Consider the following 539,020-nt stretch of genomic DNA (forward strand, 5'->3'; position numbering starts at 1 on the left):
CACCTTAGGAACTTCATGAATACCAAACCAGCACTCCAAAGAATTTTACACAATATCCTAGGAACAGACATTGAGGATCACAACCCCAGGAAGCAAAGCAGAATGAACCCATCTGGTATGACAAAAAATTAAATGTAAAGGGGGAGAACCTAACAAAAAGAAAAAGTCATGGCAATGACAAGTCAATACATTTCAGTTATAACCATCAACGTTAATGGTCTCAATTCACCAATCAAAAGAAAGAGACTGGCAGAATGGGTCAAGAAGCAAAATCCAACAATATGCTGCATATAAGAAACATACTTCATTCAAAAGGAAACTCATAGACTGAAAGTTAAAGGGTGGAAAACAATACTGCATGTGACAGGAACCCCAAAAAAAGCAGGAGTAGCTATCTTCTTTGCAGATCAAGTAGATTTCAAACTAACACTAATTAAGAGAGATGAAGAAGGACACTACATCCTTGTAAAGGGACGAATCCAAGAGGAAGAGATGACAATCATAAATATCTATGCACCAAACACTAGTGGGCCCAACTATATAAAACAAATACTAACGGACATGAAAAGTCATATATGCACTAATACAATTGTAGTGGGGGACCTCAACACCCCACTATCACAAATAGATAGATCGACTAGACAAAAAATAAGTAATGAAATACTAGAACTCAATTGAACTCTTGAACAAATGAACGTAACAGATGTTTCCAGAGTCTTCCACCCCACAAAATCAGAATACACATTCTTCTCAGCTGCACATGGGTCATTCTCCAAAATAGACCACATACTCACACATAGAACATGTTTAAGTAAGTGCAAAGGAATTGAAGTTATCCCCTGTATATTATCAGACCATAGTGCGATGAAATTGGAGATCCATAGCAAAAGAAACTCAAAAAATTTCATAAACACATGGAAATTGAACAACACACTTCTGAATAACCAATGGGTCACAGAGCAAATTAAAGAAGAAATCAGACAGTTCCTTCAATTAAATGACAATGACAATACAACATATCAGAATCTATGGGACACAATGAAAGCAGTCTTACGAGGGAAATTCATAGCAGTGAATATGCATATTAGGAAAACAGAACAAGCCCAATTAAACAACCTGATGCTGAACCTCAAGCTTCTAGAAAAAGAAGAACAAGACAACCCCAGAGCTCATACAAGGGAGGAAATTATAAAGATCAGAGGAGAAATCAATGCAGTGGAGACTAAGAGAATGATACAAAAAATCAATGAAGCCAAGAGTTGGTTCTTCAAAAGAATCAACAAAATTGATAAACCCTTAGCCAACCATGTCAGAAAAAGGAAAGAAAAGGCCCAAATCCATGCAATTAGGAAGGAAAAGGGTGAAATTACAACAGACCCAGCAGAAATCCAGAGGATCATCAATACCTACTTCCAGAACCTACATGTCAATAAGATGGACAACACAGAAGAAATGGACAGATTCCTAGATACATATGAATTACCAAAGTTGAACGAAGAAGACCTAAGAATTCTGAACAACCCAATATCAACCAATGAAATTGAAAATGTAATTAAAAACTTATCAACTAAGAAAAGCTCGGGCCCTGATGGCTTCACTGCTGAATTCTACAAGACATTTAGAGAGGAACTGCTGCCACTACTGTTTAAACTCTTCAATGAAATTGAAAGGGAAGCAATACTCCCAAATTCATTCCTGGAAGCAAGCATCACCTTGATCCCCAAAGCAGAGAAAGACCCAACTGAAAAAGAGAACTATAGGCTAATCTCACTAATGAACATAGATGCAAAAATCCTTAATAAGATACTGGCAAACAGAATGCAGAAGATCATCAAGATCATACACCCTGATCAAGTGGCATTCATCCCAGGGATGCAGGGATGGTTCAATATATGCAAATCAATCAATGTAATACCCTGTATCAATAGAGCCAAGGACAAAAACCATATGATAATCTCCATACATGCAGAAAAAGCATTTGACAAAATCCAACATGCATTTATGATAAAAACCCTACAAAAAATTAGAATAGATGGTCTCTACCTCAAACCGATAGAAGCCATCTATGAAAAACCAACAGCCAATATCATACTAAATGGTCAAAAACTGAAATCCTTCACACTAAAAGCAGGAACAAGACAAGGATGTCCACTATCACCACTCTTGTTCAATATAGTTCTGGAAACATTAGCCATGGCAATTAGACAAGAGAAAGAAATAAAAGGAATAAAGATAGGAAATGAAGAAGTCAAATTGTCATTATTTGCAGATGACATGATACTCTATATAGAAGACCCCAAGAACTCCACCAAAAGTCTTCTAGACTTAATAACCAAATTCAGTCAAGTAGCTGGTTACAAGGTTAACACACAAAAATCAATAGTATTGCTCTACACCAATGACAGACTCACTGAGAGAGAAATAGGGCAAATTCTTTCACAATAGCATCCAAAAAACTGGAATACCTAGGAATCATCCTAATGAAAGAAATCAAAGACCTCTTCTCTGAAAACTATGGCATTCTGAAAAGAGAGATTGAAGATGATATCAGAAAATGGACAGACATCCCCTGCTCCTGGGTAGGAAGGATTAATATAGTGAACATGGCCATACTTCCAAAACTGCTATATAGATTTAATGCAATTCCAATTGAGATCCCAGGAGCATACTTCATGGTCCTTGAGAAAACAATCCAAAAATTCATTTGGAGCAAGAAGAGACCCAGAACAGCAAAAGCAATTCTAGGTAACAGAGACATGGCAGGGGGTATCCCAATCCCCAACCTGCAACTCTACTACAAAGCTACTGTGATAAAACCAGCATGGTACTGGCAAAGAAACAGACCTGAGGACCAGTGGAACAGATTAGGAGATGCAGAAACAACGCCAGACACACTCAGCCATCTCATCTTCGACAAAGGAGCCAAACACCCTCACTGGAGGAAAGATAGCCTCTTTAAGAAATGGTGCTGGAAAAATTGGGCTTCAACTTGCCAAAGATTCAAACTAGACCTATATCTCTCACCATGCACTAAACTAAAATCAAAATGGATTAAAGATCTAAATATTAAAATAGAAACTCTGAACCGGTTGAAACAGAGGTTAGGTAGAACCCTTGAAGACTTCAGTGTAGGAAAAGATTTTATGAACAAAACCTCAGTTGCCTGTGAACTAGCACAAACAATCAACAAGTGGGATCTCTTCTTATTAAAAAGCTTCTGCACAGCAAGAGAAACCACCAGCAGTGTGAAGAGACAACCCACAATGTGGGAAAAAATCTTCACCTGCATTTTCTCAGACAAAGGTCTACTATCTCGAATCTATAAAGAACTTAAAAAGATCAGACCTCCCAAATTTAAAGACCCAATCCAAAAATGGGCATCTGAAATGAGCAGACATTTCTCAGACACAGAAGTAGAAATAGCAAGTAAATACATGAAAAAATGTTCAACATCACTGGTCATTCGAGAGATGCAAATGAAAACAATGCTGAGATTCCACTTCACTACAGAAAGAATAGCTGCTATCATGAAATCAACCAATAACAAATGCTGGCAGGGCTGTGGGGAAAGAGGAACCCTGCTCCACTGCTGGTGGGAGGGTAGACTGGTGCAACCACTGTGGAAATCAGTATGGAGATACCTCAAAGAACTAGGACTGGAAGTCCCATTTGACCCTGCTATTCCACTGCTGGGGATCTTCCCGAAAGAATTCAAAGAATCATACCACAGTGATATATGTGCACCCATGTTCATAGCAGCACAGTTTGTGATAGCTAAAACTTGGAAACAACCCAAATGCCCATCAACTGGAGACTGGATAAAGAAAATGTGGGGGTTTTTATAAAATGGAGTACTACTCAGCCATAAAAAATGAGAAATTAGAGACATTTATAGCTAAGTGGATGCACATTGAGGCCATACTCTTAAGTGAAATAAATAGGACACACATGCATACATACTGAATAGTTTCTCTGGTGTGAGAAAGTGAAAGTGTAAAGAAGGACTAAAATGTATAATAGGTAATGTGAAATAGGAAGAAAAGGGGCAAAAGGGAAGGAAGTGGGAGGGCTAGGGGAAAGGATAGAAGGGAATGGGATTAGTATGAGAAAATGGAAAAATAGGAACAAAATCTTTGTAAATAGGGAGGACTGGAGGGGTTGAAGGGAGGGCTGGGCAAGGGTGAAAAATAAGAACCAAGAGAGACGATGTAAAGGTGCAAATTTCCAATGATGAATGTCATTATATTGTATACCTAAAATGTACCAATGATTAGAATGAATAATCGATAATGCAAAATAGGAAGAAAAGGTCCAAAGGGGTAGGGGTAGTGGGAGGGGCAGGGGAAAGGAAAGAAGGGAAAGGAAAAATGCTGAGAAATGGAAAAAATGGAAATAAAGTCTTTGTAAATAGAGAAGGGTGGAGGGGGTGAAGGGAGGGCTAGGAATGGGGAAAAAATAAGAACCAAGATGCATTATGTAAAGGTACAGTTCCCAATGAGAAATGTAATTGTGTTGTATACCTACAATGTACCAATAAAAGAATTTAATTAAAAAAAAGAGGAAAAAGAAGAAATCCACGAATAACAAATGCTGGAGGGGCTTTGGGGGAAAAGAAACCCTTCTCCACTGCTGATGGGAGTGTAGACTGGTGCAACCACTGTGGAAATCAGTGTGGTGATTTCTCAAAAAGCTAAAACTAGAGGTTCCATTTGATCCAACTATACCTCTTCTTGGTTTCATCCAGAAAGAATTAAAAACATCATACCACAGTGATATATGCATACCCATGTTTATTGCTAAATCTTGGAACAGCCCAATGCCCATCAACTAATGAGTGGATAAAGATGTGACTTTTTTATACAATGGAGTACTACTCTGCCATAAAGAAGGATGAGCTTCAGACATTTATAGCTAAATGGATGGACCTTGAGACTATACCCTTAAGTGAAATAAATCAGATACACATGTTTAAATACCACATTGTTTCTCTGGCGTGAGAAACTGAATGTAGAAATAAGGACTGAGATGTATCATGGGTGTTGGAAAATGAGAAGAAAGTGTTCAAATGGGAAGGAGAACAAGGGAGGAGGGAGGGAGAAAGGAAGGAAGGGACAAGAAAAAAAGTGAAAATAGAAGAAAAAAATGGAAACAAAGCTTTTGTTCATAGGGAGGGGAGGGGGCTTGAGGTGGAGGAATGGGATAAAATAAAATAATATTTATTTTTTAAAAAGTATGGTCTCAAGGTCCATCCATTTAGCTATAACTGTCTGAAGCTCATCCTTCTTTATGGTAGAGTAGTACTCCATTGTATAAAAAAAACACATCTTCTTTATCCACTCGTCAGTTGATAGGCATTTGGACTGTTTCTAGGATTTAGCTATTACAAACTGTTAAAGCCTTATTTTAAAAGATCCTATTTGTAGCATCCTATTAGATGTATTTACTGGCACCACACTTGAAGTTCCAAAGACAAATAGCTGTCTTATTTCGGCTACTCTTCCATAATTTCTCTTTCTTAAGTGTTCTAAGTATTCTGATCAGTGCTAACCTGTCTTTGATTTGAATGACCAAAAGTACACAAGGTACCAAACAAATGAAAATGTCGAATTGTTTGTCTTTAATTGGAGTAAATCAATAATATTGAGTGCTTAGATGGCAAATTTGAAGAATTCACATTGTTGCCATTATCTTAGTATGGGACATATTGCAAATTAAGCAGCCAGATATCGGATGAATGCAAATTATATGTGTATATAGTTCTAGATGTGATCTGTAATGTTCCAAATATGAAAGATACTTTTACCTTTCCTTCCCTTCACAAACATATTTAAAACATGTACTATGTTCAGGGTCCCATGTTAACTGGTGTAAAAAGTTTAAAAGAATAAATCAGATGTCATTCTTGCTCTCAAATTAGTTACAATTTAATAGGGGGAAATCCTTGTACACAATGCTAAATGATCATCCTAGTTGAGAAAAGACTCTAAGAAATGAGCATTTCCTATTATTCCTGAGTTCCAGCCAGGTCTCACTTTACCCCTCCTGCCCCCTTGTTTTTTGGCTACAGACCTGAAAGATTTCTCTTCACCTTTTTCCCAGATGTCATTATCTGAATCCCTTTTCCTGAGGCCAGCCAAACTTTGAAATAATTACTAAAGTAATAATTAAAAAGAAACAAACATAGGTTGTACAAAAAAGTAAACAAAAAATACAGGGATAAAAATCTTATTTGAGCTGGGCGTGATGATACATGCCTATAATGCAGCACTTGAGAGGCTGTGGCTGGAGGATCACCAATGAGAGGCTAGAGGTGGTTATGTAACAAGTTTGAGGTCAGGCTGGACTATATAATAAGACTCTGTCTGAAAACAACCAAAAAAAATCCCGAAAGTTTGAGATTTGTAATTAATCATAGGTATCTCTATCTAATCTAATGCTCTTAAATACTACCATAGACTGATGTCCCCCAAAATTTTTACTCAAATATGGGCTTTCCCTGAGCTCCAGATTCATATAGCTTACTGCTTTTGATATTTCCTCTAGAAAATGTCCAGCCCCCAGACGTGGTCTCATTATGAAGCCCACTCAAAATTCAGCTGGGTGTCGTGGTGCATGATGCCTGTAATCCCAGCACTTGGAGACTGAGGCAGTAGGATTGCCGTGAGTTCAAGGTCAGCTGGAACTTCATAGCAAGACCTTGTCTCAAAAGGAAGAGAGAAGAGAGAGGGAAGGGAAGGGAAGGGAAGGGAGGGGAGGGGAGGGGAAGGGAAGGGAAGGGAAGGGAGAGAAGAGAGAAGAGAAAACTTGGGGGCCAGGAATTTAGTTCAGTGGCATCGAACCTGCTTCACAAGCGCAAGGTCCCAATTTCTATCCCCGGTACCAAAAAAAACCCTCGGGATTCTCCTTTCTCAGCCTCTCAAGTGCTGGGATCACAGGTGTGCACCACCACACCCAAGCCTAGGAAATCTTAAAGGCATCTCAAACAGGAGCAAAACTTTCTCTGTTCTCTCCTTTTTTGCTGAGTCTCCTTACTCCCATCCTAGTGTATAGCACTTCAATCTATCAGTTCTCAAGCTAAGAATCTAAGGATCATATTTCCTTTGTCCTTTCTCTTACTTTCATTATTCAATCCTATAGTTCATCATATAGTTCCTTTTTTTTTTGGTACTGGGAATCGAACTCAGGACCTTGTGCTTGCCAGGCAGGCACAGCACCACTGAGCTACATCCCTGGCCCTCACACACTGAGCTACATCTCCAGCCTTTTTTGTTTGCTTGTTTGTTTGTTTGTTTGTTTTTTGAAACAGAGTCTCACTAAGTTACCCAGGCTGGGCTTAACCTCCTGCCTCGGCCTCCCAGAGCATTGGGATCACAGGAACGCACTACCACACTAGCTGTCAACATCATCATAATTATTGCAGCACTGAGGATTGAACATAGGGCTTCATACATGCTAGGCAAGTGCTCTACCACCAAACTATATTCCCTCCATCTTCAAAGTATATCTTAAATCCACTCACTTTTTCCTGTTCCTACTACCCTAGGCCAAAACACCAAACTTTCCAGCCTAGATCACTGTAGCAGATTCCTATATCTTCTTGCTTATTCTATTATGGCATCTCTGCAATCCATTATCCAAAACACAATGAAATAGGCTAATGAGCCTACAATGTCTGCATGTCCTATTTAGAGTAAGATTTAGACTCCTCCCTCGGTCTAGTTCACAATGTCACTATTGAACCTGCACACTATACTTTCTCCAAGTTTGTCCCATTTCCCTCTGCCTAGAATAATCTTTCTCCAGATCTAAGCATACCTAAATCAATATTGCCTGAATGAAGAGTTCTCTGACCTAATTTAATCCATTGTCTCCCAGCTTCTCATTATCTGATTGGTTATATTTTTATCATAGAAATTGTTATGAGCTGAATTGTGTGCCCCAAAATTCCTATGGTGAAGTTGGTGAGGGGCCAAGAAGGTGGACCCAGAGGACAGAGCATGAAATGAAAAGGGATTATTCTTGAACCATGCATTGTCCCCACTAGGTTTTAGACTTTTGTACAACCTCATTTCATTTCCTTGTTCTTTCTGATTTCTCCCTTTTGGAATGGGAATGTTTATCTTGTGTCTGTCCCTCTATTGTATTTTAGAAGCAAATAGCTTGTTTGGTTTTATAGATTCACAGCTGGAGAGAAAATTTGCCTCAGGGTAAATCATACTCTGAGTCTTACCAGTGCCTGATTGAGATATTTAAGATGAGATGCTGTACTTAGAGTTGATGGGTAAGAAACTGGTTTAAGCCTTTCAAGACTGTTAATGGAGTGAATGTATTTTGCATGTAAGAAGGACATGAATCTAGGGGTGGGGGCAGAGGGCAAAGTATTAATGGGCTAAATTGTGTCCTACCAAATTTTATATGTTGAAGTCTTAACCTCCCAGTATCTCAGAATGTGACTGTGTTTTACCTCTGTAAAAAGGTAATTAAATTAAAATGAGGCAATTAGGCTTGGCCCTAACCCAATATGACTAGTATCCTTATAGCAAAAGAGAATTAAGACAGTTACAGAGGGAAGATGATGTGAAGACACAGAGAGAAGACAGCCATCTACCTGTCAAGGAGTAAGACGTCAGAAGACTGAGGATGTGGCTCAGTGGTAACATGGACTCAGAAAAAAAAGAGAAATCAACCCTGTTGATACCTTGATACCTTCAAGACTGAGAAAATAGACTTATTTAAGCCACCTAGTCTGATGTACCTTGATATGGCAACTTTAGCCGACTAATACAAGAATTATTTAGAATTATCTTGTTCATGTATTTGATTGCTTTTTTAGTGGTCTTCTTTAATGTTCTCCTTGCCTCCCCCCAAATTTCCTGCTCTTCTATTGAGAGCAAGAAATGCCTTGATAATCTTGCTAGAACTCCACCAAAGGAGATAAGCCATAAAGTACCCAAGTTACCCCCAAGATTTCATTTTATTTTTTCATGTACCTCTTCTACAAATTTTAATATATTAATCTGAGTGCTTCACTCATTGCCTTTGTGTGTGCATATGAGTGGGGGGTGGGTACTGGGCATTGAACCCAGGGCCTTACACACGCAAAGCAAGCTCTCTACCACTAAGCTATATCTCTAGTCCTTTATATTTTTATTTTGAGACAGGATTTCATTAAATTGTCCAGGCTGGCCTTGAACTTGCTATCCTTCTGCCTCATGTACCACCATGTCCAGCTTCTTACTGCCTTTTTTTTCTTCACTCTCCTGCATTCATTCACAATACTCATCCCTCTAGCCACACCAAGTTACTTATAGTTCATAAAATAAATCATGCCATTTTGCACAGCATTCCTACTAGTTGGGATTACAGCATGTGCCACCACACCTGATTCTCTCTACACTTTGAATATATTTTTCCTTTCTTCATTACTGAAATCAAGAAGTCAGCCCTTTTTTGTTTTGTTTTTATAGGTGATCTTTTTCTCTGTGATTTTTATTGCGCTATCTTATTCTTTTTGCGGGAGGGGGGGGGGCACCAGAAATCAAACTCAGGACCTTGTACTTGCCAGGCAGACAAAGCACCACTGAGCTAAATCCCCAGCCCATCTATCTTATTCTTTGGATTGTGCATTTCACTGTGTCTCGATGTGGAAGGTTTTTGTTTTGTTTTGTTTTGGGGTTTTTTTGTTTTTGTTTTTGTTTTTGAGACAGAGTCTTGCTAGGTAGTTCAGGCTGACCTCAAACTCTTGGCAGCTCTCCTGCCTCAACTCCTGGCATTCCTCCAAGTGCTGGGAATACAGGCATGTGCTACCACACCTAGCAAAGATGTGGGGTTTTTTAACTTGGGATTTGTTTGGCTCTACTGGGCTTCCTGGATCTAAAGATTGATATTTTCCAATAGTTTAGAACACTTTTGGCCATAATCTTTTTAGATATTGTCCTTTCCTTATCTTTTCTATTACCTTTTTCAGGAATTCCTTTTTGGTGTATACCAGACCTCTTTATGCTCTGAATCTCTTAATTTCTTCATTTGTTCATATTATTGATTAAAAACTTATTCTGGATTGTTTCTTCAGCTTTATCATCAATAATGTTATCTTTAATTATGTCTAATGGTGATTTAAACCTTTTTTTTAAAAAATGTAATACTGGGTATTGAACCCAGGGTCACTGTACCACTGCATGAAATCCCTATCTCTTTTTTATTTTTAATATTAAGAAACAGTTTTACTAAGTTGCCCAGGCCGCCTTAACTTGTGATCCTCCTGCCTCCACTTCCCAAGTAGCTGAGATTACACATTTGTACCACCACACAAATTTGAACAATTTTGAGATATTTTATTTTAATTTTTTCTACAGGTCATTTTGCAATATTTTCAAGCTTCACCCTAAACATTTAACAAAGTAATTTTATGTTCCATCTTAAAATTCCAAAAGTTGAAGTTTTTATAGCCCTATTTCTGCTATTCATTGGCTCTGTAATTTCTCACTAATAGCTTCTTTTCTTTGAAATATCTGTGAATATTTTTGGCACTTTAAAGTTGTATATATTTCTGGAGTACAGTTTGATGTTTCAATACATGTTTGTATTGTATGTTGATCAATTCAAGGTAGTTGGCATATTCATCACCTGAAGTACAAGGGAAAATTTAAAAATAAATTATATTATTCAGAGAGATCAGAAAAGAAAGTTATCTGTATTTCTTGTAACCTGCTAGAGAAAAAAAGTTATTTGAGGATTTTTTTGGTTTTTGGTACTGGGGATCAAACTCAGGACCTTGTGCTTGCGAGGCAGGCACGGTGCTACTGAGCTACATCCCAGGCCTATTTGAGGATTCTTAACACAAGCTGGGTTTTAGGAGTTTAGTAAGTCCCTGACTTATGAACAAGTTGCATTCTGGAAGAACATTCATAAGTCATATTCATTTGTAGGTCTGACAAAGTGAGTCTTAAACACCTTACACAAATATACAATGTAAAGCATTAAAAAAAGTCACATGTTCCATGATGCTGTCCTTGTTCTTTAGAGTTATACTAATGGTTGAGTGATTTTTTTTTTTGGTACTAGGGATCAAACTCAGGACCTTGCACCTGCAAGGCAGTAGCAGGCCACTGAGCTAAATCCCCGGCCCAGAACAATTCATGTTATAAGAATGAGCAATGTCTACCATCTTTTCACCTCAGTCCAGTCTCTCTGGAGTTATTTTCACTTTTGTTTCCATGGTTATTGCTTTGCGCTTAGTAGTCCACATCACCACTCCTTTTCTTTATGCTTCCAGACATCCTGGGCTCTGATTGAGCACTGTACTACTGTACACCATCGCACTGTACAGTAAGAACACAGCACCACAACTGTGACAACGTCTGGCAGACATGGGAGCTATTTCCACAGTTCTACGTATGTTCGAAGTGCAAGCTCTTTCCTATCTGAAAGTTCGCAAAATGTTTGCAAGTTGGGGACTTACTGTAGTTCTACCTGTATGGCTAGAAAAACACTTAAACATAAAATTTAAAGTGGTCCAGTAGGCGTGGTGCTGCATTCCTATAATCCTAGTACTTAGGAGGCAGAGGCAGGCAAGATTATAGTTTGAGGCCAGCCTCAGCTATATAATGAATTCAAGGCTGACCTGTACTACCTAGCAAGATCCTGTCTCAAACAAAACAACAACAACAACAACAAAAATTTAAGGTGGTTCTAGTTTGGTAGCTCCCCAGACAGAAGTAACTTACCTTTGGGAAAACTCTGCGCCAATCCAGATATCAAAACACTCCTTTATCATTTCTTCATGGTAATTCTTCCTGGATATTGGAATTTTTTCCCCTTATATTTCAGGTATAGATTTCTGGGCCTCCAGCTTTATTCAGAAGGCTATTTACTCCTCACCTTAAACATGCCCTGGACTTTAACTTCCATGCTGAATGAAGAAGCTAAAAGGTCTTAAAAGCAAAGATTCACATTCTTTAAGATTTAGTACAAATACTGGGCATGGTGGCCCATGCCTGTAATCCCAGCATTTGGGAGGCTGAAGCAGGAGGATTGCTGTGAGTTCGAGGCCAGTTTTGAAAAGTCTACATAGTGAGGCCTTTCTCAAAAAAAAAAAAATTAGTAGAAACCTTCAGTGCAAATACTGGCATTAGCACATTCTTAATTTTCAGGATCTCTGAGTTCACTTTGTTTAGAGGCTTCTGCAAAATTATTATTTTCCTACTGCTCAGTAATGCATTTTAAATTACTTTATATCCCTTACTGTGTTTAGTTTGGAGGGTTATTCAGGGTATCTAATTGACAACACTGTCTGAAACAGAATTCTGCATTTGCTTAACCTATGACATAAAGATGTTGACCCATTAAAATGATAAAAAGAAGCCAGCAACAGACTGGGAAAAATATTTGCGATACATATGAGCATATTGCCAAAGGACGCATATCCATAATACAGAAAGAACATCTACAGATCAAAGGAAAAAAGACAACCTAAATAAAAGTATACAAAATATTTCTATAGGCCCCTCACACAATAAGATATCTGTGATATTGTGAAATAATAAAAGATATATGTTTGGTTTTCATCCTAGTTCTTGGTACAGAGCTACTAAAATCCTTGGAATTTTGAGTGAAATGGTTAGAGAAGGATCTTTCATTATTTGTAATAAATTTCTTTCAGCTGTACCTAAAATAATGCAAATGAAGTGAGTCTTGGTGAGCCCTAGGTAGCTTCAGGATGGAGACTGGTAGCTAGCAGAACCAATAATGTGATTAGAGAGTTGGAACTTTCAGCCCTACCTCACCTCTGAAAAGTGGGGAGGGACGTAGTTTGAGTTGATTCACCAATGGTCAATGATGTAATCAGTCATGCCTTGTAATGGAACTTATACTAAAACCCTAAACAATAGTATTTGGAGAGGTTCTGAGTTGATAAATTGAGGTGCTGAGAGGGTGGTGTGCCCAGAGAGAATATGGGAGCTATGCGTACATATACCTTGTCCTATACATTTTGTCTATTTGGCTGTTCCTGAATTGTGTTTGGTATAATAAACTGACAAGTGTAAATAAAGTCTTTCTGAATTCTGTGGTCTGTTCTAGCATCTTGTAGAACCTAAGATGGGAGTCATAGGAACCTCTGACTTACAGTCTATCAGTCAGAAAAAGTATAGGAACCCTGAGACTTGTGATTGGCGCCTGAAGTGGAGACAGTCCTATAAGACAAAGCCTCCAATTTGTGGGATTTGTTGCTAACTCCAGGTAGACAATGTCATAATGGAATTTCAGGAGATCTAGCTAGTGTCTGGAGAATTGGAGAATTGGTCGGTGTGAGGAAAAAGCCCACACATATTTGGTATTAGAAGTAATCTGTGAGTAGAAACAGATACAGTAGTTGGTATAATAATTTTTATGAGTAAAACACTTTTCAGAATTAGTAATATCTAAATGGCCAATAAACATAAGATAGTCACCATTACTAGTCATCAAAGAAATACAATGAATTCCACTACATGCTCAACAGAACTGATAACTTTTTAAGTGACAATACCAAAACTAATGAGAATATAGAACTACTGGAATTCTCATATACTCCTGGTGGGAATATACATAAACCACTTTAGAAAACCATCTGGAGAAGTATAACTGCTAGAGGCAAACATATATCCATAACCCTACAATCCTACTCCTACATGTAACCCTAAGAAAAAATAAATATATTTGCATCAGTGTTACAAGAATATTCACAGCATTGTTATTAATAATGTAGCCTCAAACTGAAAAACAAGTAAGTGTCCACCCACAGTAGAATAAATTGTGGTATATTCCCACAATAGAATATCATGGTGCATGAAAAGAAGAAAATACTGCTATGTGGAATAACATGGAATGACACTCACAGACACAATATTGAGTGAAAAAAGCCAGAACATGCTGTATGCTTCCACATGTGTAAATTTTAAGATCTAGAAGGTATAAACTAGCTGGGCCAGTGTTGCACCTGTATTCCCAGCTACTTGGGAGGTTGAGGTGGAAGGATCACTTGACCCCAGGAGTTTCAGGCCAGTCAGAGCATTATAGCAAGTCCCCATCTTGAAAAATGAACAAACAGCTGGGCATAGTGGCACACATCAAGAATCCCAGCACTAGGGAGGCTGAGGCAGGAGGATTACTGTGAGTTCAAGGACAGCCTGGACTACATAGCAAGACCCTATCTCAAAAACAAACAAACAAAAATGAATAAATAAGTAAATTTTTAAGAAGAAGGTAAAACATATCACTATTAGAATCAGATAGTGGTTTCCTTTGATGGTATGGGGTGAATTATGTCTGCCAAAAAGATATTGAAGTCTTAACCCTAGTATCTGTGAATTTGACCTTATTTGGAAATAGGGTCTTTGTAGAAGTCAACCAGGATAAAGTCATACTGAATTAGAGTAGGCCCTAACCCAGTGACTGATGTCCTTATAAGAAGAGAGAAACTAGGGTGGGTGTAGTGGCATACACCTGTAATCCCAGCACTCAGGAGGGCTGAGGCAGGAGGGTCACTGCAAATTGGCATGAGTTCAAGGCCAGCCTGAACTATATAGTGATACCCTGTCTCAAAAGAAGAAAAAAATTAGAACACAGAAACACACAGATATAGGTAGTGACATTAGAGACATAGATTAGGGTGACACAGCTTCATGCAAGGAACTTCCAAAGATTACTGGTAACCACTAGAAGCTAGGAGTGAGGCACAGCATAGATTATTCTCCAGAACATCCAGAAGGAACCGACCACACCAATACCTTAATTTTAGACTAAACTTCTGATCTGAAAGATGTATTTCTGTTGTTTTAAGTCACCCAACTCATGATAAACTGCTACGGCGGCCCTAGGAAACTAATACACTATAAACTAGGAGAGAGAAAGAAACTCCTGGGGTACTAAAAATGATTTGTATCTTGTATACTTTTATGTGCACTTGATGTTATACCCAATTTTTTAAAAGTAAATGAGGAAAACAAAAAATAGTACATAAAATAAAATTTAGATCTGGGTGGACATAAAAGATAATCTCTTTTAATACACTTTGTTGTTTACTTTAGAGCTTTTGCTCTATATGGGGTCCATTATACTATTCTTTCTACTTTTGTACTGTTTGTTTAAAAATGTTCATACTGGCCAGGGATTTAGCTCAGTGGTTTCTCCACCTGCTGACCAAGCACAAGGACCTGAGTTCAATCCCCGATACCAAAAAAGAAAAAATGTTCATACTAAAAAGTTTTTTTTAAACACATAGCCACAAATGAATATGGGAACTCTAATTTTTAGCCTTCCATTCTTTGCAAATGAGGAGGGCACACTAGAAGGGAATTGGACGGAAATCAAGTGCTAAGACATCATGTTACCCACACAAATGAAACAAAAGAAATGATGTATAAATTAAAAGGCCCCTGTCACACAGCAGATTCTATCACTTGGGTAACTGAGGTATTTAGAGCTGTGAAATACAGTATTCCTCTTCCTTGGAGAGTGTTGATGGTTATACTTTTCTGGGTTATTTTACCAGCCTTAGAGTTTCATCTTAGTGTTTATTAGCAATACATGTTAGAGAGAGTACTCCACAGCTGTTAACCAATGTAAGTGTTAATTAATGCATTGGTTCTTTTCAGTTTTTCTCTCAAAGTCAATAAAGTCTGGGAATGACTTGATCTAGCTCTCTTTCCCAGTCTCCTGATTGAGAGAAAACTATGTAGCCTTTATTAAAAATGTCAAGGGGAAAAAATTAAGGGGAAAATGCAGACTAGGAAGCTAGTCTCATTACCTAGAGTTGTTGCATATGAAATCTCCATTCGAGATTATGGCATTATTATTCAAATCCTAAAGTGCTTTCAAAACTTTTCCAAGCAGAAGTAAAAAGTGAAGAGGTTGAGACATTCCTCAGGATGTAATGGAACATCAAGTAAAAGTGCTGCTGTTATAAAGTAAGTAGGTAAGCATTTGAGAAATTTGGTCATATAGTATTGAGTGCACATAAAGATGATATTTTAAGCTCAAGAATGAACTGCTGACAGTTTGGGATAATATTGAAAAACTATAGTATCACAAAGAATTGAAAACCCAGATATGGTGCCATCCTGAATCAATAGCATAAGCACTGTCCCTTAATGTTTCTTACGATTATCCTCATAAACTCAGCCCACCTGTCAGCAAAAATTAAATGGCAGAGTTATAGAGATTATTTCTGAGTTGCTGCCAACTTTTACAAAACACTCTTCAAAACATTTTACTAATGCACTACAGTGTAGTTATAAATAATTAAAATCAAATAAATTCAAAATAAATAATTTAAACACTTGTCAAAATAAATCAGCTAAGAATATTCTGAGTTTTAATGTATTTTATTTTCATACTTTGAACTACTTGTCTTCTCATTAAATATGATAAAACAGTTAAACTTTCAAGTTATATGTGCCAAATAACATCATCATTTCTGTCCCGAAAAAACACATCAGTTAGAAACCAAATTTAAATATATCAATGAAAAGACTTAAAAACTGTTCATGAAATTTGGGTGAATTTTCCACAAGTCATAAGCACCCCAGTCAAATGAAAGTATTGTGTCCTCTCAAAAACACACATTTTCACAGAACATATATCTAAATTTTTGTTTAATGTACTTAGGCTCTAGACATTATTATATGTATCATTTTCCTTTATTATTTTTTGTTGGTTTAATGGGTGCTAGGTATTGAACCTAGGGCCTTGTGCAGGCAAAGCCTAAGCTCTACCACTGAGCTATGCCTCTGGCTACTAGGTATATTCATAGGCATAGTATATGTGTTCTTGGCAACAAAAAATTAGCAATTTATTTGAAAAATGAGGTATATGCATTATAAGTTAACTGGCAAAGTAAGGCACTAAATGTCAAGTGCTGTAAATTATACAGGGATGCATAATATAATCACCCTATGTGAGATAGCCCTGGGTTCAATCAGAGAAAACTTCCTGGAAAAAAAAAATGCCTCTTTCCCTGAGCTTAAATTATGATTAGTACCTAGGTAGATAATGAGTAACAGAATTTAGAAGCCAGTTAATAAGTATAATACATACAGAAGAATAAACAAAATGGCCTAGCTGAAAGTTTCAGTGATAGCAAACAAGGGCAGATAAGGAAAGAAAAGTAGATTGGCTAGAGATTTAATGAAAGACATATAAATATACAAGAATTTACAAGATTCCCTTTAAAAAGAAAAAAAAAGAAAGGTAGATTGGGACCAGTTTGTAAGAGTCTTAAATTATAAGTCAAGAAATTTCTGTTTCTATGTATAAACAGTGGACAGTCATTAAATGCCTTTTGGAGCAGAAGAGTAGTAAAAAGATTGTCCATGTACAATAAATTAGAAGGAGGGCTGGGGATTTAGCTCAGTGGTTCCACTGCCTGCCTCTAAATCCCAAGGTCCTGAGTTCAATCCCAGGTAACAACAACAACAAAAAGGATACCACTGCCCCAGAGCGCCAAGGAGGTGAGCCTCGAGGGTGCCAGCACCCGCCCTCCCCGCCCTCCAGCTGTGCCAAGCCATTACCTAGATACACACTGCAGAGTTGCAGGGGTCATAAAGAACATTGTTCTGAGCTTGAGAAGATAGAGTAGAAATGAACAGAAAGAGGGCCTCTCTGAGGCACCTTGATGAAAATTAAAGCCCACAAGAAAAGTGAAGAAAAATCTCTGCAATAAAGGCACACCAGACCACCTTAGTTGGGGGACCATCAGTGTGGATCAGATCAGTGGGGCTACAAGCAGATCCCAGCCAGGGCTGCACCCTGACCCCAGAGGCTGGGGCACACCGGCCCAAGCCAAGGGCCTGCTTGGAAAAGAGCTCCACAGCCACACAAGCAACAGCCAGAGGTTTGCCCCAATACCATCAGTAAGTGTGCAAGACCCTAGTCAGAAGCTTGCTCACACAACAGGAACTGGGGCGCACAGCCCCCAGCCAAAGACCCTCCCAGACAACAGCTACATAGGGGCCCTAACCAGTGCACACCTAGTATCATCCCAAGTGTGCACAGGCCCCAGCCAGAAGCCCACCCAGACAACAGGTCAGCTCAGGGATCCAGAAGGCCACCTTTCTGAACCCAGGAATTAGTGTACTGGTGAGCAGCAAAGAAAAGGCAGCTCTGTGGTTTGCTGAGAATGGAAGACCACTGGGTGTGCAAAAAGTTGCCTCACCAAAAGCACAGCAGGCTGCATCTGTTGAAATGAGAAGACACATAAACAAGCCTCAAAACCAGACTTCCAAATCACCTAACGCAACCCCAAAGGGAAATGAGATGGAACAATTTGATACTCAACCACCTAGACTCCCTGAACTGGCAACAAAAGAGGATCTGGAAGAAATGAAATCAGAAATAATTTCTCAGATAACAGCAGAGATTGTGCCCATAGTGCAAGACATGATGAATAAATCTAGAGTGGACAGAGATAAAAAAAAAAAATAGAGGACCTGAGGAGCATGATGGAATCCCAACATAGGAAACAAATAGAATCCATAAAACAGATAAAAACAGATTTCCAGGAGATTAAAAACTCCATTGAAAGTCTATGCAGCAGAATGAGCCAATGTGAGGACAGAATTTCAGATATAGAAGATAAGATTGCAATTAATGACCAGGAAAAGAAAAATTCCTTTAAAATTGTAAAGGACCATGAGAAATCAATCCAGCAGCTACTAGACAATGCAAAGAAGAATAACATAAAACTGATCGGAGTCAATGAAGAAACAGGAGAGAGTACAGATGACATTAAAAAAAACATTCACAGAAGTAATGGCAGAAAACTTCCCAAGCTGGAGAAAAGAACTTGACATACAGATAAGGGGGGCATATAGGACTCCAACTAGCCATGATCAACAAAAATCATAGGCATATAATAGTTAAGATTCCAGAAACCCAACAGAAGAACAAAGTTCTCCAAGCAGTTAGAGAAAAGAAACAAATCACATACAAAGCCCATCAGAATCACAGCAGACTTCTCAACTCAAACCCTCAAGGCAAGAAGAGCTTGGAGTGACATATTTCAAGCCCTAAAGGAAAACAGCCTCCAACCCAGAATGATGCACTGTGCAAAACTATCTTTCAAAATTGATGGGGAAATAAGATATTTTCATGAAAAAGAGCACCTTAGAAACTTCATGAATACCAAACCAGCACTCCAAAAAATTTTAGACAATATCTTAGGAAAAGACAATGAGGATCACAACCCCAGGAAGCCTACCAGAATGAATCCATTGGGCACGACAAGAAATTAAATGTAAAGGGGGAGAATCCAACAAAAAGAAAAAGTCATGACAATGATAAGTCAATATGTATCAGTTATAACCATCAATGTTAATGGTCTCAATTCACCAATCAAAAGAAATAGACTGGCAGAATGGGTCAAGAAGCAAGATCCAACAATATGCTGCATACAAAAAACACACTTAATTTAAAAAGAAACTCATAGACTGAAAGTTAAAGGGTGGAAAACAGTACTCCATGCAACTGAAAAAAAGCAGGACTACCTATCCTCTTTGCAGATCAAGTGGATTTCAAAATCTAAAACACTTCTGGTCCCAAGAATTTCAGATAAGGGACAGTCAACCTGTATGTACAAATCTATTTGAATATGTGTTTTCATTTCTCTTAAGTAAAAGAAACTTAAGAACAGAACTGTTGGTTCTTAACAATAATACAAGAAATTTCTGTATTTTTTCCAAAATAGTTTTATCATTTTACATTCACATTAGCAGTATTAGAAAGTTCTAACTGGTTCACACCTAAGCTGACATTTGTTCTGTTAAAACCTTTAACTTAATCTCCCTAATGAGTGTATAATACAATCTTGTTATTGTACTGATTAGTATTTTTCTGATTCTAGTGTTGCACACCTTTTCTTGTGCTGTACTGGCTATTTATCATCTTCTTGTGTCTACTTTTTTTTTCAGGTATGCAACAAATATAAGTTTGATAGTATAAATCAACAGGGAAAAAGAAATAAGAAGCAGCCAATATTTGATTTTCATCCTTATCACTTTTTCTAGGGCCCCTCTAACTTGATGTAAACTTAAAATTTCCAAGGAAATTCCTATTCTACTCCCATTTTATCATAAATAAATTGAATAGTTTTTCTGATGGTATGATAAAACAGGAAACACTTACATTTGAAATGGAAAAGGCACTCCATTTGTGATCAATGTCACACAAAATCACATTCCCATCAGAAAACACAAACATAAACATCACAAAACTAAAAATACATGGGATATCAATACCATTTTTCAAATAAATTTGGAAGCTACTTCAGTCTCCCAAAAAAAGAACAATACTTCAAAAAGCCATAAAGAAAACCCCTGTCCATTTCCAAGTAACCCAAATAGAAGAGACAAAAAGATTCTATGCATGGTATTTTACCCCCTTCCCTGGTCCTTCACTACTTAGAAAACTGCCTGCTCTCCACAAACACAGACTGAGAATGGGGCTCATTTCACATGGGGTGGGAACAAGACCAGTAAAGAGGTTGCAGAACACTCCCTGCCACTGTCTCTTTCACACATCTTGCCCCTCAGGGACCCAGACTATAACATTTTCCTCTCTCAAAGCCCACTCTTATAGGCATCACTAGCAAGTTCTGTGATGACTGAGGAGGAGGCATTACACTTTGGGAGTCACTGGCATATGAACTTCAGCACAAGACTTGGATGGCTCTAGGAAGCTGAATATCACACTTTTATTAACAGTCATCTAGAAGACTCTATGATCTTTTGAGGGCAGAGAAGCTCAGCTGGTCCCAGCACCCGGAAGGAAGCTCCCCGCCTCCATCCCAGGCTCCTAGGGCAGAGAAGCTCAGCCGGTCCCAGCATCCAGAAGGAAGCTCCCTGCCTCCATCCCAGGCTCCTAAGGCAGAGAAGCTCAGCTGGTCCCAGCACCCAGAAGGAAGCTTCTCTGCTGCCATCCCAGGTTCCTAGGGCAGAGAAGGTGAGCCAGTCCCAGCATCTGGAAGGAAGCTCCCCCACCGCCATCTCAAGCTCCAAGGACAGAGAAGGTGAGCTGTGTGGGCCCCAGAAGCACCCCACTCCCTTGGAAATGAGAAAACACATAAACAAGCCTCAAATACAGGGTTCCAGATCACCTACAGCAACCCCAAAGGGAAACGAGATGGAACAATCTGATACTCAACCACCTGGACTCTCTGAACTGGAAACAAAAGAGGATCTGGGAAAAATGAAATCAGAAATAATTACTCAGATAACAGCAAAGATTTTCCTCATGGTCCAAGACATGATTAATAAATCTAGAGAGGACACAGATAAAAAAAATTGAGAAGCTGAGGAACATGATGGAATCGCAACATAGGAAACAAATGGAATCCATAAAACAGATAAAAACAGATTTCCAAGAGATTAAAAACTCCATGGAAAGTCTGCACAGCAGAATGAACCCATGTGAGGGTAGAATTTCACATATAGAAGATAAGATTGCAATTAGTGAGGAGGAAAAGAAAAATTGCTTTAAAATTGTAAGGGAACACGAGAAATCAATCCAGCAGCTGCTAGACGATGCAAAGAAGAATAACATAAGACTGATTAGAGTCAATGAAGAAACAGGAGAGAGTGCAGATGACATAAAAAAAACTCTTCACAAAAGTAGTGGAAGAAAACTTCCCAAGCAGGGGAAAAGAACTTGACATACAGATAAGTGAGGCATATAGGACTCCAAATAGCCTTGATCAAAAAAAATCTACACATAGGCATATAATTGTTAAGATTCCAGAAAATCAACAGAAGAACAAAGTTCTACAAGCAGTTAGAGAAAAGAAACAAATCACATACAAAGGAAAGCCCATCAGAATCACAGCAGACTTCTCAACACAAACCATCAAGGCAAGAAGAGCTTGGAGTGACATATTCTAAGTCCTAAAAGAAAACAGCCTCCAACCCACATTGATGTACCCTGCAAAACTGTCTTTCAAAATGGATGGAGAAATAAGATACTTTCATGACAAAGACCACCTTAGGAACTTCATGAATACCAAACCAGCACTCCAAAGAATTTTACACAATATCCTAGGAACAGACATTGAGGATCACAACCCCAGGAAGCAAAGCAGAATGAACCCATCTGGTATGACAAAAAATTAAATGTAAAGGGGGAGAACCTAACAAAAAGAAAAAGTCATGGCAATGACAAGTCAATACATTTCAGTTATAACCATCAACGTTAATGGTCTCAATTCACCAATCAAAAGAAAGAGACTGGCAGAATGGGTCAAGAAGCAAAATCCAACAATATGCTGCATATAAGAAACATACTTCATTCAAAAGGAAACTCATAGACTGAAAGTTAAAGGGTGGAAAACAATACTGCATGTGACAGGAACCCCAAAAAAAGCAGGAGTAGCTATCTTCTTTGCAGATCAAGTAGATTTCAAACTAACACTAATTAAGAGAGATGAAGAAGGACACTACATCCTTGTAAAGGGACGAATCCAAGAGGAAGAGATGACAATCATAAATATCTATGCACCAAACACTAGTGGGCCCAACTATATAAAACAAATACTAACGGACATGAAAAGTCATATATGCACTAATACAATTGTAGTGGGGGACCTCAACACCCCACTATCACAAATAGATAGATCGACTAGACAAAAAATAAGTAATGAAATACTAGAACTCAATTGAACTCTTGAACAAATGAACGTAACAGATGTTTCCAGAGTCTTCCACCCCACAAAATCAGAATACACATTCTTCTCAGCTGCACATGGGTCATTCTCCAAAATAGACCACATACTCACACATAGAACATGTTTAAGTAAGTGCAAAGGAATTGAAGTTATCCCCTGTATATTATCAGACCATAGTGCGATGAAATTGGAGATCCATAGCAAAAGAAACTCAAAAAATTTCATAAACACATGGAAATTGAACAACACACTTCTGAATAACCAATGGGTCACAGAGCAAATTAAAGAAGAAATCAGACAGTTCCTTCAATTAAATGACAATGACAATACAACATATCAGAATCTATGGGACACAATGAAAGCAGTCTTACGAGGGAAATTCATAGCAGTGAATATGCATATTAGGAAAACAGAACAAGCCCAATTAAACAACCTGATGCTGAACCTCAAGCTTCTAGAAAAAGAAGAACAAGACAACCCCAGAGCTCATACAAGGGAGGAAATTATAAAGATCAGAGGAGAAATCAATGCAGTGGAGACTAAGAGAATGATACAAAAAATCAATGAAGCCAAGAGTTGGTTCTTCAAAAGAATCAACAAAATTGATAAACCCTTAGCCAACCATGTCAGAAAAAGGAAAGAAAAGGCCCAAATCCATGCAATTAGGAAGGAAAAGGGTGAAATTACAACAGACCCAGCAGAAATCCAGAGGATCATCAATACCTACTTCCAGAACCTACATGTCAATAAGATGGACAACACAGAAGAAATGGACAGATTCCTAGATACATATGAATTACCAAAGTTGAACGAAGAAGACCTAAGAATTCTGAACAACCCAATATCAACCAATGAAATTGAAAATGTAATTAAAAACTTATCAACTAAGAAAAGCTCGGGCCCTGATGGCTTCACTGCTGAATTCTACAAGACATTTAGAGAGGAACTGCTGCCACTACTGTTTAAACTCTTCAATGAAATTGAAAGGGAAGCAATACTCCCAAATTCATTCCTGGAAGCAAGCATCACCTTGATCCCCAAAGCAGAGAAAGACCCAACTGAAAAAGAGAACTATAGGCTAATCTCACTAATGAACATAGATGCAAAAATCCTTAATAAGATACTGGCAAACAGAATGCAGAAGATCATCAAGATCATACACCCTGATCAAGTGGCATTCATCCCAGGGATGCAGGGATGGTTCAATATATGCAAATCAATCAATGTAATACCCTGTATCAATAGAGCCAAGGACAAAAACCATATGATAATCTCCATACATGCAGAAAAAGCATTTGACAAAATCCAACATGCATTTATGATAAAAACCCTACAAAAAATTAGAATAGATGGTCTCTACCTCAAACCGATAGAAGCCATCTATGAAAAACCAACAGCCAATATCATACTAAATGGTCAAAAACTGAAATCCTTCACACTAAAAGCAGGAACAAGACAAGGATGTCCACTATCACCACTCTTGTTCAATATAGTTCTGGAAACATTAGCCATGGCAATTAGACAAGAGAAAGAAATAAAAGGAATAAAGATAGGAAATGAAGAAGTCAAATTGTCATTATTTGCAGATGACATGATACTCTATATAGAAGACCCCAAGAACTCCACCAAAAGTCTTCTAGACTTAATAACCAAATTCAGTCAAGTAGCTGGTTACAAGGTTAACACACAAAAATCAATAGTATTGCTCTACACCAATGACAGACTCACTGAGAGAGAAATAGGGCAAATTCTTTCACAATAGCATCCAAAAAACTGGAATACCTAGGAATCATCCTAATGAAAGAAATCAAAGACCTCTTCTCTGAAAACTATGGCATTCTGAAAAGAGAGATTGAAGATGATATCAGAAAATGGACAGACATCCCCTGCTCCTGGGTAGGAAGGATTAATATAGTGAACATGGCCATACTTCCAAAACTGCTATATAGATTTAATGCAATTCCAATTGAGATCCCAGGAGCATACTTCATGGTCCTTGAGAAAACAATCCAAAAATTCATTTGGAGCAAGAAGAGACCCAGAACAGCAAAAGCAATTCTAGGTAACAGAGACATGGCAGGGGGTATCCCAATCCCCAACCTGCAACTCTACTACAAAGCTACTGTGATAAAACCAGCATGGTACTGGCAAAGAAACAGACCTGAGGACCAGTGGAACAGATTAGGAGATGCAGAAACAACGCCAGACACACTCAGCCATCTCATCTTCGACAAAGGAGCCAAACACCCTCACTGGAGGAAAGATAGCCTCTTTAAGAAATGGTGCTGGAAAAATTGGGCTTCAACTTGCCAAAGATTCAAACTAGACCTATATCTCTCACCATGCACTAAACTAAAATCAAAATGGATTAAAGATCTAAATATTAAAATAGAAACTCTGAACCGGTTGAAACAGAGGTTAGGTAGAACCCTTGAAGACTTCAGTGTAGGAAAAGATTTTATGAACAAAACCTCAGTTGCCTGTGAACTAGCACAAACAATCAACAAGTGGGATCTCTTCTTATTAAAAAGCTTCTGCACAGCAAGAGAAACCACCAGCAGTGTGAAGAGACAACCCACAATGTGGGAAAAAATCTTCACCTGCATTTTCTCAGACAAAGGTCTACTATCTCGAATCTATAAAGAACTTAAAAAGATCAGACCTCCCAAATTTAAAGACCCAATCCAAAAATGGGCATCTGAAATGAGCAGACATTTCTCAGACACAGAAGTAGAAATAGCAAGTAAATACATGAAAAAATGTTCAACATCACTGGTCATTCGAGAGATGCAAATGAAAACAATGCTGAGATTCCACTTCACTACAGAAAGAATAGCTGCTATCATGAAATCAACCAATAACAAATGCTGGCAGGGCTGTGGGGAAAGAGGAACCCTGCTCCACTGCTGGTGGGAGGGTAGACTGGTGCAACCACTGTGGAAATCAGTATGGAGATACCTCAAAGAACTAGGACTGGAAGTCCCATTTGACCCTGCTATTCCACTGCTGGGGATCTTCCCGAAAGAATTCAAAGAATCATACCACAGTGATATATGTGCACCCATGTTCATAGCAGCACAGTTTGTGATAGCTAAAACTTGGAAACAACCCAAATGCCCATCAACTGGAGACTGGATAAAGAAAATGTGGGGGTTTTTATAAAATGGAGTACTACTCAGCCATAAAAAATGAGAAATTAGAGACATTTATAGCTAAGTGGATGCACATTGAGGCCATACTCTTAAGTGAAATAAATAGGACACACATGCATACATACTGAATAGTTTCTCTGGTGTGAGAAAGTGAAAGTGTAAAGAAGGACTAAAATGTATAATAGGTAATGTGAAATAGGAAGAAAAGGGGCAAAAGGGAAGGAAGTGGGAGGGCTAGGGGAAAGGATAGAAGGGAATGGGATTAGTATGAGAAAATGGAAAAATAGGAACAAAATCTTTGTAAATAGGGAGGACTGGAGGGGTTGAAGGGAGGGCTGGGCAAGGGTGAAAAATAAGAACCAAGAGAGACGATGTAAAGGTGCAAATTTCCAATGATGAATGTCATTATATTGTATACCTAAAATGTACCAATGATTAGAATGAATAATCGATAATGCAAAATAGGAAGAAAAGGTCCAAAGGGGTAGGGGTAGTGGGAGGGGCAGGGGAAAGGAAAGAAGGGAAAGGAAAAATGCTGAGAAATGGAAAAAATGGAAATAAAGTCTTTGTAAATAGAGAAGGGTGGAGGGGGTGAAGGGAGGGCTAGGAATGGGGAAAAAATAAGAACCAAGATGCATTATGTAAAGGTACAGTTCCCAATGAGAAATGTAATTGTGTTGTATACCTACAATGTACCAATAAAAGAATTTAATTAAAAAAAAGAGGAAAAAGAAGAAATCCACGAATAACAAATGCTGGAGGGGCTTTGGGGGAAAAGAAACCCTTCTCCACTGCTGATGGGAGTGTAGACTGGTGCAACCACTGTGGAAATCAGTGTGGTGATTTCTCAAAAAGCTAAAACTAGAGGTTCCATTTGATCCAACTATACCTCTTCTTGGTTTCATCCAGAAAGAATTAAAAACATCATACCACAGTGATATATGCATACCCATGTTTATTGCTAAATCTTGGAACAGCCCAATGCCCATCAACTAATGAGTGGATAAAGATGTGACTTTTTTATACAATGGAGTACTACTCTGCCATAAAGAAGGATGAGCTTCAGACATTTATAGCTAAATGGATGGACCTTGAGACTATACCCTTAAGTGAAATAAATCAGATACACATGTTTAAATACCACATTGTTTCTCTGGCGTGAGAAACTGAATGTAGAAATAAGGACTGAGATGTATCATGGGTGTTGGAAAATGAGAAGAAAGTGTTCAAATGGGAAGGAGAACAAGGGAGGAGGGAGGGAGAAAGGAAGGAAGGGACAAGAAAAAAAGTGAAAATAGAAGAAAAAAATGGAAACAAAGCTTTTGTTCATAGGGAGGGGAGGGGGCTTGAGGTGGAGGAATGGGATAAAATAAAATAATATTTATTTTTTAAAAAGTATGGTCTCAAGGTCCATCCATTTAGCTATAACTGTCTGAAGCTCATCCTTCTTTATGGTAGAGTAGTACTCCATTGTATAAAAAAAACACATCTTCTTTATCCACTCGTCAGTTGATAGGCATTTGGACTGTTTCTAGGATTTAGCTATTACAAACTGTTAAAGCCTTATTTTAAAAGATCCTATTTGTAGCATCCTATTAGATGTATTTACTGGCACCACACTTGAAGTTCCAAAGACAAATAGCTGTCTTATTTCGGCTACTCTTCCATAATTTCTCTTTCTTAAGTGTTCTAAGTATTCTGATCAGTGCTAACCTGTCTTTGATTTGAATGACCAAAAGTACACAAGGTACCAAACAAATGAAAATGTCGAATTGTTTGTCTTTAATTGGAGTAAATCAATAATATTGAGTGCTTAGATGGCAAATTTGAAGAATTCACATTGTTGCCATTATCTTAGTATGGGACATATTGCAAATTAAGCAGCCAGATATCGGATGAATGCAAATTATATGTGTATATAGTTCTAGATGTGATCTGTAATGTTCCAAATATGAAAGATACTTTTACCTTTCCTTCCCTTCACAAACATATTTAAAACATGTACTATGTTCAGGGTCCCATGTTAACTGGTGTAAAAAGTTTAAAAGAATAAATCAGATGTCATTCTTGCTCTCAAATTAGTTACAATTTAATAGGGGGAAATCCTTGTACACAATGCTAAATGATCATCCTAGTTGAGAAAAGACTCTAAGAAATGAGCATTTCCTATTATTCCTGAGTTCCAGCCAGGTCTCACTTTACCCCTCCTGCCCCCTTGTTTTTTGGCTACAGACCTGAAAGATTTCTCTTCACCTTTTTCCCAGATGTCATTATCTGAATCCCTTTTCCTGAGGCCAGCCAAACTTTGAAATAATTACTAAAGTAATAATTAAAAAGAAACAAACATAGGTTGTACAAAAAAGTAAACAAAAAATACAGGGATAAAAATCTTATTTGAGCTGGGCGTGATGATACATGCCTATAATGCAGCACTTGAGAGGCTGTGGCTGGAGGATCACCAATGAGAGGCTAGAGGTGGTTATGTAACAAGTTTGAGGTCAGGCTGGACTATATAATAAGACTCTGTCTGAAAACAACCAAAAAAAATCCCGAAAGTTTGAGATTTGTAATTAATCATAGGTATCTCTATCTAATCTAATGCTCTTAAATACTACCATAGACTGATGTCCCCCAAAATTTTTACTCAAATATGGGCTTTCCCTGAGCTCCAGATTCATATAGCTTACTGCTTTTGATATTTCCTCTAGAAAATGTCCAGCCCCCAGACGTGGTCTCATTATGAAGCCCACTCAAAATTCAGCTGGGTGTCGTGGTGCATGATGCCTGTAATCCCAGCACTTGGAGACTGAGGCAGTAGGATTGCCGTGAGTTCAAGGTCAGCTGGAACTTCATAGCAAGACCTTGTCTCAAAAGGAAGAGAGAAGAGAGAGGGAAGGGAAGGGAAGGGAAGGGAGGGGAGGGGAGGGGAAGGGAAGGGAAGGGAAGGGAGAGAAGAGAGAAGAGAAAACTTGGGGGCCAGGAATTTAGTTCAGTGGCATCGAACCTGCTTCACAAGCGCAAGGTCCCAATTTCTATCCCCGGTACCAAAAAAACCCTCGGGATTCTCCTTTCTCAGCCTCTCAAGTGCTGGGATCACAGGTGTGCACCACCACACCCAAGCCTAGGAAATCTTAAAGGCATCTCAAACAGGAGCAAAACTTTCTCTGTTCTCTCCTTTTTTGCTGAGTCTCCTTACTCCCATCCTAGTGTATAGCACTTCAATCTATCAGTTCTCAAGCTAAGAATCTAAGGATCATATTTCCTTTGTCCTTTCTCTTACTTTCATTATTCAATCCTATAGTTCATCATATAGTTCCTTTTTTTTTTGGTACTGGGAATCGAACTCAGGACCTTGTGCTTGCCAGGCAGGCACAGCACCACTGAGCTACATCCCTGGCCCTCACACACTGAGCTACATCTCCAGCCTTTTTTGTTTGCTTGTTTGTTTGTTTGTTTGTTTTTTGAAACAGAGTCTCACTAAGTTACCCAGGCTGGGCTTAACCTCCTGCCTCGGCCTCCCAGAGCATTGGGATCACAGGAACGCACTACCACACTAGCTGTCAACATCATCATAATTATTGCAGCACTGAGGATTGAACATAGGGCTTCATACATGCTAGGCAAGTGCTCTACCACCAAACTATATTCCCTCCATCTTCAAAGTATATCTTAAATCCACTCACTTTTTCCTGTTCCTACTACCCTAGGCCAAAACACCAAACTTTCCAGCCTAGATCACTGTAGCAGATTCCTATATCTTCTTGCTTATTCTATTATGGCATCTCTGCAATCCATTATCCAAAACACAATGAAATAGGCTAATGAGCCTACAATGTCTGCATGTCCTATTTAGAGTAAGATTTAGACTCCTCCCTCGGTCTAGTTCACAATGTCACTATTGAACCTGCACACTATACTTTCTCCAAGTTTGTCCCATTTCCCTCTGCCTAGAATAATCTTTCTCCAGATCTAAGCATACCTAAATCAATATTGCCTGAATGAAGAGTTCTCTGACCTAATTTAATCCATTGTCTCCCAGCTTCTCATTATCTGATTGGTTATATTTTTATCATAGAAATTGTTATGAGCTGAATTGTGTGCCCCAAAATTCCTATGGTGAAGTTGGTGAGGGGCCAAGAAGGTGGACCCAGAGGACAGAGCATGAAATGAAAAGGGATTATTCTTGAACCATGCATTGTCCCCACTAGGTTTTAGACTTTTGTACAACCTCATTTCATTTCCTTGTTCTTTCTGATTTCTCCCTTTTGGAATGGGAATGTTTATCTTGTGTCTGTCCCTCTATTGTATTTTAGAAGCAAATAGCTTGTTTGGTTTTATAGATTCACAGCTGGAGAGAAAATTTGCCTCAGGGTAAATCATACTCTGAGTCTTACCAGTGCCTGATTGAGATATTTAAGATGAGATGCTGTACTTAGAGTTGATGGGTAAGAAACTGGTTTAAGCCTTTCAAGACTGTTAATGGAGTGAATGTATTTTGCATGTAAGAAGGACATGAATCTAGGGGTGGGGGCAGAGGGCAAAGTATTAATGGGCTAAATTGTGTCCTACCAAATTTTATATGTTGAAGTCTTAACCTCCCAGTATCTCAGAATGTGACTGTGTTTTACCTCTGTAAAAAGGTAATTAAATTAAAATGAGGCAATTAGGCTTGGCCCTAACCCAATATGACTAGTATCCTTATAGCAAAAGAGAATTAAGACAGTTACAGAGGGAAGATGATGTGAAGACACAGAGAGAAGACAGCCATCTACCTGTCAAGGAGTAAGACGTCAGAAGACTGAGGATGTGGCTCAGTGGTAACATGGACTCAGAAAAAAAAGAGAAATCAACCCTGTTGATACCTTGATACCTTCAAGACTGAGAAAATAGACTTATTTAAGCCACCTAGTCTGATGTACCTTGATATGGCAACTTTAGCCGACTAATACAAGAATTATTTAGAATTATCTTGTTCATGTATTTGATTGCTTTTTTAGTGGTCTTCTTTAATGTTCTCCTTGCCTCCCCCCAAATTTCCTGCTCTTCTATTGAGAGCAAGAAATGCCTTGATAATCTTGCTAGAACTCCACCAAAGGAGATAAGCCATAAAGTACCCAAGTTACCCCCAAGATTTCATTTTATTTTTTCATGTACCTCTTCTACAAATTTTAATATATTAATCTGAGTGCTTCACTCATTGCCTTTGTGTGTGCATATGAGTGGGGGGTGGGTACTGGGCATTGAACCCAGGGCCTTACACACGCAAAGCAAGCTCTCTACCACTAAGCTATATCTCTAGTCCTTTATATTTTTATTTTGAGACAGGATTTCATTAAATTGTCCAGGCTGGCCTTGAACTTGCTATCCTTCTGCCTCATGTACCACCATGTCCAGCTTCTTACTGCCTTTTTTTTCTTCACTCTCCTGCATTCATTCACAATACTCATCCCTCTAGCCACACCAAGTTACTTATAGTTCATAAAATAAATCATGCCATTTTGCACAGCATTCCTACTAGTTGGGATTACAGCATGTGCCACCACACCTGATTCTCTCTACACTTTGAATATATTTTTCCTTTCTTCATTACTGAAATCAAGAAGTCAGCCCTTTTTTGTTTTGTTTTTATAGGTGATCTTTTTCTCTGTGATTTTTATTGCGCTATCTTATTCTTTTTGCGGGAGGGGGGGGGCACCAGAAATCAAACTCAGGACCTTGTACTTGCCAGGCAGACAAAGCACCACTGAGCTAAATCCCCAGCCCATCTATCTTATTCTTTGGATTGTGCATTTCACTGTGTCTAGATGTGGAAGGTTTTTGTTTTGTTTTGTTTTGGGGTTTTTTTGTTTTTGTTTTTGTTTTTGAGACAGAGTCTTGCTAGGTAGTTCAGGCTGACCTCAAACTCTTGGCAGCTCTCCTGCCTCAACTCCTGGCATTCCTCCAAGTGCTGGGAATACAGGCATGTGCTACCACACCTAGCAAAGATGTGGGGTTTTTTAACTTGGGATTTGTTTGGCTCTACTGGGCTTCCTGGATCTAAAGATTGATATTTTCCAATAGTTTAGAACACTTTTGGCCATAATCTTTTTAGATATTGTCCTTTCCTTATCTTTTCTATTACCTTTTTCAGGAATTCCTTTTTGGTGTATACCAGACCTCTTTATGCTCTGAATCTCTTACTTTCTTCATTTGTTCATATTATTGATTAAAAACTTATTCTGGATTGTTTCTTCAGCTTTATCATCAATAATGTTATCTTTAATTATGTCTAATGGTGATTTAAACCTTTTTTTTAAAAAATGTAATACTGGGTATTGAACCCAGGGTCACTGTACCACTGCACGAAATCCCTATCTCTTTTTTATTTTTAATATTAAGAAACAGTTTTACTAAGTTGCCCAGGCCGCCTTAACTTGTGATCCTCCTGCCTCCACTTCCCAAGTAGCTGAGATTACACATTTGTACCACCACACAAATTTGAACAATTTTGAGATATTTTATTTTAATTTTTTCTACAGGTCATTTTGCAATATTTTCAAGCTTCACCCTAAACATTTAACAAAGTAATTTTATGTTCCATCTTAAAATTCCAAAAGTTGAAGTTTTTATAGCCCTATTTCTGCTATTCATTGGCTCTGTAATTTCTCACTAATAGCTTCTTTTCTTTGAAATATCTGTGAATATTTTTGGCACTTTAAAGTTGTATATATTTCTGGAGTACAGTTTGATGTTTCAATACATGTTTGTATTGTATGTTGATCAATTCAAGGTAGTTGGCATATTCATCACCTGAAGTACAAGGGAAAATTTAAAAATAAATTATATTATTCAGAGAGATCAGAAAAGAAAGTTATCTGTATTTCTTGTAACCTGCTAGAGAAAAAAAGTTATTTGAGGATTTTTTTGGTTTTTGGTACTGGGGATCAAACTCAGGACCTTGTGCTTGCGAGGCAGGCACGGTGCTACTGAGCTACATCCCAGGCCTATTTGAGGATTCTTAACACAAGCTGGGTTTTAGGAGTTTAGTAAGTCCCTGACTTATGAACAAGTTGCATTCTGGAAGAACATTCATAAGTCATATTCATTTGTAGGTCTGACAAAGTGAGTCTTAAACACCTTACACAAATATACAATGTAAAGCATTAAAAAAAGTCACATGTTCCATGATGCTGTCCTTGTTCTTTAGAGTTATACTAATGGTTGAGTGATTTTTTTTTTTGGTACTAGGGATCAAACTCAGGACCTTGCACCTGCAAGGCAGTAGCAGGCCACTGAGCTAAATCCCCGGCCCAGAACAATTCATGTTATAAGAATGAGCAATGTCTACCATCTTTTCACCTCAGTCCAGTCTCTCTGGAGTTATTTTCACTTTTGTTTCCATGGTTATTGCTTTGCGCTTAGTAGTCCACATCACCACTCCTTTTCTTTATGCTTCCAGACATCCTGGGCTCTGATTGAGCACTGTACTACTGTACACCATCGCACTGTACAGTAAGAACACAGCACCACAACTGTGACAACGTCTGGCAGACATGGGAGCTATTTCCACAGTTCTACGTATGTTCGAAGTGCAAGCTCTTTCCTATCTGAAAGTTCGCAAAATGTTTGCAAGTTGGGGACTTACTGTAGTTCTACCTGTATGGCTAGAAAAACACTTAAACATAAAATTTAAAGTGGTCCAGTAGGCGTGGTGCTGCATTCCTATAATCCTAGTACTTAGGAGGCAGAGGCAGGCAAGATTATAGTTTGAGGCCAGCCTCAGCTATATAATGAATTCAAGGCTGACCTGTACTACCTAGCAAGATCCTGTCTCAAACAAAACAACAACAACAACAACAAAAATTTAAGGTGGTTCTAGTTTGGTAGCTCCCCAGACAGAAGTAACTTACCTTTGGGAAAACTCTGCGCCAATCCAGATATCAAAACACTCCTTTATCATTTCTTCATGGTAATTCTTCCTGGATATTGGAATTTTTTCCCCTTATATTTCAGGTATAGATTTCTGGGCCTCCAGCTTTATTCAGAAGGCTATTTACTCCTCACCTTAAACATGCCCTGGACTTTAACTTCCATGCTGAATGAAGAAGCTAAAAGGTCTTAAAAGCAAAGATTCACATTCTTTAAGATTTAGTACAAATACTGGGCATGGTGGCCCATGCCTGTAATCCCAGCATTTGGGAGGCTGAAGCAGGAGGATTGCTGTGAGTTCGAGGCCAGTTTTGAAAAGTCTACATAGTGAGGCCTTTCTCAAAAAAAAAAAAATTAGTAGAAACCTTCAGTGCAAATACTGGCATTAGCACATTCTTAATTTTCAGGATCTCTGAGTTCACTTTGTTTAGAGGCTTCTGCAAAATTATTATTTTCCTACTGCTCAGTAATGCATTTTAAATTACTTTATATCCCTTACTGTGTTTAGTTTGGAGGGTTATTCAGGGTATCTAATTGACAACACTGTCTGAAACAGAATTCTGCATTTGCTTAACCTATGACATAAAGATGTTGACCCATTAAAATGATAAAAAGAAGCCAGCAACAGACTGGGAAAAATATTTGCGATACATATGAGCATATTGCCAAAGGACGCATATCCATAATACAGAAAGAACATCTACAGATCAAAGGAAAAAAGACAACCTAAATAAAAGTATACAAAATATTTCTATAGGCCCCTCACACAATAAGATATCTGTGATATTGTGAAATAATAAAAGATATATGTTTGGTTTTCATCCTAGTTCTTGGTACAGAGCTACTAAAATCCTTGGAATTTTGAGTGAAATGGTTAGAGAAGGATCTTTCATTATTTGTAATAAATTTCTTTCAGCTGTACCTAAAATAATGCAAATGAAGTGAGTCTTGGTGAGCCCTAGGTAGCTTCAGGATGGAGACTGGTAGCTAGCAGAACCAATAATGTGATTAGAGAGTTGGAACTTTCAGCCCTACCTCACCTCTGAAAAGTGGGGAGGGACGTAGTTTGAGTTGATTCACCAATGGTCAATGATGTAATCAGTCATGCCTTGTAATGGAACTTATACTAAAACCCTAAACAATAGTATTTGGAGAGGTTCTGAGTTGATAAATTGAGGTGCTGAGAGGGTGGTGTGCCCAGAGAGAATATGGGAGCTATGCGTACATATACCTTGTCCTATACATTTTGTCTATTTGGCTGTTCCTGAATTGTGTTTGGTATAATAAACTGACAAGTGTAAATAAAGTCTTTCTGAATTCTGTGGTCTGTTCTAGCATCTTGTAGAACCTAAGATGGGAGTCATAGGAACCTCTGACTTACAGTCTATCAGTCAGAAAAAGTATAGGAACCCTGAGACTTGTGATTGGCGCCTGAAGTGGAGACAGTCCTATAAGACAAAGCCTCCAATTTGTGGGATTTGTTGCTAACTCCAGGTAGACAATGTCATAATGGAATTTCAGGAGATCTAGCTAGTGTCTGGAGAATTGGAGAATTGGTCGGTGTGAGGAAAAAGCCCACACATATTTGGTATTAGAAGTAATCTGTGAGTAGAAACAGATACAGTAGTTGGTATAATAATTTTTATGAGTAAAACACTTTTCAGAATTAGTAATATCTAAATGGCCAATAAACATAAGATAGTCACCATTACTAGTCATCAAAGAAATACAATGAATTCCACTACATGCTCAACAGAACTGATAACTTTTTAAGTGACAATACCAAAACTAATGAGAATATAGAACTACTGGAATTCTCATATACTCCTGGTGGGAATATACATAAACCACTTTAGAAAACCATCTGGAGAAGTATAACTGCTAGAGGCAAACATATATCCATAACCCTACAATCCTACTCCTACATGTAACCCTAAGAAAAAATAAATATATTTGCATCAGTGTTACAAGAATATTCACAGCATTGTTATTAATAATGTAGCCTCAAACTGAAAAACAAGTAAGTGTCCACCCACAGTAGAATAAATTGTGGTATATTCCCACAATAGAATATCATGGTGCATGAAAAGAAGAAAATACTGCTATGTGGAATAACATGGAATGACACTCACAGACACAATATTGAGTGAAAAAAGCCAGAACATGCTGTATGCTTCCACATGTGTAAATTTTAAGATCTAGAAGGTATAAACTAGCTGGGCCAGTGTTGCACCTGTATTCCCAGCTACTTGGGAGGTTGAGGTGGAAGGATCACTTGACCCCAGGAGTTTCAGGCCAGTCAGAGCATTATAGCAAGTCCCCATCTTGAAAAATGAACAAACAGCTGGGCATAGTGGCACACATCAAGAATCCCAGCACTAGGGAGGCTGAGGCAGGAGGATTACTGTGAGTTCAAGGACAGCCTGGACTACATAGCAAGACCCTATCTCAAAAACAAACAAACAAAAATGAATAAATAAGTAAATTTTTAAGAAGAAGGTAAAACATATCACTATTAGAATCAGATAGTGGTTTCCTTTGATGGTATGGGGTGAATTATGTCTGCCAAAAAGATATTGAAGTCTTAACCCTAGTATCTGTGAATTTGACCTTATTTGGAAATAGGGTCTTTGTAGAAGTCAACCAGGATAAAGTCATACTGAATTAGAGTAGGCCCTAACCCAGTGACTGATGTCCTTATAAGAAGAGAGAAACTAGGGTGGGTGTAGTGGCATACACCTGTAATCCCAGCACTCAGGAGGGCTGAGGCAGGAGGGTCACTGCAAATTGGCATGAGTTCAAGGCCAGCCTGAACTATATAGTGATACCCTGTCTCAAAAGAAGAAAAAAATTAGAACACAGAAACACACAGATATAGGTAGTGACATTAGAGACATAGATTAGGGTGACACAGCTTCATGCAAGGAACTTCCAAAGATTACTGGTAACCACTAGAAGCTAGGAGTGAGGCACAGCATAGATTATTCTCCAGAACATCCAGAAGGAACCGACCACACCAATACCTTAATTTTAGACTAAACTTCTGATCTGAAAGATGTATTTCTGTTGTTTTAAGTCACCCAACTCATGATAAACTGCTACGGCGGCCCTAGGAAACTAATACACTATAAACTAGGAGAGAGAAAGAAACTCCTGGGGTACTAAAAATGATTTGTATCTTGTATACTTTTATGTGCACTTGATGTTATACCCAATTTTTTAAAAGTAAATGAGGAAAACAAAAAATAGTACATAAAATAAAATTTAGATCTGGGTGGACATAAAAGATAATCTCTTTTAATACACTTTGTTGTTTACTTTAGAGCTTTTGCTCTATATGGGGTCCATTATACTATTCTTTCTACTTTTGTACTGTTTGTTTAAAAATGTTCATACTGGCCAGGGATTTAGCTCAGTGGTTTCTCCACCTGCTGACCAAGCACAAGGACCTGAGTTCAATCCCCGATACCAAAAAAGAAAAAATGTTCATACTAAAAAGTTTTTTTTAAACACATAGCCACAAATGAATATGGGAACTCTAATTTTTAGCCTTCCATTCTTTGCAAATGAGGAGGGCACACTAGAAGGGAATTGGACGGAAATCAAGTGCTAAGACATCATGTTACCCACACAAATGAAACAAAAGAAATGATGTATAAATTAAAAGGCCCCTGTCACACAGCAGATTCTATCACTTGGGTAACTGAGGTATTTAGAGCTGTGAAATACAGTATTCCTCTTCCTTGGAGAGTGTTGATGGTTATACTTTTCTGGGTTATTTTACCAGCCTTAGAGTTTCATCTTAGTGTTTATTAGCAATACATGTTAGAGAGAGTACTCCACAGCTGTTAACCAATGTAAGTGTTAATTAATGCATTGGTTCTTTTCAGTTTTTCTCTCAAAGTCAATAAAGTCTGGGAATGACTTGATCTAGCTCTCTTTCCCAGTCTCCTGATTGAGAGAAAACTATGTAGCCTTTATTAAAAATGTCAAGGGGAAAAAATTAAGGGGAAAATGCAGACTAGGAAGCTAGTCTCATTACCTAGAGTTGTTGCATATGAAATCTCCATTCGAGATTATGGCATTATTATTCAAATCCTAAAGTGCTTTCAAAACTTTTCCAAGCAGAAGTAAAAAGTGAAGAGGTTGAGACATTCCTCAGGATGTAATGGAACATCAAGTAAAAGTGCTGCTGTTATAAAGTAAGTAGGTAAGCATTTGAGAAATTTGGTCATATAGTATTGAGTGCACATAAAGATGATATTTTAAGCTCAAGAATGAACTGCTGACAGTTTGGGATAATATTGAAAAACTATAGTATCACAAAGAATTGAAAACCCAGATATGGTGCCATCCTGAATCAATAGCATAAGCACTGTCCCTTAATGTTTCTTACGATTATCCTCATAAACTCAGCCCACCTGTCAGCAAAAATTAAATGGCAGAGTTATAGAGATTATTTCTGAGTTGCTGCCAACTTTTACAAAACACTCTTCAAAACATTTTACTAATGCACTACAGTGTAGTTATAAATAATTAAAATCAAATAAATTCAAAATAAATAATTTAAACACTTGTCAAAATAAATCAGCTAAGAATATTCTGAGTTTTAATGTATTTTATTTTCATACTTTGAACTACTTGTCTTCTCATTAAATATGATAAAACAGTTAAACTTTCAAGTTATATGTGCCAAATAACATCATCATTTCTGTCCCGAAAAAACACATCAGTTAGAAACCAAATTTAAATATATCAATGAAAAGACTTAAAAACTGTTCATGAAATTTGGGTGAATTTTCCACAAGTCATAAGCACCCCAGTCAAATGAAAGTATTGTGTCCTCTCAAAAACACACATTTTCACAGAACATATATCTAAATTTTTGTTTAATGTACTTAGGCTCTAGACATTATTATATGTATCATTTTCCTTTATTATTTTTTGTTGGTTTAATGGGTGCTAGGTATTGAACCTAGGGCCTTGTGCAGGCAAAGCCTAAGCTCTACCACTGAGCTATGCCTCTGGCTACTAGGTATATTCATAGGCATAGTATATGTGTTCTTGGCAACAAAAAATTAGCAATTTATTTGAAAAATGAGGTATATGCATTATAAGTTAACTGGCAAAGTAAGGCACTAAATGTCAAGTGCTGTAAATTATACAGGGATGCATAATATAATCACCCTATGTGAGATAGCCCTGGGTTCAATCAGAGAAAACTTCCTGGAAAAAAAAAATGCCTCTTTCCCTGAGCTTAAATTATGATTAGTACCTAGGTAGATAATGAGTAACAGAATTTAGAAGCCAGTTAATAAGTATAATACATACAGAAGAATAAACAAAATGGCCTAGCTGAAAGTTTCAGTGATAGCAAACAAGGGCAGATAAGGAAAGAAAAGTAGATTGGCTAGAGATTTAATGAAAGACATATAAATATACAAGAATTTACAAGATTCCCTTTAAAAAGAAAAAAAAAGAAAGGTAGATTGGGACCAGTTTGTAAGAGTCTTAAATTATAAGTCAAGAAATTTCTGTTTCTATGTATAAACAGTGGACAGTCATTAAATGCCTTTTGGAGCAGAAGAGTAGTAAAAAGATTGTCCATGTACAATAAATTAGAAGGAGGGCTGGGGATTTAGCTCAGTGGTTCCACTGCCTGCCTCTAAATCCCAAGGTCCTGAGTTCAATCCCAGGTAACAACAACAACAAAAAGGATACCACTGCCCCAGAGCGCCAAGGAGGTGAGCCTCGAGGGTGCCAGCACCCGCCCTCCCCGCCCTCCAGCTGTGCCAAGCCATTACCTAGATACACACTGCAGAGTTGCAGGGGTCATAAAGAACATTGTTCTGAGCTTGAGAAGATAGAGTAGAAATGAACAGAAAGAGGGCCTCTCTGAGGCACCTTGATGAAAATTAAAGCCCACAAGAAAAGTGAAGAAAAATCTCTGCAATAAAGGCACACCAGACCACCTTAGTTGGGGGACCATCAGTGTGGATCAGATCAGTGGGGCTACAAGCAGATCCCAGCCAGGGCTGCACCCTGACCCCAGAGGCTGGGGCACACCGGCCCAAGCCAAGGGCCTGCTTGGAAAAGAGCTCCACAGCCACACAAGCAACAGCCAGAGGTTTGCCCCAATACCATCAGTAAGTGTGCAAGACCCTAGTCAGAAGCTTGCTCACACAACAGGAACTGGGGCGCACAGCCCCCAGCCAAAGACCCTCCCAGACAACAGCTACATAGGGGCCCTAACCAGTGCACACCTAGTATCATCCCAAGTGTGCACAGGCCCCAGCCAGAAGCCCACCCAGACAACAGGTCAGCTCAGGGATCCAGAAGGCCACCTTTCTGAACCCAGGAATTAGTGTACTGGTGAGCAGCAAAGAAAAGGCAGCTCTGTGGTTTGCTGAGAATGGAAGACCACTGGGTGTGCAAAAAGTTGCCTCACCAAAAGCACAGCAGGCTGCATCTGTTGAAATGAGAAGACACATAAACAAGCCTCAAAACCAGACTTCCAAATCACCTAACGCAACCCCAAAGGGAAATGAGATGGAACAATTTGATACTCAACCACCTAGACTCCCTGAACTGGCAACAAAAGAGGATCTGGAAGAAATGAAATCAGAAATAATTTCTCAGATAACAGCAGAGATTGTGCCCATAGTGCAAGACATGATGAATAAATCTAGAGTGGACAGAGATAAAAAAAAAAAATAGAGGACCTGAGGAGCATGATGGAATCCCAACATAGGAAACAAATAGAATCCATAAAACAGATAAAAACAGATTTCCAGGAGATTAAAAACTCCATTGAAAGTCTATGCAGCAGAATGAGCCAATGTGAGGACAGAATTTCAGATATAGAAGATAAGATTGCAATTAATGACCAGGAAAAGAAAAATTCCTTTAAAATTGTAAAGGACCATGAGAAATCAATCCAGCAGCTACTAGACAATGCAAAGAAGAATAACATAAAACTGATCGGAGTCAATGAAGAAACAGGAGAGAGTACAGATGACATTAAAAAAAACATTCACAGAAGTAATGGCAGAAAACTTCCCAAGCTGGAGAAAAGAACTTGACATACAGATAAGGGGGGCATATAGGACTCCAACTAGCCATGATCAACAAAAATCATAGGCATATAATAGTTAAGATTCCAGAAACCCAACAGAAGAACAAAGTTCTCCAAGCAGTTAGAGAAAAGAAACAAATCACATACAAAGCCCATCAGAATCACAGCAGACTTCTCAACTCAAACCCTCAAGGCAAGAAGAGCTTGGAGTGACATATTTCAAGCCCTAAAGGAAAACAGCCTCCAACCCAGAATGATGCACTGTGCAAAACTATCTTTCAAAATTGATGGGGAAATAAGATATTTTCATGAAAAAGAGCACCTTAGAAACTTCATGAATACCAAACCAGCACTCCAAAAAATTTTAGACAATATCTTAGGAAAAGACAATGAGGATCACAACCCCAGGAAGCCTACCAGAATGAATCCATTGGGCACGACAAGAAATTAAATGTAAAGGGGGAGAATCCAACAAAAAGAAAAAGTCATGACAATGATAAGTCAATATGTATCAGTTATAACCATCAATGTTAATGGTCTCAATTCACCAATCAAAAGAAATAGACTGGCAGAATGGGTCAAGAAGCAAGATCCAACAATATGCTGCATACAAAAAACACACTTAATTTAAAAAGAAACTCATAGACTGAAAGTTAAAGGGTGGAAAACAGTACTCCATGCAACTGAAAAAAAGCAGGACTACCTATCCTCTTTGCAGATCAAGTGGATTTCAAAATCTAAAACACTTCTGGTCCCAAGAATTTCAGATAAGGGACAGTCAACCTGTATGTACAAATCTATTTGAATATGTGTTTTCATTTCTCTTAAGTAAAAGAAACTTAAGAACAGAACTGTTGGTTCTTAACAATAATACAAGAAATTTCTGTATTTTTTCCAAAATAGTTTTATCATTTTACATTCACATTAGCAGTATTAGAAAGTTCTAACTGGTTCACACCTAAGCTGACATTTGTTCTGTTAAAACCTTTAACTTAATCTCCCTAATGAGTGTATAATACAATCTTGTTATTGTACTGATTAGTATTTTTCTGATTCTAGTGTTGCACACCTTTTCTTGTGCTGTACTGGCTATTTATCATCTTCTTGTGTCTACTTTTTTTTTCAGGTATGCAACAAATATAAGTTTGATAGTATAAATCAACAGGGAAAAAGAAATAAGAAGCAGCCAATATTTGATTTTCATCCTTATCACTTTTTCTAGGGCCCCTCTAACTTGATGTAAACTTAAAATTTCCAAGGAAATTCCTATTCTACTCCCATTTTATCATAAATAAATTGAATAGTTTTTCTGATGGTATGATAAAACAGGAAACACTTACATTTGAAATGGAAAAGGCACTCCATTTGTGATCAATGTCACACAAAATCACATTCCCATCAGAAAACACAAACATAAACATCACAAAACTAAAAATACATGGGATATCAATACCATTTTTCAAATAAATTTGGAAGCTACTTCAGTCTCCCAAAAAAAGAACAATACTTCAAAAAGCCATAAAGAAAACCCCTGTCCATTTCCAAGTAACCCAAATAGAAGAGACAAAAAGATTCTATGCATGGTATTTTACCCCCTTCCCTGGTCCTTCACTACTTAGAAAACTGCCTGCTCTCCACAAACACAGACTGAGAATGGGGCTCATTTCACATGGGGTGGGAACAAGACCAGTAAAGAGGTTGCAGAACACTCCCTGCCACTGTCTCTTTCACACATCTTGCCCCTCAGGGACCCAGACTATAACATTTTCCTCTCTCAAAGCCCACTCTTATAGGCATCACTAGCAAGTTCTGTGATGACTGAGGAGGAGGCATTACACTTTGGGAGTCACTGGCATATGAACTTCAGCACAAGACTTGGATGGCTCTAGGAAGCTGAATATCACACTTTTATTAACAGTCATCTAGAAGACTCTATGATCTTTTGAGGGCAGAGAAGCTCAGCTGGTCCCAGCACCCGGAAGGAAGCTCCCCGCCTCCATCCCAGGCTCCTAGGGCAGAGAAGCTCAGCCGGTCCCAGCATCCAGAAGGAAGCTCCCTGCCTCCATCCCAGGCTCCTAAGGCAGAGAAGCTCAGCTGGTCCCAGCACCCAGAAGGAAGCTTCTCTGCTGCCATCCCAGGTTCCTAGGGCAGAGAAGGTGAGCCAGTCCCAGCATCTGGAAGGAAGCTCCCCCACCGCCATCTCAAGCTCCAAGGACAGAGAAGGTGAGCTGTGTGGGCCCCAGAAGCACCCCACTCCCTTGGAAATGAGAAAACACATAAACAAGCCTCAAATACAGGGTTCCAGATCACCTACAGCAACCCCAAAGGGAAACGAGATGGAACAATCTGATACTCAACCACCTGGACTCTCTGAACTGGAAACAAAAGAGGATCTGGGAAAAATGAAATCAGAAATAATTACTCAGATAACAGCAAAGATTTTCCTCATGGTCCAAGACATGATTAATAAATCTAGAGAGGACACAGATAAAAAAAATTGAGAAGCTGAGGAACATGATGGAATCGCAACATAGGAAACAAATGGAATCCATAAAACAGATAAAAACAGATTTCCAAGAGATTAAAAACTCCATGGAAAGTCTGCACAGCAGAATGAACCCATGTGAGGGTAGAATTTCACATATAGAAGATAAGATTGCAATTAGTGAGGAGGAAAAGAAAAATTGCTTTAAAATTGTAAGGGAACACGAGAAATCAATCCAGCAGCTGCTAGACGATGCAAAGAAGAATAACATAAGACTGATTAGAGTCAATGAAGAAACAGGAGAGAGTGCAGATGACATAAAAAAAACTCTTCACAAAAGTAGTGGAAGAAAACTTCCCAAGCAGGGGAAAAGAACTTGACATACAGATAAGTGAGGCATATAGGACTCCAAATAGCCTTGATCAAAAAAAATCTACACATAGGCATATAATTGTTAAGATTCCAGAAAATCAACAGAAGAACAAAGTTCTACAAGCAGTTAGAGAAAAGAAACAAATCACATACAAAGGAAAGCCCATCAGAATCACAGCAGACTTCTCAACACAAACCATCAAGGCAAGAAGAGCTTGGAGTGACATATTCTAAGTCCTAAAAGAAAACAGCCTCCAACCCACATTGATGTACCCTGCAAAACTGTCTTTCAAAATGGATGGAGAAATAAGATACTTTCACGATAAAGAGAACCTCAGGAACTTCATGAATACCAAACCAGCACTCCAGAAAATTTTAGACAATACCCTAGGAAAAGACAATGAGGATCACAACCCCAGAAATCCCAGCAGAATGAATCCATGGGGTGTGACAAATTAAATGCAAAGGGGGAGAATCCAACTAAAAGAAAAAGTCATGACAAGGCTTTTAAAACTTTGAACTTCATCTCCCTAATGAGTGTATAATTCAATCTTATTATTGTACTGATTAGTATTTTTCTGATTCTAGACTTGCACACCATTCCTTGTGCTATACTGGCTATTTATCATCTTCTTATCTCTACATTTTAATTGGGTTGTCTATTAATGAGCTGTAAGAGTTCTTTATATATTCTGGTCATAGGTTATATGCATTGGAAATATGGTCTGTTTAAGGACTACTTTTCATTTTAATGATGTCATTTAAAGTTCTAAATTTTGATGGAATCTCATTTATCAATTTTTTTCTTTTATACATCATGTCTTTTGTATCCTAGGTAGTTCTTGCCTACCCTGAATTCATAAATATTTTCCCTTATAATTTCTTCTTAAAGTTTCATACTTTTAGGCTTTCTTATTTAGGTTCATAGATCCCTTCAGGTTATTTTCATGTATGGAAAAAAACGGTTGAGGTTAATTTTTTATATATGGATACCACATGTTCTAGTGCCGTTTGCTGAAAACACTATCTCTTCCTTGGCTCTTGAATTGAGTTTATATTCTATAAAATGTTAATGTTAAATAATCTTTCAAGACTCAGTGGACCATATATGTGTGGTTCTATTTCTAGATTCTCTGTTTTATTCAAATGATCTATATGTCTTTCCTTACACCAACACTGCCTTGATTACTGTAGCTTTAGAAGAAGTCTTAAAATTAGGTACTAAATGTCTTCCAACACTGTTTTTGTTTTTGTTTTTGTTTTAACTTTTCTAGGTCCTTTGTACTCCTACATAACTTTTAAATTTCAATATCCAATTCTTCATTTATAGCAAGTATACACAGACCTGAATTTGTATATATAGCTTGTGTTTTCTAATCCTGCTAAATTCAAGTACAAGTTCTAGGGGCTCCTAGAGATTTCTTAGTATTTTCTCTGTAGATGATCATTTCATCTACATATAAAGATTTTGCTTCTGCTGTGCCAATCCTATCCTAGTTGTGTCATTTTATTGCCAGACTATTTTGGTGGGGACTAGGTTTCAAAATTTAATGGACAGATAAAGAATAAGCATATCTGCCCTTGTTCCCCACCTTAAGGAGAAAGCATTGTATCTTCTCCATTCATATAAGGTGTTCTTGCTGGAAGTATGGAGTATATGTCTTTAATCTGTTGAGAAGTTTCTGTTCTACTTCTAGTCTCCTGATAGCTTTTACCATGAACAGCTGTAGAATTTAGTCCAATACTTTTTCTCCAACTAGTGACAGGATCATATGGCTTTTTCCTTTCCTCTGTTAAAATGATGACTTTTGGGGGTGGATCTTCCAATGCTGAACCAACACTGCCATCCCTATAACATAACCACTTTCTACATTCTGCCAGATCTGACTTCTAATAGTTTGTCTTCTTAAACAAATTTCTATCTATGTTCATACTTTTTTCTTCTATTATCTTTATCCAGTTTTAGCATTAGCACAATGTTGAGTTCCTAAAATGAGGGGAGAAGTGTTCCTTCTTTTTTCTGCTTTAATTGTTTGATATAATTTATCAGTTAAAATGTTTATGAGCCTGCTGTTGTCATATAGGTAGGTTTTCAAGCTAGGAATATACTTTCTTTAACAAGTGCTATTCAAATTTTATATTTCCTCCAGAATTAGTTTCATTAATTTGTCTTCCAAGGTACTTCTTAGAAGTTGTCAAATTTATTTCAGAAAAGATTTTTGTAATATGCTTTCTATATCCTTTTAAATTCTGTACAATCTGTGGTAATGTCTCCTAGATCTTAATATTGTAATTTTAAAAATGTATAACTGATATTGTGTAACAGGAAGAAAAGGTTTCAAAGAGCAGGGGAATTGGGAGGGATTAGAGGAAGGGAAAAAAGGGAAAGGAAAAAATATGAGAAGAGGAAAAAAAATGGAAACAAGGTCTTTGCAAATAGGGAAGGATGGAGGGGGTGAAGGGAGGGCAAGGGAAGGGGAAAAAAAATAAGCACCAAGAGACTCATGTAATGGTACAAGATCCCAATGATGAATGTAACTGTATTTTATACCTAAAATGTACCAATAAAGTTAATGGGGGAAAAAAAAAGCCCACTCTTATAGACGTGGGTGAGACCTGGGATCTGCCCTGTTAAGCTTGGCCACATGCTCCAGAACTTTCATCTTGCTGGTTTCAGCATGGGGTCTTGGACCCCACAGGAACTCATAGCTAGCAGGACCACTATTAGGAACCTGCCTATACACCAGGTACTGTTCCCATACAAAATCCTCTGTGATAAATTTCCAGGGATCCCCAATAACAACTCATTCCCTCAGAACTAACGTCTCCCAACTTATAACTTGTTTCCTTAGTTCTTCCACACTGACACTATTGCCATTTATGAAGATTACAGTCAGGATATATATCACGAGGTCAACTTTGGGAATGATGTTTTCATCATCATCCAGTATGCCACTGATAGTGAGGCCCAAGATGGGCACAAGGACATAAGTGTACCCAGAGGGATCCACTCCCCTCATCTCAATACCTAAGTCCAGAGACACGGACTCACAGAATTCTCTAAAGTTCAGAAGGAAGTGCTTACAGTAATCATGGGACACAATGTGCAACATTTCTTCCATGGTGGTCTGCTCCTTCCTTTGATACTTGTGGAGCAGGAAGGGCACCAGGTTATGTAACTTCTCATTTAGAAGCACACTGCACAGGATCTGAGGGAAGTTCATGGCTTGCGAAGGGCTTGAACCCTCCGCTTTTTGTGTGTTGGAGCTCTCATTGAAATGACTCCTTTGAGTAGAAGCCATGGCAGTGGGGAGAGAGAGGATGCCATCAGGACTCTGAAGATACCTTAGTGTCCAAAGCTCTAGCTCTTGTCTTGGTGTGGCACTGATTATAGAATAGGAGGAAGAGCATACAGAGGAAGCAGTGGCTGCTGCTTCCTCCTTCACATCCTTGAGAACTGGCACACTCATGATGACTGTGCTTCTTTGGGCAGGATGGCCTCCCCCAGCTTGCTGTCTTGGCTCCTCTGCCAAGGGGCTTCATGATGATCTTGACTCCTTGGCCTCCTCTCTTGTGTGACATAGGGAAGACCTTCACCACCTGGTTCCTGGAGCTCCTCTGTCAGTTCTCCCCTGTAAAGCCACTCAGTAGATTTGTGAGCAGTTTATATATGGCTACCTTCTCCAGGAACTCCAGGTTGACTACAGGAGAAACCAGGCTCTGTAGGATTCCTTCCTGTTACCTTCAAAACTTCAGTGCTGAGAATAATGTGCTAGGGAAGAGAAGGGCAGCAGACGCAGACCTGGATTATTCTGGGATGCCATCAGGGTGGGGCTTCCTCAGTCCCCCCAGGGCAGCCCCTCACCTTGCCCTAACCGAGCCCAGGTCCTATCTCATCTCCTCACAGAAGAACAGACCTGAGGACAAGGCTGTGACTCCCAGGATCCCTGTGGTTGACAAGGGGAGGGGGGCTCATCCTCACTCCTTTTATCTACTTTTTAATTGGGTTGTCTACTAATGCACTGTAAGAGTTCTTTATATATTCTGGTCATAGGTTATATGAATTATAAATATGTTCTGGTTAAGGACTACTTTTCATTTTCTTAACAATGTCTTTTAAAGTTCTAAATTTTGATGGAATCTCATTTATCAATTTTTTCCTTTTATACATCATGTTTTTTGTATCTTAGAAAATTCTTGCCTACCCTAAATTCATGAACATTTTCCCTTATAATTTCTTCTTAAAGTTTTATACTTTTAGGCTTTCATATTTAGGTTCATAGATCCTGTCAAGTTACTTTTATGTATGGAAATAAAGGGTTGAGGTTAATCTTTTACATACGGATACCAGATGTTCTAATACCATTTGTTGAAAACATTATCTTTTCCTCTGCTCTTGAGTTGAGTTTATGTTCTATAAAATGTTAATGTTAAATAACCTTTCAAAAATCAGTGGACCATATATGTGTTGTTCTATTTCTAGATTCTCTGTTTTATTCCATTGATCTATATGTCTTTCCTTATGCCAACATTGTCTTGATTACTGTAGCTTTAGAAGAAGTCTTAAAATTAGGTACTAAATGTCTTCCAACACTGTTTTGTTGCGTTATTTTGTTTTGTTTTTTTACTTTTCCAGGTCCTTTCTACTCCTACATAACTTTTAAATTTCAATATCCAATTCTTCATTTATAGCAAGTGTACATAAATCTGAATTTTTATATATACCTTGTATTTTCTAATCCTGGTAAATTCATATACAAGTTCTATGGGCTCCTAGAGATTTCTTAGTATTTTCTCTGTAGATGATCATTTCATCTACATATAAAGATTTTGCTTCTACCTTGCCAATCCTATCCTAATTGTATCATTTTATAGCCAGACTATCTTGGTTTAGGCCTATGTTTCAAAGTTTAATGGACAGATGAAGAGTAGGCATATCTGCCCTTGTTCCCCACCTTGAGGAGAAAGCATTGTATCTTCTCCATTCATATAAGGCATTTTTGATGGAAGTATGGAATACATGTCTTTCATTTGTTGAGGAGGTTCTGTTCTACTTCTAGTCTCCTGATAGCTTTTACCATGAACAGCTGTAGAATTTAGTTCAGTACTTTTTCTCCAACTACTGATAGGATCATATGGCTTTTTCCTTTCCTTTGTTAAAATGATGACTTATGGGGGTGGATCTTCCAATGCTGAACCAACACTGCCATCCCTATAATAAAACCACTTTCTACATACTGCCAGATCTGACTTCTAATAGTTTTTTTTTGTTAGACAAATTTTTATTTATGTTCATACTTTTCTCTTCTATTATCTTTATCCAGTTTTAGGATTAGCACAATGTTGATTTCCTAAAATGAGGGGAGAAGTGTTCCTTCTTTTTTCTGCTTTAAATGTTTGATGTAATTTATCATTTAAAATGTATATGAGCCTGTTGTTGTCATATAGGTAGGTTTTCAAGCTAGGAATATACTTTCTTTAATAGGTGCTATTCAAATTTTATATTTCTTCCAGACTCAGTTTCATTAATTTGTCTTCCAAGGTACTTCTTAGAAGTTGTCAAATTTATTTCAAAAAAGATTTTTGTAATATGCTTTCTATATCCTTTTAAATTCTGTAAAATCTGTGGTAATGTCCTCTAAATCTTGATATTGTAATTTTAAAAAATGTATAATTGATATTGTGTAATAGGAAGAAAAGGTCTAAAGGAGTAGGGGAAGTGGGAGGGGTAGGGGAAAGAAAAGAAGGAAAAAGAAAAAATATGAGAAAAATGGAAAAAATGGAAACAAAGTCTTTGTAAATAGGGAAGGGAGGCCAGGGGAAGGGGAAAAAATAAGAACCAAGATACATCATGTAAAGGTACACGATCCCAATGATGAATGTAACTGTATTGTATACCTAAAATGTACCAATAAACTTAATGGAAAGATTTTCTTTAAATACATAAATAAATAAACTAGAAGGAAAGGATTTTCTATATAGGGAGAGTTACTAGAAGGTAATTATTATCCTACCAAAAGCACAGTCCCCTTGAGTCATGGTATTGGTACAAGTGAAGAACAACAAAAGAAAATGTCTATAGAATCTTTACAACTGGGTATTTGTTTGGCAAGGAAAAGGAAAGATAATCTGAAGAGTTTGCTTGTTTTGTTTATTAGGGCAAGAACACTTAATATGAGATCTACTCTAGCATATTTTAAGTGTAAACTGCTTTATTGTTGACTATAGGCAGTGTGATGCAGCACATCTATAGAGCTTATTCATCTTGCTTATCTAAAATTTTATGCTTATTTATTAGTATCTTACTACTTCCCTCTCCCCTTACTCCCTAAAGACATCACTCTACTCTTTGACTCCATGAACTGGACTGTTTTGGGTTTTGGTTTTTGGTTTTTTTTCTGTTTTGTTTTGTTTGTGGTATTCAGATTAAATCGTACTAGATAAGAGCCCTACCACCCACACTCCCAAGACTATTTTAAATACTTCATATGAGTGGAATCACACAGTATTTGCCTATGACTGGCTTATTACATTTAGTCTAATGTCCTCAAGATTTATCCATGTTGTCGCTTTTTGTAGAATTTTCTTCTTTTTTATCTGGGCTAAGGATTTCAATAGATATTTCTGCAAAGAAGGAATATAAAGAAATATATAGTATACAACATACTAAAAAAAAGAAAAGCTAAAAGTCATTACCGTAAGTCCCCAACTTACAAACATTCAAGTTGCGAATTTTCACAGATATGAACGGACCTTGAATTAGGAACATCTGCAGATGGGAATAAATCAAGGAGTAGCTCATGTGTCTGCCAGACATTGTCACAGTTGTGCTGCTGTGTGCTTACGGTGCAGTGCAATTGTGTAAGAAATACAGTGCTTAATCAGAGCTCAGGATGTCTGGAAGCAAGAGGAAAAGCAGTGGTTAGGTGGAGGTTTGGTTTTTTAATCCTTTACATTATATATAAGGTATATAAGACTCACATTATTGGACTTATGAATGAATCCGATTTACAGACATTCTTCGGGATGGGAACTTGTTCATAAGTCAGAGTCTTTCTTAGGCACCAAGGAAATGCAAATTAACCACAATGAAACATCACTTCATGCCTCAGCACTCCAGAGGCTGAGGCTATATCCTGAGGCCAGCCAAAGCTACATAGTGAGACCCTATGTCAAAAACCAAAATAAATAAATAAATAAACATACATACATACATACATACATACATAGCAAGTGTTGGCAAGAACATAGAGAAGGTAGAATTCTTGAATATTGTTGAGGGGAATGCAAAATAGTACAGCCACTTTAGCAAATAGAATGGAGACAGATATGGTAGCACATCCCTGTAATCCCAGCACTTGGGAGGCTGAGGCAGGAGGATCACAGTGAGTTCAAGACCAGCCTGGGGCTACATAGTGAGTTCAAGGCCAATCTGAACTACATAGCAAGACCCTATCTCAAAAAACAAAGCAAGTATGAAGGTTCCTAAAAAAAAAAAAAAAAAAAAAGAACTATTATATGATCGAATAATCCCACTGTTTCCTTACCCCAATCTTGTACTACCTACATGATCTAGCCTAATTTCCCTGAAGAAGAGAATGTAAGTACAGAAAAACAGAACCAAACACAGAAAATGCCCTTAAGTACAGGGTGGGAGGAGAAAGAAAGGCCATCAGGAAGATGAAAAAACAGTTAATGAACGTCAGTATAGGAACTGGAAGTAGGTAACATAAATGATGACAATTACTTTACAAGTTTTCCCTTAATATTATTCGGGAAAATATAAGATATTAAAAATTTGTTAAAGAAAGGACCCGAGTTTGATCCCCGGTACCCCCCCAAAAAATTTTTTTGTTAAAGAATAATGAAAAGGCAAGAATGACATCAAAATTCAGTCAAATTTAGACACAGACAGGGCCAGGGATTTAGCTCCACAGCTGCCTCATGAGCTCAAGGTCCTGAGTTCAATCCCCAGTAAAAAAAAAAAAAAAAAAACTTAGACACAGACAGAACATTGAGAGGGTTACATGAGTCAATACACATACATAAGTGCTTAATTCATGTTGAAAGTTGGTTAAGGAAGTTCTGACCTCAGATGCTATGGGAAGCAGAGGATGCCAGACATGTCACCAATTAAAGTAAAATAATGCCAAAATTAAAATATGTATTACCATTATTATGAAGTGCTTATCCTGTGTCAGATATTATCCCCACTGTTTTATGTGAGACCCAACTTAGCAACTTAGCAATACCAGCACCACGTTGAGAACATTCTCCTCCATTTTGCAAATGTGTGACTTCCAGCTGCACTCTGTCTCCTGGGAGAAAAACCCACCCCTAACTGATGCATGTAACCTCAAGGTAAAATAAACAGAAACTGTGTTTCAGGTGATCTGCAACAAACCGTTACCCAGGGGAATAGGAAGAACTAACTGTGCTTACCTTGGCTTCTGTAACCAGCTTCTGCAACAGTCCGTAACCCAGGGGAATGGGAGGAGGGACTTTTTCTGTGGTTTTTCCCTTTAAATATGCAGTCCTCATTTCAGTTGGTGCCTTTGTCCTCCGACTTGGTTGGAGTGTACATAGGTCCCTGCCAGAAAATAAAGTTCTCCAAAAAGATCCCAGGACTGTGTTGTGCCTTGAGAGTTTGTTGCTAATCTAATTCAGGGACGAGGTCCAACATTTTAGACAGGGTCTCACTGTATAGTCCAGGCTGGCCTTGAACTCACTAAGTAGGCCAGGCTCTCTTCCAATTTGTGATCTTCCTACCTCAGTTGAGATTACAGGTATGTCACCACACCCATCTTGTTCCCAGAACAAGAAACTGAAGCTTACAAATGTCATATAAGTTGTCTAATATCACATAGTAAGTGATATATTCAAACCCAGATTTGCTGTTACAGAATCTGAGCTTTTTTTTCAAGTGAATGCTTGTAATACAGAATAGTGGTGTTCATAGTGGTGTTCATTCTGGGGAGTTAGTATATGCATATAGCATATCTTATTTTTTTTTTGGCATATAACATATCTTGATCATTTGCAATCCTTTTACCCTCCTCTCCCTTTCCTCTTCCCTCTCTCAGACCTGAGGTCTTAAACATAGATGTATATAGTCTCCTGATAATGTTAAAGTAAAGGTACTATGGAAATGGAAAGGAAAAAGCTCTTGATGGAGCGAAGCAAGAGACAGCACAGAGAGGGTGCAAAGGGGTTAAAAATGAGTTTGCAGGTGAAGGATTTAGCTCAGTGGTTTTGCCACCTGCTGTGAACCTGATCGAACCCGAGTTCGATCCCTGGTACCCAAAGAAAATAAGTTTGCAGAGCTGGAGATGTAGCTTAGTGGTAGAGTACTTGCCTACTCAGGGCCCAAGCCCTGGCTTTAGTCCTAAGTACCACAAAAACAAACACAAAATAGAATAAGTTGACAAGGTAGCAAAGCAGCTTCTTAAAAAGAATTTAGGGCTAAGAGTGGTGGCACATGTCTCTAATCCTAGCACTCTGGAGGCTGCGACAGTAGGATAGCCTGGAGTTCAAGGCCTGCCTGGGCTATGTGGTGAGTTCAAGGCCAACCTGAATTATGTAGTGAGGCCTTGTCTCAAAAAACAAAACAAAACAAAGAAACAAAACAAACAAAGGAATTTTGGGGCTAAGGATGTTGTTTAGTGGTAGACCACTTGCCTGGCACATGCAAAATTTTTTTTTTTTTTTTTTTTTGGTACCGGAGATTGGACTTGGGACCTTGCATTTTCAAGGCAGGCAGCAGCACCACTGAGCTAAATCCCCAGCCCTGCAAAGTCTTGAGTACTATCCCCAGCACTGAAAAAGAAAGAAAGAAGGGCTGGGGAGTGGGGGTATGAACTTGGTGGACAGTCAATAAGATAGAAAAAACATTACACGCAAAAAGAAAAGGAAATTTGGGCTGGGAGTGTATGTAGCTCAGTGGTAGAGTGACTGCTTAGCATGTACAAAGGCCTGGTTTTAAACCCCAGCACCAAAATGTTTTTTTAAAAAGAGAAAAAGAGAAAATTCAAACACAGAAGTGTGCCTGGTTCATAGAGGGCATTTGGAGATGCAAAAGGAGCAATGAGAAAGGTCATTAGCACATACCATAAAAAATCCATTGCCTTCAGAAAAGCTGCCAAACCAGGAAGTATGGGAATGTCACAATCATTCTAACACTAATATGTGTGATACATAGGATGGGACATAAACACTAATGAAGAGGCAATTATAATAATCCAGGCAAAAAATAATGAAATCCTAAACTAAGGATGCATGCAAAGGACAGAGTTTAAATACTTTTAGGAAGTAGAATCAACAAGGTTTAGTACTGATTGAAAATCACAGATGGAGGAATGGGGGAGTCTAGGTTAGGTCCCTGACTCCTGACTAAGGCAACTGTGTAAAGGATGATTTGTCCCACTTAAAAGACTCATGGGAGAGGAGTAAACCTACACTGGACTTTTAGGGTACCTCTAAGATATCCAGGTGAAAGTGCATAGCAAGGTGGTTTTTAAAAAATGTCTACAACTCAGAATTGATGTGCTAGTGTTTACTAATGTCAAGTTAACAATCTTTTATTAATTTACAAAGCATCCTTTTATCTATGGAGAAACAAAAGTATAGATGTAATAGGTTACTCCATTATCATATGTGTAGTTAAAGATCCTGCGTGTGTCCTAAACTTGGACTCTATCCACTAGGCTGTACTGCCTCGTGTATTCAAGTTGTAATAGCAGAATAAAAATTAAATCACTGACTTCATTGTTTTGGCCAGCATTATTCATATTCAAACACTTGGAAGCCAAAAATAATTCACTGGGTTCTTAGTTTATGTGACCTTTTGGAAAAAATTTGGGCAGCTCTATCATAATCTGGAATTTCTCAGAATGAAAACTTAACTAACAATAATAACTATTAAATGTCCTAAGAAATAGTTACTCAGTAACCTGAAAGGACTTTATTTTTACCTTTATTAGGTTACCAAGAAGGAATGGACCAACTGAAAATAAGGGATAGAAGTAAAATGTAACTACTTGCTATATTACCTGCTTATGATCTTTAGTCAAAAGTACTGCAAGTTTAAATTTCTGCCTAGTGTTAATAAAAACAAAAGTATCATTAAGCATAGTCTAAAGATTTAGAGGCAAACACCAAAACAATAAAGAATGATTTTTATAACTTTTGGGGGTGTAGCCACACAAATTCAATAAAATATTGTTAGCACTTACCTATGCAATCAGAAGAAAGGTCTCCTTTGTTCAAAAAACAGACACCACAGAACTCCAAAGAGAGAGAATGATTACAAGGACAGAAAAAGGAGAAATGGAAAAAATAAAATTATCTGAGGCTTTAAAAGTCAGAATGTCTTACTTTCTGAGACTTAAAAAAGAGGCAGAAATTACAGATTACAAATAAGTTATCTGGGATTTGAGCCCAATTACCAAAATCTATCTTCAAATTTCATGCTCTTAATTCCCGTTTTCTCCCTTTCAATAAAGAAGGTTAGGCAAAATCTTCCAAAACCTCAGGTCAAAATGTCTGCATGCCTTTCATCAATATCACCTAAAGGGGCCGAGGAAATAGCTTAGCAGCATAGTGCCTGCCTGGCACAAATTGTAAAATTTTATAAAAACAAATATAGCTTCCAGAGAGGAAAATAGCAGGTAGATGATATATACACATAGTAAGTAGGAGAATGGCACTGGACTTTTGCAGTCTAAGAGATAATAGAATGTCTTAAAAATTCTGATGGAAAATTATTTCCAACCACAATACTATATCCAGGCAAAGCATTAAGAATGAGGGTAAAAAAGAGAAAACAGAAAAAAACAAAAAACAAAACAAAAAAAAGAATGATGGTAAAATAAAGACATTTTTAGGCAAGAAAATTCTCCCAAAAACTTACTTGCTTTATACTTTTTGGGGGGCAGAGGGACCTGGAAAATGTGATCCAACAAATAGAAAAGTATATAAAGAAGATATGGTGTGACCAGTGCAGTGGATTGACTTATTACATAACCATTCCAGACTTCTAGTATGTGTCTCTGGTTGTGTAGAGGCTGGAACACTAACAACATTTTCTCAGTTTTCTTAGAGATAAAACTTCACTTTTGTTAATCAAATGCACACACACACATAAGACTTAAATTCAGAACTGAGTTAAGTGAATGTATCAGTCAGTGTTTACTGAGAAAGAGATATAACACAAGATATGCAAATATATAAGAATTTACAAGACTGGCTTACAGTGGCCACCCAGAATGGGATGTGGAAGAGTGCAGAGGGTCTGCCTGCACACTGGAGACTGAAAGATTCAGTTGAAGATCTGGAGCTCGCTGCAGTGTCCCATGTGAGTCCATATCAAGAAGCCAATGGGTCTGCTATGGAAGGCTGAAGAGTCTATGCTGGAAGCCAGGAGATGACATCCAAAGTGAAGGTGAAGACTAACGGCTCCAAAGAAACAGAAGCAGATCCATCCTTCTTTATTTTCCCTTTGTACACTCCAGGCAACAAGCTGTCCTAGGGTGGGTCTTCCACGAATTGCTGAACCAATTTAGTCAAGCTTCTCTTACTCAAGTTGACACAATCAACCATCACCGTGGATAATGAGAATATAACAGAGATGGATGGATGGCATCTGGTTTTGCTGATGTGGACAGAACATGTGTGACAGCTGCAGTGGAAGCTTTCTGGCTCCTGCATCAAAGTACATTTCTGAAGACAGGAATTGTAACGCGATTTCATGATTCCCCCGAATCCTGGTGAGGGCAGATGTGGCAGCACTCCTGTAGCCAGTCTTATTCTAGGAGTCATCCCTGTAAACTCCACTGAAAGCTTGTCCTCTGGCCCTATTATTTTCATCACTGAATCCCAATAATAAATAATTTTCTGCTTAAAATAGATAGAGTGATTTGTACCTGAAGGGGTTGAACTCATCAGACACTCAAGGATAAGAATCTAGCATTAGGTAGCCTGGCTTGATTTGAAAGGTGAATGTTCCCCACAGTCATCACAGGAGAGACATTCTAAGATGGGAGGCTAATAGTCCGTGTAAGCCAGTGCAAAGGTGTTTTCATTATCATATGTGTAAACTGAAGTAGGTATCTTTTTCAAGTGTGTCTGTTAGGCTGTGTACAAGTAGCTGAAGCTAGAGTACAGTATGGTGAGCCTGTAGAGTATACAGGCTATGGAATGTGATTACTCTTTCTTACAAAATTGGAATTTTAAAAACAGAATCTGAGAGTTTCAGATTATTTTGCCTCTCAAAGTCCCTTAAATCTAGTCTGTGGTGCTAATTTTCCCCCACCTCCATGCTTAGATAAAAATTCAGGCTGGTACTGGATTTGGGTTACTTAGGTAATAAAAAGTTACTTTAATCACTTCAGGTCACACACTACACACTGAATTCAGTAATAAAAATTTCCAGTCCCGTGATTCAGGGCTATGGCTTCTCTCTCACCCCCGTTCCCAGCTCTAGCCTGTGACAGTAAGAAGCTTGTGATTAGGGAAGGGAGAAAGAGTGTTTCCGCTTTCTCCTCACCTATGGTTCTTTTCTTGCACTGTCTCACTGATTTTTGGCACTCTAAGGAGCAGAAAACTTCATCCCTAACTAGTACTGTCACAGTCATGTGTTGTCTACATCCTCTGGACTCACAAAAGGTTTTAAACCAGATCTTTACTTCATGAGCACTTTATTAGAGTGAGTATGTATATATTTATTAGACTCAGTGAGAAAGAACCAACCAGAGACCGATATTAAATCCACACAGGAGTTTATTACTGGCCGGGACCCAAGCTGAGCATCGGACTCAAGCCCCAACTGGGGGGAGACAAACATGCTTTATACACTTTGAGGCCAGCAGTTTCTAGGCCCCCCTCTGGGATAGAACTAGCAAAGCAAGCAAAAGGTACAGAAGCGGAACGTCCTACTGTTAGAACATTTGTAAAACAATAGTTGATTAACTGTTATTTCTAAAGGAAGCTTTTAAGGGGAGGAGGTTTCTAAGATTCCTCCTTCTGAGTTCAGCTAAAGGACAGGCAGGTGGGTCAAGCAGCAATATGGAGTTTGTCTTGCTAACTAGGGTCCTTCAGTATTGTGGGTGTATGTTTGTGTGTGTGTGTGTGTGTGTGTTTGTGGGTGTATTCAGTATCAGGGATTGAACCCAGGACTTCTACACTGAATTATATTCCCAGCCATATATATATATATATATATATATATGTATGTGTGTGTGTGTGTGTGTGTGTGTGTGTGTGTGTGTGTGTGTGTATATATATATATGTGTGTGTGTATATATATATATTTTTTTTTTTTTTTTTGGGGGGGGATAGGGATGGAACACAAGACCTTGTGCCTGCAAGCCAGGTGGCAGAATTACTGAGCTAAATCCCTGGCCCATTTTTTTATATTTATTTTTGAGACAGGGTCTCAATAAGTCACTAACTTGCCCAGGCTGGGTTCAAACTTGTGATCTTCCTGCTTCAGCTTCCCAGAGTCTTGGGATAACAGTTAGGACCCACACCACCAGGCTAATCATTGTCTTTTTTTAAAACCAATGATTTTTATATTTCAAGTGTTTCATAGAGAAAAGAATGTAGAAAATGGTCAGGATTGTATGAAAAAAAATCTAGGTTTGTACACTTCACTGTTTTTATACCATGGAGCAGAACTCTTCCAAAATCAGACACAGTAGCTGAACTTTTCTGATGCCCCTTTGTATACACAGCCCTGGTCACACTTGGTACAGCTCAGGGGACAGCAGAAGAAGCAGCTCTTCTTTCAGAAGATACATTTGCTCTGTATCCACGTGGCATAGGTGTGTTAGGGTCCTTTGGGAGGTCTGGTGAGGCTGCAGACACAAAGCAAGTGCCAAAGAGGCAGCTGAACTAGTGGAAGGTGTGTTCTAAAGCCTGATCATTGCCAAATCACTTGGAGTCCAAGAATTTGCTCTGATAAGGTGACTAGATCCCAAGTACTCTTTGGGAATCAGAAATAATTGGCATCTGAGAAGGCTTAGAATTGGACAGAGCCAATTGTTTCTCTTTCCTCTTTCTTTCAGTAATATTAGTTTTTTAAAGCATCTTTGTAATGCCAAACTTTCTGAATATTTTAGGTCTAGAACCAGAGTAAAATTTCCTTCTACTTTCACAGTTCAGAAATTCCAACAAATTACTTTAATGATCTTTAAATGCATTGTAATGATTTATACCTTAACCTTTGAGTCATTTTATTTCCAATGATGGGGAAAGTGAGGTAAGAAAAAACTAGAATAATCAATCTTCAAGTTAGCCACCTTCAGCAAAACTGTCAGTTTGATAGGTTAAAATTGCATATTATGGATTTAAATTTGCATCTCTTTGATTACTAGTGAAGTTGGACAATTTTTCTGTGCTTAATGGCCGTTTGTATTTATTTGTGAATAACCTGTTCATGCGCTGAAATGGTCTTTTAATAAACCAGATAGCAATTTCCATTGGAATAAAGACAACTGTCGTTATTCTTTCCCTCCCTTTTTCTTTTTTTTTGGTACCGAGGATCAAACTCAGGTCCTTGCGCTTGCAAGGCAGGCAGTAGAACCACTGAGCTAAATCCCCAGCCCTTTCCCTCCCTTTTTAATTTGCCCCTTAGTGATATAATAACTGCTCTTGATGAATAGACAACAGGTAGCCACGAAATAAATTAAAAAGCCAGCCTCATCTTGAACATGAATCACCATTAATGTTTCTGCTATCACTGATCTGATCCTTGTTTTCAGATAAGAAATGCAAGGAGGCCGGGGATTTAGCTCGGTGGTTCCGCTGCCTGCCTTGCAAGCACAAGGACCCGAGTTCGATCTCGGGTACCAAAAGAAAAAAGGAAAAAAATGGAAGAAAAAAAAACCAGATAAGAAATGCATCTTTTAAAAATCTGTCCTAAAAATAAATTTTTGCAAAGAGAGGGAGAAAAGAGGAAGTGGAGGGCCAGGGATTTAGCTCAGTGGTTCCGCCGCTTGCCTCACAAGCATAAGGACCCGAGTTTGATCCCCGGTACCAAAAAAATAAAATAAATAAATAAATACATAAATAAATAAAAAAGAGGACATGGATAATAAAAAAATTAAGATGTATTATGTACATTTGTCAACTTCCTACAATGAATGTAATCATTATGTACACTACAAACATGTACTAATTTAAAAATCCTTCAAAAAAATAAAAACAAATAAAAATAAAGTCTTACCTTTGAAAGACAGACACTAAAGTTTAACTTGCTTCCCAGTTCTAAACATATAAGTTTACTCATTAGGTTACATACATGTATTTCACTTTGAGATAGTCATTTAGTTATACAAGACTTGAAATTTTCCCAGGACAAGTTACTAAAGTTATGCTCCACTATATAAAACTTTGGGGACTGGGAGAGCCTTTCATCTGGGTGCTGTAGTGAGTCCAAAATTACATCCTGAGGAGATTCTAGACCATGCCAAAGGGTACTCCATCCTCCTGCCTCCATGCTTTTCTAAGACTTATCTGTCATCAGAGGACTTTGTTTGTCCTATCACTAGCCAGGTAACTATTGAAATTTATGGCCCTTTAACTATACTTCAGGTCCCTGGTATTACAAATAAGATTTAATTCAGAATACTTGACCAAGTAAGGTAATTTATATTTATAGTTTGACTGAATGGTTTATTCCCCTAGCTTATGCTATGATATATCTCTAGGAAGGATCAAACTAGAAGAAAACTGGACCTCAGCCCTTATCATCTATTCTTGCTAAATTATACTCAGACATAATGCCACTGTCCTACACTGAAGGGTATTTATATGAAAAATCAAATTCACCTACCTCTCAGTTCTTTGGCTTCCTCATCTTCACAGATGTTTTTCTGCTACACCACCTGAAGTGCCCACTTTTCAGAGTCACATCCTGGAATTGTCATCACTAGAAACTGTTCCACTTCCAAAATCTCAAATCTAACATCCTACATGTTTTAGTCAGCTATTCTGTCACTGAGATATAAAATACCTGAAACTCACAACTTAAAGGAGAAGAGAGGTTTAATTTGGCTCGTGGTTTCAGAAGATTCAGTCCATGGTCTTCTTGTTCCAAGGTAGAAACATCATGATGGAAAGGCAAAAATGTTCTGGCAGCCAGAAACAGAGCAGGGGAACAGTGTCAGAGAAGAAGGGACAAGGGACGAGGCACAGACTCCAAGGCCATGCCTCCATAATCCACCCATATAGCCCCAATAATATGCTTTACTAATCCCCTGGGAAGCTCCCAGGCCAATCAAGTTGACACTCCACCTTAACCATCAAACTACCCTTTTGGTTGTCCCTCCAGCTCCTTTACTCAAGCAACACCCTGCCACAGTTCTTCATTCTCACAAAGAGTACTATTCTATGGACTCCCTACGCCATCACCTTCAATCTGTCAAGATTTTCTTGTCTTTCTCCCTTATCCATCCTATGTATCAAGGCATGAATTTATGATCATACATATAGTTTGAAAAATCCAAGGGTACATCTAGCTTTGATGGTAGTTTAATGCAGGATCTCAGTGTCACAAAAGCCCCATTTCTTTCTTCCTTTTCCCTAATTTACACTTTGAAAATTCAACAGTTTTTATTAAATTAAAAATTTGACCTTGATATTACCAAATAAATGTTTGGAAGCAAGTTGTTCTGATAACAGCCGACCTTCCTGATTGCAATTTTAAAAATCCAGTCAAGACAGAGTTTGTATCCCAAGATCAGAGTTTTATGTTCCCACAGGTCTCTTTTTTGCTATCTCCCAGCATTAGAAATATATCCTGAAGGATTTTGGTTTATATACTCTTCTCTCACATAAATAAGTTTTGATCCCTGTGTCTTTTCTGGTTTTAAGAGCTTCTCCCTCCATGCAGATTCTCTCCTCATTGAGGCAAGGAACCTGCCTCACTAGCCTCAAAATTCTAGTTTTAAAAAGGTTTCCTTTTTGAAGTTTTCACCCCAAGTCTTGAGAATGACTAAAAATCACCATGAGAATGTATACTTCCTCCTTCCTCTGGCTTGCTAGTTACGTGGATATGATGGCAGGTGCTTAAGCAGTTGTTTTGGAGGTAAAAATCACCAGTAGAGGGCCAAGAATTTAGCTCAGTGGCACCATGCCTGCCTGGCAAGCACAAGGTCCTGAGTTCGATTCCTGGTAATCCCCCCCAAAAATCACATGTAGAATATGGCAGAGAAGCAATAGAGATGAACTGGGGTCCCTGTCTTTGTAAAGCTGCCATGCTAGATCTAGACAGAGTAGCTTTGTACTTCTTTTACAAGAAGGAGAAATCAGTCTTCTTATTTAAATCATTGTTGTTTTTATTTCTCTGCTACTCACGGCCTAATCTAATGCTAACTGATAAGAAAGTGCATAGTGTTAAAATAGACCATGATATATCAGGAGTAACTAAAATGCAATAATATAAGAGCAAAGAGAAAGAAGTATAAGATGAAGGGAAATTTAATGGTGACTGAAGTATGTCTTTTATGCCATCTAATAAATTTAAACTTTATCTTTTAAGCAATCTATATGTGCATATAGGGAGATTTGAAACATTGTGAGCTAGGAGTAGTATGATTTGATTATTTTATAGCTTAGATTCTTCAAGTGATATGATGAATATATTTTAGAAGTGAACAAAACTAGAGGCATTGAGATTGTAATAACTAGCAACAGATGATGGAAATCAAAATCAAGGCAAGAGTACTGCCGAAGGCAAAGAGAGGAGTTTGCAAGATGTACACAAGTAAAATTGACCAAAATATCATCATCCTGAATGACTTCTGAAGCAGTAGACACAGACACTATTATAAGACTATAAGCAGCTGATATTAGAAATAGCATTCCAGAGAACATGAAAAAGTGCAGCATCCTATAGTAAAGATTATTCACTTACCATTTGCACACAGAGTTCTCACAAAAGTTGAGATTCACATGCATCTCAAGTCTGAATGAATGTGCATAGTTTGTTGAAATGTGCACATAATTTAAATCACTCTTACATGTCAGCTGTCATTTGGATAATTTTTTCCTTTTGTATTAGGCAAGAGATCATCAATCTACTGCCTCCAAACTGTAATTACATGTTTCTGTGACTCAATTAAGTCTTAATCTTGAAGCTCCAGTCTACCTGATCATATAAGCTAGTTATTTAAGATATTTTTGGGAGTCATTATAGTTATTTATGATATTTTGGCAGTCAACTCAAAATCCACCCTTTTCCCATATTTGTACAGATTTAAACACCTGGATGTTTATATGGACTCATTGAATTGAAATTGGGGAATGAAATTGGACATTAGCCCAGCTCAGAGATTACAAAGGCCTCATTAAAGCAATGGCTCTGCAGTCTTAATTTTTAAATGTAGAAGAGTATATAGAGAAAATTTCACTACCTAGATGCCCCTCACTGAAAATAAAATAAAATAACGGCAACACAGGTTCAAAAACTATTATTGCATTCTTAAAGTGTAAGTTGATTTCTCATTCATGTTATACTTTCTGATTCACTTTTTTTTTTTTTTTGAGACACAGTCTTGCTAAGTAGTCCAAGCTGGACTTGAACTCATTATGTAGCCCAGACTGGCCTCAAATTTAAGGCAATCTTCTTGCCTCAGCCTCCCAAGTGCTGGGATTACAGGTTTGTGCCACCATGCCCAGCTTTTCTGATTCACTTTTTTTTTTCAGGAAATTGAACATTAATAAAAGCCTTTAATAATCTATGTTCCTGGTACTGGCTTCTGATTTACTTCTGATAGCCTGTCCTACTCAGAAAATAATTAATTTTGTAAAGTAGTGAGAATGACATGAACATATGAGCCAACCTATAAAATTATCATCAGTTATCCTGATTTTGTCTTCTACAGAGAAACTTATGGAAACTTTAAATTTGTAAAACAAATACTTATTGTGTGTCTCCTATAACCCAGATATTGTGCAAGTTATTTAGACATAACTAAATAAACAGACCAAAAAATATGCCTACTCTCATGGAGCTCACATTACCTTGGGGAAGACAGACAATAAACAGAATCAATAAGGAAAATATATATTATGTTACATGGTGATAAGTGCTAAGGAGAAAACTAAGCAGAGAAGGGCAGGGGAGTGCAATTTTACATAGAGTAGGAAGGAAAGGCTTCATGGGGATATTGAAGTGAAGTCTGAATGAGGTAAAGGAAAAAGCCATGAGATGATGAAGGGACAGAGTCATTCCAGAGGACACAGCAAATGCAAAGGCTCGGAGGTGGCAGCCTCCTGGCATATTTTAGGCACATGAAGGAAGACAACATCATTGCTGTGCAGACAGTCAAGGGAAGGTAGAAAATGAGACCCAAGAGGTAATGAGGACTTTGGCTTTCATTGTAAGGTAATAAGCCATTAGAGGTTCTTGAACAAAGAATGTGATCTGACTTAAATTTTCACAGACTCATCCTCACTGCTACGTTCAAAACAGTAGTATAATAGCAGGACAAGGCCTACTTAGACTATTACAATCAAAAGAGTAGAAATGATAGATAGTAGCTTGGATCATGGTGGCAAAGGTGAAGGTAGTGAGAGAAATTGTTATATTCTGGATATGTTTTGATTATTCAGGCTACAGAATTGGAATACTTATGGGGAAATAAGAAAGAATGGCGTTAAGACTGACAAACTAGAAGAAGATATTTTTATTTACTAAGGTTGATGAAGCCTGAGAGAGGAGCAGATTCTCACTGATGTTTTCTCACTTGTTAATCACAGCACCCACATTAAGAACATAAAGCATGTCTTACATGAATTTGAGATTATCTGGCTGACTGGTTGTTGAACCTTTTTTACTTTGATCCAAGAGAAGTTAATTTTACCTCTTGACCTAGCACACACACGGGTACATACATACTCATTCATGTATACACACATATCACTGAAAGAAATATTTTATGAAACAAACATCCTATTATGTGTGATGTACTTTGATGTTTTGCTTCATTTCAAATTGTTTTCAGTTTGAAAAACACTGATATAGCCCTATCATCTCAGTGTTCAGAGGAAAAAACAGAGACTGAGAGAGCAAATGATTTTTCAGAAGTTCATCAAAATTAGTGGCAATGCTGGGACAAGAATCTAGGTCACTTGAGTCCTTATTCAGGTCTTCTGCACAGCAATGAGAAGCAAGGTCCTCCTTTCTAGCAAAAAAAAAAATCCATTAAAACTGAATTTCTTGAGCAAAAGTTTAAATACCTTTCTAAAATGTGCCCTAAAATGGGCGTGGTGTCACACACCTATAATCCCAACACTCGGAAGGCTGAGGCAGGAATACTACTGCAAGATCAAGACCAGCCTGGGCTATACACATTAAGTTTAAGGCCAGCCTGGACTGTAGCAAGACCCTTTCTCAAGAACACTTTAAAAAAAAAAAGTGCCCTACCTACTTGTTTTATTTTCTAAGCTAAGTCTATTAAGCACAAATATATTTTAATTAAAATTAAAGTCATGATTATTCAAAGATAAATGTCAGTGATCATAAAATTGATCAAATTTTAGCTCACCATGAACCTCACAAGATGTGTGCACCTTGCACACATATTGGGCTTGAAGTTAACACATAATTATGTTCAACCTATTTGTTTCAACTCAATGAATATTTTTTTTTCAGTACCAAGAACTGAAATCAGGACCTTGTGCTTGCCAGGCAGGCTCGGGGCCACTGAGCTAAATCCCAGTCCTCAGTGAGTATTTATAGTGCATCTTAGAGGTATTAGTTGTGTGTGTGATTGGAAAATACAAAGAATGAATAAGTCCTTCTGGCTTTCAGGAATTTACAATCTTAACAGGAGAGATAGTCAAATCAATAGCCATAGTTCAGTATGAGAAATATGATATATAAAGACATAGCATAAGAGTACAGAATACACTTTGCTTAACTACAACAACACAAATGAGGGAGAAATCAGTCCTCCTGGGGCTATAGATGGTTCAGAGAGAGTACAAAGGGGAGATAATATTTGTTCTGGGTCTTAAATAGAAATTTTCTAACCAAATAAAGAGTAAAAGGGATATAAGGAGAGGAGAGAACAGCATGGAAAAAAAATTTTTTTTAAAGTGTAACATGAAGAAAAATCCCCTTACTAGATAGATCATAGGTGTAATATGATTGGTCATAGATGACACAATTAGGTTTGTAAACTTTACCTTTAGAGCAGACAAATGAAGAGTCATCAAAGATATTTAATAAAGTAATTTTGGAAGCAGTGTAGAAACTAAGTAGTAGGCTTTTATGGGTTGACTTGTGTCCTCCTTAAAAAGATATGTTTAAATCCTAACCCTTCAAAATGTGACCTTAATTGGGAACAGTCTTTACATATGTATCAAGTTAAGATGCGATTTACTGGGTGGACCCTAACCCAATGTGATTGATGTCCTTATAAGAAGGGGAGATGTGGACACACAGAGACATGACCAGAGGGAGGCCTGTGTAGAGGGGCCTAGAGCCACTGGAGGCAGAGGATTGGAGCAATACTGTACAAGCCAAGCAACACCAAGACTGCCAGCAAAACTCCAGAAGCTAGGATGCATGGAACACATTCTCTCCACCGCTCTCAGAAGAAACCAACTCTGTTGACATATTTTGCACTTACAGCCTCCAAATGTAAAACTAAATTTCTATAATTGTATGCCACTTTTGTGCCTTTGCTTCATACTTTGCTATGGCAGCATTAGGAAACTAACACAGAGGCTATTGAGCAATGCAATCTAAAGTAATAAAGAATAGAACAAAAACAGTGACAGCGGAGTGTTAAGAAAAAGCCATGAATCTGAAAGATATTTGTGAGATTAAAAGAAAAGAGGCTGCCGGGTTTGATGGTCTTTACCTATAGTCCCAGCTACTCAGGAGGCTAAGGTGGGAGGATCACTTGAGCACAGGGGTTTGAGGACAGCCTGAGCAATATGTGAGATCCCATCTCCACAAACAAAGCTTAGGGATGGACTAGAAATGCCAAAGGAAGAGTCCAAGATAGATGAAGCTTTTATTCTATACCAATCAAACTAACGGTGGTGTCTAACCTACCTTACTATCCTTGTAAGGACACCTGAGGCCAAGGACTTTATAAAAATCCCTACACCTTTTCTTCTGGTTAACATTACCTAAACAAGGTATGCCTCTGACCTCTTATTCAAACCTTTCCTTGGGCTAGAGTCCTCAATTTCTTTTTTTGAAGCAAAACACTGGCACATTTTAGATATACATAATGATAACGCTCATCGTAGGGAATTTGCACGTATACATGATATATCCTGCTTCAATTTCTGCTGTTGGCTTATAGCTACATTCCGCTCCTTCTACCCCAAATCAGGGCCCTAATCTGACAAGCCCGCCAGGACGCCTAGAAGGAAATGACTCACTTTTCATTAGCTAACTCTCCTGGAGTTGAGACCTTGATTCGTTTTCATTGGCTGCTGCTTCTGTCACATCCCTTCGCCACACCCTCTTTCCCAGTGAGCTTCAGGATAGAGCGATTTACAGTGCTCGGAGGGCGGGAGTTCGCGCTCTGCAAGCCTGTTCCCCTGCCCGGGCGCCGCGAGCCCTGCCCCGGCCCCGCCCCGCCCCCAACCCGGCCGGGCCCCGCCCCACCGCCCGAGAAGGCGGGGCCCAGGCGGCAGCCTCAGCCGCAGAAATATACTGGAAGGCGGCGGGCGGGCACCCGGGAGGTGCTGAAGGGACAGTTCCCGCCGCTAAACTTCCCCCTCAGAGGGCGGGTGGGGCGGCCCGGGAGCGCGGGCCACGTGAGCGATGGAGACCATCTGGATCTACCAGTTCCGCCTCATCGTGATCGGGGACTCCACGGTGGGCAAGTCTTGTCTGCTGCACCGCTTCACCCAGGGCCGCTTCCCCGGGCTGCGCTCCCCCGCCTGCGACCCCACGGTCGGCGTGGACTTCTTCTCCCGCCTGCTGGAGATCGAGCCGGGCAAGAGGATCAAGCTGCAGCTCTGGGACACTGCGGGGCAGGAGCGGTTCAGGTAGGGCCGCCCGCGCCGGGACCGCCCGCGCCCCCGCCCCGGCCCCGCCGGGAGAGGCTCTGCCCTTCCCTCTCGAAAGTGCAAACACTCGGTTCTGGCTTCCTCTTTGCCCCTCCTCTTCCAGGGACGACTTCCTCCTCCGCAATTTCTCACTTCTTTCTTTGGCGCCCATTTCCTGTGCTCCCTTGGCTTCTCTCCTTTCCTGCCTGAACCAGGCTTGCCCCGCCGCTGCCCTGCGCCCCAACTCTCCCTGCCTCTGCTCCTATTTCCGTCCCCTTCCGCCCGCAGTTGCCTTCCTTCTTGCCAAACTCGGCTTTCCTGGCTGCGCACACCCTGACCCGACCACCCCGCCTGCAAGCGCCCCCTTTCCTGCCCTGACCAGGCGGCTCCCCCTCTGTGCGGCCCGGGAGAACTGCGAAGTGGGTTCCCAGATTCGTGATTGATCCTTTCGCTTCGCAGCAGTTAAGAGCTCCAACCCAGGTTACCGCATGAGCTTATTGGGCAGTGTTCACAGGGTGACGGATGCGGTAATGGGTTGAACACCTCACAGCACTGAATGTGGTCATCAGAAAATACCCGGCCTTGACCCGTGGGGATGGGTGTTGCATAGATGCAACGTCAGGGTCGCTGGACAGCTGAGGTTGTACTGTGCGAGTGTGTGTGTGTGTGTGTGTGTGTGTGTGTGTCTTGAACAGGTTAAGATGTCTAGAAATTTGTCATCATTGATGCGTTGATGGAAAAAAAAAGAATCGCAGGAACTTTTCCCTTGTTTCACTTAGGATTACTGTTTAACGTTCCATTGTGATAACAGAACAAAAAATACATTTCTAAGTAAAGAAAGGACATAGATAAATAGTCTCATTCTAAGTGTTCAGTGGGAACCTGAAGGATTCACAAAGGCGACTTGTGTAAAGAAAAAGTAAAGAAATTCTATGCATTTCCTGAGTATTGAGATTGGACCAGATTAAAAGTACATTTTCAATTTGTAGGATTCGAGGACACTATTTTAGAGGAAGGTAAAAAGGCTGATATATTGTGGTGTTTTGTTTCTTAAAGATCACATTATCAGGACTCATTTAAGCAAGTATTTTGCATTTGTCAGCGAGTACTCTGCTTGTGAAATACCGTGCTCCATGAGGGGACTTCCCAAACATGGCTTCCCCTAGCCCCCAGCCAGCATCCATTCTGAATGAGATCAGCCTACATCTGTGAGGACGTCCAACATTCAAAGTTTTGGCTTGCATTCCCAGCTATGACACTGATTCATAGAGATAATAAGGGAACTGCTTAGCTTGCTTATGCATTAGTTTTCTTCTGTATGAAGTGGAAAACTGATAAAGCTAGCGTTTAGAAAGGTGTTAAAAGTTACTGATTTGATTTGTACAACACTGAAAATTCCATGAAGTAATTTTTTTCCTTTTTCAAGAAGCGTCCTTTAATTAAAATAGTTTTTCAAAGTTTTCATTCCTCATCTGTAAAACGAAGGCATCATTATAATCTCTTAAGATTCCTTCCAGTTTTATTACTCTATTGATTGCAAATTCTTTCACTTGTGATCTCAGAGATGAACTTTTGAGATACTTCAGGGCTAGAAAAAAGGCATTTACTAATAGCTCTTGGTGTAACCCTTAAAGTGAATAGAACAGTAAAAACATATTCTTTATGCCTTAAACTTGTAGCAAATGCTGGAATTGTAAGAAACATAGGTAATAAAATCTTACTGTGTTTATTAGTTATTTACAAGTAGCTCCTCAACTTATTGACAAAGATAATTAATTTGTTAGACTTTAAGACCTTTACTAAATAGATAATTGTTCTAATGCCTTTGAGAAAAGTGTAAATGTAATTCATTTTGTATACATTATTAAAACCACACAATAACTCTCCCATAATAATGAAAGGACATTTAGGGAATGTTTACGGACAGTGAGTTATATTTTATTTTGTTTGGCTCTTTACCAGAGATATATTCATAAATAAATACATATTTCAGTAGCTATATCCAAATACTTGCTTTTCTACCATTTAACAGAATGTTTTGCCATAAAAATGATTACTGTTAAATCATTCTGTATCTTCCTCCTAGAAAATGCAATACTTATTTTGAATAATAGATATCTTTGCACATTTTTTTCATAGAACAGTAGCTGGACATATATTCCTGACATTACTCATAATCATACCATGAGAAATTTGAAAAAATACTGTATTTGGAAGTTTACTGGTGATTACACCAAAATTCTAACAAAAAGAACCTACTTTAGACAACTCGTAGGGTAGCTTGAAAGCATAAACAAATACATTAGCTACAGAACAATAAAAGTTTGCTGCTGATTAATTATTATTAGCCATAGTTTTCAGTATTTAGATTAAAATTCTAGTAAATGATAACTACTTGCATAACATAAAAAGGAATAAAGTCAAAATGAAAAAAGTTTAGAAACAATGTATATGTGAACATTCCGTAACACACATGAGCATGTTGTGTTAAGAGTAATATAACCTTCAAATATTAAGTTTTTATTATTAGCCAAAGTTTTAATGAGAAAAACTGTTAAATTTCTCTATTAAAGAATCTCAGAATTACAGTGCCTTCATTAAAGTTAGAAATTTATTTCTTTTCTGTATAATAGTCTCAAGGTGGAAGAGTTCTGCCCCAGGCCATCATTCAGGTACCTTCCAATTTCCCTTCGTCCCTAGGATATTTTCATCATCTGTGTGGACAAAGAATGAGTTGGCACACTTGTGTCAGCTCAATAAAGGAGGAAAAGAGAGCTAAAGCAAGCAGTGTTCCTTTTTTTTTTTGAGACAAGGCCTCACTATACAGTTCAGGCTGGCTTTGAACTCATGTTTAGCCCAGGCTGACGTCAAACTCATGGCAGTCCTTCTACCTTGGCCTCCCAAGTGCTGGGATTACAGGTGTGCACCACCACACCTGGCACAATGTTCCTTTAAAGCAAATGAGACCAACATGATAGAGATTGTTTACGCTGATATTCACTGGGGAGAACTTAGTTATAAGATCACACAGACCGGGCATCCATGTGCCCAGAGGTATGGAAGATAAATTTGGCATTGTGAATATTAGGATAAAATTAGCATTCACCACTTTGGTAATCATCATCATGGGAGAGGCTTAGCAGTAAAGGAAATAAGAATAATGTTTAATACAGAATTAATATGCAGAGCATTAATTGTAAAACTATAAATATTGAACTCTTAAAAAGCATTTCAAGTAATATAAATATAAAGTACTGTGGTTTGGGTGTAGTTTGTACCCTAAGAGCCCATGTATTAGAAGCTTGGTAGTATTAGGTGGTAGGATCTTTAAGAGCTGGGGCCGAGAGTAAGGTGATGAGCTCATTGGGAGTGTCACCCTCAGAATGGATTCAGTAATTCCGCAAGAGTGGGTTGTTATAAGTGAATGAGCCTGGCACCTCCCTGCTTTCTGGCTTCCTGTCTTGCCTTGTCATCTCTTCCTCTCACATAAGCTCCCACCATGATGCCATCCACAAAGGGCCCCTCACCAGAGCCAAAGCCATACTGTGTAGACTGTAGGCCTTTAAAACTGTGAGCTAATAAAACTTCTTTATAAAGTATCCAGCCTCAGATATTTTATTATAGTAACAGAAAATGGACCAATACATAAAGGAAGATAAGGAAGTGACAATATTGGTTGTAGGAATAACAAACCTCTAGGTTTTAAGCCAGATTTGGACCTTTTTTTTTTTTTCACATTTTCTGGCCCGTGAAGTGTTGTAGTTATAGCCACTGGTTACAAAGCTCAGAGGTTATAACATTCAGAGAATAATACCTTCCTTCAGCAATGCTCTCCTATGAGTCTTTTTAAAAAAAATTTTTTTGGTACTGGGGATCGAACTCAGGACCTTGTGCTTGTGAGTATTCTTTTTAAAAAATGAGTTTTGTGACCATATAAGTTTGGAAATCTCTGTATTTCACATAGTGTCCCTTAGAAATTCATATCAAAAGCTCTAAGAAGTATTGTAGCAAGAGAACCTATTAAACATTGATTAAACTAGCATTTCACAATAAATTTCCTTTATTTGAGGAACTATTTTCAAAATATGAAAATCTATGATAACTAATCTTCTAAGGAATATTATTTAGGAAAAGCTCCCAAGATGAGTTATTTTAGTCACATTTTTTTGAGCAGAGCCACTAAACATTTAAGGTTTGGAGCAATGGAAGCCCTGTAGACATTAGACAGCTAACTTAAGTTAGCAAAAGACAAGTAGGCAATAAGTGCTGTATCAGAGATAGCCTTCCTCCTGCCTACCCCCAGAAGAAATCTGGGGATGGGTACTAACTAATACCACTTAATCTACCGATTTTCTCCCTAGTCCTCTGCATGCCCCTTCATCACCTTTCCTCTAGCTCCGCTTGTATATCTTTCTCTTCACTATGTATCTTATCCCTTCTTCAGCTTACTTTTCTTTTTCCTTTATCTCAGCTCTCTGCCTGTCTCTACTTATGGTTTACTCCCACCCTCTGTCTTTGCCTCATTTTTATTCTAACATTCCCTCCCTCTCTCTCTCTCTCTCTCTCATTTCCTTTTAGCATATCTTCCCTTATCCTTCTGGCTCCCTTCAGTCTCTCCTCTACCCATGCAAAGCACTCATATGAGTTAATGTTTCAAAGTGGTTTGACTTATGTTCTCTGAACTTAATTTTAAAAGCAAGCAGCATCAACATTTTAAATTTCTCCTTAAGAGATATTTTAAAGTCCCTAAACTAAATAGTTTTTTTTTAAGGCCCTTATTTGGCTCTCTGACCTCCTGCCCAACAAAAATGGTTCATAGTCTTCCATAGAAAAATATTTTCTGTTCCTGGATTGGTGGACCCATTATTACATAGATAACAGATTAATAATTAAGTGCTGCAGTCTACTATAGTTCCAACTCATTAGAAATAACAAAAAAGTAAGTTATATTTGTTCTGAGTAATCAGATAATATAATGTCTTGGTTAAGATTATTGTAAGTAACAGAAATCTTAATTATTTAGTTTATATAATTGAGAATAAATTATAAATGATACAAATTTCATGAAAGACAAAAGCTCCTGGGAGGCTGACAGTATAGTTCTGTGGTAGGGAATTCAATCCCTAGCAGAGAGAGAGACAGAGACAGACAGAGACAGAGAATGAGAGAAAAGAGAACAAAAGTGATACAGACATTTAGGATTTAGGTAGACAAGTTGTCTGGGTTTTCTTTCTAGTCTATATTCTCTGTTGGCTCCCAAACCTCTTTCTGAGCCTCTTATGGAAATTCTTGAAAGAAATAATCTCATGGGCTATTTAATTGGCCACTGCATCAGCTCGCCTACAGTTGTGTTATTAAGATCCACATATATAATACAATTATAATAATATAACATTATTATAATATACAAATATAATATAAATACATGCATCATATAGTGCACTTGTATTAGTAAGGGTCCATTTTTAGAAAAAGAGAAATTCACAGAGAAGGGAAATGAGCAGTCTCCCCCAAAAGTGACTGTCTTATGGTGTTTTGGAGTAAATGGCATATAAGAATGAGCCAGCATCATTTCTAACAAGTAATGCAGGATGTGAAGAGATGATCCATGTAGCCAAACATTTTTATACTCTAAAGATTATTTTCAGTGTCTACTCAGGGCATTTAGAACATTTTGAGTGATTGCACTCAGTATAGTCAAAAACCAGCCAGCAATATGAAAATCTTGTGACTTTATTTTCCTTTCTATTTTTTCAATAAATCCATAGATTTTGCATATATAACCACAATTGGTACGTGAAGCTTATTGGTATATGAAGCTGATTATATGCCTTGAAGTAAATTAAATATTGTACACCAAATGCCGTAAGCTTTGTGCCCACAATAGGTGAAATTGTGAAGCAAGTAAAGCTCATTCATGGGGACATCTCATCTTAAGCTTCATGTTTGGGTAGTGAGACTATGACTGTCTTTCCCTGCTATTCTCCCTCACTTCTCTATCAAAAAATCCATCTCTTGGGGCTAGGGATTTAGCTCAGTGGCTCCTGAGTTCGATCCCCAGTACCGACAAAAAAAAAAAAAAAAAAAAAAAATCCATCTCTTACTGCTCTATCTCAGCTTCAGAGAGAGAAGTAGCTGGAAGAGCAAGACACACAGAATTATTAGTAGTTGAAAACAACTTAATAAGGGTACTGCTAGGAGTATCTATAATCCTAAAACAGGATGACTACCCAGAGAATCATAAGCTCATCTTGAAGTAATATTTCCCTATCGACAGAGTCACAGACATGTAGCTGCTGGGTATTACAATGTCCTCTCATCATGCCACAGTAATGACCACCTATTCTGACTCACTCCCATTTAGTTATTTTTTTTCTTGGTTTGTTTTTTGGGTTTGTTTTTGGTACCAGAGATCGAACTCAGGACCTTGTGCTTGCCAGGCAGGCGCAGCACCACTGAGCTACATCCCCAGGACTCTCATTTAGTTTTCAAAGTAAAGGCTAGAAAAGTATTAGAGATGATGTAAGCACATGGATTGTCATGGTGAAGTCTTCAAATAGGGAAAAATGCTTTATGGAGAGAGAGAGAGAGAGAGAACATTTTTCAGGCATTGTCAATGGCTAAATACAAAGATTTTTTTAAAGAATTTACATTCTACAGACATATAAAAGTTTGGAGATGCCAGGGATTTAGCTCAGTGGTTCTGCCACCTGCCTCACAAGCGCAAGGTCCAAGTTCGATCCCCAGTACCAAAAAAAAAGTTTGGAGAGGCTGTACCCCATAAATATGTACAATTGTTATGTGTCAATTTAAAAACTTTTAGTCTTAATATTTAAAGAGGAACTCGTTGGAATCTTCCAAGAATATTTATTTTAGTATATTGAGTCGATTATTCTTATCCTCAGTTAGAAGGGATTTGCCTTTTTCCCTCTAACAGCATGCTCTGTGTGTGAATCAGTGGAAAAGAAAGGTGAGTCCCTCAGTGGTATTAAGGTACATACACACATATATCAGGAAACATCAGGTAAAACTTTAATAAGATTTAGTTTTACTTTGTGATATTTTAAATTTTTTATTATGTACTGTACATGTTTACAGTATGTAATTACTGCATTCATAGTGAGGAATTGGTACATGGACATAACACATCTCAATTCTTTTTTTTTTTCTCCTTCCCCTCTACCTCCTTTAAAAAAATTCTGTTTGCTAGCATGAGATTAACTTTATAAGTCCATATCAAGTTAATTATCATAAAAACAGATTAACAGCCAGACTAACAGGTAAAAAAAATTTTAAAATATATAAGACAATTATAGTAAATCAAAATACATTTTTAGATATATTGTCCATGCTGAATTACAATAACATTTTTTCTCTCTTTTTTTCCATTGTCTCTTATTTTGAACTTTAATTACATATTGGGCTTCTTGTATAAGAAAAATCATGCAGTATTCAAGCTCATGTGTCTGATTTGCTTTACTTAACATTATGGTCTCAAGGTGTATCCATTTTCCCACAAATGACTTGAGTTTATCCTTCTTTATGGGAGAGTAATACTCAATTGTGTATAAATACCATTTTCTTTATCCATTTGTCTGTTGATGGACATACATTCTTTCTACAGCAAAATACCTACAAAGCCTATTCTTTATGATTTTAATAAATCTACCTCTAAATGTCAGTAACTTTCAATCAATTTTGGTAATAGGTATGACTCAGAGACGTTCACTTTAAAAATTGCCACCTCACACAATCTTCCTGGCCTATTATGAAATATGTAAGAAATTACCACACTGGCCCACAGAGGTTCCAGAAAAATATAGTGCAGAGCCAGGGATTTAGTTGTGGCACCACACCTGCCTTGCAAATGCAAGGTCCTGAGTTTGATCCCCAATACCAAAAAAAAAAAAATATATATATATATATATAAAATGCAGAGGGTAAAGTATGTTTTAAATTTTAAATTAGGCTGTGGGAAAGTTTCAAAACACAAATAGTAGGTCTATTGGTATGCATTGCTGATAAATGTTGATAGCTAGCATATGAGCTCAGTTTAGTTTAAAATGCCAACAGTGTTCCCTTAAATATTCTTGAAATATAGTGATTATTTCCATTCTCCTTCTGATGGAAATCATTTGTTTTTAATTTAGGAATACCTTGCTGAGTCAAATGATCATGCTATTGCACTAAATCTTTGAGACGATCCACTGATATCAATAGCTAAGATATAAAGGAACCATCAAAATTATCTCAATGCCAAAAAATATTCAAGTAGGGGCTGGGGATTTAGCTCAGTGGTTCTGCTGCCTGCCTTGCAAGCGCAAGGTCCTGAGTTCAATCCCCGGTACCAAAACAAAAATTCAGGTAAGGAAATGGAGACTCAGTCTTGCTTTTGCCTCAATAATGTGATGAGTGCATCAGAAGTCACATGAGAAATGGAAATATCTCTATCAAGGCATGTCCAAAAGGTCATCAGGGACTTTTCTGGACAAAATGTTAGCTTTCTCTATTCTTGTTTCTTTCTACTTTTTGTATGATTGGTCATAATCTCTTCTCCTACCAGGAATGTAAAAGGTAGTTTTTCTTGATATTTTAGCCTCTCCAAGTGCATTTCCTTTTCACAAGACTTAGTGTGGTATGGCCTCAGGTAGATGAGACTTATATAAGCCCTAATGATAGATTCCTGCCTCGGGAGCACAAAAGGATAGTAAGTGAATGGCCCAAACTGAAACCTCTTTGAAAAGATATCAAGAGAATGCTGCAAAAGAGGGTTAGGTAGATACTAAGAACTCCCTAACTATAAGAGCAAGCATTATGAAGAAAGATGATAGATGCTCAAATTATAAGTGTGGCCTATCATTTTTCCTTAGAGTAGCATTTTGCAAAATGATATTAGTAAGTGTCATTTAAGAAAAGGGTCTCCTGGGCCAGGGATTTGGCTCAGTGGTTTCACCGCCTGCTGAGCAGGTGCAGGGACCCGAGTTCGATCCCCGGGACCAAAAAAAAAAGAAAAGAGTCTATTGATCCAATACTTTTAGCAATGCTGGGTCATTGCAGGACTTCCCAGAGCTTCTCCCCTTCCTCCAGTGCTGAGAATCAAACCCAGCATCTCATGCATTTCTAGGCAAGCCCTCTACCTCTGAGCTATGCCCCCAATCCTTCCCAGTGCATATGCATTCATTTTCTCTCTCTCTCTCTCTCTCTCTCTCTCCCTCGCTCTCGCTCTCGCTCTCTCTCCAGTGCTGGGACTGAAATGGTCTGGTGCATGCTAAGCAAGCACTTCACCACTGAGCTACAGCCTTGCCCCCTTTTAATTTTTGAGATAAGATTTTGCTAGGTTGCCCAAGCTGGCCTTGAATTTGGGATTGTCCTGCCTCAGCCTCCCAAGTAGCTGAGATTAGTGTTTGCCACTGTATCTGGCTCTCAGAGTTTTTAATATACTAGTGCATATTGTGAATCTCCAAAGTAGATATGGTATTTCCCAACCCAGGATCCTTTTACAGAGCATATTTTGTAGTACTAAAGTTGTACGAGATGCACTCTTGGATACAGTAAAGAAAAGTGTAAGCAGTTCTTAAATTGTAGGAATATATTTCAGAAGCCCTTAGATCCTCTCATAGGATTCTAACACTTTTACTGGTGTTTCTGGAGGATTTCATCAAAGCTCCCTTTTCAAATACCTGCTTGCTATATTTTAGGGAGAAATCTAGTAGTTTTTGAGAGTTGCTTGTTTTTTAGTTCTCTCATTCAAAATTAAAAGATTTATCTTCTTCCCTGACTTCTAGCCCCTTGTCACACTTTCACATGTCTCATACAAGTCATTACTACTTGTTTGAAGTACAGAACATTCTGTGTTAACATTCCATCACTGTAATGAAATACTTGAGAATAACAACTTAAAGAGGGAAGGATTTCAGAGGTTCCAGGCTGTGGTGAGCTGGTTCCATTGCTTTTAGGTCTGTGATGAGGCAGAAACATGGCAGAAAGGCTTGGTGGAAGAAAGGTGCTCACCTCATGGTAACCAGGAAACAGAGAGAAGTAAAAGAGCAAAGAGGAAGGGAAAAGATTCAGTCCCAAGGTCATGATGCCCCTATGACTCACTCCCTTCCGCTAGTCTCCGCCTCCAAAACCTCCATCACTTCCAACGAAGGCCATCAAACTGCAAATCAGGGGGAGGCATCAGTGAAACAATAAAGGTTTTCCAAGATTTAGGGACCTGAGTTTTCAGAATGGAAGGTTTCAGTACAATAGATGAAAATAGACACATGCTAAGGCACATTGTCATAGAACTGCAGAACACTGGGCCCAACATTAGGAAAAGTTCAAGTTCCTACAAACTTTAGAGAGAGAAGGCAGGTCACATTAAAAAAAAAAGAAAGAATAGGAATCAGACTGACTTCAGGGTAAAAAACTACAGTGGAAGCTAAACTAAGAGGCAATGGAGAAATGATTTCAGAATTCTGAGAGGACTCTGTATCTGGTCACATTGTTATTCTAATATAAGGGCATCATTCAAGATTTCCAAGTGTAAACTCATGTGTCTTTTTTTTAGGAAGCTGCTTGAAGTCATGCTGCCAACATACACACATCCACACACACAAAGGCATAAATGAGTAGAGAAGACATGAGCTACAAGAAACAGCTGTACCTGTGAAGAAAGACACAGGAAATACCTAGGAAGATGGTGAGGAGAGACCCCAAGATCGTCTCTGAAGTGGATACTGAGGACAAACAGACTAAACTGGACAGGGCAGGAGGTTGTAGGAGAGACTCCCCCACCCCCCCCCCAGGAAAATAAAATTGACAGAAAAGCTCATAGAAATGAACTTCCTCAAAGAAGGCAACTGGCAGAGAATTTGAGGTTGAATTATTAAGAATTACGTGGAAAATAGAGGGTAGAAACATAAAGGATGATGTGGAGATGATGTGGAGACTTGCAGTAGTGCTCACTCATACCTGAATGGTTCTTTTCTTCTGGATAAATGGGAGGAATATATTCCTGTTCTCTCTCTCTCTCTCTCTCTCTCTCTCTCTCTCTCTCTCTCTCTCTCTCTCTGATACCAGGTATCAAACTCAGGCCCTTGCGCTTGCCAGGCAGACGCAACACCACTGAGCTACATCCCCAGCCCTGTTTCTGTTCTCTCGAACTCAGACACAATCATGTGACTAGTTCTGTCCAGTGAATTTGAGAAGTTAAATGTGGTAGTTTTAAAACACAACCAAATTCTTTAACATTCTTCCTGTGGTTTGTTACTATAGTATAGCCTCTTCTGTCTTGACTAATATGCAAAATAATTAGCTCTAAGGAAAATGAAAAGTTGTGCAGGAACAAAAATGAAGTCACAGTTCACTCTAGGGCTCAACAATGAAAAGAATTTGCAGTCAGAGTAACATAAATGCTAAGAAATGAACTCACAAAAATTATAGTATAATGATATTGGCAACTTGAAGGAGTAGGAAACAGGAATGCAAAGTAAATACACAGGTTACTTTGTTAAAAACTCAACTCAGAGAGAGAAACTCCATCTTTTCAACTCCTTGAAAATAAAAGCTGAATAACTGTTCAGAGTTAGAGTGAGAGAAAAAACCATAAACATCAATCATACATTCCAGGATGTGGAGAGATCAGTGAAATCATATGAAACAGAGGAGTCTAGAGAAAGCCATATGAAAGCAGACAGAACTCACAGAAATGATGGGAGAATTATAACCCAAGAAAATGTATTCTTTAATTATGTCAGATTATATAATCCTTAGGTTATGTGGAAAATAAAGTAATCTTAAGAAGCTGGAATTGTCTCATTATTGTTCTACAAGGGAAGCTAGACAGCACTGGAATAAGTGCTGGAGTCTTATATTTTCTGGTACCATACCAAATAGAAAATAAACATTATTTCATTATTGCTTTGAGGACAATTAATGAAGCTAGAAACATTTCTCATTAATTTCCAAATAAACTATTCTGATTTTCACGTATCACTTGTTCTACATTACAAAATCCACTAAAAAGTACAATTTGAATTACTATCAATTTAAAGCTTTTATTTTGTTTTTGTTGTTTGTCTTTTTGAGACAAGAGTCTCACTATATTTGTCCAAGCTGAATTTAAACATGAAATCCTCCTGCCTCAGCCTCCCAAGTAGCTGAGATTATGGGTGTGTGCCACCACACTACTAATTTGAATACTACCAATATAAAAATAGCATTCTCTAGAAAATATAGATAAAAATACAGATGTGTCTGTGTGTCAAGGATTCAGCCCATTCTTTTTGACTATATAAATCCCTACTATAAATATTGAAAGGAAATAAGCTTTTTTTAATTTCTCTTTTATTCTCCCATTTCCTCAGCATTTAAATGCTCCCAGGGCACAACCTAACAGGTTATTAACTTACTAATTGACTTATTCATTTACAAACATTCATAGAACTTGGGAGTACCTAGTTTTAAACATAAGGGACACAACATACAACAACAAATACACATCGCCGCCTGCTGCGCAAGTGCAAGGACCCGAGTTCGATCCCCGGTACCAAAAAAAACCAAATATACAGACAAAAATCCTTGCTCTCCTGAAGTTTATCTTCAAAAAGCTGGAAAAAAATTATATAGGCTGTCAGAATGTGTTAACTGCTACCAAGAAAAATAAAATATAAAACACGAATAGAGTGGTGGGATGGTAAGGCATCACTGTCAGAAAATGATGATCAGTCTTGAAAATAAGAGGTGGCCACAAGGAAATTGATTCACATTCAGACCTGATTTTTATGAAAAGACCCTGGAATTATACCAATAAAAGGAATTTAAATGTTGTGTGGATAACAAAAAAAGGCCATCCTAATTTAAAGGGGTCAAGTTTTAAGATCTTAGGCAAGGACAGGGACTTTTATTCAGTAATAATGAAAGAGTGGGGAGACATGTGTTTTAGTCTCTTGAAGTCAGTCCCAATAGCCAGCATTACTAAGCAAGAGAAGCAGGTAAATAAAGCATCCACACAATGACTATTCCCAGAAGGGCAGAAGGAATGTAAAACCATGGTGAAAAGAGGCACTCACAAGGCTAGTGCATTCACAGACCACTGGCTGCCAGTAGCCTTTGGCATCAAAGTGTTTCTATCCTTTAAATAACTATTTGACTTTTGGCAAAGCCACAAGAAGGGCATTTCCAGGATGGAACATCTGGTTCAATTTACCTTAGCAAGTGCTTGATATTTTGTTGCTTTCTAAAGAGACTTATGTATATTCCAACAAAGATCATAATAACATATAAGAGCCATATCATCTTGCCACTTAACATTTTATACATAGGTACAGTGGACCTTGGAGCTACAACTGGCCTGACTTACGAACAACTTGGATTATGACCAGAATACACTAGGAAAATTATTGGTGTTTCTGGTAAATTGCACACATTATACAACCCTTCTTTTATTATTAAAAGGGTAGTTAATGGGTGCTTTGGGAGGTTCAGAACACATTACGTGTATTTCCATTATTTCTTATGGGAAAAGTAGTCTTGACTAACAACCAACTCAAGTTACAACCAGCCTTCACAAATGAATTGAGTTCTCAAGTCAAGGGTCCAATGCAACTACACCAGGTAATCTTGAGCACTCCAGGGCCCACGGAATTTTATCCTTCAGATGACCACAGCACCTTGTTCCCAGTGCCTTCCAGAAAACTAGATAACTTTTTGAGATATCATTTATGTTTTTTAGATAATTATGTCATTTGTGTCAAAAAGACTCCCAATTCTCCAAAGAAATGACTGCATAGTCATATATTAAATAATTCTTTGCAAATATAAGCAAACTCTGCTGCTGCTGTCTGACAATCATTTGTCCATTATTTCAGGAAAAAAATTGAAGGGAGGAAAATGAAATGGCTACAACTTTTTTCTGTAAAGGTGCCCATTTTTCTTTTCTGTTATTGCAAAACAAATACAAGTATAAGAATGAAATTTTTGGATGAATAAAGAAAATACTGTACATGCATACAATGAAATATTCAGCCATAAAAACATAGGCAAACCAGGCATGCTGATGCTCACCTCTGATCCCAGTACTCCAGGGGCTGAGGCAGGAAGTTTGCTGAGAGTTCAAGGCCAGCCTAGGCTACATAGTGAGTTCAAGGCCAGCCTGAACTTGTCTCAAAAATAAATAAGAAGTCTTGTCATACACAGAAATGTGGATGAACCCTTAAGGATGTTGTGGTAAGTGAAATAAGCCAGTCAGAAGAACAGATACTGCATGATTCCACTAAATGAGGTGTCTAAGTAGTCTGACTTATGGAAGCAGAAAGTAGAATGATGGTTGTCAAGGAATGGAAGACAGATATTGGGAGTTGCTGTTGAATGGATGTAGAGTGTTAGTCATGAAAGATGAGAGATTTCTAGAGATCTGCTGTATAGCATGGTACTTGTAATTAACAGTATTAAACATTTGTTAAGAAGGCCAGGAATGGTAGTGTACATCTGTAATCCAGCACTCAGGAAGCTGAGGCAAGAGGATCACTGTGAGTTCAAGGCCAGCCTGGAATGCATAGCAAAACTTTGTCATGGGTCTGGGGATTTAGCTCAGTGGTTCCAGTGCCTGCTTTGCAAGCACAAGGTCCTGAGTTCAATCCCCGGTACTCAAAAAAAAAAAAACCAAAACTTTGTCTTAAAACACTTTTTAAAATGAGAAGATAGTGGTTTCGCCGCCTGCTGTGCAAGCACAAGGACCTGAGTTCGATCCCTGGTACCAAAAAAAAGAGATGATAGACCCCTGCAGGTGCACAGGAGGTGAGCTGCTCCCAGCACACAAGAGGAGGCTTCCAGGCCGCCATACCACCCCCACCAGCACACAGGAGGTGAGCCTCATGGGCGACAGCAGCAACCCCCCCCAACCCCCATCAAAATGAGAAAACACGTAAATAAGTCTCAAAACCAGACTTCCAGATCACCTACAGCAACCCCAAAGGGAAATGAGATGGAACACTCTGATACTCAACTACCTGGACTCCCTGAACTGACAACAAAAGAGGATCTGGAAAAAATGAAATCAGAAATAGTTTCTCAGATAAAAGCAGAGATTGTGCTCATAGTGCAAGACATGATTGATAAATCTAGAGAGGAACTCAGGACCCTGATGGAATCCCAACATAGGAAACAAATGGAATCCATAAAACAGATGCAAACAGATTTCTAGAGATTGAAAACTCCATTGAAAGTCTACACAGCAGAATGAGCCAATGTGAGGACAGAATTTCAGATATAGAAGATAAGATTGCAATTAGTGACCAGGAAAAGAAAAATTGCTTTAAAATTGTAAGGAACCACAAGAAATCAATCCAGCAGCTGCTAGATGATGCAAAGAAGAATAACACGAGACTGATTGGAATCAATGAAGAAACAGGAGAGAGCACAGATGACATGAAAAAAACTGTTCACAGAAGTGATGGCATAAAACTTCCCAAGCAGGGGAAAAGAACTTGACATACAGATAAGTGAGTCATATAGGACTCTAACTAGCTGTGATTAAAAAAAATCTACACATAGGCATATGATAGTTAAGATTCCAGAAACCCAACAGAGGAACAAAATTCTACAATCAGTGAAAGAAAAGAAACAAATCACATACAAAGGAAAGCCCCTCAGAATCACAGCAGACTTCTCAACTCAAACCCTCAAGGCAAGAAGAGCTTGGAGTGATGTATTTCAAGCCCTAAAAGAAAACAGCTTCCAAACCAGATTGATGTACCCTGCAAAATTATCTTTCAAAATTGATTGAGAGCCGGGGATTTAGCTCAGTGATTTCGCCGCCTGCTGTGCAAGCACAAGGACCTGAGTTCAATCCCCAGTAAAAAAAAAAAAAAATTGATTGAGAAATAAGATTCTTTCATGACAAAGAGCACCTTAGGAACTTCACGAATATCAAACCAGCACTCCAAAAAATTTTAGACAATATCCTAGGAAAAGACAACAAGGATCACAACTCCAGGAAGCCCAGCAGAACGAATCTGTTGGGTGCAACAAGAAATTAAATGAAAAGGGGGAGAATCCAACAAAAAGAAAAAGTCATGACAATGATAAGTCAATATGTATGAGTTATAACCATCAATGTTAATGGTCTAAATTCATCAATCAAAAGGAATAGACTGGCAGAATGGGTCAAGAGGCAAGATCCAACAATATGCTGCATACAAGAAACACACTTAATTCAAAAAGAAACTCATAGGCAGAAAGTTAAAGGGTGAAAAACAATACTCCATGTGACAGGAACCCCCCAAAAAAGCAGGAGTAGCTATCCTCTTTGCAGATCAAGTGGATTTCAAACAAAAATCTGAAACACTCTGGTCCCAAGAATTTCAGATAAGGGATACTTAACTTGTATGTACAAATCTGTTGTGAACCTGTGTTTTCATTCCTCTCAAGTAAAAACTTAAGAACAGGACTGTTGGTTTTTAACAGTAATACAAGAAATTTCTATATTGTTTTCCAAAATGGTTTTATCATTTTACGTTCACATTAGCAGTATTAGACAGTTCTAACTGGTTCACACCTAAGCTGACATTTGTTCTTTTAAAACGTTTAACTTCATCTCCCTAATGAATGTATAATACGATCTTCTTATTGTACTGATTAGTATTTTTCTGATTCTAGTTTTGCCCACCTTTCCTTATGCTATACTGGCTATTTATCATCTTCTTGTGTCTACTTTTTAATTGGTTTGTCTGTTAATGAGCTGTAAAAGTTCTTTATATATTCTGGTCGTAGCTTATATGCATTGTAAATATGGTCTGCTTAAGGACTACTTTTCATTTTAATGATGTCACTTAGAGTTCTAAATTTTGAAGGAATCTCATTTATCAATTTTTTTCTTTTATACATCATGTTTTTTGAGTCCTAGGAAGTTCTTGCCTACCCTAAATTCATAAACATTTTCCCTTATAATTTCTTCTTAAAGTTTTATACTTTTAGGGTTTCATATTTAGGTTCATAGATCCTTTCAAGTTATTTTTATGTATGGAAATAAAGGCTTGAGGTTAATTTTTTATATATGGATACCAGGTGTTCTAGTGCCATTTGCTGAAAACACTGTCTTTTCCTCAGCTCTTGAATTGAGTTTATGCTCTATAAAATGTTAATGTTAAATAATCTTTTAAAACTCAGAGGGCCATATATATGTGGTTCTATTTCTAGATTCTCTGTTTTATTCCAATGATCTATATGTCTTTCCTTACACCAACACTGCCTTGATTACTGTAGCTTTAGAGGAAGTCTTAAAATTATGTAATAAATGTCTTCCAATACTTTTTTTTTCTTTTTCTTTTTACTTTTCTAGGTCCTCTGTACTCCTACATAACTTTTAAATTTCAATATCCAATTCTTCATTTATGGCAAGTATACAAAGACCTGAATTGTTATATATACCTTGTGTTTTCTAATCCTGCTAAATTTAAATACAAGTTCTAGGGGCTCCTAAAGATTTCTTAGTATTTTCTCTGTAGATGATCATTTCATCTACATATAAAGATTTTGCTTCTACCTTGCCAATCCTATCCTAATTGTGTCATTTTATTGCCAGACTATTTTGGTTTAGGCCTATGTTTCAAAGTTTAACGGACAGATGAAGAGTAAGCATATCTGCCCTTGTTCCCCACTTTAAGGAGAAAGCATTGTATCTTCTCCATTCATATAAGGCCTTCTTGCTGGAAGTATGGAGTACATGTCTTTAATCTGTTGAGAAGATTCTGTTATACTTCTAGTCTCCTGACAGCTTTTACCATGAACAGCTGTAGAATTTAGTCCAATACTTTTTCTGCAACTACTGACAGGATCATATGGCTTTTTCCTTTCCTTTGTTAAAATGATAACTTATGGGGGTGGGTCTTCCAATGCTGAACCAACACTGCCATCCCTATAATAAAACCACTTTCTACATACTGCCAGATCTGACTTCTAATAGTCTGTTTTGTTAAACAAATTTCTATGTTCATACTTTTTTCTTCTATTATCTTTATCCAGTTTGATTTCCTAAAATGAAGGGAGAAGTGTTCCTTTTTTCTGCTTTAAATGTTTGATATAATTTATCAGTTAAAATGTATATGAGCCTGTTGTTGTCATATAGATAGAATTTCAAGCTAGGAATATACTTTCTTTAATAGGTGCTACTCAAATTTTATATTTCCTCCAGAGTTAGTTTCATTAATTTGTCTTCCAAGGTACTTCTTAGAAGTTGTCAAATTTATTTCAAAAAAGAGTTTTGTAACATGCTTTCTATACCCTTTTAAATTATGTAAAATCTGTGGTAATGTCTCCTAGATCTTGATATTGTAATTTTTTAAATGTATAATTGATGTTGGTAATAGGAAGAAAAGGTCTAAAGGAGCACGGAAAGTGGGAGGGGTAGGGGAAAGGAAAGAAGGGAAAAGAAAAAATATGAGAAAAGGAAAAAAATGGAAACAAAGTCTTTCCAAATAGGGAAGGGTGTAGGGCTTGAAGGGAAGGCAGGGGAAGGGGAACAAAATAAGAAGCAAGATACTCATGTAAAGGTACAAGTTCCCAATGATGAATGTAACTGTATTTTATTCCTAAAATGTACCAATAAACTTAATGGGAAAAAATAAAGTATCCCCAAAAGCAAAAAAAATTTAAAAAATACAAATGAAATGATAAGATAGATTTCATGCTATGTATTTTCACTACCATTTTAAAATTAAATTTACCTTTATAAACTGATATATAAAAACATGAAAGTTATACATATTTATGAGGTACCCTGTGATACTTTGATACACTATAATGTTTAAACCAAATTAAGCATATCTGTCTTCTCAAACATTTATCATTTCTTTATGGTGAAAACATTTAAAATCCTTTCTTTTGGCTTTTTGAAATATATGGTACATTATCTCTTGTCACAATTTTTTTTTAAGGATGAACCTTGAAAGTTATAAAATGCTAGCAACAAAACCAACCTGAAGACCTTAATTAAAAATGAAAGTTAGTAGAAGCATGTTTGAGGCATAGAGACTTATAGGAAGTGGGCTTGGAATGAAGCAAAAGAACCCATGTACTCTGCACAGGCAGAGCCACAAGAAGCTTGTGTGGTCCCCACAATACTTCTGCCTTTCCCTGCCTCTTCACCCACTCCTATACAAAACCCCCAAAGGCCAGTTGGCAGCCTCAGCTGCTAATTCAGTAGAAGCATCACAGGGTTCCCTAGTGAAAGCATTTCTCCCTTGAATGCTAAAACGTTTATGTCAGCAAAGTTCAGAGTCACAGGAATTAGAAGCAACAAAAAATTTTAGTGACTCATTAAGTGCAATTGTGAGAGGCACTGCCAACCCACTTTCACCCTTTGCTTCCCATACTATAGCTTCTGTTTATGGGAGAAAACACCACTTACTGCACTGCTCATGAACTGCTGTGGATCTTCAGCTACTTCTTTTTCGTCTCTTCCTCTGAGGGAAAAAAAAAAAAAAAAGCAGACAATTAGTAATGCCACTAGAAGCTCCACAGATGGCGGGGGGGGTCCTTTTGCCACTAATCTTCAAATTCACCACAGAGTGGGGCTGTGAATGCTAACATATTTAGAACTATTGGTAAGGCAGGTTTGGATTTTTTTCTATTTAATTATAGCAAAACCCAAATAAGGTAATGGATTCAAAACGTACCACAGGAGTAGGTGTGCTGGGTGTGTGAGCCATGCTACTACCAGGTTCATGCAGATCCAACCCCATACTCTTGCTTATCTGTGTGACTTTTGCTTGGTGACCAAGCTGCAGACTGGTGAATCAGAGAACATTCAACTCACGGTGAGCATTCAGATTGCACAGTCATTTGATGCTTTATGGCCAGGCATTTAGTCTATCAAAGCCAAGTAATAAGCCAGGGACTGTTTCTCAAAAGTGTAATAGCCTTTGACAAAGAGGATGCCTTAATTCCAAAGTGCCACTCCTGTAATTGTCTAGTGGAGACATCCCTGCACATAATAGAGCATCTTAGGCTGCTATAGGCACTTTAAACAGGTATCATTAGGTCCAATGGCCCATGAGCCAAATGGCCAAGTTGTTTGCATTGTAGCTTAGACCAATCAAAGGACTTCTCTTGTTTTCAGCCATTTTTTCTTTTCTTTTTCTTTTTTGTTTGTTCATTTATTTTGAAACAGGGTCTTGCTCTGTAGCCAAGACTGACCTTGAACCCTTGGGGATCACCCTGCCTCAGCCTCGAAAGTGCTGGGATTATAGGTGTGTGCCATCATGCCCAGCACTTTCAGCCCTGTTAAAACTAGTAGCCTTTTGGGAGCCAGGGATTTAGCTCAGTGGTTCTGCCGCCTGCCTCACAAGTGCAAGGTCCCGAGTCTGAGTCAGAGAAGCACATTATATACTATACTATACAAGTTTCCTCAAGAATTCAAAAACGCCCATCAAATATTATGGATTTTCTTCTTGGTAGGGGGCACAAGATACTATAACTTACCTTCTTTGGTTTCATCAACATGCTCCTGATTTAAGGGTCCCCTTCTTCTAGAAACTTCACAGAGATATTGGCCACTATATTTTCATTTGATGTATCGTGTGTGTGTGTGTGTGTGTGTATACACACATGTGTGTGCTTTTTTTGAGACAGGTCTCACTTTGTAGTTTAGGCTTGCCTTGAACTCACAATGATCCTCTTGCCTCAGCTTCCTGAGTGCTGGAATTATAGGCATGTGCCACCACGCCCACCTTTGATATATCTTTAGAATGTATATATTTCTGAAAATGTATTCACCATTCCACCAATACTAATAATGCTCAAAGCAACTCAGCAACCTGAGTGTGAGAACATAAGACCACACTCTTTTTTTGAACTACTATTATCTCTTTCCTTCAAATTTCCTTTCTCTCTCTCTCTCCTTCCCTCCCTCCCTTCCTCTTTCTCTCTCTTCCTCTTTCATTTTTCCTATTTCCCCAACAGTTCTATACATGATTCCGAAAAAATCAATCATTCATTAAGTCACTAAGATGTAATAAGTACTCACCATGCATCAGGGACTTGAAAACCACTGGGTATTCAGCAAGGAGCAAAATAGACATGGCACCTGCCTGGTTCTCATAGTTAGCAAGCCAGTGCCTGCATCCAGAAAGGAGAGAGAAAGACTATTATGTAAGAATACTGACCTTGAATACAGTTATCCTGCCCACTGATCTGAGAAAGAGACTCTACCAAACGCCATTTTTCCCTCTGTAGGGGAATAAAATGGTAAAATGTTCCTCCAGTTCTCTTGTGCAGAGAGAAAGGTTGAATGGAAATTTCACTTCTTCCTAAATGTGAGGAAAGAGGAAGAGTTTCTCCTAATATTAGCAGTATCTCAACAGTGTTGGGTGCCCTCTTGGGGTTGGTTATATTTAATTCATAGTGACACAGCTTGCCTGGGTTGAGTGACTTTCCCCAGAAACGTTCAGCTGCATTCTGGACTGATACAGAGATAGTGTTTTCCCAAATGAATATGACAGAGAGAGAGGGACTTGGGAACTGGAGGGCTATTTCCACAGAGCAATTATAATGATATCTCACAGAACCTAAGATGTAGAATAATGTGCAGATAGGTGGACCTGACCCACAAGCTCTGCAGAGTTAATTCCCCCATAACAAACACAAGACCTGATTGAAATCCATTTATTTCTTTTCTTTCCCTTTCTTTTCTTCCCTTTCCTCTAGCTCCTCCTCCCAATTTTTTTCTTTTCATTCACTGAGATTTTCAAGGCCCAGAAGGAAATAGATATAAGGTAACATGTAACAAGATAATAGGGCCAGGGATTTAGCTCAGTGGCACTGTGCCTGCCTCACAAGCACAAGGTCATGAGTTCAATCCCCGGTACCAAAATTTAAAAAAAAAAACCCAAGATATTATCACTTAGAAAGAATCGTTATTCATCATCAACTCTTAAGTTCTTTACAAGGAAAACTCTCCACCTAGTTCCTTTAGAATCTTCTCCCTACCTCCTCATAATACCTTCAAGAACTTCTAGAGACCTAAGGGGAAAAGGTCCAGAGAGAAACAGGTTATTTCCTCACTACTTTGGCAAGACCTGCATTCCAAGTCAAGTTTTTTATTTGAAGACCTGTCTCTTCTCTCACATGATTGATAGCAGAAATGCCCAGTTGTTTTAGGGTACAACTAGATCTGACTTTCAAGCTTAAAAGATTAGATTCTAGCTGGGTGTGGTGGCACACGCCTGTGATCCCAGCACTCGGGAGACAGAGGCAGGAGGATCACCACAGTTCAAGGCCAGGCTGGACTACATACTAAGTTCAGGCCCAGTCTGAACTACAAAATGAGACCCTGTCTCAAAAAACCAAAAGGAAAAAAAAAGATCAGAATTCTAAACATAATGTCCTGACCCAATACAGAAACTAGAGATCAAGTGGGCAAGGGATTTAGCTCGGTGGTTCCACTGCCTACCTCTCAAGCGCAAGGTCCTGAGTTCAATCCAGGGTACCAAAGAAAAAAGAAACTAGAGATCAAATTATTGCATTGAAAATGATAGATGTCTTATCAAGACCTTTTATTCCAACTAATTATTGATAAGGATCATTTTATAAAGTATATTACATATACTTTGCTATGGTTTTATTCTACAAAACTTTGCCAACTAGATTCCAGATGGATTTTAAAAATTAAATACAGGCTGGGTACATGATGCACACTTGTAATTTCAGATATTTGGGCAGCTGAGGCAGGAGGATAAAAAGTTCAAGAACAGCCTGGGGAGCATAATGAGACCCTGGCTCAAAATAAGAATTAAGAAGGGCTGGGAATGTGTGAAAGCCCTGGGTTCAATCTCTAGTAGCAAAAACAAAACAAAAAAAAGCACTAGAAAACATGTTATTTCCTATAGTGTGAGGTGTGCCTCTGCATAAATAAAAACATTTCAGTATTGAGTTTTCAACTACAGAATTGTGTTTTTAAAAATTAAATGTCATGGGGGGGGAATGCTGAAGACTTGATGCAGAATAAATTGAAGCTTTCAGTCAACTAACATAGCCTTAGTTAGGTTTCTCTTATGACAGGGCCCATCTTTCTAAATGCATGTATGTGAAGATAAGTGGTAAAGGATAACAAATTAATTATGCCTCACAATTTTTATAAGGCAATGAACTGCATTATTCTTAGCCTGCCAAAGATAGTGATAGACTTTTTTTTTTATTAATTTCTGTGCCATACTGTAGCCCTCAAGAAAACCTTGTTAGAAACAGTCACTTGGGAACCTTTTAGGAATTCTGAAGAGAAACTGGGAGGAAGGAAGAATAGAAAGGAATAGTAAAATATTTGCTTCACACTCCAACAACAAAGGTGTTTGTGGTATTGGGTCACTGAACTGAGCCGTGGTTTCAGCAGTGAGGACAATGGAGATTTAGGAAGTTGGAGCATGAAGAACTGCAGACACCCCACTGGCCCTTCAAAAGGCTGGGGTGCATCAGCCAGGTGATCAGATCAGTTTGAGTGAGGAGCGGGACAACTTGGAAACTGACACAAGTTCCCTGGCTCACATGACAGTTAGCACTTCCCCCTCTGACTAATCCAATATAATAAACATTTAATTATATCTCTCATTTACCAAGCAATATGATTATTAGTACATAGGTTAAAAAATGTTTGGCCCTCAAGGGGAGTGAAATTGAGTAGCAGACATACCAGCAAATCTGATCAAGACATTATAAAAGTCGGTATAATCATAAGGGCAGTATGCTAACAGTTCAACAGACTTAGAAGGCATGCCTAAGAAAGGTCAGTGGCAGGAAAGGCTTCTCAGATAATATGATTTTTTTTTTGACAAGGTGTCACTATGTAGTCCAAGCTGGCCTCAAACTCATGATCCTCCTGCTTCAGCCTCACAAGTGCTCAGATTACAAGCTGAAATGATATGATCTTGAAATGACTATTAAAGGAGCAGTAGGAGTTTGCTAGATAGAAAAGGGGTTGAAGATATTCTAGGTAGAGCAAGCAACACAAGTAAGTGCAAGAAACATAAATAAGGGCTGGCATATAGCTTGGTGGTAGAGCACTTGCCTGGTATGCACAAGGTCCTGGATTAAATCCCCAGTATCAAGGAAGGGGAAAGACAGGAAAGGAGGGAGGGAGGGAGGCAAACCCTGCCATCTTGCCTCATGATTCAGCCAGGAAACAGATGGCACAATTGTAGAATAACTAAAAAGAGCTTAATGAAGTGACTGTTTCCAAAGATGTCAAGGGCACCAAAAAGATTGCTGACACATCCAGGAACAGCAACAGTGGGAAGCCACTAACCACTTGCCTAGAAGAGGCAAGGAAGGAGAATGTATCATCAAAATCTGGTGACAAGGCTGAGGCAGGAGGATCTTGAGTTCAAATGTAGCCTGGGCTACATACCCAGTTGCTGTCTAAAAAAAAAAAAAGCCAGGTGACAGCCTAGCTATGGGAGACGCACTCCCCCAACAGTAATCTTGACTAGACGCAGAAGAATACAACCACAGCCCAACAGAGACAAAAAGGGGGAGAGGTATTGTGATGGCTGTGTCTAGATATCCCCAAAGCCTCATGTAGTCATAGGTGGGGCTTTTCGGAGGTGCCTGGGTCTAGGGTGTGTGCTGCTTGGATTAAGGATGTGATGCTGGAATTCATTCATGGTGCGATGCTAGGATTAAGGCTACCCCACTCTAGGTGTGAGTATGGTGGGTGGCCTGGATAGGATATAAGGGACAGAAAGAGGTTCGCTGCTGGTCACTTGTAGCTTGCTTCTTGCTGCTTTTCTGCCTTCTGCCTGCCATGAACTGTTTCTCCTCCATGATGCCCCTCTTCTATGCCACCCTGCCTTGGAGCCAGCTGACTATGAATTGAAACTTCTACAAACTGTGAGCCAAATAAACCTTTCCTCCTTTAAATTTTGGCATTGGGTATTTTGTCTCAACAATGAGAAAAGTAAATAAGACAGATACCCTGATTTCTCTTTCCCCCAGTGTCCAGCCATTAACCCCTCTGGGCTGTACCCCACTGCAAGGCAGAGGGCAAGGGAATTCAGGGAAGCTTTCTTGTACAGACAAGCTTCCTGAGATCTGGAGCAGAGTGGAGGCTAGATCTGGGGGAGCAGAGAATCATTCCTTAGCACATCTCACGTTCATATCCAGGTCCAAACAATATTCTGGTTCTTGAACTGGTTTAACATAAGAATAGACCTGTAACTAACACTGGAACAAGTCTGTCTTAGTTGGTACAAATTTCCTTAGAACAAAGGACTTAAACAATGGAAATTCATTTTTCATTGTTTTGTAGGCTGGAAGTCAGGTGAGATCAGGGTGCCAGCATTGTCAAGTTCTGGTGAGGGCCTCTTCTGGGTTGCAGACATCCATCTTGTAACCATACACTGTACAAAGAACAACAGAGAGCCCTCTAGTGTCTCTTTTCTAAGGTCACTGATCTCATTCATGAAGACTTCACCTCACAACCTGGATTACATCGCAAAGGCCTTAGCTTCTAACACCATCATATTAGGGATTGGGATTTCAACACAACAGTTGTAAGGAACACACATTCAGTCCATGATACTGTCCTGATTTTCCTAAACCGTTAGAGGAGGGGTTTGAATTACATGACAAGAAGAGATTCTTAAGATCTGGTCTGCTGTGCAATCCCTGCCCTTCTCCAATCCTTTTTTTTTTTTTTTTTTTTGGTACTGGGGATCGAACTCAAGACCTTGTCCTTACAAGGCAGGCTCAGTGCCACTGAGCTAAATCCCTGGCCCTTCTCCAATCCTTCTGTATGCCTACTTTTAACCATGAAGGTATAAAATTATTCAATGGATATTTAAAAACAAGTAATCATAAGACAATGCAAGATGACATACCATATAAGTGCTTATGTACCTATCTAAACATTACTAATTCATTTATTTATTTTAGACAAGGTCTCACTATGTAGTTCAGTCTGACCTTGAACTCACTATGAAGCCCAGGCTGGCCTAGAGCTCATGGTGATCCTCCTGCCTCAGCCTCCTGAGTGCTGGGTTTACAGACAATGCGCTACTACACCCTGCCTAACCATTACTACTTTAACTTTCTGGTAAACAGGTTTACATATTAGTCTCATAAAATAGTGTTCATTTACAACACTTCATATTTAATTTTAAATTCTAGTTAAATCACATTTAACTAGGTATTTTCAAATTTTATTATGGTGTTACATTGTTTGAAGGAGGGAAAAATAACATGTCCTTATACAGCCTGTTTCTCTTTATTTTTCAGATCAATAACTCGATCCTATTATCGCAACTCAGTTGGTGGATTTTTAGTATTTGACATTACTAACCGACGATCTTTTGAACATGTGAAAGATTGGCTAGAAGAAGCAAAAATGCATGTACAGCCATTTCAGATTGTATTTCTGCTGGTGGGACACAAATGCGATTTAGCTTCACAACGTCAAGTCACAAGGGAAGAAGCTGAAAAACTGTCTGCAGACTGTGGAATAAAGTATATAGAAACCTCTGCCAAAGATGCAACAAACATTGAGGAATCCTTCACAATCTTGACCCGAGACATTTATGAACTTATTAAAAAGGGAGAAATTTGTATTCAGGATGGTTGGGAAGGGGTTAAAAGTGGTTTTGTTCCAAATACTGTGCATTCTTCTGAGGAAGCAGTGAAGCCCAGGAAAGAGTGCTTCTGTTGACTTCAAAAAAGCCAAAGAAGTAACCAGAACAGATTTGTGTCATTTCAGGATAACTACCAACATTAACAGCAGAGTGTGCAATGAAAGCATTTTAAAAAGTTATAAACCCGCACTAACACTATTTTGTAAGCTTTTTGATTCAGAGCATTGTGCTTAAGTGTTACACTACCGAATTGGGTATTTTGCTAAATTATCGGGCAAAGCTGACAACTTTATCAAAACTGGAATATCTACATAATTTCTTACATTTTCATTTTGTTAGCATATATCTGACCTCAGTGTTCAGATATGTTAATATCCACTTTTCTTAGATTTTTGTAAACATATAGTCTGGTTAAAAATTTTTTATCAGGAGTTATATTCTCTTCAGTTACTATTGAATAATGATGTGTATTTAAAAGTAAACTGTTTATGTGCAAAGTAAACAATCTCAGAAATATTGACTAGGAATAAAATAGCAATTTCTTGTTTAAAGCACCAAGTTTTTTACCATTCTCAGAAATACTTATCTTCCCTTACTCTTGCTTGAACATAAGAAAATAAGTTTTATACTCATTTTTGTTACCTAATTTATTGCTCCTGAAAATTTTATGTTTTATAAGATATCTAAGGATTCAAACAAAATATTTTAGGCAAATATTTGAAAACAACAAAAAGGACCACTCAGAAGCAAATGTTTTGATGTTATAGTATACTGTCCAAATTTAGGCAAAAAAACCAAAATTTATTTATATACTGACTTTTTTTTAAAATACAGTTTACTTTGAACTATCATCAAAATTATCAATATAGCAATAGAATGTTTTTAGTAACAGCATTTTTGTCCAAGTAAATTTTTTAATTTTCCCATTTCCAACATAAGAGTGTACAAAAGTTTTTTCTGGACAATGAAAATGAGTTACTAGATCCTTGATAGATTTAGCATTCAAACAGGATTTTACAATCTTATGAGTACAAGGGAAGATAGAATAATCAGTTAAGGAAATAAAATGACTTGCAAGTTTCCTAATTTTTTAAAACTCCTCCCTTGGAAGGAACCTTTAGATCACAATGTCAAGTATTTTATAACATAAGTGTCTGCTCTGATCTGTAAATTGTTACTAAGTACAAAGGGGCACCAAATGAAGGTACCTTTTTGGAATCACGACTTTTTTTGCTCTTTGCTTTGTGCTGTTAAACTATAGTTGTTTAATTTGTTTGAAAACCAAAATGGTACAGTACAAAGAATACTAAACAAGAAATCCAAAAACCTAGTTCTAAACTTGCCTTGGCTGTTCCAAAATTTGACTATGAGGAAGGATGTCAGTTGATCTCTTTAAGCATCATTTTTCTCATCTGTAAAATGGGACAAGTAACCCATTTATTGAGCTTTATGAAGTTACTTTGAGAATCAAGTGAATCATGTGGGGAAAAAAGCTTTGTAAACAGAGAAAGCATTATACGATGTGAGATTGGCGTCAGCTTCTCGTGGACCTCCCATTATATTTATAGTGGGTGAGAACTTGGTTTTCTCATGTTCTTTCTTTTCATTTGTGTGCAGAAGGAGCTGAAGATACATGTTTTCATGGACCTAGGAAGAATTCTTGGTTGGTGTTTACCCTTTGCCCTTTTATCCTGAACCACTCCTTCTCCAAAGCAGAAATGATAGAGGGGGAAATTCGTGGAGAATTAATTCAATCAAAAATCATGCTTGAATGTGGTTTTTTGTGCACTTTTCAAATAGATGTTTAATTGTATTATCAAACACTTTTTCATTTTCTAGTTTCATGTATTTCTAGTAGTGCTTATGAAAAGAAGAATATAAATGACAATGGACTATAAAATTTCTGAATATTTAGTGTCAACTTTTTTAATACCCTTAGGTTAACATTACATAAGTGAATTCAAACTATAGTTGGTCAGATGGAAAAATACAAATACCTGTCCCCCAAAATGTGAAGTCTATTTTTGCTGCTACAATTTAAAATCTTATATTACAATCTTCCATCAGTTCAGAATGGCATAAGCTCAAATATTGTATATCTAACAGTAGCTTAAAGTACAGTCCACCTGTGCCTGCTAGTAAAGTTAAGCAGCTAAAATATAAAATGTGATTTAACTTTCAGTGGACAACTTTTATAATACTTACATTGGATGAGACTAATATTTGGACTAAGGGATATGCTGTATTCCCAGATTTAGCATAGAATTAAGGAACTAGAGAAACAAATAGGAAGACAAAGCCCCAAAAAGTTGGTATGTGAATAAATATAAGCAAGCCTAGAACTCTAGTCTTTTAAAACTTGGATTGCCATGCTCTGTTGTGTGTATGCACACGTGTGTACATATGGATACACTTGAGAGATGTAAAAGAATGGGGAAATATGATCTAACTGAATCAACAAGATAGTAAAATTGGGCTAAATCATTTTTATGTTTTAGAGGAGCTGTTTGTGGGAAAACAGTCATATGGTGAATGATGACTACAAAGATTTGAGTTTTTAGACAAGATTGCCAAACATCTGTATACCCTTAGCCAGATATCTTTATCCATATATATAATAGCTGATTTATTTTTTTAGACATCATAGAGAATATGGTAAATAGTAAATATTAGTAAAAATATTTACTCCAGGAAAATCATTTTGACTAAATTTCTTAGAAATCAGATGTACTGGATTTTATATTAAAATCACTGGGCTTAAAATTTATTTAATTTAGAAGTTGGAGATGTAGGTCAATGGTAGTGTTTACTCAGGGCCCTGCATATGATCCCCAGCACCACACACCAAAAATATATATACATATTTAATTTAAACTTAACCATGCTTAAATTAAAAATGTAAAACAAATAATATAACAAATTACCAAATATTTTAAGTTTGTGTAATCTTTAAAAAGAAATGAAAAACTGTCCAACTGTACAGGAAACTTGCCCCTGATAGAAATTTCTCATCTTGAGCTGCATTAACATTTCCAGTACATATAGTGATGAGACAGTTTATTAAATGGTCCACCTCAACCACAATTTTTAAGTAATCAGAATGCTTTTAGATATGGCCTTTATATGCATAACAGTAGCAAACAAGATTTCTTGAGTCTGAAAACTTAAGAGTTTACTCTAGGTTTCCAAAAGCATGAAGCCCTCCATGACGTGTGTGTGTGTGTGTGTGTGTGTGTGTGTGTGTGTGAACCAAAATGATCTTTTATATTATTGTTAAGATAACTTTATCAAAATAAAGTCTTTTTATCAAACTTTACATCATTAAGAAATTGAGTCTATGGATTAATAAAATCACTTTAAGAGTATTTTTGTCAGGTTTTATACTGCTCTTGGTTCAATTAAAAGCCAAGTTTCCATTAACTTCAGAGTGCACTGGGTTTGAATAATTCCTTGGGTCTTACATAGTAAGAACTCACAAGACTAAAGGTCCATTTCATAAGCTTACTCACTTGATTCCCAGGAACCACCTGGAAAGATTTAGCTTGAAAATGCAAAGAAGACATAATCTTTAGGAGAGAAAATAAACAACTACCAAGTATTTAGAGTTAGATCCTTTGTATTTTAAAATAGTACATTCTCAGCTTTAAGCTAAGTCTTGGAGATTTCATGATTGATAAGTAGCCATCTCTGCTTTAGAATCTTTCTAAATCTCAGTGTTTTCACCAAGCTTTCCTAAGCAACCAATTTTCACCTGGTTGTGAAATAATAAACAACAAATTCTCCTAAATCTGAGTAAACTGCTGCATGGCCTGTTATTCCTATAATGTTAATAACTGATGCAAGTAGACACATGAATGATGAGCTGTGACAATCTATATCAATCTTTACACAATCTAATTCACTTACTGCACATAATCATGGTAGAAAATAAGTGAAAAAGAAAATTTTGAAGTTATGAAAAATTAGCATACCTTGTTATCTCCCTGAGTAATTTTTTGTCTTTTTAAAAATAGTGCCTAGGGCCAGGGATTTAGCTCAGTGGTTCCGCTGCCTGCCTTGCAGGCGCAAGGACCTGAGTTCAATCCCCGGGACCAAAAAAAAAAAAAAAAAAAAATAGTGCCTAATACATTGTCTTGCCTATGTGACATTCAGTAACTATGAATTGATGGTTATTATTTTGAGTTAATCCTATTAAATGTGAGTTTTACACACTTGATTGCAATTTAAAATCCCATCAAAGAATAAACATGTTTTTCTATCATCATTTCTTGGCATTTTTATTTTTCAGAATGACAACCAGTGGAAATAAGATATGGTATAAACTTTTCAGTGTGTCATTAATGTTATTTGATTTTAAGTAATGAATAAAAAGAATGAGAATAAGATTGTCACAAGATTATTACATTATTCATCTTTCGCTCTTTAGTGGTGCTAAAACAAAAGCAACCGTTTAGCTGCAATTGCACCTGTGTATGTATTCACAAGTAAATTTCAAATTCAGAGATCTGCAATTCCATATACATTGCATTAGACTGTGGGACAAAACTCCATAACCAAACTATTTACATAGCAAAATGTGTAAGGAAAAGAGATAAGTGATGTGTCATTGAGTTCAGGTCAGTTTTTGCTGCCAAATGCGTCATAAAAAGAATTTTATTGCTGAGTGCAGTGATGTGTGCCTTAATTTCAGCTACTCAGGAGGCTGAGGCAGACTCAACCCTGCCTCAAAAACTAAAAGAATGAAAAAGAGCTGGGGATGTAGTGGTAGACCTAGCAAGTGCAAAGCCCTGATTCAAGCCCCAAAATCTCCAAAAAAGGGAAAAATTTTAGAATTTCAGGTACTTACGGATTTCAGAATTGTGGAAAGGAATCCTGGCTAGGTACTATCCCTTAGGAGATATTTTGGAATTTGTGACTTTTCTCTAGTTGGTTCATCTTTGTCCTGCTTCAGCCTTGCACATAGTAGGAGCTAATTAAATTTTGAATTCATCTGTTTGATCACCTCTGCACATATAGCCAATCACACAGGCAGAATGTTTACAACAGTGCTTGGCACATAGTAAGCACTTGATAAATGTCACCTTTTAGTATTATAACCACCAAGTTTTCAACAAGCCAGTTGTAATCTCCATAGTTAGCCAGAAATGAATTGTTGTTAATAGCCATCTTGCTAGTCATTTCTAATGGTCACAATTCTTTGAAATGATCTCCTAGAGTCAGAAAAAAACTGCTTTAGTATTAGCCAAGTGTGGTGGTGTACACCTGCAATCCCAGCACTCTGGGAGGCTGAAGCAGGAGGATGACAAGTTTGAGCCCAGCCAGGGCAACTTAACAAGATTGTCTGGGCATGGAGGTGCATGCCTGTAATTCCAGCAATCAGGAGGTGAGGCAGAAGCCAGCTTGGGATATTTAGTGAGTTCAAGGCCATCCTGAAGTACATAGCCACACCTTATCTCAAAAGAGGGGGGGCACGGTATGTAGCTTAGTGCAAAGGCCCTGGATTCAATCCCCAGTTCTCTCTCTCTCTCTCTCTCTCTCTCTCTCTCTCTCTCTCTCTCTCTCTCTCTCTCTCTCTCATACACACACACACACACACACACACACACACACACACACACACACAGAGCTTTAGTACTGCCCTGAAGGGCATGCAAAGGATGACACAGCTCCTGGGGATTGTCAGTGCTCAACAATTCAACAATAGCACCCAAGCCACTGGACAAGTGCTCAAATGAGTGTGGACTAACACATCGCAGCACTTGAAATAGTCACCACAGGAACAGTTAGTATGGTGAGGACTGTGAGTCAGAGGATCAGGCTCCTTAGTTTACATAAAATGATTAACAGTGGCATTTTTTTAAAAGTTTTTTTCTTTTTACTACAAGTATGTACTAATAATAATTTTTTAAAGGTTTTTTTTAGCTGTGTGTAGTGGCACACACTTGTAAACCCAGCTACTCTATAGGCTAACCAGGAAGATTGTGAGATCAAGGATAGCATGGCCTATACAGCAAGATTTTGTCTCAATTTTAAGACGTTTGGTAGCAGCTTTATTGACTTGTTGTACAATCCATCCATTTAAAACATGTGATTCAGTGGTTTTCAGTACATTCAATTGTGCAACCATCATGACAGTCAATTTTGGAACATTTTCTTTGCCTCAAAAATGAATCCCTATATCCTTTAGCTATCGTCCAGTACTCCTTTGCCTACCCCATAGCACCTGGAGTCCTAAACAACTACTGATCTGCATTCCATGTCTCTATATTTGCCTATACTGAACACGTCACATAAATGGAATCTTATAATATGTGGCCTTTGTTACTAGCTTCTTTTAATCACCATAATGTTTCAAAATAGTAGCATCACTTTAATTTTTAAAATTCTCATTATGTAATAATGTATATTCTAACTTTTCCACTTTTTTTCTACACAAAGTAATTTACCAAGGTGTCAAAGAAAAACCAGAGCTGGACAATAAAGTTGGAAAAACATTTTACTTAGGAACTATTGCAATAGAGAAAGAAAGACCTCAGTATAGACCTGAGCTTAATTCCAAATTCAACAAGGAAAAATGGGAATTTACAGCCAAGGAGCAAGGTGGGAGCCAGTAAGTGGAAAATTACTAACAGGAAACATCAGGAGATTCTAGTTTAATGATCTTGATAGGATTCTTGCTTAAAGGCAGATCAGGGTGATCAGATGTATCACCAGGGGGCTGATGGGAGATGAGAAATCTGATACGCCATGGAGGGTTATTAGATGCCAAGGCTGGAGGATTCTGTCCAAACTGACTTAGAAGGATTCCCCTTCTTAGCAAGCCTTGCCCACTTAGCTAGCTTTCATCCCATGGGTCAATGATTCAATATGGGAATTGTGCCCAACCACCAGGTGTATCTATTTCAATCACACATCTGAGGATTGGAGAGATGACTACTAGAAGAGTATATAGATGCTCTGGATCCATTGGGAGTAGATCTGGGAAAGGGTATCATTTGTTACTTGGTCTCTATGGGCCTCCATTCTAACAGTGGAAACATGAAGATGCTTCACCTCTAAGAACATCAGTGTTAATTGGAACCCTCTGTTCAATAGTCATTGAAATATTCAAGTGTTCAGTACTCCTTTTCATAGGTTGCAGAAAATGGCTGTGGATCTCTTTGGGAAAGAACATGGGGGAACATTACTATGTACATTTGCTGAGACCTTGCAGGGTCCTTCCTCCTGGGGAAACAAACTGTTCTAAAATCAGTAGGCTATGAATCTGAAAACTGGTTCAATTCCAAAAGCTGGGCAAGGGTAATGACCTGTTATTTGGGTGACTCCACTCAGGCCTGTTGCTGTAGTTTCAGCATTGTAGGTCCTCCAAAAGTCCACGTAGTAAAGACTTAGTCCCTGGTGCAGTGTCTTTGGGAGGTGGTAGAAACCTTTGGGAGGTGAGTCCTGGTGTGGAGGTCTTAGGTCACTGGGCCATGGCCCTGAAGGGGACTGCAGGATTCCTCACCCTTTTTCCTCTTTTTCTTCCCAGTGAACAGTTTGCTCTGCCATGCACTCCCCATCTGTGGCATGCAGCATGCCCATCTGAGGCCCAAAGTAAAGACTCTACCTGGTCTTGTACAGGTCCCTCTAAACTGTGATCCAAAATAAACATTTTCACTTTATGAGCTAATTATCTCAAGTATTTTGTCTTAGTAAAGGAAAGCTAACACATTCCTGATCACACATCCTTGATTTCTTTTGATGATATGGACTGACTATAGTTTGGCTGCCCGTTTATTTTAGAGTAGGGGCATTGTATTGGTTAGGGACCCCATCGAAACTCAAGTCCGCCTCTGGAGAAAGATCAATGTGCCTACTTCAGAGAGAGACAACTGGGAGTGTCCAAAGTTAAATAAATTTAAAAAAAAAAGATGGCTGAAAACCCTGAAGAACAAGAACCCACTTCCTCTGTCTTCGCTGTGGGAAAGAATTCTCTGTTTGAAGACTCAGGCGGACTGGGCTCCCAAGCCTCATCAGGGCCCATGGTCCAAGTAAAAGTTGAGGGTAGAGGAAGTGAACCTGTAGAATTCCTGATACTGGAGTGGACCACTCAGTTGCAACAGTCCCTACTGGGCCCCTCAGCCATCAGGAATTGAACTCAGGACCTTGCGCCTGCAAGGCAGGCATGGTGCCGCTGAGCTAAATCCCTGGCCCCAGGTCTATCAGTTCTTATAAATGCCTGACAGTCCACTTCCCTTCTTAGGGAGGGATTTGTAGGCCAAGTTAAGAGTTAAAATTGATTTTAGGGATGGGGAAATACACTTTGAATGGCCAGCTCTACGGTTGATCCTGGTCCTGATTGTCCCCTGGAAAGAAAAATGGAAATTCCATGACTGACCAACCCTGAGGGACCCTGAAAAAGACTCAGACTTAGTTCAGAAGTGGCCCCGGGTATGGGCAGAAGACAATCCACCGGGACTGGCAATAGATCAACCTCTGGGCAGATTAGAACTCAAGCTCAGAGACATGCCTATCACCCAGCGACAATACCCCATTCCCTGAGAGGGCCAACAGGGGATCCTGTTGAAAGATTCCTAAGCTCTGGGATTCTCATTCCCCACCTGAAACACACCCCTCCTTGTCTAGAAAGGAAACTGGAGACTACCATCCCATTCAGGCAATAAATGAGACTATGGTGACACTGCATCCAACTGTTCTGAATCCTTACACTTTCCTGGGATTGTTGCCAGCTTCAGCAGGATGGTTCACCTGCTTGGATCTGAAAGACACCTTCTTCTACATTCAGCTACCTTCTTCTACATCCAGCCAACCCCTCTTTGCCTTCCAATGGGGATCAACTGGCACTGGACAACATGGCCAGCTCATTTGGATGAGGCTGCTGCAGGGCTTCAAGAATTCCCCAACTATCTTTGGGAAGACATTGGCCCAAAGCCTCCAATAGTTCTCAGCACAAGACTTGGGGTACACCTTACAACAGTATGTTGATGACCTCCTCCTAGGGCACAAGACCCATGAAGTTTATAGAAAGGGCACCAATGCACAATGCAAGAGTTGTGGGGTCAGGAAGGCTTCCACCCAGATTTCAGAAGAAGGCCTGGGAGGCCAGGCAGAGTGCTCCTGAGAGGGCAGTGTGGTGAAGCTGAAGGGGCAGTGGAGACCCCAGAAGTTTGGAGAAGCCAGGAGTGTGGATCGCCTGAGGGAGAGAGCAGAGCACAGAGAGAAGCCATGGAAGCTATAACCACCAGAAGTGCCTTAGAGGTGGAACCACCCAAGCCCTTTGCAGTTCACAACTTGCCAAAGACTGCCTGGGATGCTACATATGGAACTACAGGAATTAATGTTTGCCCTGCTGGATTTTCGACTTGTTTTGGTTCCATTCCTTCATATCCTCCTGTTTGTACCTTTTGGAATGGTAATGTCTATCTTGTGCCATTGAATGCTGGAAGTGTTTGACTTTCTTTTCATTTGTACAAGGGCTTGCAGCTAAGAGTTTGCCTTAAATCTCAGAGGAGACTTCGGACTTGGACTTTTCAGCGATGCTGTAACTTTTAGGACTTTGACAACTCTTAGAGATGGACTAAATGCCTTTTATACAAGGGAATGTACATGAATCTTTGTGGGGGACAGGGGAGAAATGTTATGGTTTGGGTCTAGATGTCCCCTTCAAAGCCTCATGTGGTCATGGGCTTGATCTAGAGTGTGTGAAGCTGGAATTGATTCATGACGCAATGCTGGGCTCAAGGGCACTAGGATTAAGGGTGTGAGCACTACCTTCCCTAAGTAGTCTGAATAAGATAAATGGGGCAGGGAGATGCTGTTAAGTCCTGTTGTTACCTTTGCTGCCTTGTGCACCCCATGTTGTTTCTTCTTTGCAATGCTTGCTTCCCATCCCAGTCACAGAGCCAGCCAATTATGGACTGAAACCTCTACAAACTGTAAGCCAAATAAACCCCTTCCCTTCTAACTTTTAGTGCTTGGTATTTTGTCTCAGCAACAAGAGAAAGGCAACTAACAGACCTCCTCATTGAATGAGGAGTGTCTGCTATCAGTGAAAAAAGCCTAACTAGTTAACATGTGGATTCCTTTTTTTTCTTACTGAATTTTGTGTCTTATGAGAACTGTTGAAAATTTTAGAACAGAAAAACAAACCTACATCTACTATCATAGAAATCTGAATACTAGGTTATGACTTAGAGTTTGGTAAACAGTAAGCACTGTGTTTATTTTGTAGAATCAGTTTTTTAGACTTGAAAGGCATGCAATGCTTTCATGTTTTCTATAAAATAAGTTCTTTTTGAGTTTGGCCTTGCGGTCAGACATGGGTAGCTGCGCCCTGCACCGTCCAGCTTCCCCGCCTGCTTGCATCCAGGAGACCATGAGGACACCCCTCTCCAGGCCCATGGGTCACTGGCTTGGCCACAAGGGTGCCTGTAACAACACCATCACCACCCCCGCCTCTGGCCTCTTGGCTGTGCAGCTACCTGGTTCCACACTACAGAGGCACAGGGGGACATAAAGGCCATTGTCCTGAGTTCCAGAGGTGAACAGCAGAGAGAAGGCCTCTTTCAGGCTCCTTGATGAAAACCGAACCCCACTGGAAAAGTGAAGATAATCTCTGCAATGTAGGCACACCAGACCATGGTACTTGGTCAGTTGGAGGGATCATCACCTCCCATTTGATCCTGGACTATTTTCAGGGGAAAGATAGCTGGAACCTGTAGTAGAGCCTTGCAGAGTTTGTCCCTGCAGGAGGGTGGGGAGCTCAATTTGGGACTTGCAGCCAGAAGTCTGTCTGAATCTCACGGGTCTGTGACTGGCTTACTGGGACTCATTGACCTATAATTGACAGTACCAAAAACAAAAATGAAAAGACATTTAAGCAAGTCACAAACCCAGGCTTCCACCCCACAAAAGGCAATTTCTGGGGAAAATGAGGTGGAAAAGTCTGATAATCAACCACGTGGACACCCTGAACTGATAGCACAGAAAGTAACAAAACAGATGACTGAGGAACTAGAAAAATTCAAAGCAGAAATAATTTCCCAGATATCTACAGAGATGGTGAGCAGAGTGAAAGACATGATTAGAGGCTCTAGAACTGAAACAGATAAAAAAATAGAGGAGCTAAAAAAAAAAATAGATGAGCTCAGAAACATGCTGGAAGCCATGAATACCCAACATAAGAAAGAAATGGAAATCATGATCGCCCAACATAAGAAAGAAATGGAATCCATGAAACAGATTCAAACAGATATTCAGGAGATTAAAAACTCCACTGAAAGTATCCACAGCAGATTAAGGGAATCTGAAGATAGAATATCAGATATAGAAGACAGGATTCCAGTTAAGGACCATGAAAACAGATATTTCTTAAAAATAGTAAGGGACCACGAGAAATCAATCCAGCAGCTGCTAGATGATGCAAGGAAGAAAAACATAAAACTGATAGAAGTCCACAAAAAAACAGGAGAAAATACAATTGACATAAAAAACTGTTCACAGAAGTAATAGTAGAAAACTTCCCAGACAGAGGTGGAGAATTGGACATTCAGACAAGTGAGGCATATAGAACTCCAATTAGCCATGACCAAAAAAAATCTTTGCCTAGACACATAATAATTAAGATCCCAGAAATCCAACAGAAGAACAAAATCCTACAGGCAGTTAGAGAAAAGAAACAAATCACCTATAAAGGAAAGCCTATCAGAATCACAGCAGATTTTTCAACACAAAACCTCAAGTCAAGGAGAGCCTGGAGTCAAAAATTTCAAGCCCTAAAAGAAAATAACTTTCAACCCAGACTGTTGTATCCTGCAAAATTATCTTTCAAAATCGATAGGGAAATTAGATACTTTCATGACAAAGAACACCTGAGAAATTTCATAAACACCAAACCAGCACTCCAAACAATCCTAAGTAATATCCTAGAAAAAGACAATGAAGATCACAACTCCATAAGGCCCAACAGAGGGAAGCCACCAGGCAAGGTAAGAAACTAAAGCAAAAGGAAAAAAAAAAAAGGAAGTAAAAGAACCACCAATTGTAAAACATCATGACAAGGATGAGTCAGTATCTATCAATTATAACTATCAATGTTAATGGTCTCAATTCACCAATCAAAAGAAATAGACTGACAGAATGGATTAAGAAGCAAAATCCAACAATATGCTGTATACAAAAAATATACCTAACTCACAAAAAAATATATAGAATGAAGGTAAAAGGATGGAAAACAGTTCTCCACGTCACAGGAACCCAGAAAAAAGCAAGGGTAGAAATTCTATTTGCAGACAAACTAGATTTCAAACCAAAATTAATTAAGAGAGACAAAGATGGTCACTACATCCTTGTGAAGGGAATAGTCCAAGAAGAAGAGATGACAATCATAAATATATATGCACCATATACGAATGGCTCCAACTATACAAAACACATATTAATGGACATGAAAAACCAAATAAGCTTTAATACAATTGTAGTGGGGGATCTCAATACCCCACTATCACAAATAGATCATCTAAACAAAAAATTAACAACAAAATTCTAGAACTGAACCAAGCTATTGAACAAATGGACTTAATAGATGTTTACAGAGTGTTCCACCCCACAAAATCAGAATACACATTCTTTTTGGATGCATATAGGTCATTCTCTAAAATAGACCACATGCTAGCTCATAGGATATGTCTAAATAAATATAAAAGAATTGAAGTTACCCCCTGTATATTTTCCAACCATAGTGCAATAAAATTGGAGATGAATGACATAAGAAACTGCAAAACTCCCACAAACACATGGAAATTGAATAACACTCTCCTGAACAACCAATGGGTCACAGAGGAAATTAAAGAAGAAATTAGACAGTTTCTACAAGTAAATGATAATACCAGTACAACATACAGGAATCTATGGGACACAATGAAAGCAGTTCTATGCAGGAAATTCATAGCACTATTCATTTCCCATAGTAGGAAAATAGAGAGAACTCAAACAAATAACTGAATGCAGAACCTCAAGCTCCTAGAAAAAGAAGAGCATAATGAACCCAAAGCTCGTATAAGAGAAGAAATTATAAAGATCAGAGCAGAAATCAATGCAATGGAGACTAAGTGAGTGATACAAAAAATTAATGAATCAAAGAGTTGGATTTTTGAAAGAATAAATAATATCAATAAACCCTTAGCCAACCTTATCAAAAAAAGGAAAGAAAAGGCTCCAATCCATGCAGTCAAGAATGAAAAAGGTGAAGTCACAATAGATCCAGGAGAAATCCAAACCATCATCAATACTTACTTCAAGAACCTATACTCTAATAAAATGGAAAACACAGAAGAAATGGACAGATTCCTAGATACATATGAATTACCAAGGTTAAATGAATAAGATATAAAAATTCTAAGCACCCCAATTACAATGAGTGAAATTGAAAATGTAATAAAAAATTTACCAACAAAGAAAAGCCCAGGTCCTGGTGGCTTCACTGCTGAATTCTATAAGATATTTAAAGAAGAACTAATGCCATTACTCTTTAAACTCATCAATGAAATTGAAAGGGAAGCAAAGCTTCCAAATTCATTCCTGGAAGCAAGTATTACTTTGATTCCAAAACCAGACACAACCCAAAAAGAAAACTACAGGCCAATCTTCCTAAAGAATATTGATGCAAAAATCCTCAACAAGATACTGGCAAACAGAATACAAAGAGCCATCAAGAAGGTCATACACCCTCACCAAGTTGGATTTATCCCAGGGATGCAAGGATGGTTCAACATTCGCAAATTAATAAATGTAATACACTGTATTAACAGACTCAAGGACAAAAACCATATGATCATCTCAATAGATGCAGAAAAGGCATTTGACAAAATCCAACACCAATTCATGATAAAAACCCTACAGAAAATTGGAATAGAAGGTCTTTATCTCAACTTGATTAAGGCTATCTATGAAAAACCAACAGCAAACATCATACTAAATGGTCAAAAACTGAAAACGTTCACGCTAAAATCAGGAACAAGACAAGGACACCCACTATCACCACTCCTGTTTAATATTGTTCTTGAAACATTAGCCACAGCAATTAGAAAAGAGAAAAAAATAAAAGGAATAAAAACTGGATAAAGAAGATGTGTTTTTTTTAATAAAATGGAGTACTACTCAGCCATAAAGAACGAGAAACTAGAGACATTTGTAGCTAAATGGGTGCATATTGAGGCCATTCTCTTAAGTTGAATAAATTGGACACACGTGTGTAAATACCGAATAGTTTCTCTAGTGTGAGAAACTGAAAGTGTAATTAAGGATACACATGGATGAAATTGCCTAAAAACATATTTCTCAGATTGTGTTTCCATCGCGTGTCATGTGATTGTATAGAAATTTAAATTAGGGAGGAGTTTGGCTTATGTGGAGTCTGCTAACTAACTGGAGGTTTTTCCACATCATTATTTGTTCAGTGTTGGTTTTGGGGATCTTTCTGAAACATATCACATCCTCTGGTGTCTTGTTGGTGCTTGAGATACTTTTTTAAGTTATATAGAAAAATGTTTAAGTGCTTTTCAGTCTTGTTTTGGTTGAGTTCTACTGTATTTGAATATTTTTGTAGTTTTTTTCCCCTTCTATTGTTCTTCTTTGAATGGTTTAAATTTTTTGTATGTGTGTATGTTTGATAATAAAGTTATTTTAAAAAATAAGTTCTTTTTGAGAATAGAGTAACTTTTCAACTGTTTTAGCATGTCACAATCCCTTAATGATGCAAGTATTATGCTGTATTCAAACTTTTGCACAGATGTTGGTCTAGGTATTTTCATGTATTTTACAGATTAAAAAGCTTTTCTGTTCAAGAGTTTTCTGTTCAGTAGACATTGTACATGCTTTCTGGGGTTACAGAAATCATCGTTGTTTATTGCCTATTTATACATCTGTCATTAACTGATATTAATTGTTCAAGTCCATATATTGCAGGTATTCTAGGTACCTATTGTTAAAATATTCCCCCAGCACCCACCAGCTTGTTAAATCAAGAGGTTACTTCACTAAACTGCTAGCTATGTAAGACACACACACACACACACACACACACACACACACACACACACAAAGAAAGGGCACCAAATTGCTGCTTGGACACTTGTGCCAAAAAAGATATAAGGTGTCTCCAAAAAAGCCACACCTGTGTTGCACAGAGGTATCTGGGATTCTACCTGCACAAGGGGAAAAGAAAATTGGGGGCAGCCTGGAAGATGATAATACAAAATATGCCTAAACCCAAGACTCAGAGACAAGTGCAAGAGTGTTTGGGAGCGGCAGGCTTCTGTAGGATATGGATCCCAAACTATGCCACCCTAGCTAAGCCTCGCTATAAAGTCACAAAGTGGGGGAGAAAAAGATCCCTTGATCCGAAACAAAGAGCAACAGTCTGTTTTCAAGATCCTAGAGAAAATGCTCCAGAAAGCAACAGCTTTGGGCCTCCCTGATCTGAGTAAGCTTTTCACTCTCTACGCGATCGAGCAAAAAAAAAAAAAAAAAAAAACACAGAGGTAATGCTAGTCCAGACCCTTGGTTCCTGGGAAAGACCAGTGGCCTACTTGTCCAAACAACTAGATGGAGTTACACAAGCATGGTCTCCCTGCCTGAGGGCTCTCACCTCAATGGCTCTTTTAACCAAAGTGGAGGCTGACAAACTAACTCTAGGCCAAGACCTACGAGTGTGAGTTCCACACACTGTAGTCACCCTTATAAATGCTAAAGGTCACCGCTGGCTCAGCAATTCGAGTCTGACCCAGTACCAAAGTTTGCTCTGTGGGAACCCTCAAATTAGAGTGAAAGTCTCTAATAACCTAAACCCAGCTACTCTCCTTCCCCAGCTAGAAGGGCCCATATGTGATTGTAAAGAGATCATAAAACAGGTTTACTCCAGCTGGCCAGATCCGCGAGACCAACCTCTCCAACGCTCTGAATTAGAGTTCTTTGTGGATGACAGTAACTACATCAATGAGACTGGGAACGGAGAGCTGACTATGTGGTTGTGACTCTAAAAGAGGTTGTGGAGTCCCGACCACTACGCCAAGGAACTTCAGTTCAGAGGGTTAAACTTATTACCCTAATGCGTGCATTAAAATTAGGAAAAGGAAAGAGACTAAATGTCTACACATTAGTCAAATACACATTCCTAACTTTACATGTACATGGTGCCCTCTACTGAGAAAGAGGGTTACTTACAGCAGCAGGGGGAAAAATTAAATATCCCCAGGACATCCTTTGACTCCTAGAAGCAGTCTGGGGTCCAAAAAAAGTTACAGTCATCCATTACAGGGGACATCAAAAGGAAAAATCTAAAAAACAGGTAAGCAATGACAGGCCCGACCAAGAGGCCAAGGCCATGAGTTTATGGCCAGACACCATGCTTCTTCCCTTAATACCCTGGGAAAATGATAAAAAAAAAACCAGTATACACTTCAGAAGAGATTCAATGGGTGTCCCAAGAAGGGAGAATTTAAAAAAAAAAAAAAAAAGACAGATGGTGTTGGTTTCCAGATGACCAAATTGTGGTACTGTACCACATGGGGGCTCAAATAGTACAAGCTACACATGATGGAAAGACATCCCCTGCTCCAGGGTAGGAAGGATCAACATAGTGAAAATGCCCATACTTCCAAAGTTGCTATATAGATTCAATGCAATCCCAATTGAAATCCCAGCAGTATACTTCACAGACCTTGAGAAAACAATCCAAAAATTCATTTGGAACAAGAAGAGACCCAGAATAGCAAAAGCAATTCTAGGTAACAGAGACATGGCAGGGGGTATCACAATCCCCAACCTGCAACTATACTACCAAAGCTACTGTGATAAAAACAGCATGGTACTGGCAAAGAAACAAACCAGAGGACCAGTGGAACAGGTTAGAAGATGCAGAAACAATTCCAGACACACTCAGCCATCTCATCTTCAATAAAAGAGCCAAACACCCTAACTGGAAAAAACATAGCCTCTTTAATAAATGGTGCTGGAAAAATTGGGTTTCAACTTGTCAAAGATTAAAACTAGACCTATATCTTTCACCATGCACTAAACTAAAATCGAAATGGATTAAAGATCTAAATATTAAAATAGAAATGTTGAATCGGCTGGAACAGAGGTTAGGTAGAACCCTTGAAGACATTGGTATAGGAACAGATTTTATGAACAAAACCTCAGTTGCCCATGAACTAGCACAAACAATCAACAAGTGGGATCTCTTCTTATTAAAAAGCTTCTGCACAGCAAGAGAAACCACCAGCAGTGTGAAGAGACAACCCACAATGTGGCAAAAAAATCTTCACCTGCTGTTCCTCAGACAAAAGCCTAGAGGCTATCTCAAATCTATAAAGAACTTAAAAAGATCAGACCTCTCAAATTTAAAGACCCAATCTGAAAATGGACATCTGAAAGGAACAGATATTTTTCAGACAAAGAAATAGCAAATAAACATACGAAAAAATGTTCAACATCACTGGGCACTGGAGAGATGCAAATGAAAACAATGCTGAGATTCCACTTCACCCCAGAAAGAATGGCTGCTATCAGGAAATCAACCAATAACAAATGCTGGCAGGGGTGTGGAGAGAAAGGAACCCTTATTCATTGTTGGTGGGAGTGCAGACTGGTGCAACCACTGTGGAAATCAGTATGGAGATACCTCAAAGAACTAGGACTGGAAGTCCCATTTGACCCAGCTGTTCCCCTGGTGGGTATCTTCCCCAAAGAATTAAAAGAATCATACCACAGTGATATATATGCACCCATGTTCATAGCAGCACAATTTGTAATAGCTAAAACTTGGAAGCAGCCCAAGTGCCCATCAACTGAAGACTGGATCAAGAAAATGTGGGTTTTTTAATAAAATGGAATACTACTCAGCCATAAAAAATGAGAAATTAGAGACATTTATAGCTAAGTGGATGCACATTGAGGCAATACTCTTAAGTGAAATAAATAGGACACACGTGAAAATACTGAATAGTTTCTCTATTGTGAGAAACTGAAAGTGTAAATAAGGACTGAAAGGTATAATGGGTAATGTGAAATAGAAAGAAAAGGGGCAAAGGGGAAGGGGAAGTGTGAGGGGTAGGGGAAAGGAAAGAAGGGAATGAAATTAATATGAGAAAATGAAAAAAAGGAAACAAAGTCTTTGTAAATAGGGAGGGATGGAGGGGTTAAAGGGAGGGCAGGGGAAGGGGAAAAAATAAGAACTAAGAGACATTATGTAAAGGTACAAATTTCCAATGATGAATGTCATTATATTGTATACCTAAAATGTACCAATGATTAAAATGAATAATTGATAATGCAAAGTAGGAAGAAAAGGGGCAAAGGGGAAGGTGAAGTGGGAGGGTTAGGGGAAAGGAAAGAAGGGAAAGGAAAAATTATAAGAAATGGAAAAAATGGAAACAAAGTCTTTGTTAATAGGGAAGGGTGGATGGGTGAAGGGAGGGCAGGGAATGGGGAAAAAAATAAGAACCAAGATACATCATGTAAAGGTACGAGTTCCCAGTGATAAATGTAAATGTATTGTATACCTAAAATGTACCAATAAAAGAATTTAAGGAAAGGGAAAAAAAAGACAGATGGTGTGGGTTTCCAGATGGCCAAATTGTGGTACTGTACCACATGGGGGCTCAATTAGTACAAGCTACACATGAGACTACCCACCCAGAAGAAAAAATTGGACTCTGCTCTGCCATTACTTTTACATCCCCTGATTGATGGCCCTGACCAAATAAACTGTCCAACGGTGTGTGATTTGTGCTCAACTTAATCCTAAGACAACACCAGGTATCCTGGCGGGAGTCCAAAGGATAGGAGCAGAGCCTTTTAAAGATATCCAGGTTGACTTTACAAAACTGCCCAATTTAAAAAAAAAAAAAAAAAAAGAACTACCCAACTGTGGCACATTCATGACTCGGTTATGGTCTACACTTAGTCCAACTAGATTGAAGCCTTCCCTTGTCAGACAGAGAAAGCCCAAGAAGTGACATGAAAATTGCTATAAGAAATTATTCCCTGCTCTGGGCTTCCACTGAACACAGGATCAGACAATGGTCCTGCTTTTGTGGCAATAGTGGTCCAAGAATTGGCAAAGGTCTTGGGAATTAATTGCAATTTACATGCAGCCTACTGGCTCCAGAGCTCAGAAAATGTAAAGAGGATAAATAAAGGGCTGGGGATTTAGCTCAGTGGTTTCACCACCTGCTGTGCAAGTGCAAGGACCCGAGTTTGATCCCCAGTACCAAAAAAAAAAAAAAAAAAGAGGATAAATAAAACCCTAAAAACAGGGTTAAGAAAACTTTGCCAAGAGGCCAGACTCACCTGGATCCAGGCCTTGCCCATGGTGCTTCTCCAAAAATGTTGCATCCCCCATAAGAGAACAGGCTATTCACCCTATGAGCTTTTGTTTGTCAGGCCACCCCTGTCTTCAGATGACTAATATACCCTATAGGGACATTAAGTTACCTTAAAAAGACAATTGATTGAACTAGGAAAGGTCTCCCAAAAGATAGCCTCTTGGGCCTTAAAAAGGGCCCCAGTTAGCATTCCTAGTTCACTCCACCCCTGTTCTCTGGGAGATTTAGTTTGGGTAAAAGCCTGATGACCAAGACAGCCTTAACCCCAAATGGAAGGGTCCACTAACAGTCATTTTGACTACCCCCATGGCAGTCAGAGTAAAGTCCCCACGTGGATTCACCATAGTTGGATAAAAAAGGCCATGATTTCAGAGTGGAGGTGTTCCAAAGGCCCTCGTCATGACACCAGGGTCATCTTAACCCAGAGGAGAACCACGCCAGGGTCAGCAAAAGACATCAGCCCTGCTCCAGTCACTCCAGGGGCTGACTATTGTACACATGGCAGAAGCCTGAGTGCACCGCTGACAGCAGGACTACGTATCTTTGTGACTATCTGTAATAAACTGTCAACACTTACTTTTAATTACTTTCGGGTCTCTTTTTCTGCTTTTGGCTATTGCCCTTGTCAAGACCACTGCAGCCAACTGGAAATATGGTGAGAGGTGTTTGTTAGCCCTCACCTTCCTCTTGTGGATAGGGTGTTTTACTGGTATTGGTTGCTTTTATTAGGGGTCCTTATCACCTCCACACCTCGAGTGACATGTGTGGAAGCAACTCCCACAGAGGCAGTTAACAACTGTGACCCCTGCCTGCATGTCACTTCGACAGAGAATGCTGTTATGAGTGTTCTACTTTTCCACACCTACTATGTGTATAAAGGAAAAATTATTGATGCCTGCACCCATAAGTTGACTACACATATAATCTATAAGCCTAAGGATAGTACCCCACCCATTTGCTTTAACCCAGAAATAGAAACTAGTTGGGAGTTTGAGTTCTGTACTATAGATGTCCCAGCTACAGATGTTTCAGCTACAGTTAATCTAAATGACCCTAAGATAGGACCCTTGATAAATCAAACCATGAGATCAAGACCCAGAGAACTAGTACCTTTATATTTTGATGCTTGTGTGGCCATCAGTTCCACCACCACAAAGAAGGATATCTATCATCTGACATGTGGGGACCTAGGATGGAAAAGAGAGTGTAACACAAATAACAAATATATGTACACCTGGAACAACAACCAGTGGTAAAAGTGAGATGGGTGTAAACACGTAGATGACTTCAGTTTCCCCTGGGGGACCTATGTGAGGTGGGCTACCTGACAGACGTGGTCTCCCTTTAAAAAAATAGCCAGCTCCAACTCCTTAAAAACTTAAAACATGTAACCCAGTCATTTTAAACATCCTAGACCCTCAAAATCCAACATAGGAAAAAAAATATTTGGGCTCCAGATAGATGAGAGAGGTGACCCAAGAACATTTCTCCTTATTAAAAGCCTCAACTATTCCCCAGCCACCTCCAGCTTCCAGGTTTTTCTTTCCTTTGACAAGAAAGGTTGGGAAATGGCCCAACCTTTGCCACAGATCCCTTCAGTAACCTGAACCCTCTTCATGGGATTAACAAAAAACATAACACACTCTGTAAATGTCACATTATGCTGTGTCTGCAGGGGAACTCTAACAGGACACCAGTGGCCGTGGGAGTCTAGAAAATGGGACCCTGCCAAAGACAAAACCATAGCATTGGGAAAAGACAAAAAAAACAGGAGTATAAAACCCTCTTTAAAAGGAAACAATCCATGAATCCTTAAGACTAATATTATTGGGAGGTACTGCCTTACTCAAAAGAAACTAGTTCCAGGCCCAAGTGGGAGAGCTAACTTCTTAGGATAAAGGTTCTATAATGAGGCGAAAAACACACAAAATCGTGGGGAAATAAAACCGAGATTAACCCCTTAGCTCAATTTCCTGATCTGAGCCCAGGATGGAAAAACATAACTGCCTCTATCCACTGGTCTGGACCCAAAGGGCTACATTGGATTTTCAGGAACAGGGCATATGCTCAACTTCCATCCAAATGGGTGGGGAGCTATCTCTTGGGGACTGTTAAACCCTCTTTCTTCCTTCTGCCCCGAACAAGGAAAACTACTGCGATATCCCCTGTATATTTCCTCCCACAAAAAGAGAAACATAGTCATAGACAATTGAAAAGATGACGAGTGGCCCCCAGAAAAAAGAATTCAGTACTATGGGCCAAATATATGGACTGAAGACAGAATGTGGGGATACAGAACCCCCATTATATGCTAAACAGATAATGTGGCTTTAAACTGTGCTAAAAATTACAACCAATGAAACTGCACAAGTACTAAATTTCCTCGCTAACAACAGTGAAAGATCTGAAATACAGTATATCAAAATAGACTGGCCTTAGATTACCTGCTAGTCAAAGAAGGGGAAATTTATAAAAAGTTCAGTCTAACCAATTGTTGCCTCCAGATAGATGATCAGGGCAAATGATAGAAATCACCAGAAAAATCCAAGAGTTAGCCAATGTACTGATCCAGACCTGGAAAGGAGTAAAATGCCAGGAAAATGTTTGGAGGATGGTTCTTAGCTCTAGAATGTGTTAAGACAATGATAGGAGGAAATCTTGCCTGTTACCCATAGCAATATGGGCTCTAAACACCATTATAGTGACTACAATAGACCAGAAAAGAACCGCCAGGGTCTTATGGGCTAAAGGATATCAGTCTATGAAACATCTCATGCAGATTTTGATAATGAGAGTCGGTATAGAAAATGAGGCTCTTCAATCAGCCAGAGAGCAGCAAATAAGAGAGGAAACTGAACACACACACACACACACACACACACACTAACATACACACACCCCGTTGTGGAAGATGTATTGTAACTATGGCTACAGGTGTAATGCAAACTCACTAGAGTAAGACAGTCTTGGAAGCCCTGACAAACTTCCCTGCTCCCCCTTTCACCGCCCCCTCTGCTTGTGTCTCACTGTTTCCCCAGCAACCACAGCTGCTATTTCCCCTTCCCATAGAAACATAAACATATAAAAATGGAAGTGAACTGCTGTTCAGCGCTCTTGAGGCGATTTAAATCCCTTGCTGAGCTGCTAGCTACTAAAGCTGCTTTTTGCTCCTTCTCTGCGTCTGGTGGTCTGTCCAGGAATCCCACACAGTGGTCACATTTCATTACATTTCATTACAAAAGAGAAAGAAAAAAAGGGAGCTGAATTGATCCCTCAGTCAAGAAATTGAGTTTCATGTAGAAAGTTATTCTCAAAATTCTATCATTAAACTATCATTTTCACTTGCAAGGCAAGGTGATGTACACCTGTAATCCCAGCACTTGGAATGCTGAGGGAGAAGAATTTCCACAAGTTCATGGCCAGCCTGGAATGCACAGCAAGACCCAGCATCTGTCTGTCTATCTATCTATCTATCTATCTATCTATCTATCTATCTACCTACCTATCTATAATTTTCACATTGTCCATCCTTATCTTATAAGTTGTCTAAAGTGAGGCAATTTGGGGATTTTTTGTTTGTTTGTTTATTTTTTGTTTCTTTGATACAGGATCTCATATGTAGTTCAGGCTGACTTTGAACTTACTATGTAGTCCACGCTGACCTTGAACTTGCAGCTATCCTCCTGCCTCAGCCTCCCAGAGTGCTGGGATTACAGGCTAGTAAATTAGATAAGGTTTTCAAATGATAGTAGTTTGAAGAAAAAGTATTAGTAAAGAATTTAAAAATAAAATCCTAATTAGGCAAAGTCTTCAAATGACAGTATACATAAAAAGCGTTTGGCTAACATCTGCTGATTTTTGTTTTTCTACTTAGTGCTAATTAGACAAGATAAAAATGGTTTTTCTTTTTCTGGTATTGGAGAAGTGAGTACTTATTTGTGAACTTGTGATATGAAAAAAAGCATTAGAATTGTTGTGGGCTGTGTATGTTTCTGTGAGGTTCTGAAATCCCTCCTAAATGAACAAGTCAATGTGATCTCAAAAGACAACTAATGCTACTGCAGGTAACTGTTTCTTTTTATTATTACGAATTTTATTGGTGCATTTTAGGTATATAATATAATGATGTTCATCACTGGAAATTTGTACCTTTACATAATCTCTCTTGGTTCTTATTTTTGCCCCGTTCCCCTGCCCTCCCTTCCACCCCTCCACTCCTCCCTATTTACAAAGACTTTGTTTCCATTTTTTCCTTTTCTCATGTTAATTCCATTCCCTTCTTTCCTTTTTACCACCGAGAGGGCTATTCAGGCAGCAGTTCAACACTTTCGCTCCAGCTACTGCAAGCCGAACAGTGACCACTTGAGGGTACCAGAGTGTGAGGTTAAGGAGCCTGGCGTTAAAATTTCACTGAATTGTGCACTTAAAAGGAGTGCTATGACGTGTAAAACTCCTTAAAAGGAGTTCTATGATGTGTAAAATACCTCAATAAAACTATTTTAAGCATAAAAAAATAAAATCTCTGGGTTTTTTTCTGGTACTAGGGATTGAACCTAGGGCCTTCACACTGAGCTACATTGTTTATTAGTTAGTTAGTTAGTTAGTTATTCATTTAATATTTTGAGACAGGGTCGCTAAATTGCCCCAGCTGTGTTCCAATTTGCCATCCTTTTGCCTCAGCCATCCAGAGTACTGGGATTACAGGATGTGCGGCCACACTCTGCTAAAACCTCTCCTTCACCTTCTCTTTCCCCTAGAGGAGAGGTGTTAGCCCCTTGCAAATCTATTTACTGGCCAAAGAAAGGAGAAGGGGTGAGCCTGATTCGGGCCCTGCAACAAATAGGTCCAGGGGACAAACAAGCAAGTCCAGCAGAAATATCAGGAAACCTGCACCCATCTTAGGTTTAACCGGTCCTCTCCTGTGCAAACAGTTAAGGGACCCCCATAGCTAGGGGGCCTACTCTCCCCACCCTGGATGTTGAACCCAGGACTTCACATGTGCTAGGCAAGTGCTCTACAGCTGAACTACCTCCCCCAACCCAGGGTGCACATCTTGAAAACAATGAAGCAGAGGTCCACAGCTGTACACAACAGGCAAGAAGGAGCTAGAGTCTGAGTCTTTGGTGAGACAATGTCAGGGAAGACAGAAGGACTCAGGTCTGGACGTGAAGATTCTGGTCTGCAGGACAAGAGATAATGCCCAGGGCCTTTTTGTCTCTGATGTTTTAGAACATTCAATCACTAACAGGAAACCCTGGATCATCCCAGCTAGTATGATGGGAGAGGATTAGACCCCAAGCAAATTCATAGGTGGCAAGTTGGTCAACCCACCAGAATGGCTAAAACATGTCTGTTTCCAAAACCATGTAAAGAATCACTGGTTTTTCAAGAATTGATCATTCTAGCAGGGTGTGGTGGCCCATGCCTGTAACCCCAGCCCTTGGGAGGCTGAGGCAGGAGGATCACTGAGTATTTGAGGCCAGCCTGGGCTACATGATAATTCTGGTACATGGGGATGTTGCTTTGTAGTCTTTTAAGTCATATGTATACTTTTTTTTTCTATTTTGAGATAGGGTCTTGCTCAAAGTTCAGGCCTGCCTCAAACTTGCAGTGATCCTGCCTCAGTCTCCAGAGTGCTGCATTACAGGCATGCACTAATACTTCTGGCTTGTAATATTTTAAATCCTTAGTTTTTAAAATATTTTTCAGCATTTGGAGGCTGAAAATATATAACTAGAACAGTATAAACTCCGTATTAGTTGAGCCATGTCTTGAAAACATAATTGAGATATAAGCTTCAAGCTTTGATGGATAGCAGTTAATGAAAAACTTTGAAAGAATAAATAACTATTCAACAATTATTCATCAGGTGTGGTAGTGCATGCCTGTAATCCCAGCACTTGGGAGGCTAAAGCAGAAGGATTGCCACAAGCCTGAACTGCATAGTGAGACCCTGTCTAAAAAAACAAAAACAAAAAAACATTTACTCTGAGAAGACTGGCCCCAAATTAGTCATTAAAATTTATTCTCCAAGGCTGGGAATGATAGCAAACACCTGTAATCTTAGCACTCGGGAGGCAGAGGCAGGAGGATTGTCAGGAGTTTGAGGTCAGCCTGAGCTACACAATGAGTTCAAGGCCAGCCTGAACTACAAAGGAAGGCTCTGTCTCAAAAAAAAACAGCAACAAAAAAACCAAACCAAACAACAAAATAAAATTTATTCCCCAGGGCCAAGTGTGGTGGCACATGCCCATAATACCAGGACTCTAAATTCAAGCCAAGTCTGGGCCATTCAGTGTCTTAGTGAAACCCTGTCTCCAAATAAAAAAAATTAAAAGGGGCTGGGGATACCATTATTGGAATATCCCTATGTTCAATCCCCATTACCACCAAAAAAAGAAAAAATTCTCCCAAATTCTTAGTACTCTAAATAAACCTGTGTTCTGCCTGGCTCCCTTTCCTCTTATAGCAAGAGTCAGAAAAAATCCCCAAGAGGAAGTGAGAGGGCGAGGGGGGCACAGGACATAAAAAGGATTCCAAGGTGTGAGGTACATATGCCAACTCCCTACAGTGAATATAACCATTATGTACTGCAAACGTGCACTGATAAAAATAAGTAAAACCTCAAGAATCTTGTATATTCTCCCCACCTTACACCTTCCAACTGCAGCAAAGAAGGGGAGCCTTACTAAATACACACGTACTCCCCATTATCTGTCTTGCCACCACTTAAGCCAAAGTCATTATGGCTTTAGCCTTGTTACTCCAGTCTCCAAAGGAGACCAGGTTACCTGTAGGCCGCCCCACACTTAGGGGCCCTTTACCCCTTCTAATTCCATCTCCATTTTCTCAACTCTGTACCTCTGGACAGGCAGTAAAATTCCCTGTGCTGGTAAACTATTTTCTTAATAGTTCATTTACTTTCAGGTTCTAAGAGAAACTTGGCCTTCCTGCCCCATCCCACCCCTCTGAAGTCAGCACTGCACACGTGGGCCCTCTTTGCTTCCCAAGCCCAGGGCCCTTTCCAAGTCATCCTCCCTCCTTTCCTAAAGACACCCATCTTTGTTGTGGTTTTATTTTGTTTTGTTTGAATTTTTTTAGATAGGGTCTTGCTACATAGTCCAGGCTCACCTTGAACTCACTGTGCAGCCCATACTGGTCAGCCTCCTGGGGACTGGGATTGCAGGTGTGTGCGACCAAGATTGTGATTTTATTACAATACTTGTGTATGACAAAGGAGAAGAAGCATTAGGTTGTTGAAGACATATGTAAGAAAGTGATTATGCAATATGTACAACTTGGGTAGTGAGGGTTTCAAGCCAGACCCTGGCCCATGGGTGGAAACCCTAGGTCATTCTCTTTAATTTCACAGTTACTGGCACAGCTTTCACACTTCCTTACCATCTCCTCCCTCAGGCACCCATCTTACCCAGGAGCGTACTCTCTGGAAGTGAAAGTAGGTCTGAGAGGTGTATGGGATATGGGAGGGGGAGGAGTCCTCCAGGGCCTGATGAAAGATCAAAGTGCAGAAGATTGTCTTGTAGGCAGGATGGAGAAAGAAGCTGCCCCTAAGGTGCACTCTGCCCAGAAACAACTACACCGTCAACACATTGCCCCTTGGCACAGGCAATGTGAGAGCCACTCCCTGGCATGGCAAGGGAGGATCCTCTAGTTTAGGAAAAAGACTAGAAGTTGATACAAAGATACTGGTAGATTCCAGTTAGGGTTTGATCTAGGCTGGTTTTCTGAGGGGCTTGCTGATTAATGCCAGGCACCGGTGCAGAGCTGCGAAGTGAACCCTTTTTCCCTGTCGTTCTCACTGGTCCAGAAGGCCCCACTGCCATCTTCTTTAATCTCTTTGGTCTATTTGCCTCCTCCAAAATCCTGTAGACCCTTGGTGCTGGTCGAGTTTTTCACCAACTTGCTAATCAATGTACGGTTTGTTGATTAAACTTTGCACACTCTATTCGGCAGAAACTTTTTTTTTAATCTTACAAATCTCAAGCTTGTGCTTAACATGAATTTCGTGAGACTATTTTTGATGTAATTATCTGCAAGCAACAGAAGCATTTAGTACCAGCCAGTAATTGTTTGAATTTCCATAAGAAAGTGTAAAAAAGTGTTGGGGATTTAGCTCAGCGGTACCACACCTGCTTTGCAAACTCAAGGTCCTGAGTTTGATCCCCAGTATCCCCCCAAAAAGTGTAAAAAATAGCACATAACAACACATTTTTTCATTAGTTTATGTCATACTTCTAATTGGGGATATTACAGAGGATAAGTAATATGCCATCATTTACAGTATACTTTACACCGTCTCTAGATTGTTATAATACCTAAACATACAGGAATGCTTTATACATGGAATGTCCTAGAGATTTACAAGAAACCTGTAGCTGGTTGACCCAAGAAGGATGGATACTGGGATACCAGGGGGGCTGTGGCGAAATAAAAGCTTATTCCTTTTTTAAAAAAAATTTCCCATCCAAATATACATTTTTTTTTTTTTGTACCAGGTATCAAACTCAGGATCTTGAGGTCCAGGTAGGCGCTGTGCCACTGAGGTACATCCCCGGCTCAAATTCTTCCAATATTGAGTCTTGGAAAATGCCAAACATAGAAACAAATTAAAAGAATTCTACACAGGGAACCCTAGTATCTGCCACTTAAATTCTATTAACATGTTATAATATTTTATCAATATTTCTGTCCAACCATCTATCTTTTTTTTTCAGTACCGGGGCTCGAACTCAGGACCTTCTGCTTTCGAGGAATGCAGCAGTATCACTGAGCTAAATCCCCTATCTTATTTTTTGATACATTTCAAAGTAAATTGTAAATATAACTTCAATTACCCCAGAATTCCTCATCATGAACATCATTAACTAAATTTCAAATTTTGTTTACTATTTTCTCTTTGAATGAAATACATACACCCTTCCCAGCACTCAGGAGGCTGAGGCAGGAGGATCACTGTGAGTTTGAAGCTAGCCTGGGGTACATCATGAGTTCAAGACCAGCCTGAACTACATATCGAGACCCTTTCTCAAACAACAACAACAACAACAACAAAAACCCATATATTTTAAGGGTAAACTGGCTAAATTTTGAGGAAGGCATATACTTAAATAACCCAAATCCTACCTCAATACTGTATAGAACATCACAGCTCCCCAGAGAGTGGAAGAAGGCTTACTTTTGATTGTATTCCTCTTAGCATCTTCTGGATTTTACACTATATGCTTGTGTTCTCTATGTTAAATATTAACTTAAGCATTTTGTTTTGTTTTTTGAGACAGAGTCTCACTATATAGTTCAGTCTGGCCTTAAATTCACTATGTATCCCAGGCTGGCCTCGAACTTTCAGCAATCCTACCTCAGCCTCCCAAGTGCTGGGATTACAGGCATGTACCACTGCACCTGGCATTAAACATTTTAAACATTTTTTATAATGATAGGCCATCAGATCTAAATTTGATGAGAAAGAAAGTGAAAACAGCTAACAAGGAAGTGGTGGTGTCAACGGAAATAGAGAACTCACAGAGGTCAAAGAGTTGTAGGTAGTGTTACCAGAAAGGTAAGTCAGGCGAATGAAATGTTTGGTTACACAGTGGAAGGTGGAAATGGAGTTTTCAAAAGTAGTCATTACAGTTCTGTCATAGGGTTCTATTCATAAGGAATGGGTGGCTCAGACAAATGGAGATTATATTGGCCCTCCTCCTTCACCTATGCTCTCAAGTGCAAATTGTATTTTTTCTTTATAGTATTTATCACAATCCCAATTAAGGAATACAGTCATTTCTCACTATTCACAGGAGATTGGTTCCACAATCCCTAAGGATACTAAAATCCTTGGCTGCTCGAGTCCTTTATATAAGATGGTGTACTTTTTACATACAATCTGTGCAGTTTTTTTTTTTGTACCAGAGATCGAACTCAGGACCTTGTACTTGCGAGGCAGGCAGAACCACTGAGCTAAATCCCCAGCTGTGCACAGTTTTTTTATACTTTAAATCATCTCTGGATTATTATAATACCCAATACTGTATAATGTAAATGGTATACAAGTACTTATACTTTCGTTTTGGGAATGACAAGAAAAATTCAGTACACACTCAATCTTTTCCAAGTATTTTTTTTTCTCTCTTTTCCCCAACTATTCTGTATCTGTGGTTGGGTATTTGATTAATGATGCTTAATATTTAGCTCCCTTCACAAACTCCGAGAGTAAGAGGTCTTCTCTGTTTTATTTAATCCTATATTCCAGTGCCTATAACATACAGGAGCTCAAAGAAGTATTAATTATTTCTCTTACCTCTTTGCTTTACTTCATGGTTCTCATTTACTTTTACACATTATGAAGGGATGAATAAATACTGTTTATAAATATGCATAATAAAATACTAGGTATCCTGTAGCCTCTGCATGTAAATTATATTCTCTTCCTTTGGGTAATGACTTATAGTTTGAATGAATAAAACGTGAGAGTTATGGTTTAGGGCACTGATGATGAATCTCTCAGAGACCGAGTGCCCAAACTGCAACCCAAAAACCCACTTATTTATCACAAAGTGCCAAGATGGCAATTTAGAAAAAACAGTTCATACACAACATCTTTTGTTTTAAAAACACAATAACAGAGCTTTCAATGATACAGCTTTTTATTGAAAGGTAAAAGTTTGCATTTGGTATCATTTTGCACAATTAATGTGATCTTTGCTGTTGTACATATGCTGATAATTTGTCATTACCTTGCTTAGGGCAACTTGGTTCAAGTTTGGACAGAGAGGGGTCTGTATGCCACAGGTTCACCACCACCCGTTTAGGGTACTCTTGAGTAATCTGCCTTGGAGAAATCCAAGATTAATATTCATTCCAAGAGTACTGTTTTATAGTTATAAAACTGCCAGGATCTCTTGCCTAGAAATATTAATAATTAATACATCTGTGCATTCGTCCACTCAACAATTTTTGCTGTGCGCCTTCTCTGTGCCAGTTCTTACTGAAGCGCTATTTTGGGCCAAGGATAAAGTACCGCCTGGGATTTGGGGCTCGGGCTGCGGGGAAACCGCGAGTTCGGCCAGCAGAGGGCGTGCTCACAGAGGTATCCAGGCCAGCCGGCTTCCAGGTCCCTGCTCTCCCCGCCCCCCGCGTCACGAGACGCCTCCGGGAACCTGAGCTGCCCGGCCCAAGCCTCGCTATTTTGTAGCCCGTGGCCGGGGTGGCCGCTGTAGGTGCTACCACAAAGGCTAACCCGAAGGAGCGGGGGAGGCTGGTGGAGTCGATGCTTCCTCCTCCAAGTCAGGTCGGCTCCCCTCACCGCCTCACCATTCGCCCCTCCCGTCTCCCTGAGTGTTTGTATGAGCTCTTTCGTAAAGGGAAGCTCCGGTGACCATGTAGGGGGGACGCAAGAGGAAGCTCCGGTGCCTGGGACTCGGTCCGCGCTGTCCGCACGCCGGCCGGCGCCCTCCACACACGCAGTGGGGGCGGCTGGGCCCGTGGGCCGCGGTGGGTACGCGGCCTCCGCCTGTGGCCTGGCCGGGAGCGCCGCGAAGTCTCGCCTCGTCTCGCGAGAGTCGAAGTTGAAGGAACATGGCGACGTCTAATCTGTTAAAGGTAAGACCCTCGCGCCAGCTAGCTTGGGTTTCCCTCGTGACCGCCGGGCTCGGCGTGTCGGGAAGGCCTCGGTTCGGGTTCTGCGGCGGACGGTGGCAGTGCGCCGGGTTGTCCGCGGGCGGGGGAGCCGCGCCGGCTGCTGCCGAGGGCCGGGCGCGGGTCGCTGGCCTCGGGGTCCGGGGCTTCGGGTCGTCGCTCCCGCCCGCTGACGGCGCGAGAAGAGCCCTTGGCCGGCGGGGAGTGATGCCTTCAAGGAACAGGCTCTGGCTCTGACTGACGAGGCCATTATTACTCTTAGGGTCTGTTTCTCCTGAAGGGAGAAGTCTAAGACGTATAAAGGAAAAATTCAAGAAAATGATGCCAAACAGGTTTCAGTGACTGGAACCCCAGCTCAATTTCTGTTCTCGTTCTGTCTGCACGAAATGCGAGTCAGACAGCAGTGCCTCCCCTTCTGCCTCCTTCACTCTTCTGTGTGCTACACATTCCCTCCTCTTCGCTCATTCCTGACTTCGTATTTCCCCCTTTTTTCCTTAAGAAATTGCTCCCCACCCCCAACCCGCCCTGTGGGACACTGCCAGATGATGATGAGTGATGAAGTGCGACCAGCGTTTTAGGGTGTAGGAAAGTTCTTATCAAAGAAGACATTTAAAGTTAGTTTTTATATAGCAAAGGAGTAGTAGGCCCAGAGGGGCAGATTTTCCGTCATGATTTACAGAGTTTGGAGAATGAGGAAGATGCAGTTTGTTCTATCCTTGTGAGTATAGTAAGAATCTTTTACCTTACCAGTACTGGCTGAAATGAGGGTACTGATTACCTTTGGGAATATAAATACAAAGGGTGAACTACCTCTCCCCCAGACCCGTCATTATGTCTTAAGAAAGTGTGGCTAGATAATAGAAAATACGTGAAAATATACTGGACTCTCACTCCCTTGTCTTATTTAAACAACGTATATTAGCTGCCTAAGAGGAATATATCATCTTTTAAAAGGGCCTAGAACTAGATTCCTTGAATTTTCACCATCTACTTACTAGCTGTATGACTTTAACCTTAACTTCTTTGTGTGGGTTTTCTTATCAGTAAAATGAAATTATCAATAGCACCTATTTTGAGGAACCATTGTGATAATAAATGAATTTATGTAAAATGCTTGAAACAACTTCTGACAGGACGTTAGTATGAGATTAATAATTAAAACTACTGTCCCAGTTTTTCTTTTTTTTCCCCTCTCCTGGGGATTGGACTGAGGGCCTTCACACTGAGAGCTACATCACCAACCCTTGTATGTATTTTTGTTCGTTTGTTTTGTTTGAGACAGGGTCTTTCTGTGTACCATAGTTCAGGCCAGCATAGTTCCACTATGTTATGTAGCCTAGGCTGGCCTCATTCCTGCTTCAGCCTCCCAAGTGCTGACCCCAGTACCACACACAAAATTGAGGGCCCAGGCATGATGGCACGTGCCTGTAATTCCAGCACTTGGGAGGCTGATTCAGAAGGATCTCATGAGTTCAAGACCAACCTGGGGTTACATTGTGAGTTCAGGGCCAGTTTTGACTTAGTCTTAGCAAGACTGTGTCTCAAAAAAACCCCAAAATAATTATAGTAATAATTAGTTCCCTAATTCTTTGTGAAATTTTCATTTGATTACTTGGGTATGGGACAAGGTCTTCTCCAAAATTCTGTCTGAAAAGAGCCAAGTCAGTATTCTCCACACAAAGCCTCACAAAGGACTTTTTGGAAGCGATATAAGCCTAAGCTGCTTTCTTTAGGGTCCTGTGCTAGTTGTTACTTTATAGAAATTATGATCTACAATGTACACCTATAGAATGAAAAGAGCTGCCTAAATATGTAGAAAAAGACCTTGTAAAAATTTTGATCACAGAGATTAAAAAGGTACTATAATTTTGATAAAGATGATAATACAATGAAAAAAACTAACTCAGTCACTCTAGTGTAAACTTAAAGACAGATGCCAAGAATACATTGGGAAATTTTTAATAAAATTATATTATTAAATGTTGACTTTGGGAAAAAGCAGAATTTAAAAATGAGTATTATACAGTATAATTTAATTTTAAAAGTTTTTGTTTATTTATTTTTGGGTTTTTGAGACATGGTCGTCTCGCTCTGTAGTTCAGGCTGGCCTTGAACTCACTCTGTAGTCCAAGTGTGACCAGATAGCCTACTTCTAAAAGTGACTCACCAACTAAATGTTACTGGGCTCTGGGTTGCTCACCTCTCCCTCTGGATTTGGATTCCAGGTTCTTCTTGTCCTGAACAAAGAATTGAACAAAATGAGCAAAAAGCAGTGGCCAAGTTTATATGAAAAAGTAAAAGTGAAAAGTGGGGGAGAAACTGGCTCTGCAGAGCAAGCTTGGGTCAAGTAAAAGAGGAAGAGAGCAAAATAAAAGAACAGGCTGGAGGGCCCGGGATTTAGCTCAGTGGTTCTGCTGCCTTCCTGGTAAGCACAAGAACCTGAGTTTGATCCCTGGTACAAAGGAAGGGAGGAAGGGAGGAAGGGAGGGGCTGGAGAAAGCAGGGAAGGCTGTTGTGAGGAAAAGCCATGATAACAAGCTCTTCTTGGCTCACCCCTCCTTTTATCCTGTCTGAATCTCAAAGAAACCCTGGAGAACTTCTACATGCTGGTCCTACAGGTAGTCCTGGGATCCCGTGCCTCATGCTGATGTCAGATCTAGGCCATTCTGTTGAAAACCTGCTTGAGTTCTCACAAGAAATCTATATGTAGGGCTTTTTCGCACATGTACCAGTATCTTTGTAATTAACAGGTCACGTTTACTTCCTCAGCCATCTTTTCCACACCCTAATCGTTCTCATTTCCCTCTGAGAAACACAAATCCCGGTAATTCTTTATGGGATGCTGAGGGAATGGAGGTCTCTTTTATAGCTTCTTCAAGCTGAAAGTAGACCCTACCTACTTGGGGATTATGTGCTCTCCAACTACCGTGGGGTGCTGTGGCTCACTGGCTGGGTTGAAGAAGGAAAAACTTGCTAGGAAACAAGGAGAAAAGAGTTAATGGCCATTGACCTTCACTATTGGCCCAAGTATGAGAAGCAGGTCAGATTTCCACACTTCTATAGTGGCACTGTAGTTTTGCTTTTTGAAGAGAAATTTCAGGTCTTCCAGAGGCTCACAGGAGTAGCTTTTTCCTTTTGAGTGATCTTGTTCTTTAGACAGTAACTTGTCTATGAGAGGCTGGAGGACTTTACATGCCTCTTTTTTGATTAGATACTGCATTTGGTTAGGAAATTGCCTGGGGTCTTTTAGTGTTACAACTACTGGCATAGCAGAATTGCCCTATCAGGTATTCCATCATACCATCCAGCAGGGATCTACTTGTTGGCTAATTTGGTCAGGGAGACCTAGTGTAGTCTTAACAAGTAAAATCCATTTTGGCCTTAGCTGGAATTTGAGAATTGCCCCCCATTTTGCTAGTAAATTTTTTCCTAGTAAGGGAGCAGGACACCTTGGGACAGTTAGAAACTCATAGTTAAACATTTGGCCTTGAAAGTGACATGTCAGAGAAGGAGTAAAGAATCTCGGCCTAGGGATCCCCTCAACCCCAACTATGGCTATAGACGTAGAGAAAAGTTTTCCAGAGAAGAAAGACAAAACAGAATGAGCTGCCCCTGTATCAATAAGCAATTGAATTGGCTCACCCATGATGTCTAAATTTACCCAGGGTTCCCCAGAGGAGATGGTGATGTCTGTGGACAGGGGCATTGGAGGCTCCCCTGGGTCTCATCAGTCATCAGAGTAGAAAATGAGGGTTCTGGCTGGCCTAGCCTCTCTCTGGGAGCGGGGACAGTCAAATCTCGAAAGCCACAAGTCAGACACATTAGCTGCCTCACATGTGGGGCAAGGCCCAGGTAGAGGCTCAGTGCAATCTCATGCCCAGTGTTCAGGCTTCTTGCTGTCCCTTTCTTTTTTTGGCTGCCCCTGGGTTTTTTTCTTAGATGACCTAGGTGGGTTTTAAGCATTACCAATTGTCATAGCTATAATCTTAGCCTCTCTCCTTTGTCTCTCCTCTGGGTCCCGATTGTTGAACATAGGAAAAACCGTGTCCAGCAATCGGGCCATAGGTGTCTGTGGCCTCATCTGAAATTTTTGTAGCTTAGCCTTGATATCTGGGGCTCACTGACAGTGCCTCTCCCACTCTGAAAGACGGATCTATATCAGTACATTTACGAAAGACTCAACACATCTTTATTGCCCTGGTAGGACCAGCTAGCCTGTCAGACATCATCATTTCTAGTCCATGCTGAGTATTATAGTCCCAGTTTGATTCTGTTGAAGGGAGAATAATCTTTCCAGGGTGGTTTCCTTCCCTTTTAAAGCACATTGTTCATTTGAATAGTTCCTAGCCTCTTGTACATCTGTATATCTCAGAAACCCACATCCCCCTGAGAGACAAGTGGGGATTCCAGGACAGGGCTGTCCCGCTTAGTTTTTGAGCCTTTCCTGTGATGAAGTTAAAAAAGCCTGAACCTAAGGAATTTCATTCCACCTTTAATGTTTTGAGCAGAAATGCTGTAACTGGAGAATAGTCTCATAATTTAAAGTACCATCCTGTACCCATCTCTTGTCACCTCCTAGTTCATATTGGACCCAAACCATATTGCAATAGTAGATAAGCTGCTCCTGTTCTGGATTGTAAGGATCAAGCCTTTCCCACTCATTGAGAATACGGCCTAGCGATGATGTTGGTAAAATCCACGTGGTTGTGAGATCCAATAGATTTCTCATCTGCTTGTCTTGGGACCTATTAAGAGGAGACAACTAGACCTGCACTCTTTAAGGAGGCATCCCACACATAAGGAGGAGACCTGCAGGTTTTACAAAGTGTCTATTTTGAGACCCTATCACAGACTAGACACTTTCTCTGTCCAAGGGATGCTGGCATCACTAAGCATGGAAGAAAGCCTCTTGGTGGCTTTTGTCTCCATATTTGGACCCATTAACTAGTTATGGATACTTGTTGGCCATATCTTGTCCTTTAACTCCCATGAAGAGGGGGTGGAACTTCCCCAAGCAGAGTTCCCTTAGCCACCTAGTTGAATCACTTGATGGTTCAACTTGCATTTATTCTGAGCTCCTTGATGGCTCAGCTGGTATTTCTTTTTTTTGGTGCTGGGGATCAAACTCTGGTCCTTGGGCTTGCTCAGCAGGCAGCGAAACCACTGAGCTAAATCCCTGGCCCCTCAGCTGGTATTTTGAGTCCCTTGATAACTCTACTTAAGCAGAAACCATGTGGGAAAACATTTCTTAGATTTACTCAGTTACTTTAATTAGGTTTTAAAATATTAAATGTTGTTCTGTTCAGGCACCAGACATGGGTCTTTGATTTATCTGGATTTAAACAGGGAAACAAAAAAGCCAGGTGCCGATGTCCTCAGGCAGGCTCTTGGACTAAAGAGCACAATGTTGCCAGCTTTGGTTCTGGCCAAAAGCCTTGGGCATTTTAAAAGGGAAGAGAGCCACTGTGCCTGTTAAAAGAATTCAAAACGAGTTTCCTCCTTGTTCTTCAAAATTGGAGGCTTAGCTTGTAAGGCTAGTTAGTAAAAAAGAAAAAGATGGAGGCAGTTGACATAAGCCCACATCTAGTCACATGCTTCCATCCGGACTCTATACCTATTTATTGATACTACCCACAGCAAAGATGGGGCATCCTTAATTCCAGCATATCACCATTAATCCTAGCATCAAATAAATCAAGAAAGAAGCACCACAGGTGAGGCATCCTTAATTCTAGCATTACACTAGCTCACAAACCAAGAAAAAAAAGTCATTTCCAAAACTGGAATAAGTGGAGACCAGGTTAATTTGCCCCCTCTCCCCCAAAAATGGTAGCAAACAAATGCAAACCAAGGAAGAAAAGCCATTTGTAAAACTGGGGTAAGTGGAGAACAGCTTTTTTTTTTTTTTTTTAAAGGTAGTAAACAAATGGCAATACAAACTGAGAAAAAGCCATTTATGAACTAGGGTATGAGACCAGGCTAATTTAGCAAAACACACAATAAACACACAGGCAGACAACAAGACATACCTGTGGAATGAACGAAAGCAACTAGAAAGAAAAAAGCCTACATTCCCTTCCCCCATTTGCCATGGCTAAAGATGGCAGACAGCTTCCTGTGCACCTTGAGAACAGTTCCCTGCATTCCCAGTCTAGGGGATAGAAACCTTGCAGAGAAAAACAAAAATTTTGCCCAGTTTGGGCCTTATCTTTGTCTCTGGTACCTGAGCTTTTTTCACCTATTGGATTATGCCAAAAATACTACCAGGACCTAGGTGTGGTAGCACATGCCTGTAATCCCAGCACTTGGAAGCCAAGGCAGGAGTGTCACTGTGAGTTTGAGGCCAGCTTGAACTGCACAGCAAGACATTGTCTCAAAACAAAATAAAACAAAACACCAAAAGAGAAAAAAGTACTCATTGTAAAATAGGAAGACAAGTTTGTCCTCTGGACAAAATATAGTGAGGATTTGTCAGGATAGATCTATAATATGATTTATAGGATTATTTAAATTCAAGGCTGTTGGTGTCTTGAATAGAGACGGGGCTGGCTGAAGAGTAGCTTTATTTGTTAAAGACCTTTGACATTGTGCAGTTAGGTTTTACTAGAACATATTTGACAAAATTATTTCCAGTGTTCACAGTGGAGAATGTGTTCTAGATGAGAAAACTGTTAGAATTTAATTCATTATGAGTTAAATAAGTGTATCTGCAAAATGATGAATAATAAACCATAATCAATCCTAAAGGAAGGCCTTTAGTATCCTGCTGAAAGTATATGTACTTTCTTTGTTTACAGTAACTTGGAATTTGTGGATGACAGAGTGTTCAGAGGAATAGCTAATATTCTTAGAAAGATAAGATTAAAAACTTTTTTGATGTGAAGCCAGGTGTGGTGACACACATCTATAAAGCCAGGACTCTAGAGGCTGAGGCAGGAGGATTATTCTGAGTTTGAGGGTAGCTTGGGGTACATAATAAGTAAGTTCAAGACCAGCCTGAACTACATAGTGAGATCCTCTCTCAAAACAAAATTTCTTGATGTGAAACTTGAACATTAGAACCTATTGTAGTTTAAAACTTTTTTTTTAAGTATTAGAATTTGATTATAGTAATTGTATTCTGTTTAAAGCAGGTAGACTTGCTAGAGCTTGGAAATCTTTTGGGTATATACGGATTTGTGTAGTGTATTTCGACATGCACAGTTATCAGCTGTTTAGGGGTTTAGATCTCCAGAAAACTTTACATATTGCTACTTTATCTTTTTTCTTAAAGAATATATCTAAGACATTGGTAGTATTCTGATCTTGAAGTTTCATCTTTTATTTCAGATTACTTCTGACAAATAAATCTGCTTGTTCTTTTCCTTTTGCAGTTATAATCTAGGCCCTTAGTGCTCCTTTTTATCATTTCCAGTTTATTAATTCTACTTTAGACAGCAGTTGTTCAGAAATTGTTTTGCTGAGCTGTACCTCTCTTAATTTGTAGCACATTACCTAGCTGCTTGGAGTGCTTCTAATTCTCTTGGTCAATATCATAACTTTTTCTAGTTTTCCCTATATTATGCTCTTTTCCAAACCACCTCATGAATTGCCTTTTTCTACCTCTTCCACAGTCCTCATTTTCCCCCAAGACCTGGTGGCATGTTCCCTCTTTTTTTTCTTTTTTTCACTTTCCTTTTTACTTATGTACTAAAAGAAAAGTTCATGTATCTTTGTATAAACTTTACCTGTACTCTCCTTCTATCTGAAACTTTTGTCCCTTTTTTCCTCTTTATTCACTGTCACAGTTCTTGGAAATTAGCTCCCATTTGCTGCCTTGTAATTCTTCACCTTTTTCCTTAATTTACCCCATCCAATTATGTTGAAGCTGTGAAGTCTTCAGAATTCTGTCAGTCTTCTGATTGCCACATGAGATTCTTCTTTGATTAGATTCATCCTTATTTTTGGTATTACTGCACACTTCTACTTTATCTTTTTAAAAATATTATTATTATTATTATTGTTATTATATTTATTTATTTATTTATTTATTAGCTAGAATCTCACTGTGTAGTTTAGGCTGGCCTTGAACTCAGTGTGTAGCCCAGGCTGACCTCCGGTGACCCTCCTGCCTTAGTCTTCTGAGTGCGGGAATTACAGGTGTGAGCCGCCACGTTGGGCTTCTCTTGATTTTTGTGACGTTATTTTCTCCTTTGGTCTATTGTCTCACAAATCTCCTGTTTTTCATTGACCTCCCTCCCTTTCCCTCAATATAATTATTTTTCAGGATTTAATCTTCAGCCCTTTTCTATCTTTGTACTTTATTTTCTGGGACAGTCTAAACTCCAGTGATTTCACTATTTTTATCTCTTAGTGCTGATCTGAGTTTTAAACCAAAACACAGTTCTCACCTTATCAGTGTCCTGCTTAGAGGGTAACTGATAATTCAAATTATTTGAGATCATTCCAGCTGGGTCGTCTTCCCCCTGATGAGCTAGCTCTCTGTGTCTCTCACATTCTCACATACCCCTACCTGGCTACTTCCTTGGTGGCTCACTAGCAGCATACTGGAGGTCTTGTCCTTGATAACTAACCCTGTCTCTCCTAATGAAATCTAGAGAAATAGGAGGGAATTGGTGTGTAGCAAAGTGCCAAGAGAAACCAAACTTTAAACTGAGATGTGAAACAAAACTTTTCTCAGTGGAAACTTTTATCCTTTGAGAGGAAAGAAAACTGAACTATAAAGCAGTGATTCAAAGTGTTTGTAGAATTTATTCATTATTTCTTTAGACATCTATTACAAGACACCATGAAGAATACAAAGATATGTCTAGATAATATTCATCCTCTTTGGGAATTTGCTGTATACTGAAGATTAAGTAATACTAATGGCTTACTTAAAAGGTATAGTTTTCAGATATGTTACCAACTGCCCTCTAGTCCCTCACAGACTGAAGAAATAATTTCTCGTGGGGTGAGGAAGGAAAATTCTATGCAGAAAGCATCAGAGCCAGATTTTTAAGACTGGGTACTCTTTGTAGGGTGACTAGGAGAAAATGTGGTAGGGATTCAGACTAAATGAGTTAAGCTGCATTATAAGCAGGATTGCATATGGTGTTGCATCCAGTGTGAATGGTGCTACTTGAAATTGTTGCGGCATTGTAGTTCGGAAAACGGGGAAATAGAGGAGAGAGGAGTAAAAAAAAAGTTACAGGCAGATTGTGAAAGGCCTTTAATGTAAGTAGTTTTGAAATACTGTTCTACAGATAACAAGGAATGTTTGAAAAATACATGAGGATAGTGTCTAACCCTCAACCTATTTTTTGGCTCTTACTCATGAAATTATTGCTTCTCTTTTGTATATATTCGAAATCTGATTTATATATTCAAAATCTGAGATAGCATGGATGAGGGGCATTTGTGTTAATGACGTCATGTTCATTGAAACTGTAATGAGCCATTAAATCTATGGAAAATAAATTTATTCATTGAGCAAGAATGTAGCATCTTTTAATTCTAAAAAAGCAAAGTCAAATTAATGATGAACTAGGCAAACTCCTGCCCTTATATAACTTGCATTTTTGTGGAAAAGAGAAACAGTATACATATAAGCAGATAAGTATACAGTATAAATCAGATTATGATAAATACTTTGTGGAAAAATAAGGAAGTGAAGGAGTGACAGGTTTTGTTTGTTTTTTATACTGAGGATTGAACTCGGGACCTTATGCTTGCAAATGGTGTTATTTTTGATAAGATAGTCAGGGCATGGGCCGGGGATTTAGCTCAGTGGTTCTGGCGCCTGCCTCGCAAGTGCAAGGTCCCAAGTTTGATTCCCGGTACCAAAAAAAAAAAAAAAAAAAAAAAGATGGTCAGGGCAGAGCTTTGAGGGGGTGCTGTTTGAGGAAGGAATTTTTTTTTTTTTTTTTTTTAAGACAAGGTCTCACTGTAGTTCAGACTGGCCCAGAACTTGCAGCAGTCCTTTTGCCTCAGCTTCCAGAGTGCTGGGGTTATAGGTGTGCACCACCACACCCAGCTTGAGACACAACCTTTCTGCAGCAAGGGAGCAAAATCATACCCATACTTGGGGAATGAGATCCTTGTAGAAGAGGAAACAGCCAGTGCAATTCACTGAGTCAGGGACATGCTTGGCAAGGAATATGGACATAATACCAAGATTTCAATGTTTGCAAGAAAGGTGGTTAGTAACTGGATAATTCTTTTTAGTATGTCTGGTTAAACATACGTGAGAGCCTCATTAAGAACCTAACTTGTCAGATTTTCACTGGTTTGATAGGAGTTGCCATTTTGAGGTGGACATGAAAGAAGAACTTGAGCCTTAGGGCTACTTTTCCTCACTCATTTCCCTCCCATGTGCAAGAGACATGGTTGCATATGATACTCACAGCCTAGGGGGGAAAACATGTTTGAGTAAGAAAACATGTTAACAGTGGACTAAATCAACTGTGTGATAAATCTAAATGGGAGAATCTCCTATGACCTGTAAAAATAAATGTTTACTCATCTACCCTTATCTGGAAGTGATGTATATTAATGCTACTAAACGGCAGTGACATTTTGGATTGAGGACTCAGTCACTTATCAATGGATTAGAGAAGGGGAAGTCTGGAGTACTAGAAAATATCAAGAGTACATTAGAGTGGGGCATGGTGGCACACGCTTGTAATCCCAGCACTCAGGAGGCTGAAGCAGGAGGATCATTGTGAGTTCCAAACTAGCCTGAACTCTGAACCATATAATGAAACCTTGTCTCAAGAAAACAAACAAACAAAAAAAGAGTGCATTAGGCATTGATCTATTAAAGAAGCACTGGGAAAGAGACAAGTTTCTTTTTTATTAGATGTTTGCTTTTGGTCTCAATGAGCACAGTTGTGTGACTAAAAAGATATCTGGCTCTTGTCATGGTATAGTAGATAAATAGTTGCTTGATATGCTATGTAAGCAAAGCAGGATACAACTCACGTTAAAACATAGATCAAACGTGGATTACATACAGGTAATCAAGGGTAGTTGATCTATGTAGCTGGAGTTTGTTCATTCCCTAAATATCTGAGCATCTACTCTACTGAATAATATGCTGAGTGTCAGTGATACAGTGGTGACTATGTCAGGATCAGGTCCATAGTCTTTGGAGCTGGTATTCTGATGGGTAAATGCTAATGCTAAACTAAGAAGTAATAAACTGCATAGATTTTGCTATAAGTGAAAGTTATGTTGAAAATTGTATAATCAAGGGTATTCAAAAGGGGGGGTACTATTTCAGTTAGACCAGAAAATTTTTTTTTCCACAAATACTGCTTTTAACTATGTTCTATTGTATTTTCTTTCCCTGCCAGATGATATTTCAGCCATAGCTTTCTATTTCTTTTCTAGGTCCTGTTGGGCTGGCAGAGTAGCTCAGCGGGAGAGTGCTTGCCTAGGATGCATGAGGTTCTAGGTTCAGTCCCCAGAATGGCAGGGAAAAAGAAAAACACCTAAAAACAGTTAAGTTGAACATTAAAAAAAGAAAGTCTTGTTTAGTCTGACTTAAATTTCAGCCTTATAGCCACATCAAAACATATCTCTATGAGCTCAAAACCTTGGCCCTGGATGTGTAGAGAGAAATAGAGAAAGGACATTGTTCTTAGATTGTTTGGAAAGCCCTCTCTGGGTGGCACTGGAACTGAAACCTGAGTGATCTGTTTTCTGAGGCATGAGTCTGTAGAGGTATACTGATGAGGAACACCTGTCAAAGGCTAGCATGGCCAGCATGGTGAGACTTCCACTATTCAAATAAATACTGTAGTTTTGTGGTTCTTTTGGTTAATGAGGTTTGGCAAATATGGTTTTAAAATCATATAACTGAGAGCATTAGTGGCTTATTAATAATATGGGAAGGCACAGATTCAAGTAGCTGCCTCATAATTTACATGGAAGATCCAAACTATACAAATTGGATTTCTTTTGTGAAGATATGAGAGTTGGGGGTTGATTATTGTCATTTGAGAGACTAGGCCTTAATATGTTGAGTAATTTTCAAGATTCTTTCTCTTATTCTTACATCTAATTATAACCAAGTAAGTTATGTTACTGTAGAAGAACTAGAAATAGTAGTAATTATAGTTGGAGGACTAATATACTAATCATAGTCAACTTTCACAGTATTTATTTATGCCAGCCACTTTTTGGAACAGTTTACATTCATTACTAAATACTTCCAACAGCCCTTTAAAATAGATAACTTTATTAAATCCATTTTACATAAATGTAGGTAAAGCACAGAGAGTTTAAATATCTTGTTCAAGGTCACACAGCTGGCAAGTGATTAAATCATAATTCTACCCTAATTTTTTTTTTTCTTGGTTTTTTTTTTTTTTTTGGTACTGGGGATCGAACTCGGGTCCTTGAGCTTGTGAGGCAGGCAGCAGAACTATTGAGCTAAATCCCCGGCCCATAATTCTATCCTTATAAAGTCTACTTTATAAACATTTTATATCTATACTCTTATATTTAATTGCCTTAGTTTAGGGTTTTCTTCTTCATTGACCATATGAACTTATTTCAGTAGCTTCCTGTTCAACTCCTTTTAAGTTTTTCATTCAGTGAATTTATGGGTGACCTTTCTATAAGGTAAATACATTCATGTCAATATCTGTGGGCTACTCCCCCCTTTCAAAGAACTACTTTATTAAATACTTTAAAACTTGTTAGTGTTGTTTATTCTGCTCAGATTGACTGCTTTCCTACTTTCTGGCACATAAAAAGTTTTCCAGGATCATCTCTCCCCCAACCTTGGAATTAGCATTTTTCTCTAAGGACTTTTTTTTGGTGGAGTCTGGTATTATAAAACCAAGATGTAGATACTGGTATGTTCATTGTTATTAGGGTGTTAATATTTCCAGGCCCTCTTAGTGAACTGAGGAAGGACACACACACACACACACACACACACACACACACACACACACACACACCCCTATATTTCTGTTGTGTTTTTTTTTGTTTTGAGATGGGGTCTTGCTATGTAGTTCAGGCTGGCCTTCAACTCATTATGTAGCCTAGGTTGGCCTTGAATTCTGAGAGATCCACCTGCCTCAGCCTCCTGAGTGCTGGGATAACAGGTGTGTGCCACCGCACCCAGCCCATATCACTACTTATTTTTGTATCTCTGTTATCAGAAACAATGAGTTTACCCCAATCCTTTCAATTCTAATCCAGTACAAGGTTTGTCTTCTTTTTCCACATATATAGTATATATTTCCTTTTTTTTATTTTGAGACAGGGTCTTGTGACATAGTCCAGGCCAGCCTTGAACTTGCAGTGTAGCCCCGGCTAGTCTTTTTTGCGTTTTTTTGGTCTGTTTTTTGAGACAGAGTCTCACTGTGTAATGCAGGCTAGCTTTAAACTCATCTTATGTAGCCCAGGCTGGCCTCAAACTTGCAGCAATCCTCTTGCCTCAGCCTCCTCAGTGGTGGGATTACAGCCATACACCACCATGCCCAGCCTCATGCTAGTCTTGAACTCAAGATCCTCATGTCTCAGACTCCCAAATGCTGAGATTACAGGTGGTGTACCATCATGCTCGGCTCTTACTATCTTTTTGGGGGGAGGGAGGGAACCTGCATTTTTTTCCCTGGTACCAGAAATTGAACTCAGGACCTTGCGCTTGGGGGGCAGGTGCAGTGCCACTGAGCTAAATCCCTGGCCCTTAACCTGAATTTTTTTATTTGGCCAAGAATAAAAGTGGGAAAGTAAAAGAAGTGGGAGATAAACTTACAAATCAACTTCTGTTTTATTTTTAAAGTAAAATACAACAGACTGTTTAATGAGCAAATTTGCCTCAGCAAATATGAAACTCCACAGAGACAAATCAACTTCTTAAGCTGTTGGGGTTTGGGAAGTTGCAGAGATGCAGCAGTAGGGAACTATGGCACTTGTTCTGCAGTGGGCTGTTACTGAAAGCTCTAAAAGGTTCACCATCATTGATAGGGTAAAAGAAAGGAGGAGGGAAGACTTAATAAAAAGGAAGATAATTTGTGTCTTTTCTGGGAATGGACGGAGGTTTTCCAGGAATTGGAGTGACACATTTCTGCCTCTTTTATGGTTCTTTCTGGTTGTCATTATGGCAGTTGTCAAGTGTCATGGCCCTGAAAGGAGAGTGTCATTGAGCATATAGATGGCATTATAATGAAGTTGTCTGGAGGTTGTCTGGTGGGCACTGTGGCAGCCATCTGAGAACTGCCAGTTTTGGCCAGCTCACCTGAATGGGACCTCTGGGCTGCAGGTATCCTGTCCTCAGAGATAAACAAGATTAGGAAGGAGCAGAAATTCAAGATAAGGGCCGGGTAACAGAAGTAAAACTGCTGAATCATATAGTATGTTTAGCTTTCATAGACACTGCTAAATAGTATTCTAAAATGGCCATACCAGTATACAGTTAACCGTCTGGATGAGAGTTTGATATGTTTATTCTCTCTGACATTTGGTAATATCATAAGGGTGGAATTTTTGCTAAATTCTACCATTTGATGATCTTAGTTTCAAGGATCCTACTCTTACTGCCCTCTTCTTTCTTTCTCATTCCATTAATGCCCTTGTTTCAACCAGTTCCATTACTAGAATCTTCAGATCACTCATTCTACCTCCTTATTGTTTAATATATTATAGCTGTGCACTTCATCAAATTAGGAAACATTTTTGCCTTTTTTTCCTTCAAATTACCTGCCCCCCCATTCCAATTTTACCTATATTAGGTCATTTGACATTTTCCACAGATTTCTGATACTCATTTTATTTTGGTTTTGTTGTTGTTTGTTTGTTTTGTTTTTGAAACAGGATCTCCTTATGTAGTCCAGGCTGGCCTTGAACTCACTATGTAGCCCAGGCTGGCCTTGAATTTATGATGATCCTCTTGCCTCTGCCTCCTGAGTGCGGCTCATTTTTAAATATTTTGTTTCCATATTTTCCTTCCCTCCATCCCTTCCTCCTTCCACTCGTTCATCCCTTCTAAACTGAAGAGCAAACCCACAAGTACCACTGAGCTACATTTCTAGTCCTTTCTATTTTTATTTTGAAACAAAGTCTTGTTGATTTGCCCAGGCTGGCCTCAAACTTGGAGTCCTCCTGTCTTCCTCTACCTTTTTTGGTTTTTTTGAGTCAAGGTCTCACTATGTAGACTGGGCTGGCTTCAAATTCAGTGCAATCCTCCCAAGTGTTGGGATTACGGATGTGCACTACCATGTCCGGCTTCTCTACCTTTTTGATCATGTGAAGATTGTTAGTTTAAGAAGTCCTGGAGATTAGACTCAGGGAGTGCTGAGTACCCCTTCTTATCTTTTATTTTGAGACAGGGTGTACAAGCTGGCCTGGAACTTGTGATCCTCCTGCCTTAGCCTCCCAAGTAGCTGGGATTACAGGCATGTGCCACAACTCCCTGCTGAGCATATTTTATTTTTAAACATTGACTTAACATCCTTGTCTACAAAATCTATTACTTACTTCATTTTGGGGTCAGTTTCTTTTGATTGTTTAAATTTTTTTATTATATTTTTCTTTTGGTTATACTTTATGTTTTTGGTAATTGTTTTTTGTTTTTGTTTTTTGAGTCAGGGTCTCACTATGTAGTTCTGGCTGGATTCACTTTGTAGTCAAGGCTGGCTTCAAACTCATAGCAGTCTTTCTGCCTTAGCCTCCCTAGTGCTGGGATTACAGTGTATACCACAGTGCAGGATGGTTTTTGCTAATTTTTGAGTAGATACCATTTCAAGTTTTATGATTTGAGGGATGAGTTTTTAAAATTTTTGTTTTTGTTTTTTGAGACAGGGTCTCACTGTGTAGTTCAGGCTGGCCTAGGACTTGTGGCAGTCCTCCTGCCTCAGCTTCCCGAGTGCTGGAATTACAGGGTGCGCCAACATGCCTGGTGGGTTTAAAATTTTTTAAAAAATATTTTTTCACTTTTTATTAGTGCTTATTGGTAGTATACATAATGCTTACATTCCTTGTGAGGAATTGGTACATGTACATAATACATTTTAGTTCTTCTTTTTGGTACTGGGGATCGAACTCAGGTCCTTGCGCTTTTGAACCAGGCGGCAGAACCACTGAGCTAAATCCCCAGCCCTTAATTCATTCTTTTTTTGGAACGTGTGCAATACATAATGTTTTATATTACTTGTGTGGAGTTGGTACATATATATAACATCTTAATTTATTCTTTTTTCATGCTTTTTCCCTCTTCTCCCACCTCCCTCCATCTCTTGATTTCCTTCCCCTTTGAAAAAGATCTACCTCCTTACTTTCTGTTATTTATTTTGTTTTGTTTTGAAACAGGGTCTCACTATGTAGTCCAGATTGACCTCGAACTCAGTGTAGTCCAGGCTGAGCTCAAAATAGCAGCAATCCTCGTGTCTCAGCTTCCCAACTGCTGGGATTATAGGCCCACAGTGCCACTCCTGGACTCTTTTTGTTTAGGGATAGGTTTTTAAAATTTCCTTGAAATATTTTTAGATTTGGTAAAATACAGTTCTAGTAACTTGGAGTCAGTGTGATTTTTAAAGTTTTGTTCAGAATAATATTTAAGGGTTGGCTACTTTGGGCTTCTGTTTTAGTCAGCTTTTTATCATTGTAACAGAATACCTGAAATGATTAACTGAGAAAGGATTGATTTTGGGGCTGGGGATGTAGCTCAGTTGTACAGCACCTGCCTGGCAAGCATGAGGTCCTGAGTTTGATCTCTGGTACCAAAAAAAAAAAAAAAAGGATTGATGTTTGACTTGCATCTTTGGACGTTGGAGTCCATGATCAGGTGACCACTGCTTTGGGCCTCTGGCGAGGGCAGTGCATGATGATCAGAGCGCAGGATGTGGTAAAACCACTTACTTCCAGAGCCAGGAAGCAAGAGAGAGGTGGCAGCTGAAGCGTGTGGGGTCCCACAGTCCCTTTCAAGGGTATCCGCCCAGTGACGAAGGATCTGTCACAGGCCCTACCTCCTTAAGGTCCACAATGCCTCCCAATATTGCCACCCTGAGGAGCAGGCCTTTAACACAGGGACCTTTGATGAACAGTTAGCATCCTAACTACATAGTCCCGCTATAGCTTCAGCACTACTGAGGACTTTACCCAATTTCTGGCATTTTAGGGATGTTTTCATTCTGGCTGTTGGGAACACAAGCTAATTATAGTTGTATGTGCACACTGGTGATTATTATTATTAGTAGTAGTAGTATTGGGAATCAAACTCAGGGCCTCGCACTGGCCAGACAGGTGCTGTACCACTGGGCTATACCCCCCGGCCACACTGGTAATTATTGTGTCTCCTTTTAAAATGATTTTTCCCCAGTCTCAGATAGTTTTCTCATGTATATGTACAGGACAGTACTCAGCCAAAGGCTTAAGAAGTTCCTTCTGCAGATATCCAGAGCTCCCTTTTTATGCAGCTTTTGGTTTTTTTCTTTTCTTTTCCTTTCCTGTCCTTTTTTTTCTTTTCTGTTTTTTTGTTTTGTTTTGTTTTGTTTTTTTGTTTTGTTTTGTTTTGTTTTGTTTTTTGAGCCCCTTACTGTGTAGCCCAGCCTGGCCTTGAGCTCATGGCAGTCCTCCTGCCTCAGCCTCCCAAGTGCTGGAATCACTGGCATGGCAGCTTTTTCTTTTCTTCCCCTGGTATTCCACACTGCAAATTCTGGTTGCCTTGACCTTTCCAAACTCTGTCTTTTAAACTTACGAAACCATCAGGCTCTGGGTTTCCCCCTTCTGGACATTCTTTCCAAGCAGTATGTTTGGACGTTTATAGGGTTCATGTCTTTTGTTTTTCTTCTCTCAGGAAGCACTGTCCTGCTTTGCCTTCTTGGCTTTCTAGTTGTTTAGGCAGGAAGGGAATTTTTTTTTTTTTTTGTACCGGGGATCGAACTCGGGACCTTGCGCTTGCAAGGCAAGCTCAGTGGTTCCGTGGCCTGCCTCGCAAGCGCAAGGACCCGAGTTCGATCCCCGGTACCAAAAAAAAAAAAAGCAAGTGATGTGTCTTGCATCCTCATAGTTCATCCTAAGTGTTATTACACTGCTTGCTCTAAGTGCCTGCATCTGTCGCATCGTGTTCTTAATATGAGGACCCATGGAAGACATCCACTCAAAATTCAGTAGCAGAATTAGTTGTGCCTCTTCCCCTCAGCAACTAGTAGATCACGTAGGTAGCTTTTGTTCTCCTCAGAGCATCAGCTAATGAGAACTTCACCCAGATTATTCAAAATCCTGTGATTTATGCTTTGTGTACTAAGTTTATGCCTGGCTTCATATTATTTTCCCACTATTATTTTTGTATAATTCTCATGTCTTTATTTACTTTTCCCTCTTAATAAAGAGTGCACAAATAAACATAAAAGAATTATGGAAAGAACTTATAAAATTCTTGACTATGGCAAGAAAAATATCCTCTAAGAAGAGATCTGTGATAAGTTTTGGAAATCTATTTATGTAATCAGTTGCTAACCCAGATGATTCTGATGTAGGTTGTTATGTCATATCATAGATTGTCGTGCCATTCCTTGAGAAAGTGTTTCAGTTTATAATTTCAGGGACTTTCCAGATTCCATACAGTCAGCACATGGACAGGCTGATCTGTGATGGGGGCTGTATCTCAGTGGTAGAGAGCTTGCCTAGCATGTGCACGGGCCCTGGTTCAATCCTTAGAACCAAACAAATTCTGGTTTATTAGATGATTAATGACTTATGTTGAACTTTATTGGCCCACAAGCAAGTCACATAGCCATATTTAAGTTGAAAAGGAATATTTAATAACATATTTGAGGTCTTCTTCCTTTTCTTTTTGGAAATATAATTGGTGTTTTTTTTTTTTCTTCTAATGTTGAGCCACTTTCACATTCTTGGGATAAGCTATGAGGAAACACTGGGGTTTTTTTTTTTTTTTTTTTTGAGACAAGATCTCACTGTATAGTTTAGGCTGACCTTGAACTTGCTTTGTAGCTCAGGCTGGCCTCAAACATGCAATGGTCCTCCTGCCTCAGCCTCCCAAGTGCTGGGATTACAGATGTGCACCACCACACCCAGCGAGGAAACACTGTTTTGATATGCCACTTGTTTGATTCACTAATTGCTTAGCTCTTTGCATCTGTGTTCTGTGGTAAATTGTCCTATTATTTCCATTTATTTTGCTGTTCTCTAATTTGGTGGCAAGGTTTTGTTAGCATTATGAAATGAGATAGTTATCTTTCCTGTATTTTTTCCCCTCAGTTTTCATAGTTTACATAGATTTCTGCCACACAGGTATCCTGCATCTATGGTTCACATAAGCAGATTCAACCAACTGTAGATTGAAATTATTTTAAAATGTTCAGATTTTTAAATGTGTACAGACTTGTCATTTCCAAACAACACAGTATAACAACTATTTACATAGCATTTATGTTATATTAGGTATGATAAGTCATCTAGAGATGATTTAAAGTATATGTAGGAAATAAGCGAACACTCATTTTATATAAAGGACTTAAGTATCAGCAGATTTGTATATCCATGGAGGATCATGTGTCCATTCCCCTTGTGGGTACCAAGAGACAACTGTACTTTTTATGAGATTAGGACAACTACAAAATTAGAGGATCCACTGTCCCCATAATTACCACCTGCTCACTTACGATACCTATTAGGAAGGCTCAGTGAATTTACTGAAAGCTGTAATCATGGTTGCTATTTGTTATAGGGAAGGGATTCAGACTAATATCAGCCAAAGGAAGAGAAGCATTGAGCAAAGTCTAGGGGAGTTTCAAACACAGTTGTCCTCTCCATGTGTAGTCAGCACATGGTTATCTTCTGGAGTAATGTGTGACAGTATGTACAAGTAATACCAAACAGGCCCATCCACCTTTCATTGTTCAGCGTCATTATGGAACTTCTTCACTAAACATGACTGATTGATCACATGGGTAATTTCAGTCTCCAGGTTGACTGATACCAGTGCTCAGCTTTCTCATTCTAAGACCACATAGGCCTGGCCAGTTCACTCCCTAAATCACATTGTTAGTATATCCAGTATGATCCAAGGTCTCAAGGCAAACAGAGAAACACTTAAGAGACATAATATTTCAAGTGCCCAGATATTATTTACCAAGAGCCAGAAGGAAAGACCAGACATTCTCTTTGGCCAAAGCCAAATTCTTCACCAAACTTTATTTTGACTCAGGGTCTAAATATGTAGTCCAGACTGGCCTTGAACCTGGTGATCCTCCTGCCTTCCAAGTGCTGGGACAAAAGGCATGAGCCACCATGCCCTGTTGAAGCGCCAACCCCACCTCCCCATCCCCAGTGCTGAGGATCAAACCTAGGTTTCATACATGGGCAGATGCTCTACCACTGAGCTATAGCTCTACCTCCAATTTTTCTCTTTTATAGTTGTTTTCTTATGATTCCTTGATATAAAGTTAAACCTTTTCATAATGGAAAATTCTTTCTTTTTAAATTTGAATCCAGCAGCCAGGCATGGTGGTGCACACCTATAATCCTAGCACCCTGGGCGACTGAGGAGCACAGGTTCAATCCCAGCCTGGGGAGTTTAATGATTTAGTGAGACCCTATCTCAAAATAAAAAAGGCTGGGGATATAGCTTAGTGAGAAAGCCTTGGGTTCAGTCCCCAGTGTGTATGTATTTCTATACATACATGCATAAGTCCCTGCATTCTCTTAAAAAAATTATAGAGCACTTTTGATTTAACTGCATTTAAATTAAACTACTCTCTCTCTCTTTTTAAGAATAAAGGCTCTCTTCAGTTTGAAGACAAGTGGGATTTTATGCGCCCAATTGTTTTGAAGCTTTTACGCCAAGAATCTGTTACAAAACAACAGTGGTTTGATCTGTTTTCGTAAGTAACCCATTAATTCTGCTTGCTAACATAACTAAATTTTGTTTGTTTGTTTGTTTGTTTTTGTTACCAGGAATCAAACTCGGGACCTTGCTCTTTCGAGGCAGGCGGAGGAACCACTGAGCCAAATCCCCAGCCCATAACTAAATTTTGATAATGTCTTTTTATACCTTTATGGAGTGTACAGTTCTAGATGGTCTGTTTACTTCTTTAAAATTAATAGTTGTTTTGAGGGTTGCTAAGACCTCTCCTATGTTCAGGTTTCCTAGGTGGGCTCACAGGACTATGTATATATTCACAGTTATGATTTATTGCAGTGAAAGGATACAAATCAAAATCAGCAAAGGGACTGGGGATGATGGTGAATGCCTGTAATCCCAATACTCAAGAGGCTGAGGCAGGAGGATTGCCTTGAGTTTGAGGCCAGCTTGGGCTACATAGTAAGTTTAATGCCACCCTGAAATACATAGCAAGACACTGACTCAAAAACAAACACCAAAATCAGCAAAGGGAAATAGCACATAGGACAACATGGCGGTAGCAGGGGTGGCGGGGGTCAAGCAAGGAGTTGGCTTCCAGTATGGTCACACAGGACACACTTTCCCCAACAAGAAGATGGGCAAGCTGTGATACGTTGTCTTCCAGGGAAAGTTGACAGACTCGGTGTCCAGGCTTTTTATGGCAGCTGGTCACATAGTCTGTGCCTTGCATGTATCAGAATTGTAGACTCTCAGCACATGTTCAGTGTGAACTATATTGTGTATATAAACAGTTGAGGTACATGAGCCACTGTTATTGTTTCAGGAAAGTTTTATGAAAGTATAGGAAACTGTTGACCATTTAGGTTCTACAGTGCCAGCCAAAGGCTGACCTTACAAGCAGGCTTTTCTAAGGAATACAGATACTCTCAGGCCTTGGCATTTTGGCCAAAATGGCTTTACAGCAAAATTGTTGTTAGTGAGCTCCCACACCGTAGAGCAAGGCCAACCTGTAATAATAATCTCAGTTATACCTTTTAAGGGTCTTGGATTTAGCCAATTAAAACAAGTTCCATTAGGGTCCAGGATGTAGCTCAGTGACACCACACCTGCCTGGCAAGTGAAAGGTCCTGTGTTTGATCCTTGGAACCAAAAAAAAAAAAAAAAAAAAAAACCAAGTTCCCTTAACATGAAGTTTACCTTAGAAAACCAAACATTTTCTCCTTATGGTTCTGTATGGATTTAAAAAAAAAATGTTCAGAGGCATCAATTCAGGCAAAGAGCCAGTTAAGTTGAAACAAACATTCATGATGGTCAGGGCATATACACAAATGAATGCAATCTTAGAGGTCACATATGATATCCCAATTTAAAACAGTTTAAATTGTTAGGGTACCCCAAACAAGACATGTATTAGTCACTTAGTACAAGTTAATAAGGCCCTCAGTTGGATTCCCACTGTGGAACTTTTCACTCTAGGGTTCTCAGTCCAGTCCAAAATTCAGTTCAGGCCTTGCACTTAACTGAGGGTACTTAGTTCTGAGCAGTTTGGTTTATCCATCATACCAATGCACATTCCTCACTAGGATGAACATTTGGAGGTGCTCTATGTGGCTAGTACAGAGGCTAGGCTGTTCCCTGTTGTCTCACAGTCTGATAGGTGCAGGTGTATGCTTGGCAGTAGTTTTGAATTAAAAAGACCTACAGGAGTGTGGAAAGACAACACTGGGCATTTTCTTTTAGGAGAGCGGCAAGCATTCAGAAATAGTTCTGAAAAACAAAAATCATTAATGTCCTTTTGCCTCTTTGCCTCCCTAGGTGCTGGGTTTTGTTTCTTTTCTCTTAAAGAATCAGTGTTTCATGTTCATTAATAAAACTTTTCATCCCCCTCCCCATTATCCAGACCTGTAAGAGGCATTTTTTAACAGCAAACATTTTTCATACTTAACTAGAAAGACAGGTTTAGAAATTGATCAGGATGAAATTTTTCAAAATGAGTTTATGTTACTTCTCATCTCTGTTTTTCCTGATTATTTTTCTACTGCATAGGCTAGAAAAAAAAAAACAGTTCCTTTTTGGGGACTGCTATATTTAACAACCACATTGCCTTACTAAGATGGGTTTACCAGAATGGTTACCAGAATGGTTTAGAGGAGGGTAAGAGAAATGGAGTGGTTATTATTATTAATCCGTTGTTGCAAACTGCAACTAATCTAGAAAGCTGAACACAAATCAGTAGCCATGAGACATCTTGGGAATGGGTCAGGAGTCCAGTTTATAAGGAGTAATGAAGAGATTTTATAATGTGCCCTCTCTTGACTTGGAATTTTTGGCAGGAACCACAAGTTAGGAATGCAGTGCTATTCTTTGTATCAGACGTGTAGAGCCAATTAGCACTTTGATTTTGGATGGTCTCATCAAAAAATAAGCCCTTTTCAGAGGGCATCAGTAACTGTTGAGACAGTTCAGCCAGAATCCATGATATGTTTAATAGTTTATGGATCCATAGAAGGGTCTTTTAAATCTTCAACAGTCTTCAGAGCAGAGTCCTATTTATTGAAGCATGTGTCTGCTTTCTGTTGATCACACCTTGTGTTAAGGTTGTAATAGCCCATCATCAGAATCAGATTTCAGCTTAGTGCCAGACCAGGCAATTAAAATTTGTGAATTCAGGATTCCAGAAAAGCCTTCAGCTTTTCTTCGACAGAAGGAAAGCTAAGATGGTACAGGTCTCACAGTCATGTTCTCAGTTCAAGGACAAGCAAGAGTGTCTTAAGTCCTTATTTTGTCCAGTCTTAGGGTCCACATTGATCCACTAAAAAAATATGCACATCACATTGGAAAATCTGATTTCACAAGAGTTCAGTAGCAACAAAAAAGTGCTTTTTAAAACTCCAATACTGAAAAACAAATTTTCCTCTACCAAAAATAAATAAATAAATAAATAAAACTCATAAATGTATTTCTATTTGAAGATTTCCTTTGTTTCACATCTCCTTTTTTCCAGAGGCAAAATAGGTAAAAGTACTAGTAAATACCATCCATTTTGAGACAAGGTCTTGCTAAGTTGCCCAAATTGGCATCAAACATGCAGTCTTCCTGCTGCAGCCTCCCTCCTGCCTAGCTAGGATCACAAGCAGGCTCCATCACACCCAGCCAGTACAATCTCTTATACCACCCAAAATATTATTAGCATGCCAACTGAGAAACAGTGATACGGATTATGGGAAAAGGGGGAGAAATCTCAGATAATCAATGTAGTTGATATCAGCACGTTATTTTAGTACCTCATATTAAGAAAAATATAAGGCAGCCTAAATTTTAACAATTAATATGGTCAAAACAGGTCAGGTGTGGTGGTAATCCTACCTACTTGGGAGGCAGAGGCAAATGGATCACAAGTTCAAGGCCAGCCTGGGTAACTCAGGAGACTGTCTCAAATTAAGAAAATAAAATTTAGAAAGATTTTAATTATTGTAGGTCTTGCAACCTGTGCAATGCCATGATAAGATAAACAGGAATCTTTTTACCTAGAAGGAATACATATTTGATGTACTCCAAAGTACCAGGGTGCTTTAAATATTCCAAGGAGATCAAGGAGTCTTTAAAACAATATATTGACACCACCAACTATAGCAGGTAGAAGGTTATTCATATTTCTGCCTAAAAGTGTACTTGAGATTTAGCTCAGTGGTGCCGCTGCCTGCCTTGCAAACACAAGGTTCTGAGTTCGATCCCTGGTACCAAAAGAAAAAAAGTATACTTGAAGCATTGAACACCGTGACTGTGTGCTACTTTTCCCAATTAGTACTACTCAGTGAACATTATTCTACATGATATATCAACAAAGACTAAATAACAGCAAAAAAACAACTGCCACATTCAACACATTATTCACATGTCTCAAAATTTAAGAAATGAGTGGGGAAGAGGACAGGATGGCATATGCTTGTGATTTGCACTTGAGAGGTGAGGCAGGAGGATGGTGTGTAGCCAGCTTGGACTACACAGCAAAACCTTATCTTAAAAAAAAAAAAAAAACAGCTAAGGGGGGACCTGGCTATGTATCTCAGTGGTAGGATGCTTACCCAGCATGTGTGAGGCCCTCCAGGGTTTAATCCTCAGTACCACAGTAAACAAAAGGAGAGAGAAGGAGAAAGAGAAATTGCTCTGACTAATATGCAATGTTTATTTACTTTAACCTTGACCCTTGTAAACTCCAGTTAGCAGACATTCCCCATATGTGGTGTTATGGAGTGTTTTACTCTGCCAAGCATGTTGGTGTATGCCTATAATCCCAGATATTCAGGAGCCTGAGGCAGGAGAATGATCGAAGGTTCAAGGTCATCCTGGGCCATATAGTGAGACCCTTTCTCAAAATAGAATAAAAAGGATTGAGGGTGTTGCTTAGTAATAGAGCACTCGCTTAGCATGCTTGAGACCCTGGGTTCAGTTCCAGCTCCACTGTAACAGGCACACATACATGCATGCACACATGCACATTGTTTGAATCTTAGGTAAGATTTTTAGGGAGCTGTCTAACCCCCATTCTTGTTGACACACCATTGCCTTAGGAGATTCAGGTGATTTTTGATATGTACCTACCAGTGATTTTGAGTAAGCCAGGAAAACTAAGGTAGCCGTGTTTTGGAGAGGCACATGATTCCTGTGATGGGGACTTGGGCTCCAAAACTCTCCGACAGCTTTACTACAATTCAGAATTTACTAGAATTGCCCTACAATGTATGACTCTTGATATTCAGCCTTCTTTCTGTCTTCTGCAGGAATCAGACCTACTTCGTATGTTCTTATAACTAACCCAGGTTTCTGTAGCTTATCTTCCATCTTCTCTCACAATTACTCCCTCAATAAATCGGTTACATTTCTCATCCCATCTGCTTTTTGGAAGACCTAAACTATCACACACGTCAGTGTGCCATGCCTGACACACAGTAAGCAGTTAGTGCATGTTGACTTAATTTTGTCATGGCAAACCAAGTAAGAGATGATGGTGATTTTGACTCAGGTATTGGCGATATATATGGACATTTCAAAATTAAAGAGACATTTAGATGACAGATACATTATAAAAAAAATTTTTTTTTTGGTACTGGGGCTTGCACTCGGGACCTTGTGCTTGCAAGGCAGGCGTGGTGCCACTGAGCTAAATCCCCAGCCCCTAAAAATATATTTAATACTAGTACATATATAGAAAGTTAATTTCTTAATTACCAAGTTGTCGCTCAGGGAACCTTAAAAGGATAAGGTCTTATATTGAGAATTAAGTCATTCAAAAAATACTCCTCAGACAAGGACCCGAGTTCGATCCCTGGTACCAAAAAAAAAAAATACTCCTCAGGGACTTGTTCCATACATGGCAGTGCTTCTGCCATTTAAAAAAAGATCAAAGAGGGCCGGGGATTTAGCTCAGTGGTTTCGCTGCCTGCTGTGTAAGCGCAAGGACCAGAGTTCGATCCCTGGTACCAAAAAAAAAATAATAATAAAATAAAAATAAAAAAAGATCAAAGAAACAAAATAAAATGTCACCACATTACAGCATGTTAATAGCCAAGTAGTTTACCTTTTGGTAAAACGTCAGCTTTATAAGTTCAGAGTTTTTATGTATCAGTTTATGAGAACTTTTGTTTTTGTGTTTTGTTAAAATAAAGGAGATGATTGTCATTGAGTAACATACAGGAAGCTAAGGGATTTGCCCTAATGGGATTTATAATTTTCTTTTAAAAGCAGACTGTTTATATCTATGTGTTAAGGAATTAAAATGATTTGTATTTGTTTTTCCACAAGAAAATATTAAGAGCAGTTAATTTAGGGCAGTGCAGTTGGGAGATGGAGACATCCTTTTTATAATGAAGTTTTATAGAGTAGCAGAGATTGAGGAAAACAACTACAAAAGAAAATAAAAATTGAAACAAATATATGTGTAAGAATTTATAAAGGACATGTGGATCTTGTGAATGGATTCAGGCATCATTAGTTTGGTCTACCATTATCCATGGAAACTACTAATACAGAACTTAAGATGAATTTTGTCTCCGCTTTTATTCCATTATTACTTGTTTACCCACTTTATTTTTACAGGGATGTTCATGCAGTCTGTCTCTGGGATGATAAAGGTCCGGCAAAAATTCATCAGGCTTTAAAAGAAGATATCCTTGAATTTATTAAGCAAGCACAGGCAGTAAGTTCTCTATCTCTATTTTGGATTATTACTATTACTATTTTTTTGATGTTGTGAACTGAATGCAGGCCCTTGCACATGCTAAACATGTTCTCCACCACTAAGCTATACCCCTAGCCCTAGACTGGTTTTTGATCTCTTCAGAAAATACATTTTATGATTTTGAAGGTAGAACTTTGTAAAGTACCTTTTTTTTGGGGGGTAGTGGGGATTGAACTCGGGTCCTTGCACTTGTGCAGCAGGTGGTGAAAGCACTGAGCTAAATCCCCGGCCCTGTAAAGTAAGTTTAAATATCACTTTTAGTTTGGACACTTTTGTTAAATTTTTAAATAAAATAAGCTGTCAGTTGTTGAGTTTTCCCCCACAGTGCTACTCTGTCAAGATAGTACATTATTTTCCTCAATAAAAAATGCTATAGAGTTCAGTCTTTTATACATTTTTAGAAGTCCCCACTACCATAATCTTTTTGTCTGAGGTCAGTCCATATGTATCTCTTTCTCTCCTGTGAAAAATATCTCTTGAAGTGGGCAGTTATTTTTTCAATGCCAGTTACTTCTCTACTTGTAAAATCCTGGGACTTTCCTTTGTATTGCTGTTGCTGAGCTGAAATCAGCAGTCTTGTATTGATGTTATGTATAAGTTTTTACTTTTATTAAATACACAGCTCATTTAGGCATTTGATCAATTAGGCAAATATTATTTTGTTTTGTTCTTCTACCTTTGTCTTTTGGGCACAATGAATGCCAAGAACAACTATGACATTGCTCATGAATGATTGAGAAGGGCAATAATTTTCCTTCCTATAAAATGAAATGTGAAAACTAGAGGGCTAGGATTTCTTATTCTTTAGTGAGTTTTTATGTCAGTGAAATGTACAACATTAGTGAAAGTTGTGTGTGCAGCATGTTAAATACTAGCCACGTGTAGTGGTGCATACCTGTAATCCCAGCTACTTATGAGGCTGAGGCAGGAGGTTCACACATTCAAGGCCAGGCTGGGCAACTTAATGAGACTATGTTTCAAAATAAAATGTTTTAAGAAAGAACTGGGATGTAGCTTACCCACCATGGGTTCAATTCCAAGTACCAGTCCCCCCCCCCCCAAAAAAACTTAAATAGCTGCTTAGTGATTCAAAATTTAAAATGTGTTTTTCCTATATAGAACCAAAGGAAGATACTGAAATAAAATATATGATTGTTATATATTTAATTTTACTAGTAGCCACTGCCCTGATGAAGTAAAAATGATACCATATTAAGTACTATAACATTTTATTGATAATATTTTAATGAGTAAATTTTTTAAAATTATTGCTTTAAGAGAATTACATTTTAATGAAAATGAATTTTATTTTCAAACAAAATTTTTTCAATATCACAATTACAACTATTGTTCTAGAATTAATTTAGAAATACATTTTCCACTTGCATTGGAAAATGTCAGCTTACCTGTATATGACTTTTGGTAAAGGTAAATTATGTTTATTTCAAATTGATAGTTTTATTCTGTATATGAAAATAAGCTGATAAAGAATCATCTTAGATATTAACAGATGCTAAAAAATACAGTCAACACTAGCAAATGAAATACATAAGAGTTTGACTGAAACATGACCCAGTAAAGTCTGCAATGTAGACCTCAGCAAGAACTGTGGATGTGTTTAAGTGCTACTGATTCAGAGCAGTTAAACTGTAGGAATAATGGTGCTAGGCATGGGTGTATAGTTTTAAAGGATTTTTAAGCTCTTAAGAAAATCTAGCTTTATTTTTGAGACAGGGTCTTGCTATGTAGTTCAGGCTGCCCTTGAACTCACTATATAGCCCAGGCTGGCCGAACTTGTGGTGATCTTCCAGCCTCAGCCTTCCAAGTGCTGAGATTATAGGCGTGTGCTGCCATGCTCAGCTTGAAAATCTATCTTTGTGAATCATATTATTATTATTTTTTTGTGTCATATTATTAAGCAGTATTCATTTGAACTTCTTTTAGGACTATTACTAGTCAGTATTCAGTTAAAATTATCTTTTTTTTTTCCTTTTTACTTTTATTGGTACATTTTAGGTATACAATACATTTACATTTATCACTGGGTGCTTGTACCTGTACGTGATGAATCTTGGTTCTTATTTTTTTCCCCATTACCTGTGCACCCTTCACCCCCTCCGCCCTCCTCTATTTACAATAGATTTTGTTTCCATTTTTTTTCTTTTCTCATAATTTTTCCTTTCCCTTCTTCCCTTTCCCCTTCCCCTCCCACCACCCTACACCTTTGAACCTTTTCCTATTTCAAATTATCAATTGTTCGTTTTAATCATTTTAATCCTTATTTACACTTTCAGTTTCTCACACTAGAGAAACTGTTCGGTATTTACACGTGTGTCCTATTTATTTCACTTAAGAGTATGGCCTCAATATGCATCCATTTAGCTATGAATGACTCTAGTTTTTTGTTCTTTATGGCTGAGTAGTACTCTATTTTATTAAAAAAACACATTTTCTTTATCCAGTTTCCAGTTGATGTGCACTTGGGCTATTTCCAAGCTTTAGCTATTACAAACTGTGCCGCTATAAACATGGGTGCACATATATCACTGTGGTATGATTCTTTTAATTCTTTTGGGAAGATACCCAGCAGGGGACTAGCCGGGTCAAATGGGACCTCTAGTTCTAGTTCTTTGAGGTATCTCCATACTGATTTCCACAGTGGTTGCACCAGTCTGCACTCCCACCAGTAATGGAGAAGGGTTTCTTTCTCCCCACACCCCCACCAGCATTTGTTATTGGATAATTTCTTTTTTTTTTTTTTTTTGGTACCAGGGATCAAACTTGGGTCCTTGTGCTTGTGAGGCAGGCACCAGAACCACTGAGCTAAATCCCCGGCCCTGGATGATTTCTTAATAGCAGCCATTCTTTCTGCGGTGAGGTGGAATCTCAGTGTTGTTTTCATCTGCATCTCTTGAATGACTAGTGATGTTGAACATTTTTTCATATATTTATTTGCTGCTTTTACTTCTTTGTCTGAGAAATGTCTGTTCATTTCAGATGCCCAGTTTTGAATTGGGTCTTTGAATTTGGGGAGTCTTGAGTTTTTTCAATTCTTTATATATTCTCGATAGTAGACCTTTGTTAAACTTATCTTTATAGGAAGAACCAGATCTCCCAAATGGGAAAGGCAGTACACACAAAAGTGTTCATTATAGCATTATTTAAAATGATGAAAAAGAGAGTGGGGGTTTACCTCAGTGGTAGAACATGTGCTTAGCATGCATGAGGCTGTGTGTCCTATCCCAACAATGCAGTGCAGTACAGTGCAATGAAATGTGTAAGTAAGAGAAGGGAAGTCAAAATAAACATTCATGGTGCCAGCACTTAGGAGGCTAAGGTGGGAGAATCACCTGATCCCAGGAGTTTGAGACTATGCTGGACAGTATAATGAAACTCCTCATCTCAAAAAAACCCACAAAAAGCATAGTGTTTGGGAAATTTAGGAAATAGGATTTATTTTTTACTTTAACTTATTTATTTCTTGCATTCTGGGGATTGAACTCAGGATCTTGCACATGCTAGGCAAGCACTCTACCACTGAGGTGCTTCCTCAACCCAACATGACTATTTTATTCATAATTCTGTGATTTAGCAATTTAGGCTGGGCTCAGCTGATTTCACGTGAGCTTATTAATGCAGCTGTAGTTCGCTGTGGCTCTGCATGGACTGGGTGGTCCAAGAGAGCCTAATAACATATCCGATGTTTGGTACTGTTTTTTTCTTCTACCACATGGTTTCTCATTCACAAGCACCCAGTCTCTAATTGAATCTACAAGACCTCTAGGCTTGGAAATCTTACTTTACATCTGTGACATTCTATTGGACAGAGCAAATCACACAGGCAGCCTAAAATATTAGCAGTGGAGAAATAGATTACATCTTTAAAATATTGAGATACATTGCTTAGTATGTGTGACGCTATGGGTTCAATCTGCAGCACCATTAAAAAACAAAATTTTTGTAATATGATTTGTAAGTTTATTATACTCATAGTTGTATAACCATCACCCACTAATTCTAGGATATTTCTATCATGCTAAAAAAAAACCACCCTATACAGTACCTATTAGCAATCCCCGTTACCTTTCCTCCTAACTTCTGGCAACTCTTAAATCGTGAATCTATTTTAGGCCTCTTTGAATTTCTCTATTCTTTTTTGCTATGTAACCCAGGCTGGCCTCAAACTTGCAGCAGTCCTCTAGGCATTTGCCACTACACCTGGTAGATTTCTGTTTTTGACATTTCTTACGAAATAGGATCATATAATATGTGGCCTTTTGTGACAGATTTCTGTCATCTGAATTACTGTTTTTAAGACATATATGTTGTAGCATTTTATCAGTATTTTGTTCCTTCTAGACTTGAAAAATATTTCGTAGTGTGGCTGTACCACATATTGTTTATCCATTCACCAGCTGATGGATATTTGGATTGTTTCTTTTTGTCTATTTTTTAAAATGCTGCTCTGAACATTCACATACAAGGTAGTTGGGAACATATTTTAATTGCTCTTGGACATAATACAATTTGTATAATAAAATATTTTAAAATTATGGCATGAATATGTTTTGTTCTTATTTTTCAAAGCACATTTATTTCAAGTTGGTGTAAAAATTTTTTTTTCAGCGAGTATTGAGCCATCAAGATGACACAGCTTTGCTAAAAGCATATATTGTTGAATGGCGGAAATTCTTTACACAGTGTGATATTTTACCGAAACCCTTTTGTCAACTAGAGATTACTTTAATGGGTAAACAGGGCAGCAATAAAAAAACAAATGTGGAAGATAGTATTGTCCGAAAGGTAAGTTGGTTTTCCCCATTCTTGATCTAATATTTTTCAGAAAGAAGGTTGTTTGAAGGCATTTCAAAATAATTTAGACTTTTAAGTGGATTTTTCTGCTTCACATATAAGTTCCTTTTCAGCTATAATGTTTTTCTTTTATTTATGTTTAGTTTCAAGTCTCCAACTTTATTTCTTTTTTTTATTTGTTTGGTTTCTTTGTTCGTTTTTTGGGACATGGTCTTGCTATGTAGGTCAAGCTGACCTTGAACTCACGGTGATCCTCCTGCCCAACCATGCCCAGCCTTCTCCATCTTTTTTTCCCCTTGCCTCATAGTTGCCAGCTTCTTCCTCCCCTTCTTCCTCCTCACTTGCCCTTTGTTCTTCTTCTTCTCTTTTTCTTCTTCCTTGTCCTCCTCCTCCTCTTCCTCCGCTTTTCCTCCCCTTCCTCCTTTCCTCTGAGACAGTCTCACTATGTATTCCAGGCTGGCCTTGAACATGTGGCAATCCTATGTCATTTTTGAAGATTAAATGAGTTTTATGTGAAAAATACGTAGAGGAGTCCTAGATACATGGTGAATGTTATAAAAGTGTTAACCCTGTTAGTTTTGCTACTGCCACTGTTGTTAATGTAACACCTATATTCAACAAAGTTACTTGGAGCACTACTTGGATTTAGCAATGTGTCTATCTTATTTCTACCATTTTTGATGAGCATAAGAGATTTACATACGCTTTTAAAAAGGCCAGTATCAAATAGATTTTCTGCATTTTAAATGTCAGTATAAGCATATGCATATGAATATTCCAAACATACCAATATTTATGAAATCCATCTTGAAACTATGGAAGAAGCAACATTTTCTAAGTATTACCATATTTGTTTTTTTTTTTTGGTTCCAGGGATCGAACTTGGGTCCTTGCACTTGCAGGGCAGGTGGCAGAACCACTGAGCTAAATCCCTGGCCCCATTACTACCATATTTTTAACACAGCATCTGGAAATTTGATTTTTTTATACATAGGAGAGTGGGTAAAGAAGTACATGTGCTGCCGAAGCAAGCACAAGCGGGTAAAGAAGTAACAGAATTGAGATTCAAACCCAATTATATCTGATTCTAAAACATTTATTCTTTACCATTATGCTAAATATACTACTTCCTGAAATATTTGTGCAATGCAGGCCCAAGAGTTTGATTTTGTTTTTTGCTATCTGTGCTAAAATTTGCTCACATGCCATGTCCAAACATGCATTCATGGCTTTGTGTGTGGGTATGTGTGTGGTTCTTGATATGTTAATAATTTAAAATATTTTTTTCTTCTTTTCCTAGCTCATGCTTGATACATGGAATGAGTCAATTTTTTCAAATATTAAAAACAGACTACAAGATAGTGCAATGAAGCTGGTACATGCTGAAAGATTAGGAGAAGCTTTTGATTCTCAGCTGGTCATTGGAGTAAGAGAATCCTATGGTATGTTCTGAACTTTTTGTTTCCCAGTACTGGGGATTGAGCTCAGGACCTTGTGCTTGCAAGGCAGGCACGGTGACACTGAGCTAAATCCCCAGCCCCTGAACTTTTATAATCATAACTTCCTTTTCATGGAAAATTTTAGGACAATTATCATTCTGTCATTATGTTTATTAGCATATAAAATCACATCTACTTTTTGGGATCAGCCTTTTCTTTTTAGAGTATACAAATGGTATTAATTCTACTTTAATGAAACCTAGGACAAATTTTTATTTGTGTGGTCAGATTTCCTCCAAAACACTAATATCTTGGTTGGTAAATCTTTTTAGTGAACTAAATTAAAGAAATACAAATTTGAATCTATAGCTCATAAAAGGTACCTTGTTTTGTGTTTGTTTCCAGAAAGTTACTTCCCCGTGTACCTTCTTTCTCCTACCATCTCAGCTGACAATGATATTCTTATTTGTACTTTCAGTCACATACATTGTTTCCTTTGAAATGGAATACTCTTCTTCCTTTTCTCTTTTAACTTATCCTCATCCTTTATTTCCTCATGGAGACTTTTCTGGGGTTTTTTGGTTTTTGTTTTTTATTGTTTTTCGAGACAGTCTCTCACTTTGTAGTACAGGCTGGCTTTGAACTCACTATTGTAGCCCAGGTTGGCTCCAATAATCCTGCTTCAGTCTTCCAAGTGCTGGGAGTATAGGCGTGCACCACCATGCCTGGCTCATGGAAGCCTTTTTTAATTCTCAGACTAAGTTAAGTCCTCTCAGTAATTTGTAGTGCTTGTGCCTCTTTGCATTAAGGCTTTTAAGTAACTACACTGCATCTTTACTAAACAAAATGCTTGGCACAAAATCATTTTCAGTAGTATATGTTGGATTGCTGAACTTTTAGAATTATTTTTGAGTGCATTTTCTCCATTGCCATATGTCTTTTTATCAAGTCTTTAAATTTCCATTACCATATTGTTCCTGAAATTTATTCTTTTATTTCAACTGCTACCAGTTTAGACAGCTTGAAATTCTACAGTATTCTTTTTATAGTAATCATTCCTATCACTTACCTTCTAAAGCACTTTTTTTTTTTTTTTTTTTTGGTACTGGAGATCGAACTCGGGACCTTGTGCTTGTGAGGCAGGCACCGGAACCACTGAGCTAAATCCCCGACCCTAAAGCACTTTTTATAGTAATCTTATTTCTATCACTTACCCCACATACTATTCACCAGATTAATTTTTAGGTAGAATTTTATTAGTTTTTTCCCCCAACTTGCACCTTTAGTTATATACTATGCTAAACTTAGGCTACTTACTTTGAAATTTGAAGCTCTCTGCACCATTCCTTATTTACTGTTCTGCCTTATTTTCTGTTAACTTTATAATCCACTCAGACAACGGTCATTAAGCATATGCTTTCTGAGTATTTACTTACCTCACTAGTCATCTATGCAAATCCTTGCTTATTCCTTAAGATTCAGCTTAAGTCTCATCTGTCTGTGAAAGGCTTTCTTTTTTTTTGACTGCATAGCCTCTTGGTATGCAGTTCCAGGTGGCCTTGAACTTATTATGTAGCCAGGGTGGCCTTGAACTCACAGCAGTCCTCCTGCCTCAGTCTCCAGAGTGTTGGCATTACAGGCATGCGCACCCAACCTGTAAATGGTTTTTTGCTCATCAATTTAAAAGTCAGTCTCTTTCCTGTTAAAAATAGTCATTATAATATTTATTTGTTACTTTATTGCTTAATGCTGTTACTTTTTTATAGAGATTTTTGTCTTGTATTGTTGTATGTTCTTGTGAACATTACCATCTTGCACATAATGGTTCCTCAGTGTTTCTTATTCATTTATTACACTCAGAATACTAATTGAGATAATAATTAAAGTGAAATTCTATTTTGTTTTTCAGTTAACCTTTGTTCTAATCCTGAGGACAAGCTTCAGATTTATAGGGACAATTTTGAGAAGGCATACTTGGATTCAACAGAGAGATTTTATAGAACACAGGCACCCTCATATTTACAGCAAAATGGTGTACAGAATTATATGAAATATGTAAGTTAGAACTTAGTACATTTGATAATTTGAGCAGTGCTCTTGATATTCTTAAAATGATTGCTATTTCGTTTCTGGACAGGCAGATGCTAAATTAAAAGAAGAAGAAAAACGAGCACTACGTTATTTAGAAACAAGACGAGAATGTAACTCTGTTGAAGCTGTAAGTAATTTTGTAATTATACATTTTATGGAGTTATATGAAGTACAATAATACAGGGATGGCAAATACATGACAATAATGTCATTATCCTTTCTCGTGTTTCTGACCAATACTACTAATTAGTTATAATCCTCTTTCCCTATGAGCAAAAATATAGCTCCAAAGGTACCTTATTCAGAATACTTTGTTCTTCACAGTTGGTGTGCTAAATAAAATATATTTGCCTTCCCTGCTCTGGATTTAACTATTTTCACTGTACAGTACTTAGGTTTTAATCAGTCTCTTTTCTTTCATACATATCTAAAGCTAACCATTTTAGTGACTTTCATGTGCCAAGAAAAATAGGCTTCTTGACACACACACATGATTCTCATTACTTTGTGAAGCTATGTTCTGTAAAGTGGCTGCAAACACTGAATTAGTCACTACAGATTCATTATTCCTAGGAATAATTCTTTTTATGGAAAAATATTTCAAACTTCATCATATCATGAGAAAAATATTAATTATTATTTGATAAGAGGACATCAACCTTTTATATTATATAAGTCTCTCATTACAAATAGCTAGTCATGGTGCTGCTGCCTGCCTTAGCAAAAAAAAAAAGCTAGTCAGGGCCTGGGATTTAGCTCAGTGGTGCTGCTGCCTGCCTCGCAAGTGCAAGGTCCTGAGTTCAATCCCTGGTACCAAAAAAAAAAAAAAATAGCTGGTCAGAGATAATAGCCATGCTGTTTGTGTTTTCCTTTACATGAAAATGTGTCTTGGTGTGCTTTAGTAAGGAAAATAAGAATCAGTTTGGGCAGAGGCTTGGAATCTTATCCAATATAACAATAGTATTTCCTCTAGTTCTTGCAGTCTTTAGAATTTAATAAGTAGATTTAAATTTACATTCAAAGGCATAACATTTCCAGTGTGCCTGTAACTCAATGATTGTCAACTGTGGATGGATTGTAGAACTTTTTTTTTTTTTTTTTTTTTTTTTTTGGTACTGGGGATTGAACTTGGAACCTTGTGCTTGTGAGGCAGAGGACAGAACCACTGAGCTAAATCCCCAGCCCTAGAACTTTAAAAAAAAACTTTTGTCTTGAATGACAATCATATTTGGTTTATTCTTTGTTGAGAAATTATGCTGAGTTGAATCTTTTCTCTTTTTTTTTTATGTTGTGGGGTTGCTTGTTCATGATTATAGTAACCCTCAGTGGTTAAGAATTTTGATGATGGGCTGGGGATTTAGCTCAGTGGTTCCGCTGCCTGCCTTGAAAGCACAAGGTCTCAAGTTCGATCCCTGGTACCAAAAAAAAAAAGAAGTTTGGCTGGCAAAGAAAAGGTAAAAGGGCAGGAGCTTATTTAGTGGTTGTTTATAGAATTCTGTGTAGACATTTAAAGCCAGGCTTGGGTTTCATTCAAAAGGCAAGGTCATTGAATATTTTTTCAACATTTGGGCCATGAACAGTGACCTTCAGGACAGTTAATCTGGTCACAGTAAAGATTAATTGGAATGGGGAAGAGCTGGGAATAAGTAGAGATTTTTGTGGTAATTCAAGCAGGACATTCGGAGGGTCATTATAGCAGTGGGAATTGAAAGCACAAGGGTAGAAAGAGTACCCGGAGGTAGAACATTGTATCATATGTACCGCGCTAGATGCTACAGAGAATCAAGCCAATAGTGTTTCTGAGGTGTGCACTTGGAAGAATTTTGCTGCTATAGAGAAATTAGGTGTGGAAGTAAGTCTTAGGGCTGGCTAAAGCTAAGTTCAATTTGGGGAATTTAAGTTCTTTTTAGTAGGTTGACATTCTTTTAACACCTGGATGGAGATGATGCCACTTTGTAAGGTAGAACTGTTCCCTTCTTATACTCCAATTTGTAAAGTTTAGTTGTATTATATCCATATTAAACTCAGTAAGATCATTAAACTGTAAAGGTCAAGATCCAACCAAGAACAAGAAAATGAGAATGAAAAAGAGAGAAAACAAATATGATAGCTTATATAGAGTAATTGAGTCTCCTGTTCTTGAACATACTGGAAAAAACTTGAAATAATGAGTAGCTCACCAAGTTGAATGGTTCTAAGGTTTAAAGTTTAGATTTTGTTTTAACAATAAAATTCCCAAATATAATACAGTATGGCTCCAAAAAAAATTATATTTTATGGGAGATATAAAAGATCTGTTTGGGGCCGGGGATTTAGCTCAGTAGCATCGAGCCTGCCTGGCAAGTGCAAGGTCCTGAGTTCGATCACTGGTACCAAAAAAAAAAAAATTCTGTTTGTGTGGTTTGTTTTTATTGTGTATCTGTTTGTGTGGTTTGTTTTTAGTTTTTGATTTTCTTCGTAACTTTTTAAAAAGTTGTCTTGATTGAAGTATAGTTTACACAGAAGAGTGAGCAAATCTTAAGTGTGAATTATCACAAAGTGAACACATCCATGAAATCACTAAAACAAGCATTACGAGCTTTTCAGAAACATTCCATAGCAAGTTACCATACCATTTTTTCTTCAGAGGTTGTCTTACTCCTGTTTTAACAATGTAGATTAATATTAGTTAGCAACCACCACTTAGTTTGTACTGCAAATTTTGGGGCTGAGGAGACTTTATGCAGCAAAACTGTAGGATTAGCAGTAACTTACTAGTTTTGTTTCCAAATAGAAATGATGTGAAATATGGTATGATAGAACAGTAAACTAAAAGATTATTAATGTCAGTATTTTAATTTGTTATGAAGAAAATATGAAACATATTATTTGAATAAACAGTCACTTTCTATATTAAAAACTACAATTATTAGAACAGATTTACTGCCATAAATTTCTCTGAAAGGAACTACAGTATTAACTGTCAAAACATGTTCTGCTCAGCCAGGTATGGCAGCATATGCCTATAACCCCAGCACTTGAGAGGCTGAGGCAGGAGTATTGCGGTGGGTTTGAGGCAAGCCTGGGCTACATAGTGAGTTCAAGGGCAGCTTGAACTACAGAGCGAGGCCCTGTGTCAACCTACCCCCCTCAAAAAAAAAAACCTATAAAAACATGCTCTGCTATATCATAATGGTTTATTAACAATAGTTTGTTTATACTTAGCTATTCATACTAATCAAAGATAATCACAAAATAGGAAGAATATATTTACTCTTGTGGTCAGTTCATATGAGGCTATAGGAATGCATACCAGAATTTAAAATTTAAATATATACATTTTTGTGCTCACTTCAGCAGCACATATACCAAATATACACATTTTTTACATTTATGATTTTCTTTGAAAATTAACTGATTATAGTTTTCCCGTTCCCTCCTTTGAATTTAGTTAATGTTAACCAGTCTTCAAAACCTGAGTATTTTCAGATACTAACAAGGTAATTGAAAGTTTCTGGACCAACATTCTGTAAAATAGAGCACATCTCACCTAGGTGTTACCTATTCATGAGGCCAGTCCTAAGAAAATCCAGATGTACATTTCAAGTAAAGCTCACGTGGTATTTAGTACCTTACTGAATTATTTCATTCTTTATATGAGTTTTATTTCATTCTTTTGAGTATTTCAGACATCTATTACATCATCTGCAAATGGTGATGCTTCTTCCTTTCTAATATTAATGTCTCCTGTTTGCTTCAGTAGACTTAATTCTTAATTCTAAAGAAATATTTAGTAATTTGGGGAATCCTTGGCTTTTGGCATGATGTATACATTTTGTGTTAAGAAAGACCCACAGGCCAGGCTTGGTGGCACACACCTGTAGTCCCAGCACTTAAGAGGCTGAGGCAGGAGGATTGCTGCAGGTTCGAGGCCAGCCTAGGCTACATAATGACTTCCAGACCAGCCTGAACTACATAGTGAGACCTTGTCTCAGAAAGAAAAAGAAAAGAAAGAGCCAGCTTTCAAAAATTAAAAACATAGGGCTGGGGATTTAGCTCAGTGATTCTGCCGCCTGCCTTCTAAGCACAAGGTCCCGTGTTCGATACCCAGTACCAAAAAAAATTCAAAAATTAAGAACACAGCTGAATGTATAGATACACAGCCATAGTCCCAGCTACTAGGGAGGGTGAGAATTGCATGAGCCCAGAAATTTGAAATGAATGAATGAATGGAAAAGGAAAGAATATTACTTGAAATGTGTATATCTTAGTCCAAAGCCAGTATCTTGTTTCATAGAAAAACATTAGAGGCATTTCTACTTAAGATGATGAACTAAAAAATGATGTCCATTATTTCTACTGTTGTTAAACATTATGTTTGAGATATTAGTTAATGCAGTTAGACATGAGAAATCAATTAGAGTCTTAAGAATGAATGAACAGCTGGGTGTGGTGGCACACACCTGTAGTCCCAGCACTAGGGAGGCTGAGGCAGGAGGATTGCCATGAGTTCGAGGCCAGCCTGGACTACACAGTGAGTTGAAGGCCAGCCTGAACTACATAGTAAGACCCTGTCTCAACAACAACAACAACAAAAAATGAACAGAAGTAAAATTTAGATTGGAGATGGTATGATATGTCTGGAAACCCCCAGACAATCAGTAATATAAAAAGAAAAAAAAACAGGATACAAAATAAACATAAAAAATCATATGTAGACCAATAATGAATGATTAAAGGATATAATGTTAGGGAAAACCTCATTTATGGTAGCAACATAAGCAAATACTTGTGAAATTTTAACAAGAAATGTGTGAAACCTACTAGTCAAAAATTTTTCAGATACTATCAAAAAATGTAGACTGGCCGGGGATTTAGCTCAGTGGTTTCACCGCCTGCTGCACAAGTGCAAGGACCCGAGTTTGATCCCTGGCACCAAAAAAAAATATATATATATATAGTAGACATGAAAAAATGATTATATGTTCTTAAATATTCTGACTCAGAACTACAGATTTCCTCTCTAGTTTATAAATTCAGTGTAATTTTAATAAAAATACCTACAGCTATTTTATGAAGTCCAACAAGCTGATGCTGCAGTTCATATGCAAAAGTAAGCCTGTTAGAATAGCCAGGAAAAAAAGCTATGTATGAGGCCGGGGATTTAGCTCAGTGGTTCCACCACCTGCCTCGCAAGCACAAGGTCCCGAGTTCAATCCCCAGTACCAAAAAAAAAAGCTATGTATGGTAGTGTATAAAAGTTTGAACGCAACCTGGGCAACTTAGTGACTTAGACCCTATTTGAAAAAATGAAATAATAAAGTAAAGTTAAAATAGACTGGGATGAAGCTCAGTGCAAAGGCCCTAGATTCAATCCACAGTATCCGCCCCCCCCCCAAATGGAATAGCTGAAAAAAACTGGAAAAGAAAACTTAAAAGGAATACTAGTCTTACCAGACATTAAAATATACTATATAAAGCTTTTAAAATTAAAATAGTAGGGTATTCATGCAGGAATGGATAGACCATTTAATGTCTGGTTAAATTTGTGGAATGGAATGGAAAGTCCAGGATTAGACCTAGATACATATAGGGCTTAATATATGACAAGAGTTGGATTTCATATCACTGGGAATGAAGATAGACATTTTTAAAAATGGTAACAAGATAATTTAGTAGCCATCTGGAAAAAGATGATTAGATTCATATTTTATACCATACAGAAGAATAAAGACCAAATGATCAAATATCTGAATGTTAAAAATGAATTAATATAAGTACTGGAAGAATTCTTTAATCTTGATTAAGGAAAGGTTTTTTGATATGACTCAAAATGCGTGTCAGTAAAAGATCAATAAACATGACATTTGTGACAGGATACCATAAAGTTAAAAACTGACGATCTGGGACAAAATATTTCTAGTGTATATTAGAGGCAAAGGACTAATATCTCTAATATGTAAAAAGTTTTTAAAAATTGAATAATAAAGATCAAAAACCAGGACCAGGCATGTTGGTGTGTAGCTGTAATCACAAAACTCTAGGAAGCTGAGGCAAGAAGGTCACAAGTTCAAGGCCAGCCTGGGCAACTTGTTGATATTCTGTTTTAAAGTAAAAATTAAAAAGGGTTGGGATTGTAGCTCAGTGATAGAAGGCTTTATTAACATGCGTGAGGCCCTGGGTTCAGTCCCCAGTAGTTTTTTTTTTAAAAAGGGGAGGGGGTATGATAAAAACCTGATAGAAAAAAATGGAGAAAAGATATACATAGTTCATACAAAAATATACATACTAATGGTCCATTTAAAAATAGAAAAGTGTTAAATCATTTTTACAGATGAGTTTCACCTTTAAAATGTCAAGGACAGTAGATAATATTAAGCAAATATCACAGTAATATTGGAATTGTTGCAGTCAAGGTCCACCAATGTATACTAAAGTTACTGACCAAAAGCTTGAAACAATATAGATTATTTTCAGTTTTGAAGTATCTTCCCAAGATATTTATTAAAAGAGAAATAGTTACTTTACAATGGAGAAGTTTGAGAGACATCATTGTGAGTGATTGAGGTTCACATCGCTTAGTAATAGCACAAGCTGACAATATGTACCCCTTGATAAGAGCAGTGAAAAGAATGTAATAACATTTGTGTGATAATTCTTGTCAAACTCCCAATTGACAGGTAGTATACAAAATAACCAACAATTATTCTTTAAAAAATTAAGAAATATAAGAAAAAAAATGATGAACCAAAAAAGAACAAAGGAACCGTCACAGATTGTAACAGGAGAAATGACAACTAAATGAAATGTGGGCTTGTGAGTAGTATTCTAGAATAGGAAAAAAGACATAAGTGGAAAAACTGATGAATTTCAAATAATAGCTGAGTTAATAGTATTGTACTAATACTGTTTTTCTGGGTTTTGATAATTGTACTATAATTGTGTAAGATGTTAACATTAGGAAAATTGTGGTGCTGTATGTAGAAAGTTAAGTAAATAATATTATGAAGAATGCCTTCTTTTATTTGAGACATGTATGAAAATTATCTAATGGTATTTTCCTCCATTGAGCTAATTTATTTAATCACATGAAGACAGCCTCTAACATTAATTAAACCATTCTGTTGATTTAGGAATGTACAAAGTATTCCTTTTTTTTTCTTTTTTTTATAATTGGTACCCAGTATCACCCAAGGCCTTCACATTGAGTCAAATCCCTAGTCCTTTATCATTTTGAGACAAACTCTTACTATGTCACTAAGTTATCCAGACTGGGGTTGAAGTTAAGAATGTCCTGCCTTAGCCTGCCCAAGTGCACCCCCATGCCTAGCTACAAAGTCCCATTTAAATTTTAAAAAAATTTTAATGTAATAAAAGTTACTAATAATAAAGAATATAAAAAAAGCACTCTTCTATGAAAAAATAAAATTTCATAACAAAATTATTAGAGAAAAACAGTAGTGTATCGTAATTTTAAAAGAATGGCCAAAATGTTACTCAGAATACAAGTCATAGACAAACAAGACTCTGTTTTACAAAGAAGAAACAAATAGAAACAAAACTGGAGGAATGTCAACTATTCAACATGGAGGCGGAGCTCAATAAGCTGGAACTCATATTCCAGAAAGCTGACTCTGATCTGGATTACATTCAGTACAGGCTGGAATATGAAACCAAGATTAATCATCCTGATTCAGCAGGCGAGCTGTCGTCACTGACTGAAGAAGAAAAAACTGTGACAGAGCAGTTGAAATCTCACATTCCACACTTATGAAAAAGTGGAATTGCAAAAGGGAACTGTAATTACGAAGAGATTAATTCCAGAGAAATACAGGAAGATGTGTCATTAACAGTTCATGAGTAGAGGTGGGGGGCTGGTAAAGGAGGAAGAGGAGGTTGGGCTTGAGAGACGGGGTCATGATGCCTTTCACAAAAGGAGGATTAACAAGAGCAGATATTATATTAATAAAGTTCAGCCAAAGGATGGAATGGAAATAAAAGGATTTAAATATCTATACCTTATTTAGTTTTGTAATTTTAGGTAAAGGAAGTCCTTTAATACTAATTTGCATCTGTTTTCTTTTTGTATTGTTGGGATAATAGATGGATAATAGATGTTCTGGCCTATCATAAAAGAATGTTTATACATTTTAGTCTGCCATTGTGTGAATGAATGTGCATTATAAAATAGACTAAAAGCAAAATATTTGTATTATATATTATATATAGGTATATAATTTCATTTTTGAAAATGTTGACGGCAGATGGAGTTACATTATTGGTGAGACCACTAATATGTGATATGTAGTCTTTCACAAAGTTTAATGTGTTGGCTTTCCTGTGATAGCCTCACTTTTGTTTACTTTTTTCCTTAAATCATCTGTCTGCTAGTGTTGAGCATCATAAATTTGTTTTCAAATGCCATTTTTGATGACCCCTGTGGTATTTCAATAATACTTTTATTCTCATTCATCCTATAATTGTTCATTCTGTATAAAAGCTAAATCAGGTGTGGGGGGGTCTCAAATAAAAAGAATATGAAAACTCAAAAAAAAATAGAAACAAAACTTTCTTTTCAGAGATCTAAGAAAAGTAATGTAAATGAAACAAATTAGCATATATATTAAAATAGTTTTGAAAAGGAATAATTTGGGGAATTATTTGGACTTTTCCCTGTGTCCTATTTATCTGTCTTCTATTTTGCTCTTTATTCATATATCTGTATTTTGAGTTTCTTTTTTTTTTGGTACCGGGGATCAAACTCGGGTCCTTGCGCTTGTGTAGCAGGAGGCAAAACCACTGAGCTAAATCCCCGGCCCTTGAGTTTCTCATATAAGAGAAACCATGTGATATTTGAGCTTGTGGGTCTGACTTATTTCACATAGCTTTATGTTCTCAGGTTGCATTTGTTTGCCTAGGAATGCTTCAGTGGAGTACTGCTGTGCTGCAAAATCCCTTTTGGGGGGGGGGGTAACCAGGGATTGAACTCAGGACCTTACACTTGCGAGGCAGTCATGGGCCACTGAGCTAAATCCCCGACCCCAAATCCCATTTTTAATGGATAAAATTTATACTCTGAAAGGATTTTGACATATCATATAGAAAATAAGTTACTCTCAAGCATTTTTCTCTTACAACTTTTTTTTTGAAGATAGGGTTTTACTATCTAGTTCAGGCTGTCCTTAAACTCACTGTGAATCCCAGGCTGGCCTCCAGTGAGGTGATCCCACTGCCTCAGCCTCCCAAGTGCCCCACTACACCTGGCTTCTCACAATTTCTTTGCTCTTTTTTTTCATTTCTCTTTTCTCTGGTTTCTTTATCTTCTCTCTCGCTCTGTCTCTTGTCTCTCTCATTTGTGTGTGTGTGTGGTGGATGGATAGATAGTGTTATCTATCCATTGATTGCCAGGCTCCAGTTATTCTTTATGTAATATTTTAACACTTAATATTCATTGACCTCCATTTTTTTCATTAACTCCTTTGACCTATATTTATTGAGTACCCACTCAGTAAATGTGTATTTAGTCCTCATTGACACAGTGCCAGAGGGGGTTATAACAGCAAACAGTGTCTTTGCCCTTATACAGCTTACCTAATTGAGTAGGGTAAGAAAACAAGTGATAACTGATTCAGTTCTTTCCTTTTTTACTCCTCCCTCTCTCCCTCCCTCCTTTCTTATACAGGGAATTGAAGTCAGGGTCTTGCACTAGGCAAGCACTCTACCACCAAGCTACATCCCCAACCCTCTTTAAAAATTTTTATTTTGAGACAGGGTCTTGCCAAGTTGCCCAGGCTGACCTTGAATTTGCTTCCATCTCTGTAGTAGATAGGATTACAAGTGTGCACCACTGCACCTGGCCTGAAAAATGATTCTTTATCAAGAAATACTCTGGGGAATGATTAGGTGGTGATGTTAGAGCTAAGACCTGACTCATGCAGAGTAGCCTCTTAAAGATCTGAGACAAGATCTGAGTCAAAAGCATTCCAGGCAGAGAGAAAGCTAGTATGAAGGCTTTAGGACTGGAGAAAGGTAGATAGTATGGCTAGAGCACTGGAGATGAGGGGAGGAGAGTGGTACAAGATAAGGATAAAAAGGAAGCAGGGTGGTGGCACACACCTGTAATTTCAGCACTGGGGAGGCTGAGGCAGGAGGATCATTGTGAATTTGAGGCCATCCTGGGCTACATAGTTTGAGGTCAACCTGAACTACATAGAGAGATCCTGTCTCAAAATTACCCCTCCTGGGCTGGGGATTTAGCTCAGTGGTTCTGCTGCCTGCCTCGCAAGCACAAGGACCGAAGTTCGATCCCTGGTACCAAAAAAAAAAACAAAACAAAAAACTACCCCTCCAAATAATAAAAATTTTAAAGAAAAGGATAAAGAGGAAAGCAGGAGCAATGAGGAATTGTTCAGGGAAGGGATCTGATTTTCATGAATTACAAATTTTGGGCAGCTATGCATTATTTAAATTATACACTGATAAGCTAGGTGGAAGGTGTTGATGGCTGTGGAGGTGGATGGATTTAGGATATATTTTGAAGGAACATGTATTTTGTAGGTGCTATTATTGTTCTTATTTTGTAACCAAGAAAACTTAAATTGGGAAATGTACAGGAGTTTGCCCTGAATCCACAGGTAATAATAGGGTTTAATTTAAGTCTTAATTCTTGGCTATGAATTCTTAAGGATGATCTTAGACACTGTGGAGTATATAACGAAGAGACAGAATTTGATCTTATCTAGAGTACATGCAGGTATATAATTAGCACTTAGTTGCAAGTGACAAAAACTTATCTCAAACAAAAAAGGTGGCTATGGCTGAGGTTAGACCAGAAGGAAGGAAGTCTGGATTCAGAAACTTTGAACTCTGCTGTGACTTTCTAAATAAATCTTACTCACTGGTCTGCTTCATCATCTCATACAGTTGATAGGCTGGGTTTTTTGTTGCTTTTTTTTTGGTACAGGGATCGAACTCGGGTCCTTGTGCTTGCAGGGCAGGCGGCGGAACCACTGAGCTAAATCCCTGGCTCCAGTTGATAGGATTTTTGTTTTGTTTTGTTTTTGGTACCTGGGATTGAACTCAGGTCCTTGCGCTTACGAGGCAGGCAGTAGAACCACTGAGCTAAATCCCCAGGGGATAGGCTTTTTATTGAAGTTGGGACCATGAAAGCTGCCATCCCATCCTTCCAATTTGTGACCTGAGAAACAATAAGTCTTCTCTGACTAGTTTGTTCCTTCCTTCCTTCTTTCTTCCTTCCTTCCTTCTTTCCTTCCTTCCTTCCTTTCTATCTGTCTGTCTGTCTGTCTGTCTGTCTATCTATCTATCTATCTATCTATCTATCTATCTATCTATCTGTCTGTTCTGGGCATTAAAGCCAAGGCCCCACACATGCTAGGCAAGTGTTCTATTACTGAGGTACCCCCTCCCCCTGCTGACTTTAATTAGTCTAGCTCTAATTGGTCCAGCTTGTCTCTTGTGCCCAAACATGGATCAAATGCTATGTGTGTAAGGCTTTCTCAGCACATGTGTTTAAGCTTGAGTGCCAGTGCGCATGTATAATACATATAGCAGTACATGTCTTATCCAGAGAAAAATCCTCTTAGTGATTCTAGCTATTTACTATTCAGTGGAGAATCAAGAAAGTAAGTCAGTCTAAGAGTTCTGAGCAGCTAAGTATTATGTTAGAAGTCTGGAATCCCCACTGTTACACTTGCACTTAAGAGCTACTTGGTCTCTACTCACATCCAATTTTACATACAGTTTTGATAAGCTTGATTATCACAGGGTTACTCTGTAGCAAATGAGCAGCTGTGTATTAATAAAATGAGCTATGGTGCTAAGCAGTCATATTGACAGCAAAACGTGACATAACTGCAGAAACAGAAAATGATAAAAACCAAAATTATTTTTAAAACTTGGCAGTGGGTGTTAGTCCTACACATCTTGGTATTTCTTAAGGGCATTCAGTTAGTATTTATTATACTCCAGAGCACCAGACCTTAGGCTAGTTGGGAATAAGGTGGACTTGATGCCTCATCTTTAGGGTGACACTAGAATAATGTGGATTTTTTTTACAGTAGTACGATGAAAAAGTGAAGGTAGTACAATTCTTCAAAGTGACCAGGGCGCTGATAGGGAAAGCACTGTAATGTAGTGGTTAGGAGCACATGTGTTGGAATCTGATGGAAGATTGAGTTCCACTGTTGTTATTTTACAACTGTTTCACTTTGGCAAGTTACTCAACCGTTTTATTTTCCTGTTCCACTAACTATAAAATGGAATAATACTCATTTGTGTTTTCAGAATTAAAGAAAATATTATATATTAAATATTTAGCACATGCCTAATGTGATAGCTTTAATTGATAAGGGTTTGATTTTGAGAAAATTGTTTACTAGTCCTAAGACTGGAAACCATTTTAAGGTCTATGCAAAACTGACTTTAAAAACTGGAGAAGCAACTAGGTCACAGTATATAAATACGTAATTAAAATATTTGTTAACCTTCAGTATTTTAATATGATAAAGGTAGTATCCAAAAAAGTCAAGAAGAGTCAGATTACATTGCTCTTTATAAAGGGTTACTTGTATGAATAGTTTAGAAATTAAGCAAGTACCACCTGTTACAGTGGTAGAAAAAGAATCTTTACCAAATTGAAGAGGCCAAGAAAAATTAATTTTGTGAATAGCCTGCCACACATATACTAAATTAATTCTTGAATGTAGAACAGATATTTTTGTATGGTTAAGGGCCTAATGATTGTAGAGTCTTAAAATAGACAAGCCTAAGATAATTTTTAGCTCAATTATATAGCTGAGGCAAAGCACATTATTACTTAAACACCCTTGTATAACTGATAATCAGAACTCTTCTTGTTACTTTTTACTGAATTTCAGTGAAGTAAAATTAATTGTGCAAATGTAATACCATTAAAAGAAGATTCTGTTACATCACACAGCCTATCTCACCTTTCATCTTCATAGACTTGTGAATTCATTTATTCAACAAGTACTATTAAATGCCTGCTGTGTTTTATGGCAGGCCTTATTTTTGATGAGTATACAGTCTTGCTATAGCAGAGGGTAAAACATCAAGCACATTGATAAAGTGTTTCACCTTGCAGACCTCTGGGGAGAGATTGCTATGGATTTAGAAGTTGTGCTCATCTCAGGCAAACAAATGCAGGAGTTGATGGCATATGACAAAAAGTTTTTTTCTTCATGGAAGCTAGCAAAAGGAGACAGAAAGGGAATACAAGGTGAGAGAGATGGTTTATCACTATCCTTTCCATTCAAGATGTGTTTTTCAATAAGAAGTATATATTTAGGATCAACTATGTATATAGTATTTTGGTAAATGATGGAGATAAAATAACAAAAGAGGATTAACAGGCTCTCTATACTCAAGGAACTGACCCTCTTATTTGGACCAGAGTCATTTGATAAAGAGAGAGCTTTATCTAGCAGTCTCTCTTTTTTCTTTTTGCCTACATAAAATAGTTTCCAGAAGGTTTTTTTAGTATACAGGAATTTACACCATAATTATCCTTATTTTTTTTAAGCTTTATTGTGAACCATTTTCAATAATTACACAGTAGAGAAAATAGTATAGTGAGTCACACTCACCATACCAAGCCTCCACATTCAATAATTATTTTGTCATACTGGCTTGGTCCATCCTTTTTCTCTTCTTTTTTTTTTTTCCTTCCTTCCCTAATTGTTTCCCTTCTTCCCTTCCTGTGCATTTTAGAAGAAATTTATGACATTGCACACTTTTACTCCACACAGTTTTATATTATAGCATGCATATATATATATATATATATATATATATATGCACTGTAATATAGTCTTTTGTTGTTTCTTTTCTCACTTTTTAGTTCAGGATAGCCTTGAACTCACTATGTAATCCAGCTTGATCTCGAACTTGTGGCAGTCCTCCTGCCTCACCTTGCTGAGTGCTGGGATTAAGGCATACACTACCACATCCAGTTCTAACTAGTCATCAGATGGCCATTTGCATTGTTTATAGTTTTTTATAAGTGTTGCTCCCTATGGCATCTTTATATGCCTATTTCTTTTTAATATCCTTATGCATACATCTTTACTTATACTTGGCATTTTCTTGGAATGGAATCTTATGGAAATTTTCATTGCTGAAGCAAAGGGTATATGTGATTTATAAGTAGTTACATAATACCAAAACTTCCAGAAATTTTATAATTCTTTTTCCCATTAACACTGTACCTGTTTATTTATATCTCTGCTAATCTATATTTTGTCAGTCATTTTTGTTGATGTCTCAGTATCAAAGATTTTATGTCCATATAGAAATTATTATTGAGCCAGGCTTGGTAATGCAGCCCTGTAATCCTAGTACTCTGGGAGAGTGACAAAGTAGGATTACAAATTCCAGCCCAGCCTGGGCAATTTAGGAATTTAGCAAGATCCTGTCTCGGAAAAACAGGACTGGGGATCAGCTTAGCTCAGTGTGAAGGCCTTGGTTCAATCTCCAGTATCACAAAATTAATTAATTTTAATAATTTAAATTTAAAAATAAAACTATTAATGAGGATGTATATATTCTTATTGAACATTTGTATTTATGTTGCATTTAGGCTAATTCTGCATAAACATTTTAATTGCACACTTTTTTACTTTAAAAACCAGAGTACATTGTATGTCCATATGAAACCCATTATTCTGTATAATTAATATACCCTCATTTAAAAAAACAGTGTCAGCTGGATATGGTGGTTTGTGCCTGTTAATCCCAGCTATTTGGGAGGCTGAGGCAGAAGGATCATGAGTTCAGAGCCAGCCTGGGCAATTTAGCAGAGAACCTGTTACAGTACCTCAGTGATAGAGTATTTGCCTAGCATGCATGAATCCCTGGGTATGATCCCCAGTACGGTGGGGGGGGGGGGGGGAGGAAGAGAGAGAAAGAGAGTGCAAGGCCAAAAGTATCATTATTTCACATTCTTGATTTTTAAGACCCTTCAGAATTTAGTCCTAATCTATTTTTCTAACAGACTACTGCCCAGCAAGAGGCTTTTTCATTTTTTTGAGACAGAGTCTCACTGTGTAGTTGAGACTGGCATTGAACTCACCATGTAGCCCAGCCTGGCCTTGAACTCACAATGATCCTCCTGCTTCATCCTCCCAAGTGCTGGCATTACATGCAGGTGTGCACCATTACGCCTGAAGAGGCATTTGACTCCAATAAAGAATGTTTCCTTCTTGATACAACTTACTATATTCTTTTTTTTTTTAAACAAGTTCTTGCTATGTAGGTCAGGCTAGCCTCAAACATGCAGTGATCCTCCTGCCTCAGCCTCCCAAATGCTGGCATTACAGGCGTGCACTACCATGCCTGGCCCTATAGTCATTTTTTCTTGGATTCATGTTAGTAATAATTTTTCTTTCACCTATCCAAATTCTTACAAATATCTTTATAAGCACACTTCTAATAAAGTAGCCTAGATTCTCTAGCATTCATCAGTTTTCCCTTGCTTGAATCCTCACACCACCTACTGTTTTCAAACTAGATTTAGTAGGAAATTATAGACTTCTTTGCTGTGTTATTTATGAAGCACCAAATATTGCTGAGGTCATGATAATGTACCTGTGAACAGTGCATAGTCTATCCTTGTGAAGTTTTAGTGTCGTAATGGTGCATTTCTTTCTATTTCTTTGCTTATTAGTGAATTCAGCCTTTTTCCGTATATCTCTGTACAGATGAAGCATGTTTTTAGATGTATAATTACATGTTTCCAACTGGATTGTAGAATCATATAGGGTATGAACCATGTTTTATACTTCTCTATTCCATAAAACACTGAATTCACTTCTGAGAATGTAGTCATTATTAAGTACACACATGCTCTGTTGATGTGGTAAGGAAAGTTGGAGGTTGTAGAGTTGCATACATGACCTTTTAAGTAGAGCTCAGGTTCTTAGGAACTAATTATGAGATGTTTGCAGGTTATTTAGCCACTCTTAGCCTGTGCCTGGACAAATTAAATAGCTATTTCATACATAAAGTTGTCATGCTGGTTGAGATTTTATATATATATGTGTATATATAGTTTTTATATATATGTATATATACAGTTTTTCATAATGCAGTACAAGTTAAGCATCCATTGAAAGTTACTTGTTACTATAATTACATGCTTAACCTCCTAAGCTTGAAACTGTTTTCACAAACACTTATTTACCTATTACCATTCATTGAAACAGTTACCAAGTTCTGGATAGTTCTCTTCAATTATTTTGTCAATTTAGCCGCCTCACCTTTCAATCCTCATTGTAACCCACTATAAGAAATACATTTTGTATTGTGGTTACATTTATTTGTACACATCTGAAACAAAAATTTTGAGAAATAGTATTCACTGTTATGTGTGATACATTCTATTTTTTTTGTTGTTGTTCTGTTCTATGTCATTAAAAGAAAATGGTCACAGACAAAACTTATTTCACAGCAAACAGTCTGAAACATACTGAAGTAGAATATTGGATTCTGCAAATTGCAAATTTGGACTACCGTTGAATAGGTTAATGATCAAGTGAAAGTTTTCAGTGAAATAGAAAATAGATCAGATGATTGGGGCCTGAAGCTTATTTAGAATGCACTTTTGCTTTGCTCTCCATTAGTCATATGCAGTTAGATTTACCTGTTCTCAGTTTGGCTTCAATGCTGAAGGTAGGAGGGTCCAGTTGTGCATACTCCAGAGTTAGCACAAAGTGAGATTCTTCAACAGTGGGGCAGAACTTCCCACCTTGTAAGGCAAGAATTTCTCAACCACTTTATGAATCTATTCTTTTCGTAGGACAAAAATGAAGTAGATACATGGATTAAAAAGTTGTTAGTATAATTCTTCAATAGGGACTTGGGAAAAAAACCTTCTTAAGGAAATGTTAAAATATTTTAAAAGTAGAAAAAATATCATGAATCTCTTAGTTAAATTTAAATTCAGCAATTATCAACATTTATTAAAGGAATCTTTAACAAAGAATTTTTAAAGCAATTGCTCCCCAGAATGAAGATAGATTTTTTTTTTTCACAAGAGAAATACCAGTTTTAGTGTACCTTGCTTCAATACTCACAACCTATTTTACTTGGTCCTTGCAGGAGAAAATAACTGCATAACATTGAGATCAAGGATGATGTAGAAATCTTCTGCCTCATTTAGATTTCAGGATGCCCTCCTAGGACATTAGACCCTTGGCAGCTTACCTGAAGTATTTCAACAGCCTGTTTTACCAGTCTCCATACCACCCACTCTATACCCTGTGCCTTACTGCCATTACACTGATTTTTAACAGTACTTTAAGAAGAGGAAATGAATCGCATTACTTTTATTCTTTGTTCAAAACTTTGATTTTTTTTTCATAATCAGACTCTAGCCTTCTTCCTAGCCTTCTCTTCCACTGCTTATCTTTTTCTTATTATCTACCCCTTCTTATTCTTCCTAAAATACTCCATTTTAGGACTTGTGTTTAATTTTCAGGATTCAGTTAGATACCATCTTGTAGATCAACAGTTTGGGCTTCTCTTCCTGCTTATCCTCAGTTATACAGTGATCTCTTTCAGAACAGAGCATATATCTTATTCTTGGTATACCCTCATAGTGGGCATCCAGTAATGGTTTGTTGAATGGATGTAGTCATACTTTTAGAATTTTTGAGTTTAATACCAGTATAGGTTCTCTCCAGATAGGAAGAATTAATGGTTTGGATTGTTTTCATTTGGTTTTAGTGTTTTTGTTTTCTCCCTGGGAGACTTAAAATTTCTAAAGAGAACCTAAGTTCTGTAGCTTTTTCTTTAGAGTGAAATATACTTAGGTAAACTAGTATATAGTACCCATCTTCAGTTATCCTGTAGACAAGGTAAGTAAAATCTACTTTCAGTACACTTAATTTTGTCTGCTGAAAATTTTAGTTTTATTCTGTGAGTTAGAATAAATTTGTGCTGTAAAGCTCAAAGTAGTCTTGACTAATTTTTTTATATATTTCAGCTCATGGAATGCTGTGTGAATGCCTTGGTGACATCATTCAAAGAGACTATCTTAGCGGAGTGCCAAGGCATGATCAAGCGAAATGAAACTGAAAGTAGGTAAAACATCTAATAAAAACATTAAATTTCTTTCAAGAGAGTATTTTTTTTTTTTTTTGTACTGGGGATCAAATGCAGGACCTTGTGCTTACGAGGCAGGTACGGTGCCATTGAGCTAAATTCCTGGCCCACAAGAGAGTATCTTTGAAGCACATCAGTTAATAAATTGCTGTTACCTCATTGTCTTACACATGCATTTGTTAGAGTAATTGTGTAGTGAAAAGCAAGCTGCTTGTTAGTATAAGTGAAATATTTGAAATTCTATTTTATTTATTTATTCTTTTAGATAGAGCCTTGCTGTATACCCCAGCCTGGCCTCAAATTCATAATTCTCCTTCAGCCTCCCAAATACTGGGATTCCAGGCAAACTATTTGAATTTTTATATACTAATCAAAGTAAGAGTTATGTTTGATCTATGTTGGACACCCTACAGAAGGATTTTTTTTTTTAAACTGAGATTGAACCCACTTCACACTTTTTAATTTTTTTGTTTGAAAAGTTAGTTCCCCAGGCTGGGCTCAAACTGAAAATCCTGCCTTGAGCCCCCCAAAGGTCTGGGATTAACACGCATTTGTCACTATGCCTGGCCGAAAAATTCTTTATGAATGTAGATTTATATTTATTATAAGTTTCATTCATTCATTCATTCTTGAGATGGGGTCTTGCTATATTCCCCAGGCTAGTCTTGAACTCCTGACTTTAAGTAATCTCCTTACATCAGCTATTTGAGTAGCTGGGACTGTAGGTGTGTACCACCTACAGCTGCATTGTACTTTTCAGAATAAAAAATATTTCATCTCATTGGAGATTAAATGGAGTTGGAGTTTACAGTTTGTGATCACTTTTAATTAGATTGTTTTTAAAAGTAATTTTTGTCAAACTTAGAAGATCGATCAGGAAGCCCTACTTACTATAACTTTTAAACTGAATGTACTCAGAGCATATTATTAACATAAATATTTCTCCATTGGTTCATGATATAAAAGAAAATTCATTCTAATTGATAATTGCACGAGTGTGTCCTTTTTTTTTCAGAGTTACATTTAATGTTTTCATTGATGGACAAAGTTCCTAATGGGATAGAGCCAATGCTGAAAGACTTGGAGGAACACATCATAAGTGCTGGCCTGGCAGATATGGTAGCAGCTGCTGAAACTATTACCACTGTAAGTCTCCTTCAATAGTGCTGATAGATGTGTGTTAATTTTTTTTAAATGCAGGATTAGGGATTGAAATGGCAAAAAATAATACTAGAATACCTTTTAATTTTATTTTTTAAGAAAAAATTTCCCCAACTTTAAAACTATAGTTTTTATTAAAATTATATTTTTCTGTCATTATTTTCCTTTTAAAAACTCAATTAAATGTAAAACATTTTGTTTCCAGGACTCTGAGAAATATGTTGAGCAGTTACTTACATTATTTAATAGATTTAGTAAACTCGTCAAAGAAGCTTTTCAGGATGATCCACGATTTCTTACTGCACGAGATAAGGTATATGTTCTTATGTATTAACATTTTGTATTACAAGTGTTATTCTTATAATTTACTTTAAGCAATTTGCATCATTATGCTATGAAATTGCAAACTAAAATCCAAGCAACTCTAATTTTACTTCAGTGAACAGCAGCTGTATTTTTAGGCATTGCTTACCTTTATGAACTAGAATTTAGCTAGAAAGTTACTCTCTTCATTTTTCCCAAGAATATTCTTCTGTTTTTTTAATATTACTGATTATTGGGTTCCTATTTATTCTTCTTTAAGATCTAGTTCCCGCTCTACTTTCCTTGGAACTTCCTTGACACCTAGCCTCCCTTCACAGTTCATCCTAAACAGTTTAATTCTGCCATCCTCAGTCCTTTCATAGGGTTCCTTTGAGAGGACTGTCCTAGTTCCTTTTCTCATTGCTGGGACAAAATACCCAACATCCAAATTTAAGGGAGGAAAGGTTCATTTAGCACACAGTTTGTAGAGGTTTCAGTGCATAATCAGCTGGCTCTAAGACAGAGTGATAATGTGGCAGAATAGAACAGTTCATGGCAGGCAGAAAGTAACAAAGCAAAAGGGACCTTACCAATGTCTTTCTGCCCCTTTTATCTTATCCATACTACTTAGGGCAGGTGGCTCTCACACCCTTAATCCTAGTGCCCTTGAGCCTACCAATGTACCATGAGTCAGTGCCAGCATCGCATACATTCTAGATCCAGGCACCCCTGAAAAAGCCTCATCTATGACCACATGAGGCTTTGGGGAGATATCTAGACACAAGCCGTAACAAGGATTTAGCATGATATCCTCCAGGTTCATTGATTCATGTTGTTGCAAATAGTGAGGCATCCTTTTCAGGGCTGAATAAAATTCCATTATATATTTGCACCAGTTTTCTATTCATTTGTCAGTAGACACTTAGATTGGTTGCTTTCATCTGTTGGCTATTGTGAAGAGGGTTGCAGAGAATATGGGAGATCAAGTATCTCTACAAGGTAGTGATTTCATTTCCTTTGAATATATGCCCAGAAGAGGAATTGCCAGGGATCTTGATTCTATTATGACAATAGACTGTACTGGATTTGCTAATGAATCATGTGGAATATGATTGAGATCAGGGATGACACTCAGTGGTTCTGACCATTTGGAAGGTTATGTGTATCATGGTGGGTAAATCTGTGGTTGAAACAAGTTTTGAGGAGGTGGTTGTAAGGACATTGGAAACTAAGTTTTGAACAAGTTAACATTAAAGTGTATGTTAAACATTCATGTGGAAATGTTGAGTCTACAGTTTAAGGCCAACAAGGAAGCTGGAAAGCACTGATACTGCCTACAGTCATCAAAGAAATAACTTACTTGGAAAAGAGAAGAGATCCAAGGAATGACCTAGAATTCCGATATTAAGTTGTTAGAAAAGTGAGGAACCATCTTTTGAGGGAAGAGAGAATGACTAATGACTAGGAGAGTATGGTGTGTTAGAAAACAAGTGGAAAAAAGGTTTTGAAATGTTGCTGATGAGTTGAATGAAATGGGAGTGAACCATTATATTTGGCAACATGGAGGCTGTAACTTTTACATGAATAGTTGAGTGGACCAGTCATTTGAAAGCTTAACTAGAAGAGGTCCTAATTAAAAAAAAAAAATTGAACTGGGTGTGGTAGCACATGCCTATAATCCTAGCACTCAGGAGGCTGAGGCAGGAGGGTTGCTGCAAGGTCAAGGCCAGTCTGGACTACACAGTGAGTTCAAAGCCAGCCTGGAATACATCACCTAACAAGACCCTGTCTTTAAAAAAAAAAAAAAAAAAATGAAGAAAAAACATAATGAAAAGATGTGGGAGAGAAATTGGAGATGGTGAGTTAGATAATTCTTTAGGAGTTTAGCTTTAAGGACTGGAAAGAAATGGGACCTTAACTGAGGGTGGACTGAGACAAGAGACAAGTTTTAAAATATAAAAAAATAAAAACAATATGCTGCTTATGCTAAGGCTGCTCACATGATGGAGAGTGGAAAATTGATGTAGGGATGACAAGAGGTAAATCTGATTACATCCGTTTTCTCAGTGAAATAGTAAGGCACATGGTTTGTTGAGAGTATACACAGGAAGGAAAGAGAAGTTTGAGGAGAAAGGAGATGGTACAAAGATACTATCTAGGAGCCCTGCATGGTGGCACACCACGCACCTGTATCCCAGCACTTGATGGGCTAAGACAGGAGGAGTGCTGAAAGTTTGAGGCCAGCCTGGGCTACATAGTAAGTTCAAGGGTAGCCTAAACTACATAGTGAGAGCCTCTTTCAAGGAAAAAAAAAAAAAACTGTCTAGGAGAATAAGACACTGAATATGAAGAATGCCATTGGGATTTAGATAGGGATTGCAATGTTGTGGTTGTTAGGCAACATTGAGACCCAGTTAGAATATTGGTAGTTATAACATGACAAAGAGCATGCTAAAGTCTTTGAAAATATATTCTATCATGACATTAAAAATAAAGTCTGGGCTAGAGATGTTGTTCAAGGGTAGAGTGCGTGCTTAACATGTGCAAGGCCATGGCTTTGATCTCCACCACTGCAAAGCAACAACAAAATACTTGATGCATATTTTTGACACACTTTTGAAAGTGTAATAATTTATGTATATATTTTAAACGTTTAAAATAATGCTCATTCCATTTCATATTATTTTTTTGCAGGCATATAAAGCTGTTGTTAATGATGCTACCATATTTAAACTTGAATTACCTCTGAAGCAGAAAGGGTAAGCTTTTGTAAAGGTGTATTTTTTAAATACTTAAATTGTTTTGGACTGCTTTACTGAGCCTATAAGATACCCTATTTTCCTGTTAGGTTTGTTTTTGTTGTTGTTATTAGGACTCTTCCTGCCCTTTACTATTGAAACTCTTTGGTATATAATTTTTTTTTTGATCTTTTATTTATTAATTTTTAAAAATTAATTTATTGGTACATTTTAGGTATACATATAATGACATTCATCATTGGAAATTTGCACCTTTACCTAATCTCTCTTGGTTCTTATTTTTTCCCCAATTCCTCTGCCCTCCTTTCAACCCCTCCACCCTTCCCTATTTACAAAGACTTTGTTTCCATTTTTTAAATTTTCTCATATTAATTTCATTCGCTTCTTTCCTTTCCCCTACCCCTCCCACTTCCCCTTCCCCTTTGGCCCTTTTCTTCCTATTTCACATTATCTATTATACCTGTTAGTCCTGATTTACACTTTGTTTCTCACACTAGAGAAACTATTCAGTATTTACACATGTATGTCCTATTTATTTCACTTAAGAGTATCGCCTCAATGTGCATCCACTTAGCTATAAATGTCTCTAATTTCTCATTTTTTATGGCTGAGTAATACTCCATTTTATAGAAAATAACATTTTCTTTATCCAGTCTCTAGTTGATGGGCAATTGGGCTATTTCTAAGTTTTAGCTATTACAAACTGGTGCTATGAACATGGGTGCACATATATCACTGTGGTATGATTCTTTTAATTCTTTGGGGAAGATAACCACCAGGGGAACAACTGGGTCAAATGGGACTTCCGGTCCTAGTTCTTTGAGGTATCTCCATACTGACTTCCACAGTGGTTGCACCAGTCTACACTCCCACCAGCAGTAGAGCAGGGTTCCTCTTTCCCCACAGCCCCACCAGCATTTGTTATTGGTTGATTTCCTGATAGCAGCCATTCTTTCTGGGGTGAAGTGGAATCTCAGCATTGTTTTCATTTGCATCTCTTGAATGACCAGTGATGTTGAACATTTTTTCATATGTTTATTTGCTATTTCTACTTCTTCGTCTGAGAAATGTCTGTTCATTTCAGATGCCCATTTTTGGATTGGATCTTTAAATTTTGGAGGTCTGATTTTTTAAAGTTCTTTATAGATTCTAGATAGTAGACCTTTATCTGAGGAACAGCAGGTGAAAATTTTTTTCCCACATTGTAGGTTGTCTCTTCACACTGTTGATGGTTTCTTTTGCTGTGCAGAAGCTTTTTAATTAGAAGAGGTCCCCCTTGTTGATTGTTTGTGCTAGTTCACAGGCAGCTGAGGTTTTGTTCATAAAACCCTTTTCCTACACCAATGTCTTCAAGAGTTCTACCTAATCTCTCTTCCAGCCAGTTTAGTGTTTCTGTTTTAATATTTAGATCTTTAATCTATTTTGATTTTAGTTTAGTGCATAGTGAGAGATACAAGTCTAGTTTTAATCTTTGCCAAGTTGAACCCCAGTTTTTTCAGCACCATTTATTAAAGAGGCTATCTTTCCTCCAGTGAGAGTGTTTGGCTCCCTTGTCGAAGATGGGTGGCTGAGTGTGTCTGGAGTTGTTTTTCCATCTTCTAATCTGTTCCACTGGTCCTCAGATCTATTTCTTTGCCAGTACCATGCTGTTTTTTTATAACCGTAGCTTTGTAGTATAGTTTCAGGTTGGGGATTGTGATACCCCCTACCTTTTCTTTATTGCCTAGAATTACTTTTGCTATTCTAGGTCTCTTGTTCCAAATGAATTTTTGGATTATTTTCTCAAGGTCCGTGAAGTATGCTGCTGAAATTTCAATTGAGATTGCATTGAATCTATATAGCAGTTTTGAAGTATGGCCATTTTCACTATGTTGGCTCTTCCTGCCCAGGAGCAAGGGATGTTTTTCCATTTTCTGATACCCTCTTCAGTCTCTTTTTTCAGAGTGCTATAGTTTTCAGAGAAGAGGTCTTTGATTTATTTTGTTAGGTTGATTCCTAGGCATTTCAGTTTTTTGGAAGCTATTGTGAAAGGAATTGTTTGCCCCATTTCTCTCTCAGTGAGTCTGTTGTTTCTGTACAGGAAAGCTATTGATTTTTGTGTGTTGACCTTGTATCTAGCTACTCTATTGAATTTGGTTATTAAGTGTAGAAGACTTTTAGGGGAGTTCTTGGGGTCTTCTAAATAGAGTATCATGTTGTCTGCAAATAATGACAATTTGACTTCTTCATTTCTTATCTTTATTCCTTTTATTTCTTTCTCTTGTCTAGTTGCTGTGGCTAATGTTTCCAAAACTGTATTGAGCAGAAGTGGTGATAGTGGGCATCCTTGTCTTGTTCCTGATTTTAGTGTGAAGTATTTCAGTTTTTGACCATTTAGTATGATATTGGCTGTTGGTTTTTCATAGATGGGTTTTATTAGATTGAGGTTGAGATTGTCTATTCCAATTTTTTGTAGGGTTTTTATCATGAATGCGTGTTGGATTTTGTTAAACACTTTTTCTGCAGCTATTGAGATGATCATATGGTTTTTGTCCTTGGCTCTGTTAATACAGTGTATTACATTTATTGATTTGCATATGTGGAACCATCCCAGCATCCCTGGGATGAATGCCACTTGATCAGGGTGTATGATCTTCTTGATGATCTTCTGCATTGTATTTGCCAATATCTTATTAAGGATTTTTGCATCTATATTCATTAGTGAGATTGGCCTATAATTCTCTTTTTCGGTTGGGTCTTTGTTTTGGGGTTTAAGGTGATGCTTGCTTCCAGGAATGAATTTGGGAGTGTTGCTTCCCTTTCAGTTTCACTGAAGAGTTTAAACAGTAGTGGCAATAGTTCTCTAAATGCCTTGTAGAATTCAGCAGTGAAGCCATCATGGACTGGGCTTTTCTCAGTTTGTAAGTTTTTAATTATATTTTCAATTTCATTGTTTGATATTGAGTTGTTTAGAATTTTTCGGTCTTTGTTCAACTTTGGTAATTCAGAAGTATCTAGGAATCTGTCCATTTCTTCAGTGTTTTCCATCTTATTGGCATGTAGGCTCTCGAAGTAGGTATTGATAATCCTCTGGATTTCTGCATGGTTCATTGTAATTTCACTTTTTTCATTCCTAATTGCATTCCTTTTCTTTCCTTTTTTTGATAAGGTTGGCTAAGGGTTTGTCAATTTTGTTTATTCTTTCGAAGAACCAACTCTTGGCTTCATTAATTTTTTGTATCATTCTCTTAGTCTCCATTGCATTGATTTCTGCGCTGCTCTTTATAATTTCCTCCCTTGTATGAGCTTTTGGTTTGTTCTGCTCTTCTTTTTCTAGAAGCTTGAGGTGCAGCATGAGTTTGTTTAATTGAGCCTGCTCTGTTTTCCTTATATGAGTATTCATTGCTTTGACTTTCCCTTGTAAGACTGCTTTCATTGTGTCCCATAGATTCTGATATGTTGCACTGACATTGTCATTTAATTGTAGAAACTGTTTGATTTCTTTCTTAACTTCCTCTGTGACCCATTGGTTATTCAGAAGTGTGTTCTCTTTCCATGTGTCTATGAAATTCTTGTAGTTTCTTTTGGTATTGATCTCCAATTTGATCATACTGTGATCTGATATTATATAGGGGATAACTTAAGTTCCTTTGCACTTACTTAGACATGTTCTGTGAGCACGTATGTGGTCTGTTTTGGAGAATTACCCGTGTGCAGCTGAAAAGAATGTGTATTCTGATTTTGTGGGGTAGAACACTCACTCTGTAAACATCTGTTTAAGTTCATTTGCTCAAGAGTTTGATTGAGTTCTAGTATTTTGTTTTTTGTTTTTTGTCTAGTTGATCTGTCTCTTTGTGACAGTGGAGTATTGAGGTCCCCCACTACTTTTATATTAGTGCTTATTTGATTTTTCATGTCCATTAGTATTTATTTTACATAGTTGGGTGCACTAGTGTTTGGTGTATATATATTTATGATTGTCATCTCCTCTACTTGGATTGTTCCCTTTACAAGGATGTAGTGTCCTTTGTCTCTCTTAATCAGTGTTGGTTTGAAATCCATTTGATCTGCAGAGGATAGCTACTCCTGCTATTTTGGGGAGTTCTTGTTGCATGGAGTATTGTTTTCCACCCTTTAACTTTCAGCCTATGAGTTTCATTTTGAATTAAGTGTGTTTCTTGTATGCAACATATTGTTGAATCGTGCTTCTTGACCCATTCTGCCAGTCTATTTCTTTTGATTGGTGAATTGAGACCATTAATGTTGATGGTTATAACTGCTATGTATTGACTTATCCTTGCCATGACTTTTTCTTTTTGTTGGATTCTCCCCCTTTGCATTTAATTTTTTGTCATGCCTGATGGATTCATTCTGCTGGGCTACCTGGGGTTGTGATCCTTGTCTTTTCTTAGAATATTGGTTAAAATTTTTTGGAGTGGTGATTTGGTATTCATGAAGTTCCTCAGGTGCTCTTTGTCATAAGAGTATCTTATTTCTCCATTGATTTTGAAAGATAGTTTTCCAGGGTACATCAATCTGGGTTGGAGGTTGTTTTTTGTATAGGGCTTGAAATAGGTCACTCCAAGCTCTCCTTGCCTTGAGGGTTTGTGTTGAGAAGTCTGCTGTGATTCCGATGGGCTTTCCTTTGTATGTGATTTGTTTCTTTTTCTCTAACTCCTTGTGGAATTTTGTTCGTTGTCTTGGGTTTCTGGAATCTTAACTATTATATGTTTGTGTAGATTTTTTTTTCATCACGGCTAGTTGGAGTCCTGTATGCCTCACTTACCTGTATGTCAAATTCTTTTTTCCTACTTGGGAAGTTTTCTGCCGTTACGTCTGTCAACAGTTTTTTTGCGTTGTCTACACTCTATCCTGTAACTTCATTGACTCCAATCAGTCATCTGTTATTCTTCTTTGCATTGTCTACCAGCTGCTGGATTGATTTCTCATGGTCCCTTACAATTTTAAAGAAATTTTTCTTTTCCTGGTCACTAATTGCAATCCTATCTTCTATATCTGAAATTCTATCCTCACATTGGCTCATTCTGCTGTGTAAACTTTCAATGGAGTTTTGTGGTTTTTTTGTACTGGGGATCGAACTCGGGACCTTGCGCTTGCAAAGCAGACAGCAGCACCACTGAGCTAAATCCCTGGCCCCTCAATGGGGTTTTTAATCTGGAAATCTGTTGGTGTCTGCTTTATATTCCATTTGTTTCCTATGTTGGGATTCCATCATGTTCCTCAGCTCTTCTATTTTTTTATCTGTTTCCACTCTAGAGTCATTAATCATGTCTTGGACAATGGGCACAATCTCTGTTGTTATTATTTCTGATTTCATTTTTTCCAGATCCTGTTTAATTGCCAGTTGAGGGAGTCCAGGTGGTTGAGTATCAGATTGTTCCATCTGGCTTCCCTTTGGGGTTGCCTTAGGTGGTCTGGAAGTATAGTTTTGTGACTTGTTTATGTGTTTTCTCATTTGAACAGATGCAGCCTGCTGTGCCTTTGTTGAGGCAACTTCTTGCTCATTCGGTGGTCTTCAGTTCTCAGCAAGCCACAGGGCATCCTTTTTCTGCTGCTCACTAGTGCACCGATTCCTGGGTTCAGAAAGGTGGCGTTCTGGACCCCTGAGCTGACCTGTTATCTGGGCGGGCTTCTGGCTGGCGCCTGGGCACACTTGGGATGGTATCTTGGCGTGCCTATGGCTAGAGCCTGCCCCCCTATGTACCTGTTGTGTGGGAGCGCCTTTGGCTGCGGGTAGTGTAGTGCTCCCCAGTCCCTGGTGTCTTGGAAGGCTTCTGGCTTGGGGTCTCCACGTACTTACTGATGGTATTGGGTGAGCCACTGGCTGTTGCTTGTACTCCTGTACAGCCCTTTTCCAGGCGGCCCCTTGGCTTGGGCCTGTATGCCCAAGGTGCTGGGGTCATGGTGGGGCCTTGACTGGGTCTGCCTGCAGCCATGTCACTCTGGTCCACGCTGCTGCTTGCCGGTGTCTGCCTTAATCTCCTTTTATAACCTGAAAATTTGACTATTTTCTGAAACAGGAAAACATTTTGCTTTATTTACTTGATTTTTTTTCTTACTAGTCACTAAAGGTATTCTGTTACATATGAAAACATGGAAAATGATTCCATTTACTATATGATAATAAAAAATGAATTTTAATGTAACTTATATTAGTTTTAAAAATGAGCATGTGCAGAGCCCTGGGTTTGATCTCTAGCACAACTCATTGGTAAGATGAATTTGCTCATACTAAGTACAATTTATAAACAATCAAAAAATTTTTAAATTTATGAAATACTAATAAAGCTAAGCTAGTAACAGTACTTTCAGAGTAGTACTAAATAGCTATGCTATAAAGGCTAACTGGAAAAAAAGTCTTTTTTGGGGCCAGGGATTTAGCTTAGTGGTTTCGCTGCCTGCTGTGCAAGCACAAGGACCAGAGTTCGATCCCCAGTACCAAAAAAAAAAAAAATCTTTTGTTGGTCAGGGATTTAGCTCAGTGGTGCGGCCGCCTGCCCCACAAGCACAAGGCCCTGTGTTCGATCCCTGGTACCAAAAAAAAAAAAAAAAAGTCAAAAACATCTTTTGTTCTAGTATCTAGCTAAGAATTACTGTCTTGAAGAAAATTTGTGTGTCATGCTGAAATATTTGAAAGGTAACATTTTTTAAGAAGAAAATGAAACTGACATACCCCAGCGAGACATGTGTACCCATGTTTATAGCGGCACAGTTTCTAATAGCTAAAACTTGAAAACAGACCAGTTGCCCATCAACTGTAGACTGGATAAAGAAGATACAGGGTTTTTTTTTTTTTTTTTAACAAAATGGAGTACTACTCAGACAAAAAGAATGAGAAACTAGAGATATTTATAGCTAAATAGATGCACATTGAAGCCATACTGTTTAAGTTTCTCTGGTGTGATAAACTGAAAGTATAAATAAGGATCAAAATGTGTAATAGATAATTTGAAATAGGAAGAAAAGTCCCAAAGAGGAGGGGGAAAGGAATAAATATGAGAAAAGGAAAAAACAAAAACAAAGTCTTTGTAAATAGGGAGGGATACAGGGGATGAAGGGAGGGCAGGTGATTGGGGGGGAGGGGATAAGAACCAAGAGGGCCACGGATTTAGTTCAGTGGCACCGTGCCTGTCTCACAAGTGCAAGGTCCTGAGTTTCATTCCTGGTACCAAAAAAAAATGAAAAAACAAAAATAAAAGGCAAGATTTATCATGTAAAGGTAGAAATTCCCAACGGTGAATGTCATCATATTGTATACCTTAACTGTATCGATAAACTTAATGAATTAAAAAGAAAAGAAAAAGAAACCTAGGCGTGGTGTCACATGCCTGAAATCTCTGCACATTGGGAAGCTGAGGCAGGAAGGATCCCAGTTTCAAGCCTAGCCTGGGCAATTAAGCAATTTATCAAGACTCTGTCTCAAAATAAAAGAGAATTGGGGATGCAGGTCAGTGCAAAGGCTCTGTTTTTGTTTTGTTTTGTTGAGACAGTCTGGCTGTAGTAGTTCAGGCTGTCCATGAACTCACTTTGTAGTCCAGGCTAGCCTTGAATTTGCAGTGATCCTCCTGCTTCAGGCTTCTAAGCGCTGAGATTACAGGGGTACACCTCTATACCCCAGCTGGCTCTGATTTTATCAATCCCAATTCCACCAAAAAAAGAGGAGGGGAAGAAAAAAGTTTTTTCCCTTTAATATTTTCATCTTTTCATCTTTAAGTTGTATAAATTGTTTGAGTGATACAGTATAAGACACTGGAGTAATACAGTATCGTACTTGATATATTGTCGAAAGGACATTATTTCATTGTAGGGAACAGGGAAAGGAGACGTTACTAGAACCTCTGCAGTTAAGTCCTAGTCTCCTGCGAGCCACGGCAGTACACGGCGAATTACAGGAAAGGTAGAAAAATGAGACTGAGGAGAAGCTCAGCTTCGGGTCTGATCAGTGCTGCTCTGGGCGGCAAAGACGAAAGCCCCCAGTTTACCTTACCGCACCTTTTTTTCAGTACTCAGTACATCAGGAGAAACAAATGTAGCAAATGACTTGCAGAGAGTTCAGTACATCCCTGTAAACAAGATGTAACAATCCAAGAACAACGAGGAACTGAGTAGATGTTTGTTCCTCCCAGGATGTTTTCAGCTCCCAGGATGTTTCTTGTCCTGGAGAATCACAGCTTCCCTGGATCATTGCGGTCTCAGCTGTGACCAGAGGGCAAAAGGAAATTATGTCTCGGAATTCCATAGCTGGGCTGTAGGCAGGAGAACTAAGCTAACCAAAGGATTTTTCCCTAAAATTATGTAGCATTGCTCCTGACATTTCATGTTTTTATAAATTATGAAATATGAAAAATTTAACAGTACCTGGTGATATTAATTGCTTTATCAAATTTGTATCCCCTATAATACTTCCATTAGGCTACTTCTTAAATGAATTACTGAAGTTGCAGACATTATTCTTTAAACACATCAGCATATATGAATGTGCTGTTTGTTTATATTTTCAGTTAAAATTACATTGCCGTTTGCATAAATCTTAAGTGTACAGTTGAGTTTGACAAATGTCTTTACCCCTATTAAAATAAATAGCATCTCCATCATCTTAAGAGTGTTGCCTCATACCTCTTCCTAGAAAGTGCCTTCTCATCTCTTCCAGAGGCAACTATTTTTCTAATTATTTTAACATAGATTACTTTCCCTGGACTAGGACTTTATATATATGGAATCATCCAGTATGCACTTTTGTACGTAAGGGATTTTTTGGGATGCGGGGGGGGGGGGCGGACTGGGGATTGAACCCATTTTCTGTTGTACGTAGGTAACATTTTCATGTTTCTTTATATGGTTGGCTTTATCACATTTTATCCTGGGTGTGTAAATATGTTGCAGAGCATGATTTTTGTTATGTTGTCTGAACTCTGTCCTAATTGTTCGACTAGAAAGATTCAGATTTCAATTTGAATTTTAGCTGCCCTAAAAAGGTGGCACTGACTTAGGATTTCCTTCAAGGAAATTTACCCAGTACCATTACTTTCTTTAAAGTTCCAAGGTTTGCCTGTATCTGACTGCTCTCCTTCTTGTAAGTTTTTCAGTCTTTAAAAAAATTTTTCTCCTGAGTTTTTAATTTTTTTCTAGAAGATTGGTTTAGTACAGTTATTCTGCTCATTCTCAAGTTGAACCTCTCCCTTGTTGTTTTTTTAACTTATTGAATTCACTTCAAGCAACATAAAATCGACCATTTTAAACTTTGAAGTGACCAATTCAGTGTTATTTCATACACTCAAAATATTGTAAAACCACCAACTTATTTTAGTTTCAAAATACTTCTTTTTTTTTTGGTACAGGGGATCGAACTCGGGACCTTGCGCTTGTGAGGCAGGTGCTGGAACCACTGAGCTAAATCCCCGGCCCAGTTCCAAAATATTTCTGCACATGTTTGTAATCCTAGTACTTGAGAGGCTGAGGTAGGATTGCTATTGAGTTTGAGACCAGACTTATCTACTGAGTTCAAGGCCAACTTGAAGTACATAATGAGACTGTATCTCAAAAAGTCAGTACTGAAAAAAAAATGTTTAAAAGTGTTGACCTATCCAGTATAAATTTACACAGGCATATATTTTGTGTGTATGCACAAACTATGATTATTTTTTGATTATTTGTATACTTAGAACAATTTAGGTGGCTTACCACTTGGAAAATAACACTTGAATTTTATGTGCACAAGAAATTTTAAAATGTTGAATACGTATGTTAAAAAGTAAGGAAATAAAAGACTTTCAAGCATGAAAGTACAATATAATGGTTTGAAAATTTTATCAGGAAAGTGAAATACAGATACAGATTGTTCATTGTTCAAGAAGAATTTGCTTACACTTTTTAAAAATGAATGATGATGGATGTCGCATCATTATGGAATAGAGATATATTTCAAGAGTAAAGTAACAAATTTATCTTAATATTGAGAAGTTTTAAATGTTAATTTCTAAATCTACAGCTTTACATAGTTCTCAAAAGTATTCTAGCAGCTATCTGGGTTAAATCTCCTAAAAGCCATTGTCATGCCCAACAATAGAGTGAAACAAGCAGGAGCTCAGAGGGCAGAATTGTAGGGATTTTTCACTCTCAGGGTTCTGCAAGAGTAGAATAAGCACTTTCAGGATCCTAAGAGTAAGTGCCTTCTTAAATCATGAACTCTTAACATTCTGCCCTAATCACAGAATTGTTTAAGAAATTTTATTGTGCTTAACATAGGAAATTAGTGTTTGAAGAATTGACTTTAGAGGGCTGGGGATTTTAGTTCAGTGGCACTGCACCTGCCTTGCAAGCTCAAGGTCCCAAGTTTGATCCCCAGTACCAGGGAAAAAAAAAAAAAAGAATTGACTTTAGAAAAAAAAATTGCAAATAAGTATCAATCATTTTCAATTGCTTTTGTTTTTTAGAGTGGGGTTGAAAACTCAGCCTGAATCAAAGTGCCCTGAGTTGCTTGCCAATTACTGTGATATGTTGCTGAGAAAAACACCATTAAGTAAAAAACTAACCTCTGAAGAGATTGAAGCAAAGCTTAAAGAAGTGGTATGCAAATTTTTTTGTATTTCAGACTTTTAAATTATCTTGAGTGTTTTGCTTAGAAGACTGTCTATGATAGTATCAATAAAAAAATGTATATACTGCCGGACATGGTGGCACACACTTATAATCCCGGCACTTGGGAGGCTGAGACAGAAGGATTGCCACGAGTTCAAGGCCAGCCTGGACTACATGGTGAGTTCAAGACCAGCCTGAACTACGTAGCGAGACCCTGTCTCAAACAAAAGAAAAGTGTATACTATATCTGTAAGCACCAATTTTATGAAGTTATACAGTACACAACCTATATAGGACATTTATTCTTCTACCTAAAATTGTTTATTCTATACCTACTTAAAGGGTATTTTGTTCTATACCTACCTAAAATTAAATGTTATTTAATTCTTTCCTGATTTTTTTAGGTAATTAAATTCTGTATCTTATTAAAGAACAAAAAAATGGAAGGATTTGGAATAGTACTTGATGAGATATTGGCAGTTTTCCATTCCTTTTTTGTGAGAGCTCACATAAGACAGAGAAATGAGGATAGATAAAAAGAGTTGTTTGCATTTTTATTTGTGTCTTGGTTATTAATGGAATGATGGAAGCCTAGGGATACAGAGAGGAAAAAAAAAGTAGGATAGGACAAGTATAGACAAAAAGGCCTAGAGAGATAATTAGTGTCAGAGAATAAGTGAAGAAGGTATGCAGAAAAGAAAATTAGGGAAGAGCCATTGATTTTCATGTAAAGTATTGTCACATTTTATGTAAACAAATATTGGTATTTCTAGGGACTAAAGGGTCATTTGGTTATGGTCTCAAATTTGCTAACTTTGAAAGTAGTGAAGTACTGTATGTACTAGTTATTTTCAGAAATGAATAATTGATTTAGTAAACCTCTATTTGTATATGCTTATTGAGAATATATTAGAATTAAAAGTAACTTTGTTTTTATGCAGCTCCTGGTACTTAAATACGTACAAAACAAAGATGTTTTTATGAGGTATCACAAAGCTCATTTGACACGACGTCTTATATTAGACATCTCTGCTGATAGTGAAATTGAAGAAAATATGGTAGAATGGTTAAGAGTAAGTAAATTTTTTAAATATTTGGTTTTCTAATAGAGCACATGGTTCATATGTGTGCTTAAGTGATATGTATTTTAATAGTAATTGTTTTGTTTTTGTTTTTGTTTTTTTGGTACCATGGATCGAACTCGAGTCCTTGCGCTTGTGTAGCAGGCGGCAAAATCACTGAGCTAAATCCCTGGCCCTTAATAGTATTGTTAATATAAAAAAAAAAAAAGGATCATTTTATAAGAACATGGATAGCATCAAGTGTAATAAAGATACCTAATACATTAAATTTGCTTAACAAAATCTTGTGGTGAAGCACCTTTGTTCCTGTTGTTTAGCTCCCATTTTTACTCTTATTTGGACAGACCTTAATAAACAGGCTACAGGACAAGTCATTTAGTTTTTAAGGTGTTTTTCATACTAAATGTTTAACTACAGAGTTGTTTACAAATAAATAACAAGAAGTACTTCTGAACTATGGAAAGACCCTTTAGATGGTGTCCTACGTAGAGAAATCAATGCTAATTATAACTGTAAATTCTCATATTAAATATTTTTAACATTTAATTTTAAATTCTAAAAATACCTTTATCCATACTTTTAAATTTTTATTGGTACATGTTTGCAGTACATAATGAATATATTCATTGTGGGTAGTTGGTACATGTACATAACACATCTTACTTCTTTTTACATTCCCTTTCCCATCCCTTCCTGGCTGCATGTCTTTAATGCACTTTAATTTTTTTTTTTTTTTTTGGTCAACTTTTTGTCAGATGTATAACAACTAATGTGTATTTAATACACTATAATTTTTTTTTCAGTACCGGGAGTTGAACTCAGGACTTTGTGCTTGCCAGGCAGGGGCAACGCCACTGAGCTAAATCCCAGGCCCTCAATACACTATAATTTAAAGCACAAGAAACTTTTAGAATTAAAGTATTTTATTTCTTTGTAAAAACTTATTAAAAGTAGTTAGGAAAATATTTGTAATTCATATTTCTTAGTTTTATATCTAGAATATCTAAACTCTTAAAATATAACAATAAAATGATGGGTACCTCAGTTAAAAATGGGCAAAAAATTTGAATACACATTTCCTCACAGAAGATACACAAATGGCCAATATGTACATCACCAGGCATGGTGGCATACATTTATAATCTCAGCATTTTGGGAGGCTGAGGGAGGAGAATCACAAGTTCCAGCCCAGCTTGGGCAATTTAGTAATTTAACATGGCCCTGTCTCCACATTTAAAAATTTTTATTTATTTAGTTATTGGTTTTTTGAGACAGTGTCTTGCTATGTAGTTCAGGTTGGCCTCAGACTCACTGTGTAGCCCAGGCTGGCCTTGAATTCACAGCTATCCTCCTGCCTCAGCCTCCCGAGTGCTGGGATTACAGGCAGGTGCCATCACACCTGGCTATGTCTCCAAATTTTAAAAAAAGCTAGGGCTTAGTACAAAGGCCCTTGGTTCAGTCACTGGTACCAATGAATGAATGAATGAATGAATGAATGAATGAATGAATAGGGATATAGCTCAGTGTTAATAGTCATTAGTAAAATACAAATCACATCCACAGGATAAGCCAGATGCACTATTGCATACCTGTAATCCCAGCTACTCAGGATGCTGAAATAGGAGAATCATGAGTTCCAGGCTAACCTTGGTTACAGAATGAATATGAGGCCAGACCACAGTTTACGTAATGAAAGAGACTGGGGATATAGCTCAATGTGACAACCCTGGATTTTATTCCAAGTACTGATGGGGAGAGTATCTTTGAATTCTTGATGATGGGAAATAATAACTACTATAATTGACCAAAGTAAGTTTTCTTCCAACCCTAGCAGTAGGCAGTTCATGATGAGTTTTCTATCTTTTTTTCTTTTCTTTTTGAGATGGCCGCACTCCATAGTTAAAGCTGGCCTTGGACTGTGTAGCCTAGGCTAGCCTCAAACACATGATGGTCTTCCTGTCTTAGCCTCCTAAATGCTGAGATTACAGAGGTGCGCCACCATGCCCTGCTTTCATGGCAACATTAGTAATTTGTAGGAAGCGGGTTAGGAAGTGGAAACGGGAGCAAATAAAGTAGGGTTTCTTTTTGGAGTGATGAAAACATTCTAATGTTAGATAGATGGTGGTGTTGGTTCACAACTCTGAATATACTGAAATCTACTCAAGTGATACGCTTTTAAAGGATGAATGATGTGATTCAAAGGATGAATCTCATGGTAGGTGATTTACATATCTCAAGCTATCCTTCAAATGAATTACTGTCTTTGGTAGCTGATCATGATGTGCTTCTGGGTTTGTTTGTTTCTGTAGTGCCAGGGCCTTGTGCATGCTAGGCACGCATCTCTACCACTGAACTATACCCCTAGGTCTGTGCTTCTGTTATGTTTGTCTTCATTTGTGGATCTTGGAGTTAGAAATTAAGTTTGTACTCTATGAAGTACATTTATTGTATATTAGCCACTGAGGTTGAGCCGTGTTTTTTGGAGTACTATCGTTAACTGTTAACAATACTATCGTAACTGAAATCTGATGTATACTGGAATTAAAACTACCTGTACTGTCTATCCTATTTTGTTTCTAAGACATTTAATCAGTATTAGATTGTAAATATTCCAGTAAACAAGGGAGAGAAGAAAATCTTTGAACTAAAGCACCTAACAGTTTTCTTTTAAAGTTTTTCCTTTAGTAATACATCAGATTATGTATTTATTATCTCTTGTCTTTGGTTTCTGTAGGAAGTTGGTATGCCAGCAGATTATGTAAACAAGCTTGCTAGGATGTTTCAGGACATAAAAGTATCTGAAGATTTGAACCAAGCTTTTAAGGAAATGCACAAAAATAATAAGTTGGCTTTACCAGGTATTATTTTATAATTGCATAGATGTGTGTATTTTTAAATGTTTTAAAATAAGAATATTTTTGATGGGCTGGGGATTTAGCTCAGTGGTTTCGCCGCCTGCTGCGCAAGCGCAAGGACCCAAGTTTGATCCCCGGTACCGAAAAAAAAGAATATTTTTGTTTTCCAGCAATTAAAAATAATTGTCAGCAGACATAGATCCAAATACATTAGGAAGTCCACATTTTTTGGAGATAGCTGACAAAGCAGAATGTTAGATTTGTGAATCCTTATTTTGAAACAAAAGAACACTTTTAATAAAATCTTTAGAGCCTTGTTTATTCTTCACCAAAGTTTAATCTGTGTTATTTATTTTGAGTTTAATCCATTGTCAAGATTTTTTATATTTTATATTTTCTCATATTTTTACCTTTAGCTGATTCTGTTAACATAAAAATTCTGAATGCTGGTGCCTGGTCAAGAAGCTCTGAGAAAGTCTTTGTTTCACTTCCTACCGAATTGGAGGATTTGATTCCTGAAGTAGAAGAATTTTACAAAAAAAATCATAGTGGTAGAAAATTACATTGGCATCATCTCATGTCAAATGGAATTGTAAGTAGATGATAGATATGTTAGTTCAGCTATTGGTTTGGAAGAAAGTAGAAAGACTTCAAGTAAGGATTACTTAAATTAGTTGTTTTGTGCTCTCACATATAAAAATTTGAACAGGAATAATGGATGTATTATATGCAGTAGTTTGGACATAGTCTTCTAGTTGTACCCTCATGCTTGAGGGAAACTTCTGGAAGTTTTCTTCTTCATTTCCACTTGTATCACATTAGACAGAACTCAGTCATATGGCCATATTTTGCTACAGGGAGATGAATCACTGAGGTCTGGTAAAATTTTTATTACCGTGTGTCTTGCTGAGACAAAATACTTGACACCCAAAGTTAAAGGAAGAAAGGTTTATTTAGCTCACTGTTTGTAGAGGTTTCAGTTCATAGCTGGCTGGCTCCAAGGCAGGGTGGCATGGCAGAGAGGCATCAGAGGAGAAACAGTTCGTGGCATGCAAAAGACAGCAAAAGCAAGCAAGTGACAAGCCCCTCTCTCTCTCCCTCCCTCCTTCCCTCTCTCTCTCCCTCCCTCCCTCTCTCTCCCTCCCTCCCTCTCCCTCCCTCCCTCTCTCTCCCTCTCTCTGTGTGTGTCTCTCTCTCCCTCTCTGTCTCTCTCCCTCTCCTTCTTTCCCTCTCTCCCTCCCTTCCTCCCTTCCTCCCTCCCTCCCTCCCTCCCCCTCTCCCACCCTCCCTCTCCCCCTCTCCTTCCCTCTCTCTCCCTCCGTCTCTCCCTCCCCCTCCCTCCCAGGAATCAAACTCAGAGCCTTACATTTGCCAGGCAGGTGCTGTGCTGCTGAGCTATATCCCTGGCCCACAACAAGCCTCTTTCAGACTCACATATTTTATCCAGGTTACCTGTCCACACTCACATCCTTAATCGTAGTGCCCTTAATCCTACCATTGCACCAGGAATCAATCCCAGTGTCACATGCTCTATCCATCCATCTCTGAAAAGCCCCACCTATGACTGCATGAGGCTTTGGGAGGACATCCAGACACAAGCCATGATACCATGTAAGGAAGAATAGATATTAAAAGACAATTAGTAGTCTTTTTCACATATTCTCTCATTCATCAGGTATTTTAGATAGATTGCACTTATTATGAAGAGATTATTACTCATTAAAATTATCTCTTACAGATAACATTTAAGAATGAAGTAGGTCAATATGATTTGGAGGTAACCACGTTTCAGCTGGCTGTGCTTTTTGCATGGAACCAAAGACCCAGAGAAAAAATTAGCTTTGAAAATCTAAAACTTGCAACTGAACTCCCAGATGCTGAACTTAGAAGGACTTTATGGGTTTGTTTGTTTATTTTATTTTGTTTTTAAAATTGTATCTTCTCTCAGCTATAATATGTGATTGGCCTGTAATTTGGGAAGGGTAGTGCTAGAGATCAAATCCAGAGCCTTTCATGTGCTAGGCATCTATCACTGAGCTATCACTGAGCTACACTCCCAGCCACTGTAAACTTTTAAATTTATAACACTCTTAAAATGATTTTTAACCAAGAAAAACACACTAATGAGGTATTTCTGGGGAAAAAAATTGAAAATAGATAAGTACCAACACAGAGAGAGATACTGAGTTGGTGCAGTATTTAAATGTTTACCTATGAGGAGTCTGAAGAAATGTACTACACTTAATTTTTATACTGAGAGTGTGTTCAAAGGTTTTATGATGACAAAACATCTAAGAGTTAGAAACCTTTGGTCCTAGCTGGGTGTGAGGGTACATACCTATAATCCCAGAACTCTGGTGGCTGAGGCAGGAGGATCCAGAGTTCACTCTAGCCTGGGGAATTACTACCGGATCTCAAAAAAAATAGGGCTGGGAATATAACTGCAAAGGCCCTGGGTTCAATCCCCAGTACTTTCCAAGGAAGGAAGGGAGGGAAGGAGGAAGGGGAGTGAGAAAGGAAAGGGAAAGGAAAGGTGAGAGAAGAGAAAAGGAAGGAAAGAAAAAGGGAAGGAGAGAGGGAAGGCTTTAGTCCTTTTGAGTATTTGTAAGATATATTCATTAGCTTCTTGCTTATATAATTACATTTTACTTCTCCTATGTAGACTTATTAAAACCTCCAGAATAAATTATTTCCTATTGAGGAAAGAGCTGACATATAATTGGCAAGTGGTGTTTGCTATGGTCCCATGTGACCAATTCTAATTTCTTGTCGTAATATAAAGAAACCATTTATTGCTTCCCCATAACCAAGTCTTTTCTCCTCTTTTTCTTCATTGTGCTTTTACATTGTTATAATCAGAGGAACCAAATAAAATTTAAATTGTAAATTTGTATTTATATCGTTTTGCAAAATTGATCTTAGGATTCCATACTGTTTATAGATGATTATTTTTTTCTCTTTGTTCTTCATAGTCTTTAGTAGCTTTCCCAAAGCTCAAACGGCAAGTCTTACTGTACGAACCTCAAGTAAGCTCACCGAAAGACTTCACAGAAGGTACCCTCTTCTCAGTGAACCAGGAGTTCAGTTTAATGTAAGGTTTATGTTGGTTGATTTAAAATAAGAATACTTTGTTTGAATGTTAGTGCTTTTACCAAAATATTGTTTTCCTTACATGATATTTAAAACAATAACTGTATACTATAGTAACTGTAAATTTATGTCATTTAGTTTTTTATTAAAAATATTAGGGGTTAGCACTCGAGAGGCTGAGGCAGCAGGACCACCTGGAGTTCAAAAACAGCCTGGGTTACATAGCCTGAACTCTACTACATAGTGAGACTTTGTCTCAAAAAAAAAAAAACAAAAGCCAAATGAGGGGCCAGAGGACAGAATAGGACCAGAGAGCACAAAGGGGCAGAGCTTCTAGGGATAAAAAGGGATAATCAAATTTAATGAACTGGAGATGGTGAGTTCCTTACAATAATTTTCATAACATATTTTTAGTGTCTGACATTACACTGTATTGGCTTTCATCTTTAAATTAAACATTCTTTTGTACTTTAAAGCATCTTTATTCAAGCAGAGGATATTTTTTCTGAAGATCCAGGTAGATAATGCTGAATTGCAACCCATATATCTTCACTGTATAATTAATTATTTTTATGGCAGTATAAGTTATGTGAAGGTTGTTATTATAAGGAGCATAGCCATTTTAGTTTATAGTTTAGTTTTTGTTTTTTTGAGATAAGGTCTTGCTATGTAGTTCAGGAATGCTGTCTTAGTTACTTTTCTCATTGCTGAGACAAAATACCTGACATCCAAAGTTAAAGGAGAAAAGTTTCATTTGGCTCACAGTTTGTAGAGGTTTCAGTTCATATTCAGCTTGCTGCAAGGCAGGGCGGCATGGTAGAAGGCCATCACAGAGGAGAATAAGTCTAAAGCAAGTAGGTGGGCAAGAGCAAGCAAGAGGCTTTAGCAGCTTCTTTCTGCTCCTTTTTTTAATCTTCTGTCTAGACTATTAGGATTAGGGTGGGTACCAAACCAGTCAGTGGACTGATTTAGTAATCACCCATCCTTAATCCTAGCAGTGCACACACTCTAGAGCCAACCATCTCTGAAAAAAACCCACCTATGAGGTGGTGCACGAGGCTTTGGAGGTACATCTAGACACAAGCCGTAACACTGGCCTTGAACTCCCTGTGAAGCCTAGGCTGGAGTGGAACTTGTGGTGATCCTCCTGCCTCAGTCTTCCAAGTGCTAGCATTACAGACATGTGCCACCATGCCCAGCTAACATAGCCATTTTATTTGTTTGTTTGTTTTTGGTATGGGGGTCGAACCCAGGACCTTGCGCTTGCAAGGCAGGCGCACTGCAGCTGAGCTAAATCCCTGGCCCCATAGTCATTTTATTAACAGGTGATGTTATATTTGCAAGAAATCAAAATTTGTCTTAAACCAAGCTATGTGTTAGTTATCTAAACAGTTCTGGATGTTAATTTTTAAAATATTTGTAAATGTTTTCTCTCACTGTGAAATATTTGATTCAATATTTTTTACAGAAAAAATGCAAAAGTTCAGAAAAGGGGTAAAATCAACTTGATTGGACGCTTGCAACTCACTACAGAAAGGATGAGGGAAGAAGAGAATGAAGGAATAGTTCAACTTAGAATATTGAGAACCCAGGTTTGTGATATTCAGATAAAATGTCTAAATTTTGAAAAGACTTGGTGTTTTATTTCATTTAATCTTTAACCTTATTTGAATTTAAAAGCATGTAGGTATTCAATCTATTTGTAAGAAGAAAGCTAATTTTCATTTTACGAGAATTTAAAAATAGTATTGATGGAACTCTCCAAGCACACTAACAGAGATACGATTTGGTGTCCTTCAGTAGATTGATTTATTTGTTAGATAAAGCCTTGGTTTTATCCAGGTGTGCTGACACATGTCTGTAATCCTAATTTCTTGGAAGGCTGAGACAGGAGGATTGAAAGTTCCTGCTCGGCTTGGGCACTTTAACAAGACTCTCAGAATTAAAAGAAAAATGAAATGGGCTGGAGAGCTCAGTGATAAGAGTACCTGGGTTCCTTCCCCAGTACTGGAAGGGGAATGGGGAGTCTCAGGAGCAGACAATTTTAGGATTGAACTATTTATAATTGCATTTAATTTTGAGACTTCTAATTCCATTATTATCCAGTTAGGAAACTTACTTTATTTAGAACTAAAACAAGTTCTCTAATATCCATTCCTTCCTTAAAAGTATTTTAAAACTATTTGATACCTTCTGAACATGATCAGGAATACCTGATGCATAGTAATGTGATTGTTTTATCTTTAGGTAGGTTGGGGGTTTTTTGGGATTTTGAGTTTTTGAGACAAGGTCTTGTGACATAGTCCAGGCTGGCCTTGAACTTACTACGTAGTCCAGGCTGGTCTCAGACAAACGGCACTCCTCCTGCCTCAGCCTCCCAAGTGCTGGGATTATGGTGTGTGACATCATTCCTGGTTTAGATAAGTCTTTTAAAAACCAAATTTTTTCACTTTTACTGTTTATATTTAATATTTAAAACTCCTGGCCATTGCAATAAAATATGAAATAAGACAAAATACTTCACTATTTGTTGATCATATAATATGATAAAGTAGCAGAAAAGATGAATAAATAAAAAACTTATTTTTCTATGTAGTAGTAAATAAGAGGCAAATAAACTGAAAAACCATAAAATTCATTGGCTTTTTTTTTTTTTTTTTGGTACCAGGGATCAAACTCGGGACCTTGCGCTTACAAGGCAGGCGCCAGAACCACTTAGCTAAATCCCTGGCCCTGGCATTTTTTTTTCTTAAAGTAGGACCTGTATAGAGTAGCCTTTTACTGAGAGGTTCTAAAAGGATAAATAGAAACATCCAGTTTGTTTTTGTTGTTTGTCTTGTTTGGTTGGATTTTTTTTCCTCCTTTCTTGTTAAAATGTTTTAAGTTGGTTGGGCATGGTGGTGCATTCCTGTAATTGTAGCACTTGGGAGGCTGAGGCAGGAGGATCACCATGAATACAAGGCCAGCCTGTAGCGGGGACTGAACCCAGAGAGTGCTGAGGTATAATCCTTAGTCCTTTATATTTTGAAACAGTCTTGCTAAGTTCCCCAGACTGGACCTACAGTTGTGTTCCTCCTGTCTCAGCCTCCCAAAAAGTTAGAATTACAGATGTGTGCAGGGCCCAGAAGAAATGTGCGTTTTATCTACTTGATTAATTTTTTTTGTACCAGAAATTGAACTCAGGGCCTTGCATTTGCCAGCCCGGCACTGTGCCGCTGAGCCACATTCCCAGCCCTTGAAATGTACCTTTTAAAGTGTAATTTTAAATGAGCTATGATAAATAAATATACCTCTTTGTCCTTCATCCCAATTAAAATGCACATATTTCTAATCATGCCAGTAATTTCCCCATCTCTTGTCCAGCCAGTCCTCCTACTTTGCCCAGTTGATTCTTAACACCATTGCTTAGTTTTGCCTGTTCCGAGTGTTTAAGTAAATGGAATCAGAGTGTGTGTACTGTTGTGCCTGGCTTCTTTTGCTCAACATGAAAGAACATTTTCTTTCATGATAAGGCCGAGTAACTTGAACAGCTGATTTTTTTCCCGTATTAATACCACATATGCCAAGTTTTGTATAACAATTCACCTAGCATTATTTTTGAAATTTTACAAATTGATTTTCAGTTTTATCAAAATAAATAGATGAGAGTGATTGAGAAACTCAAAAAAGAAGCAAATGGGGTGGTGGTGGTGGTGAAGGAAGTTGGCTCTGCCAAATATAATGTATTGAAATGTCTACAAAAATGAAAGAGAATTGTAAGAACATTATTTGAAGAATAATCAGAATTAAATAAGTATAGTTGAACTTCATGCAATAAAGGAAATAATTTCTGTAACCCATGGAAAGGGAATGCCTATTCAATAAAAGGTGCTGGGAGATTTTACTCTGTGGGAAAATGATCAGGATTCATTCCTAGTTTATGATGTGCCAAAATAAATTACAGATGGACTAAGGAGTCAATGCGTAATGGGGTAGCAGGTATAGTAATACTGTAAGATGTGCAGAAAAGTGTTCTTTTGTCTGAAAGTGATCTGCAGTTCTGTTCAATCCTGTAATCTAAGCTCTTTGTGTAATGATCAGACTTTTTAAATTTCTTGATCCTATTCAACCCATGTCTATTGTGTATTATTCTCATAGATGGCATTTGGATATATTGAAAGTAAAAGGATCTTACTTGACCTTGTAGTGACACTGAAGGGATTGTCACGTCCAGTTTTTGTAGCGTCCTGGATTCTTGCCCTTTGGTAGACATGGGGTGGTGTCTCTGTCCCCTTGGGAATTTGATTTTCTGTTGGTATCTGGTGCTGGTGTCTGTAGTAGATGAACTTAAGATTTTTTTCTTTTTCCCTACCTGATAAGAGCCACATGGCCTCTTCCCTGCCCTTTCCTCAGCTCTTACTGAACCTTTGAGCCCTCTGAGCCTGCCCTGTCTGATGTGTGGCCCCTTGGCCCACATGGCACACTGTCACTTTTATCGGCTTCTGCTGAGATCACCCTGCCTGCCCTGCCCTATTGCTGCAGTTCCTGTGGCAGGTCCGTCATCTCTAAACTGTGTGTCATGTGGGAAGTGGGGAAGATTCAGGAAGTTTAGATAGACTTTCTCCAGCATACCACACTTCTCTATAGAGACCTCCAGCCTATGAAATGGGGTCTAGGGCCAGAAACCCTGTGCTGTTTTCCTCTTAGCTCTTCTAACACAACCACCATTTCCCTCTTTATCAAAGCCAGAAGAGGAGAAATTGGAGTATTTAGAATTGTCCCTTCTTTTCCTCCCTGGTTCCTTCAAGTGCCTAGAGCAACAGCTTTTCCCTCATCTTTCTGTCTGTGCCTTTGACATAAACTACTTATGATCTGTATTCAAGAACTTGCTGCCAGGCGTGGTGGCACATGCCTGTAATCCCAGCACTTGGGAGGCTGAAGCAAGAAGATCGCTGCAAGTTCGAGGCCAGCCTGGGCTACACAGTGAGTTGAGAGCCAGCCTGAACTACAAAGCAAGACCCTGCCTCAAAAAAAAGAACTTGCTATTTGGATATGTTGAAAGTGAGAGGAATTCTGCTATTTGGATATGTTGAAAGTGAGAGGAATTCAGTTGACCCTGTAGTGCTGGTGAAGAATTTGTTACAGAGCGAATTTAAAGGAATTTTTTTCTTGCTGAATAGTGCATGACTCCTGATCCTGTTGATTGCAGCAAATTCCATATTAAATGTTAAAGAAAATACAGTGGTCACTTAGTGTCCACAGGGAAGAAGACCTCTGCCCCCACAGAACAAATGCTCAAACCCCTTCTATAAAGTGGTATGGTATTTGAATATAACCTATATATCCCCTCCTGTGTGCTTTAAATCATCTCTGGATTACATATAATACCTAATACAAAGTAAATGTTACTGTAAACAGTTGTTACACTGTATTTCTTAGGGAATAATGTTGAGGAAAAAAATTTCCTACATGTTCAATACAGGTTCAGCCAGCATAGGCCTAGTAACTATATTTTTGATTCAAGGTTGGTTGAATCTGTGACTGTGGGATCTAGGGATACAGAGGGCCAACTGTATTTCTTCTTTTCCTTTTTTTACATTTTCTTTATAACAGATGCTAATCTCTACTAAGGCAGATAGATGCCTTTTGTTGGCTGAAGAGATGGCTTTGTACTGGAAAAGGTTAAAGAAAAAGTTTAGTAGTTTTCAGATAACTTCTATTACAAGCTTAATAGTAATTGAAGAAATTGCCAGGAAAAGTATTGGTAAAATTGATCTAGATGAAAATGTTTATTCCTTTAGAAAGCTAAACACATTTAATTGAAAAATCAATCAAACTAAAGATATTATAGCAAATATAATTTATTAATCTGGTAAATGTGTAAAGAGTAGTACGTAATTATTGGGGGGGCCGTGAAACAGGATCTTGCTGTATAGTCCAGGCTGGCCTTGAACTAGTTATGTAGCCCAGGCTTACCTTGAACTCAAGGCAGTCCTCCTGCCTCAACCTCCAGAGTGCTGGGATTCCATGAGTGTGCCACTACACCCAGCGGTACTTACTGATTTTTAAAACAGACACCAACTGGCTTCTACTACTACATAAAGAAATAATTTAAGGGAAAAATTGTGTGTCAGGAGTTTGTTGTATCTTAATTTGTGTTTAACACAATACTAGTTTACATACATATTCATACGTAAGGTCACTTTTTAAAATGTACATGATATGGAAAAAAGAAATGAAAGGAAATGTATCCAAATATTAGATGTGGTTTTCTTTCAGTGGAGAGGTTATGGGTAATTTTGCTTTTCTTTATTTTCAAAATCTCTATAATGAGCAGATTTTCTTTCATAGAGTGAAAAAGATATTTTTATTTGTTAAGTAAATGTTTATCTCATGTTAATCCTCAAGTTATTGTTGTTCATTTTGATAAATACTGGATAGAGAATGAACTATACATAAAAAGACATTTCTCGTTTTGCTTTACTTAATATATTAATACTTTTTCATTTTTATGTTTTCTTTTAGGAAGCTATCATACAAATAATGAAAATGAGAAAGAAAATTAGTAATGCTCAGCTGCAGACTGAATTAGTAGAAATTTTGAAAAATATGTTCTTACCACAAAAGAAAATGATAAAAGAACAAATAGAATGGCTAATAGAGCACAAATACATCAGAAGAGATGAATCTGATATCAACACTTTCATATATATGGCATAATTTTGAATATCATGGACAATACTGAGAATGCAGATTTTGGAGTGCTTGGGCAGAAAGTTGTCACAGTTTGAGCTGGAGAAAGGTTTATTTGGACTTTGATTACATAAATATTCAAATCTCTGCCTTACCTTTACAGAATGACTCTATTTTACCAGTCACACTAGTTAGCATGATGGCATTCCCTTCATGTTGCACACTCTGTAACAGCATGCTGTTTTGTGGAGAAACTTGCATTCATGAAGAGCCCATTATGAACTTTTAAAAGTAAATTTGATTTTTACCCACCAGGAAAAATACAACGGGAAGGGTGAGGGCGGGGTTCTGTTTGCTTTTCTCTCTCTCTTTTATTTTTCCTCTTAAAAAAATGTACTTGCACAAGGAAGGATATTCAGATATTCATGCACTGAAAAATGCTGTTATCTTTGTTTTTTAAAAAATGCAATTAAAAGTAGAAGTAGCACTCTTGGCTTCTTGTGATGAGAGTGAGCTGGTCAACACAACGTTGGGAGAGGGCAGATGTAGGAGAGAAGATAAGTATTTCACAGAATCGAATTTTTCAAACACTGCTTCAGCGTCATAAGTGGATTTAAATGCTGACCTATAAAATGGTATTAAGTATTTCTAACTTGCAAACTTTTTTTTAAAGCAGGAGACTGCTGCTGTAGTTATTTGTTACTAAATGATGAGTTAAAAAATCTTATATGGCTGGAGAGCTTGTTTGAAAGTGAAGCTTATGTTGTTGCTTCAATTGATGGAGAAAAATTATGGAGATAGGTCATGATTGCAGAGTCAGAATAGCAAAACAAACATTATTGTGTGTTAACTAACACACTTAATATCTACATACCTAATATTTATTATGCCATATCTAAATTTATTGAAAACAATGCTGAAATCTGCTCTGATAGAATACATTTATGGAACTGATCTCTTAATCTGTAGCATAGAACTATTTTGGTATTTTGAAGTCTCATGGTTAGGGATCTACGTAGCCTTGGGTTTCTTGAAAGAAAAGCGTTCTCTTTTAAAAAGTAATAATTATCAGTCACCTAGGAGGAAGAGAGAAACCACAACATAAGACCTGAAAAGTGTAAGCAAAGATGTTACAGTCTTAACATGAGCAGTAAACTTGCCAAATATGTACATATATATTTATATATTTTAAAAATAAACATTTTAAAAATGTTTAGAAGGCAACAGTTATCTTGTTTCTTTCAGTTAATACAAAGCAGCAACTTAGTAGTTGCTGGCAACTGAATATCCAGAGCAGTGGAAATTTTAGGATTTGAGAACTTGAACAACTGAAAAGAGAAAAATTGTATTCCCCATTGGGAAAACAAAATGGCTCAATATGGATTTTTATTCATTGTGGTGCATGTTTCAATTTTCTTAAAAATTGTTTTCTATCTTTTTGATGTTAAGTAATATTTGAAAGTATGGTTTTGAAGAAAGTAGAAAATAAGATTGCTGGAAAGCATACAGTATTATATTATAGAGTGCTTGTAAGAACATTTTTTAATGGAATGTGCCGCCGATCTCAAGAAGCATTGTGAGCTTCCGGCTGAAAAGAAGGAAAGAAAATTTAAAACATTTAAGATTTTGCTCAAATGCCTGTTCTGAAACTCATAGAAAATTGAAATTTTATTGATAATTTAAAACCTTACCCTTCTAAGATAGCATATGTCAATTATAGACCAAACATTGTGATGAATTAAAATTAGTGTTCATTATTTTCACTAATTAGATGCCTGTTAACAGTGGATAAATTTGAAGTTTAGAAGAAATAAGTTTGTAATAATTTGGCTCTTATGTCTAACAAATAGTGTGATATTGGCATATTTGCTTGTCCTAATATAAGAAAGCCAAAGGAAGAAACAATAGGGAAAATTATAGACTTTAAAAAAAAATATGTAAGATTTGTTTTAAACCATAATCTCAGAACTACTTTGATGTTTCTAATCTTTTTTGGTAATTTGAGAATGAGGGGGCCGGAGATTTAGCTCAGTGGTGCCATGCCTGCCTCACAAGCGTGAGGTCCTGAGTTCGATCTCTGGTACCAGGGTGGGGGTGGGGGAATGAAAGCCATGGTGTTTTGATTCCACAAGGCAAATTTAATGGAAAGTGAGTAACGCTAAATCCATAGCAAAAGTTTTCTATTAAATTTTTAAATAGCTAATTATGTCCTAAATGTATTTGGGGCATTGAACAGCAGCAAATACTGTAGACTTACAGTTTTCAATCAGTTTTAAAATTATTTATACAAAAGTTTAAGTTTTGGTGTTTATGAAAACCATTGTATTGACACGTTGCCTATGCCATTGTTGAATTTTCTTTAAATATGTTTTGACATATGTTTGCAAATTGAAGAAAAAAGAGTCTGGAGAAAATAATTTTAACCAGTAATTTGCTAATGGTACAGAATCACAGTATTCTTTATCATCAGGTCTCTTTCTCCAATGTGCACTTAAAATTAGCATTATCTGAGCCAAGGATATGACGCCTCACATAGCTATGAAAAAAAAGTCCAGTCTCTAAACTCCAAGACCAAAAAAACACTTTTCTTATGAGTAATGTTGCAGGAGGACTCCTAAGAAGTTGTTTTTGTTTTTGTTTCTGTTTTTTTAGCCAGGGTCTCACTGTAGTTCAGGCTGTCCTTGAACTCACTATGCAGCCCAGGCTGGCCTTGAACTCACCTGCCTCAGCCTTTCAAGTGCTGGGGTTACAGGCCTGAGCCACTGTGCATGGCTAGAGGTTAAGTTTTGAACATTAATTTTCTGATTTAAAGATGGAACCATCTGAAAATGGTAACTGTTGTTGCCACATCATTGTCATAGTAAGTAGATATGAAACAAAATTTACAAAGTGAAAACAGGACATTTTTGATGCTTATAATGAGATAAATATTAGAATATTATTGTTTCAACGATTTAATGAGATCATAACAGAAATTCTGAAGTCTTCCAGTTTTTACATTTATTGGAGGGGTCCCTGAGCTCTTTCAACTTACTTAATTCTCTTACTGTTGCTTTTTACATAAATGTTAAAATTTCCAAAAATGAAATGTTAGCTTTCTTATTTTTGCGTTTTATTATACTTAATACAGAATATGACCTTAGTAGTTTAAAAGGTATTTTTCGTTATTTGCAGTAAATATGTCAGTAACCCTGCTCAAAGGACAAATTTTTAAAATTCAGTTTGAGTGAAAGATTTGCTAGTTTTACAGAAAGATTTGCTGTCATAAATTTAAGCTGGTTTTTCTATTTTCATGTAAATGACTGGGATGCTGTCTTATAAATTCTTCCAAGGTCATATGTGTGAAATAAACAATACATGAGAGCTTGCCTGTCATCTACAGTGTCATCTGGAGTGTTGAACAAATCTGAGTTCCTAAGGTGTAATCTATCCTCACATGGTCTATGCGATCTTCGAATGTGTGCCACTACATACTGAGATGGTAATGCTGTACAATTCTGAATGGTAGCAGTTTCTGTATGCAGTAGGCTGAAATATTTTGATGAACTGCTTAATTTTTGGATTTTATTTTTTAAGTTGTATAATTTATTTTCTGCAAAATAAAAAAATAATATAAAAGCTTTCACCTATCCAGAAAATGTTGATGTTCTACTATAAAATAGTTTCTAAGACTTTAAACAGTTTAGCTGGTTGTGGCAGTGTACCTGTCATCCCACCCGAGTAGGAAAGCAGGAAGATTGCTTGAGCCCAGAAATTTGAGGCCAGCGTGAGCAATAGAGCAAGACCCGTTTCTGAGAAAAATTTTATAGTAATATTTCAAGGTGAAATAGTAAATCTCAACCAGCCTTGGGAACCAGAAATAAGAAAAATAACCCACTTATTTATTTTAGAATTAAAATTCTAGTTCAAAATGAAAACAAGGATTGTAGCTTTCCCCCCCTAGCATATGGGTGTCATGCTTAGAAGGGGTCAAAAATTTCAAAGCTGAAAGTGATTAGTGCATTAATCAGGCTATATTGTAATTTTATATCAGATATAAGTGAAAATGCTCAGTGTGATGGTGCATCCCTTGAAATCCCAGCACTCTGGGAGGCTGAGGCAGGAGGATCACAGGTTCCAGCCAGGCTTGGACAACTTAGTGACTTAGTAAGACCTCATCTCAAATAATAGAAAGGCTAGGAATGTAATTCCATGGAAAGGTCCTGGGTTTAGTTCCCAGTACTGCAAGAATTTGAGTGTGTGTGTACAATTTTTAGGGTATATTTCAAATTTGTGAAATACTTATTTCAAAACTAGTTTAATTAGGTTATTAGGTAGCTGGATGTAGTGGTGCACACCTGTAATGCCTGCACTCAGGAGACCGAGGCAGGAGGATTGTTGTGAATTCAAGGCCACCCTGAACTACATAGACCCTGTCTCAAAAAAAAATCAAAACAAAAAATTTTTTTAAAAGATGGATAGGTATGCTCAGTAGCATACTAGTTACTGACCAAGTGAATAATTTAATAATCAGGAAACTGACTATAGAAAAACTTCAGTTGCATTCAGGAACCTAACTGCATAGAAGAACTAAATTTAAATTTTTTAAAATTTGAGAAACCATATTTTACTCATTTAAACGGTGGTAGCCAGCTGGATGGATAAACACAACTGACTTCATAATGATACAAAACTCAGCCTTTGCCATGTTTGGTGGTGCATGCTTGTAACCCCAAGTACTTGTAAGGCTGAGGCAGGAGGATTGCAAGTTTGAGGCCACCCTGGGTAACTTAGCAGTACCCTCTGGAAACTTAAAGTGGGGGAAAGCTAATGGTGGTGGTACACACCTATAATCCCAGCACTTGGGAGGCTGAGGCAGAAGGGTCACCCCAAGTTTGAGGCCAGCATAGGCTACACAGACCTTGATTCAACAACAACAACAAAAAAGAGGATGTAGCTCAATGCAAAGGCCCTTGATTCAATCCCAAGTACCACAAAATACCTAAAATATATAAAGAACCTCCCTCACAATAAGACCCCATCAAGAAATGGGCAAATGAAATGAATCAACACTTTACAGAAGAAATACAGCCAGGGATTTAGCTCAGTGGTTCTGCCGCCTGCCTTGCAAGCACAAGGTCCTGAGTTCGATCCCTGGTACCAAAAATAAAAAAGTACAAATGGGCAATAAACACATGAAGAAATGATCAGTATCACTGGCCATTAGAGAAATGCAAATTAAAACACTGAGATTCCACTCATCCCAGAAAGAATCATCAAGAAATCAAATAATAATATGCTGGCAAGGCTGCATTGAGCTAGATTTGAGAGTTACTCCTTTTTTAATTTTTATCAGTACATGTTTGCAGTGCATAATTACATTCATCATGGGATGTTGGTACATGTACCTAACATCTCTTTTCATCCCCTTTCTCTTGTTCTTGATCCCCTTCCCATTTGCAAAAAACCTATCTCCCTATTTTCTGTTGCCTTTTATTTTGCTTTTTAATTTATTTGTACATTGTCTTTCTTGTAAGAGAAGCCATGCAATATTTAAGCTTGTGTGTCTGATTTATTTCATTTAACATTATGATATCAAGATACATCCATTTTCCTACAAATAACTCGTTTACCTTTTATGACAGAGTTGTCCTCCATTGTATATAACTATAATGTTACTCTTTATTCACTCATCTGTTTGTTGATAAACATATAGGCTGCTTCCAGTATTTAGCTATGATGAATTATGCTGCTATAAACTTGGGTATGCACTGTAATATATCTTTCAGGAAGATACCTTGAAGGCAAATAGCTGGGTCAAATGGATTTTTTGAGGGGGGGGCGGGGATCTCTTGTAGTTTAGGTTGGCCTTGAAATCACCATGTAATCTAGGCTGGCCTCAAATTTGTGGCAATCCTCCTGCTTCGTGCACCACCACACCTGCTTTAATGGAATTTCTAATTTTAGGGTTGGTTTTGAGACAGAGCCTCCCTATGTAGTTCAGGTTGGCCTGAACTCTCTGTAGCCCAGACTGGCCTCCAACTTGCGGTGATCCTCCTGCCTCAGCCTCCCAAGTGCTGGGCTAATTTTAGAGGTTTGAAAATCTCCATACTGATTTCCATTGTGTTTGTACTAGTTTACACTCCCACCAGCAATGTAGAAGGATTCCTTTTCCCCCTGCAACTTCTTCAGCATTCATTATTATTTGATTTTTTGATGCTAGCCAGTCTTTCTGGAGTAAGATGGAATCTCAGTATTGTTTTAATTTGCATTTCTCTAATGGCTTGAGATGTTGAACATTTTTTTCACTTATTTTTTGGCCATCTGTATGTCTTTTTTTTCTTTTTATTTTTTTGCCATCTGTACTTCTAAAAAGTGTCTGTTTCAGTTGCCCACTTTTTGTTTGGGTCTTACTTTGGAGGAGTCTAATTTTTTTGAGTTCTTTATATATTCTAGATAGTAGCTCTGTCCCAAAGAGTACAGTGAAGAGGGCCAGGGATTTAGCTCAGTGGCGTCACGCCTGCCTTCCAGGCTCAAGGTCCTGAGTTTGATCCCCAGCACTGAGAAAGAAAATGTACAGTGAAGAGACAACCTACAGAATGGGAAAAATTTTTGAAAGTTACTCCTTTTTAAAATACCACAGTTATGGGGCTGAGGATTTAGCTCAGTGGCACCGTGCCTGCTTGGCAAGTGCAAAGTCCTGAGTTCAATCCCAGGTACCAAAAAAAAAAATCATAAAATATCACAGTTATCCCAGTAAGAATAGGACTTGGGAATACCTATACACAGTCCTTTTTCTGTAGCTTCTAACTTACTTATTTTCCCCTCTCCACCTTACCTCTTTCTTTATTGGCAGATATTCTTACTTTGAAAAAGGAAGATCTCCAGGATGAAGTTTCCTTGCTTGCTTTCCCCCAACTCTGAACTTAACCTCTAATGTCTGTTTTCATCTGCTTACCTGTCTCACAAAATTAGATGGCTCACTTCTTACTCAAGGCCAGCTGTGTACCATTTCTCTGAGTCCCATTTCTCTGCCTCCCATGTTTTGCTCCACAAATATCTCCATGTACACATCTCCTTTTGGTCTTTCACATCCTGACTTCAGCAGTGGCTCAGCTTGAGCCCATAGAGCAGCAGCTTTAGCATCGCCTGGGAACTCACAGTGGAAGTGCGTGAGCTCCACCTGGACCTATGGAATCAAACTGCAGGCGAGGCCTCCATGTACTGCTGATACACACTAAAGCTTCTAAACTACTCAGACCTCCAAGCATACTCAAGCTTCCACCATCCTTTAAAAAGTTTTCTCTCCCCTACCTTGGTCATGCTCTGACCTTATTTTTTCTTCTTTCCCTTTTCTACAAAACATCTTGCCAGATCAGTCCACAGTCTGACCATCCCATTCTTCAGTTTGGGATCATTGGCCCATGTCCCCACTGCTTTTCTCTCAAAGTCATCAGTGAGACCTCCAGTGCTTACAAGTGCATTTTTGCCTGGCATGGTGGTGCACATCTGTAATCCCAGCACTTGGAGACTGAGGTAAGAGGATCATGAGTTCAAGGTCAGCCTGAATTACATAACCAAGATCCTGTCTCAGTAACCAAAAAATAAAAATGAAAAGTGCTTTTTCAGTTTTCCTTTCACTTGATCTCCTTTAGTCAGATGCACCTGGAACACTCTGAACTCGAGTTTGTTTCATCCTTGTCTTCAAGATGATCCTCCTGCCACTCTGAACTCTCTTGCTCTCTGTTTCATTCTCTGGCCCTTCGGCTCGAACACACAGGATTCTCCCTCATGATTCTCCACTCCTGCAAGCTACATCTCCCTGGGTGAGTTCTCTGCTTTCCTAGTGTCAGCACTGTACATGTTGCTGCTCCGCAAAGTCTCAGGCCCAGGCTTTCTCTCCTAAGCTTAGCACATTTTTGGTACAGAGGATTGAACACGGGTATCAAACTGAGCTCCCAGCCCCTCTTTTAAAAATTTTTTATGTCAACAGCTTCCTAAGTGACCGTGTTGCCCAGACTGGGCTCAAACTTGGGATCCTACTGCCTCAGCCTCCCAGGTGTTGCTCCATGCCTGACTTCCCTCTATTTGTACATGTTACCATCTCTCAGTCACTCTCCCCACACCACATTGTTGATTGTACTTCTCGAGTGCCTCTAGAATCTAGTTTTCATTTGTCACTACCATGTATTCACTGAACAAGAATCCATCATAGTCTGCTTATGCCACCCGAGGTAGGTAAGAATATACCTTCATAACTGCCGGGCTACTTCCTGGCTCTGTGTGTGTGTGTGTGTGTGTGTGTGTGTGTGTGTGTGTGTGTGTGTGTGTGTGTGTGTGTGTGTGTGTGTGTGTGTGTGTGTGTGTGTTGGGGACTGAACCTAGAGTCTTATGCTCTGCTACTCTTGGCTTTTTTTTTTGGTACCAGGGATCAAACTTGGGACCTTGTGCTTTTGAGGCAGGTGGTGGCACCACTGGGCCGGGATTACATTTTTGAAGTACTTTAAATGTACAGTGGTGGAGACTGGGGATGTACCTCAGTGGTGCCACGCCTGCCTGGCAAGCGCAAGGTCCTGAGTTGGATCACTGGTAAGGGGTGTGGAGAGTGCTCCTTTGGCAGCACATATACTAAATGTAGAGTGGGGCAGTAATGTCAGTAAGACCTTGTTTAAGTCATTAGCATTTCTGGATCCTGGACCTATCCCAGTTTTTCTCTTAAGCTCATACTGCCAGGTGTGGTGACACATGCTTGTAATCCCAGCGCTCGGGAGGCTAAGCCAGGAAGAGCACCCAAGTTCCAGGCCTGCCTGGGCTACATAGTGAGTTCAAGGCCAGCCGGAACTGCATAGCGAGTCCCTATCTCAAAAAAAAAGCAAAGGAGCACATAGCTCAGTGACTGAGCCCTGAGTTACTGGAAGATGTGAATCAGATCTTTCCCTTTGTCCTATGACTGAAAAATTATTCCAAATCTAAGGCATAAAAGCGAAGCATGGATTATTGTCATTTTTATTTATTTTTTATTTATTTTTTAGTTTTTGGTATCGGGGATCGAACTTGGGTCCTTGTGCTTGCGCAGCAGGCGGTGAAACCACTGAGCTAAATCCCTGGCCCTATTGTCATTTTTAAATCCCTCACGCTCTAGTGCCCTTCCTTGCTTAGTCAGAAGTTCCCTATTTCTGAGTGGAATCTTACTTCAGTTAATAGACTTTGAGAACGCTGTTCTCATATTATGTGTAAGAAGCCCAAAAGCAACCTCTGGACAAGAAGAACTTCTGTCTTAGATTTATTAAGACCTTCCTAAACCGCCTTTTTTGCATCATTCTGTTCTAGATCTCAAGGCAAATCATGCAAATCATTTTTAGGAACTACTGTCTTCCGCATTTTCCGATTTACATTGTGATCTTGTTTGTATCCAGGTTGGTGAGGTACAAACATTGCCATATGCCTATAGAAGCTCAGGATTCCTTTGGGATGTTTTATAGAGTATCAATCAGAAAGCAAGGGATAGCATATGCCCCAGACTCCTGCCAGTGCTGTGACAAAGTGCCAAATTGGGTGGCTTAACAGCACAGAAGTGGATTATTGCACGGTTCTGGAAGGCTGACATCAGCGTGTTGGCAGGACCGTGCTGCTCCCTCTGAGAACTCTGGGGAGCCCTTTTTATAGACTCGGAAAGTGGTAGCAGCCTTGGCCAAAGATCTTGTTTCCAGATAGAGTCACATTCTGATGCTGTGGGCAGATCTGAATTGGGGGTTGGGGGGATACTTCAGTATAGCCAACCCTTTATTCCCCCAGTTCACTGTTTATTCCATGGGCAAAATACACTTAATCTTTCCTCTTCTTTTCTCTTCTCTCTTCTCTCTTCTCCCTTCTCTTTTCTCTTTTCTCTTCTCTTTTCTTTCTGTCTCACTGTGTAGCCCAGGCTGGCTTCAAACTCAGGGCATTCCTTCTGCCTCAGCTTCCCGAGTGCTGGATTTCAAGCATGAGCCAACAAAACAAAACAAGGCCAGGGATTTAGCTCAGTGGTTCCGGTGCCTGCCTTGCAAGCACAAGGTCCCGAGTTCGATCCCTGGTACCCCTCCCCCCCAAAACAACTTAATTCAGCATTAACTAATAAAAATAACAACTCAAAGTTTTAATTTTCATCATCAAAACCATGTAAATCATATGGGTATGAGCCATCCTGAGGCAAAATTCCTCTTACCTATGAACCTGTGAAACTAGAAAACAAGTTGTCTGCCTGCAGCATACAATGATGGGTGCTGTGGTTTAATGTACCTCTAAGCCAGGTGTGATGGCGCCAGTGGGCCCAGCTAGTCTGGAGGATGACTTGAGCCCAGGAGTCTGGACCCTGTCTCTTAAAAAAGAAGAGAAAAAGAATGTGTCCCTTCTAAAACACATGTTGAGGCTGGCGTGGTGACGCATACCTGTAATTCCAGCACTCAGGAGGCTGAGGCAGGAGGATCGCTGTGAGCTGGAGACCAGCCTGAGCTACATTAGAGTTCAAGACTAGACTGAACTATTTAGTGAGACCTTGTCTCAAACCAATCTTCCACCCAAAAATTTCATGTTGAAGCTTAATCCTCATTGTAGAGGTACTGTACTGAGGTAGGGCCTTTTGGAGGTGATGAGGCCATGAGGGGTCTACCCTCCGGGTGGATGCGGAGCACAAGGGAACTAACAGGTTCCTTTCACCTCTTGCTCCTGTACTATGTGAGGACTCACCAGACTCCTAATGCTAGTGCCTTCATCTTGAACTGCCAAGTCTCCACAACTGAGAAATACATTTCTCTGTATAAATTACCCAATCTCAGGTATTCTGTTACAGTAACACAGACAAATGAAGATGGGGGAGGAGTGCATAAGATAGAGATTTTCGTGATGAGAGGCAGAGTTGGGAGAAGTTTGAAAGCCAACAGAGCGAACCATTGACTTTCAAGGACCAGATGATCCGAATTGTCCAGCTCCATCCAGGCTCCAGCCATAGCTGTGCCCCTGGGACCAGTGGCTCTGCTCCAGGAGCAATGGTTTCCTTCACTTTTCCTTTCTTTGTCCCTCTGCATCCAGGTTGCCAATGTTTCTGCTGGTATAAAATTTCCCAAAAGTGGTAGATGTGAGACTTCCCACAGAACTACCTGCTTAACCCTGTCGGCACCCATTCTTCTGAGAAGGTTGATGAAGTCCACACCTAATCCCTCTGGCAGTTGCTTGTCCAAAAAGGCTTGCTGCCTGGCAGAGCACACCTTCTCATCTGCAATATAGTTAGGCTGAGAATATTCCAAAATCACTAATGCTGGTTCTTTTTTGCTTAATTCTTATCTCGATTTTATCTCTTTTCTTTTTTCTTTGCTTTCTTTTTTTTTTTGTAGTACCGGGGATTGAACTCTGGACCTTGTGCTTTCGAGGCAGGTGACGGAACCACTGAGCCAAATCCTCGGCCCCTTATCTCTTTTCTTATATTTTAACATAAGCAGGAAGGAGAAACCAAGTTTTTGTTTCCAAATTTAGCTTAGAAATCTCAGTAAACATCCAAGTTCATTGCCTACAAGTTCAACTTTGCATACAACACTAGAACTCAAATTTGGCCAAGTTTTCTACCACTTTATAACATGTCCAAATTTCCTTTTGAGGCCTCACCTTTAATATTCACATTTGTACCAACATTCTGTCATAACAATACGTGTATTGTCTAAGGTGACAGAAGCATTCTATATTGTCTGCTTGCTCCTGATCCCTGACCACAATCACCTGTTTTGTCCACATTTCCACCAGTTGTCTCTTCAAGGTAATCCAGGCTTACTCTATCACATGCCTCAGAATTATTTTTCTGAGCCAGGTGTAGTGGTGCACACCTGTAATCCCAGTACTCTGACAGGCTAAGGTAGGAGGACCACAAGTTCAGGCCAAGACTGGGTGACTTAGTGAGACCTTGGCACAAAATTTAAAAAAGGGCTGGGGATGTGGCCCAGTGCAAAGGCTTTGGGTTCAGTCCCCAGTGCTGAAAGGAAAAATAAAAAATCCTTTTCCCATTACCCAATTCCAAAGGTACTTTCATACTTTTATTTGTTATAGCAGCATCTCACTTACCACAACCCTGTACCAAATATTTGTTTCCTTAGATTGTTGTAATGAATTACCACAAAAGGGTGACTTTAAAAAATCTAGACATAGGGAGCCTCTGCCTCCCAATTAATAAACAAATAGGGTAGAAGGCCTTTGGATTAAATCCTCAGTACTGCAAAAAGCAAATGGGGAAGAAAAAGACTTATACTAGGGCTGGGGGTGTAGTTCAGTTGTTGCTCTTGGCTAGGAGTTGAGGCCCTGGGTTTCAATCCTCAGCAAGATTTGTAATTTGTAAGGCGTGGCTTCACTCAAAATTTCACCACTAGATGGAGGTATTGGCTAGGTTTCCTTGACAGGTGTGGTCAACTCCTTTATGAAAGATGTAATTATTCTTTATTAATATATTTATAGGGGCTTGAATAATAGCTCAGTGGCAGAGCATTTGCCTAGTTGCTTGAGGCCCTGGGTGTCCTTATGTCTAGACACTATATTACCTACTGTGGTAGGAAATCAGAATTCAAAACCATAAATTTCGATATATTTTTGTGCCAGGTGTGGTGGTGCATGCCTGTAATCCAGCACTTGGGAGGCTGAGACAGGAGAATGAGCCTGGTTTTGAGGCTAGCCTGGGGTACATAGTGAGTTCAAGGCCAGCCTGAACTACATAGGGAGACCCTAATATACATACATACATATATGTACATACATACATACATATATGTGTGTATGTATATATATAATTTTTGTTTTTAGTTTTTATATTTTGAAACAGGATCTTGCTTTGTACTTCAGGCTGGTCTTGAACTAACTTTGTAGCCCAGTCTTGTCTTGAACTATGTCAGTTATCCTGCCTCAGCCTCTTGAGTGCTGGGATCATGGGTGTGTACCACCACACCTGGCCCAATTTGGACATTTAAAGATCTGTTTGTACTGGGGATTGAACTTTGAACTGCTGAGGTACATCTTCAGCCCTTTTTATTTATTTTTTTATTTTGAGACAAGAGTCTCACTCAGTTGCCCAGGTTGGACTCAAACGTGCAGTACTCCTGCCTCTTCCTCCTCAGTGGCCAAGATTACAGGTTTGGGCTAACAAGGATGGTTCTAGATTTTTTTTTAACTTTTGGCAGTACTGGGCTTTCACACTGAGCTATATGCCTAGCCCTGTTTATAGTTTAAAGATAGGGCCTTGCTAAATTGCCCAGGTAAGACTCGAATTTGCAATCTTCCTGCCTCGGCCTTGCAGAGTGGTAGGATTACAAAAGTGTATTACCACGTCCGGCTTCTAGATTCTTAAATGAATTTACTAGCTACATTTTAACCCACAAACATCATGGCTTAATGAGAGCCTGGTGTGGTGGCCTATGCCTATAACCTGCCGGAAGGTTCCCCAATGTGACAGTAATAATAGCTAACATCTATATTGTTCTCCAGGAAAAGTCTAGGAAAACAATGCAAGATAATGATACTGTATTAGTTCAGACCACTTTCTGTGTAATCATGGACAAAAAGTTAATTTCTTTGATCTCAGTTTCCTCAGTTGAAGCTTGGATAGCAGCTGATGCACAGATTTGGGCGAAGGTTAATCTAATTCTTAATTGTTCAATAAAGTTTCGCTATTAACAGATTATTGTATCCCTATCGTCCTTCGTCTACTGAAAGACAACTGGAAGATTCTCTCAACACAAATTAAAAGCTCACTGGATTGCTTGAAACATATTCATGCATTTCCTTTGGAAGGCTGAGAAGTGAGAAAGGCGGGCACAGTGAATGGAAAGGTTTGGATTACGCAGGAACCAGTGGCCTGGCGTGGTGGAAATGAGAACCAGCAGCGGGTCAAGTGCCTCTCCTCTGAAGTGCCTGCGCCCCAGCCACGACGGTGTTTTGTCAGTTTTATACCACACCCTACTTCGGAGTCCGGGAGCAGGGCGCTAGGCCCCCCGCCCCGCCCGTGGGTCCTGGCCAATCGCCGCCAACCCTGTCTTTCCGAGGCTGCTGATTGGAGGAGGCGGGGTCAGGGGCTAAACCTACTCCAGGCGGCTGGGTCGGAGCGTGGGGAAAGTCGCAGCGGGCCCTGGTTCGAGTGTCTTTGCCCTTGAAAGCCTTTCCTTGCGACCATGGCCCTGTTGACGGTACTTCTGCGAGGGGGCGTCCGCGGGCGCAGCCCCCTGCTTCGGAGGCTGATGCAGGTGAGCGGGGCTCGTTTCTCCGGTGGGCCTAGGCCTTACCGCGCCCGGACCCAGGACTCCGGGAGTCCGTTCTCCACCTCCAAAGGTTCCGGCCTCTCAGGGTTCAGACCAGCGGCCCCCGCGGCCCGGGCGCAGCCTGCTTCGTGGATCCCGAGGGAGCCTCATCCCAGAGCGGGGGCAGCGCGCGTTTGTGCCCGGGAGCTCTGCGGCCTGGGCGTCAGCGCTGTCGGTGCGGGAGTCAGACGGGGCAGGCAGGCCCGGGATCCGCTATCGTCAGGCCTGAGCTGCAGGTTGCAGAGAGACGCGTCCCTTTGCAGACTCATAAAACTTTCGGAGATTTTCTTTAAAATGTTTGTCAAGAGAGGTTTTCTTCCTTTTTATACAGTAGTCATTGGTCTTACAAGAGTTAGGCATGGTGTTGTAAGACCGAGGGCCTTACCAAACGCTCCGAGGAGCTAACTAGTGAAGCACACCCAGGAATCTCAGTGGTGTCTTCAGAAGGTAAGACCAAGAGCCTTACCAAACGCTCCGAGGAGCTGACTACAGCGAAGAACACCCGGGAAGGAACACACTGGACAAGTTGGAAAACAGACCTTTATTAGTCTGGCCAGATGGCACTCCCAAAGCAAAATAGCTTAGAGAGACAGCTGGCTCAGAGTCCGAGGCTGTTTTTATAGGGGGTTGAGGGGGAAGTTAACATATAGAATTAAAGAAAAGGGGACAAAGGTTAGTGGTCAACTGTCATGTATTGATGGTCAGCAGACATTTGCAGCTTGTTCTAAAAATTGTGGTGCCCAGAACATCAGTTCCGGGCAAACAAGGAGTTGAGTAGTTTACTTTGGGACTTTAGGTCTGTTACAGATTTTTATCTAGTGTCCCAAAACTAACAAGCATCTTTATCTATTAACTCCCATTTAATCACAATGGGGCTGGAGAAAAGGAACAAAGGTTATGTAGTCCCACATTCCCCATTGATTTTTGGAACATAAGTAATCTTACGCATGAATGTAGGCATCTATTGTATACAACAACATGACCATAATAAGCATGTACACACAACTATGATGATAAGAAAAAGTTGTTTTAACTATTGTAGGTTGGGCAACCACGAAGTTAACCATTTGAACAAGTCCCTGCCATCTTTATTATACATTTTTTAGCCAGATCTTCTAATTGTTTTACTTTTTTTTCGATCTTTGGATCATTATCGGTAAGATTGAAACAACATATTTTTTATTCTTTTACAACCTTGGTGGTGGAGGAGCAACAAATAGTCTATTGTTGTGCTATTATCTAAGATTATCTGTCTCTGTTCCTGTAACTCTTAGTTAATTAATGCCAAGGCTGATGAGGTAGCATTTAACCCTTTGACCACCTTGCAAGCTAATTTTCGTACTGCCTTTTCAGCATGGACTCCTATAGAAGGCAGGGCAACAAAAGATGTTATCATGGTTATTACTTCAGCATCTGTTAACAGACCTATGTCATCCTCGCATCCTGGTGCAGTGTAAGGTGACCAACGTTTAGATCTGTTAGGCACAATCAAATCAGTTCTGTCTGGCAACACTACAGCTAGACGACTCAAACAGCAACGGGTCTTGGTTAAATTTGCTGGAATATAATTAACGGTTATTCCTTCACAGGTATAAAACCATCCTGTGGGCAGGGAGATATGGCAATTGTTACACACAATTTTTTGTTTTATATGGCAGGACATCCCTTTTAACCGTTTTATCCTCAGACATTTGGTTGTACAATTTTCATACATAGCACATTCAGTTTTGTTTGACATAATTACCTTGGGTGTATATAATTTGACAGCATTTTTAGGTTTATGGCAGGTGTCATGTCCCCAGTTATAACTATCCAGGTAAGTAAGATTATTTTCCTGAGATGTCCTTAAATAGGGTATAGGGTCGTATTAATTTTAAAGAGGTGCATACCGGAATGAGACAGCTTCCCAGCACATAATGGAAATTTACATCAACATTTAAGCAGAATTCAGACAAGTTAAGCGAGTTTGTCAATTGAATCTATACATTTTTTTGTGTGATCTAGTCCTCTTGGGGGCAATAATGTCAGTGTCCCAGAGAATATTATCATTAAGGTGAAACATCTCCAACCCATTCCACTCTTAGCTTTTGGTTGCCTGGTTGGCTGATAACCTTTTATTTGTCCTTTTTGACGTCCGTGGGGGGGGTCCTGTTTTTAGATGGTTGCGATATATCTAGGCAGAATGTCCAGCCACCTTTACTGTCAAGGGAGTTGACAGGACAACAGGAACCGGTCCCTTTCAACGAGGTTCCAGGGTCTTGGAATCAAACCTGTGAATAAAACCAAATCTCTCGGCTTATAGGGTAAAGGTTGTAAAGGGTTTTCATTTGGACTAGTCATTTTCTTTCATAATGTCTCATGTAGCTCTGACTGAAGCTGATGAACTGCTTTTAAGGATTTAAGGAGTCAAAGGTGGGAAAATTTTTTCTTTAATTCTACATCTATTAATGGAATGATTGGGGGAGATGGCCCATAAACAATCTGGAAGGGGGACAGATTGAGGGGAGGCTTGGGAGTGCACCTCATTCGGAGGAGGGTAAAAGGGAGAAGCTCTATCTAACCTAGTTCAGTCTCCAAGCATAATTTAGTCAGAATCTCTTTTAAAGTTCGATTTGTTTTTTTTTTTACCTGTCTTGAACTTTGAGGCCTTATAGGCACAGTGTAGATTTTACTTTATTTTAAGGATATTACTAATTAACTTAGATATCTTAGCCGTAAAGGCTGGACCATTGTCGGACCCCAGAGCTAAGGGCAAACCAAAACAGGGAACTATTTCTGTCAGGAGCTTTTTAACTGTTACTTCTGTTGTCTCCCTCTTGGTGGGATATGTTTCTACCCATCCTGAAAATGTATCTATAAAAACTAGCAGGTACTTGTACCCATACATGTCAGGCTTTAGTTTAGTAAAGTCTAACTCCCAATGTTCTCCCAGAGTTAGTCCTCTGTGTTGGACCCCAGGGGCCCGGTTACCCGATTAGCATTTACCTTGAGGCAGGTGGGGCATTGTCTCACCATGTCCTGGGCCTTTTGGGCTAATCCTTGACTGACGAAATGGGGTTGTAAGGCAGCCATCATCTTTTTCTCACCGAGGTGGGTAGACTCATGTAGTTCTTGCAGCAATGTGTCTGTTACAGTGGCTGGGGGCACCACCTTTCTCTCCTTAGTCGTCCACCACCCATGTCTTTCTCGAGTCCAGCATCTCTTGTTCATTTTTGTTATCTCCTTGTCTGTATATTTAGGTTTTTTTGGGAGTACCGCTGTGGGAAGCAGAACCATTTGCTTCCCCACTGATTTTTGGGCAGCTTGTCTTGTTGCCTGATCAGCAGCATTATTATCAATCACCTTGGGGCTTGACCCCTTTTGGTGCCCACGGCAATGGATGATGGCAACCTCTTGGGGCAACCAGATGGCTTGTAGCAGTGTCAATATCTCAGTCTTATTTTTAATTTTCTTTCCTTTAGAGGTCAACAGTCTTCTACTTTGATAAATTTCTCCGTGTACGTGGGCGGTGGCAAAAGCATAATGGCTATCAGTGAATATATTTATCCTTTTTTCTTTTCTCCATTTTAGAGCCTAAGGGCTCAATGGCATGGGGAGTAATCAAAGTCAAATCCTGTCCAAAGGTTAATTTGTCAGCCTCTCGGATTAAAGGAGTTGCTGCTGTTACTGTCCTCAAACAAGTAGGCCACCCTCGGGCCACTGGTTTGAGCTTCTTTGAGAGGTATGCCACAGGCCGCTTCCATGGCCCAAAAGCTGAGTAATCACTCCTTTAGTTACCCCATTTTTTTCTGTCACATACAAGGTAAAGGGCTTGTTTAAGTCTGGCAGTGCCAGGGCTGGTGCCGATGTAAGTACAGTCTTAAGCAATTGAAATATCTGTTGGCAAGCCTCAGTCCATTTGAGGGATGTATTTCCTCCCGCAGTAGCCTCATGTAGGGGTTTGGCAATCTCAGCAAAGCCAGGAATCCAAATCCTGCAATAGCCAACCGCCCCTAGGAACTCTCGCACCTGTTTCTTTGAGCCTGGCTTCGGAATCTGGAGAATTGCGGATACTCTCGATTCTGCCAGCCTCTTCTTTCCCTCTTCAAGAATATAGCCCAAGTAGGTTACCTTGATCTGGCAGAGTTGAGCTTTCTTCCAGGACATCCGATATCCCAGTTCCTGGAGGGCTTTCAGGAGGCCCTCGGTGGCTGTAATGCATTCTTTATCAGTTGAAGTCGCCACCAGGAGGTCATCAACATACGGAAGAATAGTCGCCTGGGGAAACACTTTTTTTTACCTCTTGCAGATCTTTGCTGAGAGCTTCCCCGAACAGAGTGGGGGAGTTTTTGAATCCCTGCGGCAGCCGGGTCCATGTCAGCTGTCCGGTTGTTCCAGTATCTGGGTCAGTCCATTCGAAGACAAAGAGGGGCTGGCTTACAGGTGCTAGAGGCAGGCTGAAAAATGTATCTTTAAGGTCTAATACTGAGTACCACACATGACCGGGAGGGATGAGACTCAACAGAGTATAGGGGTTTGGTACTGTTGGGTGAACGGTCTCCACCCGGCTGTTTACTTTCTGCAAATCCTGTACCGGTCTGAAGTCTGAGGTGTCAGGCTTCCTTACAGGAAGCAGGGGTGTATTCCAGGCTGTCTAGCAAGGGACCAAGATGCTGGCTTCCTGGAGTCGTATGTGTTTGGAGATCCCCACCTTGGCCTCATCAATCTTTTTTATCTACTAGAAGAACCCCATCTCTTTCTTTCTTAGTCTCTTTCTCTCTCTTTCTTTTTAACTTTTTATAATCCCTCTTGTAATGGCCCTTCTCTTTGTAATATGTACATTGATCCTTTTCTAACAAGGGCCATACTTTACTTTTATCTTTTTTAAAATTTTTTCTGTATTTCTTTTGGATAAAACCTCCATCTGTCAAGGCTGTAATGTTCGCCTTTTTAATCTTTTCAGCCATTCTATCTTCAAAAGGATCTCTGTTGTTAAACACCTTCATTGTCACACTCATCAACTTCAAAAATTTTTTTTTTTCAAATCCTCTCCGCTGCAGTTTTTTTTTTTTTAATATCTGGGGCCAACTGAGTAACAAAAGCCAAATTAATTGTCTGTCGATTTGCAGGGGCATCTGGGTCAATTGGAGTATACATATGGTATGCTTCCAACAGATGCTCTAGAAAGGCAGAAGGATTCCTCAGGTCCTTGAAGGACCTCGCTTACCTTGCTCAAATTGGTAGACTTTCGAGCGGCTCCCCTCAAGCCAGCTAGGAGATGTTGACGGTAGTTTTGGAGAGCTTCTCTCCCGCCCGAGGAATTAGCTTGCCACGGGGGATGGGTGGACAGAAGTTGCACCTCAATACAGGCCTGTTGTTGTTCATCGAGGGGGCCCTCTGTTCCCCCTAACACCAACTTTATGGCTTGCCCTCAGATCCTTTTTCTTTCCTCAGAGGTAAAAAGAGCTTGGAGAAGTTGTTGACAGTCATCCCAGGTTGGGTCATGTGTATGAAAAACAGATTCTAGGAGGGAGATCAAAGCCTGGGGTTTTTCTGAAAAAGGGGGATTTTGATGTTTCTAATTATACAAATCACTGGTAGAGAAAGGGATATAGACATAATGACCCTGTTCTATTTCCCTAAGAGGCAGAAGAGGAACTGAACTAGTCCCTTCAGTGAGAGCTCCTCGGGGACCATAAGCTGCCCCTGTTCTTGTGTGGGAGGGGGAGGTTATAGAATCTGGAGATTTTCCTTCTTCAGGAAGAGGAGGGGAGAGAGAGTTTTGAGCTCTGGGGCCGGCTTTATCAGAGGAGGAGAATGGCTCCACATAGGGTGGAGGTCTTATAACAAGATCTAAGGGGTCAGGATCTTGTGAGAGCACCGGCTTGGGAGCCCGGGTTTTGGCCTCTTGGGGTTCCCTTGTGGCCATAACCAGAATGCGAGAGTTTGTTTGCAGGGAACAATGCTGCAACCATGCCGGAGGCTCTTGACAAGCCCGAACCCAGATATTTATATATGGAAACTGATCAGGATGGCTAGGGTGCCCGGTGACCCTTCTCCATACCGCCCTGCAGAGACCTGGGTCAAAAGAGCCCTCAGCTGGCCATCCAACTCCAAAGGCCAGCCATTTCAGTTGACACAGGGAGCGAAGTTTTCCGTGAGAAAATTTAACCCCATATTCGTTTTCCTGTTCGGGGGGGAAAAAGCCAATTTAAAATTAGTGAGAAAACAATTCAATGGGGTATTTCTGGAGCAGGATCTTCCCATCTCTGTCCTGATGGTTTGGAAAGAAATACAAAATTAAACACATAACGGACAGGACACTAATGTACGAATGACAAGACAAACAGGCGCCACAACAAAATCAAAACTAAACCTTCCCTTGTTCCTCGTCAGGAACCTTGGGGTCAGGGGAGGCTTACCGGCCCATCAGCCACCTCACTCCTGACAACAAACGGTTGCAACCGGCCAAAAACTTACCTCCGGAGGTTTTCTGAGGTCTGTGCCTGAGTCTCCTGCTGGATCCCGCCACAGAGTCTCAGCTGAACCGGGGTTTCTTACCCAGGGATCTCGCTGGGGCCTCCAAAATGTAAGACCGAGGGCCTTACCAAAAACGCTCCGAGGAGCTGACTAGTGAAGCACACCCAGGAATCCCAGCCGTGTCTTCAGAATGTAAGACCAAGAGCCTTACCAAACGCTCCGAGGAGCTGACTACAGCAAAGAACACGCGGGAAGGAACACACCAGGACAAGTTGGAAAACAGACCTTTATTAGTCTGGCCAGATGGCACTCCCAAAGCAAAATAGCTTAGAGAGACAGCTGGCTCAGAGTCCGAGGCTGTTTTTATAGGGGGTTGAGGGGGAAGTTAACATATAGAATTAAAGAAAAGGGGACAAAGGTTAGTGGTCAACTGTCATGTATTGATGGTCAGCAGACATTTGCAGCTTGTTCTAAAAATTGTGGTGCCCAGAACATCAGTTCCGGGCAAACAAGGAGTTGAGTAGTTTACTTTGGGACTTTAGGTCTGTTACAGATTTTTATCTAGTGTCCCAAAACTAACAAGCATCTTTATCTATTAACTCCCATTTAATCACAATGGGGCTGGAGAAAAGGAACAAAGGTTATGTAGTCCCACAGTGTGATAGTAAAAAAGATGTTCCTACTCAGAAACACCTTAAAACTTATGGGGAAAAAATGGCTCTTTGGATAGTAGAAGAAATGCATTAGACGTGGCGTCTGAGTAAAGCTTACGTACTGGGGCGTCCAGAGTGGGCGGGTCTCTTCTATGGTCATGGTGTTTAGGAAAGGCAGTAGAGGTCCACCGTGGGGAGAACTGATTTTCCTTGTGTGGAAGAAAGCTAGGGAGCCCGCACCCCAGAGTTAGTGGCTGGCAAAGCCTTAGGAATAGGTAAAGAACTCCAGGGTGTGGTTGGTGAAGCTTGAGTTTCCCATGGTGAGCTTTGAAATATTTTAAGAATTTGGATTTCACCCAAGTCTGTGGGGAACATTGATATTATTGTTTTCGTCACAGTAGGAGGTTGTGGAGAATTAGTCTGGGGAGAAAACTAATGGCTGGCTGGTGGAACAGAACATACCTGGCAATAGGAATGGAAAGGAAATAGTCTTATGCAAGAGATTGTGAAAAAACAGTAACAGTTAAGTGTAGGGAACAGGGGAAGGGGATGTTACCAGAACCTCTGCAGTAAGTCCTAGTCTCCTGCGAGCCACGGCAGCATACGGCGAATTACAGGAAAGGTAGACAAATGAGACTGAGAAGAAGCTGAGCTTTGGGTCTGATCAGTGCTGCTCTAGGCGGCAAAGACAAGAAACCCTAGCTTGCAGCACCTTTTATTTAGTACATCCAAAGAAACAAATGTAACAAATGAATAATGTAGGTTTCAGTATCATATTGGGATGAACAAGGTGTAACAAAAGACTGGGTGGGGGCGGTGGAAATCTAAGAACAATGAGGAACTATGCAGATGAAGATTTAGTTCCTCTCAGGAACTACACAGATGAAGATTTGGTTCCTCCCAGGGGGTCTCCCACAGGTGTGGTCTTGTCCTGGAGCATTACAGCATCATGGGATCATTGAGATCTCCCTTGTGACCTGAGGCCAAAATGGAAGTATGTCTTGGAGTGTTATTGCTGGCCTGTAGGCAGGAGAACTAGGCCTACTCAAATGATTTTTCCCTAGAATTATGTAGCATTGCTCCCAACATATCTCCCTTTCTTTTTGTTTTATGTGAAGGTGTTTTTAGGAAAAGTGAGCACACCCAACAATACCTTGACCCTATATATTGTGAGGATCTATAGTGTGTTTGACTGGCTTAGCTGTCTATAAGCATAATTTCTATTAATTGGGGCTGTAAAAGGATGAAAAATCAAATAATAAATTTATTATTTTTTAAACAATGTTGGCTAAAAAAAAAACCCTTAAAACTTTTGCTGAACTCAAGTAGCTATTGTCTTATATAGTTATACTTTTCTACAGGATGTTCAAGACCAAGTTACAGTGAGACCTATATTAAATAAAGTCAATCTCTTGCTATCTAACAAGGTCAATTAAGTCTCCACAGGCACTGTCTTGGAACCATGCATAGAGCCTCTTAGCTCCTCTGTCAGTGTCAGCCATCAGGATATGTCATGGCCTTGCTTGACCATGTTGCTTCCTGTGAAAGCATGGGAGATTTTTTCCTCCAGGTGACATTCCTTTGGCACACTTTTTGTTGGATCTTTACTGTTTTGGTGTTCAGCAACCTCCCTGCTCAGGAGGTTGGGTGACTCACCAAAAATGCAGGATCTTGGAGATAGTTCCCTCATGTCCTGGATCTTATTGTTGTAGTTGACCTTGGAGGGCCAGGGCCAAAATATCGGCTGCCTTTTTAGCCCAGATACCTCTTCAGTTTTGGTCTCTAAACTTTGGTTGTTGAACACCCAGAAGAGAAGATCAATAACATTAGCATTGTAAGAGGAGTAGTGAACTCAACTATTATAATTTTACCTGGATATAAGCATTTTGGAATAAAATATAGTTAAACTGTTATTATTGCCAATGATAGTTGCTGTTGTGGTTGGATCCCTGAATAGCTATTTTTTTATAGGACGTCATCTAAGGAAAATAAATCAGCATACAAGTGTGCCTATTATTATAGGTGGCTGGAGCATAAGAGAAGGGCAAATACCTGAATTAAAAGGTTATTACCATAAACAATATGTTGGAAGACCCATACAATTAGAGGGCATGAATGAATACATTTTGAACACCAGAAAAGGAGCAGTAATAAGTATCACAGTTACATAAAACCTTATGTTCTTCACTATAGTTTGGTACCAAAACCATCTTTGTAATAACACTCTCTTTTTTATGACACAGAAATTAAGCTTTTGAAGATGACCAATGTGGACATATTACAATAACATATTTAGAACTTAACCAATGTAAACATTTTACAATAACATATTTAGCGTTTAAACATCAATGATAACCAATGTAATCAATTTATAACATATTTAGTGCTTAAACATCAATGATAACCAATGTAATCAATTTATAACATATTTAGAATTTAAACTTCAATGATAACCAATGTAATCAATTTATAACATATTTAGAATTTAAACATCAATGATAACCAATGTAATCAATTTGTAACATATTGAGAATATTTGTTGTGGTGTGTCTCCCATAAGATTATAAAAATTACTAGGGGGTCCCTTTAGTGAATTAAGACCAGAATAATTATTTTCTGGGTGGCCACTTCTTTATTCACCAAAGGGAGTACCCACAGTCTCTATTTATTTTGACAAACAAGGAATAAGAATATATATATCTTACTTTACAACTGCTTATTGTAATTTGATTATTGTATGTAGGTGACAATACACATTACTTTTATAAAATAAATCTCGGTGGCACTTTGATCAGTTAGCAACCTGGGAAGGAAGGCATGCCTTTAATTTAATAACATTTATCTGTAGGCCAATTTAATAATAGGTGAATATCTTTTAAGAAAAAAAATTTTTTTTTAAAAGGTGAAAAGGAAAAGAGAAAAAAAAAATTGAGCTCAACTGTACAAACACAGACAACAGACAAACATATAAGACAATTTATAAAATTAAAGTGCACTCAAATATATTTGACCAAATTGAATTATAATATCCTTTTTGTGATTATTAGATTTATAATTGTATGACTGGTCAAAAACTTTGGAATAGTCAATTAACAGAGATCTCTTGAGATTAGAATCAGAAGGAATGAAAGCTCTTTTATACCTGTAAATATAAAAAGAGCATTTTGAAGTTGTCCCCCACCTTTATAAATTTTTTACCATAAATCTATAATTATCATTCCTCTGGGGGCATCATCTCAGTCCTGGACCCTGCCATGGATTTGTTGGTTGTCGCTGGTGAGGTGGGTCCCTGAGGTGCAGCTGGCTCATCGCTTTCAGCCAGGGTGCTATCACTCATTTTGCGAGATGTTGGCGGTTCCACCAGTGTGACCCACGGTCTCACGTTCCGGGAAGGCAGCCACAAGGTTTTCTCATTATCTGTTAGGACACAGGCAAAACCTCTCCCCCAAGTTATTAAGGCAGTGGGGCCATTCCACTTACCTGTTTGTACATCTTTCCAAAGGACTTGTGGTTTTTGAGTCTTAACCATGCCATCCATTTGCCAATGGAGCATAGCAGGTGGTTGTGTGGAACCTGCTACAGGATTTAAAAAATTGAGTACAAAAACAGCTAGATCTAAACGAGCTTGTGGAGGCAGCTGATTTCCTTGTGATTGTTTAAGCAATTGATGTTTGAGGGTGGCATGGGCCCTTTCTACTATGGCTTGTCCTTGTGGATTATACGGGATACCAGAACTATGCTTAACATGCCAAATAAAGAATTTTTGGATAAATTTATTAACATATGATGGACCATTGTCAGTTTTAATATTTTTGGGCACTCCCATGGCAGCAAAGGCAGACAAGCAGTGTTGTTGAACATGGTGACCTTTCTCACCAGATTGACATGTGGCCTGTATCATGTGTGAAAATGTATCTATAGAGACATGTACAAATCGAGACTTTCCAAAAGAGGGGACATGTGTCACATCCATCTGCCAAATCATATTGGCAGCTAGGCCTTGAGGGTTAGTTCCCTCAGGAGGAATGGGCCCTGGAATCTGCTGGCAACTAGGACAAGCCATAACTATCTGTCGTGCCTGAGTTCGAGATAGCTGAAAATCATGTTGTAGTGCCTTGGAGTTTTGATGGAATTAACTATGTGATTCCTTAGCCTGATCAAAAGCAGCAAGGAATCCTATAAGCTGATCTGCTTGTGCATTGCCATAGGAAAGGGGCCCAGGAAGGTTCGTATGCGATCGAATATGTCCAATATAAAAGGGAGCGGTTCTTTGACGTATGGCCTTTTGTAATCTTAAAAACAGGTTTAATAATTTGGGTTCTAAGGTAGAGCGAACCATAGCTCCTTCCAATCTTTGAGTCAAACAAACTGCATAAAAAGAATCACTTAAAATATTGAGGGGTTTGGGAGGGAAAGTTTTCAATCACAAATAAAATGGCTAGCAACTCTGACCGCTGAGCAGAGAGACCAGGTGTAGGCAACACGTAACTAAAGGAAGAGCTCCAAATTGCTGCTTGGCCCTTTGAGGAGCCATCAGTGAAATAGGTTGAGGCACCTTGTAATGGCTGAAATTGAGTAATCTTGGGGAGAATAAACTCATGTCATGAAAAAAGCTGAAACAGAGGATCACTAGGGTAATGATTATCTATGTGTTCAATGAAATCTGCAAAGGCTACTTGCCAATATAAAGCAGTCTGTAGCAGCATCTGCATTTGATCCTTATCAATTGGGATAATGATGAAATGAGGGTCAGCACCAAATAACTGTCGGGTACATTACGTCCCAAGGAAACTATTTTTGCAATTCGTTCTAGATATAATTGTAGAGATTTCACTAATTGGTTAGATAAAAACAACCATTCCATGGGAAAGACCCGTTTCTCATACCATTGCCCTATTAAGCCTGTAGGTGAGTGAGGGGTGTTAAGCACAAACAAATAAACTGGATAATTAGAGTTGATACGAAAAACCTGACAGTTATGTATGCTTTGTTCTAGTAATTGTAACTCCTTTTGTGCCTCCAGAGTTAATTTTCGAGGGGAATTAAGATCAGAATCTCCCTGTAATATTTTGTATGAATTTTGCAATTGAAAAGTTGCTATCCCTATCTTAGGCCTAATTCAATTAATATCACCTAATAATTTTTGAAAATCATTTAATGTTTTTAATTTTTCTGTTCTAAATTGTATCTTTTGTGGCTTAACCGATCGTTCTGATAACAAGGTACCCAGGTAAATATAAGGCTCAGATAGTTGAACTTTTTCAGGTGCTATGCACAATCCAAAACGCACTAAATCCTTCTTTGCAAAAGCAAAGGCCTGTAAAAGTAGCTGTTGTGTATTTGCAGAGATTAGTATGTCATCTATATAATGTGTTAAATATACAGTAGGGAATAATTTACGAGTAGCTTGAAGAGCCTGTGCTACAAAAAGCTGACAGAATGTGGGGCTGTTAGCCATTCCTTGAGGCAACACGGTCCACTGAAAGCACTTCATTGGTTCTTTAAAATTCATGCTAGGTACTGAAAAGGCAAATCGAGGTCCGTCACTTGGCCACAAAGGAATGTTAAAGAAGCAGTCTTTTAAATCTATAATTATAAGCGGCCACTTCTGGGGGATTGCCACTGGGTTCAGTAAGCCAGGTTGCAGTGCTCCCATTGGAATGAGGCTTGCATTAACTACATGTAAGTCCTGAAGCAAACGCCATTTGCCTGACCTTTTAGGAATAACAAAGATAGGTGTGTTCCAAGGGCTCACAGATGGTTCTAAATGCCCCTTGTTAACTTGCTCTAATATGAGTTGTTGTAGAATGGTTAGTTTCTCCTGTGGTAGGGGCCACTGATTAACCCAAATGGGATCATTTGATTTCCATTGTAAAGGCAAGGCTGCCTTGGGTGGAGAAACTTTTTCAATAGCCCCAACTAAAAATTTTTGATCATATCCAATTCCAAAGCGATTATTTTTTTGTTTCTGTTCTATAGGCTGTGTTGTTCCCTGAAGTTGCTTGCCCAATCCTTTTCCTGGTTCATATCCCATTTTAGACATCATCTGTTGGCCCGGTGAAGTTTCAGGGGGCAAAGTATTCACTACAATTCTCCATTCTTCCAACAAATCTCTGCTCCATAAGTTTACAGGTATGGGAGCTATGTAAGGACAAATATATCCCAATTGACCATCAGGCCCTTCATAAGGCAGAGGAATGGAGCTTTGTAAAACTTGTTGGGAGGTGCCAAGGCCTACCAGAGATGTTTTAGTTGGTTTTTTCCCCCAAGATGATGGCCAAAAACATGTGCCAATCACGGACACATCCGCGCCTGTGTCTATCAATCCTGTAAAGAATTTGCCATTCAATTTAATTTTGCACATGGGGCAGTTTTTGGAAATCTCTTGGGTGAAGTAAACTTCTTGAGGAATTTCTGGCTGAGGGCCCTCTTGGGAATTTTTAAGGCTAACATTATTTAATTGTGGTTTAGGCAAGAGCAACAATTGTGCAATATAATCTTGTTCTATTACCCAAAGTCCTGTGGAGCTAACAGGAACACACAATTCCGAGGTACAATCAGAATCAACAATAGCTGGAATAACAGTAATGCCTTTCAAAGTTAGAATTTTCCAAGTATCAAGCCAATGGTTCCGGGGGGTGGGGGGTCCATGAATTCCTGTGGGGACAGATACCAGAGTCTCACCTCCCAGTAGGTGAACTCTGAGCAGCAGGAAGATCTATTCCTGAGCTCCCCAGTGTTCCCCTGATGAGGGAAGAAATGTCCCTCCGGACACCCATGCTGTCTGATTTTGTACTTGTGCATGGGTCTGAACCGGGTACTGCTGATTCAGGGGGACTGGAGCCTCCTGGCCCCGATCTCCTATAGTTTCCTGGGCCCAATTTCCATTTTCCTCACAGCAGTGTGCCATCCTTATCATATTTGGAGTGGCAGGCTTTAGCCCAGTGAATGCCTTTTCGACAGCGAGGGCAAAGGCTAGGTGGTAACTTATTTTCTCTGGATGTCTGACCTAGTGGCTCTGGGTCAGCTTGTAAAGCCCCTTTCATTTTGCAGTTTTTTCTGAGATGCCCCAATTTTCCACAATTGAAACATTTTAAATCACTGTGTGTACCGCGTAAATGTTGGGAGATGGCTTGAGCCATCAGAGCCACATTGTGTGAAGGAGACCCAACATTTTGGCATGCCTTAATATATGCTCCAAGATCTTTAGAGGAGTGAACAGGATTTATTGCCTGTTTGCAATCCATATTAGCATTTTCATAGGCTAGCTGTAAGATCAGGATGTCTGCTGCCTGGGAATTAGAAATCTGTCTCCTAACACTTTGTTGTAATCTTGCTACAAATTCCGTGTAAGTCTCCACTGGCCCTTGCATAATTTGAGTGAAAGATTCTGTCTGCGCACCATCAACTGGCACAGAACCCCAAGCCCTCCACAGGAGGTCCTCTAGCTGGCGGAAGAGTAATGCTGGGCAACAGGCCTGCCTGCTTAAATCTGAAAAGTCACCTGTGCCCAATAACATGTTGATAGTAACTTCTCTCGACTGAGCATCTCCCTGAGCATTTTTATGAGCCTGTTCCCTGATTAAAGAACGAAGTTCCACCTCAAAGTGGAGATACTGAGCTGGGGATAGGCACGTTTTTGCAAGGTGAAAAACGTCATGAGGAACCAGAGAATAAGTCTGAAGTACATTGTCCAACAAACCCACTGTATAGGGGCTTTGGACACCATTAGTTAGCACACTCTGCCTGAGGTCCTTTAGGATATTAAAATCAAATGAGGCATGAACATACATGTCCACCTCTGAGTTGTCAGGATCAGGCAAAACTGAGACAGGAAAGCACAAAGGGTCTCCCACTATCTTGCCTGATGTCACAGCCTTTTGCAGGGTACGGCGATAGGGAGTGGCCCCAGAAGAGGGCTTCACAAGAGGGGCAGCTAGACCTTTGTGAGATGGCTGAGGGGCTAGAGAGTTAGGGTCTTCCTCAGCACACTGTGGTGGTGGAGCAGAAGCCGCAGTGAGATGAAAGCAAACCGGAGAAGAAGCCAAACAAGGGGAAGCCTGGACAGAAAGGTTGGTGGGGGGAGGGGTAGCAGAGGTTTCCTGAACTGACTGAGAGAATTTGAGAGCAGAGTGGACTAAGGCCCAAGTCGGGAGCGTTCGGGGGGGGGGGGAGACGATCACCCCTTCACCGAGCCTCACGGAGAATGGTACCTACACGTTCCCATGCTATTAAGTTAGGTGTCCCTTCCTGGGGAAAAGATGGGACATACATTTGTATGTCTTTTAACAAACCTATCACAGCACCCTTAGGTACTGGGTACATAGCTTGCTTTAACAGCGACTTAAGTAATTTGGCAAAGTTATGCTGTTCTGTTGACAGAGAGTGACCCATAGTTGTAACTCAGCAAAGATAGAAAATTATCCCCAGCTGGACACACTTAGCACCAGTGTCCCTCATCCGAGTCCGGAAATCGTCCTGGGAGATCCGTGTGTTGTCTCTTTTACTCGAGTTTGTCTCACAGGCGAGTTCACTTGTGGATCCGATTCCATCCACGTTGGGCGCCAAATGTAGGGAACAGGGGAAGGGGATGTTACCAGAACCTCTGCAGTAAGTCCTAGTCTCCTGCGAGCCACGGCAGCATACGGCGAATTACAGGAAAGGTAGACAAATGAGACTGAGAAGAAGCTGAGCTTTGGGTCTGATCAGTGCTGCTCTAGGCGGCAAAGACAAGAAACCCTAGCTTGCAGCACCTTTTATTTAGTACATCCAAAGAAACAAATGTAACAAATGAATAATGTAGATTTCAGTATCATATTGGGATGAACAAGGTGTAACAAAAGACTGGGTGGGGGCGGTGGAAATCTAAGAACAATGAGGAACTATGCAGATGAAGATTTAGTTCCTCCCAGGAACTACACAGATGAAGATTTGGTTCCTCCCAGGGGGTCTCCCACAGGTGTGGTCTTGTCCTGGAGGATTACAGCATCATAGGATCATTGAGATCTCCCTTGTGACCTGAGGCCAAAATGGAAGTATGTCTTGGAGTGTTATTGCTGGCCTGTAGGCAGGAGAACTAGGCCTACTCAAATGATTTTTCCCTAGAATTATGTAGCATTGCTCCCAACAGTTAAGGAATGAGGGTGAAAAGCCAATGGATTAAGAAGATATGTAAAATTAATACTGGGTGGACTGAGCTTGGTTGTCTGGATTTGTAGTCCTAGCTACTCAGAAGCTTGGGGCATGAGGATCCCTTGAGCTGAGGTGTTCAAAGCCAGCCTGGGTAACTTGCTAAGACCCTATTTTAAAAAATAAATAAATAAAAAAAAAATTCTGGTGACAGAGGTAATGGGAAAGTCAGAAGGAGTAAGTTTCCAGAAAAAATGTATTTTTCAGTTTTTAAAAAGATCTTAATTGGCTTTATTTTTTTATTTTAGCGTTGGGCAACATTTCATTCCATAAAATAGAGTATTTCTGGGAAAGATGAGTTGTTAATCAGCATATGTATTAGTTTCATGGAATGATTTAAGAAATCAAAGAGGGCCGAGGATTTAGCTCAGTGGTTCCACCGCCTGCCTTGGAAGCTCAAGGACCCGAGTTCGAACCCCAGTACCAAAAAAACAAAAACAAAAGAAATCCCAGAAATGTAATTAGGTTATTTTGAGTTGACTAGGTGAATGAGGTGACCTAGATACAGTACTCTAGGTATGTAAAAAACAAATTACAGAACCTTCTTATGTTTTAGAGCTTAAAATCAAACACACATGTTCCAGATGAGAAAAATGAACTTGAGCTGAGTGAAGTGGTTAGGGTCTCTAGATCCCAGGAATTCTGGGCCAGTCTAAACAAAATAGTGAGAACCTGGGTCTTAAAAAAAAAAAAAATGAGTGAATGAATGAATAAGTAAATCAGTAAATAAATGAACCTGTAGGTTCTACAGCATATGATGTGGCATTTTTTCTTTTTTGGGGAGTGGAGTGGAGCTTGATCCCTGATCCTAGTGCATGCTAAGGCATTGAGTTACTTCATCAGCCCACGTTCATTTTATTGCACTCTAGCAGTCAGATGCATTGGATGTTACTTGAATTAAGTAATCATCTTTGCCTTCAAAATACAGGTTTCCCTTATGGGCAACAAATCTTCACAGACTTTACTGGAGTTTGTTGTCCCTCTAGCTCTAACACTTTTCTCTGGTCAGAGGAGTAGTCTCTACTCATCACTTTTTATTTACTTTGTCGTTTTCTCTTTAACCCTTTGCAGTTAAATTTGTGCTACTCAGCTAAAAAAAATCGGTGATTTTCTTTTTGTTTTTTTTTCTTCTCAACTTTTACACTTGACACTATAGACTGCCTGGTCCTTCAGTCTCTGGTTCTGTGGTTTGATCTAGTTTTATTCTGGTTTCACTCTACCCCACCCCCTGCAGGGCTGAGGAATCAACCAAGGGCCTTGTGTGTGCTAGGCAGGTGTTGTACTACTAAGTTACATAAGCTACATCCCCAGCATCTATTCTGATTCTAATACTCAGACTTTTACAGAAATTCTTGAAATGTGTCATTCTTGAGCTCTGTGCTCCCAAACTTGTTCCCCCCACCCACCCACCCCATTCTGTGTGGCTGTGGGACTGATGGTTGCAGGTTGTGTTTCAAGTATTTCATTCTCCACCCTTATTCTCTCCGATTCCTTGGCTTTGGGGTCTTCTCTATATTCTTCTCCTTTTTTTGGTTTTTGTTTTTTTGAGACAGGGTCTCCTTTTGTATTTCAGGCTTGCCCTGAACTTGCTATGTAGCCCAGGCTGGCCTCAAACTTGTAGTTCTCCTTCCTCAGCCTCCCAAGTGCTGGGATTACAGGTTCGTGCCACCATGCCCAGTTTATATTCTTTTTCTTTTGGTCTTTAACGGCTTAAGTGTGCCAGTGCCTTCCTGTTGCTGATTTCCTTATTGACTGACTATCCCTTGGTCTTAGCTGTTTGTCACTTGTGTATTTTATTCTCTGCACTAAATTGTTTCACATGGAATTCTTTGTTTTCATGGTTGAATCCCGGTGGATGCACTCATTTTTTTTTTTTTTCTCCTTTCTTATTTTCCCTCTCTCTCTGTACATTCTCTAGCTTCAGTCCCTGGGCCTTTATTTTTCTGCAGGCCAAAGGAACAGTCAGAATGTTACAGTAATCAAACAAGTAGTGATAGTAATGTGGTGAGGTAATTAACACAGATGTGGACAGGTTCAAGCAATGAGAATATGTTAGCATGTGTTGAACTGACCGGTTCTGAGGGGCTGAGACTCAGAAGTGACGTCTAATTTTTAGGGCCCAGCCTTGAGCATGTTGGTGGCCAGGGGAGGTTTTCACTGAGGAACAGATTTTGGGGTAGAAAGTGATGAGCTGAATTTTGGACTTGTCTTTGGGGTTGTCTGTTTAGATGAAAGGGTCGGTCTGATACAGAAGAGAACTAGGTGAAAGGCGGATTTGGGAGTCATCATAGATGGCAGTGACATCCATGAGCTTATCTGGAGCATTTCAGGGACAGGCAAAGCACAGTGACTCAGGAAACCATGGCAGTGTTGTGTCCCCTGAATGCTACAGGAGCAATCTGTTCAGGAGGGAAAGTTTATTAGTTTCCTAGGGCTGCATATATCACAGATTGGGCAGCTTAAAGTGGTGGAAGTGTGCTCTCTTATAGTCTGGAGACTATCGGGGTGGCAACGTGGCCCTGCTCCCTCTTCCTCCTTAGGGGCTTCCTACTCACCAGGGGTTATATGCGTGCGCCACCACACCAAGTTTTCTTTTTCTATAATTTAACTCTCTTTTGTGTCTGCCCTTGATGATCTCATTTTAACTTGATTACCTCTGTAAAGACCCTATTTCCAAACAAAGTGAAGTTCTGAGGTACTGGGGGTTATTGCTGCTTCTTTTTTGGGAGGACACAATTTAACCTGTATAGCCAGGTGTACAGCTGAGAGAGGCTGAGGCAGGATGATCATCATGTTCAAGGCCAGCCTGGGCTACATAATGAGTTCAAGGCCATCCTGAACTATAAAGCAAGGTCCTGTCTCATGAAAACAAAACAACCCCCCCAAAAAACCCAAAAACAATTCAACCCATACAGAGATTACTGATATCAACAATTTGTCAACAGTGTCAAAATTTAACATACTAGAGTGATCATACAAGATTTTAACAAGGGCCGGGGATTTAGCTCAGTGGTTCCGATGCCAGCCTCTCAAGCTCAAGGTCCCAAGTTCGATCCCTGGTACCAAAAAAAAAAAAAAAAAAAGATTTTAACAAAGGAGTTTCATAGATGAAATCCATAAAACAAACGAATACCTAAAATGAAAAACTTTGACTGAAATTAGCATAATTAATATGCAGAGACATTCATAAAGTCATGAAGAAATGCAAATTTGAGATGTGGTTTATGTAAAGGAATTTTTCTTTTATAGATACTATGCATAAAGCATTTTGAGTTTTGCAAATCTCTATCCTAAGAAGTTGAAAAGTTTAAAAATGATTTATTTGCTTTTCTTAAAATATTTCCTTGAAAAGGGTCACTGCATTGATTTTTACAGTACCTTTGACACACAGATGTTACCTGTGGATTTTTTGTCTTCTGTTGGTTCACAAAGGAGCTATAAAAATTTAGTGTCAATGGTCTTGATCAGTGAAGGATATAAGCAAATAATGACTAAAAATCAATGCAATACTTTGAATAGAGTAATTGTCTTGGTTCTTAAATTTCATTACTGTTTTTAATAAAGTAAATATTTACTGTAGTGTAGAAGCCAAAATGAGCAGGCTCTGGAGTCAGACTGTCTGGATTTAGAAGCCCAACTCTGCCTTTCGCTGGCCATGTGACTGTGGGCAGCTGCTTGACCATGAGGCTTCTGAATCCTCATCTGTAAAAAGACAGTAATAGATGCCCATGGCTGTTTTTAACTTTAAAATAGTCCAGATTCCTGTTTGTATCTACCTCTTCAATCACCTTCCTAGAATTAGCCACTTGAACTTTTGTTTTTTGAGACAGGGTCTCGCTATGTAGTTCAGGCTGGCCTTTAACTCACTATGCTACCCAGGTTGGCCTCAAACTCATGACCATCCTCCTGCCTCAGCTTCCTGAGTGCTGGGTTTACAGGTTTCAGGAGTGCGCCACCACACCCAGCTCAGAGTGGTGTTTTTATAGTAGCCATCAGTGGCTGGTGAGTGTACAGACCAGATCCTTAGGTGGGACGGGGTTCAGGACAAAGGCAGCTAGTGTGGCTGGCCCAGACGAAGAGTGATGTGGAAGGGAAGTGTTTGGAAGGGAACCCAGGGGGCAGATCTTGCAAGGCCTTGTAGAAGGTAAAGAAAGGGTTTGGATATCATTCCAAGATCAATGGAAAACCACCAAGGGATTTTAAGCAGGGGAGTGATGTGACCTGCTTTACTATCTAAAACTGGGTAGGCTGTGGAGATGAGTCAGGGGAAGCAAGATTAAGTAGTAGAAAACAGGAGCAAGAGAGTGGCTTCGACTTGGTGGCTGTAGTATAAATGGAAGCAGCATGGAAGAGTTTAGGTATGTTTGGACAGAGCACTCACAATATCTATAATAGAATATTTTGGTTTTAGGGACTGAGATAAAGGGTAATTTTGGCTTGTGTACCTGAGGTAGAGAATAATGAGAAGAAACTGGTTTCCTACAGGGAGAAATTGAGGCAGGTGACTTAGTTAGACATTCAGCTGAAACTATAAAGTTGGCACTTGGATACATGAATCTGGTGGTCAATTAAGAGGTCCAAACTGGAGAGAAATTTGGAAACCATCCACACATAAATGCCACTTAAAGCACTGAGACCAGATTGTGATTATCTAAGGAAGCAGTGAAGTTGGATATCAAGGGACTGGAACAAAGTCCTGGGCATTCCAGCATTTGGAGGTTGGGAAAGGGAAGGTAAAATGTTAAAGGTACAGAATATAACTAGGGAGGCAGGAGGGAAACCACAAGATAGTCTTACAATGGAAACCAGTAAGAGAGGGTTTCCATAGTGATTCTCATTTCCCCATTTCATTCTCACAATATGTGGAGGGTGTCTGAGAAACCCAAGGTGAAGTGAGTCCAAATAACTTGGGTGAAAGTAGTCAGCTTGGAAGTCCAGGCTCTTAACTATTCTGTATACTCCCTAAAGAAGAAAGGTGAGTTCAGTGTTGCTTGAAGGGTTGAAATATAGTGAGGTATTTTTTTGTTTTTAGTGTATATATATGTGTGTGTGTGTGTATTTGTACCAATGTGTGTATATAAAAAATATTGATGGCTTTTCTTGGTATGGTGAAGCACACAGAATTGTGAAGAGAACCATTTATATATACATATATATATATAAATGTATATAAATTTTCTTTATTGTTCAGTATATATTGTCATATGTATGCTTACATATGTTCCATAAAAATACTGTTGTTTGCTTACAAATAAATATTCACACTGGGGCTTTTTGTGTGAAGGCCATACAGTTCTCAACCTAGCACTGATGACTTCAGAGATATCTCCAGAGCTCACAGACCACTGGTTCAAAGTCTGTTAAGAGTTTTTTTGATTTTGCTGTACAGACATGTTGACCTTGATCAGAGCTAACAGTGGTAAAGTGGCAGAGACAAAAGTCACTCTGAATGAATTGAACAGTAAACTAAGAAATGAGGTGAAAGTTAAGCTGAAATGTGGGTCAAAGGACATTTGTTTTTACTTGTTTTGTTTTGTAAGACAGGAACTTGCTAGGCAGCCCAGGCTAGCCTCAAACTCATGGTTTTTCAACCTCTGCCTCCCAAGTGCTGGGCTTACAGGCCTGTGTTGCCAGTCTCGGCCCTTGTTTTCCAGATGGGAGGACTTTCCATGCTTATGGAGTGATCTAGAAGTAAAAGAGAGAAATGATGTGAGGAGGAAATGATGACTGAAGACGTGCTACTTTGAAAAGGCAACTGGAGATAGGATTCAAAGCAAAGTGGAGAGATCAAGGGAACCTTCAGCTAAACTGCACTAGAAACTTAAAAGTGGCTTAGTAAGTAAGCAACAATCTCTCACAAGACTAGCTCAGGCTTGTGTGCATGTATGAGCGCACACGTGTGCTGGGGATTGAACCCAGGGCTTCACACATGCTACGAACATCTACATCCCCTCCACTCCACCCCCAGCCCAGAAAGGGAAATTGTTGGAGAGGTACAAAAGAACTCTTGGACATTCAAGAACAGGAAATAAGGTGCAGCTGGCCTTGCCAGAACCTGAGTGAGAATACCGAGGTGTCTTCTTTGGACTCTGGTAGTATACCACCTTCACTTGTTCTCTGAACACAGCTCCTGTGACTCTTCAGCTTAGGTTCCCACCACCAACCTAGCTGATCCAGTCTCTTAGATGCCGGCTACAGTCAGTCCAGTCCATTCTTGGTCTCATCAGTTCTGGCTAGAGGGGAACAGAGGAGTCACTTTGTGAGTTTGTAGGGTTACACCTTCTGGAGCCCTGTAAGAAGGGACTATGGGGCTGGGGTTTTAGCTCAGTGGTTCCACTGCCTGCCTTGCAAGCAAAAGGTCCCAAGTTGGATCCCCTGTACAAAAAAAAAAGGGAATATGTTTTGAGAGGTAATGACAGCCATGTTTACTATATGTAGGAACCTTTTTTTTTTTAAATTAAATTCTTTTATTGGTACATTGTAGGTATACAACACAATTACATTTCTCATTGGGGAAAGCTACAGGACCTTAGCAAGGACACCCTGGTGTATTGAGACAGGGTCTTGCTATATAATTTAGGCTGAGCTTGAACTTGCAGTGATCCACCTGACTCAGCCTCCAGAGTGCTGGGATTACAGGTGTGCAACACCATGCCTATCCTATATGTAGGTACTTTTTATTTAAAGTTAGAGCACAGATAATGTGGTAGCATCTTTTTAGATAAATAGGTTATATAGAAGCAATAGGCCCATTTACTGTATATGATGTGTGAAGGGTGTGCTTCTTTTGCACAGCTGATCTTCAAACATACATCTGTTGAGTAGATGCACTGGGACTTGCCTACTTGAGCACACATATGTCTACTGGCCAGGGCCACCGTCACCTGAGAAGACACGTAAAGCTCAGGAGAGTAAAAACAAACATAAACCTTCCTAATCTAATGATAAGCTTTAAGTAGTTCATGTATAGGGGATGGGGATGTGGCTTGCTTCATGTATAGGGGATGGGGATGTGGCTTGCTTATCAGGCTCTGCATCAGATTCCTAGCACAGTGTGTGTTGGGGGTACAGATATAGACAGAGGTAGCAGATAAGTTTCATTTTAGGGTCTGAACAAACATGGGTTACTCTGATAGCAATAAGTAACATTTATTTTGTTAACATGAAATTTACACATAATGCATGTGGAACTCCTACCTGAAGGATTTCAGTGGAATTCCAGGAACTTGAGACTGTATTGTTAAGTGAAGTAAATCAGACACAGAAAGTAAAATACTGTGTGTTTTCTCTTACAGGAGAAACCTAAAATACAAGTAAATAAAAGAGTAAAATAAAGGAGAGAAGCTAGGAATCAAAAACTTTTGGGAAATGGGGAAGAGAACTGGGGAGGGGGTAGGTTGGGGTGGGTAAAGGGATAAAAAATGATCAAGATATATTGTATACATGTACCAGTTCCCCAAAATGAGCATAACTAGCATGTATTGCAAACATACACTAATAAAATAAAATAAATCAAATCACTGACTAGAACCAAGTCTTTTTCCTCTGGCTGGGTGTGGTGGCATACGCCTGTAATTCCAGAGCTCAGGAGGCTGAGGCAGGATCTCAGAGGCCAGCCTAGGCTATGTAGTGAGTTCAAGGCCAGCCTGAAGTGCATAGCATGACTCTATCTCAAAAAAACAAAAACAAAATAATAATAATAAAAAAGTATTAAAATCTTTCACCTTGAATCTAGGGGATATCTTGCTTATTACAACATTCTTGTACTTATTAGTAAGTTCTAAGGAATATATGTAGGTAATTTTAAAATTTCTCCCTTAGAAGATTATAATGCTGCTTGAGTATAAGGTCCATATTTTGCATATCACAAAAATGACTGTAATGCTCTAAGGTAAATGATCTCAAAATGTTTCTTAAGCAAGTGGAGGGCCAAATAACTCTATACATGTTAGTCACTTCTCCCTGACCCAACAAAGAGTGTGAACAGCTCTGTGGAATACACGTCACATCGAATATTTGTAACACTGACATTTTAAAATCAAACCAAACCAGGCCTAATCTAAGCCAATAATCTCAGCACTCCAGAGGCCAAGACAGAAAGATTGTCATGAGTTCAAGGCCAGCCTGAAATACATAGTGAGACCCTGTCTCAAACAAAACAACAAAAATCAAGTCTGAAGTATTTCTTATGGTAAAGTTGTTTACATGCGTTTTCACATAAAAATGACTTATTCCATCATCTGAACAGTCAAAGTAAGTTTATTTTAAACTGTTCTTCTGCCTAGAAAAACATGTTCTTTAAGCATTCATTTGTGTGCATCTCTTCTCATCCAAGTACTTAATTTTTAAAAAATATTTTTCATCCAGTTTCTTTTTTTTTTTCCGGGATCGAACTCCGGTCCTTGCACTTGCGCAGCAGGCAGTGAAAACCACTGAGCTAAATCCCCGGCCCCTTATCCAGACAGTTTCTAAAAGCCAGTTCGGGAGGTACTTTGTAGTAGTTGTGACTATCCCTGTTCATAACCTCTACTTGTCAAATCTACTTTCTTTTGGATTATAAATTGAAAGTTTTAATCATTCATTGAGGACAAAGCACGTTTAATCTGTGAAAAGGTAAATTCTTGGGTCTTTTGAAAGCTTAGATATTTGTGGGGTTGTTTGCTCTGTTTGTGAGATATGATTCCCACTATAACTTTCAACTGTCAGTAAGGTTAGGTTCTAAATATAAGCTGTCATTTTTTGAATGACCTCACAGGATAAAATTTTTTATTCTTTGTCTTATAAATAGTTCAGTTTCAGATCAGGTAGGTCTCTGAATTATGCCCTACATGTTCAGAATGTGTCTTGCTGGGAGTTTCATAAGAATGGTGTGGAAAGAGCTGAGGTTTTTTTTGGTGCTGACGTGGAATCCAGGACCTTGCACATGCTAGGACACACACATGCACTCTTACTACCGAGCTATACCTCCAGCCCCCTCTTCCCTTTCTTAACAGATAATTTATCTGGCAATAGAGACTATATTTATGTGAGATGTGTTTCCCTCATATAAATCTGAGACATTTGTTAGTAAATGGGGAGAAATAAAGTTTTATTTAAGAAAAAAAAATTTTTTTTGTACCGGGGCTCGAACTCGGGACCTTGCGCTTGCAAGGCAGGTGGCGGCATCGAGCTAAATCCCTGGCCCCCCCAAAATCTTTTTTTGAGACCGGGTCTCGTGCTGTAGTCCAGGTTGGCCTGGAACTCAACGTGTAGCCTATGTTAGTGTCAAACTCATGATCCTCCCACCCCAGGCTCCTGAGTGCTGGGATATAAGCCTGTGCCACCACGCCTGGATTAAAATAAATTTATATATATGTATGTGTCTTGTGTGTGCATGTATGCAATGAAAATATTGTGATATACTAAGATTATATCATTTTGAACTTAGATTTAACTCAAAATGGCAATTTTTTTTGCACAAAATGGCAATTTAGAAAGCTTGTACTTAAAGAAGTTTTAAGATGATAAACTCATTAAGTTAAAGCATACATTTCCAATGAGGTTAAAAAGAATAGTAGTATTTATTACAAAGTAGCCATTTTTCTGATTTATAAAAGTGATATGTGCAGATTGTAGAAAACTTGGAAATAAAAGCACAGAACGGGCCTGGTGATGTAGCTTAGTGGTAGTGCTCTTGCTTTGCGTGCACAAGGCTTGGGTTTGATCCCCAGCATTGCCCTAAACCTCCAAAAAAGTAGAGGCAGAAATAAATCACTGATTCCATCACTGAGAAGTATGAAATTGTGTACATTAATATTTTTTACATTATAACAAATATTTATATTACAGGAAATAAGACACATGGAGCGAAATTATGTATCAAAACCTACTTTGAATGTAAGTATAAATTTAAATTGTGCCTTAAAATATCAAGAATTTAAAGAAAATGTAGTCAATAAAAATCTACACATTTTTGACTTGGGTTAGGGGCTGAGGATGTAGCTTGGTGGTAGAGTGTTTATCTAGCATGTGTGAGGCCCTGAGCTCCATCTCCAGTCACACACACACACGCACACAAAATATTCTCTGACTTGAGCTTATTTTAGGGTCAACACAGGATTATGCAGTGGTTAGGAATAACTAAATATTGAAATCTTAAGTTAAACTCCTAGATTATCATAAACAAATTTGTTAGTTCCTGCATAATTCCTGCTGCTACAAAACAACTTTCTCTTTAGAACCAGGCAGTCAGTGTTCTTTTTTTACTCAGGGACTCTTAGTGTATTTTGTGTGCCAAATGCAGAGGCCACATCGAGGATTCTAGAAGAGAGGGACTGACCAGCTAGGATTGTACAAGAATGGCCATCATCCCATCACCTGGTTAGTGCTTTCTGATAGGACCTCTCTTTGTTGTAGAAGGCTTCTAAAATTAGTAGTATCTTTCTGTGTAATTATTCTAGAAGCTTAATAAGAGTTTGTGTAAGACAAGTGTGAGAATTGTTACAATGGGATTTTATGGTACAGTACTTGAGAGCTTTTATTTCCCTTTTTTTAATCTTAGAGTTCCCTTCAGTAAGGAAGCTTTTGGTTAAGGTTGTTCATTATGCAGTTAACAAGGGTAAAGTGATTGTTTCTTAAATTTTTTTACTGAGCAATAGAATTGAAACTTAAGGTACTGGCCTCAAAACTCCTGTGGAGAACTAGGAAGGAGTTTCATGTTTGTTTTTCATAGTTCCTTTTTCTAGGTTTTATTAGGTCTTAAATCATTCATCAGACACAGATTATTTATCTTCGGTAACTACTCATAAAAATAGCCTCTTATATGTGAATATTTAATGAAAGATAATTTGGGTGAAATATCTGTAGTAATTTTTACCATCTTCTGTCTGGCCAGGAAGTGGTTATAGCAAGTGCTACGAGAACACCCATTGGATCCTTTCTAGGCAGCCTTTCATCGCTGTCAGCCACTCAACTTGGTTCCATTGCAATTCAGAGAGCCATTGAAAAGGCAGGTTAGTAAGTGCTTTGCTTTTTGTGTTTGGGGGCAGAATGATTCAGTGGAACACCTATTTATTTTGTACTTACTGTATATGTAACTTAGAAATGACATAATGCCTGTATTTCTGCATTCCCTTGTAAAAGTCTTTGTACTGTAGTTAGGAATGAAACACAAAACTGACAGATATTCCTGCTATGTAATATCCTATTAGGTAATCACTGATTATTAAATTGAATAAAACATGGAAATGCTTTTTTGATGTTTTTAAAAGGGATTCCAAAAGAAGAAGTGAAAGAAGCATACATGGGTAATGTTCTTCAAGGAGGTGCAGGACAGGCCCCTACAAGGCAAGCAGTGTTGGGTGCAGGTACCAGGAATACATTTTTATTTTTTACATAGAATATTCAAAATGACAAAATAGAGGTCATTTTAATTTAAATAAAATGTTAAATGCGTAACATAACTTGCATAGGTATTGGTAGAAGAAAATTTGAAGATTATAGTAGCATACTTTATTCTATTTTAGAGTATTTCTAAAAATTATATATGTTGGTTTTAGGTTTACCTGTTTCTACTCCATGCACCACCATAAACAAGGTTTGTGCTTCAGGAATGAAAGCCATCATGATGGCATCTCAGAATCTTATGTGTGGACATCAGGTAAGAACATCATCATTTTATCTACTAATTATAATATTCAGTCTAAAAGCAGAAAATTATGCATATGCATGCTCTAGAAATGAGATTCTTATAAGTTGTTGGGTTGTCTCATACTCAGAAGTGTCTAGATTTGCAGTTCCACTGGAGTATAGGTCAAAATGCTAGGACAAATGTCTTGTTTCAGCTGAGGCATTTTAGTCTGGGAATGAGCCTTTAGTTAAGTCTTAGTCTGAGATTAGGTGATTAAAAAAAAGTATAAATTCTGTATTTGCCAGAATAAAGGTTTTGCTTTGGTTTTTTAAAATAGGGTCCCACTATGTAGTTCAGGCTGGCCTTGAATTCATAGTGATGCTGCTGCCTCAGCCTCCAAAATGCTGGGATTATAGGCATGCACCACCGTGTCCATCTAAGGGTTTTTATTATAAAGGAAAACGAATGTTGACCTTGAGAATCAGATCATTGACAGAGCCCAGGATTGATGACTCATTTGTAGTTCCTACAAAGACCAGATTCAGTTAAGTTTGCAGGCTTTCCATTGGCCTTGTTGATCTAGCTCGTCTTTATCTAGCACATGTCTTTACCTGAGTGAGACTGACCAAGAGAGAGGCTGCTCAGCAAATATAAGCTGTGATGTTAGAAGACTAGATCTAAACTATTTGAATGGACCCAGGCCCTTCCTTTTTCAAAAGAGGAAGGTGAGACATAAAGTTGTAGGACCAAAGTAAAGAAGCAGAGGTCTTCATTCCTAATGCATGCACTCCGAGGCTCTAACACTACCAGGGTAAAAGTCAGTGGCAAGGTTTCTAAAAATTCAAATGGTGTAGAAGATGTAAACTGCTCTTTGAAAACAGAAATGTGGGGGAAATTCGCTCTATGTGCCACTTAATGTCTTGAAAATCTGTTAGCACACAGGATAGCATTCTATTTGAACTGAATAAATATACAGTAGCAAATTTATTGGTTCTTATTGAATGAGCATCTGTGTTGTCTCCAGTTCTTCAGTTTTCAATGCTATATACACACAATACATACATATATACACACAAACGCATACATATATACACACATACTTAATTCAACTCCACTGGTAACAGTAAAGTGTAGTGGTTATGAGGAAAAAGTTTAGAGCTAATTCAAATCCTACTTTTGCCCCTTTTTACCTGAGTATCTACTATATGACAGTAAATAGCAATAGGGTGGCAAACAAAATATTAAAAATTGAATTATGTGCAAGTGTTTTTGGAAAAACTCTGAAAAAAAAAACTGCTGAGAGGATTTAAAAAACTTAATATTTTACAATACTTTCCAAAAAAGTTATACCAGTTATATTTGCAAAAGTTTTGTGAGCCTGTTTGACTACAATCACATCAGGTGTTATCAAATTCTTGTAAAACTAGTGAATGGAAAATGGTCATGAGATTGTTTAGATATTCCAAAACTGTTTTAGTGATAATCTTAATTGATTTATTGGTTCTCTAGGAAATGCTATATTGAAATACTTAGTATTATTTGATTCATTTGTGCGTGTATATAGTGACAGCCATATAAGGAACTGTCTACTTAATATTTAATTATCTGTGGTTTTGGAAAAGTCAGTTTTATAATGAAAAAGAATTGATGCCTTATTTTCTGTCACTTATGATTGTCATCAGCATTAGAAAAAATATTTGACAATAGGTGAAAAAAACACAGATGAGAAGAAATTAAGATTCTCCATATTTTAGAATAAGCAAAATATTTAGATTTGTTTGAAGAACTTCTATTTGTTTTTATTAAGAAGTGTGGAAAATGGCCTTACTTTTGGTTGATTTAATGCTTTGTAGTAAACTGTTACAAATTAGCCCTTATAATGCAAGTGAATTTTTGTTGATTTGTAATAATAGGTTAATTAATATGTATTAAACTTCTATGAGGCAGCTGCTGAGGACATAAAAATATAACAGTCTCTGGCCCCAAAGGAGCTTAGCTAGCCTTCCATCACAGACCCATCAGCCTCCTGATACAGACTTGCAGGGGATAGACATTGCAGTGAACTCTAGACCTTCAACTGGATCCTTCCAATCTCCAGTGTGCAGACAGATCCTCTGCACTCTTGCACATCCTACTCTGGGTGGCCATTACCTCTGTGAAGATGGTGAACTGGTGAACAACAGAGAAAGAGCCTTTCTGAGATTTGGTGTCCAGATGCTGGAATATAGCAGTGTGAGGAAGAGGAGGGAAAGAGGTCCCCGGGACCCAGAAAGGATTGGAAGCGAGAATTGAAGCCCACAAGGAGAGTGAAGAGAAGGACTTCAATACAGAAGGAGGTAGCAAGCAGGACTTTTTCTCTGAGCCCTGACTCAACTTTGTGGAAGGGGTGGCTTGAAATTGCAGATGTATGGTGACTTCTGGTGACCCAAGAAGCCCCCACCATAGAGGGACGCACCAGTGAAATGAAGCAGTGAATGAAGTGGACTAGAGTGGCTGATAAGTTACTCTGATTCAAATGTCCCCAGGGAGAGGGCAGTTGGCTGGGAGCAATCTTGGAGACAGGCCAACTGAAGCAGAACTGAGCAGCTGAGGGCTGGCTCCATCTAGCAGCTCCCAGTGACAGGGTGAAGCAGAACTGAGTTCAAGTTAGTAAGATGTCAAGAAGCCAAGTTCAAGCCAGCAGGAAGCACACAGTGTTGCAGGCTGAAAAAATTGGGTTCCAGCCTCACAGCCAGAAATCACCCTGAACTAAAGATGCAGGCTTGCTAGGATTTTCCATTACCCTGCCTTAAATCTGGCTGGATTGCTGGGATTAATCAACAGGGATCTAGGCCCTGTCTGCCCACTCTGTCTATCAGTAACATGCCCTGTCTACCAGACACACCCTGAAGTGGACATTTTTTCATTTTTTTTGATTGTTTTTGTTTTTATATGTGTGTTTCTAGTTTTCTTGTTGTTCTGTTCTCATTTTTATTTCTTCCTTTTCTCTTTCCCTCCTGTATTCTTCACCAGTTTCCCAAAGTTCACATAGTTTTCCTTTGTTCTATAGCCTTGGTTCTAAGCTCTTCTTTTTCTATTTTTTCCCCAACCCCTTTTAAATTTTCTCCCGAGGGTAAAATTGCCATACTGACATATTTACTGTATACAATTTTCTGGTTTGTTTTAAATTTTGTTATATAACCACAAATATAGTTCATAGGGTTAAAGGTGGCAAATTAATAGTTACCACAGTTTGTCATTCTCTAGGCTGTTTGATGCTATTATTATTGCTGATTGTACTACTTAGCCAAGGTGACATAATTGTTCTAATCAGTTCTTCTTCCTGGTATATCAAGGCTGAGATTGCCTAAGGGTCATAAATAATACCATAGGCCATTGCCAAAGGATCGGGCTAGTCTGAATACGCAGCAACTGCTCAGCCCCAATAAATTGAAGAGGTAAGATCTTGCAATAGACTCAAAACCCAAAAGCCAGCTACACCTGGAAGACCTGAGAAGTAGTTATTTCCTAAGGGTTCTAAATACTAGCAATAAGCTACCTGCCATAAGTAATTTACAAGCATCCACCCAGGAATTAAACTAAACAAAAAAAAAGGAAATGAATAGACACTTAAGCAAGATGCAACCCTAGACTTCCAGCTCACCAAAGACAAACCCAGGGGGCAGTAAGGTAGAACAGTTTGAAAGCCAACCACCTGGATTCTCTGAAGTGGTAACAGCAGAAGTAACAAAGCAGATGATTGAGGCTCTAGAAAAAAATCAGAAATAATCTCTCAGATAACTAGAGAGAGGGTGACCATAATGAAAGACATGTTTAGTGACTCTAGAGCAATACAGATAAAAAAGAGAGGATTAGGAAAATGATGAAAATAGTGAACACTCAACATAGGAAAGAAATGGAATCCATGAAACAGATATCCACTAGAAAAAAAATTCCACTGAAAAGTATACACGGCAGAATAAGCCAATGTGAGGATAGAATATCAGATACAGTGTATAGAAGACAAGATTGAGGTTAGCAATCATAAGAACGATTTCTTTATTTTTATTTTTATTTTTTTTTGGTACCAGGGATCGAACTTGGGTACTTGTGCTTGCAAGGCAAGCGACGGAACCACTGAGCTAAATCCCTGGCCCAAGAACGATTTCTTTAAAAAAGCAAGGGACCATGAAAAATCCAACAGTCTCTAAGTGATGCAAAGAACAACAACATAAGATTGATTGGAGTCAGTGAAAAAGCAGGAGATACAAAAAATGACATATAAAACCTGTTCACAGAAGTAATGGCAGAAAACTTCTCAGGCAAGCAAAAAGAATTTGACATACAGATAAATGAAGCATATAGAACTCCAATTAACTATGATAAAAAAAAAAATACCAAGGCATATAATAGTCAAGGTTCCAGAAATTCAGCTGTTACAGGGCAGGGGATATAGCTCAGTGGTGCCATGCCGGCCTGACAAGTGCAAGGTCCTGAGTTGGAATACCAGTACTGGAAAAAAAAAATTAAAAGCTGTTAGAAGAAACAAATCACACATAAAGGAAAGCTGGTCAAAATCACAGCAGACTTCTCAACACAAACCCTCCAGTCAAGGAGAGCTTGGAATGAAGTATTTCAAGCCCTAAAGGAAAACAACCTCCAACCCAGATTGATATACTCCACAAAACTATCTTTCAAAATTGATGGAGAAATGAGATACTTCTATGACAAAGAACAACTGAAGAAATTCATGACCACCAAACCAGCACTCCAAAATGTTCTGAAGGACATTCTAGAAAGAGATAACAATGACTACAACTCCATTAACCCCAGCAGAATGAATCCACCAGGCAAGGCTAAACATATGGGCGGGGTGGGGGGGAAGGAACTAACAACAGAAAAATAACATGACAAAGATAAGTCAGTACTTAGCAGTTCTAACCATCAATGTAAATGGTCTCAATTCACCAATCAAAAGAAACAGACTGGCATAATGGATTAAGATGTAAGATCCAATAAGAAGCACATTTAAAGGCCGGGGATTTAGCTCAGTGGTTCTGGCACCTGCCTCGCAAGCGCAAGGTCCCAAGTTCGATTCCTGGTACCAAAAAAACAACAAAAAAAGAAACATTTAATTCAAAAATAAATTCCCAGACTGAAAGTCAAAGGATGGAAAACAACACTACATGTGACAGGTGCGCTTGGAAAAAAGCAGGGGTCACTATTCTATTTGCACACAGTGGATTTCAAGCCAAGACTGACTAAGAGAGATGAACATCACTACATCCCTGTAAAGGGAATGATCCAAGAGGAAGAGGATATCATAAATATACATTCACCAAATACCAGCACACCCAACTATATAAAACATATTAACAAATGTGAAATATCAAGTAAATACTAACACAGTTGTAATGGGGTACCTCAATACCCCAGTGTCAAAAATAGATCAACTAGACAAAATATCAACAAAAATACCAGAACTGAACTAAACTTCTTAACAGTGGACTTAGTAGATGTTTACAGAGTGCCCCATGATGCTCAGAATACCCACTGTTCTCAACTGCACATGAGACATTCTCTAAAACAGACCACATACTAGTTCATAGAACATGGTTAATTAAGTAAATGCAAAGGAACTGAAATTATTCCATGTGTATTATCAAACCATAGTGCAATGAAATTGGAAATCAATGGCAAAAGAAACTACAAAAACTTCAGAAATACATGGAAATTAAGTAACACCCTCCTGAAAAACCAATGGGTCACAGATGAAATTAAAGAAGAAATTAGACACCTTCTACAATTAAATGATAATGCCAATACAGCATACCAGAACTCATGGGATGAAATGAAAGCAGTCCTGTAAGAGAAATTTATAGTGATGAATACCAATATCAGGAAAACAGTGAGCTCAAATAAACAACATAATGTTGAACAAGTTTCTAGAAAAAGAGCAAGTCAACCCGAAAGCTCATATGAGGGAGGAAATTATAAAGATCAGAGCAGAAATTAATGCAGTGGAGACTAAAAAATCAATACAAAGAACCAATGCACTGAGTTGATTCTTTGAAAGATTAAATAAAGTCAACAAACAGCCAACCTTATCACAAAAATGAAAGAAAAAAACCTCAAATCCATGCAGTTAGCAAGGAAAAAGGTGAAATCACAACAGATCCTGCAGAAATTCAGAAGATCACCAATACCTACTTTGAGAACCTATATTCTAATAAGATGGAAAACACAGAAGAAATGGAAAAATTCCTAAATACATATGAATTACCAAAGCTGAATCAAGAAGATATAAAAATTCTAAATAAGCCAATATCAGTCAATGATACTGAAAATGTAATTAAAAATCTACCAGGAAAGAAAAGCCCAGGCCCTGATGGATTCACTGCTGAATTCTACAAGAAATTTAGAGAAGATCTAATGCTGCTACTTCTCAAACTCTTTAATGAAATTGAAAGGGAAGCAATACTCCCAAATTCATTTCTGGAAGCAAGCATTATCCTAATACTGAAACCAGAGAAGGATCCAACCAAAAAAGAGAACTACAGGCTAATCTTCCTAATGAACACAGGTGCAGAAATCCTCAATAAAATACTGGCAAACAATATAGCAAATCATTAAGATTATACACCATGACCAAGTAGGATTCATCCCATGGATACAGGGATGGTTCAACATATGCAAGTCAATAAATGTAATATACCATATTAACACAGCCAAGGACAAAAACCATATGATCATCTCCATAGATGCAGAAAAACCTTTTGACAAAGTCCAACACCCATTCGTGATAAAAACCCTACAAAAAATTGGAATAGATGGTCTTTATCTCAATCTGATAAAAGCCATCTATGACAAACGAACAGCCAACATATGTAAGTGGTTAAAAACTGAAAGCTTTCATTTTAAAATCAGGAACGAGACAAGGATGTCCACTATCACCACTCTTACTCAGTGTAGTTCTGGAAACATTAGCCAGAGCAATTAGACAAGAGAAAGAAATAAAAAGGAATAAAGATAGGGAAGGAAGAAGTTAAATTATCATTATTTGTGATGACATGATGCTCTACATAGAAGGCCCCAAAAGTTCCACCAAAAGACTTCTAGATTTAATAACCAAATTCAGTAGCATAGCAGGATACAAAGTCAACACTCAAAAAATCAATAGCATTCTTGTACACAAATAACAAACTCACTGAGAGTAATTAGGGAAACCACACTTTTCATGATAGCATCCAAAAAATGATACACCTAGGAATCAATCTAATGAAGGAAGTAAAAGGGCTTTACACTATAAAGTACAGTATTCTGTAAAAGGAGATTGAAGAGGATATCAGAAAATGGAAAGAATCCCTTGTTCTTAGGAAGTACCAATATAGTGAAAATGGCCATACTTCCAAAATTTTCATATAGATTTAATGCAGTCCTTATCAAAATACCAATAGCATATCTCACAGCACTAAAACAATCTTAATACTCATTTGTAACCAGAAGAGTCCTAAAATAGCAAAAGCAATTCTGGGCAACAAAGGCAAGGCAGGGAGCATCACAATCCCTGACTTGAAATTATACTACAGAGGTACAGTTATAAAAACAGCATGGTAGGGCCAGGGATTTAGCTCAGTGATTTCGCTGCCTGCTGCACAAGCGCAAGGACCCAAGTTCGATCCCTGGTACCAAAACAAAAAACAAACAAAAAACCCAGCATGGTACTGGCTAGAAGAAGCAGAAACAACTCCAAACACAGTCAGTCACCTTATCTTTGACAAAAGAGCCAAATATCTTCACTGGAAGAAAAATAGCTACTTTACTAAATAGTGCTGGAAAAACTAGCTTTCCACATGCTGAAGATTAAAGCTAGACCCATATCTTTCACCATGCCCTTAACTAAAATCAAAATGGATCAAAAATCTAAATATTAAAACAGAAACATTAAATCTGCTGGAAGATAGAATAGGTAGAACTCTTAAAGACATGGTTGGCAAAGACTTTCTGAACAAAATCCTGATCACACAGGAAGTATCACAAAGAATCAACAATTGAGACCTCATCTTATTAAAAAGCTTTTGCACAGCAAAGCAAACCACCAAAAGAGGGAAGAGACAACCCACAGTATGGAAAAAATTGCCAGTTCTTCCTCAAAGGACTAATATCTGGAATAAAAAACCCTAAAAAATCAGACCCTCCCCTCCCAAATTTAAAGACTCAATCCAAAAACATGCATCTAAAATGAATAGACACTTCTCAGATGAAGTAGAAATGGCAAATATATAAAAAAACTATTCAACATCACTGGTCATTCAAGAAGTGCAAATTAAAAGCAACAGAGGGCTGGGGATTTAGCTCAGTGGTTGTGCCGTCTGCTACGCAAGTGCAAGGACCTGAGTTCAATCCCCGGTACCAGAAAAAAAAAAAGCAATGCAGAGAAGTGCTGGGGATTTAGCTCAGTGGCACCACGCCTGCCTCAAAAGTACAAGGTCCTGAGTTTGATTCCCAGTTACCCAGAAAACAAAACAACTGAGATTCCATCTCTAGAAAGAATAGTTATCAAAAAAATCAACTAATAACAAATGCTGATGGGGCTGTAGGGAAAAAGGAACCCTTCTCCACTGTGCATGGGAGTGTAGTCTGGTGCAACCTCTGTGGAAATCAGTATGGAGACTCCTCAAATAACTAAAACTAGAGGTTCTATTTGACCCAGCTATTCTCCTTCTTGGTATCCTCTTGAGTTAAAAGTATCACTACAGCAATATACGCACACTCATGTTTATAGCAGCATAGTTTGTAACAGCTGAATCTTGGAAACAATTCAAATGCCCATCAACCAATGAATGGATAAAGAAGATGTAGCTTTTTATACAATGGAATACTACTCTGCCATAAAGAAGGATAAGTTTGAGACATTTCTAGGTAAATGAGAAGGGGAACAGGTGAGGGGGAAGAGGGAAAGGAAGGAACAAGGCAAAAAATGGGAACAGATTTTGCAAATAACCATACCCACCATATAGTGTTACTCTATTAATAGAAGCATCATACAGTAGTTGGGGAACACATAAGAAAGGAAACTGTTCCAAAAAGGAAGTATAGAAATAAGCAGTCAGGGAAACTATAACTGGCTGTTTTGGTTAGTTTTAAAGAAAATGTAGGATTTTTACTTTTTTTTTTTGCTCTGAATTGAACCTAGGGCCTCGTACATGCTTGGCAAGTGCTCTACCACTAAGCTACATCCTAGCTATAAAATGTAGGGTTTTACATATTGGTGGACTGCTCAGCCAGTGCAGAAGTGGTACGCTAAGTGAGCATGGTATCTCTGCAAAGTTTCAACTAGTTCTATATGACTTGAGGTGGAGGCCCAGATATGAGATTGACAAAGGAGAAAAAAGGCAGTTGTAAAGAGCTTTTATACTGAGTTCCTTTAAGCGTGAAACAAGATGAATTCTAGCAAGGGTGGCTCACATCAGTACTGTGTCACCATGGGGAAAGCAAGGACTGCATATCAGAAGATGAAGTCACCATTATTACAGCTGTCTAGGAAGTGCCGAGGTTTCAATCATGGAATCAGAAGGGTTATTTCCATGAATTGAGACTGCTTCTAATCTTTTAGTAGACATTTAAGTTTTTAGCAGTGTCAATGAAATGATTAGAATTTCAGATGATCTTGCATAATTTTCTGGTATTGTTTGGCTTGAATCTTAATTCTCATTACATATTTTAAACAATTTCCTTTTATCAGGGTCAGATTATAAAGGGGATAACAAATGGTGAATAAATTCATGTAGAATACCCATTTGTCGATAGCTGTGTAGAGTGTGTATATTGGGTTTGCAACTCTGACCTGACATTTTTGTGTTGCTGAGCAGGATGTGATGGTGGCAGGTGGGATGGAGAGCATGTCCAACGTTCCCTATGTAATGAACAGAGGAGCAACACCGTACGGTGGGGTAAAGCTTGAAGATCTGATTGTAAAAGACGGGCTAACTGATGTCTACAATAAAATTCACATGGTAAATATTGTTTTTTTAATAGGGAATGTCAGATATATACTTGATTTATTTTGGAAACTGAATTTGAAGCACGGGTTCTATAAATGTTGATTTTTAGCCATTCATGTTGGGAAAATATTTTTTATGCCCACTCAGTATAGGTCAAATTGCTAAATAGCCCCCCACTTTTTTCCCCCTTTTTTGATTTTTTTGAGACAGGGTCTCACTATGTAGTTCAGGCTGCCCTTGGACTTGCTATGTAGCCCAGGCTGGCCTCCAACTCTTGGTGATCCTCCTGCCTCAGCCTCCTGAGTGCTGGGATTACAGGTATGCACCACCACACCTGGCTGCTGCACACTTTTATAAGAAACTTTCTGGTTTCTATAAGAGCAACTTCTAGGATAATGCAAGTATTTAAAGATGAAGTATATGTAAAAAATACTTTAAAAAACTAAATTTAAGTGCTAACCATTGTTTACAAAGTGGTGCAGAGTTTTAAAGTAATTTCCAATTTATCAGGGCAGCTGTGCTGAGAATACTGCAAAGAAGCTGAATATTACAAGAGATGAACAGGATACTTATGCTATTAACTCTTACACCAGAAGTAAAGCAGCATGGGAAGCTGGAAAATTTGGAAATGAAGTTATTCCTGTCACAATTACAGTAAAAGGTAGAGGGATAATGTTCCAAAACAGTTTTTGTTCTTTTGTCTTTTGATTTTAATTTTTAGTACTTTTCTACATGTTGCTAAATTTGTGTTACATTAGTACATTATCTGTTCCTTTAGGCCGAGAACACTGACACTTAGGCTTGATAAAGGGAAGGGCTGCCAACTTCAGAGAAAAACCCAATTTAATGTCAGATTTCTATCCAATTTTAAGGTACACTAAGCTAAGCATATTGTAAATTTGAGAAATTTATTACAATTCATTCTCATATGACACGCAATACATTTGCTTAAGTTTAAAAGAGATATTTTACCAGAAGTGTGCTCGGGAGCGCTCAGAACTGAAGGATGAACAGCAGCACCAGTCAGCGCTGGGAGCTTCTGGGTTGGAACTCTCTATTCCATACTATTAGGACTTGCTGTATTGGCTTTTCACTGCTGAATGCTTTGTTTTCTCAGGCTTTCTTAAAGTGCTGCCTAAATTTCTGAGGTCTCATCTATAATGCTCTTAGGCAGAGTGGAAAACAACTCCACTAGAGTAAATCCACAGTACAGACTCATTCACATAGGTTACCTTTCTATTCTATGAATGATTACTGTGCTCTCTATGACAGAATATAGAATTTATCTGATGTTGGCCTGAGATCTACCCTTGGGGTCAACAGAGTGATCTGTGATCACAGAAGGGAGATGAGAGAAAAGATCATGGGATGTGGATGTGCAGAAGATGTGAATTTCCTTAAGCTACTTACTAATCTGGTCTTTACAACACTAACATAATAGAGGTTATAGAGGGTAGACTCCCAATGAGCATTTATTTAGGATAGTTGAAAGCATGCAGGCATAGAAAGAGGGACACAGACTAGCAGACATCTTAGGTAACAGTTTCTTGATTAAGTGACTATTTTGTCTTTGGTTGGTGATAATGTAAAATATTTTTGTTTTAGGTAAACCAGATGTAGAGGTGAAAGAAGATGAAGAATACAAGCGTGTTGATTTTAGTAAAATTCCAAAGCTGAAGACAGTTTTCCAAAAAGAAAATGGTTAGTAGTAAAATAAGAAAAAACTGAATTATATACCATATCAATTCTTGGAAATGCTTAAGGACTTAAATAATTCCAGAAGGCATCTAGATATTATTTAACATTTTCAGTATATCAAACTCAAGTAAAATTAACAGTATTAATCTAAATTATATTTAAATTTGCTTAATTTTTATCTTTAATATATAAATCCCAAGGGAGAGACGTGTAACAACTTTTTCATATGCTGTTCATCTTGAAAGTTTATTGCTAAAAGTCTAAATTCCCTAAGGTCTAAGTTGATAGCTTTGTTTTTCACTGGTTTATCTCCAGTGCTTGCTTGGCATGCAGTGGATTCTCAAGAAGTAATTGTTCATTGTTGGTACAAATGAGATCTCAATGTTTTAAATGTCTTTTGTTTTGTGATGCCAGGGATCACACTCAGAGTTGACACATGGTAGTTAAGTATTCTACCACTGAGTTACACCCTCCAATCAACTCTTCTTTAAAGTTGCCCGTGTACAGTTATAATAATCTGAAATTATTTTTTCCCTAATTGACCTCAATTCCAGGAATAGGTCAGTGTTCGTTTTGCAAAACATCATATAAAGTTATATTGCAAGAGTGTATTTTTATACTTTCAGTAGCTGTCTATTATGGGTTAGCTTCTTAAGCCCTGGGTTCAATTGCCAGGACTAAAAACAAAACCAAACAAAAAAAATCCAGCTTTGCTAGGTATGGGGACAGATGTCTGTAATCTCAGCACTTGGAAGGCTAAGGCAGGAAGATCACAAATTTGAGGCCAGCCTCGATTACACAGTATAGATCCTATCAACAAAACCCTAAACAAAAAAACCCCAAACCCTTCTCTATCATTTATATCCTATAGCATTCCTGTGTTTAAATTGTATAGTTTAATGATGTTTACAGTATTCATTAACAAAGTTCAAGTGATTCTGAAGAAATACCTGATTTTGACACTGATTTGGAAAATATGTGGTAAATATTTGGTATATTTTATTTATGCCAAGAGTTAAATGCTGGGAAGAAAAACATGAACCAGTCCTTCTCTATCTTTGAATCATTGACCAGCATTTATTTACCCAGTGACATCATGCATGTTTCTGAGCTAGCTTTGAGAAAACTATTGAACACTAATACAAGGCACTGTACATCGTGTTGTGGCTAGCTTTATACATGTTTCTTGAGGGTGGAAATGATTTCATAAATCCAGCAACCCAGACATACTCTGGAGGTACTGGTCAGAACTGAACCAGATGAATTCAATGTGAAGCTGTGTTTTGACTTCATGCTTAATGCTACTTTCAGGCACAGTAACAGCAGCCAATGCCAGCACACTGAATGACGGGGCAGCTGCCGTGGTTCTGATGACTGCAGGTGCAGCCAAAAGGCTCAACGTTAAGCCGCTGGCAAGAATAACAGGTAGATGTTCTGCCCTTGTTTATTTCTAAACTTCGATAAGTTCTTCCTGAAACTGACTCTCTTTGCTGGTAATACATGACAAAGGAGTTGGCCATTTCTATCTGCAGATTGTGCTTTGTGACAGCATTTAACTTATTTCAAATATTGATACATATTTCAATTGAGACAGACACTCCTTTGATATTTGTTATAATCTGCAGATGAAACAAAAACTGTCAAAATCAATTTTTAAAAATATGTAATCTAGGGCTGGAGATTTAGCTCAGTGGCGCTGCACCTGCCTTGCAAGTGCAAGGTCCTAAGTTCGATTCCCAGTACCAAAAAAAAAGTAATCTACCAAAAATTACATGAAAGATATAAAAGGTTAGCTCGGGTTTTGCATATCATACATAAAAGATAAAGCTTTAGATGCTGGTAAAAGATTGTAACAATCTTTCATTACAGCATTTGCTGATGCTGCTGTGGACCCCATTGATTTTCCACTTGCACCTGCCTATGCTGTACCTAAGGTGAGAAAAAGTGAGGGACTGTACCCCACTGTGCTAACTTCTGGTTTGCTTGTAACAAGGTCAGTTTCATTTGCAAGAGCACAGATAGCTTCTCACTTTTCCTGAAAATAACAGAGCAACCCACAAACTACATCTTCACTAGAACAGATAAAATAATTGAATTATTTTTAAGTATGATGTTGAATGCACACACCTGGTGTAGTAAAGACAAAGGAGGAAGCTGGTGTGGCAAAGAAAGGTAAATACTGGCAGTTCCAGATCTAGAATGCAAAGCAAACAGTCACTTCCAAAAAGAGATGTCTCTATCCTGAAAGGGACCTACTGGCAGCAGGTCAGAGAGCAAGGGTAAAACCAGACACAGCAAACCTACATATTCCAGACGGCCAGTGTTACCAGAGGGAAAAATGACCACGTCTGTGCAGGAAGTGGGCACGAAGAAAGTGCTGAGGAGATGAGAGTCTCCAGCAGAAATTCCCTCCGGAGAAAGGGTCTCATCCAAGCATGCAGCTCTTGAGAACAGCATCTAGATAAAGGAATGTACAGCTTTTAAGAGTCAACACCCACATTACAAAGCATAAAGATGAAACTTCTAATGAAAGAGGACACTGGAAAAATTTTTATGAAAGTATTAGGATAAAGGATAATCACGAACACAAAAATACCTTCATACATAGCTGAGAAACTCAAAATGTCATATAATTAAAGACTTCACAACAGATATATATGTGTTCCAAACAACCCAGTAACTTTTGGTTGTTTGGAGATAGGGTCTGGCTATGTAGTGCAGGTTGGCCTTGAATTCACTATATAGCCCAGGCTGGTCTCCTGCTCACAGCAATCCTCCTGCCTCAGCCTCCCAAGTGCTAGGATTACAAGCATGCACCAGCACACCCAGTGCCCCATACTTTTTTTTGTTTTTGGTACTGGGGATGGAACTCAGGTCCTTGTGATTATCAGGCAGTCGGCAGCACCACTGAGCTAAATCCCTGGCCCCAGCCCCATAACTTTTTAAAAGCAGAAACTTAAGGAGATACAAGGAAAAACAAACCTAATAGGAGACAAATCAACTTAATTTTACAGATCAAGAATATAAAACTAAGCAACATATCATTTAGTCATGTCTTATATAAAGTTGTATACTCAAATAAGGTATGCACCTTAAGCAATTGTGGAATGTTCAAAAATTTCAAATTTTCTCTATCTCAAAATAGACATAATGCAAATAAGATTCTTTGTAATGCAGTAAGATGAAAAATTAAAGCAAAAACATGAGGAAAAGATCCTTTAGAAATTAAAAAGCGCCACATTTTAAACACTTAACATCAAAGGGAAATGCAAACCATAATTACAGAATGTCAAAAAAATGAAAATAAGTTATGACTATTTGAACATCATCCTTTAAAAATGTTTAGGTTCTTAAAGATGCAGGACTGAAAAAAGAAGACATTGCAATGTGGGAAGTAAATGAAGCCTTTAGTGTGGTTGTACTAGCAAACATTAAAATGCTGGAGATTGATCCCCAAAAAGTGAATATTAATGGGGGAGCTGTTTCTCTGGGGCATCCAATTGGGTAAGTAAAATATTTTCTAGGTTAATAGCTACCTTTGTAAATCTATTTAAACTGCAGCTGATTCATGATGTTCCTGTTGCTAAATTGTCCTTCCCATATATCCTTTGTAAGGTGGCCACCATTTCTGGTATCCAACATCTACTGCTCGAAACCCAACAGTGTTGAATCCTAAAAGAGAAACTAAAATCTGTGCTCAGGCTTCTAAGAAGAGCCATAACCCTTCCTGAAACAAAAGTCCTAAATTTAAGAAAAGTAGTTAATTCAGCTATAAGTAGTAGCTAATAGTTTTTTCAAGAAGTTAATTTGTAATAGAGACATTTTCTGATTAGTTATAAAATCTGTTCTACATCAAAGAAACAAAATGCTTTCTTAATCCTAGGATGTCTGGAGCCAGGATTGTGGTTCATCTGGCTCATGCCCTGAAGCAAGGAGAATATGGTCTTGCCAGTATTTGCAATGGAGGAGGAGGAGCCTCTGCGCTGCTGATTCAGAAGCTGTAGCCTCTGCTGTTTCAGGAGAGAGCCCTTTGTGACTCCCTTGGGGCAACTTATATCCAAACTCTTTCATTTATTATTAATTTCTATTTCAACTTTTAAAAATAAAAATGATCATATCCCCAAACCTCTTGACATTACATTTTTTTCTTCTGCTTTAATTTTTGGATACTCTCATTTAAAAAAGTTTGACACTCTTAAAAGTTTGATACAGGGCCGGGGATTTAGCTCAGTGGTTTCACCGCCTGCTGCGCAAGCACAAGGACCCGAGTTCAATCCCCGGTACCAAAAAAAAAAAGTTTGATATATTTCTACAGTATGAATCTGTGTGCAATTACTGATGATTTATACAAGTAGCTGGAAGTGTCCCTTTCAGAGAACAAATCACAATTTTTATATCTGGTTTATTAAAGGTCAAATGAATGTTATTCATCGGTAATTTACTTTTAGTAGATTCTTAAAGTGAGAGCTGGTTATTCTGAGTAAACCAGCAGTGCCTTTTAGCATTAGTCAAGAAGCCACAGACAAGCTGAGCATGGTGGTGCATGCCAGTAATCCTGGTACCCAGGAAGCTGAGGCAGGAGAGTTGAGTTTGAATCCAGGCACCCTGGGTTACATAGCAAGTATGAGGCTGGCCTAGACTACATAGTAAGAATCTAAAAAAAAAAAAAAAAAAAAAGCCATAAATGTAGCATGTGCAGTAGTACTAGAAACAGAGAAGCCCATATGCTCATGTCTAGAGTCTAGGCAATTTCTTACAACTTCAGAATTCAGGGCTGGGGGTATAGGAAATCAAACAAAATCCTGGGATCTGAATTATGACAGCACAGAGAATGAGAAAGAATGTGGAAATGGACAGGATGAAGAGTTATAATGAGAAGATTGCCAATTCCAGCATGCCACAATGCGTATTCTTAGACAGGGAATATTGTAGCATGAGTCACTTGAATTGTATTTATCTGGAAAAACCACTGCAGACATGGGCCTGTTCTCCAACCTCAAAAGCAGCCCTGAAAAAGAAAAACTCCAACTCAGTGGTAAATAAATGGGAGGCAGTCAAGTCACTGTGTAAAGGTGCTTTGGCAAATTATTATTATAGATATTTATCTTTGAAGAAACAGATCATATATGGGGGGAAAAAAGAACTACTGGTCCTAAGATTCAAGGGAAGAATATTTTTAAAAACATCTGTAATCAAAGAACTTTTGAGGCTCTTTATGTGTTAAGTACAGTGGTACCTCAGTTCACAAATGCTTTCGTTTGCAAACAATTGAGTTCACAAACTGAAGGTTTTGGCAAAATTTTGTTTTTGTGAACTCTGAATCGGGTGACAAACACGACCTTGGCCATCTTTCCCACATGAACATGAACGTGGCTGTCTTTTCCAGCATTGTAGAACAAACTGAGATCATGAACTAAGGTACAACTTATCCTTAAGACTTTTAATCATCACTACAACTAGGCAGGAACCATTATTATTTCTCCCATATAGGTAAGGAAACAGCCATGGAGTTGCTAAATAAATTCAGGGTCAAACAGCTGAGCTGGGGTTCAAATACAAGTTTGTCTAATAAAGTCCAAATTCTTGTCTTATGCTTTAATCACCTTTCAATACACTAAGTGAGTATCTGCCCTAACTTAAAGAACTTAAAACAGCACTAGGAAAAGCAGAATTAACTGCATCTATAGGTCAGTGATCTGGACACATGAAAAGCAGCCTGACGATTCTGGAAAAAAATGGAGAGAAGGGAGAAGAGGTAAAGAACTGACAACTAAATGGTGTTTGTTAAAACAAATGGGACACTGAAGCAGCGATCCAACATAATAAAATAAATTGTAATAGCAAAAACCCCCCAGCATATTTCATCAGTAAAATCTATTAGTGGAGAACTAAGAATTCTGAAGAAAACATTAAAATTCTTCAAACAACTGGTAGAAAAACAGGTAACCTTCATACTTCTCTTACATGCAGGATGGCCAACAGGTATTTTTTGGGGGGATTTTGTGGATTGAACCCAGGGCCTTGTATATACTAAGCATATTCTTTATTATTGAGCTATAGCCCCAGACCACACACCTTTAATGGAATAAAGTTAGAAAATACTAGAAAGAGTATCTTAGAGATCCAAGAGCTTCGAAAGTAGAATACTCCAAAATGTTTTCTCCAAAAATGACAAAGGTTTAGAGCAGATCATGGAAAGAACAACTAGGAATTCCGGACTGCTGGGGATGAAGAAACAGTGGTAAGTATGGGTAAATACATACATGCTAAATAAAGGTAAATACCAGTAGGACAAGTTCTACATCTTTTATTAGCATAGAAGACAATGGGCATGGTGGCTTACACCTTATCACAGGTACTCAAGACCCTGAGACAGGATGCTTACAAGTCTGAGGCCAGTCTGGGCAATTTAGCAAGACTATTTCCAAGTTAAAGATGGGATGGTGATGGAGCTCAGTAAGACATTTTTTGTTTTTTGAGACAAGGTCTTGCTATGTAGTTTAGGCTGGCCTTGAACTCACCATGTAGTCCTTGGCCTCCCGAGTGCTGGGATTACAGGCATGTGGCACCACGCCTGGCAACAGAGTTCTTGACTAGTATGCATGAGGCCCTTGTTTCTATCCCATCCTTATACCATAAAAAAAGTATAAAAGATGAACTTTGTAGTTGGAAAAATTTATTTATAAAGAAAAAAAAGGATTGGCATATATACTAAATAATTAGAAGGCAGAAAGCATTAAAATAGGAAAAGAATTCACATAAAGAAAAGATTAGCCAGGTGCAGTGCTGCAGGCCTGAAATCCAGCACTTTGGGAGGCCTAGGCAGGAGGCTGACAAGTATGAGCATAGCCTGGGCAACTTAGTGAGACCCTGTCTCCAAAGATAAGGTATAGATCACACACTGAGCAACATTAAAACAAAGCAAAAACTATGGTAAAATAATTATGATGGGAAATTGAACATTTATGAAAAGAATTGTTAAAAACAAAATAAGATGGGATTTGAATATTATAAAATTGGATAAATATCAAACTTTGTACCCTTATAAACAATATGTATTTTTAAGCACTGTTAAGTTTTGTATTACTGATAAAAAATACCTAATAAAAAATTGGGAAGGTTTCTTTATTGTTTTTGAGACCAGGTCTCCCTGTACCCCAGGCTAGCTTTGAATTCACTATATGTAGCCTATGGTGGCCTCAAACTCACAGAGATCCTCTTGCCTCAGCCTCCCGACTGCTAGGATTATAGGCTCCCCAGCAAGAAAGCTTTGCTTAGACTCAGAGGTTCTGTTCTATGATCTGTTACCCCTTTGGTGGGGCACATAACATGCTGGGAAGTTCATGGCAGAGCAACGCTCATCTAAAGGCAGCTCAGAATGAAAGAGAGGAAGAGGTGAAGGGCCAGGGTCCCTTAATCCCCTTTGAGGGCATATCCCCAGTGACCTGACTTCTAATAGCCCCCATGGGGTTCTACCACTTCCCTGTAACGTCACAAGCTGATGCCCAGGCCTTTAACACATTGACCTCAAGAATACTTATCTAACCATAGCAAGCAGTGATACACATTTATACAAAATTTTTTTAAAATTTAATTTATTGGTACATTTTAGGTATACAATATAATGACATTAATCATTGGAAATTTGCACCTTTACATAATCTCTCTTGATTCTTATTTTTTTCTCCTTCCCCTGAACCTGTAGCTCAGTGGTGGACTGAAGCCCTCCCTAGGTTAGACCCCCAACAGTGGAAAAAATAATTCACATATCCTTTGACTGTACTAATAAAAACTTAAGCCAGGGCGGGGATTTAACTCAGTGGTTCCGCCACCTGCCTTGCAAGCTCAAGGACCTGAGTTTGATCCCTGGTACCAAAAAAAAAAAAAAAAAAATTTAAGCCTAAGAACATGATGCACTTATTCTAAGTAATCATGTCAAAGGTATAAAAAAAATTATACTTACCCTCATCTTCTAGAGTTTGATTACAAAGAACTCATCAATCTTCCAGGCTTTGAGGTTGAAACTGAAATCAGTTAAATTCGTAACCTCAAATCTTTATATGGTTTGAAAAGGAAAAAATCAGGTAACATGCAAAAAGGACCCTGAGGAAAAAAGAAAGCACAAATGAATAAAGCAGAAATTAGCAAACCAAAAAAGTATACAACTGTTTTTTTTGGTACCGGGTATCGAACTCAGGACCTTGCACTTGTGACAGCACCACTGAGCTAAATCCCTGGCCCAAAAAAGTACACCACTGTTAAAGAGGTGTTTTAGTTGCATTTTAGAGAACTCACGCAGAAATTAAGATGAAAAAGAGCTTTAAGACTGTATAGATAAATCAGCCTAGAAGAAATTTCAGAGAAAATAAATTGGAACACTAGATGATTTACTGTCATTCCTATTCTAAGTACATTGCTGCAGAGGAATGAAAAAACACATACATATGTACATGTATGTACGTAGATATGTAACAGTTGGCTACAATCACCATTTTTAAGGTACTTTTTGTGTTTTTATTGTCCAGGCATTGCTTTGAATGGTTTTACATATTCTATCTTAGACTTCAACCTTAAGACTGGTACTATTTATTATCCACAACATTTAGATAAACTAGAAAAAAAAGCTTCAAAATAATTTATGATTTTGTGTAAGTTTGAAACCAATTTCATTAAAAGTAAACATTTAAATAAATTTCCACAAATCAAATTTATAGTTTAAAAGGCATTCATTAGGATCACAAAAGGAGCTGGGTGTGGTGGCACACAACTGTAATGCCAGCATCTGGGAGGATGAGGCAGGAGGATCAACCGAGAGTTTAAGGTTAGCTTGGGCTACAGAGTGAGTTCAGGGCAGCCTAGAGTACAGAGCGAGAACCTGTTCTAAAACAAAACAAACAAAAACAAACAAAAAGATCATAACGTATAGAACATTAGAATATAAAAATAAATATAAAAATAAATCTGCGGGCCTAATGCAATTTTTTAAATACTGGGGATTGAACCCAGGGCCTTCCCACTGAGCTACATCCCCAGCCTCTTTTTAAAACCTTGCTAAGGAGCTAGGGATGTAGCTCAGTGGCTCCGCTGCCTGCCTTGCAAGCTCAAGGACCCGAATTTGATCCCTGGTACAAAAAAAAAAAAAAAAAAAAATCCATTCTTAAAATCTTGCTAAATTGCCCAGGCTGGGATTGAACTTGCAATCCTCCTGCCTCAGCCTCTCAGGATACTGGGATCATGTGCCACCAAACCAAGCTCTAATGCAAATATTTTAATTGATGTTATAATAGCACCTAATTAAGTTGAACAGGTACTCCTGAGATAATCTGCAGGGATGGGGTTTGAGAGAGTCTTGCCATGTATTTCAGGCTGGCCTCAACCTTGGAGTGATCCTTCTGCTTAGCTTCCTGAGTGCTGGGATTATAGGTGTGTGCCACAATGCCTGGCTGAGGTAAATTCTTAAAACACTATACACAACGCCTAGCCTGCAGGGTGCACTGGTTTCTATCCCAGACACTGCAAAATAAAACAAAAATGCTACAAATAAAGTCAACATTATTCTTAACATTCTCATTTAAATGGGGAATGAGGATTCATTATTCATCATTATTCACTGTACTCAAAATGCTAATCAGTATAGCATAAAACAAAATTGGAAAAATTACAGAGGATACATCCTTATTAAATAAAAAAAAGCACTGGAAAATCCATTAGCACTAGTGAAGTTCACTCAGAGCAGAAAATAGAAACTAAAAATCAACAGATTTCCTGTTGTAATCAAGACGGACTGTGACAGGCAAACCTTTAAGAAAACAGTCCAATGGAATAGACTGAAGCCCAGAAATAAACCCATGTATATATAGTTTGCAGATTTAAATCAAAGGTAACACAGCATTGTACCTGGGGAAGGATGGTCTTTGTAAATAAATGGTACTGTGGGGTTAACTGCGTATCCATATGGAAAATCAATTCCATGTGGGTGATCAATCAAACTATATGACACTGAATAAAAAAGCTTTTAGGAAAAAAATGTAAAATATTCAGATACCTGATAGCTATCTGATAAAGAATATCTAGAATACAAAAGGAACAGGTACATATCATTAAGAAAAGCGCAGACCACTTGGCACAAAATAGGGCAAAACACATCAACGGATAGTCCACAAAAGATAACCAAGTAGCCAATAAATATTTAGAACATATTTAGCATCATCGGAAAGGAAAAAACAAAGCCACAGTGCATATGTACATACTCCATCAAAATGCCTAAAATGAAATGAAAATACCAAGCCCTAGTATTAGTGTAGAATAAATGGAACACTCCTCTTACTGTTGAGTGTGTAAGTTAGTATAATAAATAACCTTAAAAAACACACATATTCAATTCAGTTTGGAAATAAGCAACGATGTTATGGGCCAGCAACTGCACTCCCCAGTATATAGCCAACTGAAAAGTGTAACACACCCCCACAAACATATAAAAGAATATAGCAGTTCTAATTCATAATAGCCCCAAACTAGATTTATGTTTATATCTATAAAATGGGTTGTGATACACAATGCAAATGTAAACAGCACTGAGGATGACTGCATTAAACAAAACATGAGTAAATCTCACAGAGACTATATACCACATGAACTTGTTTATATAAATAAAAAAACCCCTAAAAATTAGTCTATGGTGTTAGAAGTCAGTACAATGATTACTTTTTGGGCTGGCAGTTACCACTGTAGAAGAAGGTGTAAAGGATTTCTAGGGTACTAGTAATGTTCTAGTCTTGATCTGGATGATTACACGTTTCAGAAAATTAATTCAAGTGCATAAACTTACAGTTGTGCACACTTTTCTGTTTACATGTTATCCCTCTGTAAAAAGTTTATGTTATACAAGCACAAAACCAGTTGAAGTGGTTACAGAATGAAGAGCCCTCTAAAAACAGCGACAAAGAAAAAAATCCAGCTAGTTTATCAAGAAATTATTAGAGAGGTTAACTATAAAACTTTGTTACTTGCCATATCTGAAATGCAAGTGATTCTAAAGTTAATCGGAAGTATAAAAGATGTGAATATTCAAACAACAATGAATATAAAGCTATATGAATCATGACATATCATAGTCTATATATCAAAGTAAAAAAGTGTGCACATTTATGTATAAATATAATTCAGGTCCGAACTTCTTGACTAAACCATGGAGGTTACCTGAGTTTCATAATTCAGAATAATTTGGATTACTAAAATATAACTCAGCCATTTGTGGTGGTGCAGCCTATAATCACAACACCTGGGAGGCTAAGGTGGGAGGATCACCTTGAGTTCAAAGGCCAGACTAGGCTACCTAGTGAGTTCAAGATTACTCTCAACTACATATAGAGACCCTGTCTCAAAAAAAAAGAAAAAAGAAAACAAACAAACCCCTACAGAAGTACAATAATAAAGTCAAAACTTGATACATAACTTCAAGAAGGCCTGAGCCTGAAAAACACTCACTTGGTAAAGAATGAATGCAGATGAGGCAGGGGATCTAGCTCAGTGTAGAGGGCTTACCCAGCACGCACAAGGCTCCTGGTTCAATCCTCAGTACTGGGATGGAGGTAGAATGCAGAGTGGAGAGTAATATGCTTTTGAAATTACTCATTAGCAAAAGCCCAATATTCATTTCTCTAACAGTCATGACATTTAGCCTCTGCTTGAAGGATGATGGATGCTTTACTCAGGTGCAATTTCAAAAAACTACAGGGCTCTAATGATATCCAGGGTTAAAATAATCAAGTATTTTAATTACAAGACTTCTCAGATTTGGCATCCACTGACTACATTAATCACTATGTAATGTCCAACTTAGAGACTAGATCCTTACAGGTAGTTATAAAAATAGCTATCCATTGTTGTTTGTGGTATTCTTCAATCCTAAAATGTAGTCACTGAGCATTTGACTGTTAAAACAGATTAAAAAGTATAACAGTCCAGTTGATGTGCAGGACATTTGGATTTTTTACGGAAAAATGAGGATTATGGTTCACCTCTTAAACACAAAACCTCCAAGTACAATTGACTTTATCTTGTGGTTCCTATTTAAGAATACTGAACAGGGCCGGGGATTTAGCTCAGTGGCTCCAGCACCTGTCTTGCAAGCGCAAGGTCCCGAGTTCGATCACTGGTACCAAAAGAAAAAAAAAAAAGAATACTGAACAAATTTCAGATCTGTATATGAATTCTCAGAACTTAACACATGAATATTAACTAGAGGAGAGGAAAATCTGCAATTTTAAGTACTGTATCAGTTTATGAAAAGGAATAAACAAGAACTTGTTATGTAATATAATCATGTTTCTAACTAGCTGTCAATATAATTTAAAGTGCAGAAGTTAATGAAAGTATTCAAACGTAACTAGTACAGTATCAAGTAAAATTAATTTTATGATATTCAGTTTGAGACCACTGTCATATCACAAAAATTTCTTATTATCACGAAATTTCTACAGTAAAGTTCAGCAATGAAGAAATGATTTCTACATTGAAAACTGTTGTATTAGAATAGGATGGATTTATTTTTTTAAAGGCCCAGTACAAAAAATGGTTGAGGAAAGTGACTTTTCAACAAAATATACACCTGTGTAAAAAAAGCCTAATGTACTAACATTTAAACAGAAAGCATTTAAATATACTTTAATATCTAGGCACAATCGGTCAGGTATTAATTGTAATTTGTTATCATTCAAAAGTTTAAACTGGTTCTTCAACTTGACTGCTGTTATGAGAGTTGAATACAGAGAAGGCACCTCTCTCACTCACCCTTAAGGACTTTTTGAGAGTATCTTTTGTAACACTTTAAGGGACAGACAACGTGCTGTATCTAAGTGTGGATACTGTTATTTAACAAACCCCATTTTAGGAGAAACTAAAATATAAAATTATGGTTTTTTACATCTTTTGATGGACATGATTTTCCTCCATATAAGCTTTAACTTAAAATACAAGATATAAATTAAATGTGCATTGGTCACTACTATGTGAAGAATTAGTGCAATTCTTTATATCCCTAGTGCTTGGGGGGAAGTTTATACATACCAAGAAATCTCAACTACTCTATAACTCAACTTTGTATGGCTCAACAGTCTAACCACTTAATGTTCTATAAAAGATTTATAAAGGAAAGATCAGAACACTCAATAAATGGTTTACAAAATTCTCTTTGAAACTAAGAGAACAGAATGACCATAAGAAATAAATCGTAAAATTTTAAGAAGATAGTTTTTACCGCAATTGAGTCTAGGGGGAAAAATCCATCAAACTGATTATTTCTGATTAGACACTTTACTACCAGTTGAGATGGTTACTATTTTTTGCACTTAGTGGCTATATATTTAAGTATCTTTTTGAATAATGACTGAAGGTAATTTGTAAGGATAAGGAACATTTTCCTTCAAAAGAAATGAGATATTATTCCAGATGAATAAACCCCAATTAAGGATCATAAGTCAAAAAACTCAGTGTAAGAACGTTAGGTAATTTAAACTCTATTTTCACAAGATTTACACAATATTTACAATATCCAATTGTCAAAGCTATACAGTTTTTGCAGATTGGCTTTACTTAGATTTCTGCTAATTTTTTTTTCCAAAATAGAAATATAATAAGTCTATTTACAAACTAGGGTGCTGCTTCAGAAACAGCATGATCAGGTATAAAGTGAAATTTTAGTTCAATGAAAAGTGCAGGTCATGTTTTCAATTTCTGTCAATGTCCCATTCCCCACACTCATGGTTTCAGGAATACAAGTTTTAAACAACTGATGTTCTTAAGTGTTTAGAATGTTTACTCATCATAATGCAATGATAACAAAAATTTGTCCACATCCATTCCTGCTGGAAATGAAGCAGGTAGCTTCTTTTTCTGCGGGGAGAAAAAAAAAAAAAAGAAGAAAATAATAAGGCCAGTTTTCTCAGTAAGACATCTACAACATAATGTTGAATTCTTCCATATACTACTAAAATTGCCAAAATATTTTGATCTTTTAGAATTTTAGTTGTATAGAAGTAGAGATGTATAAACCAAGAGTTAATATATGAAGTGTGATGATAATATAGTGTTAAAAAAATTACAGTAAAAGATCCATTGCCATTAATCTTCCTCAAAATAACTCTACTTTTTTTTTTTTTTTTTGTACCGAGGATCAAACTTGGGACCATGAGCTTGCAAGGCAGGAGCTGGAACCACTGAGCTAAATCCCCGGCCCTGCCCCACTCTTTTTGAGGACACTTATCTCATCATTTCTGCCACTTTCTGAAGCAATTCTGGAAGTCCTCTTTCCTGTCCTTATGAAGTATGATAAAAAAATACGACAAATGCTGCCAAGGGGCATCCAATGGAAAGGCAGGCTTGTAAAAACATTACTCTGTGTGTGTGTGTGTGTCCTCATACACTTTATTCACTGGACCTGGCATCTTGTGACTTCTAGTTTTCCCCCAAACTCAAGATGACCATGAAAGTAAACATTTTGAATTGATTCAGAACATTCAGGCAGTCATAATAGCACAATTACAGACATTCATGTCAGAAAGTGGCAAGAATGATGGGTTTAAGTATGTTTGAAATGAGAGTATTTTGAGGGGGATTAATGGCAATGTGTCTTTCATTTTAATAAGTTAAAAACAAAAGTTTCACCACGTGTTTTAAACACATCTTATATTTTAATGGTACTTCAACATCTGTCTAGGGCAAAAGACATTACACAAATCCAGGGCCTAAGAATGCTGAATGGGACAAGATAGAATATGTCTGTATAAAGTGATTGTTACCATTAAGCCATAAACCTCAGAAAGCTTTATGAACCGACAATAGTAACAGGCACTTATCAAATTCCAGACATTAAATATACACCAGATATTTTACATACACTATATGTAGTCCCCCAAACCACAAGGGAACAGGTATGGTAACATCATGTAAACTGATGAGGCTAATAAACAGAGAAGCTACACTTAACCATGGTCAGTCACAGAGTCAGTACATAGCACTGGGAGGATTCAAACCCAGGCTTTCAGGGCAGTGAATCAAGATTTTCCTTCATACAATATATTTTAAACAATTTCTATTCAATCCAATGACTAAAAGTAGCATTAAACAACTTTAAAACAAATAGGTTTCATTCATCAATGCTACTATCCCTGCACTCCCTTATGACAGACAACCATGTTTAACAACAACAAAAAAAATCCCCCACAGGTACACTGCCCCACCACATTAACACTTCAATGGCTATAGAGATGACAAGACATGTGAAAACCTCCAGATCTATCTAAGAGGAGCACAGTAGTGTTCTGTAGTGGCACCTCAGTTCACAAACTTAATTTGTTCTATGATTTTGGAAAAGATGGCCACGTTTGTACAGGAAAGATGGCCGCTGTCATGTTTGTCACTTGACAGTTTGCAAACAAAAACAAAATTTTGCCAAACACTTGTTTGTAAACCAAATTGTTTGCAAGCAAGTGTTTGTGGACTGAGGCACCACTGTATTTGCTAATTTTATAATAGTGGTTTTCCAATCTTTCACATTATGTCATTCTCATAAACATAAAAAAACCTGTGTCCTACCATGACAAAACATTTGCCTTTCCCAATGAAGATGTTTATAGCTACATGCCTCAGCAATTGTCTTGAAAATGCTGTTTCATCTACACAAAACTTTTTTTTGGATACTGGAGATCGAACTCAGGACCTTGTGCTTGCAAGGCAGGTGGCTACACAAAATATTTTGATAGGGTCTGTGTAGTTTAATCGGCGTTCAACTCACAGCAATCCTGTCTCAGCCTCTTGAGTGCTGGGATACACAACTTCTAAGCAGCACAATGACTAAGAAACACTGCTATTTAAACGCATTCTGACAATCAAGCTCAATGGGGTGTTAAACATAATATTTGATCAGGTTGTTGTGGTAAAAACTGCTGAATTCTCTGAGCACTGAAGGAAGGAAAGCTGTAGTTTTGAAATTAGAATTTTAAAACTTGCCTTAATTTTCTTCTTCTTCATTGGTATCGATGAATTTGCAAGACTTTTACTAGAAGTGCGGGAGTTCCGCTCACGCTCATCTAATTCTTCAATTTTCCTTTTTTTTGTGGTGCTCCTTGAAGATGTTCTAAATTGTTGGGTGTTGTCTTTTAGAGGAGTTGTGGAAGTAGTCCTGGAAATGGCTGCTCTGGAGAGAATCATTAACGTATGGGCAGCCATGTTTACACTATTTTCACTGCCTGTCTCACTGGCAGGGCTGCAGGCAGGCAAGTCTGGAGTGACAGGAGGGATCATTACTTTTGGTGTGCTACTGTCATCACCAAAACGCCTACTAGAGGGGGGCTTGATGACATCTGTAGGTTCTTTATGTTTTTCCCCCGTTCCTGAGCCAGGTGTACGGGGAACAGGCAAATCACTACTATCAGCAAGTCTATTTACTGGGCTGTGCAACTGAACATCATGTAATATTTCTGTGGTACTCAAAGAGTTGGTAGATTTAGTTTGTTCTTGTTTTAGTTCCTTCATAGCTGTACCTACTGAAATAACATTTTTACTGTTTGAAGATGTAGCTTGTTTTTTGGTCAGTTCTTGCAGGGAAGCTACTGCTTTCTCATTTCGTAAACTCCCATTTTGTTGCCCAATAGACAATTTTGAAGTGTCTGAATTTTTCGGCCTATCCACATCACTGCATAATTCGTTCTCCTTATTAGCTGTTGCTTTATGGAAGGATTCAAATACCGTTTCTGTAGGTGCAACTTTCTTTTCTGACTGAGCTTCTCTTATGGTGGTATGCCGACTTATAGCAGTTTCTGACTTAGATAAAATCTTAGGCATAGGTGTTTTCTCTCTCTCTTTTTTGGTAGCATTAGAAGGGGGTTTTAACGTGCAGGACACAATGGGTGAGTCAAGATGAGAAAAGGAAACTTCACTCCTGTCTTTGTGTTGTGATACCATCTTATGGCTTGACCCCTGCGTGTTTGCCACTGGAGAAGTGGTGCTGTCAAAACACAGCACACGTCTATGGCTTTCAAATGGTCTGCTAACTGGAACCATGCTCTCTTCTGAGAAGGGAACTGTGATTTCTTCCATTTTTTTCCCAAGTCCTGTGGCCTTATTCTTGTCAGAAACTTCAGTTCTACCAAAAAAAAAAGAATTATTTAGCAACATAAAGAAATCCTTTATGTTTTTAAGCTGAGCATTCAAATAATCTATGATAGAAACTACTTGGTACTCACCTTTGTGCATGACATCCAACTGAATAACTTGATGAATCCGCCAAATTATTGACCTGCTTTCCTGGAATTAAGGATGCAACAGATGACAATATTACATATGGTAAGAAAAGTTTTAATGCCTATATACTGGTTTTAAAAAAGCAGTACTGGGCTGGGGATTTAGCTCAGTGGTTCCGCCGCCTGCCTTGCAAGCGCAAGGACCTGAGTTCGATCCCCAGTACCAAAAAAAAATAAAATTAAAAATAAATAAATAAATAAAGTAGTACTACAGTCATGCACCAGAGAAGGAATGGTCCTAAGGCTCTCATAGATACCAAACTCTGTAGATACTTTTTCATGTTTGTTGTAACAGTAAAAAGAGGACAAAAGGGCTGTAAATTGCAGGTTAGATACACATCTCAAAGGTTATTAAAATGGAAATGTCATGTAAACAGTATAGAGAACAACGACAAGAAAAGTCTATACATTTTCAGCACAGACATAGTATTTCCCCGACAAGAGATGGGAAAAGAGGATGATGTTGGAAGTAGAACAGGTACACACAGAATAGGAGATATTGGAAATGAAATTTACTACTGATTAGCCGGAAGATGAAATCACTGGCTAAAAGTGAGAAGGCAGGGATTAGATGTATTTCAGATGAGATGTGCAAATCTTAAAGAGTTTAAATGGCAATGGGAGGGATTTAAATATTTAAAATGATTGCCAAGTGGCAGGTAAGTGAGAAATCAATTTTTAAGTGATATGGAATGGAACCACCTTTTGTTTTTCATTTTTCTGGTGCTAGGATTGAACCCAAGGCCTCACCCATGGCATGTGGTCTACCATGGAAAAACTTTAGAGAACTTTGAAAAGTTTTAGTCATCAAGGTCTTGAATGAAAATATGGTGTTACTTTGTATATGGTGCCCTGTCTGACTTCTCATTTCACCTTTATCAATACTATATACAGTCTTCTAAAATTATTTTGTTCTATTCATTTTTTCATTTTAAATTACTATGACATGACTATTTCAGTATTGGCTGGGTAAAGTTTGTTCTCTGCTCTTCTTAGTTAACCATGGATTTATTCTTTCTTACAGATTTAACAAGCAGTTTTCCCAATCCCCAAAATATTTTACTTGGATTTTAAACTGTAATTCTATAAAACATTTGATTCAACCAGGAACTGACACCCTTACACAGTTAAATCTTCGAATCATAAACATGGCTCTTTTCCATTTATTTAGGACTTCCTACAGATCCTTTCACAGATTTAAAATTCCTTTTCTAACATTTTTGGTTAGGTTAATTCCTTTCCATTTTATTATTTTTGTGGTCATTGTAAATGATGCCTTGTTTTCTATTATATTTAGCAACTATTGCTGGCAGAGTAATTTTGGTAAATTAATCATACCTGGCAATCTTGTTTAATTCTTACCACTCCTCATCATTCTACTGATTCCCTGGGGCTTACTGTGTAAAAACCGTGATATTTGTCATAATAATTTCATTTTCTATTTTAAAATTTTCATACCTATTTTCTTACTGTATTTTTTTGGACCACAGATATATGGGAATTTGTATATGGTGGAGGTAAGATCAGCTGTCAGAGGAGGGAAAATGGATTATTTAATAACTTTTTGGTGTTGGCAATGCTTCCTTACTGTATCTATATAGGAAACTGAGAATGAGTATCCTTGTTTTGTTTCCAACTTTAAAGCGATGTTTACCATAGATAGCCTTTAAGAACTTATCATAGGGCCAGGGATTTAGCTCAGTGGTTTCTCCACCTGCTGCGCAAGCGCAAGGACTCGAGTTCAATCCCCAGTACCAAAAAAAAAAAAAAAAACTTATCATAGATACTGAGCTTTCACCAATTTCTTTTCTGGTATTAACTCTGTAATGGCATAAAAAACAAGTGTGAGACTGAGAAGACATCTATGATATCAAAAAAAAAATAACATCTCAATAGATAGGAAATCTAATAGAGAAGGAAAAGGATACGAACAAGCAAGTCATACAAAGGGAAATATTAGCAGTTTCTTAGAGATGATTCTGAACCTTATTAGTAATTACAAAACAAAATGAAATAAGACATTACTGTACCATTTCATGCCATCATATTGGTAAAAGCTAAAATATTACATGGTATTAGCACTGGCAATGTTACTGGTCAAGTAAAGAAAGCAATGAAAGTATGAATTCTTATCCATGATTCAGATATTCTACTCCTGGGCATATGCCCCAAACAAATTCATACAGGCCCACAAAGATGCCATCTACAAAAGTTTTCATCATATCATTGTTTGTCAAATAAAAAAACCCTTGAAAGTCCATTGATAGGCTTGTGCAAATGATTTCCAATGGTCACTAAAAGGCACTAACATGGTAACAGAAGGAACATAAAAATAATATAGAGCTGCTGTAATGAGACAAAGTTTAGCAGGGTGCCAGTAAATCAAAATACAACTTAAGTCCAAATTACTAGACAGATAACCTTTAGCATAAGGAAAAGCTGAACTGATCATAACATTTAGTGAACTCTGTATAATCACTGCCCTTAGAACACTAAACATTCACAATGTAAAGATAAACATTTACCATGTAATCTGTTAAGTGCTGTAGCATAGGTAATGAACTAAAGAAAAAAAAGTGGAATACCCATCTTCGCCACTGCTTGTTATAAATAGCTACTAGGATAAAGTTATGTTTGAGTTAAATTTGAAGGATCAGAAACACATCAGAGGGTGATAGCTGGACAAGGAAAGAGAATTCTGAGAAGAGGAAATAACATGGGTAAAGGGATAATAAAAAAGGATCGCCGAGTATAAGGTGAATAGCAAGTATTGCTGTTACAGAGTCCATGTTGGCAAGTGGTAAGAGCTGAGAATGGAGAGGTTAACAAATGTGTACGTAAGCCAGCCTGAGGAATTTCAATTTCATCCTGTGGGTGGGTATTTCCAAGGTTTTAGGCAGAGAATCAACACATTCACATTTGTATTATGGGGGGAAAAGCCACTTAGTCACCAACAGATAAACAGAGACAACAAAGGGGGACTACATTAAGACAATATTGATATAACTTAGATGAAAAACGCATATTTGAACAAAGAGAAATGTGTGTTAAGAGTGACTCCTGGGTTTTGGACATGGTAGCCAGAGAGCTGGGCCACTGATTAAAGAAGAGAACAAAAGAAGATAATCTGCAAACTAAAGCCACGCCACTCAATGTGTGCTCTGTACGAGGAGCACTGGCAGTATCTGAGTTTGTTAGGAATATGAAACCTCGGGCACTGAACCACTATTAATTTAGCATTTGAATTTTACAAAATCCCCAGGTAGTTCATATACATATTAAAATTTGAGATGTACTGATCTAGTCTCATACAAAGGTATAAGCCATTTACCATACACTTTAAACATGTTAGGAAAGAGGGATCATGATTATCTGAGGAACACCAAAGAAAGAAGTCCCAACAGGCAAACGCTAAGAGTCAACAACTAAAAGCAATTTTATCAGAACCAAAACTGTTCAATAATAGAACTGGCTGCCTTGTGACATCTATTACTATAATACTTTAAGCTAACATGACCATTTGTTAGGAATAGTACAACACTTCAGGTATTGAAGACAAATGAATATAGACATAAAGTTGACATTAATTAACTTAAAGAAATGGTACCTATACAAGCCTTGTTTCTCAGTCCCTGAGCCTTCTGAGATTTCGGAGGAACAGGGAATTGAGGGATACTTCTATTGCATACAGGTGCTGCTAAAGGCATATGAAGGACCTGCAAGAGAAGACGCCATTAATTACTGTTAAGAAAAGCATCAGTGAACCATTTTCAGTTCATAAATCTTACCTGCTGAGGAGGTGCAGAAAAGGTATTTCCATTCTGTCCAACCACAGAGACAGGGACCATTCCCACCATTCCCTGGAGTACAGGTTGGACTGGAGAAGCAATTATAATGGCAGAACCTAAAAAAGAGTTTTCGTTGAAGTAAGATTTCCTCTCAAATCTTCTGGCATAATATATTAAATTAGCACTTTTAAATAAATTCTATGAACCATTCTTTATGATCTACTCTCCTTTAAAAAAATACTAATTTAAGAACAATAGCATGACCAAGATAATTTAGCCATGGTAAACCATCATGAGTAAGTGTAAGAAGACTCTACAGCTAGGAGAATATATTACAATTACCATCTTGATTCCTCTAGAAAGAATGATGAAACTAATTTGAGTATGAACTCTTAAAACAGAAAGGATCCTAACCCCATGATTATAGCGCAAGACCCTGTTCATAACCCTGTTTTATGTCTCAATGGCATGTCCAAAAGGATGCATAACAAGGAAAAACCAGTAAGGAGAAATTAGAATGGTTATACGGTCTTTATAAGTCAACTACAGTCAACTATTATACTTTAGCCCTGTCATGCAAATAAACTTTTTCTGAATAAACTCACTAATTGTTCCTGTTAGGTTGATCCACTCACTTTTACGTGTATTTACTAGTCTTTCAAATACCTATGTATGCTTGTGCTGCTTCCCTTGGCTGTGAAGACTTTTATCTCCTACTTTATTTCTCTAAGCTCTAGCTTAAGCTCCATATTCTGTATCAATTCTGACCTCTCCTTTAGCTCAACTGAAACAGTACTTGAAACACTCACCAAGTTTAATAATTGATTGTTAATGTTTAATCAGATTTTCATGTATGCCTATAATATAAAAAGGCAGATGAGGAAAAGAACAATACATATAAAATTGTAGATGAATGTGATATAAGCTTCACTTCTGAGGAACACATAATCAATGACCAATGTAACAGGCATTTCAATCACTAATTGCTATAAAACAGCTTGTAATAATATGCCACAAGAGCCCCCTCTAAACTAAGGAGTCTAAAGACAGGAATCAATTCCAGAAGATGGAAGGCAGCGAGAAATTATAGATTTTATGGAGGAAAAAATTCAGGTTGTTTTTGAAAGTCTCTTCAAATAGATGACAAATTCTTTGAAAACTACAGGTACAGTAAGAAAATCTCCCATAACATTTGGGTTTTATCAGGTATAGCTATGTGAAAAATCAGTCTTTCTTGTTTTTTTTTTTGTACCAGGCATCGAACTCAGGACCCTTCACTTGCGAGGCAGGCAGAATCACTCTTTAACTCTTTTAGTAGCTTATTAACATGTACACTGAAAAGTAATGGTGAAAAGAAAAAAAATTCAACTACTTAAATCCATAGCTTAGCAGATTTAAAAAGATTTGACTGAATTAATTAGCACAAGAAGCATAATCACAAAGTTTAAGTGTATGTTCTTATACAAATAGATTCTTTTTTATCTCCTACCCAACAACTTCACACACAAGAGAAATGAATTTCAACATGCTCCCAACTCCTTTTTTCTCCTACAGCGCTGGGGATGGAATCCATGGCCTTGCACACGGTAGGGAAGTGCTTTACCACATAGTTTTGCATATCCCCAGCCTGTTTCCATTTTTTTTTTTTTTGAGACATGGTCTCACTATGAAGCCCATGTTGGCCTCAAACTCAAGATCCTCCTGCCTTAGCCTCCCAAGTGCTGGGATTCCAGGTTCCAATATGTTCTTACAATTACCTTGTGAAAAGTTTGGTGACACAGCTTGGTTGACAGCAAATACACTGTTTGATCTTGGTGGTGTCTGTAACTGTGGTGGAGGAGGTTGTGCAGTCATAGGTGCAGAATTTCCAGGCAACACCACAACATTAGACTGACTAACAGTTGTTCCCAAGGCCGCTGGATCAGTCACACAGGTAGCAATGAGAATGTTATTTGAGTTGCCAAAAGTTGTGCTTGTGGCTGGCATCAACTGTATGAATCCTCCTTCCTTGGAAACGCATGGTGTAACACTGGCTGAAAAAGTAGTGCTGTCATCACTCTGAACGTTGTTTACTGAAGAGTCCTCAGGTTTGAGTGTTAAAAGGCTTTCTTCCACTGAGGCTGAATCCTTTACTGCAGCAGATACAACAGTACCTGCACTTTCTTCTGAAGACAGGCCTTTAACTAATTCTCCATTTTTGGCAGGTGATTTAGCAGGAGAAGATAAAATGATAGTTGGCAAGTTTTCTCCACTGATACTAGATACAGCATTGTTAAGTTCAGTATCTGAGGAAACAAATGGATCATCACTAATGATAATTTTGAGAGACACAATATTTGATGAATCTATCTCTGCAGAGTTGTCACTAGAAGGTTTATCACCAGGATTTGGGGACTCAGGGTGAGAATCTCCCACTGAAGAACACCCAGATTCTGAAGGAAGAGAGTGATTGTTTTTTATAGAGTTACCTTCTGGAGGTATCAATGCAATTTCCCCACAGTTATCAGTTCTACCTAAAGAAAGAAAAATGTTATCTCCTTCTTTTACGGAAGATGAAGGCTCCTGTGAATCCAAAATAACTTCCTCAGAGTTGTGTGGCTCAGTTTCATTTTCCATATGATTTAGTTCAATAGCTGTGGAATTATATGGTTGTTTAATTGAGTCTGAATCTTCGAGACAAATTTCTATTTGTTCAGATACATGTAAAGCTGAACTTTCAACAGACACAGGTAACATTTTACTTTGAAGTGAAGAATTATCTTGGCACTCTGGGAGTTGTTGTGACACAACTGGTAGTACATTATTAATTTCAATTTTACTTTTGTAAATTTCACTAGAATCTGGTGACTTGGAACCATGAAAATTAGTTTTAAGTCTTACTGTATTCAGATTTTCACAAAACTGACTATTTTTAGATGCTTTTCCAGTTAATGGAGGATTTTGAGACAAAAGTTGACAACTTTTCCCAGAGAGAATTAAGTTTTCATTATTCATTTCACCACCAAGGGTAACTAATGAAGTTACTGGTATAGCAGACTGATGAGGCTGTAACTGAGATTCACTGGGCACATTTGGAGACAAAGAATTCTTTTCAACCTCCATGGCCCTTTCAGTTTCAGGGGGGATCTGACTGTTGTATAATTCAGCACAATGCTGATTACATTCAGCATGAGAATTTCCTCTTTGGTTAAAGTCATTCAAATTAGGCACAGACTGAAAGGTAATGTCAAGGTCACACTTCTCCTCCATAGGTGCTGCTGTTTTAATGGCCTTTTTCTGGATGCAAGAATCTATTTGGGAAAAATCTTCCTGGGCTTCCTGTCTAAGCACTTCATGATTGCTGCCATTCTTTAAAGCATTTAGTGCATCTTCATTTTGATAGGATGTACAAGGGGGTTGACCAGGCTGACCATCTGCAAAATATCAAGATCATGGAAAGATACAGTATGTTAAGTTTCTGAAGCACTCATTTTTACTATTACAACCTATTCTGTCAATGACATACAAAGTTTTAGCATAACAGTAAGTAGAAATCTGATATTGTACTACCCATTCTGTGAGTCAAAAATATCTATGATAACATTTCTAATTACTGATGCCTTTTTTTTGAGACAGGGTCTCCCTATGTAGTTCAGCCTGGCCTTGAACTCACTATACAGCACAGGCTGGTCTCGAACTCATGGCAATCCTCCTGCCTCAGCCTCTTGAGTGCTGGGATTACAGGTGTGTACCACCACACCTAGTGCTGATGCCTTTTTAAACAAGTGTCCAATTCTAAGAAAATAGATGACATAATGAAGGAAAAAGTATAGAGGTTTAAGAATATCTAGTATTTACTAGTAGGGAAAACAAAGAAAAACTGTCTCCAAGTAGTAGTAGTAGTAGTAGTAGTAGTAGTAGTAGTAGTGTTTCGCTACATTAATTTTTCAACTTCCACCATTTCTACTGACCTCATTTTATCTGATTTTTTTTTACATGATCAATATTTGATCTCCGTATACTGTTTAACATTCAACACATATTTAGTGAAGACCAACCATACATGTACTGGAACACAAAGATGTGTATTCTACTGGAATACAAAGTGTGAACGATCCACTCCCTGATCTTGGAGAGATTAGGATAGTTAGGAAAGCAGTCAAGGAACACAAAGTTACAAGAAAGCATGCTGAAAACTAACAGCATAGGAAAAAAAGGAATCTCTTTCTATCTATGGAACAAGAAAAAATGTTACAAAGAGTTAATGAAGGAGGTGATCTTGAAAAATAAATACTATAGGAAGAGGAAAGGGTATTTCAGAAAACAAAACAGCATTGATAAACTATACCCAATTTAGGGCAGAAAACACTGACTTGATCAAATGAGAAAATATAGGGAAAACCCATAAAAATGTGTATCAAATACCATAACAGTTATGACACTAGTAAAAATGGGTGTAGAGCCCACTGAAATCCTTGCTGTTGGGGAGAATAGAGGAAATTAATTTAGGCCACATAAATTTTGGGGAGGTGAATGTGTTTGGGGTAGGGGGTTTCGGGGATTGAACCCTGGGCCATGCACATGTTAGGCAAGTGCTCTAACAGTGAGCTACTCCCCCTTTTTATTTTGAGACAAGGTCTCACTAAGTTGCCCAGCCTGTCCTCAAACTTGTGATCCTCCTTCTTCAGTTTCCCAAGTACCTAGGAGAGCACCACCATCGCTGGCAGGGGGAGTAAAAAAACATTATGAGAAAAGAGAATTTCAAGTTTTGTGCAGGGTGGAGCTTAAGTGAAGCACAATCTTCTAGACATAACATATAGTGAGAAACATATGTACTCCATGATAGTTCAGCCTAAGAAGAAATGGAGGATTGAGCTTGGGTGTTGGCAGAGGATTAAGAGGAATATAGTCTAAAATCTTCAAAAGTAGTTTTAGGAAGAGAAGATGTAAAAAAATTGGGAGCTATTAGGTATTTTAGGAATTGCACAGTGATATAACATTTATAAACAGGTGAGCAGAAAAGATGATATAGCAAACTTTGTGGGGTTTTTTGATACCGGGGATTTAATTTGGGTCCTTGCACGTGGGGGGCAGAAGACAGAACCACTTAGCTATATCCCTGGCCTACAAACTCTGTTGTAGACAGAATGAATGGAGATGGTACTGAAAATGTACAAAGTTTAGCAAGAAGTGTGAAAAGCTAGGATAATGGTTACCTTTGAGGAACAGGGAGGTGAGGAATAGTGACTGGGTAGGGGAATGAAGAGCGGTTTGTACAGTTCTTGGTGTTCTATTCTTTTTTAACTCTGAGATGATTACTGGGGTACAGTATTTGCTTGATTTGATATTTCAATTAGCCATATAATTTTTTTTGGTTGCTTTTTTGAGACAGGGTCTTCCTATGTAGTTCAGGCTGGACTTGAACTATGTAGCCCAGCCTGGCCTGGAACTCTCAGAGACCCTCCTGCCTCAGCCTCCCACATGCCAGGATTATAGATTATAGGTGTGTGCCACCATACCCAACTAAGCCATATTCATTTTTATCGTGTACTTCCATACCCATCTGTTACATTAAAATAAGTTTTTAAAAAACTGGCATATGTTTCAAAACTCAAAGACGGTCTTATTTATAGCTTTCCTTCATTTAATAAGTGGCTCCTATGGGCTCTTATGTACCATATTAGCATTCTATGAGAGAGAGAAGTGCAAAGTACTGATTTAGTGGACATAGTAGATACAGCTTAAAAATCTTCAAACTTGAGTCCAGCTAAATTGTGCATGTCAAGAAACTACTGCGTTATAAAGAAATTCACCTATCATCAAATACTGAAGAATTGGAAGTAATTTTTCTTATGGCAAAAGTAGAAATACAAAACTGACCCATGTAGTAATTTGAACTCAAACAATATTTTGTGCCTCTGAATTGAGACTACTATTAACATTTTGGTTAATAACAAAGTCAAGTTCTTACCAGATTCTTCTCTTTCAAAAGAACTTTTAACCACTAGATTTGTTTCTTCAGATAAGACTATTTGCTGATTAGAAATGCTTTGTGATATATTTTTACTGTTCTTTGTTTTATCTGTTAAAAAGGGAACAGGGAAATAATTAAATGACCAAAATAAAAACAAGCATGAATTAATACCACTTCACAGTGGTCAGACAAATACTAAACCTTGGTCTTAGTTATGGTTTTCTGGATGTTTTTAATATGCTGCTTTGTATGTCATTTACAAGTGGGAATAGAACTATTTTCCTACCAGACTTTTTCTGATACAGTGTCTCACCTATGTTGACCAGGCTGGTCTCAAACCTTTGTGCTCAAGCAAATCCCTTATCTCAGTGTCCATATGTGCACATCAGGGTGCCTGGCTAGTACTGGTGGCTCTCAAACCTCAGTCTGTATTAGGTCTTCTGGAAAGTCCAAGAATTTCTATATTTAGCAAGTTCTCACATAATGTTGGTTTAGGGGACTACAGTTGGAGAACTACTGCACTAGATCATAGGATTGTGAGCAATGGTCGGTATGTTGTATTCATTTTATATTATTCAGTTTTATTTATCTGTTTTTCAGTAGGCCTCAACAATTTCTGATTGGTCAAAATGCCAACAAAAACAAACAAAAATACCCCATGCTGTTCTCTTTTTTTTTTGGTACCGGGGATTGAACTCGCGTCCTTGCGCTTGCGCAGCAGGTGGCAAAACCACTGAGCTAAATCCCCGGCCCTTGTTCTCTACTTTTATAGCTGATGTTTAACTGAAAATAAAACAAAAACAAAATTCCTTTAAATATCCATAAAATGTTGGGTTTAATGAAATAGCACCTATTTCAAATGCTCTGGGTAATGTTGCTTCACGCTGGTTAAGTTACCAGAGACTAGAAAAACTATTTTCTTCTAACTGCCTTAAAAAAATTGTCTACTTACCATAGTCAAACAAATCAAACAGTGCTTGAAATGCTGGGTCTGATTCTGTTTGTTCCAATATATCCTGTATAGCTTCTTCAGACATATGGATTTCACTCTGTGATTATGAATTGAAGGCACACTCTTAATTCAATCAACATTTAACACCAGAAAAAATTTATCAGACATTTGATATTTCTGAATTTTTATGCTGAAGCATGCCCTTTCAAGAAAATTTGATTTTAAATGTAAAAAATATGCTCATTTTTAAAGAAAATAAAGATTAGAAAATAGAAGGTAAATTTTCCTTAATTTTACTTCCTACAGTTAATCACTTTGGTGAACACATTCCTAAACATTAAAATAAAATATAGCAATTATCTATACATATAAAAACAAATAAAATCATACTCTAATATGATCATTATCATGCTCTGTGATCTGTTTTCTTCACATAAGTTTGTAGACTGCTTTATAGGTTCTTCAGTATAAATGGATTTGTGTCTGATCTCTTTATATTAAGTTCTTTCTTCAAATGCTTACTAAGGCTTACTTATTTGCTCTTATTTTAAAAATAGCATGCTAAAAGCTATATGTAAGCTCTGTACCAATGGGAAAGGGAAGGGAGTGAGCTTCTGAAGTACAATCTAAGCTGTACAATAATTTTTCAAAACTATGTATTTTCAGTTCTTTTCTTCTGACCAAGTCAAATTCTTTTGTTGGGAGAGTTTATGACTGGCAATGCTGTTTCTTGGAGACAGTAAGGACTAGGAAAAAGATATGTTGTTTACCCCCTAAGTTTTGCAACTCATTATTGTGTTTGTAGCCTTTCTTTTACATTTACTTTCAGAGGTACTAGTGCTACTCTGGATTGTAAATTTGCTTTCTTTTGAGCTTGGTTTTACTGGCTTACAAACTGAGATTCTATTTTGTCCTTCGCATTTTTTTAAAAATTCCCTCTGCTTGGTCAGGGATTTAGCTCAGTGGTTTCGCTGCCTGCTGCACAAGTGCAAGGACCTGAGTTCAATTCCCCATACCAGAAAAAAAAAAAAAATCCCTCTGCTGTTTTTAAAACTGTTAAATATGAATTTAAAACATTTTACAAATACTGTATATAATAATATGAACAACCAAGAGCAGAACATTGTGTCATTTTCTTTTTTTGGCTTTTCTTGAGACAAGATCTCGCTCTGTGATTCAGGCTGGCCTCTAACTCTTGGCAATCCTCCTGCCTCAGCACAAGTGCTGGGATTACAGGGATGTGCCAGTATGCCCTGCGTATCTTCACTTTCTTGTAACTCTCACACAATCTAAGAGTGCCATTAATTATAGTAAGCATCTGTTTTTGTGAAGAAAACATAGCAAGGAGTTAAGAGACTAAAAAATCTAGCATAGATATATATTTGTTAGCTAAGATAGAAAGGGCTTTTTAAAGAAGTACTGATAGAGCTGGCATATGGGGAAAAAAAAGTCACTGGTTTCACTCAGAATTTATCAAATGAAAAAAACCTCGCTATAATGAAATCACACAGTAATGCTAATAAAAATGTTTACACTGCCCAAGATTACAAGTAAACACAAACTTAGCTGCTCTTCAAAAAGCACACTATAAATGGACAAATATTAAAATACATATTGCCGGGTATGGTGACACACACCTATAATCCCAGCATTTGGGAGGCTGAAGCAGGAGATCACTGTGAGTTTGAGGCCAGCCTGAGCTACATAGTGAGTTTAAGGACAGGCTGAACTACATAGGAAGACCTTGTCTCAAAACACCAAAAACAAACAAACAAATATATATTGTGTTAAATTCCTTCTTTACCAACTCTTTTATTCACCATCACTGAGTAGCAATGGTGAATGCAACTCCTACTTTTCTTCTCTTGGCAGTAAGCCTCACACAGACAATTATTCATTTGGTTAGTAACTCTTCTTTAAATAGTACTTGGATTCATTTTATTTCATTATTTCTTTAAATTATACAGTTTGTAGCAGTGTAGAAGAAATGTTAATAAACATTGTACAGTATTATCACATACACAAAAATAAACATACTATCAATGAATCATTAAATATTAAATATTTAAAAATCCCAAACCATGTTTGATAAATGAGTTTTATTGATAGCCTGGTAAAGTTGGTTAGCTTTTCAGTGAATTAGAAAGATGTTGTTATTTTTACCATGTAAGTAGTAAAATATGAACTGACTCTGAAAAATCACTATCTAAATGTGCTCAGAAACAAATTGTATTTGGCTAATTTAGGAATTAAAGGAAGCTACATCTTATTTTACCAAGCCCTAGGATTACAAGTGTGCACCACCACACCTGGCTGTATCTTATTTTAAACTACATTTTATACATCAAACCTTTTGGCAATGGTTTTGAATTAAAACCAAAATATCACCTATTTTAACTGACTATAAATACTACCTACCTACCCCCCCCGCCCCCCCCCACCACACACACACTCCTAGTCATACCGGAAGTCCCAGGAGTTCATCAATTGAAGCTTCTGGCTCAGCAGGGTTGCTATCTGTTTGCTTGGGTACTTGAACAATATTGTTATCACTGTAATACAGAAAGGAAAATCTAGCATAATTATGCAATTAGACAAAAACAATTAAATATTTTAAACATACAGCTCACCTAGTCAAAAATTTGTTAATGTTTTCTGCAAGCTTTTCTTGAAGAGACTTGTTGTTTAGTATTTTTTCTCGTGCATTTTCAATAACCATTTGCTGGAAAAGAAAGTCAATGTTAAATAAGGATAGGAAAGAGTATCACGTTACTTACTTAAAAAAACAATCATCTCAGTCAGGTCCCAGTTATGTGGGAGGCTAAAGTGGATCAGGAATCCAGGAATTTGAAACCAGTGTAGGCAACACAGTAAGAACTTGTCTTAAAATATGTAAATAATAAAAACCCAATCACTGGAAGCTAAACAGTTTTAATCAATCTAAGTAGAAGTTCAGAAGTTGTAGTGGCTCCCTCCATATTACCACCTAAACATAGCATTTGAAAATTTATGTGTTTTCACAGATCTTTCACCAACTCTTTCTTCACTGCTTAGGGACACATTTTAGCTTATTATATCTTTCTTTCTTTTTTTGGTACTGGGGAACGAACTCCGGACCTTGTGCTTGCGAGGCAGGTGGGTTTTAGCGTATTATAAAAAGTTTTAAATAATGCTCTATTATACTGAATAATCCAACAACAACAAAGTATTTGCAGTTCCTAATATACAAATGTTTTTTCCTTTAGTGGATTTGCCTATGCTATTCTGAATATACTGCCTCCCACAATTATACATTCCGACCCTCTATCCGAAGGCAATTCCACTGCAATCTTACAGAAATATTATATTTAGCATGCATGCATGCACATGCGTGCACATGTACACATTTGTGTATGTCAGTACTTTTAAACTTAGGAGTATTTCAAGTTGTAAAGTTTGGGAATGTCACTTACTTTCTCTACTGTAAATGCATTTAGGTCCTGGAAATTCCGTATTGTTGAGTGAGGCCCAGACAAAGTAATACTTTTCCTTTGTGATTCACTGCAACACAGTTTAAAAGATTGTCTTTTCACTACTATGTCTAACAGATTCGATGATATCTACCCATATAGACATGAACTTTAAGACTATTTTGGTAGAACAGATATGTTTTCTCTTTTAGTGTGCACAAAAGGCAACAGAATAGAAAAAGCATTACCAAACTTGGACAAGAAGAAATAAATTTGAGATGTAATTTGATTATTTTCTAGCTATATACTTAAACATATAAACTTTGATCCTATGACCTGTTTTAAAATCAAATAAGGCCACTGGGTTTAGATTGGAATAAAATAGATTTATAGATTTTTATGTGGTTAAGTGAGAAAGATTATAATAAGGCAGCTTGTAATAAAGTAAGCCTTAATCAGCAGTAACTCACAATAAAAACAAAAATCCTGTGGATTCACAGGTGAAAAATCAGAAGAAATAATTTAAATTCATCTCCTTTTTTTGGAAATATTGTCCAGAGACACTGGCTAAGTAGGACAGAAAGAATTTTTTTCAAAAACTTCCTGAAAAGATTATATAAATTAAAAACTTAAAATGTATGTTTGTGAACCATAAAACATACTGGTATTATTTATGTTCATTTAAAAAGCATATATTCTAAAGTACCCGAGATATCATCAATTTTAAGACATACGCTTATTTTATGTACCATGAAAGAAAAAAGAAATATTCAATGAAACAATGATATGCCATTTATTGAAGGACACAACTCAGTTTCAAGTTAGCATGTGAAAGAAAATAATGTCTTCTGAAATAAATATCATTACATGTTCCAAGAACTGTATTCACTATGTAAATATCTGCTACAATTCTTGCTTGTTTGTTTTAAATGGCACTGGCAACACATTCCTTATTTTTTTTCGGTACCAGGGATCGAATTCGGGCCCTTGCGCTTGCACAGCAGGTGGCGAAACCACTGAGCTAAACCCCCCCGGCCGCAACATATTCTTTATAAAAATCATTTACCTTTTACGTCTACCAGGTGACATTAAACTGGCGTGAGATTTCTTTTCCTGAGTTCCAGGAATGATATTTAAAGACTCTCCGGCTGTATTTCAAGAAAACAAAACAATAAGATAAGGAAAATGAATTTAAACTTTAAGGTGATAAGCAGTATAGATATATATTTTTTTGTTTTGTTTTGTTTTTTTGAGACAGGGTCTCGCTATATAGTTCAGGCTGGCCTTAACCTCACTATGTGGCTCAGTCTGGCCTCAAATTAGTGGTGATCCTCCTGCCTCAGCCTCTGGAGTGCTGGGATTACAGGCACATGCCACTATACCTTGTTCCTAAGAAGCATTAAATACTGATTATTATTATTATTTTTTTTTAGGTACCAGGGATCGAACTCAGGTCCTTGCACTTGCACACCAGGTGGCGAAACCACTGAGCTAAATCCCCGGCCCCTATTTTTTGTTTTTTTTGAGATGTCTTGTTATATATTCTAGGCTGACCTTGAACTTACTATGTAGCCCAGGTTGGCCTCAAACTCGTGACTATCCTTCTGCCTCAGCCTCCCAAGTGCTGCAATTATGGGTATGCACCACCACACCTGACTAACCTCTAATTATTATTTTTACATTAAATTCAGTAAGTCTTTACAGAGTGCCTGCTATGTGGGAAGGCATTGTACAAGATATTAATATTAACCAAATACTTCACAGTTTAAGTTTAAGGCTTTACAACAGAATACAAAATACATGACAGTGGCCGGGGATTTAGCTCAGTGGTTCCGCCGCTTACCTTGCAAGTGGAAGGACCCGAGTTCGATCCCCGGTACCAAAAAAACAAAACAAAACAAAATACATGACAGAATGAAAAAAGTATAAGAAAATCATTAAGTGTTTTGAATGTAGAAAAGATGGAAATGAGGGAGATCTTAATGGATGGCAACATTTTAGTTATACAGAAGACTGGACTGTGAACTGAGAGTATAATCCCTAAATTCTAATTCCAACTCCATTATTAACTAGCTTCCCACCTTATACTACACCACATGTTTCCCCTATACATCAGGTATAAAAGAAGCAAGGATATACCATATGGTCTTTATATTTATTTCTTGCTTTAAGACTAAGCCAGGAATATGAATCTTCAAGTAGAGATGGAAGTATACTAGAAAGAGATACTCTTTATTCCATGAGGACAGATGGGCATGAACAAAGGTAAGGACATAGTGAAATATAATGTATATCCTGTGTAAAATCTAACACAACAGGGTCTTTTCTATTAATATCCCATATTTAAAAATGAAAGTTCAAGGTCTTCAATTAAATTAGAAATAGGAAGAACTCTAGAATAAAATGACTCCCAGACTTTATTTTGTGGTAAAGTTACCTAAAGTCTGTTCCATGTCAAGCTTCTCTCATCGCTTTGGTCATAATTCTATACTATAATACAGAGACATAAGTAGACCATCTCATTTACATAATGCAATAAAGTTAAAGAAAGAAAAGCTTACTAGTTACAGTTTCTTGTGACTGTGAATGATTGACCACTACAAAATTTGACCTCATTGGCGTTGAAATTTGGCCAGCTGGCTGAACAGGTTGTGTAGCTGTCAAAGGAGCAGTAGTAAATTGTGCTGAAACATAAGGTAAAATCAGCAACTCTGAACTGACAGGAGCTGCTTGAGATGCAAGCCTTCTTTGTCGTTTGATTTCTGCAATTCCATTTCTTGTTCGGACTGCAAACATATAAGCATTAAAAATTAACATCAGAGCAGTTTGGGATTAATATGTCAACATGATGAATGACCTATGTATAGTACTATATAACATTAGATCCACAGACTGAAAAGATAGTTCTTAAAAATACCAAATTTACTTGATAATTTCATAATAAACTATAAATTCAAGAGTATAACTGTTCTGCAATAATTTGTATTGCTAACATCCTCACAAATTAAGAAATCCAAAATTGTAAAATGAGAATTAAAAGATGCTACTACATGAGAGCCAATGGAAAAATGTAGGGAGTATATTTTATATATACATATAAAATGACAGAAAAAAGGCAGTTTCAACAAAACAGATACTTAGCATTCATGTTCAATGAAATGTTCACCAGACAAAGTTTGGAATAATTCTCAACATTGTTTAAAGTTGAATACCAACCTCTCTGATTGGCAGCCAACCCCGGAGAACTTTGCATGCTCCTAACAAATAAAACAAAGTAGTTTATTTATTGAAAACTTTTGTTGCCGAGATATTCTCAGATTTAGTTATGTAAAGCATGAGTTACAATATGATTGACCTAAGACAAAAAAACAAAAAGACAACACATTTTCTTGGTAACTAATTCTGCTTTGTATTAGGAGAGAAAGAGTGGCACATAAACTTATATAACATACTGTTCGTAATGAAGTTTCTAACCAATTAAATATGCATTAGAGTGCTTTGATTTTAAGAATGCAGCTTGAGGTGATTTTAGGAATTCCATACATTTAAGTAAGCTACATATGAAGTATAACATTTTCAACTGTATTTCTTAATTTATTTCTATTTCTGTAAATTTCTAATTTAGAGGAAAAGAAACTCTGATTTCACATATATTAATACTTCAGAATCCCAAAGTTCATGGCAAAAGACATTTTGCTTTTAATAAATGACTATGAAATTATCTTATCCAAACTTTAAGAGAAAAGCAAATGGGAAATTTCAAAGTTCAAGTTAATTCTTTCACTATGGACTTTAACTACCTACCCATGTATTTGCTAAGCATTAACAGGGACTTTGTCCTTATCCCAAGTAAGTCTCTACTAAAAAGAGCCACAAGTCTCCTTTACAAAGAGCCACAAGGGCTGGAGATATAACTCAGTGGCAAAGGACTTGTCTAGCACCTACAAGGGCCTGGGTTCAATCCCCAGAACCACCACACACATACACAAAATGGGGCCACAAACTTACTGAATTCAATGAATCACTTAAAAAAAATATAAAAACAACTTAGGAGAAAACCTGGCTAAGAATTCTTTTTCATGGAACATTTTTATAATCTTAGCACACTGGGAGGACAAGGAGGATCACAAGTTTGAGCCCAGCCTGGGCAACTGAGAATCTGTCTCAAAATAAACAACAAAAAAAGGCTGGGGAGGTAGGTTAGTGTGACAGTCCTAGGTTCAATCACAGTACTGTTAAAAAAGAGAAGAATCCTTTCTCTTTATGTAAAATCATGTCAATAAAATATCTCAGTAAAATACACAGTATTTATAAATGCTAAATTGTGAATGCTTTTGAAGATTATCTACAAGGGTAGGAAAGATAAGTCAGAAAAGGGAAACAAAGATAAGATTACCAAATAAGATGTGGTCCAGGCTTAGGATAAATGCATTTGGTGCCATTACAGCAGTTTTTAAATAAGAAAATAAAGCCTTTGGTAAAGTTAGATGTGATATTCACTTGTATCTCAGGGTAAAAAGGTAAGAAACTATCATTTTCATAATAGGCTCCATAATCAAATAAGAGATCTTGTAAAACTGATACCAATGACGCTAAAAGTGACATTTCAAGGCTGCTTACTAGGTAGAAGGCAGATATTAGCATCATAAGAAAGTTCTAAAGGAAGATTACAGCAGTAGCAATACTTTCTATGTTTGTTTGTTTATTTATTTAGGTACCAGGGATTGAACTCAGGATTTCACGCTTGCCAGGCAGGCGCTGTGCCGCTGAGCTACAACCCTGGACCCATCATATTTATTTCTTAACAAGGGCAGCACCAAAATGCATGGGTTCAACACATTCATTCTCTGTATATGTACTAAAAAGGCAGTTGTCTAAGAGAACTGACAATGGACTAAGATAAGAAACATTCCAGTACAAGATCTGCCTCTAAGTTGCTACAAAAACCTTGGGAATGTCATTAAACTTCTATATACCTCAATTTCTTCATCTGTAAATATTTTGTTAAAATGTAATTTATTTCAGCGAAGTGTGATGATGCATGCCAGTAATGCCACCATTCTAAGAGGCCGAGGCAGGATATGGAGCCCAACCTGACAATTTAAGAGCAACCCTTCCTCAAAATAAAAATGGGCTGGGTATACAGTTCAGGGCAAAAGCTTTGCATTTGTTATGATTTATAACTAGATGTTCCCCCAAAGCCTCATGAGCTCATAGGTGAGGTTTTTGGGAGATGACTGGATGATAAGGGCACGATTAATGGATTAGTCCACGGATTAGTTTATAGCTGGGTGTGATGCTGAGAGGTGAAGCCTGATGGGAAGAGGTAGGTCACTGGGGGCACGGCCTGGAAGGGTCTATCTCTTTCCTCCTCCCTTGATTTCTCTCTGCTTCCTGCATGCCACACCATGAGCTGTTTCTCCTCTGCTATGCTGCCTTGCCTAGGAGCCAAGTGACTACAGACTGAAACTTCCACAAACTTTGAGCCAAATGAACCTCTACTCCTTTCAGTTGTAGGTGTTGGGTACTGTGTCCCAGTTATAAGAAAGTAACCAAGACACTACCAAAAAAAAAAAAAGAGATGCAATTTTTCTCAAATTATTCCAATCAAAGACAATGAAACACCAAAAACCTTTAAGATAATGTCAAATAAGGTATTATGTAAGTGCACTATGTATATAATAAAATAATTTAAAGTTAAAGCATACTTGCATTCCAAAATCATTATGCATATTTTAATCAGTACCTGATCTGAGAGAGTGTATGGTCTAACTTCTTCCACAGAGATGACAGTATTGCTGGGACATCATTTGATGTTTCTAAATAGTAAAAGAAAATAAACTCAGTTGGAGAAAATTCATCATTCAGTTTGAACAAAGACAGAAAATCACAGTGAAAGAAAACCTCTCTCTGTTGCTAACATTATTTTGGAAACTGAAAAGCCTGTTTAAAAAATGGCCAGGAAAGGTATAATTGCTACTGCTTTGTTTTCTTCAGCTATTGTATACTATATACAATATGAGTGGAAATGGACATCCATATAAATTCAGCAGCTTTTTTTGTAAGGCCAGTAATTTCATAAATTTTTTGGATTAATAACAAATTACTTTTTCATTTTTGTTCTATCATGTGATATTTAAAGATGAATTAAAATATGCTTTATGACAAATAATTATCATAAAGGTTATATGAAGTCTTTGTAATTTAATTCTCAATTACCTTGCACTTAAAAATAGGTATAAACAATACTTCTCAGTGGGTTAATTTACACACTAAATGAGATAAAACATATGAAAGCAGAGTGCTTATAAACAGTATTTAGCAAACGTTAAGCTATTCATGTTATTATTTTATGCTACTTCTTTAACACTAATTTGTGAATGCTTTAAGCTACAGCAACAGTGTGAGAGAATAAATCATCAGAATTTGTCCTCTAAATCAGTTAATTTAGTATTATTTATATATTCTAGTAACTACCATATTTTCCCCAAAATAAGCCCTAAATGGAAAATAAGCCCTAGCATGATTTTTCAGGATGATTATAAGCCCTACTCCCCAAATAAGCCTCAGTTAAGATTGTCACCCAGACAAATGCATTTAATATACAGGACAGGTGTACTGAATTATAAAATAATATTAATATATAAATAACACCACTGACATTAATACTTAGAATAGAAATTCTAATTAAGTACTTGTAAATACCCAAGTAGGTGCCTTTGGACGAGAGGTAAATGCCTATGTAAACAGAGGAACTCAAGGCTTACTGCCAAATGACCAATCAGAATACAGACACAATGCAGGAATAATGAGCACACTTGATAATGAATGGACACAACTGTCTCTAATATGAATCTTCATAGTTCAGTATGTCAAGTGTTGTAATGGATGTACTTAATGCACTCGTGTGAAATAAAGAAACATTTTCTGAATTTTGGTGCCTGCAATTTTTTGCTGCTTTTGTATGGACCATCATTAACTGTTATCATTTTTGTTGTCAGCCTTGTCTCGTAAGTCTTCAATTAACACTTGATTTAATGGAAACTCTGTGAAGCCCAGCTTGCAAGAGGTTGTAACCTGGGTGAAGAAGTCATGGGATAAAAATCACTGACTACTGTGCTCCAGCCAATGTACTACGTGTAGAGTACATGGGCAGGAAGTGCTCATTTAAGGACAGCTCTATTGCTAGACATGACAGACTACAGCCAATGGTTTTACAGAAAATGGAGTTGTAAGAAGTTCAGGCTGGAATTTGGGATTTGGAGAGTTACAATGATGTTTCAGAAGATGACATGACTGTATGTGAATAAATGTAGATTTTTGTATGTGAAAAAAATAAAACACTTCCCCAAAATAAGCCCTCTTGTGTCTTTTGGAGCAAAAATTAATATAAGACCTGGTATTATTTTGGGGGAAATATAGGGAGAGCCAGAATTTTATGACTGGCTCCCATGTTCAGACTTACATACACAGAAGTTAAAATTAAAATGATGATTTTTAAACTTGTCACACACAGCAATGCCTGCTCATCAGTACAGGTAACCTACACTCTCTAAAAGAGTTTTATGGCTTATTTTTGTTTATATTTAGATTTTTACAATTTATGTATTACTCAATGTAAACACAAATGAATTGATGTTTCCTAGTAATATTTATGTCATCATAACTGAGAAAAGATTTCTCAATGCTTCTGAGATGTTTTAATTAGAAATACTTTCTAAAAGTTACTAATAGACAAATGCTATATAAAATTAACAAGACAAAACAAAAAAATCCCTCAACCTTCGTTTTTACCTTTTGCTTTCATAGCTACATATTCATTCAAAATTGTTGTCAAGTTTTTTCCAAATAAAGACTGAAAAGGAAAAGATCAAGTATTACTAAAATCATATAATACTACCAATTAATTTCCCACCATGAAATATTCTACCATTCAAAAACTAATAAAGAGATCTGGATTGTAGAAGAGCTGATGAGGAAAGGGCAAAGGAGGTCATCAAAAATGAAAAGTCATTCGAGTTGTGGGTCACATCACATCTTCTACAGGTAAAGAACCTTGCCTGTTTGAATAGGACATTGTGGTCACATGTTTTCTTAGCTAAGACAGTCCACGGGCAGAAGAACAGTTTTTCAGCTGGGTGGTAGAGATTTAGTTATATGACTAGTTAAAAATAAGGACACAGTCCTGATCTGCTCTTGCTATCCTGAAAGCCATGTGAACCTGCCAAAGAACAAAGTGAAAAATTGAACATGTAAGAGATATCCTTCCTATGAATCAGTTCAGTGCTGTTCTCATTTCTATCATCTTAACAATCTATTTTTGTCTCTTCTATTCCCAGCTCAAGGGCAGGGTTTCCCCCGCATCAGTACTGGGGATCGAACTCAGGACCTTGCACTTGTCAGGCAGGTGCAGCGCCACTGAGCTACATGCCTGGCCAAGGGTAGGGTTTTATACCTCAAGTGTAAGATCATGCAATAGGGAAGAGCAAGGATTTTGGAGCTTATAGTTCTGATTTCAAATTCACATGTAATTCAACAATTACATGTGAATTTGACTTATAAGACAAATATACTTTCATATATATAAAATAAAATTTACATATAATGCTTAATTCATAGAAACTTTTGTCATGAGGACTGTGACGTGCCTGACACATACTAGGCAATTACTATAGTTCCCTTTCCATTCCTGAACCCTCAATAAAGCAGATTTCTAATTGGTCCTTTCTTTATTAAAGCCTGAGAAAGTATAGGATTTGCCGTAATATTATCTTGGTATTTATGCCTTGTTTTATTCATAATAATTAGTAATAAGTAACTAATTAGTAACCACTTACCCGTCCAATTATTTAAATACAGGATGACCAAAAATTGCATTTTTTGTTTTTATAAACAACAATTTTATCAAATTTATTCAATACAAGAATCAACTGGTTGAAATGACACTGGCCTAAGTGACACTCGGGATAGTCAGTATGTAAACAAGCATGTAAACTGCCTGAGTGACACTCAGGGTAAACTTTTAAGTGGTCAACTGCCAAATGACTGACTAAAGAATTAGTTATTTTCTACATAGAAACTCTTAATCTTGTCCACTGTTGTATAGATTTAGATGTGGATATGAAATTTCCACCACCTCACAGATGATAGGCAACAATTCCCTCTGGCCTCACCAAAGGGAATGAAAGAAGATTAACAGAATGACAGAAGGATGAATCAACCATCATATTCTTGGAATAGTCTCCTACTCTCTTTTTTGCAGTTTGCTTTTCTTCCCCTTCTCTCATTATTTTTGGATCCTGGCAAGTAGTACACTTAATAACAGAAAGCAATACACAAAGCACAGCAAAGAAACCTAGTGCTATTTACTTGTAAGAACTTCATGGATATAATTAAATCTTTCTGAACTTCAGTTTCGTTATCTAAGAAAAGGGACATGAGTGACTACCTTTACTTGATTTGTAAGATTTTAAAGATTTTGTTTTTAAGTAATTTAAGATTCAGTGAAGAATTCCACAGGTATCACTCAGCATCCTGGAATGTTAACACCTTAAGAAACCACTGCACTTTTATCTGAGAAATAATATTATGCTATAAACTTTATTCAAATTTTGCTAATTTTTTCCACTAATGTACTTTTTTTGTTCCAAAATCCAATCTAGAATAAACTTTGCATTTAGACATGTCTCCTTAGTTTCCTCTGAACTGAGTTGCTCACTGTTAAGCTTGACCTTGAGGCTTTTGAAATGTTAGTCCTCCAACTTGTTTTCAGAATTCTTTGGGCTCTTCTAGTTCCCTTTCCTTACACAATTTATAGTTCTGCATGTTCCTGTCTCCAAATTGTTTATGAGGATTTTAAATGTGATAAATCTGTACCTCAAACTGGGAAGAGCTGACTGAACAATACTGAGCCTTTCATCACATGAACACAAAAATCACTTTCCTTTTATTTATACCTTGAATTTCTTTCATGCAGTTTTTTTTTTTGGTACCGGGGATCGAATTCGGGACCTTGTGGTTGCAAAGCAGGCAACAGGACCACTGAGCTAAATCCCTGGCCCTCTTTCATGCAGTTTGAACACACAGATTCCAAACATTTTGTTAGAGTAAATATTCTGTTGTTTGTTACCATTATCAATTGATATTAAAAAATTTAAATCCTAGTTCTTTACTGTGTGTGTATGTAGAAATAGAATGGGGTTTTGTATGTATTATATGATGCAACCTTGATAAACTGTAATTTTTAAAAATTCATTTGTTATGGTTAAAACATCTCTAAGGAGCTACGTTTAAGATGGAATGACAAATGCCATGTGAAATAACATTCTAAAATGCATCTATTATATTCCAGATGATGCTCTATTGGTCAGGTGATATTTACAAAAAAAGGTGACAATGTGAGCCAAATAAACCTCTCCTATTTAAAAAAGAAAAGTCTGAGACAAGCCCCAGTGAAACTAATCAGAATGAGAGTGTTATTTAAAATTGATTCTTACTCTGGAAGGCTGAGACAAGAGGACTGCAAGTTTGAGCCCAGCTTAGGTGTAGAGAGAGAGAGAGAGACTGTCTCAAAAATAAAACAAGTATTAAGAAGGCTGGGGATGTAGCTCAGTGTGAAGGTCCTAGGTTCTATTCCTATTATTAGCAGAAAAGAAAAACAAAACAACAACACCAACACCAACATCACCCCCTGATTCTCAAGAGACAAAGCTGCAATTCAACTTAACAGGTTTAGCATAAATATGTAAAATAGCTGGCCTTCTTTGGCATCTTATCAGTCATGGATTAATATAAACTACTGAATTTTTGCCAATTTTGACTTTGCTGATGAGCTGATTTAAAAAAAATTTTTTTTTTTGGTACCGGGGATTAAACTTGGGACCTTGCGCTTGCGAGGCAGGCGCCAGAACCACTGAGCTAAATCCCCAGCCCTAAAATTTTTTTTGAGATGGGGCGTTGCTTTGTTGCTCTGTTTTCAAATTCCTAGGCTCAAATGATCCTGCCTCAGCCTCCCAAGTACCTGGGACTATATGTATACCATACTATGCTTAGCTTTGATAAGCTGATTTTTTTTTTTTTGGTACCGGGGATTGAACTTGGGTCCTTGTGCTTGCGCAGCAGGCAGCAAAACCACTGAGCTAAATCCCCAGCCCAATAAGCTGATTTTTAAAGACAGTGTTCACTCCCTTGTGTGGTCGATGAAATTTTTCCTTTAAGCAACAAGTAACTCACCAGTAAACAGGCTGGGATAAAACCTTCATCTGTACAGTGTTCTGCATATTCTTTTAAATCTGAACTTTCCAATATAAAGGTCTGGCAGGTAGAAGTGAGGTTTTCTTGTTGTAAGTAACCTAAATGAAAAATAAAATTTAAGTACTTCCAGTAAATTCTACATTTTTGGTAAAACTGCTATTGAATATGATAAAGCAAATACGAGAATTATAAATGCAGCCCCAAGCAGAATGTGCTTGCCCAGAAAACAGTAGGTTGTTATACAACAAAGTAAAATTCATAGACTAGGTGGCTTCTTCACAGGGAAACAATACTAGCTAATGTTGTAAAATGAGGTGTTTGATAATGTGCAATTATTTTATAGTAATGCTTCTAGAAAGACAGAAAATGATAAGTTCCTCTAGTTTCTAACCTCCATAATGACTAGGTAAGGAGATGGTATATATAAATTCACTTACTAGTTTATTAAGAACTATATTCTGTCAATATTGCTTATTTCTATGCCTATCTGCCTAAAGAATTATCCAAAGAAAGGAACAGAAGACCTGAAAACCTACCTACTCTGCTTGAAAGGTCATAAAAGAACTCCTTTAATTTTTACTCATGCCCTTTGGGAAACAAAGCATTACCAATTCCAACAAGAACCTTAACTTTAATCAGTAAAGGTTAAGAGAGTTGTTGACTGCTTGGCTGTATATTAAAGCATACCCCAAAGCACACATAAACCCCACTGGTAAGCAGTGTGAAACTTATTGGACCCCAGTATTTAAGGAACCAATGTCCAATCACTAAATATCAACTCTTTAAGCCAGGCATGGTGGTGCACACCTGTAATCCCTGTACTAGGGAGGCTGAAGGAGAAGGACTGCAGCGAGTTTCAGGCCAGCCTCGGCTACATAGAGTTCAAGGCCAGTCTGAACTGCACAACAAGATCCTGTCTCAAAACAAAAACTCTTTCTAGAACACAGTTTACCACACAGTATTCAAGCTGTGTGTCTGATTTATTTCACTCAACGTTATATTTTCCAGATGCATCCATTTTCCTACAAATGTCTCAAATTTGTTGCAGACCAGCATGAAAGTGTGTTGAACAGGCTGTAAGATAATAATGAATTGGCTTGTAAATTGGCTTTTAACTGAATTGTGACTCAATCCAAGGCCTACATGTGACGTGACAAATGAGCCTTCTGCTGGTGTAGGGAAACAGAATTCCCTATGCCAATGGTCACAACTGAGATCTAAATGATCAATGAGATTGTGACACCTCTAATGGCAAGAAAACACTACAGTTGAGGATTTACAACTCTTTGGCAGCTATTCTTCTTGATCAAACTTTAGCTAGAGATAACACAGGTGGCTTGTTAACTACAACCTGTCTGTCACTAGAATGCAATAGTTCCTTTCTTTTCCAAGCCTGGCTCATTAGTGCATTAGTTCTGCTATTCCTTACATTTGCCTTTATGCCCCCTGCTATGTTTTATAAGCAATAAATACTAACTAGTCCAAAGATTGTAGTCTTAGCCAGGAAGAGCTAACATCAAATCCTGGCCTTCAAGTAATAAACAGTCATTTGTTCTTTATTCTTTGTATATTCTTTCATCCTCTGCTGTACCCTCAATTAGGTGGTCAGGCACTCCCTGATCATTGGGCATCCCCTGATATTTGTCCTCATAGCTGATTGATAAATATATGGCACATTTTCTTTATTCAATCATCTGTTGATGGGTATATAGGTTGCTTCCAGGATTTAGCTATTAGCTATAAACAGTGGTATGCACGTATTACTGTAGCTTAATGTCTTAAGCTCTTCCGGGAAGACATCCAGAAGGGGGATAGCTAGGTTATTCAGAATTTCCAACTTTAGTTCTTTGAGAAATCTCCATACTAATTTCCATAATGGTTGTACTAGTTACATTCCCATCAACAATGTAGGAGGGTTCTTTTTTCACCACTGCCAAGCCAGCATTTGTAATTTTTTGATTGGCATCTCTCATTTGAGTAAAGCAAAGTACAAACTATGAGAAAAATAAAGGAAGTAGAAGGAGACAGGGAATGGATTTCTTGCAGATGGGAAGAGGTCCAGGGGACCAAGGGCGTGGGGTAAGAGGAAGTTGATAACAAATGCAGACATTGTATGTATGTCATAAACATGAACTAAGATTAATAATGTCAACAAAAAAAGAAAAGGGGGGAAGAGGAATTAGAGGAGGGCAGGAGGGGAGAAGGGGATTACAAAAAAGAAACAAGCTATATTATGTACATGGACTAACTCTCCAAGAGAATTGTAAAACACATCTACTGCAAACATGCAGTAATAAATTTTTAAAAATTAAAAAAATATGGAGTTTACAGTTAGTCCAGCAAATTCACTAACAAGCAACAGCTAAAATAACAAACATGGGGAAAAAATTAAGATTACAAAAACTGTCACACTGTATTATTTCTGGTACTGGGGACTGAACTCAGGTCCTTGCGCTTGCGCAGCAGGCAGCGAAACCACTGAGCTAAATCCCTGGCCCCCACACTGTATTATTTAAAATGTCCAATCTTTACATGCACACGCGCATGCACACACGCAGAGGACTGTAATGCTGATTATGCCCAAAGCAGGCTGTGAAGAGTTAACCCCGCAACTGGCTTGTTTACAGAAGTGAGTTTTGAAGCCTATGTACGGAGGTCAGAGTAACTCGCACCCAAATTCCATTCCAACAACTAAAATCTTACTACTAGAAGGACAATGTTCTAATTACAATCATATATTTTGTCTATTCTCTTCCTAATTTGAGGATGCTTTGTCTTGTCCTTTATGAGCCTTGTTTACATTAATTTCCATAGAAACCACACATCGTCTTTACCCCAGTTGATTGCCAGTAAAAGTCAGTGCCTGGGATTGGCCAGAGCCTTTGTCAGTTTCATCACCATTGGTCGTCCTGGCACCCCACTTTCCCTCTCCTAGTTCTGTCTCCTAGTGTATTCTTTTTCTCAGGTCTGTGTCATACATTGGGCAAGTGGGTACTGGAATCTGACTGCAGGGGTCTCCAGCACACGCGCGTGTGCGCACACACATACAGGTAAACAATTATGGCTCCTATAAAGGAGGAGGGGGCAGTTGATATAAACAGTCCTGACTGAAGAAAGCTCAGGCACCGAATTTAAGACTTAAAGTGAACTATTTTCAAATAAATTCAGAGAACTACAGGAAATTATGCTTGGAAATTTGAGGATGCTATCTGACCAAATACTAAATACCAATAACCAAATCAAAAGTCTGGACTTGAAAAGTATAATGACTTAAATAGAACATTCACTAGAGAGGGCTCAACAGGAGATTTTAGAATACAAAAGAATCAACAAGCTAAAACATAATTGCAATTATCTGGTCTGAGGAATAAAACAAAAAAGAATGATAACAACAACAGAGTCTCAGACTTACAAGATACCATCAAGTGTGGCAACATGAGCATAATGATTATTCCAGAATGTGAGAAATAACAGAAAGGACTACTTGAAGAAATAATATCCCTTAAATTCCTCAAATATAAGAAAAAACAATCTCCACATCAAAGAAGGTCAATAAACTCCAAGTAGTTAGTATATACTCAAGAGATCCATAAGCTATAAAAATAATCAGGAAAGCACCGAGAGAAATGACTTAACACATACAATGAACCCTCAATAAGATTAAAAGCTCATCAGAAACCACAGAGCCCACAGGCAGTGAAACAGTATTTCAAGATATGACAGAAAAATGTTAACTAAGAAGCCTATATCTAGCAAAAATCTTCATCCAAAATCAGAAAATAAATATATTTGCAGATAAAAACAAAACCAAAATTTGTTGCTTGCAGATTTGCCTTGTAAGAAACAGCAAAGGGAAAATCCTTCCAGCTAAAGTGAAAGACACCAGAGAGTAATTTGAATCTACAAAATAACACTGGTAAAGATACCTACAAAGGTAAGTATAAAATCAGCCTGGTGTGGTGGCTCATTCCTGTAATGCCAGCACTTGGGAGGCTGATGTAGGAGGATCAAAAGCTCAAGGCTAGCCTGACTACACAGTAAGACTCTGTTTCCAAAAATCACACACACACACACAAACACACACACACGGAAAAAAAGACTTTTTGTATGTAACCTTTTTCTTCTTTGCTTAAAAAGACAAATTCATAGATGCAATTTATATGAGTTTTACTTCAAAAAGCAGGAGGAACAAAGTTGCCAAATGAGAACCAGCAACTGGAGAGATTATATTAATATTAGATATGGTAGACATTAAGACAAATATTACTATAGACAAAGATAATTATAAAAAATTACAACACACAAGCACCCAACAAATGAGCCTCCAAAACATACAGCAAACACTGACAGAAATGGAGTAAACAAACAGACAATTTGGGCCAGGAATGTAGCTCAGTGGCACGATGCCTGCCTTACAAGCGCAAGGTCCTGAGTTTGATCCCTGGTACCAAAGAAAAAGAAACATACAATTTAATAATACAAGGTAGAGGCTCCACAACTGCACTTCTAATAAATAGCATAATTACACAGAAATTTTGAACAACACTGTAAACCAATCAGACCTCTCATTTGTAGAAAAAAAAATATGTATTCTTATAGTGTTAAGTACAGATGCTATATTCAAGATAGATCATGTATTAGGATATAAAACAAGTCTCTATAAGTTTGAAAAGCCTTAAGTATAGAGTATGCTCTTTGACCACAATGAAATGAAATTAGCAGTCTGTAACATAAGAAAATGTAGAAACTTCACAAATATGTGGAAAGTAAACAACATTCTTCTAAATAATAAAAGTGTCAAAGAAGAAATAAAAAGAAATTAGATGAATGAAAACAAAAACATGACATGCCAACATTAATGAGATGCGGCTAAAACAGTGTGTGGTATAATATTTACAGTTATAAACACCTGTGTGAAAACATGAAAAATCTTAAGTCAATAACCTAATCTTGCAACTTAAGAAACTAGTAAAAGAAGGCCGGGGATTTAACTCAGTGGTGTCGCTCCTGCCTTGCAAGTGCAAGGTCCTGAGTTGGATCCTCAGTACCACAAAAAGAAATAAGAAACTAGTAAAAGAACAAACTAAATGCACAGCAAACAGAAGGAAGAAAATATTAGAGTAGAAATAAGTAAAAGGGATATCAATACCTCAAATTATGAAAATCAGCAAGGCACAGTGGGAAATGCCTAGAATCTAGCACTCTGGGAGGGTGAGAAGGATCATTTCACAAGTTCTAGTGAGTCTGGGCAACTGAGCACCATGTCAAAATAAAAAATGAAAGGGGTTAAAAAACCCCCATAAAAAACGAAAAGGGTTAGGGGTGTAACTCAATGTGAAGACCCTGGGTTCAGTCCCTATTACTGCATAAAAAAAAATTTAAAAATTAAAAATAAATTACTAAAATACAAAACAGGGGACATAACCATCTATGTTTTAGAAACAGGGTTATAAAAGATAACTATGAACAGCTTATGCCAACAATTTAGAGAACCTAGCTGAAATGGATAATTTCCAGAAATGCACAAACTACTCAGAACTTATTCAAGAAGAGCCTGAATGTAATAAAGAAACTTCTCACAAAGAAAAACCCAGGATCAAATCACCTTATTGGTGATTTCTATGAAACATTGACAGAATTATCAATCCTTCACAAATTCTTTTAAATATACTATATTAATAAAGGACAAAACACACATTATTCCTCTCATGTAGGTAGGAAAACAATGTGATGTAATCTAATACCTTTTCATGATAAAAATACTAGAACTACAAGGGGATTTTCCCAACTTGATTAAAATATCTGACATATTCAATGGTAAATATCTGACATATTCAATGGTAAAGATTCAAAGCTTTCTCCATAAAAGCAGAAACAACACAAGGATGTCTGTTCTTGTCATTTCCTTTTCTCTTTGCTTATACCGTGGTGCCAGGAATTCAACCCAGGGCCCTGCAGTGCTGAGCTATATTTCCAACCCTTTTTACTTTCTTTTGAGATAGGGTTTGACTAAGCTGTGCAGGCTGGCCTTTACTTTGAGATTCTCCTTTGCCAGTTTCCAAAGTAGCTGATATTACAAGCCTGTGTCACCACACTAGGCTTGCTCTTGCCACTTATATTCAAAACAAAATTATATTGGAAGCTCTATCCAGGACAATTAGAAAGTGGAAATAAAAGCATCTTTGTTTGGAAAACAAAAAGTCAAACTACTTTTATTTGCAGATAATATGAAGTCTTATACAGAAAATTCTAAGGAATTCATACAAAAAAACCAAGAGTGAATTTAATGAGGTTGCAGGACACAAGAGGAATACATAAAAATAAACTATTATTAAACATTTGCAATGAACAATTGAACTGGAGATCCACGTGGAAAAGAACAAAATTAGACCCTTATTTTAGACCACATTTAAAAACTAACTCAAAATAGACCAAAGATCTAAAGGTAAAAATTAAAACAACAAAACTCTTAGGAAAAAGATCTTGGATGAGCAATGATTTCTTATTTTCTTTTCTGAGTCAGGGTCTCCCTTTGTAGTGCACCTTGGCCTTCAACTCAGGGCGATCCCCCTGCTTCTGCTTCCGAAGAGCTGGGATTACAGGTGTGCACCACCACGCCTGGCTGAGCAATGATTTCTTAGATACAACGCTGAACACGTTCCTGCCAGCCAGAACATGCATGACTGTTCCATAAGGCAGCCTGTACCATTGGTGTTAAAAATGGACCTAACAGGTTGGCCGGGGATTTAGCTCAATGTTTCCGGCACCTGCCTCACAAGCACAAGGTCCCGAGTTCGATCCCTGGTACCAAAAAAATGGATCTAATCACTTTTATTGGTCTTTTTTCTAATAAAATTACTAAAAAGTCTATAAATGGACCAAATCTACTTAGTTAACCAAATTTGAATTACTGCCCAGATATAAATTAGAATAATCAACAAAATTTTAAATTTCATTAAATCAAGAAATTTATATTTATAGTTTATCAAAAATTAATTCTCTAATTTAACATGGAAACCTTACAAATACCCCATTGCTGGTGTATATAATACACATTTACAACTGCTGTACCACAAATTAGCTGTATTACAATTTTTATACCATTTCAATGTCTTCCTTAAGAGACTGTAATATGCTAACATCTGGTCTGCTAAGTCAACACGTTTCTTTGTATTACTGCAATCAAAGACCCCCTGAGAAGCAGTGTAAGGCACCCGAGGAGACAGTCATGCATGTATCACGTGGTTCAAGCTGGCAGAAATGACTGAATTCAAATCAGAGCTATGCAGCAGTGAGACATAGGAATTATGGCCCCCTTTAAAATATGTTAAAATACAATCAACCAAAGAAAAAAGAAATGGGACATCAAAATTTAAAACTTTTTTTTTTGGTACCGGGGATCGAACTCGGGACCTTGCGCTTGGGAGACAGGTGGCAGAACCACTGAGCTAAATCCCCAGCCCAAAATTTAAAACTTTTATGCTTTCAAGTACACTGTTTGAAAAGTGGAAAGACAATAAAATAGAATAAAATATTTGCAAATCATATATCTGATAAGGGACTAGAAACCAAACTATAGAGTGAACCCTTACAGGACAATAATAAAGGGCAAAAAAATCAATAAATGGTCAAACGATATGACTAGATCTTTCTTCAAAAAAGATATATAAATTGCTAATAAGCACATGAGAAAGAGGCTCAACAACATATAAAATTGGCGAGCATGGTAGCAACCACTCGTGATCTCAGGTTCTCAGGAGGCTGAGGCAGGAGGATTGCCAAGTTTGAAACCAGCTTGGCCAACTTAGTGAAACTATCTCAAAATAGTATTTTACAAAAGAGCTGCACATGTAGCTCATTGGTAGAGCACTTGCCTAGAAGTGGGAGGCCCAGGGTTTGATCCTCAGCACAAGGTAGAAGGAGAGGGAAAGAAAAAGCAAAAAGGAAAAACCTAAATGATACCAAATTATGCTAGGATGGAAGTACTAACATCTGCTACAACATAGATCAAAATTATAAACACACTAAGTGAAAGAAGTCAGACAAAAAAAAAAATCACGTTTCATTTACATGCAATGTTCAGAAGCAGCAAATCCATATACAGTATAAAGTGGATCCATATACTGTAGAGAGAAAGTTGTTGCCTGAGAATGGGGAAAGTGGAAATTAATTAAATTGGGAGTGGCTGTTAACAATGCATTATGTGGTTTGGGGGGAAGGGAACAGCACTGGGGATTGAATACAACATAGGTGTTTCTTTTTGGAGTTATGGAAATGTTTTAGAATTATTGGTGATGGTTGTATAATATCATGAATATACTAAAAAAAAAAAAACCCCACAGAATTTTACACTTTATTAATGGGAATTATATGTCTCAATGAAAAATATTCTAAATTCTGAACATGTCATGTGAAGCTACAGTTGCTTTGTACCAATTTTCTTTTCAACCTTAGGTCTTCCCATTCCATCTCTTCCAGCCAAACTATCTTTTAATCCCACAAACGACATGAATGATTTTAAGGCCATTTTTTTCTTTTTTTGCTTGGGCAGCTTATCTTAGCCTAGCTAACTTGAACTCATTCTTTGAGGCTTAGTGTAATAATCATTTCCTCAGAGAACCATTTTTTGAATTATCTACCATACTCTTTTTGCCTATATTCCTTATAGGTACTGAGTAATACCTACTCAATATTTATAAGTATTCCCTTATACTTGCCTTTGTAGCACACTTATCTCAGTGTTGATATAATAAATACATTTTTGTTAGCTACTAAAGAAATAGGTCTAAGGCCGTGATGATGAACTCGTCAGAGCTTTCAGTGATACAAACAGCCTGGTGTGGCATACGAGCTACAAATTCGCCACCACTGGTCTAAGGTCTCTTCTAATTTTAAAATTAAAAGGTTTTACACTTCATCTGAACTGTATATAACCGCTGATCTAAAGTCTCTTCTAACTTTAAAATAGTAAAGTACTCTTCACCTGGAACTGTTTGTAGCCAGGTACTAATACTAAAAGTAAGTGAGATGGCCTACAAAGTCATTACACGGAGGCTAGAGAGCTTTAAAAAGAAAAGGGCAAAGAAAAAAATAATTTCATTTTTAGGCAAAGGCCTAACTATGATTTGGGAATACACTCACCACTTTCTATTTGTAGTTGATGAAATCAGTTTTCCAACCTCTTGTTAACTAATGCTATAAGGTTACAAGGAGAAACAAATCAAAAACCAGAGACAGTGTGCTCTGTGGCACGAAAAAAATATGTAGGAACCTGAAGAAACATTTTTTTGTACCACTACTTTATTATTCCCATCATTGGAAACCATACTGCAAATATGAAATTACATGAATTATAGATAGCTATTTTTCTTTTTTAATTTGTGAAAACTATAGTCAGCTGAAAAGAAATCATTTTTGCAATGGCTGGCATTCTGAGTTATATTACTTGGAATAAATCAGTCTGCTCCTACTAAAATTTTGTGAAAACAGAAATGTAAAACATGTATAAAACACTGGAATCATATTGGAATTAGGGTAGTTGGAATCTTTTCTTCTATGTCTCAAGCTTAGATTAAAAATCCGAAGAAAAGAAAAACAATGGAAACAATGTCTTTGTAAATAGGAAGGGTGGAGTGAAGGTAGGGTAGGGGAATGGGTAAAAAAAATAAGAACCAAGATGCGTCATGTAAAGGTCCAAGATCCCAATGATGAACGTAACTGTATTTTATACCTAAGATGTACCAATAAACTTAATGGAAAAAAAAAAATCCTAGGGCTAGGGATTTAGCTCAGTGGTTCCACCGCCTGCCTCCCAAGCGCAAGGACCCGAGTTTGATCCCTGGTAGCAAAAAAACAAAACAAAACAAAAAAACCCCTAAATAAACAGTTTCTTTTCATGGTGGAGAGTTCCAAAAGTACTAACTGCCCTAGATGTATTCAGTCACTTGTGACATTTGACAGGTGGTGGTATGAAATGTAAATCCTCAAAAATCTTTCCCTGACACCATACATTCTCAAAGAGTGATATCACCTTCATGGGGTGAAAATTGGTTCTGGAAGAATCTCATTTTAATGAATAAATCACACACACAATGTATAACAGATATACAGTACATTTGTGACACTAAAACTTCATGTGGGAGGGTATCAGGAGAAAAATGTCTATTCCTTAAGGAGTGTGACGGTGAAATGAAATTTGAGAAACAATGTTCTACTTATGTAGTAGACCATTTACAGAATACGGTCATTTGTGCTAACATGTTGGGAAAAGAATCATCATAATTTGTGCACATCACAAGACAGTACACTCTTGCATAGCACACTTGAGGAAAGGCTCTGTTAAAAGGCTGTATTATTTCTGTAACAAGAGTTCAGTTTATCTTGAAACAATTTTATCTGAGATGCATTATCTTCTCTGAAAAATATGTCCAACTTTCCGCAATCTTAAGTTCCAATTTTAGATTAGAACTTGATATATTTTGCTTTTTGTCCTCTAAGCTCCAAAATTATGTAGGAAATAGTTGAAAGCTTCCAAGTTCATTGCCATATATGCTTACTCAGTTGCATGCCTATAAAAATGTTTATCTATCATTACTAAGTATCTGATCATAACCAATTCTCAACCTGGTGATAGATAAAATCCTAGCTCTATCAACATTATTTAAATTTTAAGAATTGGGGGGCCGGGGATTTAGCTCAGTGGTTTCACCGCCTGCTGCCCAAGCGCAAGGACCCTGAGCTCGATCTCTGGTACCAAAAAAGAAAATAAATAAATAAAAAAGAATTGGGATGCCAAGAGTTTGACATCTCTACTTTGTATTTGTAAAGAGGGAAAGAAAAAGAGAAGAGCCTGAGCCAGACCCAGCAGTGCATGCCTGTACAGCAGCATTTTGAGGTGGGCCACTGACAACTGAGTGAGAATCTCTCAAAACTAAATAATAGGGTGTGGATGTAGCTCAGTATCCCCAGGTTCAATTCCCAGTACAGCAGGGGTGGGAGGGTGGGAACCCTGAAGAAAGCAAGAGAGTACAATACCCTGGGTGAAAATATTTCTTTCACATTTACTACTAATTCCTCAAGAATACTGGTAGCTTAGTGTCCTTGAAAAATGTAAATAATTCTTTGAAGGACTTAATTTTTAGTGCCCCCCCGCTTTTTTTGGAATTGGGGATCAATCTCAGAACCTTGTGCTTGCCAGGCAGGCACTGTGCTTCTGAGCCACATCCTTGGCTTCAGTGCCTTATATTACTAGGTCTCCAAATAACAGAGATAGGGTATCAGTCTATAAATATGATCTATAAAGAGCCAAAAGGTATATATACAAATAACTGCATGCCAAGCAAAAGTGGTAAAAGACTGGGGCTAGAAAAATTACTACCAGACTTAGGGGAAATTATGCAATGCTTCAAGGATGAGATGAGTCCTGAAGAATGGCTAGGAATCCCAATGATGCTGACAGAAGTGTATATAGAGCTTATTTGGAGAATATGCAGAATTTGGATGTAGCACAAGCTACACAGAGAACAGCTGGAGATAACAGAAAAAACAGAATGTGTAAAGATCACTGAAAGTTGTAAAGCTCAGCAATGAGTACTGGCATTATTCAGTAGGAAATGTCATGACCAGTTACTCTTTTGTACCTGTTTACTAAATATCTATGTCTTCGTGGTGTCTAGAACCAGTGGCTCCTGACTGTTGGGAAGGGGGTGTGCCAGTCTCCATCCTGTTTGCTCTCAAATCATTACTTCATTCTTCCCTTGCATTCTAATGTACGACAGGAAGTCTCACTTCAGACAGGCAAGGCTTCCCACACTTACATGCTAGCCATCTTCTGGCCGGATTTACTAAATGGGAAGCACTGGTGGGAGATTGGTGGGCAGCAGGAAGACTCCATGAGTTCTGTTCCCATTCCCTTACTGCTTTGGTAGAATTTATATAGCTGTAGCTCCCTTATCAGACAAAGCTACCTCCATCTTCTACACAGTTGCTTTATCTTTCCCTGTGCTCCTAATTAGTGCTGTAGCTTCTTGCTGTGCTAACCTCTAAACTGACTCACATGAGCTGTTTCAGCTTGTTAGCTTTTCTATCACCAATGTAACCAATTCCCTCATTAAATCCATGTTAAATACTCACACTGATTTCTGCTTTTTCTTAATGGATGTTGACTCATTTAGAAAGTAACAAACCTATTTAGGAAATTGAAGAAAATTCTGGATCCTTCACCCATAAAAATGTCTCCATCTGCACATAAATTTTTAGTTTTGAAGGCTCCCAGAACTCTTGAAGCTCATACATTAATCCAAGATTAGGAATACTAAGACAAAAGTAAGTTTGGAGAATATGAAAAAGTTCTATAGGTAAATGGTAGTGATGGGCACAGAACAGTATGAACATACTTCTGCCACAGAACTATGTATTTAGAAATGACAATTTTTATTATGAACAGCTTACCCCCCCAAAGAAAACCCAACTATAACCAATAAATTAGACAAAGTAGTAAGTGTAACTGCTGTAAGATGTTTTAGAGATCATGTCTGACTTTCTTCTTGAATACAAACGTACTATATTAGGGAGATAAGAAGAGGTAGAATACATCATATTTGGAGAAACTAAGTAGTTTGGAATGTCCGCAGATAGGGCAAAAGTTAAGAACATGGGATCAAGCAGGAGAAGCAAGTAGGATCAGTTCCATTGAGTACCTTGTACGATATACTGATAAAAACCAAACTGGTGGCTGAGAGTCAATAAACACCACTTTGATATATATTGGCCCATGCAATATTTTCAAAAATTCCATCAAGAGCTTCCTACAGTTAAGTAGCAAAAGGGCTCTGTAAGTGTAGTGAGGTGCAAAAGTCAGAGTGCAGTATTCTGATGAATAAAAGAGAGTTGAAGTAGTACAAATAAGTGAAACTGTTTTATGAATAACTGACCTGTGAAAGGGTGACTGACATGGCATTAGATAATGTGACACACAGTTTAGGAAAGTGCTTTGGTGTATATGTTTAAGGGTTTAAAACCTAATTATATGAATGCTGAGGAGAAAGTTTACTTTTCTGTAGAAAGTGAAAGTGTTTGGAACCTATTAGGCACCAAAAGATTTGCTAAAAAAAGTTATGAAGAAAAAGGGTCAACAAGAGAGGGGCTGAAGATGGTGAGGGGTATGATAGGAAAAAAAAATCAGCAAATAATAAAACTGTTAATATAAGATAAACATACACAATACATATATGAAAGATATATAATACTAACGGACAAATTCAACAGCTATGAGTGTGGTAGGGCTTGCTTTAAAAATTTTTTTTGCAGGATTGGGGGATGAGCCCAGATGCTCATACATACAGTATTAGGCAAGTGTTCTGTAACTGAGCTACATCACTAGGTCTCAACATTTGCTTTTTTGTATACTAAGTGTACAATTTTTTCAACTTTTAAAACATGGGTGGTGGCACGAATACTTAGCAATTACAGTAAATAACATAAATTACAAGAAAGACTATATGGAAAGCCATACCAAAGTCCAAAATACTTAGACGTAACAGGCAGCATATTGCCAGATTTGTGGCAAAGTGGAATGTAAACACAAAGATCTTTGGGATAAAAAACAATGATGCTGCAGTTTTTAATCCGTTAAAAGAAAGAATAGCTTGAGGAGAAAAAATATAATTTGGTGTGAATTATTCCAATTACAAAATAATACCAACCCCCCCCCCAACAACAAAAAAACAAAATAATACAGCTTTCTTTAGCTTTTCTTTAACTATGGGTGATTTTGCTCGCCAGGGGACATACTGTACTGGCAATATTTGGAGACATTTTCCTCCTCACAACTGGGCAGGGTGGGGATATTCTGGCACCTAAAGGACAGAGGTCAGGGATGTTATTAAATATCCCACAAAATTTGACACAGTACAACTTGTCCTAATAAACAATTACACCAAAATGTCAACAGTGATGAGGCTGAAAATTATTTTTAAGATTTTGATTTTTGAAACTCAGTTGATCACCTAAGTGTTAGAAGCCAACATTCTTAATTTACAGAAGAAAAGAGGTATGTCAGTGTATATTGTGAAAGTTTACGTTTTTGCTGGCTTACACATAAGCTTAATAGATACATCTATTATAACATAGCCAGTTTTTTACCATAGGTATAGATTTAGACTATAGAAAAAAAGATCCAACATTAAAATAATAGTTTAGCCTTTAGTCATTAATTTCTTCAAAAATGATTGGTGGAACCATTTCCCTCTAATAACTTTTGCAAAAATGTGCATATCAAGAGTCCTACACAAAGATAAACGTTTTTGGGCAGTGCTAGGTGTTTTAAAGTCAAAAAACAAATGGGTTTTTTGAACAATAAAAGAATGGTACTAATGGTCGTGGAAAGATACCACGGGAGGTTTCATCACAGATGTTTACCATTTTTAAATCTCATGATGTTTGTAAATCATTGGCTCGAGTTTTGAGCTTTACGTTGCTCTCATTCCCAGGAGTACAATCCTTTTTATTCTTTCAGGGGACAAACAATAACAAAAACCATCTCCCATATAGACAATACATCCTGACACACAAGCGGCCAACCAACTAACCCTCTTCAAAGGGAGGAAAAGCTAAGTGGGGCTGGAAAATGTGTAACTAGAAGACATTCTGTCTGAAATTTTTTGCTCATTAAAAGAATTGCAATTAACTGCTTTTTAAAAAATATGCAACCGGCTTTTTACATCTCTGAACTGGGCGACATACTGCAGAGTATGGAGAAAGCAGCTGTCCCAAATTCGTAGTTCCTAAGCCCGGGTTATGAGAAGGGCGTCAGGAAGGTCTTTCTGCAAAGCTGGGCGGCAGAGGAAGTCCTATTTCGGTCCTAGTTTTGCCAAAGGAAAGGTTAAAGTACACGCAGCCCTTCGGTCACGTAGCCAGCTCTTTCAGGGGTCCCAATAAAATGCGCAGGCCTGAGCACCTCGGAATCCAGGCCCCAGGTGTTGTTGCAGCCCGAGCTTCTCCTCAGCCCTCTCCTCACCACGCAGCCTGAAGCCAGCAGCATCCACTTACAAAGAGGCTTAAACTCCCTAGCGCCTCCGAGGGACGAAAATCACCACCATCCTCAACTTGCAAGCGACGAGGCAAAACCCCAGAGCCTCTCCACCCAGGCAAAACCTTTGGCCCCAAAGGTCCTTCTGTCCTGCTTAGCCTAGCCCAATAATCCTCCCCGTCGTGTCCGCGCTTACCCAATACCAGCCGGGCCACGTCCGAGGGTAACAGCATGATCCAAGACGCAGAAGGAACCACAGTACGACACGAGACGCAGGTTTAAGCAAACGGCGACAGTTCCTGCGCCGCATCTCCCGGTTCCAGCGGCGGTGCTGAACCCGCGGCAATATGTCCCGCCTCTTTCGCTCAATGCCAACCAATCGCTTGCGCGGGAGAAAGAAAGGCGCCGAAAAGAAACCCGCCTCTATGCTCCTTGGGTCTGTCGTCATTTCCGTCCTCAGAGTTGGAGGGGTGGGACGGAAGAGGGCGAGCAGGCAGGGTGCCGGCGCCCCAGCCTAAGGGCCAGTTGAAAACTCAGAGTCGCTCACCATTGGTGGACAGTGCGCAGGCGCGTTTTCTCAAATCCCGGCGATTGTTTTGGGAGAGCAAATGTTTTGAGCGGAGAGCGCGTGATATTTGTGCGCATGGGCAGTTTGTGCTCGGTCGCTTAGCCTGACTTTTCTATTTTATGAGAGGTGCTCTATGCGCTTCACGTTGCGTTTGAACCGGAAACGGGAGGAGGAGCTTGGGTAACGGGGCGCTGAAGCTGTGGCTGCCGGAGGCCAGGGGATCGCGGAGTTGGGCCGTAGCCACCGCCGCCTCCAGGTACCCCTTTGGCCGTCAGAATTCAGCAGTAGTGGCTTCTGTGAGGGAAAATTCGTGTTTACCTAGTCTGTTCTCGCCCCTGTCTGTATGCAGCCTTACGCATCCTGGAGCTGCCCGCGCCACTTCTTTTCACCCCACTGTTCCGGCCTCGTGCTGAGGCCCAGCGGGACTTAGCCCAGAGCCTCCTTTGAATGTCTTTGAGTTGAACCGACCTTCTACGCGTCCCATTTTCCTGTAATCTTAGGGTTCAGATTTATATAGGTGACTAGACTGCGATTCCCCCCCCCCTCATAATTAATGCTCTTCGTCTCCTGCCGTTTATTGAGATTAATCTACAGCCGCGGGGTTAAGAGCACGGGCTAAGGATCACCACCAGCGCTCGAGTTCTGGTTGTCAGCTGTGTGCTCTGTACTGTCTTCTGAAAATAAGTTACAGTCCTTAGCTGTGATGAGAACTCTTGAACCTTAGCTGCCATCTTTTCCCTCGAGGTACAAATGAGTAGAAAGACAACTACAAATCAAGGTGATACTGTAATGTGAGAAGAGTACCGTGCTGGTGGAAAGTGACAGGTTCTGTGGAAATTCAGCCGGGGAGACTCCTAACAGTTTCGCAATTGCTCTGCAGGATAGAAAGCATTCAGGACAGGAGGAAAAGTGCATGTAAAGCCACGGAAATGTAGAAGGTTTCTAAAGCTCGGGAGCGAGGTCTGGCATTGAATAAAATGGGGAGTTTTCACCATGTTGTAGTCAGGAATGGTTGCGAGCAAGGAGACAAGAATTTTCTTTCAGGTATGGCGGAATAAATAGGGACTTACGGGGCCGGAGATTTAGCTCAGTGGTTCCGTCACTTGCCTCACGAGCACAAGGAACGGAGTTCGATCCCCGGTACACCCACACCCACACACACACACACACACACACACACACAAATAGGGACTTAAAGCCAGGCATGGTTGCACAGGCCTGTGATCCCAGCACTCTTAGGAGGCTGAGGCAGGAGTATCACAAGTTGGAGCCCAGGCTCAGCAACTTAGCGGTTCAGGAGATCCTGTCTCAAAAAATAGCTGGGCATGTAGCTTATTGGTGAATGCCCTGGGTTCAATGCCCAGTACCAGAAAAAATGCCACCCTGGGCAACCTAGACTCTGTATCAAAATAAAAAATTTTTAAAGGAGGTGTAGTTTAGTAGTTTAGTGCTTGACTATCATGTGCAAGGCTCTGGGTTTGGTCCCCAGTCCCATAAATAAATATATAAATACTAAAATAAAAATAAGATTCCAGAAACAGTCATAAGGGAAGGGAATATGATTATTGCTAACATTGAACATTTGCTGTGTATGTGGTCTTACAACTCTTTGAGGTAGGTAGTTTTATCATTTTATCGCTGAGAAACAGGTTTGGAGACATTTAAATTGTGAGAGATTGTATAGTTTTTTCTTTTTTTTTTTTGTATTGGGGATCAAACTTGGGACCTTGCACTTTGGAGGCAGGAGGTGCACCCCTGAGCTAAATCCCCGATCCTAGGTTGTATAGTTTTTAAGTGGCTGAACTAGAATTTGAATTCTGACTACGAAACCCACAAATCTTAACCACCAGACAGGAATGGCATACTAAGGGCAGATTTATTTTAGGAAAATGGGGATGTAGTCATTGTCAGAGTCTATAAAAAGATCACCTTGGGTGAAATCTCAAAAGGAACGTTGATGTCAGTTCAGAGGCTGTTACTTAGGAAATCGGTATTTCAGTTGAATGTTGAGAGTGGAACTTAGTCTGAATTGATACCTAAACGGGTTTCATCTTTATGTAGTGACTCTGTGTAACTGCTTATTAGTTTTTCTGGTCGCCTTTCAGTTCCTTCATACCACATTCTTTTCCACCTTAGAATCTCTTGGCTCTGCTACTTATCTTCCCTTAAATGTTGGTACTCTAGCTTTTTCTATGATGGAACCATTTCATTTAGATCTTGACTTTTATTGTAACCTTCTTCAAGATATGTTTCTTGACAGTTTATCTAAAATGACTGCTGTAATTTTCTATTGTATTTTCGGTTCTTTTGAGGCATATATCACAGTTTGGAATTATGGACTGATTTATCTGTTTATTGTCACTCTGCTATCTAGGTATGTCTCCATAAAGTAGGACTTGGGTCAATTTAGTTTATATTTCATGTAGCTTGCCCCCTAGTATGGTAACTCAGACACAGTAGGTGTGAAGTACATATTGTTTGCATGTATCAGTGAATGAACATCTCTGTTTATGTAGATAATACCGAACTGTTTTTTCTTCAAAAAAATTGACATTTTGAGCTAGACATGGTGGTGCACGTCTGTAATCCCAGCACTCACGAGGCTGAGACAGGAGGATTGTTAAGAATTCGATGCTAGCCTGGGCAACACAGTTCAAAGTCAAACTGAATTGCATAGTGAGACCTATCTCCAAAAAAAAAGTTACATTATGCTAATATTGATTGTGCCTATTCACTAATGGGGGATGTCTTCCATTTTCTAAAGTTCTCTTCAATCTGTTCAAGAGTTCTACGATTTTCCTTATAGAGGTCTTTTACCTCCTTAGTTAGGTTGATTCCTAGGTATGTAACTTTTTCTAAGGAACCCTAAGTGAGTGGGATTGGTTTTCTGATTTCTTTCTTGGTAGATTATTGATGTACAAGAACACTATTGATTTCTCTATATTGGATTAGTATCCTGCCACTTAATTGAATTTGTTTATTAGCTCTAAGAGTCTTCTGGTGGATTTTTTTGGGTCTTATATGTAAAGGATCATATCCACAAATAAGATGGTTCAACATCTTCCTTTCCTATTTGTATATATTTTATTTCTTTACTTGCCTGGTAGCTCTGGTTTCACTTTTCAAGTACTATATTGAGTGAGAGTGGTGAGAATGGGCACCTTTGTGTTGCTCCTGATTTTAGAGGGAGTGTTTTCAGCTTTTCCTCATTTAGTATGATGTCCGGTTTTGTCATAAATGACTTTCATCAGTTGGAGATAAGGTCCTTCTATTTTTGCCAGGGTTTTATCATGAATGGCTGTTGGATTTTGTCAAAGGCTTTTTCTACATCTATTTATATGATCATGTAATTTTTCTATTTATGTGGTGCTCTGTTACTTCTTTTGATTTCTGTGTGTTATACAGTTTTGCATCCCTGGAATGAAGCCAACTTGATCATAATGTATGCTCTTATTAATGATTTGTTGTATTCTGTTTACCTGCATCTTGTTGAGGATCTTTGCATCTGTGTTCATTAAAGAGATTGGTCTGTAGTTTTCTTCTTTTGTTGTGTTGTTGTCTAGTTTTGGTATCAAGATATTGCTGGCTTTAAGGAATGAGTTGGTAGCAAATTTTATGGAAGAGTTTGAGAGTATGGTGTTCTCTGAAGTTCTGGTAAAATTCAGCAGTGCATCTATTGGGTTCTGGGCTTTTCTTAGTTTATGAAAAGACTGAAAATACCATATGATTGATGGTGAGGCTGTATAAGAACTGGAAATGTCTTTTTTTTTGTACTGGTGATCGAACTCAGGACCTTGAGCTTGCAAGGTAGGCACGATGCCACTGAACTAAATCCCTGGCCCTCTCATACATTTTAATGGAAATTTGAAACTATTGTCTCTTTGGAAAGCATTGAATCAGCTTTAATTAAGTTGATTTTGAAAATAATCGCACTTTTCCTTGTCCTCTTGCTGCAGAGAACATATTTGTGTGTTGAATGATTGTTTTGATACAATTTAAGAAAATCTCATTTTAATATGGAAATGTTGAGAAACTTCTTTGTGCCTTTGATCATAATGTGCCTATGGCTGTACAATTAGATGTAATTATATGTCCATGCTATAGTGTATAATAGTTATATATAGTATGGAAGTGTAGCTCAGTGATAGAGCTAATGCATATTAGGTTTTAGTCCCTGGGTTTAACTCTAGCACCAAAAAAAAAAAAATGCATGCACAATAAGATCATTTATATATATATATATATATTTTTTTTTTTTTTCTTTTTTTTTTTTTTTCTTTTCCAGAAAAGGATTTGTGTTCTGAAATGCTGAATCATGAGTCTTGCACTTAATAACCTGCTTATTTGTTGCCGGCAACTGGAAAATGATAGAGCTACAGAACGAAGGGTACTAAATTACTTAAATTTAATTTTTCCTTGGAACAAATCTGTGATTGGTAACACATTCATCTGATTATTTTTCATTTTCAGAAAGAAGTTGAGACCTTTAAGCGCCTGATTCGGGATCCTGAAATAGTTCAAGATTTAGATAGACATTCAGATTCCAAACAAGGAAAATACTTAAATTGGGATGCTGTTTTCAGGTATACTATTCTAGTTTTTTTACTGTCTTTATTTTTCTCTTTCATTTTTATTTCTGTTGTGATATTATTTTTGTAAGTCTCTATCTTTATTTCCTGTATATCATTGTACCTTGCATACGAAGTTGGCATCTAACAGTTATCTAAAACATAATTGAAAATATTAAATTATTTGTTCAACAAGTTGTCTTAGACATACCTCATTGAAGATTGAAAAAATTCTTTTCTTATGGATTTATAAATTGCTTCAATTTAGAGAAAAGATTTAAATTATAATAAATTTTGTTACTTTCACAACTTTAAATATTCTGATTATAAATAGCTGCCATGTGTTAAATTATAGAAAACAAGTAAAAAAATGAGGATTTTTCAGATGAATGGAGTTATAAACCAAACAAAAAACCCTTACATAATGAAGAGACAAAGTTATTGGATAGAAGTGACAAACAGGGTTGATGTATTTGAGAAATAATTTTCAACCATAAAGTCCATTTATAATGAGAAACAGATTGTAAGGCTTAGGAAAGCTAAGTATAAATTAATGTAGAATACTGAGGGAATTACATTTGAAACAACATTTGCAGTCAGGAAGAAATAGGAGTAAAAGAGTTGTCTTTGAGTATTTTGAACAGGTAAACTTTTATTTTTTAGCCCTTGTTACTAGACTGATTTACAGATTTGAATGCATAGAGCATGGAAGTTTCATGTTCCTTTTTCTTTGATTATATGGTTTATTTTAGATGTCACAAATACAGTTATAGAATAATATTTTGTTTGAGCTGATTTGGCAGGCCAAATTTGCACTTGATACTCCTGACTAATCATGAATATCTCCTAGGCAGGTTTCATTTAAAGGTTAGAAACATAACCACTGCTTAGGACAATGGTAAGGAGGGTTGAGACCCTTTAATAGCATTGTAAACTCTTGCTTTTGTGATATTAGAGATTGAACTCAGGGCTTCTGCTCTGAGCTATATCCTTAGCTCTGTTTTATTATTTATTTTGAGACAGGATATCACTACCTCACTTAAATTGTCCAGGCTGTGCTTGAGCTGCCATTCTCCTGCCTCAGTTCCCAGCACTGTAAGCTTTTAATGATAAAATAAAAACCTAAGTAGTAAAGCAGTAGACAATCATGCAGGTTACTGATTTTGCAGGTTAGACTTTATACTGGTGTAGGACTTAGGCCTTGAAAAAGAGATGTAATTGTTTTATTAAGCTAGTATATTGAATAACATAATGTAGTTTAAAAGATGCATTTTGTAAACTGGATATGGTAGCAAATGCCCGAAATCCCAGCACTCAGGAGGCTGAAGCAGGAGGATCACCTCAAGTTCAAGGCCAGCCTGAACTACATAGTGAGACCTTATGTCAGAAAACTAAAAAAGAAGAAAAAACAACAAAAAAGATGCATTCTGTTATAGCATGAAGGACTTTTGAAATTATAAAAATTTAAACATTAATGAATTTCTAAGATTCTCTCTCTTTTTTTAAGATTTTTACAGAAATATATTCAGAAAGAAACAGAATGTCTGAGAACCGCAAAACCAAGTGTTTCCGTCTCAACACAAACCTCCAGACAGAAAAAGATGCAAGAAATCAGTAGTTTGGTCAGATTCTTCATCAAATGTGCAAATAAAAGTAAGCAGTGTTCTGTATTATAAATAAATGATTTAATAGGTTATAGTAGCATAAGCTTGATATATGAATGTGGTAACTTAAGATATGAGTGCTAACTAATCTTTAGTATATATAATGATTTTCTTTTTTCTTTTTTGGTGGTGGGGATCAAACTTGGGTCCTTGCGCTTGCGCAGCAGGCAGCGAAACCACTGAGCTAAATCCCCGGCCTATATAATGATTTTCAATAGTATAGGTTCAAATATTTGGGAGAATTTATGAAAGCATAAAATGATAGAATCTCAGAATAGAAAAGTTTAAAGTTATTTCAAATCCTTATTCTTGGCTGTTGTCTGTATGTCCTTAACACTCATACTGAGGCTTTCTTTTTTACTTTTGATTACTTTTAAATAAGAGTATTAAAATCCTATCTCCTTTGTTACTGCTTTTGACTTCAGAGATTGTACACAAAAAATCATTTTTTCAAAGTGATATCCTTTGAGATATCTGAAGATAGTCATAATATTTCTCCTAAGTCCTCTACCCTAAGGTAAACAGACTTCATTCAGCTCAAATGACCAAGTTTTTATTTCTCTTTCTTCTGAATATTCTTCAGGTTAATTTTATATCCCAAAGTTGGCACTCAATCTTTTAGCTATATTCTGGTTGGTATAGAGTGAAGCAGGACTTGCATGTGTTTTTTTTTCCTTCAGTACTGGGAATTGAACTCAGGACCTTGTGTTTTCGAGGCAGGTGTGGCGCCGCTGAGCTAAATCCCCAGCCCAAAACACACACTCTTAACTTGTGTTGTGCTTACTGTCAATGAAGGAAAAAAAAGAACGGGTCTCTTTTTGCTACTGATGAGCTGCATATATCTTGAACTTGTGTAGTTGATATTTTGATGAGTTGATACATTCCAATCAAAATACAGGATTCTAAGCTTTTGTAAAGAAATGGGCTTTACCCAATGCTGAAAGCTAAAAAAAAGCAATCATTGAGGAATTCATGAGCTCACTTTGTACGCTCTTTGCAGATAAAGATGTAGCTTCATGATACCAACTTTGAGAATTAGGAAAGCCTAGGCCAGGTGTGGTGGTGCATGGTTGTAGTCCCAGTACTTTGGAGGCTGAGGGAGGAGGATTGCCATGAGTTTGAGGCCAGCCTAGGCTACATACTGAGTTCAAGGCCAGCCTGAACTACATAGCGAGACCCTGTCTTTAAAAAAAAAAAAAAATTAGGAAAGCCCAGAAGTTGGTAAAATTCAGAAGTACATAGATTGTTAGTGAATAATACATCAGAATGATATCGGGAGACTTGACTCTAAAGAACAATGGTTTAGAAAAAATTTCCACTCCTTTGAGATGCCAGTTTGTGTGGATAACTTCAGGCCCTTGTCAGAGACTTCAGCAGCGACAAAGGAAAGCTACATTGAAATATTCTGCACCTGCTTTTGTCCTGTGTGGTAGCCTTGTGGTAGCCTGTGTGGTAGTGATAAATACCGTATTCTTGGTTAGTAAACATTGTGTACTGGTTGACTGAGTGAAAGATACCTTGCTAATTTTGTAGCCCACCAGAAAAGTTTGTAGATTATCAGTGGCACCAGGCCTGCCTCGCAAGCACAGGGTCTTGAGTTCGATCCCCAGTACTGCAAAAAAAAAAAAAGTGCCATTTTTATTTAGAACTTACTTTTCTTTAGAATTGGACTTTATAACTTATAAACTCTATAAACTTGGAAGCTAAACCAGGGAACTATTATGATCTTACCTCATTTCTTCCATTGTTTATTTCAAAAAATTTAAAGGTTGATGGGAATTTAAACACATGGCTAGATTTTGACAGACTTACTTAGCATTGGTATGTAAGTTAGGATGAAAGAAACAACAAAGAACAGAAAAGGCAATTGAGAAGGAAGAAGTAAGCAAATCCATTCATTTCTTTATGTTAACCTGTGTCTCCTGCACAAAGCATAGAATCTAGGAAATGGAGAACCCAGCTGAGAAAGATGTTAAGTTCCATAAGTTTCTCAGAAAACTCTGCAGGCCATTGGGAGAGATTAAGGCAGGAGGATTGCAAGTTTGAGCCCAGCCTGGGCGACTTAGTGAATTAGCAAGACCCCATCTAAAAACAAAACGTAAAAAAGGGCTAGGAACATAGCTCAGTGTAAAGGTCCTGCTTTCAGTCCCCCATACCACCAAAAAAAAATTCTCTGCAGACAATTATCCTTTTTAAGGCAATATTGTGCATGCGCGGGTGTGTGTGTGTGTGTGCACGTGTGTGTGAGTGTATATGTGTATGTGTGTATGTATTGAGGATCTAACCTAGGACCTTATGCATGGTAGACAAATGTTCTACAATTGAGGTACACTCCCAGAGCAAAGCTTTTTGTTTTTGTTTATTGTACTGGGGATTGAACCCCCAGGGCCTTTGCATGAATTGCATACCCATCTCTTCTCATTTTTTAAATTACCCAGGCTAGGCTCAAACTTGGAATCCTCTTGCTTCAGCCTCTTAAACTGCTAGGATTATAGGCATTAGCCACCACACCTGCCTAGGTCAGTATTATTCTTGACACTTAATTTGGCAGAGAAAGAAATACATTAGGATAAAGTCCATAGAAAAATACGATTTCAGGGTGGGAATTTAGCTTAGTGTCACTGGGCCTGCCTCGAAAGCAAGAGGTCCTGGGTTCAATTGCCGGTACCAAAAAAAAGAAAAATACGATTTCATCTTAATACTAATTTATATAGTTATTCAACAAATTTTTATTCAATTTCTACTATTAGGTCAGTCATGAACTATGTAGAGATATAAAGATGAAAAACCAGTGAAGCTTGCAAGCACCTTAGGGTTTTTGTGTGGAATATTTTGTAATAAAAATGTTTATTTTCAATTGACCATATTGGGTCATTTGAACGCAAAAAAAAAAAATATATAAAGATGAATTCCATAAGGATTTCATAATAAAATGAGCATTGTAGATAAAATTTTGTAAGGATTTTAAGAGTGATGCACAAGGTGTGAGAGAAGATCATATGGTTGTGTATTTCATCATTGGCCCGATGCCTGACATTATAAAATAAGCCATAAGTAGAGGTTATTTTGCACTTGTATCAGTGTGTAAGTATTTACCATAGTCAGATACTTCTGAATACGACTGGTCTCATTACAAGAAAATACTAATTTATTTTAATTAATTTACTTTTTGAGACAGGGTCTTACTCTAATTCAGGCTGGCCTTGAACTCACTACATAGCCCAGGTTGGCCTTGAACTCACAGCACTCTGCGTCAGCCTTCCAAGTGCTGGGATTACAGGCATGCGCCACCACTCCTGGTGAAAAATCCTAATTTATAACATTCATATATACATAATGAATTGCTCACTGCTCATAGCTTATAAAAATAAGTTATATTTCAAGATTAAATCAGTTTTGAAACAACTGATGTGACAATATGATATGCTGAAAATTTTTAAATATTTTATCTTCAAGAATATTAGTGCTGAATTTTCAGAATTTCAAATGTGCTGTTAGTTTACATATTGTATATTATAAAACTTAAAAATAATTTTGATTCTCAGAGTAAGTAACCTTTTTATAATCTTATTTTAATATATTCATTCATCATAAAATTATCAAGAAACTTTGGATCATTTAAAATCTAATGCCAGAATTTTTGAATTATTAACGATTAAATGATTGTTTTGGCTATATATTTCTGCCTGGATTGGTAATCTTTATCTGTAAAGGGGTCTGATAATAAGTGTTTTTGACTATGGGCCATATATGAAGTATGATCAAAAAATACAGTGTTTAAATTTTTTTTTTTCCCCTGGTACTAGGGATAGAACTCAGGACCTTGCGCTTGCCAGGCAAGCACTGCGCTACTGAGCTACATCCCTGGCCCTGGGCAATGTTTAAATTTTTAAAAAATGTATTACTGTCAAAGACATTTTGCCACTAATTCCCATCAAAATGCTACCTTTGACTTCACACTTTTCCCATCATTCTTGCAACTTTCTGAAGCAGTTCTGGAACCCCTCTTTCTTATTTTTAATTGCACTGTTACTGGTTGCCTTGATGTTCCCAAATGAATTAAAAATTTTTGCCTTTCATGGTCATTTTAACTTGGGAAGAGCCAGAAGATGCCTGGTGCCAGATCTGGTGAATAAGATGGATGACACACTGTAATGTTTTTGATAGAAATTGCAGTACCAGAAGCAGTGCGTGACATGGAGTGTTGTCATGATGGTGGATGAAACCATTTGTCCATTCTCAAGAGTTTTCTATGCACATCATTCCTTAAATTCTCTAATAAGCCCTTAGAATATTTAGAGTTTGCCATAGCTTTCCTGGGTACAAACTCAGCTCACACAATTCCATCAAGGTAAAAAAACATAATATCACATTGATTGATGTGCTTTTTTTGCATGAGAGCTGGGTGATTTCTATTGAAAATTCTGAACCTTGATCTCAGGATCATAGCCATAGACCAAGTTTCATTTTCTGTGATGATATTTCTTTAAAGGTAGAATCTGAAGCGGCATGATCGCACAACTCCAGTGAAATGTTCCATGATTTTACAGCACACTTTAAAGCACACCTTTTCTGAGCTGTAGCTCAAAAATAATTGCCTCAAACACATTGAAGTTTCTCATACATTGTTACTATGGTTTGAGTCACTGCTTCTTGTATTGAAGATTCCTGCTATGTTGGGTAGCATTTGGCAGCACCAGTTACCTTATCTTTGGATCGCACCTTTGTATGTTCTGTCTCTGTTGCTCTGCTGTTTTGGCACAAAAGCAGCCATAGATAATAGTAGATGTATGAACCTGCCTGTGTTCCCAGTAAAACTGTACCAAACAGGTGGCTAACTTTTGCTCTGGGGCCATGGTTTGCCATTGCCTGCTCTCTGAGGAGTTAAGAATAATTACCCAAATGTAATTATTCAAATTCTTACCATTCTTTGTGTTCTTAATTTACTTTTGTTAAGAGTTACATGTTTTTATTTACTTATTTGATTTTTAAATAGGAGGACCCAGGCTAAAATCTCAAGAGCTCTTGAATTATGTCATGGATACAGTGAAAGATTCATCCAGTGGTGTTATTTATGGATCTGATTGTAGCAACATACTGCTCAAAGACATTCTTTCCGTGAGGAAATACTGGTGTGAAATATCTCAGCAACAGTGGCTCGGTATGTCTTTTTCTTTTTTTTTCTTTTTTCCCATTACTGGGGATTGAATCCAGGCTGTACATGCTAGGGAAGCATCCTGTCACTGAGCTACACCCCTAGCCCTAGATATGTCTTGAAGGTTGTTGTGAATTTTTTTCCTAGTGAAATGAAATTTTATCAATTAACATGTTCCTGGTACCTTGAGCCACCAGTGTTATATGTGACCGTCCCATTGGGCAGCTTGTACTACTAGTGGTACAAATGGTTGGAATTTTTGTTGGAATTTTTACTAATAAAATAATAAGCTACCCAGTGAGACAGTCATGCATGTACCATTGGTGGTTCATGCCACCTGGCAGCAAGAAATACAAATTACACCCACATCGTGAACTTGTTTAAGCACTCAGAGTCTGTCTGTATCACCCAGATAACCTTACAGTTTAACATTACTGTAGTGAAATTATATAGTTATAGAATCTAATTCTTGATCTTTTTTGGAGACAGGGTCTGGCTATGTAGTCCAGGCTGGCCTCAAACTCACAACGATCCTCTTACCTCAGCCTCCCAAGTCCTGGGATTACAGGCATCCATCACCATGCCCCACTTAATTTTTTTTTTTTTTTGGTACTGGGGCTCGAACTTGGTACCTTGTGCTTGTGAGGCAGGTGGTGGATCCACTGAGCTAAATCCCCAGCCCTAATTTTTATTTCTTATGTACCTTTGGGATTTTTAAATCAGTAATATGTTATGTGCCTACCATCAGAACTGGAATTACAGATTTGAAAGATTTTATCACTATCCTCAAGGAGTTGGTAGTCCAGTGCCATAAAAAACTCAAGTCAATAAAAAGTTACAATGCCATATGACAGTGATAGCAAACCTTTTAGAGAGCAAGTGCCCAAACTGTAGCCCCAAACCCATTTATTTATCATAAAGTCCCAGTGCTGCCCCTGTGTACACTGTTATCCAATTTTCAGGTGCTGAGGCGAAGCTGGGGCGACTTGGCTTGTGTGCCAACAGAGTGGGTTCTGTGTACCTGCTGCGGCACATGTGCCATAGGTTTGCCACCACTGCCGCATGATATAGGTATGTTTGGGTGCAATGGGTACACAGAATATTGTATCTAAATTGAACCATGATTAATGCAAGAGGAAAAAATCGAAAAGAAAGGTGTCGCAAAAATGAAAGCATGCACTCCCAGCATTTGGGAGTGTGAGGCCAGTCTGGACTACTGCAAGGCTATCCGAAACTGTATGAAAACCCTGTCTCAAAAAGATAAGAGAATTTCAATTTGAAAGGGATGTGATGGACACCTTAAGTGTCGTAAGAGGGTAAAAGCAATCCATTAGATTAGGCAGTTAGCAGATTACTATTTTAGAATAGAATATATAGATCCTGTGACTTACTAGCCTTATGGAGAGGTTACTAGGGAAGAATCTAATATTGTTTGTAAGAGACACCACAAAGGAAGGCGGTTATGATCAGAGACAAAAACTTTATTGATTTCAGAAGTGGAGCAGTTCTGAGAGAGTGTAAAGGAAAAAGTGGAATTTGCTATTAACGTAATTTTAAAAGCCAGGTGTCAAAGTCTAATGCAAGCTCTGAAAATTTAGTCTTTTTCATTAAAAAATTTTAGTCTGTTTCACTAAAAAATAGGCTAAATTTTGCAAACTAAATTAAAAGACATCTTTATTTTTCATTGCCACCTTAGTATTTCAAAATGAAATATGTGAACCACAAGACTATGAATTAATCAGTGCCCTTACCTCTCCATTACACTCTGCTACTTCCATGAGAAGCCCTCTCACCTGTTGAAGTAATTTCTTAGGAATCATTTGGGGCTGTTGCTGTTGCTCTGGAATGCAAGGCAGCCTGTGTCCCAACTGGGCCACAACATGCCTCAGGGCAGCTTTTGGAGAATAAGCCCGTGATATTCAGGGTAATTAGCCAGATGTCTCACTAGGTTGGGCTAGTCATATTTAATGAGCTATCACAGATAAAACAGAAACAAAGGCATTTGTTCTCTCAATCTTTTCGGTCTGATCCTGACATCAAGTATGTTCTCTGAAATCCTGTTTTAATTTTTAATCAAACTCTTACTTATAATAAGCCTTTTTGTCAAATCATTTTTCTAGTTCCCTTTTCTGAAATTTGTTTCTTTAATGAGGACTTTATTAAAAAATTCAAGTTGGTGCTCAAAATATGTTTGTAGAGAAGCCATGGTTATGAATACATTATCTAGGTTGAGTGTTCAACATGGGATAAGATGGCCTAAGATTGAGCCAATATTTCCTTGTAAAAGTTGGAATCAGCTTATTGATTTCTATAAAATATCCTGTTAGAATTTTGATAGGGATTGCATAGTCTTGAAAAATTTAGGATAAGTGGGCACTAACACTTGTAGAGCATTCCAAACCATGAATATATCTCTCTTCATTTATGTATATCTCTTGATTTCTTTATTGGTGTCTAATTGTCAGCATACAGATTTTATATTTTGTTAGATTTATACTAGAGTAGTTTATAAATTGCACTGTTTTTAAAATTTCAATTTCCCAATTTTTCAATTCTATTATATAGGAATATAATTGATTTTTATATACTGACTGTATCCTACTGTCTTGTTAAAATCATCTGTTATATCTAGGACTATGTTTGTAGGTTCTGTGGGATTTTTCTGTTTAGTCAGATATGTTATCTATATATATTACTTTTTCCTTTCTGAGAAACAGGTGGCTTTTATTTACTTTTTACTGGGAATAGGATTTCCAATATTTTTTTAATTGTAGTAAGATAAAACATAAAATTTATCTTTTTAAATGTATAGTTCACTAGTATTAAAGACATTCACATTGTGATGTAGACATCTCCTCTCCATAACTTTTTTCACTATATCCATTGGCTATGGTCTGGATATAGTTTGTGTTCCCTAAGGATTTATGTATTGGAGGTTTGATCCTCAGTTTGGCAGTGTAGAGATGCTGGTACCTTTAAGAGGTAGAATCTTTATAGCTAAATGGATGCATATTGAGGCCATACTCTTAAGTGAAATAAATACGCACATGCGTAAATACCGAATAGTTTGTCCAGTGTGAGAACCTGAAAGTGTAAATAAGGACTAAAATGATTAAAACGAATAATTGATAATTTGAAATAGGAAGAAAAGGTCCAAAGGAGTAGAGAAAGTGGGAGGGGAAGGGGAAAGGAAAGAAGGGAAAGGAAAAATTATGAGAAAAGGAAAAAATGGAAACAAAGACTTTGTAAATAGGGAAGGGTGCGCAGGGAATGGGGAAAAAATAAGAACTAAAATACATCATGTACAGGTACAAGCACCCAATGATAAATGTAAACGTATTGTATACCTAAAAAGTACCAATAAAAGAATTTAAGCAAAAAAAAGGCAGAATCTAGTGATAGATCATTGGAAAAGTGCCCCTTGGGGGGATTAAGGTCAGTTTCCTAGGATGCTCAAGGTACTTCACGTAACTCAAGGTATCCCTCCTTACGTTGCTTTTGGGACTGGGAACGTGATGCAATAGAAGGTATTTTACTTTCTATCATTTATGTGAGGAATAAATTTTCCTTTTTCTTTGATTAGGAATGTCATGTCTTCCAACATCTATGAATTTGTTAATTTATAAGCAGAGAAAAATCCAAGAACCTTCATGGTTAATGACATATTTTACAAATATTAATCAATCAGCATAATATATAACCAAAAACTGGAGTATCCATTTTGTTTTATGCATTGTTAGGCCTAGATAAAGGAACATAGGCTTAAGTTGATTATCTGAGGTCAAGCTCTTAAACTGATGCTCTCATACTCTACTGTCTCAACTACTGTCTGTAGTTGGTGCTACTGTAAAGAGATTTTATACAAAATTAAATACTGATTGAGTCCTTTCACTCCATTAAATAAAAATAAATTAGAGCAACTAAAATAATAAGGTTTTATTTTTATTGTTTCTCTTTTTTTTTCTAGAATTGTTCTCTGTGTACTTCAGGCTATATCTCAAGCCTTCACAAGACATTAATAGAGTTTTAGTGGCTAGAATAATTCATGTTGTGACCAAAGGATGCTGTTCACAAACTGATGGAATAAATTCTAAATCTTTAGATTTTTTTTCTGAGGCTGTTCAGTATGCAAGGTAAACTAATCTTGTTTTGTTCTATATTTTGAAAGTCCATTTGATCTTGCTGAGACCATGTTTTAGATTCAGTAACTAAAAATACTACATGTTTTAAAAATGATTTATTTCTACAGGTTAAAGGGGGAAAGTGTGATTATACTGTATATGTATACAGTATACAGTATGTAATTATTGAATCACATTCTTCAACATTTAAAAACAATTGATTAACATGATAATTGTTCATATTCCAGGAGTACAGTGTGATTTTTCAGTACATGTATAAAATATGATCCTTGTCTCATTCTGTATAAAAATAAGCCGAAAATGAAGGCCTAAATGTTAGATCTGAAACTATGAACTTAAGAGAAGAAAACATAGGGAAAACACTTTTAAGACACTGGTATAAGCAATGATTCTTTGGATAATTTTTGGATTTTTGGGGAGGTAAGATCCTAAAATGCGCAGGCAACAGAAGCAGAAACAGGCAAAGTGGATTATATAAAGTAAGAAACATTGCAAAGGAAACAGTCAACAGAATGAAGAGACAACCTTCAAAATGAGGAAAAACTTTTGCTAACTGTTCATGTATCACTAGCGTAATATCTAGGATTTGAAGGAACTTAAAAAACTCAATAACAAAGAACTCATAATCTAGGTATATTTTTTTGATACCAGGGATCGAACTCAGGACCTTGTGCTTGCGAGGCAGGTGGAGGAATCACTGAGCTAAATCCCTGGCCCCATAATCTAGTTTTAAAATCAGACAGAAGATATGAATTAGACATTTCTTAAAAGAAGAATTTCAGTTTGGCCAGCAAATTTATGGAAAAAATGGTTAGCCTCTTTCATCAGGGAGATAAAAGTCAAAACCATAATATGATAACACTTTACTTCATTTAGAATTATTAACTATACATAAAATAGGGATGGGGATGAGTTCAGTAACAGAGTGCCTGCCTAGCTTGTGCATGGCCCTGGATTTCATCTTTAGCACTGCAAACAAAACAGAGTAACAAATACTGACAAGAATTTGGAGAAAAGTGGGAATGCAAAATACTGCCTTTAAAAAGATCATTGTAGGAGCTGGAGATTTAGCTCAGTGGCACCCAGGCCTGCCTCACAAGCATAAGGTCCTGAGTTTGATTCCTGGTCCAAAAAAAAGACCATTATAGTAAGAACCAGTAAATTCCCAAAGAGTCAGGTCCTATACACCTTGAATTCAAGCCAGTATACAAAACACTGTTATATTCTAAAGTTAAGTGCATCCTGCTATTCTAATAAATAAGAAAGTTAAAGATCCTCTAATTTCATTTTCTCCATTTTGATGATAGATGTAGTTAATATAGTTAGAATAAAATATGTTTAGAAAGTATTAATATCATTTACATAGTATTACCCAGTTTCAAATGTGAAGTATTTTATAAATGATGGGTGTTAAAAATTAGTTTTCTGAACTTATAGACAATGTTTCAAAAGTAGGGAGAGCTGCCGGGGATTTAGCTCAGTGGTGCTGCCGCCTGCCTCGCAAGCACAAGGTCCCGAGTTCGATGCTCAGTACCAAAAAAAAAACGTAGGGAGAGCTAACAATAGTCTCTTGGGACCAAATAAGAATTAAATATTTATTGTTATGTAATACTGTTGTGATTTTTTTTTTTTTTTTCTGAATGGTTTTGAATCTAGCCGTTGTTTGAAATGTAGATTTTTGCCGGGGCGGGGGGTGGGGGGGTGGGGGGGTGGGGGGTGGTTTACCAAGGATTGAACTCTGGTCCTTGCGCTTGCGAGGCAGGTGGTGGAACCACTGAGCTAAATTCCTGGTCCTAGATTTTTTTTTTTTTTTGGCAACATGTACCTCCTATATACCAAGTTGAATTTGTTTTTGTTGCAGACAAGAAAAGAAATCTGCAGGCCTAAATTATATCTTGGCAGCTCTTATTATCTTTCTGAAGACTTTGGCTGTCAACTTTCGAATGCGAGTGTGTGAATTAGGAGATGAAATTCTTCCAGTGTTATTGTATATTTGGACTCAACATATACTTAATGATTCCTTAAAAGGAGTAATTATTGAGTTGTTTCAGCTGCAAATGTACATCCATCATCCAAGGGGAGCCAAAACCCATGAAAAAGGTATAAAGAAAGTTTTTATTTGAATTTGTTTCATTAAAACATATAGGCTTAAGTGTGACACCAGTGTTCTGTAGGAGTATATGATCCTTCTCTGAATTGCTCTGCTTGCTGTGTTATTAGTCATAAGAATATTCTTCATGCATTTATATAATTTAAGTGAATAGTAGCAAATTATATCATGCTTTTTCATTTGTTCAATACAATGTTAGGTATCATGAGAAATAAAAACATGAGACATTGCTTGTGACCACTAGTAGCTGATTATACGTTAATAATTATTTTGGTAAAAAGTGATACAGACTATAGGGCAAAATGATTTAGAGAAAACAAGATCTTGTTATCTACATATTGCTTTTTATTAGAAAATAAAATAGGGCCAGGGATATAGTTCAGTGACACCGCACCTGCCTTGCAAGCACAAGGTCCTGAGTTCAATCCCCGGTAACCAAAAAAAAAAAAACAGAAAGAAAATAGACGGACTGAAAGCAGCCAGTCAGATCATTCAGTCATGGAGGAGATTATGTGCATATTATTTTCATAGGTACAAAGGAGACAACTGCTGCCTTGCCCTTCACAATTACTGTGCTCCAGGACCTTTGCTGGAAAAACCAGAAATGAATCAGTTGTCCTCCCTGATTCCTTTGCATTTTTCTTTTACCTAGAATGTATTGATCAGATGGTGGGATTCTCTTCAGTAGACCAGAGGTTCATTGAGTGGAACTGAAACTAAATGAACTCTTTAATGCTCTATGATTGCCTTTGGTCTAGTATGAGCCTTTGGACCAAATCATCATGGCTAGTGTAATGACCTTATTAAGACAGTGTGGGAGCCACGGATTTAGCTCAGTAGTGTTGCTGCCTGCCTCACAAGCACAAGGTCCTGAGTTTGATCCCTTATAACCCCACCCCCCCAAAAAAAGACAGCGTGCCACATTGAGTAATAAGTGCTTCAGTGAGGAAAACTGTAGTAGCCTTTTTTTTTTTTTTTTTTGGTAACAGGGATCTAACTTGGGACCTTGCACTTGTGAGGCAGGCGGTGGCACCATTGAGCTAAATCCCTGGCCCGCCATTTTTTTTTTTTTTTTTGGTACTGGGGATCAAACTCGAGTCCTTGTGCTTGCGCAGCAGGTGGCAAAACCACTGAGCTAAATCCCTGGCCCTCGCCATTTTTAATTAAAGTAGCTATGTGTGTTTTATAGACTCTTCCAGTGTATGTATTTAGATAGCTGTGTAGCCCTTGAATGTACTATAAGTCAGAAAAAATAATGTCTTAGTGTTTCATGTTTCATGTACCTCTCACCAGGAATGCAGATCAGGCTTTTTAGAAGATGACATATGTGTAGGTTTTAGTTAACTGCATGTTTATAGTGAATTGAATATAGAAAAATGTTAATTATAGAATCTAGGTAGTAGGGATCAGTTTGCTGTACAACTTTCAATTTTTCCTCTAATAAAATGTAAAAATTATCACAAAAATATACTGAATTGAAAATTGGCAGGATGATGAGGCTTCCAGAAAAGCTAATATAATTTCAGCTTACATTAATACATTTTATGGTACCCTGTTTGTTGGAATTAATAGCCCTGTTGTTCCCCTATGATGATCAGACCACAGTTGGAATATTCTGTTCACCAGACTGAAAGGTCAGCATTTTAAGATGGGCATAGTTGACTTAAGTGTGCCTAGGTAAAACTCTGGAATGATGAGATGACATGTCATGTGCATGCACTAGTTGAAGGAATGGGTGATATTTTTCTCTTAGATCAATAATAAAAAGACAAGTTGTTCTTCATATAAAAAAGGAAACAATTTGATTTAGGGGAGAGAATAAATTAGAAAAAGGTGAATTTCAGATCAGAATATGGAAGACATTTATAGCAAATAGAGCTTAATTGAATGTAAAGTGTACATTGTTATGAATTAGATATGTCAGGGATATTGTCAGAAGAGGCATTAGTACTGAATAGGAGGTTAGCACAAATGTCTAATGTTGATGTATCTTCACAGCTGAATAACTGGGGGGGTTGGCAGTACAAATGGAATATGTATGTAAATTACATTTTAATTTTTCTTGGATTATAGGTGCTTATAAATCAACAAAATGGCAAAGTATCTTATACAATCTATATGATCTACTAGTGAATGAGATAAGTTATATAGGAAGTAGAGGAAAATACTCTGCAGGATTTCGTAACATTGCTGTTAAGGAAAATTTGATTGAATTGTTGGCAGATATTTGTCACCAGGTATAGTTGATGTCACATTTTGGGATTTCCTGTTAATTTTCCTTGCTGGGCTTTAAAAACCTAGGTTATCATTAAAAACTTATAAATTGCTCTATAGATTTAACTTCCTTTCAAAATATACATCTTTGGAATTATTTTTTAAAACTTTTTAAAAAATGTAACTTTTGCACATATAGACTAATGAAAACTAATAATGAATTTTTCCATTCTTAAAAGATTGTTGTTGGTAAGAAATAAGTTGGTTTTCAAATTCACTTAGCATAAAATTCATACACTATTTTATGGGGTTTTTTTTGGTATCGGGGAGCAAACTCGTGTTCTTGAGCTTGCGGGGCAGGTGGCGGAACCACTGAGCTAAGTCCCTGGCCCTCATACACTATTTAAAGTGTACAACTAATTTAATTTTTTTTTTTTTTTTTTTTTTTTTTGAGACAAGGTCCATCTGGCCTTGAACTCACTATGTAGCCCAGGCTGGTCTTGAACTTAGCAATCCTTCTGCCTCAGCTTTCTGAGTGTTAGGAATACAGGTGTGCACCACCATGCCCAGTTAATTAATTTTTAGTATTTTTTACTGTGTTGTAAAACCATCTCGACTATCTAATTCCAGAACAGTTTTTATCATCTTCAAAAGAAGCCTCATACCTATTGGCATTCAGTCTCAGTTCTCTATTTCACTTAGCCTCTGACATGTAACCACTCATCTACTTCCTGTCTCTGTAGATTTGCCTATTTATAGACATGTTTTTTTGTTTGTTTTTTTTTGGTACCGGGGATTGAACTCGGGTCCTTGCGCTTGCGCAGCAGGAGGCGAAACCACTGAGCTAAATCCCTGGCCCTATAGACATGTTTTCATATGGTATATGCTCTTTCGTGTCTGGCTTCTTTCATTTGGCATAATGTTATTCCATGAATCAGTTTGTAATTCCTTTTTATGACTGAATGCTATTTAACATCATAGATGGTAATTTCATTTTGTCCAATATGTTATTAATGATAAATTTAAAATTTAATCCCTCTCAAAATATAGGTTTGTGCTTTACTTTTAGATTTTTGGTACTTTCAGGTTATGTCCCCAGGAAATAAAATGTTACTGGATAATACTTGCTTGCTAAGAATGTCATTGTTATGCAAAATATTTGTTTCCTATAATGTTATCATATTTGTGTATTTCTACAACATACTGCTCTTGCTTAATGAGTTTTCTCCATCTTCATTTGAGATTTCTTAATGAACTATTAGAAAACACCTTTACTAGCACAGATTTATTTCTGTTTTACAGATTTTTGTTGAAGATACCAGATCCTTGGAGATTTCTCAGTCTTATACTACTACACAAAGAGAATCTGATGATTATAGTGTACCTTGCAAAAGAAGGAAAATAGAAGTAGGCTGGGAAGTAATAAAAGATTATCTTCAGAAATCACAGAATGATTTTGATCTTGTGCCTTGGTAAAATGTTATCTTTATCTCACTGTCATTTTAGTCTCATTTTATTTTTTCCTTAGAAAATTTCCAACAGAATCATTTCATCTCATTGGCCATATAATTCATCTTCTTGGCCCTAAGTCATTTACCTATTCCCAAACCAATTACTAGCAAAGGGAAATGTGGTTGTGAGGCTAATCATTAATACAGCTCATCTTCTGAGACCATGCAGAAGACCACATTTCTTAAATATATAGACATAGCAAGCAGGAAGAGAGATTGATTATCTAGTGGGCAATCAGTATTTTCTACCTTAAAAATTCACTTCAAAAGGAAAAAATTTTAGCCAGCATAGGATCTTCCTATAGAATTAGGTTGGGAAATGTTAAAGGTAGCCTTCAAAACTCACAAAATAATTTTAATCTTATGCCATGATAATAGGTTATTTTTTCTTATTTCTTGCTTTTATTTTCACATAGTATTCCCAGATAGTTAAATAATTAAACAAATTATGTAATTTGTAGAATCATAAAGTCTTGGGTGTAAGGATCTTTGAATTTATTCTGCTCAGCCTGTTTTCTTTACTGAAAAAGAAAAACCCAGTAACCTTAAGTAATAAGCCTAAGGACATTTAGAAATTTATAGTCATGCTTGTGATCAGTAATCTTGATTTTTGCTATGTTGATAAAATGTTTAAATATAATTGAGTTGTAAGGAAAATGTACATTATTTTGATATTCATTGCTTAAGGTCATGTTAATTTTACATAGTTTTGGGTACCTATTTCAGGTTCTTTAATTTTATCTTCAGTCAAGAGTCATTTATAGAACATCTATGTGCCATGCATTAGGGATACAGAAATGAATAACAAGGGGCCTGGGGATTTAGCTCAGGGGTGCTGCCACCTGCCCCGTAAGCAAGGTCCTGAGTTCGATCTCAGTTACCAAAAAAAGAAATGAATAACAAGGTTCCTGTTCTTAAGTAGCACCTGTGCTAGGGATTTCATAGCAAGTATTTATTCAGTTGACTGAATTAATGTCAAGGAAAAACTTTTTTTCAATTTTTGTTTTGTATAAGTACATGTTTGCAGTACATAATGATTACATTCCTCATGGGGAATTGGTATATGTACCTAACACATCTTAATTATTTTTTCACGCTCTTTCCCTCTTCTTCCTCCATTTCTTGATCCCCCTCCCATTTGCAAAAGATCTATCTCTGTAGTTCCTATTATCTGCCTTTTACTTTGTTTTTTATAGTTTGGATTTTTCATATAAGAGAGCCCATGTGATATTTAACCTTATATGTCAAATTTATTTCACTTAACCTTATGTCAAGGTTCATCATTTTTCTACAACTCATTCAGCTTTATCCTTTTTTGTGGCAGAGTGTATAAATGCCGTATATACTTTATCTCTTCATCTGTGATGGTCATATAGACCACTTCCAAGATTTAGCTAGTAAGAATTGTACTGCTATAAATACGGGTGTGCATGTACCACTGTAATATAATGTCTTTAACTCTTCCAGGAAGATACCTAAAAGAGGAATACCTGGGTTGAATGGAATTTCTATTTTTAGTTCTTTGAGGAATCTCCATACTGATTTCCATAATGGTTAAACGAGTTTACATTCCCACCAACAATGGAGAAGGGTTCCTTTCTCCCCATAGCCTCTCCTGCATTTGTTACTACAGTATTTGATTCAGGCTGTCTTTCAGCTCACTGTTGTAACCCAGGCTGGCCTCGAACTTGTGGTAATCCTCCTGCGTCAGCCTACCAAGTCCTTGGGTTACAGGCATGTGCCACCATGCCTGGCTAGTATTTGATTACTTGGTAATGGCTATTCTTTCTGGTGTAAGGTGGAATCTCAGTGTTTTAATTTTCATTTCTCTAATGACCAGAGATATTTAACATTTTTTTCATGTATTGGCCATTTGTACCATATTTCAGTGAAGTGTATTCATTTCACTTGCCCATTTTTTGATTAGGTCTTTCATTTTGGCAGGAGTCTAGTTTTTTTTTTTAAATTCTGTATATATTTTAGATATCAGTTTTTTTCCCCTTCCATAGGTTGTCCTATTGGGTTTTTCTTTTGCTGTGAGGAAGCTTTTAAAATTTGACACGATCCCATTTATTGATTTTTGATGTTTCTTATGTAATTAGGATTCTGTTCAGAAAGTCTTTACCCATGCCTATCTTTTTAAGAGTTTTACCTATTTTCTCTTTCAGCAGATTGTTTCTGTTAAAAAAAAAAAAATAGTTTTTTTTTTTGTCCTCTTGCAGAGGAGCATTTTTGGTGACTCCTGAAGAGCAGGAATGCGTTGGATATGGTGGTACATGCCTGTAATTTCAGAGTATGTAACTTTCCTATTTGTGGGACAAAATACCAGTACTCAAAACTTGAAGGAAGAAAGGTTTATTTGGCTCATGGGTTTTTTTTGTTTGTTTGTTTTTTTGATACTGGGTATCGAACTCAGGATCTTGTGCTTGTGAGGCAGGTGGCAGCACCACTGAGCTAAATCCCCGGCCTGGCTCATGGTTTTTGTTGATTCAGTCCATGGTTGGCTGGCTCCAAGGCACAAATGGTATGGTGGAAGGGTATGGCAGAGGCAAGCTGCTTAACTCTTGGAAGCCTTGAAGAAGTAACAAAAGAAGGGTGGAGCTGGGAACAAGAACACATCCTTCTAGAGCACACCACCAGTTATCTACCTTCAACCAGGCCCTACATCTTACAAGCACATTTAGGTATGAACTCATCAGTGAACTAATCTGCTGATGAGTATAGTGCCATGAAGATTCAGTCACCTAAAAGCCCCACTTCTGAACACATGAGCATTTGGGGGACATTTTAGATTTAAATCATGGTGTCCACTTACTTGAGAGGCGAAAGTAAGAGAATTGCAAGTTTGAGGTTAGCTTGGGCAACTTAATGAGACCATGTCTTAAAGAAGTTGTAATGTGGGCCAGGGGTTTAGCTCAGTGATGCCATGCCTGCCTTGCAAGTACAGGGTCCTGAGTTCTATATCTGGTACTGCAAAAAAAAAAAAAAAGTTGTAATTCAGGGTAACTCAAGGGTAAAATGGTTATGTCACATGTGCAATGCCTTGGATTCAGTCCCAGTACTGAAAAAACAAAACAACAACAACAGCGAAACACCAAATGGGAATAAGCAAGGTAAGTCAGAAGTAGAATATCTCTTATTTCGTTACTCATTTAGGGGAAATGAAATTGCTTACTCAATTAACCAAAAAGTTACCAATCTTCTTGCCATTTTAGGAAATAGGACCTAATAAATATTAACCTTATTTTGAGAGCTACATAAAAAATCATCGTGGTGATGCTTTAATTAAATTAAAACATTTTAATTAAATTGTAGGTTATCATGTTTATATATTTATGTATTTTCTTTTAGCTTGTTAAGGGAATTGAAAATTTTTCAAATTACTCATCCTCTCTTTTTCTTTTAGGCTGCAGATTACAACCCAGTTAATATCAAAGTATCCTGCAAGTTTACCTAACTGTGAGCTGTGTCCATTACTGATGATACTATACCAGCTTTTACCTCAACAGCGACGTGGAGAACGGACACCATACGTGTTACGATGCCTTACAGAAATTGCGCTGTGCCAAAGCAAGAAATCAAACCTGGAAAGCTCTCAAAAATCAGATTTATCGAAACTCTGGATTAAAATTTGGTCTGTTACATTTTGTGGTATAAATTCTGTACAAATCCAAACTGAAAACTTTGGCTTGCTTGGGGCCATTATTCAAGGTAGCTTAGTTGAGGTTGACAGAGAATTCTGGAAGTTATTTATTGGATCAGCCTGTAAACCTTCAAGGTAAGTTAAATATGCATTGTATCAGATTTTACAAATACTCAGACACACCATACACACACATCTCTCTAATTATTTTCATAGTTTGTTATCTTAGTTAAAAATATGTTAAATTCAGTTCTATTTCAGGTGCATTTGTTGTTTGGCCTTTTGAAGACTTAATATATTTTAAAATACGAATTAATTTCAAATGTGGAGCTATTACTAAGACCAATTTTAAAGAATTTTTTAAAAGGATTATAGAGCTTAAATTTTCTTCATCTCTAAATTTCAATTATTTGTTCAGTATTGAAAAGCTTTTTTTTTTTAGTACTATTTACTGTTATTGCAAGAATTCTCAATTAAGAGTCTTCTCTAATACAACCAGGGTTTTTTACAACTTTTGTTCACTAAATGTATATGCCTGCCATATGCCTGCTGCATCCTGAGCATGTAGGCACAGTGTTAAATAAAATAGACAAGATCATTGTACTCTGAGAGCTTTTTGTTTTTATTTGGTGGTACTAGGGACCTTACCCAGGACCTCGAGCATGAGCTACCTCTCAGTTCTGAGAAATTACTGTTAACAGTTGTCTTTTATTTCTTTTACAGTCCTGCAGTATGCTGTTTGACTTTGGCACTGACCATCTGTGTAATTCCAGAAGTATTAAAAACAAGAACAGAGCAAAATGTATATGAAGTAAACAGAAGTTTTTCTTTAAAGGAGTCAATAATAAGATGGCTCTTACTCCGTCAGTCAGAGGATGACTTGGACAGTAAAGACCTTCCCCCAGTTCTTCAGAGGTAATTTAATTAGCATAGTTTTCATTGTTTTATAAAGCGTTCTCCACTTTTATGATACCAGATGGCTTTATTTTCTAATGATAATACAGTTAACTCTGAACATTGCCTTTTGTTTTTCCAGTGCTCTGTCTTAGTGGGTGGATCATTTCTGACAGAAAAAGGTAGTCTCACCTGAGAATATGTGGGATGTGTATAAAGTATACATAAATACATATGTAATTTGCAAAACTTTAACTGATACATACAAATTATACCTATTTATGGGGCATCATGTAGTATTTTGATACATACATACATTGCATAATGTTTAAGTCAGGGTAAACATATCTGTCTCCTTAAACAATTATCACTTCTTTGTCATAAACATATCTGAAAGCCTGTATTCTTTTTTAAAAATACATATACAGTACCTTATCCTTCTCTGTACTCCTACTGTGCAGTAGAACACCAGAACTTCTTTTTCCTAACTGTAAATTAATTCCAGTTAATTAACCTTCTCATTGGAGATAATTCTTTGAGCATGTGTTCCTTTGTGATGTTCTGTAAGTAGTTCCATTATCTGTTTCAGACTCAGGTGGATCTTTAATCATACTAAGTATCTTCTGGGTGAAATTTGTTTAATAAGATTAGAGAACCAAAGAAAGACAAAAATAGTACCTAGGCCCTAGGATGAGGAATAGAGCAGCTTGCTCACTTAACCTTTTCATAGATGGTAATAGAAACAAAATGACTAGAGGGTAGACCTCTGAATCCTAGTGCTTTTGTTTTAATTTCATAACATTTTGTTAATTTTACAAATGACCTTTAAAAGTTAGACATGATTTTTCTTCTAAGAAGTGTTAATAACAATAGTAATACAATGTGTATATCCTCTTTATATTCTCCTATGAGATATAAAAAGACCCAGTACACATACAAGCCAGCCTAATTTGGGGTTCAGATTCTAGAGATTAGGGCCAGGGATTTAGCTCAGTGGAGCTGCGCCTGCTTTGCAAGTACAAGGTCCTGAGTTTGATCCCCGGTACCGCAAAAAAAACCCCACCAAATTCTAGAGGTTAAGATTTATATCTAACCATGGATGCTAAAATTGCTTATTATCTTTTAAATTCAGCTTTTCTTTTTTCTTTTTTTTTGTTTTTCTTTATAGTAATTTTCCTCATCTCATATTAGAGAAAATTCTTGTGAGTCTCACTATGAAAAACTGTAAAGCTGCAATGAATTTTTTCCAGTGTGTGCCAGAATGGTATGTTATCTAATAAGAGTTCTGTGATATTTTAAGATAGCTTTAATCATAGGTATAATTTTAGCAGAGTAGTATCTTAATAATTATGACCTAAATTAGTTGAGTAAAAAAAGGAAACCTCAACTGTTAGGCAGGGGAAAGGTTCTTGTAATTCAGTTATTCAAATCTATGGTCTGTAATTTTAGATCAAGGTTACTGTATCTTAATGGTGTGTAGCATAACATGATAAGTGTCAATAGAAAACATCAAATAACTTTGATGAGAAATTAGGAACATAAATTTTATGCAAAATGAGTTCTTAGGTGTGACCCATTTAATATTTTAAGTAAAATTTGACTTTTAGCTCTAAAACTAATGATAATTAAAAATAAAAATAAATCTAAAAAAATGTCATTTTAGTTGATTGACTTAAGAGACTTATGTTTAGTCACTGAAAGTGACTCACTGGCATGAATATTCCTCATCTTTCTCAGGAGGGCATAAGATAAAAAGAAATTCTACATTATGAAGAAAACATAGGTGACAAGAAGAATATTTCTGAGAATGTTATTTTTAACATTTATGTCTGGTGTTAATGTTTTATTACTTTCTGAATTTGTCCTTGAAATTGTAACTTGCATTTCTTTTGTCTACCTATTAGTAAAGTTTGCTACTGAGTTAGTTTTCATATGTAATATATTGCTAATACATGGAGAAAAGGTATTTTGATTACAAAGATCTCACTCTCTCAAAGTGAACACCACCAAAAAGATAAAGAAGAGCTTTCATTCTCAGAAGTTGAAGAACTATTTCTTCAGACAACTTTTGACAAGATGGATTTTTTAAGCATTTTGAAAGAATGTGCTGTAGAAAAGTATCAATCCAGTATTGGCTTTTCTGTCCACCAAAATCTCAAGGAATCATTGAATCACTATCTTCTGGGATTATCAGAACAACTTCTAAACAATTCATCTGAGGTAAGATTTTAAAGAACTAGTGCCTATATTTGATTTCACTTTGCTAAGACTGACAGAAAGAATTAACGGGACAGGACAGGTGCTAAGAATGGTAATAATCTTGGTTTTGAAAACAAAATGGTAATCCTTGTGAACAAATAGGAAAGTGTTAACATGAAAAAAGGAAAACTGAAGAACAATTTTGAGTATGTCCCTGGTACCAGGAATTCTGGTAGACTTTATAAATGAATTGTTTGAGTAAGTTAGTGGGGAATTATATAGGTTTGAGTATAGGAATTATGTGATGAAATGAACCTCTCAGTACAAATTAGGAGGTGTTAGAAACAGTAAAAGAAAAAGATGTAATTTTAAAAAATTGGGCCGGGGATTTAGCTCAGTGGTTCTGTTGCCTGCCTTGCAAGCGCAGGGATCTGAAAAAAAAATCTAGCAGTTAGGTGGCATTTGAAGAGGGAAGAGTGAGTAAAAAAATATAATAAATTGACTAAGAATTATCTAGTTATTAAAGGCCATCTTGGAATTTCTTGTATGTGCCTTGTTCTCATAAAATCACAAACTCGTGTGTAAGTATCTTGTAAAAACTATTTCTTTCAATATGTAGTGTCCTTCTACCTACTTCTATGTATTCCGATGTCCATATGTTAAAATACTTGCTAAAACCTTTTTTCCATAATCTCACCATATTTTTCTCCTTTTAATTTTCATAGTTCTTAATATTTCAGTTTCATAATGGCATGTAGTAGTATCCTTTTGCACCATGTATATTTATGTATGTTTTGTACACAAGTATCTCTTAAACTATGTCATAATCTCCTTAAACAATATATATAGTTTTATTAATTTTTTTTTTTTTTTTTTTTTTTGGTACCGGGGATCGAACTTGGGTCCTTGCGCTTGTGCAGCAGGCAGCAAAACCACTGAGTTAAATCCCCAGCCCTATTTTTATTAATTTTTGTACCTTCTGCAATGTCTTGTTACATGGTAAGTGATAAAATAAAACCTGAAAACTCAGAGTAAAATCATTAGTCAGAGAAAATAAGCTAAAGAAACAAGAAGAAACAGTCTGCCTGTTTACCCTATCTCACTATTAACTACTGACATTTTTCTGTATTATAATTGTATCTACTTTTGTTACAAAGTAACTTAGTTTTCTGTATTTTCCCCTAGAATGTTATTTCTTACAATACTGGGACCAAAAAAAAAAAAATCTGAAAATCTGTTTTGTTTTGTTTTGTTTTAGACAAGGTCTCTCTGTGTAGTTCAGGCTGGCCTTGAACTCACTGTGTAGCATAGGCTGGCCTCGAACTCCTAGCAATTCTCCTGCCTCAACCTCTCAAGTGCTATGGGATTACAGAGGTGCACCATCATGCCCAGTTTGAAAATCTTGATTCTCTGCGTAATCTTTGTAGTTTCTTACATAATTCTATAAAATTGCCTGAATGCTTTCTTCTAGTCAGTTCAGAAAGCTGAATAGGTCAAGATACCATTTTAGGGCTTATATGGATGTAATTTCTACTTACGTTCAGAGTTATAATTATTTGCCTGTCAAGCTTTTCTTTCATACCTCCCTGAAATACTTAAGAGTCTGTGGATGTATCACACTGCCACCTTAACAGAAGATAACCTAGTTGGCTATTAAGAGATGCTTTTGTCAGTTTTTTGAGAATCCTGTTTATCATAAGTCTACAGTAATGTCTTAGATATTTTGTGATGTTCAGAAAATTTCATCTTCAACTCAAACTGAACTTTTGTTTTTTAACATACACTGTATATGAAACTTGTTAACGAAAGATGATTTCAGAATACCCAGAATTATTAATGAAATATACATTTTAAAAATTTGTGGATTAATATTACAAAGTCAGAAACTTGTCTGGTGTTCGAATCTTTTGGTGGGTGTTCTTGGCTGCTGTTGTTATGTGGGTATAATAACTGAAGAGGAAGCACATAAATCAGAATTATTCCAGAAAGCAAAGGTAGGACAATTTATTTGTGTTTTTTTTTTTAAGATTACAAATTCAGAAACCCTTGTCCAGTGTTCCATTCTTTTGGTGGGTGTTCTTGGCTGCTATTGTTATGTGGGTATAATAACTGAAGAGGAAGCATATAAATCAGAATTATTCCAGAAAGCAAAGGTAGGACAATTTATTTGTGTTTTTTTTTTTTTTTAAGATTACAGATTCAGAAACCCTTGTCCAGTGTTCGATTCTTTTGGTGGGTGTTCTTGGCTGATGTTGTTATGAGGGTATAATAACTGAAGAGGAAACATACAAATCAGAATTATTCCAGAAAGCAATTGTAATATAATTTGTGTTAATAAAGTTATAGATAAATTTCATTGAAATGTATCCCTGGGAAATTTATTATATGAAACAAAATTTTATATATGTTGAGCATTCCTAATCCAAAAATCTGAAATCCAGAATGCTTAGAAACATTGAACTCTTTTGAGTGCCAGGTGATACCTCAGGGAAAAATTCCATACTTGACCTCATGTGACAGGTTATAGTCAAAATTTAGACTCAACACACAGGTGTACAAAGTATATGAAAAAATGAAGTTTGTATTTAGACTTGGGTCCCATCTCCAAGATATCTCATTATGTATATGCAAATATCCCCAAATCTGAAAAAAATTTGAAGTCTAAAACATTTCTGGTCCCAAGCATTTTGGATAAGATATACTCAACAAGAATAAGTTAACCCAGGGCCGGGGATTTAGCTCAGTGGTTTCGCCGCCTGCTGTGCAAGAGCAAGGACCCGAGTTCGATCCCCAGTACCAAAAAAAAGAGAATAAGTTAACCCTTTCTTTTTCATTTATGTAGTCTGAGAAGGAATGATACTATCTATGTGTCTTTCCTTAAGATTTGAAGTTATTATAAACTAACTGTAAATGTAATAAATGCAATAATTTCATTTTAAAATTTATTATCAATATATTGATTTTTACATATATTTTTAGAAGTTTTATGTGTGATTTATTAAAAGGAATTTTTAAGTATATTTATCCATTAGGCCCTAAACTTGAAATTTTTTCATCTCTTGGTACCACTGTCTATGGTATGATTTACAAAGAGAACAAGGTATAAGATTTGTCATTTTTGTTCATAATTTCTAATTTTATTGCATGATTATGTATAATTTCTGAAAATACTTTGGTTCTTAAATGAAACTTTAGCAATACTAAACTGTGATTTTAACTGGAATTTATATTTTTTTCTTTTCTGAATAGTCTTTAATGCAGTGTGCAGGAGAAAGTATCTCTCTGTTTAAAAATAAGACAAATGAGGAACCTAGAATTGGTTCATTGAGAATTATGATGTGTCTGTCTACAAGTTGCTTGTGTAACTGTAGCAAGGTAAGATTTTCTTACTTGGTTTAGTGTAGTCTTCATAGGGTAGATTATTTGTTGGTGGTGGTATTTTTGTCCATTTATAAGTTTATTAATTGTTTTAAATTGAATGATACATAAGCTGGGCATGGTGGTCCACACCTGTAATCCCAGCCCTTGAAAGGCCAAGGCAGGAGAATTGCCTCAAGTCCAGGGTCAGCCTGGGTTACACAGTACGTTCAAAGCCAGCCTGAACTACCTAGTGAGTCTCTGTCTTAAAAAATAGAAAATAATAAAACAATGATAAAATAAAGTTACTATTGTATGTAATCTTTGTTTTGATTTGGAGCTGGTCTGTGGGGTAGCAGAGCCAGGCCAGAGGGGGTTAATCATTGGAAACATTTTTGAAAGCTGATATTAAGTATATGGGCATGTATAAATATTGTCAGCATATGTTTTTGGTTTTTGGTTTTTGGTTTTTTTGGTACTGGGGATCGAAGGATGGAACTTGGGTCCTTGCACTTGTGAGGCAGGCGGCGGAACCACTGAGCTAAATCCCCGCCTGTTATTTTTGGTTTTATAATGAATTTCCTGGATTTTTGTATATATGTGGAAGAGAAATGAAAGAGCAAACTCTAACCTACACTTATTGCTTACTTATGTTTAAATATTACACTTATTGCTTGCTTATATTTAAATACTTATATTTAAATAAATAGCTGGTACTTTAATGTTTTCTAAGTCCAATGAAAGACTTGTACTATAGTAGTTATTACTCTTAAGAAAAGAGCTCAGTGGTTCTACCGCCTGCACCACAAGTGCAAGGACCTAAGTTCGATCCCCGGTACCAATAAAAGAAAAGAGGTTAGTGTTTTCAAAGTAACATGTACTGGCCTTCTTTATCTACATTTCATTCTGGATAGATAAAATATTATAGTCAAGAATAATTATTGCTTGGTTTTTTGTTTCTCTTAACTACAGCAGAATCCAAATAAGATTACATCTGGCTTTTTCCTACGATTGTTAACATCAAAGCTGATGAATGACATTGCAGATATTTGTAAAAGTTTAGTAAGTATGCTCCCTCTTTTATTACTATATTTCACTGACTGTAGTATCAAAATTTTAAAAAAAGATCTCTTAATTAGGAATCCATTTTATAATCTATAGTGTCTTATAGTTCTATAAATAAGAAAGCAAATGAAGTTATTTGGTTTGGGGGGAATATATTTGACTGCTTCCTAATATCAGTACTTAGCATACCACCAGGCTTTTAGTTTCTCAGTAAAAAAGACTAAAAGATTGGATAATCAACCAGGCTCATACCTAATCCTATGCCATGCTATATTAAAATTCAAAATAATTCTTCTTTAAAAAATAAACCAAAAACTTGCCAGACAAGTAGCTGTGGTATTTTCTTTTTTCATACAAATGGGCGTATGCTCATGCTCTGTTGTGTGAAATAGTGCCTGACATACATTATAGATAATTAAATATCTATTGAATGAAAAAGTACTCTGTTATTTAAATTTCATGACAAATCTTGGTCATTTTTCCTTGTCACTGTATTTTGTAAGCTATGTATTTACTGTATTTTATCTAGCAGTGTGTAGCATTCTACTATGTGATAATAGTATATACATATATATCTATATATACATATATATATATATATATATAATCACACACACAGTCTGCCAAAAAAAGTATACATCAAGAAAAGAAAAACATGTAAATTTATTAAGACATCATGAGATTAATGCAAGTTACCTTTGGCCTCTACAGTTACAAGAAGTGCTCCAAGTACTGGTCATTAGCTTCCAGACATTTATTTGTAGTGAACTGCTGGAGTGTGTATACATTGTTTTTGGTGCTGTCTCTCTCTCTCTCTCTCTCTCTCTCTCTCTCTCTCTCTCTCTCTCTCTCTCTATATATATATACACACACACACACACACACACACACACACATATGAATTTTTTTGCCCATCTTCTCTTAATAGACATCATTAGTGGTTCTTTTTTGTTATAAAGCATTCGGCTATAAAGATTATTGTATTTTATTTTGTCTACTTGTAATTGTTCATATGAAGGATATAGGACAAAGTCTAGTAAGGGACTTGATTATTCAAAAAGAATCAAAATTTTACATTTAGTTTAGTTCATTTCAGTTTAGTTTCATTTAAGACGCGGTCTTGCTCTTTCACTCAGGCTGATCTTGAACTGGTCTCAAGAGATTCTCCCACCTCATCATCCCAAATAGCTGGGATTACAGGCATGTGCCACCACACTTGGCTTGAATTTTACTTTTTGATGGACATTGTCATTGTTTTCCAAAATTGTCATAATGGTTTATTCTTTTCCTCACACCTTTCTCAGTCAGCTTTGAGTATTATAAAACTCTACAAATTTATTTTTGTTATGTGTTGACAGATTATAGTTTTATATATTTAAGGGGTACAAAATAATGTTATGATTTTTCTTTTTCTTTTTTTTTTTTTTTTTGGTACCACGGATCGAACTCGGGATCTTGCGCTTGCGAGGCAGGCGGCGGAACCACTGAGCTAAATCCCTGGTCCGATGCTATGATTTTTCAATACAACATGGAATGATTATAAGATTTAATATAAGAAGTTATGTTTTTTAAGTTGTGTATTTTTATTTAGACACATTACAGCTTATATCCATTTGCTTATGAATTAGGAAAATGTTAACTACAGCATACTTTTGAAAGAAGCCAACTTGAAAATATCTTTGTTTCTCTTGAAAGGCATCCTTTATCAAAAAGCCATTTGACTATGGGGAAGTAAAATCAGTGGAAGATGATACTATTGAAAATCGAAATGATGTGAATTATTCATCATCTACAAATCTATTCCATGATTACCCTTCTAGTAGTAGTGCAAATGATGCAGATGATCCTGCAGAGAACCAAAGTACCATTGGTAAATACATATTTACTACTTGGGATTTCTTTCACCACTTTATAATAATTTAGCATTGTAGGAAACCAAATTGACATCCATTTTATGCTAAAGTTTTTGTTTTCCCTTAGTATAGTCTATAAGGATTGTTCTATATACTCTTAAGTGTCTGAATTTAATTAAATGTATTAGTTTTCTGTTTTATTATCCCTGAGAGAAAATTACATTGAAAGAAAAAATTACATGATCAACTATTTGGACAATAGAAAGCAAGAGAGATGTTCAAGTTTATATTCATTGTATGTGTCTCTTTTACCCATCTCTTACCATTAAGGAGTGCTTTTATTATTTTAGGTGCTATGAATCCTTTAGCAGAAGAGTATCTGTCAAAGCAAGATCTACTTCTTTTAGACATGCTCAAGTTCTTGTGTATGTGTGTGACTGCATCTCAGACTAAGTCTGTGTCATTTAGAGCTGCTGATATTCGGAGAAGATTGTTAATGCTCATTGATTCCAGCACACTAGATCTTACTAAATCCCTCCACTTACACATGGTGAGTCAAGTGAAATGAGGAAGCTCTTTGATTCTTTCTGATGTTGCTGACTAAATGCATTGGTCTGACATGAAGAATCACATAGTGCCTTTGAAGATTTGAAATTACTTTCCTGAGAAATGAATCTAAGACTGTCTGTAAAATACACTTTTTACCTTCTCTTGTTTTCTTCTTTTGAAGTTATGTCCTCAATCTCAGGTGGGCTACTGAGGCAGGCCTCGAACTCATGGGCTGAAACAGTCTTCCAAGTAACTGGGATTACAGACACGTTCCATCACACAGGCCTACCCTTTACTTTTTCTCTGAATGTTTTGTGAAAAATATTTAAGTAGATAATAAAACATTAAAACTTGGGTGAATTTTGGATAGATTTAGTCCTATTAAGTATAATTATTACAAATTACTGTAGACTAGTCCAAGAAATATAGATCTAGACTGTAAAAATAATACATAACATTGTGATTGAAGTCTGAATCTTGCCTTTACTCAGTACTATTGATAAATATCTATAATTCCAGTTCATCACCACATGGTTTATTTTTATCTGTCCAAATTTGTGAGTTCCTTTTCTGGCAGAAAAACAAGCGAACAAACCAACCCTGGTTTCCCACATGGATTTACTTATTAGTAATCTTATTTCGAACTAATCTCCCAGCTGTGTAGGCCAGCTTCTTGAGCCCAGTCCTGGTCGACAATTGGGTAGAGCCCGTGGCCAAGTGAGTAACACATCTGCGTGGATCCCAGGTTATGTCCTCAGTTGCAGTTGTGGTAAATTAGCAAACATTCCTGGTGATTCCATAATTATGGCAAATGTACAGATTTAGTACCTCGTGGAACCCTTGGTCATTTTCCTGGCCTCAGTGACCAGGTGTATCGTCCTATAACTCCAGCAAACAAGATGAATTGTGCTCTTTTGGAGCTTCTGGTTCTCAGACCTGGCACACACTCTTATCAATTCATCCTTGATGAGAGGTGATCAGCCTTTCTGGAAACTTTGATGCTTAAAGTTGATTCAAGATACTCAGTAAAATCACACATGACTCATATTAAGTTTTTAAAGGGATCATTTAATTTTGTAAATATCTGAGAAGGAAAAAAATATTTTTATATGAAGGAAGAAACACCTTATGATTTATCAGTATAGCTGGAAAATAAATGCTCAGCTCTTGAAAACTGGTTGCCTAGTTATCACTACCATTGTAACTAGTATTTGCTGCATAGCCCTTTGTATCTGTAGTATCACAGAGAGCCGTGTAAGGTGGCTAATAAGATAGGTCAGGATGTTTGACTTCTTCCCTGCCCTTTACTGGAGACTCTTGCAATTAGATTCTAGTACCCTGCCCAGTATATGATGCAGGACTGAGAAATAAAACTAAAAATCAGAACTAGGAGAGAGGGAAGTGGGGTGCCAGGATGACCAATGGTGGTACTGCTGACAGAGGCGCTGGCCAGTTCCAGGTGCTGACTTTTATTGCCAGTTGGGGTAAAGGTGAGCTATGTGCAGTTTTTATGGAAATTAATGTAAACAAGGCTCATAAAAGACAAGACAAAGCATTCTCAAATTAGGAACAGAATACACAAAATATATGGTTGTAATTAGAACATTGTCCTTCTAGTAAGAAGGTTTTAGTTGTGGGAATTGAATTTGAGTGTGAATTACTCTGACCTCGGCACGTAGGCTTCAGCTGGACTTGCTTCTCGTGAGGCAATTGTGGGGTTAACTGTTCACAGCCTGCTTTGGGCATAATCAGTATTACAGTCCTCTGCACTCATGATTATCTTTGATTTGCAAAAGCTAATAAAATAATTTTTAACCATTAATCATTTATACCTAAGTGTTAATCTTGGAAGGATAGGAACATAATGTATTTATTGAATTCCCATAATAAAGCCTAGACCTTTATGCTTATCCTTGCAGTTTTCTGGCCAGATAAATGATATTTCCTCATTTTACAGGCAAGACTACAAAGGTCCCAGATGATATAATTGTAGGCTTTTAAAACACACAAGGTTGTTTTGCTGGGAATCTTTTTATTGTAAAAATTAATGGGATTTACTGTGATATTTCTATATATGCATACCTTGTATATTTGAATTTAGCTATATTTGACATCAAAGGCCTTTTTTATATGTCCTTTTAAAAGAATTTACAACTCTGTGTGCCTGTGTGTAAGTAGTTTATATTTATGTATCCATGTACATGCGTTTAAAGTAAATAATCTATGAAAACTGATTTTTTTTTCTCCTATCATTTTAGTACTTAGTGCTTTTAAAGGAGCTACCTGGAGAACAGTATCCTTTGCCAATGGAAGATGTTGTTGAACTTCTGAAACCACTGTCGTAAGACATTAAAACTGTTATTTTCACTTTAAAATTGTAAACTAACTGATATATTCTGCTAAGCTTATAAACTTTTTCCACCACAGCAATTTGTGTTCTTTGTATCGCCGTGACCAAGATGTTTGTAAAACAATTTTAAAGCATGTCCTTCATATAGTGACAAACCTAGGTCAAGACAGTGTAGATACAGAGAATACAAAAGAGGCTCAAGGACAGTTCCTTACGGTGATTGGAGCATTTTGGTAGGTACAATATATTTTGTAGAATTCTTAATGTTCTTTTTGTAACTGTATAGAAATGCACTTCTTCTGATTCTCTTATGTTACTATATGCATCTTTTAACAATAGCAGAATGTAATTTGTGTAATTTATGTTTTCCTCCTTAATTGCATGAAGAATACATGGTTTTTTTATAAGGCTTGGATTTCTAAATTGTTTAGGATATTTGAATCATTTAATAGTTTAACATGTATGGTGAATAAAGAAAGTTACAATAAGCTGAAATTTGTTCATGTTCCCAAAGTGAATCAAGTACCCTTATCAGTGTCTGTTTATTTCATGCATATTGTCACAGTCTAGGGTAACACCATGAAATTTATAGAAGTGCACACATATATAATTTAGAGTCCTCTTACTATTTGATTGATAAGGACTTCTGAACCAATATAAAACCTGCTTTCGAAACCTGTGATACAACAAAATTTTAAAAATACTTTTATTATAATGCAGCTAGCTGAAATATGATAGCCCCAAATAGGGGCATACTTCTATAAAAACAAACAATATACATTAAAAATTGAATTCCTTGGGCCGGGGATTTAGCTCAGTGGTTTCTCCGCCTGCTGTGCAAGCGCAAGGACCCAAGTTCGATCCCTGGTACCAAAAAATTGAATTCCTTTTCAAACTAATATCTTTTAGTTTAAATTTTTGGGAAGTCAAGTATAGTGACTTATAGTGTTCCACATAATGAGAATTACTTTAGCAGAGAAATGTTAGAAGATATCTGAGTAATAACCTTAGTATCTAGTAATTTTTCTTATTCTTTTTGGTACTGGGCATCGAACTCGGGACCTTGTGCTTGCTAGGCAGGCAGCGGAACCACTGAACTAAATCCCCGGCCCTATCTAGTAATTTTTCTGACTGGGTTCTTATTGGAGTGATTATTTGACTTGGAAAATCTTACTTGATTTCAGGCATCTAACAAAGGAGAAGAAATGCACATTCTCTGTAAGAATGGCAATAGTAAGATGCCTTAAAACTCTGCTTGAGGTGAGTTATTCCATATTATTAGTAGGGTCTCCATTGAAATTTTAAAGCAGCCTCTATATCTCTTAATGAGTGAGTTTTCTCTTAATGTTTCATATTTAACTTAGTTGTTCTTTTCCCATAGGCTGATCCTTGTTCAAAATGGGCTATTCTTAATGTAATGGGGAAAGGCTTTCCTGTAAATGAAGTATTTCCACAATTTCTTTCTGATGATAATCACCAAGTGCGCATGTTAACCGCAGAATCAATTAATAGGTAATGGGGTAGGTTTTCATGAAGTGTTTGAAATACTGCAGATAGCAGTGCAATGTCTAGCACAGTTACAGCTCGCTAGTTGTGATATTAACAGTAACACAGCATATTATTTGGTGTGTGTAGCATTTATTTTTTTTCTTAATTCTAACAGTGTTATGATGCTATTATATTCTCTATTTTATCAGTGAAAACTAGCTTGAAGAGGTGAAGTAACTTGTTTAGTGCCACAGAACTAATAAGGCATTAACTTGAGAGAGGTGTGTTAGGGAGATAGAGAAAGTTGGACATTACCATAATTTTATGTGAGTTTACAAAATGATAGTTAACACATGGTGCTAATTATATTTTTTTAGATAAATATACAGTAAGCACTGGAATAATTCTATTGTTGATCTGTTTTATGTTTGAGTACTTGAATAAATGAATATTAATTTAAGTACTATATGTTTATTAAGTTATTAAATTAATTTTAAAATCTCTAAATAGAATTCAGGTGTAGTAGCACACACCTGTAATCTCAGCACCAAGCGAGGCTGATGCAAGGGGATCATAAGATCAAATTCTGCCTAGGCAACTTAGTGAGACCCTGTCTCAAAACAGAAAAACAAAAAAGGGCTGGGATGCAGCTCAACGGTAGAGCACCTCTTGGTTCAATCCCCAATATCGCAAAATAGTAACAGCAGCAACAAAACCTCTAATTGCAGCCTAATTCACCCACCTTTACTTCCAGTGAAAACAGCACCTCCCTACTTTACATTTCCCATTACTTGATGTATTTAACACATTTTCCTCTCCTCAGCCAACCAGATCTAAGCTCCTAGAAGGCACTGGTTTGCATCTTCTGTTCATTATTGTATCGTTAGGATCTAAAATGATATTATGGCAGTGGTGGGTGTAATAATTGAACATGTTAGGTAAAATAAGTCAATGCATTTGCAAAATAAATTACATGCTACTTTAAAAACATCAAAGCTGAAAGTCACTTGAATAACTTTATTATTCAGAAGTAGGTGGCCAATAATAGATCACCACAGAGTACTTGTCCTAGCAGTTACATAAATAAAGTGTTAGAACTAATGTGTCCAAAATTTAAACATACTGACAGCCTGTTTCCATGAACCAGATTTTGTGTCTTAATTCCTCAGGTTTGGAATTTTTATCCTTTTTTTTTTTTTGGCACCAGTAATTGAACTCAGGGCCTTACACTTGGCCAGGCAGGCACTGTACTGCTGAGCTACATCCCTGGTCCAGGTTTGGAATTTTTAAAAATAAGACTAGTGCATCATCAAGGTTGCTAATAAATGTGTATAGCAGTTGAAATCTTTACTGAATTTCACAGGTAAAAGAAGATACGTGCTAAAGTTAAAGATCTGGAGTTATGTCGGATAATTAATTGAATGTAATAAAGCAATGTAGTGGTTGCCTTGGGAAAAATGTCTTAAGATTCAAAAACTTAAAATCAAGAATAACTTGACTTGAAAGTAGAATTTGTTGATTTTTGGCTTTTCACTTGTTAGATTTTTTTTTTTTTTTTTTTTTTTTGGTACTAGGGATTGAACTCAGGACCTTGCACTTGCGAGGCAGGCACAGTACCACTGAGCTAAATTCCCAGGTCACTGGTTAGATTTTTTTTTTTTTTTTTTTTTTTTTTTGTACCGGGGATTGAACTCGGATCCTTGTGCTTGTGAGCCTGGCAGCAGAACCACTGAGCTAAATCCCTGGCCCACTTGTTAGATATTTTAGTGTTGGGCTATTTTAAGAGAGGATAGAGAAAGTGGAGGAATTAGAGGAATACTAAAAATTATAAAAGTTTTCATTAGCTAAAAACTAAATGAAAAAATTGAATAGTTATCTTAAATACGAAGTATTATGAAAAAAAACCACTGATCAGTTTTTCTCCATCACATAAAATTTAAATGGTGTATCAAGGCATTAAGCCACCAATTTTCGAGGTGATTAAATAGAATTCTTTGGACAAGAGGAAAAATTATCTTTTCTGGCAGTTTGAGTGCAGTGTTATTCAAATTTGGGCAATAGTTAAAAGATTTTTTGAAATTGGGAGGTGGAGGCAGGAGAAATGCAAGTTGAAAGCCAGCCTAGGCAGCTTAGACTATCTCAAAAATTTGTTTTTAAACTAAAAAAAAAAAACAGGCTGGGGATGTAGCTCAGTGGTACAGTGCTTGCCTAGCATGCTTGAGGCCCTAGATTCCATCCTTAGTACCTTAACTAACAAACAAGCAAACAAGACCCACTTCACTAATAGGAGAAAATGTATTATATATTCGATGTTAATACTAAGTGGATGGTCTGAAACTCTTAAAATGGACTTAGATTTCATCAGTTTTTGAAGAAAGAGTTAGTATATATGTCTCAGAGTGGTTTAATTTTGTCTGTAATATGTTTCAAAAAGGGTTTGAATAAAAAACTTATCACTTTGTCTTCTCTTTTTTTCTTTCTTTCTTTTTTTTTTTTTAAGATTATTCCAGGATATGAAACAAGGAGATTCTTCCATGTTGTTGAAATCACTTCCTTTGAAGCTTCAAAAAACAGCTTTTGAAAATGCATACTTGAAAGCTTGGGAAGGAATGAAAGAAGTGGTAATTTTAGTAGCACATATTTGCTATTATCACATGCTTTCTACATATATCCTATATGTTACTTTAGCAAGTTTGTCATAAGACAATTTTTACTCAGTATTTTATGATATAAACCTACTGTAAAACAGTGATATGAATTGAATGTAATTGGTGTGTTTACAGGTCAGATGGATCAAATAATAGAAATTTCTTTTGATTAAGCTAATCTATAGTATCTTGAAAAAATTTAAATTTTAATGTGGGTTTAAATGACATCTTTTTAAATAGAAAAACAAAATTTTAATTTTAATGTGGGTTTAAATGTCATGATTTTAAATATGAGAAATGTTTTTAAGATTTGGATCAGAACTAGTTCAGAAAACAGTTTGACAATAGGTGGAACTGTATTGAGAACAAGATTCTAACTAAATCTTTTTTTAGCTTGCAGTGTTTCACATTTATCTCTAGCATATTTCTTCTTAAAGTGGTAAAAATTGTCTTAGTGTTTAGATATATTTATTTTTGCTCTGATTTGTTCCTAAAAATAACTTGAAATGGTTAATTAAATTACTATCAAATCTATGATACAGACAGTTGTATGAAAGAATGTGAATATAGAAAAGGATCTCAATAGATAGGAAAGATAAGTGTAAATAATATCAAATTTCATAGAAAATAATATATTATGTTTTTAAAATTAGACCATCCTCTTAAAGAAAGGGGAACACTGACCTGACAGCAGTTCATTTAGAAAGAGACCTAAGTTTTACAGCTTTAGATCACAATATGAATCAGTATTGTGACACAGTTATCAAAAAAAATTTCTCAGGCTGGGATTTAGCTCAGTGGTTCCGCCACCTGCTTCGAAAGCACAAGGTCCTGAGCTCTATCCCTGGTAACAAAAAAAAAAATTTTTTTCCCTTATACTTCATTTATAGAAGCATATTGTCATGAACAAAGTTGATAAAAGAACTTGAATATTCTATACTTTTTAAAGGGCACGTCCTTTTTTCTACCATTTTAAAGGGCCAGTAGAATGTTAGGTTTGGCTCTTAGTAAAAATGGATTTTTTGTTTTTTGGTTCTGGGGGTCAATTAGAGGACTTCCTGAATGCTAGGCAAACACTCTATTACTGACTTAAAAAAAAAAAAAAAAAGGTCCTTTCCTTATCTTGTACCAAAAGACAGAACCAGGTTCAGTGAGTAGCAGATTCTCAAATTTGCAAAGAGAACTTGTATCAAATAAAAAAGTAGGTTCCTGCTGAGATCTTGTAGTAATTGACCACTAAACTAGTAGCACACACTGTTGTATCCAGTTTTACAATTTTATTTTTCCTTTTGATAATTCAGCAGTGTTTTTACAAGAATAGACAGTTATATATTAAGGTATGTTAATGATAAAAATAATCTTAGGAGTTAAACTTAGTTTTTGAAGAGAGCTTTTAATCTCTCTTACCCTCTTTTTGCCATTTCTTTCCTTTTACATCAAATTGTTACATCTCACTGAAAGATTTTTCCTTTGGCAATTCTTCCCATAAGATCTCATAAAGAGAAGTCTTTCCCACTTAGGGAACATATTTTAAATCTACTCAACTCAATCACTGTAGATTTTCAAATTCTTTACAGGCTTCTTAGATACTGTCACGGTGTGCTTTAATTTTAGCTTGATTGATTCATTTGTAATGTTTAAATTTTTACACTATTATTTTTATATTTCTTTTGAAGTCGCATGATGCTGAGAATCCTGAACTTTCAGATGAGACTTATAATAGAAAATCTGTTTTCCTGATGATGATAGCTGTGGTTTTACACTGTAGCCCTATTTGTGAAAAACAAGCCTTGTTTGCCTTATGCAAGTCTGTGAAAGAGAATGGATTAGATTCTCATCTTGTGAAAAAGGTACAGGTGGATGTGTATTTTCTATTACATGCTTTGTTGGATAACTTTTTGTTTTTCTTGGTTTGAGGATTGAAGCCAGGATCTTGCATATGGTAGGCAAGCACTCTACTACTATGCTGCATCCCTAGCTCCTTGGATAATTTTTAAATAAGGAGAGGTTAAAGCTAAATTTTGTTTTGTTTTTTGTTCTTTTTGGGTACGGGGGAATCGAACTTGGGTCTTTGCGCTTGCGCAGCAGGCGACGAAAACACTGAGCTAAATCCCTGGCCCTAAAGCTAAATTTTTTAAGTGGCACCTATGTAAAACTTGGAAATAATTTTATTTTTAGGTTGGGTATATAGAAAATTGTGTAATAACTGTTTAAGTGGTATGTTGTATTCATTGTTGTTTCTTACATCCAGCTTGAACATTTCACGAGGCATTCATTTATTGAACTAACAAAGGCAAGTGACACACAGACCGACTGCTCTGGAATAGCATGTGTTGAGGGGAACATGGAGGCAAGAGCAACTTTAATTGTTTTTGCCTCATAGGTTCTGGGCAACACATGGGGTCTAATAAGACTAGAAGTCAAATTTTAGGATTCTGGGGCATTTAGGTCAAATCATTAGGAAAGAAGGACTGGGTCCAAGCTTTGCAATCACATTAGCCCAGTATTGTAGAATGTGGCTTTCTTTCCTGTTCTCCCGTCTTGGAAATTATGGTTTGGTATGTTCCAGGCCTTTCTGTTGAATTGTTGTAGATTTTTATGTGAGAAAATATGGGCCTATACATAATTTAACATTCAACCATATGGTTTCCATGGAGCTTTAGAGTAGGCTAACCTGTAGGTAATCAGTCTACTCCCTAGTAGTCAGTCTGGTATAAGGTAATACAAGTTAACCTTATACCTTTCACTGTTAAAATAAGTTTTTTAAATATACTATTATTCTACGTAATTAATATATGTTGTATGTAATACTTGGCTATTGTAAAATTTGGATTTAAGACTAAACAATTTTGCCTTAGTCTTTCATTTGAGTTAGAGATAAAGCAGGTGTTGGAAATTATATTTTTATGTTTTTATTTATGTAACATTTATTAAGGGTTTGTTGTATGCCAGGTACTATGCTAATTATATTAAATACACTTTTTCATTTTCTCTTTTATTTTTCCTATCACTGAAGAAGAAGTCAAGGTATAGAAAAATTAAATGAGGGCCGGGGATTTAGCTCAGTGGTTCCGCCACCTGCCTCACAAGCGCAAGGTCCCAAGTTCGATCCTGGTGCCAAAAAACAATGAGAAAAATTAAATGAATGCTTCAAGTTCCTGTTGTGACGAATAATAACAAAAATGTAAATTAATTTTTCATTTTCTTAGAGCATCAACTTCTTTTTGGTTTGTGCAGGTTTTAAAGAAAGTTTCTGAAACTTTTGGATATAGACATTTAGAAGACTTCATGGCTTCTCATTTAGATTACCTGGTTTCAGAATGGCTAAATCTTCAAGATTCTGCATACAGCTTATCTTCTTTTCCTTTTATTTTATTAAACTGCTCCAATGTGGAGGATTTTTATAAGTAAGTTTATACGGCACGTGAGAAGTATGTTTAAAGTTAGATAATAGTGTTTTGCACTCCCCCCCTGACCCCAGCAACACTGCCCCCCACCCTCCTCAGACTTCAGTGGGAAGCACATAGTATAAGAAGCATGACAGCTTATTTGAGTGAGAATGTATTGAAGAGTATCACTAGTCTTAGTAACTGGTCCTTGGTGTGCCAGTAATCAGCTGTGTAACTTTGAGCAAGCTATGTAAATATTGTCTGAGCATTGGGTCCAATTAGTTAAGAAATTACACAAGATTGTAGGGTGCCATTCAGCTTTAATATTTGATATTAAATATTTCCTTCCCATTGGAAAAAAAATGATAAATTACAAAGTGGCTATTTCTGCTTTCATTTTCTTTTTTGCTGCTTGATGATAGACTATTATTTATGTTAGATTTAGAAGTTTGATGTAAAAGAATTGATTTTTGTTAACTCCCATTCTGGAAAAGAAAATTTTGAAAAGAGACTTGAAACAACTAAAGAGTAATGTTTAGGCATCAGGATTATGGAAGTCATCTGCTGTTTGTTGAGCATGCTCTGTGCTAGGAACTTTGCTAGGCATTTTACATGTAGTTTATCATGGGTGAGTTTCACGTGTTTATAGAGCTTTCATCATTTTTATAGATAAAAAGAGTTGTAGATAGTTGCCTTTAAGAAGGATATTCAGGGCCAGAGTTTTAGCTCAGTGGTTCCGCCACCTGCCTTGCAAGCACAAGGTTCCGAGTTCGATCCCCAGTACCAAGAAAAAAAAAAAAAAAGGATATTCAGACAGACCAGATGTGGTGGCATATGCTTGTAATCCCAGCACTTGGGAGGCTGAGACAGAAGAATCTTGAGTGAGGTCACCCTGGACTACATAGCAACATCTTGTCTAAAACAAAAAATCAAAATTTAATTTAACAGTCCTTATTGTTCATTCCTTTTGGCAGCAACAGTGTTTTACGTTTGTTCTTTGAATTTATGGATAGCTTTTATATATTTCATTTTATAATAATTTTGTATTAAATTGATTAGGCATAAGAAATAAATAGAAATTGAAGTCTTTCCTCTCCTTTTAATAGGACAGTTAAGGCAAGGTAGTCTAAGCTTTGAGTTTTTTTAAGTGTGATTATATTTGAATTTACTTAACTTTATTTCTCCATTTATAAAATAAAAGTAAGAATGCTTAAAAAAATGCTTACTATTAAAGTGATGCTCTAATTTTGAATAGATTAAAACACTCTTATTTAATAGTTATAAAATTGTACTTTGAAGATATATATATAAAACCTATATTTTAATTTTTTTATATCTTTAGATCTTATCATAATGTTTTGATTCCACATTTGGTGATTAGAAGTTATTTTGATGAAGTGAAGGCTATTGCTAATCAGATTCAAGAGGATTGGAAAAGGCTTCTAATAGGCTGCTTTCCAAAGATTCTTGTAAATATTCTTCCTTATTTTGCATATGAGGGTACTGGAGATGGGATGGCACAACAAAGAGAGACTGCTACCAAGGTCTATGATATGCTTAAAGGTGAAAACCTATTGGGAAAACAGGTATGGCTGAGCTTTTACCTATCTTTTATCCCCTAATTGATCTCCGATATAATAAATTTGAAAACTGTTTATCCATCACACATAAATTTAGCCTGTGATCACTAGCTAATTTGTGAATTTGTTATATTATGTTCTTTCCATTTGATTGGCATTTAAATAAGTGGAAATGTTATTAATAAGAAATAACAATGAAAAGAAACCAAACTTAATAAGGAATAGTTTGGTTGATTCTGCCCTTTAAACATTTACTTTAATTGGCAGTACTGCATGAATGCAAGCTGGCTGATAAATTCAAGTAAAACTAAACAGCATACGGAAATTTTTAGTGCACTTTCTCTTGAGGAGCACTAAGTTTTCTACTTTTCAGAGAAAGTATCATCTTAAATTCCACCCCTCCTTCCACTGCCACTCATGTGGATTAAACCCATGGAGCATTGAGATACATTCCAGGACACTACTACCATCCCCTTTTTAAATTTTATTTTGAGACACAGTGTTACTAAGTTGTCCAGGCTGGCTTCAAACTTGGGGTCCTCCTGCCTTAGCCTCTCAAGTAGCTGGGATTAAAGGCCTGCACAATCCTGCTGACTTTTTTTTCCAGACATTTTTAACTTTCTACTATATAATTTACTTTTGAATTAAATATTCATTGTTTATTTTCAGTCTTCTCCACTAAAATACAAGTACTACAAAGGTAAATTTTTCTGTAAAGAAAAAAAGTATATATTGGCTTCTGGTATGTATTGGCTTCTTATAATTTGTTTAAAAGGAGGAGTCAAGATGCTTTTGACAAATTTTTGTGTTGTAATAATTTATATACTTGAAAGTTACTTAACACAACTTATTAAAACAGTTAATTTTTTCAAGGTAAAACAAATTTGATTACTCCTTGTTTGAGATGTAAGCGATGACTAAAGATGCTTGGTTAATAATAAAATTACAGTTGGATGAACTCAGAGACTTTTAGCTTTCTTATTTATCTGTATTGAATGAGGAAATAAAACAGCAAGTTCATTAGCTGCTTAGGTAGACCCAGTCAATTGAAACTGATTGTAAGTTCTCAGTCTGGAGGCAAATAATGAGCAGAGGGCAATTTTCCCAGAAGACAATTGAAATAGAATGTTGGCACTTCAGAGATAAGGAATTTGAGAAAGACACTTTACCTCTACCCTACTCCACTAAACATTCCAGCTTTTATTTGAAAATAGCCCTAGCCTGACTTTTTTAATGTGTTCAAATCAAAGGATAGCTGTTTTTAGAGTAGGGTAGGTGTAAGAGGAAGAAGTGATTGCATTCAACCCTGGTTGAAATGCAGGAATGAAGGAGAAGCAAAAATTAAATAATTAATTAGCTTAGTTAAAAGTATAATTTAAATTTTTGCTAATCTCAGTTTTATTTAGCATTAAGTTAATCGTTTACATACTTTGAAAATTTGAAAAAGAAAAACCAACAAATAAATTTAAAATGTGAACCCATCAGGTATTGAGTAATATCTGTATCTTGGTATAGAACAGATCTTTTTTTCTTTAGATTTTGAAATATCTGATATTAATTTGGAATGAGGTAAGGGTCTGTTGAAGAATATGTTATTTGAAGACTTTAAACAGTGGATCTGAAACAATTTTCACACCATTAGTAATTGAAACATACCTCTCTAGGTATTTTGAGGTATTTACTGTTAACTAAATTTAGGAAGTTTTTAGGTTTACTCTAAACATAAACATTGGAGTTGGTGGAATTTTCTGTAGATTTTACTTGAGGTGAGTATAAAGCAGTTTGCAGTCTTTATTGTAATGAGAATACTGCTTGAGTGCAAACCCTGAAACAATACAGCTTTTAAACTTAAAACTTTTGGTAAACTATTGCTGAGTTTTTTCCCATTGCCGGTAGGAAACTGGTTTCCATTAATGGAGAATTCATGCCTTTCAAGCATTTTAAATATGACAGTATTTATAAATGTGGCTTGGAGAAATTGTTTAAATTCTTTTTCCTAATTTTCTTTCTCCAGGATAGAGTCTTTCAACAAGTAATTTGTAGTAATGACTGTATTAACTTCAATTTTGGAGTGCAGTAGTTATATTATAGATTAACTACTTGGTGGTATTGAAGCCAACACAGAACTTGCTGCTGTGTTTTCTTTCTTCAGTGATAAATAAGATACAGAAAAAAAAAATTTGAGGCACCTTATATTAAAACACATTAATTTTTAAATGTAAAAATTATTGATCATTTATTTAGGATGCAAATAATTACTAATGAAACAAGTAGTTATGACTTATTTTTGTCTCTCATGTATGCATTTTGTCTGAATCAGTCTTCTAGATTTTTTTTGACTTGGGTCTTAGTACAATTATTAACAGTTTCTGTGTCTGCTAAAACTCAATTGTGAATACCTACATTTATAAGTTTATAATTTATAAGATTGTTTAGCTCTACTAAGCCATAAACTACCTTTTCTAGACATTGTAGACCTGGCTTTTAAGAAATCATATGGAGCTAGTGAAGGCAGTTACGTGATGTGTAAGGGAACTCAGTATAATTATTCTCATGATAAGTCATAAGTTTTTCTTATTCCAGATATACTTTGGTATAATGATGGATCTTAAGAGTTAAAACTATAGAGACAATGAAATGGCTAACTGATATGTAAGGCTCAGGGAAAGTATAGGCTCTTTAGGTTTCTTTCTTGTAACTTTCTAAAATATTTTTTGTTATTAAGAGGTGTGTTATTAGGATGTGTATCCCTCAAGTAAAGTAGCCATTTGCTTTTTAGTTTAGAGCACTATAATTCCTTATTCTCATTCATTGAATGAGTTGTAGTATAGCAGACTGTTTCTATTTTTAGAGTTTCTATGCCCTTGTTAAGGAACCCATAGCAAAAAGTAGGTTGAGGAAAAGCCAAGTTCTATAGGGGAGGCTTTTAGTCTACTGTTGATGAAAGAGGATATAGGTAGTAACTATCCTCAGAGTTTAGGATATCACCCAAGTAGAAGTCTCAAGAGAGGTCTTGCAAGTCACAAAGATTGTGTTATTGCCAATCACTGGGAATTCTTACTAGTAAAGCTCTGTAACAGTTTCCAGATAAAATGTATGTGAGAAGCAATATGGATTAGTAGATTTGGTTGGCAGCATTCCAGTTTGAGGAATTTAATGCTATATTTAATGTCTTAGTTAACATGATCTTTAAATTTAAAGGATTGGATTAAGGAGGCTTTGGTATGATTTGCCTACTTTCTTCACAGTCTAAAGGTTTGCATAGAACAAAAAAGTGGAGTTAGCTTAGTATCTTGCAGGTCTTGGACTTTAGTCCTGTATTTTTTTACTATTACTGAATAATTATGGAAATAAGGACATAACAGAAGCTCTTTGTACTCTCCTACAGGTCTCAGATATAAATATGTTAAATATTAAGTATATTTTTATATTCTCTCTTGGCAGATTGATCATTTATTCATTAGTAATTTACCAGAGATTGTGGTGGAGTTATTGATGACATTACATGAACCAGCAGATTTTGGTGCCAGCCAAAGCACTGACCTCTGTAACTTTTCTGGGTATGGACATTTTAAATTAGAAAAGTAACTGCAACTTTGCATATTCCTCAAGAAGTTCATTGGGTGATAACCTCAAATGTCTTTTTCAGTTTTTAAACATGTACTCTTTGTAAACATTTTGTTTATTTAAAATAGCCATCAGGAAGCTGGGGATTTAGCTCAGTGGTTCTGGCACCTGCCTCACAAGTGCAAGGTCCTGAGTTCAATCCCCAGTACCAAAAAATAAAAAATAAAAAAAATAAAAATTGCCGTCAGCATCCAAGAAAATGAAATATCTAGGAATCAGCCTAATGAAGAAGCAAATGACCTCTACATTGAGAACCACAGAACTTTCATTGAAGAGGATATGAGAAAATGGAAACACATCCCCTGTTCCTGGATAGAAAGGACCAATATAGTGAAAATGGTCATACTTTCAAAACTGCTATATAGATGCAATGCAATGCTGATTGAATTCCCAACAGTCTATTTCACAGAACTAGAGAAGGCAATCCAAAAATTCATTTGGAACCAGAAGAGATCTAGAATAGCAAAAGCAATTCTTGGCAGCAGAGACATGGCAGGGGATATCACTTGAAACTGTACTGCTTGAAACTATACTACAAAGATACTGTGATAAAAACAGCATGGTACTGGCAAAGAAACAGACCCAAGGATCACTGGAATAGATTAGAAGATGCAGAAACAACTCCAGACACACTCAGCTACCTCGTTTTTGACAAAGGAGCCAACCATCCTCAGTGGCCTCTTTAATAAATGGTGGTAGAAAAACTAGATTTCAGCTTGCCAAAGATTAAAACTAGACCCCTATCTTTCACCATGCCCTAAACTAAAATTGAAGTGGATTAAAGATCTAAATATTCAGACAGAAACACTAAACTTGCTGGAAGATAGGTAGAACTCTCGAAGACATTGGCATAGGAAAAGACTTTATGAACAAATCCTCAGTAACATGGGAATTTGTACAAAGAACAACTGGGATTTCATCTTATTAAAAAGCTTCTGCACTGCAAAAGAAACCACCAACAGAGCTAAGAGACAACCTACAATGTGGGAAAAATTTTTACCAACTGTTCTTCAGACAAAGGTCTACTATCAAGAATATATAAAGAATTTTTAAAAATCAGACCCCCCAAATATAAGACCCAGTTCAAAAAATGGGAATCTGAAATGAACAGACAGTTCTCAAAGAAGTAAAAGCACAAATAAACATATGAAAAAATGTTCAACATCATTGGTCATTCGACAGATAACAGGTGAAAACAATGCTGAGATTCCACCTCCAGAAAGAATGGCTGCTATCAAGAAATCAATAACAAATGCTGGCGGCGGTGTGGGGAGAAAGGAACCCGTCTCCATTGTTGGTGGGAGTGCAGACTGGTGCAACCACTGTGGAAATCAATATGGAGATACCTCAAAAAATTAGGATTAGCGGTCCCATTTGACCAAGCTATTCCCCTGCTGGGTATCTTCCCAAAAGAATTAAAAGAATCATACTACAGTGATATATGCACACCCATGTTTATAGCGGCACAGTTTGTAATAGCTAAAACTTGGAAACAGCCCGAAACTTGCCCGTCACCTGGAGACTGGATAATGAGGATGTGGTTTTTTTATAAAATAGAGTACTACTCAGCCATAAAGAATGAGAAACTAGAGACATTTATAGCTAAATGGATGCACATTGAGGCCATATTCTTTTTTTTTTTTTTTTGAGGCCATATTCTTAAGTGAAATAAATAGGACACACGTGTAAATACTGAATAGTTTCTCTGGTGTGAAAAACAGTGTAAATAAGGGTCAAAATATATAATTGATATTGTGAAATAGGAAGAAAAGGTCTAAAGGAGTAGGGGAAGTAGGGTAGGGGAAAGGAAAGAAGGGAAAAGAAAAAATATGGGAAAAGGGAAAAATGGAAGCAAAGTCTTTGTAAATAGGGAAGGATAAAAGGAGGGCAGGGGGATGGGGAAAAAATAAGAACCAAGATACATCATGTAAAGGTACAAGATCCCAGTGATGAATGTAACTGTATTGTACACCTAAAATGTACCAATAAATTAAAATAAAAATAGCCATCATTGGGCCAGGGATGTAGCTCAGTGGCATGGTGCCTGCCTGGCAAGCACGAGGTCCTGAGTTCGATTCCAGGTACCGAAAAACAAATAGCCATCATTGACTTAATTTCCTGTCTGCTTTTATGGTTGCCTCTCCATATAGAACTTGCTCTTTCTCATCAACCACTTTGATCATTGGCAAATCCAATAATCTCTTCAGTCTTTCTGTAACATTTGAGCATTGTGTCTTTTTTCCCCAGTGAGCATTGTTCCTGGTTCTCTTATCAGACTTGACTTTCTATATCATCTTTTCTTTATCATACTCTTTAGCTGCCAGAATTTTGCTCCTTACCTGAATAATTCAATTTGGATGCAAAACCTGCTTGGTTGTATATGAATGATAGTTATTTTCCCAGCTTTATTGTAAGCTATTTGAAAATTCTCTATTTTCTTATATGCCCAGTTGTGCTAGACATATAAAAATAGAAATAACATTTAACAAAGTACTTTGAAGAAAAAACAGTACTTTGACATTTAATTTCATTCTCTCTAAATAATATTGTGAACCTACTAGAGTCCTATGACTAAAAATTTTGTTTATTTGCAAGACTTGAGGATTGAACTCAGGATGTGTGCTAGACAAGCACTGTAACATTAAGCTATATCCCCAGCCCATGCTATTGTTTTTATAGTACTAAGAGCTTTAATTCAGACCTGAGGTGAAGTAATAGGGTCATTTGTGCAGCTGCCATTAACATTATAAAAGATTATGTAATGAAATCAGTTAGGTAAATCATCCAAGTTATGGGGTTAAAATGCATTTTATGTCTTCTGATCAATATATGTGAACTGTTAGATCATTTTAAATTTTATTAAAAGCACAGTTCAATAGAAAAACAGTTTTAAAATATGAGGGTTATCAAATTTTTAGTTTGGAAGTTCACTGGTCTCTTAATAAAGCCAGTTTTTTCCTAATAATTTTGTCTTGAAAATGATAACTGTATATTTTTCTCTACTCTTAGGGATTTGGATCCTGCTCCTAATCCACCCTATTTTCCATCACATGTTATTAAAGCAACATTTGCCTATATCAGCAATTGCCATAAAACCAAGCGTAAAAGCATTTTAGAAATTCTTTCCAAAAGCCCTGTGAGTATACATTGTTAGTATAATAATTGGTGGCAGAATTTCTTTTTCAGTTAGAAAATCTGTGTGTACGTATCTTGAGAGAAAATTGAACAAAAATTTGAATAATTTTTAAAAGTATTCGTAAGTTTACATATTATATATTAGCACTAACTGAAATATGTTACAAATGAGGCTGGAACTTTCTGACACTTTGGTCATATATTAATTCAAGGAATATACTTACTATTTCATAAGAATACACTGTAGTTTACTATTTGAAAGCTAAATATATTGGCAAGATCTTTTTAAAAGTTAAGATAGTAATTTTCTTCATGTAATATATTGCATTTGATGTCAAATCCAAATCTAAATTCTGTTTATTTTAATTGTAAAATATTTTTTAATAGCCGAGTATATATGATTAAACAATTTTTTTACTAAATGTATGTTTATTTTCTAGGATTCCTATCCGAAAATTCTTTTAGCCATTTGTGAGCAAGCAGCTGAGACAAATAATGTTTATAAGAAGCACAGAATTCTTAAAATATATCATCTGTTTGTTAGTTTATTACTAAAGGATATAAAAAGTGGTTTGGGAGGAGCTTGGGCCTTTGTTCTTCGAGATGTTATTTATACTTTAATTCACCATATTAACCAAAGGTAGGTAATGTATTGGACCAATTCATGTGAACTCTTTCTACCCAGATGTTTTAATTAAAAATTATGTGCTTCTAAGAGGTAGATGCCAGAGTATTATTTCCTATTTAATTGATACATAAAAATTATATCTACTTATGATGTGCTCTATGATATTTCCATATATATATATATATATGTTGTATAATGTTGAAATCAGGAAGCATATTCATCTCCTCAAATATTCTTTTTGTGAGAACATTCAAAATTTTAGCTTTTCATCTATAGTAACCCCACTGTGCGGTAGAAGACTGGAACTTCTTTTATCTAATTGTAACTTAGTACCCATTGACCAAGCTTTCTCCATTACTCTTCCTACTTCTCTCCTCAGCTTCTGGAAACCACTGTTCTACTCTTAACTTCTGTAAGGTCAACTTTCTTAGATTGCACATGAGCGATATTATGCAGTGTACATATTTCTGTGTCTTTTACTTAACATTATGTCTTCCAGTTCCATACATGGTATTGCAAATGACAATTTTATCTTTTTATGGCTGAACTGTATTTCCTTGTGTATATGTAGTACATTTTCTTTATTCATCAGCCGATGGACACTGAGGTTGCTGCCATTTATTGGGTATTGTGAATAGTAAATACTCTAAAATTAAACATGGGAATACAAGTGTCTCTTCATTATACTGATTTTACCTCCCAGTAGGAAAATTGCTGGGTCATATGATAATTTTTTGAGGAACCTTCCTACTGTTTTCCATAACTATTTTATTATGTTCCCACTAACATTATGTAAGAATTTACAACAAGCATAGTGTTGCATACTTGTAATCCCAGCACTTGGGAGGCAAAGGCAGGAGGGTCATCATGAGTTCAACACCAGGCTGAACTACATAGCAAGACCCTGTCTCAAAAGAAAAAGAGAAGGGCCGGGGATTTAGTTCAGTGGTTCCAATGCCTACCTCGCAAGCACAAGGTCCTGAGTTCGATCTCCAGTACCAAAAAAAAAAGTTTCCTTTTTCCTTTCTTTCTTTCTTTTTTTTTGAGACAGGGCTTCCCTATGTGGTTTGGGCTGTTTTTAAACTCACTATGTTAGCTCCGTGGAGCCGCCACCTGCTTCATAAGCCCAAGGTCCCAAGTTTGATACCTGATACCCCCCCCCCCGCAAAAAAAACCAGCAATAAACTCCTATGTACCCCAACCTAGCCTTGAACTCACAGTGTTCTGCCTGCTCAGCCTCTTGAGTTCTGGGATTACGAGCATATGCCACCATACCTGGCTTTTACGTATCTTTATTACTACTTGTTATCTTTCATCTTTTTCTTCATTCTTGTTTTATTGGTTATACAGTTAATGGATTTCATTTTGGCAGATTTGTTACTGAACATAACATATTTTGATCATGTGACTTTCCTTGTCTTCCCTTGTTTTACTCTCCCCTCATTTCACATTTTTAGGAGAGGCTTTCAGTGTGTATAATTCATATATTTTGCTTGTATTCATCTTCCCCATTACCTGTCCTACTCCATTCCCTCCCTCTTATTCCCTTCCTGTTCAGTAATGATCTCCCTTCTACTTTCTTGTGATCATTTTTAGATTCCAACATTAGGGAAAACATGTGATACATGATGTTTGTCTGAGCCTGGCTTATTTCACTTAACTTGATGGTCTCTAGATCCATCCATTTTCCTGCAAATAACAGAGTTTTGTTGTTCCTTATGTTTGAATAATACTCCATTGTGTATACGTATCACATTTTCTTTATCCATTCATCTGTTGATGGGCACCTAGGGTGCTTCCACATCTTGGATGTTGCGAATTGTGCCTCAGTAAACAGTGGGAGATAGGGATTCTAGTTTCATTTTTATTCTTATAGACATGTAATATTTTCAGCACTATATATATTTTATTTATATATGCTTAATGCATAATAATTACAATCATCTTGGGGAATGGTTCATACACATATCTTAATCATTTTTATTTCCCCTTCACCTCGCTGTCCCCCCTTCTGTCCCTGTCCCAGTTCCCCTTTCTACCTCCACAAGTGTACCTTCCTCATGTCTATTATTTCTCTTTTATATTGCTCTTTAAATTATTTATATTTTGGATTTCTCATATAAAGAAAGCCATGCAATACTTAGCCTTCTGTGTCTGGTTTATTTTACTAAGCATTATCATCTTAAAATCATCCATTTTCCTATAGATGATGCTAGTGCTCTGTTGTGTATGCATACCACATTTCCTTTGTCCATTCATCTGTTGATGGTCATATAGGCCATTTCCAAAATTTAGCTATTATGAATTGTCTCAGCACTATTTATTAAAGAGACTGTCCCTTCCTTAATGCTTATTCTTTGTCAAATATCAATTAGCTATTGATGGTGGGTTTACTTCTAGGCTGTTTGGTTTGTTCCATTGGGTGTATGTTTGTATGTGTGCATTTATGTGTTTATGCTAATACCGTGTTCTTCAAGTTACTACAACTTTGTAGTCAAAAGTAATTTGTGCTTCTTTCTTTGTTCTTCTTGCTCAAGATTGTTTTGGCAGGTTTTTTTGTGATTCTATTTGAATTTTCAGATTTTTTTTCCTCGTTCTGGGAAAAATGTCATTGGTGCCTTGATAGGAATTGCATTAAATTTGTGAATGGCTTTGGGTAATACGGAGGGGATATTTCAATAATACTGATTTTTCAATCATGAATACAGAACACCTGTCCTTTTTTGGTGTTCTCTGCAATTTTTTTTTTTGTACTGGGGATTGAACTTGGGACTTTGCACTTACGAGGCAGGCAGCAGAACTGCTGAGCTAAATCTCTGGCCCCTCTGCAATGTCTTTCATCAGTGTGTTAGTTTTCATTACAGAATCTCTTCAGTTAAATTTGTTCTTAGGTTTTTGGGGGTTTTTTCACAGCTATTGAAATAGTAATGCATTTCTTTTTCATATAATTCACTTGATATATAGAAATGCTACTGATTTTTGTATCCCATAACTTTGCTGAAATCATTCATTAGTTCTTACAGTTTTTTCAGTAGAACTTTAGGGGTTTTCTGTGTTTAATTTCACACTCTGTAAAAAATGAGAATTTCACTTTCTCCCTTCTAGTTTTAATGCCCTTTCTTTCTAACCGTGATTAGTTCTGGCTAGGACTTCGAGTACTAAGTTGAATAAAATTGTTGGAAGTGGGCATCCTTGTCTTGTTCCAGATCTTAGGAAGTAGTCAGCTTTTCCCCATTGCTATGATACCAGCTGTGGGCCAGTTACATATGTAACTGGTTACATATACACATTTTATTGAACTGTGTTCTTTTAATATCTAGTTTGTTCAGAATTTTTATCATGGAGTGATTTTTTTTTTTTTCAATTTTGACTTTTTAATGGAGTGATGGTGAATCTTATCAAATGCCTTTTCTGTGTCCATTCAAACGATCATGGCTTTTTCCTTCATTCTGTTGATATGTGGTATATCACATTTACTGATCTGTCTGTGTATGATGATCAATTTTTGCATCCCTGGAGTGAATTTTACCTGATTATATGTAATCCTTTTAATGTGCTGTTGGATTCAGTTTGCTGGTGTTTTGTGGAGGATTTTTGCATCTGTGTTCATCAGGAATATTGGCTTGTACCCTTTTTTTTGGTCGTGTACTTGTCTGTTTTGGTATCAGGGTCATACTGGTTTAGTAGAATCACCTTGAAAGAATTCGGTCATTTTCAATTTTTGGAATAATTTGAGAAGAATCAGTGTTTGTTCTTTAAATATTTTGTAGTAGTCAGTAGGTGAAGCCTTCTGGTCCTGGGCTTTTCTTTGGTGGGAGGTTTTTGTATTTCTGATGCAGCTTCATTACTTATTATGAACTGCTTAGTTTTTCCATTTCTTCTTGAGTCCATTCATTTTCTTTTTTCTCCTCTCATCTCATGCTCCATCCTCTTCTCTCCTTCCAACCTCTTCTGTTCTCTCCTTTCTTTTTTAAGAGATGGGTTCTAGCAGTGGTGCCCAGGCCAGCCTTGAGATTCTGTGCCTACCTTAGCCTTACCCTCTACTTTAGGCTTCTATCTTAACCTCTGAGTAGGAGGGGTTAAAAGCATATACTACTGCATCCTGCAGTTTGAGTCAGTTTTTGTAATTTGTGCAGTTCGAAAAATTTGCATGTTTCATTTAAGTTTTCTGATTTGTTGGATACAGTTTGTGGTATTCTCATAATCTTTTTATTTTTATCTTTTTTCTTATATATCTAACTCCAGAGGTTATCTTTTCAAAGAACCAGTTTTTTAAAAACATTTATCACTTCTTTGTGATGAAAACATTGAAAACCCTTTATTATAGTACATAATTGTTAGCATTATCCTATTGTGCAATAGCACACCAGAACTCCTTACTTTTACTTTTTATAACTTAATGCCCACTGATCAAACTTTTCCCATCCCTTTCTATCCCTGACTCTCTTCAGTCTCTGGTAGCTACCATTCTGTTTTCAACTAGAGATGAGCTTTTGTATAGTCTACCTGTGAGTGAAAGATCCTGTGACTTTTGTCCTTTCAAGGAACCAATTTTTTGTTGTTGATTCTTTCTAATGTTTTCTCTTGTTTTTATCTTCACTCTATTCCTACATCCTTCTTTACATTATTAGCTTTTGGTTAACTTTTTTCCATTTTCTTAAATTTTTTTTTTAATGAAGTGTTTAATGGTACAAGTTTCCTTCTCAGCTACAGTTGCCTTTGCTGTATCTTATGATTTGTGATATGTTGTGTTTTAACATTCAATTATCTTTAAACTCTGTTAGCATATTTAAGCCACTTGTTTTGGATTCTTTCTCTAGTAATTCTAATATCTGAGCTTCTTTAGGAATGGTTTCAATATACTTTTTCCATTGGCCATTCTTTTCTGTTTCTTTATTTCCCTTGTTATTTTGTTGCTGGAAATGGGCCATTCCAATATACTGTGTATTGTGTTAAGTGTGAAAATTAGATTTTCCCCTTTTCCAGGGTTTGACTTTTTAAAAAAATGTATTTCCCCTAAAATAAGACCTAACCTAAAAATAAACACTAGCATGATTTTTTTAGGATGCTCATAATAAAAGGCCTACCCCAAAATAAGATTGTCAGACAGACGCATATAGCACGCATATAGATGCATTGTAACACACAATGAACATACTGAATTATAACATAACGTCAATACATATAATTTAACTAAATGTTATTGACATTAGTGCTTAAAATAAATGATAATACAAATTATAATAAAGTATTTGTGTATACCCATGTGGGCCCCTTTTGACAAGAGATAAATGTAAACAGATGAACTCTTGAGACTTATTACCAAATGACCAATCAGAGTTCAGACACAGCACATGAATGCTTGATAGCAGACGGATGTGGCTGTATCTAATTGAATCTTAATAATTCAGTACATCATGTGTTATAATAGATGTGCTTAATGCACTCATGTGAAATAAACGTTTTCTGAATTTGATGCCTGTTTTTTGTCACTTTCATGTGGACCATCATTTTTTACTGTCATTTTTGTTGCCACTCCTGTCTTGTAAGTCTTCAGTTAACACTTCATTTAAGGGAAACTTTGTGAAGCCTAGCTTGCATGACTTGGGTGAAGAATTCATGGGATAAAATCACTGACAGCTGTGTTGCCAGTGCATTATGAGCAGGTCACATGGACACGACATACTCATTTAAATTGAGCCCTATTACTGGACATGAGAGATTAGGGTCAATGGGTTTCATAGGAGATGGAGTTGCAAGAAATTCAGGCTGGAATTTAGGGTTTGGAGAGTTATGATGATGTTCCAGCTGACACAACTGAATTTGCATAAATGTAAATTTTGTACATGAATACATATAAATTGTTATACATAAAAAATAAGACATCCCCTAAAAATAAGCCCAATTGAGTCTTTTGAAGCAGGTCTTGTTTTCAGGGAAATGTAATAAATTGAACGCTGTAGTGGTATTTTTGTTTCCTGACTTTAACTATTTTGCAGCATGTAATCACTGCTATGTGTAGTCTTTTTCTTGACCTGTATTTAGATAGCATCTGACAGCTATTGCCTTGAATGCTAGGAGTATTGCGGGTAGAGGGGAATGAGAGAGAGAAGGAGAAGGAGAGGAAGGAAACTATTCCTAGTATTTGCACATTGGCTCTTTGCTGGGTGACTCTTCACTTAGACGGCTTGCATTGACCCTTGGATTGGGCATGTGTGTGGATTTCTAAATTCTTCCTGATTTCTGGGTGGTTTTGAAGTCCCCAAAGAAACATTCCTGCCTTTCCTCCTTCACTTTATGCAGTCTGTTAGTTATCTCAACAGTAATCTTTTGTAGTACCCACCTAGGGGCTGTTAGCCTTGCAGAGTTTCTGAACTTTTCTAGTCTGAGTGAGGTCCTTAAAGGAAAACAGAAGCAAGCAAGTCTCTTGCATCAGTCCTTTAGGGAGATTAGAATAGACACACAAAATAGTTTACAGATAAGTTCCCTTTGCTCCCTTAAGAACCACTATGAGGGCCAGGGATTTAGCTCAGTGGTTCTGGCACCTGCCTCAAAAGCGCAAGGTCCTGAGTTCAATCCCCGGTGCCAAAAAAAAAAAAAAAAAAAAGAATCACTATGAACTGGTGTCCCATACTGAAAGTATAGGCTGCCATTTTGTAACTGCTGCAGAGTAGAGGAATGGGTAGGCAAGAACAATTTAAAACCACCACAAACTTACCTGCAGGTTTTTTTGTTGCTTTTTAAAAATTCATTTTCTTGATTATGGTAAACCATTGACTTTTTTAACAGTTCTGATAAAGTTCATTGTGACAGTTTTGCTTGTTTTCATTGTTTTGTCAGGGGACAGGAGCTTAGCATTGCCTATTTTGTACTTAGCTGATGTCTCTTCTCTTTTTGGCTTGCAAATTATTAAAGCATTAGATATGAATGACTTTTAGGTCAAATCATATCACAATTAAAGATACTGAATAAAATGACTTTTGAATGATTTCATTTTAAGTAGTTCCCTAGAACCTGTTTTGATTTTTTGTTTTTTGTTTTCCTGTTAGGACTTCCCGTCTCATGGATGTGTCATTACGTAGCTTCTCCCTTTGTTGTGACCTATTAAGTCGGGTTTGCCAGACAGCAGTGACTCACTGCAAGGATGCTTTAGAAAACCATCTTCATGTTATTGTTGGCACACTTATACCCCTTGTAAACGATCAGGTGAAAGTTCAAAAGCAGGTAATTTCCCAGATCATGCTCAAAACACTATTTGGGATAAAATGTTAGAAGCTGAATGTTTTGTTTGCTTGTTATTATTAATTTTTTTTTTTTTTTTGGTTCCGGGGATTGAACTCAGGTCCTTGCGCAGGTGGCAGAACCACTGAGCTAAAACCCTGGCCTTGTTAATTACAGAATGCAGTAATTTTGATCTAATCTGATAACTTTGTCTGTTAGGCTGAAGTGTATAAGTAGTCAAAACTAAGGATAGCAGTTCACACCAGTATGATGTTATGTGAGCTATTACTTGTATAAAATGTTTCATTAGTATTTGGATTTTTGTTGCTTAGAACCTACCTTGACTAGTTAGTACCTTACATGTTTGTTGAATCATTTAAAAGCACAGAAACTAAAAGCTGAGTATCTTAAAAGTAATCAAAACAAGTTACAATAGCAGTTTTTATTATTTATTATAGTAGGTTTTGGTGTCTTTGAAATATAATAAAGGATTGATTCTCTGTTCTTTTTAAATTATATTTAGGTATTGGACTTACTGAAATACTTAGTGATAGATAACAAGGATAATGAAAACCTCTATCTCACAATTAAGCTTTTAGATCCGTTTCCTGACCATGCTATTTTTAAGGATTTGCGTATTACTCAGCAGAAAATCAAATACAGTAGAGGATCCTTTTCACTCTTGGAGGTAATAAAAGTCCCATCTTATTATTTTGTATTACAAAGCATTGATAATAGTACTTTTAAAAAAAATCTTTAATGCTCTAGCGGTAAAATTAGAGTAGTTTATTTTTTATTGTTGCTCCAAAAAACTACATGAGAGGGGCCGGGGATTTAGCTCAGTGGTTTCACCGCCTGCTGCACAAGCGCAGGGATCCAAGTTCGATCCCCGGTACCAAAAAAATAAATAAATAAATAACTACATGAGATCTACTGTCTTGATAAATAAAAAATGAATATTAATGCATCTCCTTACATTGCATTTGAAGTATAGATATCAAAGCTTCTTAGAAAAGATAATTCAGATATTCAAGGAAAGTAATGCAAAATATTTTTGCATTATTTAACACAGTAAGATCCTGAGATCCATTAATATCTTTAAAATTGCCACGTAGTTCTTTGAGGTTAGATTTAATGTTTGCACTAGAGGTTATATTTAACCTTTTATAGTGTACTTCAGGGTTTAATCCTATTTTAATCTTCAAATGCTTCAAAATTATATTCAGGTATTTTTTTCCTTATAAATCTTATTATTTAAAATCATAATGTATATTTGACTATATATTAATGTGAAACATACTTAGATACATTAAGATTAGAGTTGTATTCTTAAATAAAAAATTAAGCTTTTACTCCCATCGGGTGTACTTAATAATCTGGACATTTAACTGTGTTATTGAGAAAGTATATTAGAATTTAAAAGATTAAAACATTGTAGGAAGAAAGAAATTATTTCTACTTTACTTGGCTTATGAGTCAATATCTGTAAAAGGCACTAGTTTTTTTCTTTTATGAAGGTTTGTTCTGATGACTTGTCCAATACATGTTAAAAAGAAGTTACATTTTAGCTAATTTTTTTTTCTTTTAGGAAATTAACCATTTTCTCTCAGTTAGTGTGTATGATGCACTTCCATTGACAAGGCTTGAAGGATTGAAGGATCTTCGAAGACAACTGGAACAACATAAAGATCAGATGATGAATCTTATGAGAGCATCTCAGGGTACTCTTTTTTTTTTTTTTTTTTTTTTGGTACCAGAGATTGAACTTGGGACTTTGTGCTTTCGAGGCAGGCAGCTGAACCACTGAGCTAAATCCCCAGCCCCTCAGGCTACTCATTTTAATGGCATGAGTTCTTTTTGCTTGTTCTTGTTTCAAATAATCTTTATAAATTCTTCCTCTTGGTTTGATTGTGATAGTCATAATTTAGAATCCTCATCATTTCTCATCTCACCATAATATTGGTCTTAACTATTCCTTACCTTGAATAATTCCATTTTATCCATCCTCTGCCAGAATGAGTTCTCTAAACCCAAATATGATCATCTTCATATGGTCACATTCAAAACTTTAACAATTTCCTACTGCCTGAAAAAAAAAATTTCAGGCCAGACATGTTAGCACATGCCTGTAATCATAGCACTTGGGAGGCTGAAGCAGGAGGATCACTGTGAGTTCAAGGCCAGCCTGGGCTACATAGCAAGAGTCTGTCTCAAAAGAGAAATGAAAAAAACATTAATTCTTTAAAGCTAGATATATAAAATATTGTGTCTCTACTTTGTGTATCACCTTACTTGAATGAGAGGAGTTGTCTCATTTTAAGCCTTTTAGTTGTGTGTGTTATGTTTATGTATATGTTTATATGTTTTGACCTTTACTTAAGAAAACATCTATTTTTATATTTTATTTGAGTTCATATTATTACAGTATTGCAGTCAAGTGATTTTTTTGTATTCTTATTTTCATCTTCCTGTGCCAATTAATTTCATATTTCTATTGTATCATTTTTGTACTTAGTACTTTTTAAAACTAATTTTGGTTTTGACTGAGCTGAGAATTCCTAATGTAGTTTGAGATATATAAAGTACAGATGTCGCTGTCTCTTTCTGCTCTCTTTGTTTTGGTATTTAAAGGCTACAATTGCCTTATGTAGTACAGTCATTAGCTATTTTGGGCTATTTCAATTTAAATGGATTAAAATTAGAAAAATTTAAAATCCATTGTTTTTATTATCCTAACCCATATCAGATTCTCTCTAATCCATGTAGCTAGTTACTGTCACTGGACAGTACTGATTAGAGAATGTACATCATTGCAGGGAAGTCTGTTCTGGTCTAGTTTCAGAATGCTAAATGCTAACAAACTAAGCAGACTCCCAGGGACCCTTGTAGCTTAGTGTTGAATGATTCTTATGTTTCTAATTGTTTGTGGGTTTGCTAAGGTATTGATTTATCCACACAATTGAAGACATTTTTCTTTCTCTGCCAATGTGCTTCTGCTTGCATGTGGTTCTGTCTTATAAGAAAGCTGAAATTCATATATATGTGTGAGAGAGAAAGCATGTGCTTCTGATAACTTCTTAAAATGTTATAAAAGTTTTCTAGTCAAATAATATATATGCATAATCTTGTATCAAGATAATTTAAACTAATTTTTTTCAAAATTATTCCTAGATAATCCACAAGATGGCATTGTGGTAAAGCTAGTTGTCAGCTTGTTGCAGTTATCAAAGATGGCAGTAAACCACACTGGTGAAAAAGAAGTTTTAGGTAAACTATTTAGTTGAGTGAATGAGTTTTTCATGTTTAAATGGTGATATTTATAATATCCTCAAAATAAAAGTTTGTCATTTTGGATGTTGGGGAAGTATGAAATGCTAAGTTACATTTCTATTTAATTCAGGTATTCCTAAACATTCTCCTTTCATAGTTTTCTTCCTTAAATATTTAGATAAAATGAAAAGATAGCAGTTTACACCTTTGAATAACCATTGGTTTGAAAATACCTTATAGTTATTTGGAAAGTCAAAAATACCTATTTGTAGAGTTAAGTTGCAAATAAGTAGACTTCTGAAATATTTTAGAAATATAATTGGCTAGTATTCAGTATGTTTTTTATATAACAAATAAAAATGAAGACTTTGAGGGCTAGGTTTTGTTTTTTTGTTTTTGGTACTGGGGATTGAACTCAGAACCTTGCGCTTGCAAGGCAGGCGGTGGCACCACTGAGCTAAATCCCCGGCCCTTTGAGGGCTAGGTTAAGCTCAAATATTAAAAAGCATTTAAGTTCTACCACTTGGGAGAAAATCTAATGTAAGATGAATAGCTGTCTCAGTTACTTTTTTCATTGCTGGAATAAAATACTTGACACCCAAAGTTAAAGGAGGAAAGATATATTTAGCTCACAGTTTGTAGAGGTTTCAGTCCATAGTCAGTAGGCTCCAAGGCAGGGCGGCATGACAGGGGCATCAGAGAGGAGAAACAGTTCATGGTGGCAGGCAGAACGCAGCCTTTATTTTCTATCAAGTCCATAAACCTATTTATTGGTGCCACCTATATCCAGGGTGAGGATTCCAGTATACTCATCGTTAATCTCAGTGTCATACTCTTAATCCACATTCACACACCCTAATATGCTGCCTTTGAAACTCTCCACCTATGACCACTTGAGGCTTTGGGGGCACATCTAGATATAAGATACAATAGCCTAGGCATTTAGATTGGTGATCATTAGATAGAAAAATCACAGGATTAAAGTTAGTGTGAAGCTGTCCTGTGTTTCTTCAGTAAAAAAACAGGAAGTGTGAGTGGTAGTTATGGGCTCCTCTGTCTTTCTACAATGTCTTTCTTAGTTTCTTAGTGGTAGCCAAGTATTTAGGATACATCCATTTCTGATAGATACTTGTTGAAATATGTCTTGCATATAAACTAAAATATACAGATCATGCATATATAGCTTGAAGGATTTGTGCACAGAAGAAACTTGTGCACCTACTATCCAGACCAACTAACAGGATCAGAACCCTACAAGTGTCCTTTGTCCAGGGAATTTATCCTTTTGTTCGTAGTACTACTTCTAGGGACAAATCTGATTTTCTATAAGAGCACAAAGTGGATTTCCTAGCAATAAAACCATAGTATTTTGTACATGTGACTGATATCATGCTCAATAGTGAAATACTCAAAACTTTCTCCTACCATCAAGAATGAAATAAGAGGGGCCGGGGATTTAGCTCAGTGGTTTCGCTGCCTGCTGCGTAAGCGCAAGGACCGGAGTTCGATCCCTGCTACCAAAAAAAAAAGAATGAAATAAGGTTGCTTACTTTCACCACTGCTATTGAACATTATACTGAAAGTTCTAGCCAGGGCAATTAGACAAAGAAAATAAGTATCAAATTGGGAAGGAAGTAAAACCATCTCTCTTCATAGTTGGCATGATAGAGATCCCAGAGAATCCTCCAGAAAGCTACTATACAGCTGATAAACAAATTCAGCAAAGTTGCATGTAGAATAGCATCTAAGAGAAGTAAACACCTGGGGATAAATTTAATCAAAGAGATGAAAATTTTATATACATACTATTTCTCAGAAACCAGTCACTAAGTGCCTCCTACACTGGAGGAACAGGGAATCAGGCTTCACATTTTAAAAGGACTCAAACTATCTATGAACATATCTTATCAAATGCTACCATGACTGGGAAAGAGCATAAGAAGGCCTCTGGGATGTTGGAAATGCTCTATCTTTATGTGGGGAGTGATAACTCCTGGGGAAAAAAAATGTTTGTGTGTAAACATTTTCACTGAATTATGTGTTTTAAGATTTATGAACTTTATAAATGTGATACCTAGACTTTGATTCTTACTATCTATATTCTGTTACTAGCTAATGTGTGTCCTATCTTTTGTAGGAGTAAATGTCTGTCACTTACATTGATATATGGCATATATTATATGTAAAGGAAATTATACAGTATTTTGTTGGTTCTTTAATTTACTCATAGTTTTTGAAAACACTTAAATCTTGAAGTATGGCAAATTAGCATTATATATTTCTGTTATATATGCTATCTTAGCTATGACCCTACTGAAATGGAATTTCTTTATGTAGAAGCTGTTGCAAGCTGCTTGGGAGAAGTAGGTCCTATAGATTTCTCTACCATAGCTATACAACATAATAAAGATACATCTTATACCAAGAGCCTAGAGTTATTTGAAGATAAAGAACTTCAGTGGACTTTAATAATCCTGACCTATCTGAATAACACATTGGTAGAAGATGGGTGAGTATTTATGGTATCTTATGTCTTGATTATGCTTACTCAATCTGACATTCAAGGAGAATCATAGTTCACATAAATTAACATTTCCAAAACTAAAACTTTATCCTTTAATTTTTTTTTTTTTTTTTTTTTTTTGGTACCTGGGATTGAACTCAGGACCTTGTGCTTGCCAGGCATGCACAGTCACACTGAGCTACATCCCCGGCCCATTTAAGTTCTGACACTTAAAAAAACTCATTTATTTTTATGAAATTGCTTACATTTCTGTTAATTCACATAATCATTGACCTTGGTATATATCAGGTACTTGCTGTAGTGAAGAAGTTTCCAGACAAGGTCTCTATCAAATTCTAGTGAGAGTAGCTCAGACAAACAACAAATGAAAGAAAAATACCACTTGTTTCTATGCAGTTAAAATAGAATGTAAAGAGTGATATTGCAAGCACTTACCAAAATTAGAGATGCCACCGTTTTCCAACTAAGCTTTATTGTGGTCCTTTTAAAATAAGCCATAGAGGGGCCGGGGATTTAGCTCAGTGGTTCTGTCACCTGCCTCACATGTGCAAGGTCCTGAGTTTGATCCCCAGTACCAAAAAAAAAACAAAACAAAAATAAGCCATAGAGTAAAAGTTTCATATCCTCAAAAGTCTTAAACTGGGCTGGGGATTTATCTCAGTGGTTCTGCCGCCTGCCTCGCAAGTGCAAGGTCCTGAGTTTGATCTCCGGTACCAAAAAAAAGTCTTAAACTAATCAGACAGAATTTTCCCCTTCTCATTTATTCCCTGTACAATGCAAAATTGCAAGATATTACCAATATTTCAGCTTCTGGTTATGAGATTACTTTTACATGTCTCTTGGCAATTTCTGTCAGTCTTGTCTCTGACTTTCTTCAATTATGTATTTATTAATTGGTATATTTGAGTATCCCATCACTACCATTTTGGGGGTTAAGTTCAAAGGATTTTTCCCTCAAGTAGGCCTCTTTCGGATGTAAATAATGTTTTGACTGGTTTTCTACCTCTCTCCTTCCCCTACCTGCTATATTTCCATTATTGATTTAATGGACCTGTATCTTTTGTTGATGTTTTCTTACATAAAACAATCTGACATGGTTTCTTTCCCAGCATTTTATTTAGAATTTTACAGTGAACACCTATGTTCTTACATATAGAGTCTGCATTTTTTTTTTGTTACCGGGAATCGATCTCAGGACCTTGGGTTTGCGAAGCAGGCCACAAAGCCACTGAGCTAAATCCTGGCCCTAGAGTCTGTATTTTACTACTATCCTTGCTTTATCACTTTTGCTTATCCTATATGATTATTAATGCATATATATAAAAAATGTATTTCAAAGTATGTCTGACAGTATTTGAAGAGATTTTCCAGAGAAATTCCATGGAAGCAATTTATTAAATAATAGTCTGAAATTATTTTTTCTGAAATTGATGCACAGAAATACTCATGTGACTAAAATTAAGAATAATAGAAAACAGGGACAAATCTTTTTTGTCTTTCTGTAGGAGGAAAAAAATAAGTTAGTTGTTTAAGGGGCTTCATTATCTGAAGGAGAGGATGACCAAGGAAATCCCAGAATAGCTGGTCAGGGAAGGCTTCTGATCTGAGGTGGTCAAGAGTCAACTTTAAGACAAGGGTAAATCATTTGAGATAGGGAATGCTTGAGTTGGAGGTATGTTTGGAGTATTTGAAGAACAGAATGAAGCCTGGTGTGGAGGAAGATTATAGGAGAAAGGTAGGACTAATTCTGATTAAGAAATATGAATTTTATTTGAAGAATGTAAGGATGCCAGTGGACTATTTGGAGAAGAGTGCTATTATGATGCAGCTCACAAGTCTTTTATATGGCCAATGGACTGCAAAGGGGAAAAAGTGGAAACAGGTGGCTTAGTTATGAAATTATTGATGTTGTCAAAGAGAAATGATTGTGATTGGAGTAGGTGTCAGTAATGGAGATGATAGACATGGATGGAACCAGGATATGTTTTTAACAAGAACTTGTGGGATTTGCTAATAAATTGGATATGGATTTATAAAGAATGAATCTAGATTTAGGGTTTATGCTTCAGTGTTTTAAACCAAGAAACCTAAAAGGAATTAAGCCTTTATTTGATAATTCATTATTACATTATTAAGCTTTATGACCTTTTTTTGTAAGTTGTCATATTTTTAATACTCTTATATTGCAACCCTCCTTGCCCAAGTTTTTATATATTAAGGAAGAACCTTTTTTATTAGAGGCTTTAGGTACTTTAATGATTCTCAGCTAGATTTTTGTCAGAATAAATAGGTACCAACTGTTAAAAATTGTATTTTACAGTAATTTTGCCATTTTTTCAAATGCTGTCCTATCTCACCTAAATTATTTATATTCTCAGAGAAAAATTGACACAATATTGTTTTCTCATGTGGATTAGTACAGTATTGTGTCATTCTCAGTGCTTATATTTATTAGGCTGTATTATTTCCAAGTATTTCCTTTTTTCTTATAATTAATGGCCATCATAAGATAAACATTACCATACTAAATGAAGAGAATTGCTGTTTCAGTGATTAATCATTCAAGTTTTCTGAAGAAATATTAAAAATCCTTTGGTATTTTTGACTTTGATAATAGAATTTTATGAAACTTTCCTAATATAAAATTTTAATTTTAGTACTTAAAATTTTTCAGTGGAGGTTGCTTAACATTCAGGGTTAATAAGTGAATTTTGTATTTCTCAGTGTCAAAGTTCGATCAGCTGCTGTTACCTGTTTGAAAAATATTTTAGCCACAAAGACTGGACATAATTTCTGGGAGATTTATAAGATGACAACTGATCCCATGCTGACCTATCTACAGCCTTTTAGAACATCAAGAAAAAAGGTCTCTTAAGTAATATTTTTTGAATATTTACTACATTTGTTTGCTTTGGGTTATATCAAATTGCTTAAAATAGTAATTTACTAACATTTAGCCTTTCCTAGAAATAATTTCAGTTGTACTTCTTTAATCTACGGGATTTTTAATTGTGTATAGCAATATGGAAAAACTGAGATAACCTAGAGAAGTGATAGTTGATTTGGGGATAGGAAAAATTCTTAATGATATATGCCTTTATGTCTTGTGAGCAGAAAACCCTTTGATCCCATAAAAGCTATTGATCCTGGGCGTGGTTTATAGTTATTGTGATCAACAAGCAAGCATATATTTCCACAGCAAGTTAATGTATTAAAACTTCTATGGAATATAAGATGTACTATAGGAGTCTCTTTTTTCATGTTGATATCATTACAAAGTTCAACTGAAAGGATTCTGTAAAGGATGTTGAAGAACTCTTCCACTTCCCTTAATCTAATCATTCCTCTTTTCATATAGTGAAAAATGTACAGTTAAGTTTCCACCAATTTAATTTCAGGTCATATACCCGTCATTGAAATAGTATCTGTCTTTTCTGTACCATAAATCTAGTTTGTATATGTGCTGTGGAAGCAAGCACCCATAAATCTAGCTTGGCCTTAAAATTAGTAGTAATATTAACTATTAGTGAAACTTGTAATATAACTTGTAAAGCACTACAGTTTTAATATTTTTAAAGTATCAATTCTTTATGGAAGATTTGGACATGAGAAAGATGAGACAAAGTTATGGTGTGTATAATATGCGTATATACTACTAGTGAGTGACAGTACCTGAACAAGTTTCCTGCTGCCATGACTAGTCTCTTTTTTTTCATACTGGGGGTCAAACTCGAGACCTTAGGCTTGCAAGGCAGGTGGCGGAACCACAACCAGTCATGTTTTTACCATCCCACTCTTCATCTCATATCAAAATGTTTTGATTTAAAGGTTAATGATTGCCTCCAGAGTTTAAGTATATTTAGTTTTGTTTGGAAACAGATGTAGTTGTTCCTAGGTGTTCATTTTATATAGGAAAGGTAAAATGATTCTCTGATTCGCCTATATATAGTTCTTATTTTTAGTTTTTAGAAGTTTCCAGACTTGACAAAGAAAGCCCTTTAGAAGACTTGGGTGATAATAATCTGTGGATTCCTCAGAGTGAAAATCATGATATTTGGATAAAGACCCTGACTTGTGCTATTTTGGATAGTGGAGGCGTGAAAAGTGAAATCCTTCAGTTATTAAAGCCAATGTGTCAAGTAAGCAGATTAACCTAAATTCCTTTTGATTCTCTTTGCTTTTCCCATTCCATCTGGCTATGTACAGGATCATGACCTGTGCATGCAACAAGAGTGTTATGGTACTACACATTATCTTCACGCAGTGTCACCCACACTCACACTATACACACAAGTTCAGCCAGAACTTCACAGGAAGTTTCAGGTTTGGGATAGATGAGGTTTTTTTGTTTGTTTGTTTGTTTTTTGGGATAGATGAGTTTTAAGGGATGTCCTGAGTAATACTAATGATAGTTAAAATATTGATGATTTTAAATTATTTATGTTAACCAAAAGCTCTTTTTGTGTTTACTTTTGATAAGATTTCTGTCATTTACTTTCTCTGATATGTTTCAATGGGTAAAAAAGGTGGAGAGCAGGAGTTAGCTTGGTTTTTTTACTTTTGAAGGCAGAGTACAATTTATTTCAATAAATAGTAAAGATAATGTATCAAATCAAAGAAAAGTTAATAGTCTTTTTGTTTTGTGTTGTTTTTTGGTACTGGGGATCGAACTCCGGACTTTGCTCTTGCAAGGCAGGCCCTGGAACCACTGAGCTAAATCCTCGGCCTAGTTAATAGTCTTTTGAGGCTTTGGATAAATAGCTCAGTGGTACAGCATGTGGTTTTTAGCATGGTTGAGCCCCTGGGTTCAGTCCATAGCACCAAAAAAGAAAAAAACCACTAGAGTATTTGATCAAATGTGTAATTCAGAATAGCATGACATAATGGCTCTGAGACATACAAATTAACCTGTCAAACATGATTCAAAAGAAATGTGAAAACACAGTGTTGAACTGGGTCAAATATGGTCCAATTAAAACTAATTGATAAGGAAGTGGTTTGAACAAGCACCTACAAAGAAAGCAGCTTAAAAAGCAGCGTTTGCTGGCATGGTGGCACATGCCTATGATCCCAGCACTCAGGAGCCTCTGGCAAGGAGGATCACCAGGAGTTCGAGGCCAGCCTGGGCTCCATAGTGAGTTCAAGGCCAGCCTAAACTACATAGCAAGACCTGTCTTTAAAACAAACAAATAAAAAACCAATTTTTTTTTTCTACAGAAAAAGTAATGACAGTGAATAAATCATTACATTCTCTGCAGTACTGTACAGTACTCATATTAGTTGAACAGTGTGGTACTCTGGGCTTATACTCAGCTGATATGTTATTGTTGAACAAAGCCAAGATTTTTTTAATAGCATTTTGACTTTGAGCCAGAAGGCAGAATGTTCCAATTATAGCTGTATAAACACCCTAATTCTTAGTATTTTAAATTCTATAGTTCCATGGAGGGAGATGGAAGAGGATGAAGAAAGAATTAAGATATATACGTGAACTATACTGTGCATGATGAATGTAATCATATGTACTGCAAACATGTACTAATAATTTTTTAAAAAGAAAAGAACATGAGTCTTTTTGACTTGTCCTTAGAAAGGAAAAACTGGTTGGTGATCTACAGTGTCTCATGTGTGGAGTGTGATGAATATGGTGGGCATGAAGTGTGGTCATCCATATGATGAATATGGAGTTTAAGGAATAGCAGAAATAAGGTTCAGTACTATTCTAATGGGCCACACATACTAAAGGACTTTTCAGACTTTGAGTACTCCATACATATTTACCCAAATTTTATACCTAGAAATTTGGGGTTTATTAAAAAGTAAACATTTTTAATATGACTGTTGCAGCTCTTTACCGAATATAGAAAAAAATGTACAAAAATCAGATTTTTCAGCTTTTCTCAAACTTTTCCTACTCTTTCCCCTTTGTATCAAATCAGAAAACTCCTTTTGTTTTTAATAACAATTTTTAACTCTGAAATTGTATGTAAAATAATGATATTTATGAGCAGTATCCTATTTCATTATACTAATTGGCTAGGCTGGAAATGAAGTTATAGTATGACTAGTAAACATTTTTTTTTTTAGTAAACATTTGATACAGATACACTAGCTTAGTATGTTTTTTAACATTACCTAACACATACATTTTTTTGTTTATTTTTTTATTTTTTGTTTTTTGGGTTTTTGTTTTTTTTTTGTACTGGGGATCAAACTCAGGACCTTGCTCTTGCAAGACAGGTGGCAGAACCACCGAGCTAAATCCCCAGCTTTTTGTTTACTTTTTAGCAGCATGAACTCATGGCAGATTACTGTATCATTTTTTTAAAGTTTAATATGTCAGCAATAGAGAATGAAAATTTTAAGTTAAAATTTCTGAATTTTACTCAAACTACTGAGAGGCTGTGTTTTATGTTTTAGGTGAAAACTGGCTTTTGTCAGACTGTGCTTCCATACTTGATTCATGATATTTTACTCCAAGATATAAATGAATCATGGAAAAATCTGCTTTCTACACATGTTCAAGGATTTTTCACCAACTGTTTCAGACACTTGTCACAAACAAGCCGATCCACAACCCCTGCGAATTTGGATTCAGGTATTCTGTTAAATTATTATTTATACTGTTTAGCCTCTCTGTTTCAGAGAAATTTAGATTTAAGTTTAAATACCATCAAAGACATTTTATAAGCTTACTTCTGTAACTGTAGATTTCTGTTTTCTCAAATAGAGAATAGGGATAGAAGTTGAAGCAAGTTACCCATGAAGTAATATTTGTAAAGCACTTAGAATAATTCTTAATGTATGTTATTCCCTTAGCAAATTTTGGATGTTAATAATGGGGCAGCTAATTAAGCATTCCCTGGGTCAGGCACTGTGGTTTGCACTGACAACACATATAAAATAAACCCTCCGCCTTGGCAATAGAAAAAGCATTTATATAAACTTGATCAAATATTTAGCTAATTTCATAGTTTTAGAGCTCTGGCCAACTGACTTTTTATTTTGGTACCAGGGATTGAACTCAGAACCTTGCGCTTGCAAGGCAGGCACGGTGCTGCTGAGTTAAATCCCTGTCCCTCTGGCCAACTAACTTTTAAAAAGCAACCTTTTGTTGCCATCTTCCTTGCAAATGCAGAGTACTGACTTCGATCCCTGATACCAAAAAAAAAAGCAACCTTTTAATTATAAAATCATGTATATTTATTATGGGAAATAAAAATTGCACAGATTTAGAAAAATTGTATTACCCATAATCCTATATCAACAGTTAACATCCTACTGATTTTTAAAGTAAAAGTTGGATGATATTTTATTTATTCTTCTTTATATTATCTTTCTTTCCCTTATATGAAATGAATAGTTCCAATCCTTAAGAGCTTAATAGCAGAAAAAATTTTATTAGGGTTTAGGGACATAAAATACAAACATGCACAATTGAATGCTCATTATAGACCAGTTTTTCAGACCTAAATTTTGAAAGAGATATAAGATTTACAAATCATCACCATTAGCTTACTATATTAAATGTATATTACATATAAGCAAAATTAGGCACAAATTCACATATTGTGCTTTAAGACCAAAATAATTTGAATAAAAGATACCAATTTTAACATTTTGCTTCAAGTAAATTGCTTCTCCCAACTTACTGTGCTTCGGTTCACTTCACCATAGGTTGTAATTAGTTCTTCCAGTTGTTTCTCTGGTTTTACCACAACCTTCATTTGAAATGATTCTGATATAATTTAGACTTCATTTTGCTAGATATTATCTTTCATATGTTTTTTCACCTAGCTAGTAGTAATTACAAATCTATTTGGATAGAAGCTGGAAGTCACAGAAAGACAAGTGCTACTACCATTCATATGTGGAATCTAAAAAAGGTTGATCTCATAACTTTTTTTTTTTTTTTCCCCTTTGGTACTGGGGATTGAAGTCAGGACCTTGCACTTGCGAGGCAAGTGGTGGAACCACTGAGCTAAATCCCTCGCCCAAAGTTGATCTCATAGAAGTTGAGAGGATAGTGGTTACCAGAGGCTTGGACAGGGTCAGGCAAGGGTGGAATAAATGCAGAGGTTGATCTTAGTATATCAAGTTATAATTAGGTGGGAGTAGGAAGTTCTGATTTTCTGCTACACAAAAGGTAACTATCAATAATGATAATGCACTTTGTATATATATTTTTTATTTATTTATTTTTGGGGGTTTTTTTGGTACTGGGGATCGAACTCAGGACTGTGCACTTGCACAGCAGGTGCTGGAACCACTGAGCTAAATCCCCGGCCCTGTATATATATTTTTTAAAGTGAGAAGAAAAGATTTTGAATGTTTTCACGATAAGGAAATATTACATGTTTGAGGATATAGATATGTTTATACTGATTTGAACATTACATAAAGTGTACACGTATTGGTATATCAAATGGTATTCCATAAATATGAGTAATGTTCTATATGTCAGTTAAAATTTTTTAAATAACATTTGGAAACTCTAATTATAAACATATACACAGTTGTCCATCTTGTGGCCCTTCTAGATTATAAGTTCATCAGAATGATCTGGAATATGCTTGCATGGATTTTGAGTCATTGAAATGAAAATTCTAAAATAAAAATCCTCATATGTTTTGCAATCTAAAGTATATCTGTCTTTTTTTTTTTTTTAATCTCCTGTCTTTTAATTGGGTACATACAGATATCGGCAAAGTTAAAAGTAAACATTTAAAATTTAAATATTATGTAATTTAAAGTACTATTAAAAACAGTTTTAGTACATAGTTTGGTTGTAGTACAGCCAAAGGTAAAATCATCGTTCCTGTGTAATGTCAGTATGTTTTTAACCTTAAGTGAAAATTTGAACTTTACATATAAAATTGTATTACTGAGAAGGAAAGTAGATGTAGGTTCCTGTAAAATTTAAATGAATTATCTTTTCTGGTGTCTAAATCTCATTCCCTTCATTTGGAGTCTTATGTGCATCAGGTTGTCCAAAGATAGAGTCATCACTTTTACCAGTTTTGCCTGTCCTGCATGAATGGGTCTCAGTTCCCTAAGCCAGAAACCTTTCTCACTTATCTCATCTGATCACCAAATCCTGCCATTTCTATGTTATAAATAACTTTACTCCATCTGTTTCCCTCAGTCATCATCATCCTTATTGCCTTCTAGCTCTGTGGTTCAGCACAGTTGAAATTCTTTTATTAAGTTCTTCAAGTTCTTAACTACTTCTGCTCACTTTAAATACTGTTAATATTCCCTGGTATACTATCTTTTCCTCTTCTGACTACTTACGTTTCTGATCTCTCTTTTCTTATGAAACTTTTCTTACCCTTGCAAGCTTCCCTCTTTATATTCCTCAACAGCATTCTAAACTTACTGTCATACCACTTAGCACATTGTGTTGAGAGTCTCCAGTCCAGTCTGTGAGTTCAGCCAGAAATTATCTTGTTCATAGTTGTATACTGAGAACCTAGTACATAAAAGATCCTAGGTATTTATGGCATCCATGAATTAGTATTTTTTTCAAAAATAAAATATAAATTTCAATGTAAATTCTGTTATATTAAGCCTGTAGATTTCTTCTAAAAGAAAAATGCCATCAAATTCCACATATCTATTAAGAATCACTTTTGTGTTAGGTACTCCCCACCAGAATCATACAGTGTAGAGGGAGGCAGACACACAGACAAGAAGGAAGAAAGTGCTTAAGCAAGTCTGTCTGGGACTAAGAAGAGATATCTTTGTTTTTGTTTGTCAGAGTCAGAGCTCTTTTCCCAGTGCTGTTTGGATAAAAAATCACAAAGAACAATGCTTGCTGTTGTAGACTATCTGAGAAGACAAAAGAGGTAAGAGGTGTTGCTTCTTGAGTCTAGGGTCTTAGAAGTGTAACTTATAAACTGGATGGCTGAATTTTAACCTGATTGTTTTAGGTAAAGCTGTTGGAGGGTGCTATTTTTAATTAGTGTGATGCTTATACTTCTTTGTGATAATTCACATTCAGGATGGATAAATCAGTATCAGGAACTCTCAATTCTAATTCCAGCTATACCAGTAATAATGTTGCCTTTACTAAGCCATGCAGTTTTGGGGGCTTTATAATTTATTTCACCTGTAAATCTATAGGAGATAGCAAGTGATTTTCCCAGGTTACTTTTAATTTTGTTGCCTCTGCTCTTTCGTTTGTTTGTTTGTTATCGGGGATTGAACTCAGGACCTTGCGCTTGTGAGGCAGGTGGAGGCACCACTGAGCTAAATCCCTGGCCCTGCCTCTCTATTCTTTTTGCTTTTATTTCTTTGAAGTAATGAGTGTTGTATAAATGTCTCTTTTATATATCTTTATTATAAGGTATAAGTTTCTTTACTATGTGCCAGTCATCAAAATCTTTAGTAATATTGTGGTATGGTATTTATTTATTTATTTATTTATTTATTGTGTATCCTTTTATTGGTACATTTTAGGTGTACAGTATAATGACATTCATCATTGGAAATATGCATCTTTACATACTCTCTTGGTTCTTATTTTTTCCCTCTTCCCCTGCCCTCCCTTCAACCCCTCCATCCCTCCCTATTTACAAAGACTTTTGTTTCCTTTCTTTCATTTTCTGATATTAATTCCATTCCCTTCTTTCCTTTCCCCTACCCCTCCCACTTCCCCTTCCCCTTTGCCCCTTTTCTATTTCACATTATCTATTATACCTTTTAGTCCTTATTTACACTTTCAGTTTCTCACACTAGAGAAACTATTCAGTATTTACACATGTGTGTCCTATTTATTTCACTTAAGAGTATCACCTCATTGTGCATCCATTTAGCAATAAATGTCTCTAATTGCTCATTTTTTATTTCTGAGTAGTACTGCATTATATAAAAAAACCCACATTTTCTTGATCCAGTCTCCAGTTGATGGACGTTTGGGCTGCTTCCAAGTTTTAGCTATTACAAACTGTCCTTTTATGAACATGGGTGCACACATATCACTATGGTATGATTCCTTTAATTCTTTGGGGAAGATCCCCAGCAGTGGAATAGCGGGGTCAAATGGGACTTCCAGTCCTAGTTCTTTGAGATATTTCCATACTGATTTCCACAGTAGTTGCACCAGTCTACACTCCCACCAGCAGTGGAGCAGGGCTTCTCTTTCCCCACAGCCCAGCCAGCATTTGTTATTGGTTGATTTCATGATAGCAGCCATTCTTTCTGGAGTGCGGTGGAATCTCAGTGTTGTTTTCATTTGCATCTCTCAAATGACCAGTGATGTTGAACATTTTTTCATGTGTTTATTTGCAATTTCTACTTCTTTGTCTGAGAAATGTCTGTTCATTTCAGATGCCCATTTTTGGATTGGGTCTTTAAATTTTGGAGGTCTGATTTTTTTAAGTTCTTTATAGATTTGAGATAGTAGACCTTTGTCTGAGGGACGGCTGGTGAAAATTTTTTCGCACATTGTCGGTTGTCTCTTCACACTGTCGGTAGTTTCTCTTGCTGTGCAGAAGCTTTTTAGTAAGGAGATCCTACTTGTTGATTGTTTGTGCTAGTTCATGGGCAACTGAGGTTTTGTTCATAAAATCTTTTCCTACACCAATGTCTTCAAGAGTTCTACCTAACGTTTGTTCCAGCCGATTCAGCATTTCTGTTTTAATATTTAGATCTTTAATCCATTTTTATTTTAGTTGAATGCATGGTGAGAGATATAGGTCTAGTTTTAGTCTTTGGCAAGTCGAAACCCAATTTTTCCAGCACCATTTATTAAAGAGGCTATCTTTCCTCCAGTGAGAGTGTTTGGCTCCTTTGTCAAAGATGAGGTGGCTTAGTGTGTCTGGAGTTATATCTGCATCTTCTAATCTGTTCCACTGGTCCTCAGGTCTATTTCTTTGCCAGTACCATGCTGTTTTTATCACAGTAGCTTTATAGTATAGTTTCAGGTTGGGGGTTGTAATACCCCCTGCCATCTCTCTGTTACCTAGAATTGCATTTGCTATTCTAGATCTCTTCTGGTTGCAAATGAATTTTTGGATTGTTTTCTCAAGGACCATGAAGTATGCTGCTGGGATTTCAATTGGAATTGCATTGAATCTATGTAGCAGTTTTGGAAATATGGCCATTTTCACTATGTTGATCCTTCCCACCCAGGAGCAAGGGATGTCTTTCCATTTTCTTTTTTCAAAGTGCTATAGTTTTCAGAGAAGAGGTCTTTGATTTCTTTTGTTAGGTTGATTCCTAGGTATTTCAGTTTTTTGGATGCTATTGTGAAAGGAATTATTTGCCCTATTTCTCTCTCAGTGAGTCTGTTGTTCATGTAGAGGTAAGCTATTGATTTTTGTGTGTTGACCTTGTATCCAGCTAGTTTAATGAATTTGGTTATTAAGTCTAGAAGACTTTTGGTGGAGTTCTTGTGGTTTTTGATATATCATGTCGTCTGCAAATAATGACAATTTGACTTCTTCATTTCCTATTTTTATTCCTTTTATTTCTTTCTCGTTTAATTGCCATGGCTAATGTTTCCAGAACTATATTGAAGAGGAGTGGTGATAGTGGACATCCTTGTCTTGTTCCTGATTTTAGTGTGAAGGATTTCAGTTTTTGACCATTTAGTATGATATTGGCTGTTGGTTTTTCATAGATGGCTTTTATCAAATTGAGGTAGAGACTTATCCCGATTTTTTGTACAGTTTTTATCATAAATGCATGTTGGATTTTGTCAAATGCTTTTTCTGCATCTATTGAGATGATCATATGGTTTTTGTCCTTGGCTCTATTGATAGCATGTATTACATTAATTGATTTGTGTATGTTGAACCATCCCTGCTTCCCTGGGATGAATCCCACTTGGTCAGGGTGTATGATCTTCTTGATGATCTTCTACATTCTATTTGCCAGTATCTTATAAGGATTTTTGCATCTATGTTCATTAGTGAGATTGGCCTATAGTTCTCTTTTTCAGTTTGGGGATCAAGGTGATGCTTGCTTCCAGGAATGAATTTGGTAGTATTGCTTCCCTTTTAATTTCATTGAAGCGTTTAAACAATAGTGGCAGTAGTTCCTCTCTAAATGGCTTGTAGAATTCAACAGTGAAGCCATCAGGACCCAGGCTTTTCTTAGTTGGTAAGTTTTTAATTACGTTTTCAATTTTATTGATTAATATTGGGTTGTTTAGAATTTTTAGGTCATTTTCGTTCAACCTTGGTAATTCACACGTATCTAGGAATCTGCCCATTGCTTCTGTATTTTCCATCTTATTGGCATATAGGTTCTCGAAGTAGGTATTGATGATCCTCTGGATTTCTGCTGGGTGTGCTGTAATTTCACCCTTTTCATTTCTGATTGCATGGATTTGGGCCTTTTCTTTCCTTTTTCTGATAAGATTGGCTAATGCTTTGTCAATTTTGTTTATTCTTTCAAAGAACCAACTCTTGGCTTCATTGATTTTTTTGTATTGTTCTCTTAGTCTCCATTGCATTGATTTCTGCCCTGATCTTTATACTTTCCTCCCTTGTATGAGCTTTGGGTTTTTCCTGCTCTTGTTTTTCTAGAAGCTTGAGGTGCAGTATCAGGTTGCTTAATTGGGCTTGCTCTGTTTTCCTAGTATGAATGTTCACTGCTATGAATTTCCCTCGTAAGACTGCTTTCATTGTGTCCCATAGATTCCGATATGTTGTATTGTCATTGTCCTTTAATTGAAGGAACTGTCTGATTTCTTCTTTAATTTCCTCTGTGACCCATTGGTTATTCAGAAGTGTGTTGTTCAATTTCCATGTGTTTATGAAGTTTTTGTGGTTTCTTTTGGTATAGATCTGCAATTTCATCGCTCTATGGTCTGATAATATACAGGGGATAACTTCAGTTCGTTTGCACTTACCTAAATATGTTCTATGAGCGAGTATGTTGTCTATTTGGAGAACGACCTATGTGCAGCTGAAAAGAATGTATTCTGAATTTGCAGGGTAAAACACTCTGTAAACATCTGTTATTTCATTTCTTCACGAGTTTTGTTGAGTTCTAGTATTTTGTTGCTTATTTTTTGTCTAGTTGATCTAACTATTTGTGACAGTGGGTATTGAGGTCCCCCCCTACTATTGTATTAGTGCTTACATGATTTTTCATGTCCGTTAGTATTTGTTTTATATAGTTGGGTACACTAGTGTTTGGTGCATAGATATTTATGATTGTCATCTCTTCCTGTTGGATTGTTCCCTTTACAAGGATGTAGTGCCCTTCTTTGTCTCTCTTAATCAGTGTGGGTTTGAAATCCACTTGGTCTTCAAAGAGGATAGCTACTCTTGCTATTTGGGGGGTTCCTGTTGCATGGAGTATTGTTTTCCACACTTTACCTTTCAGTCTGTGAGTTTCTTTTTGAATTAAGTGTGTTTCTCGTATGCAGCATATTGTTGGATCTTGCTTCATGACCCATTCTGCCAGTCTATTTCTTTTGATTGGTGAGTTGAGACCATTAACATTGATGGTTATAGTTGATATGTATTGAGTTATCATTGTCATGACTTTTTGTTTGCTTCTCCCCCTTTACATTTAATTTCTTGTCGTGCCTGGTGCATTCCTTCTTCTGGGCTTCTTAGGGTTGTGATCCTCATTGTCGTTACCTAGGATATTGTCTAAAATTTTTTGGAGTGCTGGTTTGGTATTCATGAAGTTCCTAAGGTGCTCTTTGTCATGAAAGTATCTTATTTCACCAGGAATTTTGAAAGATAGCTTTGCAGGGTACAACAATTTGGGTTGGAGGTTGTTTTCCTTTAGGGCTTGAAATACATCACTCCAAGCTCTTCTTCCCTTGAGGGTTTGCGTTGAGAAGTCTGCTGTGTTTCTCATGGGCTTTCCTTTGTATGAGATTTGTTTCTTTTTGCTCTAACTGCTTGTAGAATTTTGTTCTTCCATTGGTTTTCTGGAATCTTAACAATTTTATGCCTATGTGTAGATTTTTTTTTGATCAAGGCTATTTGGAGTCCTATATGCCTCACTTATCTGTATGTCAAGTTCTTTTCCTCTGTTTGGGAAGTTTTCTGCCATCACTTCTGTGAACAGTTTTTTTTATGTTATCTGCACTTTTCTTCTGTTTCTTCGTTGACTCCAGTCAGTCTTATGTTATTCTTCTTTGCATCGTCTAGCAGCTGCTGTATTGATTTCTTGTGGTCCCTTACAATTACAAAAAAATTTTTCTTTTCCTGGTCACTAATTGCAATCTTATCTTCTCTATCTGAAGTTCTGTCTTCACATTGCTTGTTCTATTGCATAGACTTTTTTTTTTCAGTTCTTTTATTGGTACATTTTAGGTATACAGTTCGTTTACATTTGTCATTGGGTGTTTGTACCTGTACATGATATATCTTGGTTCTTATTTTTTTCCCCATTACTTGTGTGCCCTTCACCCCCTCCTCTGTTCCCTATTTACATAGATTTCATTTCCATTTTTTTTCTTTTCTCATAGTTTTTCCTTTCCCTCTTCTCCTTTCCCCTGCTCCTCCCTTCACTCCATTTTTGGACCTTTTTTCCTATTTCAAAGTATCAATTATTCATTTTAATCATTTTAACCCTTGTTTACACTATCGGTTTCTCACACTAGAAAAACTATTAGGTATTTACACATGTGTGTCCTATTTATTTCATTTAAGAGTATGGCCTCTATATGTATCCATTTAGCTACAAATGACTCTAGTTTTTCGTTCTTTATGGCTGCATAGTACTCCATATTATTAAAAAACCACATTTTCTTTATCCAGTTTCCAGTTGATGGGCACTTGGGCTGCTTCCAAGCTTTAGCTATTACAAACTGTGCCGCTATGAACATGGGTGCACATATATCACTGTGGTATGATTCTTTTAATTCTTTTGGGAAGATACCCAGCAGGGGAATAGCTGGGTCAAATTCCAAAGATTAAAACTAGACCCATACCTATCACCATGCACTAAACTAAGATCAAAGTGGATTAAAGGTATAAATATTAATACAGAAACACTAAACTTGCTGGAAGATAAGTTAGGTACAACTCTTGAAGACTTTGGCATAGGAAAAGACTTTATGAACAAAACCTCAGCAGCACGGGAACTAGCAGAAAGAATCAACAACTGGGATCTCATCTTACTAAAAAGCTTCTGCACTGCAAAAGAAACCACCAACAGAGCTAACAGACAACCTACAATATGGGAAAAAATTTTTAGCAGCTGTACCTCAGACAAAGGACTACTATCTAGAATATATAAAGAATTGAAAAAAACAGATCCCCCAAATTCAAAGACCCAATTCAAAAATGGGCATCTGAAATGAACAGACATTTCTCAGACAAAGAAGTAAAAGCAGCAAACAAATATATGAAAAAATGTTCAACATCACTCTTCATTCGAGAGATGCAGATGAAAACAACAGTGAGATTCCACCTCACCCCAGAAAGAATGGCTGCTATCAAGAAATCAACCAATAACAAATGCTGGCGGGGTTGTGGGGAGAAAGAAACTCTTCTCCATTGTTGGTGGGAGTGCAGACTGGTGCAACCACTGTGGAAGTCAGTATGGCGATACCTCAAAGAACTAGGACTAGAGGCCCCATTTGACCCTGCATAGACTTTCAGTGGAGCTTTTAATCTCCTGGAAAACTGTTTGCATCTGTTTTATGGATTCCATTTGTTTCCTATGTTGGGATTCCATCATGTTCCTCAGCTCCTCTATTTTTTTATCTGTGTCCTCTTTAGATTTATTCACCACGCCTTGCACTATGGGCACAACCTCTGCTGTTATGTGAGAAATTATTTCTGATTTTATTTTTTCCAGATCCTCTTTCATTGCTAGTTCAGGGGGTCCAGGTGGTTGAGTATCGGAGTGTTCCATCTTATTTCCCTTTGAGGTTGCTCTAGTTGATCTGGAAGTGTGGTTCTGAGGCTTGTTTATGTGTCTTCTCATTTTGACGGGGGCGGGGGGGGTGGTGCTGGCGTGCGCGTGGCTCATCTCTGCACTGGGAGCTGTGGTACGCTCACCCAGAAACCTCTGCTCTGGGAGCTGTGGCCTATTTATTTATTTATTTTGATCAATTATTTTACAGTATGGTATCTTTGTTCCTATTATTTCCCATGAGAGATTTTTAATAAAGTACAGGAATCACCTGACTGATCTGTACTGCTAGAGAATTGACCAGAACTCCAAAAAAAGTAGTACAGTAGGTCTGTGTAGCTAGACCTGACTTATAATGTTCCACCTTATGGTTTTTCAACTATAATGGTATGAAAATGATAGCATTCAGAAAAAAAACCTGTATTGAATTTTTATCTTATTTCAGGCTAGTGACAATGCAGTATGATCATCTCTTATGATGCTGGGCAGTGACAGTGTGCTATGGCTTCCAGTCAGCCCTGTGTTCTCAGGGTAAACAACTGATGCTGTACTGCATCCCATGTTGCTAAGTTTTAATGTTTGGTAGATTAGGTAATTTAAATGCATTTCTAACTACTTTTTATGACTTACAGTATTGTCAACTTATGCTGAGTTTATCAGGGTATAACTCCACCCTACATCAAGAAACATCTGTAATTTGAAATGTAGGAATTGATGCCTTATGTGTATGTGTGGTGGTAGTGATAGTGGTGGTAAAGAATGAGAGGAAAAGGTGGAAGAAGAAAGGAACATCGTTTAACCTAAATAAAATCTTTTTTAAAAATTCCTTTGAATCCCTTTCATACACTTCCACTGCACTTACAGTTTTTGCCTTTTAATGTGTTTGCTTTTGATTAGAAAGTTTCTAGTTATTCTTTTGTACCACATCCTCTTCTGAGAAAGCCCGTAAGAGGCTTTAACTGTTGGTGGGAGCATCAGTTTTACTTTTGAGACATTCACTTCAGACTTTTTGGAGTAGAATGATATTGACATTAGCAGGACTTAGAGAAGATAATAATTCTTTTAAAGTATATTTTTATTTTTAGTTGACACAGTAATTATTCAAGGTAAAAATGCTAGTATTCAGAGCTAGACTGAGGCAAACTTGAGTCCTGATTGGGCAACTCAGGAAGACCCTGTCTCAAAACAATAACTAAAAAGGGCTTGGGATGTAGAGGGCCACTGGGTTTGACTCCCAGAACTGCAAGAGGAAAAAAAATCATAATATTTGGTTGTAATTATAAAAAAGACCTTAAAAGATTCTTGAGAAAATATGAATGGGACGCAGAGAAAAGGGTTAGGACCCTGAGTTTAATTCCAAATCTGGGTACTTAAAGCCTGGGATCTGGAGAAATTACTTGCTGTTGAACCTCAGTCTCAGTCTTCATCATCTTTAGAATCAAGGTAATGTCTACAATAAGGTAGGGGTGATTTATGGTAATTTAAAAAGTAAGAAATGTACTATACCTGACATTCAGTAAGTGTAAGCTTCTTTTTCATGGGCATTTTATTTTACTTCTCTGAACTTTGAAGATCTTGAGAAATAATAGTTAGACTTAAGGGGTTTGCTATGTAGTGGGCATTTTATTCATCAGTTTTCCATGTGTGATTTAACCATTGTATCTACTCTCTGATGTGTGTGTTATCCTGGTTGGTTTTTACAGGAAATTCAGGTTGAGAGTGGAGGGGTGGAATTACTAATAATCCTGCAGCTAGCAGTGCTTGGAACAACTAGCTCTTACCTGGCTGTATCCTACTGCAAAACCAAAGCTCTTAACTACAACTTTGTCAAATCTTTTTTTTTTTTTTTTTTTTTGAGACAACATAGTTCGGGTTGGCCTTGAACTTACTTTGTAACCCAGGTTGGCCCCGAACTTTCAGAGATCCTCCCGCCTCAGCCTCCAGATTACAAGCATGTACCACCATGCCCTACTTTGTCACATCTCTAATGTTAGTTTTGAAAAAGATAATATCTACAGTGCCTTCCAGTTCTGATGTGCTATTACCACAGTAGGAGATTTTTATTAAATAACTCAACCTAGGCAATAAATTAAGGAGAAAATATATTAGGAAAAACATGTAAGCTGGGTATGGTGGCACACACCTATAATCCTACCACCTGGGAGGCTGAGGCAGGAGGATTGCCATGAGCTCAAGCCTAGCCTGGGCTACACAGTGACTTCAAGGCCAGCCTGAACTACACAGTGAGACCCTTTCCAAAAAGAAAAAAACACACACAAAAACAAAGGCAACAACAACAAAAAATGTAATTGTGTCTTAGAAGAAACATTATTTTCGTTGAGTTGCCCATAGTAAAGTTGTGTGTGTGTGTTACTTTCTATTCTGTGCAGTCTATTCTTAGCCAGTTGTGCAGGGATTTCTTGGTGTAGGACAAATAAAGAAACTCAAATATGTATGTGGTGATAGTCTACAGCTTTCAGCAGATTCTCTGAAAGGTCTGTGATCCAAAAAGTTTGAGAAACTAGACTATTTAACTATATTATCTCAGGGGTGTTTATACTTATAGATTGAGGAAATGTGGTTTTGGTTATTTGAATGTAATTTTCTGTTTATAGCACTTGCTACCATTGTATTCTATATTAATGTGGTTTTCTTCTGATATGAAACTTAAAAATGGTATGATATCATGTTCAATTTTTCTTCAGACCTTCATCAGAAACAGTTTTTGAAGATGCTTTCTGGATGGATTTGAATTATCTGGAGGTTGCCAAGGTAGCTCAGTCTTGTGCTGCACACTTTACAGCCTTGCTCTATGCAGAAATCTATGCAGATAAGAAAAGCATAGATGACCAAGAGAAAAGGTAATAAAATTGTGATTTTTTTAATAGCATTTTAGGTATACATAGTGAGAACACTCATCATAGGCAATTTGTACCTGTACAAGATACATCCCTCCTCTTTCCCCCGATCCCCTCAAAGCCCCTCCCCTCCCTATGTACAAAAGCTTTGTTTCCAATTTTTCCTTCTATTTTCACATTTTTTCTTGTCCCTTCCTTCTTTTCTCCCTCCCTCCTCCCTTGTTCCCCTTCCCATTTGAACATTTTCTTCCCAGAATTGTGGGTTTTAAAATTGTCTCGCCCATATTTGGCAAATGCTTTACGACAGAACTGCCTCCCCAGCCCCACATTACTTGCTTTAAAGCAGGTATGCCTAGGTTTAATTTTGGTTAACATTAGAAGAGAGTGCTTGACAAATAGGGCTTGATGTCTGATTTGACAGTCTGTTTTGGTTTTATTCTCTCGGAGGTTTGATGAATAGGAGAGAGTAAATAAATAAAGTATATAGAGGGCAGCCGGACATGGTAGTGCACACCTGTAATCCCAGCACTTGGTAGTCTGAGGCAGGAGGTTCACTGAAAGTTTGAGGGCAACCTGGGCTACATAGTGAGTTCAACACCAGCTTGCTCTACAAAGTGAGACCCTGTCTTAAACAAAATAATATATAGTGGTTATGGAATGTTAGGTTTCTTTCTGTTTAGGTGAGGCTTTGTAAATCTAAAGTGGTGAAGAAAAGCATAAGCAAAATAGGGATCAGCAGTTTACCAGTGCTTTCAGGTCAAGAACATGAATCACTTGTTTAAATTTCCTATTCAAATTGTTTAATAGTAAAATTCCTCTTTTGGTCATTCCTGATATGTATAAAGTTTTGTAAACTTGCTCCTGAGAAAATAAGAAATTTCAACAGTAGTGTCCTTAAGTTTTTTACAAAGAAATTCAGAACTCCTCCAAATAGGATTTAGAGAACAAGTGTTCATTCACCTCAGTCATCTTAATATTCCTGACAGAAGTCCTGACATTATGAATATATTGCCTGGACAAGTTGCAATCTTACATTTACCAAGTCATAACCACTAATATAATCTTCCCCACTTTCCAAATTTCTCCTCCAAATTTTTTTTAAAACATAATGTGCCAGTAAAGAAAATATATGTGCTATCTAGTATATAAAGCTTATAAAGCAAAATAGAATGTTGTCAGTGGCATTATTACAGAGTGCTCCCCTCTGCCTGTCCTCCTGAATTCCTTCCAAGAGGCACTGTAAATATTATCTTGTTTTGTGTCTATTATTCCTTCAGATGATGTTTCTACCATTTAAATATGAAATGTAAAGGACCCAAGTTCGATCCCTGGTACCAAAAAAAAAAAATGAAATGTAGTTTAGTAAATTCTCTATTTGTGAGCTTTATAAAAATTATATTTTTATATGCAAATTTTTTCACTCAGGATTTTTTAATAAGACATCTATTTTGGCTGTTGCTCTTATTTTTTACTGCCGTATAATATACTGTTGGGAGAAGATTTCACAATTTTTTTAAGCCATTCACCTATCAGTGAAGTATATTTTAAGTGTAGAATTGTAGGTTACAAGGCATATAAATTTTCAACCTTCTAAAATAGTGGCAAATTGTTTTTTGGTTTTTTTTTTTTTTTTTGGTACCGGGGATCAAACTCGGGTCCTTGCTGCTTGCACAGCAGGCGGCGAGTTTTTTTTTTGGTACCAGGGATCAAACTCGGGTCCTTGCCGCTTGCACAGCAGGCGGCGAAACCACTGAGCTAAATCCCTGGCCTCGGCAAATTGTTTTTTAAAGTGGTTATTCCAGTTTGTGTCAGAAATGTAGTTGGTAGGGCCGGGGATTTAGCTCAGTGGTTCCACCGCCTGCCTTGCAAGTGCAAGGACCCGAGTTTGATCCCCGGTACCAAAAAAAAAAAAAATGTAGTTGGTAAGGAAGTAGATCAGTAGAAAGCCTTACATTTGAATCAAGTAGCTAAAGTACATCTATTTCTAGTTTGAGTGAAAATGGTAAGAAAAAAATTGAAATAAATTTATAGGTAAATACTAGAGGCACTGTCACATTTGACAGATGATATTTATTTTATATATTGGATTATTTTTTATTAAATACAATGTAGCTTTCAAGATTTTAGAATTGAAGTTACTTACCAAACTATCATATGCATATGCTAAATGCATGGTTTAAAGGTAAGGCCTTAAAATAGACAAATCTGAGTTCTTACCCTGGCTCTCACTTACTTGTTTTATATTCTTGGGTTTAAGTGGATCCTAGTGCTCTAATGTTATCAGATGTATTAATTTTTGTCAATTTATCAGGTGTTAAATTGTGTCCATCTTAGTCTGTAATTATTAATTAAGCTGAACTTTAAACAAGCCTTTCTATATATAAGAATGTTTTGGTATATAACCTTCCCATATATAGGTTGTTATTAAGATATGATTTTCATTCACAGAATTAACATTCATAAGTTTCTAGTCCATCTTCTGTCTAAATTATATTTTGTTTTAAAATATAAATTGTTCATTGTTTTATTTGTAACCGTCTTTGTTTTTTTCTGTCAAATTCTATAATGCGTATATTTATAAGCTTTCCAAAGAGTATGTTCTCATTTTAAAAAGTGCTCTTGTGATAAACAGAAGTCTTACATTTGAAGAAGGAAGCCAAAGTACAAGTATTTCTAGTTTGAGTGAAAAAAGTAAAGAAGAAACTGGAATAAGTTTACAGGTAATATTAGATGCCTTATTGTTTATAAGAATATCTTATATCTTGGATTATTATAGTAATATCATTTGATTTTAAAACTGAATTTCCTTATTGGACTATATATATATATATGTCCTTATTGGAATATATATATACATATATATATATATGTATATATATAGATTCATGATTTGAAGTTAAATCTTCAAGTAGACAAACGAGTTTGAATCCTGACTTGGCCACTTAGTTATATAATCTTGTGCAAATTTCTTAACCTTGCCAACCTTGAGTTCCCTTATCTGGATGATGGAAATAAAACCATATATCATGTGGGATGAGTTTGTGCCTTGGATTTCTTGCCGTAGCACCCTGTCCATTTTTTTTTTCTTTAAAATTCTTTTATTGGTACATTTTAGGTATACAACACAATTACATTTTTCATTGGGAACTTGTACCTTTACATGATGCATCTTGGTTCTTAATTTTTCCCCATTCCTAGCCCTCCCTTCACCCCCTCCATCCTTCCCTATTTACAAAGACTTTATTTCCATTTTTTCCATTTCTCAGCATTTTTCCTTTCCCTTCTTTCCTTTCCCCTTCCCCTCCCACTACCCCTACCCTTTGGACCTTTTCTTCCTATTTTGCATTATCGATTATTCATTCTAATCATTGGTACATTTTAGGTATACAATATAATGACATTCATCATTGGAAATTTGCACCTTTACATAATCTCTCTTGGTTCTTATTTTTCACCCTTGCCCAGCCCTCCCTTCAACCCCTCCAGTCCTCCCTATTTACAAAGATTTTGTTCCTATTTTTCCATTTTCTCATATTAATTCCATACCCTTCTTTCCTTTCCCCTACCCCTCCCACTTCCTTCCCCTTTGTCCCTTGTCTTCCTATTTCACATTACCTATTATATGTTTTAGTCCTTATTTACATTTTCAGTTTCTCACACCAGAGAAACTCTTTGGTATTTATACATGTGTGTCCTATTTATTTCACTTAAGAGTATCACCTCAAGTGTGCATCCACTTAGCTATAAATGTCTCCAGTTTCTCATTTTTTATGGCTAAGTAGTACTCCATTTTAGAAAAAACCCACATTTTCTTTATCCAGTCTCCAGTTGATGGGCATCTGGGCTGTTTCCAAGTTTTAGCTATTACAAACTGTGCTGCTATGAACATGGGTGCACATATATCACTGTGGTATGATTCTTTTAATTCTTTGGGGAAGATCCCCAGCAGTGGAATAGCAGGGTCAAATGGGACTTCCAGTCCTAGTTCTTTGAGGTATCTCCATACTGATGTCCACAGTGATTGCACCAGTCTACACTCCCACGCTAAAATCAGGAACAAGACAAAGATGTCCACTATCACCACTCTTGTTCAATATAGTTCTGGAAACAGCCACGACAATTAGTCAAGAGAAAGAAATAAAAGGAATAAAGATAGGAAATGGAGAAGTCAAATTGTCATTATTTGCAAATGACATGATACTCTATATAGAAGACCCCAAGAACTCCACCAAAAGTCTTCTAGACTTAATAACCAAATTCAGTCAAGTAACTGGTTCCAAGGTCAACACACAAAAATCAATAGCTTTCCTCTACACGAATGACAGACTCACTGAGAGAGAAATAGGGCAAATAATTCCTTTCACAGTAGCATCCAAAAAACTGAAATACCTAGGAATCAACCTATTGAAAAAAATCAAAGACCTCTTCTCTGAAAACTATAGCACTCTGAAAAGAGAGAGTGAAGATGATATCAGAAAATGGATAGACATCCCCTGCTCCTGGGAGGAAGGATTAATATAGTAAAAATGGCCATACTTCCAAAACTGCTATATAGATTCAATGCAATTCCAATTGAGATCCCAGCAGCATACTTCATAGACCTTGAGAAAACAATCCAAAAATTCATTTGGAACAAGAGGAGACCCAGAATAGCAAAAGCATTTCTAGGTAACAGAGACATGGCAGGGAGTATCACAATCCCCAACTTGCAACTATACTACAAAGCTACTGTGATAAAACCAGCATGGTACTGGCAAAGAAACAGACCTGAGGACCAGTGGAACAGATTAGAAGATGCAGAAACAACTCCAGACACACTCAGCCATCTCATCTTCGATAAAGGAGCCAAACACCCTCACTGGAGGAAAGATAGCCTCTTTAAGAAATGGTGCTGGAAAAATTGGGCTTCAACTTGCCAAAGATTAAAAGTAGACCTATATCTCTCACCATGCACTAAATTAAAATCGAAATGTATTCAAGATCTAAATATTAAAATAGAAACACTGAACCAGTTGGAACAGAGGTTAGGTAGAACTCTTGGAGACATCGGTATAGGAAAAGATTTTATGAACAAAATCTCAGTTGCCCGTGAACTACCACAAACAATCAACAAGTGGGATCTCTTCTTATTAAAAGGCTTCTGTACAGCAAGAGAAACCACCAGCAGTGTGAAGAGACAAAAAAATCTTCACCTGCATTTTCTCAGACAAAGGTCTACTATCTCGAATCTATAAAGAACTTAAAAAGATCAGACCTCCCAAATTTAAAGACCCAATCCGAAAATGGGGATCTGACATGAACAGACATTTCTCAGACAAGGAAGTGGAAATAGCAAATAAATACATGAAAAAATGTTCAACATCACTGGTCATTTGAAAGATGCAAATGAAAACAACACTGAGATTCCACCTCACTCCAGAAAGAATGGCTGCTATCATGAAATCAACCAATAACAAATGCTGGTGGGGCTGTGGGGAAAGAGAAACCCTGCTCCTGTCCATTTTTTTCATAACACTTGTAGCTTATAGTTGTTTCTTAACCAGACACGGTGCTAGGCTTAGGTACTGAATGTTCCAATTCTAAGTTCTTGATTTCATGTTTATGAATAGAAAGATAAATTAGAATTAACAAATTGTGCCAATATTGATGAATCTATGTTTAGAAAATATTTTTCAGAGCAAGAAGTATAAAGGCAGATAAATTGCTTGATCAGTTTTTTATGCAATACAGCTTTTCTTTTTTATGCTTTTTCTTTCATTTCTTTTCTTTCTTTCATTTTTATTTTACTGGTAATTGTTTTGATAGAGTCAGTCTTTTGTGTATAAATTTTACAAAGATTTGACTAATCAAACCACTTTATTTTTTCTAACTCTGAAGGAGTTTTGAGTTTTTTTGAAAGAAAAACTTGTGCCTTTTATTTTTACTAGTTTCAATTTTCAAGAATCAGACTTTGCAGAATTTCATTTTCCATGTATAATTTTAACTAGTGACAATATTGTTTTTGTTTTTGTGATTATTTTTGCATGTGAAATTGTGGGCAGTTCTAAGGTAAAGAATTATCATTTGGTTGTCTAAGATCAGTTGACTGTGTTGTTGATCCAAGTCTTTAGTATACTTGAATATCATTATTTTTTTACTTTATAATGCAGCATTTAGAGTTCCGAGTTGTGTGTTGGTAATGGTAAAGTTTACAGTTTGCTAAATTCATACAGTAATTTTCCTATTCAATTTTTTGGTTTATTTGTTTTCAGGATCTTCTCTTAGAAATCTATAGAAGTATAGGAGAACCAGACAGTCTATATGGCTGTGGTGGAGGGAAAATGTTACAACCCCTTACTAGGTAAACTGCCTTTTTCCATATAATGGTTATTCTATTTATGAAGGAGTTACATGTATGTAGAACCAAAAGGTATTCTTAACATTTTTTTATAGACTACGAACATATGAACATGAAGCGATGTGGGAGAAAGCCTTAGTAACATATGACCTTGAGACAGCAATTTCCTCATCAACCCGCCAGGCAGGAATAATTCAGGTACATTTTTTTCTGCTTTGGTACAGTCATCACTAGTGTGGTGCTGATATTATTTCAGTATGTCAGTGGAATATTTAGGCAACCATATAAACTCAAAAGATATGCTTGGAAGTCATGTTTTTCAGGCCTTGGGGTAAAAACCCAGAGATGCAAAGGAAATCCAAATAGATCATTGAGCTCATGGATAGTGTAGGTTTGTTAATCATAATTTTTGTTCTTTTTTTTTTTTTTTGGTACCGGGGATCGAACTCGGGACCTTGCGCTTTCAAGACAGGTGGCGGAACCACTGAGCTAAATCCCCAGCCCATTAATCATAATTTTTGTTAGCTGATGGTAGGAGATATTTTTTTTTCTTTTTCCTTTTTCTTCATGCGGTATCAAGTATCGAACTGAGGACCTTGTGCTTGCCAGGGAGGCGTGGTGCCACTTAACTACATCCCTGGCCCAGTAGGAGATATTTCTTGAGTGTGTATGGTATGCCGGGTAGTGTAGAATACTTAGTGCTTCTGGAAAATCTCATGTACAGTGTTTCTTACAGTGTGCATTGTAGTTGATTCCTGAAGCTATGATTTCTATTACTGGCTAAGACTCCTTGGCCTTTCTCCCATTAAACAGTAGCTAGTTTTGTGGTTTTGGAGAAACATACTAGATGATATGGGATTTTAAGTGATATTCTTAAGTTTTTTAAAGTTAATTTTTATGTTTGCTGCTTTTTGTTTCTCTGGTTTTCTGTTAAGATTTTATTTACTTTTAAAAATAATTCTTGTTTAGGCTTTGCAGAATTTGGGACTCTGCCATATTCTTTCCGTCTACTTAAAGGGATTAGACAATGAAAATAAAGAGTGGTGTGCTGAACTACAGGAACTTCACTACCAAACTGCATGGAGGAATATGCAGTGGGACCATTGCATTTCTGTCAAGTGAGAAGAACTCTCCTTTTTTTCTTTTAAATTGTCCTTTCTCTAGGTCTAAACAATGGCTTTTTCAAAAAAAGTTCCTATTCTACCAATGTTATAACAGTTGTGTCTTTTATATTTTGTAGGTTTTATTATCTACGCATATGTCTGAATGCTTAAATAAGATAGCAATGAGCAGTTAACATACCTATGCCTAAATTTCACACTTTTTTCCCCCATTAACACAACTCCATCTCCATCCCCATCCCCAAATTATTTTTATGTATTTAATTGTGTATTTATTTATATATTGGGTTTGAAACAAGGTCTTGCTCTGTAGTTCAGGCTGGCCTTGAACTTACTATAGAGCCCAGGCTGGCCTCGAACTAATGGTGATCCTCCTGCCTCAATCTCCCCAGTGCTGGGATTACAGGTGTGCCCCACCGCACTTGGTGGTTTTAAGTAGTTTTTTGATACTACAACACTAAAAAGTTTAAGTCACGTTTAATTGCTTTCATAGTAAAAACATTTCATTAATTGAATGGCTTTCAGGTTTCAAACTATTTAATTTAAGATCACTACAGAATTAGAGATTCTATCACTCTTATATTTTTAAAAGGTTTTACTTTGTAAGTTTTTTCTTGTCTCTGTAAATCAGCATATAACATTCTTCTCCTTACTTGCTGTTTCAGCTGCACAGCCCTCTCTGTATTTTTTGATTGGCTCATGCATCTCCTACATCCACTCCTAGATAAAGGCCTTAAATATATCTTCCACTTTTTCCTAGTTGTAATATGGGTGACCACTTCTGTGCTGTTTATGTGCTATTTTTCTTATTTATTGTGCAGATCAGAACATAAGCTTCATGAGACTAGGACCCTAATCTGAGTTGTTCACTAACCCGGTTCTAGTTGTTCTAGAACCTGGTTCCTAGTGCCTGATACATAAGAATAAATGAATGAATGAATGAATGAATGAATGAAAGAAATATATTCACAACTGGGCAAAATATCTGAGAAATGACTTTATTTTCTGCTCGATGAATTTAATGGCCCACAAAATTCTTTGTATTTCTTACCAATATTTCTAGAAGTGTGTTTTTATATGAAATCTTAATTTCAGTGTAAAATTTTGACCTTTGATTGCCTTATTTATACATGGATATCTTAGGATTTTGTTTTTAAATATGTATTTTTCTTTGATTCTTTTTGGGATTACTCCACAGTAAAGGAATAGAAGGATCTGGTTACCATGAATCATTGTACAATGCTCTGCAGTCTCTAAGAGACAGAGAATTCTCCACATTTTTTGAGTGCCTCAGATATGCCAGGTATTGTAAAGAGATAAGTTATTTTCAACATTTAATGTCATGACTTCTTTTCTCAAAACTTAAGTAGTTTTAAGGATTTGGACTAGTGAAATCCAAGAAGCATAGGTGGCAGAACTGGATTTAGATCTCAGCATGTGTGATCCCATGTGTTTCTACTGCTGTTTCATATTCATTATTGCTTGTGAATATTAACTATTATTAGGTCAACAGCATTCTTGTCATAAGAACGTTTTAGCCACAAATTTGAAGTTTTATCTCTCTGTATACATCTTCTTAGTCTTCAAAGTATCTTTTTTATTTTGCAACCAGAGTGAAAGAAGTAGAAGAGTTGTGTAAGGGCAGCCTTGAATCTGTGTATTCACTGTACCCCGCACTTAGTAGATTGCAGGCCATTGGAGAGCTGGAAAACATTGGGGAGCTTTTCTTGAGGTATGTGATTCAAAAGACTACCCCTGAAGTGCAGTGTGTGATTTTTTGTTTTTAAATAATACATTTAAAATTTTTTTCAGTTCTACTTAGTGATATGGTAAATGCCAGTAGATACAGTCTAAAAACTGGAAGCTCTTTGGGCCCCTCAATAATTTCTAAGAGTATAAAGGAGTTTCTGCATAAAATGTTTATGATCTGTTACTCTGGGGTCATTTGGGGACAAAATGAAGGTTTGGTTCATATGAATTTGTGTTACTGTTTCCTTCTGTATTAAGTGACAGAAGAGCTTTTTTATTTCTTAGTCATTGCCTCATCATCTTTCTACTTTCCCTGATTCGACTTTTTTTTATTTCTCTCAACGCAATAGTCCTGAAGGATTAGACAATATTGTGTTGTTTAACCTTCTGGGAATCATACTATTCATACAGATGAATGAATTGTACAGTATACATTTCTATTCCTTTAGTAAATAAGGTTAGTAGATAAAACCTTTGTGGTATGCCAGCTTTTTCTTCACTGCATTGTGATTTGACAGCTATAGTTGTGCATAGAGTATGAGTTATCTTCATTTTATTGCATATATTTCCTCCTTTACCACAAAGAGCATAGAAGCAATATTAGAGATGTGGGAATTATTTATGATAGATTTGATGAATGTGTTCTCATTTTAGAAGAATCTAGACGAGCTGCTTTTCTTACTTCAGAGAATATTTTAGGATCTTTTAAAAGTTCATTATTGATAGCCTCTCTACTGACCACTTAGGGGTCTGACCTATAGCATTTTGGAGTTTTCTAAAAACAAGTTCTAGTCTTATTACCACAGTGCCTTTGTATTGTGTCTTAAATTTCAGAACATGCATAATTCTTTTCACTTCTCTTGCTTACATAAACTTTGTGATTTGGCTTTCAGATCAGTCACAGATACACAACTCTCTGAAGTATATGTGAAGTGGCAGAAACACTCCCAGCTTCTTAAGGACAGTGATTTTAGTTTTCAGGAGCCTATCATGGCTCTACGTACAATCATTTTGGAGATCCTAATGGAAAAGAAAATGGAGAACTCCCAAAGAGAATGTTTTAAGGACATTCTTACCAGACACCTTGTAGAATTCTCTATTCTGGCCCGAACTTTCAAGAACACTCAGGTAAATAGGACTCAGAATTATGTCAGCTCACCCCTTGCCTTTTCTTTTTATTACTCAGATAATAGAAAGCATGAGTGAGGAAGAAATGTCAGAAGTAGAGATCATTATTATGCAATATAATTATTTAAGATTTCTCATGTTGTTCTGGATATGGTAGCCCATGCCTGTAACCTGAGCATTTTTGGAGGCTGAGGCAGGAGGATCGCAAGTTCAAGCCCAGCCTGTGCAACTTAGCAAAACTGTCTCAAAATGAAGATAAAAAATGAAAAAGGCTTGGGGATACAGCTCAGTATGAAAGTCCTAAATTAAATCCTCAATGCCACAAAAAAAAGGAAAAAAAAGATTTCCTTTGTTCCAAATAGACAAACCTGTGTTTAAGTCTTGGGCAAGGTACTTAATGTTCTCTTAACCTCAATTTCCAGGTTATAAAATGAGAAGATGCCTAACTCACTGTATTGATAATTGCTCAGTAATTTGACACACAGAAGGCAAACAGAGAGGTATTTGACAGTCTCTGACAAATAGTGAAGTTCTTAATGTATGATAGCAGCTCCTTTCATTATTAGTAGTAATAATGATAATAGTGATAGTAAAAGTATTTATTCACATGTCATTTTCATTTCAGCTCCCTGAAAGGGCACTGTTTCAAATTAAACAGTATAATTCAACTGTTTGTGGAATCTCTGAATGGCAGCTGGAGGAAGCACAAGTATTCTGGGCAAAAAAAGAACAGAGTCTTGCCCTGAGTATTCTCAAGCAAATGATCAAGAAGTTGGATGCCAGCTTTACAGAGGTTTACAACTTTCTTATTGCCTGAAGTAGTGTTTTACAGTTACTTTGAAATTGAAATTATGTAGATGTGGAAGGGTGTCTGAAAAATATTATTTGTAAAAGAAGTTTTGAAACTTTTTTCTGTTTCGAACAAGTCTATCCATTTGTCTTGTAATACAATCATTTAATTTGTCCCAGTGTTAACCTTTTTAATTTTCTCTAGAATTCAGCAATATGTGGGAAAAATATGAAATACATAATATAAATTTGAAATAGCAAGTACAAAAATGGAAGAGTAGGGCCAGGGATTTAGCTCAGTGGTGCCACCACCTGCCTCACAAGTGCAAGGTCCAGGGTTCGATCCCTGGTACCAAAAAAAAATGGAAGAGGGAATGCATTCAGGAACAAAAGTAGAAAAAAATAAAGCAAGTTGGAGCAATCAGATTGTCACTGCAAATACTTTTAAAGTATCACATCTAATATTTAACATCACCTCTTAGTTATTCTAAACTTGTATTGGCCACTTCACCATGTTCCCAGCGTATGATAGACTAGAGGGATTTGTAGAAATCATGAAGTGATCAAAGGTTTAGAGGCAGTGATATCCCTCAGACATCATTTTTCACATGTGCTAATGGGGGATGATAACAGTACTCAGTTTATGGGATTCCTGTGAGGATGAAATGAGTTAGTACAAACTTGTTGTAAAGCTCCTTGCAAATATAAGTATTGAATAAATTGAGTTATTCCAATAATAATAATTAAACAGTACAAGATGGTTGTTTCATAAATTTACATACTTAGAATTATATAAATAGTTATATGATGAAAGAAGATGAGGAAAAAAATACTTTAATCTGCTTTTTCTCTACATGGACATTTTTCCCTAGTCATGATAATGAATGACCTTTTACAATTCTGCTTTTCTTGAACAGAGTAATCCAAACCTTAAACTTATGTACACAGAATGTCTGAGGGTTTGTGGCACCTGGTTAGCAGAAACATGCTTAGAAAATCCTGCAGTCATCATGCAGACCTATCTAGAAAAGGTAAGCTTTTAGAGGAACTCACATCTTTTTACCATGACCAAATGTCTTTCAAAAGCAAATAAAGTATGGTTTAGCCGGCCAGGGATTTAGCTCAGCGGCACTGCACCTGCCTCACAAGCGCAAGGTCCTGAGTTTGAGCCCCAGTACCAGAAAAAAAAAGTATAGTTTCATTCCTCCATATACTATCACTGTTGGACCTCTGTATAAACTTGAAGGTAGAAGGAGGAACATATTTTGAAAGTAACACCACATATGGTTTGTCTCTCCTCCCCATTTCCACCTCCAACTATTCTTTCAATAAGTTGTTTATGATCAATTTTGTCCTTCTAATCATCTACAAAAATAGTGGAGTAAGAAATATGCCATTCATATATAGTCCAGCAAGCCACAAATCAGGCCTAGGACTTTGATTTCTCCCTTATTATTTTGGTTTAACTAATTTTGGAAATACAGTAATTACTTCACTAAATAAATGCAACATGAAAAGTATGTTGTGATTGTTTTAACTTTTAAAGAGCTTTTGTTTTGCACAGTTCTCTTCAGAGATTAACTGTTATAGTTGTTTGTATATTGTCAAAGTTGGCTTGTAAAATCAAGAGAACCTGCCCTTCATATAATTTAGCTTTTGAATATCTAAGTTAAACTTTAGTATGAGTTTACTTTGATCTGAATGATTCTTTAAATATAGTGTTTTAAAATATAATTTTAATGGGTGTGTGTTCTTGAAGGCAGTGCAAATTGCTGAAAGTTACAATGGAGAAAGCAATGATAAGCTCAGAAATGGAAAAATGAAGGCATTTCTTTCATTAGCAAGGTTCTCTGATACTCAGTACCAGAGAATTGAAAATTACATGAAATCATCAGAATTTGAAAACAAGCAAGCTCTCTTGAAAAGGGCTAAAGAGGAAGTGGGCCTCCTAAGGGAACATAAAATTCAGACCAACAGGTAACTAAGTGTCTACAAATGCCAGTTTTATGTTTACCAGTTAACTGAGTGAATGTGTTTTTGCAAAAAGTGTCACTTGAAATTTTTATCCTACAGTTTTGAGCACTGAAGTTTGGCTTAAGTACAGATAGATTGTCTTGGTCCTACAGTGGTTGATCACAACTTAAATTAATATACGGTATACTGACACATGTTCTTTTATGAAGAATTCATTCCCTGGTTCTAAGCTCCTTGTGGATATATAGATGTTACATTTTGAGGGGTTTTTTTTTTTATATTGTTAGTGTAAAAGAGATAGGTGTTAAAATAAATATTCAAGACTAGCCTTTTTTGTTGTATTTAAGTTCCTTTATTTAAGCCTGCCTTGGGTCTTTACATTTTAGTGTAAGTAGAGAATTAAGTTAAATAGCTTGAAAAGAGTCCACCTTGTCCCTGGTTGCCTAGAAGGCTTGTGAATTCCACAATTACCACAAAAATAAATGTTCCCTTTATAATCCTTAGAATTTTGCTTTTTCTCTTGGGATAGATACTTGGTTTTTTTATTTGTTTTTTATCAAGAATGTTTTGTAGTTCTGTAAAATTTTATAGCTTTGTGTTTTACCTTAATTATCTAATTCAAGATACACAGTAAAGGTTCAAAGAGAGCTGGAGCTGGATGAATGTGCACTCCATGCACTGAAAGAGGATCGTAAACGCTTCCTGTGTAAAGCTGTTGAAAATTACATCAACTGCTTATTAAGTGGAGAAGAACATGATATGTGGGTATTCCGACTTTGTTCCCTCTGGCTTGAAAATTCTGGAGTTTTTGAAGTTAATGCCATGATGAAGGTAAGTCTTGTTCAACCCAACATTTGAGCTTGTACTTTAAAAACTTAGCTCTAAGACCTTTGATGTCCAATTTTGTATGCCTCTTTTTACCCCTAGCAATTAATTTAGTGCTATAGGTACTTGGTAACTTCTCAGTGATGCAGGTTTGTGTGGAGATTAATTTATGTCAGAGTTTTTGCTATTTTTGCAGTTAGCACAGGAGAGTAAGTAGAATGTAGTACTAGATTGGGGAATTTGGAAAGCAGTTAAAGATGAAATCACAAGTGCATTTTTTTTTCCCCCCATTTTATGCTTTTGGGAGATTTGAATTACCTTTGTAAATGGAAAAAAAGTTTTTTGTTTTTGATTTTTCCCATACCAGGGATCAAAGTCAGGACCTTGTGCTTGCCAGGCAGGCATGGCACTGGTGAGCTACATCCCTGGCCTTAGAAGATTTTTAAGAAAATAAAACAGCAGTATTTCCTAAAGTTTAATTTTTTAAATGTTAGATTTTGGCAGGGACACCTAATTATTTTTTGTATATCCTTTTTTTTTTCCCCCCGTTAAGTTTATTGGTACATTTTAGGTATAAAATACAGTTACATTCATCATTGGGATCTTGTACCATTACATGAGTATCTTGGTTCTTATTTTTTTCCCAATTCCCCTGCCCTCCCTTCACCCCCTCCACCCTTCCCTATTTGCAAAGACTTTGTTTCCATTTTTTTCCTTTTCTCATATTTTTTCTTTTCCCTTTTTTCCTTTCCCCTACCCCTCCCACTTCCCCTCCTCCTTTAGACCTTTCTTCCTATTACACAATATCAATTATACATTTTTTAAATTACAATATCAATATCTAGGAGATATTACCACAGATTTTACAAAATTTAAAAGGACATAGAAAGCATATTACAAAAATCTTTTTTGAAATAAATTTGACAACTTCTAAGAAGTACCTTGGAAGACAAATTAATGAAACTAACTCTGGAGGAAATATAAAATTTGAATAGCACCTATTAAAGAAAGTATATTCCTAGCTTGAAAACCTACCTATATGACAACAGCAGGCTCATATATATTTTAGCTGATAAATTATATCAAACAAAGCAGAAAAAAGAAGGAACACTTCTCCCCTCATTTTAGGAAATCACCATCATGCTAATCCTAAAACTGGATAAAGATAATAGAAGAAAAAAGCATGAACATAGATAGAAATTTGTTGAACAAAACAATCAGAAGTCAGATCTGGCAGTATATAGTAAGTGGTTTTGTTATAGGGATGTCAGTGTTGGTTCAGCATTGGAAGATCCACCCCCAAAAGTCATCATTTTAACAGAGGAAAGGAAAAAGCCATATGATCCTGTCACTAGTTGGAGAAAAAGTATTGGACTAAATTCCACAGCTGTTCATAGTAAAAGCTGTCAGGAGACTAGAAGTAGAACAGAACCTTCTCAACAGATTAAAGACATGTACTCCATTCTTCCAGTGAGAACACCTTATATGAATGGAGAAGATACAATGCTTTCTCCTTAAGGTGGGGAACAAGGGCAGATATGCTTACTCTTTATCTGTCCATTAAACTTTGAAACCTAGGCCCAACCAAAGTAGTCTGGCAATAAAATGACACAATTAGGATAGGATTGGCAAGGTAGAAGCAAAATCTTTATATGTAGATGAAATGATCATCTACAGAGAAAATACTAAGAAATCTCTAGGAGCCCCTAGAACTTGTATTTGGATTTAGCAGGATTAGAAAACACAAGGTATATATAAAAATTCAGGTCTATGTATACTTGCTGTAAATGAACAATTGCATATTGAAATTTAAAAGTTACGTAGGAGTACAAAGGACCTCGAAAAGTTAAAAAACAAAAAACAGTGTTGGAAGATGTTTAGTACCTAATTTTAAGACTTCTTCTAAAGCTATAGTAATCAAAGCAGTGTTGGTGTAAGGAAAGACATATAGATCATTTGAATGAAACAGAGAATCTAGAAATAGAACCACACATATATGGTCCACTGAGTTTTGAAAGATTATTTAACATTAGCATTTTATAGAATATAAACTCAATTCAAGAGCCAAGGAAAAGATAGTGTTTTCAGCAAATGGCACTAGAACACCTGGTATCCGTATATAAAAAATTAACCTCAGTCCTATATTTCCATACATAAAAATAACTTGTAGGGATCTGTGAACCTAAATATGAAAGCCTGAAAGTATAAAATTTTAAAAAGAAATTATAAAGGAAAATGTTTGTGAATTTAGGGTAGGTAAGAACTACCTAGCATACAAAAAACATGATGTATAAAAGAAAAAAATTGATAAATGAGATTCCATCAAAATTTAGAACTTTAAATGACATCAGTAAAATGAAAAGTAGTCCTTAAACACACCATATTTACAATGCATATAACCTATGACCAGAATATATAAAGAACTCTTACAGCTCATTAATAGACAACCCAATTCAAAAGTAACCATAAGAAGATGACAAATAGCCAGTATACCACAAGGAAAGGTGGGCAACTCTAGAATCAGAAAAATACTAATCAGTACAATAACAAGATTGAATTATACACTCATTAGGGAGATGAAGTTAAAAGTTTTTAAAGCCTTGTCATGACTTTTTCTTTTTGTTAGATTCTCCCCCTTTGTGTTTAATTGGTCATGCCCAATGGATTCATTCTGCTGGGTTTCCTGGGGTTGTGATCCTCATTGTCTTTTTCTAGGGTATTTTCTAAAATTTTGTGGAGTGCCAGTTTGGTATTCATGAAGTTCCTGAGGTGGTCTTTATCATGAAAGTGTCTTATTTCTCCATCAATTTTGAAAGATAGTTTTGCAGGGTACATCCATCTGGGTTGGAGGCTGTTTTCCTTTAGGGCTTGAAATATATCACTGCAAGCTCTTCTTGCCTTGAGGGTTTGCATTGAGAAGTCTGCTGTGATTCTGATGGGCTTTCCTTTGTATGTGATTTGTTTCTTTTCTCTCACTGCTTGTAGAATTTTGTTCTTCTGTTGGATTTCTGGAATCCTAACTATTATATGCCTGTGTGTAGATTTATTTTGATTAAGGTTAGCTGGAGTCCTATATGCCTCACTTATCTGTATGTCAAGTTCTTTTCGCCTGCTTGGGAAGTTTTCTGCCATCACTTCTGTGAACAGTTTTTTAATGTCATCTGCATTCTCTCCTGTTTCTTCATTGACTTCGATCAGTCTTATGTTATTCTTCTTTGCATCATCTAGCAGCTGCTGAATTGATTTCTCATGTTCCCTTACAATTTTAAAGCAATTTTTCTTTTCTTCCTCACTAATTGCAATCTTATCTTCCACATGTGAAATTCTATCCTCACATTGGTTCATTCTGCTGTGCAGACTTTCGATGGAGTTTTTAATCTCCTGGAAATCTGTTTTTATCTGTTTTATGGATTCCATTTGTTTCCTATGTTGGGATTCCATCATGTTCCTCAGATCCTCTGTTTTTGTATCTGTGTCCTCTCTAGATTTATTAATCATGTCTTGCACCATGAGGAAAATCTTTGCTGTTATCTGAGTAATTATTTCTGATTTCATTTTTCCCAGATCCTCTTTTGTTGCCAGTTCGGAGAGTCCAGGTGCTTGAGTATCAGATCTTTCCATCTCGTTTCCCTTTGGGGTTGCTGTAGGTGATCCAGAAGTCTATTTTTGAGGCTTGTTTATGTGTCTTCTCATTTCCACCATGGGGGGAGGGTGTTTCTGGTGCCCGCGCAGCTCAGCTTCTCTGCCCTGGGAGCATGGGTTGGCGGCAGTGTAGCTTCCTTCTGGGTGCTGGGACTGGCCCACCTTCTCTGCCCTAGGAGCCTGGGATGGCAGCGGGGGAACTTCCTTCCTGGTGCTGGGACTGGCTCACCTTCTCTGCCCTAGGAGCCTGGGATGGTGGCGGGGGAGCTTCCTTTTGGATGCTGGGACCGGCCCACCTTCTCTGTCCTAGGAGCCTAGGATGTTGGTGGGGAGCTTCCTTCTGGATGCTGAGACCAGCTCAGCTTCTCTGCCCTAGGAGTGTGGAGTGGCGGCAGAGGAGCTTCCTTCTGGGTGCCCTGGGAGCGTGGGGTGGTGACAGGGAAGCTTCCTTCCGGGTGCTGGGACCAACCCACCTTCTCTTCCCTAGGAGCGTGGGATGGCGGCGGGGGAGCTTCCTTCCAGGTGCCTTTGTATATCCTTTTATTGGTACATTTTAGGTGTATAATATAATGACATTCATCATTGGAGATACGCACGTTTGCATACTCTCTTGGTTCTTATTTTTTCCCCCTTCCCCTGCCCTCCGTTTAACCCCTCCATCTCTCCCTATTTACAAAGACTTTGTTTCCTTTTTTTCATTTTCTCATATTAATTTCATTCCCTTCTTTCCTTTCCCCTACCCCTCCCACTTTCCCTTCCCCTTTGCCCCTTTTCTTCAGGGACACCTAATATTAAAGAATGTCAACAAGATACATGTTGATCACTTTGAAGGTTAAAAGTAAAATAATTCTCTTGGATGAAAAGAATGATAAAAAACAATAGATAACTAATCTCTGCTGTGGTACAATTGAGTCATGTTATTTTTCACATTTAGGGAAAAATAGTTACTCTGTTTCTTCACTGACTTCCTAGGAGTCAAGTTCACAATAGGATTTAGAACCACATTTGTCCTTCTTGGAGTCACTGGAATATAAGCAGTGCCAAGTATTTCAGTTGAGACCACAATTTCATTTAGCAACAAATATTTTCACTTATTGCATCAACCTCAGATACCCAATAGAAAGACCTTGAGATATAGGATAATTGACAAGTTAAAAACGAAGTCAGTGAAGTTTTATTAACTGCTCTGTGGGGCTAGTAGAGGAACATTATTTTAGAATAATTTATTTTCTTAGATATGAGAATATTTGAAATGTATTGTTTCTTAATTTTGTATTATTTTAATGGTAGAGAGATGGAATGAAGATTTCATCATATAAGTTTTTACCTCTTATGTACCAACTGGCTGCTAGAATGGGGACCAAAACGATGGGAGATCTAGGATTTCATGAAGTCCTCAATAATGTAAGTAGAGCTAAAAATCAGAGCACAGTAATCTATTTATATTAACATGTACTGTATAGAGCATATACTACTGTTCTTCTCTGGGAAATGAAAGTAAAAATTTTCATATATATTCTCTCACTCCATATCAGTTACTCACTTTCTGTCTTATTCCTCACCTCTCTTGCTTTATTATACACACACAAATACACATGCTCCACCCACTGCAGTGTGTAGACAGTAACATGCATTTTGATATTAAGTAAAATGAAAATGTGGGTTTTCTATTTTTTAATACGTATAGAAATAATAGTTCTTCATTTTCTGACAGCTCATCTCTAGAATTACAATGGATCACCCCCATCATACTTTATTTATTATCTTGGCTTTAGCAAATGCAAACAAAGATGAATTTCTGACCAAACCAGAGGCAGCAAGAAGGAGTAGAATAACTAAAAATGCACCTAAACAAAACTCTCAGCTTGACGAGGTATTTGGATTAAGCATAAATACATTTTTAGTTGCAATATTAATTCTTTCCCAGAATTATTCCTTTAAGCCTCAAGGATTTTAATAACGAATGGTGATAATTGTATTTCATTTTCAGATTTCTTTGGTATTATGATAACTAAAATTAGTTCAGAATTCTGAATGTTTCTCAAAAGCAGAGATATCAGTAGTTTACCTTTTTTCCTCGTAGAAATGGGCCAATGGAAAAAATAGATTTTTGAAAAGCACTTAAGTCATTGGCATTTGAGATTGTTATACTTTCATGTATTTCATTGTTAAGGTGATTGTTTAGTTTATATGTGGTGATTTATAGTCCTTTCATTGCTTAGATTTGTGCAAAGGTTTTATCTCTTTTAATAACTATGGGAAGCTTAAATGTTGGGAAGTTGCTATGTAATTTTTTTTTGTTTTTATTATAGGATCGGATGGAAGCTGCAAATAGAATAATATGTACTATCAGAAGTAAGAGACCTCAGATGGTCAAGAATGTTGAGGCACTTTGTGATGCTTATATTATATTAGCAAATTTAGATGCCACTCCATGGAAGACACAGAGAAGTATGTCTTTGAAAGCATGAATGTTGCTGTTCCTGCTTCACCTTCAGTGCTGCTGTTTGCAGTTGTCACTAAAATCTCTTTATTTTTAAATACAGAAGGCATCAATATTCCAGCAGACCAGCCAATTAATAAACTTAAGAATTTAGAGGATGTTGTTGTTCCTACTATGGAAATTAAGGTAACTTACCATTAATTAAGCTGAATTCAGCTTTATTAGATTGAAATAGCCTTTTTATGTAGTAAATGCTGATTAAATATTGACAGTTTCATGTGTTTCAGCCAAGAGGTTTTCTGTATTAGATTCCCTTTGCCCAAGACTTAAAATAATCAGAGGCTTCTGCTTTCTTTTTCTTTTTCTTCAGTTCGGCGCCTCCCATCTTTTTTATGAAAGTCTGTAGTCTGTTCTCTTCATTTTGCAGAAAAGAAAATTTCCATGTGGTTAGACTAATTTTTGACTTAGCAAGAATGTTCCCATTTTATTTTTAAAACATATTTATTTTATTTTTTACAAAATTTAGTATACTGTGCAATGTATTGGCTGTGATGTATTAAATGATTAATATATGTAGTAAGTTGACTATATATACATGATACATTTACCTATACCATAATGATCTTTTATTGCTGGAAATACCATGTAGGAAGGAATATATGTAATAATAATGGATATTGGGCCGGGGATTTAGCTCAGTGGTTCTGCTGCCTGCCTTGCAAGTCTAAGGTCTGGAGTTTGATCCCTGGTACCAAAAATTGATAATAATAATAATGGATATGGTTTACAAAATGATCGTGTTAAGTACTTTGTAAATCTCTCAGATATGTACTTTCATGCTTAGTATGTGTTGTTACTGAATTTAAAACATTGCTGCATCATGTGGATTAACTGATATGCTTCCAGCTATATCAGCTACTTTACAGAGCTGGATATTCCTGAAAATACCTGTTAGCAATTATGGCCTAGAAACCTCCTCTCCAGTCTTTCCAAAATTTCCTCATGTTTTTGTGAAGAATTATTTTGTAGATGACTTAACATATGTAAATGACAGCACCTGGATTTTGATTTTTCAGTTGTTTTTCAGTAACAGTTATTCTAACTTGGTACTCATGGTTTTTTTAAAAGTTATTTAGGAAATTCATTATTTATGTATAATTTTTAAAACCTTTCACTGTTACACATCTTTCATTAAACAGAAACTAAAGTTATAGCTTGCATACGTTAGCACATTGTCATTCATTCCTCTGTTAAGTATTAAAATTGCCACTTAGGGCCAGGGATGTAGCCCAGTGGTACAGTGCCTGTCCAGTAAGCATGAGGCCCTAGATTTGATTCCTGGTACCAAAAATGAAAAAATAAAATAAAATTGCCATTTAAAATTGATCTGTTTTTAAATGTAAATAGTGTATTTGACCTGTTCTTTTTTTTTTTTTTTCAGGTGGACCCCACAGGAGAATATGGAAATCTGGTGACAATACAGTCATTTAAAACAGAATTTCGTTTAGCAGGAGGTTTAAATTTACCAAAAATAATAGATTGCATAGGCTCTGATGGTAAGGAAAGGAGACAGCTTGTCAAGGTGAGACTTTTTTCTCTTGTGTAGTCTCCTACAGGATTAATAACATCAAAATCAAAGAAAAATTTCAGCTGATATTTTTTTCCTTTGTTATTTGGATCTCTATCTTTATTCTGAATAACTACAAGTGAGGAAAATTTGTGGAATACAAATATATTTTCTAAAATCAGAAAGTTTGTCTCTCTTGTTCTCTCTTGTAACTCTAAAAGGCTGTAATTACTGTAAAGTTGGCTCAAGTAAAAGAATACTGTTAACATGTAGAGACATGGTAAGGGGAACAATCAGCTTGCTTGTTTTGAGAAAACTTTTGGTGGGCCAGGGATTTAGCTCAGTGGCTCCAATGCCTGCCTTGAAAGAGCAAGGTAATCTTTTGGTGATTATTTCCATGATTAGAACAAGTCGAAGGCCTTTGCCTCTAGTACTGTGCCAGGTGCTCTTTATTGTAGTAGAAAGAGATAGCATTGGGCACTGCCAGGGAATAGTGGAGAGAGACAGCACTGTTCCACCTAGGTGTTTTGCAGTGTGCTCTCACTTTGGGGAATTTAGTTACTCTAATTACAGAAAGAGTAAGAGGAAACTGCTTCCCAAATGAAAGAATCGCGGTAGAACTTAATTATTTAAGACTGTTAAGATGGTCAGATTGACTTGAGTGCCTTTTGCTATCCTCAGATAACTGTGTTTTTATAATAAAGTGAACTGTGCTTATTCATGTTTGATTATTTTGAAGGGCCGTGATGACTTGAGACAAGATGCTGTCATGCAGCAAGTATTCCAAATGTGTAATACACTACTGCAGAGAAACAGTGAAACTAGAAAGAGGAAACTGACTATCTGCACATATAAGGTAGCTAGTTTATATTCTGTTGCTTCACTAAGAAAAGATGCCATTACTTGTACCAGTGATCAGTGAGTGTTTTCTGTGAAGGACCAAGTAGTAAATATTAAATATTTTAGGTTTTTTTGAGTCATGACTGTGTCACATATTTTTTCTTTTTTGTTTATGACCTTTCAAATCTGAAAGTCCATTTTTAACCACAGGCTGTAGAAAAACAGTTGATGCTAGCTTTATTAGGCAGGCCATACGTTGCCAACCTCTAAGTTAGAAAATACCATTTTTTAATTTTCTTTTTAAAAAGATATTCATTAATTTTAATTATGGGTAATGTTTTTTAAAGTCAACTGAAGTATTTTTCCCAGTCTTTTTTTGTATTCAGTAATATATTGTATAGCTCTTATTTTTTAATAGTTGTACTGTGTATGTAGAGAATTATTTTTACAGATTCCTATCAATATGCGTTTGAGTTGTTTCCATTCTGCTACTTCAAACAGTAGTGCTCCTCAGTGAATAACCTTGGACATAACAATTTCATACATGTGCTGGTGAATCTGAGGCATAAGTCTCCAAATTGATGGGCTAGAGGATACATGCACCTGTTGTTATTTGGTAGATATTGCCAAATCACCGTCAGTAGGGGGTAGCCATTCACATTTCCTCTAATAGTTTGCCTGAGAAGACAGTCAAGTCACATCATCTTATTAGCTATATTTATCATATTAATTACTAATTTTTTTTGAGACAGTATTTTGCTTTGTAGTTCAGGCTGTGCTTGAACTCACTGTGTACCCCAGGCTGGCTTCAGACTTGTGGTAATCCTTCTGCCTCAGCCTCCCAAGTGTGGGATTATAGGCATGTGCCACCATGCCTGGCACCCCAAGTTATCTTTAAGAAATAACCTCATTTTGAAAGACCCTGGGTTTTATCCTTACCACTGCAAAAAAAGGTAAGAGGAGATAGATCAATAAAAATAAATAGCCTTCAAATATATTCTATTTATGTACACATCATAGAAGTTCAATATATACTAAAACTTTTTAATTCTTGAATAAGCTAAAAAATGCTATTATCTCTGAAAATGATAGGAATATAAGTGACATTTGCTCTTTTATCTATTTCAAGTTTTTCAGAGTGAACTTTTATAAGAAAAATAATTGCTTTTGATCCTCAGTACCAAAAAATAATAATATTAATTGCTAAATTAAAAAGCCCCAAATAGGGGTATGGGGAAAAAGAAAGTGCATCTAGTCTCTAAAACTCTTGATTGAGTCACACTGTTATAACTGAAAAGAGACCTTAAGTTTTGAGCTTAACTGCTTTCAGAAACAAATTATTTTTATAAAACAAATTGCTTGTTGCAGGGGAAGGGGAGCAAACTATTCATTAGGAAAAATGATTTTCTCTGACAAGAGATGTCGGGTGTGCCTCAGTATATGCGTCTACTTTTGACAATATACATTGACACCTGAAGTTTGGAGACCCGGTTTTAGATTGTCAGGGTACCCTCTGTTAGAGACCTGGATCCCAGGATTGGGAATGACCCCTCAGAAGAGCTGAGCAAGGAATACACTAGGAGAAGCACACTTTTTCTTGGTTTTTAAGTTTGCAAGCAGTTTGTGACATGGAAGCTTATGAAATATTTATTAATTAAATAGTTACTTTCCATTAACAGTTTTAAAAAATAGTTTGACCTCAATGAATGCTAAATGCAGACGTTAAAGATCTGTGGAAGATCTGTAGAGGGATTTCTTTAATGTGGTTTAGATTAGCAGGCATCATAATCAAACAGGTTGCTGCCAGGCATGATGACCCATGCCTGTAATCCAAGTACTCTTGGAGGCTAAGGAGAAGGATTGCAAGTTCAAGCCTAGTCTGGGTAAAACAAAACAAGATTGCTGAGCTCCATCATCAGAATTCAGTTGACCTTAGGTGAAACGTGAGAATGCATTTCCATTAAGATACCAAGTGATCCTGATGCTGCTATGGTCCACAGACCACACTTTTAAGACTTATCAGTCTAATTACTATGTATTGATCTCAATTATAGGACAAAATTGGTAAGATATTAGCTTTATCCTTAGAGAGCAGGTGTTCTCATGTGAATGAAAGGAAATTTTTTTTTTTTTTGAGTCAGGTTGTTGCTTTGTAGTTCAGGCTAGCTTTGAACTCACTATGTAGCCCAGGCTGGCCTCGAATTTGTGGTGATCCTCTTGCCTCAGCCTCCCAAGGGCTGGGATTATAGGCATGTCCCACCACACTTGGGTACATTTTTATGCTCTAAATGCTGGGCTTTTAGATCATAAAGATGATGGCAGAAGAATTAGGTTATAGTGAATAGCAAAACTATGGCTTTGGGAGTATCTCCTGTTTCCAAATAGATATATATTTGAACCTCAAAAATCATTACTGTGAACCATGAAAGAAAGCCTTGTTGTAGAAGTTTTTTGTTTTTTTTTTGTACTGGGGATCGAACTCGGGTCCTTGCTCTTGCACAGCAGGCAACGAAACCATTGAGCTAAATCCCCGGCCCTTGATATAGAAGATTTTGAAGGTGAACTTGTATCTCCACCTCATGACTTTCTCAGCATGGAATTTTTGTACAGAAATATTTCAAAAATAAATTATTCCCTTAAAAGATGTAGAAAATGGGTAACACATATAACAAATTGAGTCATTTAATGTTATACATCTGAATATTAAAATGCAACCTCTAGTTAGGTAGAACCCTTGAAGACATCAGTGTAGGAAAAGATTTTATGAACAAAACCTCAGTTGCCCATGAACTAGCACAAACAGTCAACAAATGGGATCTCTTCTTATTAAAAAGCTTCTGCACAGCAAGAGAAACCACCAGCAGTGTGAAGAGACAATCCACAATGTGGGAAAAAATCTTCACCTGCTCTTCCTCAGACAAAGGTCTACTATCTCGAATCTATAGAGAACTTAAAAAGATCAGACCTCCCAAATTTAAAGACCCAGTCCAAAAATGGGCATCTGAAATGAACAGACATTTCTCAGACAAGGAAGTAGAAACAGCAAATAAATACATGAAAAAATGTTCAACATCACTGGTCATTTGAGAGATGCAAATGAAAACAACGCTGAGATTCCACTTCACTCCAGAAAGAATGGCTGCTATCATGAAATCAACCAATAACAAATGCTGGTGGGGCTGTGGGGAAAGAGGAACCCTGCTCCACTGCTGGTGGGAGTGTAGACTGGTGCAACCACTGTGGAAATCAGTATGGAGATACCTCAAAGAACTAGGACTGGAAATCCCATTTGACCCCGCTATTCCACTGCTGGGGATCTTCCCCAAAGAATTAAAAGAATCATACCATAGTGATATATGTGCAACCATGTTCATATCAGCACAGTTTGTAATAGCTAAAACTTGGAAACAGCCCAAATGCCCATCAACTGGAGACTGGATAAAGAAAATGTGGTTTTTTAATAAAATGGAGTACTACTCAGCCATAAAAAGTGAGAAATTAGAGACATTTATAGCTAAGTGGATGCACATTGAGGCAGTACTCTTAAGTGAAATAAATAGGACACAGATGTATAAATACCGAATAGTTTCTCTGGTGTGAGAAACTGAAAGTGTAAATAAGAACTAAATGTATAATAGGTCATGTGAAATAGGAAGAAAAGGGGCAAAGAGGAAGGAAGTGGGAGAGCTAGGGGAAAGGATAGAAGGGAATGGGATTAATATGAGAAAATGGAAAAATAGGAACAAAATCTTTGTAAATAGGGAGGAATGGAGGGGTTGAAGGGAGGGCTGGGCAAGGGTGAAAAACAAGAACCAAGAGAGACTATGTAAAGGTGCAAATTTCCAGTGATGAATGTCATTATATTGTATACCTAAAATGTACCAATGATTAGAATGAATAATCGATAATGTAAAATAGGAAGAAAAGGTCCAAAGGGGTAGGGTTAGTGGGAGGGGCAGGGGAAAGGAAAGAAAGGAAAGGAAAAAATGATGAGAAATGGACAAAATGGAAATAAAGTCTTTGTAAATAGGGAAGGGTGGAGGGCGTGAAGGGAGGGCTAGGAATGGGGAAAAAATAAGAACCAAGATGCATTATATAAAGGTACAATTCCCAATGAGAAATGTAATTGTGTTGTATACCTACAATGTACCAATAAAAGAATTTAATACAAAAAAAAAATGCAACCTCTAAACATGAGGGTTTGGGTTTGACTTGATTATCCAGAATTACAATACTAGTCAGGTACAACTGTTATTTTGAGATGGCTCCAAGAAGGTGAAAATTGTGTCCTCAATATATTGAACTAGCCTTCAGTTAAGGTTCATGGAGGTGCTATTGGGAAGCTGTATACCTAGTCTAGGACCTCTCAGTGGTTATTCCCATCCTGGGATTCAAGCCTCTTGTGATCCTTATGTTTCACATTGACAGCATGAAACTAGGTTTTCTTATCCACAACTCTGATGATCAATATGTATCATCAAAGGGAGATTCTTAAATTTGAGGCACGCCATATTGCTTGTCAAAGAGAATCAGGTAGAGGTGAAGACAAAATTCTTGCTGTATATGCCAGTAATTCACCCATACTCATTGACATTGCCCAGAATAAGTATTACTGGCCTGCTGTTTCTCCACCAAAACTACATTGTTACAATCTAAGCCCTAAAATCTTAGATGTTTAGAGGATTCATTTTCTAAAATGAACAACTCTTATAAACAGTGTGCTTGCACTTATCTGTCTTGTACTAATAAAATTCTGTTCTTTGTGGTATGTACTTAAGAATATTCTTCTCAGTTAGGATTCTGAGAGAAAAGCCAGAATGCCTAAAGGCATTCACTGTATGTGATGAATTAACTTTATTTTTCTGTATCTGCAATGATACTAGCTATGTAGCTTGGGAGAACTGAGAAAATACTCATCAAACATTTATGATACCCACCTGAAATACCCATCTACCCCATTGAAATAGGCTGAAACTTAAATTCAACTGTTTCTTCATCAGCTAACATCCCAGTTGGGACTCTCAGCTAAGAGAGAAAAAAATCAACCTATTTCTTTTCCAGATCAGTCTCACAAATAAAGGTATGGTTCTCCCTCCCCCCACCCCCTGAACCTCCTCTTTAGGGAGTAATCAATGTAAAAGAGACCTTTGATGGACTCTACTACAGTGCAACAGTGTTAATGTGATCAAGCCTTAAATGTAGCTCAGAGTCAAAGATAGGGAAAGATTTCCTGGGAAGGAGGCATTTAGATGCACTTAAGCAGGAAGGAAAATCATTTGGAAAGGCTAGGAGATCATTCATTTGTTTAAGAAATGGTAATTTGGGCCAGGGATTTAGCTCACTGGCCCTGCGCCTGCCTCATAACCACAAGGTCCTGAGTTCGATGTCTGGTACCAAAAAGAAAAAATGGTAATTTACATGCTTACTATTTTGTTAAATCCCTGAGGATGTAACTGGGGATATAAAAGTGATAAAACATACCCTTTGGCCTTAAGAAGCTTATACTCATAGGACAAATAAACACACAAACATCATTATACAGAGAATATCATTAAGGCTGGTGCCCTTCATGCTATGGAACATCATAGCAGCAGGCCTGGACTTGAACAGGTCATGAACGTCAGTGGAAAAGTAAAACCTAGATCTCTGTGTTCTTTTCAGTTTTATTATTATGGAAAATTTCAAAAAATTTTTTTAAATTTTATTTTATTGGTACATTTTAGGTATACAATATAATGACATTCATCATTGGAAATTTGCACCTTTATATAATTTCTCTTGGTTCTTATTTTTTCCCCCTTCCCCTGCCCTCCATTCAAGCCCTCCAGTCCCTCCCTATTTACAAAGACTTTGTTTCCTTTTTTCATTTTCTCATATTAATTCCATTCCCTTCTTTCCTTTCCCCTACCCCTTCCACTTCACCTTCCCCTTTGCCCCTTTTCTTCCTATTTCACATTATCTATTATGCCTTTTAGTCCTTATTTACACTTTCAGTTTCTCACACTAGAGAAACTATTCGGTATTTACACGTGTGTCCTATTTATTTCACTTCAATGTGCATCCATTCAGCAATAAATGTCTCTAATTTCTCGTTTTTTATGGCTGAGTAGTACTCCATTTTATTAAAAAAACACATTTTCTTTATCCAGTCTCCAGTTGATGGGCATTTGGGCTGTTTCCAAGTTTTAACTATTACAAACTGTGCTTCTATGAACATGGGTGCACATATATCACTGTGGTATGATTCTTTTAATTCTTTGAGGAAGAGACCCAGCAGGGGAATAGCTGGGTCAAAAGGGACCTCTAAGCCTAGTTCTTTGAGGTATCTCCATACTGATTTCCACAGTGGTTGCACCAGTCTACACTCCCACCACCAGTGGAGTAGGGTTCCTCTTTCCCCACAGCCCTGGCAGCATTTTTTATTGGTTGATTTCTTGATAGCAGCCATTCTTTATGGGGTGAGGTGGAATCTCAGCATTGTTTTCATTTGCATCTCTCAAATGACCATTGATGTTGAACATTTTTTCATATGTTTATTTGCCATTTCTACTTCTTTGTGTGAGAAATGTCTTCATTTCAGATGCCCATTTTTGGATTGGGTCTTTAAATTTTGGAGGTCTGATTTTTTAAAGTTCTTTATTGTTTCTAGATAGTAGACCTTTGTCTGAGGGACCGCTGGTGAAAACTTTTTCCCACAGTGTGGGTTGTTTCTTCACACTGCTGGTGGTTTCTCTTGCTTTTTAGTAAGAAGAGATCCCACTTGTTAATTGTTTGTGCTAGTTTACGGGTAACTGAGATTTTGTTTATAAAATTTTTTCCTACACCAATGTCTTCAAGAGTTCTACCTAACCTCTGTTCCAGGCAATTTAGCATTTCTGTTTTAATATTTAGGTCTTTAATCCATTTTGATTTTAGTTCAGTGCATGGTGGAGATATAGGTCTAGTTTTAGTCTTTGGCAAATTGAAACCCAGTTTTTCCAGCACCATTTATTAAAGAGGCTATCTTTGCTCCAGTGAGGGTGTTTGGCTCCTTTGTTGAAGATGAGATGGCTGAGTGTGTCTGGAGTTGTTCCTGCATCTTCTAATTTGTTCCACTGATCCTCAAGTCTGAAAATTTCAAATTTAAATGGAGATCATAACACAGCAAACCTCCTTGTACCCATCACCCAGCTCTAAATAATTATTAACTCATAGATAATTTCATTCCATTTGTACTTCTATGCACTCCCCTCCCATATTATTTTGATGCAAGATGTCATAACATTCCATCTCTAAATATTACATTGTATAAAGATCTGTAAAATGTCTTTCAAAACTATAATCACAATAGTCTCATAACTTTGAAAACAGCAGAAATTCTTAATATCACCAAATATTTTGTATTCTTTCTCAAATCTCATGTCTTTTTCATCATCAAGTTGTATTGGTTTACTTGCAGTTGAATCACTTTTCACCACCTCTGTATTATCACCCTACTCCCACAATCACTTCTCTGTGGATACTAGAGTGTCAAACTAAGCATTTTCTTCTGAAAATGATCTTTTTTAAATTAGCTAAGATAGAATTTGTCACTTTCCTGTTTTAAACTCCCAATAAATTCACATTATGTCTGAATAAAAGCTCCCTAAGTGGTTTACCTCTGCTGTTCTCATCCTTACCTACCATTCTCCCCATCTTAACTCTCAGTTTCTTCTTTCAATGGACAAATCATTTCCACTTGACTCCCCTTGTCTTTTGTTACAGTGTACATATACCAATTTTATTTTCACCTCTGGGCTTTCCTGCTTCTCTGTTCCTGGAATGCTTGTTCCTCAAATATTTTCCCCAGTTACTTCCTCCATTCAGGTTTGTGCTCTATTGTTGCCTGTGGAGAGGACCTTTGGGACCATGTTGCCACTACTCACTTCTTCTTTTATAAATTTACATTTTGTTCTGTTGTACTTATTATCTGGCACCATTAAACATTTATTAGTGTGCATGTCCCCTCACCTTCACGAGGGCATACTCTTCATCTGTCCTGTGTGCCATTCTAATTTCAGCGGCTCAGCACTATGTGTAATACATAATAAACTCTCATCAGATATGTTAAGAAATGGTGGATCTCTGTACAAAACCTAAAACAGTTCAGCATATTTCAATACCTTAAAACACAAAAATATATAGAATTAAGACAAGAGATCAACTGGGAAAGTGAATATAATAATGTTATAATGTTATTGTAATATGAGAACAAGGAACTTACAAAAAGTGTATAAAGAACTCATACATACTACTAATAAAAAATAATGTATTAGAAAAATGAGGAAAGAATATGGTTATTTCACAAGACACAAAGATTTGAGTGGTCAATAAACCCATAAAATGATACTCTGCTAAGTCATCTTGAAAATATAATTTGAAACCACAATGTGATATAGTTACCTACCTTTGAGTTCACAAAATATAAAAGTCTGACAAGGGGCTGGGGATTTAGCTCAGTGGTTTAGCCGCCTGCTGCACAAGCACAAGGACCTGAGTTCGAGCCCCAGTACCAAAAAAAGAAAAAGTCTGACAAAACTGTTGTGAAAGTTAGGAGATAACTTCTGGCGGGGTGGATAAAAGTACACTCTACTTTTGAATAGTTATTTAGCAATATCTACTTTACTAAGTTGAATATACATATTCCTTATGACTCAATTATCCCATTCCTATCAGTATACCCTTAAACTGAAATAAGCTCACCAGTAGACTATCATTGCCGTAATATTTTGGGGATATCTGATAACAGTGTGAATGTGAATATGCAACTGGATCAATTTTAAAGTTGTGTATTTACACAGTTTGCAGTTGTGAAAATTAATCACTTAGAAATAAATACACTAACAGATAAAGGTAAAGCATTGCTGACTGAGATTAAAAGCAAATTATATAAGCATACACAGCTTTTAAAGTTTGCAGTTATTTGTATATGAATAGCTTTGAAATAAAAATACAGCAAAAAATACATGAACATGATGAATCAGTTAGCAGTCATCTTAATGGTGAAGGGACCAAGAGATTGTTAACAGATACAAATGAAGCTTCATATCCTAGCAAATATGAAAGTCTTAGATTTAATGAAGCTGCTTAATCTGTAAAAAGGTATTTATATCATAGGTGATAATTTTTAAAAAGTAAAATTATTCATTTTATATTTAGGAAGACATCTCTTGGTGAAATTACTAAGGCCAAAAAGCAAGAATACATGTTTCAGTAATTAAGATATATTAAAATTAGCTGGCATGGTGGCACATGCCTTATAATTCCAGCACCCAGGAGGCTAAGGCAGGAGGATCACCATGAGATTGAGGTCAGTGTACATAATGAGTTCAAGACCAGCCTGAATTATATAGCAAGACCCTGTCTCCAAAAAAAAAATTAAAATTAAAATTGAGACCATATTCCTTAATGAAATTCCTTAAGTTTTATTGATAATGTACGTATAGGGAAAGTAGCTGGATGTGATCATGCACACTTAGGAAGCTGAAGCAGGAGAATTTCAAGTGTGAGGCCAGTCTGTGTAACATAGCAAGGCCCCATCTCAAAACACAAAGTGCAGTTAATTCCTCTGCTAAATGGGAAAAATTAAGTATGGGTCAGTTGCAGATAATGGTGAGTATAACTAATAGGACTGATTCCCTCAGGGAATTGTGGGAGATTGAGAGATGGCTAACCCCTTACAAGTCTAAGCAGAAGGCTTAGAAAATCATATTCTCTGAGTTTAAGTTTATTTCTATTGTGTTCATTCAAGAAGCTTTGTCTCCTATGGACAGAGAAATATTCCTGCAACTTGATAAAATGCTTTGCACTGACTGATGGTTGAATTACTATCACCTACTCCTAAGTGACCATCCATGACCAAAAAGTATTTAATTTAACTTCAGGTGGTCCCCCTCTCTCAGCGAAGTGGTGTTCTTAAATGGTGCACAGGAACTGTCCCAATTGGTGAATTTCTTGTTAACAATGAAGGTGGCGCTCATAAAAGATACAGGCCAATGGATTTCAGTGCCTTTCAATGCCAAAAGAAAATGATGGTGAGTAGCACTCAAAACTAAACATTATTAAAAGATTATTTAATAGCTTATTAATGCTGACAGCTACTACAAATATTGTAGAATATAAAATGTTTTAATTTCATGTGATAATTGTTTAAGATACTAAATTATAAAATTAAGCTTAACAGGAGAAAGTACATTTGAGTGAAGAAGGAAGTTGTTGTTTATTGTTAGTGTATGTTTATAATATATAGTTATGTTCATTTTGGGGAATTGGATTATTTTCAATCTCTTTACCCATCCCAAATCTTCCCTTCCCTCATTCCCCTTATCCATCTCCAATCTGCTGCCTTGTTTCCTACCATCTCTCTTTTATTTTATTTAAGTAATTAATTTATATTTTAGATTTTCCATATGAGAGAAACCATGTAATATTTAACTTTTCATGTCTGATTTATTTCACTTAACATTCTGGTCTCAATTTCCATCCATTTTCTTGCAGTGACATAATTTCGTTCTTCTTTCCTGCCAAATAATACTTCATTATGTATATGATACATTTTCTTTATCCATTCATCTGCTGATGAACATCGAGGCTGTTTCCAGAGCTTAACCTTTGTAAATTGGACTGCTATAAATACGGGTATAAATGCGTATAGGGTATAAATGACTGCTGTATAGTCTGATGTCTTTTAGCTTTGGGGGATATATACCCAAGAGAGGTGTAACTAGATGAAATGGAATCTTCATACTGTGATTTCCATAGTGCTTGCTCTAGTTTATATAGCTAGGACTTATTTTTTGTGTTCTTGATGATAGCCATTCTCCCTAGGGTAAGATGGAATCTCAGAGTTGTTTTGATTTGCATTTCCCTAACAGCTAAAGATCAACATTTTTTCATGTACTTACTGACCATTTGTACTTCTTGTTATTATACCTATTGAGTTCACTTGGTCATTTTTTTAATTGGGACTTTTGCTTTTGTGAAGTTTTTTTGAGTTCTTTATATATATCATTGATTATCAGTTCCTCTATCAGAAGAATAGCTGACCAGGTGTGCTGGTGCACACCTGTAATCCTAACACTCAGGAGGCTGAGGCAGGAGAATCACCACAAGTTTGAGGCCACCCTGGGCTACCTAGTGAATTCAAGGTCAGTCTGAACTATATAGTGAGACTCTGTCTCAAAAAAAAAAAAATAGCTGGCAAAAATATTTTCATATTCTCTAGGTTGTCTCTTTACTCTGGGGATTGTTTCCCTTGCTGTGGAGAAGCTTTTAAATTTGATGTAATTGCATTTGTTTGTTCTTGTTATTATTTCTTGTGCTGTTGGAGTTCGGTTCAGGAAGTCCTTGCCTGTGCATGTAGCTTCAAGTATTTATGATAGGCCATTTCAAAGTTTCTGTTTGTATGTCTATTTCTTTGATCCATTTTAATTTCGTTTTATTTTTGGGTCAGAGGTACAGATCTAGTTTCAGTGTTTTGCACATGGATAATCAGTTTTCCCAGCACCATCTTTTAAAGAGACTATTTTTTCTGCAGAGTATATTTTTGGCCCATTTGTCAAAAATCAGATAGATGAAGGTACATGGGATTGTTTCTGCATCATCTATTCCATTGGTCTATATCTATTTTTCTTCCAGTATCATACTGACTTTGTTAGGATAGCTTTATAGAATGACTTGAAATCCCATATCATGATACCTATTTTTATAGGGATTTTTAACATGAAGGGATGTTGAGTTTTGTCAGAGGCTTTCACTACATCTCTTGAGAGGATCATGTGATTTTTATCCTTGATTCTATGTGGTATATTACAGTTTTGATTTGTGTATATTGAACCATCCTTGAATACTTGAGATGAAGCTCACTTGGTCATGTTGTATAATTTTTTAAATGATTTGTTGAATTCTATTTGCAAATATCTTAATGGATTTTTTTTTATCTATGTTCCTCAAGTATATTGACGTGTAAGTTTTTTGTTGATGTTAAAGCCTTATCCAGTTTCATATCAGAGTAATGTTGACTTCATGAATTATGTTGGATCCCCAAATGGACTGGGAGGGAGTAGGCACACAAGGACTGTGTTTCTCAAAAGGAAATAAAATATTTCCAAAAGAAGATGAAGGAGAACTAGACATGATTCTTTGTTTAATGTCTATTATTTTATTTTGTCATAGATGTTGATTATAAAATTAGGGTTATTGATAATAAAGTATTGAAAATACAAATGAATAAAACCTTTTGCAAAATAATCATTCCACATATACCTTCCCAAATTAGTGCTGTAAAGATTTTTTTACTTCTCCAGGTTGAATACACACATGCACACGCCACCTTTTAATTTTGGGTAAAATAAATTTAAATTATTTAAATATTTGAATAATTTCAAATGTTTTGTAGCAAGTTTATTTTCTTCTTAATAACTTGTGAATATCTGGACCTGTTAATTACAGTTATACATTTTAATAGCATAAAGAATTAATCTCCACTCAGATAAATGCCAGCAATTACTTTTTCATCAATTGTTCCTTTTTCCCCCACCCCCACCACCAAAAATTCAGGCCCATCCATGAGTAATGCAGGGTCTGATGAGCTGAAGTATTTAGTAAGCTAATGTTCATTGTGCACAGCAGGAGGCCTGCACAGCTTGGCTGATAAGAAATAAACTGCCTGAAGCAATCTTTTAATGGCAACTAATTTCCCATATTTGATTCTCAGCTTAGCCAACTAATATTTAGTTCAGATGTGACAAGGCATTCACAGTTCCTTTTGAAAAGTTCACTATCTGAGAAGCCAAACAATGTGTTCAGGGCCATTGTGACCTGAGATCTTGTCCTGGCTACTTCACACCAAACTTTGATCAGCTGGGTCAGTGATCTCATAAGAAAAAGTTTAAGGATGAATGTTTTCATAGCTTATAGTTTCATGAGCTTTTTTTCCTCTTATTTCTATTTTTAGATTAGTTAGCGATCAGAATTACTGGGCAACAAAGTTTGTAACCGTGAACAAAGACTTCAGAGAATCCCTACATCTAACTTGTAACATTCTCATTTTCTTTGTTTCTTCCAAATTATTTTCTTGTTGTTGTTACCTGGGATCGAACTCGGGACCTTGTGCTTGTGAGGGGGGCCGTGGCACCACTGAGGTAAATCCCCGGCCCTCTTCCAAATGATTTTTGTATCAAGTGGTGTTTTTCATCCTTAATGCATTTAAGATATCTAATATGTGTTAAGCGCCTCCATCCTTGCTTTAAACAAATCTTATTACTCTGTGATTCTATCCCATTACATAGTGATTATGTAACAGAGCTCAACTTAATTGGATATGATCATGTTCTGGTATGTAGAATTATCCAGGAAAGTTATTATTTTTAGTTGTCACCAATACCCCTATTTATGGATATATTTTATATTTAATTTTTTAAAATTATGGATAGTTTCTTTTATATTGTTGGGGAAAATATATTCAAAGACCACTTGATCATAAGTTTTATAGGCAAAGAGGTAGATACAGGTTAGCTTAATAAGCACAATGACCTGATCTCATATGGAGGTGCGTGCATATGCATATGCTGAAGGTTTTTGTAGTACCAGAGGAAATGCCACTTTCTACTTCCTACCTCCCACCTGTTTCTAGAAGATAGTATTCTGAAAGGGTTTTTTGTTTTGTTTTGCATTACCAGGGATCTAACTCAGGACCTTGTGCTTGTGAAGTTTTTATTTTGGACTACATTGTCATTTTTCAGTTCTGAGACAATCTTACCATTGAATCTACATTTCGATAAGAATGGCAGTCTGGAAGAGTACTATAAATCATTTGTGAAAGTTGAGCTGCCCATAGGCAGTACTGCAACCCTCAAGAAGGAAGCAAAAGCTGGATGTGGTGATACAAGCTTGTAATCCCAGTTCTCTGGGAAGCTGAGGCAGGAAGATGCAAGTTGGAGCCCAGCCTAAAGTTGGGCTCCTGTTGCCTGTTTAGGTAACTTAGTGCCCAGACAAGACCCTGCCTTAAAAAAAAGAAAGAAAGAAAACTGGGCATATAGCTTTCTGTGAAGGCCTTGTGTTCAATCCCCAGTACTACACACACACACAAAGAAAATAAAATGAAAGCAAGGAAACAAGTCATACAAGCCACAAGCTGTTGGGGACATGATAGGCCTTGAGTCCTTATTTTAAACCAGCCTAAGCATGAGTGTGTTTTCTGTTTTAGTTTTTTTTTTTTTTGGTGCTGGGGATCGAACTCAGGTCCTTGCCCTTGCAAGGCAGGTGGCAGAACCACTGAGGTAAATCCCCAGCCCCAGCATGAGTGTGTTTTTGTCCATGGGATGATCTTGAGCTGCTCATTTCTGGGAGCTAATGTTCACAGAAATCTAGGCTGGAGTGGCTCATTCCAGCTCTTTAGGAAGAGTAGAGATGATTGTTTGCCTTAGAGAAAGGCCAGTTCAGATACTCTTTCGTCTCAATATTCCCCTAAGCAGTTTGCCTAGCTTCCCACTCACTGATACTCATGGATCCCCAGAGTAATTTCCTAGCATCAAAATGTTTGCTCTTCTGTGAAACCTAAGATATTCTGTCTTTTTTGCCAACTAGCCTTCCCTTCATGTGACGTAAGGTCACAGCACGCAGTGGCTATGGCAGTAGGCTCTAGCGTCTGACAGGTCTGGCTTTGAACCTCAGTTTTACTTATCAGTAAAGTTAGAAAAAATAATAACAACCATCTCCTAAGGCTGTCTTGAGGAATAAATGAAATAAAGCATGATCAAAGTTCTTAGATCAGCACCTGCAAAATGTATTATTATTAACTGTTATAATTGTTGTATTATTATTTTTATTACTTTATCTATGCTTTCTAAGTTAGGCATACTTTTTAGAATATAGGATTGTGATAATTCCACTGTGTCGCAACCTCTGATTCACTGGTTTTCCATCTCAAGTAGGTGACAGTCTCACATCTAGTGTTCATCAGCAATCAGGCTATAGGTTTAAAATCCTTAGAAATGCTATATCCTTGTTTCCATGTTTGGCTTAGGTTTAGGTTGGATTCTAAAAGTAAATCATTGTAATGTAACATACTTATGCTTTTTTAACTTAGTGATAACAACAAGGAATAGGTCAAGTAATGGGTAAAAAACACTCTCAAAGATTACCATAGAAAAGGAGGATTACATTAAGTATTTGTATAGTATACAGGGCTGAGTTATTATATGATAAACTATCCCATTCCTTGCTGCACTGCCCAATATGGTAGCCATTAACCACAGGTGGCTTTTTAACTTTGAATAAAATTAATTAAAATTACATGAAGTTAAAACTTCATTTCTTGAATTCCCACTAGCTACACTTGAAGAGTTCAATAGCCACATGTGAGCTGGGTGTGTAGTATGCACCTGAAATCCCAGCACCCTGGCAAGGGAAGGCAGGAGGATTGTAAGTTTGAGCCCAGCCTGGAAAATTAGCAATTTAGCAAGAACCTGTTTCAAAAAAATAAATTAAATTTTTAAAAAGGGAGCTGGGATGTACTACAGTGCAAAGGCCCTAGTTCAGTCCCCAGTACCAAAAATTAAAAAATAAAAAGCCAAATGTGTCTAGTGGCTACCATATTGGATGGTGCAGATGATGGATGCTTCCATCATCACAGAAAGTTATACTGGACAACACAGCTTTCTGGGTGCAGGAAGAAAAGAAAATGGCCAGCCTACAGGCACATTGAGGCTTAATATGTAGATGTCCGCTTTCCTATATTTATTTATACTTCTTAGGCTAATGTTTCATAATGTGCCAACTTTTCAAATTTAGAAGACTCATATAGTTTGACCCAACCTTTGGGCTCTAAATTAGCCTAAAGGGGCTTTGTTAGGTCTGTAGCAAGTTAGGGAAGTTGGCTTCAAACTTTCCTAGGTGGAGATGACTTCAATCTAGTTGGGTCACCTATCACCTGGTGATGAGAGAGGTGGAGGAGGGAAAAGACCAACATTCATAGATGTCCGCTAGATTTCCCCTTGATCCAAGATGTGCATCATTGTGATTTACGTAGTATTGATACTTTTAATTCAAAATGCAATGAGTAATAACCGGATTCACTTTCCAAATGACCAACATTACTATCTCCATTTTAAAGAACTATGATTCAATGTTTTTCACTGACTTGCTTATATTTGGCTTTCTGGAATTGACATGGTTAATTACCTGGGATTTTAAGCGAGGTTTTCTGATTACAAATTTTTCTGCCATTTCTCCCTACAAATTCTCATATGTTATGGCTTTAATAATAAAAATAAAGGGTTGGGGATTTAGCTCAGTGGCACCTCACCTGCCTTGCAAGTGCAAAGTCCTGAGTTCAATCCCTGATACCAAATAAATAAATAAAAGTGAAAATAAAAATAAAATAAGTATTTTTGCCAGCATGGACAAAGAATGTGTATTTTCCTTTTGGGCTAATGGCATATCTTTTATTAGCATGGGTATATCATTCACACATGATCCCAGAATTCTTATAAAGAATGCCACAAGTATGACAATTATTTTATTTTTAAAATAAGATACCATGGATACAAAGGAATAATGGCATGTATCCTATTATCTCTCAAAGGCTCACCTGGCATATGCCAATCAGGTAATTGCTTGTGCAAACGGATCATTCAGGGCTGAGTGGAAGCAGTCCCTGCATGTGCAGTTGTGTAAGTGTACTTAATCATTACACCCAAGAGGGAAAAATTAGTCCTTATATTCTTTTCCCACCTATGGCTTTCTGTTTTCTTCCCTGATGGTATCCATTAAAATCAAACAAACATGATGTGTTTTCTGGACATAAACAGTCACTTTCCACCATGGTGACTTGAGTAAACATACACATAAAACCATGTTGTGTATGCAAACTTCACCTCATTTCATCCAGACAAGAGTAGTCCTCCCCTTGCCCCAAGCTTCAGTTGACATTCTATTTCCTAACTGTTTGCATGGAAATGATGAAGGCTTTATTTTATTTTTTCCTTCACAAATACATTTGGCAAAATCTTCCAAGCTGTCTCCTTTAGGGCAGAATATTGTCCCTGGTCCATTTATATGCTAATTGATGAAGTGTTACCTTTTACTGACAAATATTTACATGTTAATTAACTTTGGGAGGAGTGTTAGAAATACTAGTTTGCCCTGTTTTAAGTGATAAAAGGGATGCTGTTTCCTTTCAAGAAGAGAACAAAGACAGTATCATAAAAAGAAATTATTTAATTACCTCCTCCTAAGAATTAGAAATATGTTTTCCAACCGTTCTGTCTGTAGAGAAGTTCTCCAGATTGTGACCGAAGGCAAAGGAGTAGGGAGTGAACATTCTTCCTTTTAATCTGAGTACTAGGTGAGAACACATCTGGAGAAAGGAATCTAGGTCAGTGATGGTGAAGGAGAAAAAAATGAAAGAACAAGAAAACCAAGCTTGGAAATAGTATATTTTTAATTGAAAATACCCTAGCATAAACTGATTCCGTGAAAACCCTATATGAACAAATTAGGAATATATTCTCTTATTATCCCATTTGTGCCCTGGCAGTCACCGAAGGGGAGGAAGCAGTGGATCTGTGATAGATTATGTGTAATTTTTATATGAAATTGATACAGGAAACCATCCAAGATATTTGCCATGTCCTTGGCTTGTCTGACATTTATTCACTGTATCAGTAATATTTGTTGGATCCCTCCTATCAGGTACTGTGCTGTTACTTCACAAATACTATGCCTAATCATTACCATTCTTATTCCCACTTTAATGAAAAGTACGGAGAATTAACTTGCTTGGGGTCAATAACCAAATAGTGTAACAAGGATTGAACTTCGTCCAACTCCAAAATCTATTTACATTTCATTTTATTGAGCTTTCTGTTAACATGTTTTTTAAAATGTGTGATAAGTGCTGTAGATGTTGTAGTTATATGTCTCCAGGGCACTGAAGGGTAAACTGTAGATACAGAAGAGGAATAATTAGTTCTACCTGTGGGGGGAGGGGGAGAGAGAATTAGATTTAAGAAAGGCTTCATAGAGGAGAAGATACTTGAACCAAAATTTTTCAGTGAATTTTCCAGGCAGAAGAGGCATATAAGCTATGGGAGGGAGACACAAACAGGAAAAGACAGCATAGACTTAATCTTTGAAGGGGAATAGATAAGGATGGATAGTCATTGGTCAAAAATGGAGAGTTTTATGCAATGCATTTTATCCTATAGGCAATAGCAGACCCTTGAGAAGGATAGTAATATCAGATTAACATTTTAAAAAGATAACTCCCACAGCACTGTGTATTGTGTGTGTGTTTTTTGGTACCTGGTGTTGAACTCGGGAGTACTAGTTTTCTGATTAAGTGGATGGTAATGCTGTTTGCGAATTTGAAGAATAAACAAAATAGCTGAGTTTTGCCAGAGATAAAAAAGTATTTTTGGATTTGGAAGTGATCCAAGTGAAGATACTAATTGGGCAGGTGGAGCAGCACATGAACTTACAGTATCTGGGCCAAAGACAAAGATTTAGAAGTCATCAGTACATAGGTAAGAGTTGAGCCCTTTGAAATACATAAGCCTTGCTTCAGCAAAGTATTTTTAAGTGAGAGGTTATTGGAGAACAAAGATCTGAGACACATGATGACATCTACTTTGCCATCCATCAGTGATTCATTCTTCCATTCTTTTCTGTCCTATTACAACCTCAGTGCTGTGAGGTTACCTGAGATTATCTGAGGATCATTGGTATTTCTGTTTACTTCCATCTAGATTTGGAATTTAATTAAAACAACTAATAGTCACTGTTGATATCCTTCTTTCCATTAAATTCTAATATGAAAATCCTAGAGAGAGTATCACTTAAAATTAATTGCTTTCTTGGCCAGACTGTTAGCTTCTTATAGGTAGATCTTGTTCATCTTGTCATTTCCCCTTACAAAGTTTTGAAGGATGTTAAACACAAAATTGAGAAAATAACTTTATATATGATCTCTTTAAAGGATGTACAGAAGAAGTCCTTTGAAGAGAAATATGAAACTTTCATGGATATTTGCCAAAATTTTCAACCAGTTTTCCGTTACTTCTGCATGGAAAAATTCCTGGACCCTGCTGTTTGGTTTGAGAAACGATTGGCTTATACTCGCAGTGTGGCCACTTCTTCTATTGGTAAACTTGTACATCTTACTAGATCCAATACCTTGCAGCATTCTGAATTGCAGGGTTATAATGGTGGTAATGATAGTTATTAACCAAACTATCTTTATCATTAGATTATTGGGTTACTTATGCTTCCTGATTCTTAGCTTCTAATCATAGCATTTGCAGAAGAGAATTCTCTGAGGTAGGGAAGTAAGACTTTTTTCTTCATTGTATAGTGAATATGACATGTTTTCTCTCCTGTTTATATATTATTGAAATTTTCTTTGGAAGATAAAATCTTTGATAACTCTATTTGATATACTTTATTTTTTTTTTCTCAAAATCTTTGTCACACCATGATGTTATCACCCAGTGATTTTTAATAGTCTTGTTTTCAGTGTAGAAATAGTGATATGTATTTTGAATGTGATGTACTATATATAGTTTTACATTATTTTTAATCTATGAAAGATTGGAATAGCTAGATGAAGTAATCAACAAAATTCTAGCATATGAAAACAGGAATATAAGAGGTCTTCTAATCTATTTTTTAACAAAAGACAGCTCCCTGCAAACGTATGTACTTCACTCAGAGACACAGAGCATGAATGTTTTGAAAAAGTCCCCAGATAATTTGAAACTCCTTCCTACATTGAGAATCACTAATTCGATTCAAGTGATTTAGTTTGTAACAAGCAAGCAGGCCCAGTTAATACAGCACTAGCCAGACATTGCATCTTGAGTACATACCTGGTGTTTTTCTATAACACCACAAGGTATCTGTCATTAGGTTAAGTGCGTTAAGATATATTATCCTCTGTCTTAAAAACAGAAGTGCAGTTTTTCCTGGATATGTACCTGCTTAAGTTCATTAATGATTGATTTGTGTTCAGTATCTTCATCGAGCAGAAGAAAGTTTCACTGAAGAGTAACTTCTCAATTTATAAGTATACTCAGTAAAAATTTGGGTGCATATAATGCACTGCTTTGGGCCAGGTAAATGATGGGTCTCAACTTTAACCACGTTAATTTCCACAGTACTACATATCTTAAAACTTGTACTTTTTAATAAAGAGAATTTTTTAAAGCTAATTATCTACTTGAAAATGAAGTATACATGAAAGTGGCTGACCAGATTTGCTTTAAACTCAAAATGGCCACCTATATACATAATTTTCTTTAGGCTAAAAAGCCTGGAGTACTTGCAAATTATAAAGTCATTGGTATTAGTTGAAGTTACGGTGTTTATTAGAAATAATGAAACTTTTTTCCCCAGTCGGTTACATCCTTGGCCTTGGTGATAGACATGTACAGAACATATTGATAAATGAACAGTCGGCAGAACTTGTTCATATAGATTTAGGTAAGTAATAAAAGATTTATTAATAAATATTTAGTCAGAGTATAATGTTTGCCTACCAAGATATTATAGATATGAGAGACAGATACATCAAAGAAATAAATTATATACAGAGGCACATTTTATATATTTATATATGTATATTTTAAAGCATAAACACTGTGGTGCTAGAAGAGGTGATAGTTAAGTTTTAAAGAAAAGGAGGATAATCAAGACAGAAGATAGAGCAGATTTGAAAAAAATGATTATGTTGTTGCATGTTATAGACATGGTGAGACATTAAATATAGTTGGAGTGAAGTTTGCATGTAGTTGAGTAGCTAGAGAGATTGTTACCAAGCTGTAAAAAGCTAAGCTAAAGAGTTTTGATTTCATTCTGTTAAATGATAGGGAGTAAATGAAGATAAATTTAAGCAGAACATGATCACATTTGATTTTTTTTTAGAAATTTCAGGAGCATGTTGAAAAACTAGTGGTAGCAGGAAGATGAGTTAGGGAATATTTTAATAATTTAGACAAGAAATGATGAGTATTTTGACTAAAGTTATACAGAGACAGAGTAAGAGGCTAGATTTGAGGGAGACTTTTGTAATAAACTACACCAGTGAAGTTAGATGTGAAAACAGTGAGAGACAGGAATTATGTCAGCAGTGAGTGCTAGACAGAGTTCTTAGACTTTACCACAAAACTACAGCCCTTAAGAAATCTCAAAAACTCAACAGTAAAACAAAGAAAAATAAAAGTCCAATTATAACATAGACAAAAGACACAAACATATCACCAGAGAGATATTCAAATAGCAAATAAACATTCAAAAAAATGTTTATCTGTACTACAAATATATGTAGTAATTTTAACCTATAATAGCCAAAACCTAGAAATAATTCTGATTTCCTTTAGTGTACAAATGCTTAAACAAACTGTGTTACACCCTTATGGAATATTACTCAGCAATACAAAGAAATAATATATTGATATACACAATAAGGCTGGGGATTTAGCTCAGTAGTTCCGCCGCCTGCCTCGCAAGCACAAGGTCCCGAGTTCGATCCCCAGTACCAAAAAAAAATTTTTTTTAAATAAAAATTTTAAATAAGAAGATAGACACAACAATTTAGATGAATCTCCAGAGAATAATGCTGAGAGAAAAAAGTTTATCCCAAAAGGTTACATAGTATATGATTTCATTTATATGATATACTTAAGATGACAAATTTATAAAAATGCAGAAGAGATTCGTGGTATCTAGAAGAACAGGAATGGTAGTTGGGGGTGATAGGCCAAGGAAAGAAAGTAGGTATGGCTGTAAAAGGACACTTCAGGGATCCTTGGGATGGAAATGTTACATCTTGGCTACATCTGCGTCAGTATCCTGGCTGTGATATTGTACTATAGCTTTTCAAGATATTACCACTGAGAGAACCTTAGTAAAAGGTATTTAACATAGTCTTTCTATATTATTTCTTATAACTACATATAATTATTTCAAAACTAAAAATTTATTTAAAATATTTTAAAATATGTCATGTCATCTGCATCTTATGTTCTACCAGATATTAACTTTTCAAAAATCACTTTTAATCTAGATTTTTGATTATGTTAAGAAGTTATAGTTTTGTATTTGAGGTGAATCTCTACCGTGTGTTCTAGTCCTGATACAAAAAGGTGACAGATTATCGCCTTTGCAAAAGCTCACATGACAGTTGGGAAGAAAGTTAGCTGTTAAATCTGTACCTCACTGTATTTTTTGTTTTAGGGGTTGCTTTTGAACAGGGTAAAATCCTTCCTACTCCTGAAACAGTCCCTTTTAGACTCACCAGGGATATTGTGGATGGTATGGGCATCACTGGTGTTGAAGGTGTCTTCAGAAGGTAAGTGAGAAAAGGCAGGACAGATAGATTTTGGTGTCAGAATTATTTGAGTGTAGATTTGTATAGGTAATAGAATTCAATGATGGAATTATATCCCAGTGCTTTATGGTACTTGGAAAAGACCCTGGTAATAGGTAAAGATATGTTGAAAACTTTGGTGTGCAACAAAATCTATATTTAGAGTAATCATAAATAATTATTTGACTTTGTAGATGCTGTGAGAAAACTATGGAAGTTATGAGAAATTCTCAGGAAACTCTGTTAACCATTGTAGAGGTAAAGTATGTTATCAAGAAATCTTTATTTCTCTACCAGATAGACACTGGTTCTGCAGTAAGAATAAATGACAATATGGATGCCTCAATAATGTAGAAATTAAAGTTTAAAATCATATTATTTTGTCCTTTTGCATTTAAAACAAAAAGTCTATAAACTTTTACAATTAAGATCGAAAGCAGTATAACATATTCCCCAGTATTATTTTATGCTTAGTTTCAGTAAGAATTTTTTATGCCTGTGTAGCTTTGAGAGTTCCTCAGTAAGTATATTGTTGGTTCACATTTATTAGAAGGGCGTAGTTCCTTTGGTACTTCAGAAGTTTGATTAGTTGATTGCCAAATTGCTCATGAGCTTCATTCTTTAAGAGTGGCAGGATATAGTTAAAGTGATTGTTGTATTACCTCCAGGTTCGTAAATAACTGTAAAAGACCATGGTTGTACTCTTGAGTTAGCAGTGATCTGAACCTTCACCTACAATAGATGTGTCATTCCTGACTTACCTGATCTCCCCTCTGTAAATCTCCACAAATCATTTGGTGTGGTTGTCCCAGCTTTACGAGTAATTTCTCATTTGATTTTATGTGGGCTTTCTGTCCTTGACTCTAGGTGTGTGCTTCTCAGTAGCATCATGGGTCCCAACCCTCTGATATGTCATTCCTCTCCTCTCTGATTCTCTTTCCCTCTGAACTACAGTCCCTGTTTCTGATCTATTAATAATTTAAGTATGTCCTATGTCCTAAACCTGTCTTTCAGAGCACTTTGACTTGGATGCATTTCGCTTTTCCTCTGAGTATATTTGACTTTCCTGGCCTTCAAGATCTTGTTTTCTTCACCATGGATCACCTTATTCTCCAAGATTTTCTCTTTTCTGCTAGGGAAATATTTCTGTTTCTCTAGCTCAACAGTACTTAGTCAAGGACAGTTTTGTCCTATAGAGGATAGTTGGCAATGTCTGGAGATACATTTAGTTGTCACAGGGCGAGAGATGTAGCTCAGTGGCACAGCACCTGCCTGGCAAGTGCGAGGTCCTGAGTTTGATCCCTGGTACCAAAAAAAACTTAGTTGTCAGAGAGGATTAAGGTGTAATTGATATCTACTGGGTAGAGGCCAGGTTACTGCCAATCATCCCACAATGCATAAGACAGTCTCTCACAACAGAGGTATCCAGCCAACAATAGTGCTAAGATTAAGAAGCCCTACTCTGGCAAACACTTTTGTTTTGTTTTATTTTTTTGGTACCAGGGATTGAACTCAGGGCCTGCACCTGCGAGGCAGGCGTGGTGCCACTGAGCTCAACCCCTGGCCCTACTTCTGTTTTGATAATACTAAAAAATATTTTCTAATTATTCCAGTTCCTTTTTTAAAAAATTTTTGGTACTGGGGATTGAACCCAGGGCCTTTACATTGAGGTACATCCCAAGACTCTCTTTTATCTTTTTTCTTTTTTTTTTATTCTTTTATTGGTACATTTTAGATATACGTTTACATTTGTCATTGGGTGCTTGTACCAAGATATATCTTGGTTCTTATTTTTTTCCCCATTACCTATGTGCCCTTCACCCCCTCCACCCTTCCCTATTTACATAGATTTCATTTCCATTTTTTTTCTTTTCTCATAATTTTTCCTTTCCCTTCTTTCCTTTCCCCTTCCCCTCCCACCACCCCTACACCTTTGGACCTTTTCCTATTTCAAATTATCAATTATTCATTTTAATCATTTTCATCCTTACTTACACTTTCAGTTTCTCATACTAGAGAAACTATTCGGTATTTACACATGTGTGTCCTATTTATTTCACTTAAGAGTATGGCCTCAATATGCATCCATTTAGCTATAAATGTCTCTTCTCTAGTTTCTTGTTCTTTATGGCTGAATAGTACTCCATTTTATAAAAAACCACATCTTCTTTATCCAGTTTCTAGTTGATGGGCACTTGGGCTGTTTCCAAGCTTTAGCTGTTACAAACTGTGCCGCTATAAACATGGATGCACATATATCGCTGTGGTATGATTCTTTTAATTCTTTGGGGAAGATACCCAGTAGGGGAATAGCTGGGTCAAATGGGACCTCTAGCCCTAGTTCTCTGAGGTATCTTCATACTGATTTCCACAGTGGTTGCACCAGTCTGCACTCCCACCAACAATGGAGAAGAGTTCCTTTCTCCCCACACCCCACCAACATTTGTTATTGGTTGGTTTCTTGATAGCAGCCATTCTTTCTGAGGTGAGGTGGAATCTCAGTGTTGTTTTTATCTGCATCTCTCGAATGACCGGTGATGTTGAACAGTTTTCATATATTTATTTGCTGCTTTTACTTCTTTGTCTGAGAAATGTCTGTTCATTTCAGATGCCCATTTTTGAATTGGATCTTTGAATTTGGGGGGTCTGATTGTTTTCAATTCTCTATATATTCTAGACATTAGAATTTCCTACATTGTAGGTTGTCTCTTAGCTCTGTTGGTGGTTTCTCTTGCATAGCAGAAGCTTTTTAATAAGATGAGATCCCAGTTGTTGATTCTTTGTGCTAGTTCCCATGCTACTGAGGTTAAGTCTTTTCCTATGCCAATGTCTTCAAGAGTTCTACCTATCTTCCATAAAGTTTAGTGTTTCTGTCTTAATATTTAGATCTTTAATCCACTTTGATCTTAGTTTAGTGCATGGTGATAGGTATGGGTCTAGTTTTAATCTTTGACGGGTTGAAATTCAGTTTTTCCAACACCATTTATTAAATAGGCTATCTTTCCTCCAATGAGGGTGGTTGGCTCATTTGTCAAAGATGAGGTAAGCCTCTCTTTTTTCTGTTTGAGACAGTCTTGTTAATTACTCATGCTGGGTAATTAACTTGCAGTCCTCTTGCCTTAGCCTGCCAGAATGCTGGAATTATAGCCATGTGCCACCATGCCTGGCTCCAGTCCCTCCTTGATCCCAGTATTTGCAGATATGATCTGACACAAGCCCTTCCTTTTGAAATAATTTGTATTTTTTCTTCTTCAATCTAAAAAGACTATATAGTCTTTATAATAGAGGCCTTTGTTTCTTCTCGTTAATCAATAAAATACATTTTCTTTTGTGGGTGAAATTGGTGTAGATCTGCAAAATCTAATGCCATTTTAGTGCCCAAACTTGAAGTCATATACTCTTGAACCTATGAACAAACCACATGAAATCAAGGTCAGTCCCTCCAGTTCTTAGTTTTGTTTTTTGTGCTACTAGGAATTGAACCCCAAGTTTCATACATGCTAGGAAAGCACTGTATCACTGAGCTACATTCCCATATCTTTTTGAGACTGGGTCTTACTAAGTTACACAGGATGGCCTCAAATGTGTGATCCTCGTGCCTCAGCCTCTTTAGAAGGATCATAGGCATGTGTCATCATGACTGGCTAATTCCATCAATGTTGAATGGCCCTGGAGGATGCTCAAAGCAACATTACAAAATGAAGAGACTTTGGTACTGCTGATTTAGCACATATTCTAAAATTAAACTTGCTGAAGACATTTTATAGTCCCGATATGGTGCCAGAAAGCACAGTAAAGATAGAAGCAAAAAATGTTCCAATCTCATAATGCTTGCATGTCCTGAAGAATCATTTGCCTATGTAATTGAGTCTTTATTACTAAAACATGTAAGCATTTACTACAGCTGACAAAAGAATATCCTGTACTAATAAACACTAGGGCTGTTAGCTAGTCTAAATTGTCAAGCTTCAAAATCTCTTATAACCGTGGTTTCTTTTTTTTTTAAGACTTTGGTGGGAGGCAGTACTGAGGATTATATCCAGGGCATTCACACTGAGCTACATCCCTATCCCTTTTTTTGTTCGTTCGTTTTTGTTTTTTGAGATGAGGTCTCACACTAAATTGAACTTAACAATCCTACTGCCTCAGCCACCAAAGTTCTGAGGTTAGAGGCATACACCACCATATCAAGTTTAAAATTTAAGACATAAAGCCACTTGTAGCTACTTACATATGCTTTTCCTATATATCATATTTCCCTACCATAGCACCAGACCTTGGTTTTTGAGGTTTCAATACAGTACACCCTTTTTTTCTCCTCTACCCTTATTTGGAAATAATTGAGAGAAAAAGAGCCATAGGAGTAGGTTTGAGATCAAAATGTCAGATTTAATACTGATTTTTTAAAAACCGTTGGAGAATATGGCATAGGAGTGAGGTCAAAATAGACCTGCTTAGTACTCCCCACCACCCACAACCTTGGGACAGCCCATATGATGGGGAATAACAGCCTACAAAGTAAACTCCCTCATCCGAGACTGCACTGGTCAAGAGTAGAGAGCAAAGGGAAAAAATTGATTAGTGTTATCTTTTAATTAATTTCACTCAATCAGGAAACATGAGTCAAGGGATATTATTCCCAACCTTGGAGAAAGAATGAACTGAGAATAGAGTGAGAACTTTCAAGCTTTATGCTGGTATAGTTGGCTCCACAAGAAAACATGAAGCATGTATGATGAGCTTGCTCCATCTCCTTTATCAACTACCATCTCCCTGGCCTCTGTTATTTTTATAATACTGGCTCTACTGTTTCTAAGTACATGATCAAAATGCACATCATTCTACTAATGTTTCTTTAGGTCCTCTTGTATGATCCACTCTTTGACTGGACCATGAATCCTTTGAAAGCTTTGTATTTACAGCAGAGGCCTGAAGATGAAAATGAGCTCCACTCCACTCCCAGTGCAGATGACCAGCAATGCAAACGAAATCTTAGGTGAGCAGAGCAATACATTAGGAAGGACTTGTGTCAGTTGTTTTGATGTTCTTATTCTCATAGACCTTAAAACTGTTGTACCACTTTGAAACCTTTGTGCTTTTGTCATCAGTGATACTGACCAGAGTTTGAACAAAGTAGCTGAACGTGTCTTGATGAGATTGCAAGAAAAACTGAAAGGAGTGGAGGAAGGCACCATGCTCAGTGTGGGTGGACAGGTGAATTTGCTCATACAGCAGGCCATGGATCCCAAAAATCTCAGCCGACTCTTCCCAGGATGGAAAGCTTGGGTGTGATCTTCTGCATATGAATCACTCTTGATTCAGCCTTTAGAAATTATATTTCAGCCTTCATTTTTAACTCAGCCACAAACTAAATAGGGGTTAATATTTAAGTGAACACAACTGTAATTTTTAAGTGTTTACTACTTGATTCACTCACCACCAGAGATTTTGATAGTGTTGAAGAATGTCTCTGCTCTTACATGTTAAAAATAATACTTATTCATGCTCTACATCTAGACCAAATGTTTATTCTTCTCAATATCATACCTATTTTCAGTAGAATCCCTGATTTATGTATTTGTGACAGCCATCAGCATGATGGTTTTTCCCTTGGTATTAATCAGAATAAATATGAGGGGTGGTTAGAGTTTTAAATATTAAACATAGAATATCCACATACTGAGTACCTGACATACATTGTAGCGACATCTCTCATCCTTACAACAAAACCTTGGAGGATTAGTGATGTTATCCCAATTTATGGCTGCAGAAAGTAAAATTTAGATAAATAGGATAAAGTTTACTTTTTTTAGTTGCAAAAAAAGTGTAATATGGGCATTCTTTAACTAGAAGACGTTTCAGATGAAAATCTAGGGATCCTCAGCCAGTTGTTCACAAGGTTAACGAAAACCAAATACATAGAGAAGCTGCTAGAAAAGCTAATAGAGTGTTTAAACAGTTGTGTCCAGATTAAGGAAAGGGAGGTAATAGCCCTCTCCCATGTGCTGTGCTGGTCATACTTCCTCGAAGTAGCTTCCTAATCAGTATGTAGATAAATCCAGGTCATCATAGCATGTATTTAAAATGTAAAAAAAAAAAAAAAAAAATTAGACATTTAATAAAAATTTAAATGTGGTGTAAAGTAAATAAAAACAGAAAGGGAAATCTTTGGGCATCTCAAAATTTAAAATAAACTGGACTGTCAAAAATTCAAAGTCCAGCCAGATGTGGTGGTATACATCTGTAATCCCAGCACTTGGGAGGCTGAGGCAGGAAGACTGCCATGAGTTTGAGGCCAGCCTGAACTACATAGCAAGACCCTGTCTCAAAAATAAAAAAATTTAAAAAAAGAAAGAAAACTAGATAGTCGGTATACTGGGTTGAAATAGAGAAATGTGCCATTTAAGTGTTTCAGTTGCACCTTAGTGAATTTATATTTTATATAGATTTTAGTACTGTTAAATGTTTTTGAATAAATTTTAGAAGATAGTATATGCTACAACTTACTCATTTTATTCAAATAATTTGAATAATATATGTCAGGCATAGGGCTAGTTACTTAGGAGACAACAGTGAGTGCAACAGGCATAGCCCCCATATAAGAGAGTTCAGAGCCTGGGGAAGATACACAATTGCTATCTCACTGTGAACTGAGGAGTCCACCAGACCAGTCTGGCCTGCTGCATCTAAGTATTGTAAGTTTTAATTAATTTCCTTAAGACGAATGAATGTTGTTGCTTGGGCCTAGAAAATGATGTAGTTGACATTCTGAAATATAGATTTGTACTAGAAATATGACAGATACAAAGATCCTGATATCCTAAATATGAAGTTCTACCAATTTATCATTTTTTAAAAATAAACTCCAGGCTCTTTTGTCGAGCTTCTGCCAAGAATGCATTCTGTACACAGTGGAGTCAAAGCTTAGATTCAGAATTGGTAACACAATGATCTTATATAATGGAAAGTGTCCCCTGAAAAATCCCTTACTTTCCCTTGAAGCATACAAGGTTTTATGTACAGCAGTATGTAAAAATATGTACTTTTATGAAATGTTATTAAAAAGGAGTCTCGACCACAGGTGATTTTGTCACTCCCATTGAAATTTTCAAACTAAAATTTTTATTACTCTCCTGGGCATAAAGTGGAATCAGGTCTTAATTTGTAACTTAATAATGACTAAGAAGATTAAACTATTGTATATGTTTGCTGGTCAGTATGTTTTCTCTGATGAATTACCTCTGCATATTCTTTGCCTTTGTTGGTTACATTAATACTAACGTCTTTTCCAATTTTTTAGCTTATCTTTTCATTCTCTTAATATTTTTGGTGAATATTTGTAATCAATGTTTTCATTTCTGATTTAAGTTTTTCATTTCATTTCTGACTTAAGTTTTTGTATAAGGAATTTCCCCTTTGTTTCTAAACCTTCTTTAATGTCACTCAGTGAAGTTTTATAATTTTCCTTAGAGATCTTATCACAGGCAAAAAATATTTTTCATAGTTTTTTTCTAATTACTATTGGTATTTAGAATTAAAGCTAGTTATTATTTGCTAATTTTCTGTCCAGTAATCATGGTAAACTCTTATTCTTTCTTTTGAAAGAGTCTTAGATTTTATATACACATAATTATGAATAATTTCAGATATGCTTCTTCCCAGATTTTTTGTTTTTGCTTTTTCTTTTTCTTTTTTTGGGTACCGGGGATCAAACTCGTGACCTTGCGCTTGCGAGGTAGGCACTGGAACCGTTGCTTTTTCTTGACTTACTGTGTTGGCTGCAACCTCCATTTAGTATAATGATCCATAGAGGTAGTAATACTGGAACATTTTAGTCCTATACCTAAACTCAAAGGTAAAAGTATCAGTATTTTACCATTAAATTTTGTCAGTTGCTGAACTTTAAGAAGTATATATTTCCCTTATTGGTCATCTCTATAGAGAAAGAAAAAACATTTCGTAAAATTCAACACTTATGATAAAAAAGTGAATAAATAAAGCCTAGAAGGAACATGCCACAACAAAGGGTAAATATGACAAATCCAGTCAACCTCCTACTAACTGGGGAAAAGTTGAAAGCATTTTCTCTAACATCTGGAATACAGCAAGATTGTCTATTCCCACAGCTCCTATCCAATATGGTAAATGTATTAGCCAGAGCATTTAGGCAAAAGAAATAAAAGTCATACCAACAGAAAGCAGGAAGTTGAATTATTCCTATTTTCAAATGATATGATTTATCTATAGAAAAAAGACTCCATGAAGACTATTAGAACTGATAATTGGATTTAGTAAGTTTCAGGTTACAAAATCAGTAGCATTTCTATACATCAATAACAAACTTGCTGAGAAATCATGAAAGTAACCCTGTTCACAGTAGCTTAAAAAAAAAAAAAAGTTCCTAGGAATAAATTTAACCAAGAAGGAAAAACCTCTACAATGAAAATTATAAAACACTAATGAAAGCAACTAAAAAAGACACACATGGAAAACCCTTCTATTTTCAGGTATTGTAAGTAATGTTAAAATATCCATACTTGAAGCTGGGCATGGTTGCACACATCTGTAATCCAGTAATCTGTTAACCAGCCACTCAGGAGGCTGAGGCAGGAGGATCATAGAGAATTCAAGGCCACCTCAAACCACATAATGAGACTGTGCCTCAAAAAGAAAATAAGTCCATACTATCTAAAGCAATTTATAAAGTCAGTGTAATCAAAATCCCAATGACATTTTTCACAAAAATAGAAACTCACAAAATTTATAAGGAAACACACATACATGCCCCTACTCCACATAGCCAGGGCAACTTTGAGCAAAAAGAACAAAACTAGAGGGATCAAAATACTTAATTCAAGACATACCACAGAGTTAAAGTAATTAGAAGTGTACAATCCTAAAAACAAACCCATGCAGCTACATTCAGCTCATCCTTGATGATGCCAAAAACATGCTGGAGAAAGTCCAATCTGTTACTCCTTATGGTGCATAGAAAACTGAATGACTATATTTCAAAAGATTTTAACTTGACCCCTATCCATCACTATACAGAAGTCAACTCAAAATAGATCAGAGATCTAAATGTAAAACCTGACACTCAAACCACTAAAAGTGGTCAAGACATTTACGGGCAGTTTCTTCTTCTTTCTCCCAACCATCCCACCCCCCAAGGATCAAACTCAGGACCTTGTGCCTACTGATTCAAATCCCTGGCCCAGCAGTTTTTTTCTTGACAGGACCCATAAGCACAGGAAACAAAAGCAAAAATGTCACAAATGAGATTACATTAAAATAAAAAGCCCTGCATAGCAGAGGAAACAACAGAATGAAGAGACAGCTTAAAATATGGGAGACATACTTGCAAATAATTGATTTGATACAAGGTGACTATCCAAAATATACTGTTTAAGGAATTTAAAAACCTTAACAAACTAAATCCAATTTTAAAATGAGCAAACGGTCTGAAGAGATAGTTTCTCAGAAAATACAAATGGCCACAAATATTTGAAAAAATACTGAGTATAATTATCAGGGAAATGCAAATTGAAAGTACAATGAAATAAACACATGCAGATAGACAGTTTAAAAGGATGGCAAGGACGTGGAGAAAAATTCTTATAAATACTGTTGGTGGAAATGTAAATTAGTATAGCCAATAGCAAACAGTATGGAGGTTCCTCAAGAAATTAAATCTAGGGCCAGGGATTTAGCTCAGTGGTTCCCGGCGCCTGCCTCGCAAGCACAAGGTCCCAAGTTCGATCCCCGGTAACAACAACAACAAAAATCTATCATATGCTCAAGAAGTCCCACTTCTGGATGTATATCCAAAGGAAATATACAGTACCAAAGAAGTTCCAGTACTCAAGTGTATTGGAACAGTATTCACAACAGCCAAGATACAGAGTCAACCTAGGTGCCCATCAATGGATGCGTGAAAAATGTGGAACACAAATGGAATATTATTCCACCATAAAGAGTAATAAAACCCTGTTATTTGTAGCAAAATGGGTGAAACTGGAGGACATTAAATGAAATGTCAGACATAGGACGTGTACTGGATACTTTATATGTGAGTGGGGAAATAAAGTCAATCTGAATATAAAATAATGATAACCCAAAGACTTGAGAACTGTGAAGGTAAAGAGTTTGGAGGAGAAAGAATTAAAAGAATCATACGACAGTGATATATGTGCACCCATGTTCATAGCAGCACAGTTTGTAATAGCTAAAACTTGGAAGCAGCCCAAATGCCCATCAACTGGAGAATGGATAAAGAAAATGTGGGATTTTTAAAAATAAAATTGAGTACTAAGCCATCAAAAATGAGAAATTAGAGACATTTATTGCTAAATGGATACACATTGAGGTGATAACCAAGTAAAAATAAATAGGACACAGGTGTAAATATCAAATAGTTTCTCATGTGAGAAACTGAAAGTGTAAATAAGGACTAAAAGGTATAATAGATAATGTGAAATAGGAAGAAAAGGCTCAAAGGGGAAGTGGGAGGGGTAGGGGAAAGGAAAGAAGGGAATGGAATTAATATGAGCAAATGAAAAAAAGGAAACAAAGTCTCTGTAAATAGAGAGGGATGGAGGGGTTGAAGGGAGGGCAGGGGAAGGGGGAAAAAAATAACCAAGAGCATATGTAAAGGTGCATATCTCCAATGATGAATGTCATATTGTACACCTCACCTACAATGTACCAATAAAAGGATATAAAAAAATAAAGGTTTGGAGGATAATGGGATCCAAAACACGCAATGAGTTCTAGTGTTCTGCAGCACAGTGATTTAGTATAGTTCACAATAACCTATTATGTATTTTTTGAAAAACTACAAGAGTAACTTTGAAACCTCCACACATAAAGGACATAGGAGATACGAATGCTAATTACTCTGATGTGATAAGTACATGTTGTATACATGTGTTGAAATGCAGAGTACCCCATAAATATGTACTGTTACATCTTAATATTTTTAAAAGTTCAGTGGAGAAATAAAAAGATGAAGGGAGGTGGGAGAGGTGAGAAAAAAGCAAGTCTCATTTGGATTTGTGATACGTAGCTCTGTCTTGCATGACTGCACAAAGGAAAATAATATGAATATTTTTTACACTAAATGTATCTTTATTTAACTGATTGTTAGAATACTACAGTTTCTCAGAATACCAAGAATATTTTGTCTATTTTCTGTGACCACTGTATTTGGGCTAACATTTTGTTTCTTTTCAATCTTCCTGATTTAACTGGGCTAGATTCTGTGACAAGACTACATACACAAGTCATTCTAGTTAGCCTGAGCTGTCTCTTAGTTCCAACTGATGAATGCAGGGCTTGAAGGGCCACAGCTCAAAGAATAAAAGTACATTATGTTTATATTCCATATGTGGAGTTGGGTGTTAATCTAATAGAGTTTGGCTCTTTATAAACATTTTCATATAAAATACCATAGGGTGTTCCCATTTGTGCCTCTGATACATCTTGGTAGTCATATATATTTTTCTTTGCTCAAAACCGAAACCTAAAGAGCATGACAAAGGATTAGAAAGATGCCAGATGTGTAAGATAGACTCATTCAATATGCCATAGGTGCCAGGTAAGATCTGTATTCTTTTTTTACCACTCTTAGAACAATTATCTAGCTATTTTAACTGAAACCATAAATGTGACAGTTTTTCAGTTCATCCTTTCAACACTGTAAATCACTGTCCATTTCTATTTTTAAAAGGCTCTGTGGGACATGGGTTGGGGTTTTATTGAATAACTATATCTTTGGGCAGTTATTTAAGTTCCCTAAGTTTTGGTGACTTTGTCCATAAAATTGGGATCACAATTGCACCCTACCTCATGTTTTGGTGAGAACTAAATGTCCCGGTCCATATAAAGAATTTGGCATACTATATATATGGCACTTAGCAAGTGCTTTATAATTAACTATTTGCTAACAGTTCTTTATTCATGAAGAAATACCTTTTCCCACTCCAGAGCTAAAGTTCCCAAATCTGCTCTGGATTTGATCTTCTCTGGCTTCTTGAAATGGCACACGTTCACTTTCAGTGCCCATATCTTCAACGCATCATCCTCTTCACTGGCTTCAGTTATGCAAATCTCCACTAAAAATAATTTTCACTACTTCTGTTGTTCCTTCCAGCAACCATCCTGTATTTTTTCTTCCCAGTATTTTAGCTCAGTAATTTATATTATTATTTCCTTTTTGTACCTGCTATTCCTTTATATTCTTGATCTACCAGTGAAAAATCTGTGTGCTACCCATTGAGATTTCTATACCAAACACACAGACAACTCCTTGCCATTTAGTAAACGCAGCTATGGAAAACTTCCATAGGAGATCACCAACTCCATTAGTCCCCCAAAGTGGAAACTGCATGAGTTTGAGGAAGAGGCACAAGGCCAGTAAAAGGGCATTCTAAGACTGTGGGGAGAATGGAGAATGTAAGTGTAGGAAGATAGGCCAGAGGCAGACACTATGATCAATTTAGGAGTTCACTGTGATGGAACACTATGGGAGGCAGCAGGGTATGACACATTAGCTAATCTGCCTCACTTCAAATCCTGGCCCTCAGACTAGCTGACTTTAAGCATTCATAGAATATCTTCACTGCTCCTCTGTAAAGTGCAGATAACCTGTTTTGGTGGGTTGTTTTGAAAATCAAATGAGTTAATTTTATAAACCACCTCAAGATAGCACTTCTACGTTGTAATTGCTGTAGAAGAGTTTGCATTATGTTGTGTAGGTAATACGTTGGAGGAGTATCAGTTTGAAGGCCATTGTAGAAGTCTGTGAAAAATGACAGCACATTAGGCTAGGGTGGTGGCAGTGAATTGGAAGTAAATGATTGGGTGGATGCTAATGGTAGCTCGTGTTTATGGAGTATTTATTATGTGCCAAGCACTATTCTAAGTTTGATATCTACCTACCTACTTAAGTATTCATTCATCCTATTATCTCACAGCCTGTGAGTTAAGCAGTATTATTATTTTACAGATGAGGAAACAACTGCCAGCTTGCCCAGGGTCACCCAGTCAGAAACAGCCAAAAATCAAACCAGGACCACAAGCATAACCTATGCTTTACTGCTTCTCACATAAAGTAGCAAGGACAAAACTCAAACTCAAACCAAAACCATAATTAAGTTTCAGCTATGTTAGAATTAATGGTATGTCTCTCTTCTTCTCTTTCCTTCTCTTGCCTGTGCTCTCTGGCCTCACTGCTACCCTTCCCCTATCCTTCTACTTACCTATTACTCCCTCCCCAACTCCTAACTCCCCATCCTGAAGGGTAAAGTTCCTATATAGAAGAGTTTATCCAATATGAGTATATGTTGGGTTGGTCCTTGATTTTTATTTAATTCACACAGTTAAAGGTGATAGATTAATAACTACCAAAAATTGTCATTCTCTAAGATGTACTTGATGCTATGGTATTTCTGATTGTATCACTTGAGCTAAGGAATTTTGATTGATTTAATTAGTTGTCCTCCCTGGTATAATGAAAATGAGATAGCCTCAGAGCCATTAGAGACTCAAAACCTAAAGATGAGCTATATCTGGAAGACACCTCTGAGAAGCAATCATTCCATAAGGGTTCTAAATACATCAACAAAGATACTTACAATAAGCAACTTCAAAATATCAACCCAGAAACTAAACCAAGGACAGTACCAAAATCAAAAATGAAAAGACATTTAAGCAAGTCAAAAACTCAAGACTTCCACCCCACAAAAGGCAAATTCTGGGGGAAATGAGATGGAAAAGTCTGATAATAAACCACCTGGACACCCTGAACTGATAGCACAGGAAGTAACAAAACAGATGAATGAGGCTCTAGAAAAATTCAAAAGAGAAATAATCTCAAAGATAACTACAGAGATGGTGAGCACAGTGAAAGAAATGATTAGAGTCTCTAGAATAGAAACATAAAAAAATAGATGAGCTCAGAAACATGCTGGAAGCCATGAATGCCAGCATAAGAAAGAAATGGAAACCATGAAACATTCAAACAGATATTCAGGAGATTAAAAACTCCATTGAAAGCATGCAGAGCAGATTAAGAGAATCTGAAGATAAAATATCAGATATAGAAGACAGGATTGTGGTGGACTGTGAAAACAGATTTCTTAAAAATAGTAAGGGACCAGGAGAAATCAATCCAGCAGCTGCTTGATGACGCGAGGAAGAATAATGTAAGACTGACAGGAGTCCATAAAAAAACAGGAGAAAGTACAATTGACATAAAAAAAAAAAAAACTGTTCACAGAAGCGTAGAAAACTTCCCAGACACAGGTAGAGTTGGAAATACAAATAAGTGAGGCATATAGAACTCCACCTAGCCATGATCAGAAAAAATCTACACGTAGACATATAATAGTCAAGATCCCAGAAACCCAAAAGAACAAAATCCTACAGGCAGAGAAAAGAAATAAATCACCTATAAAGGAAAGCCCATCAGAATCACGACAGACTTCTCAATACAAACACTCAAGGAGAGCCTGGAGTGAAGTATTTCCAGCCCTAAAAGGAAATAACTTCCAACCTAGACTGTTGTATCCTGCAAAATTATCTTTCAATACCGATGGGAAAATTAGATACTTCCATGAGAAAGAACACCTGAGAAATTTCATGAACACTAAACCAGCACTCCAAACAATTGTAAGTAATATCCTAGAAAAAGACAATGAAGGTCACAACTCCATGAGGCCCAACAGAGGGAAGCCACCAGGCAAGGTAAGAAACTAAAGGGAAAGGGGGAAAAATAAATAAAAGTCAATAACAGCAAAATATCATGACAAGGATGAGTCAGTATCTATCAATTATAACTATCAATGTTAATGGCCTCAATTCACCAATCAAAAGAACTAGACTGAGAGGATGGATTAAGAAACAAAATCTAGCAATATGCTATATACAAGAAACACACCTAACTCCAAAAGAAATTCATAGACTGAAAGCAAAAGGATAGAAAACAGTTCTCCATGCGACAGGTACCCAGAAAAAAGCAGAGGTAGCAATCTTATTTGCAGACAAAGTAGATTTCAAACCAAAACTAATCAAGATACAAAGATGGTCACTACATCCTTGTGAAGGGAACAATCCAAGAGGAAGACATGAAAATCCTAAATATAAATGCACCAAATACAAATGCCCCCAACTATACAAAACAAATATTAATGGATATGAAAAACCAAATAAGCTCTAATACAGTTGTAGTGGGGGACCTCAATACCCCACTATCACAAATAGACAGATCATCAAGATAAAAAATTAACAATGAAATTCTAGAACTGAACCAAGCTATTGAACAAATGGACTTAATATATGTTTACAGAGTGTTCCACCCCACAAAATCAGAATACACATTCTTTTCAGCTGCACATGGGTCATTCTCCAAAATAGACCACTTGCTAGCTTATATGACATGTCTAAGTCAATGTAAAAGAATTGAAATTGCCCCCTGTATATTATCAGACCATGGTGCAATAAAATTGGAGATCAATAACATGAGAAACTGCAAAACTCCCACAAAAACCGGGAAATTGAATAACACCCTCCTGAACAACCAATGGGTAACAGAGGAAATTAAAGAAGCAATTAGACAGTTTCTACAAGTAAATGATGATGCCAGTACAACAGACAGAAATCTATGGGACACAATGAAAGCAGTTCTATGAGGGAAATTCATAGCAGTGAATCCCCATATTAGGAAAACAGAACTCAGATAAATAACCTAATGGAAAACCTCAAACTCCTAGAAAAAGAAGAGAATAACAAACCCAAAGCTCACACAAGAGAGGAAATTATAAAGATCAGAGCACAAATCAATGCAATGGAGACCAAGAGAACAATACCAAAAAAAAAAAAATCAATGAATCAAAGAGTTAGTTTTTCAAAAGAATAAATAAAATTGATAAACCTTTAACCAACATTATCAAAACAAGGAAAGAAAAGGCTCCAATCCATGCAATTAAGAGAAAAAAAGGGGAAGTCACAACAGACCCACTAGAAATTGAGAGGATCATCAATACCTACTTCGAGAAATTGTACTCTAATAAAATGGAAAACACAGAAGAAATGGACAGATTCCTAGATACATATGAATAGCCCAAAGTTAAATGAAGATAATAGAGATTCTAAACACCCCAATTACAATGAGTGAAATTGAAAATGTAATAAAAAATTTACCAACAAAGAAAAGCCCAGGTCCTGATGGCTTCACTGCTGAATTCTACAAGACATTTAAAGAACAACTATCACCATTACTCTTTAAACTCATCAAGGAAATTGAAAGGGAAGCAAGGCTTCCAAATTCATTCCTGGAAGCAAGTGTTATTTTGATTCCAAAACCAGGGAATGACCCAACCCAAAAAGAGAACTACAGGCCAACCTCCCTAATGAACATAGATGCAAAAATCCTCAACAAGATACTGGCAAACAATACAGAGGGTCATCAAGAAGATCATACACCCTAACCAAGATGGATTTATCCCAGGGATGCAAGGATGGTTCAACATTTGTAAATCAATAAATGTAATACACTATATTAACAGTGTCAAGGACAAAAACCATATGATCATCTCAATAGATGCAGAAAAGGCATTTGACAAAATCCCAAACCCATTCATGATAAAAACACTACAGAAAATTGGCATGGAAGGTCTTTATCTCAACTTGATTAAGGCTATCTATGAAAAACCAACAGCAAACATCATACTAAATGGTCAAAAACTGAAAACTTTCATGCTAAAATCAGGAACAAGACAAGGATGCCCACTATCACCACTCCTGTTCAATATAGTTCTGGAAACATTACCAACAGCAATTAGAAAAGAATAGAAATAAAAGGAATAAAGATAGGAAAGAAAGAAGTTAAACTGTCATTTGCTGATGATATGATTCTTTACATAGAAAACCCAGAAAACTCAGCCAAAAGACTTCTAGACTTAATTGACAGATTCAGTAGAGTTAGCTGGATATAAGGTCAACACTCAAAAAACAATAGCCTTCTTATACACAAATAGACTCACTGAGAGAGAAATTAGGGATGCAATTCCTTTTACAATAACATCCAAAAAAATGGAATATCTAGGAATCAATCTAACAAAGGAAGCAAAAGACCTCTACAATGAAAATTACTGCACCCTGAAAAAGAAGATCAAGGAGGATATAAGAAAATGGAAAGACGTCCCTTGTTCCTGGGTAGGAAGAACCAAAATAGTGAAAATGGCCATACTTCCAAAACTACTATATAGATTCAATGCAATGCCGATTGAAATTCCAGCAATATACTTTACAGAACTAGAGAAAACAATCCAAAAATTCATTTGGAACCAGAAGAGACCTTGAATAGCTAAAGCAATTCTAGGCAACAGAGACATGGCTGGGGGTATCACAATACCCAACTTGAAGCTATACTACAAAGCTACTGTGATTAAAAACAGAATGGTACTGGCAAAGAAGCATACCCAAGAATCAGTGGAATAGATTAGAAGATGCAGAAATAACTTCAGACATACTCAGCTACCTCATCTCTGACAAAGGAGCCAACCACCCTCATTGGAGGAAAGATAGCCTATTTAATAAATGGTGTTGGGAAAACTGGATTTCAACCTGCCAAAGATTAAAACTAGACCCATACCTATCACCATGAACTAAACTAAGATCAAAGTGGATTAAAGATCTAAATATTAAAACAGAAACACTAAACTTGCTGGAAGATAAGTTAGGTAGAACTCTTGAAGACATTGGCATAGGAAAAGACTTTATGAAGAAAACCTCAGTAGCACAGGAACTAGCAGAAAGAATCAACAACTGGGATCTCATCTTATTAAAAAGCTTCTGCACTGCAAGAGAAACCACCAGCAGAGCTAACAGACAACCAACAATGTGGGAAAAAAATTTTAGCACCTGTACCTCAGACAAAGGTCTACTATCAAGAATATATAAAGAACTGAAAAAGATCAGATCCCCCAAATTCAAAGACCCAGTTTAAAAATGGGCATCTGAAATGAACAGACATTTCTCAGAGAAAGAAGTAAAAGCAACAAATAAACATATGAAAAAATGTTCAACATCACTGGTCATTCAAGAGATGCAGATGAAAACAACACTGAGATTCCACCTCACCCCAGTAAGAGTGGCTGCTATCAAGAAATCAACCAATAACAAATGCTGGTGGGGGTGTGGAGAGAAAGGAACCCTTCTCCATTGTTGGTGGGAGTGCAGACTGGTGCGACCACTGTGGAAATCCATATGGAGATACCGCAGAGAACTAGGACTAGAGGTCCTGTTTGACCCAGCTATTCCCCTCCTGGGTATCTTCCCGAAAGAATTAAAAGAATCATACCACAGTGATGTATGTGCACCTATGTTTATAGCGGCACAGTTTGTTTTAGCTAAGGTTTGGAAACAGCCCATGTGCCCATCAACTGGAAACTGGATAAAGAAGATGTGGGTTTTTTATAAAATGGAGTACTACTCAGCCATAAAGAATGAGAAACTAGAGACATTTATAGCTAAATAGATGCATATTGAGGCCATACTCTTAAGTGAAATAAATAGGACACACATGTGTAAATACTGAATAGTATCTCTGGTGTGAGAAACTGAAAGTGTAAATAAGGATGAAAATGATTAAAATGAATCATTGATAATTTGAAATAGGAAAAGGTTCAAAGGTGTAGGGGTGGCGCGAGGGGAAGGGGAAAGGGAAGAAGGGAAAGGAAAAATTATGAGAAAGAAAAAAAAATGGAAACGTCTATGTAAATAGGGAAGGGCACATAGGTAATGGGGGAAGAAATAAGAGCTAAGATACATCATGTTCAGGTACAAACACCCAATGATAAATGCAAATGTATACCTAAAATGTATCAATTAATATATAAATTATAATAATAAAGCATGCTATAAAAAAATAAATCAACCAATAACAAATGCTGACAGGGGGTGTGGGGAGAAAGGAACCCTTCTCCATTGTTGGTGGGAGTGCAGACTGGTGCGACCACTATGGAAATCAGTGTGGAAATATCTCAAAGAACTAGGGCTGGAGTTTCCATTTGACCCAGCTATTCCCCTGCTGGGTATCTTCCCAAAAGAATTAAAAGAATGATACCACAGTTATATATGTGCATCCATGTTTATAACTGCACAGTTTGTAATAGCTAAAGCTTGGAAACAGCCCAAATGCCCATCAACTGGAAACTGGATAAAGAAGATGTGAGTTTTTAAATAAAATGGAGTACTACTCAGCCATAAAAAATGAGAAACGAGTCATTTATAGCTAAATGGATGTGTATTGAGGCCATACTCTTAAGTGAAATAAATAGGACACACGTGTAAATACAGAATAGTTTCTCTAGAGTGAGAAATTGAAAGTGTAAATAAGGATTAAAAGGATTAATAGCAAATAATTGATACTTTGAAATAAGAAAAGGTCCAAAGGGGTAGGTGTGGGAGAGGGGATGGGAAAAGGAAAAATTATGAGAAAAGAAAAAAAAATGGAAACGAAATCTATGTAAATAGGGAAGGATGGAGTGGGTGAGGGGTGCACAGGTAATGGAAAAAAATGAAAACCAAGACACATCATGTACAGGTACAAGCACCCAATGATCAATGTAAACATATTGTATACCTAAAATGTACCAATAAAAGAATTTAAGTAAAAAAAAAAGAATGGTATGTCCAGGATATGACACACACTTCATTGTGCTGGGTATCACTTTCAAAAAAGTACTGTTGACCCCTAGAAGCACAATAATGACACAGAACCTTAAAAAAAAAAAAGTTATATTTTGAGGCATTTACCTTTCCAAATAAAGTTTGCTTATTAAAAATTACTGAAAAAAATTATTACTGAATCCATGAGCTATGTAACACTTAAAATTTTTACTTAACCCTAAATAATATAGACTTGGCATTTGGGAATTGTCTGTTGTCTACAATTGTCTGTTCCCAAATGACAGTTTTATGTGCAGAGGTTAAAATAGCAGATTCATTTATAACTGTGTACTGTGCAGGGTACTAAAATGTTGCATGCTTGAAAATATATGTGAAATGTATCATTTTTGCTTCATGAGAATTTGCTGTAAAGTATTGCTTTTTAAAAGTCACCTACCTTTGAAGTTAACTGAAGAGTTGCTTGTAGCAATTTGCTTCCAGTTGGCAATATACCTAAGCACATGATATGGGCATTAAGTTAATTTAACTTTTTAAGTAATAAGTTGATTTATTATTACATGCATATGTTAAAGGTGACAAACTGGTTAGTCTCAGTGTTTAACTTTCATGACTTTCCTATCCCCTAATAGGTCACATGTATTGTAAGGAAACTTCCAGGACGAGGAGTTGGAGGAGGTATTAAAATAGGGCCCAACTTCTTACCATATTAGTATCCTTTTATTTCCTTCCAGCATGTGTCCTCATTTTATCCATTTCATTCGTGCAAGATCTTCAGTTTAGTGCCCACTAATATAAAATTTAAAGCATGGACAGAAAACTCTCAGAAGGAAAGCAACAATAAAAACTTTCTCCTTGGTTCTAGATTGCTAGATCTACTATTGCTGACATCTCAACGGAAGTTTGAAGCTGGTGGTTTATGATTTTAGTAGAACAGTATTGTATTAAGATTTAGATCAAGGAGGCCGGGGATTTAGCTCAGTAGTTCTGCTGCCTGCCTTGCAAGCGCAAGGACCCAAGTTCAATCCCTGGTACCAATAACAAAAAAGATTTAGATCAAGAATGTCTGAGGGCTGGGGATTTAGCTCAGTGGTTTCATCGCCTGCTGCGCAAGTGCAAGGACCCAAGTTGGATCCCCAGTACAAAAAAAAAAAAGAATGTCTGAAAAGCCAGGTGTGTTGGTAGACACTTGTAATCCCAGCACTCAGGAGGCTGAGGCAGGAGGATCACCATGAGTTCAAGGCCAGCCTGGGCTACATAGTGACCCTGTCTCAAGAAAACCCTAAGTAAGTAAATTAATAAATAGTCTCTGAAGAACAGTCGGAGGTGGGGCTTTTGGAAGATTATTTTACTGTGAGGATGCTATAGCTAACTTGCTGTTAGGAGGTGGGACCTGGTTAGAGGCAGATCACTGGTGGTGTGGCAATATCCTCCTCTCCTTCCTGGCACCTATGACAGGAGCAGCCTTCCTCTCCCCAGGCCTGTCTCATGCCATTTTTATGTTTAAGCCTGCTGGATATGGCCTGAAACTTCTCCACTGTGAGACAAAATAAACCTCCTTTTTAAGCTGGAGGTACTGGGTGTTTTGACCCAGCAACAAAGAAAGTGACTGAGACATGCCATCTTTCCAGTGTTCAGAAAATACAGAAGATAATATTCAAGTAGAGTGGTTGACACTGAAGCTCCCTAAACAGAAGCTGAAATAGGGAGACCAGAGTAGCTATAGAGGTAAAATAGGGAAAAACAAGGTATGAGGAGCTGTGAAGATGAGGCAAAGTGTAAGAGGTAAGTTTCCTGCAACTTGTTTCTTCTTACACCTTCTATAGCCTCTCCCAAGACTCCTCTCAGTGGCCCAAATCAGGTAAGGAGTTGGCTAAAGGAAGTGCTGAAAAGGACCTGGCAGAGAAATAATGAAGATTAGAGTTTTCATGTAATTCAGAAAAAACCACTAATTTTCTAAATATTTATTCCATTTGAATTATTTTTACTCTTGGTAATCCTGTGCTCTTGATATTTTTTCTGTAGGAACATACATGTCGTCTAATAGTATTTAATTGTAATAAGGTGCTGTATCTGAAGTTGGCTCCTTGCTACTCTCCATTAGTTTATTCTGTGTCCTTAAATGAAATGTTGGGTAATTTAAATGAAAGGGCACAATCCCTTCTGGGATCTCTTCGTAAGCAATTCAATCTGCTTAACTTTAAATTTAGGCAAACTTTGTGTTTTCAGTAGTTGATCAGCACTATAAAGAGTCACATGTCAGTCACCCTGTTTCCTTAGATTTATATACCAAAATGTTTTCATTCCATTTTTAAGGAGCCAAAGTAACTTGTTCAATAGTATGCTAAGACCTGACATTCTGGGTTATAAACTTATGCTGTGTCTAAGAACGGTCACTGATTCTTGCTTTATTTAAGAGTTAGTATGAATTTATTCATTGATTTAAAAAGAACTTTTTAAAAAGAACAAGCTACCACTAGCTGTTAATCAAAGTTTTACAAATAGAATCAGCAGTCTGATTGTATCATTATCATGCTGTCTAAATCACAGCTGATGTGGCTTTCTCACTAAGAAATTTTTAAAATAATAATTGCAGAACAAAGTGCATATAGACACAAAGAATCAACAACTAGAATCTCATCTTATTAGAAAGCTTTTGCACAGCAAAAGAAACCATCAACAGAGTGAAGAGACAACCCACAGAGTAGGAAAATAATTTTCTCTGGCTATTCTTCAGACAAAGAACTAATATCTAGAATATGTAAAGAGCTCAAAAAAAAAAATTTGAACCCCCAAATTTAAAGACCCAGTCCAAAAATGGGCATCAGAAATTAACAGATACTTCTCAAATGAAGAAGTTGAAACAACAAATAAATATATGAGAAAATGTTCAAATGCATTGAGAGATGCAAATTAAAACAATGCTGAGATTCCATCTCACTTCAGAATGAAATGTTATTATCAAGAAATCAACCAACCCATTGCTTCTCGATTCTTTGGCTAAGATCAATTGTAAGAAATCAATCAATAACAAATGCTGGGCTGGGGATTTAGCTCAGTGGTGCCACCACTTACCTCACAAGCACAAGGTCCTAAGTTCAATCCCCAGTACCAAAAAAAAAAAAAAAAAAAAAAAAAAAAATCAAAACAAATGCTGGTGGGGCTATGGGGAAAAAGGAATCCTTCTGTACTGTTGGTGGAAGTGTACACTGGTGCAACCACTGTGGAAATCAGTGTGGAGATCCTCAAAAAACTAAAACTAGAGGTTCATTTGACCTAGCTATTCCCTTTCTTGGTATCATCCTGAAAGAATTAAAAGCATCATACCACAGTGATATATGCATACCTGTGTTTATAGAAGCACAATTTGTAATAACTAAATCTTGGAAATAGCCCAAATGCCCATCAACCGCTGAATGGATAAAGAAGATGTGGGTTTTTTTTTTTTATACAATGGAGTACTACTCTGTTATAAAGATAAACTTGAGACATTTCTAGGTAAATGGATGTACCTTGAGACCATACTCTTAAGTGAAATAAATCAGACACACGTTTAAATATCTCATTGTTTCTCTGGTGTGAGAAACTGAAAGGGTAAATAAAGAGCAAAATGTAATAGGTACTGTGAAATGGAAGAAAATGTTCATATGGGAAGGGAAACAAGGAAAGAGGGAAGGGAAAATAAAAAAGAATAGAAGGAAAAAATGTAAATGTAAATGAGGGGAAGAGGGGTTGAAGGGAGGAGAGGGGAGTGGGCAAAAAAGGAAGACACATCATGTACAGGTATAAATTCCCCATAAAGAATGTTATCATATATATCTAAAATGTACCAATAAATTTTTTTAAAACAGTCCATATAGAATCTATAATTAATCCCTTCAGGAATATGTGTGTATGTATTTATCAATGAATGACAGGTCTCACTATGTATTTCATCCTGGTGTAGCCAGGGTGACCATGAACTCACAGCAGTTCTCCTGCCTCAGCCTTCCCAGTGCTGGGATTACAGGCATTGTGCCACCATGCTTGGGGAAATTGATGCTTTAATATAGTTCAGGAAAAGTTCTTAGCCAGAGAAGCTACAAAATTAGATGTCTTAGAAATCCAGGCATCAATTTCAGATTTGCTATTCTACATAACATACATAAGCATAGAGCTCTCAAGAGACTTACAGTATAAGAAAAAAAACTTTGTTTTTTGAGACAGGTCTCACTATATAGTCCAGGCTGGCCTTGAACTATGTAGGTGGGGCTGGCCTCAAATTCATGGCAATCCTGACTCAGCCTCCCAAGTACTGTGATTGTAGGTATGGGTCAATGCCTGCCCAGAAAATTAAGGTTTTTCTAGCTGCTAATCACTTAATAGATATGTAAAAATTCACTTGCAGTTTTAAAAATATGAAGATCCTGGAAGAGTAATACCCATCTTGATAGAGAATAAGCAGCTAAAAAGGAAAGAAATTGTGAAGATCAGAGCAGAAATTAGTGAAATTTAGACTAACAGTATAAAGGGTCAGTGAATCAAAAGGGTGTTTCTTTGAGAGGTAAGATTGGTAAGTCCTTAGCCAAACTACCAATGGAGAAGACCCACATCAATATAATCAGAAATGAAAAAGGCAAAATTGCGTGGAACACTATAGAAATCCAGAGGATTATGAGAAACTATTTTGAACTATACTTCAATAAATTGGAGACTCCGGAATATGCCAACCAATAAAAGCCCAGAATCCAATGGATTTATTGCTGAATTTTACCAGAAGTTTAGAGAAAAGCTAATGCCAAGACTACTCAAACTTTTCCATGCAGTTAAGAGACAAATGCTTGCAAATTCATTCCATTAAGCCAGCATTAACTAATACCAAAACTAGATAAGGACTCAAAAAAAAAAAAAAAGGGACGAAAGGAGGGAAAAGAATAAAAAGAGGGAAGGAAGGAACAGAGAGAAAAGAAAGGTATACAGATTACAGGCCAATATCCTTGATGAACATAAATGCAAAAATTATCAATCAGACACTTTCAAACAGAATTCTGTAAATCACTAAAGAGATCATACATCATAAAGTTGGCTTCATCCCAGAGATGCAAGGATGGTTCAACACACATGAATCAATAAATAAAATACACCACATGAAGAGAATCAAGGACAAAATCATGTTATCTCAATAGATACAGAGAAAATCTTTGACAAAATTCAGCATCCTGAGCACAGAGGAGGTGAGCCACTCCTAGCACCCAGGAGGCGGCTTCCGGGCTGCAGTACCACCACCACCACCAGCACAGAGGAGGTGAGCCACAGTGCGGGTGCCAACAGCAACCTCTCCATGTTGAAATGAGAAAATATGTAAACAAGTCTCAAAACCAGACTTCCAGATCACCTACAGCAACCCCAAAGGGAAATGAGATGGAACACTCTGATACTCAAACACCTGGTCTCCCTGAACTGGCAACAAAAGAGGATCTGGAAAAAATGGAATCAGAAATAATTTCTCACATAACAGCAGAGATTGTGCCCATAGTGCAACACACGATTAATAAATGTAGAGAGGAGCTGAGGAACATGATGGAATCCCAACACAGGAAACAAATGGAATCCATAAAACAGATGCAAACAGATTTCCAGGAGATTGAAAATTCCATTGAAAGTCTACGCAGCAGAATGAACCAATGTGAGGACAGAATCTCAGAGATAGAAGACAAGATTGCAATTAGTGACCAGGAAAGAAAAATTTCCTTAAAATTGTAAGGGAACATGAGAAATCAATCCAGCAGCTGCTAGATGATGCAAAGAATAACATAAGACTGACTGAAGTCAATGAAGAAACAGGAGAGAGTGCAGATGACATAAAAAAAAACTGTTCACAGAAGTGATGGCAGAAAACTTCCCAAGCAGGCAAAAAGAACTTGACATACAGATAAGTGAGGCATATAGGACTCTAACTAGCTGTGATTAAAAAAAAAATCTACACAGAGGCATATAATAGTTAAGATTCCAGAAACCCAACAGAAGAACAAAATTCTACAAGCAGTTAGAGAAAAGAAACAAATCACATACAAAGGAAAGCCCATCAGAATCACAGCAGACTTCTCAACCCAAACCCTCAAGGCAAGAAGAGTGTGGAGTGATGTATTTCAAGCCCTAAAGGAAAACAGTCTCCAACCCAGATTGATGTACCCTTCAAAAATATCTTTCAATATAGATGGAGAAATAAGATATTTTCATGAGAAGGAGCACCTTAGGAACTTCATGAATACCAAACCAGCACTCCAAAAAATTTGAGACTATATCCTAGGAAAAGACAACAAGGAACACAACCCCAGGAACCCCAGCAGAATGAATCCGTCAGGTGTCACAAGAAGGTAAATACAAAGGGAGAGAATCCAAAAAAGAAAAAAGACATGACAATGATAAGTTAATATGTATCTGTTATAATCATCAATGTTAATGGTCTCAATTCACCAATCAAAAGAAAGTCTGGCAAAACAGGTCAAGAAGCAAGATCCAACAATATGCTGCATACAAGAAACACATTTAATTCAAAAAGAAACTCACTGACTGAAAGTTAAAGAGTGGAAAACAATATTCCATGTGATGGGAACCCCCAGAAAAAGCAGGACCAGCTATCCTCTTTGCAGATCAAGTGGATTTCAAATCAAAATCTGAAACACTTCTGATCCCAAGAATTTCAGATAAGTGATAATCAACTTGTATGTACAAATCTATTGTGAACATGTGTTTTCATTCCTAAGTAAAAACTTAAGAACAGAACTGTTGGTTCTTAACAGTAATAGAAGAAATTTCTATATTGTTTTCCAAAATGGCTTCATCATTTTACATTCATATTAGCAGTTTTAGACAGTTTTAACTGGTTCACACCTAAGCTGACATTTGTTCTTGTAAAACTTTTAATTTCATCTCCCTAATGAGTGTGTAACACAATCTTGTCATTGTACTGATTAGTATTTTTCTGATTCTATTGTTGCACACCTTTCCTTATGGTTACTGGCTATTTATCATCTTCTTGTGTCTACTTTTTAATTGGGTTGTCTCTTAATGAGCTGTAAGTTCTTTATATATTCTGGTCTTAGGTTATATGTATTATAAATATGGTCTGTTTAAGGACTACTTTTCATTTTCTTAGCGATGTCATTTAAAGTTCTAAATTTTGATGGAATCTCATTTATCAATTTCTTTCTTTTATATATCATGTTTTTTGTATCCTAGGAAGTTCTTGCCTACCCTAAATTCATGAACATTTTCCCATATAATTTCTTCTTAAAGTTTTATAGTTTTAGTCTTTCATATTTAGGTTCATAGATCCAGTTATTTTTATGTATGAGAAAAAAGGGTTGAGGTTAATGTTTTACATACAGATACCAGGTGTTCTAGTACCATTTGCTGAAAACACCCTTTTTCTCTGCTATTGAATTGTTTATGTTCTATAAAATGTTAATGTTAAATAATCTTTCAAAACTCAGTGGACCATATGTGTGGTTCTATTTCTAGATTCTGTGTTTTATTCCATTGGTCTATATGTCTTTCCTTATGCCACCACTGCCTTGATTACTGTAGCTTTAGAGGAAGTCTTTTTTTTTTTTTTTTGGTAATGGGGATCGAACTCAGGTCCTTGCACTTGTGAGGCAGGCGGCAGAACCACTGAGCTAACTCCCTGGTCTGCTTTAGAGGAAGTCTTAAAATTAGGTAATAAATGTCTTCCAACACTGTTATTTTTTTTCTTTTTACTTTTCTAGGTCCTTTGTACTCCTACATAACTTTTAAATTTCAATATCTAATTCTTCATTTATAGCAAGTATATATAGACCTGAATTTTTATATATACCTTGTGTTTTCTAATCATGCTAAATTCAAATACAAGTTCTAGGGGCTCCTAGAGATTTCTTAGTATTTTCTCTATAGATGATCATTTCATCTACACATAAAGATTTTGTTTCTACCTTGCCAATCATATGCTAATTGTTTCTTTTTATTGCCAGACTATTTTTGTCTGGGCCTATGTTTCAAAGTTTAATGGACAGATGAAGAGTTGGCATATCTGCCCTTGTTCCCCACCTTAGGGAGTAAGCATTGTATCTTTTCATTCATATAAGTCATTTTTGCTGGAAGTATGGAATACATGGCTTATCTGTCGAGAAGATTCTGTTCTACTTCTAGTCTCCTGAGAGCTTTTACCATGAACAGCTATAGAATTTAGTCCAATACTTTTTCTGCAACTACTGACAGGATCATATGTTTTTTTTCTTTCCTCTGTTAAAATGATGTCTTTTGGGGTTGGATCCTCCAATGCTGAACCAACAGTGCCATCCCTATATTAAAATCACTTTCTATATACTGCCAGGTCTGACTTCTAATAGTTTGTTTGGTTCAACAAATTTCTATCTATGTTCATACTTTTTTCTTCTATTGTCTTTATCCAGTTTTAGGATTAGCACAATGTTGATTTCTTAAAATGAGGGGAGAAGTGTTCATTCTTTTTTCTGCTTTAAATGTTTGATATAATTCATCAGTTAAAATGTATATGATCCTGTTGCTGTCATATAGGTAGGTTTTCAAGATAGGAATATGCTTTCTTTAATAAGTGCTATTCAAATTTTATTTTTCCTCCAGAGTCAGTTTCATTAATTTTATTCTAAGGTACTTCTTAGAAGTTGTCAAATTTATTTCAAAAAAGAGTTTTGTAATATGCTGTCTATATCTTTTTAAATTCTGTAAAATCTGTGGTAATGTCCTCTAAATTTTGATATTGTAATTTTTAAAATGTATTATTGATATTGTGTAATAAGAAGAAAAGGTCTAAAGGAGTAGGGAAAGTGGGAGGGGTAGGGGAAAGGAAATAAGGGAAAAGAAAAAATTTGAGAAAAGGAAAAAAATGGAAACAAAGTCTTTGCAAATAGGGAAGGGTGGAGGGGGTGAAGGGGGGGCAAGGGAAGGGGAAAAATATAAGAACAAAGACACACATGTAAAGGTACAAGATCCCAATGATGAATGTAACTATATTTTATACCCAAAATATACCAATAAACTTAATGGGGAAAAAAAATCAGCATCACTTCATGATAAATATCCTGATGAAAATGCATATAGAAGGACCTTACCTCAAAATGGTAAAAACCATATGTGACAAATTCATAGCTAATATCATACTTAACAGGGAAATTGAAAGCATACTTTCTAAAATCAGAAACAAAACAAGGGTATCCACTTTCACCATCTCTGCTCAATATAGTACTCAAAACTTCAGTCAGAGCAATCAAGCAAAAGAAATGGGATGCAAATAGGAAAGAAAGAAGCTTGTTATTCTATTATCTATTTGCAGATGATAGGACACTCTAAATAGAGGACCCAAAAAACACCACCAGATAACTCTTAAGCTTATAAAAAAATTCAGTGAAGTTACAGGAAACAAATCAATGGTGTTTCTATATACCAATAATGAGCCTACTGAGAAAGAAATCAGGAAAACAATTCTATTAATGATAGCTTTAAAAAATTAAATACCTAGGAATTAACCTGACTAAGGGGATGACAGACTTTTATAATGAAAACTATGTAACTGAAGAAAGACTGAAGGAGACATAAAAAAATGGAAAGTCTTCCTCTTCTTAGGCAGAATATCAATTAAATGGCCATATTACCAAAAGTGATCTATAGATTTAATGCATCTCATTAAAGTATCAACAACATTCTTCACTGGGCTATTAAAGTAATTCTAAAATTTATATGGAAACAGAAGATACCCAGAATAGCCCAAGCAATCCTAAGCAAGAAGAGCAAAGTGGGAGGCATTACAATTCCAGATTTCAAGTTATACTATAAAACTATCCTTTAAAAAGTCTAATTTTCTTTTCTCTATTTTTGGACCATTGACTTTTTTAATCCTTAATTTTTTTCTGTTTAGATAAATAGTACTTTTTTTTTTTTTAAGGTTATGTTTGTGGCCCCAAGATTCAACACGGGAATGTTAGAGAAGAAAATGTATGATTGTCTTTGTTCCCCAAGTACAGCAACATGTACTTACTCATCAAAGTTGAGGGTATTTGTCCAGTTCAGCACTTCATCCACTTCCCATTCCATCACAGAATCTATCCCACCATCTTCCATGGTTCTTATGAGCCCTTTTGTTGCTGTATGGATTAAGCCTATAGTTTCATAATGAGTTGACTTAGCCTACAGGCTTCCTGCATAACCTAAATAGAAGAGAAGGGACAGAAATCCTTTCAGTAGGTGATTAGAAGTACATGCAGTTGGGCTGGGGATTTAGCTCAGTGGTTTCGCCGCCTGCTGCTGTGCAAGTGCAAGGACCCAAGTTCGATCCCTGGCACCAAAAAAAAAAAAAAAAAGAAGTACATGCAGTTGATAAATACTGGTGCCATTTATGGGTTGAAACTATACATTGTCAGGTTTTCAACTTGTAACTCAGATGCATCTAAACCAAGACCCATGTGATGGAATATTGGAGAGGGGGCAAAGTAACCACATTAACCAGAAAGCCCTCTCTTAAAAATTACCTGTCCTTAACTTGCATTTTAAAAAATTTATTTTTATTAGTGCCTATTAATTTTACAAAATACTGTTTTAATGTGGCATATTCAAACATACATATATGTTGATCATATCAATCCCTTCATTAGTCTCCCTTATACTCCGCCCCCATTCCTTTCCTCTTGTCTACTAATGGTCTTCTACATTTCTGTCATTTTTTTTAGATTCTGCATACTAGAACATATTCTTGTCTGACTCTGGCTTATTTTGCTTAACATGATGATCTCCAGTCCCTTCCACTTGCCTTCAAGAGACAAAATTTCATTCTTTCTGGCTGAATAAACTCCATTGTGTATCTATACCATTTTTTTAATCCATTCATCTGTTGATAGGCACCTTGGCTTGTACCATATCTTAGCTATTGTGAACTATGCCGCAATAATGCAGATAGCCCTGTAGATCGACTTTACTTCCTTCTGTTATATACCAAGGAGTGGTATAGCTGAATCAAATTGTAGCTCTATTTTTAGTTGCTTGAGGAAACTCCATAGTGATTTCCATAGTGGCTATACTAATTTACTTTCCTACCAGCAGTGTAGAAGGTCCCCCACACACATACACCTCACTTTCTCACTAGCATTTCTTTTCACTTTGAAGTACATAGGGACTGCAATCTTCACAGGGAGTCAGTATATGTACGTAACACATCTTTTTTTATTCCCTTACTCTCCAAGTCCCTCCTCCCTTTAGTCTCCTTCTCTTTTGCAGTAGATCTTTCTTTTTCCTAAGGTCTATTTTGATCTTTATATTTTGGCATCTCATATAACAGAAACCATAAGATATTTAAGCTTGTGTGTCTGATTTATTTCACTTAATATTATGGTCTCAAAGTGCATCCATTTTCCTACAAATGACTCAAGTTTATCCTTTATAGCAGAGTAGTACTCCATTGTGAATAAGTGCCACATTTTCATCTGTTCATCTGTTAATGGACATATAGGCTGCTTCCAAGATTTAGCTGTTATGAACTGTGCTGGTATAAATATGGGAAGCAGAGAGTGATAAAAGGAGTGGGGAGGGAGAGAGACCTTGCCAGACTACACCCCACCGTGATCCACTTCCTCTGACAGTGCTTCACCTTCTAACATCACATTGAGACATAAACTCATCAGTGGATGAATCCATTGATAAGCAGCACACCCCCATGATCCAAACACCTCTCAAAAGCCCCACCTATGAGTGTATGAGGCTTGGGGGGACATCTAGATATAAACCATAACATTGAGTATATAAAAGATATATAGGACACATCAAAAAGTAGTGTCTAGTCTTGGGGATGTGGCTCAGTGGTGCTATGCCTGCCTGGAAAACACAAGGTCCTGAGTTCAATTACCTGTACAGAAGAAAAAAGTAGTGTCTAATCTAGGTAGATCAGAGAAGGTTTTAGAAGGAGATATTTGAGCCAAGTGGGAAGGCCCTAAATTCAATCCCACTACTCCAAGAGTGGGAGGTGCCAGGTGTGGACTGTTACTCCTTTTCAAGGTAGATGGTACAGGGTACAGCAACTACTTGATTCAGTTGAGAAAGGATATCTCAAATGTCTGTAAGCTTCAGATATGTGGTAGACTCCTAACTTTTTGCAAAGTTTACTGTTCTTTTTCTAGTGTATATCTGTCCTACTCAGTTACCCAGGGAGCTTATATTCTGCTCACTGTGCTCAGTTAGTGCAAGGTCATCAACATGATAGATATGATGTTCTGCACGAATCAAGATATGCAAGCTCTTAGGCATGAGAGCAGGAAAAGTGATATAGTTCTGAGCATAAGAGGTAAAGACACATTCTGTTCTTCCCATGTAAATGCAAACTCCTTTTCAGTTAGTGATTTGGATGGGAAAAAAAAACCATTTGTCAGATCAGTAGTGGCATAACTAGCACCAAGGGCTGCATTGATTTGCTCTGTTAAAGAGGTCACATCTAGAAGCTTAATGGCAGTTATGTCTACCCGACCTATATACTTCAAAGTTCCATTATTCCCAGTGATTTAAAGCTGCAGTCCCCAACTTTTTGGCACCAGGGACTGGTTTCTTGGAAGATAATTTTTCTACAGACTATGGAGGAGGTTTCTGTTTTTATTAATGTGCATTTGCAATACATAATAATTATACTCTCCAGCACTAGCATTACTGCCTCATCTCCATGTCAGATCATCAGCCATTAGATTGTCATAAGGACTACACAACCTGGATCCTTGCACATGCAGTTTGCAGTAGGGCCTATGCTCCTATGAGAATCTAATGGCACTGCTGGTCTGCTGTGGAGCTCAGGTGGTAATGTGAGCAGTGAGGAGCAGCTATAAATACAGCTCACCACTTGTTTCCTGCTGTGTATCCCCATCCTCACAGGCTGCTACTGGTTCTGATCCAGGGCCTGGTGACTGAGGACCCTTGATCTGTTTGTTTTTTTGGTACTGGGGATCGAACTCAGGACCTTGTGCTTGCAAGGCAGGTGGTGGAACCACTGAGCTAAATCCCTGGCCCTGGGGACCCTTGATCTGAATGAACCAGTTCCATCACTGCTTTCCCCACCATCTTCTCCATACTATAAAGGACAGAATTTACAAGAATTCTGCTGTTCCCCTCAACAACCCATTTATTAATAACTTGATGAACAGGGTATAATCTGCAAGCTCCTAGGGATATGGCTAGCAGAAGGCTAAGTAAATTGCACATAATAGAAACATACACTTATAGTCTTAAGATGCCTATTTCTACAGTATACTGAGGACATTCAGTCATTTTACAATGGTAGAAATTGACTGAGTTCAGGCTTTTAGTAACAGACCCAACAGATAACATTTCTGAATATTCAAGCCAACACTTTAAATCTGTAATTCCTGATGAGTGTGGCTGTGTCCATAAGTTCAGCCCAAGCAACACTTGAGCTAACAACCTTAGAATCCACCCTCACATAGAGCTTCTAAGGCTCCTGATAATATAATGGTAAATTCTTGTAACTTTCAATTTATAAGCTATATACAATTAGAGAAGACCCTATACCTCCCTGTCTGGACTGTCCTGAGATACAACTCTTATTGTGAGCTAGAGTCCATAAGAGAGGGTGTAGGGGAAACCTGAGGAGAATCAGTGTGAGCTTCTGTGGCAGGGCACTAGTAGTCACTGAAAACATTTTATGCAGGAGTGAGCTGCTTCTTTCCTTAAAAAGGGCAACAAAGTTTTCCTCCACTACCAAGGTTGTTTGGAAGCTTAAGGTTCTTAGCTTTGTCTTCTCAAAGGACTCATCCTAAGCCTCAGGATTCTACTTTTTCCTCACTATCACCCTTGTTCTAGTGCAAAAGACCTGGCAGGTTTGAGTACTTGGTTGCACTTTAGCCACAATCGAACCATAAGCCTGGTAGTTGGGCTGTGCTTCAACTCACACTGCACCTGAAGGAGATGAAGAACTACTTCAAAGCTGCTTTGAAGATCCTGATTACCCACAAAATTTTTTAAATGTTACAACAAAACATTGCTCCCAGCACAGAGAAGGAAGCTTCTTGGTCACCATAGCACCACTCCCAGAAAAGAGGAGGTGAGACTCTCGGGCACCAGCAACAACATCCCCCCCGCCCACGTCAAAATGAGAAGAAATGTAAACAAGCCTCAAAACCAGACGTCCAGATCACCTACAGCAACCTCAAAGGGAAATGAGATGGAACACTCTGATACTCAACAACCTGGACTCCCTGAACTGCCAACAAAAGAGGATCTGGAAAAAATGAAATCAGAAATAATTTCACAGATAACAGCAGAGATTGTGCCTAAAGTGCAAGACATGATTAAGAAATCTACAGAGGACACAGATTAAAAAATAGAGGACCTGAGGAACATGATGGAATCCCAACATAGGAAAAAAATGGAATCCATGAAACAGATGCAAACAGATTTCCAGGAGATTAAATACTCCACTGAAAATCTACTCAGCAGAATGACCCAATGTGAGGATAGAATTTCACATATAGAAGATAAGATTGCAATTAGTGACCAGGAAAAGAAAAATTGCTTTAAAATTATAAGGGACCATGAGAAATCAATCCAGCAGCTGCTCAACAATGCAAAGAAGAATAACATAGGACTTATCAGAGTCAATGAAGTAACAGAAGAGAGTGCAGATGACATAAAAAAACTGTGCACAGAAGTGACGGCAGAAAATTTCCAAAACAGGGGAAAAGAACTTGACATACAGATAAGTGAGGCATATAGGACTCCAACTAGCCTTGATCAAAAAACATCTACACAGGCATATAATAGTTAAGAGTCCAGAAACCCAACAGAAGAACAAAGTTCTACAAGCAGTGAGAGAAAAGAAACAAAACGCATACAAAGGAAAGCCCCTCAGAATCACAGGAGAGTTCTCAATGCAAACCCTCAAGACAAGAAGAGCTTAGAGTGATGTATTAGAAGCACTAAAGGAAAACAGCCTCCAAACCCAGATTGACGTACCCTGCAAAACTATCTTTCAAAATTAATGGAGGAATAAGATACTTCCATGACAAAGAGTATCATAGGAATTTCATGAATAGCAAACCAACACTCCAAAAAATTTTAGACAATATCCTAGGAAAAGACAGTGAGGATCACAACCCCAAGAAGCCTAGCAGAATCCATCAGGCATGACAAGAAATTAAATGTAAAGGGGGAGAATCCAACAAAAAGAAAAAGTCATGACAATGATAAGTCAATATGTATCAGTTATAACCATCAATGTTAATGGTCTCAATTCACCAGTTAAAAGGAATAGACTGGTACAATTGGTCAAGAAGCAAGATCCAACAATATGCTGCATATAAGAAACAAACTTAATTCAAAAAGAAACTCATAGACTAAAAGTTAAAGGGTGGAAAACAATATTCCATGTGGCGGGAACCCCCAGAAAAAGCAGGAGTAGCTATCCTCTTTGCAGATCAAGTGGATTTCAAACCAATACTGATTAAGAGACACAAAGAAGGACACTACATCCTTGTAAAGGGAACAATCCAAGAGGAAGAGATGACAATCATAAACATATATGCACCAAACACTACTGCACCCAACTATATAAAACAAATACTAATGGACATGAAAATCATATAAGCACTAATACAATACTAGTGGGGGACCTCAATACCCCACTGTCACAAATGGATAGGTCAAGTAGACAAAAAATAAGCAAAGAAATACTAGAACTCAATCAAACTCTTGAACAAATGAACTTAACAGATGTTTACAGTGTTCCACCCCACAAAATCAGAATACACAGTTTTTTCAGCTGCACACAGGTCCTTCTCCAAAATGGACCACATACTTGCTCATAGAACATATTTAAGTAAGTGCAAAGGAAGTGAAGTTATCCCCTGTACATTGTCAGACCATAGTGCAATGAAATTGGAGAACAATAGCAAAAGAAACTCCAAAAATTTCATAAACACATGGAAACTGAACAATACACTTCTGAATAACCAATGGGTCAGAGAGGAAATTGAAGAAATCAGACAGTTCCTACAATTAAATGACAATGACAATACAGCATATCAGAATCTGTGGAACACAATGAAAGCAGTCTTACAAGGGAAATTCATAATAATGAATACTCATATTAGAAAAACAGAGCAAGCCCAATTAAACAACCTGATGCTGAACCTCAAGCTTCTAGAAAAAGAGCAGGACAAATCCAAAGCTCATACAAGGAAGGAAATTATAAAGATCAGAGCAGAAATCAATTCAGTGGAGACTATGAGAATGATACAAAAAATTAATGAAGCCAAGAGTTGGTTCTTTGAAAGAATAAACAAAATTGAAAAACCTTTAGCCAACATTATCAGAAAAAAAAGAAAAGGCCCAAATCCATGCAATTAGGAATGAAAAGGGTGAAATTACAACAGACCCAGCAGAAATCCAGAGGATCATCAATACCTACTTCCAGAACCTACACACCAATAACATGGAAAACACAGAAGAAATGGACAGATTCCTAGATACATATGAATTACCAAAGTTGAACAAAGATGACCTAAAAATTCAAAATGACTCAATATCAATCAATGAAATTGAAAACGTAATTAAAAACTTACCAACTAAGAAAACCCTGGGCCCTGATGGCTTCACTACCGAATTCTACAAAACATTTAGAAAGGAACTACTGCTACTACTGTTTAAACTCTTCAATGAAATTGAAAGGGAAGCAATACTCCCAAATTCAATCCTGGAAGCAAGCATTACCTTGATCCCCAAAGCAGAGAAAGACCCAACTGAAAAAGAGAACTATATGCCAATCTCACTAAAGAACACAGATGCACAAATCCTTAATAAGATACTGGCAAATAGAATGGAGAAGATCACCAAGAAGATCATGGGCCGGGGATTTAGCTCAGTAGTTGTGCTGCCTGCCTCGCAAACTCTAGGTCCAGAGATCCATCCGTGGTACCAAAAAAAAAAAAAAAAAGGTCATACACCTTGACCAAGGGGATTCATCCCACGATTCAGGGATGGTTCAGCATATGCAAATCAATCAATGTAACACACTATATCAATAAGCCAAGGACAAAAAGCACATGATCGTTTTGATGCAGAAAAAGCTATTGACAAAATCCAACACGCATTTATGGTAAAAATCATACAAATATTGGAATACCTCAATCTGATAAAAGCCATCTATGAAACGTCAACAACAGCCAATATCATACTAAATGGCAAAAAACTGAAATCCTTCACACTAAAATCAGGAACAAGACAAAGATGTCCACTATCACCACTCCTGTTCAATATAGTTTTGGAAACATTACCCATGGCAATTAGAAAAAAGAAAGAAAAGGAATAAAGATAAGAAATGAAGATATCAAATTGTCATTATTTGCAGAAAACATGATACTGTATATAGATGACCCCAAGAACTCCACCAAAAGTCTTCTAAACTTAATAACCAAATTCAGCAGAGTAGCTGGATACAAGGTTAACACAAAAATCAATAGCTATCCTCTACACGAACAATAGGCTCACTGAGAGAGGAATAGGGCAATCAATTGCTTTCACAATAACATCCAAAAAACCTGAAATACCTAGGGATCAACCTAACAAAAGAAATCAAAGATCTCTTCTCTGAAAACTATAGCACTCTGAAAACAGAGATTGAAGATGATATCAGAAAATGGAAGGACATTCCATGCTCCTGGGTAGGAAGAATCAACATAGTGAAAATGGCCATATTTCCAAAACTTCTATATAGATTCAATGCAACCCAATTGAAATCCCAGCAGCATACTTCATACACCTTGAAAAAACAATCCAAAAATTCATTTGGAACAAGAAGAGACCCAGAATAGTAAAAGCAATTCTAGATAACAGACATGGCAGGGGGTATTACAGTCCCCAACTTGAAACTATACTACAAAGCTTCTGTGATAAAAAAAAAAATAGCATGGTACTGGCAAAGAAACAGACCTGAGGACCAGTGGAACAGATTAGAAGATTCAGAAACAACTCCAGGCACACTGAGCCACCCCATCTTTGACAAATTAGCCAAACAACTCACTGGAGGAAAGATAGCTTCTTTAATAAATGGTGCTGGAAAAATTGGGTTTCAACGTGCCAAAGATTAAAACTAGACCTATATCTCTCACCATGCACTAAACTAAAATTGAAATAGATTAAAGGTCTAAATATTAAAACAGAAACACTGAACTGGCTGGAACAGAGGTTAGGTAGATCACTTTTTTTAAAATTTTATTTTATTGGTACATTTTAGATATACAATATGACATTCATCATTGGAAATTTGCACCTTTACCTAATCTCTCTTGGTTCTTATTTTTCCCCCTTCCCCTGCCCTCCCTTCAACCCCTCCATCCCTCTCTATTTACAAAGACTTCGTTTCCATTTTTTCATTTTCTCATATTAATTCCATTCTCCTCTTTCCTTTCCCCTACCACTCCCACTTCCCCTTACCCTTTGACCCTTTTCTATTTCACATTATCTGTTATACCCTTTAGTCCATATTTAAAATTTCAGTTCATCACACTAGAGAAACTATTGGGTATTAAGACATATGTGTCCTGTTCATTTCACTTAAGAAAATCACCTCAATGTGCATCCAATTAGCTATAAATATTTCTAATTTCTCACTTATTATGGCTGAGTAGTACTCCACTTTATTAAAAAACCACATCTTCTTTATCTAGACTCCAGCTGATGGGCATTTGGGCTGCTTCCAAGTTTTAGCTATTACAGACTGAGCTGCGATGAACATGGGTACACATACATCACTGTGGTATGATTCTTTTAATTCTTTGGGGAAGATACCCAGGAGGGGAATAGCTGGGTCAAATGGGACTTCCAGTCCTAGTTCTTTGAGGTATCTCCATACTGATTTCCACGGTGCTTGCACCAGTCTACACTCCCACCAGCAGTGGAGCAGGGTTCCTTTTTCCCTTACACCCCCATCAGCATTTATTATTGGTTGATTTCATGATAGCAGCCATTCTTTCTGGGGAGAGGTGGAATCTCAGCATTGTTTTCATTTGGATCTCTTGAATGACCAGTGATGTGGAACATTTTTTCATATGTTTATTTGCTATTTCTACTTCTTTGTCTGAGAAATGTCTGTTCATTTCAGATGCCCATTTTTGGATTCAGTCTTCAAATTTAAGACATCTGATTTTTTTAAGTTCTTTATAGATTCTAGATAGTAGACCTTTGTCTGAGGAACAGCAGGTGAAAAAATTTTTCCCACGTTGTGGGTTGTCTCTTCACACTGTTGGTGGTTTCTTTTGCTGTGCAGAAGCTTTTTAGTAAGAAGAGATCCCACTTGTTGATTGTTAGTGCTAGTTCATGGAAAACTGAGGTTTGCTTCATAAAATCTTTTCCTATGGCAAAGTCTTCAAGAGTTCTATGTAACCTCTGTTCCAGCCAGTTCAGTGTTTCTGTTTTAATATTTAGACCTTTAATCTATTTCAATTTTAGTTTAGTGCATGGTGAGAGATATAGGTCTAGTTTTAATCTTTGGCACGTTGAAACCCAATTTTTCCAGCACCATTTATTAAAGAAGCTATCTTTCCTCCAGTGAGTTGTTTGGCTAATTTGTCAAAGATGAGGTGGCTCAGGTGTCTGGAGTTGTTTTTGAATCTTCTAATCTGTTCCACTGGTCCTCAGGTCTGTTTCTTTGCCAGTACCACACTATTTTTTATCACAGAAGCTTTGTAGTATAGTTTCAAGTTGGGGACTGTAATACCCCCTGCCATGTCTGTTATCTAGAATTGCTTTTACTATTCTGGGTCTCTTCTTGTTCCAAATGAATTTTTGGATTGTTTTTTCAAGGTGTACGAAGTATGCTGCTGGGATTTCAATTGGGTTGCACTGAATCTATATAGAAGTTTTGGAATTATGGCCATTTTCACTATATTGATCCTTCCTACCCAAGAGCAGGGGATGTCTTTCCATTTTCTGATATCATCTTCAATCTCTGTTTTCAGAGTGCTATAGTTTTCAGAGAAGAGATCTTTGATTTCTTTTGTTAGGTTGATCCCTAGGTATTTCAGTTTTTTGGATGCTGTTGTGAAAGGAATTGCTTGCCCTATTTCTGTCTCAGTGAGTCTATTGTTTGTGTAGAGGAAAGCTATTGAATTTTGTGTTAACCTTGTATCCAGCTACTCTGCTGAATTTGGTTATTAAGTCTAGAGTTTTGGTGGAGTTCTTGGGGTCTTCTATATACAGTATCATGTCTTCTGCAAATAATGACAATTTGATATCTTCATTTCCTATCTTTATTCCTTTTCTTTCTTTTTTCTAATTGCCATGGGTAATGTTTCCAGAACTACATTGAACAAGAGTGGTGATAGTGGACATCCTTGTCTTATTCCTGATTTTAGTGTGAAGGATTTCAGTTTTTGACCATTTAGTATGATATTGGCTGTTGGTTTTTCATAGATGGCTTTTATCAGATTGAGGAAGAGACCATCTATTCCAATTTTTATAGGGTTTTTATCATAAATGTGTGTTGGACTTTGTCAAATGCTTTTTTCTACATCTATGGAGATAATCATATGGTTTTTGTCCTTAGCTCTATTGATATAGTGTATTACATTGATTTGGATATGTTAAACCATTCCTGCATCCTGGGATGAATCCCACTTGGTCAGGGTGTATGATCTTCTTGATGACCTTCTGCATTCTATTTGCCAGTATATTATTAAGGATTTTAGCATCTATGTGCATTAATGAGATTGCCATATAGTTCTCTTTTTCAGTTGGGTCTTTCTCAGCTTTGGGGATCAAGGTGATGCTTGCTTTCAGGAATGAATTTGGGAGTATTGCTTCCCTTTCAATTTCATTGAAGAGTTTAAACAGTATGGCAGTAGTTTCTCTCTAAATGTATTGTAGAATTCATCAGTGAGCCATCAGGACCAGGGCTTTTTCTTGGTAAGTTTTTACATGTGTTTTCCTTTTCACTGGTTGATATTGGGCTGCTTAGAATTTTTAGATCTTCTTTGTTCAACTTTGATAATTTGTATGTATCTAGGAATCTGTCCATTTCTTCTGTATTTTCCATCTTATTGGCATATAGGTTCTGGAAGTAGGTATTGATGATCCTCTGGATATCTGCTGGTTCTCTTGTAATTTCACCCTTTTCATTCCTAATTGCATGGACTTGGCCCATTTCTTCCTTTTTTCTGATAAGGTTGGCTAAGGCTTTTTCAATTTTGTTTATTCTCTTGAAGAACCAACTCTTGGCTTCATTAATTTTTTGTATTGTTCTCATGGTCTCCATTGAATAGATTTCTGCTCTGAACTTTATAATTTCCTCCCTCATATGAGCTTTGGGTTTGTCTTGCTCTTTTTCTAGAAGCTTGAGGTTCAGCATCAGGTTGTTTAATTGGGCTTGCTCTGTTTTCCTGTTATGAGTATTCATTGCTATGAATTTCCCTCATAAGACTGCTTTCATTCTGTCCCATAGATTCTGATATGCTGTATTGTCATTGTCCTTTAATTGAAGGAACTGTCTGATTTCTTTAATTTCCTCTGTGACTCATTCATTATTCAGAAGTGTGTTGTTCAATTTCCACGTGTTTATGAAATTTTTGTGGTTTCTTCTGCTGTGGATCTCCAATTTCATCGCACTATTCTCTGATAATGTACAGGGGATAACTTCAATTCCTCTTCACTTACTTAAACATGTTCTATTTTGGAGTATGTGGTCTATTTTGGAGAAGGACCTGTGTGCAGCTAAAAGGAATGTGTATTCTGATTTTGTGGAGTGAAACAATCTGCAAACATCTGTTAAGTTTACTTGTTCAAGAGTTTGAGTTCTAGTATTTCATTACTTATTTTTTGTCTAGTTTATCTATTTGTGACAGTGGGGTGTTGAGGTTCCCCACTACTATTGCATTTGTGCATATATCACTTTTCATGTCTGTTAGTATTTGTTTTATATAGTTGGGTGCACTAGTGTTTGGTGCATAGATATTTATGACTGTCATCTCTTCCTGTTGGATTGTTCCCTTTTAAGGATATAGTGTCCTTCTTTGTCTCTCTTAATCAGTGTTGGTTTGAAATCTACTTTATCTGCAAAGAGGATAGCTACTCCTGCTTTTTTTCGGGTTCCCATTGCATGGAGTATTGTTTTCCCCCTTTAACTTCAGTCTATGAGTTTCTTTTTGAATTAAGTGTGTTTCTTGTGTGCAGCATATTGTTGGATTTTGCTTCTTGACCTATTCTGCCAGTCTATTTCTTTCTTTTTTTAAAGTCTATTTCTTTTGATTGGGAGTTGAGACCATTAACATTGATGGTTATAACTGATACATATTGACTTATCATTGTCATGACTTTTTCTTTTTGTTGGATTCTCCCCCTTTACATTTAATTTCTTGTCATGCCTGATGGATTCATTCTGCTGTGCTTCCTGGGGTTGTGATCCTCAATGTCTGTTCCTAGTATATTATCTAAAATTTTTTGTAGTGCTGCTTTGGTATTCATAAAGTTCCTAATGTGCTGTTTGTCATGAAAGTATCTTATTTCTCCTTCAATTTTGTATGATAGTTTTGAAGGGTCCATCAATCTGGGTTGGAGGCTGTTTTTCCTTTAGGGCTTGGAATACATCACTCCAAGCTCTTCTTACTTTGAAGGATTGCATTGTGAAGTCTTATATGATTCTGATGGGCTTTCCTTTGTATGTGATTTGTTTCCTTTCTCTCACTGCTTGTAGAACTTTGTTCTTCTGTTGGGTTTCTGGGATCTTAAATATTATATGTCTATGTGTAGATGTTTTTTGTTGAAGCCTAGTTGGAGTCCTACATGCCTCACTAATCTGTATGTCAAGTTCTTTTGCCCTGCTTTGGAAATTTCCTGCCATCACTTCTGTGAACAGTTTTTTTATGTCATCTGCACTCTCTCCTGTTTCTTCATTGACTACAGTCAGTTTTATGTTATTCTCCTTTGCATATTCTAGCAGCTGCTGGATTGATTTCTCATGGTCCCTTACAATTTTAAAGCAATTTTTCTTTTCCTGGTCACTAATTGGAATCTTATCTTCTACATCTGAAATTCTGTCCTCACATTGGCTCATTCTGCTGTGTAGATTTTCAGTGGAGTATTTAATCTCCTGGAAATCTGTTTGCATCTGTTTTATGGATTCCATTTGTTTCCTATGTTGGGATTCCATCATGTTCCTCAGGTCCTCTATTTTTTAATCTGTGTCCACTATAGATTTCTTAATCATGTGTTGCACTATGGGCACAATCTCTGCTGTTATCTGAGAAATTATTTCTGATTTCATTTTTTCCAGGTCCTCTTTTGTTGGCAGTTCAGGGAGTTCAGGTGGTTGAGTATCAGAGTGTTCCATCTCATTTCCCTTTGGGGTTGCTGTAGGTGAACTGGAAGTCTGGTTTTGAGACTTGTTTGCATGTCTTCTCATTTCAATTGAGGGGGGCAGTTGGTGTTAGCACCCACACAGTGGCTCACCTCCTCTGTGCTGGGAGAGGTGGAATCGCAGCCTGGAAGCCCCTTCCTCTGGGATGTGAGCAGTGGAACAGCAGCACCAAATCCCCTTCCTCTTCACTGGGAGTGGTGGAATGGTGGCCCGGAGGTGAGGTAGAACTCTTGAGACATTGGTGGAGGAAAACATTTTATGAACAAAATCTCAGTTGCCCGTGAACTAGCATAAACAATCAACAAGTGGGATCTCTTCTTACTAAAAAGCTTCTGCACAGCAAGAGAAACCACCAACAGAGTGAAGAGACAACCCATAATGTGGGAAAAAATTTTTCACCTGTTGTTCCTCAGACAATTGTTTACTATCTGGAATCTATAAAGAACTTAAAAAAATGAAACCTCCTAAATTTGAAGACTGAATCCAAAAATGGGCATCTGAAATGAGCAGGCATTTTTCAGTCAAAGAAGTGGAAATAGCAAATAAACATATGAAAAAATGTTCCACATCACTGGTCATTCGAGAGATCCAAATGAAAACAATGCTGAGATTCTACCTCACCCCAGAAAGATTGGCTGCTATCATGAAATCAACCAATAACAAATGCTGATGGTGGTGTGGGGAAAGATGATCTATGCTCCACTGCTGGTGGGAATGTAGACTGGTGCAACCACTGTGGAAATTAGTATGGAGATACCTCAAAGAACTAGGACTGGAAGTCCCATTTGACCCAGCTATTCCCCTCCTGGGTATCTTCCCCAAAGAATTAAAAGAATCATACCACAGTGATGTATGTGTACCCATGTTCATCACAGCTCAGTCTGTAATAGCTAAAACTTGGAAGCAGCCCAAATGCCCATCAACTGGAGTCTGGATAAATAAGATGTGGTTTTTTAATAAAGTGGAGTACTACTCAGCCATAATATGTGAGAAATTAGAAATATTTATAGCTAATGCACATTGAGGTGATACTCTTAAGTGAAATAAATAGGACACACATATGTAAATACTGCATAGTTCCTCTAGTGCAAGAAACTGAAAGTGCAAATAACAACTAAAAGGTATAATTGATAATGCGAAATAGGAAGAAAAGGGGCAAAGGGGAAGTAGAATTGGGAGTGATAGGGGAAAGGAAAGAAGAGAATGGAATTAATATGAGAAAATGAAAAAATGGAAAAAAAGTCTTTGTAAATAGGGAGGAATGAAGGGGTTGAAGGGAAGATAGGGGAAGGGGGAAAAATAAGAACCAATAGAGATTATGTAAAGGTGAAAATTTCCAATGATGAATGTCATTATATTGTATATCTAAAATGTACCAATAAAATTAAATTAAAAAAAATTGTTACAGGCCCAGAGATTTAGCTCGGTGGTTCCACCACCAGCCTCAGAAGCATAAGGTCTGGAGGTTGATCCCCAGTACAAAAAAAAAAAGAGAAAAAAATCTTACAACTATGATGTACAACAAACCACATAATCATACAATTTGAAGTTTTAGTACATACACACACATGTGAATGTATCACTACAATAAAAAGAAATCTATACATTACCCCCTCAGTTTCTTCACACCTATTAGTTATCCTTTTACTACTTCTCTCTCATCTCCAGCCATCTACTTATCTTTGTCACTCTACATTTATATCTTACAGAATTTTAGGTAAATGGGATCATACAGTATATGCTCTTTTTGATATATTTCATTCAGCATCTATTATTTTGAGATTCATTCATGTTGTTATGTGTATTAACAGTCCATTACTTTGTATTGATGAATACTATTCGTGTGTGTGTAGATAAACTACAATTTGTTTATACATTCACCTATTGATGGACATTTGTATCATTACTGATTTGGGACTATTAAAATAAGCCTGGTATAAACATCTATATGCAGTCTTTCTGAGGAGCAAATTTTTATTTCACTTTGTAAATACCTAAAGGTGGAATGGTTAAGTTATTAGCAGGTGTGTTAAATTGCTTTTATTTTAAATTGCTTTTTAAAAAACTGCTGGGTGCAGTGGCTCATGCCAGCACTTAGGAAGCTGAGGCAGGATGATCACCACAAGTTCAAAGTCAGCCTGGGCTATATAATGAGTTCAAGTCCAGCCTGAACTACATAGCAAGACACTTTCTCAAAAAACAAGAACAAGAACAAAAATAAAAACACTGCCCGACTGTTTCCAAAGTACCTGTACAGTTTGCTTTTGCTCCATATCTTTATCAACAATTAGTACAGCAGACAATTTTCACTATTCCAGTGGGTGTATGGTAGTATCTCATTGTTCTGGTTTGCACTTCTGTTTTTGTTTTGTTTTAGTTTTTTTGGTACCAGGGATCGAACTCTGGTCCTCGTGCTTGCGCAGCAGGTGGTGAAACCACTGAGCTAAATCCCAGGCCCAGTTTGCACTTCTGTAATGCTAATGACAGTTATAAATTTAGTTGCTAAATTGTTATCAATGTATCTTCACTGAGGGAGTATTTATTCAAATTTTTGGCCCATGTTAAAATTAGGTTGTCTTATTACTTCTGACAATTGTAGAAGTAGGTTCTCAATTTAAGACTTTTGTCAGATATATATTTTGTTATTTTTTTGCCCTGTTTTTTGCCTCACAGTTTTATTTTTGTAACAAGTTCCTAAAGACCAAAAATTTTAAAGTGTGGTTCATTGTATTTTTTCTTTCATATTTCATGCATTTTGTGTCCTATATAAGAAGTATTGCCAGAACTAAGGTCACTAAAATATTCTCCTTTGGTTACTTTTAAATGTTTTATGGTCTTTGCTCTTTTAGATCTATGATCTCTTTTGAATATAGTGTCACCTCAGTTCAGGAACACCTCTGTGAACAATTCGGCTCAAGAACAGAAGCATTGGGCAAAATTTTGCTTCCCTTCATGAACTCTACCTCGGGTGATGATTGCCAATGCAGTCTCAGAGTTGTGGAACAAATTAAGTTCATGAACTGAGGTACCACTGTAATTTTAACATGACATAAAAGTCAATATTCATTTTTTTGCATTTGAATACCCAATTTGTTGAAAACACTATCTTTTTCCAATTACATAAATTTCCTGTGCCCATTTACTAAGAATCAATTAATATATTTGTGGGTCTATTTCTGAACATTATATTCTTTTCCACATAGATTCATGTCTGTTTTTATAACATTACTACAAATGTCATGATTTATGACTTGAACCCAAGTAGAATAAGTTTTCCAAATTTGTTTTTTTTCTAAATTACTTTAAAGTTCTTTAGTAAGTCTAAGTATTTTATCTACTTACATTTGTCTCATCCATTCTATTTTTCTAATTTTTCTTTTTCTTTCCAAATCTTGCCTTCTCTTCAGTTTAGAGAAATGGAATTCACTTTCCTTTTGGTCATCCACCACTTCATTGCCAGTTGGCATCCAAAACTATTGAGAAATGAAAATGAATATTAAAAATGATGAAATATTGATTGCAAACTACTGATCTATTTATAATCAAAAAATTCTATATGCTCAGTAGAAATATAACAAGATAGAAGCAGAAGAGATGATAGACTTTTTAGAGATATTTCTAATTAAATCATGGGTAATAAATTGAGCTTTCAGAACCACATACTACAGAAAGTGACAAAGTCCTTATGTACAGAGATACTTTATTTGATGAATGAATAAAGTAGACATATTTGTACAGGCATCCTTCAGGAACAGAAATAATACATCTATTATGTCCCAAAACTCTGAGTTTCTTCTGTAGGGCCCGATCTCCTAACTGATTACCTATTTTCCTACTTCTAATTCATCCCCTCTCCCCAAGCACATATACACTAGATAGCAAGTGTGAGAGCTTGCTAACATCTGCAACACTATGTATTTGCCTCTATTAAATCACTTACCTTACTAAATTGAACTATTCTCTTTACTTGACTATCTCCTTAATTAAAAAACAAACTATTTAAGGGAAATGAGTATTTCTCTTTTATCACTGTGATCCTGACCTCTGGAACAATGCCTGACACATAATTAGTGTGTAATAAACTTTGTTGAATAAAATTCACACCATGATTATTTTCATGTTTTATACTAAGTATATAAACATACCATATCCTATAATCTGAATCCTGAGTATATAATCTGTCAAGTACCAGAAAGTACCTAAAGATGGCCCAGTTTCAGAGATGACTACTAAAAACAGAAATAAATGTAAGGTGGAAAAAAAGATACATTGCTATACTCAGAATTACTAGAAAATCCAGAATAGTTAAGTGAATTTTGTCAATTAAATTACTAGCAGTTATAATTACTTTTGGCACTGGGGATTGAACACAGGGTCTTCACACTGAACTACATCCGTAGCCCATTTTTTACTTTTTATTTTGTGACGGGGCTCCCTGAGTTGCTAAGTTGCCCAGGTTGGGCTCAAACTTGTGATTCTCTTGACTTAGCCTCCCAGAGTGCTAAGGGATTTCAGGTGCCTACTAGCAATTATTTTGAAACAATTTAAAATTAATTTTCAAAAAGACAAATGAGTTTCTAAATATATACAACTTAAAGTTACTAATCTTTCTCATACCCTATCAGAAACAGGCCGCCAGCCATTGTTTTCTATTCAACGATACCAGCCACTGTGATCCTCTTCCTGAGTATGATCATTTTTATTATGAGATGTATGTTTTGCTGGGAGCTTTGTATAATCTCTAGGGCTGTTAGCACATAAATCTTCAATATGTCTGTGTGTAAAAATTTTATAGTATCTATCAGGTGGAAATTTAACCTGTAGATGGAAAAGTTCAAAGGATCACTGTGATGCACATATAAAAATGGTTTACATTTTTAAAAAATATCCTTTAAATTTCATACAAATGTACTTTAAAACTACTCAATATTCAGGCATACTTATCCCCCCTAATCTGAAGCATACATGAATACCAGCAGCAGCATCTAGAAGTTCTGCCTATAAGAAAATATATTAGGATACATTATATACATGTACCAACTCCCCATGGTTAATGTAATCCTTATGTGCTACAAATATGTACCAATAAAAATTTTTAAAATTGAAAATGTATTATTCTTCAACATTCTGTATATATCAACTTGCTACTTCTCACTTTATTATTTAAAATAGTTACAGAATATTATTTATAAAATAGATCAAGTGAATAGATGAGAAATATTTAGTTTTTGATTAGAAAATATTTTTAAGGGTTAAGGACTAAATTGCTATGGTGACCAGTAACTAAAACAGCTTATTTGTAAGTGGAAAAATGATACCAAACTATGAGTATTTCCTTTCTGCCCAATATATAAATAGAAAAGCAAGTGACTTATTATTCATGAAGCAGAAATTTTAAGTAAGTTTTCAAATATTCAATTTACATACAAAATATTTTATTACAGGAAGTTCAGAAAAAAATTGTGATGAATCAACCCAGTTTCAATCTTAGAACACCTTTCCTAACTAGCTTTGTTAAATCAAAACTCCAGTTCAAAATTTTTTAAGAACTGTGCAAAATAGGTCTTCTAAGAATTAGTGGCTCTGTGGCAAATGAAAGGTGAACAAAAAAATTATCAATTCCTTATCAAAAGGTAGTTCAGCTTTATCTCCTGATAACATTATATGAGAAAATAGATGTTATCCTGATTTTTTTTTGTCAGCACAGCCTGAAAAACATTACTTTTGCTAAATAATATTTTCCTGATGAAAATTTTGTGAATTCAAGTATGAAGTATGAGAATTCTGTCATAAAACATATTTTTCTCCAGGAGTTCTTACTGATCATTAAGATTATTTCTAATTTTTTGCTATTAAAATAATAATATTTTAATCCTACAAAACCATACCTTTTCAAATTTTAATGGTAATACTGTACATACAAATATTTTTCTCACTAAAATTTGCATAAATTTTAAGTTTAACCTCACAAAGTTTTACATATTTATGTATCCTACAACACTTCCAACCCATATCAAAATCCTGACTGAACACTTTTAGTATCTAGGTTATTTTGTGACTCCTCCCAGCAGATAGCCTCTTTAAGTCCTTTTATTTTAAAAAATTAATTTTTCCATGCTCCTAGGGTAGAGAAGGTGAGCCAGTCCCAGCACCCAGGAGGAAGCTCCCCTGCCGCCATTCCACACTCCTAGGGCAGAGAATCTGAGCCAGTCCCAGCACCTGGAAGGAAGCTGCCCCACTGCCATTCCATGCTCCTAGGGAAGAGGTGAGCTGTGTGGGTGCCAGAAGCACTCCCACCCCTGTGGAAATGAGAAGACACATAAACAAGCCTCAAAAACAGACTTCTGGATCACCTACGGCAACCCCAAAGGGAAATGAGATGGAATGATCTGATACTCAACCATCTGGACTCTCTGAACTGGCAACAAAAGAGAATGTGGGAAAAATGAAATCAGAAATAATTACTCAGATAACAGCAAAGATTTCGCTCATAGTGCAAGACATGATTAATAAATCTAGAGAGGACACTGTAGGGAACAGGGGAAAAGGACGTTAACAGAACCTCTGCAGTAAGTTCTAGTCTCCTGCGAGCCACGGCAGCACGCGGCAAATTACAGGAGAGGTAGAAAAATGAGACTGAGAAAAAGCTGAGCTTTGGGTCTGATCAGTGCTGCTCTGGGCGGCAAAGACAAGAAGCCCTAGCTTGCAGCACCTTTTATTTAGTACATCAGGAGAAACAAATGTAACAAATGAATATGTAGATTTCAGTACTTCACATTGGGATAAACAAGGTGGAACAAAAGACTGGGGGTGGGGAGCGGTGGAAATCTCAGAACAATGCAGATGAAGATTTGGTTCCTCCCAGGAACTACACAGATGAAGATTTAGTTCCTCCCAGGGTGTCTTCCAAAGGTGTGGTCTTGTCCTGGAGCATTACAGCATCACTGGATCATTGAGATCTCAGTTGTGACCTGAGGCCAAAATGGGATTATGTCTTGGAATGTTATAGCTGGCCTGTAGGCAGGAGAACTAGGCCTACTCAAATGATTTTTCCCTAGAATTATGTAGCATTGCTCCCAACAGGACACAGATAAAAAAAATAGCAGATCTGAGGAACATGATAGAATCCCAACATAGAAAACAAATGGAATCCATAAAACAGATGCAAACAGATTTCCAGGAGATTAAAAACTCTGTAGAAAGTCTGCATAGCAGAATGAACCAATGTGAGGATAGAATTTCACATACAGAAGATAAGATTGCAATTAGTGACCAGGAAAAGAAAAATTGCTTTAAAATTATAAGGGACCATGAGAAATCAGTCCAGCAGCTGCTAGATGATGCAAAGAAGAATAACATAAGACTGATTGGAGTCAATGAAGAAACAGGAGAGAGTGCAGATGACATAAAAAACTGTTCACAGAAGTGATAGCAGAAAACTTCCCAAGCAGGCCAAAAGAACTTGACATACAGATAAGTGAGGCATATAGGACTCCAGCTAACCTTAATCAAAATAAATCTACACATAGGCACATAATAGTTAGGATTCCAGAAATCCAACAGAAGAACAAAATTCTACAAGCAGTGAGAGAAAAGAAACAAATCATATACAGAGGAAAGCCCATCAGAATCACAGCAGACTTCTCAATGCAAACCCTCAAGGCAAGAAGAGCTTGCAGTGATATATTTCAAGCCCTAAAGGAAAACAGCCTCCAACCCAGATTGATGTACCCTGCAAAACTCTTTTAAAATTGATGGAGAAATAAGATACTTTCATGATAAAGAGCACCTCAGGAACTTCATGAATACCAAACCAGCACTCCAAAAAAGTTTTAGACAATACCCTAGGAAAAGACAATGAGGATCACAACCCCAGGAAGACCAGCAGAATGAATCCATTGGGTGTGACAAATTAAACACAAAGGGGGAGAATCCAACAAAAAGAAAAAGTCATGACAAGGCTTTTAAAACTTTTAACTTCATCTCCCTAATGAGTGTATAATTCAATCTTGTTATTGTACTGATTAGTATTTTTCTGATTCTAGAGTTGCCCACCATTCCTTGTGCTATACTGGCTATTTATCATCTTCTTATGTCTACTTTTTAATTGGGTTGTCTATTAATGAGCTGTAAGAGTTCTTCATATATTCTGGTCAGAGGTTGTATGCATTGTAAATGTGGTTTGTTTAAGGACTACTTTTCATTTTAATGATGTCATTTAAAGTTCTAAATTTTGGTGGAATCTCATTTATTAATTTTTTTCTTTTATACATCATGTTTTTTGTATGCTAGGTAGTTCTTGCCTACCCTAAATTCACAAACATTTTCCCTTATAATTTCTTCTTAAAGTTTTATACTTTTAGGCTTTCATATTTAGGTTCATAGATCCCTTCAAGTTATTTTCATGTATGGAAATAAAGGGTTAAGGTTAATTTTTTATATATGGATACCAGGTGTTCTAGTGCCATTTGCTGAAAACACTGTCTTTTCCTTGGCTCTTGAATTGAGTTTATATTCTATAAAATGCTAATGTTAAATAATCTTTCAAAACTCAGTGGACCATAAATGTGTGGTTCTATTTCTGGATTCTCTGTTTTATTCCAATGATCTATATGTCTTTCCTTACACCAACACTGCCTTGATTACTGTAGCTTTAGAAGAAGTCTTAAAATTAGGTACTAAATGTCTTCCAACACTTTATTTTTTAAACTTTTCTAGGTCCTTTGTACTCCTACATAACTTTTAAATTTCAGTATCCAATTCTTCATTTATAGCAAGTATACACAGGCCTGAATTTTTATATATACCTTGTGTTTTCCAATCCTGCTAAATTCAAATACAAGTTCTAGGGGCTCCTAGAGATTTCTTAGTATTTTCTCTGTAGATGATCATTTCATCTACATATAAAGATTTTGCTTCTACCTTGCCAATCCTATCCTAATTGTGTCATTTTATTGCCAGACTATTTTGGTTGGGCCTAGGTTTCAAAGTTTAATGGACAGATAAAGAGTAAGCATATCTGCCCTTGTTCTCCACCTTAAGGAGAAAGCATTGTATCTCTCCATTCATATAAGGTGTTCTCACTGGAAGTATAGAGTACATGCCTTTAATCTGTTGAGAAGGTTCTGTTCTATTTCTAGTCTCCTGATAGCTTTTACCATGAAGAGCTGTGGAATTTATTCCAATACTTTTTCTCCAACTAGTGACAGGATCATATGGCTTTTTCCTTTCCTCTGTTAAAATGATGACTTTTGGGGGTGGGTCTTCCAATGCTGAACCAACATTGCCATCCCTATAATGAAACTACTCTCGACATACTGCCAGATCTGACTTCTAATAGTTTGTTTTGTTAAACAAATTTTTATCTATGTTCATACTTTTTTCTTCTATTATCTTTATCCAGTTTTAGGATTAGCACAATGTTGAGTTTCTAAAATGAGGGGAGAAGTGTTCCTTTTTTTTCTGCCTTAAATGCTTGATATAATTTATTAGTTAAAATGTATATGAACCTGTTGTTGTCATATAGGTAGGTTTCCAAGCTAGGAATATACTTTCTTTCATAGGTGGTATTCAAATTTTATATTTCTTCCAGAATTAGTTTCATTAATTTGTCTTCCAATGTACTTCTTAGAAGTTGTCAAATTTATTTCAAAACAGATTTTTGAAATATGCTTTCTATATCCTTTTAAATTCTGTAAAACCTGTGGTAATGTCTCCTAGGTCTTGATATTTTAATTCTAAAAATGTGTAATTGATATTGTGTAATAGGAAGTAAAGGTCTAGGGGGGCAGGGGAGGGGGGAGGGGAAAGAGGGGGAAAAATATGAGAAAGGGAAAAAAATGGAAACAGGATCTTTGCAAGTAGGGAGGGGTGGAGAGGGTGAGGGGAGGGCAGGGGAAGGGGAAAAAAAAATAAGAGCCAAGATACTCATGTAATGGTACAAGATCCCAATGATGTATATAAATGTATTTTATACCTAAAATGTACCAATAAACTTAATGGTGGGAAAAAATTAATTTTTCCAGCTTCAAACTTCATACAAAAGAATTACACAATATATATTCTTTTGTGCTTGGCTTTCTACTCAACTTGAATCTGTGGTCAATCTATAAGTTTCACCCATCGAGTTGAATATGGTAGCAGTTCTTTTTCATTGCCATCTTGTATCACTCATAATATACCTCTATTTTTCAACTCAATTATTTTTGGATTATTTTCTATAACTCTAGTTTTGAGTTATGTCTAATAAAACAGCAATGAACATTCTTGTTCACATCTTCTGGTAGATTTTCTGTACATTTCTCTTAGTTATATACAAGGAATGGAATATGAGAGGTCATGGGTATCTCTGGTCACTTCCACTTCCTGTTGTTATAACAGAATACCCAGGACTGGGTTATTTACAAAGAACTGGGCTTTCATGTAGTTATGGAGGCTGGGAAGTCCAGCATCTGTTGAAGGGCTTTCTGCTGCAAGATAGGAAGCTAATGTGGTGAGAGAGCAAGTTTGGGTCTCTCTTCTTTTTATATAGCCACTAATCTCATCATGGGGATGCCACCTTTATGATTTCATTTAACACTAATTACATGTCAAAGGCCCCACCCCAAATGCTATCAAGATATGAATTTGGGGATTAAGTTGCCAATTTATGAACTTTGGGAGGACATAATCAACTCATGGCACGAGGGTGTATGTATGTTATGGCTTGTGTCTAGATGTCTCCCAAAGCCTCATGCAGTCGTAGGTGGGGCTTTTTCAGAGGTGGCTGAATCTAGAGTGTGATTTACTGCAATGCTAGGCTCAAGGGCACTAAGATTAAGGGTGTGAATGCTAAGTAGTCTGGATAAGATAAAAGGGTCAGAAAGATGCTGTTAAGGTCCCTTGTTGCTTTTGCTACTATGTGGGCACCATGAATTGTTTCTCCTCTGGGATGCCCCTCTGCCTTGAGCCAGGCGATTATGGTCTGAAACCTCTACAAACTGTGAGCTAAATAATTCCCCTTTTAACTTTGGGTGCTGGGTGTTTTGTCTCAGAAATGAGAGAAAATTAACTAATAAAATCTATAATTAGCTGTAGTAGCAGCTACCAAAGAATTTTCAAGTTCTTCTACCAACTCACTACCCACCACTATATGAGGGTTCTGGTTGTTCCACATCTTTATGAATACTTGGTATTATCAATCCTCTTAATTTTGGCCATTCTGGTAAGGTTACAGTGGTAGCTCATTGAAGTTTTAATTTTTATTGAGCATTTCTTCCTGGACTTACAGAGCATTCAGATATATCAGTTGTGCTAGTAGTTTTATTCACCTATTCAAAGTACCAGCTGGCTTTGTCTCTCTGTTTTTACTTTTTATTTCCTGATTTCTGATTGTAGTGACAGTATTTTTTTAAGTGTAGGAAAATTTACTGGGGAATAGGAATGCAAAATAGGAATGTGGAATAAGAAGAGGTCCTGAGAGATAGGAGGGGTCCCAAATGGGTTGCCCACTATTTTTTTCCTTTTACTTTCTTTGGGTTTATCTTTTTCTTACTTCTTTTTTATGGGTTACTTGTGTTTGTTTGTTTGGATTTTTTTCTTTGTTTTTTCAAACAGGGTCTTGCTATGTAGTTCAGGCTAGCCTTCACAGCAAAACTAGGCACACATTTTTAAAGAAGACTAAGATATGTCATCAAAAAATATTCTTACCTCTTTAGGATTAATATATTTCACTATCTGATGTGGATCCCCTTGTTTTCTTAAATCAATCAGACTTTTAAAGTGCTAAAACACTGAAACATTCTAAGGTTGAAACACATAAGGTTTTATGGTCAATATTAGATTTTCTATTTTTAATTTAGCTATTTGCCTAATTACAGCAAAAATACAAACCATAAAAATAGGTCTTATTTTATAAACTAGATTTTATAAATATTAACCAACCAATTAGGTTTTTAAAAAATTTTATTTTATTGCTACACATTAGGTATACAATGTGACATTCATTGTTGGAAATTTGCACCTTTACATAATCTCTCTTAGTTCTTATTTTTTCCCCCTTCACCTGCCCTTCCTTCAACCCCTCCATTCTTCCCTATTTACAAAGACTTTGTTTCCATTTTTTCATTTTCTCATATTAATTCCATTCCCTTCTTTCCTCTCCCCTACCCCTCCAACTTCCCTTTCCCCTTTGGCCCCTTTCTTCCTATTTCACATTATCTATTATACATTTTAGTCCTTATTTACTCTTTCAGTTTCTCACAACAGAGAAACTATTTGGTATTTACACATATGTGTCCTATTTATTTCACTTAAGAGTACTGCCTCAATGTGTATCCATTTAGCTACAAATGTCTTTAATTTTTTATTTTTTATGGCTGAGTAGTACTCCATTTTATATTTTAAAAAACACATTTTCTTTTTCCAGTCTCCAGTTGATGGGCATTTGGGCTGTTTCCAAGTTTTAGCTATTACAAACAGTGCTGCTATGAACATGGGTGCACATATATCATTGTGGTATGACTCTTTTAATTCTGTGGGGAAGATCCCCAGCAGTGGAATAGCTGGATCAAATGGGACTTCCAATCCTAGTTCCCTGAGGTATTTCCATACTGATGTCCACAGTGGTTGCACCAGTCTACACTCCCACCAGCAGTGGAGTAGGGTTCCTCTTTCCCTACAGCCCTGCCAGTATTTGTTGTTGTGTGATTTCTTGACAACAGCGATTCTTTCTGGGGAGAGGTGGAATCTCAGCATTGTTTTCATTTGCATCTCTCGAATGACCAGTGATGTTGAACATTTTTGCATATGTTTATTTGCTATTTCTACTTCTTTGTCTGAGAAATGTCTGTTCATTTCAGATGCCCATTTTTGGATTTGATCTTTAAATTTGGGAAGTCTGATTTTAAGTTCTTTATAGATTCTAGATAGTAGACCTTTGTCTGAGGAACAGCAGTTGAAAAAATTTTCCCACACTGTGGGTTATCTCTTCACTCTGTTGGTGGTTTCTCTTGCTGTGCAGAAGCTTTTTAGTAAGAAAAGATCCCACTTGTTGATTGTGCTACTTGAGGGGCAACTGAGGTTTTGTTCATAAAATGTTTTCCTCCACCAATGTCTCAAGAGTTCAACCTAACCTCTGTTCCAGGCAATTCAGTGTTTCTATTTTAATATTTAGATCCTTAATCAATTTTGATTTTAGTTTAGTGCATGTGAGAGATATAGGTCTAGGTTTAATCTTTGGCAGGTTGAAACCCAATTTTTCCAGCACCATTTATTAAAGAGGCTATCTTTCCTCCAGTGAGGGTGTTTGGCTCCTTTATCAAAGATGAGGTAGCTGAATGTGTCTGGAGTTCTTTCTGAATCTTGTAATGTAGTCCACTGGTCCTCAGGTCTGTTTCTTTGCCAGTACCATGCTGTTTTTATCACAGTAGCTTTGTAGTATAGTTTCAAGTTGGGGGTTGTGATACCCGTTGACATGTCTCTGATGCCTCGAATTGCTTTTGCTATTCTAGGTCTCTTCTTGTTCCAAATGAATTTTTGGATTGTTTTCTCAACGTCCTTGAAGTATGCTCCTGTGGTTTCAATTGGGATTGCATTGAAACTATATAGCAGTTTTGGAAGTATGGCCATTTTCACTATGTTGACTCTTCCTACCAAGGAGCAGGGAATGTCTTTCCAATTTCTGGTATCATCTTCAATCTCTCTTTTCAGAGTGCTATAGTTTTCAGAGAAGAGGTCTTTGATTTCTTTCATTGATTGCCACGTATTTCAGTTTTTGGATACTATTGTGAAAGGAATTGTTTTCCCTATGTCTTTTTCAGTGAGTCTGTTGTTTGTGTAGAGGAAAGCTATTGATTTTTGTGTGTAGACCTTGTATCCAGCTACTTGACTGAATTTGGTTATTAAGTCTAGAAGACTTTTGGTGGAGTTCTTGGGGTCTTCTATGTACAGTATCATGTTATGTGCAAATAATGACAAGTTGACTTCTTCATTTCCTATTTGTATTCCTTTTATTTTGTTCTCTTGTCTAATTGCCATGGCTAATGTTTCCAAGACTATATTGAATAGGAGCTGTGACAGTGGCCATCCTTGTCTTGTTCCTGATTTTAGTGTGAAGGATTTCAGTTATTGACCATTCAGTATGATATTGGCTGTTGGTTTTTCATAGATGGCTTTTATCAGATTGAGGTAGAGTCCATCTATTCCAATTTTCTGAAGGGTTTTTATCATAAATGAGAGTTGGATTTTGTCAAATGCTTTTTCTGCATCTATGGAGATAATTATATGGTTTTTGTACTTGGCTCTATGTATACAGTGTATTACATTGATTCATTTGGACATGTTGAATCATCTCTGCATCCCTGGGATGAAGCCCACTTGGTCAGCGTTTATGATCTTGATGATCTTCTACATTCTATTTGCCAGTATCTTATTAAGGATTTTTTTGCATCTATGTTCATTAGTGAGATTGGCCTATAGTTCTCTTTTTCAGTTGGGTCTTTCTCCGCTTTGGGGATCACAGTGATGTTTGCTTGCAGAAATGAATTCAGGAGTATTGCTTCCCTTTCAATTTCATTGAAGAGTTTAAACAGTAGTGGCAGTAGTTCCTCACTAAATGTCTTGTAGAATTCAGCAGTGAAGCCATCAGGACCCAGGCTTTTCTTAGTTGATAAGTTTTTAATTACATTTTCAATTTCATTGATTGATATTGGGTCGTTTAGAATTTTAGGTCATCTTTGTTCAATTTTGGCAATTCACACATATTTAGGAATCTGTCTATTTCTTCTATATTTTCCATCTTATTGGAATAGGTTCTTGAAGTAGGTATTGATGATCCTCTGGATTTCTACTGGGTCCATTGTAATTTCACCATTTTCATTCCTAAATTGCATGGATTTGGGCCTTTTCTTTCCTTTTTCTGCTAAGGTTGGCTAAGGCTTTGTCAATTTTATTTATTGTTTCAAAGAACCAAGTCTTGGCTTCATTGATTTTTTTGTATTGTTGTCTTAGTCTCCATTGCATTGATTTCTGCCCTGATCATTATAATTTCCTCCCTTCTATGGGCTTTAGGTTTGTTCCGCTCTTCTTTTTCTAGAAGCTTGAGGTTCAGCATCAGGTTGTTTAATTGGGCTCGCTCTGTTTTCCTAATATAAGTATTAAGTGCTATGAATTTCCCTCATAAGACTGCTTTCATTGTGTCCCATATATTACAATACTTTGTATTTTAAAGAAATTTTCTTTTCCTGGTCACTAATTGCAATCTTATCTTTTATATGTGAAATTCTGTCCTCATATTTGCTCATTCAGCTGTGTAGACTGTCAATGGAGGTTTTAATCTCCTGGAAATCTGCATCTGTTTCATGGATTCCATTTGTTTCCTATGTGGGGATTCCATCATGTTCCTCAGCTCCTCTCTAGATTTATTAATCATGTCTTGCACTATGGGCACAATCTCTGCTGTTACCTGAGAAATTATTTCTGATTTCATTTTTTCCAGATCCTCTTTTGTTCCCAGTTCAGGGAGTCCAGGTGGTTGAGTATCAGAGTGTTCCATCTCATTTCCCTTTGGGGGTTGCTGTAGGGATATGGTCAGTTAAGCAGGGTTTTACTTTTTTTTTTGCTTAAATTCTTTTATTGGTACATTTTAGGTATACAATACATTTACATTTATCACTGGGTACTTGTGTCTGTACCTGATGTATCTTGGTTCTTATTTTTTTCCCATTCCGTGTGCTCCCTTCCCCATTTACAAACACTTTGCTTTCATTTTTTCCTTTTCTCATAATTTTTCCTTTCCCCTTCCCCTCCCACTTCTCCTACCGCTTTGGACCTTTTCTTCCTATTTCAAATTATCAATTATTCATTTTAATAATTTTAATCTTATTTATACTTTCAGTTTCTCACACCAGAGAAACTATTCAGTATTTACACATGTGTATCCTATTTATTTCACTTAAGAATATGGCCTCAATGTGCATCCATTTAGCTACAAATGTCTCTAGTTTCTCATTCTTTATGGTTGACTAGTACTCCATATTATAAAAAAACCACATCTTCTTTATCCAGTTTCCAGTTGATGGGCACTTGTTCCGCTTCCAAGCTTTAGCTACTACAAACTGTGCCACTGTAAACATGGTTGCACATATATCACTGTGGTATGATTCTTTTAATTCTTTTGTGAGTGTACCCAGCAGGGAAATAGCTGTGTCAAATGGGACCTCTAGTCCTAGTTCTTTGAGGTATCTCCATACTGACTTCCAGAGTGGTTGCACCAGTCTGTACCCCCATCAACAATAGAGAAGGGTTCCTTTCTTCCTACAACCCCACTAACATTTGTAACTGGTTGATTTCTTGACACCGGACGTTCTTTCTGGGCTGAGGTGGAATCTCAGTGTTGTTTTCATCTGCATCTCTCGAATGATGAATGATGTTGAACACTTTTTCATATGTTTATTTGTTGCTTTTTCTTCTTTGAGAAATGTCTGTCCATTTCAGATGACTGTTTTTGAACTGGGTCATTGAATTTGGGACTCTGATTCTTTTCAATTCTTTATATATTCTAGATAGCAGTCCTTGGTCTGAGGTACAGCTGCTAAAATTTTTTTCCCACATTGTAGGTTGTCTCTTAGCTCTGTTGGTGGTTTCTCTTGCAGTGCAGAAGCTTTTTAATAAGATGAGATCCCAGTTGTTGATTCTTTCTGCTAGTTCCCATGCTACTGAGGTTTTGTTCATAAAGTTTTTTCCTATGCCAATGTCTTCAAGAGTTCTACCTAACTTATCTTCCAGCAAGTTTAGTGTTTCTGTTTTAATATATATATCAGTAAACCACTTCCATCTTAGTTTAGTGCACGGTGATAGGTATGGGTCTAGTTTTAATCTTTGGCAGGTTGAAATCCAGTTTTCTCAACACCATTTATTAAATAGGCTATCTCTCCTTCCATGAGGGAGGTTGGCTCCTTTGTCAAAGTTGAGGTGGCTAAGTATGTCTGGAGTTGTTTCTGGATCTTCCAATCTATTCCACTGATCCTTGGGTCTGTTTCTTTGCCAGTACTATGCTGTTTTTATCACAGTAGCTTTGTAGTATAGTTTCAAGTTGGGGATTGTGATACCCCCAGCCATGTCTCTGTTGCCTAGAATTGCTTTAGCTATTCTAGGTCTCTTCTGGTTCCAAATGAATTTTTGGATTGTTTTCTCTAGTTCTGTGAAATATATTGTTGGAATTTCTTTTTTTTTCTTGCCAGAGATTGAACTCAGATCCTTTCACTTGTGCAGCAGGTGGCAAAACCACTGAGCCACATCCCCAGCCCTATTGTTGGAATTTCAATCGGGATTGCATTAAATCTATAGAGCAGTTTTGGAAGTATGGCCATTTTCACTATATTGGTTCTTCCTACCCAGGTGCAAAGGATGTCTTTCCATTTTCTTACATCATCTTCAATCTCTTTTTTCAGAGTGCTGTAGTTTTCAGTGTAGAGGTGTTTTGCTTTCCTTGGTAGATTGATTCCTAGATGTTTCATTCTTTTGGAAGCTATTGTAAAAGGAGTTGTTTCCCAAATTTCTCATTCAGTGAGTCTGTTATTTGTGTACAAGAAGGCTACTGATTTTTGAGTGTTGACTTTATATCCAGCTACTCTACTGAATCTGTCAAGTAAGTCTAGAGTCCTTTGGAAGAGTTTTTTGGGTTTTCTATGTAAAGTATCATATTATCAGCACATAATGCCTGTTTAACTTCTTCCTTTCCTACCTTTATTCCTTTTATTTCTTTCTTTGTCTAATTGCTGTGGCTGTTTCCAGAACTATATTTAATAGGAGTGGTGATAGTGGACATCCTTGTCTTGTTCCTGATTTTAGTGTAAAAGTTTTCAGTTTTTGACCATTTAGTATGATGTTGGCTGTTGGTTTTTTCATAGACAGCCTTAATCAGGTTGAGATAAAACCTTCTATTCCAATTTTCTGTAGGGTTTTTATAATGAATGGGTGTTGGATTTTGTCTAATACTTTTTCTGCATCTATTGAGATGATCACCAGGTTTTTGTCCTGGGCTTTGTTAATATAACATATTACATTTATTGATTTACATATGTTGAACCATCCTTGCATCCCTGGGATAAATACAACTTGGTCAGGGTGTATGATCTTCTTGATGACCCTCTGTATTCTGTTTGTCAGTATGTTGTTGAGGATTTTTGCATCTATGTTTGTCAGAGAGATTGGCCTGTAGTTCTCTTTTTTGGTTGGGTCTTTCCCTGGTTTTGGAATCAAAGAAACACTTGCTTCCAGGAATGAATTTGCAAGTATTTGCTTCCCTTTCACTTTCATTGATGAATTTAAAGAATATTGGTGATCATTCTTCTTTAAATATCTTGTGGAATTCAGCAGTGAAGCCATCAGGACCTGAGCTTTTCTTTATTGGCAATTTTAAAATTCTGTTTTCAATTTCACAAATTGTATTTGGGGTGTTCAGAATTTCTATATCTTCTTCATTTAACTTTGGCAATTCATATGTATCTAGGAATCTGTCCATTTCTTCTGTTTTCCATTTTATTAGAGTACAGGTTCTTGAAGTAGGTATTGATGGTCCTCTGGATTTCTGGTGGATCTGTTGTGACTTCACCTTTTTCATTCTTAATCACATGGATTTGACCCTTTTCTTTCCTTTTTTTGATAAGGTTGGCTAAAGACTTATCGAGTTTATTTATTCTTTTGAAAAACCAACTCTTTGATTCATTGTTTTTTTGTATCATTCTCTTAGTCTCCACTGCATTGACTTCGGCTCTGATCTTTATAATTTCCTCTCTTGTACAAGCTTTGGGTTTGTCATGCTCTTCTTTTTCTAGGAGCTTGAGGTTCACCATTAGGTTATTTATTTGAGCTCTCTCGGTTTCAGTAATATTGGCATTTACTGCTATGAATTTCCCTCATAGAACTGCTTTCATTGTGTCCCATAGATTCCTGTCTGTTTTACTGGCATCATCATTTACTTGTAGAAACTGTCTAATTTCCTCTTTAATTTCCTCTGTGACCCATTGGTTATTCAGGAGAGTGTTATTCAATTTCCATGTGTTTGTGGGGGTTTTGCGGTTTCTTATGCTATTGATCTCCAATTTTATTGCACTATGGTCTCATAATATACAGGGGGCAACTTCAATTCTTTCACATTTACTTAAACATGTCCTATGAGCTAGCATGTGGTCTATTTTGGAGAATGACCCATGTGCAGCTGAAAAGAATGTGTATTGTGATTTTGTGGGGTGGAACACTCTGTAAACATCTATTAAGTCCATTTGTTCAATAGCTTGGTTCGGTTCTAATGTTTTGCTGTTGATTTTTTGTCTAGATGATCTATCTCTTTGTGACAGTGGGGTACTGAGGTCCCCCACTACAACTGTATTAGTGCTTATTTGGTTTTTCATGTCCATTAATATTTGTTTTGTATAGTTGGGGGCATTCGTATTTGGTGCATATGTATTTATGATTGTCATGTCTTCCTCTTGGATTGTTCCCTTCACAAGGATGTAGTGACAATCTTTGTCTCTCTTAATTAGTTTTGGTTTGAAATCTACTTTGTCTGCAAATAAGATTGCTCCCCCTGCTTTTTTCTGGGTTCCTGTCATGTGGAGAACTGTTGTCCATCCTTTTACTTTCAGTCTATGAATTTATTTTTGAGTTATGTGTATTTCTTCTATACAGAATATTGCTGGATTTTGCTTCTTAATCCATTCTGTCAGTCTATTTCTTTTGATTGGTGAATTGAGGCTATCAACATTGATGGTTATAATTGATAAATATTGACTCATCCTTGTCATGATGTTTTACTGTTTTGGGCTCTTTTATTTATTTTTCCACCTTTCCCTTTACTTTCCTTGCCTAGTGGTTTCCCTCTGTTGGGCCTCATGGAGTTGTGATGTTCATTGTCTTTTTCTAGGATATTTTTTAGAATTGTCTGGAGTGCTGGTTTGGTGTTCATGAAATTTCTCAGGTGTTCTTTGTCATGGAAGTATCTAATTTCCCCATTAATTTTGAAAGATAATTTTGCAGGATACAACAGTCTAGGTTTAGGGCTTGAAATACTTCACTCCAGGCAGGCTCTCCTTGATTTGAGGGTTTGTGTTGAGAAGTCTGCTGTGATTCTGATGGGCTTTCCTTTTCAGGTGATTTGTTTCTTTTCTCTAACTGCCTGTAGGATTTTGTTCTTCTGTTGGGTTTTTGGGATCTGGACTATTATACGTCTAGGTGTAGATTTTTTTTTCATCATGGCTAGTTGGAGTTCTATATGCCTCACTTATCTCTATGTCCAATTCTCTACCTCTGTCTGGGAAGTTTTCTACTATTACTTCTGTGAACAGTTTTATTTATGTCAATTGTACTTTCTCCTCCTTTTCATGGACTCCTATCAGTCTTGTTATTCTTCTTTGCATCATCTAGCAGCTGCTGAATTGATTTCTCATGGTCCCTTACTATTTTTAAGAAATCTCTGTTTTCATGGTCACTAACCACAATCCTGTCTTCTGTATCTGATATTCTATCTTCACATTCTCTTAGTCTGCTATGAATACTTTCAATGGAGTTTTTAATGTCCTGTGTATTTGTTTGAATCTTTTTCATGGATTTCATTTCTTTCTTATGTCGGGTGATCATGATTTCCTTTTCTTTCTCATGCTGGGCATTCATGGCTTCCAGCATGTTTCTGAGCTCATCTATTTTTTTTTATTTGTTTCTGTTCTAGAGCCTCTAGTCATGTCTTTCACTCTGCTCACCATCTCTGTAGTTATCTGAGAAGTTATTTCTCTGTTGAATTTTTCTCAAGCCTCATTCATCTGTGTTGTTACTTCCTGTGCTATCAGTTCGGGGTGTCCAGGTGGTTGATTATCAGAGTTTTCCACCTTGTTTCCCCCAGAATTTGCCTTTGATGGGGTGGAAGTCTGTGTTTGTGCCTTGCTTAAATGTCTTCTCATTTTTGTTTTTGGTAATGTCCTTGGTTTAATTCATGGGTTGATACTTCAAAATAGCTTATTGTAAGTAACTTTGTTGCTTGCATTTAGAACCCTTATAGAATGATTGCTTCTCAGAGGTGTCTTTCAGATGTAGCTGGTCTTTAGGTTTTGAGTCTCTAATGACTCTGAGGCTGTCTCATTTTCATTATACCAGGAAGGACAACTGATTAGATCAATCAACACCTTGGCCCAAGTGATATAATCAGCAACACCATAGCATCAAGCACAGCTTAGAAAATGACAATTTGTGGTAGCTATTAATCTATCACCTTTAACTGTGTGAATTAAATCAAAATTGAGGACCAGCCCAACATATGTTTACAGTGAATAAACTCTTCAATATAGCAGCTTTACCCCTCACGATGGGGAGTTAGAAGAAGTTGGGGAGGGAGGGATAGACAGGTAGAAGGATAGGGAACAGTTAGCAGTGAGGCCAGAGGACACAGGAAGATCATGCAAACTCTAACAAACTGTTGAAGATAAGAGGAAAAGAGAGATTGAAAGAATAAAGATGAAAACAAAACAACCTAACAGTAATAGGGAGGCTAGAAACTGTATTTTCTTTACTTTAAAACTAATGACAATCGAGAGAAGGAAAAAGAGAAGAAGCAAAACAAAGAAGAAATCCAAATTAGGGCCAGAACTGGAACAAAGAGGGAGATGAAGAACCATGTGGGACTGTGAGAGAATGAGTGAAAGAAAAGAGAAAAGTAAGAAAAAAAGAAGAGAAAAATAAAAATTTTAAAAGAGTAGAAAAAAGTAAAAATTAAAAATTAAAAAGAGGAAAATTTTTTTAAAAAAATAACAAATAAAATGAGGCTGGGGATTTAGCTCAGTAGTTTTGCCGCCTGCTGCGGAAGCTCAAGAACCCAAGTTTGATCCCCAGTACCAAAAAAAACCAAAAAAAAAACAAATAAAAAATAAAAATGAGGGGCCTCCTTGAGAGTATGTCTCTGCTGTCACAGTAGACAATGTGGGCAGCAGTGTGCAGATATAAGTCAATGAGTCTCAGCAAGCCAGCAGCAGACCAGTGAGATTCAGGCAGATATCTGGCTGCAAGTCCCAAGCTGAGCTCTCTGTACTCCTGCAGGGTTGAATTCTGCAAGGTTCTACTGCACGTTCCAGCTGCCTTTCCCCTGAAGATAGTCCAGGCTCTGATGTGAGGTGATGATCCCTCCAACTTACCAAGTAAGGTGTTCTGGTGTGCCTTTATTGCATAGATTCTCTTTACTTTTCCAGTAGGGTTCAGTTTTCATCAAGGAGCCTGAGAGAGGCCCTCTTTCTGTTGTTCACTTCTGCTCTGTCTTCTGGAGCTCAGGACAATGACCTTTATGACCTCCTGTGCCTCTGTAGTGTGGAACCAGGTAGCGGGTAGGGGTCGGGGACGGTGTTGCTGCAGGCTCCTGCTTGGCTATTCGCTGGGGGGTGGGCGTCGGGAGGGAGCGGGGCTCCACACGCCAAGGTCCTCACCAATCGTCGGCTGGTCAGGCAAGGTTTTACTTTTGAGTGCCAAATCCACGCTAGACGTACCTTTCCTATATAGTCACTGATCTTCAAACTCGGGACCTTGCACTTTCGAGGAAGGCGGCAGCACCACTGAGCTAAATCCCCGGACCCTCCTTCCTTTTTAAAGCCTTCAAGGGCCGGGGATTTAGCGCAGTGATACCACTGCCTGCCTCGAAAGTGTAAGGTCCAGAGTTCCATTTCCGGTACAAAAAAAAAAAAAAGCCTTCATACTTGTGCTTGTTTGCCTAATGTTATATATTCATCTACCAGCAAAATTTTGACATAGGTAAATATTTATCTACCTGTACCTCTGGGTCTGGAGGGGACAGTGGAGACAACAGCCAAAGCAGTTCCATGTCTAGGTGTCCAGTTAACCCCTGTCTTCAGTCTTCCTTGTAACCTTTTTAAATTGCTGACTTCAAATTCATATCCTTTCTGGCATTCCAGTGACGAAGCAATTCCTTTACCAGAGCCCCTTGAAGTATGTCTGGGCAAGTGTTTCTACCCAGTTTCATTTATTTTTAGTTTTCCAGAATTAGGTAAGATTTCTAACTGATTATGAACCCCCTTCTGTGTTGTGGATATGTTATTTACATACTGTCAATTTCAAGGGGACCTTATTGCGATAGAAGGTGAAAATGTGCACTTAGTCTACCAATCCATATATGCCTTTAAAAATATATACTTGTGCATTGCTTCTCTACTGAAGTTCAAGGATAAGGCTATATTGTAAAATGCCGAGCAGTGCCAGGAATGGATAGGTATTCAAAGATGTGCAGTGAGTTGGATATGGGAGAAAATTTATAAATGGTAAAGTTTAAACTTAGATGATGAGCATATTGATAGACACCAACAAAAGAAGAAACAGCTTTAAAATAAAATTACTATTTTAATGTTTGAAGTCCATATAATTATGCCCCAGCATAGGTTTTATAGCTATTGTAGAAGGAGAAGAGGTAAACAATGGAAGATTTTCAAGATTTCATTAACTGCTACAATTGTGGCCTTGTGTGCTACAAACAGCTATCCAACTTCACCCAACCTCACTATACACAGAGTATTGCTGTTATTAGAGGGGAACAGTGCAGTCACTTTAGCTCTTCATTCTCACCCAACCAGGTTAAGTACTTGGAATGTTCCTTATACTTATGAGACCAGCTCTATCCATATAACACACAATAAGTAACTATTACCCACATACAATATGTTATTAAACTTTAAGTTCCTCAAGAGTATGGACTCAATATATATTTAAATGAGTAAATATATCCCTAACAAAAGCATTTAAGAGGTGAAAGTCAAATGAGCCTATTAATCATACTTTTATTGCTAGTAGCCACTGTCAAAGTGCCTGGCCTAATTCAGGAGCTCAATAAATATTTGTGAAGCTAATGAAATAATAAATTGTATCTTTTTGAAACTTAGATTGCTTTTAAAGCAAAGGGTAGCACACAATTCTGTAAATGTACTAAAAGATTAGTTGTATACTTTAAACAGATGAATTTTATGACAGAAATTAAATCTCAATAAAGCTGCTAAATAAACTCACAAGGAAAGTTCTCCAGGCCCTCTGAATGATTCTTGCAGCTCTATCCTGATTTGTCAATTTGAATTCCTTTTTCTGAGACGTTTGAAAGTCCTAAAAGAAAATAAACAAAAAGGGTTCATTAAAATTATTTTAGGGCGGGGATTTAGCTCAGTGGTTCTGCCACCTGTCTCATAAGCGCAAGGTCCTGAGTTCAATCCCTGGTACAAAAAGAAATTATTTTAGATGCTCTATTCCAATTCTGCCACTAGAACTCAACAAAAATTAAATACAGGTGTATAAAGGAAACAATGTAAATGAGATTTGGCATCAAAATATTTCTAATCAAATGTCACTATTTATTGATTGCCCAATATGTTCCAATTTGTTTATTTTTTTTCTAATTCCAACACAATCTTGCATAACAGATTTTATTAATATGCTTATGTTAGGGATGAAGATACTAACCTTCAAAGCCTAAGGGCAAATAGTGAGTAACTAAGCCAGCATAGAACTGGTTTGCATAAATAAATACAAAAGAATTGAAATTATCTCATACATAATATTAGATAATACTGCAATGAAACTAGAAATAAATGGCAAAAAACCCAAAGAAATTATGTAAACACAATGAAATTAAGTAATACTCTCTTGAATAATCAATGGAAAACAGAATAAATCAAGGTAGAAATTAGTTCCTAGAATCAAATGACAATGCCAGTACAACATACCCTAATTCATGGAGCATAATGAAAGTAGTCCTGAGAAGGAAGTTTAGAGCTGTGAACACTCACCTCAGAAAAACAATGTGAGCCCAAATGAATAACATAATGATGAACCTCAAGGTATTAGAAAAATGAGAACAGTCCAAATCCAAAGCTAGTACAGAAAAGGAAATTATAAAGTGCAGAGCAGATATTAATAAAATTGAGATAAAAAAGATACAAAGACTCAATGAATCAAAGAGTTGGTTATTTACAAAATAAACAAAATAGATAAACCCTTAGCCATCTTACCAAAAAAAAGGACAAAAAAGATCCAAATCAATACAATTAGAAATGAAAAATTTGAAATCCCAACAGACACCACTGAAATCCAGAAGATTATTAATAACTACATTGAGAAACTGTACTCTAATAAATGGAGAATCCAGAAGAAATGGATAGATTCCTAGATATATATGAATAACCAAAACTGAACCATGAAGATATAAAAACCCAAAAAATGTTACCAAAAGACTCCTAGAACTAATAACCAAATTCAGTCACATAGCAGGATACAAAATCAACACTCAAAAATCAATAATCCAATAACAGGTAATGAAATTGAAGCAGTTTAAAAAAAAGAACCTACCAACAAAATAAGCCCAGGTGTCAATGGATTCACTACTGAATTCTACCAAGAACTTTAGGGATGATCTAATGCCAATACTCATCAAACCCCATAATGAAATTGAAAGGGAGTACTCTCAAAGTCATTCCTAGAAGCTAGCTTTATCCTGATTCCAAGACCAGAAAAGAACCCAACTGAAAAAGAGAAGTACAGGTCAATCTCTTAAATGAACATAGGACTCAAAAATCTCCGACAAGATCCTGGCAAACAGAATGCAACAAATCAAAATGATAGCACATCATGACCAAAAAGGATTTATCCCCGGGATGTACGGATGGTTCAACATACACAAATCAATAAATGTAAAACATCATAAATAGAAGTTTAAAAAAATCACAGAATCATCTCAATAGACACAGAAATGCCTTTGGCAAAATCAACATCCATTCATGATAAAACCCTAATGGTAATAATAGTTTTGGAAGGACCTTACCCCAATCGGATAAAAGCCATTTGCGATTAATCAATGGCCAACATCATAGTAAATAGGGAAAAGCTGAAATCTAATTAGCCAGAAAAACAGGAAAGAGAAAGAAATAAAAGGAATATGTATAGGAAAAGAAGAAGTCAAATTACATTATTTGCAGTTGACATGATCTTCTACATAGAAGACCCAAAAAATTTTACCAAAAGACTCCTAGAACTAATAACTAAATTCAGTAACATAGCAAGATACAAAATCACCACTCAAAAATCAATAATGTTCCTGTATGCTAATAGTGAATTCACTGAGAAAGAAATTAGGAAAATAATACTATTAGCGATTGCATTAAGAAAAATTAAATACTTAAGAATTAACCTAACCAAGGAAGTTAAAGACCTCTACAACAAAAACTACAGTCCTCTGAAGAAGATTGAAGAGGACATCAGAAAATGGAAATATATCCCTGCTCTTGAATAGGCAGAAGCAATATTGCCAAAATGGCTATATTTCCAAAACTGATACACAGAATTAATGCAGCCCCAGTCAAAGTAGTAATAGCATTTCTCACAGATGTAGAGAAAATAATCCTAAAATCCATAATAAATCCAAAATAGTAAAAGCAAACCTGAGCAACATGGGTGAAGCAGGAGGCATCACAATCCTGGACTTCAAGGTATACTACACAAAGCTACAATAGTTAAAACAGCATAATATTGACCAAAAACAGACATGTGGATCAATGGAACAGAATACAGGATGCAGAAACAATTCCAGGCACATTCAGCTATTTTATCTTTGACAAACAGGCCAAAAACATACACTGGAGGAAAAATTGCCTCTTTAATAAATAGTGCTGGGAAAACTGGTTTTCCACAGGCAGATGATTGAATCTAGACCCCTATCTCTCATGATGTACAAAACTAAAATCAAAGTGGATCAAAGATCTAAATGTTAAAACAGAAACATTTAATTTGCTGGAAGATAAAATAGGTAAAACTCAAAAGACATAGGCATAAGCAAGTACTTTCTGAACAGAAGCCCAAATGTTTCAGAAATAATACCAAGAATCAACCAATGGGGTCATATCAAATGAAAAGCTTCTACACAACAAAGGAGACAATCAAACAAGAGACAACCTCCAGAATGAGGAAATTCATTTTGCCAGATATTCCTTAGGTAGAGGACTAATACACAGATATATAAAGCACTCAAAATACTAGATCCCCCAAATTAAAAACTCAATAAAAACTGAAATGAATAGACACTTCTCAAAAAAAGTGACACAAATGACCAGTAAATATAATACATGAGAAAAAGTGTTCAACCTCTCTAGCCATTAATTAGTGAATGCAAATTAAAACAACACCGATTCCACTCTACTCCAGAAAAAATGGCTATGATTAAGAAATCAAATAATAATAAATGCTGGTGAGGCTGCAGAGAAAAAGGAAAACTTCTATTCTCTTGGAGGGAATGTAGACTAGTAAAATCACTATGAAAGTCAGTAGAGAGTTTCCCTAAAAACCCAAAAATAGAAATTCCATTTATCTAGCTATTCCACTTCTAGGTACAGTATCTTCCCAAAAGAATTAAAATCATATTACAATGATACATGCATTCCATGTTTTTAGCAGTACAACTCATAGTAGCTAGCACTTGGAATGGGACTCTATGTCCATTAACAAATGAATCAATAGGCAATGGGTCATTTATACACAATGGAGTGCTACTGTGTCATAAAGAATGATAAATTTGAATCATGAAAATGAATGCACCTTGACACCACAACGTTAAGTGAAATAAATTAGACACACAAGCTTAAATATCCCATGGTTTCTCTTATATGAGAAACCCAGAGCATAAATAATTAAACAGCAAAATAAAAGATAGATAATAGAGGAAGGGGACCCAAAAGGGGAGGGGACCAGGAGATGGAGGAGGGAGAGGAAGGGGATTGAAAAAAAGAATTAAGATGTATTGTGTACATGAACCAACTCCTCAATAAAAAATTTTTATAAGAAAAATATTGTGTCTTTTATCTTTCCCTACAAATAGCCATAGGTGGCATGAGAGATAGGTTAAATGTTTGCATCTCTGAAGTAACTTAGACCAAGTTTGGTTTTGTTTGTTTAAGTTGGGATCTTGCTATATTGCCCAGACTGTTCTCAAGTGATCTGCCTGCCTCAGCCTCCCAAGTGCTGGGACTACAGGTGCACACCAACAATCCTAAGACAATGGTTACATCAATAAATTCTACCTCAAGCCTGGTGTGGTAGGGCAGGCCTGCAATCCAAGAACTCTGAGAAAAAAATGTTTTCCCTGTGGATGGTGTGATAATCAGTTTTAATAATTTTAAAGACACCATCAATGTATTTTTTATCAATATATTTTTTAAAAAGACAAATACAGGGAACAGACTTTTTTTTTTTTTGTGGTACCGGGGATTGAACTCGTGACCTTGCACTTGTGAGGCAGGCGCCAGAACCACTGAGCTAAATTCCTGGTCCCTAGGGGATAGATTTTTCATCTGAGATTTATGTAACTTTAAAAAAGCCTATCAAAATTTTAACTTTAAAATGTGAGAAAATTATATGAGTTTTAAAACGTAGTGTTCATCTCAGTTATTACTCTTACCTTTTCTTGTCCATTTTCTTTTTGAGTGGGCCACATACAGAATACAGTAACTTTGGTTATTTATAAATAACAACAAAACCAGGACAATTAAATAGCATTAAAATATATGTAAATTCCTTAACATCTCACTGCTGTTTAAAAATCTAAATTTATTCATAATGCTCTGTAAATTTGTTGCCACTATGTAAATACATAAATTCAAATAATACAGAATGAAAAGTAAAAATCATCCAACCTCATTTTTTAGCCCAATTCATTTTTCAAAGTTCTCTGTTAATAGATGAGATTCCTCCAATTTTTTCTTACACATTTAAAACTCAAAATACATGTATAAATACACTCATGTTGTATATATACATATTGTGTGTATATACCTATAAACAGTATATAAACACACACACATAGGTTTGTTTGCTATAATGTGATCAAATTCTACATTTTTCTTTTTTACTTAACATGCGTTGGAGGCTTTTCCATATTGCTACATATGTATTTTGCTTGTTTTTATAGTTGCAAAACATTCTTAGGTATGGGTATGTTACTTAATCTTTTTTTGTTTTTGGTACCGGAGATCGAATTCAGGACCTTGTGCTTTCGAGGCAGGTGACTGAACCACTGAGTAAATCCCCAGCCCATTACTTAATCTTTTTTCCATTTGACATTCAGATTTTTTTTCCTGATTCCAAAGTATACCTTTTATACATGTATATCTTTTATACATGTATTTGTGTAACATGGGCTCCTATTTTTATAGAATAGATTTTTAGAATTGCTGTGACAAAAGGTATGCACATATATATTTGCACTGACTGTCTCTGGAAGGGTGTAAAAGAAACTGCTAATAGTGACTATCTCTGGGGAGGAGCCAGCATACTAAGGGACCTGGGATCAAGAATGAAAAATATTTTATTCCACTGTGCTTTTTATACTGTTTGATTTTCTGCAATGAGCATGTAATTTAGATATATACATATACACACATGTACATACATATCTTCATTAAAAAGGAAAGAGCATGCATATAAAAATTTGATTGTCAAATTGTCCTCAAAAATGTCTCATTTATACTCATAAACATTATATATGATTGCTTCATTCTAGATTTTACAAAAGTGAAAAACTAAACATAAATAGGACATAGGACTATAGTGGTTCTTCTAATATTCTTTTTTAAATTTTATTTTATTTTTATTTTTTGGTACCAGGGATGGAACTCGGGTCCTTGCGCTTGCGCAGCAGGCAAGGAAACCACTGAGCTAAATCCCTGGCCCTCTTCTAATATTCTTTAAAGAACTAAACTTTGTGGTTTTTGTTTTCAATGCATATTGGTTGGTTTTAATACATAACCAAAACATGTGGAGTATGTAATATCACATGATAGTATTTGTGATAATTCAGGAAAATTTCAGCATTTTCCCCAATACTTTCCCACTTTTGTAAGTAAAAAATTTAATCTTGGGTTTAAAAATACCTTTTACTTAACCGTGTGACTGTGTTTACCAGGCACTTTGATCTAAATAATTTCACCTAAGCTTTCTTCACACCACACCTGCTGGCCCCAAATATAGGTAAGGGGTGTTTAGAGGTTGCCGACAAAGTAAGTTAATGTCTCTTTGTGGAATCGTCAGTATGCTTATTTGTTGAACATTCATTCTATCTCATCCCTCCACAGTGCCAATTCCCCTCAGAGCAGATTCTTCTTGTTTATGGCTGTATCCCTACCCTGATTTCTAGCAAATCGGAAGCCATCAAAAAAAATTAGCTGCTTGACTGAATATAATACATTTATACAACAATAGAACTCTGTGAGAATAAAAGTGATGAAGATACATATGGATATGAAAAATGGTTTTTCATTTTAAAGAGTTTATTAAACAATCTATAACATTTATAATAGCTCTTCCTATTGAAATATATATGAACATACATGTTAACATATATAAACATATATACACACACATAAATGTATCAATATTAAGTGGTGAGAGAATTGAGGAATTTAAAAGCTCATTTTTTTCTTACTTCTCTAATGAACTGTATTGAGCAATTAAAGAAAATTTTCATTAATTTGCCATGAGCAGAATAACACATTGCAGAAAAGTTAACAGAGATAGACTGGGGTGGTGGGGTGGGGAGGTGCAGTTCGAGGAGGAGGAGGGGTGGGCCTCCTGCATGCATATGGTGGGTCATGCTGCTCCAAGTGTGGTCCACTGGTGCATGCTACCCCAGAATTGTGTGACCAAATGATATAAAGAAATTCAGAGCACTTAGAAACGTTTATAGCAATTTGATATTGCTGAGGCATACAAACATGTGATCAGTGGACTTCTAAGTTTGTGTATCTGGTTTTTTTCTTTTTCTAATAATTTAAATTTTATAAGAGTAATGATCTGCAACATATTGGAAACATGATCTGACCTGTGTTTTTTTTGGTACCAGGAATTGAACTCAAAACCTTGTGCTGAGGCAGGTGCCAGAACCACTGAGCTAAATCCCCAGCCCTCTGACATGTGTTTTTAAAGCATCACTCTGAGCTGGGTGTGGTAGTGCACACCTGTAATCCCAGCGCTCCAGGAGGCTGAGGCAAGAGGATCACCAGTTCAAACCCAGCCTGGGCAATTTAGTGACTTAGCAAGACTTTGTCTCAAAATAAGTAATATAAAGTGCTGAGGAGGTAGTTCTGTGTGAAGGCCCTGGGTTTAATCCACAGGGCTGCAAAATGAATGAATGAATGAATGAATGAATAAATAAATAAATAGGATCTCTCTGAAGTAGTGCAAAGGAAAAAACTAAGCTATTGCTGGCACTTAACCATAGTTATAAAAATTAAACAAAAATAAATACTCAAAACTCATCACTATTTTTCTACAGTTTGCTATGATTTACAATTTTTTTTTGAGGGGGGGTTTTCTTCAGTCAGGGTTTTCCTATGTAGTTTAGGTAAGTCTTGAACTCACTGGTAGCCCAAGCTGCCCTTCAACTCCTAGCAATCCTTCTGCCTTAGCCCCTTGAGTGCTGGGATCACAGGCATGCACTGTTATTCCTGGCTGATTATAGTCTTCTCTTGAAGTTACTTATGCCTGTTGCAGGGTTTCTTAACAGTGGCATTATTGATATTTTGGGCTAGATGGTTCTTTGTGTGTGTGTGGTGGGGATTGCTCTGTGCATGATAGGATGCTTAGTCCTTTGTCCATCAAATGCCAGGAGCACAGCTGTGACAACCCAAAATGTCTCAGTGCTGTGATTAAGAACCACTGGTTTATTGTACCTGCATGGTAGAAATAACATCTAATGGTGCAATGCTGTCCATCTCTTTCCAATTTCTGAGACCCTGAGATAACTTGAATTGGCCACAGAAGTAAGGTAAAGAAAAAAAGGTAGAAAGGGACAGGGAAACTCAATTTTTTGTCTTCCTTATTATCGTAAATCTTTTGAGTCAGATCCCTGCTCAGCTTTGCATAATGCTTGTTAATCACATGTGGAGTATCTGTTTACAGGGTTTATTAGCCATAAATTTACCTGGTCTATCTCATTTCCCTTCAAGACTCAAGACAAGGTAGGAACAACTAAAATAATTTTCAAGGTTTGCAGAGACACCTAAATGCCAACTTTTTGCTACATCCAGGTCCAGAAACCCTAAACTGATGCTTAAAAGTCTTCAAAACCATAATCACCATGGGTTCTAGGCAAAGCGGAAGACCTCCCCCAGACAGAAGCAATCACCCCATGATGGAAAGCCAGGAAGCTCCCCTCCCAAGCGAGACCAATCATCTCAGGGAAGGCAAACTTTTCCTTAAGCCAAAATGATTCCTCAGGAACTACAAAACCAGAACTGAGTTAATAATCATCCGGACTCTGGCCTGCCTCAGCTAAGCCACAAAAGCTGGACTTGTGGGCAGGCCAGTCTGAACCTCTGCATCAGAGTGTCTCCTCCAGCTACTCAAGATGGAATCCTTTTCTGTTCCCTCTTAGTTTATAACCCTGCCTAATAAATCTGCCTATGCTGCACACCGACACATCCTGAAATTCTTTTTTCATGATGTGATCCGAGAACTTCCTCAGCAGATGGACTTGAGGTCTCCATCTACTCTCTAGGGGGACTCTTTGCATCCCTCCAGTAGTGAGTATTCAAATGTTAAAAATCAGTACTTTATTGTTTTATTGGTTATGTATCTAAGAAAGAGATGATAAAAATGTCAATAATACAGATTAAAAGTATATTGTATATATCACTACATTGTAAGTTGTATATATATAATTCATACACATTTATACTGTGTCTGTCATTACATTATAAATAGAACAAAATATTTGGGAAGTATCTTCCAGTACTCATATTTTTACTTTTATTTTTTGGTGCTAGGGATGGAACCCAGGGTCTCACTTACACCAAGCATGCCCTCCACCATGGAGCTACATTCCCAACCCTAGCATTCAAAATTATTTGGTTCAAAAATAAGTCACATTATTGAGCAATGATGAATTTCCACATATTTCAAAAGAGAATACTTAATTACATAAGATTTTGCTAAGGGTCAAGCATATTGAGAATAAAGAATTAGATTTGATTAGTTTGAAAAATCACTAGTGACCTTTTAAATACTGTTTCACTGGAGTAGCAGGGGAAAGACTGGATTGGGTTGCAGAAGTAGAGAAGTTAAGACAGAAAGTACAGTGACAATTCTTTGGAATTCTACAAGGGAGCAGAGAAATGGGGTGGTGGCTGGAAGGTGGGAAGGGATTCAAAAGATTTTTAAATTTCTTTTAATATGGGAGATACTAAAGCATATTAAGATGTTGTTAGGTATGGTCCAGTAGAGAAGGAGAAATTAAAGTTATAAAGGGTATAAATTTAAGGGTAAAAATCTTTGAGTAGGTATTAAAAAGGGCAGAGGGGCTAGTTGCTGATCTTAAGAGAAGAAATAAGACGTATTTCATATGGTTATTATGCAACTCCAAATAAACTAACTCAAGTGAAAATCTTACATAAATGTTAAGGTACTAAAATGTATTATTAACCCATTGTTCAAATAATGAAAGGTTTTACTGCATCCATGTGCCACTTGCATATTCAAATATAAAAATTTTGTAAGTGTGTTATCTACTTTGGGAGATACTGTCTCAAGTCAATAAGTTTTATTATAATAGATATGGCTTCGCTGTATCAATTTTTAGACTTCATAAGAAAAATTCCACAAGATATGTTGACATTGTCCTTTTCCATTACTCTGAAAACTTTTCAGTTATTTTAAAAACTATAAAGTAATCAAGATTAATTTGCTGTGATCAGAACCTTTACTGAATAATTTTGGTTTCTCTACTAAATGTATCGACTTAACATTGTGTTTAATCAGCTTCATCAGTTTCTAATTTCACTTTGCCTTTTTATACTGAAGGTATAACTTCTTACTGAGGGTAGACTCGAAAAAAACCTACTCCTTAAAACGGCTTTTCCCCTTTTTCATCTCTAAACATTTCAATGAAAAGACTCGAAGCCATTTATCAAATGGGGGTGGGGGTGGGGGTGAGGGTAGTCCAGAAAAATGTGAAGTGAGTTAACAAGAATTTCTTCAGCAGCCTGAGCTTAGAGTGAGGATCTGCGAGAACATAAGGCAGGCGGGAGAGCTTTTCAGCCAGACACAGGTTACCGAATGAAAACGAGGGCGCGCCAGGGAATGGAGGAATGAAATGTCCTTGAGAGGATGGACAGGGCTCAGACATCAAGAGCGTGGAACTTTAGGGCCCTGAAACTGATAAAACTCAAGCCCAATAGCCACAAAGGCAAACTGTCTAGGAATGGTACTGGATGAGAGAGTGGAGATGTCATTCCCTTCCACTGCCAATCCCTGCCGACTTGAGCGATCCTTGTTTCCTTGGTAACAGCGCACAGGGAAATGACGTAAATCTAGTTCCGCTGTCTTGCCCCCCACCCCAGTCCGGCCTTCTAGGCCCCACCCCGTGCTATGTGCAAGCAGTTTGGCTTGTTAGATGTTCTCATTTCAATAAGAACGTTGCAAAGGCAAAGGATTTGGGGAACGGAAGTCAGTCAAAGTGTTTGTCTATAAAGTCAGGTTTTTCTTTTCAATATTATTAGTTTAAATATCTAAAAAATATTTAATAATGTACAGGTTTGCGGTATATAATGAACACATTCACCGTGGAAGATTTGAACATGTACATAACATCTCGAGTCTTTTTTTAAAATCTCTTTCCTCTCGCACTCCCTCTAACCCTTCTCAAAAGCTCTACGTATTTTCATTTTTTCTTCAATTCATTTTTTCCCTTTAAATCTCTTTTCCCTTCCTTCCCTTTTTCTCCCCTCTCTCCCTATCTCTTGCCCTTGTGAGGCAGGTGCCGGAACCACTGAGCTAAATCCCAGGCCCTCTCCCTATCTCTTATTCTTCTTCCTATTTGAAACAGTTTTTCCTACTTCCTAATCGCTATCCTTTGGCCCATTATTTATACTTTGGGTTTCTCACACAAGAGAAACAATGCAATAAACTTTTATGTTTTGATTTACTTCACTTAAGATTATGGTCTGGAGGTGCATCCATTTACTTAAAAATGTCTCAAGTTTATCTTTATGATAGAGTAGTACTCCACTGTGTATAAATACCACATTTTCTTTACCCCTTCATCTTTTGGTGGGCATATAGGGTGTTTCCAAGATTAAGCTATTATAAATTGTGTTGCTATAAACATGGGTGTGCATGTATCACTACTATGATGACTAACTCTTTCAGGAAGATACCTAGAAAAGGACCTGCTGGGTCAAATGAAACCTCTAGTTTTAGTTTCTTGAGGAATCTCCATATTGATTTCTGTAGTCTCTATACCAATTTACACTCCCGCCAACAATGGAGAAGTGTTCCTTTTTCCTTGCAGCCTCACCAGCATTTTCTATTGGTTGGTTTCTTGATGATAGCCATTCTTTCTGGAGTGAGACGGAATCTCAGTGTCATTTAATTTGCATTTCTCCAATGGCCTGGGATGCTGAATATTTTTTTATGTATTTATTGGCCTTTTGTACTTCACCTGAGACATGTCTTTATTTCAGATGGCCATTTTTGGATTGGGTCTTTAAATTGGGGGGGGGGTCATCTTATTTTTTTGAGTTCTTGATATATTTTAGATATTAGTCCTCTGTTGAGGAAGGAAATTATAAAGATCCAAGCAGAGAATCAATGAATCAAAGAGTTGGTTCTTTGAAAGACTGAATAGACCAACCCTTAGCCAACTTACCAAAACAAGGAAAGAAAAAACCCAAATCAATGGAATTAGAAAAGGGCAGCCAGGTGTAATGGATTACACCTGTAGTCCCAGAACTTAGGAGGCTGAGGCAGGAAGATTGCTGTGAGTTTGAGGCCAGCCTGGGTTACATAGTAAGTTCAAGGCTAGCATGAACTACATAGCGAGACCTTGTCTCAAAAAACCAAAAACCAAAACCAAAAAGAAAAAAGGACAAAATCACAACAGGTTCTGCAGGAATCCAGAAGATCATTGGTAACTACTTTGAGAAACTGTATGCTAATAACATGGGAAATTCAAATGAAATGGCTAGATTCCTAGATACATACAAATTGCCAAAGCTGAATCAAGAAGATATAACAATTCTGAATAATACAATATCAGTTGACAAAATTGAAGAAGTATTTTTTAAAAACTGCTGAGAAAAGCCCAGGTCCTGATGGATTCATTGCTGAATTCTATAAGAGCTTTAGAGAAGATCTAATGCCAATACTCCTCAAACTCTTTAATGAAATCAAAAGGGAAGCAGTACTACCAAAATCATTCCCTGAAGCAAGAATTACCCTGATACTGAAACCAAAAAAGGACCCAACCATAAAAGAGAACTACAGGCCAATCTCTAATGATCATAGATGTAAAAATCCTCAATAAGAATGCAACAAGTCATCAAAAAGATTTATACATCATGACCAAGTAGGATTCATCCCAGTCATGCAGGGATGGTTGAACATACACAAATCAATAAATGTAATATATCATATTATCAGAAGCAAGGACAAAAACCACATGATCATCTCAATAGATGCAGAAAAAGAATTTGACAAAGTCCAACACCCATTAATCCCATTAATGGTAAAAGCTCTAAAGAAACTAGAATAGAAAGTCTTTATCTTTTTTTTTTTCCAGTACTAGGGACCAAACACAGGACCTTGTGCCTGCCAGGCAGGCTTGATGCTGAGCTAAATCCTTGGCCCTAAAATAGAATGTCTTTATCTCAATCTGATAAAAGCCACCTATGACAAACCAACAGCCAACATACTAAATGGACAAAAGCCAAGTCTTTCACTCTAAAATCAGAAACAGGGCTGGGGATTTAGCTCAGTGGTTCCGCTGCCTGCCTCCCAAGCACAAGGTCCTGAATTAGATTCCTGGTACCAAAACAAACAAACAAACAAACAAAAAACAAATAAAATCAGGAACAAGATAAGGATGCCAACTATCACCACTCCTTATAGTTCTAGAAACATTACCCAGAGCAATCAGACAAGCAAAGAAATAAAAGGAATATGGATAGGAAAGGAAGAAATTAAATGATCATTACTGTATTTGCTGATAATATGATCTTCTACATAGAAGACCTCAAAAACTCCATCAAAAGACTTCTAGAATTAATAACCAAAGGTGGTACCATAACAGGATACAAAGTCAACACTCAAAAATCAATAGCATTCCTGTACACAAATACACTCACTAAGAGAGAAATTAGGGAAACAATACCTTTCATAATAGCATCAAGAAAAATGAAATACTTAGGAATTAAGGAAGTAAGAGGCCTCTACATTTTGAAAACTGTAGTACTCTGAAAAAGGAGATCAAACAGAATATCAGAAAATGAAAAGATAGCCCCTTTTCGGGCTGGGGATTTAGCTGAGTGGCACCACACCTGCCTTGCAGACACAGGGTCCCGAGTTCGATCCCTGGTACCAAAAAAAAAAAAAAGATAACCCCTTTTCTTGGATAGGCAAAACCAATATAGTTAAAAATGGCCATACTTCCAAAACTATTATACAGGTTTAATGAAGTCCCAATCAAAATACCAATAGCATTCCTTACAGACCTAAGTAAAACAATCCTAAAATTCATATGGAATCAGAAGACACGTAGAAGAGCAAAAGCAATTCTGGGCAACAAGGGCAAGGCAGGGAAGGTATCACACAATCTTGGACTTCAAGTTGTACTACAAAGCTACAGTGATAAAAACAGCAAGGTATTGGAAAAATGAAACAAATTAAAATTTTTAAAAACATCAGATTTGAGGATCAGTAGGACAGATTAGAAGATGCAGAAACCACTCCAAGCACACTCAGCTGCCTTATGTTTGTCACAGGGGCCAAACTCCTTTGCTGGAGGAAAGCTAGCCTCTTTAACAAATAGTTCTGGGAAAACTAGCTATTCACATGGGCAAGACTAAATCTAGACCCATCTCTCTCACTGTGTACTAAACTAAAATAGAAATGGATCAAAGATCTAAATATTAAGACAGAAATACTTAATCTGCTGGAAGATAGTGTTATGGTTTAGATTTAGATGTCCCCCTAAAGCCTCATGCATTCATAGGTGGCTGGATCTAGAGTGTGTGATACTGGGATTAAGGGCATATGATTATTAAATCTGTCCTGTGATTTGTTTGGCACCTGCTCTAAACCTGGTAGCCTAGATAGAATATAAAAGGGGCAGAAAGAAGCTGCAAAGGTTACTTGGACTTGCTGCTTGGTGTCTTCTGCCTTCCGCCTGCCATGAACTGTTTCTCCTCTGTGATGACCCTCTGCCATGCCACCCTGCCTTGGAGCCAGCCACTATGGACTGAAACTTCTACAAACTGTGAACCAAATGCACCTTTCCTCTTTTAACTTTGGGTGTTGGGTGTTTTGTCTCCTCAATAAGAAAAGTAACAGATACAACAGGTAAAACTCTTGAAGATATAGGTGTAGGCAAAGACTTTATGAACAAAACCCCAATCACACAGGAAATACTACAAAGAATCAACAAATGAGATCACAACAAATTAAAAAGCTTTTGCACAGCAAAGGAATTTATAGAGTGAAGAAACAATCTACACAATGGGAAAATGTTTTTGATGTTGGTTTCTCTATATTAAAAAGCCTAGACATTTCAACAAAGACCTTGAAGATGTTAGAGAAATAGAATGTAATCTTTTCTATTTAATTCAACTAATTCTATTTATAAATAAGAAAATGAATCCTTGCAATTTCATAGGTCATCTTGTGCTAGGACTAAGAATAAATGACACATGACTACAGGCCAATGCTGTTTCTAAATTTAAGCTTAGCTGCTAAAGTCTAAACTGGTTTTAAATGAAAATAAATGACTTCTTAGATGAGTTTTCAAATAATAGACAAATATTTCATATCTTATACGAATTTGTTTCTGTGCTGAATAGCTGACACAGGCAATGCTTCAGTGACAAATTATTACAATGTAAAATGATCTCATTCAGAATTTCCCAGTTCTATTTGCCTCCTGTGTTCCTGTGTGTAATACAACTTGTAAAGAAGACAATGTTTAGGGGGAAACACCTTCTCTATATAATAAAAACATTTGTATAGAACAAATTCCTTGCAGGCTCAGAGGCTCACTGAGCTTCCAGTAGTCATTACCACAAGTACCATATAATAAGCACAGGAATGAGCTTAAGTTCCCTCTCCTGTAGTTACGTTGATGCATTGTACACAGTAGCTAGGAATAATAAGATGTAAAAATAGAGCCACAGAAACATTTTGTACATTTATAGTTTTTGATGTATAGAAACTGGGTTTAAAAGTTAAAGGCTGCAAAACTATACAACAACGTGAATGTACTTAATGCTACTGAACTGTACATTTAAAAGTAGTTAAAATGGCAAATTTACATGTACTATACCACAACTCAGAGAATTTCAAAAGCTACAAAACTAAGCCAATAGGTAGGCCAGGGATGTAGCTCAGTGGTGCCATGCCTGCTTGGCAAGTGCAAGGTCCAGAGTTCAATCCCTGGTAACAAAAAAAAAAAAAAAAAGAAAGAAAGAAAGAGAGAAAGAAGAAAGAAAAACCCCAAACTAAGCTAATAGATAATTCAGAGCAAAACAATTTTTAACAGAGAATGAAAGAAAATTTAAGGTGTAATACTCTATTTATATATTACTTTAAAATAAGCTCTACCTATTTCTAATGAAGTGCTTCTCTGCATTACTTATATATACCTATATATTTCTAGAAATACACATATACATTCCAAAAACAAACTGTTTATCAAACCTGTTCTAGAAGAATTCAGTAATTTCCACATAAAAGGCTCGAAATTCTATTACTGTAATTTAAAAATCTTTCAATTCTTCAAAAGAAAAAGTATCTTTCTGTAAAGTGCCCACAAGGAATCATTAAGACACAAAACCTTCAGTTGTCTTACTTATGTGCACCTGCTGAAATCTAGGGACAATTTACTAAGAAATAGGACTCAATAACTTCTGTGTAGTTTCACTGAAAACCTTCCTTCCTTTAGTTCTTCCATCCATTCATTCTTGTATTTTTCTTTTCATAAATATAGTACCATATATTATATAATAATATCAATAGTCTTGCTTTCCAGTTAGAAGCCAAGGTGTGATTTTTAAAAACCATGTAAAGACAAGAAATAGGAAATAAAATGAATTGGTACAAGAGATAGGGAAGTATTTATAGTGCAGAGGGTGAAGATTTACAGTTATATCCCATTTCTTCCCTTTGCCATTTCAGCATTGGAATAAATTCCAATAATGGACAGGGCTGCCCCTTGATGTGAGCATGGAGTCTTTTATAAGTGTAGAATATATCTCCTGCAGTAGAAAATCACAGTATCACATGTAAGAACTGGGCATGGGTTAAAGGTACAAGTCACATAGTGGCCTCAGGGAAAGCAGAAGGAGCTCTGACCGGGCACTGGTCCTTCCTGGGAGGGTTCGCAAGCTGAAGAGGCTGACGGCAGGGAAACACCACCGTTTGCTAATTCTTTGCACAGAAATCATTCTCCTTGCCCTCACAACTCTCTCAGAGGATTTCCCTTTTGTTTTCCTTAGGAATCTACAATACTATCAAGAAATTAATGAGTATACAAAAATCAAGATCATACTAGGTTTATGAGTTAGAATTTTCCTTATTCACACCTTAATATGGTGAATGGTAAAGGATTCTCTCTTTACTATAGTACAATTTAAATTTATTAACAGAATATTAGTAGTATACACTGGTAAAATGCTCTCAAAAGCAAAACCAAAGCTCAATAAATCACTAGTTTGCCTCTTTCTGGTGATGAAAAAAAATTTTTGTTTTTGGTTTGAGACCAAAAAATTCAAGGCTGCAAAACTACACAACATGAAATGTACTCAATACCACTGAACTGTACACTTAAAAGTAGTTAAAATGGTAAATTTACATGTATTATGAGAATTTAGAGAATTTATAGTTTAGAGAATTAAAAATTTTAAAGGCCTACAAAACTAAGCCAACTGATAATTCAGAGCCCCCCCTTCACCCTTTTTTTTTTAGCTTTGCTATGTAGTTCAGGCTGGGTTTGAATTCAATATGTAGCCCAGCCTGGCCTTGAACTTACAGTGATCCTCCTACCTCACCCTCCATGCCTGGTGGTGCTGAAACTATTTTCTTGTCCATGGGCAATTTTAAAATACTAATGTGATGTCTCTAAATGTGAAAATGGGAGGAAAATCCAATGGAGAGCTGGTAGGAGTGGACTCTAGGGTATCACTCAACTGGGATCACATCACTTTGTTCTTAGGGAGGTTATTACGGATTTTTTTTTGGTACTGGCGATTGCACTCAGGACCTTGGGCTTGTGAGGCAGGTGGTGGAACCACTGAACTAAATCCCCAGCCCTGGATTATCTGTTCTTAATGATTATGCTTGATTTACTCATTAAACAAAGCAATTCACTGAAAGAATTTAGGAAATATTACTCTATGATACAATTCCTTAATATATTAAGTCAAACTGGTGCCACAGGTGTAGCTCAGCAACAAAGTGCCTGCCTGGCAAGTGAGAGGTCCTGAGTTTGATCCCCAGTATATAGATGAATATTAAGTCAAACCATCATCTACACCTTAGCTAGGCTTGGTGGCTCACACCTGTAACCCTAGCACTCTGGAGGCTGAGGCTGGAGGAACACCTGAGCAATTTAGAGACTTAGTGAGACCCTGTCTCAAAATAAAACAATTTAAAAGGGGTGGGGATATAGTTCACAATAAAGGCCTTAGGCTCAATCTCTAATACCTTAACAAAACAAAATAAAAATCACCATCTATTCTTTCAAGGGGCCCATTCATCTTTCCCCAAAACCATTTATTCTGACCAAGACCTCTCTCTGGGCCCCAGGCCTGTTTCTACTGAAACCAGTTCAAATTCTGTCTGACAATAATATATAGCAAGGCTTCCCTACAAGATCCAGTCTTATTTCTGGCGCTACTTGCAAACCCAGCATGGATCAAAACATTTGCTCAAAAGGTACAGCTCAGTGGTAGAGCACTTCTTCGGCGTGCATGAAGCCCTGGGTTCCATTCCTAGCACCACCAAAAACAAACAAAAACCCAAAAAAGTTTGCTCAGAATAACTCACATAACTTTACTAAAACATAAATTCAAGGAGTTTGGGAATCAGAGAGAACTTACCCACGGTTCCCCAACAGAGCTAGAAAACAGGAAGCCCAGTAAGCTCAGTGACTACCTTAACTGATGGCTCTGAGCGTCCTCTGGAGCTTTGGATCCTGGTGACTACTGTTAAAACTGTTAAAAGGAAAATTCCTTAGACCAATAAGTTTAGTAGACCTTATTTGCGAAAAGTACAACAAAAACTATTCATGAATCAGGCAGCTCCCAGCACCAAAGCAGGCCTTGAGAATTTCAACACTACCATCTAAGAGCATTTATAGAAATGAGCACTAGAAAACAACTTAGTTTGCTACAGCCTAGCTGGCAAGTTGGTTATCATTACACGTCAACTAAGCTAATTGTTTACAACGCAATCAGTTAACTGGCTACAGGGCCTTTTGCAACCAGCCAGAGCTCCGTTACTGCTTTTAATAGTTCTAACAGCTTGAACCATTGATAGTACATGTACTGTCCCACTGGGTAGCTCATACCAGCTGACAGGACAGTCATTCTTGTACCACCAGTAGTTCAGAGTCACTTGGTAGCCAGACATACAAATAGGAATTACAGCCTCTTCGTGTTAAACTCTCTGTTGTTATGATCTGTCTGGTACTGACCTCTGGCTCCAGGAGGAGTCAAGGAGGTCTTTGCTTGAAATCTTTGTCTCACTTTGCTCAGGTGTGCAAGGGCTTTTATTGGAAGGAGAAAGAGAAGGAATACAGTAAGACACAGACAGGGAAATCCCCCCACTCCATCCTTTGCTCCTTCCCTCCCTCCCTTGTGGAAACAAATGTTCTGGGGCCAGCATCTGCATATTCCTTCCATGAGAATAGTTTGTTTTTGGACAGAAGCCAGTTTCTCTGTCATTCATCTGATCTGAGGAGAGGAGGGAGTGATAGCTTATACTCTCAGCATCTCTAAAAGAAAAAATCCTAATTTTTAAAGATCCATTTTACCCCCTCAGTTACATGTGGGGCCCAGTGTAGGTATCCAAATCAACAGTCTTCCATAACTTTTATTTAACAGAATGAACTGAAAATTTTCATCAGGGCAATAAGAACCTTCCTCTTCTTCCCTTTACAAGTTTCATGTCATCCCAAACTATTCCAAATCAGGCAGCCACCTGGTGAATCATTCCAATGGTAAATGATAAACACATGGAGCAGAAGACAATCTGTTTTGCTTAGACTTATTTAGCTTTCACCGGTGGGCAAGTTTCTCCCTTTTCTGTTGCATGGCTGCAGTGCTAATGATGCTAGTCATGCAGGGAGTGGGGGTTCTCATTACTCTTGGGAGACAGGAAAGTGTTGAGCATATGGGGTGAGGTGTGTAGGGGAAACAGTTTTCACTCTAGCTGTCTTATTGTCATTTGAAGTGTTATACTTCTTGCTTCCCCTAGTTTACAATAAAAATGAATAAAAACCCTTGGAAACCACAAAAGAAGTCTTACCCTCTTCCTATTTAAGAATGAGTGGTACAGTAAGGGCTTCTACAATAAGCCCTGTAAATTAGATGGGATAATGTACAGATGTACTGAAAGGATCAGGTATTTGTCTCCAGCCTTTCAGAGTTGGGGTAATATTGCTAGCTCGCGCCCTTACATCAAGCCTCATGACTAGATGGTCCTTAATTCCCAGGCCCTCAGAGGTGTTAGGTATTATAAAGCATATAGCTGGTCTTTGTCTCTATTCCTAGCTCAGAGCTTCAAAAACCCTTAAAGTTTCCTAAGTGACAGAACAGTCTTTGTTATGCTAATGAGGCACAATGCAGGTCCCTGGATACCCTCAGTGACAGATGGTCAAGACAAATACAAAGCATATGATTAGCAGGTTGGAACCTTCAAGAGCCCACATTCCAGGGAGGAGAGAGAGGCTGGAGATTGAGTTCGATCACATGGCCAATGATTTGATCAATCATATCTATAGAATGTGACCCCTAAAACCTCAGTAATTTCTTGATGGGTAAAGGCACAATTCCTGACTCCCAAAGAATGGGGTGTGGAGTTTTACACTTCCTCCCAGGTCTTGCCCTATGTGCATTATAAAACTGTAAGGAGTTAAGTAGGATGGTCCCCAACTTATGATGGCTTCATGTACAACCTTTTTACTTCAAGATGGTATGAAAGCAATATGCATGCAGTAAAAACCATCCTTTGAATTTTGATCTCTTCTTGGGTTAGTGATGTATCTCACGATACTCTGTCCTGATGCTAGGCAGTGGCAGCAAGCCAGTTTCCAGTCAGCCACACAGTCATGAAGGGAAACTAATACTCTACAGTGTACTGTGTTAAGCTCTGATGTTTAGTTTTTTAGTTTTTTTTCTTTTGGTACTGGGGCGCGAACTCAGGACCTTACACTTTCGAGGCAGGGGAGGCGCCACTGAGCTAAATCCCCAGCAGCTATGATGTTTAGTATGCTAGTGTATTAAGTGCATTTCATCTCACAATGAGTTTGTCAGAACATTAACATCACTGAACTTCAGGAACATCTCACAGTGTTTTCCTAAGTCTTGTGAGTTGTTCTAGAGAATCAGCAAACCTGAGGAGCAGGGTCATGGGAACACCTAGTTTTTAGTCATTTGATCAGAAGAGTGGGTGGCATGGTGACCTCACTTGCTGATGTACGGGCAGGCTTGTGAAGATCTGCACCTTTAAGCCTGTAGAGTGTGATGCTAATGGATGGTTAGTAGCAGAACTGTGTTGAGTTACAAGTTGATTATTCCTAATCCAAAAATCCAAAATGTTCCAAAACCTGAAACTTAGAGCACTAACATAATGATAAAAACATTTTATTTAAGGGCATTTGAGATTTCAGATTATGCATACTCACTGGGTAACATCTATGGAAATATTCCAAAATCTGCAAAACTCCAAAAGCAGAGACAGTTACAGTCCCAAGCATGTCAGATAATGTATACTCAAACCTGTAGCCAATTCTGGGTGGAAAAGAACAGTTATCTCACACAAATATTTCTCTTTTTTTCTAACTCTTTTCCCTCTCCCTTGTTTCTGGCCATCATATCTCCTGTGTGT

At 37.1% G+C, this 539,020-nt stretch overlaps 7 protein-coding genes and 1 long non-coding RNA gene across 21 annotated transcripts; 5 read left to right on the forward strand and 3 right to left on the reverse strand.

The window, feature by feature from the left end:
• Positions 1–46,279: 46,279 nt before the first annotated feature.
• On the reverse strand, positions 46,280–47,301 carry LOC101718603 (melanoma-associated antigen 10). The gene is given in 1 exon segment (XM_013076547.2): positions 46,280–47,301. A coding segment is annotated over 1 exon segment (873 nt). The 5' UTR covers positions 47,153–47,301.
• Positions 47,302–67,304: 20,003 nt separating this feature from the next.
• Rab39a (RAB39A, member RAS oncogene family) lies at positions 67,305–98,561 on the forward strand. The gene is made up of 2 exons (XM_004856509.3): positions 67,305–67,700; positions 93,948–98,561. The coding sequence occupies exons 1-2, from the start codon at positions 67,474–67,476 to the stop codon at positions 94,372–94,374; spliced, it is 654 nt and encodes a 217-aa protein (XP_004856566.1). The 5' UTR covers positions 67,305–67,473; the 3' UTR covers positions 94,375–98,561.
• Positions 67,707–79,494, forward strand: LOC110344303 (uncharacterized). The gene is made up of 2 exons (XR_002386787.2): positions 67,707–68,180; positions 78,253–79,494. It is a non-coding gene; the product is annotated as an uncharacterized LOC110344303 (long non-coding RNA).
• Positions 98,562–123,872: 25,311 nt separating the features above from the next.
• Positions 123,873–221,587, forward strand: Cul5 (cullin 5). The gene is made up of 19 exons (XM_004856511.4): positions 123,873–125,298; positions 146,068–146,177; positions 152,255–152,354; positions 157,023–157,199; positions 158,509–158,650; positions 160,557–160,702; positions 160,785–160,865; positions 178,740–178,833; positions 179,874–180,004; positions 180,225–180,332; positions 183,017–183,081; positions 193,515–193,647; positions 194,601–194,732; positions 197,476–197,599; positions 198,013–198,188; positions 199,335–199,496; positions 200,569–200,687; positions 202,155–202,278; positions 207,191–221,587. The coding sequence occupies exons 1-19, from the start codon at positions 125,275–125,277 to the stop codon at positions 207,383–207,385; spliced, it is 2,343 nt and encodes a 780-aa protein (XP_004856568.4). The 5' UTR covers positions 123,873–125,274; the 3' UTR covers positions 207,386–221,587.
• Positions 221,388–265,355, forward strand: Acat1 (acetyl-CoA acetyltransferase 1). Its single transcript, XM_004856512.4, has 12 exons — positions 221,388–221,586; positions 247,770–247,817; positions 248,815–248,932; positions 249,191–249,286; positions 249,479–249,579; positions 259,401–259,544; positions 260,043–260,193; positions 261,138–261,233; positions 262,542–262,655; positions 263,100–263,164; positions 264,577–264,734; positions 265,114–265,355. The coding sequence occupies exons 1-12, from the start codon at positions 221,515–221,517 to the stop codon at positions 265,232–265,234; spliced, it is 1,284 nt and encodes a 427-aa protein (XP_004856569.1). The 5' UTR covers positions 221,388–221,514; the 3' UTR covers positions 265,235–265,355.
• Npat (nuclear protein, coactivator of histone transcription) lies at positions 237,425–319,325 on the reverse strand. 8 transcript variants are annotated; one of them, XM_087212174.1, is made up of 22 exons: positions 319,150–319,325; positions 303,905–304,023; positions 300,467–300,527; positions 298,419–298,491; positions 295,889–295,929; positions 295,234–295,458; positions 293,739–293,820; positions 292,676–292,763; positions 291,854–291,945; positions 291,688–291,775; positions 289,224–289,320; positions 288,269–288,379; positions 284,076–285,731; positions 282,319–282,434; positions 282,138–282,246; positions 278,474–278,534; positions 277,239–278,373; positions 269,194–275,123; positions 245,139–263,687; positions 244,106–244,174; positions 243,560–243,626; positions 237,425–241,643 (listed from the first exon to the last, which is right to left on the reverse strand). In XM_087212174.1, the coding sequence occupies exons 1-18, from the start codon at positions 319,184–319,186 to the stop codon at positions 275,046–275,048; spliced, it is 4,269 nt and encodes a 1,422-aa protein (XP_087068300.1). In that variant the 5' UTR covers positions 319,187–319,325; the 3' UTR covers positions 237,425–241,643; positions 243,560–243,626; positions 244,106–244,174; positions 245,139–263,687; positions 269,194–275,045. The 8 variants fall into 8 exon arrangements, with proteins under 8 accessions (XP_087068300.1, XP_087068298.1, XP_087068295.1 ...); XM_087212172.1 differs by having other exon boundaries at positions 243,997–244,174; XM_087212169.1 differs by having other exon boundaries at positions 237,425–244,174; positions 245,139–245,243; positions 263,535–263,687.
• A 191-nt stretch (positions 319,326–319,516) lies between these two features.
• On the forward strand, positions 319,517–458,014 carry Atm (ATM serine/threonine kinase). 7 transcript variants are annotated; one of them, XM_087212163.1, is made up of 63 exons: positions 319,517–319,777; positions 323,807–323,908; positions 323,992–324,104; positions 325,597–325,742; positions 330,750–330,914; positions 334,876–335,041; positions 336,912–337,150; positions 339,234–339,397; positions 340,677–340,846; positions 344,292–344,663; positions 345,252–345,443; positions 346,591–346,686; positions 347,420–347,642; positions 349,649–349,774; positions 350,871–350,996; positions 351,951–352,040; positions 353,739–353,913; positions 354,247–354,446; positions 356,704–356,786; positions 356,873–357,028; positions 357,980–358,055; positions 358,177–358,307; positions 360,784–360,904; positions 362,608–362,781; positions 364,169–364,338; positions 365,663–365,906; positions 369,345–369,460; positions 372,537–372,663; positions 373,103–373,302; positions 380,340–380,514; positions 381,035–381,199; positions 382,100–382,232; positions 383,683–383,778; positions 386,119–386,290; positions 389,030–389,171; positions 390,268–390,444; positions 392,726–392,903; positions 396,066–396,153; positions 405,847–406,002; positions 408,632–408,719; positions 412,251–412,339; positions 412,432–412,534; positions 413,306–413,454; positions 414,656–414,760; positions 415,070–415,189; positions 416,100–416,334; positions 416,960–417,127; positions 418,041–418,154; positions 418,883–419,100; positions 419,721–419,928; positions 424,855–424,968; positions 425,279–425,437; positions 425,877–426,015; positions 426,111–426,193; positions 427,449–427,589; positions 428,314–428,430; positions 438,317–438,466; positions 447,412–447,577; positions 448,827–448,913; positions 450,666–450,780; positions 450,993–451,056; positions 455,658–455,794; positions 455,907–458,014. In XM_087212163.1, exons 2-63 carry the CDS (start codon positions 323,837–323,839, stop codon positions 456,088–456,090), a joined length of 9,168 nt encoding a protein of 3,055 aa, XP_087068289.1. In that variant the 5' UTR covers positions 319,517–319,777; positions 323,807–323,836; the 3' UTR covers positions 456,091–458,014. The 7 variants fall into 7 exon arrangements, 6 of the variants coding, with proteins under 6 accessions (XP_087068289.1, XP_087068291.1, XP_087068290.1 ...); XM_087212165.1 differs by having other exon boundaries at positions 381,104–381,199; XM_087212164.1 differs by having other exon boundaries at positions 351,954–352,040.
• A 12,732-nt stretch (positions 458,015–470,746) lies between these two features.
• On the reverse strand, positions 470,747–525,639 carry CUNH11orf65 (chromosome unknown C11orf65 homolog). The gene is given in 8 exon segments (XM_087212035.1): positions 470,747–470,982; positions 480,521–480,688; positions 497,216–497,349; positions 498,494–498,694; positions 498,800–498,874; positions 505,565–505,657; positions 517,904–517,993; positions 525,598–525,639. Coding segments are annotated over 8 exon segments (867 nt in total). The 3' UTR covers positions 470,747–470,918.
• Positions 525,640–539,020: the final 13,381 nt, after the last annotated feature.

This window comes from Heterocephalus glaber, unplaced genomic scaffold, assembly GCF_053883595.1.
Source record: "Heterocephalus glaber isolate CG9 unplaced genomic scaffold, H.glaber_assembly_v1.0 deba00001429, whole genome shotgun sequence".
Taxonomy (NCBI): Eukaryota; Metazoa; Chordata; class Mammalia; order Rodentia; family Bathyergidae; genus Heterocephalus; species Heterocephalus glaber.

Coding starts and splice junctions, on each gene's coding strand:
- Rab39a (XM_004856509.3), top strand. CDS start 67,474: ATGGAGACCATCTGGATCTACCAGTTCCGCCTCATCGTGATCGGGGAC. Junction 67,701..93,947: donor GCGGGGCAGGAGCGGTTCAG/GTAGGGCCGCCC, acceptor TTTATTTTTCAG/ATCAATAACTCGATCCTATT.
- Cul5 (XM_004856511.4), top strand. CDS start 125,275: ATGGCGACGTCTAATCTGTTAAAG. Junction 194,733..197,475: donor ATATGGTAGAATGGTTAAGA/GTAAGTAAATTT, acceptor TGGTTTCTGTAG/GAAGTTGGTATGCCAGCAGA. Junction 197,600..198,012: donor TAATAAGTTGGCTTTACCAG/GTATTATTTTAT, acceptor TTTTACCTTTAG/CTGATTCTGTTAACATAAAA.
- Acat1 (XM_004856512.4), top strand. CDS start 221,515: ATGGCCCTGTTGACGGTACTTCTGCGAGGGGGCGTCCGCGGGCGCAGC. Junction 261,234..262,541: donor AGTTTTCCAAAAAGAAAATG/GTTAGTAGTAAA, acceptor TGCTACTTTCAG/GCACAGTAACAGCAGCCAAT. Junction 264,735..265,113: donor TCTCTGGGGCATCCAATTGG/GTAAGTAAAATA, acceptor TCTTAATCCTAG/GATGTCTGGAGCCAGGATTG.
- Npat (XM_087212169.1), bottom strand. CDS start 319,186: ATGCTGTTACCCTCGGACGTGGCCCGGCTGGTATTGG. Junction 285,732..288,268: donor TTTTGAAAGAGAAGAATCTG/GTAAGAACTTGA, acceptor GATATTTTGCAG/ATGGTCAGCCTGGTCAACCC. Junction 282,247..282,318: donor TTTCTGCACCTCCTCAGCAG/GTAAGATTTATG, acceptor CTTCTCTTGCAG/GTCCTTCATATGCCTTTAGC.
- Atm (XM_087212163.1), top strand. CDS start 323,837: ATGAGTCTTGCACTTAATAACCTGCTTATTTGTTGCCGGCAACTGGAA. Junction 356,787..356,872: donor GAACTTCTGAAACCACTGTC/GTAAGACATTAA, acceptor TTTCCACCACAG/CAATTTGTGTTCTTTGTATC. Junction 358,056..358,176: donor GCCTTAAAACTCTGCTTGAG/GTGAGTTATTCC, acceptor CTTTTCCCATAG/GCTGATCCTTGTTCAAAATG.